The 489,963-nt window shown below is 40.7% G+C and overlaps 7 protein-coding genes across 9 annotated transcripts; 4 read left to right on the top strand and 3 right to left on the bottom strand.

Annotated features, from left to right (window-relative positions):
• The first annotated feature begins 33,905 nt into the window (after positions 1–33,905).
• Positions 33,906–260,581, top strand: TBXAS1 (thromboxane A synthase 1). Its single transcript, XM_054282019.1, has 13 exons — positions 33,906–34,003; positions 85,505–85,598; positions 112,716–112,768; positions 133,846–133,942; positions 161,128–161,244; positions 168,476–168,564; positions 171,099–171,247; positions 173,176–173,306; positions 196,125–196,433; positions 255,140–255,228; positions 257,673–257,810; positions 259,703–259,865; positions 260,474–260,581. The coding sequence occupies exons 1-13, from the start codon at positions 33,906–33,908 to the stop codon at positions 260,546–260,548; spliced, it is 1,602 nt and encodes a 533-aa protein (XP_054137994.1). The 3' UTR covers positions 260,549–260,581.
• Positions 260,582–266,387: 5,806 nt separating this feature from the next.
• Positions 266,388–282,529, bottom strand: LOC128940412 (protein mono-ADP-ribosyltransferase PARP12-like). Its single transcript, XM_054281796.1, has 13 exons — positions 282,480–282,529; positions 281,749–282,093; positions 280,626–280,761; positions 278,733–279,027; positions 277,684–277,782; positions 275,670–275,793; positions 274,697–274,892; positions 274,105–274,225; positions 272,733–272,829; positions 271,759–271,837; positions 270,417–270,547; positions 269,632–269,783; positions 266,388–268,748 (listed from the first exon to the last, which is right to left on the bottom strand). Exons 1-13 carry the CDS (start codon positions 282,527–282,529, stop codon positions 268,480–268,482), a joined length of 2,094 nt encoding a protein of 697 aa, XP_054137771.1. The 3' UTR covers positions 266,388–268,479.
• Positions 282,530–301,685: 19,156 nt separating this feature from the next.
• SPIC (Spi-C transcription factor) lies at positions 301,686–309,026 on the top strand. The gene is made up of 4 exons (XM_054282194.1): positions 301,686–301,806; positions 303,472–303,584; positions 304,556–304,664; positions 308,599–309,026. Exons 1-4 carry the CDS (start codon positions 301,701–301,703, stop codon positions 309,024–309,026), a joined length of 756 nt encoding a protein of 251 aa, XP_054138169.1. The 5' UTR covers positions 301,686–301,700.
• Positions 309,027–361,344: 52,318 nt separating this feature from the next.
• On the top strand, positions 361,345–410,234 carry MYBPC1 (myosin binding protein C1). Its single transcript, XM_054281795.1, has 34 exons — positions 361,345–361,388; positions 362,100–362,176; positions 367,863–367,895; positions 368,261–368,296; positions 368,938–368,973; positions 371,252–371,359; positions 372,457–372,605; positions 372,947–373,064; positions 373,978–374,029; positions 375,583–375,639; positions 379,094–379,260; positions 381,038–381,170; positions 382,742–382,866; positions 383,515–383,620; positions 383,922–384,088; positions 384,658–384,820; positions 385,594–385,700; positions 386,706–386,839; positions 387,964–388,120; positions 388,998–389,102; positions 389,735–389,923; positions 391,256–391,390; positions 391,463–391,543; positions 394,627–394,695; positions 395,783–395,950; positions 396,431–396,519; positions 398,307–398,502; positions 399,084–399,223; positions 401,477–401,636; positions 403,077–403,213; positions 404,134–404,320; positions 406,631–406,689; positions 408,139–408,145; positions 410,134–410,234. Exons 1-34 carry the CDS (start codon positions 361,345–361,347, stop codon positions 410,232–410,234), a joined length of 3,792 nt encoding a protein of 1,263 aa, XP_054137770.1.
• Positions 410,235–415,198: 4,964 nt separating this feature from the next.
• CHPT1 (choline phosphotransferase 1) lies at positions 415,199–435,528 on the top strand. Of its 2 annotated transcripts, XM_054282151.1 has the most exons (9): positions 415,199–415,455; positions 423,923–424,070; positions 424,917–425,058; positions 428,448–428,532; positions 430,102–430,233; positions 430,616–430,774; positions 431,462–431,587; positions 432,077–432,187; positions 435,390–435,528. In XM_054282151.1, the coding sequence occupies exons 1-9, from the start codon at positions 415,213–415,215 to the stop codon at positions 435,432–435,434; spliced, it is 1,191 nt and encodes a 396-aa protein (XP_054138126.1). In that variant the 5' UTR covers positions 415,199–415,212; the 3' UTR covers positions 435,435–435,528. The 2 variants fall into 2 exon arrangements, with proteins under 2 accessions (XP_054138126.1, XP_054138127.1); XM_054282152.1 differs by lacking the exon at positions 432,077–432,187.
• On the bottom strand, positions 433,679–443,827 carry SYCP3 (synaptonemal complex protein 3). The gene is made up of 10 exons (XM_054282153.1): positions 443,754–443,827; positions 442,449–442,485; positions 442,228–442,374; positions 441,578–441,653; positions 440,525–440,559; positions 438,697–438,814; positions 437,688–437,787; positions 436,861–436,959; positions 435,604–435,708; positions 433,679–435,469 (listed from the first exon to the last, which is right to left on the bottom strand). The coding sequence occupies exons 3-10, from the start codon at positions 442,355–442,357 to the stop codon at positions 435,416–435,418; spliced, it is 717 nt and encodes a 238-aa protein (XP_054138128.1). The 5' UTR covers positions 442,358–442,374; positions 442,449–442,485; positions 443,754–443,827; the 3' UTR covers positions 433,679–435,415.
• A 415-nt stretch (positions 443,828–444,242) lies between these two features.
• On the bottom strand, positions 444,243–483,670 carry GNPTAB (N-acetylglucosamine-1-phosphate transferase subunits alpha and beta). 2 transcript variants are annotated; one of them, XM_054282100.1, is made up of 22 exons: positions 483,546–483,670; positions 479,285–479,370; positions 473,322–473,441; positions 471,616–471,657; positions 470,691–470,896; positions 469,934–469,998; positions 469,605–469,739; positions 463,546–463,707; positions 461,712–461,891; positions 460,587–460,757; positions 458,789–458,912; positions 457,579–457,782; positions 455,529–456,637; positions 454,333–454,532; positions 453,859–454,078; positions 452,746–452,859; positions 452,031–452,116; positions 451,060–451,158; positions 448,191–448,358; positions 446,584–446,674; positions 445,934–445,991; positions 445,347–445,431 (listed from the first exon to the last, which is right to left on the bottom strand). In XM_054282100.1, exons 1-21 carry the CDS (start codon positions 483,660–483,662, stop codon positions 445,944–445,946), a joined length of 3,747 nt encoding a protein of 1,248 aa, XP_054138075.1. In that variant the 5' UTR covers positions 483,663–483,670; the 3' UTR covers positions 445,347–445,431; positions 445,934–445,943. The 2 variants fall into 2 exon arrangements, with proteins under 2 accessions (XP_054138074.1, XP_054138075.1); XM_054282099.1 differs by lacking the exon at positions 445,934–445,991 and having other exon boundaries at positions 444,243–445,431.
• Between the last annotated feature and the right edge of the window lie 6,293 nt (positions 483,671–489,963).

Raw genomic sequence — 489,963 nt, 5'->3', positions numbered from 1 at the left:
CGCCTGCAAAAGTTGCGCTGGGGGTGAGAGGAAGGGAGAGAGAGACGGAGGGAGAGAGAGGGAGACGGAGACCGAGACGGAGAGGAGGAAAAAAAAAAAGGAGGAAAAAAAAAAAAAAGCAGCTAAGGGAGTTTGCAAATAATCAAGCGCCGATGGCACCGATCGCGGCTTCCCAGAAGGAGCGGGAGCGAGCGAGAGAAACCCTCTGCTGAGATTATGTGGGATCTTGTTTAACAACACATTTCAATCAGGAGAAAAAAGGAACAGTCAACAGAAGTTGGTGAAACACTTCTGTCTTCCCCCCCTCCTCTTTATAGAAAAGAGAGGAAAGGAAAAAAATAAAAAGGCAGCTGATTGAAGCTTTGCAACTCGCTGGCTGTGGGGATCATATAATTTGTGCTCATGCTTTACAATAGCGTGGAAAATTCCTACCTCTCCCCCTCTCCCCAAATAAATCTTCTGTTCCCTCAAGGCATTTCACAATCTGGTTCACTGACAAAAGTTCCAATTTATCTTGTTTTTTTTTTTTTCGTTCAGCTTACTTGCAGTGTAAATATTTAGCGGATGCATTTAAAATAAACATACGTTGTTGCTTTTAGGAGTCAGGTTGTGTTTTTGTTTTGTTTTGTTTTGTTTTTGATAGGAACCACATCAAAGAAGTGTTTACTAACTGAGATTGACAGCCTATTCTTCCCCTCCCTCTCTTCCCTCCCCATCCCCCCCCCAACCCCCCCGGTTTTTTTAATTTTAAATCATCCTTCTCTCCGGTTGAGCTCTTGCTGTAGGAGCACCAACCCGACGAGCATCATTTTTTGTCGGTGCACAGAGGAAAGCTGTAGGTGCAGGCACAGGAACCCCCTTTGCCTGACAGGAGCTTTACAAAGGAAGGTCAGCCACCAGGTACCCATTGCGCAGGCAAAGGAAGCTGAGACTCATGCAAAGCCTCTGGCAAAGGTGGAAACAAAACCTCGGGCTGTGATCCTGCATTAGCAGCCGTCTGGATCTGCCTGCCTGGAGCTCCTTGCAGATGAGCAGTCTGGGACTGGACCGGTGAAGATATAACTCCCTTTGTGCCTGCTGTTCCTGCTGATCCCCCCAAACGCTGCCTCTCGCTGCTGCTGGTGCCTCCCAGAGCTCTCCCACCGCAGCACTTGGTCGCAGCAGGGCTCAACACCCGGCTACTCCCACTGATGCCTCGAGGACGAGGCGAGAGGTAACTTTTCCTGGGGGATTTCAGTGCGAGCCAGGCGCTCCAGCCAGCCTGGCCCCTGTCTCGGGGTGCTGCGGTTGCCTAGGCTGGCAGACAGAAGCAGTCAGGGCACATCCATGCTGCCCGGCCGATGGAGCAGGATGCCCATGGCTTTGCTGAGGAGGATGTGATCCCCAGGCTCCTCTGGGCCATCTTTCTTTGGAAGGTATCTTCAGCGTTTTGCATTATTTTTCTCCCTCCCCTGAAAAATGCCTGAAACTACGGGAGAGCTGAGCTGTCTCACGCCCCATTAGCATCCTGTTTGCAACATGAAGCTGAGGATACATTTTAAATGTGTCAGGGAGTGCCACGCAGGGCTGGTGGAGGTGATTGAGGGCTCCAAAGCGGGTTGGGATGGCACTGGAGGAGTACGTACAGCAGAGGGAGCAAAACCTGCTCCCGGCTCATCCCTGCTTCGTTTTGAGAGTGATCCCGAGATTAACCATCACTAAATCTTGGAAAGAAATAGACCTGCCTTCAGCTGGACCACTGGGGAAGTCCAGGCCAGAGATGGAGGGCAAGCGTGCAGATGACAGCAGGAACAGCATTTGAACTTGTTTCCTGTCCCTCTTTTATTTAGCTATGGCAACCCTCAGGGTTCAGCTCTAGGCATGAAAGTCTCATATTTTACTAAAACATGTTTCTGGTCATTGTAATTCTGCACTGCTGCCTTCTTTATGATGGAGAACCTTATCTGCTTTCCAAGGCTGCTGATGCTTCTGATCCCAGCCTGCCTCCCTGCAGGGGGAGACACAAGAGGAGATGTGGAAAAGTGTTGGAGAAGTCTTGGAGAAGAGCAGAGGAGAAAACTAGAGGAGTGGGCTGCTACAGGAACCAGTTTTACTTCTTGGCATTGCATTCTGCTGCAGCGTGGCTCCAGGTCACCACATCAGCCTCACTCTCCTCAGCTGCAGAACAGGGGAAGATGTCCCAGTCTTTGCTGTGTGAGACTGCACTGAGAGTTCCTTCTTCCTTTCTTTCACCCTAGGCCATCCCATAGCCTGTGGGGTTTGTGCTAACTCCACATCCATCAAAGCTGGCATGACACAGAAACTTCAAATATAAACCAAACCCACTCCTTGCCAGAAGGAGAGGAGGAAGAGGTCGTCAGAGATGTCTGCAGGACTCACCATGTGTGGCCTGGGCACTGAAGTGGTGCCCCTGGCCCTGTGGCTGGTGGGTGGAGCACGAATGGGGACACAGGAGCATCCAAACCTGTGTGTGACATACTTAGGCAAATGCTAAAGCTGTTGGCTTCAAAGCACAGGTTAATCTGCTTGTCTTAAGGAAAAGGTGCTGAACTTGATGGACTGCTTGGCTGGTCCAGGACAGCAATTCCTGAATGTCTCTCAGGTTCAGTATCACCTGGGACATTACAGACTCTCATCTACTTACAATTTGTCCAAAGATAGGAAAATTAATGGGCATGTTTTCACCAACAAGGACTGATCTTACATGTTTTTAAATGTTGTTACCAAATGAGGCCACATTTGGTAAATAAAACCCAGCTCAAACAGGTCCTGACCTCAGCCCCGGACTGGCTGTGAAAACATGGTGCACAGACAATGCTGGTGTTTTCTGGGAATAGAGGGAGCAGGGATTTGCCCAGCCAGGCACAGCTTTCCTCCCCAGCTCACACAGGGGCCTCCTCCTGACTGACTCTTTTGTAGAGGACTTGGGCTGTGTGATTGGAGCTAAGGGGGTACAACCCCTTAACCCCTTGTTCTACCTCCCCACTGCTGTGAACAGATGGGGATGCACTCTGGACATGGCCCAGCTCTAAGCCCACAATCTTCTTTCCGTTCTCCCCAAAACTGAGCATCCATGCAAGGATGTTACAGCCTTTGCCATCTGGGTCTCTGAGCCAAGGCCAGAGCTGTGGTGTGAACATGCCAGTGGTGTGAACATGCCTGTGGTGTGCACATACCTGTCAGGAGCAGTCAGCAGCAGCAGCACAGCTGCAGCAGCCCTGGGGCAAGGCCATTCTGCTGGAGACATCATGGTCCACTCTCTTCCTGCCTGGGACTGCAGGGGTGTCACTGAAATTTTGAGTCCTGAAAGACTTTCCCACCTCAACAGACGACCTCTTCCCTTTGTCCCCTTTACTTTGTGGGAGGATGGCAAGCCAGCACAGGAGAATCACCTTTTAATGCCTCGTCTGGAGGTTTTGTCATTTCTCCACTTGCATATTTGGGTCTCCAGAAACCCAGCCCTGCTCTGGGTGCAGGTGCATGGCATGCTCAGCTGTGTCATGGAGCACCATGTGCCACCAAGGCAGCAGCATGCCCAGCTGTGTCTGACCTGGCTGCCAGGTGGTGGTGGCAGGCACTAAGCCAGAGATGCCCTTTTTACAGCACTCAAAGGATCTCCATTTCTGCTCCAAATCTTGGTGGTCTTGGCATGTAACTCCTCCAGAAAGGCAACTGGTGTTTCACTGCTGTGTCTCAGGGGCCTGCTGGTAACAACCTGAGCCTTAATTGCAGTGGGAGCAGCAGGAGTTACTGTTTCTTGCTGGAATTGGAGAGAGTTTGGGCTTCTTTTTATTTTTCCCTCAGAAATTATTACAGATTTTGAAATACGAGTTTAAGAAGAAGGGGAGATGAGTTTTAAAACATTAAAATTTTGGTCATCATTCCCATCTTAGGGGAGTTGTGTGAGTGGAAACAAGATGCCCTTTGGTCTCTCAGAGCCAGAAATGCTATGGTGGTATCACCTCCTCTTCTTTGGTGTCTCTGCCAGACCCTGCCTGTGGGGCATTGCCAGAGGTGCCTGCTGAGGTGCAGTTTATTCCTCTGTCCCCCAAAGCTGGGGGGTCTGTGGCTCCCAGCTCGCTTGCTTCAGTGCCCATCCACTGCACTTACTTATTTGGAGAGATGGGGCCTAAAACTTTACTAATAAAAGACTGTATGGTACATTAAAAAAAACCACCATCAACAAAAACATAACAAAACAAACAAACAAACAAAAAAACCCCAAAACAATAAAACCCCCAAAAAAGCAGAAGAGAAAGGCTGGAGCACTCATGGTGAGCATGTCCCCTTCAGTGACAATCTTTCATACCTATTCACCTTCATTTTGGTGGAGCTGAAATGCAGCAAGTTGTTAACAAGGATCAGGCCCCAAATCTTTCACATTAAGCAAAGCAAATTTTTTTTTTTGAACACCAGGGGAAGGTTTCCCAGTGAAATACACATAGTTGTTTTCTTTTAAAATGTAAATCAGTGAGGGAATGGACAGTTTAATTAAAAGCAAAATTATTAGGTAAGTGCTGAGGGAATCTACATCATTTGCTGGGTACACTCACATATTTTTACTGGTGAGTCAATTGCAATTTTTAATTTCTTTCCACCTAGTAAGACTAACTCAGAGAGCAGCCACTCTGATGTGGAATATATGGAGAAGGATTTTTCCATGGATAGCAGGAATGTCTGTTCTGTGTGCAAGTTGTGGATGCCCAGGCAGCCTGCTATGTTATGTCCATTACATCTCTGCTAATCACAGAATATTCTGAGTTGGAAGGGACCCACAAGGATCATCATTAGCAAACACTTGTTATAGGCTACCTCTTGGCATTACCTGGAGAAAATCCTGTTCCTTGTGACAGGGATTTTGGGTTGCTGCTAGTGACTGAGGCCATGTCACCTATCCCTCCACATGAAAGCCTTTTTGCCAGGCAGGTGTTTTGTGGAATCCCCCCTGCCCCTTCCCTCCAGCCCTTATGTCTCTCTTTCACACAGCAAATGATCCAGATGAACTTCCAAGCACACCAGAAAAAGCCAGCAACTGGGCTGGGATATGACTGCTTATTTTGTAAAGTTCTGAGGGAAGGCCCTTATCTTTGGACACACATATGGAAAATATGCTGCACACTGGAGTAGGGCTGGGGACCCATGGTTCTGTCACAGCTGAAGTTCAAACACCCCAAAAACCTACAGCACAATTATCCCATGCACCAGCAAGTGGAGCTTTATAAGAACTCAAATATTTTTACTCAGTCTGAGCATCAGTGGCTTCCTCAGTGCAGCTCATGTGATGTAAATGCCCCTTTCAGGGCGTAACAAATGGATCCATGGTGCCGGCTTGTGGCAGACATCTTTTCTGAAAGATCCTTTCCTTAGGATTTTTCCTCCTGAGAAGCTGAGAGGCCTCAGGAACAAAATGTAACCAATGATTATCTGCTGCTGTGGAATGCAACAGGTGCATCTGTGATTGGTCTCATGTGGTTGTTTCTAATTAATGGCCAGTCACAGTCAGCTGGCTTGGACTCTCTGTCCAAGCCACAAGCCTTTGTGATCATTCCTTTCTATTCTTAGCTAGACTTCTGATGAAACCTTTTCTTCTATTCTTTTAGTATAGTTTTAATGTAATATATATCATAAAATAATAAATCAAGTCTTCTTAAACATGGAGTCAGATCCTCATCTCTCCCCTCATCCAAGAACCCCTGTGAACACCGTCACACAGGTTTACAGTGGGATGGGACTCAATTCCCACTGTGAAACCAGATGATGCTGATAAAGCCTCAGTGGCTTCAACAGATGCACCCTGATGGAGTCAGGAGTGTGGCAGAGAGAAGCAGGACAGATGCTGTAAAACGCTCTGGGTCCCATGGACGGAGGGAAGGTGCAGTGCAAGCACACAGCCTGATCAGGGCTCCAGGGAAGGAGAGATCTGGGTCACCTCAGCCCAGCCTAACACCACATCTGATCACACTGCTCAGCTTGCTTCCCCAGCAGGAGCACTGCTGAAATAAATGCCCTAAAAATGACGTGGCCTCTCCGTTTGAGGGGTTAAACACAATTTCCCATCGTCGAGCTTTTGCATTTGGCTCAGGTATTGTTGCAGGATCTTGGATCCCTTTCTTCTTATTATTAATAAAAGAAACTTTGAAATATATTTTAAAGAAAAGTGCTTATCAGATAATGAAATTCTAGCTGTGGTTGTCTTTCAAACAACCAGGGCCATGATTTAATTGGAAGTAATTATAGACTTTTCTGAAGTATAATTTTTAGGGTATTTTTTCCCCTGACATTTGCAGTGTGGAAATTAAAAATAAAACGATGTCAGAATCACGAGATTTCAATCTTTCTTCAAACAATAATGTGGGCTAGTGTCAGAGGTTTGTCCTTGGCTGGAAGGGAGAAAAACTCACAGAAGAAAATCCTTCTGGTGAAAATCACCAACAGCACCTACTGGTGCATTTGCTGTGCTGAGAAATTCCTGAGAGATTCCTGCTTCCCAGAGCTCACTGGAAACACTCCTGCTGCAGTGGAAAGGGCACATCAGTACCTAGCTCCTGACAGCACCACATTTGTGATGCAGGCTTTGTTAATTATTCCATCTGTAAAGCTGTATTAAAAGGTACACTTAGAGCAAGGGAAAAAAAATTCCCATTCTACACAACAAAAAATTAAATGTAGTCCTTGTATCCTGCTGAAAACAAAGTTATTTCCATACTTCTTTTTCCCCCAGTATTTTTTTTTCAAATTTTTAAACAGGAAATTTTTCAGATTATCTCTTTCTACATTTTACCCTGTTTTCCCTTTGCAATTCCTCATCCCCCTTTGGTGAAACCATCAGTGTATCCCCTAAACTTTGGCTCACGCTCTCTGTCTTACTGAAAGTGCCATTTCCAAGGCAGGGACAGTCTCTGCCAGCATCAGCTTAACCTTTTTAATGGCCAGTGGCATCAGCAGGGCCCCGTGGGCAGAGCCTGAGCTCCTGCCAGCCTGTGGGGCTCTGCTGGAACTGCTGATGCTGTGATGGCCCTGGACACAAATGCAAGCACCCAGTGGACACTTTGTCTCAGCCTCTTTAAGCACACATTCTCCAGATTTCATTTCTGTAGGGATGTGGAAGCACATGTGGTGAATCATCTTGCACCCCAAATTCTCTGCTTCTGGATCTGAAATTTTATAACTAATGCCTATTTAAAATCCATTCCCAAACTCCAGTCAAAGGGAAAGGAAGGGGCTATTTCAGATTAAAAGGGCAACACAAATAAAAAGTTCCATACAAGGCTGTGATTCACTCTGTAAAGTGCTGTAGGGGATTGTATGAGGGATGCCCCATTCTGCAAAGTGTGTTGACTTTTTGATGAGGCATTAGGTGAGGTTCCCTATCATTACAGGCTCTATGGAGTTATTAACAGGATGATTTACAAGCCAAATTCCCACTTGGCAATGCCTGCCTGGCCCACTCGTGTACCCCACCTCACTGCTCTGCTTTATTTATTCCACTTCACTCTCCACCTTAAAAATCCTATTGTGTGGCCTTTCCAGTGAAGAGCAGCTATATTTTATCTCAGACATGGCTTCAGCAACAAGGGAAGGGATTTCCCTCTACTCTTCAGCCTCTGAAAAAGCCTTTTCAAAGAGATATTTTATTATGTAGGGAAAAAACTCATACAGACTGAGGTAAAAATTTTGGTCAGGCCTTATAAAACAAACACAGTGACCTTAAAGTAATAGAACTTTCTGTGGCATTTTTGCCAGAGCTGATCTTCTGTGCTATACTTCAGGGAGAAGTAGGGATGTGCTGACAGAAACCTCGTAGCTTCCAACCTGTGCGATGTGCGGAGCCTCAAGGGATTTTCTGGAAAGCAGCTGCTTTTCCAAAGTCAAACATTATTATCCCCCTTCCCAAAATGGCCATCAGACCAGCAGTGTTTCAAAGACAAGCACACGTGTCTACTTCCAGAAAATATTTGAAATTGCGGGCAAAGTTTCCAAGAAAGCAGAGATGGAGATTTTCTTTGCTTTAAATTTCTCAGTTCCTTCCAGCAGTCCTTCCCCTGTCCTTGCTCCCCTCTCTTGCTCACCTGGAGGTCTGAGCCCATGACCTGACCATGGATCTGGGGACTCTGTGGCCAAGGAGTGCATTTGGTACAGGCAGTGCCAGCCACAACACAGCCCTGAGATGGGTGGGATCCTTCTGGCCAGGGGTGGAAAATTCTTCTAGCATTTATTGTTATTTATTTATTTATTAAATAACACTTATTTGGCCATGCACTGGATATTATCCCTTTTTCCAGCCCAGATCTCTATGAGAGGCAAACCTGGCCATGCTGTCCACCACTGTTAATGCTGTACCAAAAGCCAAGCTATTGGTGAAGGTTTGACACAAAAGCATTGTGCCTTGCTGGTTAGTCACAACCTGTGACTAGCACAGCTTTAAAAATTGTGATCATGAGGTCTTGTCTTGCGACCCTGCTGCCCACCCTCTTCCACAGAGAGAGAGAGAGAGAGGAATAAATATTTACTACTTCTCAAAATAACACCCAGCCACACTCACCCTTACTGCTGCAATATAGTTCATCTAATTGAAATAAGAACATAAGTAAATTGTTTGTCAAGGCAGTTTATTAGGAAGAGATTGCTGTGTCAGGAGCTCCCTCACCGCGAGAGATGCTGTGTTGTCTCTCTTAATATTTAATGTCATTTTAATATTTCCCAGTTAGGGGTGCAGGCTGATGCTATAGATTAAAGCCTGCCAAAGTGGGGAGGAATAACAGCTTGAGGTCAGCTTCATTCCATTGACTTTTCCACCTGGAGGCTGGGCAAAGAGCAATGCTGCACTTTTTTCAAGGGACTCAGCCACTCCCTGGTACTTCTCTCAGCAGCTTTATCTCAGATTTGTGGATTTTGCCTTTCACTCACTCAGAAGGACATTATAAAGATGAGGACCACATCCTGAGGAGGTAGAGATGAGAAACCCACCTTTTTTTTCCTTTAGCATTTCCTTCCCATTTCTCTTTGTGATGCTGCTCCACTTGGGCTCATTATTCAGACAGTACCATAAACTACTGAATTGCTCCCAATCTCATGACTGCATCTGCAGCTACAGCACTCTTGACCCTCGGTGACAAGCCTTGTTTTGGAAACCTCTGGGTTAAAGTCAGAAGAGTTTTAGCCCAAGGAGTGGGGATCTGCAGCTTAAATATCAAAGCTCCCTGCTCATAAAGCATCCACCAATGCTGCCTTGGTGTCACCCTCCAGCCCTCACAGACCTGCCCTGGCTGCACTGACGGTGCCTCAGTCCCCATGCCATCCGTCCAGACATCTCCTGGCAGCAATGGCTCTTCCTTGTTGTGAAAGACTCCTGGCTGAAGGACCATGGAGTCAGAGCCTTTTGAAGCAGCTGCATAATAAGCTGTATTCTTTTCCCAAACATCACCAGACAGTTCAATAATTACATGAACTTTGTAATCAGCCAAACCAGCATTGCCATCTACCCGACGTACAGGTAGCACTTGTGAGTAATTTTACATAAAGGGCAGGTACTTTTGTACTTGGTGCACAGGCCTTGTGCACAAACAGCCATAGAAGGAGGGCCCAATTATAAATAAACTGTCCTTAGTTGTCACTTTGCTGTCTCTGACTTCCCACGCATTCAAATGGTGAGACTGATTCATTTAATCTTACTCTAAAGCAGCAAGCCACAGAGTCAGTTTCCTGACAGTTGCTTTAAAAAGCGTAGCTGAGCTCTCTTGAATTGTCTTCCCCTGTATTATATTTAGACATTGTGATTAGAGTATCTGTCATGATATGCTTTTACTTTAAGGCAGAAGTTCAAGCCGCTCCCTGAAAACAGAGATGCTCCTGGGAGCCAAAGGGCCACGAGAGCTGGGGTTCAGCATTTGGGAGCAGAGATTTTCAGCACCACTGGTGCTGCTGGCTCCCCTGCACAGGCAGCCTCATGAAAACCTGAGTTTTCAAATAAGTGCAACATTACTTACCATAATGAGACTGCTGGGAAGGGTGGAGGCAGCGAAAGATGTAGCGGCTGTTTCCAAGGGTTTTAGAAATATCAGCTCAGCAATTCTTACCATCTTCCCTTCTCCCCTCCTTCCTTCTTCTCCCCTCCAAATCTTGTCAAGGGCTGGGATGCAAAATCTGGACACTCCTGTCATATGAACATGGCTTTCATATGTTTGTGTCATTGCAAAGCAGATTATAATGACTACACTTCATGCATTTTACCCTAATTAAGTCAGTGGAGGTTTCAAGGCAGATACAAACTCGACAGGCAGCTCTGCCCTTGACAATTGCCTTACCAAAGAGAATACCTGAAAGCTCTTGTTTTGCTAAATATGCTATTTAATATTTTGTAATGCTCGGGTAAATGTAGTCATTGAATGTAGAGTCTTCTGTTTCTACAGTATTGAGGAGGAGGTTATTAGAGTTATGCTGAAGGAGGTTTCCTTGTTCTGTTCCTTGCTTTGTCAGAGCACTTCTCAGCTACTGAACTGAAGGTTCCAGTCCTGCTGACCATATTCTGTGATGAGGAGACCCCCAGGCTCCAGCAGACTCTCAGCCACTGCTCTGATGGCAGGAGCTCTCCAGCAGCCTGGCAAACGTGGCCAGGATCTGGCAGACAGGACATAGGGAAAGACACACTGGGCTCTAAGGTACAAGAGGGGAGGGGAAGGGCTCTGTCTAGAGGGGGAATGGTAGAGAGCAGATGCCATGCCTCTGTTGTGTGTTGTTAACCCAAATTGAACACACTGTGGAATTTAACACACTGCATTGAATGGCGAGTTTCTCCCATGTGCCTTTTGTAGGATGCCTGTCTTCCTCTAGCTGATCCACAGAGATTTGTAAATCTATTATTGCTTCCACATACCTTCAGAGAAACTTGTGCTTTAGGTTTTATGTGAAGAAAACTTTAGGTCCTAGGTCCACATTCAAGTGTCTGTCCAAATGTGATTGGAATACCGTTCCTTTAAGACTGGTCATATTCCTTTTCCTCAGATAAAATTGTCACGAAGTTTTCCACCATCCCTGTGTCTCCAGAGAGAATCTTGGAGACTTGAAGGTGACTTTTCTGAAGAATGGTCTCAATATAATTCCAAAAATACTTTATAATTTGGAGCCTGCTCCTCAACCTCCAGCAGAGATCAAAGAGATCCCAGAAAAAATATTAAGCACCATGCATTCCTAGGAGCTGAGCCTTTGGCTGTAATGAATCAATCAACTACCCTTTTATCAGCCACATATAAACTGACTTAGGGCATTTTGGAGCCAAAGGCTACTTGTACAAGGTTGCTGGTTGAGGCTTTGTTTTCATTAAAAAGTTTGACTCCAAAGGAAGATCTTTGTTTTCAAACAGGGTTTTTTACATCTTCCTGTTATTTTCACCTTCAAGCTTGCTCAGCCAGTTGGGTATGAAAAACTCGTTCGTGCTTCCTAGTGGCAAGACCATGTGTGGATGGTATGTATGGGGTGCTAATTACTATCTGCCATGGGTATTTATGGGGTTCCAATCACTACAGCACCGTGGTGCCAGGCACAATATTGAGATAAGCAGGCAAGTTATGGAACGTGGACTCTGCTCCTCCCACCCACAGTGGGAGACTGTGGAGACTTTGTCCTCTGGCTCATGCTCACATGCAGGCACCTGAGGAGAAGGGAGGTTTGTGCTTTGCTGTGGGGTAGCTCTGGCCTGTGAGCTGTACCTGGCACCCCTGGTACCCCCTGGCTGTACCTGGCACCCCTGGTATCCCTGCCTCCATCTCAGATCACATCCTGCTCCATCCCTCATGCTGGCCATGGCACCAGCTCTGTGACTGGTGGCACTGGGAGCAGAGCCCACAGAGCCTGTGGCCTTACAACAGCTGCTACTGAACTCTTTTCCATAGAATGTTTTTCCAAAATCCAGCAAACTGTGTCAACTGGGAGAGCAGAAATCAATAGGGGTGCTGCTTCCCAGCCTGTGCAGGGTCACGGAAGGTGTCCCAGTCAGACAGCATGGAAAGCTTTGATCTCTTTGGAGAAAGAAACTGCCATGGAGCAGAGGGCTGCTGGAACCTGGCTGGCATGAGAAGAATGTCTTCATTTCTTCTGGCTACTGGCTCTAAAGAGACACTTTGCTTCTCAGACAAACTCAACCCTTTGACCAAACTTGACCAAAGCTATGGCTGGAGATCCAGTCTCAGCCTGATTCTGAGAAAAACACATGCCTGGAACTCCATTTCTACCACTACAGAGAAATGAATATGAACCCACAAGAAAGTGGAGATGACATGAAAAAAATACAGGTCACGGTAGCAGCTAGTTCTTAAGTGGGACAGACATAAATTTCTTTAATGTGGATATAAAAGGGGATGTATTTTGTTTCTGTTATTACTTGATTGTGGGAGGCTAAAGGGAAATTTTCTCACAACCTCAAGAAAGAAATGTTCAAAACCAGTTTTTAAAATGTAAAAATAAAACAAAACAAAACAAAACAAAAAAAGGTAAATTTTGATAGATCTGTGTAATTTTTTATTTTTTAATCAGCTCTGATGGTTCTAATTGATGTCCAAGGAGAAAGCTTGGTGATTTAGAGATGAAGAGGAAAAGAACTGCACCCTTGGTAAGCCCTGCCTATGGGACAGCAACCCCAGGACATGCTGAAAATGTTTAAATAAGGAATGTGCCATGAACCAACATTTATCCCCTACTTACCCTAACAGCTATTTCCTTACCCTCAAATTTTCAGGAATGAAAAGCTCTAAGGATCAGTAATTATGCTGAGACTTTTCCTTTATGTACCACTGCTCGCTCAAGAATTTCAGCCCATTACACAAATAGCAGTGACGTGCTTGTCGTGCTTGTCGGGGCCCTTTGAAGCACAAAGTGCCATTGCTGCCAGCCTGGCTTCCTCAGAGGGAGATGAAGGGATGGAGGAAGGATGTCAGGACCCAGGACTTCCCTCTGGCTGTCCTGAGCAGCCAAGACCCCTGCCAAGGATCTCAGAGACCCTGGGACAGAGCCCAGGATGCCTGTGGGTTTGATTACGATCCATAGAGCAAGTTACCAACCTTAAATGAAGATCTGCAAGCCATGACAAATTAAGCAGAATGATAATGAATTTATCACAGGGTGAAAAAGTATATTTTGGGGTTTTTAGAATGGGGATTCAGGGGGGCAAGATGGAGAGATCTGGGCATGTCCAGCCTTTCTCCTTCTTCTTCTTCTTCTTGGCCTCCATCCTCTGCTGTGATGTTGGCACTTTTAGATTGGTTTAGAGTAGAAGCTCACTGTCAAACACAGGTGACAGGTATTGGAAAGCAATTGTAAACATTGTACATGTAGTTTTTAGTATAAAGACATAACACCGCCCCGGGGGCAGGCAGGGTGCCTTGGACTGTCTTGCTGAGCAGACCTCAGCAGGACAGGAGAAAGAATTTTACAGATAAGATACAATAAACAACCTTGAGACCAAGAAATGAAGAGTTCTGACTCCTTCTTCAAGCGCTGGGCTGGGAAAAGAGACTCTGACCAGCTAGAGACCCTGACAGAGGGAGATGAAGGGATGGAGGAGGGAGATAAAGGGATGGAGGCTGCAATGCTTGGGATGCCCTCCCCTTCCTCACCCTCCCAAGTCGCTCATGCCCCTCCTGCTTTGCCCACACGGAGTTTTCTGGCCTCATTCCCCACCTGAGCTCTTTTGGGATGATGGAGCATTTCCAGATGCTTGGGTGTACCTGGCAAACAGGGAATGGGCACCCAGTGCTCAAGTGCCAAGCAAGGCACTGATCCTACCCCTGCATTGCTGGGAGCTCTCTGCGACGCCAGAGGGTTCAGAGAGAGCCAGCAGGGCTGGAGTCAGGTTACACTGAAGCAGCAGCTTCCCACATGGGAAAATACATGCCCACGTAAATAAAGAGGGAAATAATTATAAATGAGTAATTAACTGAGCAGAAGTAAAAGTGGGAAGCTAAAAGACTGAAAGAAAAGAGAAGCGCATGAGCTTTTTTGGAGATGCAGAGGCTTGCATTTCACATCTAAAGAAATAGAGGAAGAAATTTAAATGCATATTTGAAAAAAAAAATCGAGTGGGAAATGTGAAAAGAACCACTTTTATGAGGAAGCCTCTGAAGAGACAAAGCTATAAATGCACGATTCCAAATATCAACCATTTCTTCTTCAACAGTAAAAAAACTCAAATAATTCATTCTGTACAGAGTTAAAGCAAACTTTTGGAAAAGCACCTGGGAACAGTGCTGGGAATTGCTCACCCTATGATTTTTGCTCCTGCTACAGGGCAGTATGAGTGAAACATTATTTATTCCAAGAAACTTTGCACTCCTTTCTTCTCAGCACTATCTTGCTTATAGTCAGGTGTATTTACAGAAACCTGCTCCAAGACCTGACATGCACCAGTCTCCCAGCACTGTCCACTCAGTGGTCAGTGGAAGGATAAAGACTCATGTCCAGGGAAATACCCTTTCCCATAGAACCATAGAATGCTTTGTGTTGCAAGGCACCTTTAAACATCACCTGCTTCAACTCCCCTTCCACAGAAAGAGACATTTTCATCCAGATCATGTTGCTCAGAGACCTGTCCAACCTGTGCTAGTGTTTCACCACCTTCATTGTAAAAAAATTCTTCTGTTTATGAAGTCTGAATCTACACTGTTATAATTTAAAACCCTTACTCCTTGCCCTGTTGTCCCTACTAAAAACTCAGTCTCCATCATTCTTATAGCCCCCTTCAGGTACTGGAAGGCCACTATAAGGTGTCCCAGGAGCCCTCTCTTATCCAGTTGAACAACCCCATTTCTCTCAGCCTCTCCTCATGGAAGAGGTGTTCCAGCCCTCTAATCACCTTCAGATTAAGCAGAAAATGGCTTATCAGGGAGGCAGGATTTCACTCAGAGAGCTCCAGACTGAAAACCCAGTCTTTAACTTTCTCTGAAAGACAACATGGGAAACAAATCTAAATATGCATTCTTTGCTCAACCACCACAAGGTACCTTCTGTACCTTGCTGACATGACTCTGGTTGAAAGAAAATTCAGCGGGCAATTTGTCACCAAATAAAGTCACCACTATCAAATTAATTCTGGATGCAAATGAGCCAAGTAAATTTGATTGTACTTGTAGAAATGTATTTTGGACAGTGATAAAGAACCTGGGCCAGCTGCAGCCCACTTAGCTCTGATGTAGGCAGCACCTGCATGGATTGCAATTGGGGATGGCTGGATGGGGTAATGGCCCTGGGCTGGTGATGGAGGGGCTGCTGCTTGGAGACCAAAGGACGTTCCTCAGCCTGGGATAACTCAGAATCCTCAGAGACAGGGCAGCCAGGTACCTGCTGCCATTTCTTCCAGTTAGGAGATAACTGGAGTGACACTGTAGGGAAAAGATGAGGGCAGTGTGATTGGAAAAAAAAAAAAGGAAATAAAGCTCCTTTGTGATTCCTCTATGATTTTGTGGCTCTTAGAGCATGCTGGGTGGTAGGACTGGAAGTGTGGAAGCACCCAGAGACTTTATCAGCTTGACAAACTAGGAAGACTGATGTGTTTTGGCACTCCATCACTGTTAGTGGCCTTTGGTGAGGCAGTGTGTTTGGGCAATGCTGTTTCCAGGGAGGATTTCTCTCCCTGCTTGCTGGGCACACGAGAGCTGTGCTATTTAACCCTCCTTCCCCTTGTTTGTATTCCTCATTCCCACTCAATCCATAGGCAATGTTGGTATAGTGTCACTCCCCTCCCCCAAACTTTCCCTGTTTCAACTGGTGTCACCACAAAGGAATAGATTATTACTGACACTGATCCCAATTTAATCCTTCCAATAATCTGATTTTCCCAAGTCTATTTATATCCTTGAAATGACAGTAGGGTTTAAAGTGATACAAATACCTGAGCCTAAGTGCTGGTACTCTCCACAGCAGTCTGGTCCAGTTTTGACCCTTCAGAATAAAATGTAACCCCAAATATTATTTGATTAATCCCTTCCCAAGTGTTTATAGTGCTAAACTGGTCCTTGGTTCCTCTTTTTGACTAGCTTTTTCACATTACAGGTTTATTCTCCTATACACTAGTATCAAGCTCAAGTCCCAAAATAAGTTTTAAAACTCATATAAATATAGAATTTCTTTTCCTTTTGTGAATTTTAATAACTTTCTGGTATTTGGAAATGATCTAGAAGTAAAGCTTTCATAGCACTGTAAGAAGTATAAACCTGTTCTAATTTGTTATTTCATCCAGCAACCTGAGAACTTTTTTTATTTTCCTGGGATTTAAGGTGATCAGCCAATGTTTTCTCCCATCCCCAATCTCCTTAAGAAGCTTATTAATGCTTTACATTGAAAATAAAGACACACCAATCTGAAAACAAAGCCATCCTTAGCGCTGGATATTGTAAAAGTGCTTGCTGGACTATTTCCACTATTAATAACCAATTCATTTTAATATTGCTCCTGCTTTTGCTAGATCTGCACAACCTCAGTTCACACGTAGCCAAGGAGTAGTTCAACCAGCAGTCAGCAGGTTTTTGCTCTTTTTTCCCCCCCACTCTTACAATTCAGTGCAGTGACTTGTTTATATAACCAAATCCTTTTATTTCTCCAAACGGGACTTGGCTATTTCACTGGAGTGACAACATCCGTGGTAGGTGATGGTCTATTTTTTCCAGAGCAGAGGCCTCAGTTTTCAGCAGGATTTACATTCCAGTAATAAATATTTAAAGGAATTATAATGGAACTGAAGCAAAGAATGTCCCTCTGAAATGCACACACACACACGTGTACACACACACACTGAGACATGCTCACTCACAGTGAGTTAGTCTGGGGTCACTCTGGTGCAGATGGTGCAACTCCTGAGATATTTTGCTTTTTCTGTTAGGAAACTTGGTCACCTTGGCCTTTTAATACCCCATAAAAACTTTATAAAATATTATTCTTTACTGTCAATGTAGCAGATTGCTCAAACATCTACGTCAAAGGCATTTTCTGCAAGAAAATCTCTTTCTGCCATTAAAAAAGTGTAAGAAAGAGTACAATTCATGCTGATTTCTTGGTGTCCTTTCTCAGGAATGAGCTTTAGGATTTCAAATCATCTCTATTTTATTCTATAACAGACTAAAATGAATTACACCATAATGGCAGTTTTGGAACATACCAGGACTACACAACCACCATTTGGCTTCAAATGTGTAGATTATTATAAAGCAAATGAGACACTGATGTACTTTTCCATTTACAAAGCTTAGACTTTCCCCTATGGGCATAACACTAGGTGATGTCTTAATTAATGATGGTGAAGTTCATATATGTGACATAAACAAAAGAGATGCTTTTCAACAACAATAAAAAAAGAGAAGAACAAAATATTCCAACTCTTGAGAAAGAATGAACTGATTCAAAAAAGGAGAATGATGAAAACCAAAAGGCAAAAGAAGGAAGAATATGATGTAGATATTGGAGTTACCTGCAAATAGGTAACAATTGCTAGCCAGAAAGTATTTATTCTGTATAGTTTGCTGTATTCTTGTCCCTTCATGTGCACTGAATGATGCCATACCAGCAGCACTACATCTGTATTAAACTGCCTGATTATAATGCTCACTGAGCACTGCCCACCCATCAGAGCCTGCTTGTCCTTCCTCAAGCCAGTGCATGGGCAATATTGGTAAAATGACACATGGATCACCCACTTTGTCCACATTTACCATATATATATATATACACATATATACATATCATATATGTAAATATACATATATATACATATACATCATTACATATATATATCATATATATATATATATACACACACACACACACATATATATATATATCATACATATTTATATCATTATCTATGGAAAAAGTAAGCATTGAGTCTTAACTGTAAGTGCACAGAAGGACAGCATTGCCAGAAGGAGGCCTGCTACCTGCATGTCCTCTGGTGGGTGCTTATCAAGGGACCACCATGATTATCTCTGACTTTAAAAGGCTGAAACACATAGGATGTGTGGGAGCTGCAGAAGGACCTGTGTCTCACAATCTGACCAAAAAAACAAATTAAAGGAATGAAGAAATGGGTGTTGAGGGTAAGGGGAATTGGTGGTGGAGGAGGGCTCTAAGGGGAATTAGATGGTTACATGGGTTTTTTTCCCATTAATTCCTGTGCCCAGGGCTAAGCAGGAAAACAGCACTTCTCCATTTCCACCCTATCTCTGTTTTTTCACCTTTGGAATCTGGTTATTCTTAGCTCACTAGGTTTAATTTGCTGACCTGACATGAGCATATCCATCTTTCATGTTGATCCTGGCTTAGACTCAGCAGGAACACAGGAGTGGAAAATAAACCTTCTGACAGCTGGAGACAAGGATACTGAACCCGTGCAGGAGAAAGGGAAGGGAAGGTGGGCACAGGTGTGTAGAAGGTCTCTGTCCACGCAGGGTAGGCCACAGTAGGCCACACTCTGTGGATACTGTGGACATGTGAGAGGCCACACTCTGTGGATACTGTGGACATGTGAGAGGCCAAACTCTGTGGATACTGTGGACATGTGAGAGGCCACACTCTGTGGCCTGCTGTGGACATGTGAGAGGCCACACTCTGTGGCCTGCTGTGGACATGTGAGCATGGACATGCAGACACCAGTGGAGAAGTAGAGATAGATGCTTTTATACTCATCAGCCCTCATTGCTGTATTCAGCTCTCTGCAGGCATCACTGCAGGGAGCTTTCCTTCATCGGGAGAGATCTTTGGGATGGATCTGCTGGCCAGGAAAGGGAACAAGAAACCTTCTGCAGGAAAGGGGAGCCTGGCTAGCTCAGGAGAAGCTCCAGGAAGAGGGGCAGGGCGGATGGAGGCAGGGAGGCTCCCACTGCTGCTGCTCACCCTTCCTGTGCCAGCCCTGCTCCATCTGCTGGCAGGAACAATGTGGAGCAGAGCCTCCCCCAGACACAGGAGGGAGAGCATCCCTTATCTTTGGAACCCATGAGTTTCCCTCTATTTTAGCCCCTAATACATCAGCAAAGTTACAAATTAAGTACTGTGCATGCCGTGTATTTACCACCTGGTCTGCTGGCTGGGAAGTTGATTCCCCTGCTCACCTGTGGTCAGCCAAACCCAATGGAAACGCCCTGCAAGGCTGCACATTGGGATATGGATGGGAATGGAGGGGAGGTGGCAGCACCAGCTGCTGCCTCAGCCAAGTGCCCAGGAAACCAGGGTGCAGCTGTGAAAGTTGTTCAGGGGAAATGGGAGACCTTTGGCTCTTTGCTTTGCTGCTCAGCACTTTGCTAGGGTATTGTTTTGGGCTCTGCCTCCATTTTTCCCTTGCCTACTAGGTGTTTAGGAGAACAGGCTGAGGAAAGCTTGGAATTTTTCAAAATGTGAAAGCAACTTGGAAGGCTTTTGCCATGTATGAGCCTGAGTTGCATGGTGGATTGGATTCACCCTTCATGGAGATGCAGGGTGTTCCCATCTCCCCTGTGAAAGAGTTTTTCAGCTCTGGCAGCATGGGCATTAAATGCTTTTTCCAATTGCCTTGTCTTCTGCTTTTGGCAAATCATCTGCTTTGACTGTGTTCACAGGGGTCTCAGGTTGAGGGAAGAGATGAGGATTTGACTTTATGTTTCAGAAGGCTTGATTTATTATTTTATGATATATATTATATTAAAACTATACTAAAAGAATAGAAGAAAGGATTTCATCAGAAGGCTAGCTAAGCTAAGAATAGAATAAGAAGGAATGATAGCAAAGGCTTGTGTCTCGGACTCTTTGTCCGAGCCAGCTGGGCTGTGACCGGCCATTAATTAGAAACAACACACGGGCCAATCACAGATGCACCTGTTGCATTCCACAGCAGCAGATAATCAATGTTTACATTTTGTTCTTGAGGCATCTCAGCTTCTCAGGAGGAAAAATCCTGAGGAAAGGATTTTTCATACAAGATGTCTGCAACAATCTGCACCTGGAATTTGCATCTCTTTTCTGCAGGGGAGAAGAACTGTGTTCATCCTGCTCTGGTCCTTACATCTGGCAGGTCTTTCAGCTCTGGATTACAGCAATCAGGTAAATGGAGTGGGCTGAGCTTCCCCACAGCAGCCAGCTCCTCAGGGAGGGAAGGAGGGCAGCCAGCATCAGGCCAATGTTTACAGAAAGTTCAGTCTCCAGTGGATTTCCCTATTCCAGTGAAACAATAGGAGGGTCTTGTGCTGTATTATCCACACTTCCTCTTTATTCTGATATTATCTGTGAATTCTTGCAAATAATAGATGACTGAGAGCATTGTTGTTTTGGGAAGTAGGAAAATGAAAGCATTAGATGGACCTTAGCAGTTTCAATAGACTTATTCATGGTGTTTGTAGTTATGCAAGTCAGAAATGAGCAAAATACCTGTTGGAATAAGTAATAACCCTGTGCATTCACAAAAGCAGTTCTCTTAAACCTCATTTTTAATAAGAGAGATTGTCTCAGTCAAACAAGTGCTAGAGAGTTCAAAACAAAAAAGGAAAGCAAACATAACTCCACTCATAATGCCACAAGATTTTGGGAAGCAATCCATTCCAGCTCTTTCATGTATCTGCTTTAATACAGGCATTCTGATATAAATTGCATGATGGTGATTAATAAATCTTCTATCAATTGAACTTGAAGTCAAAAGAACATGCTTTTTTTTTCTTTTTCTTTTCTAAACCTGCATTAAAATAGATTATTCAGAACTCTTGGAATGAAAAGTGCTAGGTCAAAACTCACATTTTTCTAGCAAGTCTATGAAAATTTACTATAAAAAGTCACATACTGTAGAATCTCAATCATCCTGGAAGGCTTATCCGGGTTATGGCTCAAGTGTGCTATTCATGTGCTGCCAATTTGCTCTGGAAGTACAAGATGAGCTGTGGTGCCTTGCAAAGCAGCTGAACAGTTCCCTGGGACAGATGGAACCCAGAAGCCATCCAATGGATTGATTTGGTGCAGAAATCCTGCAGCTTCCCTTCAGTTCCATGCAGAGCTTGTCAGAGCTGGAAATCAGGGAGCAGTGTGGGTCCTGTGCAGCTCTGGCAGGGCTCAGTCTCTGCCTCTGCATCCTGTGCTCCTCAGCTGGGAAGTCTTCATTTAGAAATTTTGCCCTGCAACTGCACAGAGATGGCCCTGGTACCTGTCTGTACGCTAAAACCTCCTGCACCACTCATTTTTTATTATTTCCTGTTACTTTGGACCTTTCCTTCTCTTCTTCACCTCAAGTAAAAGTGACCTGTTGATATATCCATGGGTTTAATACCTACTGGTCTTGGTAGAAATTCTCTGGCTCATTGTACATTAACACTGTTGGTAGTTTTTTATGCATATGCAATTAATAAAAATTGGGAAAAACTGTAAAGCTTTTGCTATATTCTGGACAGATTATGAATTTTTTGTTCTCTGTGAAGTAAAACTTGCTACCCACAAGGACTAATTACTAAGAGCAGATTTTACTCTGAAAGGGGAACTTTCTCTCATTTGCACAGCCTTGTGTTAGAAAAACAAACATTCAGAGTTAGGCAAACAGGGCCATGCTCCCAAAGGGGTTTTTTGTGAGTCTCATGGCATTTAGTGATGCTATTGATCTCCCAAATTCAGGGCAGCAGTGACTGTGTGAGAAACTTCATGTCTAGTTTTCAAAAGAAATGCCTAGCTTTTGGGAACAAATGCCTAAATGAATGCTGGAACAACAAAAAAAAAAAAACAAACCCCCCAAAAAACCAAAAAAACCCAGAAAAAACCAGAAACCAGAACACGCAGTTTAGGCTCACCTTGCATGAGTCCATCAATCTGGGCAAAGGTAGCTTGTGAAAGCCTGAATGGGGCAAACTAATTCAGAATAAAGCAGTGTTAGTGTGAAATTCATGTCCAGCACAGGGAAGGGGACTTACGCAAGAGAAGCTACTCTGCAGCAACTCCCAATGTGGATAAGCCCTTAATAACTTTTAAAACCTCAGCGTTACTAAGCCATGCTTAAAATTTCTAGAGGCCTTGAGTTTCTGGAACAACTGGAGTATGAGATTCAATTGCATTCACTTCAGTGGAGGATACAGTTAAGTATCAGCACATTTGCAGGCTGGAGGCCAGTCATTAACTAATTAGTGTATGGGAACATTTGAGTTTTTCCCATCTGATTTTGCAAAGCTATTTGGCAATACTTGCTTATGAGCTTTTATTTTTCACTTTTTCCCTTCTGCTTTCACAGCAAACCAAAGAATCCCCACCAGAAGCAGAAAGACAATTGGAAGTACAGTAAGTTCCCATTTTCCTCCTTGCTGGAGATATAAATTTTGCTGAGTTTAGCACCTTTTTTTTTCATTTGTCATGCTGACATACACGCATAGACTTTTAAAAAAAGAAACAGATTAAGGGTCTCAGAGTGTTAGCTTCCTTTGCGGCCACGCGAATCCTCCTTTCCCAGGGGAAGCGTGTGAGCCGGAGAGGCTGGGGTGGTGGTGGAACTACATCCCCCAGAGGGCGTGGCGAGGAGCAGCCGAAGGGGACCGGGCAGCGAGGCGCGGGGGTTCTTGGGAGTTGTAGTCCCGCGGCTCTACCTGGCAGCCGTCCCAGCACCTGTATGTTGTGAGGAGGCGGCGATGGCTCCGCGCCCCGCTGCTGTCCTCAGGCTGCTGCCGGGCAGCTGCGGCTGGCATCCCAACCAGGAACCGCTGCAGGAGGCACGGCACACCTCCGAAGGTAAGGATCTCCTGGGATTTTCGGTGCGAATCCTCCTCATCCCGTGGTTTTGGCTGGGGAGCTTGGCCGGGCCGTGCCTGTGGCGCATCCTTGGGCAAAGGCTTCGGAATTGAGCTTGGCTGGCGGCAGAGTCAGCGTGTGGGGCCGGGCAGAGGTGCCATTCTCGCCCTCAGCCATGGCTGGATGTGTTGGCTCCTTCAGGGAAAGGTTAGTGGGATAAATTATCATTCAGTCCTAGAAAAAGTGAGGGTAGGAATCCCACTCCGCTAGAGAGGCTGTAAATCTTTCTCTAGTGAGTAAGGGTCTTAGAGCATCCAGCTTTTTGCTAAATTTAAGCTTGCTTTTTAAGTGTTTTTTTTCCTTTTAAGTTGAGTTTCGAGATCTTAGTAGAGAGAAATTGACCAGTACGTGTTTTGCGTGTGTGGCTGCAATAGACTCTGCCTGTGTAAATTTCCTTTTTCCAGTGTATCTGCTGTTTGTTCAACTCAGTTGAGGCAACTCAAAGTTTCAGGCTGTTAAGACCACTACACTGAAAATCCTTGGAAATGCTTCCATCTTACCCTGCTGCTTAATAAAACAGAGCAGTGGTCAGGTAGCAGAGGAAGTGGAAATGGGTTTGTGTGGTTTCTGGGTAAGGTAAAACACTTTGAACGTTTTGGCAGTGACCATCTTTGGCAAGCAGGCACCTGGGAAACCATTCCAGCCTTGCTGTTGGTCCTTTTTCTTACACCTGAGTGTAAACTTGTGGTAAATACCTGGCAAAAGGACACACTGCAGACTTCCCAGGGCTAAGTGTACATGAGATAGTAATGCCCTGTGTGTGGAGACTTGATTCAATGACACAATTATACCCCTGTGGTCCTTTCCTGTGAATAATATACTTATTATTCTGAAGACCATAGATTTGTGGTATGCATCTCTCATGGTTCTCAGCTGTTGCTGAAAAATGTGGGAGCAGAGTGGGAGATTTTAGCTAAGGCTACTGGTGCATGACCCTATTTAAACAAAAATGGTGAAAGTGAAGACAGGAGACCCTTCTAGTAAAGGTGTCACCCAAGAGAAGCTGTGAAAGGCAGTTCTCAGTTCTGCTGGGAATTGTGTTGCCCTTTTAATGGCAATAAAGTGGCTTTGCTGTTGGTTTCTGCAGAATTTGCCAAATGCTGAACTGAACAGGTCTGGACAAGGAGGCAATTCCCTCCCTGTTGAGAGGCTTGGCAGCTCTGGGTGAGTGAGAGGTATAGATTTGGGTGTGTGGGGTTTGCACACCGTGGCATCAGGGCTGCTGTCATGCAGAAAGCTGAAGAGCTGGTGTCCTTCATGATCAAACATGCAGAAAGGTCAAATGCAGTGCCCTCAGATCTGAAATGGGGATGATGGAGCTAGTGTTAGAGGGGTTGGTAAGAAGTCCTAAACCTTCTACCAATTAATCCATGACCTTAAAAATTCTAGCATTCTTAATGCTACAAATTCTTAAAAATTCTATTCTCTAATGGAGAGATCTCATGGGCTGCTTTGTAGGTGAAGCTTTTCAAGTCCCTCATAGACCACCACCAATTAGTGGCACTGCTGATTGTCACTAACATCTTGTATGAAAAATCCTTTCCTTAGGATTTTTCCTCCTGAAAAGCTGAGAAGCCTCAAGAACAAAGTGTAAACATTGGTTATCTGCTGCTGTGGAATGCAACAGGTGGATCTGTGATTGGCCATGTTGGTTATTTCTAATTAATGGCCAATCACAGCCCAGCTGGCTTGGACAGAGAGCCCGAGTCACAAACCTTTGTTATCATTCCTTCTTATTGTATTCTTATTCCTTCTGAGGAAATCCTTTCTTCTATTCTTTTAGTAAAATTTTTATGTAATATATATAATAAAATAATAAATCAAGCCTTCTGAAACATGGAGTCAAATCCTCGTCTCTTCCCTCAGCCTGAGACCCCTGTGAACACCGTCACACATGGAATTCCCTGCTCTGCCTTTCCCCACCTGGCAGCCAGGCTGCAATGTTTAAACCAGGCATGGATTTTCCTGTTTACCCAACATCAGCACTCCTCCCCAACGGCAGTTATGTTGGTTTAGTTTTCCTTTGCTCATACACATCAGAAATCACACAGCATGATATGGCCAATGGGATTGTATTGACCCACCTCTGCTGGTGCTGTTAATATCTGCAGAAATCCCCAAATGCCTCAGTGGTAGTACAGTTGCCTGCCCATCTTCTTCTTGCCAAACAGAGCAGGGTTTTGACAGTAACAAATTCAGTAATTACAAGCAAATTTTGCTTCTTGGTAGTGTTCAGAAGATAGGGGCCAGAGTATATACAGAAGAGAATATATACAGAATATCTGTTTTTGAAGGGATAGCAAGCTGATTGGCAATGTCATTTAAACAGCATCCTAGCAGCCAAGTCTTTTTTTAAAAACAAAGAGGCTGCGGGAGTTTGAGGGGGCTCATGTCTTTTTCTTGCTGACCAGAGAAACAGAACACACCCTTTCTAAAACAAGTGCATTTGAAATTCAGGGCTGGTGCACAGGGCACTAAATTTCAATTGCTGGGTTTATGCCATCATTGCAGTTGCAGTAACTCTGTAAAACACAAGATGAAGGGTTGCTCTTTCCACTCTGAGCTCTTTCCATCCTCCACCTTCACAGCAAAGGTTACCCTGAGCAGTGTGTGCGTCTGTCTGTTGTAAGTGTAGAAATACCTATTATTCATAACTTGCCAATGTGTATGCTGGGAAAGAAAAGCTGAATTTATGGCTATATTTCCTCTCTGCCGGGGTTTTTAGAGTTGTGTGTTTCAGCATTTCCATTATAAACCCCTGTTTTCTGAGCTTTATAACAGTCTTGAAGAGTGGAGTGGTCTTGAACCATAATAGAAAGCGTGTAATGTTGCATTTGCAGTACAGCTGTAACTGCACATTTAGGAGTGTAACCTTCTCAGGGTACCCTCAGTGCTCCAATAAGGTTCACTGGAGTTACATACTGAGAGAAAAAACAGTATTTTATGTTTGGAATTGGTGCTCTCCATCCACAGAGCTGAGTGCATCACAGGAGGACAGGGAGAATCTACCTGCACCAGACTTCCAAAAATTCTTTGCTACACCCTTAAAATACTCATGCAACTTTGGGGACCTCTGAATTACAGCTCACCACAACCTCCCTGTGTCGCTGGGAATTTCTAGTTAGGTTGAGCTGCCACACACAGACCTGAGGAGAAAGTTCCCCATACCCTGAGAAGGAAATATATTTCTTTTTTGTACTAGCCCAGCTCCAATATGAGGCTGGGCTTATCTGCCATGTGGTGAAAGGCATCAGAAGGTAGGAAGGAGGCTGAGCACTGCAAACTTTAGGCTCAGATCCCAACTACAGCACACTTTGAGAGATGAAGTTAAAAGGAGTGTCAGCAGGATTGAAATCTCATTGAGATCAAGTTTTTCTTGCTGTTTCAACTCATAACATCAGGTTATTTAGTATTCCACTTAACCTTTCTTCCCTTGGCTAATAGGTCAGCTTATTGGGTTCATGCCCTTTTGTAAGTGTTGCTAGCCTCATGCATTCCAAAATCACAGATTTACTCTCAGATCCATGAGACTGCAGGAAAAACATGCAATTTTTAAATTGAGCAATTAAAATAGTTTAATTAGTATTTTAGCCCTGATCCTTTGAGTTTCATGGCTTCTGAGCACTTTTTTCCTTGCTTGGAGCTTGACAGTCCTTGCCCCCAGTCAAACCTGTATTTATCACAATTGCACAAATGAACAGCCAGCACTGTAGCAAAAAACTCAGCTAAACCAAGAGTTCAGAAAGAGCTTGAGGTTTGGAAGTGCTGGTTTTGTGATTGCATAATTTTATTTTTTTTTCCACTTTTTCTTTTTTTTCCTCTCCCCTCTCCGGTTCTGCATGTCTGTGTTACAGCATATCTGCTGAGAGTGAAGCTGAAGGGATTTCTGATTTGGTGAATTAGTGTACAAGTGATCAGAAGGAAAGTCTGCAGTAAGAAAACCCAATGAATGGGAAAGCACAAAGGGCTGAACCAGACTAGAGCTGCCCATATGTTGCATGTGCTTCTAGGCCACGTACAAAGGGCTGCAATTTGCAATGTTCCTTATCTGTGCTCTCTTTCAGAGGGATAAGAAGCCTTTGGGAATATTTGGCACGATCTACCAGGAATTATTCATCATGTGATGCATACATTTAGGCAGCAGATACACTCTGTATAGGGGCAAGAGTGAAAATAAGGCATTTCAAGGTACTTTATATTGTCCCTGTGTTTGCCCCATGGTGTGAAGGTTCCAAGTGTCTTCCAGTCCCAGCTTTGTGTGTTCCAGTGCCCCACACATTTTGTGATCTTACTGCCATCTCAGAATATTCAGCATGGTTGTTCACAGTGCAGTTTCTGTCATTTGGAAATGCTTGTCATGGGGAACAATTTCAAAGGCAAGAGAGGCAACAGGGCTAAAGCTTCCCCTGCCACATCTGCAGGAGTCAGAGCAGCATCACCAAACCCTGCACCTGGTGATCTCCAGGAGAATGTCCTGTGAAGGGACCTTTCTGCATTTAAAGAGGTGGTTCTGTGGATGCCATTAAATAATTGCTGCTCCTCAATTATTCTTTTTGCTGCCATTTTGTGTTTCTTTGCAGTCAGGTTACATTTCTACATGTGGATGCAAGCTAAGAGTTTCTGAGCTTTTTGAGGTGTGAGAACCGTTGCTGTGGCAATAGTATTGGTCTGACTTGCTTCATTGCCACCTTTCTTTTTCATTTTTGCCACTTTACTGCCTCTTCTGTGCAGAGACTAGTGGCAGCTGTGAGATGTAGTACCTGCTCTGGTTTTGGCATATTTGTATCACCTAATACATAGAACATTCATTTGCTCCCTCTTTTTGCTGTTTTATTCACCTCAGAGGGACAATTGCATCCAAACCCTCTGGTTTTAGACAGAGATAAGGCATAAAGGGACAGCTGATACTGCCCACAGTTCCCAGGTGGGAAGAATTCCAACATTCTTGTCAGGCTGAAGGCCACAACCCAGGGGCACATTCTCCATTCATATCTGTGGAATTTCTTCTGGGAGCATGAGATATTTAAAAAAAACAGTGGTAGTCCTCAGGTGAAGAATAGCTCTTTATACCTTGTCTCAGGTTCAAGGTTTTTGAGACTTTTGGTGCATTTCCCATTTGTCATTTTGGATTTTGACAGGGTACTGATAAATGCATTGTGTTAGTCTATAAGTTTGTTTAATTAAGTTATAGAACAAGGTATTTCTGTTAAGTTTTTCACAGTTCTTTTGACCTGTAATCCAGCACCAAAACATAATTTGGAGAATTCAAGCCTGGAATTTGTCATCTAGAGTGGCTTTTCAATTAGACAATTTCAATTAGACAGAGAAGGTTAGGTGTTTTTCATGGTGTTTAAAAACCAAGCTTCAGAAAAAAAAATTAAAACTTAACAGCTCTTACCATAATGTTTTTGCAAACATTTATATGTCTCTCTGCAACTACAAGACTAGTCTAGGCAGGGTTTTTTGGCTTTTGCTGTGAATGTGGAGCTATTGATCTGTGAACATAAATCCATATTTATCTCCAGTCAAGTTTATAGGACAATGAAATTACAGGATTGCTTGAATCAATCAATGTTTCTAAAGCAAGCTATAGAAATATAAACAAGTTACCAATTATTTAATAAAGTCAATTTGCTTAGAAATGCCTGGTGATGGGCAGCAGATGTTACACTAATTTCTGCTTTCTCTGGAATTTCACAGGGGCTGCAAGATCTTAATGCCACTATTAGCAAAGGTAACTTTATTTTAGAAACTCATTCCAAACTCTCACAGCGAGAGGAAGAAACTGTCATTCCTTTTGACCACAGAATCTGTGCTATTTCTAAGAGGAGTTCTTTGAAATAACTAGGATATCTCACAGCTTGTTGCTTTAGAGGGGACTTAGTACAGTGGCACTACATTTAGTTAGCATAATGAGTTTTTTGGACTCTAAGATACTGACTGTGTTTGAAGTGCCATAACTTTTAGGCAGCTAGAGATTAAATTTGTTAGTGAAGTACAAGTTTGCATAATATTTTAGCTTTCCTAGAATTTTAAACTGCATGCCTGTTTGCTGAGAAGCATTTAGGTTAATATAACCGGGTTCTGACTTGGCAAAACAATTTAAGTGTAAAAGTGTGTCTTTCTGCTGCTCTGTCGGAAGTGTCATCAAAGTGGCTCCTCAGTGGGGTTTCACTGTCACTGTGTTTGCCCTTTGAGATCCACTTTACTGGAGTGACTTTATTCAAGGTGACTCAAGAATCTCCCACGAGCTCATGGTATCCTTTTGGTGCCCCTGTCTGTCCTGAATGTAGAGCAGGATGTTTATTAGGAGGCTCTGATGCCTTGGTGGTCTGTCTCTTGGGTAGTTTGTCATAGTTTATCATGCAGGAGTACAGAATCATCTGATTAAACTGCTTAATCAATCCTTGAACAGGGATAGCAATAATTAAGTCACAGATGGCCATTGTAAATCCCTCTATTCCAATACATTATTATTGCCAGTACTTTGGATATTAAGGTTGTTTTGAATTTAAAAAAAAAAAAACAACAGAAACAAAAACCTCTGTGAAATATGCCTCTGGAGTTTTTTTTTTGGTTGGTCTACCTTAAAGACATTGAGAATTCATTTTGGCTCTGGAAAGGTTTTTACTTTAAGATAAATTATCATCATATATACTTACACATTTTGTTACATGGGCTTTGTTAAAGCTTATTCATAAACTAGTCCCTGATTAATCTCTTTTTTAAGCTGTTCTGTGGTATTTTGTCTGCAGTATTTTGTGGCTAAGCTGTCTGTAGCAGAATTTTGTTGATCTGAAGACTGTGCTATAAATTTCTATAGACACAAACTGCTATAAAATTAAAATGTAACATCTTCCTGGACTTCCTTCATCTATCATAAAGCTGGTGTGGCTCAGCCTTAATTAGATTATTATAGACCTAAAATATATGAGGTAGAATAGCAGAAGAGGAATTGAATTTGGTCATTAGCAGGAGTATGTGGTTTGTCTAGCTGGTGTAGTCAGTAGCTCCTGAAAGATGAGACTACACTTTCCATTTGATATGCTTTGAAGACAGGTCAAAATCCTTAACGTGATTTAGGGAAGGTCTATAATCCTGCTTTTTAATAAACTCTGTACTTCATGTTGGAACAACACTTGTGCATGTCAAGCATTGGTGAGGCCACAGCCACAGTTGCATTCCTTTAGAAGTTGAAATGCGTTGTTTTGGAAGAGCATTTACAGAAAATATTACTGGACTCAGGGCTGTGTCCTGGTTTAGGGCAAATTTGTTAAAGAATCTCCAAAGGGGGCCCCTCCAGAAAGCAAAACCCACACGGCTCCTCCCCCCAACCGGTTCGGGAAAAAATTCCTTGGAGAGAGGTGGAAAGAACCTGTTTATTTACCAGACACAGCACCCCCCAGCACACCAAATTAACAATACCCGATGACACCGCTCTGAGAAAGATGACAAAATCAGAAAGTCTCTTTCGGGGGTGGTTGCTCTGTTCTCAGTCCCTCCGGCGCTGGGGCAGCTGCTGCAGCCAAACCTTCGGTGTTCCCAGGTCCCAGTCCGGAGCAGGTTCGAGATGGTCACAGGAACAGGAGAGGAGAAACAGTCCAGGAAGGGATGTGGACTGCTTAGCTAGAACTAGCTAATAAGCAGAGGCCAAAGCAGAGCAGAAGCAAGAGCAGGAAAGAGAGCAAGCAAAGCAGCAAGCTGAAAGCAAGAAGTGAAAAACAGCCCCAAGTACTGCCCGTCTCTGTGTCCCTGATAAGAGAAACCCAAACAAGACTTCCACTCTTCAGCGCCGGTCTTAAAGGCACAGAACAGATGAATGGGGATACAAGCATCATAACGTCACCCCAGGACAGGCGGTAAGGCACGGAGGCTTCCTGTAAAACCTGCATTGTCTGGGTGCCAGGATTTTGTTCTTTTTCAGTGGAGGAACAATTCAGCCTCTCAGACTCTGAATGCTGTTGTGCACTGCCCTTGTTTAACAGCTGCTGCTGCCGTGGGTGTGTGTGCAGGCTGCAGCCCGGGCTGCTCAGCACCAAACTCCTGCTGTGTTTGCTGGGGAGCTCCCAGGCACTGCGTGGTGGGGAACGGAGGCTGAGATGGGTCCCTCCAGTGCAGCTTTTATCCACATCTGTCTGTGATGAACCAGGTGGTGACCTGTGGAATGTAATCGCCACGGAAGGGAAGAGCGTGGACGGCCCCGTGTCAGGGAGCTGCAAGCCTTGGTGGATGCAGCCTGGAGGGAAGCCTCGTGGATGCAAATGCAGGCACGGCTGCTGACTCACAGCAGTCTGACAGGAAAAGGCTTTCTGCTACTTGTCTCTGGCTTCCTCCAGCCTGCGGGCAGGGGGGACTTTGTGCCTGTAGTTCCTTGACACTGTCACCGTGCTGCCCACCGTGACTCCGCAAAGGGGCTTGGAGGTTGGTGCAAAATATCTGTGCTATTGAGTCTTAATTAGGGTGACATTTCTCACGTAAAAAAACTTGTAAAGAGAATTCTCTGGATTGATAATTAGCTTGTTTTCATTGCTCTCTGCATCCCTGACTCCTTTCCCCCCCTCACAACTATCATGTGAATTTATGTGACTCTTCACAGAGCTGAGGTCCCTAGCTCCAAGACAATAACTGTAAGTGCCTCTGTCTGTGATGAGAAGCGCTCCAGGTGGGTTTTAGAGTCAATGCTTGCCACCCTTCTTCATGGTCAGAGGTGCCAAGTTAAAATCCTTTACCAAGGTGATGAGGCTTAAAAAGTGAAACAAAACAAACCCCACCATCAACAGCAGAAAAGGATGAAAAGAAAAGCAAAAAAAAAAAAAAAAAAAAAAAAAAGGTTAATTATGTGTTCTTTTCCAAACTGGATTCTGGTGTGAGACCCTATTTTCTTTCATAGGCATATGTTTAAGAACTATTCATACCTCCTGTCTCTCAGTGTGACTGGGAAAAGACTCCAGTGCTCCTTAAAAAACAAGTGAGGTCTCTACTTGACCTGTGTGTGCTGATAGGAGTCATGCAGTTGATTTTAATAAGAGCACATCTGTCCTCTATAGGCAGAAAAATGTCTTTTATTAAAAAGCCAATAAAGTAAAATTGGAATATTATTTCTTGCCTTCTTCCCCTGTGGTAGAAGAAAAGACAAATCTTTTGGAAAAGAAAGAAGAGAAGAAAAGAAGAAAAGTCTTTTAGAAAAGACTTTGATGCATATCAATGTTTGATTTTTTTTTTCTTTTTCTGGAAGTCCCACAGGATTGGTTGTTATTGGGATTAGCTTGTGCCCACTGATTAATTCCTTGTGTCACTGGTGTTAAATCTTGTTGGAGTTGTTCTTGCAGAACTTTCCAGCAGCAGCAGCAAACCAGCAGAGCTGTTACTGACCTAGAATAGCAGTGGAGTTGATAATACCTGCAGCAAGGTTTTCTGTGAGCTTCCTCCCTATTCTGTGGAGCTGATGAGCTGGTTAACACCTTCTACTTATTCTGTAAGGATCTCAGGCTGGAAGGGAATTAATGCAGTTGTGAAGCATGAAGAACCAAAATAGCAGTGATTCACTTAGAGTAGAGCCAAATCTTCTTAAAATTAAACTCCATTGTGTTAAAGACTTTACTTTTTTGATACCTATATTATTAACTTCTATGATAAAAGCAGGAAGTGTAATACAGTGATATTGGAGAAGCCTTGCACGTTAAATCTAAGCTATTGTCTTGGGGTAGTCAGAGAAGAAACCACTCTTCATGAGGCGTGTTAGGAGAATCAGATGTTACAGAATTTCTGGTTCTCAGGGTTACCATATGATTCACAAACCACATTTTTGTATAGCATTTATTTCCTGATCTTTCAGATAGGCTTTTTAGGATGGATGGAAACTCCATCCTAAGCACATATATGAGAATTTATAGTTTCTTAAGTAACAAACCATACTGGACAGTTCAGGGAATTTCGTCATGGGCTGAGGTGTTTACGTGCAAGCTGCTGCTTCTGATGTTGTTGTCCTGAAGATTTTTTTGCTCGTGGAATTTGGTTATTTTAGTGTATAACAGGTTGGTGGGCTTCTCCTGTAGAAGTGCTCCAAGGTGTGTTCTTTGGTTTACCTTTCTAGTTGGACTGGATCAGATGCTTAAAACAGGCTTGAGGTTTACAGGCAGGAAAATATGGAAGAAAGCTGAATAATTCATATACAGAGAACTAACCATTTCCAGAACTGCAGCCAAAACTTGGTGGTTGTGTGCAGTTTGTTCATGGGGCTGTGGCAGCCTCACTGTGCCACAGTGCAGAGATAGTAGATTTGACCATATTGGTGTTAAACCTGACACTAGAAATACAACTATTTGTAGGGGTAGCCAAAGTATCTCTGGAGAGACTGGTTAGTGATGCCTCCAAGGGGGACAGTGCACTGAGCCAGGAAAATTTACTGTAGCCCTTGTGAAGTTGAGATGATACAGCCAAACAAGTGCTGTCTGTGTGGACTCATCTGTGTGACAGATGCTGACATATGGATCTGGTGCTACCCTCAAAAACCTGGGGTTTTCTGCTCATTTGGTCTTTCTTTATAGGCATTCTAGAAGTCACATTAAACCAACTTTCCTCTAATTCCTCCCTTTAGTTGTAGTAATTTAAAGTTTACTTTGTTGTATTCTTACAAGGTATAACCAGCATTGAAATTAGTTGCTAATGAAGTTTCATATTGCAAAAATGCTCTATTTTAATTACTTTAGAGAACTCCACTGTTTGTATGTCAGGACAACCCTGAAGTGCCTTTATATTTTTCTTCCATGATCTGTAACATGGTCAGGCTGTCTTCCCCATTTATTTTCCCCACACATTTCCCAGATTCCCAAACTTTAGGTCAAAAAACCCATTCAGCAACGCTGATGTCTCAGGCAGTGGGTATGTAAATATTTACTAGCATGACAGTCAACAACAGTGGGAGGGGGGAAATTGCTACATTCTGCCACTCAGGGAACCTTTGAGGTCTGTCTCAGAGTGTGCAGTGGATGAGAAAAGAGAAGGTTTGCTGATTGTGATGACATGTTTTTGCTCTCTCAGTTCCTGTTTTGTTGCAGATGTCATTCTTTTAGCTGTGGAAGGCTTTATCAGCCCTTGTGGAGGCTTTCCCCTGCACACAGCACCCAAGGCTGCAGCTGTAGTGGAGGAAAATGGAGCCTGCAGATCTTCTGGCACTTGCCTGCCCAGGAATGAACAGTACCACAGCCACCCTGGCACTGCTGGCAGTCCTGCTGGTCCTGCTGTATTGGTAAGTGAGAGCAGTGACATGGGTTACACATCAGACACAAACCTGCTGAAACCCAGCATCTGTAGAGTCTTATCCATGAGGGGAAACTGGAAAGTAATTTCCTAGGAGGGAAGTGGAGGGGGAGTTGGTTTGGAAGCAGAGAGTGCAATAAATACTCACAAAACTCACTGTGCTTTTAGAGAATTCTCTCCTTGCAATATTGTCTTGTAAGTGCTTTACCAACTGCTAACAAAAATGATCTTCTAAGTTAAGAACTTATTTGTTGGTTTCTTAATAATTTCTTTGGGCAGCAGGAGCATTGGTCCACATCAAAAAGAAACCAAATACTTGTTGGACCTCTTCTCTCTGCTGTGCTGCACACACTTGTTTTTTGGCTTAAGTGTACAGACACTCAAACTGCTGCTTGAATTTCCTCTCTTGTTCTTTCCACGCTGACTAGTAGACACAAATCAGAATAACAGCAGCTGTAATGGTTAGCACAGTAGGCAATGCAGTGACCTGTGCTGAAAAAAAAAACAAACCCTCCCCCCTGTTCTGACAATTTCTTTCAGAAATTATATTAGCTGAACTGGGAGTGTTTTTCTGACTTTTCCCTTGCATTTATCTTTAAATCCTGCCTTCCAGTAAAATAATGGGGTTTTTCTCAATTGTATGAGTGTTCAAGAAAAGGTTTCAGGGACTGTTGCTGAAAAAAAAAAATCCACCAAAAATCCAAAGCTAATCAGGAAGAGAATTGTGATGGCACAGTGAGTTTAGCACAATTGTTGTAGCAATGTAAATGACAGATCTCTTTGCATACATTTTGTCATTCTTTCACCCTGTTGAGCTTTGTTCAACTTCCTTCTGTGTTCAGGGAGAGTATAGAGAGACTAAAAAGAGTCATGTCTATATCTGACGTGTTGCTGTGGCAAATAGGTGGGTGAGCCTGCTTCCTTAACAAGATCTGCCCAAATAATTGCAAACATCCAAGTCCTACCTCCTCTGCATTTTACTGGGAAAAAGAACAGTGGCTCTAGATCATTAAGACCATGCTGTTTAGCTGCAGACCTGTGACATCTCTGGGAGCTCAAGAGGGAGAGAGGGAGGACAGAGGCACATCCACAGTTCAGAAAAGCAGCAGATCAGCTGGTGAGGTCTGGCCACCTGTGAATCATTTGAAATTACCTGATACTTCCACATAGCTCATGTCCGGATGTGCCGAGATCTCCAGAGACCCAGAACTGCTCCTTGTAAATCTCAGGCACTGTCTGGTGTGTGTTTGCCCAGGGCCCCATTTTCTGGTTCAGTTTAGGTAAGGCTGTTCCTCCCCTTGAAGTTAAGACATGAGGGTTTAGTGCACATTTGGTCTTGCCATTAACAAAGCTAGCTCTAATTGCAGGGTTAAACCAGACTCATGGCTGTGCTCAGTTACTGCTGAATTGAGGGCCTACCGTGAAAGTTTCAAAAAGCTCAACTTAGCAGTGAGGTGGGAAATTGTCTAACATTAGAGACACCCCATTCAGTGTGTCTGCTTTCCTGGCTGAAGGTGAGTTCTGTGAAAGCATCAAGAAGAAGTTTTATATGGGAAAAGTGTTTTATGCTTGTAAATGGTTACAACTAACCAATCTTGTTGATCTACAGATTCAAGTTTATTTTTCAGTAGCTTATTAGATACAGGTGTCTACAGATCACTCTTCCAGTGGGAAGCTGGTGATTATTAAGCTTGCAATGAAATAAGCTATGGGTTTTTGGTAGGTTTGCCTTTCAAAGGACTGAGCTGTTCACATCTGTTCATCTTAGTAAAGTGCAGTGCCTGAGCCTGTAAGGTTAAAGTCTTGAAGCACATCTGCAAGTGTGGTAGTTGTTCAGACTTGTCAGCTTTCTAATTTGAGTCTATTTTGTTGAAATTTTTTATACTACCTGCGTGTTTAAACAATCAGTAAACTCAATGCATGCTCACATCTTCCTTTATTCATGAAATCTTGGGTTCAAGGAATTATTTAAACATTAAGTGTGTGAAATGGTTGCTAATAGAAATGCAGGCCTCTAATTCTAGAAAATGTTTTTATTGCAATCATGTTGCATACCTGATTATCTGTCTCTTCTAGGAGTTAAGAAAACGTGAGTGTTGTGTGTGGCAGGAGTAATAATAAAGTAATAACTCTTAAGGTTCCTTTGAGGTTTTCTTTATAAGCCTTTTCCTAATTTTTTAATAACTACTGAATTATTCTTTTTTTAGCTTTTTTCTTCCAAGATTGTGTCTCTTCAGAAGGGCAATCCAGGGGAGAGGGAGGAATGAATATTTGCTGTTGTAAATTTTGTTGTGGTAGTAGCATATGATTGATTGGGGTCATGTTGTGTCAACTGTTGTGTGAGTACAAAGAACAGGCAGTTTGTCCACCTTGTTGGCTGTAAAAGGCTTAGCAAGGCTCAGCAGAAGGCAATTGCACGTAGAGGAGAGAGTAAAAAGATCTAATGCACACTAGAATAGGAATGTGGTCATGGCAACACTCATCTTATTGAGCTCTTTCCTTTAGCACAGTTTTCATGGATGGGGGTACTCAGTGCTTTAAACCACAGCCTTGAGCTGCTGTCCATCAGCTCAGCCTCAGTCCCTGTGAGTGTGGGCATTGTAAGGCCAGCTGGGATTTGTCACAGCTCAGCTGGCAGGTGGTATCTTGCTAAACTGTGATAAGACCAATCTCTTCACATTTTGGGGTATGGTGAGGTCATATGAAAAAGGGAGAGAAGAAAGGGTTGATTGGGAAGGGGAGCAGAGGTTGCAGCTGCATAAAAATTAACTTATAGGGAAGATACAAGTCTTTCTTTAGGAGTCTTAGAAACAAGCTCTCTAAAGAAAGACTTGAATCTTCCCTATACAATTCTTAGAAACTTGGACGATTTGATAATTTTTAGCCTGTTGTTTATGGTACAATGAACATAATCACTCTTTAAGCAAATCATGTAATAGCACATCTCTGATTTCTCATGCGTTGTCCTCAGTGTAATATGAAGGTGATGCTTGTAGTGTAATGTGTCAGTTTTAAATCAGGGGAAGCAACTATAACCTTTCAGTGTTTGTCTTTTACATGACCTTAAGTCAGCTCTAAGGAGAGGCTTTGTAAGGTAGTTGATGAAATACTGGGAGTAGAAAGACCTATGAAGCTTTTTGGTACATAGTCTGTTTGGATTTGAATAGCTGTTTTTTTGGTAATCTGTTAAATTAAGAGGCTGCTCGAGCCTCTTTGCTATCCCCCATTCCTGGAGGATTTAGTCATCTGCTGCCCTCCCCATTCTTGCTACTTGTTCTCTGTAGGTAAAAGTCTCTTGCAGATTTCTTATCATGGATTCTTGGATGTCTGTTGCTACATCATTATTATTGTGATAGGCAGATTGCTGCTTTATTGACCACAAAAAGGCATAATATGGCTAACTACCAAAGTTCAGTAATACCAGTGGCACTCTTAAAAAACACTTAGCACTCTTAAAAAATGTCTTGTCTGTGTCCTCCCCTGTGATTTCTTCCACCCAAACTGATTATCAGAGCAGTTTCTTTTAAGAGCACTTTCTTTCTCAATTGCAGGCACTGCTGTCTCTATTTGCCTAATCTCTGTGAATCTCAGGGGCTTTTTTTAGGCATGAAATAAAACCAAACTCTTAAGGGAAGAATGAGTTTAACATTTACAAATCCCAGTGATATTCTCAATTGAAAAATACAGTAGTATATCTATGCAACATATTGTTCATTTTCATTTCAAACATATGCTGAGTTGGATATCCCATGCTTGGTTGTAGCTGCAAACATTGCTTTGTGTCTTTCTTTTTGCTGTCTGGGTAGATGTTTGATAAAATGAAAGCAGGAGTTTATCTTGCTTTAAAGTTTAATGTACCATAAGCTGAGCATTATGAAGAAGCTGTCACAGCATTCAGATACCTGTGTTCAAACTGGATTATCAACCCCTTGTCTAAACAAACCTGGGGTTTTTTAGAAACATGGAGGTTGAATGGGAGTGTTTGTTTATGTTTGTAAGATCCGTGTCTAATTGCATGCTTTCAAACATAGCAAAACATAAACTAGTGGTGTTCCTGTCTGTTTCTGGAAAGCTAAGTAATTCAGAAAGATGTCATTTTTACATTGAAGTAATATTAATGATTACTTGTGCTAGAGACAAGTATAGAGACTAAGAGATTGGGGTCTCCCTAGATCAAGGTACTGCCCACCCAGTGCAGAACAAGTCAGTCCTGACCCAAAGATATTGCAGTCTGAATAAAAAGAATGAAAACTAAACTTAATATTTTTCCTCCTCTGACCTAAAGTCATTTGCATACAGTTGGATGGGGGACATACTAGGCAATGGGGCCCTTGTGTTAGAGTTCTTCAGTTGGTGCCATACCTGCACTAAACCACACCAGAAGTTGATCTCAGAACAAGGCAGTATTTCCTTACAGGTGACTTCAATACCATTGCTGTTTGGCATTACTTTGCATCTGTGGTTTTGGAAAGGGCTCTAAAGGGAAAGCTTAGAGGTAATCTTTCCCCAGCAAAAACTTCATGCTGGTTTTGGAGAACCTTACTGTTTGGGGTTGAGTTAGCCAAAACTTATTTTTTTTCTAAAGTAAATGCCACCTAATACTAGATCTTGGACCAACTTTTGCCTCTCAAAAGATCACTATAGCTTCTCAGTTTGCAGTGAACCCAGCATCAAGTTTGCAAGGCCAGAAGGCTGGGAAGTTTTGGGGTTTTTTAATATTCTGTTAACCCCAGCTGGTGGGTTTTTTTTCCAATTTTTTGCCCCTAAAATGGCCATAATCACTGCAAATCCTTCTGCTTCCTTCCCCTTCATGTGAATGTCCCATCAGAAAAACTAGAAGGATCTGACTCAACAGGAAACACCAGCAAACTGCTGTTGATGACAGAACACCTAAAAGATTCTGAGTTGTCTTTGTCATGCAGTTTGACATCAAGAAAACCTGTAATTCCCACTAATGTGTCAAACATAATTTGATCCCACAGCTGTGCAATATGTGGCCTTGACTTTGAGCTAAATCAAGCATCTCTAGGTAAGCTGGAGAAGGAAGAGAATAAATTACTGAATTATAATTTGGAGAAGTGCCATACCACATATGACTAAATACTTTATTTCTCTGAAAACAAAGTAGATGTGTGTAGATTTGATCATCCAGAATGAAGTTCACTCAGTGCCCTGATTATGCTGCTTTTAGGTAAACAAGTTATCTTACTTGTGGGGGAAGAAGCAGAACAGTTTTCTCTTGTTGCTATTGCAGCTTCAGATCCCTAGGTTCTCTCAGAGGCTGTTATAACCCCTTGGTTATCCAGACAAGTGTTGGGCCTTTCATGCTGTGCAGCTTTGGTTTTGCACTGCAAAACTCAGAAACTGTCTCTGCTCATTTTTTTTTTCAATTTAGAGATTACATGTCCAGCAGTGTTTATTTGAAGGCCCTCAAGTGGTTGTTGAGTTTTTTGCTTTTGTGAAGGTGCACTTTATCCTAAAAACTCTGTGTAAAAAACTCAATCTCCAGCCTGTTAATTCCTTGTGGTTTTTGTTTTTCCCTGAACTTTTTCATGCTTTTCCCCATTAAATCCCAAATTAAAGCATAGTTTGATTTTAGTGAGTGGAGATTGGAGCCTTAATAGTATGTAAAGGCAGACAGGGCTGGGATGGCTTTCTTTTCACAAAACTGGTATATTTATCTGTGTTCTCCTGTGGTCTCCAGATCCATGTCCAGTGGAGTGAGCTGCAAAGCTGGATAATGCACACAAATAGCTCAAGAGCAAACAGGAGCTGGACTCCGCCCCTGAGCAATCCAATTTCTGTGGGTCTTGGAATGGCCTGGGTCTGGTCTCAGCTGGGCTGCACAGGCAGGAGAGAGCAGCAGGGGAGGGAAGGACTCTGACTTCTCCATCAGACAACTTCTGCCTGGGAGCCTGCTCTGGAGCTTCACTCAGCTCTTCTGGACCTGCATTTTTGTTCTAACTTTTGATCTGGTTTTTGCCTTTGGGCAGGTAACTTTGTTTAACTTGGGGATATATGGGCCCCTCTCAAACTGATTTTGGATACTCCAAATTATCTTCTGGGAGCTCCTGCCTCCATCTACTGACAGTATTAGGAACACAAGGAACTTAATACCCTGCTGGTGGTGCCTTGAAAGTAGATGATGGGAGAAGGCAATGTGAACATCTTCCTCAGAGAGAAGGCTCTGCAAGCAGAGCAGCACTCCATCCAGCCATTGCACTGGGGCTGTCTCTTGTTCTGTCTGTGCATTTAATTACCAGGCTCAGAGGGGCCTCTCAGGTCTGCTGCAAAGTCTTCAAGCACTGCCATGAGCTCTTCCCTGAAGCCCAGGGGTGCACACTGCAGTTCCTGTGGCTGCCCTGCACTGGGGGGACTGGATGTTCCTCCTGTGCTCCAAGGTGTGTGGATTTCTGTCACTCCACTTTCAGATAGCACACACGGTGTCCTGCCAGCTTGCCTGTGCTCCCTCTTAAATGAAAAGTTAAAACAGTTGGTAGTTTTGACAGGTTAGAACTCCTCAGAGTGCTGAAATATAGATCTATGTTCTCTTTTTTTCTTGTCTCCTTTAACATTGCTCCCATCATTTAAAAAAATTGCCCATATTCTTCTTCTCTTCTTTTTGTCTTTGCATTAGATTTCATCCATACCAGTGTTTGTTTTGTCCTCACTGCTGGCTCACAGGTAATTTATGCCTTTGATTGCCATGCCTTGCTCTTCTGTAGGGGAGTTTTATATAGTATTTAATGGAGCTGTCTAAAAAATGTTTTAAAATATTGACATATTATTGAGAGATTGTTTTTTATCAGTTCCCCTTGGCACACCCAAAATCTTTAGATGGATTTTTCTCTCTTATCTCCCTAGTTCTCTTTTTGGTTTCTTTTCCCTATTGAAAACAATATTTACTGTTCCATGAGCTCAGTATATGCTAACTGCTGTGAAGTAACTGAAAGAGCTCAAAAAAATTTCTGGTTTGAGTTTGGATGTGCGTTTATTTTTTTTTCCCAGGAATAGCAGAGGAGCTTGAGAAAATGATGTTCCATGTCTGCCTCTTTCTTCCCTTGCTTTATATGTCATTGCTTACATTGGTGACAATACCTTTTAAGCTTTCCTTGTTTATTTGACATGTGCTATCTATGATTGGAGTGATGTGCAGGTCAATAAGAATACAAGAGTTTTAATGAAGGGATCATCTATCTAGCATGAGGGAGATTCTTCATATCCATTCCTTTGGTAGTTTCTTTCCTGACTAGGTGCTGCTTTCATGGTTCTGCAGAACCTGTTAAGTTGTTGGGGGAGTGAGGAAGCAGCAAACAAAGAAAAGGGAAAACTTGTAATATTATTTTTTTAGGTAGGAATAGAAGCTGGATGCCCAGCAATGGCTGGGGAAAGACTGGAAAGAATGACTGGAAACAGCAGAATATGACTCCAGATGAAATTGCAGATGGTTGTTACAGATTGAGGTCAAGTATGTTTGGGCAAATTGAGGCTGGAAGAAAGGAGCTGAACGGAGATGTGTGTTGGGAGTAGGAAATGGGGCAGTGTCTGTGTGCTTGCTTACATGGACAAAGTAAAGTCTGCTTCCTTGGAAAGAATAGTTCTTTTCAGCCACTAAAAACCTTGTGATGCTCTTTATGAGTTGAGGGGCATGGGAAGGATGAAAAGGCAGTAGACTTTAGAGGAGATGAGTAATTGGTAATTGTATGATCACAAGCTCCTGCTGAATGAATGCTCTTGGATGAGAACTCTCTGCAGAGTTCTGAACCTGTAACCCTCAGTATTGTTTTACTTTGCTCGGTGGCAATAAATCTGATGTAATCTGTGCATGCATGTTTGTGGTTTCTCATCCAAAAAGCTCCAAAGAGCTTTTATGTAAACACCCTCTCAGTAGAGCTATAACAATTGAAGAGGTCGTCGAGGCATGTGGTTTGAAATGTGGGAAAGACATGAAATAAAGCCATCCTGGGACAGGAAGGAGCAGCTAAAGGATCTTCAGTGGGTTGCATGCTAGCATGACAGACAGAGAGTGATGGTGGTCAAAAACTGCAAGGGCCCTCTTCCATCTTTAAAATATTGACATGATCTGTTTGTTCTCTGTTTGTAACAAATCTCTGTTTTAGGATTTTCTGAAATACTCATCATGGCTTGAGATGAAGCAATCTCTCCCAACAGAGTTCTCAGTATAAGCTTCATAACAGCAAAACATAGCATAGAGAATGTTAGGATAGATGTCAGTGAGTTTGACACTGTTGTACTGGACTGATTAATGTCTCTGAATGCTATGAGGAACTGTACTCAGTATGGGACTCTGAGCTGAGTCTGCTGGTTGAGTTGCTCAGCAGCCATTCAAGTCAGAGCTCTGGCCAACAACTTCAGGAAGAGCAAACACCTCTTGGTGGCTCCAGAAAGGCTTTGGATCCCCTCTTGTAGCTTGTGAAACAGGGTTGTTCTGGAGTAATGTTCAGCAGCCTCCACTTCTATGTGTCTGGCTGGCTCACTTGCATCCCTTCTTCAGAGTCAGGAACTGGTGTGGTACAGAGATAAAGAACCCTCTGTTTTACTAGGCCTATTCCTAGATATGGCAACAAACCTTGGGCCTTTCCTATTTCAGAAGAATGGTAATTTAAAATTTGTTTGTCTGCTAGAAAGTTTTAGACCTCAGGTAATTTCTCACAGAGTGTATAGTTGTGTCTCTCGGTAGTTGTGTCTCTCGGTAGTTGTGTCTCTTGGTAGTTGTGTTTTAAAATTTTTAAAAGTTTATATTTTTAGCAGTAGTTAAGTATTCAGTGGTTTCACAATTTATTTTCTTTCCTGGATTGTAATTTTTGTTTAATATGAATGGAAGTGCTCTCAATTTGAGTGGAAAAGCAGCCATCTGGTGTTCTCCTAGGACACAGAGATATTGTCTGCTATTAACTGAAAGAGACCCTCAGATCCTGAGTGTCAGAGGAGTGAGGAACCTCCCCTAGCAAGGCTGCAGAGCGAGCTTGGAATTTTAACAGTGGGCACAGGATGGTGGAAGGGCTGTAGGAACCTGTGCCTTCCCAGGCCATGAATCTCAGAAGGACTGTAAGGTGTATTTACCATGTAAATAGGTTCATCCTGCCAGGACTCAGTCTGGGATTTCAGAATTGGGATTTGGGTAGTTTATCCCTAACCTGCCTCTCCAGCTTTGGGAGACCCCTACTGTTAACAAGCATGGTAAGAAGGCCTTTATTTCCATGGTAGCTTGGTAACTTAGTTCCTCTTTCAGGCTTTAACTGTGTCATTGGTGGACATTTTCTATTTGATTTTTGACATTGCTAGGGATTCTGGGCAGTAAAACCTTTTTTTTTTTGTCCCTTCTTCTCCCCCTTTTTATTTCCGTTCCTGAGTGAGAGCATAGCCAAGCAGTCAGCTCAGTGCCATGGAAGCATTTTATATTTTGAGCAGAGATAAAAATCTCATTCCTTCTATAAACAAAACAAATCAACAGATGATGCCCAGGAGAACCATTTCTCTGTAGCCATTTTCCTCCAGCTGCTTTCTATTCCATGCAGCTTGCAATGCACCATATGAAATACGTGTGTGCCTTTCTGTGTGTGCAAAGCACAAGTTTCCTCCAGATAGTGGCAGCTTCATCATAAAAAAATCAACAAAAATCACCAAACCCTCTCCCCCACTTTTTTTTTTTCTTTTACAATGCTGTAATTATAAGATTACTAATAAAATTGAGATGCTTGGTTGTTAAATAGTGTGTAATTTAGCAATGCTGGAGGATATGCTGAAGGAGCTCTGCAGTCCCAGCCACTGCATCTTCCCTCTGAATGGATTTGGACTATTGTCTGTGGGAGGATGAGGGACAGAAATAATCTGAGGGAGGCTGAGTGCCTTATAAACATGGCAGAGATGAGAATACAACAACAAAAAAATCTCATTCAGAGTTTGCTGCTCTGTGTATGTGCTTGCATGTGTCCCTGTGTCAGTGAGGAGATCTCTCCAGTGCTGCAGCAGCTTTTTGGCTGGGCACAAAGCTTGTTGCAGGCATGAGATTGTTGGGAGACAACAGGAATTGCCCCTTCAGCCTATTTAAGCCCTTGGCTGATGGCACACCTTGCTTTTCTGCTTTAGTTTGGCTGTGGTGAACAGCTCAGAGGCCGAGGTGGGTGACCAAAAGTTGCAGGGGGGGTGGGGTTGGGACCCCAAAGTGCTATGGAAGGAGATCATGCAAGGGAGAGAGCAGAGGGTTATCTGGATGAAGAGCTGGTAGGTAAAGTGGATGGCAAGATCTCTCCAGAAGCTTGGGAATAGTCCCAGGTCAGCCCTTGGCAGAGGTGCAGCTGCAGGGATATCTTATCTTAGCAGAACCTTTCTGCTCAACTCCCCCTCCTGAGACGTGCTTCTGTGCAGGAGGAGGGTGGCCAAGCCAGATATTCCTAGGCTGGAGCCTGGGGGAGTAGTTTCTATCCTTGCAGGGGCAGGGAAAGGTGATAAAAGTTTGAACATTGCTGGGTTAATGGGCTGTCTTTTTGCCATAAAGAGTATCCTCTGAGAGATGAAAGAACTTGGAACTAGCCAGGGGACAGGAGGGCAGTAAAATTTGGCAACATTACTTTTGGTCATCTTGATAAAGCAGGGTTTAGAACTGAAGGAAAATATTGTGGTTTCACATCCAAAGGGCTCCTGAGAGCTTTCATGTAAACACCTTGCAAGGATCCATGTATGTATACATTTGCACTTATATATAAACACATAGCAAGGGATTGAGAACAAACAGCTTCTAAATAAGCAGCCAAATGTAACTGATCTGATCATTGGAGAGATCATGTTCAGTGCCCAGAGCATCCCCCTTATCCCATCTCTAGCCAAATGACTCCTGGCAGCTAAGGAAATAACCTTGGGTAAAACCAATAGGATTTTTATAACAGAGACGTTAGCTGTTGACCCTGAGTGTATTTTATGGCACTGCCTCGGTTTTGCCTTGTATATCTTCATTCTGGTGTTGATGTGTTGTTCTGTGTTCTTGAAAAACTGCAGTCTCTCCCCAGCCCTCCAGGATCTGTCACTGCAGCACCAGGGTGGGGGTTCTCACTCATCAGCACCAGATCATTCTCTGAGGCAGAGCTCATTGGGACAGAGCTGGGCTCATGGGACAATTTTGATATATTCAGCTGGGGTGCAAGACAAGTAGTTGATACCATTTCTGCTATGCTACTGGGAGAACAAAGGCTGTACCTGGTCAGAAGTTCACTTTTCCTTATTAACAAAATTCAGTTAAAAGAACTTTTTTCTACCAAATCATTTCTTTATGTGGTATGACTGAGGTGGTTTTGATCAGAGGCTTCTTGCCCTAAACCTGAGTTTGCTGAATCATTAAAACAGGGTCTCAAACTTGTGTGAGAACTGAGTTCTGTTTACTTTGCTCAATTGCCCTGGTAAAGTTAGGGAGCAGCAAAAAAAGTTCAATAGAAATTTCCCTGACTGACAAGTGCACATGAATAATTTTTTTTAAAAAACTTGTATTTGTGAAAGTGTTTCCCAAGATGATTTGCTTATGTCTGAGCATTTAGGCTTGCAGTATCTATGGAGCTTGAACTCAGAGCTTTAAGGAAATGAAAGCTGTGTTGTAACATAGCTGACTTTTTTTTTTTCCCCCCCCACAGAAGTGAAATATTTTAGGTGCTTAGTTCTCTTAGTTCTTGTGAAAATCTGGATTCAAAGGAGGTGGTTAACAACAGGAAATCTTGTCCCAATTTTTAGTAGCAGTGTCTGATTGTTTTTCTGGGTGACACTATTTAGGGTCAAGTTATAGAGCTGACTGTAAGATGCAAATCCATTTTGGTAAAGTTTACATGGACATCCTGTCTCATTAATTATCCAAGGAATTATGAACTCTTAAATAACAGCTCTAAGCTGATTTACTGGTGAAAGCCCTTTAAATTCATAGGCTGAATTTGGCTTGCACTGCTTAGACCAGTGATAAAACAGTATTGTGGGGTTTTTTCTTTCTTACCTGAGAACATAATTCTCCCACCTTTCTACTTTCACATGGACATTTTTCTAACTGAAAAATGTTGTTAAACATAATATTGATACAGTAAAAGAGCAACCCACACAGAAACCCAAGCTACACCATAAATCCTTCTCTGAAGTTGCTCACACTGGTTATGTAAATAAAAGAAAATTGATGCTGTTTGCAGAATGTGATGATATAGGGGAAATTTCTCCTACGTGATAGAAACTGTGTGTGTCCATGTGTGCCCCTGTACCTGTCCCCCCACCCAGCTCTTTGTTGTTTTGGTTAGCTCTGTAGCTGATACAGACACCAGAGAACCACCCCCCTGAGGCAGAAAATGTCCTTTCTCAAGGTTTCACAGGGGATCATTACAGTCACTGTTTTGTCTTTCCCTTGCTTGGGAAAGACCTTTTCACTGAAAAATATATTGCTCAGTTCAGGAGGAATTACTGTATGTAACCAAACACTAATGACTTCCTTTGAATGTGGTGGGGTTTGGTTCTAATTCTAAATAATGAATTGTATCTCCACAAACTAAGGGATGTTTCAACCCCTGTGACTGCCGATCCCCAAGGAGGCAGCTGATCCATCTATGGGGGTTTTAATTTTAAATTGCATTGCATTTGTAAATAGCTGGTGGCCAAAATCATTATCATTGTGTTAATTTAAAGATCAGTCAGCATTTTCAAGGGCTGGGCAGTTTCAGGAGCTTTCTCTGAGCAAGGTGGAGGCTTTGTCTTGTAGGCTGTGAGCAAATTGTTACAAAACACAAGAGAGCTGGTAGGAGTTTGTGGAATCATAATTAATTGACAATGGTTTTTCAAAAATGACATTTTTCAATTTAAAATAAGCTGTTAAAACAATTTAGAAGAGTATTGTGATAGTCCCTTGACACATGTGGGGAGCTTTGGGTTAAACATATAAATAATGCTGAAAAGACTATATTTAGTTCCAGACTGATCCAAGGACAACTGAAAAATTGAAGGTCAAATAACAAAACGAAGAAAAGAAAATTATAGCCCTCCTTGTTCTGTTCTGCAGCATGCTGCTTGGCAGCCGTGAAGGTTCAATACTGGGGAATTTGTCACATACAACTATTTATGATTTGTACTTTAGGCAAAGCAAGTAAGCATGAAGTGTGTGTACTTATTGACAGCTGCACGCCACTGAGTCCTGTCACACTGAATCTGGAGAGCAGCTCTGGAGTGCTGCAGAATTTTGGGGGGCTGGATATCAAAAGATCCATGATAACCCAATTAAACATTTAATCAATCATGACTTTCCCAATGCTCTGTCTTGACCCTTAGGCTCTAGCAGTTTCTGCTTGGAACTGAGCTGAAGTGCAACCAGGTGCTAAATGGTGGGCCAAGACCACTGCTTGTTTTGCTATTTTTATTTGTACAAGCTTTTAAAACTATGGAACAGGAAGAACTCCAGTTCACTACTAGCTTCGGAGAACTTTCAGTCTCTGCTTGAGCAGGAGTTCCTTTAAACATCCCAGTGCTTCCAACTGCAGTGACAAGACCATGGTTTCCACCCATCTAAGTTAACCCTCTGATGGTGGTAATGCGTCTTTTCCTTCCTTCTGGAGACGCCTCCTGCATTGCTGATCTGGCCAGGGTCGGAGGTAGGTGCCAGCTGTATTCCCTCCACATAAGAATATTGTCTCACTTGAGTGGCTGCAGGTAGCACAGGCACTGCTGGAGCCACAGGACCTCAGCTCAGCATGTCATGCCTATTTATCCAGCTGGGGATCTGCACAAGGATGGCAAAATTCTGAATGCTCAGCCTGCTGATACATTGATGGAGATTGTCAGTGATGTGATTTCTGCAACCAGGTTTATGCGATGTTTCACTTGAGCTAATCTTGCCAAGCCTGATCATGCCTGCCTGTCCTCTGCACAGCTCCCAGCATGCCCAGACCACTTTCCTGTGGCCAGCCAGGCCACAGTCCTGGGGCCAGATCCCTTCCCTTTGCTTGAGACATGCTGTTCTGACTGCTCTGTTTTTATTAGGAGATTTTGGTAGTACATGGTGTAATTAATTATTTTCACAGCCTTTATTTATTTTAAACTAGTATCCCACTAGCCTTCCTCTCCTTGACCTGCTTATGAAACCTTATTCTGTTGAAACTACAGGGTATTATCTCACTGAACAGTGCAGTTTTCAGATTGACTAATATACTTTAAATTAAATGTGTGCATTGCACTGACAATGTCTACTCAGACAAAGCTTTGTTTGTCAGCTGTGTGAAAATCAAATGCATTTTTAGCAATGTTAAAAAATTAGTGGGAATACATGTGGTCCAACTTGGCTAGCAGCTTGTCCCAAGATGAGTGCACTCAACTCTGAAACTGCAGCACTCGGAGAAACAGACTTCTGTTGCTTAGATGGAGACCACGTCTTGCATAATTTCTGTTTTTGCAATTTCACTTTAAATCTAGGCTTTGCCTGTCAGAGATAATGGGAAACAATTATTTCTTTCAATTACTTGCTGGCTGTTGTTTACATTTCCTATGCACATCTCTCTGTCTCTCTCTTTCTCTCTATTTCCCCCTCCCCTTTTCCTCTCTCTCTCCCTATCCTTCCCCCCATGCCCTCCATCCCTCTCTCTCTCCCCCTTAAAAATATTTTTGCACATGCTGTATCTAAAAAAACATTCAAAGTGGAGACCCAGTAATTAGGGTCATTCCTTTAGCAATGAGTTAATCTATTTGCAGAAGCAAAAAACAAATGTGGATTGTCCTCAGTTGAAGCCCCAGATGATACATCATTTTTTGGTCCATTGTTTCTTCAGCTCCTGAATTTATTATATGTTTAATCTTGACTGTGTTTCAGAATAAGGTGAAAGCTTTTGGTTTAGAGGATTGGTCGAAGTGTTATCCTGGTGAAGGACCATATAAACTGAAATTGAAATTTGGCCTAAGAAAGTTGTATAAAACACTGATTCTTGTAAATGTGTCTCTTAATAGACATGTTTCTAACAAGTGTGCACCCATTCTTTTTTTTTCTTTCAATATTACAAGGAGCAGTGACATGAACCATGTATCTTTTCAGTAGTTCATTTGTTGTGCTCTTCATTTATAGCTTCATTTCCTTTACTTTGAACTTTTACACATTATTTACATTATTTAATTCTGAGTTCATAAACATGGATATGAAAGCACATGTTTTTTTTTTTAAACCACCAAGATGTTATTGATTTGTGTGAGGAATCCCTGGGTAGAACAGGGAGTTCAGCAGTGGCACAGGTGAATATGGGTACAGCTCTGGCTTTGCTTTAGTATATCAGGTTTGGCACTTGGATAGGCATGTACAAGAAGAGAGAGATATATTACTGAAACCATAATTTCCCTTACTGTTGACTACCAAAAAAGAAATTAAAAGGGAACTCTCAGCCCTCACTATTCATGGAATATCACCACAGCATATTTTGGAGTTGTTTTTGAAGGGTCATTAACCTCACTATCTAAAAGCAAGCAAGCAACCGGCATTCTTCTACCTGTCAAATACACGTTAAATGGATTCCTTTAAATTAGTTTTTGTCTCTGAAGAACATTTTGTTGTTTATGCTTAGTCTGTAAGAGTGCTCAAATGCCCCAGTTAAAGTCAGAGCCAGCCACATCAGGAGAAATAATCTTTACTCAACGTGGTATCTAGCTGTGCATGCCTTTGTGATGAGAGGAATATACCTTTCCCAACATGATCAAGTAAGAAATACCTTAGCAGTATAGAAGGCTTGATTATGATCTTTATTACCTTGCTGTAAAGCAAGAGCAGCACCACTGAACTCCATGGAGTTGCTCTAAATTGAAGTGTGAACTCTGAAATACAGAGCAGAATAAATTCACTTTATACACTTTAAGTTGGAGAAGACGAGGCAGTGCGGCAGTCCCAGCATGATTAACTGCATTCAATCAGTTTCAGGGCTTGTATATCCCAGCATTGTAGGTAGGCTTGGGAAGCTTAGTTAGCAGTAGAAATGTCACTGCTCTTCCACAGAATGCTCTGGTAACAGCCAAACCTCCTAAATAATCATCATCCCTACTGTTCAGTGTGTGAATGCTGGGAACAGAAGTGTTGGGGGAATCTTTCGCAGCTCTGGCAGGAAATGTGTCTCTTGGAGAACAGGAGACTTTCCACTGGCGCAAGTCCTTGCTTTTCAAGACCTGTCTCTTTGCTGAGACAGCCATCTGGCCATCTCAGAGGCATGGCAGTTTGTGGTGCAGTGCTGCTGGGGGTGGGTGTTATCTTTCCAGGTGGCAAGGAAAGCCTCTCAAGCTTGCACGCCATTGCCATCAGCAGAATGAACAACTGCAGGGTTTTGAATGCTTAGATTCATTATTCAAACGCCAAAATATTGTGCAATCTTTCTGCAGAATTTTTTTTTTTCCTTTGGCAAGGAGTGGGGGTAACCCTAACCCTGGGGTGACTCCCACTTTTGCTATTCAGCCATAAGCATGTCTTTACTTGCTCACAGGTTTCAGGACTTTGAGATTGATTTTGGTTCTACCACGCAATGACGAGCCTAGAAATAAACTCTGGTCGGGGCTCTTTATCCCAACTCTGGTTGGGGCTCTTTGGGGCCCAAACTTCACTTCCTTATGGAATCATGCAATTTTAATATTGATGCTTTCAGAAAAATCCAAATAATGAGGGATTCATGATAAAGCTGTGAGATTCTGTTGCCAGGTTTATTCTTGTGGAGCAAAACTAATAAAACTTTAAGGAAGAAACCTTAGCCAAGTTTTCAAAAGTAGGTTATTTTTTACTGTGTAAAACAAAATTATAAACAAAAAAAGAAACCCAAAACTTGGAGATTGAAACTGAAGTTAATTTAATTCGTGTGGCCAGTATAGGCTTTTTTGGTGAGCTGGAACCAGACATACATGTGTCAAGTGCATAGAAAACAAAGTAGTATCAGTATGTTGGCTATGAACTCATCTTGGCTTCCTCCTCCTTGCTTGCATGATATTACAATGAAAGTTGGCAAAAGGAAATACAGTTGCACGTGATTGGATGTTGATGGCCAAGGAACCTGACTTTGTGTTTACAGAGGGGGAAATGAGAAAAAAAGTTGGGGAGTAAAGTTTCTTATATATCTTTACACAGTCCTGGAAAACATGAGGTAAAAAAATGTAAGAGAGCCTGTAATACCAATCTGATTAAAGAAAAAAAACCTCAAAAATGTTCTAATGAAAAAAATACTCTGATTCAAATTGCAAAGGAAAACCCTTCCTCCCTCTGTGTGCATGCTGTATTCCAGAGCAATTGAAAAATGTATGCTAACAGGAAAGGGGGGACAAGTATTCCCCTTTCCTGGACTTTTGATATAATTATTTAGCCAACTCGGAGAGAATCTCTGCATACTCTAAAACTTCAGTCATTTCTGAAATATTGATCTGGGAAGGTCACTAAATTCCAGAGCTGGTGAGATCAGGGTAATGAGATCAGGTGACAGGCCCAATGGTACCCACTGATTTAGTTGTTTAGACACTGTAACCAAACCATGACCTTCTTGATCCACAGGCTCTTTGATCTAAGTCTGTGAAAACACAGCTGCTTTTACTGGGTATTGCGTGTTAGTGTGCATGTAGGCATGAGGGGAACTTCTTGTGACACTTCTGTTAATTATTCTGGTGTCAGTTTATAAAAATGAGTATTTCCCACTGGCTGGGCACTGGAATGGGAAGTGGTCACAGCACTGAGGCTGACAGAGTTCAAGAAGCATTTGGACAATGCTCTCAGGCACATGGTGTGACTCTTGGGGATGGTGCTGTGCAGGGCCAGGAGCTGGACTCATGGTCCTCGTGGGTTCTTCCAACCCAGTAAATTCTGTGACTAACTGGGGATCAAAGTCTCTTCTGATAGATAGGTGACTTCAGATGCTGTGACTCATGGTGTGCACTGGCAGAGGAGCCTCTGGCTCCCAGGCTCTGCATGCAGAGACTGAGGGATGCCCCATTCCCATCCTCAGTGCCAATTCCTCAATGCCTGCTTTCTTCTGCACCTCTCCGTGCAATGCAGCCCTCGTTACTGGTGTCAAGCAAACAGAGCAAAGCCTCCAATGTGGGACCCAGGTCTGTCCCAGGTTCCACTCCTGTGTAAAACTGCCTGCAGTCTGGCTCTGCTCAGGGATGAACCTGTGCTTTGCTATTTTTTTAGTTAAAATTTATATTTCTCTCAATTTTGGGTAGCTGTTTGGTTTTCAACATCTCTGTAACACAGTGGTTCTCTCTGGAGATACTCTGCCATCAGCTCTCTGCTGCCTGTGCCAGAGTCCACATGGCATTTCCTTCCCCAGCAGAAAAATAGGTATGGAGCAGAAATTAAGCCTGCTAAAGCTGTCCCATGGTCCCATGGAAATATGTGCCCAGATCCATATGAGATCATGCACTGGAGCCCAGCTGCTTCCTGCCCCAAGTTTAAATACCTTGAGCACAACAGTAAAGCTCCATGATGTATGGATGTGACCTGGAATCACTTAGAGCAGAGGAGAGGGATGGAGAATTTATGTCTAGCCCAGGGCAGAGCACGTGGGCTGCTGGCTATTGTGTACTGTTGCCTTTTTACTTGCACACAAGCTTATCAAAATGTTTTTGCAGGCTTGCTCCAACTTTCCTGTGCAGCTTTTAACTCTTCATTTGGGGATCTTTGTGAACTCAGCAGTAGCAGGCAGTGCTCAGTGAGGGTGAGTATTGAGAGCTCTGTTGGAGCCAGGCAAAAAAATCCAGGCTGCTGCAGAGCTTGGCAGGAGCTGGGAGCCCACAACACTGTCTCTGCAGGCATGCTGGCTTGTCTCCTTTCCCCACAGGCATAAGAGTAGAAGCATTTAAAAATAAAGAGGAAGACAGTGTGGAGTGCCAGTGTTGTGTCCCTCTGAACACGATCTGAGAGTATATTCTGGGGAGGTTTAAAGCTGATTAGACATGTGAACTGGCATTAGAAATATAAGGTGCATCCAGAGAGTCATCACAACTCCCTATAAAGTCAAGCAAAAATAATCCCATGATGCTTTCTCTCCCCATAAAGAAACACTTCCATGGAGACTGTCTTTGGGATAAGCAAACCTGGCCCCACAGTAGAGTGCTAAGCTAAAGATGAAAAGATGGTTGCTGGCCCAATAATCTTAAACACATTGAAGTGAAGGTTAGATCATACTCTCTTTCATGTGTACAGTAAGCAACAAGTTACAGGTCCTTAAAGTATGTTTTGTGTTTAGTAGAGAAATGGTTCTGTTCTTTGAGGAGGACAAAGAATACCTCAAGCTTTCATCCAAATTGAAGTAAAGAATTGAAGCACCTCCTTTTTATGATTTTTTTCTGTTTGTTTTTTAAAAACCCACTCACCCACTTTGTATGTAGCATTTGCACAGTGCAGGCATAAAAAGTGATCAGGAGAACAGTCTCTGCAGGCACTGGCAGGTTTTTACAGTATGCACAAAGCTCTGGAAGAAACACTTTTGGGAACCTTTTCCTCTGGCCACAAAATGGTCCGTAGCTGCAGAAAAATAAATTACTATAAGGTGGGAGCTTTTTATTTTTTCCATGAGTGTGTAGATGTTTTATGGTAAAATTGGATAATTTAAATGCTCTGGGGTTTTTTCCCTTGTGTTTGTTTGTTTCTTGCTGTGGTTACCTATCAAGCACCAAACCAAATTGCTAAACATTTGCTTAACATAGTACAACACTAAAGCAAAATGGCCAAACATAGCCCAAATTCATAGCAAGGCAAAAAGTAAAATTTTTTATTTTATTGTGAATATCTAAGGAATCAGCGGAACATTTGTAAAGTACCTGTCTGAGCCCTTATCAGGCTGACTTCTAATGTGGTTTTATATCTGAATTTGTATTATGAAGAAGTATGGAAGGAATTATTTCTTCTGCTTAGCACTATCTATGTGAAATACTCACCTAGAGCAGCAGACCTAGTTGAACATTTCAAAGAAAAATAGCTTTCAAAGCATGCACTTTCTCTCTTCTAGGTTAAAAGAATTATGTAGAGGCTTAAGCAGTTAGCTATATTCTGCCCTTTCATATAATGCAGTAGGGAATGATAATTTACTTTTGTGTTTAATGTTATGCAGCTGTGGGCTGGCTGTAAAGTCTGGAAACATGCTTACACCCGTGCGAGAGGCATGCTCCACTTCCACTGTCTGTTAGAGGGATGGAAGAAGTATTGCTAGAAAACTCCACAGAGTGCTATAAAACTGTGTCAGGAGTGTGTTGCCGCAGGGATCAAATAACTAAACCTGCAAAAAAGCTGCTGTCTGTTTTTCTGGTAGGATGCATGTAGATAATAGTGTACTTTTCCAAGGAAATTTTTAAAAGGCTGAGTAAAGTCACCTTGAAAAGTAATGAGCACTTTGTGTTTACTTGCTTTATTGCTTGTATGCAAATTGAATACACACACATATAGCAGGAAAGGTATGGCCAGAGCATTTTCACATGTGATTCTTGAGGTGTTAAATCAGCCAGCACCATTTAATGGCTGCAGGGCAGGAAATTGGAGCTGGGTCCTGGAGCAGGGCAGGGTGAGGCTGGGCTGCCAGGGGACTTCTCACTGCACTCAGAGGGAGCTTTCATGGAACTCTCTGTCTGTGACACATGCTGTCATTGCACAGTATGAGTCAAAGAAATGGATTTCAAAGATGGTGCAGTCAAGGGAAAATTGGGAGAATCAAGGAAGGAAGGAAGTCAGTCAATACTGAGGTGCCTGACTGAGAAAATGGTGTTTCGGTAGAGGGTGTTGGGTAACTGTGGGGAATGCTGGTAGTATTTTCTGCTCTACTAAAGATGGAAACACTTTGTTAAATTTAAACTCCTCTAACTTTCAGCTATCTGGTTCTTATAGCAACCCTGTGAAGTGCATATGTGATATTGAAATGGATTTGATGCGTTGTGGTGGAGTCTGTGGGATTAGAGTTCGCTTTCCCACAATGATCCTCTCTCTCTGGGCTGCATTTCTGCAGCCCATACAGCTGCACTTGGCTATGGGCATGCTTCTGCTGAACCCTCCCTGGAGTTCAAAATGCCACAGTCTTGCTGGCATAGCACTGCCAGCTGTGGGCATGTGTCAGCCCAGCAGGCTGTTGGTGTATTTCTCTTTTCTTGGGATCCTGGTGTAAGGCAAAAAGTAAACACACAGTGGGAGGCAGGCAGGAGAGAGAGGGTGGTGCTCAGGAGGGAGAGGGTGATGCCATGAGAGGTCACATTTCTGTAGGCTTTTCTGTACACTTTGTTCCTCCCCAGTTTACAAGCTGTGCTGGAGAACAGGGCTGATGTACAGAGATGTCAGACTGTGCCAGAGTAGAGCTGTGTTCTTCTTACATAGCTCAATATAAAGCTGTATCTGGGAAGAAAGCCTGAATTATTCACTCACTTGCATAACTGCATCTAAGAGTGTTTATAACCAAGGACTTGTGCTCTGTCCATATTTATGAATGACCAGGGCTGAATCTGGGCATAATTCCCGCACTGATCCTGTGTATGAGTTGCACAACTCTTGTGAGTACATGCCATTGCTGCTCCATGTGAGGCCATGGGATGGCTGGGACATCTGGCAGGGTTTGTGCTCTCTGCTTTGAGCAGCTCATGTGCTACTGTACAAGTACAAAACCCAGCACACTTAGAAGTCCTTCCACTGATTTAGCTACTGTCTTTGGCCAAAGCAGGGATCCTTCTCCTCCAGACAATTTAACTAGTTACGAGCCACCCCTTGAATTTACCAGGAGCCCGTCTCCAGCAAAAATGATAATTCCCCCACTCCAGTTATTAACACCCTTGGGTACTAATTGTCCACTCTTTTTGACTTTCATTAATGGCATATGGATATAGGGTCTTTACTGTAGTTGTTGAATTGTTGGGCAAAGTGTTGCAATTAGTTCCACAGGTGCTTTGGTCATTGATGTGAAACACTTGTACTTCTCTAGAGGCCATTTTAAGTGGGAATCTGATCCAGACCATTATTACCAACCCCTTTTGCTTTCACCTTCAGGTGAAGGAGTGGAAGCCTTGATGTTACCTTGGGGAGAAAATTAGCTAAACTGCTGTATTTGTTTCACTCACACTTCAAGATTCTGCTCTGTAATGTGCTCTTCCCAAACCCCAACTGGACTCCCCTCCCAGGGGATCATTCACCCCCTAGTTACCACTTTGCAATGACCTAGTCACTCTCTGTTTGTTTTGTTTTCCTCCTCTTCAAGGTCCCCTGTGTCAGGTGGCTGGGTCAGAACTCCTGCTGACAGGACTAGTCCCAGAGTGGGACTCCAGACCTTCCTGCTCTGCAGATCCCGTGGTCTGGAGCAGAGGACTGCTGCTGCTGCTGTTGTATTCACTATCAGCCAATAGCTGCTGGCCAGTGTTCTGGATAAGGCTCTGCCTGCTGTCCTGACATCTATCCAATTTGGGTAAATGCTGGTTAAGCAAGAGAGGCAGTGAGAAAATGTCATGCTGATTTCCCAGGAACAGCGTGTGATGTATAACTTCCTTGCCTCGTCCTAAATGAATTAACACTGCTGTAGAGAATGGAAAAAACCCAAGCCTCTCTATTCTTTCTCCTTGCACATAATAGGAGAGGGAATTTGCCTTCCTGACCACATGCTGTCAGGGCAGTAGATCCCTTCTGAAATTACACAGAATTAAGGATGTAAAATAATGTTCCTGTGGTTGCATCACATACTCTAATTTCACTTCCCTGCCCAAAGTAATCTTTTCTCTTAGGAAATGCAATTTCAAGTTTGTGAGCAGTTATTCTATTTTTTTCTAGCAACTATGTGTAACTTTGGACAACATGAAGAGTTTGTTTTGAGGAGGAAGCATGGTTCCCAATTGTAACATGTCATAGGTCACTTGGTCATAAAAATATTCTGTTGTTTCTCTTCTGGAGATACAACAGAGTTCCCTCTGTTGCTTCTAGAAATGTGCATATACAAAACACACAGCAGTAGAGTTCTGAAGGAGCTCACCTTCCAAACTAGTTGTTTATTCAACTCCTTTTCAAGTATATTATTGGCAAAGCCAGGATGCAGCATGTTGTTCATGAATTCTGCTTTCTGCTTGAGGAATTACATTCCTCAACGTTCATCCAATGGCTGGACCAGGGCAGCATGGCATTGTCTGGATCTGGCAGCAAGAGCACAGTCCAACCCTAAATGGTTAACTTCCTTGGGATAGTCTGCCACCAATTACCAGGAATGGCACTTCTCTTTGAAGACTGTCTTTGGGAGGAAGATGGTGGCTGCTGTTTTTTGAAAGCATAAAAAAAAAAAAAAAAAAAAAAAAAGCAATTACCTTTACTGAAGGAAGAGAGCAGCTCTAATAGGATTTTTTTTTATCAGGCTATTTTTTTAGACTATTTGGGTATTTCAGTGATTATTACTACACAGCTCTTTTTCCTTAGGGGATGCTGTACTGTTCCAAAAGCATTTGTTAGTTTACTTAGGCATTAAAGGGGTCCTTATGAATTTCAATTACCCTAAAGTACTTCAAAGTGTCCCTAGAGGCTCAAGCTGATTTGAACTTAACCTTTTCTGCCCAGGCTTGTCATATGTGTGAGCCCAAAGATTTTAAGCAAGAGGTCAGTGATTCTCAGTCTTTTTTGATACTTTGACCCATGTTATAACAGGAAAAAATAAATAAACCAGATTCATTCTGATCCGCCCAAGAAGAAAGAGAGGAGATGGTTCCAGTGGGCCTTTTGTAACCTGCTCCTTAACCTGCTAGCTCTCCTGACCCAACTAGAAAAAGCAGGAAAAAAACCAACAAAACCCAACTTTTAATACTCATTGCCTTGCTTCTAACAGTTTTTCTTTAAAATGTCATTGGTCCTCAGGGCACCTTGAGATCTTAATGGTTTCTTTATATAAAATTTGAATAATGAAGCATGTGAGACACTTGCGATTGGAAAAATATGAACTTTAATAAAGCTGGTCACGCTGCTTGTGAGCTGTGTATATCACACAGAAATGGGTGGCGAGATCCTCCACTGGGACTGTTCAAAATAACTGCAGTGACTCCAGCAGTGCTCTGCTGATTTGTGTGAGGTGAGAATCTGGCTCGCATCCTGTATTATCTTGCAATGTGACTGTGCAGCTGCAACACAATCTTATTCAGCTCTTTGGGTTCAGGGGCAAAAGTAGTGCCCATGGTTATTTTTGGAAAGACACATCATCAGAAGGGCTCATGTGATTCTCTCTCTCATAGATTTATTTCTTATTGCTGTTGACCTATTGTTGTGGTTTAACCCCAGCTGGCACTGAATCCCCAAGCAGCCACTTGCTCTTTCCCCCACTGGTGGGACGGGGTAAGAATCAGAAGAGTGAAAGTGAGAAAACTCATGGGCTGAGATAAAGACAGTTTAATAGGTTAGCAAAAGCCACACATGCAAGCAAACCAAAACAGGGAATTAATTCACCATTCCCCATGGGCCTGTGAGTGTTCAGCCATCCCCAGGGCAGCAGGGGCCCAGCACACACAGCAGTGGCTTGGGAAGACAAACACCATCACTCCCAACATCCTCCTCTTGCTCCTCCTTCCCCCAGCTCTATTCACTGAGCGTGGCACCCTATGGCACGGAATGTTCCTTGGGTCACTTGGGCTCAGCTGTCCTGGCTGTGTCTCCTCCCAAATCCTTGAGCACTTCCAACCTCCTTGAGGCTGGGCTGGTGTGAGGGGCAGAAAAGGCATTGACTCTGTGCAAGCACTGCTCAGCAATAACCAAAACATCCCTGAGTTATCAACACTGTTTCCATCCCAAATTCGCAACAGAGCCCTGTGCCAGCTACAGTGAAGAAAATAAATTCTATCCCAGTCAAAGCCAGCACACCTACACGAATTATTTTGGTGTTTGGAGACTTTGAAAAGATCGCTTCGGTATTCTTCTTCCCTTAACAGAGCTGGATAATTTGTCTTTTCCTCTTTCTATTGCTTCTTGGTATTGGTAGCTCTACAGGTAAGATATTATTTTGTACATGATACAACACTGCTCTTGCTTTTCTTGAAAGGTATGCTTGACCACACCTCTTTTCACTTTCTAGGTGTCTTTACACAGTCTGCATTCTTCTTCACTATTTAAAATAGAAATTGGACTGGTTGAGGGTTTTGTGGGTCACATACTTCTCATTTTCCCTGAAATCTGAGCCCCCAGACCTTACAATCATCTTGGCTACAGATAATTCTGACAGTTCTTTTTCCCATTTTGACCCTTTGCTTCAGTCCCTGTGCTACAAAGCGAGCTATTGGTGTCTCTGGCATCAGAGTCTGCTACTGATCCAAAAAGCCCCTTGAACATATTAATCCTGTTTATATGCCAGTGTCTCCTCTGATAGCATTAGGCAGGAGGAAATTTGGAGAGTCAGTTATTTTTATAAGCACAAAGTGCTGCCCATTTCCCTGTAAGGCACGAGCAGCTCTTAAAGAACGTTTGGGAGCATGAAGCAACAAGGTACAACTGGGCATTATCACCAGCATTCTTCTTTAAACTATTTTTATTTGCACACACTTTATCTTCAGCATTTCTGCAGTCTGAGAGGATCAAGCAGACGCCACATGTGCAGTGTAGCCCAGACAGCCAGATGACACAGTACTGTTTTGATTTGAAAGTCAGACTTCTGCTAAGCATCAAGGGGCAAACCTTTATCTCTGCACGTAGTGCTGAGGGGTGTGGGGAAGAATTCATTCCCTCCCTCTGTCAGTGGAGCTGATCTACATTTTCCATTGCAGGCTCTGACTGCAAGTCTACTTGCTACAGGGGTCTTTTCTCCAAAGCAGGTCTCAGAGCCTGCCACGAAATGGCAGATCTACTAGCCCTCTGCAGGTTCCTTTCCCTCATTTGTTTCTCCTCTGAAATTCCATTGCTGTGAAGCAAGTGGAGTAGCCTCTCCTTGGTGCGCACATAGAGGCAAGTGAAAAGGCTTTGTCTTCTTTTACCATCCCACATCCCAACGAAGCGCAATCGCGACCTTGGTCCTGCGGGAATGAGGATTGCCAGTGCCCCAAGTTACTGGCTTGCTACCAAGAAATATGTAAACCATAAAGGTGGTTCTTGAAATGAAGAGCTTTGAAATAAGACATTGTCAATAGATTGTAATGTAGTTAGTCATCTGGACTGACATAGGTTCTGGGTTGCAGCTTGCTGTTAAGGGCAAAGTCTTGTCCCTTACTAAAATTCTTAAAATAAAATTTCCTTTAAAAGCATGAGGTCATCTCATTCTGTGGAAAATTTGGTTCATTTGTCTTCCCTGCTGCAAGGTGTGCATAAATCAGACTGTGTTATGATAGAGGTGCTCACTGAAACAAATTCCTAATAAAAGAATAAACATGGAAGCAATCCATCTGTACCTTGCACATTCCTCAGTGACACCTTCCTAGAATCACAGCCTGGAAGGGAACTGGTGGGGTTGATGGGATATACCACTTGCTAATAAGCACTGGGAAATGAGGAGATATCTTTAAGTTAATTCTGTTTCCCAAAAAGTAACTCAGATTCCCAGTATACTTTTATTTTGCCGAGCTAATCCAGCCCCCGCAGGTCTTTGCTTTCAAAAGCTGGGGCACTGAAGCAATGTGGAAAGCTCCTTCCATTAGCTCAGGTGTGTGTCATCTGGTCTTGTTGGTTGCAGTATAGTCCTGAATTTTAGCTGTTGAAGCTGGCAACCCAGCATGTTTATAAATACCTTTGTTAACCTCCTTCCCTGCTTCCTCCTTCTCCACTTCCAAGAAAATCCTGCTGTCAAAAAAACCCCACCTTGTAGCAAGTCCAAATACAAGCACATTCTATCTAGGTTAAATTTTGCATAGGCTTTGCCTGGGTTTGTTTCTGGATTGCAGTCTGTCTCATCCAACCAGATTATATTTTAATAACACTTGATAAATGGATACTTATGACAAATGTCAAGAGCTTACAAGGTATTTCTTGTAAGCCATAGGAGAGGCTTGACCAGTTTCATCCACATTTCCAAGTTATTGATCCTAAAAATTAAATTGAATACTGAAAACTGTTTAGATTTGAGAGTGTGGTGATTGAGAAAGAAGAGAGAAGTGCTTGTCCTTTAGGGAAGAGAAGTTACACTAAAGGAGCTTTAGCATAGAATTGTACTTCTTATACAGTGCCTTTTGCTTTAAGACTTTTAAAGCCAGGAATTCTTGCAAGAGTGGGGTTTTTCCCATCTATGGGTGGGAGAGCTCGTACACAGAGAAATTATTTGCCACTGGTGCACAAGTCCACATCAGAGCTAAGAGTGGACCCAAAATTCAGGCTTTCTTGGCAATGTGCTAGCCCTTAAGCACTATATTGAACTTGTGTGAAGAAGGAGTAGCATGAAACTATCTCCTCTCTCCAGTGTAGCTGCAGTGCTTCCTGCGCATTGACAACAAAGTGAGTCCTCTGTAATAAATTCCAGGAACCTTATTTCAGTTGTTCTGCAGAAAGTGATTACAGAGTGAGGGGAAAGTTGTGGTAGCAATGAATGCCTTGTCACTGCCTGAAAGCTGCCTTGGCTTGTCTGTGCCTTTCCTGCCCTGGATCATAAGGAGTCAGGCAAGTTCCCACTGAGTTTGATGCATGTTTGGTCTCCATGTAAATGATGTGGACTGCAAGGAGGGATACACAGTACTCATGCAAACTTCATGCCCCTCCTGGGCTGTTTTTGAAAAAGCATTGCTAGCATTAAATGGCTGGTGTTAGAGCAAACAGATTTTGGTGATGTTTCATCTGCTGCTGCTCTGTGTAGGTGTTTCCCCATGAGGGCCCCCGTGTTGAATGATTAACACAGGCATTTGCCCTGGCAGTCTGGGGCAGGTACCCAGAAGACATGGTCTGGAATCACAATGGGAAAAGGAGGAGGCTTTGTGCTTCTTCACCCATGTGAGTTGCCCAGAGGGGCCACCACAGACCCTCCAAGGTGTCACTTGTGCTGTGTCTGTGTCCACGCTGGCTCTCACAGCTCTGGCACAGCAGCACCGAGGTGTGACTTCCAGCTGGGCATGAATCCTGCCTCACCAGTCCCTTCCTTAGCAGGACCTGCTGGTGCACTTCCAGCCATGCCTTCCAGTACTGAGAAACCTTTCAGAAACAGCATCTGTATGGGATCAGGGGGTGTGGAGGGAAAGAGGGGGGAGGGTTGTGTAAACCATCTAAATAAAGGATCTCTAAATAAAGATTTGCTCCTGCTGTCGGTGGTTAATATTGATTTAACATATTTTTGCTACAACTCAATTTAGTCCCTACTCTCATCCAGCTGTGGAGCTCTGGTTCGCTCTGGTTTGGCTGTGCGATTAATCCTTTTGTGCATTTCTTTCATTGTGTGCATAGTGTCAACTCTCACCTAGCTCATCACATGCTGAAAAAATCCAGAAACTTGCCTTGTTTTCATTTGCTCTGTTGCAAATACACATCAGTGTTTTGGGGTTTTTTCCCCAACAAAATTATCCATGAAAACAATGCTGTAGTTTAAACTTATATCCCTCCTTCCTTCCCCTTCTCCCACACCCTTCCATCCTTCCTAAACCCGTTAAAGGTATATATAATCACTTGGCTTTCCTGGCTTACTGCCCTATTTTTTACATGAACAGCAAGGCACAACAGCACCTGTGAGGTTTATAAAGGTCTCATTCATCTGATGGGCTCGTGCAGCACTCGGCACGGGGAGGAGGAATACATGCAAACAGAGCAGGAGGAAATACTGAAGGGGAGCTTATGGAGAAAATATGAGGAGCACAGGATGTAGGGTGTGGGGTTCTTTGAGCTGAGGCCTTTTTTGTGTATTTGCTACTGTCTGGTGAAGGAGAGTGCTCACCCAAGGCACCACCCTCAATTCTGCCACATCCGTGCATATTTCTGTCTGTAGGTCATTGCCTCCTCTTGTCCTGTCAGCTCTGGCTTCTGTCCTGTGCCTGCTGGGCAGGGACTGTCCCCTTGCTGCCTCTTGTGCTCGAGGGAGGTGGCAGTGGGACACAATGTTTGACTTCATGTGCACAGTCATGCTGGTGTGTCTGCAGTCCAACAGGACAGTCATATTTGTTGTGTTTTACCCTTCTTTTTTATTTCTTTTTTGGCAAATAAATAAGGACAGGAAAAGCAGTTTGTGGAAACTTTCTTTGCCTCTAGGTATGCATATCCCGCACAGGTTTGTATTGAAGTTTGATGTTCTTAATGCTGAATTATTAAAATAGTTTCATGTGGGTTTTGGTAATTTTGAGAAAAGTTCTTGCAATCTTTTTTGTCTGTCCCTTCATAAGAAGCCAAAGTGATGTAAATTAATCTAGAACTGGTATGAAGGTGCCCGTACTATCTTGTCTGTAATGAATTTACTCAGTGAAAATTTTATCTGAAGGACAAGATCTACTGAAATTAAATGCTCAACACTCCTCCTGTATTCTGCTCTATTCTCACTGTTTACATGCAGGTGACCCTTATTTTAGGATCAGTGAGATTCTCTTGCTTGCAGAGAATGTGATTAATGAACTGAGGGGCAGTAATTCTGTAATCAGTAACCAGTGCAGTGTTACCAGCCCAGATTAATCAGCCTGGTTGTGCATCCACAAAAGCACCACCATGGGCATTTCTCCTTCCAAACAGGGAGGCTGTGCTGGTCCTCTTGAGCAGAGTCCATTTCTGGAAGGAGCAGTGAGAGCCTGTGTTAATGAAATGCCTGAGGCAGACACTGGCTTTGCCAATGGGAAGCTGGGCCTGAATCTGAAACTCTGCAGAGATGTGTCACCCCTCTAGTGTGAGCTCAAACTTTGGTGGAGGAGTACTTTTGTTTGATGTGAAGTGAATAAAGGAGCTCTGGATTTTTCTTCCCCTCTGCCAGAAGAGAAGCACCATGTGGCCAGGGTAGGATGTGTCCCACCTTTTCATACCAGTGCTCCTATCATGCACTTGTAGAAATAAACTGTGCATGATTGTGTACAAGGTGGTGGTGTGCAGGGAGGGTGAATGTAGGGGGATAGAATATAAGAAAACAAATATAGTGTAGAAAGTAACCTTACCCCTAAGGAGTTGCAGCTGGGCCAATTATCAAAGATAAGGAACAGGCCTGACTTTAACAGGACACAGGTGTAAGCAATGAGAAGAAGAGTGCTATAAAAGAGTGGGGGTGGCTGGGTGAGAAGGGAACTGGAGTCAGTGGCTGCTTTGTGAAGAAGAAAGAGTCAGTGCTCTGAGGAGATGCCCATGAGAAACACCAAGAAGGTGTGAAACCTTTGGGATAAGGAGACAACAGTATGGAACCCCTGCAATAAGGTGCTAACTGGTGAAGGTGTGTGGTCCTTGATGGGTACAGCTCTGCTCTACCCATCAGAGCTTGGAGTGCTCTGGTTCCCTTATCAGACCTCCCCTTGCTCCTGGGCATGGTGGGGTTGCTATGCTGCAGTGGCACACAGGGCAGGGTGTGTGGTCAGTTTGGCACACAGGTAGTTATGGATTTTGTCCTGCAGTCATACTTTTACCACAGCTGTATGTGGGGCAATAGGAAAACAGCGTAGTTGCCTCTTCTCCCACCCCAGGGTCACACCAGCTGTAGCTCTGGGATAAATCCTCAACAGAAAACAGCACAGCAAAATAGATAACATGAGGTTGTAGAGTGTTTTTTGAGAAGCTGTTATGTACTTTTTTTCCCTTTAAAAACCTATCAGGTAAATTTTTTTTTTTCACGGAAGTCAGTGGAGCTCTGTTGCTATAAAATCATATTAAGGAAGATTGTACTTGAACTCTGGCTTCTGGTATTAGTGGGGTTTTCCAGGTCTTTCATAATACTGTGTTCCTGTTGGTATGTCAGTAACAGATGAGCATTTAGAATCTCATGTAGTTCAAGAAGCCTTGAAGGTATTTTCCACTGGATATTTTCCACTGTTTTTGAGAACATATTGTGTTTATCACAGGTTATCAGCTCACATCCCTTATAACTTTCTCAAAAAAAGATCAAATTCCTAGAATAAAACAGCATTGAAAAAAACCCCATTTGAGTGTTTCCTATTATAGTGCCCCTTAACCTATCTGTCAAAGTCTTTTTTCCCTTGTAATATATATTTGCATAGTGCCTAAGTGCTGAAGTGCATTTTCCTGGTGTTGCTTGCATGAAATGTAACTCAGTAAAAGTGCAGCACACCTTCTACAGAGGCTTAATACATGACTTAAACGCTACTTAGAGTTTAATGTAAGCCCTGTTTTGATGGGCTGAAGTAGGATACCTGCTGGCTCTTTGCACAGGGATTAATTTCACCTCTGAGGCTGGAGTTGCAATTGATGTTAATAAGGGGATGGCTTACAGGAAAAGCAGGCAGTGTGAGGACAAGTGTGGAGGCCCTGCCTTCAGCTGGCAATGGTAATAAGTGTGGTGGGCTAAATTTGACATGGCTTTTTTTATAGCTTGTGAAATATAGGAATGGGTATGGCTGTGAACATATAAATGAAGGCATGTTTTCTGCTTTCCACTGCTTAGAATGCAGTAATAAACAGCAGGAAGAAAGTCAAAGGTATGGATGGGAAAGAAAATGTCAGGGTAAGTCTGGGAATCTCCTGAGATGCTGAGCCAAATCCCCTGTGACTGCAGGCATCTAAATCTTTCCATAAAGTCATAAAACTTTAGGGCTCCATCTTATTAGGTGAATTTGGCTCCTCTGTGCAAATAAGCTCAGTTAACACAACCTTGTCTTCATGCCTCAAAGCTCATTAATTTGAGGAAATTTATTTAGGAGACCAGTAAGAAATGTGGTTAGCAAAGAAGTAAAAGGGCCAAAATATTCAGCGTAGTGGGTGGATTTTGTGAAAACTTCTGCAGAGTTGTAGATTTCTTTCTCATATCTATGGAAACAGGAAAAAAAAAAGATAGGAAGACTGATGCCTGTGGTAGAAAACAGACAAGACACAAAAAGAGAGTAAATGAAAGATGTAAGAAAGTGTTGTGTGATTTTTCAGTCCATAAAAACAAAGATGAGAAGACTTAAATTTTTAATTCTGTTTGCAGAATATAAATACCATGTTGAAGGGGAGGGGGTTTTTAATTCACTGATTATAGCTGGAAATTCAGGCACAGTCTCATGAAAGCTGAGCACTGAGCAGAAGCCAGCACTGTGGAGCAGTTGTGTGATGTGTGACAGCCAGCAGATGCAGAAAGCAAACATCTGCTGTATTGCCCAGCACCCATGAGCAGCTTTGTGCCTGAAGAATAGGGTAGGGTCTGCATATGTATGGAAAGACTGAAATTTCACTGGCAGAGGGGAAGGGAACTTATCTGAGACTTCTGTGTCACCTCTGTAGATTGGTACCAAACTGGGGAGCATGCACCCCAAAGGCTGTTCAAAATAATCCATTAACATGCACAAAAAAACACTTTTATATCTCTAATTATAAAAAAAAGGATTAATGCTTCTTTATTTCACCCTTTTTTAATTTCCATTTTGGCATATGCTTTATAATGTACATAATTTGTTAATGATGTACTAAATGTATATAATTTATAAATATGATAAATATGTACATACCATATGTTGGGGGGATGTGATCACAAGTGTTCTACTCAGAAACAGGAGAAGTAACTAATTGGTAAGGTACAGTAGGACAAGTTGGACAATGCATTTTTTCATGCAGATCTACAGTGTGCTGTGGACATTACTTCTCTGAAAATCTTGCATAGGGATGTTCATCCATCAGAGAAAGCCAGAGTTAAAAGGGCTTCTTCAGATTGTTTTGGAGTATGACTGAGCACAGAGGTGAAACTGGCGTGCTGGCATTGTCCATTTCTACAGCTGGTTAAAGCATTTATAAAGTAGGAGGTGTTGGGATCATGATCAGTGTTGTCACAGTAAATTTAAGAAGTGGATTAAATCACTTATTTGTTAATTAACAAGTAATATTCATGTTGCCCAAATTAGTCACATGCTTCGTCCCCAGTCACTCTACCGCCTCTATACCAAGGGCAAAACCCGTATATTGCCTTCATGATGCTGAAGCTTATTGCTGCTTTCCAGAAATCAGATTTTGTCAGCCCTTCTCATGCTCTGTGATAGTTTTTTATTCTAGAAGTACAGCCAATTAACACAACCATATCAAAGGAGATTACGTGCAGAGTGAGAGATGCAAACCCCACCGAGGCCAGGGATGGAACTCCCATGGTCTTCAGCACATCCTGTATGGCCCAGGATACAGAGCTTGTTGAAATAGGGTGGCTGAGTGAGTCCCTATCCCTTTTATAGGTTTGATTAGTGCTAACAATGTTCCCCCAAGTGGGAAAAAGCAGATAACAGCATGTTTGCATATGTGCCCGTGCTCTCCTCCCTCCTGTCCCCCTCCTCCTGCGCGCACATGTGTTTAGCGCAGAGGCAGACGCGTGGTTGTGTCAACTCACTGACATGAAGCAGCATATCTCTGATAAAACTGGGACTCTGTTTGATGTAGTTGCAGTCAAATGTGCTTGATTTGAATAAGAGATTTTTTTTTTTTAAATCTATTTTTATGCAGAATTTTAAAGGCTGTAAGGTAATGAGTCAATAAGACAGCTATTAACACTTCAATCTTTGTGATATCCAGAATAAGAGAAAGAGATGGATGAGATCTGGCTGTTGTAGATTTAGTCAGCTTTTCATGCTTCAGTTCAGTTAGCCCTGGTTTTATATGCTGAGTTTTGTGTTTGAGTAGTTCCAGATATTTGCAAATGTGAGGTTCAACTACATGAAAGACTATTTAGGTGTGCTGAGATGTGCTTCCTTCCTCCATTTCCACCTTTATATTTCTCTTGTGATGTTTGTTTTTTGAGATAATTGCACAATACGTTACAGTAACCTAAAAAATCATGTGATAGGACTGCTGCTCATGACTGACCTCATGTTTCTCTTTATTGATCACAGCAGGCTTGAATAATGAGCTTCAATTTTTCTCTTCAGCACAGGCCATGGAAACACTATGTCCAATTATTTCATAGAAAAAACCCATAGAAAACACTTGATTATATATTTTAGAAAGAAATTTTCTTTTTTTCTTCATGTATGGTTCTGGCATAAATGACAGACACTAAATCTTTTGTTTATTTTGCTTGCCCCTTTCAGCGTATGATCATAGTTATACTCACTGGCAGTTGCCTGTGTACAAACACAGGGTGCTATTGAATGTATGAAGTGTGCCTAACATTCACATATTGATGAATACTACATGTTCAGACTCACTAATTACACATGACAGTGCAGATAATTAGGGGTTTGTGTAGGCACGCACTTGGTGGCGTGGTACAGACAGTTGTGAGTTTCAGCTGTGTGAAAATTGTGTCTCTGCTCTTCAAATTACAGCTTTTGAGGGCTAAAGAAGTTTTGTACACAGAGCAGGTAGGGCAAGCCCAGCAGCTCACTTGTTGCCTTGCGTTCTGCTTCCTGCTGACTCGGCGTTTCTCAGGGCTGACCCACAGGCCTGTGAGTTGGTGGGATGCTCTCTCAAAGCCCTGTCCCCCTTTCTCAGATGTAGACAAATCCCTCATTGTTCATCTCATGCTTCCTCTTACATTTTGCCTTCCTTCTATGCATTGTTATTTCTTCCCTGTGGTACTGGCACAGCAGCCAGAGGTTTCATCTGGGTGTCTCTGTCAACTCTTCTAGTTAGTGTGATCAAGTTACTTCCTCTGCTACCTTCAGGTACCTATATTTGGGCACATACACATACCTAACCTGATAATTTATTTTTTTCTTTAGAAAGAGTTGTGTGCTGGCCACTTCCCCCTGTTTCTTGAGAATTTCTGTTCAATATCTGATTAAGAGAGAGCCCCTTTATTTGGGTAGCTGAGTGTTGCTTAAGGAACTTTATCGTTTGACACCCAAGTTTTAAAAATGTAGCTGCAGGCAGCAATGCAAACTATACAATTTTTCTCCTTTATAATGAGAGAAACACTGAAATATGTTTCTAATAAGTGGGGATAATGTGATGTGGAATATGCAGCCTCTGGGTTATTTCTTGTTGTTTTTTAATTAAATCCAGAAAAGTTTGTTTTGCTTAATATCTTTGTAAGCTGAGAGTTGTGGCGTACCATTTGTGTGCAGAACTGCTCCTTTGCTGCCTGAACAGAAACAAGACCTCATCCAATTCACTGGCAAGGTGGATAAGCTGGGGCAGCTAATATGGATGCTGTAATTACTGCATACCGGAGTTCCTTGGCTTCCTGAACTGCCATGCCATCTTCCATAAGCACTAAATTATCCTTAAGAACAAAGAAAAGCTGCCACACACTTGCAGCATTTGAGAGATGCAACCTATTTTATCACCAGCCACAACTTGCTAATGGAACAATAGGAACCACAGCAGCCTCGGGTGGTTGGTCTGGGGATGTTTCATTGGGCCTCTGAGTCATCTCCCATCTATCTGTTGTAATGTTTCACCAACCAGGTGCAGGCAAGTCCCAGACACCCTTTGACCAACATGCCAACAGCTGTAACTGTAAAAAACTTTTTTTTTTTGTAAGCAGAGCCACAAGCAATTCAGATAAGCCAGTCCCCAAATTTTGTCCCATCTACTGCCATCAAACTCTTCCTTTTTTTTCCTTTCAGAGGCTGATTTCTAACAACACAGGCCAGTCTTTTACTGCTGTGCTCCATAGCAAGAAAAGCTGTGTTAGGCTGGGTGCATTTGAAAGCCTCTGCCAGTGCTCAAGCAACCAGAGGCAAACCTGAAAAAAAAGGGCTGTGCTCTGCCATAAAATACAGCTCTGCTCAAACAGACTTGCTCCAGAATCAAAAAGCAGCTCCTCTTCTGCCTTTGACCTGTCAGGAGAGAAAAGTAATAACTCAACTTTAATTTTCAGGAGGTGTAAGCCCACAGATGGCCTGGCCATAGTAACAAGTCTCAGGTGCAATACATGCTGCTAATTGAATAATTAATCCTGCTTGCCCGTGTCTCCTGAAGTAGTAAACCAGCGCAAGCATGGGTGTTGAAGGATATACATGGCTTCCTCTGGATGCTTGTGTTTTGAAGGTGAGGCTAAAGTCTAGTATTATGAGCAGGTTAGACAAATGAGCTGTTTCTCAGTTTATATTGAGAGGAAAGTTTGTTAGAGATTCACTATACCAATATGTCTCTTAGAAAGTGCTCTGTGTACTGGAGAGTGTGTTTGAGTGGCTAACTTTGAAATGCTAGGTTCTTTCTGCTTTTTTCCCCCTTCCTTAAAAGGTGCTTTAGGTTGCTGGCAGCTAATGTAAGTTGGAAATTATTCTTTACAGCTGTTCATACATCCACACATGCTCATTCCTCTGTACATCTTGAGGGTTCTACAGTATTCTCAAATGATGACGTGCTGGATTTGTAAATGGGTGACTACATTGTGGTCTGGCATCTCTGTAACTGTGCCCTTTAATAATAATAGTTCCCTGGGAGCATGAAGAAGTTTGCTTTTTTTCTCTTCAAAGAATGACTATTTCCAGTTGTTGTTTTTTTTTTTTTTAATGGATAATTATTTTTTACTTATTCATTAAGAGAGTGAAAGACTTGTGGAATGGTTTGTTTCCCGAAATACACTTTATTTAGTAGAAGGAAGAGAGACTGGTCTTTCTTCCTGGAGGTTTTTGTGCTGTTTTTTGATAGAAGGCTACTTGTCCTGAAGTATATTTCATGAAAAAGTGTGGTAGGGCAAGGTAACAAATGCTAGATTCTAATAAGCATTTCAATACAGAAAAGCCTAAATGTGTCTGGGACTGCTTGGCTGATTGTTAGCTGGCTTGGTGTCCTTGCTTAGGCTTCCATTCAAAGAGGCAAAGTATTTCTCTTTGCAGATAATCTGTGGGCAATTTCTATCCAAAATCTTTTTGCAGCTGTCTTTAGCTGTGTGACTGTATTGCTGTGGAAGGGGACAGTGCCATGACTTTATCCCTGATTTGTATTGGTAGCACAAATCCCTCCTTGATGGGAGAGGAGGAAAACAGTCCTCCTTCCATTGATAGCAAACCACAATTAGAGCAATAATTTATCACTTGTTTATTTATAGACCAGTATGAGCTAAGTTTCCATCTAGTTTGACTTCCTGGGTTTTGGCTCTGTATTTTCCTTTAGACTTTGTAGGGGGAAGTGCTGTGTGGTGTTTTTTTTGTTTTGTTTTGGGTTTTTTTTTGGGTTTTTTTTGTTTTTTTTTTTTTTTGCTTTACACTTTGTTGTTGTTTGTTTAAGAAATTAAGAGGATTCTTCCAAAAGCCGAAAGCTGCAGTGAGTCCATTAGCTTTCCTGGTAGACTCTTTTAATCTTTACATGCCCTCAGCCCCAGGAAATAGCATCTGAATTCAGGATTTCATTTCTGAAATGCGTGTACCCAACTCTGTGAATATTTTGGCTTTGTCCTGGAAGATGGGGAGCTGCTTGCTGTTAGAGCTCGTTCCAGTGTAAGTATTGTAGGCAGCAGTCAAGGCACTTCTCAACTTTCTGTTCAATATGCTGCACTGTCATTTAAAAGCTTGCTTTATTTTCCCTTCCCCATCTTTAGGTCTCTTTCAAAATGTCCTTTGAGCTCTACCCACTACTCCCATGTCTTTCCTGAGCAGTTCTTTGTGTAGCAGTAGAGTAGTTGTTTCCCCAGTGCTTCACATGTTGTGTCCTCACTTGCACCTGGTGGCCCCTTTTTGAGAAGAGGTTGTCTTGGGGCGGGGATCAGCCTGTTCTCTCAAGGAACAGGCAATAGGACAAGAGGAAATGGCCTCAGGTTGTGCCAGGTGAGATTTAGGTTGGGTATTAGGAACTAGTTCTTTATCAAAAGGATTGCCAAGCACTGGAACTGCCCAGGGAAGAGGAAGAGTCACCATCCCTGGAGGAATTTAAAAGGCAGAGACAGGGTACTTAGGGCTGTGGTTGAGGGTGAGATTGGTGGTGGTGGGTTGATGTACAGTTTGCTGGTTTAGTGGCTGCATCAGCTTGAGCAGGGATCAGATGAACATAGAGAAAGCAGCCAGAGGGAGTATGGGCTGGTGGGTTGTAGGAAGAAGGCTGCAGCTTTTTCCAGCAGCAGTCAGCTCTCTGTCTGCCTCAGCTGCCCCCTGACGTCCTGCTGTAGTAGATGACCTGCTGCCTGAATTGTACCCTTGGAAATGCCATGACCAGGGTGGATTGGTGACTGTTCAGGTGAGTGGGGCCATTGCTGGTGATGTTTGGTGCCCAGTAGCTATCAAACAGCTGCTGGAACAGATTTCTGGCAATGAAGTCCCATGGCCTACAGCCACAGCTCTGTGGTAGCAGGATGCTGCAGAGAGGCTGTGGACACATTTCTTAGCACAGAAAATCTGGGGTCAGATTTAAGTAGCTGGAACTCATGATTTCTTTTACTTGTAAGTAAGAAACTATGTCTGTAAATCCTCCTAGTAAGAGTCCTGTGGATCAATACCTCATGATTAGGGGTCCCATTTTGTGTTCAAGCATTGAGCCACTTTTAGCTTGCCTAGGTTGGTGTCACGTTAGTTCTCTGTGTAGTGTCTAACATGTCTTTCAGGTGAGATGTTAGGTGGTCTTGTGTTTCTAGCACATTGGTCTAGCCCCAGCAGATGCTGTAGTTATCATCCATGCCCATAAACCTGTCAAGAAACTAACCCTAAACCTATCTCAACCCAAAGTGAAAGGCTCGTTTGACAATATTGAAAGGCATTTAATTATGTTCTCCTAAGTTATTTCTTCTCAAACTTTTTGTTAATGGAATTCTAAAATGATATTTCCATTATTTCACATAAGGATGATGTCAGGTTTATCGTTACCACTGTTTTCCCCTTGCCCCTTTAGATTTTGGTATTATGCTGCTTGTCTTTCAAATGCTCTGAATTGTGCTAGTGCTAAAGATCAATATATCAATATTGTTGGTGCAGATAACTGTAGCCATTTTGGTAGGTGTATGTTATGTGATGCTACTTAATTTTGGAAATGTTAATCTTCAGCAGGATGCTGCCTTGTTTTTTCTTCAGTTATGAGTTGTACCTTTTCTATTATATAAGAGCAAGAATTTATTTTTGGAAGTTTTGTCTGAATACTGATGCCTGTAGATGCAAAAGAGAAATCAATCCATCTTCTAAACCAGTTCACTAAGTCATCCACCCAATTCCTTCCTCCCATAGCTTCCATTTTCCCCTTTTCACTTCTGAGGATCATTAAGGTTTGTGGGTTTTTTTCCTATTTTATCTTGAGCACAGGGAGGTTGCCACAGTAGGGAGCCTTCACTCCAACTTGAGGATCCTAGGCTAATGTGTAGTCATGGATGGGCTCTGGTCCTTTGTATGGGTTGGAAATATCAGGAATTGAGAAGGATTAGGTCCTATAGTGGGCAGCCCAAATAATAGAATAGAACAAAACTAACTGGAGCTGGTGGGACCATAGCATGGAAGATCTTCAGCCTTGCATATTAAGCTTTCCTTGAGCAATGTTCAGTAAGGGAGCTCCCCAAAGAGGAGGAAATCAGCCTCTTCTGGAGGGGGATAATGTGAATGATGCATAGCAGAGTATCATCCACACCTCTGATGCAGATGCACCTATGAGGGCTAGATTAATGTTAAAGATGGATGTTCAGAGTGAACAACCCATCAGTAGTGTACAGTAATCCTTGTGGTAAAAACATAAAGAATGGTTGAGTGTTAATTTTGCTCTGTGGGAAAATGAACAGATGTACAGTGTGTGTATGTATGCACATGAATGTAAATATACAGATATATAAATAAATATAGAAGTTTGGTTTCCTAAGGGATTCAAAAGTATCTCAGCTTGAGTTAGCTATTCCTAGTGTAGTGTCAAAGTAAATAAAGCAGCCACTGTGCAGCGTGGTGTGCCGGTATGGGACTACACCCCCTTTTGTGGGCCTTTTCATTGCAACCCAGTTTTCACTTGGGGAAGACATCAAAAGTAAAGATTATCTTCAGAGCTCTGGTAGTGGCCAGGAAGGGTCACCTTCTTCCAGGCTGCACATGGTGTATTAGACCTGTGCACCACTGTGCTTTACATGGTTTGAGCAGTTTTTGCTAGTGCTTTCCTAAGTGTCTTTTTTCATATTTCTCCAATTTAAAGTTTTCTATTCATTGCTTTTTTTTTTTTTTTTGGCCATCATTGGATCTTCCTATCTAGCCTCTCTTACAGTAGGCACTAAACTTCAACTCCCCAGAGATAAGTAAAAGTATTTTTCTTCAGGCTTCCAACTTCATGTCTTGCAGTTAGCTCCTTGGAGACAAAGTAAAGCTGGAAATAATGATGCAGATCTGTAATGAGCCTTAAAAAAATAATTTAAAAAAATCATTGTTTTAGTTAGGAAAAGAAATACCTTAATTATTGCAGTTGAATTTGTGTATTTCACAATATCAGAGTCTCTTCCTCGTATCTTGCTCAAGGTGGTGTTGAGATCTTGTAGGTAGAAGTCACCTCTCCAGTAGGTAGGTGACTTCTCTGAGACTTCATCTGCCTAAGAGGCCCTTTCCTTTCCCTCAACAAGCCTCTTGCTTCCTGCCAGGATTTGTCATTTGAAACACATCTTGCTCTCATTCTCTTCTGTTCTCCATCCTAGTTCTGTTGTTAGCCCTTTTATTTTTTTTAATAAACTTTCCAATCTCTCTTAAAACCCCTGTGTGTCATCATCTAGTGTCTTTGTTCTGCCTTGGAAAAAATTATTGCTCTGCACCCAGGTGCTTGCAGAGAGAGTGAAGCTTCTCTGGGCTTCAGCTCTCCTCTTGCCTCTCTTTGAAGGTGAATCGCTCATGCTAATGACTCGCCATCCTTACTTCCCTGTGGAATTTTAGTTCCTTGTGGTAGTTAAAAAGTAATCGAGTGTCAGTGCACAGGACTTCCCTCCGCTTTAGGGGACCTGGTGCTAATGATTTATTTATCATTTCTGTTTCAACAGGAGCAGGGAACCCCTGTCAAGGATCAGGGCTCTGCTGTGCACATGAAGGGTGTGCGATGTAATGGAAAGATGGTCTCTGTCTCAGTGAATTTGCAGTGGAGGCGTTAAAGCGTTTTGCTTTCATGTGCCAGGAGCGTTTGAGGCTGTTTAACAGGAGGAGAGAGGGTGAGCTGGGACAGGGGTGCAATAGCAGGTCCTTTGAGAGAAGCTGGGAAGGGGGTCTTTAATGGATTAGTGCGCTACATTACTCGTGCAGCGCTGTGTCAGATGTTGAAAACCCCCGAGTCAAAGGGACAGCCAACAGCAATAGACTTTTCCATTGTTAGCAGGGAGCAATGATTACAAATTGCATCCAGGAGCCTGCCAGATACACAGGTTGAGCGAGAACAGGACCAATAGAAGAGCAAAGACTCTTCATTAAAATTAGTTTCTTCCTGTCATGTGCACAACTGCTTCATGGAGAGGGGGGACTGTGGCTGTCTGGATTATGGAAGATCCAGACAAGTGGGCTGCAGAGTAAGCTGTCATGTGCTATGACACCGAGTAATGCAAATCAACTCTGTTCCAGGAAAGCCATTTCCATGTCTGCCTCTACATGAAAATGATCTGACTTGAACAAGGGTTTCTTTATGAAGTTAAGAGAATTATTCCTAAGTATTGGAATTTGTCTCTGTCATGGAGAAATGGCCAGAATGGACTTCAAAGTGCAGTCAAAAGATGAGATAATGTGAAACAAGCACTTTTTTTTTTTAAATAGCCAACAGCCCAGAGAGAGGAGCATGTCAGCTTAAAAAGTTTATTTCTGTCTGAACCATCCAACCTGCTGTTTTACAAGTAATGCACAGTGTTACTGCATTTTTCAGTGATTAAAGAAGTAAAGCACCTCTCAGTCCATTCTGCTCTGGGTTTGACATTTCATGCATACCCAGTGTTGCTATTTCTGTGTGTAGTCAGTTGCTCAGTCTCCTTAGGCTTGAATGGGTGATTCAGAGCTCCAGGAAACCCCAATTGCCTTTGTTTTGCTTTTAATCTGGATGGCACTTGGGAGTAACACTTGAGCCTGCTTTTTTTAGGCAGTTTTTCAAGTTCAGAGGATCTCCTTGAAGTTTGCTTCCTGCAATCCTTTCATCCAGTCTGTTTGAAATTCTGCTTTTCCTTTGGCTTTGTTTGGCATCTATTCAACTATCTTCTGTTTTGTAGGAGCGATTTTCTGCCTTTGTTAGTGGCCCATGATAGCTTACTGGGGCTGGTGATGGTGGTAGGCTGCTCAGGCACACTGAAAGGTGATTGAAATCATTTCACTGCTCCTCCTGTCTCATGCCTGTGGTTGCTAAAGGTGTTCTCCTTGTCCTGGGGCAGGGAATATGCTATGGATATTCCTTGCTCTGTCTACTGTGTCTCTCTATAAGGTGAACTCACATTATGGAAAGGATGGAATTGCTTGTCTTTTCTGTGAGTTCAACTCTTGTCAGTCCACAGGTACTCAAGAAGTCTTGAATAAGATGCAAAGGAAAAAAGGAGGCTGAGTTTATTTTTTGTATTGCCACAAGGCTTTGAACCCCACTTCTGTACTTCCTCTCACTGTTCATGTGTGCACGAGCCCTGAGGTTGGGAGGATTTTCTCTTCTTCCCTTCAGAAACTAATGATGTTTCTCCCTGGTGACTCCAGTGCTGTGCTTTGCTTTTCATGAAAGGAGCTCTGTACACCCTTTACTTTAATTCTAGTGGTATTAAATCATGCAGCAAAGCAGAGCTCTGGACTTGCACTATTTAGATGCGTGTATGGTACCTGCTCTTGTTCAGTTCTGAGGCTTTGCAGCCAGCACCAGTGCTGTTTCATGATGTAGCAGATTGTCATTTGCTCCTTGAAGCAGTCTCACTTCCACTGGGTCTTCCCATGCTGCTTCATGTGCCTGGGTCAGCCACCTGCCAGGACGTGGGATCATTCCTACAGAGCTGCTTGTGCTTCCTCTCTACCCTAAAGATTTGAAAACTAAATGTGTCTGTGTGAAGTACAATTTAATAGTTCATGGTAGTGGGGTTTTTTTTTGTAGTTGTCATTATATGGAAAGGTGAGAGAAATGGGGGTAGTCAAAACCTGAAAGCAAGAAAGATAAAGATCTGATCTCCTTGTGGCATCACACTACTCCTGGTTTCCAAGTCATGGGGAGCAGGCAGTGTCTCCATTACTAATGTCAGGTTTATCATATGCTGTCTGGTATGTACAGACATTATAACATCTTTCCTGTAATTAAGGGTCAGATAATGTTGTCATTGTCGCCCCTGTGCTATAATGGATTAGACCCTGCATAAAATAACTAGCTATGAGCTGAGATTTTATGTGTGCTTTCAGACTGAGGGCCAGCACTTCCTTTATTGTAAGTCTGGCTTACTTAATTATAGGTGGGTCTGCAAGCACTACAAATTAAGGTTGTGTGATGCTCCTGTTATGCAACTCTATTTTAAATTGCTTATTGCTTTATCAAACTCCAAGCAGCTAGGATTGAAGTTTTCTGGGGCTGCTGTCTTAGATGGAATTATTGAAAATTTTCAGTTAAAATGAGCTCCATAATTTCTGAGACAAATGCAGAAGAAAAATGTTTGGTTTTATTTTGGGCATCTCTTGGGGATTGAGGTTTTTTTCATTATCCTATTATTCTTAAGAAGTGATATTCTGATTTTTATATTAGCTTTAAAGCAGGGTTTCAATATTTGCTGAGAGGAGGTGGGCTTTTGTCACTGGATGTACTTTTTGCCTTTCTCATGCAAATTTGGGCAAATTGCAAGTGTTTGAAAAATTACAGTTAGCACACGTTCACTGGAATCTTTTCTGTTGATATATAATTTTAAGCTAATGTTTCTGATTCTGATTTTGCTAAGCAGAGTCCCATCCTGTGTGTGTGTAGAGGTCTGACCAGGCAGCAGATTCCTGACAGGAGTTGGCTGGAGTGGGTGACAGGTCCATGGATGAGGAAGAGCAGGGTGTGGAGATAGTGCCAGAGGAGCAGATGAGGACTCACTAGTAAGACGTTAGCACCCAGAAAGAAACCTAGCCTTTTGGTTTGGGAACTCTTCAATTTTGCTGTTTTTTCTCTTTGAGGAAGTATTGAGACTCTCTCTGGCAGGCTGTGCCTCACAGCTCCCTTGTGTGAAAGACAACCTGCCTCTTCCATCAGCCCTTCCATTAGCTCACTTGGCAAAGGTCTCTGCCATAGTCTAGGGTCTTTAGATGACCCCTGTGGATGCAAAATGATGCAATATGATGTATTTTTAATGAGGTTTTTTTTTCTTTAAATGAGGACTTGCAAAGAAAATTGCAATAAAGTCACATTATTGAGGTTGTGAAGTCAAGCCCACACAAGTTAGGAAATGCCAGAACAAAGTCAGGCTGTGGACCATTAATTCAGGCTCCCTGAGCACCATGAAATGATCTCTGGTGCTCTGATCATGTATGTCTCTGGTCAATAGGACCTCTGCCACCTTCAGTGCACTAGATGGATGGTGGCTCCTTGGTGTTAACTTAAAAATAAATAGAATTAGTTCATGTGCTGTGTAATCATGAGGTCTGAGCATTTATCCAGACCTGTCTCTAGGGAGGTGAGCTGTCCCTGCAGTCTGTCACCACAGCTCATTTGAGATTGCAAGGGGGAAATGCCTGGAGTTTGCTCCAGCTACTTTGTCCCTGCTTTGGTACCTGCCACATGTATGCTGACAGGCTGGTCCCAAAAAAGGGGATGGGACTGTGTTCCTCACCTCACCTTCATCTAAGGGAGATGTTTCTGGCCCTAAAGCACTGGGAGGCATTGAGCCTGTTGAAGCAATTTTGTTTTTCCCAGGGCTGTCCTGACAGGGTGTGATGTCATGCAGACCTTGTGCCAGTTGGTTCCTGGTGGCACTGAGTGGCTCTGCATGTGCTGTTGCTGAAGGTGGTACAAGAGCTGAGCTGTAAAACCAGTTCCCTGACAGCAACAGACACCAGGCAAGTTCTGTGGTAGACCACAATCCATGGAATAAAACATGAAAGGCAGCTGAGGTTGGAAGGCTCTAGAGGGAATGCAGCGTGGCTTTGCCTGCACCTACACCACTACTTGATGTGCTGCTAAGTAACTTTTTGGGACTTCAACCACCACAACACTGCAAGCCCTTTTCAGCCCTATGAAATAATGGGCCCGTGGCCCATTACTACCTTCTTCATGTCAATGAAAACCCAGAATGCTCAGGCTCCTAAGCAGACTGTTTTCTCTCAATTTAAAGATGAAACTACTTCCTGCATCTGTACAATTCTTCCTGGGGTGTAGGAACAGCTGAGATGCATGCAAAAACTGAAGCCATGTTGTTTGCAAATGGAGTTGCATCGCTAGGATATGATCTTGCATAGCAATTAGGAAGGCTGATAAGGTTGAAACTTCATGTCCTTTTAATTGAGACGTCCATTTGCAAAATTAAGAGGTGTTATTAGTTGAGGAGAGAAAAAAAAAGAAATTTTACTATTTTCTGAACACCATGCTTCTAGCAATGCGCCTGTTTTTGCCAACTTCTGTCTTCCTGGCTGAAACAAAGAACATCTATGGCCTTGAGGTGGTACCATTTTCTTCTGTATGCCCCACAATGTCAGTCTGATAAGCAGGCACTTGAATAAACCACTCCTTAATAAAGGTATGGTGCCAGTGGTCCTAGGGAGTGAGTGGATAGCTTTGTGTATGGTTAAGGCAGCAGGGCTGGGACATGAGCTGATCTTAGCTGTCAGCTCTGACCCAGCTGTTCCTGCAGACATCAGGTATGGCCTCGTGGATGCACCAGACCTCAGATCTGCTGTGGACAATCCTCCTGGTGAGGAGACTGCTCTTTGTGGTGGGATGTCTCTTTGTCCATCTCATGCAGGATGGAGCTCCCACCACCTTTCCCAGGGTTATATATATTGCTCTAAGGAGCCAACAGCCTCTGCTGCTGCTGACCTCCATCGCTTTGTTTAAAGGTGTTGAGCCAACAAAAAAGGGCTGAAGCTGTGGATTTATGACTCTTGTTCATTTGCTCTTTATTTGGATAAGTCACTGCCCAGTGTGAAGAGGTTGCACTCTGAGAGAGGTGATGAAATATTGTCATTGACCTGCTGCACAGACCATCTGTCTCTTGCAGGGCTACTCTGGAATATGGTGAAGAGTGTTGCTTTTTCTGCCTGGGCTTTTTCATTTAATTGGCTTTGATTCACTGCTAATTTTTAGAACTTAAATCAAAGCAACCCCCAAAACTTTAAATACACTGTGACAACCTGAAGCCTTATTGCAACAAATCTCTTGAGACTATCAGTTCTTTTAAGAGACATGAAGGAAATTGCTTGACAGACCAGAACAGTATGGATTAAAAGATGATTGTTAGCAGATAGATGAGCATAAATTTAATATTGGGCATATAATCTTGCCTTTTCTGCACACTCTTCCTGATGTATTAGCAAATATTTCAATGAAATAATGTCCTATGATAATTTAGGTTTTGCAGCTGGAAAACATCTGCCCATGTGGAGGCAGATGGTGCAAGTGTGTGCAATGTCTTTCTTTTTCTTGTGCAATTATGTCAAAATTAAGGCTCTGTGAGTGTATGCAAGTGATTAAGGAGAGCAAGTGTTACATGGAAGTTCTCATTATCCCTGAAACTGTTATTATAGCCCTGCAAATTCATGGTTAAAAAGTACAGATTTGTTGAGCTTGAAAATCAAATAGCAGTACTCAAATTTCCTTATCCCAAACTGACTAAAGTGTCTCTTGAAGATGAATTTCAGCTCATTCTTAGAGGCACACTTGTGGATGTTCAGTATTTCTTTTTGGAGGTGTGGTAATAATTCCATTCTCTGAGCTTGATATTCTACACATCCAAGTGTATTTTTGTTCAACAAATCCCTCCTTTTCCACCAGAGGTATTGCTGGTAATTGAAGGGCAATTTAGCAGCCTGTGTTGACTAAAAAAGAGGGATTTACCTTCCCCATTTTTCTCTCTTCTGTTTTCTGGGAGACTGTCTTTTGGGGATGGACAGCTGATTTAATTTTGTGGTTTGGTTTTGGTTTTTCTTGCAGTGACTACACTTTCTGGAGGTAATAATCAGCACAGGCTGTATCGTTCTGGGATGGTGTCACTTTGGCTGCAGCACTCACCCACTTGCACGACCTGTTTTGTGTGTGTTCCTTTGTCAGAAAGGGACCTGATAATGATTTTCTACTTTAAATATTCTGAGGAGCAGACGAGAAGGAAGACTTATGTGATGGCAGCTCTCCAGTGACCCTGCTGCAGTATTCATAATGCAGAATTTCCCAGAGAGGGCTGAGAGCTGAAAGTCTGTAGCCAGCTTTGGGATGATGTTTTGGTGAGATTGGGCTCCCAGAGATGCTTGTATATTTTGAATATATTTTTTTTCACAACCCATCATTGTAATGCTGGGGAAGCTACCTTTATTTTGTGTTTTATCACTACTTTGTGAGCAAAATACATCCCAGTGTTAACTGGGATCTGGTATGGGAATAAGTAAATAGAGGCAAATAGGTAAAAATGCTTGGTGATTTCTCTCGTTTGGCAGGAATGATTTCCATTATCTCAGCAAAATACTTTGTTTTCCCAGTCTTGCAAAATAACACAGCTCCCAATTCTCAACAATGAGATTAAATAACATCTCTGTGTCCCAGTTTATAGCTTTTTAGATGTTATTAGGTTGTGTATTACTTAGATGTGGAAGGAATGATGCACTTTCTATATTGGGAGAAATTTGGGGTAATTTCAACAGGATGTTGAACTCCACGGTGCAGAACTGGAAACTCTGTAATCGTGTCTGCTACACAAATCGATCACCCTTAATGGTAGACAGCATTGTATTTTTCTGTCAGTACTGACCTGGCTGGACAGATGGGTAGTTCTCTTGGTTATATATCCTTCACAACTTATCTGTTTCTTTCTTTTTATTTTTTTTTTTAATTTTTTTTTGAATGGTGTTTTATGGAGAGAAGTTTGTATTTTTGAGAGTTTCTATCTGCCATGTTGGCCTACAGGAATTAATTTGGCATGCTAACTTCCTTTTAGCAGTTGTGTTTAATATATACAGAGAGCATTTTGCTCTCGGAGGCCATTTGAATGTCTTCAAAGGGTTTCTGAATTGTTTATTGATCTACTTCATTGCTGATGTTCCTCTGGTTCTTTTTGATGTCTTGTCACTTAATTCAAAATGTAATACCAAGCTTTAAAATTAGGGTTGTGCAGGAAGCTGTACTTGTGTAAATATTAGGGTACATTTCTCTTTTGAGTGAGAATGCACTAGATTGTCCAATAAATGTTGCTGCCATCAGAGTTTTATCCTTTTCATGCCCCTCACTTCTCATAGACTCCTTCCTCTCTTCCTCTTAAGAAAGCTGAAGTGTCTGGGGTTTTATCTTTTAGGTTTTATAAAAGTCTAATCACTTATGCAATTAGAAGCTTACAGACTAGTTCCCTCATTAAATAAGTAAGTTTGACGAATTTCCTTCCCTTTCCTTTAATGTTTTCCACGTATTTCTCTTACATTTGATAAATTTACTAGCTTAAAGTGCCTGTGAATTCCCTCCCTCCACCTTCATTAGTTTATTCTATCACCTTTTGAAGCTTTTTACACTTCTGGAGTAGATGGTAGTAGTACCATCATCAGTGGTAAGGAGTTCCATAAATAGTGTATTTATTTATTGGAAAAGTGTTTATTTTTTAATCCTGCTGCCTGAATATTAATTTTTGGATTTTCATACTTTATTTTAAATTTTTGGGTAATAGCTGTTTATTTATTTTTTAAGCCTTGCATGATATTAAATATATTTGTCATAACCTGCATAGGTTGCTTTTCTCCCCATAATTAAGATTATAGCCTGTTAGCTTATTTCTTGTACAGAAGTGGTTCCATATCTTTGGTTATCTTGGTCACCTCTTAGTATCTCTTCTATTTCTAGATTTTGCATTTGATTTGACCTTTCTAGTCCATTGGCTGAGGTTCCACTGTCAGTGTGTACCCACAGCAACAGCAGGGGGGTCCTGATACCAGATGAGTTTTTGTGAAAATGTGGAAGTGTATTAAGTGACAGAGTGAGAACTGGCCCCTGGTGATAAGGCAGGCCTGGAGCTGTTTGATTTACATGTACAGCTTCTCCAGACAAATGGCTTTTCCTACAATGCCACCCTGCCTTTTTGCACTTGCCCAGTTTCTAGCCCACCTTCCCATCCCAGCAATAAAACCTGGACAGTGTTTTCCCAGTGCCCTTAGGATGCAGCTCTCAGTTACTGCCCGAGGGTGTACCATGGAGGTGCTGAGTGACCAAACCACATTAATTGGCCTGTTTGAGCTATCAGCCTCTTCTGGCTCAAAAGGCAGAGGTTTGTGCCACAAAGCTGTCAGATTCATGTATTGCTGGTGTTCACTGTGTGTTGTTGTACAGGACGATTTTTCTTCTTTTTTTTGAAGAAGTCTATAAGCCACTCTTTCCTCTCTCTCTCTCCCCCACCCAAAATATTGAGAAGGAGCTGAAATATTGCAGAGATGGGGGAAAGCTTTTAATATTTAAGGCTGCAGAAATTAAGCTGTTGCATTAGAAATGGTCAAAGTTAAGGCTACATGTGCAGTGTTAGATCCTTCCTTTGTGCCTGCTGCCCCATCAGATTTTGGTCACTTGCACCCTGTTGTCTTTTCTCTGAAGCATCAGGTGTTTCAACAACACTGGAAATGTTGTAAAATCACAGAGTAGAGCTAAATATGTTTATTGATGAGATTCTTTTTTTCTCCTGCTGGCTTCACCCTTTTGTTGTTACATTCCAGTCTGTAACTTGATGACACTGCTACTCTCTCCCATCTCATTGTAAACTGCTGTTCCCTACCTTTCTAAAACCTGCTTCAAATGTAACTGAATAAAAAGCAGTGGAGAAAACCACATTAGGAGGGGGGAAAGGAAAGCATATCCTCAGCTGTATGAAGCTGCCAGTAATGTTCAGAAGCTGACAATGATGAACTGTTCATCTAAGTATAAATAGTCTTCACAGTCTCTGTGTTTCTTTCCTTGTGAAATGGCACTCATTATTTTTTTTTCCTTTTAAAAGATTTGGTGATCACATCATTTACTTTGTCTAGTGTAAGCCTCTGTTGCAGTCACTCTTTACTTTGCTGTACATGAAAATCAGGAGTCTGCAGACTGTCTGGTGTGTGGTGAAATGAGCAGGTAACTGTAGCCTGGTGTTTTGTGATCTGCCATGTATTTTACAGTGAAAACATCAGGATAGAATACTGCAAAATTGACAGGTTTTCAATGACAGGGATTTTAATCTTTTTCACTGTTTACATACTGAAGATGAGGACTTTGCCATCACACAAAGACACTTCAGGAAGATTTCAAACAGCAGCAGCAGCAAAAAAAAATTCCTCTCGTTGGGGATGAAAATGTATCATGTAGGCTGTTTTGTCATTTTAAAGTTAAAACATTTCTTTTCCCAAGAGTATTAGCTGAGGAAAATCTCATATTTTTTAAAGCAGTTAAGTAGCCAAGAAATCAATAATATGTATAAAATGTGTAATAAATGTTGACTTCTGTGCCTTTACTCCATGATGCCTTGTCATACTTGACACAGTGTCCTTGCATAGACTGAATACACATCATTTCTATTGGATTTGTGGGGGAGTTTGTGTTTGTGAAGGTTTGTCCTACCCCATAAAAAAAGAAAATGGTTGCTATTTAAAAATGATTAAACCTCTATCTCCTAATTACGATTTTTGTAAAATACCTTCACAAAAGAAAATCTATTAAGAAAATAAGTACTGTGCTGCAGGAAATTTCAGCAAACAGATCTGCGCAATGAATGTTGTGTCTTTGGGTAATCAAAGCTGCTGCTGCTAGCTCCTGCTCTTTCAGGTTTCACTAATTGAAGTCCATTGACTTAAATCCATTGTTTGTATTAAGAAAGGGGGTGGGGAGGAAAAAGAGAGGCTCTGGGGTTGGGGTTTTCTTTTTCCTTTTTTCCAGTATTGTCCCTGTCAACATGCCACAGTTTCATCTGTAACAAGGGATGCATGAATCTTTTCAGTCTGGGTTTTGTTTCTCTGTATTTTTCATATTTGTTTAATTTGCTGACTGGCAGCTCTAAAAAAATCACTTAATCAGCATATCTGACCCAAATACTAGGTTTGACTTGAATATACTGACAGTGTCTTGGCTCATGGACAACTGAGACTGGTTTGAATTTTTGTTCTGTGATTTGTATAGGTAGAGGTGATGGAAGAAGAAAATAATGTGAAAATCTGTCTAGTTCCTTTCCCAACAGTGCCGCAGTAGTCAAGCCCCAAACGCTTCTTTTGGTCTCATTTGTAGCCTCATGCAGCTTTGGAGAGTCACTTCTGACTTAGAAGACCCTCTGTGGGAAGAGGAGCAGTGCTCTCATTCCACTGCTCAATTTTGCAGGCTTGTGTTTGAGTCACTTGGTCCTTCTGCCCTCTCTGAAGCACCAGTGCATTGCGTTCACTCTTGTGACCCGAGGAGCTGCCAAGCAATGTAATGACACTGGCAGTTCTGTCTGACCAGCACAGAAAGCTTCTCCTCCCTCTCTGAATCCAGGGAAGTCACCTGAGCTAATTACTGTGTCAAGTCCTATTGTGACAAGATCCAAAACTAACTTCCTACCTTTCCTTTTTCCAGGTACTCCACATCTGCATTCTCCAAACTGAGCGGAGTAGGGATCCAACATCCTCCACCTCTTCCCTTCATTGGAAACCTGCTCTTTTTCTGTGAGGTAGGATACGTTTTTCTGTATCAATCAAAGTGATGGGAAGAGTGGATAGGAGGCAGGAGGAATTGAAGGGAATCCTACAGTTCACTGGCACCACCTCTTCAGACACATCCCTCTGGAAAGGACAAGCAAAACTCAGCTTTTTGAATGAATTGGTAGAAGCAGTTGTGTGTAAGCAGCTCTAATTCTGGGTAAAGTAAACTTGAGGGAAAGAAAATGTGTAAACTCCTGCAGTTAATTACATGAGCTTTTCCAAGAAAGTTCATGCCCTCAGTGAAACAAACTTAGTTATGTGAATAGAGCAGATTATGTTAACTAGCCCCAACTGGTTTGACCTGAGTGGTTTTGGCTCCTACAACCGTTCTGTTTGTTTGCACTTTTGCCGGTTGTACGCATTTATTTTCAAGCCTTTAATGTTGCTTGCTCCCAAGTAGTAACTGGAATTAGGTACTGCTGAATGTTGTTGCTCTGTGCTCCAAATATTAGGGCTATGAAGAAGAGGAAGTGGTGGCATTTTGCTTCCAAACTTTATTCCCTTATTTTTCTCACCCATCCTCTTTCAATAGACTGCTAATGCTGTGTTTTGTTCCTTGTTCCATTTTGGTGGTATTGCTGAGGGTCCAAGATACCTTAGTAATGAGGAGCTGCCATTTCTCTCGTTGAATCTTGCAGTAAAATCTCTCCTATGTGTCTCTGTTGCAGCCCAACAACTTTTCAGGAAATCTGGACCAGCTCCAGCTACTGCCCAGTTTTCCCTGTTAAGTGCATGGTCATCGATATCCATGCTGAGATTTGAATTATTAATGAGAATATATTGCCTCTTACCTTGGTCTTCATGGTGATTGTTCTGTCAATACCTGACTCATTATTAGGTAAAACCCTTTTAAATGCCAGTTTTACATGCACATCTGATTTCATTTAGAAAATAGCATAAAAGGTAGACTTAATCCTCTCTAGATTAATTTGAACTGAAATTGGCAGGGTGACTTTAACTTTCAAGGGATTCTGGTGGTATGGGATGCTGACCTGTTCACCATCACTCTTAGGGTTTCAATTCAGCTGGGTGGCAGAAAGCCCCTCATTCTGTAGCTCCTTCGTGGTGAAATCCAGATGTCATTAGTTACCTGCTAACACTTGCTGTTAGGTAAAGGTGCCTAGAGACTAAGTTATTTTGGTATGTTTTAGATAAGAGTGCCCTGTGCCAGCATAGAAGTGTAAAGGTTTTGACCCAAAAGGATCATATGATCTCTTAGGCAAATTTCATGACTAGAATAGCATTCATTAAGTTAACTCTTTTGCATTAGCCTGATTTAAGTTAACCTTGATTTTACTACATTTTACAAAGAAAAAGAAATTAAAGGTAGCTGAGAAATTGTATCTTGGGATACCGAGAAATAACTGATTTGGAGCCAAGTGGTGCAAAGCCACAAGCACTGCCAGGCTGCATGTCCAGCCCTCTGGCATTTCACCACCCATCTTCTACACCATGCTTTCACTGCCAGTAGGAATGGGCAGGGAGGAGCCCAGGATCTTGGTGACTTTTCTTCCTCCTCTCGTGTATTTTGCCATTTTTTCTGGATCTGCTTTCCTAGAATAGTGCCCATAGCAATGAGCCAGTAATGGGAGCCCTGCCTTTATACTGCAGGTTCTCATCTAGGAGAGCATTCTCAGGGATGCAAATGCCCTCACTGCAGCCAGTAGAGGACATTGTCCACTTTGTCTTTCCCACAGGTGAGAACCAGGGCTTGCCCATCACCTTACTGGAAACAGGGATGGTTTTAGGGGCTTGGCTGTGAGGGACACTGCTGTGCATGAATAATGGCTTCTTGGGGTTGGGTTTACTTTATATACTTTTTTTTTGTGTAATAAGAAGTAATAAAATGTTCATTTTTGTTCTGTTGCTTCATATATAACATTAAGAAGTTCTTGACCTTCCATGTTTATGCAACCATTCCACCAAAATAGCTGTTTGGAGAGTCTCCCTTTAAACAGGCTGTTTCTTTCTTAGTATTGCTAATCTTGTGCAGGGAAAACACATGAGCCACACTCCCATTAAATCATCAAACTCGTGCTTTTCAACCATGAACATTTATTTCAAAGGAATTAATGAATGGTGACTAAGAGGAATGAATTGATATGTGCCGTATGGGAATCTGCATATGTGTAATTCATACATTTCCAGTGTTGAATTTGGTCTGCAAATTAACACAGGTTGAAAAGCCCTAAACACAAGTGAGATCTGGAAGATAAAAGGAAATCAAGAGGCTTCAACATATGCAGCCTTGCAGTCCAAAGAGTGTAATCTTATGGATTCAGGCTTTTCTCCTAGAATATGTTTGCTAGAAATGCAAGGAAAAGAAATAAAGCAGGAGAGGAAGTCCCTTTGACATAATAGAGTAAATCTATGACCTGGGAATTCAAGAAAAAACATTAAATGTCAAAAAAAATCTCACCAAGATTGTGTAAGCAGTATTTTGCAATTTGTAATGGTATAAATTCAAGGGTTTGCTTGTGTTCTCCCTTACTTGGGTCTAAATCACTTCTACTGAAATAAATGGAGTTTCCTGTTTTGCTGTACTGTGCATGTCATCAGAGCTTCAGGCCTCATCCTCTTTTTTGCAATTCTTCTTCTTTAAATGTGCCTGAAAACAAAGGAACAGTTGGAAGCAGGATTTTACCAGTAGTGCTGGGTTGTGGGGTATTCAATAAACTTTCAAAGGTATTCTAAACAAGAAAATATTTTGTTAATGAGATTTTTATTTGTTTTTAAGAATTATTTCATTGATTTCTTGAACAGTGTATTTTCTTTGAGTAAAATAATAGTAGCTGTTAATGTAGTGTCTCTGAGAGAGGAAGTGTGGAAAGTAAGGGGCTAAGGAAAATACAACAGAAAAGACTTATCTCCATCTCAGAAAAGGAGCATTTAAGAGCTGGCTTGGGGAAAACAAAGTTATTTTACTGTAAGTCACCCTTCTCTCTCAAGTAAAATAAAGGGAGATAATCACACTCTGAAACTAAAACATATCCAAGTTAATCGGCTTATCTCAACAACGGAAAGATAGGAAATTATTGCAGTTCTGCAGCTGGGAAATTATCTGAGTCCAACATATTAGATTAAAAATTCTTCCATTGCATGAGAACAATTTGTGGTGGGTAAGTCTGATGTAATAGTAAATATGATTAGGCTGCTTAAAAAAAGCAGCATGTTCCATTTTTTCCAATAACTGAGCAGACTTGCAGCCGACAGGCTGCTGTTTTGCTACAAATTCCTGACTGTTTGCTCACCTCTCCATGTGCTGCATTTTTCCTATGAGTCTGGAAAAACATGAGGGTTGTTTCTGATAGCTGTGTAATGGTTGACACAGGGGTATACACAGCATGGACTTTCACACGTGGATCTCTATGGACTTTATAGCAGCAGGTTGCAGAAAAACTAAACCCAAACTCTTTTATCAATTCCCGGGCTAATTATTTTATTATGTGACAAATGCCCTGAAAACTGAGAAGCCACAAATTTGCATCCCCCTTTCTCTCTGGCAAACACTTGACCTGTTGCTGTGGCTGTGCTGTGCTTTTCTCCCCCTTTCCCATTCCTTTCCTAAAATGACAGCTATGCTGTTTTAAATGTCATTGGCTCTGACATTTGCACGGCCCTGGCTGCCTGGTACTGTACCTGTGTGCACTGCTCCCTGCTCAGCCTCCTGGAGAGCCCCACTGTGCTGCAGCAGCTTTGGGGCTGCCCTGATGTTCTGGGGTGGTGGTGGGTGTGTGGGTTGTTTTGGTCCTTGCTAGGTGGGATGTGCAGCTGAGTGATGATGTGCTTTGGGTCCTTTCAGTAGTGGCATGATCATGTGCTGCTTTCTTCCTATTACTCCTAGCAAGCTCCAGTGATGCTTTTGACTGTCTGTGTGCTTGCATCCCTGCCTTGCATGTTAATGAAAGGCATCCCTCTCTTTAGCCCCTCTCAGCTTGGACAGGATACCCTTTGTTTACTCTGTTTATTCCAGTCTGGCCTACTTGTAGATCCTGGGCTACCCTGGAGCGGCCCATTTCTGCTGAATGGAAGTGGGGGTTGTGTGGGTGCTTTGTCTTGCTTTCAGTTTGGGATCTGGCTGGGCTGTGTTGTTTTATGGCTGATGGGTGGGAGTGGAAATGGGGGGAGTGCAGGGAGGAAGCAGAGAGCAAACATTTTTTTTTTTTCCCCTTCATTATGCATCTGCCAAAAGCATCCTTTAAGTTGGACGTAAAGGAAAATAAAAGGCAGAGTCCTTGCATGAATGAAATTGCCCCATGTTTAATTTTTAGCTAGAAAGCACTGTGTGGGTGCTTAGAGAGGCTGCAGTGTTTACTGCTCTGGAATTTAATGACACAGCATTCAAACCTAAACAAGGTTGGAGAGAGGCAAACGGTGAGGGGAGCAAAAAGGGGGGAGAAGGAGCTCTCGGGCTCTGGACCTGGATTGAATTACAAGAATAATATGACTTATATTGACAGTGAAAGCCTGCATATGGTTTTGTGTTTCTTTGTGCAGATAAACAACAGAAGAATGAGATAGGGAGTGTGTGTTTTGCAACTTGATAGCTATTTGTGTGGAACCAGAAAGGTTGGCTGTGGCGTCACCAACCAACCTGTCTGTCTCCCCCAGATGCCTGTGTGCATCTGCTGTAGGCTGCTGACTGCCAGAGCAGTCCTCTTGGGGTGATCCAGGTCTTCTCTTACATCCTGGGAATGCCACTGCCCTAGACTGGGAGGCATGAGCATGTATGTGGTGCTGATCTAAATCTAGCCATTTCACTGTCTGCAACATGACAGAAAACCTGGGGTTAGATGTGGGTTTATGTGTAAATTTCTACATCTATAAAGCCAGTCTTTCTCCCCTTTAAAGATGTGCATTTTCCTAGTTGCATCTGATAGTCTGTGTTACCTTTGATCAGATGTTAGCATTGTCAGATAACCTGACAAAGTTGGTGCAGTGTCTCTTTGTGGGAACCTAAAGCAGGAAATCAAGACATCGAGACAACTGGCTGTCTCCCACTTGACTAAATGCTATTTGCAGCCTTTAGCAAGAGCTGGACCTCAGTTTGAGATGAGAATCAGCTAGAGCTGTGCTGTAGCTCACCCCAGCTTGTCCCTGCACTGGTGGGGTCTCAGCAGGGTGTTTGGGGAGCAGTGTGTGCAGCTCAGAGACCCTTCTGTAGAGACACAGTGTCCTCTTTGCACTTGCAGTTTCCCATAACTGTGTTTGCTATGAATGTGACATCTACTTTAAATAACATTTATGGATCCTGAGACAGTGTGAGGATGCACAAAGCACCTGGTAGGTTTAATGTGATAGAAAAAGGGGAGGAATCATCGCTGCCTTACAGGTGAATAATGGTGACCCATGCAATGAAGGTAGTAGTGGTCATGAGAGGTGCCTTTGCTCTTCTGCACTATACTGTTCTTCCTTTGAGTGAAGAAGCAATTCCTTTTTGTATTACAAGGAATGGTGTGGCTTTTTTCTAGAGCAGCTCTAACATTTATTTTTGTGCAGGGCTGTGTGAATGCTCCCCATAGATCTCAGCAGTTGCCCCTAGAAAGGAGATGCAGACTTCATTGATGAGCACCATCATGGTTTTGGTATCCTTTAACCCATGCTTTGGTTCTTTTTGACACACTTCATGCTTGCCTTCTTAAATGCTGCAAGGGGGGGAGAGGCAATGGTTAAGGCAATTGGTAGCTCTTAAGTGGAAAGGGGGTGATGTTGTCTGTGGCAGCACAGTGAGTGAGAAGAGACACCCTGGTCTCCTCCTGGCTTTCCTCAAACTCTTGTTGTTTGGGCAAATCTGACTGGGGCAAAGCTTTCTTATTTTCTGGGTAAGCAAATATCTTTGTTTTGCTTCACCTTGAGCCTCTTTTATCCACCTGCAAGAGGATAAAGATGACATTGTGGAATAGATAGGTCTGCTTTTTGATCAGGTTATGGTGAAACATTTTGGACAACTTCTCTGGGGCCTGTTAGGCTTGGGGAAGCTGATATCACTGCTGTCTTGAATGGACTGGGATACTCCAAGGCCAGAGGGAGTTTGTTTTTTTTTTTTTTGCAACATTCACAGAGCAAGTGGGGCTGTGAATCAATGCCAGGCCTGAGTTCTGATACAAATGAAGGTATCTGAGTGAGGTGGTCCCCAAGATAACAGCGCTGAAGGATGCTCCTTTTCTGTGCCATCCTTGACCACTGTCCTCTGGTGGGTTTTGGGTGGTGGCTGCCAAATGACTACCCAAGTGACAGCAGATTAATCATTAAAATGACAACTGAGAATGGTCTAGGGAGGTTTGCCACGTGTTATGTCTTTTGGAGAGTATATTTGCACATTCATCGCCATCATTTGCACATTCCAGAGGGTTGCACATAACCCTCTGGAATTTGCTATGCAGCCTGCTCTTCAAGCAGGGTGTACTGCTAAATTAAAGCCAGCTCTGGCCTGACATGCAGCAGCAGTGAACCCAAACAGCTGAGCTGCACAGTGTTTGGGCTGGGGGAATGGGATAATGTGCAGTTGCAAAGGCAGTAGCATACAGGCAGAGCCAGTGTAGCCACAACTGGACTTTACCTTGAGCTCCAGAAGAAGCAGGGATCCTCATCTTGAGAAGCAGCAAAGTAGGATGTCTGAACAGAAGGATTCCAATAGCTTCTGTAGTAAACTCAATGGGCTTTTACATGTGAAAGTGAAAAAGCAGGACTATTTCTTAAGTGTGACTGTCTTCTCTTCGGTTTTGCCTGTAGTTGTACTGGCCTGGAAGGAGAGGGGTTGGAATAGATAAAGTCTTGAAATTGGGAAAGAAAGCAAGAGCATCAGGGATATGATGAATAAGAGCAACTCTGTTATTTCACATAAAATTGTAATTTGCTCATGTTCCCTGTCAATTTGGAGTTTGGAAGCATCCTGTGTTGTTCACTTTCTTATCACATGTGGAGAACCCCCACATCCTGAAATCCAGCTCTTCTATATCAGCAAGACCAGTATGTATAATAATGGCCAGGTATCAGTTGTAATGCTAAAATTATAGCAGGCTCAGATGGGGTATTGTGAACAGTTGTTATCCATGAGCCAACAAATTTAGCAGTGTCTTAACTTCATTAGCAGTGTCTAAACGCATTAGCCATATGCTCCTCAGCATATGGGTAAATACATAACAATTTATTTTCATTAGGGTGTTCTTACAAGTGCTACTAACCCAAGCTCCACTAGAAATGTTTACAGCATGACATGTCTTTTCAGATAAGAAGCTGGCTTTCTGTACAGCAAGTCATCCTGAAAGGTTGACAAGCAAGATACTTCCCTGTCCTTTCTGGGAATAGGCAGGCACAGCTGTTGTGGTCCGATCTGCTGCATCTAGCTAGGCTTGGTTTCTGCAAGGCTTTCTATTAAAATGAATAATAGAAGGCTTTGGAGAACTGCCTGTTCAAACACGTGCTGGTAAATCCCTGGTATTCATTGTGAGCCGGCCTTCTGGTTGCCTGTGATGCACTTTGCATGGCATCACCACCTGGTAGCTTTGTAAGACTCATGACCTTCTGGGTTCTTCCCAATTTCCCCCTTCCCAGGCAGGATGTAGAGTTGAAATATAACTTTTCCTAAGAGGTACTGAGTGTGAAATGAGGTCATACTCATGGTTTATAGTCAAATGGATGTGGTGATAGAAAGGCAGGGTGAGTTTGTAGGGTGGGCACTGTGCAGGGCTGTGAGGGCTTCAGTAGCTGCAAAGTGGCACGAGTGTAAATTGGCTGTTGTGTGCTCAGTGTTCTCCTAATTTCTCAGAAATAAATGAAAAGCTATTTTCTTGAGAGCTTTTGATTTTGAATTTTTTTGTAAGCGTTTCTGCAGCTTGATCCAGAAACATGAGGTGCCTAGAAAGACACTGGAGAGTAAGAAAGGACAGATCATATTGGAGAAGCAGAAAGTTCAAAAGTTAATCTGTTTCTCCTAAGCCTCAGAGGCCTTGGCACATGTCTAAATTTAGATGGTAATGTGAAACAAGAATCAACTAGAGTTGGAATCTAATCAGGGTTTTTTGTGACTTGACTGGGTTTTTATTGTGGCTGGGTGGTTTTTCGGTTGGTTGGTTTTTAGAAAAGAAAAATCAACAGAAAGCCTAAACAAACCTGTGTGCTTTAAAAAGAAACATGTTTCAAATTGCTGTGTTTTCTTTCTGTCTTTGTCATCATACAACACTGATGAATGGATGAGTGAATTAATTATAGTCTTGGGTTGTCCTTGGACTTTCTAACTTTTCATTCTGTTTTTTAACTATTAGCCTTTTTTCCTGCTTAGATTTTGTTATTTTGTAATAATCTATGAATTTTAGGAGAGTTATAAAAAAGCAGAGGGAAAAGTCAAGTGTTCTTTGGGCAGTTGCCATGGGACAGTTTTAAATATTTAGGTAGCAAAAACAACTCGCTGAACATTTGTAACTTATTTTACCTTCCTTCAAGAAAATTGAAAATTATAAGCAAGAGAAAAAGAAACTGAGCTGCATATTTCAAAATTTTCTCAACTATGTATTTTCATAATAAAGGATGCAAGAAATAAACGTTAAAGTAATTGCAAAATATTATTTGCTGTTTACTGAATTTCTGTGGGTTTTGTATATTATATCTGATGGCACTTTTTTTGATTCTGTGAGTCTAGAAAACTGTTAACTTTCATAGGCAAGATGATGCCTGGGTTGATTTAGGTAGGATTAGTGAATGTTAGGGTAAAGTAACCACAAGAAGTCATGTGCAATGATGGGTTGAAATATTCTCTGCGAAGTTGAGTGGGACATTAAACATAGGTGTTATTCTTCTGCTGAATGGTGCTTTTCCTGTTCCACTCAAAAGGGAAAATATGGGGATTTTTCAAGGAATTTTGAATGAGTTAGAGACAGGACCTCTGAGTTTTTAGATAATGTGGTTTATTTTTCTTATCTTCTACATAGATAGGAAGGGTGAGTTTGTCTTACATTTTTACTGCATGGTTCATAAGACCCCTAGTTATAGGACTTTTTAAGGATTTATTAACTAACAAAACACTGTTAATACGGATATTTATGTTTTTGATCCTTAAATATTTTGTCTTATGGACTCATGCTACAGTGTAAGTTCTCTTAGTTAATCATGTTATAATACACAAACCTACAGTATTGTATTCTAAACTTCTTGTTTATCTTTGTAAGTACTTTTATTTTTTCTATGTTGTAAACTCTAAAATTTCTTAATGTGTTTCTGCTTTAAACTATAAATCCACATTCTCATTTCTACCTAAATTTGGAAACCTTTTTTAAGGTTTCAGGTCAAATCCTGTGTTTAATTCTAAGCTTTGGCTTACAGGCTTACAGTTCTGAGAATTCCCTGTGTTTTGGATTCCAACATCCCCCCCTTCTTTTTGTATTATGAATATTCCTTTGATTTTGTTCATTATCTTTTGTATGTATTGGAGTAGGTAAGGTTTTGTTATAGTTATGATGATAATATATACCCACCTATTTTTTTATATTTTTATTATGGTGTAAGGGTTAATTTATTGAGTAGATAATTTAATTATGTTCTATCACCAATTTTGACTTTAGTTATATTTTCCTTTAATTGCTCAATGTTCTTATGGATTTTGAATGATTAGATAGGTTTATGTAATACATTCCATCAAAATTTTCTCACCTCTGTTTATGTACTAATAAAAGAAAAGCTTATTGTTGTTCTGTTTTTTAGAGTTTTATGTTTTACATTTTTGGTATTGGTTAATCAACTACTTAATATAAGAGAAGTAATATTGGTTTGCTTACTTAACTAGTACCTTAATTGATTTAACTGTTTTATGGTTATTGTTGAGGTAAGTTGGGGTAAAAATATAGATATTGAAAAGATGCTGAGGGAAGTCTCACAGAGAAAGGGGATGGTGAGCCCCAAGATCTTCCCTGATTTGCTTCTATTTACTTTTATTTCCATATATTTAGAGGAAGCAGTGGGTGATAAGCCCCAGACAGGATAAGGGATGAAGCACAAAGGGGTATGAATAAGAAATTTGTGATTGATACATGATTTTTGCAGAGATGTGAACACATTTGCCTTGATCCATTAATATGCTGCAACATGTGGTACATTGTGAGAAGTGTGTGATGAGGCAGAAGGAGGGAGGGGAGCACTTGATTTATCCTTATTTTTGTTCCACCTCTGAAGGCAATCTAGAGCAGAAGCACCTTGCAGCCAAGGTGGAGTGGAAAAGGCACTTGATCACAGAGAAGGGGAAATGGGAGCGCTTTTGGGAAAAAAAGTTGTTGGTGACCTTATACCAGAGGTCTCTATTTTAATAAAGAGTTCTCATAAAGTTCATCACAGGTAGAATTAGGGACCTTGCAAGTATCTTGTAGTTATATTTGTGTTTATTTTTTCCCTACCTCTTTTTTTCCTCTCCTGTGCCCTAGGGAGCCATCTCTAAGACCTCATAAACGTGAGATTTCATTTTCTAATGCTATTTCATTTCCTGGATGGAGGACCTGCCACGAGAAGACCAGACCTCAAATTATAATAGCCCTATAAATAACTCCCTAAGGCAAAGGGAAAAAAGAAAGCCTTTGAAAGACAACCACAAATGCAAAAATGGAGGTTTTGGGTTCTTGCAGAACCAGATTAAGCAGTTCTAGTTAGAACATGGTTAATTTTTGGGTTTCCCTGTTTATCTCTTTGCATTGTTTACATAACAAAATTGTCTCAAAAGTCTTCAGAGGTCTTTTGCTTGAGCAATTTCTACAGTGTTTTGATGCCTTTTGGCCTGTCTTTAGATACTGATAAAAAATGGAATTTGCAGGTAAAATTGAAAACAATCCGGCAAACTGACTAAAACAAATACAATGATGGATTGAGTAAAAATAGTCTGAAAATGTAACTTTTTCTTCTTTCTGGGTGAAGTCGTTTTAATTCAGCAGACCCAGACAGTCTGCCTGCTTTCTGCTGGAAATCTGTGCGGAATTGGCACATCGACTAGAATAAAAACATTCCCGAGGAATCGGCGTGTTCTGTCAAAACATTTGAACAGCTCCTGTCTCCCAGAGCACAGCATTGCTCTGGAGCCGGCGAGGGAGCTCTGCAGCGTGTGCTGCAGGCTTCCCCTCCAGCCTCCCATCTCAAACCCACCTTTCTGCACAAGCATGGCCAAGTGTTTCAGGTTCAATTATATTTAGCTGTGGAGGCAGTAGAGAAGGCAGTTTACAAGAACCTTTTGCAGCATGGCTGGACCTGTGTAAGGCTGTCCTTCCTCTGTTCCCGCTAAGGTTGTGCTGTGCATGGAGTCTTTTAGGTTGCAAAAGTGGAGTCCAACCATTAATCCAGCAGTGCCAAATCCACCACCAAACCATGTCTTTAAGTGTCTCATCTACATGTCTTTTAAATACCTCCAGGGATGGTGACTCAACTGCTTCCCTAGGCAGCCTGTTCAGTACTTGACAGTCCTTTTGGTACAGAAATTGTTCCTAATGTGTGAAGGAAAAGCTGTGGAGTTAAGGTTGGTGGATCCCAGTATCTTCCTGGATCGATAGGGTGTCTAGGGACAGGTAGGCTGGCAAATCTGAGCTCCAGGAGAATTCCTGCAGCACAGGGATGGGGCTTTCCCCCCCCCCAACAGATGTCTCAGTGCCACATCTTTTGCTGCTGCATGACTCTATGTATGAGGTTACTCTCCAACGGCAAAGTCCAACCTCTGTGTTCTGGATTAATAATAATTATAATTTCTATGATTTGATCAAACTAAAAAAAGTAATCTTTGGCTAGAAAGAGGTACTCAGCAATTACAGAGTTTAACAGAGCAAAGTGTGGTGAAACTCAGCATTTTCAGCTTGACACTGATTGCTTTACTTTTGCTAAGTAATATCTTATTCCCCCAGCACTGAGATGAAGGGGGTCTTGCTAGTAGGCTCTGCTCGATATGAATGAGACTGGTAAAATCTGGCCTGCAGACAATTTAGTGGAGATACTGTCTGTCTGTTATTGAGACTAATTGCTAAGGAACGTAATTGTATCATTCCTGTTACCAAAATTGATATTCCCTGCCCGACTCCAGCTAAATGAGTTTTTATTTTTGCAGAATTTCTGGGCTGTTGCGTGCTAAGGCGTTGTGTTGAAACAAATGAGGTTTTTCCTTAGACTTGACAGAGAGGTGTGTCTTAAGCAGTTAAGATGCACTAGCAGATGGTGTCCTTTAAGGCTGAAACATGTGATAGTAGCCTGTTTGAATGAGTATCCATGCTAGTTTTAGCACCAGGAGGAAATTAAAGTCCAAAGAAGCTGCTTCCCTTGCACTGCTCCTTCCAGTAAGGGAGAGAACAGAAAGTTGCCTGAATTCTGCTGCTGAAAGCTCCTCACAGCAATGGAATAACAGCACGGTCACACCACACAGTGCTGGAGCTCTACACCCTTTCTGTAACCAGGACAGTCTCTAGTGTGCTTGTCTAAGCCCTGTCCAGCAGAAAGAGCATTTATAAATCAGCATAAAAGTAAACAAGGTGGGAAGACAAGCAACCCAATGTACGTGGTTATTTTGTACACTGTGGCACGTGCCCAGACAGCAATTCAGTATAATTTAGAATACAAGTGGCATCACAGAGAAATGTGATGGAAGACAATGACCTGTGCCAGGCAGAGCAGGGAGGGCAGAGGTGGCTCACAAACCAGCCCTAGATCTGCATGGATTAGTGTCAGCACAGCAGACTTGCAGGGGATGGGATGGGAATGTGCATTCCTAACTCCATTACTTGTCCCCTGGGCCAGAAGGACCAGATGTGTTGCATTGCATAGGCAACATATTTAATCTGTGAATGATCGTTCCTGATGGATCCCCTCCAGACAGTCCAAAAGTTGCATTACTGAGCCCCAGCCTATTTTACATAGAAGGACAAGACCACCCAATCCAGTGCCTACAGGGAAGGGAGAAGGTGGAATTGCTGTGATTTCACATTTTATCAAGCATCTGTATGCTCCATGGACAAAATGCTTATATACTGGTGTCTAACCCAAGGCAGCTAAAGCTATGCTTTGGTACCCAAAAATGTTACCATAGGAATTGTCACAGGAGTTAACAGGTGTTGGTACTTCAAAATGTTGCTACGGCTCTTTTTTTTTTTTTTTTTTTTAGTTATGTGAAGTCTAGCCTGCTGCACTTAATTTTGTCTTAAGCATATACTGTGCTGAAAAAATAGGGTCACCTTTAGGAATCAGGTTTCTGGAAACTGAGGTTTCCCATCCCTGGAAATTTTGGACAGGGCTCTGAGCAACCTGATCCTGTTGGAGGTGTCCCTGCTGATTGAAGGGAGGTTGGACTAGAAGGCCTTTAAAGGTCCCTTCCAGCCCAAGCTATTCTGTGACCAAAAAGATGAAAAGGCAGCTTATCCCAGTATGGCCATATGGGAGGGGAAAACATGATAAAATCCTTCTCTGAACAATTATAGCAAAAATATATGTTAAAAGGCTTTAAGGTGTTTCATGATGATGACCCCATCTTTTGACAGGCAAGGTAACATACTGGAAAAACAGTATCAGAATTGAAGCCTCTTAATATATTATATTAAAGTATTGCAAAGGTCTGAGACTCGGGTTTGTGTGGACTTATCAAGGGAGTGCTCCTGTGTTAGGATAGTGGTATACTGAAAGCTTATCATCTGGAGAGGGAGACTTGAAAGTAAGGAAAGGTGTTTGCAGTTTTATGGACAAGGAAACTGAGGGCTGTGGCTGTAACAATTTTGCCTCAGCACCCATTGACACCAAGAGCCAAGTGTGTGTTCACTGGGCATGGGCACAGGCAGCCAGGGATTCCTGAGCTTGTGCAGGAAGCGGGTGTGACAAGGGCTGTGGACTGCATCAGCACCCAGTGGCCTCTGTCACAGTGCCACAATCAATGCCACTTTCCCAAAGTCCCTGCTGCTGCAGGAAAATCTTATATTATATGTAGGAGGACAATGCCTCAAAACATCCCCACTGGAATGAATAAGTACCTTAAGTTGAGAGTCCAAACCCAACTTGCTATTCTCTCCTACTTTTGTAGTGGTTTTGGTAATTTTCATTTGGTTTAGGAAAAATAGAAATAGGTGTTAAATTCATGCTTAAAAGATTGCATCTCTTTGGACAGACTTGTTATCCCTTTTCTCATTTTCAACAAGTAAACTTGCTTTTGCAGCAGAGATTTTGACATTAAGTGTCTTGATAGAATAATAGGCATGAGATGGATTGCAATCTATTGCCTCAAGACTTTGCCAATCATAAACTGAAATCAGTTAATGCATTGAGTTAGATCTTGCTATATTGGACAATGTGCTAGTAGTATTAAAAATATCAATCCAGAAAATATATTGATTATATTATCTCCATAGCAACAAACAATAATAGGATAATGTTAGCTTAATAATTGTGCTTTGTGAAAACCTTTCAGAATAATTACTGCGTTGTGGTCTTTTCACAATGTGGAATGCAATAACGCTTCTTCCTTGACTGCAGTCACCATCAGCACTGCGTCAAGAGATGTTGTTTTTGTGTGCATGCATATGTATTCATGGGTAATTTTGCTCCGGGTGAAACAATTCAGCAGACTATTTTGGGATCCATTTTTAAATGGTCAAGACCACAAATTGGCAATTGTTTTCCGTGTGGCTTGTTTTCTCCCACCCCCTCTGACAACTAGCTACTGTAAAAAGAGGTCATTAACATTCCTTTTCCTGCCTCTTTCTTTACAAGGCACGAATATTTTGGCATGTAATGAAACTGAATGTCCAGCTACTCTGTTAAGGATTTGTGGGAGAGAGGAACTCTGCTCTAAAGACAGTGCTTTATATCTATTCCTTTAATTGAATTTAATCTATCATCCTCTAGGAATGACTTGTTCTGTAGGAGCTGAGATATTTTGCCTGTATTTTAGGGGACCTGGTTCTCTTGTGCATCCTACATTGTTGTATAAATAATTACCTGAGGTTGTTATGAATATAGAGAGATACTTTCCTACTTGTAAGTAAGGAGGTGTACATATAACATTTTTAGCCTGAAATTTTGGTAGGAGAGTCAGAGGACTGATATATACTCTCTTCATCTGGGTCTTGCTCTTTACTACCACATCAACCCTGTAATTTATATCTTGAGTTAAAAGGAGGCATTAACACAAATCCATGATGAAGAAGCTAAGTTTTTAGAGTGACTCTGTGTAAGCTCTGCTCAGCAATAACAAAAACATCTCTATATTGTCAACCCTGTGTTCAGCACAAATCCAAAACATAGCCCTATTCTAGCCACTGTGAAGAAGAATAACTCTCCCCTAGCCAAAACCAGCACAATTGGTAAAACCTCCCAGTTTAATCCGTGAAGTTAAGCAGCTAAGCCATCCTGTGTCTGTGAAAAATCCTTGGGGTCCTGGCAGTAGATCTCGAGTTTGTTCTCCTTCTGGTCATGGCAGTATTTAATGTTGCTCAAGAGCTGGGTTTAGAGATCAGCTAGCACTGCTGCTAAATATTGCACTGGCAGGAGCTTCCCCATGGCTTTTGTAGAGTGCCCCATGCTATTCCCAGTGGTATGGTGGGATTGCCCCTTTACTTCCAAGGACATGAATGGATGTCGTGTTGTTTAGTGGTCACTCTTCCATGCCTTTTTCTGTGGGTAAAATACTGATGTCAGACAGATTAAACTTTGAGCACCTCTTCTAACTGCACATAATTTTATTTTGATTCTTACTTCTGGAGAGATTTAGTCATTCAAATGTCCCATAATTTATCTGACTGTTTACCAAACAGGAGTCCCCTTTACTTTGAGGACCTTCAGAAGAAAGCCCCTGCTTTGAAAGCACTACCTAAAATAAGTGACCCTCTTGGACCTGGGAATGTGCAGACCCTCTGCTCTGTACAGGTGTACTGTGTGCATAAGAAAAGCAGGAGATGGACAGAGTTCTGATAGTTTTCCATCTGAGATGATGGAAGCATCAGGAGCTTGGTTGTGCTGTTTTCCTCTCCAGTCCCTCCAGGTGGTAGCTTTATGGGGAGGATGTGATGGAAAGGTGGTTTTATATGCCTGGCAGTGGTTACTGTCTGCCAGTGGCCCAGTCTCTCAGGGATGTGGTTAATTCACAGGGACATGGAGGAGGAGTTGTTGCCCTCAACTCTGTGCCTTATGCCAAAGCATCTAGGCCTGTGTACGTGTTGTACTGAATGAGGGTGCCAATCACCTTTCTCCCTTCCCCTGTGTAGATGAATTCAGTTATGAAAGGACAGCTAAATGACTTGGTTCCTCTGGAAAATATCTGGTATTTGCAGGTGTGCAGCATCATTCATTAAAAAAGGAAGCAAGCCCAGATGGCTTGACAAGGAGTTTTTTGTTTTGTTTTTTTTTTTTTTTTCCTGGTGCTGCTGCAGAATCCAGCCCTGAGTGATGATCTAGAAACAGAAATGAATAGCTGACAGGAGCCAATTGAATCCCCACCTCCAAACCTGAGTTCTTCTGTCTATGAAATTGTCACAGTTGAAACTCTGACTGTGCTTGACACATCCTGTGCTAGCCAGTGATCTTACTGATTGCTAGATTCTCATTCCACTCCAGCCTCCTGTTTAGTTTACTTGTGCTGTATCAGCTCCTGATGCTCTCTGCAGTCCTCTCTCCAGCCCACACAGAGATTGGCATTGTGTGTTTCTGTCTGCCTCTTCCTAATCCCTTTCCTGCGAGGCTTGATATGGCTTTCTAGTGTTTCTGGGTTTTGTGCTCAGATCCTACAAGCTACCACATGGGTGGCTTGGGTCTTAAACAGTGTTTGACTTCAAGACAGAGCATGGAGAGTAACTTACCTCATGAAAACAAGGAGATTTGCTAGAACAGTTATTTTAAAACAGGTGAAGAGTCAACTGCTTGCTGTAATGTGGCTATCGGGGCTACAGTTTGTTGTGTTCCCAAAGGGATAAAAGTGTTCTGCACAGGATCTTACAGCCTGTCTCTGTCCATAGTGCTTTGGGGTAGGTCTGTCCTACCTGGTGGATGTTGCTCTGGGAGCAGGATGAAGCCCTGGGAGTGTTTGTTCCATGGCTGGGCTGAAGACGTTGCTCTGCAGGCACATTCCCCCTCCTGCCCTGCTGAATGTATGGGCTCACCTCGAGCCCTGTGTGTGTCAAGCTGACGTGTCTGTCCTTAACCTTGTGGCTCTTTCAGAGGTGCCATGTGATAGATGGGAGCAAAAGGGACCTGTCATGCCTGTGCCTGGCCTGTCCATGCTGCAGATAGCAGCCTGCTCTGCTCTGCATCAGAGGCCACTACAATCTATGGGGATGTTTTTCTCTTTTCGTGCTTAAGAGCTCCATCCATACAAGGTGGGAATTAGGCAAGAGGAAGCTGAGCTTGTCTGGCCATGTTAAAATACAGAAATAGTCCTGGTATCTTTCAGTAATGCATTAACTGGCATGATTAATGTCTGTCACATGTAGTGATCTTTCCAGGTCTCTTCCCTCGATGCAGGACTCTGTGTGCTTTGGTTTGGATACTCTTCTGTGTCTCAGCATCATCACAATGAAAGATCAAAATCTGAGAGCTGAATTTGTGATTATCTTAAGTGTATGTTTCATAGTTTTAAACTTGGTGGTCACAGAAAATTAGGTGGCATGGATTTATAAACAGTTCACAAACAATGGCAGACACCCCTACACTCTAAGAGGGGAATGTCTCTGAGGAGGCCAAGATATTGCTCACTCAGTGAGTAATCTTGGGTTCCACAGGTGAGGTTTTCTTGAAACCCCCTTAAACAGCGTCCACTTAGACACTAGTGAGCAGTATGAGATGGCCCAGAGTTTGCACCAGAAAAGAAAGCTTAATCATTGTCAGCCTAATTCTGTAGGTCAAGGTGCAAGATTTGCGCAAGGATGTGTAATTTTTCCAATGCTTATTTCAAAGTCTGTTTGCAGTCTGTGGCACCCAAGACAAACTTTTTCACACTGGGTTTGGTTAATATATTTTATCCTTTAAAATGACATTTTTGTGGTCTGAAGGAATCTGCTGTTGATAGGTCTGAGAAGGAAAGGGACACTCTTCTGAAGTGGAAAAGCTCCTTGGAGGAAGGAGTCCCTGCCTCCCTTTTTTGTGAAAGAAGTCAACTCTCATTTCTCTGAATGCCACTTCGCTGCCCCCAGAAACTGTGTTGTGTGTTGCTGTGTTGTCAGAGTATTCCCCAAATCTTTGTTTTCCTTAGATTTAGCTACCATGTCTGTATGTCCTACAAGACGTTGTTTCCATTTCTTCGAATTATGTTTGAAGAGGACTGTTTTCCTCCTCTTAAGGAACACCAGCAAAGAAAGTGAATAAAGTTCATTCACCGTTAGTGAGATGTGCTGATTGCTTATGCTAATCCATCTGAGACATTGAGCTCACAGTGAAAATCCACATTACAGTGGTCCTCTATTGTACAATGAACTCCCTCCTATAGAGAGCACTGTAATTCTCTGCTTTCCTGCTGTAATTTGAGGATGCAGTAATATTAAGGCAGCAAAGGTGGTTAGTGATCCAGTGGAATTACATGGAAGTAGAGATTGTGCAGGAGAGAATTGCACTTGGTTTGGAAGGAAGACAACTTAAAAGACATTTAGTGGAAATTATATACTTTATTAAAAAAGAAATAAATCCATTGCTCCTTTCTATTTTTCTTCTGTTTTCTTGACTTATTATAAATATATGTTTATCAAAGGATCAGAAACTGCAGCGAGTCTGTAAGACCTCATATGGAGCCTTTCATGAACACACATTGAACAAATTGTAATTCTCTTTGTACATGTCTTCATAATGACATGTTTTCTGTTTCGGACAAAAGTTCCTAGAAGCCTGAATAGGTGTCATCTGTGACATTTAGTATGAAGTAAAATAAGGGCCTAGCAGGGGTAAATGTTATCTACACAATAGTCCTAGTAAAAATAGTAAGTTTGCAATTATATCTCTATAGTGGATATAAACAAGGTCGAAGCTAACAGCAGGTAACTTTCAAATAGATAAAAAGAAATATTATTCTAGCCAGTGTAATCAGACTGGAGAATTCATCATTGCAATAATCAGAGAATCAAATGCAGCAGCTGGAATAATTTGAGGGTCTGGATCATTTTATGACTAATTACATTTGTTGCTATGCATACTATAAGAGTAATTCAATCTTAAGCTAATAGTTGGATGAGGAAGAAACCTCCCTCTACTTAAAGCATTTTAGAGTCAGCCGTGCATATACAGTTCCTTTCCTCACGCCTTTCTTCAAAGCCTCAGGCATGTGATATGCCTGAAAGCTCAGAAACAGATCAAATTTGTTGATATTCCTTTCCTTTCTCATATACTGTCTGTGTTTCTGTGGCAGAGAAGGAATGTTTTTGTAAGCTACCAAGGAGGAGGATTGTAAAACCTACAGCTTGTCTCTGGCTCTACCATTGCCTTCTTGTGTGGCATTTGGCAAATTGCTTAATCTTGTGTACTTCCAGTTCCCTACCTGTGACAGACTGGCATTTAACAGCCCAGGGATATTGAGGAAATGAAGTCTCTAAAGTGAAATGAGATTGAAAAAAGAGACAAAAAGAAAGCAAGAATCTCATTGCAGTATGCCAAATTAATGTATGAGACTATATCTGTATGAGAATGAGTTGGAAAGTTGAGTCAACTAGAAGTGTGAATGCTGTGTGCACATGTGAATGTGTAGTAAATCTTTTCCATGAGAAGAGTCCCTCTTATTCTAGAAGCGACTGTACATCTCCTGGAGGGGCTGGTGTAGATGACCTGGGTTATTCATCCTACACTTCATTTTAATAAGTATCCACATCTTGGTTCTTGTCCTCACTGTCCTGACTAAAAGGTTTCTAAAATCTTGCAACTTCAATAGTCAATAATTTTTATCTCATTTCAAGCAACATTTATCCACAGCCAGTTTACGTGACTTTGATCTTTTAGTAATGTAGGCCTTTATATTAAATATTTTTCTCTCCTTGCTGATTCCTCCCAGTACAGCTCTAGACAGCGAGCATGTCTCCTCCCTTTGGTCTGCTAAAACGAACCTTTGGTTAGCTAAAATGGACTCTCCTAATTATGACTTGTAAGACAGGCCTTCTATTCCCCAAAGATCCTTGTAACCCTTTTCTCCAGTTGTTCCATTTTTAATTCATTCCTTCTGAATGTGGCAGCTCATCAAATTTACATGCAGCATTCCAGAGAAAGCCTATCCCAGACACTCTACATTAGTAGTTTCCATCATACTTTTTTCCATCATCTTTATCGTATGGTTAATGTGTCCATCCAGGTTTTTCACTTCTGTGTTATTTTCAAGCATTCGCCTGCTACTGCAGAAATTCTTGGAGTTAACGTAGTCTCTCTCTAAGGGCATGAAGCTCTGCTTTCAACTAAAGACTCTCCTCTGTTGCAGTTGTTCAAGTTCTTCAGGTCACCCAGTTCTTCTGGTATGACAATCTCAGTGTCTCTGCTTGCTGAGAAAAGGATCTCTCTATTCAGAACCATGTCCTTCACTGAAGCCTTGACTCCCTTTTGTGCCAAACTCAGTCCTCCAGACACTGAACAAGCTTTTTCCCAGGATTGACCCTTGAGAAAACTGTGGATTTCCTCCTTTCCTAGCAGTACCTTTTCTTTCTACTCTGTCCATACGCACTTCCCTACAGCTTTGATGTTTTACTGTTTTTTGGATTTTTATCCTGATTTTCATTCTTTTGGGTGTGACAGTGGTTTCCCAGCCACAAGACCAAATCCATTACTGAAAGCTGTGTTTGTCTTTCATTGTTCCCTCACCTAGAAAATGTTATTTTCCTAAAGAAAGATAAAAAGGAGTTAATCCCCTTTTCCATTAAGTATTTGTTGTGAAGTGGGCTGCCATGGGGTGCCTGAAGGACTGTGAACTGGCTGGAGCTGCTCCATCCAGCCATCCACTTGGGCAGTGCAGGTGCTTTCAACTCTGATGTCAAAGATATATGGTGGGTTTTGTGAGGAAACTCTAAGAAATCTTGCATGCTATTGAGGTCAGGCTTTCCTCTGTGTGTTTGCTTCCTTGGCTCCCCCTCCCTCCAACTCTTCAGTTACCAGCCTATTAGAATCAGCCATTAACCTGGTTAATGGGGAGAAACAGCAAACACCAGAAAAGATGATGTGCTTTTCTTAATTCCCATTTGGAAACTTGACTGGCTTAAGCAGTAAATGTCTGAAGAAAAGGCAAACCTCAGAAAAGGGTCCAAAACCTATCTTGCTTTTGTAATGTCCGCACACCAAGGTGGAGAAGGATGAGTGCTTCCATGTTGAGTGGTCTTTGGGGGCAAAAAGGTGGCACCCTGCCAAAGCTGCCAAGGTGGCTTTAAGATGGGGTGCTGAATGGGCATGACTGAGTTGTGTTGTGCCATCTGATCCTTTTGGTGATATGGTTAAGGTGATACCTGGATGCCTTCTTATCCTTTGTGTGATGTGACTTGAACCCAAGAGCCTTTGTCCTCTCTGAGTAGGAGAGGTGGCAGAAGAAGAAGAGGGCAAAGAAAGGCACAGGGTAAGGGCAGAGGGGGAAAGGAAGAGCTCAGGCAAGAGGGAAAATAGCCATGTTTCAAGGAGGGACTAAAGCTGTTCCACTGAAGTGAGATAACAGCTCTTTGTTAAGGACAACAAGGACTAATGCAGCACACAGAAATAACCTGCCCACTTAATTTTTATTAAAGATCTAAAAAGGTAGAAGGAAAGAAATTTACAGTTTGTTTGGTATTTAGCTCAGGTAATTTTTTTTAAATTGTGTAATGAGAACACATTGTCCAAATTTTCATATGCAGATTCAATTAGTGTTCAGTTAATTAGCCTTTACAGATGAGATTAACTTAATTACATAACACTAACCTCTCTTAATAACTATTAAGGGTACGAAGGCTGCCTTTAATAAATTTAGAAGGGCTATATGTGTTTTTTAAAATCTGAAATGACACACACATAAATTAAACCAAATTACACACGGAGGACAACCATTAATGGTAATGATCAAAGGAAACAAACTATGTACATAGCTCAGAATCAGGCTGCTTAGAAGTCCATGCTGTGTTCCTCCTCTTGTCTGCTGGCATCCTAGTGATTTCAGTAGGATTATTACTGGAGCTGATGTACAGTCTGGGGTCATTCCTTCAAAGAGGGTTGCAGACTGATACAAGGTTACTTTAATTAAATGTTAGCTTGTGTTAAAAAAAATCATTTTGGGTACTAGGTTATTAGCAATTTTCTTTTTCAGATGGTCTAAAGAAAAATGTGTGAAAGCTCATTGAATGCTAAAAATCTGATGCAAAAATATTTATTGCCATTATGTACCATAAACAACTGTATAGATTTTTTTATCTCTTGATATGAGGTGTGCACATGAACAATGATGCTGTGATTATTAATATCACAATGAAACAGAACATCACATCTGATATAGGTTGATAAAGGTGGAGCATATATGGGACTATTTATGGGATGTGGCATCTTTGGCTTCTGAGTCGCAAGTTTGAATCCAGGGTGCCTTGGTAAAGTGACTGACATCAGATAATATCTGATACTTTTCAGAAAGGAGCAACAAAAGAAGCCTTTTCCCTTGGCTGTTCTTGCATGGGTAATGTTTCCCACTTGCAGTGAATTTTGATGGGCTCATCACATCCATCTTCTCAGAGCTCAGTAGCTTTTATGACACTCAGTACACTGCAAAATTCAAGGGCTACCCTCATTGCATTCTCGAGGACCCATTTTGGAGTCCAGATTTTGAGTTACTGTCAGGAGCAGGCATCTGCTGCATCCCAGCTTTGTGGCTCTCTTCAAACCATTTTATCTCATGACCCTGAAGGAGCATGGTGAAGTTCATAAACCACATAATTTGTTTTCCACCTGCAGTAAGCTGAAATGTTCAAAGCATCCTCCATACAATCTGAGTCATTTTCCATTTGAAGCCATGAGATCTGCAGGTATTGAGCCACTAAAAGGAATAGGTTGGATATGCCTCATGTTAAACACCCCAAAAATCAAAATACATAGCTTCTCTCTGAAATACTGCTTCTTTGTGAAAACTTTGGCTTAGTGCCTACAACCATTTTCAGCCAGGAGGAAAGATGACATTGCCGCAGATTTTTTCCTTGCTGTGAAGAACTAGCAAGGTGAATATGCAATGAGGAGGAAATTGCTGAAGTATCTGTCTTAGAGTGGCAGAGTCTATTGAAAAAAAAGGAGAGGGGATACTTGAGCAATTTCAGCCCTTTCACATATGCAGCTCAAGCTGAATCTTCAACAGTCGGCATCTCAAGAAAAATGGTTGGCAGTGACCAGACTTTGCTTTGTCTGGTGCAGACCCAGATCTTGTTCTCATCCATGGGGTTTGTGTCTGTATCCCTGAGAGCAGGATTTGGCCTTGGGAGTGGTTCTATCCACAGATGCAGCCGATGATACAGCTCAGAGGACGGGGAGAATGCAAATTCCCTGCAGGGAGGCAACTGCCAGATACGTAAACAAAGAACCTTCTGGGTGTGCAGCAGTCAGCCCACTTGAGCTGCTGTTTCCATGGTATACCAGATGCTGTGAAATATGCTTTCTTCAGGGGAAGGAGCTTTTCCTACCCCTCTATTATCCTGTTTGATGATGGACTGACCTCAGGCTGGTACCTCACTGCATGGGCCACACGTGACAGGTCCCCCTGGCCCAACCATTTTCTGAGTTGATGATGATAGCTCATCTCTGCAGCTTCCAAACAAAGAAAACACTAAGTGGTTTTTTTTAAGCTTGGAACATCATTGCTAACGATGCTTTTAATTTTTACTACTGAGTGTTTAATGCACAACAGTTCTTCCTGATGCACATGGTGTCATATCATCATACTGAGTGTTTTTGCTTTTCTGTTTCCTTATGTTTTTCAAAAAAACCCAGAAGAATACATATATTTCCATTTTCCTCTGATTATTGTTTTCCTAATCCCCATGTTGTTTAGTTATAATTCCTGGTTTAGGGAGCATAAGGCCACTGGGTACAAGTCAGCAGGTGCCATTTCTGAGTTTGACTGCAGATCACCCAGTGGATAAATAGGAGGAAAGGAAGCAAAGATGGGTGATGTCTACTCCCATTTTCTTGTAAAAACAGCAGCTGATTGTGAGCAGGTGCTTTGTTATGTCATAGATACTAAGTACAAGTGCAATTATAAAACATGGACAAGTCTGCCATAATTGATTGAAGGAAACCAAATTCAGCCAGTGTAAATAAATTACCAAAAGCACTTATGAGGCTTGCTGTGCCTCAAGCATGACTCAGGGGAGAAGGTGAGGATGTTTTCTGGGTACCTGTCTGCTGGAGGGTGTGTTTGGGGATGGTGGTGCAAAACTGGCAGAGCTGCGTGGATGGGGCCTTTCCCCTCACTCTGAGACCATGCAGGTTCCTTGGCTTTCCTTGTGGCTATCAAGAGCAAACAGAGGGGCCTTTTTAAGGCTCTGGCTTCCTACAGCTGAAGGGCATACTGTGGTGTGTCAGGGATAGATGCACATGCTCTCTGCCCTGTTACAGTCCTGCCACCACAGCTCCATGGGCTCCTGTGTGTGTTGTGGGCTTCTCTTTCCCAGGCCTGCTGCCACAAGACGTGCTACCAGGTGCTCACCAGTCCCTGGAGGAGGCCAGGACAGCAGTGGGTCCCAGGGGTGAACAGTGGAGGCTGTAGTGGTGAGTATGTGTGTGCAGTGCTGCACAGCATGGGAAAGTGTCCTGGAGTGTAGAAAATTAAGGCTTCTTTTACTCCTGAGGATGCTTTCTCATGGTCTTTCCCAGGTGCTTTTCAACTCCTTCTCTTCCCCCATCCTGCAGGCTAGTGCTTCTCACTTTAGGGGGAAAAAAAAAAAATTAAGTGTGGTTAATTTTAAGCCAGTGCAATTATTTAGGAGCCCTGGAGGTGGAAAGCCAGTTACTGGTTAACAGATCTGATTTGAAACGTGTTCTGCCTGACCCCCCCTCTAATGTAGTTGAGCCAGAAGCAGCTCTTCCAAGAAGCTGGCTTTCTGGAAGGCTTTTCCACTGAATCATTTAAAGCCTAGGCTTCTTGAAAATGTTAATATCCTGCTGGCTCACTGGAATGCAGCTGGTGGGTACAGCAAGTGCAATACCTATGTGCGTGCCTGCAATCCAAAGCACAGCGAGCAGGCAGGGCTCAGGCTGCAGTGTGGGTGTCCTTGCTGGAGGCTCAGCCTAGGAGGGAAGAGGGCTGGAGATCAGACCTGGTTTGGCATTGCCCCGCAGGGCTGGAAGTTCCTCTGCCCTGCCCAAGCAGTGGGGCTGTGATACAGCAGTGCTTTGCACACTGGTGGGGCTGTGGTGTGACCTCGAGCTGTGCTGGAAGCGTCACTGTGTTTGTGCAGCCTGGGCACTGTGGCCACAGTGTGCCCGTGGGCTGAGCCTGCAGGGCCAGCCTGAAATAGCTGCATGCACAATCTGAGCCCAGGATTCCCCCTTGCACCAGCAGACAGCCCTTATAATGCTGAAATCACAGTAATTGCAGGCTGTGTACCTCTGTGGCAAAAATGCAGGTCGGTGTGAATGTGTGTGTGCCTTTCCCCCTCCCATGGTGTCTGCAGGCAAAAGCCTTTTTGAGTTAGCTGTCTGTGTTTGTGGTGTTACAAAGCCTTTGTCCACCTTAGCTTCTCTGTGCTAATGTGTGAGGCTTTTCTGCTTACCTCAGGAGTGAAGAATTTTTCAGGGAAGAGTATATATTATTTTCAGGCAATATACATTCTCCTCAGGCTGTCATCCACCTCTTTCATAATTTTATCTTCAGCGTATTTTCTTACACGTCATCCTGTGGTTTTTGTAGCTAAAGGAGAACCTAGAGTTCTTGCCTTAAACTGAGGACATATTGTCCTGCAGAATAAAAGTGTTACAAGTCCAGGATTGTAAAAAAAAAAACAAGCACAACTGTACTATAAGAATTAAAAAAAAAAAATTGAGGGACTCTGTGAGGGCTGCAGATGGTGGCAAGTGCTTTGCTAATTTGAACAATAAGCTAGCACCCAAGAGTTTTAAGTCAGATCATTACTTTTGGTTACCAGATTTGCTTTTGCTTAGTGTGGCAAAATACTCTCAAAGCATACACACATTACATGGGCTTATTTATTTATGTCAACAGTAGATGTATTTACAGTAGTTGTATTGTTCTAGCTAATATACTGTGGGATGTTGTAAAAAGCAAGAAAGATTCAATATGAGACATAAGTATTCTACTTTTTTAGTGAATTTTCTCTAAAGAATGAAAATAGATCATGCTAGTCTGTCTTCTGTTAATATAAATGCAGATTAATGCAATCAGATGAGTTACTTTTTCCATAGACAAGTTGCAAACACAATGGAGCACGGTCCTCAAATATTGCAGTTTCATTAAAGCAGGTATTTTATCGTTCATTTTCAGGGATATTATATATTTTGCACACCTTCTTTAGATTGATCAATTTGAATTCATTTAAGACACTAACAATTGAGTATAGTGACAGGTATTTATTTAGATAAATGGATACGAATTTTCTTCAATTATGAAAATGGAAGACAGTAAAAATTTTAAAAAGAAATCTGCTTACTATTCTGCAGAATGTACCAGCTGACTGCCTTGTGCTAAACTTTGACTTGGCAGGTTTCAGGTTTTTTAATAATGGGACTAAAACCAAAACAAGATGACCTTGCCATGTTCCCTGTGCTTCCCTTTTGTGTAGTAATTCATATACTTGTCATCTTATTAATTTATCTGTTAAGTTTTCCATCCATTTGCATATCTGAAAAAATTGAGTCAGGACCAAAATGATGAACTTAGTTCAAAAATATTGAATCATGAAATGGTAACAAATTTTGGACAATAAAACATTGATGAAAACATATTTCATGGCTGTCCAGATGTTTTTTGGGGTTGGGATTTGTTTTTCTAGCCATCCTTTCTAGACTCTATGTTTGTGGACAATATTAGAAAGGTGAAGGTAGGAGTTAATACCATGGATCTCCTGGCTCAGGTTCTACCACTTGGTGTGAGTGGTAGAAACAGTGTGTAATAGAGCTTCTGCTAACCACTCTAAAATATTGTGGTTTTTTTCTTGCTCTAAAATATTGTGGTTTTTTCTTTCTTGCAGGGTTTTTGGGAGAGCCACACAAAACTCATAAAAGAGTATGGACCTGTTTGTGGGTAAGCTGAGCAGGGCTGTCAGCTTTCTTCTTTCTGGCTCTTGCTCTTTGAGTTTGTTGGGTGGGAGAGGAGAAAATGCCAAGATAAGATATTCATCAAAATGCAGAGTGCAGTGTTTCAGTTTGGGGGACAGAGGTGGAGGTGGTTTGATTACATGCAGCAAATACTCTTGGCTTATTTTAGTTCAGCATTTGGGATTGGACTTCATTTTTCTCTCTCTTATTTTAATTATGCACATAAAGTTTAGTCCTTTTCAGAACTGTACAAAGCTACCAGCCTTCAATATTCTCTTTTCATCTGCATATTCTTTATGCTTACAGTGAACAGTGGAAATAATAATTTGTCATCTTAAAAAACCCTCAGTTTATGAAATAGTATGAATTTGGTTCAGCTGTTGCTATCTATATTTATGCAAAATTCCTAAACTTAAAATACAATGAAGTACAGATTAGAAATGAGGCATTCCTCTCTCTATAGCTCAGCTGTGCTATCTTAGCAGTTTGTTAGAAGTAAAGAGGGTTTAAGCAGAATATCCCTTCATAGAAGCCCTTCCACATTTCCATGAATGTCATTTCTGTTCCAAGAACTACTTACTTTCCAGTTGTCATCATTTTAAGTGGAAATGCAGTTGTCCCCTGGTATCTTCTATTGTTGTGGTCAGTTGGTGTTTGTAGCATAACTATTATTTCAAAATATATGTATCAGGCAATATCCACAAATTATGAAAACGTCTTTTTTTTTCCCCATGGTCTGCAGGGAGTTTAAGATACCTGTAAGAGGGCACATACAAATGTCTGTGTGTATACATGTTTGATTACAAAAGATACCAATGAGCTCTGTATGCTCTCCCAGCAAAAAAGCTCTAGCAGAAAGAAGTCAGGCTCAAGCATTTGATGCTTCAGTCACAGCCACCTCGTGGCATTTATGCTCAGCCCTAAGGACAAAGTGCTGCAAGAAGTGATGGAAATAATGAATTCCAAGGGTTAGCTACTTGTCTAGGAGGAAATAATGCAGTATCTTGGCTGGCCAGGAATGGGGAAAGATATTCATTAATGCTGCAGCAATTTGTATGTTGTGTAACAAATGGAAAGTGACTGAGGCTTATTATCTCTGTGACCTTTGGTGTGATGCCCTTAAATGACAATAATGTAAGAACACTGGCATTTATTCCTCAGTATACTTCCCTCCTTATTAATATCATGCTTATTTTTTTCTCTAAGCTGAATTTGAGACAAGTTGCTATTTAGTCATTTGTCTGCTCACTCAGCCAGGCAAGGCTATGTCATTGGAGAAAGAGATGTAGAATTACAGCGTGTGAGCAGATAGAAAGTTTCCTTTGTGCAATCCACTTACAGGCTGTTTGGGAGTGAAACCTCTGTGAGACTTTCAGGGGCTGCAAAGCTGGGTGATGGTGGTTGTGGTCAGCCAGGATAGTTCTGACTCTTTGGGATTCTCTAGGTAGGAAGAGTGAGCATTGGTAAGCTTCATTTATTGCATGTGGTAAGCTTCATTTATTGGATGCATGGAAAACTCAATTTGTGAGGGATCTAGGGGGCTGGCAGAGAAAAAAAATCTGTTTTTCCATGTCTCCCAGGAAAACAAAGCTGGATGCAAACAATGCTGTGTTCAAGGTAAGGTCTATTTGTAGTTGAAGGAGGATGTTTTAAAACCTGGCTTGCAAGCTGCTGTTCAATAGGTGGGGCATGTGTCAGGGGGTATTTATCACAGTCCTGTCAATTAAAGAAATTCTTTCTCCTTCCCTGTGAGTCTTCATTGTGATTCTTTCTGTGGTTCTTTGAAACAGGCGAATAAATGGTAGGTGTGTTTATGTGTATATTCCCAGCAAAGTATTGGATCTGGCAGATGGAAGAAGATGTGGCATTTTTCTTTCCCCAGATTGAAACTGCTTTCCAATAAGCATAAAGAGCAATGATCTTTATTTCTACAGTGGTGAAGTGAGTTGAATACAAATCTTTGGAACTGAAGCCTTTTTTTCTTCCTAAGGTCACTTGAATAGTCTGAATGATACCATCACAACTGTTTTCTTTTGTGTGTGAATTGGTTTCCTTGACAACAGGATGTCAAATCAACTTTTCAGCTTTAATCAAGTCAAAACAATATATCCCTTCCATTCCAAAAGGCCTCAAGTCGGAGAGAATTATTTCAAGGAAGGCTTTTGTAGGTCACAAAAGCTTTTTTTCCCTTTGCTCCTGTGTGCAAATCTAAAGGAGAGGTGATGGTACTGATATTTTATAAAGACAGACAATGCAAATAGTCATCAGTTGTGAGTTTATGCTGTGAAAACTGTTTGTTTTCATACAGAGGTGGCCCAAGATGGAGGCCAAGGCAGAAATAAACAGCTCTGGTTTGGTGCAAAAGCAGAGATGGAACATTGCTATTAAACAGGGTAATCCAAGCCTGACATGACTTTTGAAGAGGTCCTGTATCAGTGGAAATCTTGGATTTAGCTGTGATTTAGAGTACATCCTATAAAAATGCTTCCTCTAAAATATGTGTGCTATTTCTCCATAACAAAAATGAAGTTGAGAACAATCCTATTTGGAAAACAGTGTACTAATACTTACTAAGATATGCCTTGAATATTTCCCTATTCACATAAGAGTTCTGTAGGAGAGTAGCCCTGTTTGCTGTGGAAATTAGTGATTTACACCACTCATTTTTTGGATTAATATTAATGCTATGTTGCTTTATTCTCACCTCCACCACAAAAATTGTTCCATTTCAATTGTAGGTTAATAGCTGCTGATTGGAAATAGGTGATAAAAGCAGACAGAGAAATAAAGAGGGACAACATGTTTTTTGGAATCAGAAAAGCAACTTCTACAATGTGAGAGTGAGTTAGTTTTGCTTTCTATATGCACCTAATGTGCATTTGACTGCTCTGCTGCAATTGCATCATTATGGCTTCACAGAACTGATTTGGAGTAAAAGAAATCTGCCAAAATAAGTAATATATTCTTGGCCCAACAACATACTACCAGTGGTTGTAGAAAATATGACACAGCCCCAAGTGGGCAGTTGATTGCTCTGGGATGAAGGAACTTATTCTGCCTTTGACTGTAGCAGTGCATTTGGACATGGGGAAGAATGTAAGAGGTCATAGACCTCACTGTGTATGAACAAAGAATGAGAACAGATTAAAATTCAGTGCCATTTGTGGGGTGACACTCTTTCTTCATGTTGTTTTGCATCTGAAAATGCTTGCAGCAGGTCAAACCCTACTCTTACTCTGTCTTGACTTGGACATTGAGCTTCAACCTGCTGTGAGAAGCCTGAAGATATTGTAGTAGAAGATCTGGTTTGTCAGTGTGGGGGCTTGGGGCTTTCCCCTTTTCTGGATGGAAGAGAGACATGCATTTCTGGGATCTGGGCATGTGGAATTTTACTCAAAGCCTTTTTCTTCCTTCTGCTGTCATCAAATACCTTGGGACAAACCTAAGGTGGACAGGGCAGGATCTCCTCCTGCAGGGAACAGCTGATGTCTTCATCATGGGCTGAGTTTAACTGAAGAAACAATGTCTTTATTGCTATTTTAATGTCACAAAATTTTTTAAGCCATCTATTTCTAGCCTCTTTCTGCTTTCTGTGGAAAAAGTAATTCCAGGAAAAGTATTCTCATCTTTGTTTCGGAAGGCTTATGGAAAGAAATACCTCAGTTTTATGAAAAAAATCGTGTCCTGTTTGATTTCCTCTTTTGCACTGGTGGTGGTGGGGGTCTACTGGACTTACCACCTCTCTTGGGTACTTCCTTTTTTTGATATTTTAAATAAATTACTTTTCATATTTCAGCTAGAAGAAATCATACCTGGACAATCAATGATCAGGAAAGGCAAGCTTCCTGTTGCTGTTTAAAGCTCCTCATAATCTGTTACCCATGTAACCTGACAGGGAACTTTGGTAGTCTCACTTGCCTGGATTTTTGTTTTCTTAAAGAGTAGTATATTTTTTGGCTGATGTCAGCTATTTCATAATGATTTATTTCCTTCTCACTGCTTTCTCCTTTATGCGTTGTGATAAGGTTCTTGTTGACCAGCCCCAGAATTGCTGATGTGGGTTAGAGTTATCTCTTTCTTCCATTAACTACCTGCAAATTGTACAGTACAGCAGAACCCCTAACTCTGAGTACATGAGTAATCACATTAAAGTCAATGGTATTGCTCAACATGCTTCAAGTTAACCAGAAGTCTGTCTACCTTGCTGAATCAGGGCCATAAAAAACCAATTGCATTTGTGCCTTAAAAATATTTTTAGTGCTGTTGGTACACATAAACTCCTAGTTCTATTGTACCTGGAAGAAGTTAATGGGGAGAAAAATATTTCTTCTCCACCCTCTCTTTGCATGTAGACAATTTAGTTGCTCTTCTGCAAAATGTCTTAGCCATTCCCTCTGAAATGGAAAATATTATTGCATGAATGGGCAGAGCAATAGGACAATCTTAATGTTTTTAAGTTAAACTTTCAAGAGCCTTTCTTTTAATCGCTATGAGAATTTGTAAATAATAAGCTATTTTTAAAAAATTGTTTTCCAAAAAAGAACTGAAACCCAACAATACTCCTGGCAGAAACTCCAGGGCAGAACTCATGGTACAATGCTAGATCTCCATCTGAATTCCCACAGTTAAGCATAAATAGGTATTGGTTATATTTGGCTCCAGTGGTTAAATCAAGCTGCTGGAACAAGTCTTGTTAGGAGTTACTTTGGGGTATAACATCACCAGTTTCTCCTCTTGTCTCTGGAGTTAATTGGACCTGAAAACATAGCCTTTTGTGGGACTGATGCCTAAAGACTTGCCCAAAAGGTGGCACACCACACTGTTCTGAGAGCTGGAGTCTGTGCCACTGTTACAGGTGGAATCGTTTTTGTGGCTGCCTGATCACTACTTGGAGTATTTTACATTCTGCATACAGATCCTTGGGCTGCAGATTGTTGGCAAAATTTACAGTAAATTAGTTGACCAGTTTAACTCTGGCATGTTTCAAATGTACTTAGGTCGCTGGAATATTGCAAGTTGATACCTAGTGTACTAGTACTGTAAAGGTATTTATTGATGAGCACCTCACAGCCATGGACAAATCTGCTGTGTGGAGTGTGACCTCCCATGAGAACCATGCAACTTGAGCTTGTGATGGTTCTTGATTTGGTGCTGTAGCCTCTGGCTGCCCCAGGGAGGTCCAGGGACATTTGTGTTCTATGTATTCACAGACAGAACTCAAAGGCCCATCACAATTTTTCAGTTCCAGCCCTCAGTGCAGGCAAAGCCATAGGGATTGAAACCCTTGGTGAAGTGGTAGTCTCATGTGTGTGCAAAGCTCTCCCACTCCTCTCTGAGGCTCCAGACACTGCCCTGGGGTGGCTGAGCTGCAGGCATGTGCTCACTGTTGTGCTTTTCCCCAGTTTTCCTCCATCTAATCCCTCTGTGACTCTACTGCAGCTGTTTGAGCCGATGTAAGTTAAAGACCTGATGTAATCTTTTACACCTCTGGAAAGAGAGTGTGATATCCAACCATATGAGACAGACAGCATTTTATGTGCTCTTGGCAAGGCAGCAAAGGACCCTGCCTGTCACCTGCACCACGTTCCTGATGCTTTTTCTGTGCTCATGGCATGTACAAACTGCTGTGACCATAGCTCCAGCTAATGACTGTTTGTGCAGAAGAACATCTCCTGCTCGGAATTGCTTCGCTGACAGATTTGGTCAGACATGGAACAGCTCTGAGAGATTGGCCAAAACTGTGCCAGCTCCTAAGATTGACAGTGGAAGCAGGAGCAGGTCTTTGTACCATATCTAGGCATCTGAGGAACGTGATTGAATCTTGGTCTGCTTCTGTGTGTGTGCACATAGCAGCCTTGGCTAGGAGAAGGTTTCACCTCCATTTTCTCCTGCAGAAGTGTTTCCTTTTGGTTCCTTGCATGCTGGTACTGTGCAGCATTTAGCTGTTGAAGCACAGTCCTGGTGAGCTTCATCCTAGGAGTATTTGAAAAGTGAAGTTTCTTTTGAAAATGTGCTGCCTGAGGAGTATTTTACAGCTAATATACAGCACAGGTGATCTTTGATCTCTGCTGCCTGCTTCTTTGCTAATTAATGGTTAAAATGATAGTTTTAAAGGGAATGAAACTGCTGAACAGATTGCTGCTTCTTATCATGTTACACCTGCATACCACAATGTGTCATCCTCATTCAAGGAAGGGGGAGGAAATATTCTGAGTTACAAAAACTAGTTCCTAAGACACAATTTCACATTGCTCTACCACCTTCATTATCTACTGGAGCCTGTATTTGTTCAACATTTTAACAAGCTGTAAAGTCCACCTTGTAATTTCCACCCCACCCTTTTCCACCATTTGGAAATAGGCAGGTGGAGAGCTTCTAAAAGACTGAATAATGTGAGGCATCATTTCAATATATCAGTCCTAGAAAGTATGGGAAAACAGCAGCATTGTGGATTTTGCTGTGCGTACTAAATGCTTTCATTAGAATTTCCTACAGCACTCCAGAAGTATTGATGCAAACCTAAAGCAGATACATGCAATATGCAATTTTCAACAGCTATTAATGGTCTCTGACTTCACTTGCTATGTATCTGATTATGAAGTGGTGTTCCCAGTACCATGCATGGTAATTTTTTAATGCATTTCTTGAATAATTTCCCATCACTATATGTAGAGGGAGGCAAATGTATCATGCCTCCCAATGTGTGTGTGTGTTCATCCCCTTTCTTGGCAGCCTTTGAAGCAGATCAATTTTAACGCTCAGTTCAGGAATTTCTCCTGCCTGCCTTGGTCACTTCGCAGGAGAGTCAAATTACTGCCTCTCCAGGTCACTCCCTATTGCCAGTTTCCCTTCTTTCTGGCAGCCCAAAGAAATCCAGAAGCAGCTTGTTGCTGTATTGTGCCATGAGAAGCACTGAGCAAAAGGGATTTCCCTTTTCCACAGATCCCACGCTGGGTCTGGAGAAGGATGCAGAGCAAAACTGCAGATCAGCAGGCTCTTGGATGTTCCTGCACAGGCTGGAGCATCCATGGCTCTGTCCCTTGCTCATGCGACCACGTAGGAGCCCCAGGATGCAGGTGCTGCTTGGACCCTCTCTGCTCGTTCTAGGGAGCCCTTAGATAAGACCTCATGGGGCCTCTGCCCCTTGGGCTGCCAAAGCATTGCAGAGGAACAGATTTGGAATGTCTGTTACTTAGTTTCTTAAAAATAGTGAGTATTTTCCTTTGTGAGGATGACTACACTTTGCCAGGTATCTACAGAGGTGCTTCCTATCAAGTGCTGCCTTCAGTGTTGTTGTTCAGTTGGTGCCGCCACTTTGTTGGGTTTTGTTCTGGTTTTGGTTTTTTTCGTCCATGACCGTGATTTCTAGGCTTTGTGTATGTTTTTCATACTTCCTTCCCTCACCCCCTAAATATTTGCTCTGAGTTTCTCTTTCTCTTACTTCTCTCCATTGTCTTTAGCTCTATGCTATCTTTCCTCCATGCTCTGATTTTTATTCCTCCCTGGTTTTTTTACCCATGTTGAATTGAAAACAGCAACATGACCTGACAATTGTAATGTCATTCCAAGTTTTTTATGTAATTCCATAAATCTCTTCATTACTTTTTTATTGTTTTGTCACTGAATAGGTAGTTTTTCCCTCTACCTTATTAGTCTGGGGATCAATTTTAGTTTACTACTTTTTATTAGTAGAAAGGGGAACAAACTATCTCCTTTTTCTTTGTTGGTTTGGCACCATCCTAAGGCACCACCTCTTTTCTTTTCCTGGGGAGTGTGTTTTATGTCAGGCCTGCTGGCACTGAACTGGGTATGATTTCATCAGGCAATAGGCAAAAGTATACCCCAATGCAGAGGAAGAAATTGTTTTCAGCTGTTACTATGTTCATTCTTTTTTTCCTGTCTTGGGGAACATAGGATGAGCGGAGCCACCATTACCCTGGGGATTGTGAATCTTTCTTTCCCTCTGGTAAATTTAGTGGCTAAACCTGAGGGCTGGTCTTGAAGGAGGATTTGTTTTAGTCATACCAATAAAATTCTACAAGAATAATTAAAAAGCTTAGTGGTGTCAAAGAAACCTCCCTTGCAGAGACACAGCAGCTCTGCAAAAACATCAGGGAAAAGACTGACCATGTCCTCCAGCAGTTATTGGGGTACGCTCCCATAGGAGTTTTTATCTAGTCTAACTTTGTTAAAGTCTTGTCCCAGAATCTCCTCTCTGCCCCATTCAAACCAGCCTGAAAATGGTGGTCTGGACCTTCAAGCTGTTTATTTCAGTGTAGCTTCATTTCAGGCATAGATTCTTGACTATTTGAAGATCTTGACCCAATGTTTAAGTCTTTCTCAAGTTCTACAACTTCAGTTTTTGGAATAAAATTAGGTTTTGTACAGCAAATCTGTAGACATACCCAGACCTCTTAAAGTAGTTTACAGAAAAAGGAGTGAGTTGGGAGCAATGTTCTGAGTCTGTAAGGTCTAGCAGCAAATGTTTTATCACTCAGCAATAATCCAAGCTTTTCTGTCAATGTTGGAATCTATTTTATTGAAGGAAGATCTTGGCAAGGACTCTGGGGATTTGCTGCAGAGTCTTTCAAAGTGACATTATGAGAGGATCTTGGTTCTTTGGGACCTTTTATTGTATGGAACATCTTATGAAATACTTCCTGTGAAAAGCCAAAGTAAAATGTTACCAAAGCAGCCTAACAATTTTATATGTTCACCAGCTGTCCATTTAGACCAGTAGGAAATAAGCTATGTTTGGGGCAGAAAGTAGGTCTCCAAGTGCAGTACAGAGACAAATGTTAAAGTAGGTCAGATGGTAATGTGACATCACATGGAAAGGCATTAGTTTTTAAATATTAAATCCCATTAAAGTAATTTAAATTTTTATTTTTGAAATAGAGATATATACTAAAAAATGGGAAGATTAATATATGAAATACCTAAACTTATTCTTACTACAGACCCATATTTTCTCCTGTCTCACTGGCATTTTATTTACTTTCATCCTGCAACTAATACCATTGGATTTTCATCAGTAGTGGAGAACAGAAGTTTGTGAAATTTTCATTCAGTTCATTTCTTTAGCAAAATATTTAAACAACTACACAATTTGTAAGCCTTGGAGCAGACCCCCCTGTGTTTATACCTAGCCATGGGACTGCTCTGGGCATTGCACTCAGGGTATTTCCCAGTCTTTGCCTCTTCTGGGATTGCCATTTTGGATATTGGATTTCTGCAGGCAGAAATTTCTGTACTCACATGGCTGGCACCTCTGAAATCCACAGGCTGTCCCTGCTGCCAGAGGAGTGGAAGCAGCAGATTACACTGGGGTCAGAGGATGAGGGGTGTTGCTGGCAGTACTGACCCAGCATTCCCTATATACTGGAACATCTCTGCTGGATTTAAAAGGCTTCAGGTGAGAAGAGCATAATCAATAACTGCAGATATTAAAAGTGGTGCCTTCTTGTGCTTTCCTACCTTTTTCCCCTTCCTTCTTTGCCTATAGGACACGAAGCATCTGAATCCCCCAGACGATTGCTCATGCATTTACATTTTCATTTGCTTGGTTTATAGCAGGATTGTTCCAGCTTTTGGGAGGGGCAGCTATCAAAGATGTACAGGCACTGCCATTGTGTTTTATTGTTCCAGTCTATTTTTCCCTGTGAATGTAGGTGGGAGTTTTTCAGTGGGTTGGTTTTGTGCTTTTTGCTTTCTCTTTCTTCTAAGAATTTATAACCCTTTTATTGTCAGTCTTCAATCATTTTTGATAGATCAATATATTTACTTCAATGATGGCTCATACTACAGTTGTGCTTGTATTGTTTTTGTGCTTCGTTTGTAGGGGTTATGAATAGATTCAGAGGGTTGTATCTCTGCTATACCTCTGTCATTGCATGAGGATCAAGTTGCTTGAAATTGGCCCAATACATTTATATTTAGAAGGAACATGAGGTGTTTACATTGGTCTGTCTTCAAATCTACTGTTTTTCCCCCTTTTTCTAAGTAAACTTTGAGCAATTAAAAATGCTGGTTTTTTTCAGAATTGTTCTGAGAAATCTTAATCGTAACTACTGGTGTTCCATGTTCATTGAACTGTTTGGAGACAAGGGTTCTAGGAAACCGCTCTAGCAGACTCCAGAGATCCAGAGGGTTTGGGGAGTAGCATAGCAAGGCAGAATGGTGACATGGACTCAGAAATTAAGCAGGACCATGGGAATCCTGTGGTGTGCAGCCAAGCAGCTATAACTGAGGCAGAGAGGAGGAATTCTTGAGTCTATTCTTGAGTCTACTTTTCACTCATGTCCCCAGGCAGCCAGATGTGGGCCTGGGACAGCTGTTAAGTGCAGCTGTGAAGGGAGCTCACACATGTGCAGAGCAGTGTCAGTAGGATTTGCTGTGCTCTGGCTGGGGGTCAGCAGAAGGAGTGGGTGAACAGGACTGACCAACAAAGGTGAAAGGATATGGCTGTGGGAGGGAGGGCTACAGGTGTTATTCCATCCCCAGGGATTTGGGTTGTTTCATTATAAAGTGATGTGTAGGCCATTTGTTATGTAATTGCCCCCTTTCTCCCACCACAAAGAAGGGAGCAGCAAAGGAAGTGTGTCTCTTACAACTGATGATATGTACAACATGGTAAATGGAAAATAGGTCAACTAGACAGTGTTCTCACCAGTATTACAGTTTGAAACATGATCTGTCTCTCATGACTACACATTAAATATGGAGGAAAAAAATTCCTGAACCTGCATGGGTTTTAGTGAGGTTTTAATAATTTAAACCAGGTGAGCATATTAGCTGTTTGTTGGATGTAATCCCCATAGTTGCCCTACCAGAGCCATACACACCCTGGGGTTTGGTACATTCATTCTTAGGCTAAAATAATTTGCCATGTTATGAAAGCTGTGACTCAACTACCTCTCAGCAGCACGTTGTCCATTTATAACATAGATTTTCCTGGAAGTCATTACTTTGGAGTGCCATTGTCAGCTGTACACATCATTCCTGCTCTTCTTGTCCTTTGTGGTACAGATTTGCTGGTTGTTGTTAGTGAGGATGTTAGTGCTGATACACAAGCTATCAGGTTTTTCTGTTATTTTCTTTCTTTTCTATCTCTGTTGAATTGCAATTTCCTTTGTCTTCTGTGTGGTGCACTGAAAGAGGTTAGGAAATTTATCATGGTTATTTTTAATGGGCTTTTAAAGTCCTGCTCGACACAGATTGAATTGATTCAGGAAAATTTCCTGGAGCTGTAGCATTGTTCTATTAAAAATAATTTTATCATTGCAATTTTTCTGTAAGAAAATACATCTATTTTTCTCCTTCTCTCCTATAACAAAACCCTGCTTTCTAATGTTTCTGCCTGGTCAGATATTAGCCATTTCCCTAGATAATTTAGGTTGGCCATGTGTACTGCTAGCATTTCTATTGTAAAGAATTCTGCTAGTGGTTTCATGATAAATGCATCAAGCATTGGGAAATTACTTTTATTAGTGTACATTTAATAATGCATTAACAAAATAAATGGGTTTGTGTTTATCTTGAGAATGTATAGAAGAAGTACGTGCTGCTATAGGTAAAAAAATTAATCTTTCCTGTGTGCATTTTGTATGCTGTAGCATAAAAAGTCCATTCCCAAGAGCTTAGTAGGTGGTTACTATCTTTTTTTCCTTTGTTTAGATAGATTTTTTTCAGGCAGATTGTGCAAGAAAAGCGAGTCCCAGTTACTGTCCCCTCATGGCTCATCTGACAAACCTTTCCTTCCCTGAGTAAGGCTGTCCATTGTTGACTGAGATCGCTGTCTGTGTTGCACACAAACCAAATGAATGAGTGGCTTGTGCCTTCCCACTTATGAAACCCTCATTTCACTCGCTTAAACTTCAGATATTTTCAGGCTAGTAATCATGACCAAGTCAAAGTGTCACTTCTTATTCTTCAAGATGGTCTGTTGCATGTGTAGTTACATGAAATTCAATTTGGCTTACTCATTCCATCATGCTATGTTCATGAAGAAAATAAAAAAACCAAAACAGTATATTGACTCCTATCTATTATTGAAGAATTGAAATATTCTAATATCAACACAGGTTTTTTTCAGAAATGCATGCATCTGCATTAAGCAGAGCAAAGGTAGTAAGAGGGATGGTATAGTATATAATGTAACTCTCTCATTGATTTAAGATCAAAATGCCAGTAAGAAGGAGTAGACTGAAAGAAAATTATGTACATGTTTATTTCAGATACATTCAAAAATAAAATATTGTTTTGTCCACCACTGCTGATCCTATTTACAGGAGGCAGATGAGCTATCTTGCCTATAAAGGAATGAAAGATAAAGTACAGAATTAGAACAAACAGAAACAGCCTACTGGTTTTGAATGTCTCTGTTCTGAATGCTGCTTTTGAAGATATGTATGAGGACATGTCTTTTTCTGAGAGCCTTTTCTTTCCTCAGGGCTAAAGTGGCTAAGTTTTCTCACAAACTGGAGAAGTGAAGAACTCCAGTCACACTTGAGTTCTGGCCATCATAAGTAAAGCACACATGAGTTGAAGTTTGCAGAAAGGCAGAGTTATGGATGGCTTTTCTGTGTACCCTGATATCAGGTCTCAGGGAGGAAAAAGAACACAAATTTTATCATGGTCAGAATGACTTTGAGAGGCAGCAGTCACATCACAAGGGTTTTGTTTTAGTCACCCTGGAATGTTTGCTTATATGAAGTTTAGTAATGGGTGTGTAACTATAAACTTTATTACACTTCTGCTTTTATTGTAGTCAAGCTGCTTTATCATCTGCTGTACCTTGTGATGTTGTGGTATCACAAATTATATTTAAATCCTTTGACCACCTTCCCTTTTCCTTTTCTCTGTATGGTCGCACACATCCTCTCCTTTTGCCTCCTGTCCCCAGATTTTTCTTGGATCCTGCACTGTGACACACACATGCCCCCCTGTTTTCTGGGACGCAGGATCCTCCCTGGCTCCACAGATGTGTGTTCAGATAGGTCCCCCATACTTTGCTAGAAAGCAGCCCTGCATTGCATTCCCCTCCTCCACTTGTTCTCTCAGCCATATTATTTCATGTAGCATCACAGTTGTATCCCTCATCTTCTGCAAGTGTGCTGCTCTGTCTCCATTTATCTTGTGTGAAATGGCTTTAGCCCTGCCAGGGTAATGCTGCCTGTGGTTTCCCAGAAATTGCTTACCTGTCTGTCAAAGGAACCTAACTAGAAATCAGGATAAGCATTCAGCAGATCCCTATCCCTTCCTTATGTGGTGACGAAAAAGAAAGGAAAAACGGCGAGCCTTGCTTGGACTAAGTAACATTGTCTGCTTACCCTCCTCAGCCATCTTGTAAGTTTTTTCTTTTCATTCCACTGTAAAAATAGGTAGCACCCTTGACTATAATAGGCTCATACAAGTTCATACAAATGAACACTGTGTTCATAGTAGCAAGTAAAGTTTGGAGACACAGACAGTTTGCTATCTTCCAGAGGTAGCCTTCCCTAGAAATAATAATCCAGTGTTCTGGAAAAAGTAACTTAATGTTTTTTTCCCCTCAAGGTATGGCAAAGGAGTACTTTAGTACTGAATTAGGTGCAAAGAGATGAGGCTGTTCTCATGCTGTATCTCAACAAGCCCCAGAAAGGCCAGGCACAGAAATATGCTGAAACCCACAGGAAACAAATGCTGCTGCACCGTCACATGAGGCCAGCCAGGCAGAGCGCGCTTTAGCGAGCGCAGACAAAACAAGCTCTGGTGAAAATACCCCAGTCTAAACAGAAGTAACAAAACACAGACTAATACAGCCCAACTTGATGGGAAGCACCATGGGAAAAGAATTAGAAACATTGTTCTGGCACTCTTGCCAAGGTGAAGAGCTGTGAGGACTTTGAGCATCACCCTGTCACAGCAGCACCACGCACCCACGCAGGAGGAGTGACTGGCTGCTTATTAATATCACAGTACTTCTCATTTCCAGCAGCATCCTGTAAAAGCAGTGCCTTATTTACAGCCTTCATTTGGCATTAATGAAGTGGAATTCTGATGTAGCTAATCAGCGCTAGCGGTGTGATGCGAGCACGCGGAGCAGCGGCGGCAGCGGCAATCATCTTAGCCCAGTTGGCAGGATAAAAATAACCCCTGCCAGCACTGGGAAGAGGCAGCTCCCCGGCTGTGGAGGAGCACAGCCCACAACCCCGTGGCTCTGCACTGCCCTGGAGCCCAGCTTCTGCTGCAGCCCACCTGAGTAGAGAAAATAAACAATTGCTATCCCTGTCCATCCCTTTTGCTCCTTCTGTCCCCAGCCCCTGAAAGTGGGCTTGAGTTTTTGTATTTGTGCTGAAGTCTGGACTCAGATTGACTCCAAAAACCAAATGGATATAGATTGCTGAATATGCTTGTATAATTCAGAGATTTTTTTTTCCCTCTTCATGGCACTTTGTGAGCTTAATTTAATCTCTGTCATTTCTTATATGTGGTTAAATGTCATCTACTTCATTTCATGAATGAATTAACACAGCCATACAGAGCCTGTGTCTCCTGCACTGCTCACTTGGTTGGGGGAAGGGATTAGTAAATGTGTGTGACACCCTCAAGTTGCTAAACCCTGAGGTTAGAGATGCTCAGATTTCATTTGTACCCTGGTATAAGTTACTTGAAAGATTCTACCAACTCTGTGCATTATAATGAACTCAATCAACCCTCCTTCTCTTCGTTGTCAACTTCAAATATACAACTTTCATACCACAAGTCTCTTACTACACCTGACCAGGCAGGAACTCCTTTAAAGATATCTGTGCTTTTAGTGGTGGGAAGAAGATAAATAATCCCAGAATCTTCTTCCTTCTTTTTGGTACTTCCTTAAGCATGTCAGAAGGCAGAGGCCTTCTGACAAGGTGTGAGTTTGAGATAGCACAGAAGTTCTTGGTGTGTAGAAGATAGCATTTTAAATCCCAGGTGTGTGGACAAAGAGTTAGGTGCGTAACTGCACAGAGCAGCGCAGGAAGTATGTGTGAACAAGCATTTTATGTTACATTATATTTTTAATGCCTCCAGGAATTAAATTAATAGTCCTATGTTCTTCTTTTAAAGCTTTCACAACATGGAAAGAAACGTAGTTCATTAAAAAAGGAAATTAAGAACAATTTATTCTTAAAGAGAAATGAGTGTGGCCATGCCTCTTTTTTTCATTAATTTACACAATGGGTTGGATTAGTCTCTGGATGAGGTGTGTGTCTTGGTAGAGTTGTGCTTTGAAACTTTTCTCTGTACCTGAGACTTAGTGCTACTAGGGCTTCATTTTCATGTGCAGTAATTTCATCTGTTTCTTGGGTGTTGTGTTTTTGGGGTGGATTTTTTTTGGTTTTCCTTCTCTTACGATGTTAATGGGTGTTTTGTGGCTCTCTAATCTGGAGATACTCAACTTGTGAGTGCTTTGTAAAAATAGTCCAGGGAAGCACCTTGCTGACTAGTTACAGCCTAGGATGCAGAACAAATGGCAGAGGAGTTAGTTCCCAACATTCCCAAAAAAAGCTAGCATGCAATTTCCAGGTACATAGCAGCTGAGAAGCTCTGCTCCCACAGGGTGTCAACAGGAAAAAGAAAAAGCTGATTGCTGGCAATTCCCATCTCCTCCATACCTGACTGTTCCCCAGTCCCTCAGATGGAAAATGGAAGATGCTATTTTCCCCACTGTCATTTCAGGTTATTTAAGTTTTAGGCTCTACAGGCCTAGAATAAGATTTCTATGTATGAATATCTCCTGTCAAATTAGGATATGGGGCTCTTGGAAACATTTACCTGCTAATAATACAAATAATAAAAATAATACTCATGTACTAGACAAATTTGTCCCCCTCCTTTCCTTTCCTCTCAGCCCAAGCTAACCCTTTCTGTGCAGATTGTGTTTGGGTTTTGCAGCTGTTCATTATATATTGCTTAGTCCTACCACATCTGAATTGCCTTCGAGCACTGAAAGGGGACAGTGCTATGACAAATCAATTTGCTGGCCTCTGAAATAATTAAGTAAGGCAGGGCTTCAGGCCTATTTTAAACAAGCATTGTGCTATTTGTTTTTATGTTTCTCTGCCTGCAATGGAAGGGTGTCTCTAAACAAAAGAGGCAGAGTAATCGAGGAACTTCTTTTAAGGAAAAATTGCCTAAGGAAATCGGCCTTTTCCCACTGTATCTCTGTGTCTTTGTACACCTCTCCTTCTGCCCACACTGCCTTTTTTTTCCTTTGTTCTTTGCTCTTCCCCCAAGAAAATAGCAATAATAAAATATTCTATTTTCATGTGGCTCTACAGGTGATCTTTGTGTACTTAACCAGACCACAGCATAGAAAACAAAGCCTTGCTTATTTCCTAACAGCATATATATGTTTTATGATTGGGGCTGATAATAGATAGGAAGATCAAAGTCTTCTGTGAATTGACAGCAGCACTGTAAACAAGGTGAAAGGGTTGCAGGTGTTTCCCACATGGATGTTATACAAAAACATATGGCCCTTTGCCATGAGGTACTGTGTGTGCTCTCCACTTTTCCTGTGCAACAAGGCCACGTTGCTGTGAGCTTTGCTCAGGGGGCACAGCCAGGAGCTGGGAGATGCTGAGGGCAGCAGATTGACCATGCAGTGTGGCCAGGATGGTCTTGGGAGCATGGAAACGCTGATGCTAAATTGGTCTTTCAAGTTAAAAGCAGCTGATTTTGATCCGAGAACAGAAATCTGCATTCTGGGGGCTCTCTGTCAAACACTGGGAAGGAAAATGATCACTGAAGTGTTTCAGGAGGGACTGGGCAGTCCAGTGTGCCCCTTGTCTCATCACTCCTATTTCAGCTCAGAGCTGGGCTTGGCAGGCATCTCTTACTTCCATGGGTTATCTTCTGTGGCCCTGGCCATGGCAGGCACTGGGCGTGGGGTTGAGACACCTAAGTCATACCTCTGCAGAGAGCAATGGTGGTGCATGAGCAAACCTGCAGATATCATTGCTGGATTGCTGTTTATTCTTGTGGATAAAAGAAAAGATGTGTTTAGTGAATGACTGAATCATTGTAAAGAGGACTGCAACGTCCTGGGTGACCCCTGAACACAAGGCAGTCATCTCTGTCTGTCTCATGAATTGCCTTAAGAGGGGTGCTTGTCTGCTCTGAGGAGTGAAACTGCTGCAGCTGGGTGTGCAGGGTGTTTGTAGCCTCTTCAGTTACTGAAACACTTCTGATGAAGTTTGGCTTATTTTGTTCAATGCTCTGTGACATAACCACATCCTTGACCTGCAAGCCCTTTGGCAATCTCTACTTTTTTTTGCAGCTTCTGGGAACAGACCTGTGCTCTCTGCTGAATGCTTGTGACAGCCTTTTGCCAGGCCATGCTGGGGATGATGTGGCACGAGGGGGCTGCATGTGCACCAGCAGCCTGCTGGGACAGTGGCTCCTCATCCACATTTTCATCTGCTGGAGCAAGCTCACACTGTACTTGAGCTGTTTATGTACTGGTATCAGGTCTTTCCTGCCTCACCTTCCAATGGAGCTAAAGCTACTGGTCTAAAATGCAAAGTTCTTTTGCTGTTCTGGAGGGCTGCAGTTTAAACTGAAATATAATAGAAATCGCCCCAGCAGCATAACTTAATTAAGCAATGCCTCGTCTACACAGGAAAATTTGCTTCCATGTGTTGGTCATGAAATTTATTTTTGCTGGTGTGGCAGAGTTACAGCTGATTTCCATGAGGACAGAGTTGCATCTCCCCAAGGGTGTCATGGTACATGCATGAATTCTTGCTTCTCTGCAGGAGCAGGCTAGATATTCTCAAGTATTTGTTTTCCACCCTAAAAACCCTAGATGAAAATATTATAAAGTGTTGGGTCAAGCAGTGTGGTGGTACTGTAGCTAAAGGTAGGACTTCAGTGAATGAGCCCTGTGGAAAGATTAACCTAGGAAAGGTTAATAAAAAGTGCTGTCCTAAATTATTCATGAATCCATTTGCAGTGTACTTGGCCAGAGGCTTTTGTTTTTCTCAAACTCTTATTTATTAAAATCTGACAAGAATATCAGGTTTTGTTCAATAATAAATCTAAGTCTATGTGGGACTAGTGATATCCTCATCCAGTAATACAGAATCAAAATGAAGTTACATGGCAGGAGTGAATATGTTATTTACTTGGGAAGAATAGATTATTGTTCAGGAGGATTTTATCTTTTACTTGCTATTTTGAAACAAGTGAAAAAAATCCAAAACACCTAGTTGGGAGATAGCCTCTTGTTTTGTGATTGAGGCCTTGATCCTGCAAAGGATTTAAAATATATTAAAACTCAGTTAAGCATCTTTCTGGCAGCTTTTCAGGTTCCAAGCCTGTGTTTGCTGAATGAAATAGCTCAGGTGATTTTGTATCACAGTTAGTTTTACTTGTCCTTTTTCCTTAACTTCAGGGAAAGGCCATGGAAGTAATGCCTTTGGCTTATGGATTTTGACTTCCAAAGTATGCTCATACACAGACTCATCTTTTTGTGTCCCAGAAAAGGTTAGAAAGATTGTATACAGAAAGTAGGAGAATGAAAAAAAGGCAGGAAGAGAGCTTTTGCTGTTTGAGATCCAATAATGTGTGTGCTTTATAGCAGTCATTCCTTAAAAAAAAGGCAGAACTTAGTTTAAAAATCAATTTAAGTAGTTTGTTGTTTGTTTTTTTCCCCTAGCATTTTCAATCTATTAGTTGTAGGGGATTTTTCCCCCCTTCTTTTCCTTCTCTGCCCTAATTTATAACTGCATAAAGAAAGAAGAAGCAGGTGCCTATAGCTAGAAAGTTAGTGAAGAGTAAATAAAAAAGAGCTTAGCTGTGGAAACAGAACTGGGAGTTTGGGTGACTGGTCTGAGTTGGAGGATGATGAATAGATTTTGTTTGCGTAAGCTTGGCTTGTGAGTCACTTTCTCATAAAAACAGCTTGAGTAGGAGATGCTCCTGTCCCAAATTTTTAGTCCTGAATGCTTTCAAGCACAAAGTGCACTGTGACATAAAGACTCCTGCTGTGAGTAGCGTCCTGTAATCCCAGTGGACAGGAGCTGGAGCTTTGCAATTTCCCAGGTTTGAAATAAACTGGAATTGTGTCTCTCTTACTCACACATGCTTTGCCTGATGTATTGTGAGGTGCCCCTTGCTGGTCAGAGTTAAGCTGTCTGGGTAGACATAACCAGTTTCTGATTCAGATTTGGAATCTGATGTCAGGAAGTTGGTCCCTATGAAAAGCTGTTTGTTGCAGGACTATCAGTCACTAACCAATAAACGTGACAAGGAACTTGCTAAACTTGGAGGGAGAAAAAGAAAAGCCAGGTGTGAGCATGAGAGGTCAGTATTCCTGGTTGGTCATTCTGGGGGAGGTTCAGAGCAGCACATGCCGTTGCCTTGAGAGCTTGGGTTGCCTCTCTGATGCCAGAAAAATGGTACAGAACACACACCAAAGTTTCATGTAGAGCATTATCCTCTTCTATTAAAATCTGTGATCAAAACTTTCTTTAATCAGAGGCATCAGCTCTTTTTTATGCACCTATGAGGATTCTGAATAAAAGTTTGACCATTACAGACAGCTACTTTTGCTGTGACTGAGCAAACTGGGAGGGGTGAAAAAGGTTTACCCTCACAGACCACACCACCCATATCTAATGTTCCAGCAGAACCTGTGGGTTGCATTTGGGAAATAAAAGTTCCCTCTGAAAACCCATGAGAGAAGAAAAGATGATCTCTTCCTTCCTAAAGGAAGGAAGGATTGTGTTCTTCTCTGCCATTTTTTTGTTACATGTTTGGGCAGTAGGGAGGTCAAATTGGACTGTGAAACCTTGCTTTGGAATCAAGATATTTGTCTAATTTGCTTGCCCTTGAAGAAATCAGGCTGCTGCAGCTTCATTGCCATGGGAACCCCTAGTTACTATATTTAATTCAGTCCAGGGCTTGCTTGTCTATTCAGTTGTTGCAGTGTAGACAGGTGATAAACAATATATCGATACTGAGCGGTATCGTACCTAAATGATTAGGCATGGATATTACTCTCATATTGCAGCATCTGTGGTATTGCTCTTGTGTTCTGCTATGAGCTGCTTGGCCCTCCTGTGCCTGCTCCAGCCTCTTCTTCCTCTCTCCAGCTGGAGAAAAGACAGTGCTGCCTGAATAGATTTTCTGGTCCTGAATAGATTTTCTGGTCCAGTGATCAACAAAGGCAGGGACTGCAAGCGACCTCTGCTTGTTGGTCGTGCTTTTTCTCCCCCAGCAGAGCAGCCAGCCATGGAGTGCCTGTGGGCCTTGGAAGAAATGGTGCTGGAGAAGGGAGCTCTGCACCCCTGGAAGTTGTAGGGCTGGGACAGGTCCCAGTGACTCTGCAGCATCCTCAATGGTGTGAAGACCCAGAAGGTCGTATTGAATTGGGAGCAGGGAGATAGAGGGTGTACCGGCACAGACACTCCTATCACCTCTTCTTCTGAAGTTTTACTAATTCTCTTAGACTTGGTAAAACTTTTTTCCCCTCCTTTTCCCCCCTCCCTATTAGTGTAATGTAAGATTTGTCTATAGCAATGCAGAGCCTGAGATGCACTCAGTTCCAGTGCCAATAGAAGTGGTGGAAATGTGCTTTACTACAGTCACACAGGGGGAACTTCTGGAAAGACTCATTAGAGGCAGGGCTTAGCCAAGAAAAGGTATTTCGTGTGGCTGATGGCAGGAAATGCAATTTTGTAGGTCTGTCATGATTATTTCAGTTGGTTTATAATGTTTTGCTCCTCTGCAGTTTGGTTTAGTGATACTACATCACTTTGCACAGAATTCAGAGTAAGGAAAGAGTGTGTAAACCTTTATGTTAAAATGTTGGCTGAGTATTGATTAATCAGTAAAAGATTTGAAGCTGTTTCCTTTAAATTCCAGGTCCATGCATCTTAATTTAACAGGCTGGAAAGATATTGCTTTACCCAAGGAAATACATTTTCTGTGATATTTGTTCACTGCAAGTATATTGAAGCAAAAAGAGATATTTTAGAGAAGGAGATAGTTCTCTGTGGTCACCATCTGCTAAAATTATTTTTTACTTCTTTCTAGGTATTATATTGGTCGCCAGATGTTTGTGGTGGTCTCCTCACCAGAGATGATCAAGCAAATCTTAGTGGCAGATTTTAGTAACTTCACCAACAGAACTGTAAGTACCTATAAAAGTTGGCTTTGTGGATGAAGTTGGTAGCACTGCAAATTCCAGCTCAGACCAAAAGTGGCTACAAGGAGGCTGGAGATAGAGGCAAAATTGCACATGGTTCAATGAGACCTTAAGATATATACATTCAGTCAAAGATTCTTGTTACCAGAACACTCTGAGGATGAGAGGGAATGTCCTTAGAAGAGTCACAATGTCCTTGTGACTGAAGCACCAGATGAATGTTGAAGAGAGGGTTTCAATATCCAGTTTTGCCACTGTTCCTGAGAAATCTTGGGGAAATCACTTACTAGCTCTCTTCCCCAGTTCTCAACCTGTGACATGGAGATGGTATTATTTGCTTTCTCCCACACAGGATCTGTTTTGTGCTTTTAGACTTTAGGGCAGGAGCAGTCTGCCTGGGACCAGGACATGCCTCCCACAGCTATTGTGTATTAGTCATACCTGAAAATAATAAATAACAAAGAAGGAAGTTGGAGTTAGCAAGAACTTGTACATATGCTCTTGGTTACACTTGGAAAGCTCATTTTCAGGAGGTGGTTAGAACAAGTAATGAGGGTGAATGGCCAGAGTTCCAGCAGTTGCCCAGCATTTTACAAGGAAATACTGCCACTGTGTGCTGCCTCAGTCCCATCCATTCCCTGCTTCCCTCTGGGCCCTTCGTACACTCAAACCTGCTCAGACAAACTCACATGTATTCAGGAGGGTTTTTTGCGCCCTTGGAGAACATTTTTTTTCTCTGATCAGCTGTCTGTCTCCTCTGCCCCTCTGATCCTCTCTGCAACCAGTCAGTCTGTTTGCAACTGCTTGTCACCTTTGCTTGCTTCTTTTGGTACATGAGTTTCATCTTGTGACTGCCTATATCTAACTGAATAACTACTCCATTCTGCCCATAGCTCACACTTAAAAGGAAGAATCTATTTTTAGACTTCTTAGACTGAAGTCCTTATATGTGACAAGGGGCTTTCCCCCATTTTCTCTATCTTTGAAGAAATTTTCCATCCCATCCCTTCTTCCACCCCAAGCAGGAACCCTATTTCTTCCTGTCTGTAACTTTCCTGTGCTTTTCTTCTTGATATTTGGTAGTAATAGACTGTACCCACTACACCTAGCAGTAACTGGTGATCAAATAATATTTCCCTGAAACTAGAAATCTTTCCTTTGAGGGGACACTCAGATTTCTGAGTGTCTGTTGTTCTGAGTGTCTGTTGTCTGTTGTTCTGCTCTTAACTTTAGTCAGCCTGGTCGTTTGGATATGTCTTTCTCTGTATTGTCACACTTCTCAGTTAGTGAAATTTTTCCTCCTCTCCAGGCCTTTTGTGTTCAGAGGTTTCTCTCTCTTTCTTGTTGTTGTGTGTCACCTGTCATGGTCTGTCTGTAACATTTGTGTTCCTCTCTAAAATTCGGGTAGGTTATGTCACTGTAGGTCCTCTTTCCCTCTCTCTCCTTTTTTTGTTCTTCATTAGATCTGTTAGCTAGAGCTGTCTCTGCAGGTTCACATCTTGCCCTCATCACTTGACTGTCCCCTGAATCATTTGTGGCTTTTCTGTGCAATGTCCTCCTTTATTGATGAGGAGTGGAGACACAGAGTGACATCCCTGCCACTAACCAGAAACCCTACATCAGATGAGACAATTTAACTCCTAGCTCTCACTTTAGCAAAATTAACAGTTTTCCCCCTGTGCAGGGTTGCTAAATCTGTCTTGCTTAATGCCTATGAGTCTAAGTCAAATGATCTTCCTTCATCTTATATGCTCTCATCTGCTTGTTCTATGGTCTTCTCACATAGCCACAATCTTTGATAGTTTCTCACTTTGCACTTTGTCCTCCCCTCTTCCAGTCATTGCTTTTCACTTATTGAAAATAAGGAGCCATCTGTTTCTGTGTCTTTCCATATCTAACCTGGGGATCTTTCCTCTTCTGGAGTTTTCACACAGGAAGCTGTTTCCTCTTTAATTTGCAGTCAGGTCTCCTGGGGAAGTATTTGGTTATCCTGTACACTAGTAATCCTACATGAATATAAATAATGCTGGGTAGTACGTAAGGAAGGCCAATGGAATTTATTCAGATGTGATTTGGGTTGTATGCAAATAATGATTGAAAGGTGAGAGTTAGAAAAGCACTTTCCAAGTAATAGAATTCTTTCTTATCACATTGACTGAATAAATGTCATTTTAAGACTTTTAATAGGGTTGCTTCTGTTTGTATATTTTAAAATTATTCAAAGCAAGCTCATCTACTTTGAGTGAAGGTTTCTATTTGCTAGTGGAGAATTCAAAATGCTAAAAATATCCCCCTGCTTTATTTTATGAACTCTTTTCCCAGTGAAGAGTGGTTATAGAACTAGCTTTGGAGTCAGTGCTGTTCACAAAACTAGGCCAATATATTCCAGCCCAGACATAGCGCTTGCTTATTATTTCAGCCCAAAGTCTTTTAGTCTGAGAGTATGGGAAAGCAGGTGAGACCACTGGGTTTGAACAGGTCTTCAGAAAACACACTTGTGCTTTTCTTTTCCCACCTCCCCATATGCATTTCCAAAATCAAGCTTTGTACTTCATCCACCAGAGTGAAATGTGAGTTATCTAACCTAGAATGCCTCAAAGAGAGATTTTTCTCTCTGTAGCAGTTGTAGCAACTGTATGTTAACAAATTATCACTGAGTTTCAGGTTGCCCAGGACTGATTCTAAGAGCTAAGTGTAGAAAAACTTCTTTTTCCTGTTTATTTTGTCACTTTTTAAATTAATTGTAAAATACATACATATTTGATTAAGAAACAATGAGAAACTTGTGAAGGGCTGAAAACAGTGGATTTATTGGTAGAAGCCAGTAGGATGATGATGATTCAGTGCATTCTGACAGCTTTTATTAAAGCTCTCCATAATGTGATGTCATGCCTTTGAGTGCTCGTCAGCAGGATGCCCTTAATCTGGGATTGTGCACCTGTGGACTCCCTTATGGGAAGCCATCAGAAGGCCCTTATGGATTGAGAGTGGTTTTAATCTGCTGAGAAGATTCTTTTGGAAGCATCTTGTGTCCTGTCTCTGCATCCTGAAAGACCTAGACCATTTGTGCACTTCTCACACATTAAACCTCTCTGCTCACTCATTATATAGACAAAGTAGATCTTGCATTGAACACAAGCTAAACTACTCTTCATTTTATGTTTCCCTCTGATACTATATATTTCACATCTTTCCTATGGCTACCTTTTGAAAATTACTATAAAAGTCTTTTATATTCCCCCATCATCTTCTCTTGTTTCTGAATTACTGGTTGATAATTCTTGCAAAAGAAGTGTTCGGTGACTGCAGATCAAATCTGCATTAAGGTTCTCTTCCTTTTAGAGCAAGTAACCAAGTCTAGCACACAGGCTGTTACTGCCTTGTAGGCACAGGGTATGTGTATTGTGAACTGTATAATCACAGGAAGGCAATAATGACACTCTGCTTTCCCATTTAATTTAGTCTCAATTAACATAATTGTTAGAACCATTCAAAACCAAAAGCGTCTGCTGTAATATACCTTCATACTTGAGGCATATGAAGCCTTTTTCCCATGTTTTTAATTATAGTTGAAGAAGAAAATATGAAAATTACTTTATATACCTTCTGTCAAAAAATATGGAATTAATTTTAATTTAGGTTAACCATGGAAACCTCAGCCAGCATTTAGGCAAGGCTGTGCTGGAGTAAATGATACCTTTTTCTCACAACTGTGTTGTCTCTTGAATAGAAGCTTCCTTTTAAGAGCACTAAGACCATTTTTAACTTCATTACTGTGTTGCAAGTGAGATAGGATTATGATGTTTGTTGCATTCTTCCAGGTGGGATAATGATACATAATCTGTTTTCAGATTGTTTTTAATTCTGCATCGAAAATTTGTTTTTCAATTAGTAATTGAGAATCATTAAAATGCACTTTTAAAAATGTAGGAGCAGAATGTTAAGATGGAACAATGTGAAGAGAAACATTACCTGGGCCATAATTGAAATAATTCAGATGGCTGTAAAATATTTCCTAGAAATGTGGATTCAGTGAGCCCTGAGGCAAAGGTAGGTGCTGGCTAGCCAAGGTTTGCCAGGAGTTGGTGCTCTGCCAGAATTCATGTGTCTGTCACAAGTGGAAGCTATTGGTTGATTCAGACCAAATCCTTAAATCTACCTGCCAACCAGCTGGGGGAGAGTGACATTTTTAAATTCAAAAATCTACACCAGTTCCAGTCGCTCTAAGAAAACATCTCCCTCGTCTCATCAGAAGCTTTCCTGCTGCATTGGTAAAAATAGTAATGGATTAACAGCAAACAATAATGAAGTGGTAAAAATAAGAATAAAAAAGTACCAGGAGAATATGATACAAAATCCTTGCATCGCTTTTGAAGGAAATTAGAGTTGCTTGAGCTTCTTTTCTTTTTGCTTATCTAGTCTTTCTCTTCATCTTTGAGTTGATCCACATAAGATCTGATTATTCTTTTCACATATATAATTTGTCTTTTACACTAAGCTGTTTCATCATCATCTATATTTTGGTAAACCTATAAAGCTTCAGGCCTACTTAGAGCATTAAACAAATAAAATGCAACCACCAAGTAGGAAGGAACCTATTTTCTGCATTTTGTTCAGTTGTGGTCCAGGATGCCTGACATATTCGTGAACTGGCTGTTCTTTCTGGTCTCTTGCTGGAGGAAAGAAAACTGGATATTACTGTATCCAAAGTTCTATCTAAATTTGATACAAGATGCCCTCCAGAGATCCCTTCTGAACTCAGCCATCCTGTGATTCTGTGAATTGGGTCAGAACCTCAGTCAGCAGAAATCAACATATTAACTTTAAATGACTCTGCAGTGATTGATGATGGTGAAGTGTCTCCAGAGCAGGACTGGGATGTTAGAACTGGCTTCAAACAGCTCAGCTCAGGAGCTGGCTGGTGTGTTCTCCACCTTTTGCAAGTAAAGCATCACATGCATGTCATGTGCAAGATCTTTCTTGCTGCCTTCTGCCTTGACTTTCAGAGAACAGGCATCAGCCTCACTGATGTGCTTTCAGTAAAAAGTGGTAATTCAGTTGTCTATCCAAACCTGGAGTCTTACCAGCTTATGGGCTGGGCTGTTTGTTCCATCTCTCTCACAAATACAGTTTTACAGTTTTATTTTGAAAAATCAACCCACCAACATGCTCATATGTTGTCTCATAAGGGATGAAAATTCTAGAGTGTTGCCAAAAGAAACATATGCATGCTGCCTTGACCCTGTACCCTTTGCTTGTTTGGTTTAGAAATGTTTCTTTTCTTCAAGTTAAACTTCCTAGGATTATTTCTGGTTGTGTTAATGCCATCATCATCCTTTCATGTGAATTTCTTTGTTTACTTAGAAATTATTGTTGTAAAGTTCAATGAAATCAGTTTGTAAACAGGGGATGAATGTATTTCATTGGAAGCTTACCTTTGCATGGGCACATGGTTTGGAGCTCCAGTGACACTGTGTGACAAGCAGGCAAGTCAGTGCTTGGAAAATGAGTCAAACAAATGAGAAAACATCACATATACACACACACACACACACAAATATATATACACACTTATATAAATACACACACACACATATATATATATATACACACCTATATATATATACCTATATATATATACACCTATATATATATACACACACCTATATATATATACCTATATACCTATATATACACCTATATATATATATATACACCTATAAATATATATATAAATAAGGTCTTCATTCTTCCATGCTTTAAAATGACCATTCAGTGGGATGGCATTGTACACACGTGATGATCTCGTGTGTGTGAATAGTTTGATTTAGTTTGATTGTGATATTTAGTTTTAAATACATGCTGGGGTTTGTGGCTGCAAAGAGGAGGAATGTGCTTTAATTTTTTTCACTGCTTCGTTCTGTTTAGATTTTTTAAATTTTATTTTTCCACTCCTTCATCCTGTTTCATTTTGTTTTTTGTTTGGATAATAAAGAACATGGAAGGTGACTGGCCTAACACCTCTGGAGCCAGCATGTCCCATGAGGAGTTGCTGTGTCTGCGTGTGAGCTTGAATACATATCTGTGTGTATTTATGGATGCATACAGATGCACATATATTGATTTGGGATCTCCTTGTGATTTGAGGAGAGGCTGAGTCTCTATTCCATTCCCTAGAGCGCTGTAGACCTCAATTGTGCTATATCTTATTATGGAAATGTCACAAAATCTGCCTCTTTGTGCGTGGCACGGTGGCATTTCAGTTCCTGATGCAGTGAAGCCATCATGCCTGGTGGCAGGCTGTGCCTTGAACATCCAGTTGTTTGTGATGCAGAGCTGAGATGTTCTTCCCTCCCTCCCTGGCTTTGTAGGACAAATCCAAGCATCAATCCCGCCACATGTACAATAAGCCTTGGTCTCACTGAGCTCAGAATATTCAGTGCTTCCAAACATCATTCTGTGCCTTGGGAGGATAAGTGAAAAGGTGTCCAAGCAGTGAATTTATTAAGATTTACTTTTTTGCCTACCAGTTTTATACAGCTTCTAGATCATAGCTGGTTTGAAAGCTTGTCTGGTACAGCACTGGTAGAGAAAGGGAATCATGTTAGCAGGGAATGAATTTGGCTGTATGGCACTTTTCTGTTTAATATTAATTTGTTTGACTGCATATTTGTGGGTGCTGTTGTACAGGCACATGAGCCCAGATGCCTGAATGATTTTCCAGTGCCAGGAAACTGAGCAAGAGCTCTTATCCTTGTTTGGACCTGATGGTTCAGGAGGACTGAGGGTAAACAACCCTAACATCTGCTTTCTTTCCCAAGTGTGTCTCCATGGCTGTCTTCTAGACATACTAGAATACCTTTCTAGCTTGGTCAATATATGTGTAACTATTTTGCTGCCTTCTGTACCTCATAAAATCACTTTTAATTCAGGATTTACTTTTGTCTTTCCCCTTTTTGCTTTGAGAGCTTGCAGGTTAATTTTTCTGAGCAATTAAGTTCAGTTTTGTTTAAATGTTTTAAAGTAGCAGTGCATATGCTTGCAGTAGGCATTTGAAAATTAAAATAATAAATATTGAGAGGGTCATTTCTTTCACACTGTGCAAGTCTTTTTATGCGTGCACAACAAATTGTCCCTTATTCCCCATATGCTGAAGCTAATAGCACAAAACTAATGTTGTCAAATGATCACTGCTCTTGGCTGTAAAATTAATCAGACTTTGGCTTCAGTTACCCTTAAAAAAAGGACTGATGTATTAGTACACTATGTTCTGTGAGCCACCTGATCCTCTGAAACCCCAGTGAGAAGAGGTCTGGTTTTGTGATTTGGGCTCTAGGTCAGGATTTAGGAGCTCTGAGCTCAGTTTTTGGCCTTGCTACAGAATTCTTGTGTTCACAAGGACAAAGTATTTAGGAAGTGCTTTGTCACCTTAATAAATGTAAAAGAGTATATTGGGAATTTCCAGCTGAAGAGTATCACTAGTGAATGTGAGTGCTTCAGGACTGATGGCAATGGGTTGGGATTTGCTTTATCTGTTAATTCAAATGGCTGTGATGGGAGGGTTTTTGTTTGTTCTTAAAAGAAGCTTCAGAAATGCAGATTAAAAAGTTTTAATGAAAAGCTCTTTTTTCTCCCCTTTTAAGTAAGTGTCTTCTTTGAAGTATTAAAAAAAGCTAAAGTAGAAAAGTTAGCATTATCAGATTTAATTGAGTGTATTTGAGGATCATCATCCCGAGTTTGTAATTTTTATTTGTGATTCTAATTCAGAACAGGAAACCAAGTGAAACCTGTGTCCTGTGAAGTGGGAGAGCTCATTTGTCTTTACCTTTGGAACACCTGGCACCTGCTTCTGCTTACCTACTGTCCTGCTTCTGGCCAGGACAGGGTTAAGTTTTTTGGGTAGCTGGGAGGGGGCATGGCCAGGACCCTGAGGTCATTCTATCCCACATCATTGCCAGGGGTGGGGGAAAGGGATTCTCTGCTGGGGAGAAGGGGTTCCTTCTGGTCAAGTAAATGTGGTTCAAGGAACCATCCAGTATTGTTTATTTTCAGGATGTTTCCATGTGAATCCTTTCTTTTCCTGTACCCTCTCACTGGTATTTTTGCTGTTACTGTTCATTTTCTTATCTCACTGCTAGTTGCAGTAAATTGCTCTCTCTCAACCCATGATCTTTACCTTTCCTGCCTCCAGTTCCCCTCTCCATCCTGCTGCAGGGAGAGGGGAAAGCAGGTGAGCAGGAGGGTGGCAGCATGGTTTGGGGGATCTCAGTGGGGGCACAGAATTGGGGAGTACCACTCCTAAACCACAGCTCCACAATTCATAAAAGGATGTCAGCATTTGCCTACATCTATGCACGTTCTTCTCATTTAATTTAGGGGGCCATGACTGTGTATTTACACAAGTATGTTTATTCTGTCCAGAATTGGGATTTTCCCTTAAATGGGAGACTTTGTTTTCTCTTTGCCTCTCAGAGAAAAGAGGGTGAGCACAGCCTCTTCTCAAACATTTGAGTATTCAATAAAGACTTGTGAAAGTTTAGGAAGATACAAATAACAGCAAGCTGGAGTGCCTTAGAACAGCTTACCAGCGATCAGTCTTTAAACACTGACTGTAGTTAAGTCTAATTAATTTGAGGATGGTCCTGTTGACTGACTTGAAGATACCCTCTAATTGACAATGTATTTCCTTTGAGTGGTGGCTTAGGCAGTTTGAGGAAGGTTTCCTGTGTTGTTGTGCCTGGAGGAAGCTCTCAGCACATTCCCCAGCAGTGGGGGCCAGACTGAAGCTGGGTTTGGAGAAAGCCACACTTCCAGTGAGGCTGCTATTTTAACTGGCTAACCTATTGTTGTGTAGGTAGGTCATATGAATTTGTTTTCTTAAGAGTTATGAATCTCTAACTGAGTAAATGAGCACTAATATTTTTCACATTTCCAGGTAAGATTGCAAATAAAAGTGGCTGATTCCCTGTGTGAAGGGCTGGAAATGGATTGGTTGCACACAGATGAAATACAAAATAAAAACTTTCCACTTTTTCTCTTTTCCAAGCATGGGCTGTCTGTTTTCAGATGCTATGGGCCATAAACCTTGGCAATATAAAAGCAATGCAGTTGACTGTAAGGAGACTAGAAGACTTAAAAACAAGTTTTCTTTCTCCTTGCCCCCACCATGGAGAAATGATGAGTCAGCATGTTGAGACCACAGCTGATGCTGAGATGCACAGTCCTCTTATTTTTCACAGGAGTTATTATGAAATTAGTTATTTTTCAGCATGGGTCTAAGTATTTGAATCTATCCCTGAGTCTTTCTCTGGTTTATTAATGGGCTGCAGTGCTGCCATCACCATGGTATCCTGCTACCTCTTCCCCTGTGAAGACTGCAAAACCACATGATGAAATTTACATTTTTAATTCTCCACTCTCCATGCCTGTACACATAAAAATGCTTTGCAAAACCGTGGGAGAGCACAAACCCAAGGACAATTCAACATCAAGAAACAACTTGGGTTGCTGTGTTGTTTTGTTAATTTTGAGCCCTCTCCCTTTCTGCTGTTATACTGCAGCCATCAGTGGCTCAATACCTGCTCCTAGGTAGACACCACAACACCAGATGGATTAGGTACTTTACAGCACTAATGATAGTGGCTGATAATGTGTGCAAATCTCCCTTTCACTGCTTGTTCAAGGCAGTCAAGAAATACTGAATACAGCTGTACATAATTACGCTTCTTTTGAAGCTAAATCAGCCTGTGAAATTTCTGTTCCTGGAAAATGGTCAAAATTAGTCAATAAAAAACCCAACAAAACAAACAAACAACAAAACCCCAAACCCTTTGCATGTGCTTTGTTAGCGGTACACTGTGACATTCTGTTTCCTAAATGCAAGGCTTCCCTGCCAAACTACTGGGATTTGAAGGGAGGGTGGGAAATACTGCATAATGAAACTACGAAAAGGTGATTTTGCTGCAGGTGCAGGAAGATGCTGATTTGACAATATGCAGTGCATATGCACTTGTTTGTGCCATCAGGAGTTTGTGTAGGACTAAGTATGTATTTTTGTGTTGCAGGTATGTGAAGGGTTACTCCCCCTTTTTACCCACTCCCTGTTCCTTCCGCATGTTTGAGTCAATGTGAGGTCAGCTTTTGAAATTATCTGTTTTGGCTTGTTTATCCTCACCTCTGTTTTCTTCTTTATTCAATCATTCTGCAAGAGTTCCTTTTCTAAACAACTGAAGAGGACAAGATCAGAGTATTATTAGTTTTTGCCTTCCCTTCCCCCAGTTTTTTTTTCTCCTGTTGAAACTTGCCAATCACTTTTGAAGCCTACATTGGGCTTTTCTGCAGCACAGGAGATATCATTAAGGCTTTAAACCCACTAATGAGGGAAATGTGCGCTGCTTGAAGGCTCCTGCAATATTAACTACATCCAATTATGTTAGGTAAATGTATGAGTATAGTCAAAACAGGATGAAAGCATATCTTTCTATTCAGGCCAAAAGCAGTCTTCTGAGCCAATCTTTCATCAAACCTACATTGGCTATTTATTTACTGGGTTTGCAGCACTTTTTTTTTTTTTTTTTAATACTGAATAATAACATTGAAGGGAAACAACACTTACAGGCAGGAAAGGACTATCTATTCTTAGGGCTGTGTTCCTTGTTTAAAGAACATGTTTTACTGTTGGATAAAATATGTGAAATCGTAAGTCTGATTAATGTTTTTTCTTGTTTAAATACATTATTGCTTCCTTATCTAATCCTTCCCTTAGCTGACTGTGTTATGAGTAGGTGGAGTGCAAATGCAGTTTTTGCTGGTCTTTGCTGGTCCTGACCTTTGATTTCTGTCGATTTGCTGTTTCTTTTTAAAGGGAAATTCAATTTATCCTACTTCTTTGGACATTCCCTGTGAGAATATTTTTTGGGAAACTTATTCAGTCCAATATCACAGATTTTTACCAGTCCTTCATTTCTGACTTCTGAAAATGTTACTTGACAGTAGTAGACTGGTTGTTTGGTTTACATTTTTCTTCATTTTTTTCTATTTTTGACATACAGTAGAGTGTCATGTCCTTTGATTCTTGCCTTTCCCAGTCTGCTTTTGTTTAGAAGAGTAATTAGTCTGTCACTTGTTACAGAATTGACATAGGCTCAGATCACAGCACCCGAGTTGGCCTTTTCACACGCTTGAGCAGAGTTCAGACCCAGTACTTTGCTTTGTTTTCATGTCTTTAACCACATTTGGAGGTAACTCAGCTGCTCATGTACAAAAAGTCCTTTTGAAGCATCTGATGGTACAGGAACCCTCTTAAGTCTATAGAAATGATGTTTCACAGCACAGAGAGGTGATTTACATGAACATAACTGGGAGTCTGCTAGTTCAGCACTGGAGTAGATGTGATATGGCAGTATGTAATATTTGAATGGTTGTCATGTATCATGCCTAAGATCTGCTTAGGTTGAGTGTCCTCTTTCAAAGGTGGCCAGCAGCAGAATTCAAAACAGAACAGCAGGACAGGCAGTGACAGCAATCTTCCTTCTGGCTTATCTGCCAGGCCTCCAGCACCCAGTGCTGTGGTGACTTCCAGTGCCAGAGATTGCATCTGAGCAACATTTCTCCCATTCACTCCATCAGCCACAAATCTGTTCCCACCCCATTTCATTTTGAATCCTTTCTATTAAAGCTTATGCCAGAACATGGGCATTTTTGATTCAGAATTAAGAATTATTTTTTTTTCCATGGATAAGTTTTTTGTTTTGACTGTCATAGTTCTGTCTGGGGACTCTTGTGTGTGCACAAGTCCATTCCTGTTCAGTGAGAGTTAATGTGATACATGTGGGTAATTATTATGCTAATCCTTGCAAGATTTTGCTCTTCATTTAAAGTATTTTAAAGGTAGCATTATATCTTCAAACTAGTGGGAATAGTTTTCTCTTTAGACAGATATCTTAATCCATTTGCCTGCCTTTATGTTTATATTTGAACTTAAAAGTATGAAAGGTCCTTTCTTATTTTTTAGTTTTTGATATAATGATTATGTTCTTACCTAGCAGAGTGCTAACAACCAAAATTTTTGTTGAGATGTCTTAACTGGACTCACCATTTCCACAGCAAGATCTGCAACATGGATCACATGAGCATTCCTTCCCTGGTCCAGCTCAGAAGATAATTCATCTTTATGTGTCAGTGTGGGCTTTTTCAAAGCCATGCAGGCTGACTTAGCCCTGAAGCAGATGAGTGCTCCCAAGGGCTCTCCACCAGCTCCATTTCACTGGTGGTTATCTCCAATTGAGGGGGAGTGGTGAACAGCTGATGGGGTTGGAGCATCTTATATTGGTGCAGCTGGTTTGCAGTGGTCCTCTGACCACAGCCTGGAAAGTTCTCTTCTACCTAGCAATTAACTCTGTGCTAAGTGAAAATTTCTGCCACCCTGGTTTTTTTTTGCTTGTGACCTACACTATGTAAGTTTCATTCTGCAAGAATGAAACCTCCATGAGAAAGGATGTTCAGAGACTGTGAGCTCCTCAGAGCTGACTGTGTGCTACAGCTACAAGTGTGGAGGATCACAAGTGAGGAATGAGTCGGCAGGTATTGTTTCACTCTCTAGCCAGGATTCTCCTTTATATAGCAACCACGTGTCGTGGCACCATTTGTTGTGAATAATTGATGCAAATACTGGCTGATCCGAGCCTTGGGAGGGGATGGTGGTGCTGCTGTGGGTTGTGGGGGTGCCGTGGAAGCGCCACGCTGTGAACGCACAGCTCCTGACCATGAGCAAGGGAAGTCGCAGGACACTGGCCACTGCTGCCGATGTCTTGTCAGCATTTGATTCACCACAATTAGAAGGGAAAAGGAGGAGGATGAGGGGTGTAAAACTCCAGTTTTTACACTGCATGTCTCACAGCTCTCCAGCGTAATGAGTGCTCCTTACTTTGAGCACACTTGGCTGTTGGAACTCAGTACATCCCTCTGGGTGTCCAGAGTTGCCGAGGTCCCTGCCGGGGGGCTCGGAGACCTTGGCATGCTGCCCAGAACACCTGGAGATTTGATTTTGACCCTTAGAGCAAGTTGCCAGCTTTGTATGAGGACATGAAAGTCACACAGGTTTGAATGGTATAATGACAAAATGATCACAGGGTGAAAATGTAGATTTTAGGATTTTTGGTATGAGAGTTATGGGGACAAGATGGAAGAATCTGGGCGTGCCTAGCCTTTCTCCTTCTTCTTGTCCTCCATTTTCTGCAGTGATGTTGGCACTTTGAGATTGGTCTGGAGTAGAAGTGCACTGTCTAACATAGGTGATAAGTATTGGGAATTAAGTGTAAATATGATATATGTAGTTTGTAGTATAAAAGGACAACACCGCCTCGGGGGCAGTCAGAGTGCTCAGAGCTGCCTTACTGAACAGATCTCGGCTGGGCAGAAAGAAAATTTTATAGATAAGAATTAATTAACAACCTCAAGACCGAAAAGTGGAGTCCAGACTCGCTCTTCAGTTGCGCGGGCCGAAACAGAGACATCCTACGCATCTCGGGGCAGCAATTGTCAACAGCAACCCGAGACTTGGCCACTGTGCATTTTCATGTTCCTTCATCTGTTTCTGAAGTCTTGGTGGTGGCTCCAAGAGACTCCATTTAGCCTCACAGACACATTCAGCAACACATATAGTGAGATCAGGAAACAGCTGTCCTGCAGCAAAAGTATGGGCCTTGTCTATTATTGTTAATTATTTACTCCTGCCAACCTCTTCTCACTGGCGTTATGCAACAGAAACAAAAATAATTACGTTCTTTACTGAACTAATGTTCCGTTCCTCTTCTTTCCCTTTAATGCTTGCTCCTGGAATAAAGAGTTTGGGGAAATAATAGTAAAAACAAGAACTATCTTGCAGTCTTCTCTTCTGCTAGATTAATTCTAAGTTGAAGGTACACAAGATATTATTTTTTTCCCTTTTCAAGGCAATTGCAACTGACAGTTTCCCCATTTCCTTTTCCATTCTCAGTGTGTGCATTTAGATGAAGCTAAAACTGCAGTCTTGCACTTTTTATGCAGCTTTCCTAAAATAATTCTGAATAATTTAACAGTGGCTCAGAAACATTCCAGTTTAACCAGTCATTGACCTTCAGTCAAGTTGAAATGTCATCAGGCCTATATTGGTATTTCATCAGTTCCAAAGAAGCTGCAGAGGCAATGGTGAGATCTATAATTAAAGTTGCCCAATGTCTCCCATTACAATGTTTCCCTTTCTGTAGATTATCATAGTTTAACTGCTTCAATTAGTATTTTCCATTTAGCATTTTTCAGTCAAAATGGTCTTGCTATTTTGGAGACCATGCCTAGGGAAAAGTTAGGGTTATTTATCGATTGTGAGGAAAATAAACCCAGAGTCTGTTTCTTTGGCTTTGGCTTTGTTCCCTCTAGTGTTAAGGGCTGGATATAAAAACCACTTTGAAAATCTGACCAAACTGCTTAAGTTTATAAGCCCCTGAAGAATCTGAGTAAACAGAGACTCAACAAAAAAATATTAGAGGAGACTGACTTACTGCTATCGCTCCCTGCTGACAGAACTCTACAAATGACAAAGAATTTCTACAAGTCATCATGTGAGCTTTATGTCTGAAGGGGGAGAACCTTGAGTTTGTGACTGATTAATTCCACATGAAAGGTTTTGGGGTTTTTATGTGCAATGTTAAAAACTTTCTGGATATTTCCTCTAGAAATCTTAAATGTGAGAAATCAAACAGAGATCCTGTGGGGGGAAAAATTATGTATGATAACATAACTAAAGAATTGGATCCATTTGAACCCATTTCTGCATCTGCTTTAGGATACAAGGACTGCACTAAGCCTAAGATTTTCAAACTTCTTAATGTTTTATTTTGCTCTCTAGTATCCTCCTAGTATAATTGTAATTGACTGCAGTAGGAGTTGATGGCATACCATATTGTCAGCAGTAAGAATTTAAAAAACAAAACCTTTGCTCTAGTGATTTCTGAGATTTGATTAGGAAATGTGTGGAAGACAGAATTTTCATGTCATATCTGATTTTGAAGAGTTTAAAGCCAAAATAAAAATAGTTGATTGAAATAATTTTTTTTAGTTACAGCTTTTAATATAAAAAGTAGTTTCAATTTGAGAGGTAAAATTTTTTGTTCCAAAAACATCTATAAAAGGTAGTTTCTAGAACTTTTTTCCTTCTTTTTTTCCAGAAAGCCTAGAGAAAGAAATTGATTTTGCAATATTGACAGTTTCTTGCAAGCCTCATGACTTGATTTAAGTTTCTCTCACCAGCTCTGGTTTTACTTTTGTTTAATATTTGATTTGAATTTTTAAAAGGAATGTACCCTCCCTAGCTGGTGTTTCACTGTGTCACATTACATGTTCTCTAAATGCCCTGGCTGCTAGATGGCACTCATTTGTTTTACCCTCCTTGTAGTCAAGTGGAGCAGCTCTCATTTTTTCATTTTCTCTCTTTTTTTTCACTTTTTTCAGCTCTTCCCTTTATGCTTGTGGTAACATTTATCTTATATTGGCAGTGACAGTCACTTTTGGTTATAAAAACTTCGGTTTGTCCTTGGGTTAAGATTTATTCTAAGTAAAAAAATCAGCAGGGTTTTAGACATGTCTCAGAGGGTTATTTTTTTCAGTTTCAACATCCCTTTTATTTTTCAGGCTGCTGGATGCTGGGGGTGTTCAGCATGAGCCTCAAGTGTGAGAGAAGCAGCTGTACAGATGCAAAACGAGTTCTTGTGATGTGGGAGTGTGTGCTGTGCTGGCCAACGCTGATGGTTGGGAGCTGCAACTCCCACCCATCAATAAAGCTGCCCTTGGAAGTGCAGATTCTAATTTCCAAGTGAAAATAACAGTCTGGGTGCATGCAGTCAAGTGTGATGTGTGTGCTGAACATGGGTGCAGCCTGGCAATTTCACTGGTGCCTGGTCCTTCCAGAGAGTGAAGCCTCTTTCCTTTCTCACACAGGAGTCCCAGCAGGCAGCACCTCCAGCCAGGCTGTTCATTGCTGCTCTGTGTGTGCCTGGCTGTCGGGGGTTAATCCTCAGGGCAAGGTTGCAGGTGTCTCATTCTCATGGCTGGCACACATTCCTCCCCCAGGCACTTGATAAAAAGGAATCTAAATCCCAAACCTTGCTCTGCCCTCCTGTATGTTTGCTGAGCTCCCAGCTTGTGTGTGCCCAAAATGCTGCTGCTGGCTTTTGGGGCACCGTGAGTGGGGAGAATTCAGGTTCTGATCCACCCCTCTGGTTTCATGTCATGGCACTAAAACTGAAGCTAGAGTAGTGGAACAGAACCCCTAAATGCTGCATCACCTGAAGGAGGCCTGCCTGGCCAGAAAGAGATCTGTGACCTCTGTGGTGTGGACTCCAATTTGTGGGGTTTTTGTTGTTTTTAACATTTTATCTTATCCTAGAACTCTTAAGATAACAAGATATGGTGACATGCTTTATGTTTTGTAATCCACACTGCTTCATATTGCAAGTCTAAATGCTTAAGAATACAAAAGTAGCTGATACTGTTAAATTATTTCAATGAGTTACTTGCTGATACTCAGAGGAGTGTTTCAACTTCTCTCCTTGAAGAAATCAGTGAGAGTGATGTGAGCAACAGTCTGCTTACAGGTGGTTTGTGAATTGAAGCTGTTTTACAGAAATTGTGAGCTCTAGGGATCTCATGATAAGTCCTGTAATGCTATCTGTGCACAATAGGACTTTATTATTGTTGAAATTATCTTATGACAAACATTTAATTCTGGATATGTTCAAATTAATTTGTAAGAGGCAAATGCACAAACATTATTTCATATAAACATGTCAAAACATGTTTTCATAAATTAGGATTTTTTAAAAATTTGATTGAAACTAGGCAATAACCACAAATATGAAATCTTGGAAAATAAAATGCTGAAAGTGTGCTGTGCAACTCCTGAGGAAGTTTTATAGCCTAGCTCTTCTTGAGGGACAAATAAATGAGGAACAAAAGCAGCTACTGCTATCAGGAAAATACATTAATGTTTTGACAGATAGATGTGGGAATCTTAGTATGTGAAATTTGGATTTTTTTTCCCCTGATGTGTAAATATCCACTTAATATAATTAGAAAGAATTGTGAAGGCAAGGAATTCAAATTCTTCAGCTGAGCAGGTACTGCAAATGTGATTTGTTGACAGCTTGTCATTCTGCTGTTACAGCTGACCCGAAGTTTTCTTTCTGAATGACTTTTCAAAGGAAAAGTAACATAAAAATTAAAGTATTTAGCCAGGGAGTGTTCTGCCTTGGACTAGCAGCATATGCTTAGGGAAGGAGCAGAAGAGCAGAGCAAGTGTAGGGCAGTCTTTCCTGTAGAATGTCCCCCTAACATCTGACTGCCCATGGTTGACTTCCTAAGCTGAAAGCTGTATTCATGTTTTTAGTTTATAATAGCCCTTTTCTTCCAGTAGTTTGATTTAAATATCATCTTGAACCCATTTTTTGTTTTTAAACCATTAGGAGGCCTCACAAGAAAACTTTTATTGGCTTTGTTTGACATTGTTTTGAAATTTTCTTCTTGGCATTGGAGGGGGAAGGTGAAATACTTTTTTCTTGGGTTATTTTGCACATATTGGAGATCGTCAGTTTGCCATATTAATCCCAGATTTTCTGTTTCAAATTAGATAAATGACAACTTGTAGTATATTTTGTGTATCAGGATGTTGTCACATGGGAGATGGGGTATTGGGCAACAAGTTTTAGGTGCTACATGGCAACTTGGAAGACTGGTAGAAACCCTTTGAAATGTCTACCACCTTTGGTCATAGTTAGCTATTTAGCCACTTGTTTATTTTCAGTGTTTCTTGGTGCTTTGAGATTTTAAGCTACACAGGCCTGTATATAATTTTATTTCTGCATTGCAGCACCTGAGTGAAAGAGGTCAAACTAAAATTGTCAATAAAATATGAAGCACATGAAGAAGTGACATTTCTTATATATACTTTTCTCCAAATAAAAACACTGCATGCAGTTGATATTTTTAAACTAAGCCATTGCTAAGCCTCCCCTTCACCTGCCTCTCTTACCTCTGCTAGTGACCAGAAGGTCCTAAGCATTTAACCCCTATTTGAGGAGCTTAATTTGACAATACAGATTTAAAGCTCTTGCTCAGCCATAGCTAATGTTCTGAGGTACCTCAAATCCCTTGGAGCTGCTGATTTCAGCAACTGAAATCACCAAATAGAGGCTTAGCAGTTTTGAACCTTGTCCAAGGTTGGAGAGCTATGAATATGATGTTTTGAGAGGAGATGGCCCTCATGTGTGCCTTTGAAATGGGCTGGTGGCTCAGGCACTGCAGAAAATGGAACAGCAATAAACATGGTTCTTTGAATCACAAAGTGGTGGAGCCAGGCTGCACCAGTGCAGTCCCCTGTGACAAATTGACCAGAGTGCAAGAGAAAGAATTTCACACATTTACCTACTGGAAATCATTCCAAGGCAGTCCTCTCACCTCTCTGTGAAGTACCCCACCTAGAAACTTATAGGTGATTCTTTGAGACAATGCACTTGCAGCCTTATTTGTTGAATCAAGGCCAAATCCTATGGCCATTCATGAAAGAGAAGTTAGAGAATCTCAGCAGCCTAAGAGGCCTCAGACCATCCCTCCCTCCCCCTAACCTGTACTCCTGCAATAATAATTATTTCCTTCATTATTCTTATTTCCTTATTTTTCTTCCTATCCTTATCCACAGGAAGGAGTTACAACTTTTTCCCCTCACTGTGGCTTTTGTTCTGTCAGTGATCATTTGAAAGTGGGTTGCTACCATGACTTCTTTCACTCTGCAGTTATAAGAAAGAGAGTAATCCCTGATCACAGCTGTAGTGACCTCTCTTCTGGAATATGTTTTGTTATTATGTCCATGAGAAGAAAGGTGGTGAAACCTTAAGGAAGTATAGGTTCCTTCCTACACTGCTGTCATGGCAGCTTGGATAAGTCTGTACTCATTTTGGTGAGCTTTTTCTGAGGTATCCAGCTGCACACCCAAGGCATTTGAGTCAGTAGCCAAGAGTAGAGGCAGTGGGATGGTGAGTGGTACCTACAATCTCTCTTGGTATTCTCCAGAAGCTTTAAGGTTACTGCAGATATATCCCTGGATGAACAGAGCATGGAATTCAATGTAAATAAAAGACCCAGCCAACGTTCTTATGGGCATTGCCTGTCATTCCTACATATGCCAATGACTGAAAACATGGGAATATATGTGCACCAAAAGTTATGGGGGACTGCTTTATTTCCAAATTCTCTTTACATATTGTAAAAGGAACTTTCTGGTCCTCAACCTTTCCTTGAAGAGAAGTGTGTATAAACAGAGAGGCTTTTAATAGTCTTATAACTTTATCCAATATTAAAAAGTCCAGTTATGTCAGCTGGAAAGTGGCTTTAAACATGTTTAACAACTGCTTCTCAGCAGAAACTCTTTATAGAGTATGGGTTCTCTAGTACAACCTGAGTTTGTTTATAATACCAAAATTATTGATTAATTAAGAGCAAGTACTTTTTTCTTTGCTTTGATTGTTTTGATCCCAAATGTGCAAACTGACCACCATATGCAAACTCATGAATGCATGGGCTTAATTTTGGCGTTGCTTACACCAACAAATGGAACGTGTGACTTGCATCAGTTTGGGTCAGACTGCAGGAGGCCATATGTGTTTGTTTTAGCAGTTATGGATGGTTATATTTACCTCACTGCAATGACTCGCTTTGGTTTCTATTGACAAAACCATGACTTAAGAGAATGTTTGCAGAGACAAGAACAGATGTTTCCAGGCTGCTTGCCACAGAGAGGAAAAATAGCCAGGAAAAAAACAAAAATTTGCTTGTAAGCTGGGGTTGGCTGTGCCATTTTTCCAATGGGTAATTAGGAATAGTAGTCATTAGTTGTTAAAGATCCTGACTTGATAACAAAAGAACCTGCTTGGAGATGCCTTTTTGTATAGTCTGATCTATAGAGTAGAATGAAAGACAATTGCTGTAATCACTGAAACCAATTCTACCCTGTCACACTCTTTTGAAGAACCTTAATGACCAAGGAGAACCTAAAAGCTTAATGAAATAGATAATCCATGGGCATTTTCTTCTCTTCTCTGCAGGCATGTTGATTTCAAATTAAGCTGAAAACTTTTACTAGACACTTTTATGAAATTGCAAAGCAATATGAGTGTTTTGGAGTAAGTTTGGTGATTTTTGTTTCCCCTCTGAAGCTGTAAGATCACCTTCTGAATAACACATACTAAAATCAAACTTTTTTTAGACTGATAAAGAAGAGGAGACATAAGTGTAATAGACTATTAGCAGAGCTGGCGATCTGGGAGGGTTTTGAGCAATGTGTTTATGAAGTAGTATCTGCGACCATGAAAGTTAAATAATTTTAAATTAATTTTAAACTTTAAATTTTTAAAATTAAATCATTTTAATGGGCAAGGAAAGATTGATTTCAGCTGCCTGGGAGCAGCAGTGTGGGATGTGTGGCATCTGAGGATTTGGAAATAGAGTTTTGGAAAGAGAGAGACAACTCCTGTGTGTAGTGATTCCCTGGGATTTAACAAGGATGGGAAGCCCCTCACAGTCACAGCAGAGGGCTGAGAGAGGCCCCGTGGTCTCCCACACTGGCACACAGCCCTCAGTGGGCAATGCCAGCCCTTTGCCCTCTGCAAAGGCTTGGCTCTTGGGCTGAGGAGTTGGTCTTGCTCCATTATGAGATGATGATTTATGAAGAGAAAAAATTTTGCGTGCTTTGAAGAGATGTGGCTATAACATCTGTGTATGCAAGGGCCTTCCAGATAGAAACAGCCATGAGCTACGGGGTATGTGACATAAATGAGCTCTGTTTTGGGTTTTGAAAACATGCAATGCAGTACTTTCCTGGCTCGGTCAAAAGCCTCCACACGATATGTCGTTGAATGTCATGAATAAAGGGAGAGCTGAGCGTGACTTAAAACACCAAGGAAGTTGGAAGGAATATCCTGTATCAGTTTACTAACAGGGAATCTTTAATGCTAATATATGGAGGCATCTCCTGCCTTCCCACTTTCATGATCTACTTACTGCAAGCTTGGTAGGATGTATTCCTGGAGATATCTCAGGGATTTTTTTTCTGTTGCCTTTTTTAAGAGCAAGTGTTATGTTGATCTGTTAAGTGTCACGCCACTGCCACTGACTGGATAAAATACCATATGGGCAGTTCATGGGTTTGCTGGTTCCACCTGCTGGCTGAACTGGTGGTGGTGACCTGTCAGTCAAGGGGAGTTGAATGAGTAATCTTAAGAACAGATTTTATTATAATTCCTGTCTGAGGCATGGGGATAGTGTCTTGTCTTCAAGCTACGAACTTTCTATCACATTTTTTATTAACTTTCATTTAATTAAATTCAGTTTAAAAATGCAATTTCTTAAACAGGATGGTAATGCCTAATCACAAGGGCCTTTTTAGCAAGAAAAGGACATTAAACCTTTTTGAAAATAAGAAGATGAACAAGTTAACCCAGTGATGTGCAAGCACTTCTGCTCTTTGCTTCCGGAACTTGCCTTGGGGAGGAAGCCATCCCCCACTAGGAGAAGGATGACCCCCCCCACACTGGGAATTTACCCCCAAAATTTCCCTAAAATGGGAAAAGTGGAGGAACCCAGAGTTAGATTTAACTCTGGATACTGAAATCCCCCTGGGTACTGAAGAAAGGCTGAAGGAGAGAGGAGCAAATGGCTCTCATTGGTGTGGGCCGCAGGGTTTGAGATTGGGGCTAAAATTCAGGAGAGTGTGGGCATGGGATTCCAGTTAAAGCTGGATCCCACAACAGCTGTGGGACTAGAAGAAAGCTTACATGCAGGCAAATGCTGTTTGCTAGGCATGACTAATACCAGAATTAGTGTTGGAGTTACTGTTTGGATTTGGGATTTTGGGTGCTGTAGAGCTTATTTCCTTGTTTGAATCTGAGGAGACTGAGTGCTGGTGTTTTACTGCTGTAGAAGTAAATTGGTTTTGATTGGTTTTGTTAGGAGTGGGCTATGATTAAGTCTAAGTTTAAGATAACAAAGTGTCTGAGGTTTTGTTTTTTATAGAGTTTTGTTTCTCACTGTGTTGTCAGAGCACATGGAGAAGATTAGCAGCTAGTTCTGTGGAGGTGAGTGGCTTTTAAAGGTCTTTGAAGGTACCCTTTAGCTTCTTTGAAGATTCATCTCTTCAGGATACTTAAAAAGTGCATGGCTGCATTAACTACCTTCTGCTGGGGAAACTTTATCCTTCATTTTTCTGCCAAAAGAAATAAGAGGTGTCTAAGGGAGCATAATGGTGCTGTTACCCTTCTTTCTGCTCTAGGCAGTCATTGCTGTCTGCCAGAGGTTCAGTCTAGCCTGCTAGTGACAAACTTGGGAAAGGAGCAAATATTGTTTGAATCACAGAAGGCTGCAGTTTTACTCCAAGATAAAACAGGGGCAGGATATTAGTGCATGAATAGGTCCTACAGATATCCATTTGACATGCTTCTTAGCACAGTTTTGTTGTGTATTGATTAGTTGTCTCCCAGGCATGGCCTGGGCACAGTTCAGGAGAAGAACATGTGCCATGACCAGAAGCAGTTTGGATATTTCCACTGTTTTTGGGAAAGGGATTTAACTTTGGGGACAGGGGATGTTCTGTTCCACTTGGCCTTAGAGCTAAAGATTCACTTGCCTGAATTATTTAGTAACACAGAGGAAGCCAAACTGACTCATGACAAACAAGCCAATAACTGGGTCTGAGGGGTCATCCTGAGGAACACCTTGTGGGGGAGGGAATTCTTGCATCAATTGTAGAGAAGCTACTCATCTGCAAATATTATTTCATTTTCTCTTTTAAAAGCAGTAATGTTTTAAAGGATTCGTTTGCAAGCAAATCAATCCAATTTTCCTTGTTGTGGTTGATGGCATGTCTGTGAATGTGGGAACTCAGCAGCACTTGCAGGTACACTGCAAGAGATTACCATGCTGCCAGTAGTTTTCATGGAGCATTGCTGTACCAGAAATGGTTGATTACACAGGAGAAAGAAGCACAGAGCAGTTGTTCAGTATTGAGATAATGATGGATGGAACATAATCCTGATTGCCTTTGACTTAAAAACAACCTCCTTTGCTCCCCAAAAACCAAAATACTACCCCTGAAAATATTACAGCTGCCTCCCATGGTAATTTTTTTGGTGATTTTTATAAGCTCAAGATTTTTTACATACATATAGCATTTTGTCCATTTGGAAAGAGATGACACTTCATCTTTCACTGAGATATTTCAGGCTCATTCTCATACCAAATCCATTTTCATTCCTGCTATATGAACCTGCAACACAGGTTATGCAATTAGGAGGAAAGTGTTTGCAGAAACAATAAGGAAAACTTGATAAATGAAATCTGCTATACACTGTCAGTCATTCTGATGGTATTCCAATAAACACAAATTTTTGTGTGCCCAGTTTTAAAGATACAGAGTAAAATAATTTATGGCCAAAGCTGGTTTTCCTTCCTTGCAGCATTTATATGTATATTATATTGTGCACACCAAAATGATGTTAAGGGAGCATTGCTGTCATAAAGCAGAGTGCTAAAAAGGCAGTGCTGTAGTTAGGGTTGTAGTTATAATATTATAGTTAGCAGGCTTTTTGTTCAATAACTGAGTCCCTCTATGAATGTGCTGTATACGGTCTTTATGCAATTAGGAGCACTTTTTAGGGTGAATGTTTGGTTTTAGGAAGGGAATTTGCTTTCAAGACAAATGCAGTGAGATTTATATCACATCTGTTATTATCTAAGTGGAGCTTTGTCTTGCAAAAGAGATTTGTCTTATAGAGTGCACAGTTTGGGCAGCCTTCAATTTAGGACTGGATGCAAAATACTTTCCAAGTGTTGCCCTGTAATTTTTTTCTGGTTTTCTTTCTTTTTTTTTTTTTTTTTCCTGTATGCTATTTAAACCTTGCTTGGAAGACAAAATTGGTAATTTCCTTGTGGGAATTGTTATTCTGCTCTTTCATTGTAGTTCCTGAGTGCCTCAGAAATGTTAATGTCTCGTTAGCATTTCTGAGGAGGTGATGTGATATATCCACTTTATAAAGCAGAAGTGAAGGCTGGTGGTTGAAACAGGTCTGAGAGTGTTTGCTAATTTGGGGGCTGCACTCAATGACCTGATTTCTTGGACTAATGCATTCACAGGATCAAGGCACTTCCCCTGTTGATTTCAGTGAGCACTCAGGAGCACTGCAGTCTGGGTCTCAGGGTTTGAAATGAAGACTGAAGATACAAGGAGCACTCCTTTAGTGACCAGCTGAGTCAAGATTAAGTGTAAATGGCTGTCCTAGCAGCACAGAAGAGCTGTGGAGCAGAGGGTAGCATACAGGACTTTCTGACAGGAAGATGCTCTTTTCCAATTGTCTGGAGGCTCTTTGTTCTGATTCCACTGTGCCTTTGAATATCTGTAACAAATGATGGAGTGCTTCACTGAGTGATGTTCTTTCTAGCTGCCCTTGTGATCTTCAGGAAAGATACCTACTGACAAATTAGAAAACAGATTATTTATTTAAAGAGGCTCTTCAGAGTAAATAGTCCAAGATGTTTCAACTCTGACAGCCTGTCCAAGATTTTCCTTGTTATTGTACAAAATAGAATATTCTATACATACATTTTAAAAGTGCCCTTGTTTTGTTTTACAGTTGTCATCTGATGACAGTAGCTAAGTCAATATCTTCCTTCAGTTTAATATGTACTTTTCTACTTGAAAGCTGCTCATCTTTGCTCAAAACTGGTTTGTAGTGTTGTCCCAGTGACATTAGTTTACTATACTAGAGGGTGTTGCTGAGAATGTAAAACTATCCCATTAGCCTGTTTGCAATATAAAATAGGCTTCTGCTTTTTACAAGCTTATGCAGTGTAGTAAGAATTTGGCAAGTGTAAAGGAAAAAGGTGTTAAGGAGAGCTGGCAGCTCCTTAAAGAAATGATATTAAGTGCAAACTCTTTCAATAAGGAGGAAAGTTAAGGAAGTGCAGTGGAAGACCAGTGTAGCTAAACTGCCAGTTCTTCATGGCTCCTGAAGAGAAGTTGTTTTTTTTACAGAGTGGAAAGTAGGTCAGATTTCCAAGAAAAAAGATAAAAAAATAGCATGTAATGGCAATAAAGTCAGAAATAGTGAGGCACAAAATGATATTAAAGTATCCAGGTGTGTTACAGGTTGTAAGAATTCATTTTTCATGCACTGTAGTAATGAAAGAAGGACTGAAAGGAAAGGTCAGAGGACAAAAGGGATCAATAGATGGCATTGAGATGGCCAAAATCATTGGTTTGTTTGAGTCTCTCCCAGTAAAATGGATACTGTTTCTACTGATAACTTGGGGAACTGTACTGCTGCTGCAACATCCAGAAGATCTCACATGCACAAATGAATGTCTCTGCACCTCCTGGTAACCAGAGAAGAGTAGACCTTCTGCCCACACCCATCAATCTTAGAGTGGTTTTTCTGGAGGATATTACTGTACAATGCCTGAAATGTATTTTGGAACAGTCCACTGTTGGAAGGCAAGGGAGGAGCACAGGGTGCCTTCTTTGCAAGAATTGTTCTGTAATTTTGTTAATGATTTAGATGTTGGCGCTGAGTATGTTAACAATTTCTGTAGAAAGCTGGTAAGGATGAAAGAGGCTGTGAAAGAAAGGGCTAAAATTTGAGGTGGTGATATCCAGTTGCACAAATAATCTTAAAGGGAATGGTCATAGTTCAAAGGGACACTTTCTGCATATGAATGGGGAGTCACCAGCTTTAAGGATAAAGGCTGGAGAATAAGTTCCTAGGGAGTGATTGTTCAGAAAGAAGTTTGAAAGTTGCAGGGTGCTACAAACCAGTTCATGAGTACAGTGTCATGCTGTGGTATGTAATATTCCAGGGTGAATAAGAGGAATATAGCCTGGAAGGGGGGAATAAAATCCTTTATTGCCTGGAGTACCATGCTGGGTCACAGGGACTGTACCTTAAGAAAGAAGTAAATCAGCAAGACTGTGCAGAGGAACAGTACCAACACTGAGCAAACAGTCCTAGAGAGCATGACTGATAAGTATGTGTTGAGTGAAATGGTGTTGTGTGGGATAGATGGCTGCAATATGTTTAGTGGTTGTTACAGCCTTCTGTGTGTATGGGCTACTGCAAAGATAGGGAGAATAACCTGACTTCTATGCCTGGACAGCACAAAGACAAAAGTTCCAGCAAGAGAGAGAGATTGTGCTGCCATGGTAAAAGCAGTACAGCACTGGAAGAGTTTGAGTGGGGAGGTTGTTGAATCTCTGTTATTGGGGAACAATTCTTCAGGAACAATTAGGAAATGTCTTCTGACATAGTATAAGATGTAATATTTTGTGCTGTGGGGCTGGACATCTTCTGATTCTTCTTCCAGTCAGAAGTGTGTTGTTTTCTGATGCGCTTGCTCTTTTGTCTTTTATATCCTTTTACTCCTTGGTGAATATCACTGTTTTCTGGACAAGAATTTCTTAGATAGCAGGCAAGATTTACTAAGTTCACAGTAGCCATTTTGGTACAGAACTTCATGGAGCAGTGCTTTAAGTTGCTGTATTTGACCAACTGCTGCAGCTATAAGAGTCACAGGCCACAACTTCTTAGTGAGAGTGTTCCTTATAAACAGAGTAAGGACTGGGACTTGCTTTCTAATCGTCATATTTTCTGAAGACTTTTAAAATGCATATAACAGCCTGACATGCCAGCTGTCACCAGAAATGGTGTCCCCCACCAACACCAGCATGCGGTGCGTTGGCACTCATGTCACACAAACAGGGAGTGTTGACAAGTCCTCTTGCCAGTCACCTTAGAAAGATAGGGAAGAAGCCAGGGCTCAGTGAAGGAGATCTCAGGAGAACACCAGGGGCATCAGAACCGGAGCAGTCTGAGAAAGGAGCTGGTCCAGGACTTTTAAAGCCCAAGAGAAAATGAGTGCAGCAAAAGAGAAATTTTCTCCAGCCTCATCCATGTTTAGCTTGGTGTTTGGGACTGATTTGAACCTCTCTTCATGGGGCAGCAGTACAATGCCTTTCCTGAGCAATCTTCCCAAGTTCCAGAGTCTTGAGTAGCTGTAGTTGCATTTGTGTTAAAATTGAATTATGTTTTCTTTCAACTTAGAAGCCGAAGTTGATATCCAAGCCAATGCTTGATAGCATCCTTTGTCTTCGTGATGACAGATGGAAGTTTGTGCGGAGCCTCCTGACCCCAGCCTTCAGCGATACCAAACTGAAAGAGGTAAGGTGTAGACATTGCTGCTTTCATAATTTAGAAGACTTGTGCAGGCATCTGCTTTATGTAGGTCCATATTAAGGATAGGTAAAACCTGCTACTTTGTGCCACTTTATTTAGACCTGAAGAGCACATGCAGCAGAGCTTCCATATGGCATGGTTCAGATCATAGATGGGTGAAAATCCAAATAGATCTTCTGAAGATATGATTCTCTGTCTTCTTCTGTTTAAGTCAGTTTTTCCATGAAAGTGTAGCATACTTAAGAAGGACCCTTACCCCTTCCTCTCCTCTGCCCTATTAGGAGTAAGCTTAAGTTCAGGAAAGGTTATTGCTCCCAGTTGGAACATAGCTTTTCTTGCTGTGCAGAGTCAGCAACTCTCATGTTAACACAGGAACTGCTGTCAGTCTATTTTCATTTCTGCATCTCCTTCCCTTTCCCTCCTCCTTTTATTCTTTAATCCTTTCATATAATAAAATAAGTCACTGGAACAGAATGTCATTGCCAGATAAATACCTCTGACTGAAAATAAATGTCTCTGTGCTGACCTGCTGCTAATTTCCTACAAATGTATCAGCATTTGCTCAGCCATGGGAACCCATTACCCAGTAACAAAGTCCTGTTCCAGTGATACGATATCTCTTAATTAAATGTATATAAATGATTGACCGGCTACAGTCTTCTTTCAAGGAGAACTACAAAAAAACAATGCCACAACAACCAAACCAAAATCACCTCTTCCTTTCTATGTTTTATTCTGAAAGAGAATCATGCCTCACTCCGGTGCCCAGTCCTGGGTTGTAAAATTTTCCACTGGGCAGACGCTTGTGTTGTTTTGACATGCCGCTGTCGAAATCCACAGTAACATCTAAATGTGTCTGGCTCTCCCAGCTCCACAGACAGCGGTCGCTTAGCAACGCCGGCTGTCACCTCCTTATTATGGTAAATTCTAATTGGCCGCCAGCCTGGCGGAGATGCTGATTAATCACCACTGACAATGCCATTGGTTATGCGCCCTGACATTTGCTCTGTCACCAACTCCATCACGAAATTTCAGCAAGGCAAGGGTGTTTAAATATGCAAGCGATTAGTTGCACATGGCGTGGTGGGGAGAGCAGAGTTTTGCATTTTGCTGGCGGAAATTAATCTGCCTTGCTGCAGGTCATCGGCTCTTTGCTCATGGACTAACAAAAGATAACGCTGCACTCCCCTCAATTTGTGGAGAGCAACCTCTGCCAGCACCTGCCAGGCAGGCTTGGCTGAGGAGCAAGGTGAGGGCAAGGGAGTGGAGCCCCAGGGATCCTGCTTTGGGGCTGGGCTCTGCAGGGTCTGGCCAAGCCAAATGCATAGCTTGTTGGTGGAGGTGGACTGCAGGAATAATGGTAGGAGGTGAAAGGGAGGGCTGGCCAGTGCCTGCTAGCTGTCTTGCATGCAAGGATTGAGACATTTATTTTTAGCCTGATAATCAGCTTTGCCCATGCTGCCTCTTCCAAAGCTCTGTGGGAAGGTGTGTGACTGTGCATGGGCTTAGGGTGACCTGGAACTTGTCACTTTCTCCTCCCATTCAGCAGCAAGTGGGAAAAAGAGGAGGGGGGCAGGTCTTTCTGAAAGGTTCAACTTTGCTTTTCTCCCCCACGCCTTCACCAGAAGTCTGTCCATCCCTACACAGACAGACACTTGCAGTTAGCCCGTGTGAGATTAGGAACCGCTGGTGAACGGATGTGCTACTCAGCCTTGCATTTCATTTTCTACCCAAATATGTTAGCAATACTGGCATTTGAAGTTAATGCAACTTAAGTCCTTGCCCATGTGCTTTTCCTGCTGTTGCTTAATTTAGGAGCCATACCAACACTTCACAAAGGAAATCAATGCTCATTAATTATGATCTCACTTTTTAGCTCTCCCATATTTGGTACTCTCTCAGAACCTTTACAGCAGCATGGAAACAAAAATACCATGTACTAGTATTGGCCATACTACAGAGTATCCAGCATTATCTGCAAGACATCCTGTTTATAATAAACCCTTCCTCTCTGCTTTGAATTACAAACACAAATTTGGTACTAATTTATAGCAAAAGATCCTAGATATGCTATTTTATACATATTTATAAATATTACTAGGACATTCCTTATTTCTCCTTCCAAGATATCAATTCCTTTGACAAAATCCCACACCAAAGTCTTCCACTCTGTTCACTCTGGATGAGTGCCTTAACTTTGTTCCTCTGTGCAGACTCCACAGTGATGCTGGAGGGATTGCAGACCTCATGAAAGGTCTTTGGAAAGGGGTTCCCCTTGAGTGCTGCACCCCTAGTGCCACTCCAAACATAGGCTTGTCTGTCTGGATGCTCTAAAGGAATTGGGAACTGTTAGCCTGTGACAGAGCAACAAATGTTAACAATTCCTTCTGCTCCCCATAGCAATCATGTCAGATCAAAGATGCACCAAGGGACAGAGAGTTCAGAGACCCAGGTTCCTGATATCTCTGTTTCAGAAACTCAAGAAGGGACAGTTTCAGGGCTAGCAAGAGTGAGAAGTGAGAAGCCCCTTTGGCCTGGCTGCTGGAGGACAAGGCTCCAGACAGAGCTAATGTGTGTGGCTAAGGTTTAACCTGCTGTGCTCCACAGAGGCACCTGGGGCTGTGGGCAGAGGTGAGCTTTGCCCTTGTCACTTCTAAGAAGTGGTGTGATGTCACTGAGAAGTTCACTGAGCTTGAGGAATTTCCCCGTAGTATGGTAAATATCTCCAACAGCCAGCCAGCAAATGATCAAAAGATGATTCCAGAAATTTTGAATTTTTCAAAGTTACAGGAAATGAACTGAAACTAGAGGTTATAGAGTTGTTGGGTAGCCAATATAGTGATTTCTGTGTGTCTGCAGAGAGTTGCTTTAGTAACATTTTTCAAGAGTTTTTAACATCTTCTCCAGCTTTCTCTTTTCTCAATTTGTCTTTAAAAGCTGTGCACCATTTCACTGTTGCTTTTATGGATTTCAATGTCTTGGGTGTTCTCCCTTTTTCTAACAAGCATGTAAAGATTACTAAAGGAGTCCACTCCAGCTGGAGGAAGATTTGTCCGGATAGCATTGAACACAAATACTACAGTGGTGGTGAATAAAGCAATAGACTTACAAGCTTGAGCCTGCAGTAAGATTGGGGAGCATCCATGTGAGATGCCACTGTAGCTGGTAGCAGATCTAATATAATAAGCTCTTTCCAGTAAGACTCCTGAATGAACCCCATAGTTCCACTGCTGTGGGAGCACTAAGAATGAGAAATGAGAGACAGGAGACAGGAAACCCAAGACATGTCACTTTCCTGCCCTTGACTGCCTGTGGGTGATCTGACAGAAGCTACTTAAATTCTCTGTGCATGAAACAACTTTTATCTGTTAAGTGGGAACAACACCAATCACTGAAAGTTGATCCGAGATATAATTCATGAGGAATTGGTGAATTATGATACCTAGAGGCTCTAAGTAATAGAAACATTTCCCAGTGTTCCTGTCATGCTCTCCTCAGCTGGTATGTATTGAAACAAGCTGACATGTTAGTGATCTTGCTGTACCAACCTTGATTCCCTATTTAGTATTTCTTATTTTGTTCCTCTTCTTTTTGCTGTGGTGCCTATGATGATCCTGCAGTTCTGGACCCCTTGTCAGACTTGATAAATAGCTCTACTCTCTTTTACAGCCAACACCAGCAGAAAACCTATTGATTTTTATTTATTCTGATGGTGCTGCAGTAGTCTTGTCATCTCCTATCAGTATGCCAGGGATCCTTTCCTCCATTAACAAACCATTTAAACAAAACAGAACACAAAAATTAAAGAAGAGAGCACAGCTTAATGTAGTAGTGTCCTAAATAACCTGTGAAGTAGAGTTTGTGTTGAGGCATTTCTTTCAAATAAAGGGAGACATAAAGCAGAACTTGTAATAACATGGCAGAACAGTGCAGAAAAATCCTCTAGTGTCACTCTCAGGCATGGAGATCTCTCATGTCCCACTAGGACATAAGATCTGACAGTCCACGCATTAAGGTTTCCTTGATTTGCTGTTAGTCTGTGCACATTGGTCAAAGGCATTTTGGGAGTGTCTCTGCAATCTGCTGTTGTTGCTAAACAAAGCAAATGTGCTCACGTAAGGTAAAGCAAATCACTAATGTAAAAACTGGTGTAAAAATGTGAAATGTGCATAAACTTGAGCCACAGGCCAGTATCTTGTTGAGTTGCTTATTTTGGTAAGTTGTGCCCAGAAATAGCACAGCTGCACTCTCAAGTGATGGAAACAAATCCTTTCACAAAACATCTTTCTGACACTCTGCTCTTTTTCTGGTTTTATTCAGGGACTTGAAATCTGGAAGGGAAGCAATTCTTGTGTTAGGGATGTATTATTCCTCCTTCTCCCTGCTTTCTGTTTCATAACATTTGTGGGACAAGAGCCCCAACATGACTTCTGCTTGCTGTCTGTGAACAGTAAAGTCTCCAGTGTGTCTGCTTACAGTGAATATGATCCAGCCTTCTAGTTTTTAGTTTGGATGCTAATAATGAGGGGAATAATAATACTGATGAATACTGAGGGCCACATCTAACTAGAGGAATGTGACTCTGATGCCTTTGAATAGTGCAAAGATCCACATGCACTGTGCATATGCAGAATCAGAAGCTAATTGTTGTTACGTGCCAAACAGCATATTGGCAGGATTTATACAGCAAAGCCCCTGGCATCATGAAAACCCTAACCCCAAATGCTCTTCTTTGGCAGAAAGAAAGAAATTTGGACTCTGGGCTACTCTTGCTATTAGATAACTGTCAGATCAAATATTTACAGGGACCATATTGTTTAGATTTTTCTTCATCCTGTTACTCTCAGCCAATCTGAACACAAAGCAGCTGGGGTTTATTTACCCACCAAGAACTGAATCTCAGGCAGGTTATGCAGGTTTTATGTTCTGACTGGCAAATCAGAATAAATGGAAAGTAACTGATACCCAAGGCAGTGTAGATCAACATGTCAAGTTTCTATGCTTGGTATAGTTCACCTCCCCTGACGCTACTTTATTTTTCTTGACAATCAGACAAAGATTTTGAGGTGTTATGAGACTTAAGAATGTTTCAGTTTGTGGTCTTTGTAGCTTGCAATCTTGCACTAATTTATGTCCCCCAGGGGAATAAAAAACCCAAACCCAACCTAGGATTCCAGATTAGATATCCCCTGTAGCTTTCATATACAAATAATTGTTTTATTGACATGAATCTGTTATTGTCATGCTAACAGTAAATCAAATCCATGTGCCCCCTCCCTGTTTTCCTGGTTAGATTTACTAATAAAAGTACCTCATGGCTAGGAACGAATTGCAGCAGTATTTCTAGAGGCTGGTGGAATGTGCAAAGTGCAGAGGTGCTGTGGGATGCCCTGGCCAGACGTACGTGCCCCTGATGTCTCTGCCAGCTGTTGAAAAGTGATAGCAACCAGCTGGCTGGTTACAGATCTGGTGATGTGATGAAGAATAAGAGAGAAAATAAGGCAATAAAAGGAAAATCTGAAATGATCGCCATCTGTTTCAGAAACATCATACCTGTTAAAAAACTGATTTTCGTTTTGTTCTCCTTGGCTGGTTCAGTTCACTGGGGGGGGCTGGACCCAGAGACTATGAAGTATTTCACCTTGGTTCAATCTGTTGAACAGAAATGTATTAATTTGGTTGAAACTGCTTTTGAGAAGAAGCTTGCTGCAGGGGACTTTCTTTGGAAAGCCAAAAGGTGAAGAAGGCTGCCACGTAACTGCGGTGTGCACCTCCCAAAAGTGTAACAGCTACTTTTACCAAACGCTAATCTGGCTCCAGAGCTGCCTTGTGAGACTGTGCAAAACCCAAGTCGACCTGGCTTTGCAATGTAATTTCACTCATATAGGCAGGGGACCTTGAGAGCAGCTAGACACATTCTTGAGTCAGCCTTGTGCCTTTGGAAAACATATTGGATGCTCCCGCGTTGGCCTTTTGACTGCGTGCAGTCTTGCCCATGTGTTGAGATGGCACAGTGCCTGTGCACAAAGTGCTGTGCCAGTTTCACAGAGGTAGAGGTGCCAAGCAAAATGGACTTGGCTGGGCAGGCTGCAAAGCTCTCAGAGTGTGCTGCGAGGCTGCAGTAAGTCTTTTTTGGTAACAAGAATGTCAGAGGAGTAGGATAAGTCTGTTCTCGTGTTTGTTGACATCTGTATGCTGAGGGAGGTAGTTCAGGAAGGAAAGGCAAGTTTCTGTGTGTACATTGTTGGTGCTTGTCATAGTTGTTGAGGCAAGGCCCTGGTATTAAGTTGTAGGCTGCTCTTGGTAGTCTATATGGGAAAGAGCTGTAGGATATAATTCCTTTTGGTTCATGGCTGGATTGCTGCTGCCCCCTTTCTCTGTTCCCCCATTTGGTGTTATCAGGGAAGAGACCCAGTCTTACAGTGTCTGATTCCTCATATGCAGGAAGCTAAAAAGACAGAAAGTGAGACTTTAATGAGTCCTTGATGTTTGCCTGTGCTGTGGTTTCCATGAAGCCCTAAAGAAGAGACTATTGCACTGCTGGCTGCAGCCAAGCTGGGGTTAAGTCTACCTGGCCAGCATGTGTCAGTGACTGGAAAAAACCCTTAGATGAATAAATTCACACAAATGTCCACTTAATGGCACCACCACTTGAGAAAAGCCTGTCCTTGTGTACCAATAGCAGTTTGCCCTCAGCAGCTTGTAGTGGCATCCAGGGCCACTTTCTAGTTACATGTTAAGTCCTTCAAACTGAGAGATGGCAGGATAGAATTGATGCCAGTGCCTTTACAGGACTTTGGAAAGCATTATTCCTTCTGCCCTGGAGCATATGTAGCCTAAATGTGATGTAGTGCAAATAAAGATCATGATAAATCATTGGAATGATTAAACAGAGAGGGGGATGTTTTTGCCTGATAGGTCTCTGTGTATGTAGCCACAGTGGGGCAAGGACCATTGGTCAGGTAGGTGACACAGCCTCTTGCATTTAGGCCCAGAGCTGGAGAAGGGCATCCCTGTAATGTGTAGGTTTATTTTGAGCAGAAAGTGCCAACATTTCATCTTACCCATGCACAAGTGCCTAACAACACCTGCAGAGGAACCTGCAAGCTCTAGCACGTTTATCAGATAAAAATAATTAAAAATAATTATTTTTGTTTGGTGTTTTTTTTTCTTAACATTTTCATGCTTTTTCACAATTCAATGTGTTCCTTTCCAGATGACACCATTGATAAACAAGATTTGTGACACTCTGCTGTGTAACTTGAAAGTCTACGCAGATTCTGGCAAAGCTTTTGATATCCAGAGGTATGTTCAACATGCCAAAAATTAGTAGCAGATTATTAAAAAAGAGGGGAAAAAATCAATTGCAGCAGTTATTCTGAATTCACACTTACTGTAGAAAAGATTTTTTTTTTCCTCCCTCACTTTAAAAAATGGAGATCATAGTTTAATGGAGGGTGTGTCTGATAAAAGCCTTTTCTTCCTGGGACAGTCATTGCATACTTGAAAAGTAATTTTGGTAAAGCATCTAATGTATTTCTGGCAGTTATTTACTGAAGTTTTAACAGCTGGAAGGACAAAGGAAGGCTGCGTCAGTCCCTGTCCAGTCTGTTCTCTGCAGGCTGCCAATAATGTACAAACATAAGAATTGGTCTAGTATCAAATATATCTAGTCCATCACTTTTTTGCTTTTTTTTTTTTTTTAATATGAGTTTTTTTCAAGCACTTAATCATTCTTACCACATTCTTCTTAACCCCCTCTCATGGCATGCTAGCTTTTGGGGAAGCAGCAGGATCAGTAATCCAGATGAAAATGCGCCGTTGATTTATCAAATGACATTTTAATATTTTCCATATTGTATTTTCTCTCATTTGTTATGCATTTAATATCCTATTATCTTTTCTGCTGCTCTTTCATCAGAGGTCTTCACTGAGCTGTTCACAACACTGTCTAGCCCCCTCTCTGAGTAGATGCATTTTCTCTAAGATCCTGGGTAGTAATGCAAATGCATTCTTTCTAACAGGCACTGTTTTTGCTTCATTTTGCTTTCATTTCATTTGCTGGGTTGGTCAGTGCCCTCTGAAGTTCTTCATGATTTTCCCAAACTAAAGCAGCACAAATAATATTGTTTCATCAGAAGAAATGGGTATTTAGCCACAATGTATTAATCTTTTTTCAAGTATATGTGCACATGCAAATGTGTGTGTGTGTGTGTACGCACAGAGATCTCTCTAATAAACAGCTGAAGAGATGCTATGAAACCTCAAGATACATTACACTAGCCTTGTGCTGTGATGAAAACTGACCTTTTCAGTCCTTCCAGTCTTTTCCATTTTTCCATTTGTCCTTTGTCTTTGAGTGGTCTTTTAGCTATTGATCCATTATAGGGTTTCACCTCCCAAGGGACACTTTGGTAAAGACCCTTTGAAAGTCTAAATGAATGATGTTGACCATCTCGGAACATGATATTTCCAGTTGTTTTACCATACTACCATTTCAGCAGGTTTGACATATTTATAAATGTGATTCTCATTCCACTGCAGTTTTACAGAATTGCCTTGGGAACTGGTTTTTTTTTGGATGAAAAGACCTATCTGCAACCTCCTATGACCTTAGTTGTCTTTAGCTGTTTTGTGTTTTGCCAACAACTCAAAATTTAGTTTTTAAGGTTGTTTTATTTTTCAGTACCTTGGAGAGGTAGATGATTGATTGAGTCCTTCTGAAATTATTGTTTATAGCAATGCCCCTCCCTTTTAATATTTTAACTTCTAATGATTTTTTTTTGTGTGTGTGTAAGAGTTGAAGACCAAAAGAAGTGAGTTTTGCATTATTCTTGTTATCTTTTAAATCTTCTCTGGTGTGATCAGAATGATAGGTCACAAAGATTTTTGTTTAGAAATACTGATTTACACAATTACTGAGTCACATAATTAATAGAATTACTGATTCACATATGCAGGATGTAATGGGCCTGGCTCCTGTTCTTCCCTTCATACATGCTCACTCAGATTAAAACACCAGAGATTAATATTAGCCTTTCCTAAGGATCATGGAAGTACAGACATTGCTTACTTCACCACAGATCAGAAGAATCAAATTCCAAGGATATTTTACATTCTCAGTCCACCCATCTCAAAACTTAATAGAGCTGCTAAAGCCTTCTGGGAAAATAAAGATAGTAAGACAGCTGGATTGAGGGTGAGATATGCAGGGAGCCATTTAGTAAATTCTGATGTTTCTAGATCATGGTCCACAGATAATTTGGAGTTCTCAAAGCACTGGTGGCTCCTCTGCAGAGATACAGATTTCACATGGTGTCAGTTTCTCTTGATTTTGTCCACAGAGTTAAATTACAAAGGAGGTATGAAGAAGAAGAAGAAGAAGAAGGAGGAGGAAATCCCTAAGGACCTTAACTTTACCTAAGAACCCCTTGTCTCTGAGAGTTTAGACTGGACTGGAAATAGGTGTGGCTTTTGCAGTTAAAAATGAGAAAGGAATTATCTCATTTATTAGGATTCATACTAAGAAAATGCTTATGCATCTCTGATGTGTTACATTTGACTTCTAGGTCATAGCAAATTAAATAGTTTTCAATAAAATTTTAGTAGAATTACTGAGCTGTATGAATATATGTTCACTTTGTAGGTTTGGAAAAAGTGATCATTATCAAGCAGCATTTGTCAGAATCATGGAAAAATCTCTTGTTGGCAAAGCTCAGGTCTAAAAGCGAAAGGAAACTCAGTGGCAAAAATTAATTCTGTGTGATGTTCGTAGAAGCAAGATATTAATGGATATGTGATTTTTAGATAATAATTTATCATTCTTCAATGAAATGCAGGTGTTACAACTGCTTTACCTTGGATGTCGTTGGTAGCGTAGCTTTTGGTACTGAGGTGGATTCTCAGAAGAATCCTGATGACCCCTTTGTTAAGAATTCCAGAACATTCTTTGAAATGTCTTTGTTTAAGCCTCTTCTCATTCTAATCCGTGAGTACAATCTACATTTGTCTACTTTCTTGTGGTAATTTCATAAAAGTCATTCTCAAATTGCAAAATTGCTTCATGCTGGAGCCAGAGTAGGAAGTACTGTAGCTGACATTCACATGCCACTTCTACTCTTGAGATTTCCACCATATGCTCTACAGGTCTTGTCACCATTAATGAAACTCTAGGAACACAATGCTTCTGGTTCCTCTGACAGGAAAGTTTCTGGGTCCTGCAGTTTCTACAGTACTTGTTTTAATAAACTTCTCACTAAAACAGAGTAATTGCCCTTTGGGACCAAAGTGTAAAGTTTTTGTGCACTTGATTTGCTTAGTAGAGATTGAAATCCCACCCATTATGAACTTACTGAAGAAAAGAGGTGGAAGTGTATAAAGAGATTGTGTAAGTACTCCCAATTCTTTTTTGAACACTGTCCACAGCCTGGCTGACGGCTCTGAAGGATAAATGTATTCTCTCAATGTGTCTTGAGAGAATACATTTATTTTAGATTGATAGATAGGCAATGCAAGAGTGGGGTATAAAACCATGTAGTTCTAGGGCATGAAAGCTTAGGCTTCATGGTGGTGGTGATCCTGATAATTCAAGGGCAGTAAGAATCACAGCTGAGGAAGCCACAGCATAATCAAGGCTTGTGAGGTTTTATCATCTCGTTATCTGCACACAGTAGTATCAGGTGGCACAGTGGCAGTTTCCTGTGCCCATCTGATCCTGCTGGCATTACAGATTGCACCTGTACTCACAGCACATCAACTGTTTCCTTCTGGAGCTGTGTATCCAAATTGCCCCGGGGTTAACATTTAACCTGATTGCAAAATGTGATTTGTAACCAATTTCTTAAGGGACAGAAATGTGCCCCTATACATCTGAGAGCAGTGGGTCTTTCATTAAAGAAAAGTTTCTGTAATGTTTGGAGTTGGATTCCTTGATTCTTCTCTTTCTGCTCATTCATTAATGTGAGAATTTCCACAATGTAGTTGCCCTGTTGGCAGGACAGGGTTTTTTCAGTGATTGATTTGTTAGTCTTAAATTGTTCATAAATTAGTGAGGAGTTTATTAGAATATAAGACTTCACTCAGGTTTCTAGGTTGTGACTATAAAAGTATGGAGTGGAGACCATCCTTTTGATAATATCCCATATCCCACTTCCTGAGTCTGTGGCCTGTTTAGAGAAGCAAAATAAACAGAATCACACAAGAGTGTTGAAGAGACCTTAAAAAGTCATCTAGTCCAATCCTCTGCAATAAGCAGGGATGTCTTCAACCTGGTCAGTTTGCTTATAACCTTGTCCCTCCTGACCTTGAATGTTCCCAGGGATGGGGCATCCACCACCTCCCTGGGCACTGTGCCCCTGTTTTACAAACTTCATTGTAAAGAACTTCTTCCTTATATCTAATCTGAATTGGCTCTCTTTTAGTTTAAACCCCATAGTCTTTGTCCTGTTGTGAGAGGCCCTAAAGAGCCCCAATCCTTCATATAGGTCCTTAATGCTGGAGAGCTGTGAACAGGAATGAAAACTACCCAATTTCACATGTTGGTGCTATAAGCTGCTGGGCCAGTTCAAGATTCCCCAATTTCCCTATGTAATTGTCTGGGCAGGTAGGGGAATAATGCTCCCCTTTGTTATAGTGGCTTTGTGACACCAAAAATCTGAACCAAAATCCTGAGGCATTGTGGAAACAGGCTTGGAAGGCATCTGTCTGGAAAGGGAGTCCTGGCCAGTAGGACATCTCCCAAGGGAATATTTTTTTTTTTCCCACTCTCACAGGTTGCTAAAGGGAAAGGAAAAATCAGTTTTCATAAAAGAAGCACATCCCACTTGATAAGTTTTATAATATTAAGGAAGAGAAAGGATGACTATTATATGCCCTCACAGTCTGAGTCAATGTTTTCTTCTTTGCAATCTCTTACAGTTTCTTTCCCATTCATAATGATCCCATTGCTACGCATTTTTCCCAGCAAGAAGCAAAAGGAACTGAATGAATTTTTTATACAAACCATAAAAAATGCAATTGTCCACAGACACCAGCAAGATGCAGCTCAGGTAAGACTATTTCTGTGATAAATATATGGATAAGCAAATGTTTTCAGGAAAAACTGGAAGTGGCATAAGCCTCTGTTTGAAAAACCAACTCAATATCTCTGAACATTCAAAGTGGTTTAGTGAAAATTTGATTAAGTTTTAGCAGTATGTACCATCAGGCAGAATTGTTAGCACATTCCAATATTGCTGCTCTTAGTATTTCTCTTCAAGGAAGGATGCAGAAAAGTTGCATCTGGGGTGACTTCTCAGCCCAGTTTCTACACCCAGAAGGAAGGATTCAGCCTATGGAGTATTTTTCCTGTCCTAAAGTCATGTGTCATGTCTACACTACTTTTCCTCAAGGATCAGAGGGGGAAAAAACCCGCTGAGTGTTTCAACCCAGTTTCTCCCTAAGAACTGAAGCAGGTTTGACAGAGCCCTGTGCCAGTTCCTGCTGCTTTGGAACTTGGGAACAATCTGAGTGTCTGGTTGGAGCAGCCACTGGAGCTGAGATGGCTAAACAGAAAGGTAGTAAATACCACCCGAAATGTGCAAACAAATGGCTGCCCATTGTTAGCAAATCATTTGTTACCTCTTTTTTTGGACATAAGGCACTCTGAGGAAGTTTTTTGTGCTTGTTTTTGTCAGTCTTGTTTTATAAAGTATGTGAAGGCATATACACTTTTCATTAAAGTTTTTCTATTTTTGATATATGAAACATTTGGACTGTAGACCTCTGCTTTGGTTCTGTGATACAAAAGTTTCTTTTGGGCAAAAGAAGAAAAAGCATGAAAGGAAATTAAATCCCAAGATTTCTTTTAATTTAATTTTATTTTTCCTTTATTTTCCTCTTTTCCCATTAAGTTTCATCTTATTTCATTCCTTGGCTTGTCATTTCATTCCTTTCATGAAATGAAATCCCAAGATTTCATTTAATTTAATTTTGTTGCATTTCAAATTATTTCATTTTTTAATTTCAGTTTTCTCAATTTAATTTAATTTAATTTCATTGCATTCTTTGATTTGGCATGTCATTTCCTTTCACAAAATGAAAGCTCATTTTGTGAAAGGAAAGGAAAAGAAATCTCAAGATTTCATCTAATTCCATTTTGGTATGTTTCCTTTAATTTCTTTAAATTTAACTTTGTTTCATTTCAGTTAATTCAATTGAATTTCATTTCATTTAATTCCTTGACTTTTCATTTCATGTTCATTCACGACATGAAATCCCAAGATTTCATTTAATTTCTTTGTTTCATTTAATTATTTTCATTTTTTACTTTGTTTTTTCATAAAAATTTCATTTCCCTTTATCCCATGATGTTTCATTTAATCTAAGTTTATTATTTGGTTTTTCATTTTATTTCATGAAATGAATTTTCATTTGATGAAAGGATATGAAATCTCAAGATTTCATTTCTTTAGGTTTCCTTTCATTTCTTTTCATATTTTTTCATTTAATTTTTTTTGCATTCCACTTCATTTTCTTTTATTGCATGAAGCTTCATTTCATTTCTTTTCATGGAGGAATATGGATGTGTAGTGAGAAACAAAGAATATCAGTGAGAATTCCAATTTTGAGGTAACTGAAACAAATTTTTGCATAACAATTGGCACAAAACACACGACATCCACATGAAGGATGTTAATATTGAGGTGTAAGAGATGCTTCTTGCCTCTCTGAGATGAAGAGTAATGCTGATGGAGTAACAGCACAGGAGGGACTGGATCCTCCCAACTTATTCTCACAGCTTCACCCCACAGCTGCCACTTCTCAGGATAAAATGGATTTTGGTTTACCCTACATTACTTCCAGGACACATTTAAGAAATTAAATTTATATTCAAATATATTGCTGCTCTTTGACTTTTTCTGCAGTGATGTCTCACTTGTACATTTGTTGCAGTTTATCACTACATGCTGCTTGCTGTTTCTTCAGCCCACCTTTGTTAGTTTTGTTTTTCTTTTCATCTGAGGGATGGTAAGCACCACTGAGTGGCCACAAACAACTGGTGATTCATAAACAAGGTTCCTGGCCCAGGCTGAGTGCTGCAGGAATATCTTCTGGCACTGATGATGTGTATAAACTGCTTGCAGGCACCTCATTTCTACTGCACAGGTCCAGTGTGAACTCTTAATGGCTGCAGATGTGGCTGTAGGTATGGACGGCTTTAAATCAAAGATTCATGCCAGCAGGGTCTGCATGGAAAGTCTGTTCTGTGTATGAATTATGAAAGGATAAAAGGAACAATGAAACAACCTAATGTGGAGTAAAAGTGGTTGCTGTGTAAGCTGTTATTAATGAAACACAGACTGTTTCTGTGGCTGTAGCACTGAGGGGGTCCATCATGGGCTAAACCCTTCACTGTGCTGGTCACTCCCTTAAACAAGGGACAGCACAGAAAAAAGCGAGATTGTGGTGACAAGATCAGGAGGCAGAAATCTGCATAATGCAGCCTGTTTGCAGGCTACAGTAGTTGATGGGCCAGAGGTTTAAGGATCTATTGGAGGGGTATTGGGAGGTGCTGTGAGAGATGACACATGGCAGTAGCTGCCCAACACCAGGACAATGTGGGGGAAAGTGCAAGGTCTGTGTTTGCCTTAGCAGTGTGTGCACAATTCCATGGCTGCCTGCAGACCTGTCTGCTCCTGGGCTTCTGCTTAGTTGGCAAAATTGGCATATGGGAGCTATTTCAAGTGCTAGGAGTTAGACTAATAGGGACAGATTTCTTAATGCAAATTAAGTCTCCTTTGCAGTTCAGTATAATTATTGTTCAAAAGTGACCAGAAAGTTGGGAGCTTTCTTTTTTCCCCTTTTCACTGCCTATATTCTATATCTGCTTATAGAGTTTTGAATGTTTTAGGTTGGTGGCACATGAGTCTTGTTACAAATATAGGCAAATAATATTAGCCAGAGACATAAAAATGGTGTGTAAAACAGAACAAAATGCAGCTTTTTTTCAATTTCATGCAGAAATTAAATCTGTAGAGAGAGGTGTCCCAGATAGCCCTGCATGTGAATGAGAATTATGTCCTCTGTCCTAGGTCTCAAATGATGAAATGTACCCACTGAAACCAGTTGGAGTTTTGGCACTGAATTTTAATAAGGCCAAGATATAACTAGCAGCCAGTGGTTCTTTGTGCTAATAATGAGAGCTATAAGCAAAGTCTTATGGTCTCCCTGAGGTGCATTAGGCCAATGGGTATTCCTTAGTTTGCTACACTCCTCGATGTTACACTGTGTGCATCTTTTACTCCCCATTGATTTTATCACCATTAAAAATGCTTTGGGGTTCTTTTCTTAGGGGAGGGGGGAGGGAGGATAAAAAAAGCCTTTGGAACAAACTGTAAAACAATGAAAAGCTCCACGACAGTGATTTAGCTGAAACTTGTCTTCCTCTCATCTACAGCTAATGTGAACAAAGAATAAAGAAAGGCCAAAAAACAATGTGACAAGCAAAGTCAGCCTGTTATCATGCCTGTTCTATCAGTAAATGAAACAATGCTTCTGAATGCCTAAAGATAATCCCTTGGGTAGATAGTAATTTTACAGCCAGGTTTAGATCTAATAATACGCTTGCAGCTTATATGAGATCTGTGATGTCACTTTCTCTCATCCCCTCGGTTAGTGGTGCAGATGTCATTTTAATTATATATTATCTTTCTGTGGTCACTCAAATAATTCTAGTCCTGGATATTCCACTCATTTGGCTTATGTACAAAAACATTTAATGCCTGTACTTTAGAAATTTTAATACATTACATTTATTCATGGATTCAAATTATTGTAAAAGGCTCTTCCCACTATTTACAGAAGAGCAAATTTACCCAGCTCAGAAGAAACAGCACAAATTTAATGCACCACTTAACACCTACTTTAAAGGATCCAGCAAGATTTAAATGTTCAAATACCTTACCCTGATTATCTGTCCAGGTTTAAATTTTTCCCTGAGGCAAAATATTTCCAAAGACAGGGCAGATAGACTATTTGTTTACTTCAATAAATGATACTTTGATAGATTTTCATTTAACAATCTGATATGCAAGTTGTTTTTGTGTTAGAGCTATTTTGATATCCTGTTACACCTTCTTAACCTACTGGTTTCTTTTAAATTATGATGTCTAGATGAAGGAGTCTTTCATAGTGCTCAAAACTGAGACTCCTTCAGCAACTGTGGGTTAAAACTAAGCCCCCTGTCAGCAGATGAAAGTCCAGAATTTCATTTGTAATCCATAGTAATAACAACTGTACTGTAACAATTTAGGGCTATTGATTATTTTTGGAAAATCACAACAGACCTGTGGGAAAATCCACTATTGAAAATACATATCCTTTAGCAAGGAGAATTAGAGAATTCATAGAGGTTTCAACACATTCCTCTGATATTTCCTGATTTTTCCAGTCATACTGTCTGCTGTGAATGTGTAATTCAAGGTCATATAACCCTAATGCCAGGCCAGTAGAGATCTGATGATGTTTCTCATGGCCATCAGCAGCCTCTTGGTGTTCTCAAGACAATTTGGAATGAGAGGGTGACAAAGCACAGGGAAAGTATCACCAGAACTATTCACTGGCATCTCAATTTGCTGTTCACTCAGTCTGGCTGGAGACCTATGGACTACTTGAGTGCTTTTAATGCAAAGGCAGAGCAGACAGAAGGAACAACATGAGAAGAGTGTGAAGGCTGTGCTGCTGGGAGCCATGCTTCCCTTTGAGCCCTGAGCCACTCAGAAACTGTACAGTGGTGTCAGTCCTGGTGATGATTTGGCCTCCTTTTAATTGGTGTGGCTCTAGAATGCTCTGTAGTCTGCTGTGCCAGGTATAGATCAAAAGAGGCTGTCCTCTGGTCAATAATTGCAACCTCCTCCAGCTTTCCCTGCTTTCCATCCTCATTCCTGGCTAGTCTTTTCCCTGATCACTGGCAGCTCCAGTCAGTGGCTCTGCTTTTCCCAGGCTGCCTGTACACCTGGGCAGGCATGAGGGATTCCTAGTGAGTGGAAGTCCTTTGGCTTTTCAACATCAGCCATGGGAGCCTACAAAGGTCAGAAGACTTCATTTTGAGTAACTCTGAAATTAAGGTATTTAAATACTTGCAAAGGGGGATGGACTTGTCTTGCTCTATGAACTAGCAAAGAAAATTTGCTATAAAGAAGAGGTAGCTTTTAGTATTTTTCTGGGAAATTATGGCTGGGTTAGAGTGTTAATCTCTGGTATACTGATTCCCAGGGATAAACATGCAATGATCTCCCCTAAGGGGAAGAGGGACATGTGTGTGTGTACCTGCATTCTGGAGGATAAGCGACAATCTGAAAACCTAATTACTGTGACACTCTGTTCTTTTCTCTTCCTTCCCCAGTAGTTCCCTGGAGTCTTTCCTTTTCATGAACTAATGAACTATTTTATTCAAGAGCTGCTTGAAATGAGTTGAGCAGAGGTAATCCTCCTGAAAAAGTCTGATCCTCTCCTTGTCAAGGGAAAACTGTACAATTACAAAGAAAAGTTAGTTAAAAATTTGCTAAATACTATGTACATTCCAGGAGCTATGTGTGTGTGTTTGAACTGTGTAAATGCAATACAGATGTTTAAAAGTAAATATTTTTCTATGGAAACAGCAGATGGGAGGATTAGACACCCTCTGATAGTGTGCACTATTCTTGCCTTTGTAGAAAACCAAGCAAAATTTGTGTTAGGAAGAAGGTGGTGGCCGTTTCAGGATAAATAATCTAATTTTATTGATTAATAAAGTCAGTAAAACAAAGGATCAGTCTGGTCCTTTTGTTTTTCTGAGTCTCTTGGAGGGATGCTGTAATTTTGTTCCACTGGGCTTTTCTCACAGTCTGATCATCCCATCACCTTTGTCAGGTGGACGTGTGGACTTTCCGGAGAGGTAAATGTGTGTTTTAAAGATGTAGAGAAATGTGGGCTAAATATGGAGTTGAACACAGTTCTGAAACCTCTATTTCTGCTGCTTTTAGCAGAAGTATATAATTGCTCTAGAATATGTTAAAAAACTTTTGAACATTAAATCTGGTGTCTGTGCTTGGGCAGCATGCAGTGATTCTGAGGAAAAAAATTGTAGCATTATATAAAAAGGAATTTTAGTTATTCACCTTAAAAGTCAAGCCATTTGCTTGTGGTTTGTCATCCTTCCTTCCCAAATTTGAAGAAATTTAAAAAAAATAAATTTATTTTTCTTAAAGATGTAATGAGTTTTGTAACTTTCTCAGCAGTTCTGAAGTGAGCATTTAAACATAACAAAGCCACAAAACTTTGAATGGAAATGAACTTGAAATCCCTATTACTTTTGGGCACTTGTTGAAATTTATTGATCACCCTGTTGATATATTTCCAAGAGGGAACCACAGGCTTACCAAATGCAATCTTTGGGTTTCAGGCCTGGGCTGAAGTGTCTGGCTGAGGTTCTTTCAGTATGAAATGGAGCTCTGCAGTCTCTCTGCTCAAAAGAGATTAAGGACAGAACAAGTAACAGGACTGCTGCCTTTCTTGCCTCCCCGAGGTGTGCAGGATGAGTTTTGCATTGCTGCTGCATCTGTTCCAGTTCTACAGCCCAGAACACCCGTGAAGCCCAGGGCTTTGTGGGCACTATGGCCACAAGAAGTTAGCAAATGTCTGCTTGGTTGCCTGCTGCCAGCAAGCACAAGCAGCTCTCCTTGCTGTTGCTGACCCTTTGCTCTGAGGCAGTGTTTTGCTGTCTCCTTGGTTGTGGCTCAGAGTGCTTCATGGACCCTAGACAAGGAATGGGCAGATGGTGTCATGTATATATTATCTGCCCCACTCCAGCAAACTCTGCAGCAGCCCTAACAACATAATTCTGGCATCTGTGATTCTTTCTCTGATGTCTCCACCTCTCTCCATTCCCTTTTGGTCTTCCTCAAGCACTGCAGTGTATCTCCACTTCTTCAGGAGTGATGTCCCTATCCCATAAATCACACATGCCAGGCACCTCAGCTACACTCTGGGGTTCAAAGTGCCATCTCCATGACTTCTTGGAGCACTGCTCACACAGAATCACAGAATCATTTAGATTATAAAAGACCTTTAAGTTTGTTAAGTCCCACCCATTAACCCAGCACTGTCAAGTCCACCACTAAACCATGTCCACCAAGTGCCACATCTACATGACTTTTACATACCTCCAGGGTTAGTAATTGAACCCCTTCCCTGGGCAACATATTCCAACAACTGACCACCTTTTTGGCAAAATGTGGAGGGATAGAATGTAAGAAAATAGTGCAGAAGGTAGTCTCACTCCTACAGCTGAGGAGTTGCAGCTGTACTAATCACCAAGATTAGGAACTGGCCTGCCCTTAATAGGCCACAGCTGTGTCCAATAAGAAGACAAGTGCTACAAAAGAATGGGTTAGCTGGGTAAGAAGGGAGCTGCAGTTTGTTGGTTTTGCTGTGAGGAGAGTTGGAGTATGTTGGCTGTGCTGTGAGGAAGAAGGAGTCAGTGCTGCAAGGAGATGCCCCTGAGAAATCACCAAGAAGGTATGGGAGCTTTGCAATAAGATGGCAACAGCAAAGAGATTTTTCCTAATATCCAATTGAAAACCTTCTTTGGCACAATTTGAGGCCATTTCCTCTTGTTGTATTACTTGGGGGAAAAAAGACTAACCCCCACCTAAGTCCAGCCTCCTTTCAGGTGGTTGTAGGGAGTGAAAAGGTTCCCCCTGAGCCTCCTGTTCTCCAGGCTACATAACCCCAGCTCCCTCAGCTGCTCCTCATCAGACTGCTGCTCCAGACCCTTCTCCAGTTTCAGTGCCCTTTTCTGGACGTGCTCCAGTACCTCAGTGTCTTTCTTGTTGTGAGGGGCCCAAAATGGAATACTGCACTCGAGGTGCAGCCTCAGCAGTGCCAAGTGCAGGTGATGAGTATGCTGCAGTTTGCAAGAACATTGTGCTAATGGACAGAAAGTAAATTGAAGCACCAGGGTGTTCATGGTGCTTAATCTGGTTAAGTCTTTGCATATCCACAGTTGCCAAGAATGATTTTGCAGATAGCACCAAGAAAGTGTGAGTATCTATGCGGGAAATGCCAACTTTACTTTCTAAGGGATATGTGGTGGAGCTCCTTCAGAGTGCCTTCAAAAACACTGTAAATTTGGTGCTTTCTGGGCAGAACAGGGGAGGTTCAGATGCTCCCTGTAGCACTCTTAATCCACAGGAAGTCACTAAACCAACACGATGCCTTCAGAGCTAAAAGGAAAAAGGACTTAAGTGCTTCTGTTTTGCTTGTATTTTCCTCTTGTTTTCACCAGCTGTTGTGGGAAGTGAAGATGGACATTTGGCTTTGCCAATCTACAGCATATGAGAAATGTCTTTTATTTGACAAGGGTGGGATCTTTAGCACTGAAAAAAGGCTTTGTTATCTAGAGTCAAAATAAATAAACTCACATGTTCAGTCATTGGTAATGTCAAGGTTTTTAATGACTTTCAAGAGTTGTGTTTTCATGGTAAAATCAATCTCTTAAAATACTGTTTATTGAAAATCCAGGTCAAAAGATAGCTTAAGGAGTCTTTCAAATAATGTTTGCAGTAAAATTTCTCTGAAAAACTGGAAGAGGAAAGAATTGAAAGGCAAGCCGGCTTTTTCAAAGAAGCCACCCCTGTCACCGAAGGAGAGATGAAAAGTCCTTTTTCCTTGTTTTCCTTCTTCTGGATGCTGGTTGTTGTGGTGATATCCTATTTTTCCTCTTCTTGATACTGAAGGGCATGGAATGGTCACAGCTCTATTTTATGTGTCCAGTAAAATAAGGTGAGCAAGGGCTCATTGTGCTGTGAAGGTGGTGTCCAGAGAAAACAGGCCTTTCTCACTGAGTTTTGTGGTGATGTGATGAGCACAAGGGAAAAAAAAGAGAAAAAGAGGATAAGAAAGCAAAAGAAATTAGGAGGTTGCTTCTTATAAGGTCCTGGGTCTCTGCCATGTAGACCTGCTCACCTCATCATACATTTTTTGCTTTACTCTCCTTTATGATCACAAAGGGACCCCGTGCTTGCTATCCAGAGTGAGGTTCAAACATTGCAAATCCTGTTTATGCCTGTGGTAATTCCCTGTAGGCGATAACGTCAGTGCTGGCCACTTGTCCCAGCCTGATCCTGTGCTAGTAATGAGTATTCGCAGCATGCATTTCAGTGTCTGATTAAATCTTTCTGAAAGGCCATCTGTTTGAGGAGGATGTGGCATTGGCTTTAATACTTTTTATACCTAGTACTCAATGCTGCTCTTTCATGACCTTAGACATAAAGTTTGTCCCCTTGGTTAGTTAGCAACTTTTCATGATACTCTTATCAGAGAAAATAATTGAACCAGGGCTATTGCAACCTGGTGGGTCACTGGATATATGTGGGGAAATGTTCCTGGATGCTGAAGCCACAGAAATTTCACATAACCAATGAGACTTTGTTGTGTTCAGGGCTCAGAAAAAGGTCTCTGTTTTCTGGAAAGGGAGTAAAGCACATCCAGCTGCCTTTCTTTTATAGCACTCGGAGTAGAATCTGATGTGGTTGTATATCTGTTGGTACATGGCAAATCAGTAACTAATCTGGCCTTTCTGCTGCATGTTTTCATCTGTGCAAAATAGCCAGCCTAAGCAGTGTTAAATTTGTCTTTCAGGGTCATCTTTCTGTAGGCTTGGAAGCACAGTTTCTCTTTGTGATTCTGTTGGCATAAAGCAAATCTTGCCCAGTCTATGTTTTCCTGCTTCCTGTTGTTTGTTTTCCTTCATGGTATGGTTTCAGCATTCACCTCTTCAGCTGAAAGGGAAAATTGTTACCCTGAGATTGTGCACATTCCCTTTCTTTTGTAACTCATCTCTCTTACTGTTCTTCATCTCTTCTTTATGTTACCCTTACAGTGTGCTCCCACAAGTTTCTCAGAAGATTCTACTTGAGGTCTCTGAAAGCCCTTTCTTTTCCTGCTTCATCTGTGATCTGGATGTGGGGTTTTCAAATCAGCAAGCAAAAGGAATCTTGCCATAAATTAATTAATCTAGAGATTACCTTTCTGCACAGCAGAGCAGTGGTCTTTAATGCCAAGGTGGGAAATAAGATCTAATCTTTGTTTACATAGTTTTGTTTTTTGTTTTTACTTACTCTTGATCTCAGTCTGCAAGGAGCCTATTGACTGGGACTAGGAATTTCATATATTAATTTTACCTTGCTGTTCAGAGCAATAGCATGGTTGGGTACTTTCCTACTACAAGCAGGCTTTCCTCTGACATGTGTAAATAGAGCATAACATCTAAATTCCTAATTTAGAAAAAAATCACAGATTTAATGACCTGATTGTAGTATCAGAGCTTTCCCTTTCTCTGTCAATTATAACAATTTCAGTTTTGTCTTTCACATGTCATCCTTTTTTCCCCCCTTTTATATACTGTTGGTTCACCATCCTTCCTGAGTCACTTCCAGAACTAGAAGGGGAGTTGCAGCATTTCTGGTATTAGTGGGTGATCTTTGAATTTGTCTCTTAGTCTCTCTGTGTCTCTGTTTGCCTACAGTGACCTCTCTCAGCCCCACGCACTGCCTTCCTTTTGCAGTACAGCATGACCTTTTCTGAAGCAGTTATGAAAAAGCTGTTCCATGATATTTCATTCTTGTTCAACCATCTTGTCCATCTTTTGGTGTGTTTTGATCTCTGGAGGTTTTTCCCTTGATCTGTCTCAGCTGTTGCCATCTACTTTGCACTCCTTTGATATTTCTCCCTTTTCTCTCATGTCTACTCACCTTAGGAGATCCATACTCCTACTTATAAGAGGCACTGACAGTCCATCTTGCCAGCAGGAGAACCCTTTAAGTGGCCAGCATTTGGATGCCAAGTGCATGAAGTCACTTTTCTTTCTAACGTGGTCAGTCTGTCCTTATCTGTGCACAAAGGTGTTGTTTGCTTGGGGCACTTCTCTTCTTGCTACCCTGTCCAGGCTGCCCCAGGGGCTGCCTCTCCCTGCCTTTCCCCAGCCTTCTGGAACCAGCACAGGCTTTCACTAGACCCCATCCACTCATGACCGTATGTGGATTTTGAGGAGAATTTAATATTGGAGTTACTTATTCTGGAAAGCAACAGATTGTCTCTCACTGTTAACCTCGAGGAGAGGCTTGCTGAAATGTGCACTCAGTGTGAGCTGGCTAAGAGGCAGGAATCCCTGCTTGGTGTTTTCACTCTGCCTTTTGTTAAGAGCAGCCTGGATGGTGGTGGTGATTCCTCTCCCTCCCAAAAATCCACCTAGGAAATCCTGCATCCATGGCAGACAATGCTGCCTTGCCCTGGCTCCACAGCCTGTGAGTGTTCAGGGCTTTCTCTTCTTCCTTCACAGCATCTACCCTTCATTTTTCCCTCCTGCTGGGATAAGCAAGCTATATCTAAGGGAGACAGAGACTAAAGGGGAGCTGAGCACCTCCTTTCTCTCTTCAACAGAAATTTACACTTTTTAATAATGTAATCTCAATTAAAAACATACCAATTAAAATGGGCTTTTTAGTAGCTCTCTGGGGAGAGGGAGCTATAATTCACATTAAAATGTAAAGCTTCAGAAGCAGGGAGAGCTAGGTGCATTGCAAGTGCCCGAATATTCAGTGATTTTAATTACAGTGGAAACTTGATAAATTGCTTTGTGCCACAATCCATTATTAACAGCTTAATGAATATCACTGCTGCCTCTTTTAAACTGCTCCACAGTGAAAATGATTGTCAGTATTTCAGTTGTGAACTCTGATTTTTTGACATGCCTGTATATTTGCCCCTTAAAGAGAGATAAGGTGGCTCAAAGTCTGCAGGCTTGGCTTTGGGGCTGGCTGCAGTGTCCTGGGAGAGAGAGCCAAGTGGGAAAATGGAGCTTTGGTGTTTCACCACAACTGGGACTGGCCAGGGTTTAAATCTGCTCCATGCAGTTAAAGAGCAATGTCTTTGAGCATGCAAAGAGCCAAAGAGGGATCACCAGATCATAAGGCTGCCTTTCCACGTGCTGTTTCTCTGCCTGATGCACACCAAGGATGGGGGGCTGCTTGGGGTGTCTGCTCAGGGCTAAAGGGGAGCAGCAGTGTCACAGCCCCATGGTCAGGCATGTTGCTGCTGAGCTTATTTTGGAGCAACCAGGGTTGCCAGCTGGTTTGAATTTTCCAGGTTTTAGCCAGCAAAAAGCTGACTTGAGGCATGGAATTAGGCAAGTCCTTCTGGAATGCTGAAATGAGACCAGTGATTGTGCTCAGTTTTGAACAGGGATGAAGCAGTTATTTTTTTCTTGACAGTTATTACAGCTGTAATTGTGCTAATGCTATGATGCTACATATTTATATATTTGTAGTAAAATGATACCTTTCCCCCACTTTTCAAAGCAGCTTAATATTTCAAGGATAAAGGTTATTATTAGGAATGATATTAGTTTAGGTGCAAACAGCAGGTATAGGGGGCTTGTGCTTGTGAGCCATTGAAGTGTTTAATCATGGGAATTTAAACACCCATCATCTGGCTGCTATGCAATTTATTATTTATTGTGGGTGTTCTGATTTCTTTTATCATGTGGCTGGACCAGAGGGTCACAATCCAAAAGTGGGGTTACCACAAGGTTTTGACAGGATCTTGACAAGATCTGACTGAGATGCAGGATAGATCTCAGAACAGAAATTACTGGGAACTGCTCTTCTGATTTAGAGAAGTGTCTATATGGCATAAACAGGATTTTTCTGAATATATTGGGGGTTATTCTAATTATGTTTTTCTGTAAAACCACAAAAATGTATTCATTTTCACTGTCTCAGAAATGTTAACCTTACTCATGGTGATGTTAACTTGCACCCTGCCAATTACACAGAACCCTCCTGGGTCATTGTATCGGTAATTGCACACAGGATTTTATTTTTTTCCTGTGAAAAATCCTTTGTTGACAGAGTAGTAATGATGCTTAAGTTCCTTAAGTATTGCTCAGTCAGGGATATGTAAGATGTGGGAGATGTCCTCATATATTTGGGGAGAAAACCAGCTTGTATTTGGCATGCTGTTAATGTTTCTATAGTTGTATTTTTTTTTGTTTGTTTGTTTGACTTTAGGAAGCATTCCAGGGTATCATTTTTCATGCACCTCTGTTCTGGCAGAGGACAAAGTGGCAGGCAGTAATATAAAATGTCATCTAATTTTTATTTTGTTCTTTAATTCGCACATACGTGCTGCTTCTGTGTGTTTATCAGTGTGCACAAAATGCCTATATTTGCAAGATAATAGCTGTGTAAATATTAGAAAGTCATACTGAAACTCTGTGAAGGGAAGGAGAGCAGGGGGAGAATCCTTCCTGCTACTGAGGAGCCATCTATTGGATAAAACCCATAACTGAACCCAGCACCCATGAAGCTGTGGAGGATAACACAGTTTGTTATTGGTCACTGGGTAGCTGAAAATAATCCTTTCCTTCCCAGTGCTCTCACCCACTGTGTTAGAATCCTGTATCCCTTCATGCACACAAGTCATGAGAGTCAGATATAGATGTGATTTATGTACTTTAGGTAAAAGCCAGTTTAATACAGCTGAAAATCTGGGATAAATCCTAATGTAGGGTGTAGGTGTGATCATGAATGGATAAGCTGGCAGTGGGATTGCCTGCCAGCAGTGGAGAGCGGTTGCTTGAAGAAGTGATAATGACAATTTTTTTCCCCATATTGTTAATACAGAATGTGAATAACATTAGTTGTACCTTTTTATTTTTTTAGCAGTACATGCCATTTATGTCAGTCTCAAAACCATGATCAGTTTAGTTAAAAGAAAATTTTTTTTTTTGTTCCCTGAAATTACTTAAGGGCATCACAAAACCAAATAATGAGCTTTTCCTTCCCTCAGAACATATGCAATCTATATGTTGTGTGATGCAGAAAGAAAGGATCGTGAACAAACCCTGAGAAAAATGAGGGAGAGCAGGATGTGAGCAGTAAATTCCCCGAATGGCCCTGAAATACCCTGATGGCTCTTCAAAGTGAGTGGTGGAGCTTTGCAAGAATGTTAAAAGGAGCATATGGGGCTGGAAGAACAAAGAGTAAGAAAGAAATAATGAGATTCCTGTGCATTTTCTTAAATGTGAGTCAACTGCTAAAGCAAGAAATTATTATTAATTGGGAATTTAATTTAAGCAAATAAAATTGTAATCTGTGGCAAGTGGAAAAGAACAGAGGGCTGCCTGCAACAACAGCTTTTAGTCAGCAATTTGAGTCAGCAGAGGGTCAAGCTTCTGGATGTCAGACACTTAGCCTAAAACACTCCCTTCCTGCATCCTCCCTTCCTCATGCAAATAACAGAGGGGAGGAGTGTCAGATGGTTTGGTGGGAGGCCAGATGAGCTTTGGGAGGGGATGCATGCATGCAGTGTGAGTTAGGGTGCACAGCTTGCTGCTGGTTTGGGCATGGGTGCCTGCTCCACGTGCTGGCATGCAAGGCAGGGCCTGGCCTGAGCTATTCTTTCCCCCATCACTCAGTCGTTTCTTTTCTTATCTCTCCACACTGTGTATTCTGATAATGTCACTCCTCCCCCTTCGAGCAGCAAAACACGTGTGGGGCAAGGGAAGCTCAGCTACCACACAGGCAAATCCAATATTTATTGTTTGCATTGCAGTAATGCCAGGAGTCATTATCAGAGTGGTGTTATCCTGAATGTTTCGCAAATACAGAATGAGGAGGTTGCTGTCCACTGATATTTGCTGCCAATGTCTTTTGCTCACCACAGTGCAGAGACTGGCAAAGCTGGATGGGACTCTCTAGCTGCTGAATTTTGGGCTGCTTTCTGATCCTTCCCCAAGTGTGTGTGTGTGATGGGGGGAGCTGTGCTGGTTATGCTGTTGCGCTGCCACACTGTGACACTGCCAGCCCAGTGTGGCAGAGCTGCCAAGCAGCTGCCACAAACTCCATGATTACCATTAGACTGAATTTCATGGTGAAAAACTTAGTGCTTGTCTTAAATACCTGAGCCTGGTACTAGGGGGAAGCTGCCCAGAGTCAGAGACAGTGGCCAGTTCATTAGAGGTGTAAATAGACCAGGCTGCAGACAATCCCTTGATTTTACACTGAATAGCTACAGGAAGGGTTTCCAGCCCTCAAGGAAAGCGGTGGGTTTCTCTGTGGGCCCACACAGTTTATGAAACAACCAAATAGGAGTGTATATTATTTTTTCCCACCCATAACTGTTGTATCTCTGTATCTTACACAGCACTCCAGCCAAACCTGGCTTTTTGGCTAGGATCTAAAAATCAGTCTGCTGCTGAAAGAGCTGTAAACACCTGTATTAAGATTATACCAACTACAAACAGTTCTGTTCTTTCTCTTAATTCACGAACAGTTCGATCTGAAATTCAAATTGATTTTCATCCCTGGTCTGTGTGGGACCATATGGAGAAGGAGGCTGCTGTCTTTCAGGATGTGAGCCCTCTAGTGCCACTTGCAGCAGTATAAACTGAGGGGATGTGGGTCACTAACAAAATCTTGGTTTTAAGAATTCCCTCCAGCTGTATTTTTGGGTTGAATTAGGCTTAATCCCTCTGTCTGCTACCAATGCTTTTACTTCTGCATTTTGAAGCTCAGAAAATTTTTGAGAAAGAAACCACCAGAATCTGTGCTCTCTTCTCCTCCATGAGTGGAGGCACTACTATGTGAAAATAATTTTGTGTTTTTCAGCAGTTTGATTTTTATGTTGTCAAGATGCTTTATTAAAGATATATTTTAAAAAAATTATATATATATGCATACACATCACAAACAGGTACAGGCTGTGGAGTCACAGACATTATGGATGTAGCTGGTGAAATCTAATGATTTGCAATATCTGTGGTGAGTCACTGGAGGAGGGGCAACCTCTGCAGTGACTGAGAAGGTCCAGTGCTGGGGTGGACTGCCTGGGGACGCTGTGGAAAGTCAGGGTTTGCTGGGTTTTTAAGAACAGGTTAGACAAACAGCTGTCAGTGCTGGTTTGGCTGATGTTGCCTTGTGGCAAGGGGATGAAGCAGATAACTTGCTGAGTTCCTTCCAGGGCTCCTTCTCCTCTATGATGATGCTTTTGCCTTAAACTCTTTGAGTCTGTGTAAATCTGTTTTTATCCTAGGTCTTAAACGGTTTTCTGAGATCATCATTAGCTTCTCTTCACGGTGTTTTATAAGATTTGATGTCTGTTGTACCGATTTTACAGATGGAGAAGCTGCACCAGCTATAACTCTGCTTTACTGGCAAAAGAGGGAGTGCAGCTTAAAGCATCTCAGCTTCTGTGGAAGGGCAGTGCTTTAACCAGTAAATCATATTGGCCACTTTGCAGTTTTAGTGGCAAACTCAGCCAACAAAATCCGTATCATATTCTAATTCAGGCTTACTCTTGGCTTTATTTTTTATTTTTTAGAAGAACATTGGTCACGTGGAGAAGATCTGTCTTGTTGCCATGTTTGACACTTTCTGTTCAGGTGCCTTCATCTATTTGCTGACGAGCCTGCCCCTCCTGGGGGCAGCTTTCATTTTGCTTTCATGCAACATTTTTGTAGGGACACATTCCTTTCAAGCAGCAAGCAAAGGCATTGCTGTGGCTTCTGACATCAAATGCAGAGTTATTAAATGCTCAGAGGGTTATCTTATGGATGTGAACTACTGTCAAAAAATTGTATGTAAGATTAGTGATGATGATGATGATGCAAGAAAATAGCAAGTCCAAAGTTATACAAAATCTTCTCAGCTTGGGGTTTTATTATAAGTATTAAGATCAGAGCAGACTGGCAAAAGGCTGCTCCACTTTCTGAATCAGCACCCAGTGAATTTTTATTTTTTGCTTTACATTTAGTCATTTTTTTAAGTGCAAGTTATATTGCTTTGTAGGACCTTCCTGCCCTCAGACCCTCAGTCCATTCACAATAAAAACACTGCAGTGTTTTCTTCTGCTGATATGAACAAATGAAACAAAAGAGTTTTATCTGCCAGACTGAAAAGTCTCCCAGCCTCTCTTGAGCAATGGCCATACCTTGCAGTCCAATAGAGTCCAGGTCCTTGCAGAGCTGAGTATCACCTGTGAGAGCTCCATGTCCTCAACCTTCAGACATAAAAATTTGAGGGCCTCTCATTTGATTTGAGCTTCTGTGTTCAAGCACAAGGCAAACGAACACTCTCTCTGGAATGTTTTGGAATTGGATATATTGACTGAGAAACTGGCTTTCTTTTTTTGATTTCACTGAGAAACCAAATGAATCCAGCAAGTGTTAGAGGTTGAATTTGATCCTTTCAAAGATGTTTGGCAAAATGACAGTTTTAGTGGGACAGCATTTTGTGCTTCTTTTTCAAAAGGATCTGGGTGGCAACTGCAGTGCTTTACTGATAACTTCATTGTGACACAGGCTTGTCTTACCTAAAAAGAGGGTTGCCAAATCAAATTTATAGAAAGCTTTCTGGATATACATTGACTTAGCAGTGTTTGTACAAATTTCCTGAAATGAGATGTGAGTTTTCTAACTGATAGATAAGTATTCTGAAATCTATCATTTTGAGTTTGAATCAGAGCATTTGAGAAAGACCAGGAAGGTCTGTACATTTTATTGTGATTGGTTTTATGTTTGCAGCATCACATTTGCATGACTTTTACACCACAGCAAGTGCTTTACAGACTATCGACCTATTATGTCATTTATTTGGATTCCTTGATTCATCATAAAGTAGATTTTTGTGTTTCTGGGCTCTTTTGAACTCAAAATGCAGATCTGAACTATCAGAGTGGTATAAAATTTGAGTATAATTTGCCGAAAACACGATTGAAATAAAATATTAAGAACTAAAATTCAAACTTGTATTTGGTAGTTTTCTTTAAGTAATTTTTTACTTCAGCTTGCAGAGAAGTTGAACAGCTTAATCTCTCTACCAAAAGGATGACCCTAGGGTCCCTTGGATCCCCAAAGCATGGTGAATTTGCCAGAAGGTCAGCTGGCACATCAGCCTCAGATATGATTCCACAACTCCCTGTTCAGGAGGGAGAGAGCTGGAGCCATCCCTTGCCTGCTGTGAGAAAAGTCATGCTGCATCTCGTATGTGAGTGGTACATCTCTCTCCTTCTGACAGCTGTGGTGATGTGAGGAGGGGAGATACTGAATTCAGAGGCAACCCCTGACAAGGGGGAGAGAAATGGTACATCTGACTTGATCTTATCAGAAGGTTAATTAATTAATTTATTATATTACATTATTTTATATTACACTATGTTATATTACATCTAAACTCAATCTGCCAAGCACCCAACTGCACCCAACAGAACAGAATCTTGTGACTGTCAGCGACAGTCCCACCACACACACACGATAGGCCCTGACAGGCCGAGGAAACAAAACACCATCACTTGGAGTAAACAATCTCCATACTGCATTCTACTTTTGCACAAACACAGATACAGCAAATGAGATAAGATCCCCTGGATCCCCAAAGCATGGTGAATTTGCCAGAAGGTCAGCTGGCACATCAGCCTCAGATATGAAACCACAACTCCCTGCTCAGGAGGGAGAGAACTGGAGCCATCCCTTGCCTGCTGTGAGAAAAGTCATGCTGCATCTCATGTGTGAGTGGGACATCTCTCTCCTTCTGACAGCTGCGAGGCTCAAGAGCCGTGATGTGAGGAGGGGAGGTACTGAATTCGCAGGCACCCCTCGACGAGGGGGAGAGGACTGATGCATCTGGCTTCATCTTATCAGAAGGTTAATTAATTACTTTATTATACTATTTTTTATTATATTATGTTATATTACATCTAAACTGAATCTGCTAAGCACTTAACTTTGCACCCAACAGCACAGAATCTTGTGACTGTCAGCCAACAGTCCCGACACACACAATAGGCCCTGATAGGCCAAGGAAACAAAACACCATCACTTTGGGTAAACAATCTCCATATTGCAATTTACTTTTGCACAAACACAGGCACAGCAAATGAGATAAGAGTATTCTTGGGAAGAATTGTGCCTTGCTTTTCTCTGTGAAGGGAAATGTGGGGCTCTAAGGAGATGGGTTCTGGTGGCCTGGCCTTCTCCGGCGCCGCGCTCATTCCGCCTCCGTGCAGAGCCGCTTCTGTGCAGGGCCAGGTGATGCCTAAGGAGACTAATGAGAGGAATGATACGGCCCAGAACACTGGTGTCAGGAAATATACTGCAAGGTGTCTATCTTGGGGAAGCTGTAAGCGGAGCTTGTCTTATTATATATTTCAGAGGGGATGTCTGTGTCACCTCCGAGTTAGACATTCGCCCTGTCCCACACTGCATTCAAATTATATGGGTTTTGTTCAAACCCTAGCTTTCCATTCAATTATCATTGGCCTAATGATGGGCTCTGTGTTGTACAGGGGCAAATCAAGAGTCCATTGCATTAGCACGCCATTCTTTTGTGGCAGGAATTTGTTTCTGAGGCCATTGTAACATAAGTATGCAAGTGTCAGAGGACAGGATGGAGGCTATTATGGGCTTCTGCTTTTTGTGAGGAAAATCAAACAAATGTCCCTGATGGAGAAAGGAAGCCAGCAGCTGGATGTGATGACCAAAGAATGTTTTTGTGCAGTGGCACTGTAAGTACCTGGTCTGTTGTTAAATTAAGAAAAAAATGTAACTTTAAATTTTTTTTTTCCTTCTGCTGTCAGCTGAAGTGGAGGAACCTCCCCCCTCCCCTCTGTGAATTTTCATGAGATGCTTTTTCCTTATTTCTAGCTCTTAACAATCCAATTATATTTGGGTTTATGTTAGTATTTGTCTCTATTGCCATTGTTGGGTTTTGGAATCAGAGCAATTTTTCCATCCTGATGGCGCGGAAAAAAATATGTTTCATTATGACTTGTTATAACCCTGGAAATCTTTTCTCTCGCTTGGGTTGAGGACGATTTTTTTATGTGGCACTCTATACTGATGCCTAAAGTAAAGCAGAACGAAGCATAAGGAAGAGAAGCTTTGCTGAAATATAGCTCCTTCCACTGTGTAAAATTATCATGGAAGAAAGCTTGCTTCTCTCAAATGTTACGCTTCCCCCCCCCCCCCCACTATTACACTATTATTCAAGTTGTTTTTACAAATGAATGTTGTTTTTGCAAGGTTTGTTTATGAAGCCATTGCTCTTAGCAACCCCTGCTCACCTGAGAGCAAGTTACATGGCACAGATCAGGTATCCAGTTTTTTCTGGATAGGATGACCTTAAAGACAGATTCTGCAACAAGACAAGCTTTTAAATTCCTAACCAAATATATTACGTGAGTAATAAAAAGAGCTCCTCAAAATGGCCAGAGAGGCATTTCAGAGCACATTCCTGGGAATATTCACTCGGGCTGGTATTCATTAAGTTTGCTTTCAGCAAAAATTCTCATGAATGAAATTTTATTCAGTAGTCATTATGATTATTACTTTGCTATCACAGCAATAACCCGATGCTTTGTATAAGGCCAGGACCTGATTTTGTTTAAGGCTGGAGAAACATCTTACAGGGTCTCCAGAGAGTGTATTGTCTAAATATGAGACCAGGCTCATCTAACAGCTCCTGACTGGGAACAGAAAACCCTTAGAGGGCAATGAGTTTGTTTACAAGGAAATTCACAGTAGAGAAGGATGGATGCAGAACCATAGCAAATGTTACACCTTTTGAGCTGCAGGAGGCTACAGTGCTACAATTCCACTGAATAGGAATGTAATTATACATTTTTATGTTATGAAGATAGTTTAGGTGATGGTGGCTAGTCTTGCAGATAGAGAGACTGTCTCCACAGATGTGGTTCATTGCTACTTTGAATTGGTTTATCCACACACTAATGAACACACTGGAACTGGACTCTCGTGGCTTTCTGTTTTTTGGTTTGTTTGGTGGGGGTTTTTTTGGTGGTGGTGGGGTTTTTTTCTCTTTTGTTTTTTGGTTGGTTTGGTTTGCTTTCTTTTTTCCTTGTTTGCTTGGTTTTTTCAATTTTAAAAATGGCCTCATAGAAAAATATCTATCAGGGAAATCCCTGAAGCACAGGCTATGCCAAAGAGTTGGACTCTGAGTCGTGCAATACATGAACTCTCAGGATGAGAACAAACTTTTCCTTGCCAGAAAAATTAAACAAGATTTTGAGCTATTCACAGCTGAAGTCTGCATGAAGTCTTACTTCCTCCAATCTACAGGAACATAATGGAGCAGAGGTATCCTATCATGCTGGTGGGAATTGTGCCTCAGTCTAGGCACAAGGAAGTGTTTTCAGAGCTGTAGCTCATTTGCAGAGCACAATGTCTGTAATGGTTTTTTGTGTGCCTTCACCTACTGGTGGAAAAGCACATCTCCCTTGCCTTGGAGGTGATTCAGTCTGACTGGTGAATGTGCAGAGTCCTTCAGCAGGCACTGGCTGCTATCTGGAGCATTGATTTTTGGGTGTACCAGGGTGCAAGATGCTCACTGGGTACAAGGTGCACAATGGAAGGGTTCTCTAGGGTGGAGGGAAGGAGCTGTTAAAGAGGACTGGTGCCAATCCCTTGTGTTGTTCAAACCCCAAAATAACCATTCCTCTCTGCCTGTAGATCGATCAGAACAGTTTGTTGGCAGCAGAGCTAAGCACAGGACACTGAGTATTTCTCCTGTTTTCTTGTCTTATTCTCTCTTTTCCCATGTCATGTGAAAAATAAATAATCTGATTAAGTTGTCTGACATTTATAATTAATTACTTCTTCCTTACTCTTATCTTGTTTGCCTGCCCTTTTCTCTGGCCCTTTTTTTTTCTACTTTATCTCTCAAACATCAGATCCAAGAAATCATTCAAATGATTAATTTTTAACAGAAAAATACAGTTTACAGCATATTCTTTTCTTTTGAAGAAAAACTTGGTCCCTTCTTTTGTCCATCCCACTGCCCAAGTTGTCATGTTCTCGCACTGCAGTCACTTCTAAGTCCTTGAGCTATCATGTATTCTGTTGGTATTTGAGGAATTGAAAATCAATCACACAGTCTTATGGCTTAGGTTCAGCACAATTCTATTATGCCCACTCGCAAAAGTCAATTCAAACCTTTTGGGTTATATTTCAAAGCCTAATCAAGCTTGCTGGCCACACTGGTTGGGAGTCAGCTCACTCTTGGCCATAGGTCTGTTTATTAGGGCTTCTGTGTCAGAAATAAGTGTGAAAGAAACAGTTCTCATAACAGTAGGATCATTCAGTGGGCATTTTGCAAAAACAAACTGCCCAAACAGGTTTTATGGTAGTGGAATGTTGACAGTTTTAATATGGTTCTGCAAATATCTTCTTTAAGAATTGTTTAAAAAAGACTATCTTGTAACAAGTGTTCATAACTGTACTTTCTCATAAAAAGATGTCCTGATTTACTGAGATTACATTTCAGCCCTGTCACACTAAGCTAGCATAGAAAGTAATGCAACCCTAAACTTAGGTGGTGAATTCCAAGCTTTGGACCATAAGAACAAATGAGGGTGGTGCATCCAAGCAGATGGACCAGCTCCTCCAAGCATGATTTGTGCTGCCTCCATCTGGAGGTGCACATGGGGCCTGCATGTACCGTGTCTATGTCAGTCCCCTGATTCCCAGCAATTGCCAAGATCTCAGCCTAAGTATAAAAGAGTTGGCCATTAGCAGTGCTCTGTGGAGGGTACATAACATACCTCTTGTGAATTGGGGGCAGATCAGTCTCACCTCACTGGGAAGAAAGCAATGACAGGCTGTTAGTTATGGCATTTCCAGCTGATTTACAGAAGCCTCCTCATTCACTGAAAGGCTGGTGGCCATTCTGTAGGAGCCAAGCATGCACTATAAATAGGAAGTAGCTCTCTGCTTCCATCCCCCATGGAAGGCATTGCTCTGTGACCCATCCCTCATGTTTCTTGTTCTGCAGAGGCGCAGAGATTTTCTCCAGTGGATGCTTGACGCCTGTGACTCAGCCATGGCAGCCGGGTGCTCGGCTGTGCTCAGCCCATCTGCTGCTCCCAGACAGGATGAGGCGCCTCTGGCTGGCACAGCCCCATCTGAAAAGGCTCAGAAGATGCTGACAGAGGATGAGATAGCAGGCCAAGCTTTCTTGTTCCTGATTGCTGGCTACGAGACCACCACGAGCACGCTGTCCTTTGCCACCTACTTGCTGGCCACCAACCCGGAGTGCCAGGAGAAGGTGCTGCGGGAGGTCGATGAGTTCTCTGCAAAACATGTGAGTATGATGTGCTGCTCTGGGGCTTTGTGCAGGGAGCAAGGCAATGGAAATGTATCAACACAAGAGATGGCCTAGAACATTTGTGTCATGGTGAATGCTTAACCTTTAAAAAATATTTTACATTATTGAAATCAACCAGCTGTTGTCAGGCTCTAAAACTACACGTATCTATTTTTTTCCTCTTGTACAAGTGTTTCTACTGTTTTTGTGGTCAATTTTATTTACTGGTCTTTGTGGGAGCATAAATAGTGTCCTTACAAATCCTAAACTTCAAAGTCTTGTTTTAAATGTTCTTTTTTTTTTTTTTCTTCTAGCAGCAGAATATATGTTTAAGCTTAAAAAAATAATGGTATCAAATTCTCTTATATGTGTTCAAATGACTTCTCCACTATCTGTATTTGCCAAGGGCATTTTTGTTTCCAGGAGCTGGAGTTATTTACTTGTTTCATTCATACATGGCAGGCCTAATTGTGCCCTTATGTCTGGTGAGTTCAGCTGACTTCCTTAAGGCCTGCCAAGGTGTGAAGGTGCAACTTGGCCTGGGGTATGGGCAGTTTACTGGGTAATGCTGGGGCCAGAGTTGCACACAGAACCCCCTACTATGCAGCCCCAAGGAAAATATGGTTAATCTCCTCATCAGTTCCTGAAAGCTGACAGCCTAGGAAACCAAAGGGGAATTGCTGGGAGAGCTATCCTACAGGATGGGTGTGTGATATCATTCATATGACATCTTTCTGTAAATGGACATGTGAAATAGTAAACATTTCCATGAAAGTGTGTAGAAATCTGAGTGCAATCAATCATTGTCTGGCTGGTTCCTTAAGGATGTTCCACATAGGAAGCCCAGGCATATGGCCATGTCTACATGGACAAAAAGTGTCCTCCTTTAGGCAAAGACTCATCATCCAGCACAGCTGCTAGTGGGGGCTGCTGGGTACACTCTCTAAGCACCTCAGTAGTTTATTCTGGGGTATTAAAGGCTAGCTCTGTGTGTAACAAATTTCCCTTAGCAGCTGGTCTGGTCCAGTTCCAGTTAAAGGAGCCCTTGCTGTGCACTTGGAGACTGCAGTGTGAGTCAGTGCAAGAGGTTCACATGTGGGTGTGAGTCTGGTTCAAGCTGGAGAACGAAATGGACCCTGGCTTGTGTATGGTCTGACTGAGCTGCCATTCACTATTAGTAATGTTTCAATAATAATCAATATTAGTAATATTTCAATAATAATCCAATTCAAATGCCTAATTCTTGACTCTCTTGGTTCTCTATTAATATTTTGCTAATAATTTCAGCTTTTGCACTATCTAGGAGGATTTATGAAGCTAGGGACACTTGTGGCAGTTTCCCTAGTCAATGCAGAGTGTTTGCACTCAAATTAATTTCTGCTCTGTACAAAGTCTGTATGAGGCTCAACTCAAACTGGTATCCTCATCCCAAGCCATGCTGTCCCATGTCACATATTGATTGGAAGAACCTTTCAAGTAAATTTCCTGTACTTTCTGAGTTGTCAGGTTTAACTTTAGATGGTGCATATATGGCCAAGGAGAAGAGAGGGAGAGAAGGATAATGATTCATCTGCAGTCCTTGATAACAGGAAATTTGTAGATCTGATCTGTGCAGCCCCATCCCTCAAAAGATTTCCTTTTATAAACAGTTCACGATTGGCAGGGGGGCAGGAGGGGACAATACACTGCCCAAGGAGCCCATCCCAGAATAAGGGAAAGGGTGCAGCAGTTCAGTCCCCTCAGTGACTGCAATTAACTACTTTTAGCCTAGAAAATGAGATCTATGTGAACGGTTTGCAAGTTACGGGAGCAGAGCTATTTTAGAACTGGGTATATATAGATGCTGTGTTCAGTTGTCATGCAAGAGAGAGGAAGGGAGGGACACAGAAGCTACAGGCTCAGTTAGTTATCAAGTCAGTTGCTAAGAAATTTGATTAGGTTATTGCTTGTACTCAGCACATGAGCTTTGCTCTGATCAAGGTGCTCTGCAATTTTCACAAAGGAAGGGCTTTAGAAGGCCAAAACATGGGGAATGGTACAGTCAGATTGTTTTGACATGTAGTGGAAGACTGTTTTGATTTGCAGATATGCAAGTATTCAACACAGTACCCTCTTCAGCCAAATTTATACTCAGGTAATTATAACTGCAAAATGTCCTCTACCTCGTCCCCCTTCTGTCCTCCATCCATTTCAGCTGGCCGATGCAGCATGTTTTATTGCCCTAATCTGTGGAGTGGAGCTGCAGTCTGATTTTACAGCAGCTGCTGTGTATCATCCCAGAGATGATTGTACTTTGGTGGTGGACAGAGTGATTTATATACTCATTTACCAAAGTTTATAAAGACGTGTGAGAGCCATCTGAGAAAAGGTGCTATAAATGACAGGCACAGCTCCAGCTTTTTGGCATACCAGTCAAAAACACAAAGCATGATGACCTTGTAATGGCCAGTAATGGAGCAAGGTTGGGCCATCTGGGCATACAGCAATATTTTGGTGGCTCAGGGTGTTGTACTTGAAGACAACCCTGCCTTTGCTGAGATTTTAATTTGTCTGTCTTGCACAGTGGTACGTTGGGAGAGCATAAAGGGGGTGGAGAAAGCTGAGAATGTTGTGTTAGAGATCCCTGGGCAGGCGTGGTGCAGGCTGCTGCAGTGTGGTGCAGAAACACCAAGCTAGGTGCTGCAAGTGTCTAGTCCCAGTCCTGGCAGCCAGATACCCAGAGGAGACAGGACCATGTTATCCTGCTCTGTTGTGTCCAGCCAAGTTTGTTTCAGAGCTGTCTTGGGAGGTCTCGCTGCCAATCTCTTCCACACAGCCTGTGGAGATGGCACTTCCAGGCAGGTGTCATCAGAAAACAGTGTCTGAGTGAGTCGTGGGTTGTCATCTTTTTCTTTTTACTTCGAGGACCAGCCTCATCTACTTGCTAAAGGACATTTTAGGTCTTTTCTTGACTGACAGCTCAGTGCTGAGGCTTCATGGTGTCTCTTTGCCTCAAAGTGAGAAGAGGCACCTGTCCTATTTTAGAGTCTGGCAGGCAGGAGAAGCCCCTGGACTCTGTTATTGTAAGGACAGGACATTGCCCCCTCACCTCTGTCTGGGTCTTTAGGGTGTAGGGAAAGGGCATGCAGAACTTTTCATCTCTGGGGAAGCAGAGACACAAAATACTGAATGGTGATTACTTGTCACCACACACTGTATCTTCCCATACTACTTTTGAATCCCTGTGTGTGTTCCAACTGTCCTGGAAAAGACAAGCATAATTCTTCTAACACACAAATAGAAATTCAAATTATAAAGACTTTGACCTGACCCTCTTCATAAATCCCTTGGGAGTGTAGTGTGTGCCCTGTGAAGGGCAATCTGCTAAAAATAAGATGCACCTATTTGCTGCAAGCTTGTTGCTGGGTGTGCAGCTTGCTTTGATACCATGAAAGCAAAATAAACAAGATGAAAAGAGAGTTAAATAGGAACTAGTGGGGGCAGGACGCCTACCTCTGTGTCTGCATAAAATAATATTGCTTTCTGCAGAGACCACAGATCTGGGACAGCAGAGAGGGGTCAGATCCTCAGATGGGTTAAACTGGTGCATGTTTGGTATTAGTACAGGTATGGTGATATGCATCAGCTGAGAAGCAAGCCTGGTATGTACCAGTAAGGGAGGACATGGGGGAAAAAAAGAGAAAGGTTGCTATTTCAAGACCAGATTATTTTTACAACGTTTGTGGCTAACCATCCCTGAACTGTTAGAGGCTATACAGTTGTGAAAGAGATGTTTTTTATCCACATTCACCAAGTGAGAAAGAATGCACCCATGGTCTTCAACTACCTTTTTCAGTCAAAAATGATCCCTGTGCAGAGGTTTTAAAGAGCCCTTCACAAGAAATATTTAGGAACAGTTTTTGCACATGTGACTGATTATATTATTGTAAAAACAAGTTGATTTTTGTTTGTCTGTGTGTGTGTGCTTAGCAAAACCATAGAAAGCCTGGAGCACACACATTCATTTTGAGCATATGAACACTTGCTTCTGAGTGCCACTGTGTGCTCTGAGCTGCTCTGTGTGTTTTGTCCTAAGCCTCAGAGCTTAGGGCATGAAAAATCACATCTTCCATGCTGGGGATTCCCTTAATGTGAGGCCTCTCTTTTTTCCTCTATTCCCATTTTAGCATTTAAAAATGCTAAAATCTCTCTCCCTTCCTTGTCCCTGCTCTCAAGCCTGAATCATTCACAATTATATTTTTTTTTGTGTTGTTGTTTTACTGGACTGCACAATTTTAGACAGGAAGAGTATGTCACAAAACAGAGTGCAAAAGCATAGGTGACCAAGCTGACTTCTCATAAGAAGTTTTTTGTTACCCTGAGGTGGAATGTGGTGAGTGGCTGTAGGTATGTGCTCCTGATCTGTTGCAAAGTAAACACCTCAGGTTAAACCAGTGAAACTAGGTCATTTTCTTGAGGGGGAAAAGCCAGCATGCTTGGGGCAGCTAAGGAGGGCAAAAGAGGTATGAGAATGATCTTCTCTGTTTCCGTGCAATAAAGAAATCCATACCTGATGGTGCAGAGCATAGAGAAGCCTGGAGAAAGAGATCCCTGAATTCTAATCTCACCTTCAGGAATAATTTACTGCCTATTCTCAGTAATAAACAGCCAAGCCTTGCATTAACTAATGGGTAGACTTGGTGCTACAATTTTGGGGGATTTTTAGCTCATATCTGTAAAAACATGACATTACTTAAAGAACCACAGGGAAAAAGTTGCACTGAGCATTACAGAACCTGAGATGTGTTGCTGCACTGATATGTGAGGCTTCAGGTCTGGTGAAGGACAGAGTAGCAGCTCACTGCTCCTTGCTGCTGATGCCTAGGAATACTTGCAGGAGCCCTGACAAAGGTGAGGGAGAGCACAGGAGTCAGGAGAAGTAAATAAAAGTGAATACATGAAAGAGCAGCTATTACCATAAAACATCCATTGGAGGCTGCAAGACTAACAGTGTTTCCATTCTATTTTAAAAAAGCTTTGTACTACTCTTACTTATCACTGCTTGATATGACATTTAGAAACATCAGTGTGAGGGGAATGAAGAATAGGATAAGACACAGCATGTCTCTACTCCATCAAATTTCCTATCCACACAAAGTACTAGTGTAACAATTCAGTGCTGGTGGTGTGAGTTACCAACATTTTCACCTCTGTCTAGAGATTGTAAAGTTTAAAGAAACTTCAAGGTCTTGCTATACTGTCTCTCTATTTAAATGGAGACTTGGAGATTTTTCTTTGATATGAAGACATCTTCCTGTTCCTATAAAGACTTGGTTTTGTATAGCTTTAGGACCCAGGAATATTTTCAATAGGTTTTATTGAAAATATTGACCACACTGTTTCATCTGTACTTTCATGTCAAAAATATTGAATGATGCTACTCCAAAGTCATTGCAATCCATAGTTTTGTTTATGAAACAATACTGATTAATTCCTTTTTAACTGCTCTGTGTAGTGAGTTGTGAATAGCCCAGGTTGAACTGAACTGATGCATAAACTCCTCATTTGTGATCGATAATTTTGGGGCTGTAATTCATCATACTGGGTGTGGCACTTGCTCATCTGGAGTTATTGTCTTCGCTGGCTTGAGTGGAATTGTACTGAACTTTACGCTGGCTTATGATTCTGTTCTTCACACTGAAAAGCTCTTTCACTAATACCTCTGCAGTCTAATGGAGATGTCTTCTTGAAAAGGGATTTTGCCATTTCAAAATTTTCCCTTCCCATAAAATTTCTAGAGCAGAGAGAGGTAAGACCATTTTTATGGTGTTTCTGTGCCTGATTGAGTGCTTTAGATTTTTAGGCAGTCTATGCAGAGAGTCTCCTTGGTAGCACAGCCGGTTTTCTTTGAGCATTAGTGGAAATGAGAGGTGAAAGTCAGAGAGATGTCACTGTCAGGGAATTACTACAACGATTTGCATGAGTTTGGTGCCTTTCATGCAGTATCTCAAGGCTTTGTGCTCTCAGAAGCTCCCAACTACAGAGACTGAGCTTCACTGAGGAAATATTGCTGACAGTGAAGGCTTGCATTTATCAAGGGAGACTGAATTGTAAATAGTGTACAGAAAAAAAGTCTACAGAAGAGAGTTGCTGTTATACATGCATACACATACACACACAAAACATACAGAACCAGGAAGCACAAACTGTATTGGTTGTTGTTGCTGTTTATTCTCTTGAATGAAATGACACTCTTTGATTGCTCTATTTGTTTAAGAAAGTGTTGCAGAGCCTCCCATCATTTACGAATGTCAGCTGTCAGCACTTGTTTTTTTTTTAATCAAATAGAGAAATGCTTTTAAACTTGTAGAGACTGAGTACTGTTAGGTTCTATTTCTGCAGATCTTCATGCAGTTGCTCAATGTCTGAAATCAGTTATTTATCTTATCCCATGGTGCTTCTGTGCATACCAGTCAAAGGTTGCTAAGTTAGGAGAAGACAACAAGCCTTTCCCCACATTTCTCCTCTGCTGTAAGTATCTAGAATATATTGATTTGAAATGCAAGCTTTGGACTCAAGAGACCCAAAGTCACTTCTCTTGGACAGAGATTATTTTGACTTCTAACTCATAAGGAATGTCAGCCACTTAAGCACCTTTGAGACTCAGGGCTTTGTTATCTCTACATCTTGAGTCTCTGCTGTATAAAGAGAGGTATCATGAGAAAAGCCTTGAGTCCAATCTTGCCAAGTGTTTGTCCACTTTGCTCCAAACCTGTTCCCAGGCTCAAATGCTGGGAGCAGGTACTGAGGTGGAAAAGCTTGGGCTCAGTTTTCTCACTGTGAAAGCCTTAGAAGATATCTCTTTGCACAGGCTGCTTTCCACCCCAGGCAGCCTCCCAGCAGGGAAGGTGCCCTGGAGGCCTGTCTGGAAGATCCATGTTGCTTGTTCCTGTGCTTTGTAGGGCAGCCACAGTCACCCTTTGGCTGAAGCATGAGCAGCCAGGAGCTGCATGAGAGCAATTCTCCTTGCTTGCCTCGTGTTTGTAGTTCTTATACTATATCAACAGATGCCTGGTCTCCAAAGGAGATAAAGACTTTCAAAGACAGTAAAGCCTTTCTTGAGAGTCAGTCTGTTTATGATATGCAAAGAGTTGAGTTGATCAATTGGTAAGTCTGGGTATCTTTTAGGAATGGTTTGGCTTTGCTATTTTGGAAAGTCTACTCTTAGCTTATAGGAACAAATTCCACGTTTCAAACCCTAGTTATATCTTGACATTGTACTTCTTCCTTGACTTGTCCAAACCTTACTTCTTTCCTAGGAAAATCCTTTTCACAGCTGAGAATAGGTGTTTCTATGTGGCCTGGAATGAGTTGTTGTTGAGATGATTAATATTCCTTTATTTCAAAGAACTTCGTGTTGTTGTTGACACTGCAGAGTTCATTTACCCCTTTTCACCCAAGAAAAAGAAAAAAAGAGGAAAGAGAGGAAAAAAAAGCCTTTTATTTTTCCATTTGTTCAGGCCTATCAGTCACTTGTCCATGAAGACTAATTTGTCTTTTGCTTGCAATGTTTCATGTTGCTCAGTGGCTCTGCCTTATTGCTATTCTTGAGCAAAACTGAGTCTCAGGTAATGTATGCTAGACAGATACTCATTTTCACCCCTGAATTTTCTTGGTATTTTGCCATCCTCATAATAATTGACCCACTATCACTGCTGCAGGGTTCATGTTAAAGAATAAATTTTTCTACTGACATGGAACATTTAATGGCAAAGATGTTAATAACGCAGCGCTTTAAATGTGATTAGACAGATTTGATTAAAAAGAAAGTAAATGGATGCATCTTCCATGTCTTGCTATTCCTTGTCCCCCTCCTTTCCCCCCTTACATTTCAGGATTTTATGGAGAAAAGAGTGTATTTGCTTTTAATTTAAGGAAAAAATACCACTGCTGAGCAAGAAACTTGTTACAATTTTCTTCAGGATTCATCTCCCAACTGCCCCTGTATATGGTGATTAGCTTCCTTCAGGAATAAAGTAAGCTAAATATCAAAGCCATGTCAAATAAATTTTTATATTCATATCAGTGTTAACCTTTTAGCTGCAGATAGGTAACATCATAAGGTGCAGGGTGGAACATAGTCCCAGGAAGAATTGGTAGATGACATTTTTGCACTGGGCAGTTGAGCCTTGTAGAAGGAAACAAGGAGATAAGCTAAACCACAGAAGATATCACCACTGCTCCTCTCCATGACATTGGGAGGGACATTCTCTCACCAGGCAAGCCACGTGGTAGGAAAAGAGGTGAACGTGCCATGATTTCTCAGGAATGGGGATGCCTTCACAGGTGTAAGTGCCTGTTCTTTGAGGGGCAGCTTGTCTTCCCCTCAGGAGTTTTTCAATGTGAAGTAGGAGAAAGATATTATACTATTTTTTTGTTTGTTTTGTCATGGAAGTTAGGCACTGAAAGTTTCCATAAGTTATGTGCTGCTGTATCATAAATACTTAGCAAAGAAAGAGACAGCTATCAATAGGCAAAACCTGAATGCAAAAAATTAGAAAAGCTAAACCATCTGGGCCTTAAAAGAACTTAAAAATGAGAGAAGGTGGCTTTGGACATCTGTGTCAGGACCCCAGACTGTGTCTCAGCATTAGCAGCCAATTGCATTCATCAGGCAGGAACTTGTCCCCTGGGAAATATTAGATACTAAGCTAAGCAGAGAAGCATTTTCAAGCTGTATGTTAGTTAACATTCATTTGGGATGAGACCCCTCTGTGTCCCCAGACTGAAAGGCAAATTCTCCAGGGCATGAAGGTGTTGGCCCAGCCCTGGCATCTTCATCTGCTGCAGGAATCTCCACTGAACTCTCAGCTTCTGAGAGGCTTTCAAGACCAAGGGGTAAAATCTTGCTTTAATAGTATTTTACCTTGCAAGGACAAGAGTGTCTCTTGAGATTTCTGAAAGCAAGTGCCACTTTCATGATAGGGATTTTCCATGGGACGTTCTACAAGGACCTGTAGTGACAGGACAAGTGGCAATGGCTTTAAACTGAAAGAGAGTAGGTTTAGGTGAGATTATTTACTGTGAGGGTGGAGAGGCACTGGCACAGGTTGCCCAGAGCTGTGGATGCCTCATCCCTGAAAGTGTTCAAGACCAGGCTGCATGGAGTTCTGAGCAGCCTGGTCTAGTGAAGATTTCCCTGCTGATGGCAGGGGGGTTGGAATTAGATCAGCTTTAAGGTCCTTTCCAAGCCAAACCATTGTATGAGTCTATGGGCAAAGGAAGAGAAGGAGAAGTATTGGGGAACATAGATAAAATAAATCCTGTTTGTGCACCTGTGATTGCATGAGAGAGAGAAGGAGGGAGAGAATAAATGATGACTGAAGAGAAGAAAGTCTTTCATCTGGAAGTTTCACACAAATTCCTGAATTGCAGGTATTAAATGCATGAGGTGCAAAAGTTGAGCTGAGGAGAACACATGCTTAATTTATTAAGAAACAGCAAATCCCCAGCAGCAACCAAGAAGAAATTAAAATTGTATTCATCATATTCATAGCTTAAAAATGATCTTAGCTTATATGAATGTGAGGTCAAAATGGAATTTTTCCTCCAGGTGTGTACATAAATTAGGAAGCATTAATAGGAAGCAACCAGTCCATTTATTTGTCAATAAGCATTTGAAGTGAAGGCTGAATGAGCTGGTGCCAGAAGGAGTGGAAACTAGTTTGCATTTCATGATTATGTAAAGCAGTTTTTTGGTAGACTGAACTTCTTGTGACCTCTTCTCCCTTCCCCCCCCCCCCTTTTTTACCACCCTAGCAGAACATATGTATTTAAATAATTTCTGTTTCTTACAATATAATTTTGCTATTTTTAATCAGCGTGAGTTGGCTTTTGTATTGTTTGCCCTGCTTCATCTTATGCTTTTCTTTTAACATGGAAAGAAAGGAAAGGTGTTGTTTCTGGGTGTGCCCTTGCTCTAGAAATGTGGTGGTCTTCCACCAGTGATATGAGTGAACATTTCCTCACTTAACCAGATTGAAAGATTGGTGCAAAGGGAGTAGTCAGGAAAACACAAAGGAATGTAGGAAACACATCCTGTCTGAAGACTGCTCCATTTCAAATCAGTTAATATATTTTACTGTGTCACAGAACAATTTTTCACTAATATTTATTGAATGGGTCAGGCTGGAAGGGACCACAGGGGGTGCTCAGGACCATCCTAGAGCAAGTGGCACAGGATTGTGTCCAGATGGTTTTTGAATATCTCCAGTGAGGAAGACTCCACACCCTCTCTGTGCAATCTGTTCCAGTACCTGGTCACTTGCACAGTAAAGAAATTCTTCCTCAAATTCAGGTGGCATTTCCTGTGCATCAGTTTATGCCTATTGCCTTTGTTTTCCTTTTGTTATTGATATATTTGAAAAACCTTTCTTGTTGTCCTTGATGTTCTTGGCCAGATTTAATTTTGGCCCCCAGATGGACTTTGGCCTTCCTTGTCTCATTTCTGCTTTGATAACCTCTTTATATGCATTCTAAGTGGCTTGACCCTGGATCTCCTGTATATTTTCTGCTTGAGAAATGAAAAGAGTTCTATATTCATCCATGTGGGTCTCTTGCCCCCTTTGCACAATTTCTTGTTCGTTCAGATGCATCATTCTTGAGCCTGGAGGAAGGGATCCTTGTAACCCCTCTTCCCTGTGGAGCCTGTTCCCAAGGGATCTTACCAATAAGATGCCTGAAGAGGCTGAAGTTAACTGTCTGTGGTTGTAGTCTTACTTATTACTAACTAATTTGATGTCTGATTTTCATAAGACAGAAGTTATGGGACTTCTCCAAAATCAAATCCTTTGAAGCAACAAAATCCAACCTGTATGTCAGTGTAACATGGTCATGTTTTGAATGTTTTGGTCAGTGCCCCACAAGGGTTTCTATGCAGTAAGGCCAGAAGTGGAATTTCACTGCTGCAGTAGCCACTGGGATGGGCATTTGGGGCCTCAGTCAGGGGAGACTTCAAACTGTTCTACACTAGAAATGCCAGTTGTTTATATGGGCTGGAATGCTGGGCTTTTAACCAAGACTGAGTAGATAAATAGATGCTTGCATGTTTACCATCCTTAGTCAGGGCTCAGATGCAGTGAGACTGAGAGCTCAATTACTTTCTCAGTCCAAGGAATTATCCTCCCTGGCTGTCAGTGAGGCATAGCTCGTTAAGGCATGATGTGCAAGCAGTTCACTCTTTGGCCCCATTGACTCAGTGTTTTCCACCTGTATGGAAGCTGTGCTTTCAGAATTCAACAAAATATTGATATTATTTTATATGTAAAACATTCTGCTTTTACACACATCTTAAAAAATGGATTTCAGAAAAGACTCTGTTAATAAGCAGGAGGGAAAAAAGATTTCATTGTTTTGTTTGTTTTTTAATGCTTTACATACTATCAGGTTTAAAAATGTAATACAATAAGATGATTTTGATCTTCTTCAATAGAGGTTTTGAATAAACTTGAATATCTTTTTCAATACTCTTATCTACACTTTGAGTTTAAAGGAGAAAGCCAAAAAGTCAAAAAGTTTGAACATGGGGCTATTATCCACAAACCCTTGCTGCTGTTGTTGATCTAAATGAAGGAAAAAGGAAGAAACAAGATGTCAGAAAGTCAATGCATAGTGAACTGGAACAAAACACTTTTAAAAGCTTTATCTTTTTGGAACTTGTTTCATCCAAGTTCATGTGCACTCAGGATACAATAAGAAGATGATTTTGTGCAGTCATGAATTTAGATTTAATAGCTTGATAAGTAGAGAACTTTACAGATAATTTCGACGTGCTAATCTAACCTTGCTGTGCCTTTAATCTTTTGGCATTCTAGAGAGCATAAAAAACAAAAGCTGACTGTTTTAATATCACAGAGTAGTCATGGAGAAAAATTTTCTCCATCAGAGCAGCTTTTAAATAAATTATTACATTTTTTCCCCCTTTGGTGAGGAAAAATAATGTAACATGGATTTAAACAGAAGAGAATTTACTAAATGTCCTGCATCTTTCTCTCTTGTTAATTAGTAACAGTCAAACGCTCTTGTTCTGCAGACAGTGACTACAAAAAAAAAAAGGATAAAGAACTTGGGAAAGATTCTAGAGCTGAAATAATTAGGCAATTTATCATTCAGGGTAATTGGACTTTTACAAAGCAGCATTATTTACCATAGGTTTCCATTTCTTCTAACTGGTTGTGAAAAATACAGCTACATTGATTGGGAAATGTTCTTAGTGCTTTCTTTTTCCAATATGCATTGTGCCAGGGACATTCAGTTCAAAGTGTAGTGTTCCTCCCAGTGATTTCTTTTCCCTCAGTGATCTTCAGAAACAGCCTTCAGCTTCTAAAACCTCAAACCAAAATTAGATTAAAGTGCCCGGTATGGGGTCAGAAATGGGAGGGAAAGAGAGAGGGGTTTCCACTGGGGAATTTTCACTTAACAGACGAAAGCCTTTGCTTTGTTTCAAAGAAAAAATTGCAAAGTGGAGGCACATCTTAATCACATTGGTAGCCAGCTGAGATGTTTATGCTAATTTCCAAAGGTATGTAAGTATAGGAATCGGGGGGTCCAAAACTCCTGCCTCCCTAATGTGAAAAACACAAGCATTTAAGCACCACCAGCAGACAGCTCTGATGTTGTTTCACCATCAGGGAAGATGGGGGAGTAGTCACAAGGGGTTACTTGAATTTCACTGCACAATTTTCAGGCTGTATGAATGCCCCTTCACCCAAAGGTGACTGTTTTTCTGGGGAGGAGGGCACATTTACTCTTTTGCAGTTTGTTGAATTACAGCACTCTCCCAGCTTTGTGCTGTTCCCTTCCACTCTAGAAAAGTACATCTTCACAACCAGCTTTTCTTGTGATGTGTGTTCCAGAAATATTCAAACTCCTTGGATTTTACCTCCAAAGTCTCTGAATGTGTTGACCCCAAGGCTGGCTTTCTGCCAGACCCAGAGCATCACAAACAGCTCCAGCACATATTGCTTTGAGCTGTGGGTACTTTTTGGTGCTGGCATCCAGTATTCAGATACATGTCACCAGGCTTTAGGGCAAGGAAATCGAGTTGTGGGAGAAGTTATTATTTAGAAGTGATCTTGCTCAACGTGCCTGGTAGAAACCAGCCAGCAGAGCTCCCTGCTGGGAGGAACATTCACTGGGGAAATACGATGATGTTTAAAAGCATTTTACTCCCTGCCTGTGATAAATTCACAAATATGCACTGCCAGGCTGTCTTAGGTGGGTGCTGAAAACATGCTTTAAGTGGCACAGCTTGACACCAGTTGTATGGGTGTCTTCAGATAGTGTCACAGGTTGTGTTTTGCGGATTTTCCCCAACAGCTCGTTAATTTAAAACTTTTGTATGGGTTTGATACCTTCTGTAATAAGAAAGTCATGACTGCCAACAATTTTCTATGGAAATTTGAGGAGCAAGAAGTAGTAGTTACCTAAAATACTGCCTGTTGTCTGAGCAAGCTCAGTGTGAGACAAAATGCACAATCTGGGTGCAAACCAGGCATGCTTTATCCCTTGCCAAAGGAGCATTTGAACTCCCCTACTGAAAGGCGCGCCTCTGTGGATGTGGCCATGTTGGCAGCTGAGAAAGATGCCAACATTTGTCAGATTTTGTGCCATGTCATAATTTGCTGGCTGTTTACATTGCTCACCTGGGGTGAGCTGAGCTGCTGGCTGAAATTTCAGGGTTGTTTGGATTAGGGCCAAATATCTTTGAAGTGACCCTACTTCTTTACAAGGACTGTGCACACTCTCCTTTTGCCCATCCCAGCAGGAACTCAGCAGCAGGACGTGGCTCCTGCTCTCACAGCTCCATGGAGCAGCCTGGACTGTGGCAGTCCCTCACCAGACTGTGTTTGCTGCACTGAGACGGTGCCTGGTGCTTCATTTCTCCTTTTTTTTTCCTTTTCTGATTGTTTTACTTCTTCCCTGAACGCACAGCTCTGTGCAGAGCGCTGCCTTGACAAACCACTCTGCCCACAGGTGCTGTGCACAAAACCTTGCCAGTCACTTTGCACAGGGGCTGTAATCCTCCTGACCAGTCCCTCTGGATAAATATAACAAGCAGATAAGCTCCATTACAGAATCAAGTGGTTGCTTTACCTACAGGTTTCAATAATGTTTAACCTGAGCAGTAACTGTCACACCACTGATTTTCTGTTCTTTAGGTTTGGTAAGCTGGTACCACTTTAGCACAGCAGACTTGTCACAGCAGGAGCAAAGATACCGTATCTTTTCTAAATAGTCTAGGATATTTTAGCACTTTTCATTTGTTAACATCCAAATGGTACATAAATATTAACCTCTCAAAGTACCTACAAGTCCTGTAATATTAATGGTCCTGTTTCTTCAGGAGGCACAGACAATTCAAAAGTTTTGTCTTAGGACATAGAGAATTCGTGGAATAGTATTTATATATTCCGGTTAACTTACGTCCCACAAGAAATTCTTTGCAAGATCATCTGCTGTTTCCCCCATAGATATAAGTGAAAACACAGTGATTTTCATCAAAGATCCAAAATACAAAAGTCATCAGATCTACTAATGTGCACAAACTGAAGGATGCACATGCATCACCCTCTGCAAGGACAGAAACACAAAATGTTTTAAAGAGTGCTTTGAGTACTCCCTATTAAGCGCATTCTTCTTCACTCTGCAGTGGGGGGAAAAAGAGGTATTGTCTGTGAATTCATTAAATGATACATATTAATTTTAGGAATTTGTTGCTGTGCAGTCTAATATTGTGTAAAACCAAAGACACAGGACTTATTTGTATTAATTAATCAGTGTATCTGTTAAAAAATAATAAAAAAAACCAACAAAAAACCAAAAAACCAAAACCCTCCCAAGTTGTTTTAATTAGGTGGCATAAAATGTCTTTCCTGACATCCTTGAAAATAAAGGATCCCAAGAAGAACAAGCAAAACAAAATGCTTTAGTAATCTTTTTAATTGTTCTTGTTCCATTGTTGCAAGTTCTGGTGTTCTAGAAATGTTAGGCAAAACCTTGCTTAACATATTGTTTTCATATGACTCTGAAGGTTTCTACCTTTTGCCCTAATTAAACATATAAATCCTACAAACTGTATCCAGGGTAACTGCCAAGCCAGATTCTCAGTTTACATTTGTTTTCTCTTTCCTGTTCCTGTAATGGGAACAGACAGACCATCAAGGTGTGTGTACATCAGCCTCATCCTTCACCTGCAGCAGGGTTAACATTGCCTCATTTCTGCTGTTATGTTTTACAAAAGAGGGCTTGCAACTGTGCTAAGGCCTGTTTCTGCTGCCTTGGTAGGACCTTAGAGAAACTGAGAATCAGGCTCCAAAAACACACCTCTTTGTTCTCACAGTCCAGTTGTTTGATGGAAAGGAACAATACTCTCATCATGTTGGCTAGGAGCACAAGGCAAGACCAGTTATTCAAAAAATGGTAAGAGAAAGACAAAGCAAAATATAACACACTCCATTAAGTTTTCCTCCTGTACTAATGGGAAGAGCATGGATGTTTTTGTCATGCTGTGTACTGAATTTACCATAAGAAAAGTAATCCATGCAAAATAATAGCTTTTCTGATAGAAATTCAAGATGGAGTGGATACAATTTTTTGGATTTTTTTTTCTTTTTTTGTTCACACCATCTACTTTCATAATCTCTTTTGGACTGAAGTAGGAACCTTGATAGAGGAATGCAGATAATGTGATTAAATTTTGGGTCTTACCAGAGGTAAGTTTCACCTTGTGACATGGAGGTGCCTGTCATTTAGGAAATCTGCAAAGACTTGACCCAAAGCCTTGGGAGGAGGTTGTTTTGGTTCAGAGCCTAACTGAGAGCAGGGTTGTGCTTTTACAATCAATCAGGAGGCTTCTGTTGCTGGGCTCAGAGCTGCAGTTGTGCCATCAACCCCGGAGGAGCAGCTGCTCTGCTGCACACTCAGGCTGGTACTGAGGGGGAGTGAGAGGCACAGTAAACACACAGAGTAGCAGTAAATGACAAGAGGATATGATATGTAACATTAGCCAGGCTCACTGTTTGCTTAGGCTGTGGAATGGTCTTTTAAATCAATCTTTTATTATCAGTGGAGCCTTAGCAGTGCACTTAAATGAGAGAACAATGCAAGGACGCAGAGACTTGGTGCTAAGGGAACGTCCTGCTTTCTTTCCTAGCTCTGATTTTACAAGAAAAACCACAGATAGATCCAGGCCAAAACATTCAGATGTGAACTTTTTAAATGTTTGGTGACCTTTGAAATTGGGCTCTGTTTTGATCCCCATTGCTGCTGTATGGGTTCATCTCACCACCAGTCCTGACATCCTGCATAAAAATAGCTGGGAATATGTCCTGCCCTCTTACCTGAATCTTTCTGGCAAACATTTCTCATGAATTTAGCACAGTTTTGTTTAATCTCTTCTCCTAAGTTAATTATCCTTCTCCAAAATAAAGATTAGGATATTACCTGTAAACCACAATGATCACCTGTTAGTGTTTTCTTGTATTAAAACTGTTTGTTCCTAAAATGATTTATATTTTAAAAAATTATTTATTTCTTTTAGAAATTGGACGGGATGTGTGCCTGCTTTCAGAAGTTCTCCTGTGGGTTTTTAACATCCTTTGGAAAAATGTGGGTATTAGAATTGCATAGAGCATTCTAAAAGCAATTTTCCACCAGTGTGAAATCTTACTGAGCTTATTTTACAGACCTGGTTTTGCTCAGTGTGCCCTTCAGGTTTCAAGTGTTGTAGTTGTTGCAGTTAAGTGTTTCTAAGCATTGTTAGATCTTTTTGCTGATGTATTTATTCTCTGTTTCTATAGTTCTATAAATGCACTAAGAGAAAATAGATGGGAAGTGTTGCTCAAGTTGGGGGTTAAGGTTTTGTTTTGTAGGAAAACATTGTTACCAGATCTTTTATCGAGTCAAAGCTAATTACTATAGTGGTTGCTTGAAACTGAATAGAAATCTGAATACTGTCCTTTGCATTTTTAGCATTTCAGGTTAAGGAAGTAATGATTTTAATCCCACTTACACTCAGACTTTGCAGAGAAATGTGGTAGCCATTAGACCCTTGCTGTGCACATGCAGATATACAAATTCTAAGCATTCTAAGCAAATTTTTTGCACTGGGAGACACTATCAAGCCCTCATGTGCATCTTTATGCATCTAAATATAAGTACACTTGTATATCCTTCAACACTGGACTATGCTATGAGATGATAATTATAGATAATTTTCGGTATCATTTTTGGAAGTACATTTTTTTTTAAGCTTTTTGGAGAACAGGTTTAATTTCAATTAGTTGTCCAAAGGGTACAACTCTTTAGTGGCCCAGTACATCTTGTCTTCTCATCCAAATCTGCATTTCTGTCAGCAATGCAGTAATCAAACCAAGGTATGGGATTTTAACTCTTTGTTTCTGCACTGCAAGAGGCAAACAGAGAATCAAATAAACCCACATCCCCAGCTGGAGCAAGCAGGGTTCTCCACTGTGCTCAGAGATACTGGACTGAATGCTGGTCCAGCCAGTGAACACTAGAGATCTTAACTGGAGCTGTTTGAGTCTACTGCAGAGGGCAAAGCTGTAGAAAATGGATTTACATCCATTACAGGATGAGGCAGGAAACAGATCTCTAACCTAAAAGTCAAGCAGGGCTTGTAGACAGCCTGGATTTGTAGCAGGGAGAAGCAGAACCACCAAAGGAACACTCAGAGCTGTTAAACCCACAGCAGGGGTAGGGCTGGACAATCACTAGTTAAAGGTAGTTAATTATTTAAGAAAAAAATTATGAAGCATAAAATATTCAAACTGCCTATGCCTGATGCATGCCATTGCCACAATGGCATGTGCACCTGGGTTTTAAATTCTTGCCTGTTTGCTACATTTTTCTTTTAAAGTTATTTTTTTAACTAATGATGAGATAATATTATTTCTCAAACATTAATAATAAACAAAATATGGGTGAGAAACTTTGCTATTTACATCCTCCAGAGGAGATTATGTCTGCTTTCTTTAAAGTGAAAATAATTTACAAGGCTTCTGAGCTCTCTCGGAAATGAATAACTTACTAAGTGTTGCGATAATTGTGCAAAGAACCCGTTAGGTAGCAGAGTGTAGCTACAAAGTGACTGGGAAATTGGTGCCTTGAGTCTGAAATTAGCTGTTGCAGTTACCAGGCGTCATTCCAGATTAGCTGTGCCTGTCTGGTGGGCAGCTCCTGGGACTGACTCACAGCGACCCACCGCGCTCAGGAGCTGGCCTGCCCGAGGTGCCTCAACTTAGAAACGAACACAAAACAAAAATCAGGCTGTGCTGAGCAGTTCAGCCCACAGACAGGGTCTGCTAGAGAGCCAGCTCGTTGGAAATCTCAGAGGGAAATTGAACCTGCCTCCTGCAAAAGCTTGGGGATGGGTGAGCAGCTCACATACCCAGTGATGATCTCGAGTACCTGGCACTCGCCTGAACTCGCTGTCGACATCTGTACACCTGCTTGTAGCAGGCAGAAGGCAACATTTCTCTGACTGTACCTAAAAATGGCAGTTCTCACAAAAAAGGAAAAAAAAAAAAGACTGTTAGTTGTGGTATCTTTGCCAAAACCCATTTACATGTTGGCTGCTTAAAGACACATCTGCAGTGTTGATCGCCTGACACCGGTTCACTTCCTGTCCTAAATTGCTGAAAAATCCCAGTGCATAAAACGCTGGCGCCCTGTTCTTTTTATCAAACCCATGACCTTCTTCCTCCCCGAGTCTGCTCTGTGCACAGCTGTCTCACCTTCCTGTGGCCTGCCCTTCTGGTTGCCTGTGATAGAGCTGGGTTGGCTGAGACCTCAGGACCTGGCCCTGCAGACACCACAGCTGGCTCTTCCCAGCTTCTCTGCTCACCATGTCGTTTATAGTCACATTTCTGTTGTCATCATCTGAAGTCCTCACCCCTAATTGGGAACCTTTGCTTGGTATGCATGAGTAGTTTCAGTCACCTTGGGGAGCAGGGCTACGTGGATGTGGAGGCACATGTTTTGAAAGTGCACTGAGATCCTTCAGGGTATATATAAGCTTTATAAATGACTGATATTATAAATCCTGACTGCCTGATGGCAGGCACTAGAGTGGAACATTTTGTCATCAGTGCTTATTATCTCAAGATTCTTAATTAGTTTCATTGATAATTTTGTCGCACTTGAATGTTTCGAATTATTAAATATTTCAGTGCTTCTTTAGTGGCAAGTCTCTCCGTTGTGTACGGCAGGACATGGTGCTGACTCCAGACAGTCAGTGCTGCTCACTGCTCCTTCTGCAGCCCCTCGTGGGAGCTCCTCTCTGGCTGCTGCGGTTGGGTCTCATCAAGGCCAGTTACAGAACCCTGAGGTGGGGGATTTGGGGGTACCAGAAGGGGGGACAGTGGCAATGCCTAGTTTTCCCTCTCAGCTTAGAATGTGGTTTTTTTCCTCCACTGCCTAGTCCACAGCTCAGCTGTCCCAGCTGAATGCACAAGAGTCATTTGCCCTATTCCTGCAGAGAAAGATATTTCAGCTAGATGGGTTTCCCAGGTTTAAAGAATGATACCTGGAGGAGGCTGCCTGCAGTTTTCTTTCCATCTCCTTCACACTTGTGCTGATGGCAGCAGGTTCCTGTGCTGTGGATCAGTGCATCCCCCTTCTGCTTTTGCTGTGCACATCCTTGACTCATGCCCACCCTCCTGGCCAGGGTGAGATGTGCCTCAGCATCTGCTGGGGGCCAGCATATGTTTGTGAGTGGTGTGCAAACACACACACACCTCAGCCAGGAGAGCACACGCCATGTGCTAATCCCTTGAAACACTAACCATAGCTTATTTCTAAGGTAAAACCTGTCCTGAATCAAAGATTTTCAGCACAGCATGTGACATGTCTAGTTCATATAAAAGAAAAAAAAAATTAAAACAAAGCACCAAAACCCTTTAAAATGCCATGTCTCATAACTATTTACTTGAGCCATAGGCCTGAATGCTGAATATGTGTTGTAAATTGATGTTATAATTATTCAATTTGCTTCACAAGACAATTTGGCTGTTTGCCTTGAGACTTGTAAGAAGATAATGTTTTAAACCTGTGGTTGGGAGGTACAGTACATTCATATCATTGCTTTAATCAGATTATTGTTTTCATTTTTATTTTTTTCCCCTTTTTAGACCAAGTTGTAGGGGTTTTTTTCAGATCCTTGTTTCTTGAATGTTTCCCATAGGTGGAGTGTAATTAAACTCCAGTGGCATCTCCTCCTGCTGGGATTTAGGCTAGGGACAGATCTTTAGAAAGCATAAAACAAATAATGTGAAACCTTGTTAGAGGGTTTGGCAGAGAATTGGCTTTACTTAATTTACAAGCTGATAGTTTTGAAAATCTGCCCTTTTTCCTTTTATGAATTGCTTTCTAGAAATTGTTAATTAATCATTTAAACATTGTGGGAGAGGGAGGAGCCTGTGAATCTTTTGTGGCTCTCACTCTGCTTGTGGGCTGAGAGTTCACATGTCAAGAAGCACTTTCTGTCTAAAAACCTGGCTTTTACTTAAAATAATTTGACAAGGAAGGCTGCACCCTGACAGTGATGAGGATGAAAGGCTTTGAGCAATGGCAAGTGCAATGGATGGATACTGGAGCCCTCACCATGCTGGTGTGACAGTGGCCTGTCCCCTGGGACGCTCCCCAGGCTGAGGATGAGGAGCAGCTCCTTTCCCAGCTGGGTCAGAGCTTGTTCCCCTCCATGCAGGCCTTGTGCTGCTCCTGTCGATGAGGCTGTTCCCATGTTGTACCTCAGCTCCCTCCAGCTGCCAAAAGAAAATAAAATATGAGACCTACTTCTCAGTTCTGGGGGTATAAATATGGAATAACCTTGTCAGCTCAGGGGTTTACTATGCTGTAACCAGGAGGTGAATCTGTCCCCAGGTAATGCTTGACTAATGGCTATTGAAGGCAAAAGTGAAGTGATAAGAGTTTGGGATCAGTGCCTAGTGAGCTAATATCTATATTGTAAAACAAGCTGTGGCATAACTTGGACTGCCTTTGGTTATCCTCCTGCCTTAGAATTTAAAATGTTCTCTTTGGAATCAGGGAAAGACCTAATACTCCGGGCTGTATTTCTCACCTGCCTGATATAATACTGCTTCCACTTTCTATATACTTCTGCAAAAATGAAATGAGTGTCCTTACTTTTTGGTTGGCCACTCCTGCATCTTGCATGTTGATGGTGGAGCAGATCTCTCATTCTGACAGAAAGAGAAGAATGTTGTGCTGTTCTCCTCACAGGGCAGGGACTACAGTTGCTAAGACCTGAGGTGGAAAGTAAGTTATCTTTTAGTAATCCTTTGGTAGGTGGTGGTGAGAGAAGCAGTACTAAGAGATTTTTAAATACCAGCTAGGGAAAAGTATACAGCATGGGATGTAATGGCTGGGAACAGTAGTGAGTCAAAAGCATTTTTAGTGGTTTAGGTATTAACTCTCCCAACCTGCTTTTTTTGCACCATCTTTTTTTATCTATACCAATTGCTTTAGCATCTGGGTGTGGATATACAGGTGATTACCACACTGTTGTACTGTAAACAGAGTAGAAATCACCACAAAGTCATTGCTGCTCCTTCTTCCCTCTGTTATCTGTCCTCACTTCCAAGCTCTGCACCTCATTTATGCTCCCCTTTGTATTTTTGATCTCACCACAACCTTTCATGCATGAAGGTGCTGGGCTCTGATCTGCTCCTAGTTTTGTGTCAGTCACATGAGGCATCAGAATGATTACATAGGAGAATAAGAAAAAAAAATAGAATGTTCCCCTAATTGCTGTAATCTGAAATCACACTCGCTCCAGAGACCACGCATAATTTACAAAAAATAAATACCAAACTTCAATATGGATAAAACAGTCCAGTCTGTGCATCTGTTTGCTGCTATTAGGAGTATTAGTTTTCAAGAGCAATCCATTATACTGTGAAGTACCTTACTTTGTTAGACAAACAAGAAAACCCACACTTTTAATTTCCTGAAGCTTTTAATGGCATCACAGGATGCAGGTACTTGAGATACTGATACCTACAGCAGAGGGATGAAATGGCCTTAGCTGCTTCTTATTGCTGGCCTGAAACCAGCAAAAACAGAGCCTGAGCCATTTTAGGAGGATTTTACCAGCAAGGACATTTTTTGTAAGCACATCAGGTGCATGCACTTGGGCAATAAAGGCTATAGAGGAGAGAGAGGTCTGTGCTTTGAGTGCTCTGGATCCTCTATAACTGTGTGTTAAATTCAAAATAGCAGTCTAAAGAGTACCTTCATCAGCAGAGACTGCTAAAGGGGAGAATAAAGTGTTATGGGAATTGACTGAGGCTCTGTCACCTCCTAGCTACAGTGTGTGGGGGCCAGGGAGGCTTCAGCATCAGCTGCTGAGGTATGGCAGGAGAAAGAGCAGCAGCCAGCCGGGGAGCCGGCTGCCCACCTCGCTGTGCAGCCAGAGATAAATTGCTGCAGCAAAATTGTGAGCAGTGTCTTGTAAAGAAAACAGAGGAGCTGCTCAGAGGTTGAGGAAGATGAGCTGTTTTTTAGGGCTGTCTGGAGCAGAGGGAGTTCAGGGTGTTCTGACATGTTCCAGCTGCAGCAAATGTACAAAATGGGGGCAAGCAGGCTCACCCACAGCCAGGCAATTATTATTATAATTTTATTATGAGTGGCTATACTTCGTGAATTGTCTCTTTCTCTTTGTGTACAGACTGTTTTTGTGGCATGTGCACGGTGTGGGGATGTTTCTGTGCAGATGAGGGGGTGAAGCCAGGGTTCGCTGCCATGCTTCTGCATCTTCTCTAACGATTGCTGTAAATTTGCCTTTTCCCTTTTTCATCTATGCAGCCAGCACTGAAATGAAATGTTCTTTGTGAAGAGAATATTGAAGAGCAGAAGGGAAAAAAGAGGGCATGGGTGTGCTTAATAAAAAAAGATTCTCTGCACTATCGCAGGTGCAGTTGATGCTGTTTAGAGCAGTCACTCATCTCACTCCAAATAAATAGTAATGACTGTTTCCTGTGACTGTGCTGTGAATCATACTCAGTCCATGCAGGGGAGTAGAAAATAAAGCTGCATGCAATCCACATGAGATGATGGCTCTTGTAATATTCAGCAGTTGGGCCTGGTTAGAAGCATTTCATTATCTCAGAATTAAGAGAGAGCTTCCTGCTGTTGCAAAAGCTTGTTTATTCTTCTGCCTTCCCTGCCTTCCCTCCCTCTCTTCTTTCTTTCTTTGACATCTATCCCCTCTTCCTTTCTCCTGTCTCTGAAATGTTGGCTTAATGTTTCTGAGTAGAACTGCAAGGTCAAATTAGGGACAGTGGCCCTGCAAGTACATTAGTAGTTTATAGCATTATTTTTGGCTTAATAGGAGGGCGCTTGAATTTTCTTTTATCTTTTGCCCTCTGCTTCTTTTCTTAGCTTATACTCAATATTTATCAGGAAGAAGCAGAAGAAGTTGACCTTCTTTTCCATATCTAGTGAACTACAGAGTTTTTTTTCCTTATCCTTGGCTTGCTCCAAAGTGAATCCTTGGAAGTCTTTCAGTGAACTGCAGTTGCTGCTGTCACCTTAAGCCCCAGCAGAGACACCTGTAGCAAATAGGTGCTCTGTGGGTGCAGGTTTGTTTGTGCTTTAGCTGGATGTTAGAGGTCAGCCAGCAAATGCATGGTGAAACCAGTCAGATTCCCTCCTTGACTGAGGGCTGAGCCAGAACTCCTTGCCTAGACCCTTCAGGAGGAGGGCAACAGCCAGAGCCTGCTGTTCAGGCTTCACCATCTCTGCAGAGTGGCAGTGTGGGGTGGGTAAATCTGTGTGAGGCTATGTGAAGCCACATCATAAACTGCCTTTGTAACTGGTGAATTACAAAGTGGTGGGGAAGGACACCACTGCTTCAGAAGTTGTGGAGGGTAAGACACACACCAGTTCCCAAACTCACTGTATTTCCTATTTAGAATAAGCATGGATAATGTGTCCCTGTGTGCTGTGCCTCACTGCAGTCAGGGTTGCTGGGGCACCCCATTATGTGTGTCAGTCCCAGTCAGCAGAAGCAGCTGAAGGTCCATCTCAAAGCTGGTGTGATTCATAAAGCATCTTATCTCAAGAAGAGCTCTGATTCAGGTTTTCACATCTGGATAATGATTTTGATTCCTACGAGTGAAGAAGGCCCCTCCAACGTGGCCCTGCTGTGCTTAGTGACCAGCACATTCCCACTGGGTGGGTGCAGCCACGCTCTTTACAGGGTATCCAATTCCAGCTCATAGCTAGAAAGATGGAAGGACCTGTGTGATCCCTCCTGGCTCCTCTCCAGCAAGTTCTGAAGCTAAAGGAAGCGGTGTGATGCCTGAGGACACTGACTTACATGGACAGTGCCCTCCTGGAGGGTGAATCTGTGAATACTAATGAATTCATTAGACCTCCTAAAGCATCTCTGTTTCAATAGTGTTTGCCTCAGCAGCAGTCAAGATGGTTAAAAGGCAATTGCAGCCACTGAAATACGTAGCAAAACTATTATCAGAAGATGTCATTTTTCGTAAATGTCAGTATGTAGATTTTTTATGGAGATATGGTGACAGGTAGTGAATAATTTAACATAAATTTACATAATATAGTGCAGCTGTTAATTTATGGCCATATTAGACTACAAGGTTATGTATCTAATGGCTTTTGGTCTCCTCTTTTTTTCCCCTTTTTTTTAAAGTTAAAACTTTCTCTAAATTGTCCCACTTTACTCATAATTCATGCAATACCTGTCTTCCTCCCTCGTGCCACACAGGAGGCTGTGCATGTCATACCCTTTTTGCAGCCATGTGATTCACAGCAAACTCATTCCCATCTCCAACCTCAATCATTTCAATGCAGTGTATCCCTGTTTTTACTCAAAGCCGGCCTGTGAGGGTCAGGAAGTGCTGTTCCTGCTGGGTGACTTGTGTTCCTCAAGGCTGAGCCCTTGGACATAGCTAGAGACATACATTGCTTCCCCTTGTTGGAAAAGCTGGAGATGGGCAGCCAAAGCTAACTGCTCCATAGGTCAAGGTCTCCACCTGCCTTCCCTTTCCAAAACAGCCAGAGGACTGGCTTCCACTCAGTGCTTGGCATCTGCAATTGAGAAGAGATTTTTTTTTCCCCAAACATTTGCTTGGTGGCTTTCCATGGTACAAATGTTGGCCTAAATTTTAGAGAGGTGTCCATGCAGGATGCTAGAGCAGAGGTGAGGCTTTTTATTGGGTTTGTGTGACAAGGTTTTGGTAGTGGGGGGGGGCTACAGAGTAAGAAGCTTCTGGAAGCTCCTCCCATGTACAACAGAACCAACATCAGCTGGCTCCAAGATGGATCCAGTGCTGGCCAGTTCTGAATCCATTAGTGATGATGGTAATGCCTCTGGGATAACAGAGTTAAGAAGAGGGGTGACCAAAGCCTGTGCAATAGAAGAAGTAGTCAGACAAAAGGAGTGAGGACACGGAGAGAAACAGCTCTGCAGACAGCTAGGTCAGTGAAGAATGAGAGAGATGAGGTGTCCAGGCAGCAGAGCAGAGACTCCCCTGCAGCCTGTGGTAGGGATGATGGTGAGGTGGCTGTGCCCTGCAGCCTGTGGAAATCTATGGGGGAGCAGAGAGTCATGTGCAGCCTGTGGAAGACCCTGTGCCAGAGTGGGTAGATGTGCCCAAAGGAGGCTGTGGAAAGACCAAAAGACCCTGTGGAAGGTCTGAGCTGGGGCAGGCTCCTGGGCAGGATCCATGGAGAGAGGAGCTCATGCTGGAGCAGGTCTGCTGGCAGGACTTGTGACCCTGCAAGGGACCCACACTGGAGCAATCTGTTCCTGAAGGACTGCGCCCCATGGAAGGAGCCTACATTGGAGCAGTTTGTCAAGAACCACAGCCCGTGGGAAGGACTCACATTGGAGAATTTAATATAGAATTGTGTCCTGTGGGAGGGACCCCATGCTGGTGGAGGAGAAGAGTGTGAGTCCTCCTCCTGAGGAGAAAGGAGCAGCAGGAGCAACGTGTGATGAATCAGCCGTAACCCTCCCTCCTCATCCCCCTGCACAGCTGGGAAGGAGGTGCAGGTAGGGAGCTCTAAGGTACTGAGCCCAGGAAGAAGGGAGGGATGGGGGAAGTGTGTTTTTAAAATTTGGTTCTACTTCTCATTATCCTACTCTGATTTGATTAGTATTAAATTCAATTAATTTTCCCAAGTTGAGTCTGCTTTGCCTGTGATGGTAATTGCTGAGTGATTCCCCTGTCCTTATCTTGGCCCAAAAGCCTTTCCTTATATTTCCCTCCCCATCTAGTGAAAGAATGGAGTGATAGAAAAACCTTGGTGGACACCTGACATCCAGATGGGCTTAAGCCACAAGGGGCTTGAATCTAGAGGGACTGTCAGGGCATAAGTGGTGGCAGGGGCTCTTGGAGTACTTGTTCTCTGGATCAAGTATTTATGGACCATGCTGCTTATTCCAAGCTGGCCTGCTGCCATTTTACCCAGGTGATGTCCAGCTTGTGGGGCAGAGAAAGAAAGGTATGGGCCTAACTGTACTTGATTTCTCTCAAAGTTTCCTCCGTTTAGGCACTCGAATGAGATTCAGGCTTTCAGGAGAGCTGTGTGCATTGAGCACACAGTGATACCAGTATCAGACCAGTGTCCCCTTTGAGTCTCTGATCTTTGGCTGCCCCTTGCAGGATGTCTGGGTGGGAGGTGAGCTCTCTTTGGAAACCTCCTGCAGAAACCAAACGCCCTGAGCATCCAGGGCAAACATGGATCGTAGTACAAACACGCAACTCCAAAGTGAGGAATTAGGATTAGAAGTCAGTGTTCCTAATTAGAGCAGAGGTCCTTCTTGTGAGGCAAATAAGTTTTCATCCAATTTATTGTGAATATTACTTGAAATATTTAAAAAATGTTCAGCTATAGCTTTCCTCCCCTCCACACACCTCCGCCATGGAGGAAGCATGATTCATATCCAGAAGATAGGTTGGCATCAGCGTGTCTTAGAATAAGGTTAAACTGTGTGCAGTTCTACAAATAAACTTTTTGTGGAAGGTAATTGGGGCAAAGGGTGGCCATTTGTCTTTTTGTCCAGTGTAATGGAGGAAGGGGTTTTTTTTTTGTTTTCTGCAGAGAATAATAATAATAATAATAATCAGCGATTTTTTTTTCAGATGTTTTACAATGTGTCCAGTTACACACCCCCTCTAGACCTGTGGCATACACCCTTTCTTATTTGCAAGCCTGTGCTGTCCTGGAGGTGGGAGGAAAAGACTGGTTGTTCCATTTCAGCCTTGTTGCTGCCTTTGCCATTGTGTCCCTCTGGGGGCTTTTGGGAATTGGAAAATCCTGTGCCATTGATCTCAGGGAGTCTGTCAGTTCTGTTTGGAATCACAAAAAAAAGTCATGTCCTTTGTCAAGACAGGTAAAGCCCTAAGAGCAGTGTGACCACTGTTGGTTTTTCTGTACAGGACTGTGAGAAGTGGTTGGTGTTTAAAAAACAAGGAAGAGAAGTGTCATTGTTCTCTGCTGTCTTACAGAGGAGTGGAAAGCAAAAGAAACTTTTTTTTTTTTTTACGTACAACAGGGTAGTTCATGTTCTCTATAGTGAAATATTGTTCCTTTAGTTTCAAATTTCCAGCAGACACTGACTTCTTATCTCCCCTCTTCCAATCAAGAAGTTAGTTGCCCCATTGTGCTGAGGTGATTGTCCATATGCTTTGTTTCCTCATGAAATATGAGGAATTGTGTGCTCTGTTACATCTCTGAATCTGAAATATTACACCCATGGCTGTCCCCCAGGCTCTGTGCAGAGGTAACTTGTGCCAGTGGAGCTCCTCAGACCTTCTCTTGGAGCTCACCGCAGTGTTAGCAAGGGAATGTCTATTGGCCTCTCTGGAAAAGGGTCTTGGTAAAATCCTCAGTATGTTCCTAATCGCTCCATCTTGCTGTCCCACCTCTGGTTTGAGCTTCTCAGCACAGCCACACAGCAGAGATAGAGCTGTGGTTAAACAAGATATCCCTGCCCCCCATGCCCATTGTGTTTCCAAAACTCCCACTTCAATAATGTATTAGCTTGATTCATAGAAAAACAGTGGACCAAATGCCTACCTCTCTTCTCATGTTTCCCCAAGGCTTCCAGGAATGAAAGGAATTAGCACACAGACAGCTGATTTCCCTAGCACACCACAGAGCTGTATTTAGTGTGGCCTTAACCCAGACTGGATTCCCACTGGACACCATACAAATGTTTAATAATTAATGTCTCTTTTTAAAAATCAAAGAGGGTGAAAAGAGGTTCATCTATCCCAGGGATTAACTGAAGAATGGTAATGGATTGAAGAAGCCTAAACTCTTCCTACCCTCTAGTATGTCTTGTCAGGAGCAGTAAACAAGCCCCCCATTTTTGGTACAGAGTTGCTCAGTGTTCCTGGAGCACTAATGGGAGTATTAAGTATAAGACATCTGTGAGTCACTGTGGTTCTCATTCAAGTCAAAAGCATAAATAGCACTTCTCATATATCCATGCTGTGTCAGTCAAAGATACTGCATTTCCTTTCCCCTCTGCCTCTAATAAACATCCGCCGACCTTAAGCTGCTATATACAGGAAACAGCCTGTTGGTTATTGTGTAAAACTGATAAGGTCCCCTGGGATGCTTTATCTGTCTCTGTTGTGCGTATAAATTTAGCTTCAGTCATTGTAGGTTTTGTTCTTTTACCCTTTTTCCTCTCCTCCTTTTTTAATGCCTGCTAAGTAAACATGGCATTGTGGATAAGGGGATAAAGTAATTATCTAGCATAATAAGATCAACACCCAGAGACTTAAGATTCCATCAATACACTTTGCCTTTCAGTACTTTTGCCTGCATTTTCCTTGCAAATAATGGGTTTCTCTGTTTTGAAATGTATACCTGTTATTTTTTACAGTACCCTACCCACACCCCCATTTCATGCAATTGTAAACTGCAGCCGACCAGAGTGCCTGTCATTATGATTTTGCTCAGAGACATGATGGTATTTACAGCAATGCTGAATTTCCTCTCCATTTATGGCAGGTTATGAGGGTTTCTTGCTCAGTACAGTGCTGTGAGATGGTAGCCAGAATTATCTTTTCATGTAATGCTCTCAGGAGGTTGAGTTCTTGGAGATGTAGAGCAATTAACATTCTTAATACTTCCAGTGCTGGTTAAGGGTTTGGTGTTTGGAGGGTGGAGCTAAGGTTTGGATTTGTATTTAAAAGAGTTTGTATCTTTCTTTCCTTATTATTGGTACACAAGCCAAAAATATGACCAGAGGTCTTTTAAGGTGTCTCCAGCTTCAGGGTGTGATCTGTGTGGTACAGTAATAATGTTCCTTTTGCCTGCAGTGTGCTCCATACTGAAAGCATGCTGGAGAGCTGAAGGATGTGTCTGGATGCAGTAATCCTTTCTTACTTTGCAGTCTGTCGGGGGCTGCTTGAATTGAGGTGTCCTGAGGTGACTCAAGTTCTTTTTAAGATTCACTTACAGACTTCTGCTATCACTCATCTTCCATCCAGGAGCTGGTGAGCCTGGTGCCCTGGAGTATGTCTTTTGTGTAATTCCTTCTTATGCAGCTCTGAGGTAAGCACATCTGAGTGCATTTTATGCTCAGCTTGTAAAAGTATGACTGTTTTGACAGGGTGCTGGACAGAGAAGATTCAGGACAGACATTTTACCAGCTAGTTCTTAAAAGCTGAAGTGGTAGCTGAGGAGACAAACAGGTATTTATGCCTTGAAAAATTCCCTGCAATGTGCTCATCTAGCTCTCAGTAGTTACACAGCCTGTGTGTGTGATGAAGTGGCTGTGGCATAACCAAGAGAAAGGGTTTGTTTAGCTTTTGGTTAGCTAAGTAACCATGGTTCAGACAACAGGACAAGTTAATTACCTGAGCCCTTCTGTAGTTACTCAGGTGAATTTCAGCTCTCACTGACCTTTCTGCTTCTGGTGTGGTTTGCATTGCTCTGAGCTGGCTCACAGCTGCCTCATCTGGTACATCCACAACAGACGTAGCCTTAACTGCAGTGAAGACTTTAAGAAACTTGCTGTGGTTTTCAGAACAAAGGGGGTAGAATCAAATAGTCTTTAAAAATTGTATGCTAAAAAATCCCCAAAACATCCTTTTAGCACCCTTCCTTATTTCAGCTTCACCAGAGCAAAGGCTACACCTACTGTGTATATTGTGAGACTTTGGAAATCTGACTGAAAACAGGATCTTCAGGAAAACGCCAGATAAAATCTTCACAGCACTGATACTTCACAAATTTCCCCAGCAAGGTGGTACTTGCATTTAGGCTTGCAAGGCAGTTGTTGGAGATCTTCCATAATGTTTGGATGAGGAATTTGTCCAAGCCAGCCAGGGGTGAGGAACTTGCTCCGCTTTCTTCAAAGATGATTTTGTCATGAGTGGTACATAAAAATGCATTAGCACTTTTTGTCAGTAATGAACTTCCTTGTTCATTAGGTTAACATTGGCTGCTGTCACTAGTAAGTACATTTTAATGAGGAAGAGAGCATTCTGAAATGGTGGAAACCTGGCACTCTTGGGTCCAATTCACAGCTCATTGAAGCCGGTGAACAGATAGACTCCCACTGAATTCAGGTCCCATTCAGAGTGAGGGCAATTTACCCTGGCTGAGGACCTGCCCCTGGTTTCCCCAGTGGCTACTCAAGTGTGAAGTGCAGCTGCTGCTGGCAGGTTTTGTTTCTTCCATTTAGAGTTCTGAATCCATTCAGCATTATTTTTAAGGCAACAACACAGCAGTTGAAGTCTTGTTCTACCTCCCCAAATTAAATAATTCTCTTACATCATTTACTTCCACTTGCTGGTTTGCTTTCATTTGACCTGCTAACCATGTCACACAGCATTAGCTTTGTAAATGCTGTCATGGACTTGGTTTGAAGGTTTGTACCAGGTCAATTGTAATTCTCTGTTTTTCTCTTGCATGCCAGAACAAGCAGAGAAATGTATATTATGGGGGCAAGCTCAAGTAAAATGAACTTTGATAATTTAAAGAGTTTTGTGCTGTTGAGATAAGTGAACAGATTTGTGGCTACTGTCATATTTTAAATCTACTTTTTTTGCTTGTAATTCCCTCACGCTTGCTTTCTACTTCTGTTTCTGGTGTTTCTGATTTTAAAAAATACCTATTTTTATAGAACAAGCAAAAAAGACTTTCCCAGTAAATAGTTCTGGGTAAATTTCAACTTGTTGCTTTGTTAAAAAAATACGGATATGTTTTAAAAAGCCCCTTCTTCATTATTTCCTTCTCTTCTTAAATAACAATTGTACTTTTTTTCATACAAGCCTTCTTTTCCTGCATGGTGCACTTGAATAATTTACACATCCCTGCTGTATGGGAACCAGAGAGCAAAGCACACTTCCTGAGGGAATGTCACTGCAATCCTTATTCCTGTGATTATTGCTACAGTACCACTGAGAATTCCCACCCTCAATCTGGATTTTATTGTGTGTATGATGTTCAAAAAACCTGATGGGACATAGATTCATTAAAGCTTACAGTGTGTACTTAAACTGACAAAACAATGTGGGTTTAAGATTGTGTATTGATGTTAGAGATGTTGACTCTTTTCCTAACACAGGAAAAGAAGATGGGTGGGCCATTTCTCTTCAGTAAAACAACACTGAACTCATTAGGACCCCCAACAAATACTCAGATTTCCAGTGTGCCTTGAGCAGATTAAGAAAGTTTAAGAAATGGTAAGAAGGGAAAATGCAATCTTAGATTTATTAGACACCTTTCTTAAGGACCCAGGAAGAACACATGGGTCATCATAGCATGTGCCTTCATGAGGAAGCAGACACTCAAATCTCATTTCAAAAGATCCACGAAGTTCCTTCTCCACAGAGCACCAACATATTGTGGATCGTAGAAGATGTCCCAAGCCTTCATCAACAACTAGAAACCTCTATTAAAACATCACTGGCTGCAATTATAATGTATCACAGGAAGAAAGAAAAAGAGATCAAGATCTCAAGTCGTGGCAGTAGCAGGGCATTTGTTAAATAAAACTCATCTTTAATGATCAAAGCTGTTATTAGTGCATTGGTGAGTGCAGATATCTTTTTAATGGTTTTCATTTTCACATTAACCTTTAAAAAGTGAGTGAAATCTTTCTAAACTAGAGTGGGAAATTATATATTCACAGCTTACCGAATCAATGCAAGTCATAAAATGAGGGCCTTTTCTGAGCGCTAATTTTTCTGAAAATTTAATTTCCAGGATGCTCCCATTAGGTTGTGGTTGAATCTGCCATCATAGAATCCAAAGTGGCTTCCCTAAAGCCATCAGTTTATATAAGGCTTCCTTTGGATTCCCATTGACAGCTGCTGCAAAGGATTCTAGCTTAACTGTCCAGGCTCATGTGTGTTTTGGTTGCTCTTTTAGTACAGCCTTGACCTCCAAGGTCTTCAGACAGGAGCAGTGCACCTCACAGAACAAGAAGAGAATAGTTGGAATATGTTTTCCTTAAGGATATTATATTGTGGCTCTTTTATATGAGTGGGTTGAACTTAATTTAGGGAGAGCAGGAGTAGAATGAAAGGGAAGTTTCCGTTTCCTAAGGGAAAATGAAGTGAACTGTGCAATCTTAACGGTTTGTTTTAACTCTTGCCACAATCTCTGCCTTTCTCTGAAGAAAGTCCTTTGTCTGCTGGCAGTGACTGCAGAGTGGTTTATAACTTCCTATGCTTTAGCTTTGCACTGTAAGAGCACAGGCACATATAGGCAGTGCTGTGGGCAAAACCTTTTATGTCGTGGTGGGGAGTGCTTTCTCCTTTAAAAATGTCAAGTTTGATACAGTGATGCAAAGGAGCAGGGCCTCCATTAACCCTCCCCAACAAGGAATGATCCCAAGATCCTACTGGTTCTTTATTAGAGCAGTGGGGTTTCCCCATAAGGCATCATTTGTTATATTACTTCCACCTTGTAAATTACATTTTTTTTTTCCTTTAAATTATGCTCTGGGGAGGCAAGGGGAGGGAAGGGACAAGGTGTGCCTCTGAATTGGTGTTTAGGGGGTGTGGGGAAGAAAGGAGCATAGTGAAATACTTTCAATCCAAACATAGGAAATAGAGCAGGTTTGATAAGGAGTACTTGTCCTGCAAAACAAAAGAAAGAATTTTAAGAGAGGTTTTGAGTCAACTGCATCAGGATTATTTTTTCAGCCAGATTAAGTGATTTTTGTGTTGTGTTCACACGTTTTTTTTCCATGAAGTTGATCCTCTCATATATTCTTGGAAAGGATCCCATCACTTTTTCATTCTTGGCTACAGACAAAAAGCCAGTGATGCTTTGTGCTAAATGAGTGAACTGCTTTTCTGCCAGTGGTGAGATCTGTGGTGATGAATCTGACATTCCTCCTCTCTGTCATGAAAACACACTGAGGTTGTTGGGCTGCTTAAGGACCACTAAGAATGGGGACACTGATTAGCAAGCCAAAATGAAGGAATGGATGTCTTAAGAAAAATAATGTATATAGCATCTGTAAGCCTGAAAACATTTCTGAACAGCTTTAGCCAGTGTCAGAGTTCCTTTATACTTCCTTTTGCAAGCAGAAATGAAAGCAGCAGGGATAAAACCGAGCCAGGCTTTTAGCAACATCTGTCTTCATAAGATGTTGACATGTGTGAACATGGTCACTTCCTTTTTCCCTTCCTGGATACTATTAAGGTAGATGTGATACTGTGATGTGAGTGTCAAATAAATCAATCCTTGTGCATCCACTGTTGATTGATTAGATGACAACTGTTAACTATTTAGCTGGTATTTTCCCATTGATGCCATAATTTTGGCATCCAAGTTCTTTACAAAGTGTAAATTATCTCAGTGACCTCTACAAATGCCCAATTAAATTGATTTTTTCTGTATGTGTCACTGGTTTCACAGGAGCTCTGCTGATTTGCACCAGTTGAAACCCTGCCCCAAAGCCTCAGGCTCAGGAGTTCACAAAGGAGAGGGATGTGTAGCCCAGAGGCAGAGGTCTACCATCTTTGCTGAGGCAGGCTTTGATTTTAATGTATAAGGAATGTTTTTGAGATCTTTTAACTACTTTTAAAAAACACAGTGTTGAAATCATGAAGTTTAACAGTCATATTCTTTCTTTCTTCATTGTCATTGAAAACAATGAATACTTGATCTTTAAAATCCTGCTAAGGCAGGTAAATTGTAATTAATCATGAGCCATTCATCAATAACTAATTATTCAATTACATTAAAGATAATCTTGTTTTCAGTGGATATCAATCATTAAAAGAACAATTATTTATTTCTAATTCATAAGATCAACACTATTATTTCTGTAATTGCAAGTATCATGAAATGGCCACAGCATAATAAAGCATACCTGCCCTATATTAAATCAGAATGACATATTGACAGATACTGTGGCATTGCAAATAAGTCACCTTTTGCAGACAGCTTTTTGCAATTGAAATAGCTGGGATTAAATGAGAAATAAATACTGTCTGTGTCCTAGTTAAGCCTGTTTGGAGAAGTCTAAAGGAGCAAACTATTAGTTAGCAGACTGATAATTACAGATGTTTAAAAATAGATACTCAGCTATTTATGCTGTCTGAAGTATTAATAACTTTATTTACCACTGGAATGAAGCTCAGCTGTGAGAGCCAGCCCCATATGACATTTCCATGTGGTACAAGAGGTGGCTCTGATATTTGTAACTGGTGAAGATTTCAGCAGCAATTTTGTGGCAGATCTTTTGCTTGCATGCATGTATAAACAAAGCAATGGAGGTTTGAGAAAGAATTATCGTGCAAAACAAAACCATGCAGCTTATTCATTACTCAAATATTGTAAACAAGAAGAGAATAGTTTGTTATAATATGCTGGCAAACAGGGGAAAAAAAACAAACAAAAAAGCTTTGTAAAGGAGCTTTGGAAGGTTTTGCAGTGGGCCATGTTCATGCTCAGGTCATGATGCCCTATACTGTCTTTATGAGCTTGGAAGTGGTCAGGGAAAACCTTGTTTTGGGTTGCTCGGCAGGTCCTGCCTCCTTCCCACTGCTGTGGGGCCAGGTTGGGTGCTGCTAGAGGCACTGTATCCCCCAGGGGGGAAATGGGGATTACAAATGCAGCTTACAAAGATTTTACAGAAGGTTGTAAAGTTCTGCTGGGGTTGGACCTCACCCTTCTAGAGATAAGAGCCCACTTCGTGGTGGGAGTAAAAAAAAGGATTAATTAATGCAGGATTTAATAATTTGCAGGCTCAGGGGTTCATTCAGGTGAGAGGAACTTGCAGGTCAGGCAGGTCTGAACCCCCAGAGCTCCATTCCAGCTGTTGGGTGCCCACAGTGGCAGCCCCAGCAGCACAAAGAGACCTCAAACATCATCTGTTCAAAGGCTGCTGTGAATGATCTTTCAATTCCTCTGTGAAATGGAAGTAAACATACCCATCAATGCCTGGCTTTGCTGCTTCAGCAAGGCAAGCTGTTTATATTATTAGAAGTTGGGTTTTTGAATTCACAAAAGCAGTTTTTCATTGTCTCATTCAGTCTTTCTGCTGGAGCACTTTTGGTCACTGAGCAGGGTCTGTGTGTGTTGCTCATGGAGGAGGTTGAGAGAGCAGAAGAGAGGGTTGCAGGAAAGGGAGGGCTGACCCTTTTCAATCCGCAATCCCCATCACCCCAAACTGCCCTGCCTCAAGCACAAATAGCCAGATGCCATGGGACCAGCACTGTGCTTTCCAAAAGCCATGCAGGACTGGTGTGCAGCACACTCCTCACTCTGTTTGAGAGCCCCTACAGGACTTGGGGAGTTCAGGCTCACCATTTGGGATTGAATTATCAGAGCCAGCTGGCTCAGCAGCAGTGTAACCACTGGCAAAGACAGGGCTGGGAGAAAGTAGCTTCTTCTGTCCATCACGCTGTTCTCCAGATGAGGTGAGACTTATCACACTGTTAATGAGGACTCAGTGCATTCTCTGAGCCATGCTGCTGTAGTGGCAGGGGTTTGTCCTGGCCCCAGGTACAGAGGGTGCCTCTGCATCTAGCACTGGGTGTGTATCCTCTCAGATTGTTGAATTAAATGCACAAGTCTGCTTTCTCACTCCCTGAACTAGTCAGAGCTAAAGCTCCCACAGAAAGAGCCCAGGTGGTTTGCAATGGGAAAAGATGGCCTGGCAGGACTGCAACTGTCCCTCCACTGACCTAGGGAGAGTCCCAGAGACCTCTGGCAGGAGGCCCATCACACCCAGCCCTGCCTCCTGGCAGGAGGGAGGTGCTAGCCATGACCTTGAGTGGGAGCCTGCACACAGCTCTGGCTGTGAGCTCCTGGCAGTCAAACTGTGATTGTACAGCTCCAGTGGGAAGAGAGTAAGATTTCAGGGGGAATAAACCCCTGTGTCTCAAGCTTCTAGAGTGCGTTAGAAGTCATGTAGCTGTAAAGTTAATGATTGCTGAGACGTCCCTTAGCTCTCTTCTCTACCTGATGAATGTCACTTTGGTGCTGTCAGTGTATCAAAGAACAACATGGGCTTTGTTTGTTAGATTGATATAGTAGTATGTATTTTAACTGCTTAATCAACAGAAGCTGTAATAAGCTTTTCCCAGTAGCTGCACCCAGGTGATCACCCATCTAAGTGAGTAATCCTGAAAAAGAGAGATGGCTGCCCAGCAGAGTGGCAAGTCAGGACACAGAGCCACCATTTCACAGCTTAGCTGGGAGAAGCAAGAGCTGGAGCAGGTGACAGAGATAGCAGCATCTTCAGAGGCAGGAGAAGATGTGGGCCAGGCTTTTTGTGCATGACTGCCACTCTTACCCTGTGCCAGCTGGCACTTGGATCATCTGCAGAAGCATATGTTTGACCAGCCCTCCTGCCAGGGGAAGGTGGTACCTTGGGCTGGTTTGAGGGGAACGAACCAGGAAAGAGCACAGTGAGCAATGGAGTAATTTCCTTTGTCAGTAGGAGGGTTTTTTTGTAAACTCTAAGCTGGAAATGCTGTTACCTTTTGATTCAACTTTGGCATGCCCTCAGGCTTGACCATGGTATCCATGGTTATAGAATCAGAGAATTTATTTTGGAAAAGACCTTTAAAGATCATTGAGTCCATAACCCTGACACTGCCGAGTACCACTAAGCCATGTCCCTACGTGCCATGTCTATTAAATATGTCCATGGATGGTGATTTGACCTCTTCCATGGGCAACCTGTTCCAATGCTTGGCTTCCTCAGAAGGACCACAGGAAGCATGCTGAGTCTTGGTGTTCCTCTACCTCTGAGCAGAGAGGGAAAGGGAAGTGGTAGTTGGCTAATGTTACTTGAGCTCCTTGTTTCTTTCTTAACTTCTGCCTTGCTCTAAGACCACAGGCTGTTCATGTGGTAAATGGAGCATGCTTATATTTATTTTAATGGGTGTTTTAGATTCTCAGGTAAAGGGCATTAGAGAAGAGAACATATTATTATAATTTTAGTATATCTCCTACTTTTTTGTGACATTGTGGAAAGTTCATGGTAGTATTTCAGCATCAGCCTACACAAATAGTATTTAGCAGTGGTATTTTCAGTCACAGGTGCCCAAAATTAGTCTCCTAACTCTATATTTAAGCACCTAAATAGTTGCTTAAATTTGTTAAAGGGACCAACCACCAGCAATCTCCACCAATGTGAAAGAGAACTTTGTGTGCTCAGTGCCTTTAACACATACACAAAAATTATGATGGCTGTCCCAGTCTAGCATCTCATTCAAAGTTTGAATATGTTATGTCATAGCTGATTTTGCATTCAGCATCCAACTGCAAAGAAACAATAGCTGAGTGTCAATGCAGTTTATGCAGTAATCAAAGACAGTTGGTGCCTCTTTGGGGCTTCTGCATATATCACCCATTCCAAGAAATACAATTCACATGTTTAGCAGCCTTAATGCAAAAAATACTGCATATTTTTGTATTAAGCCAAGCCCTGAAGTGTTTTCTGATTCTAGTATCACTTATCTTCCCCATCAAGGTGCACAGCAGAGAGGGCAGCCAGGCTGTTATTGCTTTTACTGTATTCTAAACACGCACAGGCATACACACACATCTGTATCTTCAAAATCTGCCAAAAGTATTTGTTGTTGTCTCTAAGAAGGAGTAATGCTCTCCTGCAATGTGTAACTTATAAGCACTATTTTTTGCTGCTTCTTATTATAAAAACAATTCATCTCATTGCAGAATGTGCGCTTAATTATAATTTGCTAATGCCCTTGAGTTTTTTTTAAGTCAAATTTATTGCTCAAGTGTACTGTAGCCAATGTAATCTGGTGACAAAGCAAGGGAATTAGCTTAAGGAACTGTTTTTTCTAGGACTGAATTTGTGATCTGTGACCTTATGCAAAACATTTTACCTTTTTCATGAGTCAGCTTCCCCATCTGTTTTTTTTAAAAATGGCTGGAGATTATTAGGTGAAAGATGCCATATTTTTATTTTGTTAAGCACCAGAGCACAGAACACATTATTTATAATGTACATCCCTGCATTTGAAACACCTCATCATATTTACACTTTTAATTTGGCTTTACTTTTGCTATCGTTGCTAAACATAAGCCACCCACACAGATTAAGGACATTGGTGTTCATAGCAGTCTAAGTCATATCAGCCATTCAAACTAAAATTAGTGCTAAAAGCCGTCAGTACTGCCGGTGGTCTTGGGGCACCATCACAACAGGGCAGTGTGGAGGGTGAAACCCATTTTTCTCTTGGCTTCTGGTCCACACCAAACCGACATGAGTCTGCTTGTGCAGGGCCTGAGGCACACGGGCTGTGCCCATTTGGGGTGTGGGTCTTGTCTTGCTCCTCATCAGCTCCAACGACCCTTTATCTGCTGTGCCAAGGGAGAAGAAAAGATGGGGATGCTGTGCACAATAGAAAGGAGAGAGGTCAACTTTTTCCTCCAAAGACATGAGCTTTCTCTGCTTTGTGGCCACTCCAAGTTGCATGCTAACAAATCGGCACTTCTGCTCCCGCTGCAGAGGGCTGTGGAGGTCATGTCAGTGACTGCTCTCAGAGCAAACCCAGGGGCATTTGAGCAAATGTTTTCTCCAACTGTTGACATCCTGGTGGCCTCAGAAAGCTGGCCCCCTGTGACTCATAACGGGATGGTGGCTGGATGGGATGGAACAGGGCATTTACACAAAGCACTGTTGCTTTTCAGTTCTTGCTTGCATTCCTGCTTGGCTATGTATGCACCATATCACATCACGCATCTACATCCTGTGAGGCATTTGCAGTTGATAGAAAAATAACTTTGATGGGAGTATGCAAAGCAACTCCACTACTTTTTAAGCAAAACAGCTCAAAAAACTTTATTTTACTGCCCACAGCATGGAGATGGGTTTTTTTGTGGTTTTTTGGGGTTTTTTTACAGCTACAATAGGAGTACCACTTGGAGAATAGTGTATGCCCCAGGGGTATGCATAAACTCCTGACCCTGCTTAAACTGTGTGGCACACAAGGCTGGGCACACATCAGCAACATTTGTGTGCTGTACCAAGCCCTGTGTTGTGACACATCATTCATGTCCAGCAATAATGCTGCAATCACTGGTCCTGATCGCTTCCTGCCAAATGGCAGACACAGCCAGTCCTCCGTAAAAATAGAGACCTTTCCCACTGCACTGTAATCCTGGTGCCAGCACCAAACCATACCTCTCCACAGTCCCTTCAAGCCATAAAAAGATTTTCTCCTGCTTTCTTTCTGGCATAAAGCACAGTTTGGGAAATGTATTAGGGCTATTAATTTTGTTGCAGGGAGTGCAGGGGTGCTAGTGTTTTATTAACACAGTAGCTCTGCTCAATGGCAACATCTGGTTTTCAGTGAGGTTTCAGGGTTGGTTTTTTTTTTTACTCCATTTTCCAGCTGTGTTGACTCAAGTCAGAAGGCAGTCAGGCACTTGTGAGACTGAGGTCTCCAAACACTTAAAGAGCTGAGATATTCTTTGAAACCCTTGGATCTTGGAAAATTAGGGCAGAATCTGACAATACCAATTTTTCCTCCAGAGGCTTGCAGCATTCACAGTTCTGGTTCCAGCCAGGATCAGGAAATTAAAAATCACATGGAAACTTTTGCAATGTTTTCAGGGTGGCTGTAGGTTACATCTCCACAGAGTAAAAAGTGCAGGAGGGAGACTCAATTTTCCCAGGCCATTTGTTTTATGTTGTTCGTGTATCCTGAACGATTATTTACCTTGCTCCAGAAAACATGCAAGTCAAAAGAATACAATCTAGGTTTTCTGGAGCAAAGAATGGAAATGCAGCTTTGGTGTCGAGGCATTAACAATTCATTAGGCTCACCTGTGTCCCAGCAGTGGGGCCAGCATGAGACAGATACTCTTACAGCTGACACCAGCTGCATTTCTGATGTGTGTTATAAATCCCATCCCTCTGGGACTCCTGTTAGCCAGCTGTGGCTACCTGCCTGTGGATTGAGCTCCAGCACAGCAGGCAATGAGTGGCCAGAAGGACCTCCACATTCCTCACCAGCTCTCCTGCTCCCTGCTCCAGTGCAGCCTCGACCCCAGCCTTCTCCTAGCCCAGGAGCTGTGGTTCCCTGCTAAATCCCAGGGGAAGGCTGAGCTACCTGAAAAGCTGTGAATACTGGCAGGGTGGCTCCCCTGCCACCTTCATCCGCCTTTGCTTCCTTCCCTCCATCCCACAGCACTCACTTTGAATTCATCTCTCCTGTTTTCTGCTGCTGCATTCTCTCCTTTCCCTGCTTCTGCATTATTCAGCTTTCCTTCTCTGGCAGTGTTCTTGCCCCCTCTTTTTCACCTCTCAGCTCCCCATGTGCAGGAGGAAAACAGCAAGCCATGCAATACAGCCGTGTGAGCCATGAGTAATGACAGAATGAAAGGAAAAGGAGGGAAGGCAGCCCTGCTCAGCATCTGAAAATGAAATGTTTGTTTTTTCTGCAGTCAGCTTTGTTAGAGGTGCTCAGGATTCCTTGTTCCTGTCCCAGTAGCCTGACTGAGGCAGGAGGCTGTGCCAGCTTGGGATGTGGACTTTGAGTCCAGACTCTGCCTCTGTGGCACTGCCCAAGCCCAGAGGAGCTTCACTGATGGAGCAGAAATTTGCCTGGTGCCAAGCCAGCCTAGCTGGCAAACATAGCCTGATGAGGATGCTTTAAGTGTTTAATGTTGCCCTAACTCTTACCCCATTCTCAACCCTCTCTTTTTTCCCCCTGAAAAAAAAGCCTAGCCCAACTGAGGAAAATAGTCTGTGAAACAGGAACCCTTTAGTTGTTTTAGGGTTAAGTTACAACTGTGTTGGTTTTTTTCCATGCATGGTTTTTCTTTTTTGTTTTTTTCCCTTTCCCAGACTGCTTGAATCCTAAATTCCCCCTGTAAATCTGCTTTCTGTACCATCAGTTCTCAGAACAATGAACTGCTTGATATACCTGATAAGAGTTAACACGAAAAATGAATAAATCATTTGCTACTCCCTTCTCTTTTTTTGCTGTAACTGGGTGTTGGTCTATAAAATGAAGGAAGTTACATTGAGCAGGAAGTTTAAAAATGCTTAGACAGATGTCATTAAAAAAAAAAAAAATCAAGCTTGGCTTCCTGCCAAGTGTCTGTAATTAAAATTATTATTCTTAGTGAGAAAAAAGCAGATGCAAAGGGAGGTTTCCTGTCTCTCAAAGTAGGAAATACAAATAACTGTTAGTCTTGCCTTTGTGTGTGCATGTGTGCACGCATATGTGTTTGTGTGAGTGTATGTCGTGGTGTGGGACTCTGATGCTTATTTCTGAAGTGCCTTGTGATAGAAAACTTTAGTCAATACTGGGTAGATGGGTGCTTTATTATAATCTATGCTCTTTTTGTTCTTGTTTTTAAATTAGATCTTTGTTGGAAAATACTGTATATAAATTGCTCTTTCCATATTCCATATTCCAGAAATGGCTGGTCTTTCAGAAAAGAGCAGTGAATTTCTGTGTATGGTGTTGAAGGGAGAACAGGATGTGGGTGGGTGTACACATGTGTATATAGCTATACTTATCTATACACATCATATAGCTAGAGCTGATAGCTTTATTAACATAGAAACCAATGCATTTACTGCCGTGCAACTTTTTAGCATACGTGGAAGTATACAAACATATAAATGCTTCTATCAACATAACTTCATTTTTCAGTAAAAGTGTCTTTAGTTTGATGCTTTTAAATTATATTTTTATTTTGTTTCTTGTCTGATACACAAATTCAAAAACAGTCTGTTATCCAAATTAGGCAAGTCTACCATCAGGCAATGGGTTCTGTGGCTCTTTTCTGTCACCACTTTTTAAAAGGGAGCTGCTTTAATTTCTCTTCTATACAGAGATAGACATACAACGTACCTAAGCTGAAGAAATTTTATCAATCCATTTACTATGGTTTTTTTCAGATGTTGCCCTGAAGTTTTCAGTTTTGTTTCTTTTTTAAAAAGAAGCAAGCCCTTTTTGAGGAATAGCAGAGAAGGCATGGGGCACATGTTCCAGTGCTGATCCATGAGAACAGGCAGAGTTGGTAGAGCAATTCCCCTCAGTAACAGTGAGGGCTCCTACCTGTTTGTATAGTGTGTGTTCCATATTCAAATCTGGATGTGAAGTTGTTTGCTGCTTTTAGCAGCCTCACATTTACAAATGACAGATGCCCTGTGTGGTTGCTTCTCCTACCAGGACTCATAACCAGCTTTAGTTATTGTATTTCTGCATTGAGATGTGCCATAGCATAGATACAGCTCTTTTTCTCTGGCAAAAATGTCCTGGTAATATTGTTTATTCTCCTCGCTCTGTTTGGATAAGTTGGTCCACGGAAAGGGGTCACTAGAAGTGTGCTTGTGCTGACATGGAGTTTTCCTAATTTGTTATGCTATCCAGTGGTTTTTAGTGGACTGTGCTTGAATTTTCCTCCAATTCTGAAAGTGAGGTGTAGCCCCAGCCACGTTGTACCAATCAGTCCATATTGCTGTGATAGATATCAGGTGGCACATCAACACTAACATGCTGCATGCTGTACAGATAGCACAGAGTGGAGGGCCCGTCTCATCTTAAGCACCTGGAACGAGGAGTAGGAGACAGCAGATAAGACCCTCAGTGTGTTTTGGCTGTGATGACCATAAGCTGGCATATCTCTCCCTTTCCATGAGACCACAACAATACATTGGAATGGCTTCATTTTACTGCTCTTTTCTTCAGGACTCCACAGCCACTCAGCTCCTGTTTGTGGGCTGACTGGGCTCAATGAAATGAGTTTCCTACAGCCAACAAGATCCACTACTTACATTGATAAACCCTGGCTGACCAGAGTATCAGAAGCTGGTTGGCATGCTGGTGCAGTGTGTACTGACCTTTGTAAACAACTCGTCCATGATTTTGGCATCTTTGAGTGCTCCTGGAAAAACTTCCCTTGGAACAGATAACAGAACTCGCTTCTGTACTTTGAGTTGCCAGATTATCTGGCAAGAGAGCTGCTAAAAAGAGGTTCTGAGAACAGCTGAAAAAGAGCAAGTACATGCCTGCTGCAAGAAATAGAGCAACTGGTACCCACTGAGCAAGAGTAGTGGGGATCTGAAAACACACCAGGGGAATATGGACATCTGAAAACGCACCAGAGGAATAGGGACATGTACCTCCTGTGGGTGTTGCAGTGTTGCAAGAGCCAAAGAGAGTTCTTAATTGCTCAGAGAAATATAGAGGGGCTGGTCAGAATGGGGAAGACCTAATGTAGGTTTTGGAGCTGAGATCAGCTTACAAAAGCTAAGCCCAAGAACACTGTTGGAAACTTTAGCAACAGCCAAGCTAACAGCTCTTTCAGAAAAGGGAAAAGAAACATTTTAAACTCACAATCCACTTTATAGCTCAGCCCAAGGCTATAGGTAATCCATCTCTAGCAATCCTAGGATGTCCTCAGTAAACACATGTTAAAAAATAGCATTTCAACAAACCTTCTTGTGTCCTCCTTGAAAAGAGATTGCTGTTTCTGTTGAAACCCAGAGATCTTATGAAAAAGTAGGGACAGTCAAATGTGAGAAATCCCCGGTTGCTCGTCCAGTCCTGTCTCTACTCTTCTGGAGGGTAGTTTGCCTAAATCTAATCTGATTGGGTTTGCAATTATGCCTGGTATTCCTGGGACAAGACTACCAAATGCAGTTTTCAGAGGTCCCAGGCAAGTAGCAGGAGAGGTTTTACTTCTGCTTCCCAAGTGGGAAGGGGAGCTGTGGCGGGATTAAATGGCCTAATCTGTGGCGGCACTCACAGCTCCCAAATTCTCATCTGATGCCCCACTCTCCTAATCAGCAAATGTTTAAACTCTTTCTGTGCTTTAAGCTGCTGAGCCATTACACAGAGGAGATAAGGCAGTCTCTGCTGTTGGCAGTGAAGATGTCTGCTCCTGCCTCCCCCTGTAGTGGTGTGGTGTGTCTGCATTTGGGGAAATGAGCAGGGGAGGGAAGGCAATGGGGAGTTTGACTTGGGCCAGGCAGAGGGAGGACTGATCCTTCTTCTTCTGAGAGTGTCAGATAATATACCAATGATTTTTCCTCTTGTGCTGCTCTGCTGCAGACATTTTGCAAGTGGAGAAGGAAAGCAATGTGTTGTTTTGTTGGCATCTTGACAAAGCATTTCCATGAGCATGGCTGCCCGTTGAAGGCATCTGTTTAAATTCCTAGCCCAGGGTAGCAAGCAGGTCTGGACAAAGGTTTGGGACTGCATTTTCCCAGCAGGTTCAGTAATGTTTCACACACAGGAATCCAGGGACAGGTAGCAGATGCCCTGAGCAAGCCTAGCTAGTGCCTTCAGCTGAAATGTGTGTTTTGTGTCCAGCACATACTCAAGGAGCTCTTTTGAGGAGTTCTGAGTAAACAATAAATCTCTCCACAATGGAATTCATACAGAGTGAATTATCAGGGTTAAAAAAATATTCTGTTGCTTTCAGCTCTTATCTTTGTTTACTGTATCGCCAAGGACAGTGACCTGCCTTTGTGCCCTGATACTGAACTGTCAGCAAGTGAGACAGGAAGGGCTGCCTCCTCTATAGGCTCAGCATATAGGCTTAATGAGAAGAATAACATTTCAGCAGCAGCTGCTGTTGGTTTTGCTCTGTTTGGTTTATTCTCTTTTGTTGTCTTACTTCGGCAAACCTAGATAATCTTAGAGAGAGGCCTTTGTGTCAAGTTTCTGAACTCTAATTTAGTGACCTTCAGATATTTAAACATTATTAAGACCAAGTCAAGCTGACAGAAGAGTCTATGTCCTTTGCATTTCCCACCAAGCTGAGCCTGTTGCATCCTGTGTGGAGCCTGGTTGTGCACAGCCCTCTGAACATGAGCCATCATTCAGCTTGAGAGAGCAGGGAGTGTTGCAGCCCCAAGCAAAACACTGGCTCCATCCCTCACTGTGGTAATGTTGGCTTAAAGGGAAGCCCCACTATTCCTGGGACACCTGATTAATACCCCTTAATTAAAACCCCTTAATGATGGAAAAAATATTAAAATAGGAAAGCACCATCCAGGACAGAGCAGAGACGTGCTGGTAGAACCACACACAGTGGAGTGGCACTGCCTTGTCCCAGTGTCCAACCCTCTGAGTATGGGGGAGCAGGGGACATGAAGAGCAGCACAAGCCTGCCTTCTGCATCCTGACACTAGTTGCAGGAACCCATCCTGGTGTCTGCTCTGGGAGCAGTTTTGGTGCAGTTCCTCTTCCACAAGTCTAATAGCAGCAGTAGTTTCCCTGCATGGTTCCCAGTTCATCATTTGAGAGGGCAGAGGTGCAGGGAGCAGGGAGAATTCTCATGGATCTCAGCATCTATTTGGACCCCAAGGACATCATAGCCAGATAAATCTTGAGTGCAGATCCCTTAAACTTTAAATTGCAGCTATTTTTTCCATGGAAAGGTAGGCAAAGAGTGTGTTCCTTTGCTGGTTTGTGGCTGGTGTGTGGATAAGTGTACAACACACATTACAACCATTTTTCCCCACCAATTGCACATTGTAAAGCAACACTTTAATGGCAGGTTAAGTTCACTTCTTTATTTACACAGAAAGAATGTGTAAAATTTCTGTTCTAGTAATCTGTCCACAATTTTGTTTTCCATTCAGGATTTACCTTTATTTTGTATAATATCAGTATTATCTTCAAGGGCTTACCTCACTCATGACATTTTTATTTTTTTAAGAGCAGGGGATTTGTTCTTAATACCATGTAATGATCAGACTTTAAACACGAGCGTCATATGCTGCTGTCCTCTGAGCATGCCAGCAGTATCCACATGATTAGGGTTTATCTGTCTTATTTATTAAGAGTGGTGGAGGAGAGGAAAAGACTTCCCCAAATCTGCTTGGAAAGCTGCGTCAGGACTTGACCTTCTGCTAGCAGGCCCTGTGGTTTTCCACACAAGGGCTACTCCCCACACTCCTCCTGCTGTCGCAATAATGTGCCTGGAATCTGACCCTGTATTTCCCACTGTCATGTTGGTATCAGCTGGAGATAAATGAAGCCTTTTGTTAGCTTGTTCCTTGCTTTGCAGGGTGCTCTTCTCTTCTGCTTTAAAGAAGAGCCAGTGGTGATGTGGCACTGAGGCAGAACTACACATAGGCACTGTCAGCATGGCGTTTGTAATATACTGACCAAAGCATCTCTAGTGGCAAAAATGAGACAAGACTCCATTATAAGGAACACAAAAAGGAATTTTCTATCAAGTCCACTGGAAGCAGGGAGCAAGCTGTCATCTTCCCTGGCTCTGCAGCTCCCAGCCTGTGCGGTACCAAGGAGCAAAAGCGGTGACGTGCATATGCAGAGCACAAAAAAAGTCTTCCCACATCCTGACCTAGATAAATAGGACTTGGAATGAATTTTCTGACTTCACAGCAGTGACACTTTGAATCTTCTGAGACTTGAAGAATATATATATATTTTAGTTATTTTTATGCTGCTTCAAATAGGTGGATGTGTTACAGAAAGTACACATGCACATGTGTTTCATGCACATGAAGAAAGGCCAAGAGTACTAATACAAATCTCTCTTACTGTGCCATAATGTGAAGTAGCAAGTGAATGTGTGAGCAAAAGCAGTGGATATGGACAGAAGTGCAAGATGCTCTCGCTCTTCTGAGCTGTGTCGCAAATACCTTGGGAGCTGAGGCAGGAAAAGCTGTGAGGTTGCTCTGAGTTGTGCTGGCAGAAGGCAGGTCAAAGTATGCAAGGGAGCAAAAGGGGATCACATCCACTCAGTTTTTATCAGCACATTTCTTCTGAGAGGTGTAGCTCTGGCAAAATATGATCCCAAGTAATCTGCTTTCCAGAATTGTTCCATTCATAATTGAGCCAACTTTTCCCCAGGATTTTTTGGTGGGGATTTTTTTGTTTGTTTTTGTGTGAAATAAGTATTATATGTATGGGACTATGACTTGGGCTGCCAAAATGTTGCACGGTGTGGTTTAAACCAGAGCAGCAAATTTGGAATAGCAACAACATGTCATTGGCTTTTTGATCATCCTGCTGGTTCACTAGAGAGTATTGTAGATTTCTTTATACACATAGAAGTCAAAGAAATAATAAGCACCCTTCATTCATCACATAGTCTCTATTTATACATCAGGGTAGGTGTGAGAACGAAGAAGTCCTGAGTTTTTTCTTTTTTTTTTTTTTCCCTGCTAATTTTAATTTTTTTTACTGTTTAATTAAATTTCTTCATTTAGAGTCATGCAGCTGTCTGGGCTTCTGCCATAGATAAGTGGATCTTCATCTGACAGCAACAACCAGAATTTATCTTTCTTTTCCCTCTCTCCCCCTCACTTCCCCTCCTCCCTTCCCCACCTCCCTCCCCAGTGCTCAGGAGAAACAAAATGCTATTTATAAACTCAGCGCAGTTTCCCCCCCAATTACTTTGTCTGCATGTTTCAATTTCGTTCTGTGTCAAGCTTTGCCAAGGTACCAAGTTTGGCATTTTCAGAAGAGAATCAGATGATTAATCCTTGAGGCCCCTTTTGTAGTAACACCCCTCACACACCCCCAAAATGTGTGCTACTGTACTGTGGGTACTCTGAGGGGCAGCTCGTGCTTGTCTGATGTTTATTCACATGAAGTTCCTGGTCTTACAGATTTTTTTTCTTTCTTTTTAAGTCTGCATGATTCTAGCTGAGTGCTAGCAGCAGATGGCCAAAGGGCAGGCAGGGATGGCTCATGGTGCTCAGTAAATGGAATATCACCAGCATCCTGCCATCAGGCTGTGAGTCTCTGTTATTTGTTTTGTATTCTCTCAAATCACTCAACACTGAAGTCAGGTGTATAACCAGAATCTCATATTTCATTATTAAAACAAGAGACAACCAGTAGAAAAAAAAAAAAAAAGAAAGGAGAAAAGGTTTCTAGTTAAAGAGGTAAGACTGAAAACACGAATCCCAGTTCAGAAGCCAGAAGGCATATGAAGTTCAAAATACTGTTATTTGTCATAAATCTCATGTGGTTTACAGCCAATTTCAAAGTATGTTGGGACCTTTCTCATAATGTTTGAGCAATCAGGATTGGTAATATGCTAGCTGCTCTTGTGTATGTGACAGGCCCTTTACAGAAAAAGCCTACAGCTGTGTTTTGTCTTGGTACTCAGAAAATCCCTCCCCACAAGTTAGCCCATCTATGGATACCTACAGTTCTTTGTGCTTCAATTCATGATAAAAAGGCAGAGTATACCATTCTTTATGAGGTATTTTGTATGGGTAAAATTGCTAGTGAACCCCCTGCAGAACAATATGTTTTATGCACTTTTCTGGCTTAAAAGCACTCTTTTGTGTTGAATGTTTCTGTCAAATGTGTCAATTTGTGGGTGCCACCTTTGTGGCTCAGTGGTGTCCAGGCCAAGGGGCCTCCCTGTCAGGGCTGGGTGACACTGTGTTGGCCAGATTCTCCTGTACCCCAGAACTTTGGAGACTTGATGCTTTTGAGCTTTGAAAAATAAGAATAAAGGATAAAATACTGGGCATTAAGGTAACATGGCCATGGTAAGTGAAATGACAGCACAGAAGTGAGGTGTTGCAAATTTTAAAAATAGGGGTATTCTTGGAAATACAGAGGTAAATTAGTGATGTGGCCAGGCACAGGTTTAAGAAGCAAAAATATCTTTGAGAAGAAAGAGAGAAATAACAGCAAATTGGTCTTCACACCAGGACCATTGTGGAACTGTGAGGTAATAAATAAATAAAGGCCAAAGCAGCTTACTCATAAAGCAGAAGAAATCGTGAGCAATACTTTCCATTTGCCTTCCCTGTAAAGCTTTATATCATCCTAAAACATGCTGGAAATGACCTTGTTCAGACTACAAATGCATTCTGTATTTTCTCCCTGCTGACCCTGTGACTTCATCCTGCAGCTCTTTGAGTTGTGCTTTTGTTCCCCCTCGTTTCCATGAGCTCACGAGGGCCAGTGAGTCAGTACACGAGGAAGGGCTGCACTGCCCCTGGCAGCACATGGTGCCCCCTAAAAACAGCTGCACTTTCCAGGCTGTGTCCCCAGGGATTTGCCTCTGTGCTAAAGGAGACCATGGAACAGGTGGCCTCCTGAGCTGAATACTGTTCTTTATGATCTCTTCTCAAATATGCATCTTCAAATGTCAGAAAGGCCCAGGCTTCAGTTTATTTTCTTGTCTTCTCTTCAGTTTTACTGGATCACTTGGACACTGATAACTGCAAAAGAATTCCAGATAAAAAAATAACTTTTTGTGTTTTATTTCCTGGGCTTAAGGACAGGAAGGCTGCCCTTGGGGAGGGTCCAGTGGAGTTTTTCCACTGGCCTTTTTTTGATTGGAAGCATTCCCACAACTTGGGTACAGTTTGAGTGTCATTACAGAGGTCCAGTTGGCCCTCAAATAACCTACTATGCTTATCAGTGTAATCAGGACCAAGTCATTGTAAGAAGTAAATCATAAACAGATGGACAGATGCCATGCTGATCTACAAAGGGTAGAGGAGAGCAAAGACACAAAACAGCAGCAGAACATGACACCACGATGTGTTCACTAAATCTAAGCATGAACAGGCTTAAGGAAATTTTTGTGTTCCCAGATGGACAGTCAGGGAATAAAAGGAGAGAGATCCTTGAATGGGCATCTGCCGGGATTCTTTGCAGACAGCTTTATCTGTACTTCTAGAGAAGTTTGTCATATGTTAGTGTCATGGTAGCAGATCCCCCTGCTCACAGCCAGCTCCCCACTGAGCTTGGGGTAGTGCATTTTGGGCTGACAAGTCATGGGGTTTTTTTCAGAGATCTTCTTCATGCACTGGAGGAAGAAAACACAAAAACTGTTTCAAGTGCTATCAAATTTTCTCATGTACCAGTTGTAAATTGCTTTGTCGTACCCAAGGCAGTCAGAGGTTTCCAGAGGGGGCAAAAGAGGAAAGGGCACTGAATACCTTTGGTTAGAAAATACTTTTTTCCACTTTCTTTGTGCATTTTTCATATTTTCAGTTAAACTGTGAGAAGTTTCAACAGGAACAAACTTTGCCTTTGTGCCTTGTAGAAACGCAAAATTTGGAGTGCAAAGACTGGATGTGGCTTTTACCAGTAAATTTTACGTGTATTAGGATATTAGGAGGTGCAGAAGGCTGTGGCAAGGAATTGGAGCTTTGGCACCAGAAGCACTTCTTTACATTCTGTGCTTTTAGTACCATCAGTTTCTCAAGGACAGGCTGAATCTTGAGTTATGATTTTGGCAGCTGAAAGCAAACAAGGCTCCTTTTTGTTTAAGTCATATTTAAATGCTGTGCAATGGGTTTCTTTCTTTTTTGGTCACTTTAAGTCTATGCACTCAGAGCACTACTTGCTAATTTATGAATAGGAGTCACACTGTGGCTGAAAAATAAAAATCAGGCTAGTTATGAAGACTTGAGCTGGTGGGTGCTCAATTCTTAAGGTTGTAAATTGATGGTCTCATTTTTCAGCACCTCTGCTGGCCCCTTGTGTGTAGGGGAGGGATTATTTACCAGGAGCACCTCACACACACGTTTGGAAGATGACCAACTAATTAATGCTTGCTAAACGCTTCACAAGCCTCAGGGGAAAAACAACTATGGAAAAGCGAAGTCTTATTATTGTCCTACTGCACCTAATGTGGGTTAGATGTTTCCAAGGCATCAGGCACTGCATAAATGTTGTATGGTATTAAAACTGACCTGCCCTTGTCGGGACAAATGATAATTATGCTGAGTGATGAGAGAATCTTGCCGTTTCTCTGCTACGAATGTTTTCCTGTTTACTAATTCAGAGAAGGTCTCATCCAGCAATTGCTGAAGCCAGTGACTTAAGCAGCCACTGGCTCAAGAAGGGTGAATTACAGAAATAATTTATTTTGTGTAAAGCTCTGATCTTCTCATAGGTTGGACTGTGCTCTCCAGAGCATATTTCCCCAAACTGCGTGCCTGGGGCTGAGTCACCTCTCAGTCAATAAGGCTGCCATAGAGATGAAGAACAACCAAAGGTAACCTCAGCCTGTAGACCATAAGATAGGCTCTATTTTCAGCATGAAAATTCATGCTGATGTCTTTTAATATAAACATAACGTGAGGAAATAAACATTTGATTAAACTAAACACACGGACCTTTTATATGCAAGGCCCTAATTTAAAGCACTGTCACCTCCATACAGAAAATACCAGCTGGAGCAGGAATGATTAAATTAAATCATCTGGCTCTTATGTGATACCATGAATGTCTACTGAGAGGTGAAAAAAAAAATCCCTCCTCTTTATTCCTGTAGATCTGCAGCAACCATCAAGGGACACTTCTGTAGCAGGAAGGATTAAGTCTTGCACGAACTTCAGTGGTTAATGTGCTTTGGACTGGTGACATGCCCTTCAGACAGACCTACCCCAGTTTTATAATTCTCTTGCTCAGCCTTTTGGGCCTCTGGCAGTCCTTTCTCCTGTTTAATTTCCTCCTTGCTTCCCTCCCACCGGGATCCTTCACCATTCAGCATTTCTGCCACCCAAGTAGAAATTTTGATTGTGTTACACAAGTGTAGAAAGAGAGACTTTGGAGCCTCAGTGGGCTGTAGAGAGAACCCGGGGCAGATTTCCTGGGGGCTGAGTGTTTTTTAAGGAGGCAAGAAAGAGGCAGTCTGTGTGACTCTGATGATCTTAGCCTGCTGCAATGCATGGGCAGGGATTATACCACATCACACATAGCTGGAGCAAGGCACACATTGTATACAGGTAGGGAGGCACTTCTAGAGGGGTGGTACTCTTCCCCACATAGCCTAAGTAAAATAATAAAAATTAGCATAGTGAGAGTCCAAAACACTGCCTGGCCTGGTAGTATCATCACACTGGGGAGCTGCACCTTCCTTTGTGACAGCAGAGCACTCCAGGCATCTAGTCTCACTTATTTAATAAATTTTGATTCGAGGGCACACGCTTCTCTTGGCAATCCGAGACTACATGAAGTTAACAAATTTACAAAATCTAAATAGAACCAGATTGTTTTCTCCACTCTTTTCATTCGTAGTTTGCCTTATAAAGTATTTCCTTAGAGATTTTCTTCTTTTTTCCTGACTTTCCTTTTTCTGGATCTTCTACCTGATGGCACACGTTATGTTCTTGCTGATCACCATGTGTCAGTAGTAATGTAGGTGGAAGAGAATTTCTGACTGTTTTGGTTTCAGCTTTTATGTTTATCTGTTTGGCTTTGGGACACTGTTCAGTTTCAGGAAGTATTTTTATCTCACAGAAGTCTCCTTGTGAGCAGTGATGCTACAAAGACCTTCTTTTAGCACCGTGGAAGCTACTGGAGGTAGTGTAGGTCTGTCTTCTGTCAGGAGCTGAACTCTTTGAGTTAAAAAGCAAAGTAACATTAAAGTGAATTGACATTGGGGTAACCTTATACCTTATGGCTCTTTCCTCAGCACTATCTGGTGCATCCTTAGAACTGCATTTTCCTCTCCCTTATGCTGATATGGCCCCAGGGATTTGCACCAAAGTGATGGAGAGAATTTGGCTGCAAGGTCTGCGTGTAAAGTGGTTATCAGTGCAAAACTGGTGTTCCAGCCTTTCCCACCAGCTCTGAACCCAGCCTGAAAATCAGCACCTTCCTCTGTGAATGGTCAGTTGACTTGCATGGCAGTGAACCAGAAAGAGGTGGTCTTAGAGGTGAGTGTGACTGGCAGGTGGTTTGAACAAAAAAACTATAAGACTAAATTTACCTGGCACTCACAGTCTTTAGGAGGAGCTAGGAGGAATTTGTTTTGAGGTGTCCGAAGCACTGAATGTTGACACATCTTGAGATGTGCCTCAATGAGCAAAGTAACTTTGTCAAACCCAGTGAGCAGCCACCAAGTGTGGGAGTCAGAGCCTGACAAAATTCCATTTGAATAACAACCCAAGCAGATGAAAGAGGTGGCAGGTAATCTGCATGGAACAAAGAAATAAATGGAAGTCTTGGGAGTATGTGGTTTGGATAGCTTATTCTTGCTTCTGGGGGAAAAATGCTAGAGGGGATGGAGCTGAGAACTTTAATATTGATTTCTGAGAATATGTAAGAAAGCAATGCTGATGGCAGAGGCTCTAGTGCTACCAAGGTGTGCTCTAAGGATTTGAGAGGTGCTGGGATGCTCAGAAAGTCTCTTTGTCTGGAAATTCTGGAAATCAGGCTTGTTGTCCTATTTTTTATTCCTGAACCTTGTCCTCAATTCTGTAGTCAAGAGCTTAATATTTTGCTAAAATGTTCTGTAGGTCTCTGTCACTGGAAGTGGCCAACAGACACTTGGTGATTTTAGGCATGCTTTGCTCTATCTTAAGGCCATGATCTGTCTGTCAGAGTGGGACTTTGGAGCTTCAGGGTCCTGTTTCCTGAGCAGCATGGGCTGGTTCTGCTGGTGCCTTGGCTGAGGGACACATCTCACCTGGCAGGTGCAGACAACATAGAGGGGAATTTGCAGTAAGTATTGCATGAGGAATGCCTTTAGCATTTTTTAAGTGTTTGGTCCAAGTTCTGGGGATGAAGTTAAGAAATTTTACTTCATTGGCTTTGTCCCTGTCCTGCTGCCTGAGATTGTAGGGATGCTTTAGGTTGGTGCTTTACAGGAGTTCCAGCATGTTGTCATGGAAGTGGTCAAACACAAGACGAGCTTGCTTCAAGCAAGTTAAAGACAGATATGTTAAACCATCCCACCCCTTTCTATCATTGATCTGCATTTTGAGTGCAGTCCAGTCTCTCACCTTTCCTTTCCTGACAGGGTTGTTGCTAAAGGTGTCATGGGGTAACCCTAATTTGACTTTCTTGTACTTCACATTCTTGCATTTCTTCCCCCTCTCTGAGGCCAAGTGAGGCACACAGGCTCTAGTTCTGTTAGAGTATGAGCAGCTCCTGGAGGTGACCAAAGAGAGGTCAAAACCACAGGCAGATTGCTTGATCTATCAGCAGCTTTGTATGCCTTGGATCAAGAAACATTATTGAGCTGTTTGTGAATGGCTGTGGTCTGAGTAGCCCTTTTGGCAATTTGAAAGGGAGTTGGGTGAGGGTACCTGGGGGTGATACTGGCTTTTTTTTTTACTCCTATCCTATTGCTTTCCAAAGGCTGCATTTTGGGGGAGAGCCCATGTGTAGCTATGCATACACAGGTAACTCATGGATCTGCTTAAAGCAGATTTGCATGGCATCTCTCTGACCTGGACTTTGTCACAGCCACATCTGCCCACGAGACATTGGATTTGGATTGCAATTTCTCAGAAACCTCAGCTGGTTCAGTATCAGGCCATGACTCAGCAGTGCTCCTTGTGAGGAATGTGGTCTCGGCAGGCTTTTCTGCTTCTAAATTGATTTCAGGTGCACATCACACTGTCAGCTGCACAAAATTTTCTCTGATTTTTTTTTTTTTTTTATTTCTGGATGCTGAGCATCACTAGAGCATGGCCAATAGGATAAGTGGGAATCTCTTATTCACTGATGTGTACTTTGAATTACCATTCCCAAAACAGAGGCAGTAGAGGAGGATGATCATCAGCTGCTTTGGGGAAAAGTTAGTGTCTCGTCTTGAGCTGTCACTGAAGATGGGCTCATGCTGGACCTTGTATGGAAGCAACTGAGGTGCAGGCATATGTTCCCTTCTGCTGACTTGGCTGTGGTGACACCAACCACAGCCAGCAAAGAAGAGCCAGCAACTGGGAGCAGTAACATCTCAAACTGCAGCAGAAATTGGCCAGACCGCTCCTGTCAGCACTTGGATTCCCTTGCTGTTCATTGAGGAATTAAAAGTTAACTGAGGGCGGTGGTAAAAAATAGGTTTGCCTGCCTAGAAAATGCTAAAACCAATACTGAAAAGCAGAGGTGGATCTGAAGGTAGTTATCTCTCTTGGAGTTTATATGGGGATTAAAACAAGCGTCATCCTTGTAGCACATAGGCAATTTTATAATCACTGCTGGTATTTCACCTCAGGGTACTCTGTGGGAGGAAGAATTAATTTCCCATCTTTTTCTACGTAATGGAGGCTTGTGATTTTCTGTCAGTCATAAAGGAGAGTCTGTGGCCAAACTAGATGCCAGAAGTGATTGAATAGTCTGGGATTGGTAAGGGTGTACCACCTCACCTCCAGAAATCAAACTGGGGAAACATGCATGCAGAGAAATGCCACAAGATGTTACATGGCCATTTCACTTCCACCTCAACAGGAAAAGACACTACAAGGCTGTGCAAAGCATAAGAAAAACTGCTGTGCAAAGCAGTGGCTGCAAAATTAAAGTACAGGATGTTTTATTAAATGCAATCCTCCCTCACACCCCCATCTCTTCTTGTTAAAGAGAGAAATCTTTCTTAGTGAAAAAAGCTGCCTCATCTTGAGTACAAGGCAATCTAGACAATTTTTTTTTCCAGGGGGTTAAAGTGGCGTGTTTGCACAACACCATCTTCACCCCAGAAAACCTGCCAGCAGTTGATAGATATAAATAGGGACATTTAGGGAGAAAAGCATATTTATGTTCTTTTGAAATGTGCTTGGCTAAAGGCATATTTTTAAGAGAGGGAGTGGAAAAACAAATGGAAAATATTTTCTTTGAAAGGGGAAAAAAAAGCAACAAACTGTCCTTCCTAAATAGAGATGCTTGGCTTGTGTGTACTTTACGCAGCTGCAGGTCAGACCTTGCAAACAACCACTAAATTAGGTCCAGCTACTTTGATGCTAAAAGCATGGAAGTGCCAATAATTAAATTGCGTCAGATGTAGGAAATGACTGATGTGTCTGTCATTCTCATGATAGCAGAGTTCACTCTGCTGCCATTTGACTGACCCCTCCTTCTTTATGTAAGCAAAAGGAATTTTCTTCTAAGGAAAATTAGCTGGTTTTACACCTTTTGTTTTGTTTTCTGAACTGCTAATCCCCTGAAGGTATAGAAGCTATTTGAAAGAGCAAATCAAAGCTCCAGTAATTTAGTGTTATATTATTCGTTGATGTATGGTTTGATTTAGTGGCTACTTATTATATCAGGTTACCATATAATTATCTTAATTATTGACTCCAGAAGTAAGTAGGGGGATTATGAGCGAGACAGGAAGGCCCAGTGGAAAGAGCATGGTTCAGAGAATCAAACACATCTCAGTGTGCTCTTGGCTCCACCACTCATTTTCTCCGAGCCTGGACTCTCCTCTCAGCCAGCCTGTCCATGAAATCAGGAGGCATTGCAGGAACAGGACTCAGATGCTGACTCAGGATTCAAAGAGATGCAGGACAGCAGTATAAAAAGGTGAGGGGAAAGTTCTGAATGATAATTGTAAAACTGGCAGAAAAAATAAAAGCATGCAAACCACAGCATGCATTTGCATTGAGGAGTGGAGCACCTCTGTGGGCATGGAGAAAGGAAATTGTGCCATGAAGAACTGAAATTTGAGACTGCATTTCCAGCCTCTGCTTCTGATTTCCCCCACAAAATTAGGCAGCCCTCAGATCCCTTTCTGCAAAACAAGGGTGATAAAAATCATTCTCCCAGCTTTGGTTTTAGCTGCTGGAATTATTGGAGCAATGCTTCTCACACAGATGTCAGCCATCGCTCTCATGTGGCTTTTGGGCTCCTAGTCCTTTGTCTGATAACCACTGACCTAAGCCAAAGGTTGGAGTTAGCAGGCACCACCACAAGATAAAAGCCGCACTGAAAGGCTGTCAGTGCAGTCCATATTTCCTGTATTGATAATATTTGTCATATACTGACAAAATACTTCATCTATTGACAAGCTGAGTTGCATCTTTTCCCCTGGGAGAGAAGCACACACACTGGTTCTCCTCAGCCTGTGCAAATTACTTTCTCTGCTTCTGCTTCTCTTTCCTGAGCCAGAAAATGGGGATAATAGAATGTATCTATTTCCTTCCTAGAAAAGATCAGTTAATGTGAAATGGTGCATGGTGGCTTAGTGCTGAATAAGTGGGATACCCTAATCCAGCAAGGTATCCTTGTTCTATTGTATGCCTTTTCTGCCTGCCATCTGGAGTTGTTCTCTGCTTAGTATTTTCAGTATGTACCATATGTTTTTGCATGAAAATTCAATAAAATATGCATTATACATGAAAAGTGCTGTAGTAAATAAAGGGAGGATGGAATCCAGTCCCCTTTGTGAACGGCAGGGGCCCCAAATCTTCATAAAAGGTTTAGTCTAGTCTGACGTCTGTGCTTTTCTCCAATTTACTCTGTGTCAGTCCTTAGGAGATGCTCTAATTTAAAACAAAACTCTACTTTCCTGATGAGGTTATTCAATATACTTTGGCTGCCCTCTGCTGAGAGCACTGAATAAAACAGGGAAGATGCCCTTTTCCCAAGGAAGGTAACTGGAAGAAATTCCCTGCTTATCTGTGTGCTGAGTCGTGTCAGTGCTGCTGTTTGGTGTCTCTCACTGTCTGTCTGTTGCCAGTCAGAGGGCAAAGTCTTCTGAGCTACAGCCCTGTGGGGGTTTAAGTGCCCACCACTCCTTGTCAAGGGCTGAATGACTCTGTAGGATTGTGAAGGCGTGGGCTTAGGCATTGACCATTGTGAAAAATTAAGCACCATTAAGCAGGGGCTGGAGGAAACAGGCTTCTCTGCTCAGGCACTACTGCAGTGCTGCCAGGTGGGATCTGAGCTCTACCTTGGCACCTCACTTCTTAGCAGAGCAATTTCCCACTGTGAACTGTTCCTCATGGGGGTTCCAACATCTTCCAGTGCCATCTCCACCCCTCCACAAGCATCACAGCACCAGCACCCTGCTTTATTTCTATAGCTGGGAACTGCACAGGGGTTGTTCCAACATCAACAAGAGTAACTGGAGGACTTGCTGTTCTGTGAACAAAGTGTGAGCCTCCTGCCCTTGGGAAGGAACAAGGGTCCTGTGCAGATTTTGGTACATGTGTGAAACAATAGCTCTGTTTCAGCTATTGATGCTCTCTGTAATGACCTGCTTTTAATGCTTCCTAGCAAGTTGATTTATTATTATACCTTCAGCTGGGCTGTGCACCAAAGCGTTTTGATGATGAAAGGAATGTTACACACACATTTAATTACTGCCCACATTTTTGTATAATTTTATCATTTACTGTTTTAGATGAGACATTGAGTTCTTCTACAGGAAAGATGCCCAGGAAAAAATAGATGATTTAAAAGCTAATCTGGGATGAGTTTGGCACTTACATGTGAGAAAACATAATTGTTCCTTTTGTCCTGCCCTTTCAGATGGTCCCTGATTGCCAAAATGTACAAGAACTCCCTTATCTGGACATGGTGATTGCAGAGACGTTGCGCATGTACCCACCTGCGTTCAGGTATGGTTTTTTCCCCTTCTGATTACACAGGATTGCTCCCTGGCTCTGTGAAATGGAAATCTGCTCTTGGAAGACCAATGGTCTCTCAGTCTCTGTGCCAACATCAATACTGCTTTGTGCATTTGAAAGATATCATGCGGCCTGTTGAAGGAAAGCTGGAAAATTCTGGTATTTCTAAAGCACATTTTTATAGTGAATTGGCCAAGGTTGCTTCCTCACCATTCCTCACATCCCCCAAGGTTGGAGGATGGAGCCATTTTGGAGCAGGTCTGGCCAGAGAAAGCCAGAGGCTGCAATTCCATGTGCCTCAGGCTTTGGGGTTTTGCACCAAAATTCATCCCCATCAGGGCTCTGTTGGTTGTTACAGCCCTGATCTGTGGAAGGGTTGCACAGTCTGCAAGCTGTATTTTACATTTCTGTTTAACTTTGGCCCATTTACACTTAGCACTGCTTTATACTAATAGAGCTAAATAATGATAACATCCATTAACTTTTGAAAGTTTTGTCCCAAGTCACACATGACTTATTCTATATTGATGAACTGAAAACAAGCAAAAAAAGAAATTCAAAAACTGATTCTCAAAGCTCCAAGTTATCACAAGTATAAATAAAAATATTAAGAAATACAATTTTTTCAAAGAGATCAGCCAGTTGCAATGCTTCTCATGAAGCTCAGGGAAAAATTCAGATTACTGGAAAGAAGCCAAAGCTGAGCTTGCTGTGAGAGCTTTTGAAAAATTTAACCCATGACTGCAAGCACCTTAGAATGAAAAAAGCTTAAAATCATATTCTCTTCTATATGTTCACCAAGATTGAGAGTCAAAATTTTTTTCATGGGTATCTGCAGGATTCTTCAGAGAGTTAATATGAGATATCTACTCCTGGATGAGATGATGGGGTTTTACTGTGTTATACTTGGGGTACCAGTGGAAACTGGTTAAAGTGACAGGGGTCTTTGAGTTTGGGCTCTATCACTGGGAAACAATCCATGTTTGTCAGATGGGAGACAGAACAAGAATAGAACAAGTTCTTCTGAAGTTTTGTTTGGTGTTGTCAGGGCTGTTTATTGATCTGGCTTTTACTCTGATGGATGTGGAATGGATAGGACAGCTCGGGGCTGCTGAAAGATGTTAATTGCCTATGACAAGGATTATGCTGAGTTCAGTGAAAAATCAGTAGCAGCCAAGTTTGTTATGAAATGAGTTGGTTTCATATTTTTTTATGAACTTACTATCCAGAGAACTTTCTCCCCAGAACTCATGTTTCCATTATCACCAAGTTCATGTAAGAATGAGAAGGATAGCTTGTTAAAGTTTTTTGGTTTTTTGGGTTTTTTTTTTTTTTGTTTGTCTGTTTGTATTTTTAATGCCAGTATTTTGTTCCAGGTTTGGAGCCTCTGTTATTTATTTGTCCATGAGAAAGGGAGATGGGTGACAGCAAGGAAAGAATGTGTTTCTGTAATGATACCAGACTGACAGCCCTGAAGCTGAAATCTTTGTTCAACTTTTTAGCAGAGTGTGGGAAGCAGCAAAGGAAGTTCCTGCACATTGCCTCTCCCCTGTTCTTGCAGGTGGTGAGGGAATAGTTCCCAGAGTGAGACAGCAGGGCACCCACCTGGGTCTGGGCTGATTTGGGGTCTGTAGTGACCACCCAAGCACCAAAAGATCTGGATCAGAACCACACATGCACACCCCCACACAATCTTTTGTAAGACACAAGCTGGGCTTTGGCCGGTGGCTTTTCTCAGTCTTGTCATGATGAGGTTCCTAAGGACACCTCTGTCACCTCTCACCACAGGGTGGGAGAAAGCAGCAGAGTTTTGTTTTTAACATCATGCCTGTCTTTGATGAATATATGTGAAATGTGCTTTTCCAAGGCTTGTGACTTAGTTGTATTTCTAGAGTAGCAGCAGAACACTCAGCCCTAATATTACAACTAATATAATATTACAACTAATATAACTAATAATCCCTTGCTGAGTTTCAGGTACTGTATCAACAGGGGGGAGCTTCTCAAATAAAAAAACTCAAAGCTATATTTACTCTCCTTTTTTTCCTGGAGGCAAACCAGCATACTCCTTCTATCTGTTATTAGTGATGACTGACACATTTCATCAGCAATTTTCATTAAAAAAACGAGTCTAAACCCAACGTCAACAATAAAATTGCAGTTTAGCAGTTCATGCTTTAGAAAACAGTAAACAACCAGAAATGCTTTCGTGTGAAAAGGGCAAAAGTCAACCACCTGGGCTGGAGCTATGGACTTCTAAGTGGAGATGATTGTAACCTGAGAAGACACTGGCATCAGCAATACTTGTTGTATTTATCTATGAGAAAGTGTTACCCAGAAATTGTTTGGTCAGATGAAGACAGATACTTTTATAGATCTCTCCTGCTGTATTTTTAACCTTTTTTAATCGTCTGGGATGCATGATGATGTTGCAGATTCACTAGGGAAGCAGCTAAAGACTGCATAGTGCTGGGGCAGCATATTCCAGCTGGAGCTGTCATTGAAATTGCAGTTGGACACCTTCACCACAACCCTGAGTTCTGGCCAGAACCTGAGAAGTTCATTCCTGAGAGGTATGTGAGAGGTATTTTCACCCTTTGGTTGAGGTCCTTACTTGGGCCTGTGGGCACAGAACTCCAACATCTGCAGGCACCAGATCCTGCTGCACTCTCACAGCCACAGTCACCCACTATTCATCCAAAGCAGCTTTTCCACCAAGAGGAGCACAGTTTTATTTAGACCATAAAAACATGTTATTTCCACTAAATCAGACAAGTGATGATAGTGGTGTATTCCACAGAAGGTGCAAGGTTTGGTCAAGGTTGAACTGGGACAGAGGTTTTCAGACCTGTTTCCAAATCAGATCCTGTGAATGATGTTGTTTCTGGGTGCTGAAATTCTGAAGTGGGACAGGCTTGGCTGTACCTGGGAAACTCATCCAGCTCCTTGCTGGTTCAGAGCCCTCTTTTCACTTGAAACATGACAGTGTGGGTACTCTGTGAGTGGGGAACCTACCCCATCTCCCACTGGGCATTTCCTCCCTGTCTGTAAGTTAGGATCCTTGATTTTTGCTGGGCAAGATGGTTTCACACGGAGCATTCAATATCTTCAGTGGGCAAGGGAAACCCTGTCAAGCTGTGGTTTTGTACCTGCCCTGGGTTACAGGTGCTGGGTTGAGTTTACAGGGAGAGTTTCAGCTGATGTGGAGCTGTGTGGAAGCACAATTTAGTTTTGTGGGCAGCTATATTTTTAAACTATTTAGTGGGCAGATGCATTTTAAGCTACCACTACATTCAGAAGTTTACCTAGAAAAGAAGTGCCTGCTCCATAAACAACTGGGTGTGAGGCTGGCAGCCCAGAACCATCTTTGCCAGTAGGACAACACATGTGTGGTGTAGATGGATTTTTCTATTGTTCATTCTGGAACAAATCTAGGCATATGCTCCATTAGAATCCTTTGGCCACGAAGAAAAGCAATGCCAGGGTTAGAGAAGGATGAAGAGCAATGCCAGGGTTAGAGAAGCCCAGAGATTTTGTTGGAGAGGAATCTTAGCAGCAACTGGAAGTCTGGGGTGGGTATTTTTAGCAATGCTTATCTAAAAATGCTTTCTTAATTGTTTGTTCACCACTTTTAACAGTAGTATGAAAGGGTGAAATGGTTAGTAGGGGCTGCAGTCCCCTTGATTCACACAGTGCTGTTTGGTATGAATCTGAGATTAATTCCCTTTTGAACCTTCCCCAAGGAATGATCCATAAGTACTAACACTCTGCTCAGATGTTAGCAAGAATTATAAAATAAGAGCATAACAAAAAATGAAATAAAATAATTCAGCTGCAGCCTTCCCCTTTCCCTCCCCCAATATTTCATTTTGAAGTTGGTGGTAGAAATAAAACAAGGGAGGTTTTAAATTTTCCAGGCTGATATATGGGGGTGAGCAAGGCAAGAATTATCTGATTATGCAACAGTGCTTAGTACATGAATTAATGGTCCTTCAATCTCAAATTAGGGGTCTCTATAGTACTTTTTGGAGTAGTGGCTCAATCTTATTTAGGTTTTCAAAGCATGGGGATGGAATTAGGGGAAATACACAATATTCTTTTTTTTGCCAAAGCTCCAATTAGCCTGTATTACTTCTCATATCTTTCTACCCTGCATGAGTTCTCTGGACCTTAGCTGTCCAAAGTTTTTGGAAACTGAATCCAAAGAGATGAGAGATTTTCATTAAAGATAGATTGGAAATAAAACTCATGTCTCCATGTCCTCTCCTGAAGTCACCAGCTGACAAAGGCTGATGGCCATAGTCAATTATCTTTTTACATGGGATGTCAGGACATAATCTATCAATAGTCCCCAAGACCTATCCATTAAGATCAATTGAAATAACCAGCTTTTGAGATTTAAATTAAAACGTGGAATTGAGCAAAAAGTGTTTCTTGAACTGGTTTCCATCTCTGCACCTTCTAGGTTTACAGAGGAGGCCAAGAAGGAACGACATCCCTTTGCATACCTGCCCTTTGGGGCAGGACCCCGTGGCTGCCTTGGCATGAAAATGGGTTTGTTGGAGACAAAAATTACTCTGCTGAGGATTTTGCAGAAGTTTAAATTCAAGACCTGCCCAGAGACTGAGGTTTGTACATGCAGAGGCTTAAAGATCACACTTGTTAACCTGAGGGAATTGACAGTGTGTCCTAGGCAGGACAACTGGTTTGCCTTTGTGATTTCTCTTCATTTGAGAAAACTGCCAGAGACACTTCCATAATAAGGAGAGACCAGGCATGTACTGCACATTTTAAGTAAAATGTGATTTCAGATACATAATTTTTCCAACAAAAGGACTGTTACACAGCCCTGCCTTAGTGGAGAGCAGTATGGCAAGGCCACAGGCAAAACATCATCATTCATAGAGGGTGAGAATGTGTGTACGTATTTCACAGGACCTCAGCACTTTGGTATATGCCTATTTCTATGGACATTGCACCCAGCTCTAGAGTTTATAGAGTTAATTTCTTTCTGTTCAAATCTACAGCATTCCTGGGTAACCACTGCCTCAGCCTCTGGCTGTAAATTCTACTTGATATTACACCACCACAGCTGACTGTAAAACAAGCACTTTACAGCTTCCACAGTGATCCTGGTACGAACTGGTCCTCCAGCAAAAATGTCTGTCTGTATGTGGCGGTGTCATATACACATAAACAAACACAACTGCACATAAGATGCTCTTTTCTCTTTCAGATTCCTTTGCAGCTCAAATCAAAAGCCACACTTGGACCAAAAAATGGAGTCTACATCGTGCTGGAATCTCGCTAAAAGGGAATGTACATCCTTGAGCTTCCTGGAATGAGAGCCTTTGTTAGTGAGTCACTGGGTATAATTGTTTTTCAAAATTCCAAGGACAGGTATGAGGTATGAGCCTAAGTCCCACTGATGGTCAGTAGGTGCTTCCTCACTGCTCTCCTGTGGGACAGCCTCCAGTCACTTTTTAAAATGGGCTCCACAGCCTTTTTTGGATGTTTTCAAATTGCTGTGAATAGTATCTACAAAGAAGCATTCCACTTTCATTTGCTTTTGTTCATCACACTTCTTTTCACTTATCTGTGAGAATGCTTTCCTCATGCTCAGTTTCCACAATTTACAGTAGATTTTAATTTCAATTCAGTGCATGACACATCCTTCTCATGAACTTGTGAGTCCTTAGAGAAAGCCTCAAAGGCACCACAATTACAGCAGAAGACCTGGGATGCAGTGCATTGGATTTTTTCATGAACTCCACTAACAATCAAAGCTGAGGCCCCTGTACAATGCTTAATCTCCACCTGTGTCTGTAAAGACAGAGAAGCTGCACCTCCTCTATGCTTTGAAATGATTTTAAATACACTTAGATTAACGATTTGCACTTGGCACATTCCATTGACATGACAGAAGAATGAACCAGTAAAGTTCCAGCAGCTAAGACCAAAGAAATGAGGTGACAGCCATTTTTCTGTCTGTTGAGCTGCTGTTGGAAAGGTGGAGACAAAGAAGATACGAATTTAAAGCAAGCAGGAGGACTGGAGTAAATTTAAAGGTAATCGGAAGCTGTTGGTACTGCATCTGCTTCATGGGGAGGCCTTTCCTTTCCAAACATTGCAATTGGCACCACCTCTGTCTATCTTGAATCAAGGAAATTAAGAGCATGTGTGCACCAGAGCTGGTGGCAAAGGAGTGGGATCCAGGATCATGAGACCCAGCAGCTCTCTTGACCCCTGTGACACTGGAGCAGGTCATGTCCCAAGTGCCTCACCCCTCAGGAAGGAACCTGTCTGATTGCCAGCTGCAGCAGCCACATGGATCCCTTCAAGCTGTGTGACTGTGCACATGCATCTTCCCAGCCAAAACAATTGTAGTTTCCACTCCTCACATTTCCTCTGTCCTACACTTGTGCAAAGCCTCACCTGCCACACAGCTGATGTTGCACAAGAAGCTGGAAGGGGGCACAGCTGGGCCCCACTGAACACAGGGACATTCCACACCTTATGGCACCATGCTCAGCACATAAAACTAGGGGAAGAAGAAGGAAGGGGAACGACATTCCAAGTGATGGCATTTGCCTTCCCAAGTCACTGTTGTGCCTGCTGGAGCTCTGCTTCCTGGGGTGGTGGAACACCTGCCTGCACATAGGAAATGGTGAATTAATTCCTTGTTTGGTTTGTGGCTTTTGCTTTACCTATTAAACTGTCTTCATCTCAATCCATGAGTTTTCTCATTCTTAAAATTCTCTCCCTCATCCCACTATGGGGGCGTGAATGAGCAGCTCTGAGGGGCTGAGCTGCTGGCTGGGGTTAAACCACAACAACAGAACTGTGAGAAGAGATTGGTGCAGACCCAAGACCCTTTTAAAAAAATCATTTATTCTTATTTTTTTTCTTTAAAATTTTTGTATATAACAAAAACTCTTGCAGCACTTTAAAAATAAGGAGGCACCTTTGGTTCTTTTTAAGTCTTGACTTTCTGCCTGGTTGACAGAGTCTGCTTGAGGGTTCCTTAGGTACAGCATCTCTTGGTGATGTGCGCAGAGAAGTGTTGCAGCAGCAGGAGGAAGAGACTGACTGCTCAGCTTCACTGCAAGGATGGAGCCATCTGCTCACTGATGCCTGGCTAGGTCCCTGAGTTTCCTCCAGCAAGCATCTTTTGCTGCCTTCTTCCCACATGCTGCCTGAACACTGATCAAATTACTGGATCTTGTTCCTCAAAGACTGTCTCTTCTCTTTCATATGTATTTTTTTTAAATTTTTTAACAGAACTGTATAGGCAGCAGTGGTGAAGCTCTGACTGGGGAAGTATTGGAATTGTTCCTTTTTCCATGGAGCATTTCCGGCATGCTAAGCAGAAGTGCCCTGTTACAGACACACTGATTATATGAATTGCTGATGGAGTGATTGTTATTTATTTGAAAAGCAACATGCTGTATTTACCTTAGTTCTACACATTATGCATAATTTTCCCCTCCGAGAAATAGTGTGCCGGAGGCTGATTTTCTGTGTAGCTTACATACACAGTTGACAAAAAAGGTGGATGGGCCCTGCCTAAAACCTTCTCACCTCCCAGAATAAGCAGGAAGTTTATTCCATCTGAAGTCATCTGTCAAAGGCTTGTTTGTATTTCTTACATGAATCAGAAAATTGTTGTGTGCTTAATTTTTGACAAAATAAGCCAAGCCTAAATCAATCTTTTCCCTTTCTTACCCATGATTTTGTATAAATTCTTCTTCCTGCTCTCTGCCTCTGCAGCTTGGTGGTGTGGTGAGCATTTAGCAGTGAACACTGAGGCAGAAGGCATGGGGTACCTCAGCCTTCTTCATGTTCTGGATAACCAGAGCTCCTGTTTCCTTCTAGAGAGGGCCCCCATTTTCCCTAGTCTTCCTTTTATCACCCACACACCAGTAGAAGCTTTTTTTTGTTACCCTTGACATCCCTGACCAGATTTATTTCTATCAGGACTTGCTTTAGTTTCCTAACCTGATCCCTGACTGCTTAGACAATTTCTCTGTACTCCTCCCAGGCTACCTTGGCCTTGCTTCCTCCTTCTGTAGACTTCTTATTTTGTTTGCTCCTTACTAATCCATTAAGGTATCCTGATATTTTTGCCTCACTTCCTCTTTGTTGGGATGCATGACTCCTGATCTTGGGGGAAGTGATATTTGAATTTTAACAAGCTTTATTTGATGTCTTGTCCTTCCCTTTAATCCTGACCTGTAAGGTCTCAATCAGCTCCTCCAACATCCCCAGATGGAGCTCCATGGTCACTGACAGAGGGTGACACCCCCTTCTCATGTCCTCTGTCCTCTTCAAAAGCCTGTACATTTCCATTCCAGCATTCCAGTCACAGGAGCCATCCCACCACGTCTGTGTGAGGCCAGTGAGATCACAGACCTGCAGCAGTGCACATCTCTAGCCTCATTTTTTATTCTGCATGCTGCATATACTTGCAGAGAGGAATTAAAGTTGGGCTGGAATTCCTTTGTGCTCCTCTTCAGGTGCTCTCCTGCTGAACTATGAACTCTCTCCAGGCTCTGTGCATCTCTTGCTGGCACTGGCATCAAACTGGTATGACTGGGATGCATTGAGGTGCCTCTCCACCAACATAATTCCAAATATTGATGCCACAGGGAGAAAAAGCAGTCCTGAAGTGGCTGCTGCTGTGCATCACATTTTACAGGGTTGGAAAATGAACCAAGAGTCTTTCTCAGCTGCATCCACATTGAACATGGACAGTATGTGTTCAAGCAAACTCACTTGAGTCTGTGCTAAGTGTCTTTCAACCATTCTGCAGGCTTCTGGTTAAGAAGTGTTATGTGTTTTCACCTGTCAGTTTGTGGCACTGTGGAACAGAGAAATTATTTTTGCATTTGAAGTCAGCTTTCTGGAAGTGCATCAACCCTTGTTCTACATGCAGGCTGAGACAGACAGCTAGAGAAGACAGGAGAAAGCCTGCCAACTTTCCAGGAATCCAGGAAGAGCCCCAGGCCGTTTGTTCCTTCTCATTAATGGTTGGTGATGCAGTCACCAGACACTGCAGACATTGCACCAGGACACTCAGTGGTGCTGGACCTCATCCTGGCTGTGTGAGCTCAGCAACACACCCACAGAGTGAGCTGTGGCAGGGATCAGTGAGCCTCTGCAAGCACACATTTCCAGGAAAACAGGGCCCTAGATTGCCAGCAGCTGTCCAAAACAGAAACTGCTAATATCACTGTAATCACGGTGTGTTTGTGCACCTATAGCACCTATATAACATGGTCCCAAACTGATCTTGAGCAGGGCTGGTTTTAGAATTCATTTAAAAAAAAACCCTCAAAAAAACAAACAACAAAAATAAAGCTACCGAATACCCCTCCAGAACAAAAGCAAAACAGTATCAACAAAAACCCCACCCCCAGCACTATGTTTATAATTGCAATAGCAAAACATGACTTTATATCCTTAAGTAATGGTAACTGTTTAGCATTCTGGTACAACATGCTTCAGTCAGCAGCAGTTGGGGCTAGGAAGGAACAAGGAAGCTGGTTTAAAATTCCTTTCCTCAGAAACAGCAAGTGTGTTGTCTTGCATTGCTGAGCTGTGAGTTTGTTTAAAATTGGGCACGTCTGTGTTACAAAAGGGTTTTAGTCATTCTCTGACAGCTGATATGAAGCAAAGGCTGCTTGGTAAAGGAAAGCTTCTATTAAATATGTCTTCTGGTCTTTGTAAATGATGACAGAAAGCTGTCAGTATGAAATGGTATTTTTAATGAAGCTGCTGATAGAAAAAAAGCTTTACAGTTTTGTACTTTAAAAATAGCATTCTTAGAAAAACAGAGTTGGGTGGCAGAAATTATTATGCTTCATGGATTGTAAATTGGAACTTTCTCGTTTTACCTGGCATTAAACTGCAGAATTTCCTCTCTGTGTGAGATACTTCAGGCAATGATCACTTCATTTCCCTTTGTTAATCATCCTGGACATAGCTTCACCTGATACCAGACTCTTCCACGTGTTTACAGCAGAAAGCAGCGTAAAAGAATTTAAAGCTGACTTATAAACTGTCTGTCACTGCTTGGTTTATACTGGCCCCACTCACTTTCTTCTGACCTTGAAAAATCTCATGTTTCCAAGATGTTTTTCTCCCTGCACTGCAGGGAGCTGTGGCTACTTTCAAGGAGGGAGTATTCCCCCATTTGCTAGGATTTCTGCATGCAGAGATGAAACTGTGATGGGCCTGAAGCAAGAAGTGCAATGGAGCTTTGGAGGCCATGAAGTCTATCCTTGGACACACAGGGAAGCAGCAGTTCTGCTGCCCATGTAACAGCCATCCCACCCGGATCTTCTGCTGGAAGAACTCCAAGTTAAGCAGCATTTCTGCAATTCCCACTTGCCCTTTGGCCCTAAGGCAGCCCTGGTTCCTGGAAGCAAAGCTTGTTCTCCAAGCCCAGCAGCATTGAGCACCTGCTATCTGCCATCCACCCAAGTTCCTCTCACCCACCAGCCCCTGCTCTGCCAGGCTGCAGGTATCCAAACTGGATAATGCCACTCCCTTGCTGCCAACTCTTAGACAGGATTTTGGCACCCACATAGCATAAAATCCAGTCAGAAAATCAAGACAAACCTGGCTCCAGGTACTCCTCATGAAAGGGTGCAGTGAACTGCCTCTGGCTGGCTGCCAGGCCCCTCTCCAGCACAGCAGAATCAGGGGTCACAAACCCCCGTGCTCCATACCCCACTGCTGGCACAGCAAAGCTGTTTGGCTTCTGCTGGCTGTGCTGTCTGCCTTGCCAGGATGGACCTGGTACCAAAAAGGGAAACAACCTTCATAGCTTATCTGTCTCCTCACATGGTGTGGGAGTGAGCGACACATTACTGCACTCTTCCTGCTCAGTGGCTTGGCTTAAGTAGCCAAAAGAGATACTCCTCACTCAGAAAAGAGGATCAATGTTACTTTTTGTCTAAAGTTTGGGTTTAATGCAAACATCTCTTTAATGTGTTCATTTCAAAATGTAACCCAAACAGCTGTAGAGGGATTCCTACTGCTTAACAACAACCTCTAAATTTACAAGTGTATTGAAATATTGTGATTTCAGTATTGAAAGAGAGGAAACCCTCAGAAGGAGTTTACTGGCTTGAGTACCTGTTTATTTACCATACACAAGAATGTTACCCCTGCAGTTTCAAAAGTGGAAAACATGGTAACTTTTCTTTTCTGTGATAATGGAGAAATAACAGACGACAAAGTACAACAACCAGGAATTTTATTCTCTGTTTTACTTACACTCATACACATACAAGAACCAAGTTAGAAGTTTTAAAAATACAATAAAAAATATCAATAAAAATATTTCAACTTTTTGCCTGAAAAAGAATGTTTGTTTCAATGTTCTGGCAGAAGATTAACATGTCTTTAGCTATCCTAGTTCTTACCTGAAATTCTGCTTATGTTCAGAGGAAGAAATTCAAACAACCAGTATTTTCATTTGCTATTAACATGTAGATGAACATGGGTTTTGTTTTGGCAAAAAAACTTACTCTGAACAGACAGGAAATCTTTCCTACATAACTGTAATCCTCCTCAAGGAATGCACTATTTGCTGACAAGCTCTTTTGCTGACATTAGATTTATCCTTTATGTTCTATTACAAATCTTTCAAAAGAAATAATACAGCCAATTTACCTGTCCCTATTCTGTGTTGCAGAGGGATTAAACACAAATAGGAGATACTTAAACACAAATAGGAGATATGCTGCTAGATTTGCAGTTTACAAAAAAGGGGGTCTGCACAGCCTTACTCCAGCTATTCATGGCCAGGCTCCTGGCTCACAGTGCTGAAGTAATAAAGAGTTACCCAGTGAACACCTGTCAGTCATCATCCAGATGAGTTAAAAAGAAATATACAGAATGTAGCTGAAGATGAGCTTTTTTAGGTCATATAGAAAGTATTTCTCAAGGCTTCTGCAGCACAGTATAGCTAACTTATAGCTACTTTAGCACGTTGATCTTATGATAAAGTATCTATGCATCAGCAACTTTATTCTTAAAAAAATATTTGATAGCTCAAGTTTTTTGATTGCACACATGTAAGCTGACTGCTCAACCCTATTATCTTCTTCTGATATGAATAATTAAATATTCAATCTAATTTTCAGATTTAAAAGGTTTCAGCTCTGTGGCTGAAGACAACTTCCTAGGTAAGCATGTTTTTCTTGAAAGAAGTCCAATGACAGCTTGATTACACAGGAAATCTGTGAATCTCCTGCACCCAAAGAGGCAGAACAGCTAATGAGAGACAGTCACTCACCATCCTTCCCAGCAGCTCTAAGGGAACCATAAAGTTCATCCACAGAACCAAGGTACTGATAATCAAGCAGGACAAGCAGCATGTTTCCCTCCTAAGTATGGTATTAAATAACAGTGTGAGTTGCCTCCTCTGCTTCCTCCACAGCACCTGTCAGCACTCTTGTGTTTGTAGGCACAGTGAAAGTCATGAAAAACTTGTGTTCTCAGACATGAAATACAGAATTTATTTGATACAGTAAATCATCTGAGTTACACAGCACCAAGCAACCTCTGTTATGCTTGTATCTTTGGTAATTGTTTTAAATGAGAAACTCAACAAGTGAAAATAAGTCTCTGCTCTTTTTCAACAAGCAAGTTTAATTTTTGAGGTTTTGTTGGTGCAGATTAAGTAAGAACAAAAAAGAAGAGTGCTACTATGAATTTATGCAATGAGTTGAGCACAGAGATTGTACAATCACAGTTGCAAACACCTGAATGTCTACTGTTACAGGAGATAGATTACTAAAAAACTGTATTTTATCCAGTTTTGAGTTAAAAGATAAACAGGTAGAGGGATAGTGCCTCTGACCAATGAGCACATGTAAAAATCTATCCTGAAACAATAACTACAAACTGTTTAAACTTGGCAGTCATGGCCAATCCTCATGCTACAACCATCAGCAATTTCTTCTAATAAATTTATAAAAGGCTCCCATAATGTAGGGTAATGTGAAAGCTGCTACAAATAGGATACAGAAACAGGATTTCAGAAATTCTAAAACATCCTCTGTGTCTTTTTATGCCTTGTTTTCTATTACACAGAAAAGACAGAGAAAAAATGTTTCTGAACACTCACCTATCTGATCACACAGCTTCTTCAAAATCAATTTTTCTCTCTCAAGTCAAAACTAAAAAACTGTTTAAACCAGTTAAACATAAGGATGACAGGTTTTCCTGCTATAGAAATCTTGCTGATGCCTGGTATTCTATGAGATACTCTGGATAAATCTGCTGCTTCTCAAAGATGACAAAGATAGAAGGGTTGGAGGAGTTATTCACACAACTGTCATAGAATTTTTGGTTGTCCTTCATGGGAGGCCGAACATAATGAGAACTCCCAAGAGTGAACTCCCCCACCAGCACTCGGGCCAGGAACATGGTCTTGGTGTCTGAGTCTGTCCCACAGTAGTTGTCAGAATAAGATGCATCCCTTGCAAAATAGCTGCCTGCAGAAGAGACAGCAAGACAGAGTTTGTCAGACACTAAAGCAGCAGGAACAAAGTGATACTGTGTGAAAATGAATTAATAAACAAACCCATTAAGCAATTCATGAACAGCCTTTCCAAAGCCTTCACCTGGCCTCTATGTCCCTCTTAGTGGAAACAACCACTATGCACTTTTTTGTTTTCACAGCACACATATTAAAAACCAATGTTTAAAACGTTATCATAATCTTCTAAAGGATTTCCTCCTAACCCTAGATGTCCAGCTCCCCCATCATCACCACAATTCCTCTCCTGGCAGAGGCTACTAATATTCATCAGCACAGCTGGACTTGATGATCCTGTGGGTCCCTTCCATGCTCAAAACACACTGTGATCCTCTAACATTTCTGAGAGTTACAAAGTATTCAGGCAGAAAGGTGTGTAGTCAGCCAGTCAGCCTGTCTCAGCTTGATGTGCTGGTAATTTCCTGTACATAGGACAATATGGAAGGATATAATCTGCTAACAAGGCAAAAAACCTGTAACCAGAATGGCATTTAGATTCTTGGGGGAAAAGAAAATAAAAACAAACAAACAAACAAAAAATCCCCCCAAAAAATCAAAACCAGACTAAAAAAAGCCAGGCTGCTTTTCTGTAGGAGTTGGGAGAAACTGGAACAGCAGTAAGCCTGGAGTCCAGCAGAAACCATCCCTACAACAGAGGCCAAGGCCTTTTGGAGTGCCTTAGCTCCAAATGACCCTTGTGAAACTCAGCTGTGTGTCCCACATCATGACACAGAGAAGCCCAGGACTGGCCAAGTACCACCTTGTAAACTTGAGCCCTCTGCAGTGAGTACTGAGAATTTTTAGCAAGTCAAGGATTACAGAAGGAGCTGAAGAACAACCTTTGCCATAGACTGTCCCATGAAGGCCACAGATTCTCCAGTCAAAGTTTTGCTGGCAGATGGCATCAATGTCTTTTTTACTGGTCCCATGAAATAAAAATCTCTCATCTGCAGCCTTTCCACCATTGCTCTTCTGCATTAGGTCCTTCTGCCTGCAATGAGAAGCAGAACCTTTGCTGTGGCTGTCCCCACAGTTTCCAGCTACTCAGAAACAATTTTACACAGAATATATTCTGAAAATCTTTACAGTAAGGCCTAATTTGGGCATACAAACCTGTTTTCATCACATTATACATAAATGCTTTACTACAAAGGTTTTATTTCCTTCACTGCCTTTGAAGAGAGAGGGAGGAATCTCAGTGTTATTTTTTTTCCCTGAACACAGAAGTTTCTATTAAGGTTTGCCCTCCCTGAGTTTTGCATTTCATTTTAAAGGCTGTTTCAATTTTGACCAGCTGCAAAACACTGTGCTAAATGTGACTCATTACCAGCTTCAAGGTTTCACTGGAAGGAAGCTGTCATGGACACAGGCCTGGCAGAAGTCAGGAGCAAGGATTCCTCCCACACAGCCCCGAATCTGACTGTTCTAAGCTCTGTGTCTTGACTGAGCTTTGGGTTTGTTGATACCTCTTATCTAAATGTTGATACTAGGTAGGTATTTCAGTGGGAGAGTGGTGGCAGAGGCATTTCAGGAATGCACGTTCTATCTTTAGCACAGCACATACAGCTAACTGCAGAAACAACAAACACCATGCACACACACCAGAGCAGTGTTTTACCCTTACCATTGATACAGTTCCCAGAGGGATGGGTTCTGAACTCTACAGATCTTTTTAATAGCTGCTTTGGGCATTGTGCGCTGAAAGTCCACTTTGACTTTCTTGTATTCTTCAGAAGAACAGTCAAGCTCAATCAGCTGCAAGGAAAAGTTTGAAAAGTTACTTTGGCATGCTTTTGTGCAGCCACTCAACCCCTCTTAGTATCTGGGTCCAGATATGCATGCATGCATCAAACAGTATCTAAATACTTGGCAGAAATGAGCACATAAATAAGGAATTGAGAATTTATGTTGCAGAAAACCAGAGAATCTTTTTTATTTTATACTCCTGACAGCTAGTGAACACAAAGTGCACTCACTGCCTGTTGTTTCTAAATCAATTGGAGAGGCTTTAGTCAAACAATTTTAGGGAGAAACATGGTCCCACTACTAAAAATCAGTTCCTTACATGACAGTTCTGAAAGCATGCAAAGCTTACTTGCATATTTTCGTAGGAACATAAAAAATGTCAATGTTAGTCTTGTTTCTTAGTGACAACTTGTTGAGGATTTGCATTTTGCAAGTTAGTGATTTTTGAGCATCAGATAATACCTTTTCTGTAGGCACAGTTACTAGTGTTGACAGAGGAGCTGGTGGAAGCAGAGAGGAAGTCAGAGAAAGTATGCCACACATGTATTAACTGGGTGAGTTACAAAGGTAAAGAAGTTTACTTCGCTGGAATGAATAAAATAATAATAAGCTTAATAATAAAAGATCCCATCCTGAACAAGCTGCCCGGAGAGGTTGTGGAGTCTCTCTGGAGATATTCAAAACCTACCTGGACACAATCCTGTGTGACCTCCTCTGGGTGAACCTGCTTTAGCAGGGGAGTTGGTTTCTGTGATCTCCAGAGGTTCCCCCATCCAAGCCCAACCATTCTGTGAACTCCCCTGGTTTCAGAGCAGCTCTCCAGAGACATACAACAGCTTACAGCTAAAGGAAGGGCTGCTCTGAAGCTCAGAGGCATCATTTACCTCTGATGCTTTTCAGCACATGTTGGAACATCAAAACTGTGTATTTTGGGCACCAGTACCAGTCTTGTTAACACAGCAAATCTGCCAAGCCAAGGGATTAATAGTAACAGTGGAAGTCCCTGCTGCCACAGTTTTACTGCCACCATTTGTTTAAATTTGGGTCTAGTTTCACCTCCAAGTCTGCCCAGTGTGGTATCAGGTTTAAATTTAGCACTACCTCTGTATTATGCTACATAGAAACAGTCATTTATAAAGCCAGAAGAAACCATGAACTTGTGATGGAACAAACCTTACATGACAAAACTGACAGAAAGAAAAAACTAAAAAGCTCCAAACCTTGAATCCCAGTTCAGGCAGGGCAGATTTGTCCCAGTGAGCTGGAATGTTCTTAAACCCTTCTGTATGTTTAACACCCCTGTAGATTATAAGACATTACAAACAGACAATTAAAATAAAACTAAACATGACATTTTATGTACATATTATACTAAACACTTTTGTCAAGCTTAGGGAGAATATAGGCAACTGAACATATCAAAAAATATTTCAAAACTGTCATTTCTGTTCAGCACGTGAAAATATTTGTTCCAAGTCATCGTGTCAAGACTTATGTCAGAAAGCAAGATGCCAAATCAGAAAATAAGAAATCGATACTCTAAACTCAACACATCTGGATTTCTCTTGCAGAGTTGAATGTATATATAAAAGCTGTAATAGACATGGGGAGGTAAATACAAATGCATCCAGTATCACGTCAGTGTGACTGAAACAGGATAGATACAGCCCTCCCCTGTACTTACACCCCAATTTTAATTAGTGTGCTTAGCTGCTCTTTTCAGTGTTTAAGCAAGGAGTGTGTGCTGCAAGGGAATGTGCAAAAATTGGCTGTTACATGCAGCTCTATCTCCTTGCAGGCTCCCACCTTTTGCTCTACCTGTAACAACTACTGCTTTCCTTTCAGATTGTCTGGCTGCTCTCAAAAGAATTTTTCTGAACTTGCACTTAGCTTTGAAAATTATTCATCTCAGAAAGAGCTAGTACACATAAACACACTGCTACATGTTGAATTATTTCCTACCATTCCACAATTCCTGTGGCCCAGCCCAAATTTTCTTCACCACAGAGGTTTCTGAACTGATTGAAAACTGCTGGCCAGGCTGTAACACTGCCCTGGCCAGACATGGTTGTAGGAAGTTTGGCCCTTTCACAATTGCCTCAGCAGCTACTTCTTCATCCTACTTGCACCCATGGAGGATTCACCATTCACAAAGCACTAAACCCATCACCTCAGAATGAGCAGTTGTGATTACCTGGCTTTTGTCTTTTCCACCTCTGCCTGAGAGACAAATTTAGGTCTCCTGCAAATCTTCCTCTCTGTTTTGTAGTGAAGGTTTTTCTGCATCATGGCTGGGGAAAAAAAAACCCAAACGAAATCCCATGAACAATCAAAGATGTTTTTGAAAGCCTTCACACTGCAGCTACGTTTGTCACCAAGTTGTTTTGTCAAAAACATGGACAAAAAGGCTCCCTCCTCCTCATTTTGCAACCAAGATACTTTTTTCCTACACTTAGTTGTAGATTTCAAACCCTGTAAACACAACCCAACATCTATCACAGACCATTTATTTCTATTGGCCACCAAGAGAAACATGTCAGAGCAACCTGAATTTTAGAGGCATTTCTTCTGCATCTTGGAAACTCTGCAGCTACTGTGACATCATACTAAAAATTAGGAGTCAGTACCAGCCAGGACAATGAGGCCTTATCTTCAGAGAGAGATACACAGAAAAACAAACAAAAACACCTCTTGACACCACCAAGCCTAGAAATGAAGTTCTGAAAGACATCTACACTGCATATATTTGCCTAAGTTACTAAAAAAGCCCAAACCTTAGAAAAAGGATTGACTCACTATGCAATTTTCACTTCTAAGCTGGCCAAGTTTTCCCAGTATTGCTTTTGATTGAATCACAAACAACACATAACATGTCCTTTCTGGTTTTTTGGTTTGGGGTTTTTGTGTTTGGCTTTTTTTCATGCAGAATGAGATAGCAATGAAAAGCTGGATCAAAGACAACTACACCAAACTGACAGTCCAGGCAGGCTGATTCTCTGATAATTTTTGAAAAAGATGCCAGCAAAAGCAACAGCTCAGAGAGGACAGTACCATCACAGTGGCTTATATTTCCTGAACTCTTGGGAAACACTTCTTCCTACTTTGACATAGTCAAGGTGTTTTCTCAGCCTCTCCAGACAGGATGAAAAGAAAATATGTGCAATAATCTTGCAATGCTAAGGATTGTTTGGACCCTACATTTTGTCCAAGTGGGGTTTTTTTCTGCAAACCAGTGATTAAAGTAGAGCAGAAGCTAGCTTGTCAAGTCTTCTGGAAGTTCCTCAGCATTTGTGTTGGTGCCAGCATCAGTGTCATGCTTGGACTTTCTGGCAGATATCTTGAAACCTAGCACAAAAACTCCTCAAAAATAAAAGCTTTGAAAGAATAGAATGTCACTCTGCTTATGTGAACAGCTCTTATCCTGAGAACTTTAATAGAAACTCTGTCTCTGTAAGCATTGCAATTCAAAGTCCAAATTTCTCTCTTCTATCTCCTGTAATAATTCAGAACCACAAGATATCTGGGAGGGAAGGACAAAACAGAAAAACAAAACAAATGCAACCTACACACAAAATTTATTTCATATTCATGTCTTCCAGCTTTGAAGGTCATCTTTGGAGAACTTTCAGTCAAATAAGCTTTCTCCAGGTCATCACTGCAGACAGTAGCAGCTGCATGGAGATCATCCTGTCACACCAAAAATAGAGAGAAAAAAAGTTTCTCCTGGTCTGTTATAGACAAGCAAGTCTAAAAACCAACAACTCTCTTATGTATGTTGGCTGCAAGATAGATCAGCATATGAGAAATCCTTGATTTGGAGTGACACATTCACCAACTGGACCAAGCAAGATGGTAGAGTACCACTGGAACTTCAGAGAAGGAGGCTTTTCTCAGAAGCAATGGAAAAAATGTATTATTACTGTGATCCTATCTCAGTGAATAGTTATCTGATAATATTTGTGACTCATCAGTGATCAGTCCCCCACCTGAACCAATCAAAATCACAGGGAAAAGACCCCATTAGGCCTTTAATGTCCATCTATATTAGTGAGAGGAAGAGGGTGACAAGAGAGGGGGAGGATATAAGCACTGTGCACTTTTCAGTAGTTCTGCACTTGTCACCCAGTGTTATGATCCTCTCCATTTCTCCACACTTACTTGTTTTCCATACTCCTGCCACGTGCCATATTCATCTTTCCAGTACCAGATCCATTCTGTTGTGAGGATGAAGTGAGGGGGTTTGGTCACAGAGGAGGCTGTAGAAAGACGTCTGACTTTTTTCAACCCACAGCACATGTCATGAAAAGAGATACTGAATGGGAAAAGGAACTCTTCAGTAAAAGCACAATCAAATCTATAAAAAAAAGAGGGAAAAAAATCAGAAGTGTTTGTGAAGCTTTACTCATAGATTCAGAAGCCCACTACAAATTAAGTCAATCTCACCCAAAAGCAGACCACAAAGGTGCACTTTTCACTACAATGTGTGCTTTGCACCTTGCACTTTTCCCAACTCTGTGTGCTAGCTCTATTATGTGTTTGTACATATTTTGCATTACAGTACTATGTCCCACATTGGTTCTATGGGCAATGATCATAACCCACTCCTAAATCAGAACACTGGAAAACAGGCACTGCCTTCTCCTTGCTGACCAGCTATATTCTAAAGAGAACACTGACATAACTTAAGGAGGGCTTCAAAGAGCCTGTAACATAAGAGGAACAGGTAATTTTCCAGCATGGCATGTGGCATACTGGCATGAGCCCGTTTCAATACTCTGTCCTATATAACCAGTTCCAAACTCTGAAAGATACTTCTATATTCTTCACATGCTCTGCTCCCAAGAGTATGTATGTATGTATGTATGTATCCATCTATCTATCTATCTATGTATCTATCTATCTATCATATATATATATATCTTTCTTCAGGTATTCTGCCAGTTCCACAATATGGACAGTGGGAAAAGGGGAGGCAAGGAGCAAATCTCATGCAAAGTGAGGTCAGTAGAAGAATGTCAAATAAAACTACTTATGCAATGACTACATTAGAATTGCAGCAATTTACAGCCACTAAGGATCTGGTACAACACAACAAACTCCAAACATTATAAATTTTTATAGGAGTTTATACCTGGCGTTTTTTGGGTCACAATATGCATCTTCTATTTCTTCCATATTTGCGAAGTCCTTCCAGGTATTACCCTCAGAGTACTGCCATCGATATGGCAAGTGAAAATGGGTTCTGATACACTTTTCTGTAAAAGTTTAAAAAGAAAAAGAAGTAGGAGATGCATTATTTTGACAGGCTATGAGAGAACTCCAACATTTTAGGGCTGTGTACCCAGCTGGTGAAATCATCAAAAGGATAGTTTTTGATGATTTCAAAGATGGCAGGAAAGTGTTCACCTATGGCACCATTACAAGCAATAGTTCAAAATTTTTTCAGCATAAGCAAGCAACTCTTGAATTTTTGGGCTTAGGTAGAAGTTCAGTTTTTGTATGTACTAGACTCTCTTTGCACATTTAAATTGTGCAGATCATTCTCAAAGAGACAAAAAATGATCACAGGCTCCTACAAGGCTATTATTTAATAAATATGAAAAAAGTGTATTTATGATTAACCACTATATCACAAAGTGGTATTACTGAGGAAAAATCCAAAGCCCAGCAGTTGTAAGATAGGAGAAGGACTGTCACTGTTTGACTTCAGATGCTAACTAAGTACAACACAGCCATTTACTCCCATTTCTTTCAGTGAGATGGGGAGAATGGGAAAAGGGTAAATCTGTGGGTTGAAATCAGAACAGGTTAGTAACTGAAACAAAATACAATATAGCAAGCTCAAGTATATATACATATACATATATGTATATATACACTCTTGTATATCTATAATGAAGCCAACAAAAAGTGAGACAGGAACAAAGCCCAATAAATACAAGTGATGCACACATGTTTGCTCACCACCCACTGACTGATGCCCAGCCCCTTCCCAAGCAGCAATCAGCCTCTCCAGCCAACTCCCCAGTCTATATGCTGAGCATGATGTTCTAATGGTATGGAATAGCCCTTTGACAAGTTCAGGTCAGCTGTCATGGCCATGCTCTTCCCAGCTTATGTGCACCTTTTAATTGGCAAAACATGGGCAGCTGAAAAATTCTTGACTTTGGGTAAGCACTACTTGGCAACAACTAAAGCATCAATGTGTTATCAATGTTATTCTCATCTAAATCCAAAACACAGCACTGTACTGGCTTCTAGGAAGAAAATTAACTCTGTCCCAGCTGAAAGCAGGGATGTATCCACCACTTATTCCATAGTATTTATACCATGTCTAGGTCCCACACCTTCCAACACAACCCAGTTAACAGCCATCACCTTTCCCCTCTTTTGATAAATATACAGACATCATTCATTTAGTCTCAAAGTCCTTTGCCCTTCAGTAAGTCTCCAAGAGATCCAGAAGAGCAATGGTAGCAGTGAGCCAAGTATCAGAGTGTTACAAGAGTTCAAAGTGTCAGTGGGCAGTCACTCCTCAACAGGAGCGAAGGTGACATCACCAGTGCACATGTGCATAAACACCAAGCTAATTTCCACAGCAGAACAAAAGGAAACTTAACTCCAGGCAAAGTCAAGGAGAAACTGCACCACACCTTCATACAAGGAGGCGTTCAGTACACAGGTCAAGAACATCAAGAAAAAAAAAAGGATGACAAAAAAATCAACAAAAATTCTGGCAAAGCAGCCTTGTTCCTGGACACCTTGGAACATTTTGAAAGGGAGACAGCTAAGACAGATGGAATAGAAGAGTACGAGAAGAAAAAATGTAGAATTCACAGTATCTTTCATATCTTTCCTGTTTGGAAATGTGACTCTTATCATTCAGCAATCGCTTAGGTAAACACAGGTGGAGTAGCCAATCTTCAGCACAAGCAGATTCCAGAGAAAAACAAAACATCTCCTTTGTTTGGTGTGCCAGGTCAAACACTTTCCTACAGCAGTCAAGGCAGCAGTGAGATTTAACTAAACATAAACTCACAGAAAGTTTCCCCTTTCTGTGAAAGATGTCTACCATTCCCTCTTTATGACAACAGAAAAACAGGCTGGACATGACACAGTCTGTACTGATACTTGAGACAACCTACCTTTAAAGCCACAACCTCTGTAGAGATGATGTAAACATATCTGTTCTGATTCATCCTCCTTTGAAGCTGAGGAATCCCGTCTAGCGCTGGGTTTTCCATCTAGAGGGGGGAATTGGAGCCATTAACACACTTCAGATCAACAATGCCTCTTAAAAGTGCTCCTGTCCTTGGAAAGAAGCCTAAAGGCAATGATTGTAACCACCTAACTGCACTCAGCCCCAGAAAGACAAGGAAGCCTTTGATAAACTTGTATACTCAAAGTCCCCTCCCTGTATCCATCCTTTCTGAACTTGATTTCCCTCTAACTGCTGAATTCCTCAGACACAGATTTTTGCTATCCCCACAAAACGAGAACGGAACCCAAATCCTTTATACTTCCAGATGCACTTGAGTTAAATGTGCATTCCACACAGCTGATCATACTGGCAGCTATAAAATACAAAGTTTCAAAATCTGATACTTTATAAATTAAAGCACATTAAGGAAAGGAAGAAGGAACTGCAGGCAGAATAGCAGAGATGAGCATACACACTTGAATTCTCCATTCTGTTATCCTTTTTTTTCCCTGCTAAACTATACTTTAATTACAATTCTAAAGAACTTCAAAAGAAAAGTGCAAAAAAAATATTACATTTCCAAGAAATAACTAGGATAGTGCTGTTTGTGAATTCTTGTGCCAGACAATCGCTACATTACAGAAAAGCAATTAAAAAATTTATAATCAGACAATCACTCCTATTCTTAAACAGATCTCTACCTTTACGTATTTTACCTAAAAAAATTCCAAAATTATAGAGCTCCCTACTTCCAGCTCCTGTTACACTTCTTTAACCCCAAGTTTGAGAATTTTATAAACAACAGCACTCTGTTTCTCAGGAACCTCTCTTGACTTCACTTGTCAAGACAAAGATCTCTGTCATTGAGATAATACAAGGTCCATCTTTGTACACAAATCAAGATGTAAATTCAGTTTTCCTAATGATATCAGTGAAAATATTAAATTCACTACCACGACTCTTCTGATGTATTCAAAAGATGATATTATTTACCTTTGCATGGTGAAGATTTGGCATCTTCTATGTCACACATGCTCCTGTTGCCATTTTTTATGTCATACATGTTTCTAAAAGTGGAAGGTAGTTTCTTGATAATGTCTGAGCTCATCCCCTGTTTCTCCAGTTTCTCAAAACATTCTGGATTTAATAAGTCATGGGACCGTTTGCAGCTGCTGCCAAATCTGCACTGACCCCGCAGAAAGTACTGGCAAACATGAAGTTTGGTGCAGGATGTTTTAAAGGAACAAGACCCATAAGGTCCATCACCTTTGTTATAATGCAAGCAGACCTTGGGAAGAAGAAAAAAGGAATTTAAACCTCAAAGTACAATGTGCTCATTTAGACTGTTTGAATCCATGTTTTTTAGGTTTTTTACGGCTACAATGTGCATACATTTGCTTTTGAAAGAAGCATATCTTATTTCTTTTTGTTTTCCAAATGATTACTTGATTGCTTTTCCTTTGCCCCGCTAATGTTTAGAAAGATCTTTCAAAAGACAACATTCTTACAGACATTCTCAAGATGGGATTTAGTTCGAAATCACACCTCTAATTTTCTAGTTTTGGAGTTTTTTTGACTAAGAGGTACTGAATCTGACTGGGATGGAGTTAACATTCTTCACAGCAGACCATACCACACTATGTTTTGGGTTTGGGACCAAAATAGGGTTGATAACACATCCCTTTGGTCTGTTTGGGTCAGCTGTCCTGGCCATGCTCCCTCCTGGCTCCTTGTGCCCCTCCTCACTGGCAGAGCTGCAGAGGCCTGGGACTGAAGGTAGGCACTCAGTGGGTTGCCAACGTGATTTTCATATTAAATCCAAAACACAGCCCTGTTTATGATACCAGTAATAAAATTAACTCAATCTCAGCTGAACCCAGAACAGATAAACACCACACAGCCTCTCGCTCACTCCCTGCAGGGCTGAGATAAACACAGTTTAACATGGCATAAAACGAAGAGGAAATAATAACGATGATAAAAGAACAGACAAAACAAGAGATGCACAATGCAATGCTCACCAACCACTGACCAAAGCCCAGCCAGTCCCCACCAGTGTGGCACCACCCCTGGGCCATCTCCCCCCTGCTCCACTGTTCAGAATGATGTCACATGGAATGGAGTATCCTTTTGTCCAGTTTGGATAATCCTTTTGTCCAGTTTGGGGCAGCTGTCCTGGCTGCATTCCCTCCCAGCTTCTTGTGCACTCTGAAGCTATGGGCTAGCAGGGCAGTGTGAAAAGCTGAAAAGTCCTTGACTCAGAGCAAGCACTGCTCAGCAAAAACTAAAACATGTTATCAACATTGTTTTCACCCTGAATGCAAAGCACAGCATTGTATCAGCTACGAGAAAGACAATTAACTCTATTCCAGCCAAAACTAGGAAATGGTCCAAACTGGACAAAGGGATATTCCATGCCACCTAATGTCAGTCTCTAAAAGAAAATAATAATAGTGGGGAAGGGGACAGAGGGAAGGTGAAAGAAAGGGGAGATGGGTCCTTCCTACAAGGTAGCACTTGCTCAGAGATTTATTGGGCATCAGTCTGCTTTGAGGTGGTGAAGCAGAAGTGTCTTTGCAACACTTCCCCCTGCTTTCCTCCCCTTTCTACACTGTCTTTATCTCCATTCACAGGTTTTGCCACTTTAGTTCTTCTTGTTAATGCTCACCTCCTCTGCTTGTGACAGGGGAGTGAGGAACTGTTCAAGAGCTTAGCTGCCAGCCAGGGTCAACCCATCACAGGCAAGAACAGAGGACGCAGGTTTATTTTTAGATTTGCATTAAGCTAACTAAATTGACAACCAATATCTCCACATCTGTCAAGCCTCTTCCACGTTGTGATGCTCACTGAAACACAAGACTAAGAAGCTGTTACAGTAATACTCACCTCTGGTAAGAGGGAAGGGTCATTTTGAAGCAGAAGCTGGCAAAGTTCATCATGGTTTAAATGCTCAAGTCCATAGTGCTTTAGAACACGGAGATTGTGGTCTGAGTGGAAGTTGTGAACAAACTTGCATCCCTTCCTAGAACTCAAGAAACCCAAGATCAAAATGACTGGCATTATTTTGATACCCCATGGGCATTACACTGAACAGTGGAAAAGCACACCAAAGTCCACATTGCTCATCTATAAAGCCATTATGTGATTTGCAAAGCAGATTACATAATTACTCTGAGGATAATTGCCACGCTCCTTCTGATTCACAGTCATTATAGCCTCAGTGCACTCTGACAATATCCGCATGTTTTTGACCTGCAGCTCACAACCACAAGACCAACAAAGCTCCAGAGCACCACCCCCTCTCAGCCGATGAGTGCATCCACCGGGGTCCCACAGCTCAGGGACATGCGGGGACACTCAGCTTTAGCTCATTGCCCAGGGTCCCACAGCACAGGGATGTGAGGGGACACACAGCTTTAACACATTGCCCAGGGGCCCATAGCACAGGGACGTGAGGGGACACTCAGCTTTATCCCATTGCCCAGGGTCCCACAGCACAGGGATGTGAGGGGACACTCAGCTTTAACACATTGCCCAAGGTCCCATAGCACAGGGACCTGCAGGGACACTCAGCTTAGCACAATGCCCAGGGTCCCACAGCACAGGGATGTGAGGGGACACCCAGCTTTAGCTCACTGCCCAGGGTCTCGCAGCTCAGGGATGTACCACAAAGTTCATCATGGTTTAAATTCTGCAGCACAGGGACGTGCAGGGACACTCAGCTCTAGCACAGTGCCCAGGGTCCCACAGCACAGGGACCTGAGGGGACACTCAGCTCTCCCTGGCACGGCCCTGCCCACGGGGCAGGAAAGCGTCAGGGTGATGAGCCGGGAAGGAAGTGTTGCTGTGAAAGCACCGCCTGTGTTTGCCACCTTTGCAACAACACACACGCAAATAAATAAAAACAGGCAATGAGCATTTCCGACGCGGAAAGGCCTTTACTGAGAGCTCCTTCCCCTGAAGGGGCACACCGAGCCCCCCGCCATGGCGGCCGCCCCCCGCCCCTCACCTGGCCAGCTGGTTGCGGCAGAAGCCCTTCAGGTGGTACTTGCAGATGTGCAGCTGCCCGCAGTGCCCCGGGCAGCCCGCGACGTGCTCCGGGCACAGCCGCACGGGGCTGGTGGCCACCACCACGGCCACCTCGGCCTCTGCCGCCGCCGCCCGGCCGGGCCGCCGCACCAGCGTGAAGCGCCGCGCGTCCCGCAGCACGGCCGCCAGCTGCTCGGCCGAGGGCCGGCTCGGCAGCCGCCGCTGCAGCTCGCCCTGCTCCAGGCAGCCACCGCTGGAGCACAGCACCCGCAGCGCCTGCACCGCCAGCGCCATGGCTTTCTCGGGAAGCCCCGCCCGGGAAAGCCTCGGAAACGGAAACGAAAGTGAAACAGCTCGAGAGGGAGCGGGGCTGTCTCCGCCCGGAGCCTGCTCTGCCCCCGCGGGGGAGTGCCTTGCTCTGGGTGAGCCGTCGGCGGCGCCGGGGCACGGCCCTTCGCCTCCCTCCTCTGCCTGACCCTTAGCATGTATTGACTGTTTTCAATCACATGTCACCAGCTGGGAGGTCACACATTTCCTGTAGGAAAAAGCAGGCGCAGGGATGAACGGAGCATCAGCCAGGTGAATGGAGCTTCACCGCCTTAAGTTACAGGGAGAAGGCTAGTGTCTGAATTCGGCCGTCAAAAACATCTCAGTTTATGGTTTCTGACCTGTGCCACTTTTCTGACGATATATCGTGAAGGTTGCTCTCACAGTCCTTTCGTTTCGATATCTAAATTTAAAGCTCGGTCATGGTCACACATCTGGACACACAGCTGTCCTGTTTACAGTGCTCACGGTGGTACACCACTGCTTCAGCCTGCACAGCAGCCTTGGCATCAGTGTGGCCATCAATGTCCTCATCCTCTAGGAACTCCCAAACTCTTCAGAAGGGTGCCCATCTTTTAATTAAGTGCCTTTGTCTGGGTCATTTTGGCACTCCTGGTTCTGCTTCACAGTCACTCATGTGAGATACAGAGCTGTGTTTCGTGTCAGATACAAACAGGCGACTTGTGTACTTGTGATTGCGATATGTGTGGACACTGACAATGGGATAGTTGTGAATTCTAATAATAACCGAGGAAAATAAAGCATGGGAAAAGGCCTTTGAACGTATCTTTTGTTTGCAATTAACCCTGGTTGATTTAGCAGCATTGGAATTAAGGTGTTAAAGATCTTGCTTTTTGCTTGCATTTAATCCATAAAAAGCTCTGCAATAATAACCTTTTGAAGTATAATTTTAGAATATTACTTGTATCCTTGAAACTATAGCTTTAGAATATATATAAAGGAAATATGCTTATCTCACGCCTTATTGAAGCAGAGAAAAACAGCTTGAGAAAGGAAGATGGACATCACCTCAAGGGTTTATGGTTTCAACCAAGGGAAGCTGGACATCACTGTTATGAGTTTATAGTCCTTGCAATTAAAAGGTGGACACACACACATCTGGGGAGCTGGACCCCACCAGATGGGATCAGTCTTTCTTCTTTCGGAAACTGGACCATCACCATCTGGGGATACTCCTTTGAGATACATCCTGGGAAATTAAAATCACAATAGTGTTTAGAATTGTGATGTGATAATTTGGAATAAAAATTGCTGATGAGTAAAAGATTGGAAATAGAAACTGCTGAAAAAATCTGATGAGTACCCCTATAAATACCTGTAACCATCAATTATCGGTGTGCAGTTGGAGGGAAAACTTCCCCCACTGTACCCAGCACTATATTGCTCATACTTTACCATATCAAATAATAAATTGATTGCTGCTTGAATATTGGCCTAGTCAAGCTTCTTATTCATAACACTCGGAAGCATGCCTTAAATGGTGGCACAGCAATGATGCAAAGTGCCATCATTTCAGTCAGACTAGCAGTAGAAGGCATGGGGACTCTCACCGATGGTGGTTCTCATTGAACAAAAGTCCTGCCTCCTTCCTTCTTTTGCCAGTCCTGTTCTGTTGTGGCTTTCCCTTTGTCTCGTCTGACTTCCTGCTTGCCCTGTGAGATCGGGAAGGAAATGGCAATAAGTAGAATCTAGACAAGCACAGTGAATGGAAAACCAGCTCTACTCAGTCAGGGTACAGGTTCAGGCTCCGAGAGATCTATCTGAATCTTGCCTGTGGCAGTCTATCAGCAAATGTTTATGTGAAAAATGCGTATTTTATGATTGGCTTTTTTCAAATATTAAAATTAATATTATATGTGTTATGTTAGAAAGTTATGCTGTATTAATTTTCTTAAGTAGTGTGTTAAATATAGTTTTAGGTTATAACATAATGTTAGTATAGAAATTGTGCTACATAAGACACTTTTTTTAAAGAGAGGACTTGCACCAAGATAGCAGCCACAGGACACCTAAATCTTTCAGAGAAAAAGAATTTATTGCTCCCTTATCAGAAGAAACAAACTTTGTCCTGCCTTGCTCAGCCCTGAAGATGCCGTTAGGATTCAGAGGAAGAAGTTGACACTGACCAGACAGAATCTTTTGTTTGAATGGAATTTATGCATCATGTATGAGATGTGTGAATATGCAACAGGCTGTTGTTTTTAAGGGTTAGCATGTATCCTTTTTCGGGCTTATTTTGCCCAGAAAAAGCTACGCAGACCGTCTGTAACTCTTTGTTTTTATTGTCTCATATTGACCTAATCCTAATTGTCCAAATTGTTATTACTCTAATTGTATTGCTATTTTTATTACCATTTTATTACTATTAAACTTTTGAAATTTTAAAAACAAATGATTGGTGTTTTTCACAGTTTAGGAGACAGCATGAGAGGCTGGAGTGTCACTTGTTCTATGGAAGTAATTCCATAGCTTGCACTGTCTTTGTCATCCTTTCTTCCTAAGGACAGTGTTTACCTGAGGGGCGGACCTGCAGATGGGCACATTTGTCACTGATGGTCACCTGTAAGGCACATCAAAGAGAGAGATCACACAGCACTGGCAGTGATTGACAGAATCACAGAACAGCTGAGGTGGAAAGAAGCCATAGGAGGTCATCTGGTCCAAACCCAAATCCAGCTGTTTCATCACTGAAAGAGAATAAGGGTGGAAGCCTCCTAATTTTGGTGTTTTGTCTAATGATCTCAAATTATTGGCTAGCTGTATACTGCCTCATCAGTAGGAAATCAGTCTTGACTGAACCAAAACTCAGGGAACCCTTTAGCACCGTAAAAAACACCGAAGCAGCGTTGTACTTGATAACTCTCATTCTCCCCAGCATTCATTTACTTTTTCTGACCCAAAATCCGTCCTATCAAACCAGCTCCCAACTTTTTACATCTTAAAGATCTGTCCCTGTATCACTGTGCTGTCCAGGTAGCTTTGTTTCAACTGTATCTCCCTTTCGCACTTTCTTTCCTCATGCATCTGAAAAACCCCATTCATTTGTCAGAAATACGGGAGTTTTTTAATTTTAAAATTGGTATGAATGATTACATCAATGTCAACATTACATAGAGAGAAAGAAGAGCAGTGTAAGATCAGGGTTGGAGGGGTGTTTTCAGGTAGCTTTACAGCAAATTCATTCTAAAGTGTTGGTGTGTGTATCACAGGGAAGTTCACATGGCTGTTCCTGCTTTGCAGGAACTCCTGAGTGAGATTTTTGAGGCTCTATCATTCTGTCTCTTTCTCATGGAGAACAAAAGTAGAAATATGAAAACAAGCAATGATTGATGCAGAGAGAAGGTTTGCAGAGATGCCTTTGAATTACAGCACCTTCCCATGTCTGAATTCATACCCAAAATAAATCATAGCTTATTCTTTCTCACACAAGTTTCTTGCAGTTTGTTTTGTGGCATGTTCCTCAGGAAGAATAAAAGTACCCCTTTGATTTGATAGAACTTCCCCACCTGTGAATTATATATAGGCAAAATTGTACTTTCTTCTTCAGAAGAAGAATTATCAGCTAACAGAAAAGTCAATTTTCATTTGTATAATTGAGTGCCATTAGACATGAAGGGCACCTAGGGCAAGTGGCTCCTCTTCACCTCTCAAATACTCTAAATTAAAGGTAAGGCTGTTTTCTTAAATGCCATTGTAGCATAATTGCATATAAACTATTCTGCCTACAGGTAAGGACGGCTGTGCACATTGGTCCTGAAATAAGCTCCCTCTAAGCAGTTCCTAAAGATTCTGAACAGCTGCTGAACTCAGAGCTGAGTAGGGTTTTAATAATTGTGGTGTTTTAATAATTGTGGGACTTCAGGTACTGCAATTTAACCTTTGTTAAAATCTGATGTATTGTGCTATGAAAACTTTAATTTGGAATAATTAGCAGGTGTCAGTCATTAAACTAATATCTTTATTTTTAGGAACAGTTCATGGATAATTGTGTTAATTTGAACTGTGGCGTCAATTCTTAATCTTATTTGCATCAATATTCAAAATGTAGTAATTTTATGATTTTCCTTTGAATTTTCATATGCATCTTTAAAATATCCACTGTTGTTATGGTGCATGGTGCCTCCACTTCCCACCCCATCCACGTGTTTCAGTCTTTCTCCCAGCTAGCATGGTGAAACTTCTAGCTTTACATTGTCTGTTGTGGGAGCTGAGGTAAGGAAAATTGGCAGAAGAAGACAGAATATCTTCTTTATATGTTTGCTTGGAGGTGTTTTTGGTTGCCTGTCAATCTACATTTTAATACTACAACCTACATTTAAACATTTAATCGAGGGTTAGTTTTTGTCCCGGTGCTGGTCTGACAACATGGTTAAACCCAGCCAAACTTTCCATTCTTTTGTCTGCAACTGGTTGGTTTATAATCGCTTTGTATTTGCTCTTTATCAAACACATATAATTTATGTATGTTCCTTTTCTGGGTTAAGTATAGGTGTCCCATCCACCTTGGTCAAAATTGGTAGAATTTATCCCAAGAGTTGTTGGGATTCCACGCTTAATTTGTTCTTTCCTCAGAACTGTGTTTTATGTGAGGACCATGTAGTCTTTGGGCTTGTACAGTTGGAATCAGTTCCATCAACCTATTCTTTCTGTGTGCTTATCTAATTTCTTCACTTACAGCTAGTGTTTCTGAAATCTGTACTAATTAACAGCATATGGATCATTATTGGATCGCAAGAGCCTCCAGTGACATGCTAACCTAAAAATCAACCATCCAACAGGTAACACATGCACCCACAACTCGAAAGCAAGAATCAGGAAGCTCGGTTCTGTTGCAGTGTGTGAACAGCACCAGACTGTGGGGCTGTTGGCTGTCCCAGGGATCTTGCAGCCTCTGCAAAGAGCAGGATAAATCCTCAGTTTTTTGCTCTTGCCTCAGGATAGAAATGTAAACATATATTTTCGCATGTAAGCAGTATAGTCTGGGCAGGATCTAGGATGAATTTTCTGTTTTATAGGAATAAAGTAGCCTAATATAGCATGCAAAAAATTGTATTGTGTATAGTTTGGTTTATTACATAAGTTCCAAAAGGTTTTGATTGTGAAAAGAAAAAAAAATTGGGGCTGAGTATTTACAGTATAGTTAATGATGCTGTTATTTGTCACTGGCACACTTCTAGTCTTATTCTGTTGAACATTTTGTTACTTGGTCACAGTGTAAATGTCAAAAGCCTTATGCTTTTGTTCTTTTTCATACCCTCAAAAAGGTGATGTATTCACACATACCCATAATATAGCACACTGGTTTTCTCAACCTTTCAGAAACCCCCTAAGAAACTCCTTTAAAACCATAGTGATCCTCAAACGAGCAGTGAATTGGCCAAAGTCAGAAGCCAGTTGCTGCTCTCACAGGAGTTTTCCTGCATTTACCACTGCATTATCACTGTCTGCATTATCTACAGTTCTAACATACTGAATCTCAATGTGTCTGTTAATTCTTCCTTTAAGCATTCCACTTTCAGATGGGAGTGACCTCCCTGTTGGCAGATAATGAACAGCAATTCTATTTTCTTTAATGTAGGAGTTGCCACCCAACCGCTTATCTTTGTATCACAATGATTTGCTTATCATGCATTCAGACCTAACAGCTCAAAACTCATCACTTTGTCGAAGTTTCTGGTGAGTAAAAAAGAAAAAGTAACTTGTCAGAGACCAGGACAGTTACTGAATCCTGTCACATTTCATTCTGCACCACAATTAGCAACAGTACAGAAGTTGCCCTCATTGTGTGATGTTTCATCCTGTGCTGGAAATAAAATATGAAATTCCATTGGTAGGAACTTACTCTATCAGTAAGATAGAAATGATAGAGATATGTTCATTACATCAGGCAATACTTATGAATGAAAATGTAATATCTGAACATAGTAGCTCAAAAAACCCTTGCTATATTATGGCTACATGGCTGTTATTTTTATAAGGTCAAACTGATGGAGAAAACAAGACTGAAGGGATCCTCAATTCTAGCCACTCATAACCACAAGCAGCTAAGTTTTCGGACATCTGTTTCAGAAACATCCACAGTGTAATCCACAGACACCCTGAGCCTCAGGAGGCTCTTCAGGGCTTTGTGCCAAGTGTGAGACCTGGAATGTCTGAGCACACCAAGGAAAAAGCAGGATCTTTGTCACCATAGGAGAAGACAGACAATAGATTTCAAAAGGAGAGGGTGTGTTTCTCAGACATTCTGCCCAAAGCCTTTGAAGATGACAGTCAGCTGCAAATGGGAGAGGAAATGTTGGGGGGGGAAAAAAAACCTCTTTAAACTGCATTTGCAAGAAATCAGAAACTTCTAGCTTTATTTTCCAGCTGCTAGTCCCTACTTTTCATTGAGACTTCCTTGTTACAGTGAAAATTTGCCAAGGTTCTCTTGTGACTTTTCCTTCTATGAGTTCATTTTATTTTCTCTGTTTTCATCAGCTAAATTCACAAATGTTCATGCGCTGACACATCACCCAGGATTCAGGGTATTGATTTGGAGATCAGCAGCAGCTACCTGTGGTGGCAGGGGATAAACTGGAGGAACAAAGGATTCCATCAAAAGCAAGCAACAGTCAGGTGCTTTGAAAAGCTTCTTGCTAAAGTGCACTGGATGTGTAACTAATGTGTTCACATTGTCTTAAATATCTGCCCAAGATTCACAATTCAAACAGAGGCTTGGTAAAGGGAGACCTCTCTTGCACATTATACTCAAGAGTGTAGAGTTTAACTGGAAGTGTAGCAGTGAATTGGGAGTGTATTCAGAGATATTAATCAGATATTCTGCAGAAGAGTACTTCCAGTAGGACCAAAGCCAATATGATCTGTAACACACAGTTCACTGCTGGTGTAGAAAAAAGCATCATTTCAGAGAAGGCTGCTGCGTTTTTGGTCCTTTTTGTTGAATGATAACACATGAGAGAGGATTGGTTTTTTTTTTCCTGGGTCCCCATTCCAGCTAGCAAGACAGTCTGGCTAATATGAATTATCTGTGGATGATCTGTGCAAGGCAAGTTTTCTGCATGGACACAGAGCAACCATAGCTATCAGCTAAATTGCCTTTAGCCCTTTTTTCAACCCTCTTGCCACACAAGTGCAATCTACCAATGTTACTTTATAATTTCTGTATAAAAATACATTCTGTGTATTTTTGGTGTAACACCTTTGAAAGACTCTTAAAATAAAAGTAATATGTCTGCTGAAATGTAGCATGTGTAACTTTTGTTCTGCAAGAATTGTGCTACTGTATGTTAGCAAGCTATTAAAAAAAGAGGAACTGATTTTCAATAAGCATTATATTGAGTCATATAAGTCTTCTAAAAGTAGATTTATGATTTACAATTTCCCAGCATTCTCATGGGAATTCCATGCTTGCAACAGTGATTATTTTAATCAAAGCTGATGATGTTTTTTCAGGCTTATTTTCCTTTCATTTGGTGCCTTTCAGTTTCCAAGTTATTACTGGTCTGTGTAATTTTCTCAAGCAAATTTTTTTTTCATCACTCTGTTCTGAGATAGCAAAAGAAAGAACACTGACAGGCCACTTGTGGGATTTATTATCACTGATGCCTAATATTTAACTGTAGGTAAATAGTAATGAGTAAGAGACAGTCTGGTCATTCTGAAATGATAACACAGAGGGAAATGCAGACATCTGGGTTTTCTGCTTTTAATTTTGCTTATTAAAAGAAAAAGACCTTATTTCTCTCTTTCCTCATCAGTATATAAAATTATTGCTTGATCTTGCACTACACATATCAAAATTTTTATGTCATGTTTGTGTTAGAAGGCATGGGGCTACTGAAAATGAATGAAAACATGAAATATGGAGAGCAGATGTGCCAAATCTCTGGCTTCTTAGCCACAGGCATCTTTCAAGCTCCAACTGCATCCCATAACCAGCTGGAGTTTCCACAAAGCAAGATCAGCCCAGACCATTTCACAAATGGAACACTAGCAATGTATTTGTTGTGTCTGAACTCCAAACTTTCCCAGAGATCCCATTCCTACAGCTTTCTTGATCATGCAGAATGTCTTTTTTGCTTCTAATTATTCTGAGATTTTGTTGTGTTAGTCATTTTTAGAGATGAATATTGAATATCTGAGAACTGAGTGAAAGGAATTTTTAGCTCATTACAATTTTTTAAATGTTGTTTTATATGAATACATCTATCAGAGTCTAAAGTCTTCAAAATATTTTGGGGAAAAAATATTGCTGCTTTTAAAGCACCTCTGGTGAAGCCCCTGATTTATTTTTTTTATTAAGGAAGATGAAACTATATTCTACAGTAACAGACTAGTAAAAATCCCCAGTCCTTCTGTCTTTGTACACATGAAATCTTTAAGAGGGTATTAAGATTGCAAATAAAATAATCAAAAATGTAATTACAACAAAAGTGAATTAAGTTGACTGGTAGGTTTAATTTGTGTTGTGGCACTATTGTGACATGATAACTAGCAGTTTCTGCTACAAAATTCTTTCTTTCATTCAGTACATAAATAGGCAGTGGTCTCTTAGTGGCTAATCAACCTGTGGGATTTCAATCCTGTCTGCATCCCCAAGCCTTATTCACTACATAGATACTTCTTTCAAGAGAGAATTGTTAACTTCTTTATAGATTTTTTTTATACTTCCTCCATTACAACATGTGAATGCTACATAAGGACTAAGACATTTATAAGTGCATGGTGATGTGAAAAAATATTTTATCCCTGCTTTACAGGGATGATAGCGCAATGAGAATAAATTGGAAATCACCCACTAATTTTGTGTATTTGACCTGTTATACCCAAGAACTCCTGTTTTGGAGAGTTCAGCATTTGTGGGCCGTTTGTGGGGCCAGGCCAGCACTCTGTGACTGCACCTGCAGCTGGTCCTGTTCAGCATTTCTGCAAATCTGATGGTGGGGTCTCGAGCCAGAAGTCCCAAAAATGAGGAACATACAGCAAGTGAACACCTGTGAAAGTTTGCTCAAAGGGACTTGCCTCCCATCATTTGGGAACTCTGTGGTAGAAGCAGGCTCAGAACCCAAACCCACTTCTCCAGGGTAGCATTCAGCTGCTCTGACTTGGAGAGCATCCTCTCCCTCCCTTGTTCACCAGACAGTTTATAGCTTCTGCAGCATGGTTTCTGCATGTGATAATCTCATTTACTGAGCAGGACCACTAACTATTAGTGCAGAATTTATTCCATGCACATTGAAAAACAGAGGCCTTCAAAGGAAAATGTTAAATATACATTCATGGAGGAGGAAAGGGAGATGATTATGTTTTGATTTGATATTTTCTGCCCTAGGATTACTCCCATATTCTCCTGGAAGAGGATCCCTCATGCCCCACTTTCAGATGCCTTAGTTAACAAAAATAACGTTTGAAAGGAGCTTAGCATAATAAAAATCCCTTCAGTCTGCCACCTGCATCTCCACCATTAGAGTTAACTGTGGGGTGATGGCAATAGCAGTTCTTGTCCTCTTGCTTCACTGAAGAATTTCACCAATATTTGTGCAACCGGGAAGCATTCCCAGTCCAAGTGAAATCTTGGCCTTCACTGTAGACTTGGGAGATTGGGAGTGGAAAGATGGTATTAGTCTTTCCCCCTCCATTTATTCCCTTCTTCCCTTATCTTTCAAAATTCAGTCTTTCCACTGGCTTTTATTCTTCTTGGCCCCCTCAATCAAAGACATATTGGTCCAAGCTTCTTCTCCCCAATCCTACACAGGCCTCACAAAATTAGTGCAGATTCTTATATGAATCTCAGCCTTCCTTTTATCTTCTTGTCAAACAGGTTCCAATCCTCTCTTCTCAAATCCTGGTTAAATCTCCTTTTGGCACCTTTCCCCATGATTCCACTGAACACACTGGAGTTCAGAGCCAGTGTCTGTGCCGTCGCCTTCCAATTACAATGACCTCCAGCTCTCAGCCTCAATTACCAGCATCTTCTGCTCCTCTCATTTTCAGTCACAGTTCCCTTCCTGGTGTCCTACACAGCAATCCCTGGTACTGTTCTGGCACTGCTTCCTCCTAAATTTATCCCTTCTTGTGCCTGTGTTCCAGTCAGGCTCATCCTGTGAAGTTTCAGCACTGTCCAGGTGTCGGGAGAAGATAAAGTTGATCTGAAAGAGCAGCAAAAAAACAGTTCTTGAACTGTGAGTGTTTCTTTAACTGTACTGTGACTGTGACACTTCAACAGCATAAATAGAGAGTCCTAAAGAAGATGTTTTTCAGGACAAGGCCATTCTGCCTCCCATGCATTTAAGTTAACACTGAATAAATGTTCAATGTGAGACACACAGTAGCATAAAAACATAACACCTACTCCATTATTTCTGTCATTATTTGTGTTTACAGACCTTTTTCGACATATATTTAGAATCAGCCTTATCCCCCAAGGTGTTATAAATCCCTCATGAGGGATGGAGTAAAGTTTGACCTCTTAAGGTGTACATGTGAAATATGTAATGCTGCTGTTGCACTTAATTTAACTGAGTAGGCTCTGTATTCCCTGAATCTGAAAGTTGTTCAATACATATTTTACACAGGCAATGTTAAGAACTTGTCTTAAAATTAGATAAGTATGGCAGGTGAAAAATATCATTTGATTTGAAGATTGATGTGGCATGTTTGTCATTCTCATGTGAGTTATTGTGTTAAAAATGTAACTTGCAGGCTTTATTCTCTGGAATCCTATTTCTATTTCTTTCTGGAAGGTGTTTGGCATCTTTTTGGGGAGCTATAATGCAAAGCATTACCTCTTACTCCATTTATCAGGACCTCAACTTGTCTAGGCATGTTAAACACCTGCTCAGTTTTAAGTTAAAATTTGCTTCTGATTAGGTGTGAATTTAAGATTATAGCTGAATTTTTTCTAAAACTGGGTCCCTTGCTCTAAATATCTTTGAAGTGATCTTTAAAAAAGTCTCTATAAATCAAAGCCTCTCCTGCCTTTATTGAAGATTTTTATGTATGACTGAACCATGCACTTGGCTGCCCAACAGCTTAATAAAGAGTCAGGAGCCTTAGCTTATCAAGGATTCCTTGTCTTGATTTTAAAATTATTTTAAATGTTCTTTTGTATCTACCTTTAGCAGACACATCCCATAAAACATTAGTGAGCTAAACTCACTGAGATCACATAGATGTGTTTTGGGGGAATTCCATGGAGGACATTTTCAGGATATACCTAAGACAAGGTACGGTGCAACTGCCAGGCCTCTTGCTTTTTTTGTTAAATTCGATGATAATTCAAAATGCAGGCATCTGAAAGGGAAATGGAAAAGAGTGTGAAGCCATTGTTAAATGACAGTTTCATTTGAAATTGAAAATTAAAAAATTAAAAACCACTCAGCTTTGAAAAATCCTCTTTCAAAAAAGATTCCAGGCCAGGAAGTTGTTTTACTATGTGACATGTCTCCTACCTTACCATCAAGATACAGGATTTCTTTAACATTAGTTTGTAAAAATCCCCAAAGTCTAAGTACTTCTTCAGCCCTTTCCTGGTAATATAGGAAGCATTATTTGCTAGTCATAGCACTTTATGCCCACATCACTGTTTGCCTCATCAAAGCATAAAACCCCATTTTTTGGCACAGCTGTTTTTCAGTCACCGTCAGAGTTTAGTAGTGACAGGAATTCTATTTCTTTAGAATTTCCTTTACTGCTCTGCAGTTCCTTAAGGAGTATTTTTAAAATCTAGAATTCTGGCAGAAATCCAATGTTATTCTACCCCTTCAAAGACAGAATGTGCTGGATTTTTGTTTCGTTTCGGTTTTTGTTATATGATAATTATAACACCAAGAATGGCTATTAATAGTTTTTGTATTCTAACTACTTTGACTCAAGAGCATTTGATATATTTTTACATTTCTAAGTGAACTTTGTCAACTGGTTACATCTCACAACTATTTATTACCATCTTCCTCACAACTTTACAGCTTCCTTCATTTTAGATGATCTGCCTTCAAGGCTTGACTAATATTTTTCATCTCAGCACTGTGAAATGATTCCACATTTTTCTTTAAGAGAAAAAATAGGAGTATATTTGCTTGGCAATGGATCTGCTTGGGAAGGGCTGCTGATCTTCCTGTTGCATGTGGCAGAATTTGGTCCAGCCTGCCAGAGTATCCTGTTTATAATTATTTAATACAAAGTACCTGCAGCAGGAATAGCTGTGTAAAACTCCTATGTAATATTTCATGTTTTGGTTGAAGGCCCAAAATATTTTCTCTTTTTAATTTTCAGGAGGTTAATGCCAATATACAGTTGGTTTTTCTAATTCTTGGTCTTCTGATGAAATTGTGCATTTTCTGTGAAAGATGGTGCAGAAAACGTAACATTTCCCACTCTTTTTCAGTGGAAATTTATTTCTTTTATACTGTCTCATACAATTTCTGCCTATTTTGAAGTTATAAATGAAATAAACACACTTCATAGGCCTTATGCTATAATCCTGCATTTCATTTCAGGTGAAGGTCAGCTTGTATTCTTATAGTAAAGTCAGCATGTTGTATTCTTTTAATGCATAATGTCAGTATTTTCATTAATAGTGACTTGTTATTTCTATCCTCAATGAACTTGGGGATTTCAGGCTGGCCTGTTGATTTATTTCTACCCCTTTTTCTTATGGGCATATTCTTCCATTGCTGGTAATTTCCAAGGGATTTAAATATAATTTAGGGCCTGCTTAATGATGAAAGTTGATTTTTTTTTCTTGTTCAACAGCTACAGATGCAGTGCTTCAATAGATGCTTATATGCTCTGTCTGCCTGAACCTGGGATGCATCTTGTCTTAAAAATGTTAGAACTCTGTTACATTTATTCTGTTTGCTTCTATATGTCTGCTTCAGGTCTTTAATTCTAAATGGTTGCAGATGCTACAGCAGTTATTATATGTCTCTCATTCCAACTTTTCCAGAAACAGACACAATTGCTTCCTTCCATTCTTTGTAGCTGAAAAGGCTCTGTCACTTAGACTTAACATTTTTCAAGTCTCAGCTTTATGGTTTAGGGGGAATTAAAATGGAGTATTGAATTAATCCTGTGGGATCTAAGTGCCTCTCAAATCTGAAAGCATGTTTCTTCCACGAATAGCTCAGTTACTTGGAAAACTGTTAGTTTCTATTTGGCTTCTCCAGTTTCACTATTAAGGGTTATTTAAATACTGTGTTCTTCTTTCTATCTGCTTTCTTTTTCAGGGATAGGGTTTCACTTTTATCCTTTACCAGGCTCACCTTCTAATCATCAAGGAATAGAATGGTATAGGTTGCAAAGATCTAGAGCAGAACTCTTCCCATTATTCATTGCTAGTTTTATGAAATGCTGTCATATCATTCCCATCTTGCTCTGATAGTTTTCTGCTGAAGGATTATTTTTTTTTGTTATCCCACTATTTGACAGTACTCACTATACCTGTAAATGAATCAAAATTATTTGTTTATATTTCACTTCAGAGTCTTCTTTTAGTTAGGGCTGGTTCTGGTATTTTTCCCCAATGCACTTTTTGTGATTAGTTCCTTTTGCTTCTGTTGTGGTTTCTGGTTTTCTATCTCAACGGAGTTTCCCATCAGAAATTCACTTCCTTTGGTTAGATGAAGCCAAAGAAGAAGCTCCCTGAGAAGCCTTGCTGACATGAGCATTTGGACCAATATACTGGCTCTAGCTGTAAGATGGGGGCTTTAGATGTGGTTTTTCCATTGAAAAGATGATCTTGCCACTCATGCAACCTCAACTTCCATGCTGATCTTCTCTTGTTGATCCCTGGAAGCCCTTTAGATGTGGTTTTTCCATTGAAAAACTGATCTTCCCACTCATGCAGCTTCAGCTTCCATGCTGATTTTCTCTTTTTAATCCCTGGAAGAGGTAATTCCATGCTTAGACCTAACCTCTGCAATAATTTATCCCAATGCCTAATTTCATGACTGTAATTATTCAATGGTTCTTAGTGAAATCTATTACAGCTCTAAAGTTAGCCAAATAAATAAATCTTAAGGTTGGATCATCATTTACAATCCACATTGAGTTGGCCTCCAATGGGACATGCAAGTGTTTCATATTTAGTGGTAAGGAAATTAGTCTGATGGAGATAATCTCTCATTTCAGACTTAAAATTCAATTTGTGAAACATTTTCAATATCTTATCTATTTGGAGGTAATGTTTGGGCAAAGCTCTTTCAAAAAATAAGGCCCAGTAAATAACTATAAAGAGCTCTTATGAGAATTAAAATGCCAAAATGACATTCTTTTGGTAACCCACTGCAATGCTTTATAAGGTAGACAAAAATGTAAAACAAATCAGGAATTCAGGGAGTTATGTGCAACATTAAGGCTGGCACAGCATGTTTCCCCTTACTGTAGTGAAAATAATAATGGTGTCAACCTCTGTTTGCAGAAATCATCACTGATTCTTTGCCTTTGGTGGCTCTATACCAATTTCCACCAGCTAAGGAAACAATACTATAACTCCACCAATTATAATAAAAGTCTATATTTTGCATTGTAGAGACTTTCTCATCTGTAGAATTATTTCTAAGGCAAGTGAGGCCTTGAAATTTGAAATTATGATATATCCTCATCTTTTGGTACTTGAAATAATAAAAAACTGTGGTTTTTAATGTATAGACTAAACTTTTCCAACACAAATAGGAGACTTTGAAAGTCAGTTTCATTATCTGATTTGCTAGTATGATATGATGCCACAATTGGTTTTTTTGTTTGCTTTTATGTTTCCCTTTCATTTTATTTGGGGTATTTTTGTTTGTGTTCCATTCTAAATTATCTGACCAAAATCGTGGTACACAATAGTACTGAGGCTAGCAAAAAGCTGCATTTATTTTTTGTCTTTGTTTGGTGATTTGATTTTGGTTGTTTTGTTGGGTTTTGTAAATGAGAATTTTCTTCATATTCCAGGGCTAGGAATTGGAATTCAGGGATTTTCTGAGGCCACTAATTTGAAGTTCAGACTGCAGGCTCATTCACTGTGAGATATTCATGCCTAGATTATTATTGCACACTACATGTAAAAGAAGAAGCATCTCCTGCATTGAGCAAAGGCTACATCCTTGCTGCAAGAAACTTTCCAGTTTCTTCTGAGCCTTGAATGGAGCATAAGATTTTGAAGTTCACTGGTCAGCATGGTTAGACTCGGGAGGTGAGCACAGGCATGTGATCCCTCAACTTTTCCACTTTCAGGGAGACAATATCTGTGGTGGTGTAATTATTGTGAATTTTCACCCAAGGCAAAGGTTATTACAGCGTTGCTTGGCCAGAATAATAGTGGCAAAGGCATCTGACAAGGGCCAGAACAAGTATGGAAACACAGAAAATCTCTGTGGCTGTCACATTGAGGATATTTTTTTTATTAAGTGCCCTCTATTTTGAGGGGTAATTTGAGCAGTGACAAATTGTCTGATGTTCAAAAAACTTCAAGAAATCTACAAATGCTGGGTGAGAAAATTTGCCATTTCAAGTTTTAAATTCCTTTAGGAAGGGCAGGACTTCTTTTTATTCTATATTTGAACAATGCCTCATGCAAGAATCTTTATGCTTTCTCAAACTCTCTAACAAGTGCTGTAATACACTATTTGGTACTGGGTTTTATTCAGATGTAAAAATGCTTCTACTGTGATACTATCACTGTGAGGTATCCTTTATGCTAAGCAGAGATAGAAGAAATTTCTGAAACTTAAACAATAATTCTGTTGTTTGAAGTTTATTTTTAAAACATGGAGGAAGGAGAAGAGCTCAATGTGGTTTCTAACAGATACTCAAATTTTTTTATCAGGCACATCAATTTTTTAAGATAGAGACATTAAGATGTGAAGAGTAAGTTCTCTTTCTCAGATTTTTATTTGGAATCCATTCTCCCATCCAGAGTTTAAAACTCCCCTATGAGGCAGCATTTTCTCTTGTTCCTATGCCGTGTGTTTGTGCTGTCTATGGCACTCTCCCATTCCCTCTGAAAACAAACCTTTTGCTGAGCTGCCTACCTTCTGCTGTAGCCTCTCATATGAAACAAGAACTTTCCAATAGAGCAGTTTGATTTGGGAAGATGGATCATTTTAGTGGTGGTAAAACCACCAAAAGAGCTTTCATCTCTTGACCTTCACCCTCCTTTGGTGCACGCAGCCACTCTCACCGCTGCTTGTGCACTTTGGCAATGTAACATAACTTATTGATATAATATATTTTGTTGCTGATTTGGGTATTGGGAAGCAAAGAAGATAAACATTAAAATATTTTTCCTTCCCCTTTCCCAGGCTCAGCTGCACTCCAGACACATCTCCTCCCCTCTTGTTATCTCCACAGGTTATACTCAGTTCCTTTGGCGAGGCAATGAGTGGCACAGGGTTTTGGGGTCAAGACATTGTGGTTTCCCTCTGCTGATCCTTGTTTCTCACCCTTTTCTTCCACTGCTGCTTCCTTCTTACTAGTTTTCTCTACTCCACTGTGGTCATTCTGTGGGCCACAATCTCTTTGGTGTTGTGGCTGCTCAGTTATGGAGCATCTCCAAGTCCTCTGACTTTGCTGTTCCCTCATTCCCTTGTTCCTCTCCTTGTCACAGTCCCTCCTTGTCCCCTCTGGTTGCCAGTCAATCTTCTTTTATAGGCCCAAGTCAGAGGAGAGAAGCGATGCAAAATAGAACCTGAACTTCAAAAAAATACATACATATATTAATGTATTTCATTAAAAAAATATATCCTGAAACTTTTTGGTGCAAATTTTGAAAAGGCAGCTTGTATGTGAAACCAGCAAGAAATGGTTGGTGGGTTCAAACTTCTTTCACTGAACTTTAATAACAAGTCTAGTTATTTTCTAGTTTCTTGGTTGAGAAAATATACATAAATAATGTAAGAGGTAATTACTATTTTACAGCAGTTTTGTGGCAAATGCCAAGGAAATTCTGCAAAATGTGCCTCTGAAAGACTTGGCTGGAAAGAGCTATGGCACAGACTAGATTTTGTCAGCAATAAGAAGCTCTGAGCTGAAATACACAGAGTTCTGTTCCTGTGGGATGAAACAGAATGTCTTGGAGCTGCTCAGAAAGTGTTTGGCAGATCATCAACTACAGCTTGTCTGAATGCTGGGCATGGGCTACAAACACGAGCCTTGAAGCAGAACTCTGAAATTCCTTCAAACTTTTATTTTGAGGTCTAGTTTGGTCCACTCCTTACACTGAGCTAACAGAAAGGTTCAGATAAAAGCTCAAAATCCAGTGTAGCCTGTGTGGGACAGATAAAGGATGTGGAATTCTGCCCTAGATTCATCCTACCACGATACCAGTGACAGACTTGTTAGAAGGTGCCATAGACAAAAGCTCCCCATGCTTTAACCCCACATGTTTTAGACAATAGTTAAAACATTTAATTTCATTTATTTCAGTATAAATCACCCTCTTTTGTGCAGAATGAAGGGACATGCTGGCAGTTTACTGTACCTATACTCTCAAAAAAATCCCTAGGCAAAACACTTCCCTAAAATCAGCTATTTAATGCAGCCCCTTTGCCAGCCCTTTGCTGTGGGAACTCAGTCTTTCTTTCACTTCCAAAACCAGACAGATTCTTGTTTTGTGTGTGGAACTGAATTTCTAGGTAAGTGCCCAGGTTGTTTTTTTTTTTTAAAGCTTGCTAAAGGTGTGCCTTTTTCTTTTTTGGTACGAATTCATTGATGCAAGTGATATAACCATTCAACAGTGCCTTGCCTATACTTGTGCATTTAAGACTTTGCAAAGCATTGAGGTGGCTGTAGATGTTCTGTCAAGGTATCAGTTTGGAGTCTGAGTTAGAAAAAATCGCTTTAAGGCAAGTGAGTTACTTAAAATTGTGGGGAAAATATGTGAGGATCTTTACAAAGCAGATTTAATTTCTGTAGCCCAGAGCCCCAGGAATCTGTGGCCACCATTGCAGCTAAATTATTGACATTGTCCATTCTGGTTTTAGAATAGATTTGGATCAGATGGTGCAAATACTTATTGCACTGTACCCAGAGAGAAATATCCCACTGATTTTAGTGAGTTGCTAGGATTCCACCATATAGTTGTCAAGATTTAAAAACACTTATGCAAATTTTGACTGTACCCTATAACAGACTTACCTGAGGCAAAATTCCCAGCTTAGAACACTCACAGTTAATGCTGGATAAAATTTTTCCTCATTAATATTTGTGTATCCAGTCTCTTCTTTGTATTTTGAAACAACACACACAACAATCAAGTATTTAATGAGTAAAATGGTAATATATTGATTATTATGTTTACAGCTTTGAAATAATAATGTAAATAATAATGGGGGAAAAATCAACAAGACAAAAAATCTGATTATGGTTTTCTTTAAGAAATATAAATTAAAAAGGAGGTACTAAAGATGTGTTTCTGTGTAATATTGTTCATGTTAAACTGGCCGAAAATGTGTCTATTTCCACTGTTTATTAAACAATCAAATTTGCCTCTGGAACTCACAATTAGTCTGAGTATTTATGTGTGTTCATATAGTCATATGCTAATCTATATTAGGAAAAAATTCTAAACTTTTTTCAACTGGCTATGAACCAAAAGGACAAACACATGCATTTAATGTAGGTTGGGCAAATTAGAAGTTATGTTGACTGAGACTCGATGTCTGCAATAACACATTTGCATTTTATAATGCCTTTAAAAATGTATTTGCAATGGTGTGGATAATAATCTAAAAGTTGTAACATTACTAAAACTTTAAACTTATTTTTTAAAAATACAGTGTCACAAGTATTTAATTTAATTTAAATATCAGCTTCTAATAATAAATCCATTTTATCTGTGTTATTAAAAATATTTTACCCGGTAACTGGAAACAAAACTGATTTGTTTCATTTAGTTATTTTAATTTATGCTCAGAGAATTATTATTTGTTTTGAAACATACAATATTAAAAATATTGGTTCTTTTCAACAGGATTCAAGTCTTGATATCTAAATAATGGTAAGTCTACAACACCTATATTCTCTTTCGTTATTGAGTGTTTAAAATATGGTGCAGAAGACTCTGTCCAACACAAATTTGAGGGTGTCTTTAGCTTTTTACAACAAGGTGTTCTAAAACTATAACGAACAGTTTTCTGAAAATGCACACTTGGCTTTCTGTAGTGGCACAGTGTAGCATTTTCTCTGAATAACTGCTTCAGAAATTATGTGTAATTATTTTTGTCGTGTCAATGTTATTGAAAGATAACTCCGGCTTGATAAACAATGTTATGTAAGTGATACAAACATCTCTGTATTGCAGACTATAAAACTCTCCAGCAGCAGTAACACCCTTTATGTAAACACCTTTTGCAAATTAAGGAAATGAACCTTGAAGCATTTGACAGAGTTGAATAATGCTGCCTGTGTGAATTGTCTCACTGACCTCAAAGGAGTGAGAACTTTCTCATAATAGTAAAAGATTGTGGTGATGCCTTGGTGCCTGCCAGAGATCAGTTCCAGGAGGATGTGTAATTTACAGCATCACTGTATTTATTTAGGATAATAAATAGGATGATTGACAAGAACCAGCCTGGTTTTTTTCTGGGTCCTGACAGCAAAATGTTCTTGCAGAGCTTTCCTGACCACGACGTGCTGGGCCAGGCTTTTGAGGATGCTCTAGAAGTGCTGCAGCAGCACTCTGACAGAGAAATGCAGTGTCCACCAGGTAACAAACACCCTCCTTCTACTGCATTTCCCAGCTCCTTTCTTACAGGAAAGCACACTTGAAACACACAGGTGGGGGAGTAAGTTCCCAGAAGTGGATTAAGGGGTTGTTTTTTGAGGATGAAAAGGAGGAAATTTGTTTGAAGGGTTTTTACCCCTCCATGAGTACTGCCCAGTGTGGGGAATATCTTCCAGGTCACAGCACAGGGAAACTCTTGGAATGGGCCCATTTACCATCCTCCCAGCAGCAGCCCAGGTGCATTGAGCTCACTTTTCCTGTAATCAGAGGATATATGACTGCTGTGCAACAGCCTTTTCCCAGTTTTAATGTTTCAACTTCAAAATGCCCTTCTGCTATGCCATGAATCCCAGTGTAAAAGGAAAAAAAAAAAAAGATCAGCAAGTGAAATTAATTTCCTCATTTAATTTTTTGTGCACTAATAATAACCGTAAATATTTTAATGCAGGAATGATCGTTCGAGTCTGGATAATTAATAGAAAACTGTTTTTCTTGACTTCAAGCATTGTATACTGTACAAAACCTACAATGCAAGGAAACTGTAAATTGTTCCAGCTCTGGCAAGGTTTTGGTAACTAAATTACTATAATGTTTAAAATTTGTGCTTTTGTTTTTACACTGTAAGCAGAAATGCAAGGAAAGGAAAATATGAGGCTGCATCACAAACCCTCTATACCCAGAAAAAAATACCTGATGTCTTTTGTGTGAAATGCCTTTCATATGAGGAAGTTGAGTTACATATTATCTACTATAAAATGAAATGTAAATAAGACCAGTAGGGCTGTATCTTCAGCTGTTAACAATTTTTTAGTTCCACTGCACTGGTAATTTACACATGCAGGAGGATTCACTATATCTAATTACTTTCAATCTTCTTCCTTACATATGTTGTTAGGGCTGATGGAGTTATTAAACCCTTGCAATGCAGTGTTTAGTCTGTCCCCAGCTGCACCCACATTTCCAATTGCAATGGATGTACCCATACCCTCCAATATCTTCTTCTGACCACTTGAAGTTGGTAATTTTTTCAAATGTCTTTAGTCTGGTGTTTTCCTCCGCTTCTTTAAGCATCACAAGTTCTTGGGTTCCTTCTATGTCATTCTTTCAGGCTCTGCAGATGTTCTGATGCTCCTTAACTTCATTCACCACTGGAGACTCTGACTTGCATTGTACTAATGGCCTGCAGAACTGCCTGACAGTCCTTTTCCTTTCTAGGTGTATTAATATAATTAGAGTCTATATTTATCCAATTCATACTGGATAACCACCACCTATGTCTTATCCAATTCATACTGGATAGCCACCACCTATGTCTGGTGGTCTGTATGGCCCTCTGTTATCCAGTAACCAAAAAATTTCATGATGCTGTGAAATATCTGACATTTTGTCTTTAAAAAAATTGCTTTCCATTTTTCCACGTTTGTGAGGGCTAGAAAAATGAGTCCAAGGGTGTGATCAGCAGCAGCAGTACAGATTTTGCTGGATAACCTACTGATGTAGAACATCTTGGCTCTGGACACTTTATTATCTAGAATGTTTTTTGACAGGCCCAGCACCATGTCAAATTATTTGCTGTTGTGGTTTTCTTTTTTCCTTCTTCTCTCTTTATTACTCACTTGGTTTTTGCTCCCTCCTCCTGATTCCCAGGTTATAAAAACTGCCTGGCTGTGATCAACCATCACCACCACCTCCAAGCAAGCCCCAGTTACTGTGCAGCACCATCTGTGGAGGAGCAAGGGTACAGCTGGAGAAACGTGATTGTGAGTGAGCTCACCTCTAACAATAGTCAGACATAACTGGAAGGCTGATTGCTCATTTGGGATTTCTCATACAAATAATTATGCTAGCACTAACAGAAATTTGGTCTGGCCAGGCATGATTCAATTGAAACTGCCTTGGGAAATATTTGCAAAATGTGATTAATAATGTCTTTTCAGGAGTCAGCAGTTTGCTTCTGATGCTCTTCTGTGGTTCATCACATAATATGATGACAAGCAAACCTACCAGAGAATTAGTTATAGGCTAAAAGGTTTCTTTATATTACCTGGGAACAGGCAGAGAACAACAACTTCCAACACTGATGTGGCTTCTGCCGCTGTGAAAAAGAGCCATGACTTTGATTTCTCCAACAGCAGTTTGTTCTAAAAGTTCTGGAAAGAGCAGCATTATCTGAGCACAGCTTCAGCCATTAGAGTCCATATAAAAGCATTGGGAATGTGGTCTCCAGGAGTGATGGAAAATGAATTTTGCAGGGGAGATCATTTCAGGGAAGCAGATTCCACAAAAGCCCATTTTCACCCAGCAGGTTAACAACAACCCAGCATGGGAACTACAGAGTCTGTAGGGGCTACTGTCCAGGTGGTCCTTGTCTTTTCCTAGCTCTGGGAGCTGCTCTGCTCTGGTTCCAGCAGCAGGGTTGAAGGTCCAGGGTGATGCTGTTGTGCTGTTTTCCCTCTCAGCTTCTCCTCTGGTGGGCAGCTCTTGCCCCTGGACAAGAATTTGTGCTGCTTGTTACTGGTACACTACACTGAGTGCCTTCATGGCTGACAAAAGTCTCTCATGGGTGAGGCGATGAAAAGTTGCATTTTGAAGGCTTCAGGCAATTATTTGCCACGTTTTGGTTTTTTTTGGTTTTTTTGGGGTTTTTTTTTGTGGTTTTTTTTTGGGTTTTTTTTTTTTAATTCAGAGAATGTACTCTGTTAGTAACTTTTTATTGTCTCAATTCCTGAAGAACAGTGCAGCGGATTTTTATGGAGATGAGACTGTCTACCATACACTGCAGAATACTCCAGAAAGTCAAGTGATGCATGCTGCTGCTGGCCAGCCAAAAGCAGGGAAAGGTCTGTAAAAAGATCATATCTTGATGTGTAATTTATGTTACTTAAAAAACCTCTTAGCAAATAATTCTTTCTCTTTTACCTATTTTTTTAAAGTTTCAACGGGAAAAAAAAGAGTGAACATTTACTAGTGACTAGGACACTAGTGTTCAATTTCCATCTGCTAAATCTTATAAGATTATAATAAATGATAAATCTATTATTAAGTTATTCCATCATTGCTTACCACATGGAAAATCAAACCAGAGATACGTTTCACTTAAAATCATTTAGGATGAAGTCTGATGCAGATAAGTAAATCTAGCTAGCAATAACATCTTTATCCATTTATACCATATATTTTATTTCATGTGGCCCAATAAGCAGTAATTTTCTTAAAGGTTTTTCACATACATGAATATTTTTGCACACTGGATTTTATGCCTTAGTTTACTTTTCAAATCACCTTTCAGTTTTGTCACTTCTAATGGCAAAATAGCATTTTTATGGCTATTTTCCTGCTCCTTCTGGTTGAGTTTACTTGAATTGGCATCTATTTTGCAAAGAATTGGTTGTCTGATGTTGTCATTGCAGTACTTCATTTTTCTATTGCATTCATTATTTATGTTTTTGGTGGGGAAGAACTCAGCATTCTTTCTGTGGCTGCTGGATGAGATTTATTTTCATAGCTTCAACTCTGAGCTGTTGTACCTACTTTTGACCATGAGGCCTTTTGAAGTAGCTTCCTGATTTAGCTGGGTTTTTGAAATCCCCTTTTCTCAGCTTTAACCACATGGTGTCAGTTTTTGGTGCTGTCTCTGCCCATTGATGCTGAGCACTGTGGTCTCTGTTGTTTAATAGCTGCTACTACTACTACTACTACTGTTATTTACTACTGCTACTACTATTGCTACCATAGATTCTTTGGGATGGTGGGAAGAGTAGCCACCATCTATTCTGCAGTTTTCAACTTCAGATTGCTGAAATTCACCATTGCAAATGAAAACCTTTCAAACAGGAAATTGTTGCTTTTCCAAGTCTTATCCAGGGTTGCATTGGGGAATTTTACATGTCAGTATCTGACTTGACCTTCAGTTATTACTGCTCTGTTAAACTTCATTTCCTGTTGCTATTTCTTGTACACTGTCATCAATCTTCCTTTTCAGAAGACAACCTGCACATATTTGCAGTGATTAACTATTCTTATGAGGTCATTTTATGCCTTCTTACAGATTTCTTTGTGTCCATGGTGATATTCCTGCCAGAAACCGTGATGTGGGGGACTATTTTCACTGCACTGGATGAATTTAGTCCACCTAGTTTCTTGTTGAGACATAAGAGATCTTCTGTACACTAGCAAGTAGAGAGGCTTTTTAGGAATAGATCTGTAGATAAAACCATCAGCACTGAGAGCCCAAATTCTGTGTTTAAATTGTTTCACAAAATTTTATTTAGGGCAGTCTTTAGGCTGGTCAACTTCTGAAGGGTACTCTTCAGAGCTCTTCATATGTAGATATGCTTTTGGAAAGCATCTTTTGAGATAGGCTTCCTCTGAAAAAGTCCAGTTCAGTCACAACAAAACCATTCCATGATCTGAGATCATGCTCAGTGCAGTGGAGGCAGTCAAGAGAGGCACTTCAGAATTGAATTGGATGCATTTTCCCTGAGACAATTAGGTGGCTTCAGGACCATTCAGACTGAAATCTAATTCAGATGCTCTGAAACACCTTCTGGAGGAACCTGCTTGTCTCCAATCACCACATAAGAAACCTGCAGGCACTCACCTGCTGGCTTGGACTGATGTTTAGGGCCTGGAAATGAACATCACTGCCTTATGCAATGAGATACAGTACAGAGATCTGATAACTGACCCAATCTGAAACTGGTGCGTTGCACTTTGGAGATAACAGCTGGGCTCTGCAAACACAGCTGCATAAACACATGAGAGCAAATTAGCCCTCTCCAACAAAGGCATCAGCTAAAGGTGATGTGTCTAGGAATAAAAACTTGGGCAGAAATGACCACTGAACTGAGAGGCCAAACAGCACTAAATCAAGTGCTGCTGCACACATGGCTACACTATTCTTTTCCAGCAGAAATTTAGTCCACAGTCCATGCATTTTCCCTTGGTCTTGTTTGTTCTACCATCAGTTTCTAGGATAATTCATGTTGGAGGGGACCTAAGGGGGTTACCTACTAAGAAGTGCCCACTGTGACAAGGCACTGTCCTTCACAGGTTTCCTTTTCAGCTCCTTAGTAATCTCTGTGTATTTCTACTAGAATATGTCCTTCTGGCCACAGGCCAATTTCTACTTAGATAATGAAACTTTATTAATTTTTTGGAAAGTACCTCTGATTTCAGGCTCTTCTTCTTCCCAATCTGACTGTTACTTCTCTCCTCTTTCCTTATCACCAGCTACAGAGTTACTGTCATCCCTGACAGATGTCTTGGCTTGACCTCAGTGTTCCTTAGCAACTGTCACTTTTCCCCTGTTCCTAGTTTAAAATAGCCACACAAGACAAGACTTTATGAACTTTAGGTGCAGCTGCTCATTTCTACTTTGGTTAAAGTGGAAGACGTTCTTCTGCACAGATTCTCTCTTCTGCAAAATGTTCCTCTTTGTCTGATAATCTTAAATTCTTCCTCCTTCCAGCAGCTTCTTGATCACCCTTGGCTTTGGGAAGGGAACTAGAAACACTTCATAGAGTAGAATCTACAAGATCTATGTGAAACTAAATAAGCCTCACTAGGAAACTGAAGTTTGAGAACTGAGCCTGTGGAGAGAAGCACTTAATTAACTGGCAAATATTTCAGTACCAAGCCTGCTTTTTTCTGCATGGGAATGCAAACTGACACTTCTGCAGATTTTTACAACATCACAGGCTACCAGAAGATCTTGCTCTTTATTGATTACATGAGGTTTCTGGTTAAAAACTAACCTGATTTTCCTGCTCACCCACTTACCCTTTCTTATATCAGAGACTAGCTTGCATCACCAAAACATTCCTGAAACAAACCCAACAAAACCATCATCTCAAAATCTCCGAGTTTTGAATAAACAGGGAAACCGTTTATTCAAACATTCAGATTGGCTCTCCAGAACCTCTTTCCTGCCCTCTCTGAGGTTGTAATTTCCTGCTGTGTGTTCCTTGAGTGTGCACCTGCATAGCATGTGTCTGCAGACTGATGCTTCTGAGACCTACCACACAGTGAAGTCACCAGATATTTGTTATAATCCCCACATAACCTTCTCTTGAAGCTCTGATGACCAAATCCCCTTCTGTCACCACAGATACGTTCAGAATTAGTGCGTGGTGCTGATAATGTCAAGGTTGTGGATTTGATCCCTGCATGAGCCATTCACTTAAGAGTTGGAATTGATGATCCTTCTGGGTCCCTTCCTATGACTCTGTGTTGCTCACATCTCTGTGATTTGAACAGTTTATACTGATCTTTTAATTTGGGACAACCTATTAGGTTTAGCTCTGCTTTTGCTTGTAAGACCTTTCCAGGAAAAAGACAACTGATCATCTTTTAAAACAAGCACAAGTGTTGAGGTTGTGAGGGTCCCCAGGACGAGGTGAGAGATGAAGAATCTGACTCCATGTTCTCAGAAGGCTGATTTATTATTTTATGATTTTATATTATATTAAAGAATGCCATACTAAAACTATACTAAAGAAAGAGAAGGATACAGAAAGAAGGCTTAACAAGAATGATAATGAAAAACTCGTGACTGACTCCTCAAAGTCCGACACAGCTGATGGTGATTGATCATTAAGTAAAAAAATTTCACAAGTTTGGATAAACAACCTCCAGACTACATTACAGCAAACACAGGAGAAGCTGAGGCTTTTCATCTTCCTAGGAGAAGAAATCCTGGCAAAGGGATTTTTCAGAAAATATGACAGTGACACATGAGTTGAGTTCTGACATTTTGTGATTTATTTCATACAGGTAGAAAAAAGCTTCGACTATTTGAATACCTCCATGAGTCTCTCTATGATCCAGCCATGGCAAACTGCATCCAGTGGGTGGATAAGCCAAATGGTGTCTTCCAGTTTGTCTCCAAAAACAAGGAGAAACTTGCAGAACTGTGGGGAGAAAGAAAGGGGAACCGCAAGATCATGACTTACCAGAAGATGGCCAGAGCACTGAGGAATTATGGAAGAACAGGGGAAATCATTAAGATCCGTAGGAAGCTGACGTACCAGTTCAGTGCTGTTGTTCTAAAGAGACTGGCTCCAGCTTATTTCTTGGGAAAAGAAACAATTTATCATCCCTACATTCAGTCTAATCAAGAATATCAGTGTGCAGATGACTGGACCAGTTACAATAATTACATGTACAACAATGGTTATGCATTACAGCACGCTAACAGCTAGACTTGCCTGTCACATGAACATGCCTTTGTTATCCTGCAATGCTTTCCAGCACAGAAACTCTTCCCTGTACATAGCTTTTCCTTTAAGATATCATACAAACACATGAAGAGGAAAGGTTAAAAAATTATATTGGCCTAGTTGTTTTTTTCCTTTTGAAGTTAGTGATATACAGTCATTGCCTCTTGAAGAAATCCAGCAGCTATAGAACACACTCTATTCTCCATGATGCTAGCCAAAGGAATTACTGCAGTTTCAAGCTGATATATTCAAGAATAGGATCAAGGCTTTTGTCTGTTAGTGGACATTGAAGATCCCATTGTGACAACATTCACTGTAAGTTTTATGCACATCTGCAATCAGAATTTAGGGGATGTTGTACCACGGTTGCTGCATCCCTAAGCTAGAAAGGAAAGAGATTTGCCAACTGCAGGAAGCTGCTGTCTGCTTTTTTCATCAATGTCATGTTGACCAAGTTGTTAATCCTTAATCACTTAAATTAACATATCTTAGCACAGATCCTGACATGTGGTATTAGGATTGCCAGGTGCACATTTTACTGTTGGCAGTGGATTCATTGGGACCATGAGAGAGTTAATAAAGATTTGTGCTTTTGGTTAATTTTTTATTAAGTTTTGTAGGGTTCTTCCCCCACTAATATGAGGAGCTCCACTTTTATTCAGCAGTTCTGTACTGACCTAAAAAACATAGCTTTGCCATTTATTTTAGGTGTTATCACTTTATAAATAAAATTTCGCTTCTCCAGCTCTTTTTCTAAATGGGAATGTAGCTGAAAGGCTCAGTAATTTTACACTTTCTTCCTGGGGAAGAAGAACTAAATTTTGGCAAAAAGAGAACAGTGGACCCTTATGTCAGGATAATACCTATAAACCTACTTTTTCTCACACTTCTGTTACCTGATCAGCTTGTATCTTCATAGGAGTTGTCTTTTGTGCTGCAATATTTCCATTCAATTGCTTTCAGTTCCAACTTCTGCATTTTGCAGTGTGTAGGCCTGGATATTAATAAAGACAAAAATAATTTCTGTGGAGAGCTGTAAATGGTGGGGTGGGCTGATATGTTTGATGAAACTCGTTGATTTTGATAGTTGCCCTTTGTGTGATTCCTGTTTACTTGTACAGGGTTGTCATTTTATGTAGTAGACACAATGCTGCCTGAGCAAAAATCAAGGTTCAGGGTTGGTCCTTTGCTAAGAGGACAGATGTTTGCTCTTAGAAATATGAAGCACGTTAAAGAGCACTAAAAAGAGACCCAGGCTTTAAGTCAGGGGAGAGTTGGACCTCGGTGGAGTGAGCTCAGCCTCTGTGGCACGGGGGTGGCTCTGGACCCACAAGATGGCACCAGTGGACAGCTTTTCACACTGGGACAGTGACACTTGCAGGCCTCCAGGTCATTTGTTCTAAAAGTGTCCCTTTAGGTTTTTTTCCTTCCTCACCGTGTTTGGTATTTTCATTTTCCAGCAGAGCACTGCTGCAGGTTTGACAGAAGCAGCACTGAGCCTTTGGAAGCCACCACCTGCCCAGGTCCAGCTGTGCCAGATGCAGGAATTGCTGTGACACTTTGGTGACACTAAACCCACTAAACTAAAGCAGGCACATCATGGCAGCAGATCACAGATTTGCCCTGGGCAGTGGTCAGTTCTACATCTGAAGCTCAGTGTCTTCTCCAAAATGAACCTGGTTCAGCCAAAATGATGCATGAGCAAGAAATAAAGCTGATCTTTCTGATTTACACTTCAGGATTCCTGCAAGCAGAAATTACACCAAGAGCCTCAGAGACTCTGTGAAGGAGGCAGAGTAAGAGTGTGGTGGTGTTTGCAGGGGTCCCAGGATGAGGAAAGAGATGAGAATCTTGACTCCATGTTTCAGGAGGATGATTTATTATTTCATTATATATATTATATTAAAAGAAAATTATATACTAAAACTAAACTAAAAGAAAGAGAGAAAGGAGACATCAGAAGGCCGGAAAAATAGCAAAGAAAGGAAGAAGAATGATAATAAAATCTTGTGACTGCTCATAACATGGATACAGGTGGCTGTCATTGGTCATCAAGTAAAACCAATTTCACATGCTGGATAAACAATTCTCCAAATCACATTCCAAAGCAGCAAAATATGGAGAAGTTGAAGTTTCCCAGCTTCTCAGGAGAAAAGATCCTAATGGAAGGATTTTTTAGAAAATATGCCTGTGACACTAGAGCACTTCAGCAACATTTTATCTACCCCATCTTGCCTGTCCTATGCAGTACTTACATATGTGTGTGCTGTTCAGTGGACGAAAACCAGGTAAAATACTCAGCTTCCAGATGAAAAATAATTTGATTTCATTTATTTTGGCTTAAATTTGACTCCAGTGGAAGTTTTTAATTTTGGCAGAACTTTGAGCACCCACCTGTCTCCACCTTGTCAGGCACCAGATGTGGCAGATGGGTCAGACTGCCCTGCCATCCCATGCAGAAGGGGCTGTCTCATGGAGAACAATCCACACTACTAACAGGCTGATGTCTTCTAACATATCACAGACCTGCATGTGTGGTTTGACCATTAGTGCATTGCTTAGTGAGTGTAAAAAGAATGGAAAATACTACAAACAAGAGTTAGCTTTTTTTTTTCCCAAGAAACTGCCCCATGGATTGTTGAAGCATCCTCAGTGCCACATGTAAACAAAACTGTGTATTATTCTTTTTTAATACTTTTTTTTTCCTTTCTTTGTTTGGTTAGTGAGAGCTGCCCCTTCACTCTTGGTAACATCTAAACTATCATAGATTAAATTATAGATGACTGACTGCAAACACTTCACTGGTGTAAGGTAACACTGAAGTTCAAGCTGGCTGTTCAGGCTATTTTCTAGTTATGTTCCATTAATGGGAATTTTCCTGATTTCCAAACTTTTTTCTATGGAGAAGGTCAAGGCAAAAGCCCTCATTGTCACTAAAATGCAGGAGCAGATTCCTACATCCATGACTTAAGCTAAGGGCAGTGAGATTGCATGTGCCTGCTGCTGTCTGCATGAACAGATTTGATCAAGAAACTGGACTGAGTATGGGATCAGAAAACAAAATTTGCATTTTAGATTTTTTTTTTTTTTTTTGGACAATAATCTTCAGTTTTCCTTTCACTCTGCATTTCAGACTGAAAAATTTCCCATACTATTCCATTAAACATTGTGGTTAAGGCCTTACATATATTACAGAAAACCTGGCAAACTGAATAGTGAGTGTAGAAAAATCCCTTGTTAATAATGACAGCAGAGGGCGTTTGCTGGCTGAGAAGGAACGTTTTCTTGGGTTTCTTGGGTCCAGCAGAGTTCCCTGTGAGTTTCCAGCTGGCAAGTGGCGCTTCCCAGACACTTCTCTTCACTTCCACCTATGTGAGAACCTCTGCTGAAACCTACCACCTTTCTAGATCTTATTTCACCCACCCTTTAGCTGTCTTATCTGCTGTGAATTTCTTGTGGCGTAATTTGGACCAAAAACTGGCAGCAGTGCCTGTGAACTCATCCATGCTTCATAAATGTGCATCAACCAGCAGCCCAGTGCCTATCTTATGATATTATCTTGTTTTTTCTTGCATCACCTTCACCTTCACTGGTAGATTTCAAAGGGCTCTGTAAAAATACTGATATCCTCATGGTATCTGCAGGTAGAGCAGGGGACACATGAGACACGGTCAGATGTGCATGGATCATTGGGAGGTGAGGAGAATTCCAGCATCCAGAGCCTGTCCTGCAGCCAACAGTCAGGCCTGCCATGTGCTGATCCAATTTCCTGCTCTTTCTGAGGCATCAAAAAAAAAAAAAAAAAGCAAAATCAATAAAATAATCTAATCCATGCACTGAAAGTGCCCAAAAGAGAAGCGAGCAGTGCCCCAGTGGCTCATGCAGCGCACCTGGAGGCAGCACAGGCTTTTTGTGCTTAACTCAACAACTGAAATGTAGAACCATAGAACTGTAAGATTGTTGGAAAAGAACTTCTAGATCATCAAGTCCAACCCAGCACTGCCACATCCACCACAAAACCTTGTCCCTATGCACCACATCCAAATGTCTTTTAAATACCTCCAGAGATGGTGGCTCAACCAGTTCCCTGGGCAGCCTGGCCCAGTGCTTGGCAACCCTGCCAGTGAATAAATATTTCCTCATATCCAGTCTAAACATTCTCTGGAACAACTTGAGGTCATTTCCTCTTGTCCTATGGACACCTTTTTGCCTGAGCAGAGCATTTCTTTTGCTTTTTTTCCAGTGAAGGGATCTATATCTAATTATGACAGTTGGGAACTCCAGGCCAGGCAGGTTTGGATGCTGGGCATACAATTTAAAATGCAGCTCTCCCAAGGCAACCCAGCACCTAAGAGGCACCAGCCACCTTGTTAGGAAGTCACACATTGAACAGTCAGTGTTGATACAATGGATTATAAGGTGAATTACAGTGCAACCAGGCTGTATTAGCAAGATGCCATCAAACTGCACACAGAGTGTAAACTGATGGACGGAAAAGTGAATTCCTTATTTGACATTCCAGAAACACATAACCTGAGCCGAGAGTTCAAGAACCACAATGAAGTAAAAAAGACAGACAGCTGCTTGTTTGTCAGGATGTCTCTGTGTAGAATTAGAGGCTTTAATTACATATGGGGAATATTAATAACAGTTCAAAGTGGAATGTAGCTAATCATTAGGGTAGGATCTCCAAGCAGAGGGATGGAGAAGCCATACAAGATTTTCTTTCAGAGGAAATGAAAACTCAGCAAATCTATTTAGAGTACTAGCAGTGTGTACTAGATATGAGGATCTAGGTAGACTTTTCTGCCTCATTAGAGCAGAAAAATTCAATGACAATCAGAAGATATAATTCTTTACAGATTTGGCTAACCTCTCTAGTCATCCTGAATCCAGAAAACACAGGAGATAGCTTAAAAACAATGAGAAATAATAATAATAATAATAATAATAATAATATAATAGTAATAGAATTTGGTGGGGTTTTTTAAGCTTTTAAATTTTATGTTTACAGTCTGTACCCAGCAATGCTGAAGCTAACAGTCTTCAAAAAAGAACCAACCTGGCAGATCTGAGATTGTTGGAAACTCAGCACATTTGAAGAGATGCAGAATAGTGAGGAGAACTCCATCTTCTATACAAGTATCAACGTGTTTCATAATGAGGCAAACTCATCCACTACAAGGGGTTATTGACTCACAGAGAGGGCTGAAGGAACTGCTTCTCCAGGGTTTTGTTTGGCATATGGGAAGAATTTAATTCCCTCTCTGATCTCTGCAAAAAAATTCACTTCTTACATAGCTCTGGTCTACAGAGCTGAACTATTTCTCAAACTTTAAATTTAAACCCCTGTTGTTACATTATTATTTTTCTCCTTGTGTAAGTTCTTATTCTTTCTGGCTCTCTGAGAAATCCACATTTCTCTGGAATAAGCATTACATGAGTATGCTGCCAGTGGTCAAAGTGGCAGGAATTCTTTATCTGGACTAAGCAAAGAAATGTTTTAATGAAACAGCTCTGCAGGATTTGGACTGTTGTAGGCTGCAAGTAACTGGAAACATAAGTCTTTCTGATTTCTGTATTGATTTCCCTCAGATCCAGCATGCTTTAATTTCCAGTGTGTACCTGTCAGTTTGATTCCTACTCATATTCTGGAGTCCCTGGGTAGCTGTAATTCAGCCCTTGCCCTGCCCTCTGACATGGTGAGGACAGCAGCCCACAATCAATGGCAGACCTGCTCCTATTAATCTTGTCCAGTAAGGGCCTGGTTCTCCTTCTGCAAAGGGCAGGAGGACAGTTCACACCATCCTCAGAGCAGGCAGGAGAGTGTCCCAAGCACTAATGGCTTCAGCAGCAGGTGTTCCAGGGTACCCACATCAATCTTCCCCTTCGCTGAGATTTCGACTTTTGCCACCCGCTACTTGGCTGCAGTCAGACATCCATGAAACCTGAGCCTCCAGCGCAAGGTGTGGAAGGTGTTGCCACCTGCCATAAATCTCTCCACTCATTTCAATGGCAAGAAAAACTAACAACCAGTTCACTTGAAAAAAAATGACACCTTTAAAAGTGCTTAAAATTCCTTAAGCTCTTATAATAATGATCTTTTAATGAGACTGGAAGGTGAATTTCTTGCCTGCCAGTGGCAAAGCTCTACCACTCTTATGTTTTTTATGCTTCCAGATACAGATGTTGGGTTTGAGTCAGAGAAATGGCTCATCAGCCTGAGACTGGACCTTTTGGAAACAGAGGAGCCCTCATTTGACAGCCACATCTGCCCAGGCCATGAATGCCTGCACTGGGGCTGGACATGAGCATGTGCCTTCATCCCACTGTGTCACAGTTAATTTTTCAACAGCAGCTGTTAAAAGATATTCAGAGGCCTGGAATGCAGCAGTACTTCCCAGGAAGGTAGCTTAAGCCTCAGTCCAGCAGGGATTTCCATCTGTAAATATTAATTTTGTATGGTGGAAAACTCATGTAAGTCCTAGGCACAGGCTTGGTCAGAGGAGACCCACTGGCTAAATGCAGTCCAGCTGGTCAGGAGCTCAAGAAATGCAATTTATGTGATTGCACAACCAAATATTACACTTATTTCATGTGGATTTTCAAACAGTTGGGGCGTACATATGTGCCTAACTCAAGCGCTCAAAGTATTTAAAGTTTTTATATATTTGCATAATTTATGTTTATTAAGACAGTAAATATGCATGCACATCAAAGTTTATGTGTGATTCTTGGACACCAAAATGGTGAATATTTAGATTTACTATGTAGATTGAAATGGAAGGAGAGACAGGCATGGGCTATTTGAGCCCTTTCTACCCCTTTAATATGATATCTATTTGTTGCTGTTCACCTGTTTGTGTCAGTGGTTTATCAGATAGGTGAACTGTAGCTCATGAAAATAATTTCCATATTGTGTAGCCCTTTGAATTTATTTTTAAATTTTTTTATGATTTACCTGTGTTGGACAGGATCTGGGAAAGGTGAAGGAATGGCTGTCAGAGTTTGATGGTGAGGATAGCACCACTTCTTTGGTGTTTTTTGGTAGCTGGAGCATTGCAGAAGCTCTTACCCAGTCCCAGAGGAGTCACAAATGTTTAATCAGAGCATTTCAAAAAGAGGCATGCAAAGGCTTCACATACTGCTTTGATCATGATCCGAATACTCCCAGTTAATTAATTATCTTGTTATGACTAGTCTGGCCCAGGAGTCACAAAATTGATGTCTCAAATTCCAAAAGGGATTGGGAATTGTCTGCTCCATTTAGGGACAAGAACATTGGGAAGTCTGTGCTCAGAGCCAGCTCCATGAGAATGAGGGTTATTAAAAATTTGATTGTTTCTTTGATTGTTTGCATTTACTTATTTCTCCAGCTCAGTGTTGTCAGGAAGCACTCTTTTGGATAGGAATATTTATTGCTGCTTGGTTTTCAGCCTTTTTCTCTCTTGCCCAGTACTGACACATGTTGTGCTCCTAATACCTTGCAAATATACTCACTAGGTAACAGAGAAACAATGCAGGCTCCTGCCAGTTGTCAATCATATGATCAAAAACTCAGCACTGCATGTCCCAGGTCAGTGATGAATTTCCATCCAGGCTTTTCTGACACTTTCTTACTCTGGATACTAAACAGAGTATTTAGATGATGTGGATAATAATCTAAAAGTTGTAGCTTTATTGAAACTTTAAACCTATTTTTAAAAAAATTATTTAAAAAAATGCAATGTCACAAGTATTTAATTTAATTTGAATATCAGCTTCTAATAATAAATCAATTTAATCTCTTTTATTAAAATTATTTTACCTGGTAACTGGAAACAAAACTGATTTGTTTCATTTAGTTATTTTAATTTATGCTCAGAGAATTATGATTTGTTTTGAAACATACAATATTAAAAATATTGGTTCCTTTCAACAGGATTCAAGTCTTGATATCTAAATAATGGTAAGTCTACAACACCTATATTCTCTTTCATTATTGAGTGTTTAAAATATGGTGCAGAAGACTTGTCAAACTCAAATTTGAGGGTGTCTTTAGCTTTTTACAACAAGGTGTTCTAAAATTATAACGAACAGTTTTCTGAAAATGCACACTTGGTTTTCTGTAGTGGCATAGTGTAGCATTTTCTCTGAATAACTGCTTCAGAAATTATGTGTAATTATTTTTGTCATGTCAATGTTATTGAAAGATAACTCTGGCTTGATAAACAATGTTATGTAAGTGATACAAACATCTCTGTATTGCAGACTATAAAACTCTCCAGCAGCAGTAACACCCTTTATGTAAACACCTTTTGCAAATTAAGGAAATGAACCTTGAAACATTTGACAGAGTTGAATAATGCTGCCTGTGTGAATTGTCTCACTGACCTCAAAGGAGTGAGAACTTTCTCATAATAGTAAAAGATTGTGGAAAAACCTGGAATCAGAGCCTTTGTCACAAATTTCTGAGCTGAAGCCCTTCAGAGGTTGCTGCAGAGATCAGTGCTTTTTTGGTGTGAGCCAGGTAGGGGCAATGTCACCTTCACCACTTCACCCTGCGTGTGACTTCAGTTGCTCTTGACCCACGGCCAAGATGCTGAGTGCTGGCTTTATGATTCAGGCTCTGGCATGCTGAAGATGGGAACAAAAATGTAAGACTTCAGATTACACTTTGGCAAGGTCTGTAAAATTCTGGACTAAATCCCTTTAAATCCTTTTGGTTAAATCTTGAGTTTTTAAAGGTTAATGACTTTATGATCACCGGAATGAGTTGCTGCTGCAAAAAAAGGCATAAATTAAATCGCAATAGAGCCGTTAATATTCCTTTCATGTTCTTTGAATGCCATTTAAGATTTAGCTTTAAAAGATGGGTTTACTGACATGCACAGAAGAATTTGCTCTGCTATCGTCTTTAGGAAAATGTGAGATGCCAGCTAATTGACACGTTCTGGTTTGTAGGGAGCTGAGAGCTCCATTTGAAGCCATTGCCCAGGGACCTTGGGTTTATTGTGTTTACAGCAGGAAGGACAGATAGGATGCAAATGAAGCTCCTTAATTTTGCTAAAGCTTCGTTTCAGAGGTTTGGGAACACAAATGTCTATGGGAAGGAAAGATTCCTGTTTCAGTATAAAGCAATTAGGGCAGTGTTCTAACAGTGCCCATGAGCTCATATACATGGCATTTCTGCAAGGAACCTTAGGCCAGTGTGTGCTCAGGTCAGTGTGCTGTTAACATAATTCCTAACTTTTCCTTTTCCTTCATCCTTTTCCCTCCTCTATGGTCATCCCTCGTATTTTGGCCCTTTTTAGTCCCACGTTCCTATCAGCCAGTGCTTGCTAATGTTCTTTCTTTCTCTGCAGTCCTTCCAAAAGCTTCTATCCTCCCTGTCTACCAGCCTTCAGTAGGATGGGCTCATGTCTGACATTGGATGGGCCTGGAGAAAGTTTTAGGATGCCTTTGATCCAGGACAGCTCCGTGCTCAGTGTGCTAGCAATGCCGCCAGATCAACTTTTCCCTTTTCCAGTAACTGCACCACATATCTGTGTGAAAGGCACACCTCATCTGTTTCCTCTTGCTGGACATGAATGTTTTATAGCTTTGTATAGAAATTTTTCAGCAATGAAAATAGAAACACTGATGTCAGTTCTTGATAAGTTGCTCATATCAAATCACATCCCACTGGTAATCTGGCATGGCTCTTTCTTACAGAAGTATTATGTGAATGGATGCCCAAAATAACATTTGGTGTTATTAGGTATCAAGGTCTCATCTGTAATAACAATAACTACTGGAAATCCTGCAGGAATAAAACAGATGATGGTTTGTTAATAAATTTTAAAAGTTGTGTGAATTTCTTTTTAATTTCCTTGTGTGACTTATTGAGGTTGTTGCAACCTCATCATTACATGTCACCAGTGATAACATAAATTTCAGAAAAAGCAATCCTCATGAATGTTTCAGGCTTTTTCTCCAGCTACAAAAATTATATAAAAGGAATTTCTTAAATGCTAAGATAAGGAGTCCATTACTTTGTTCCATGGTTTCCCTGAAAGTTTCCCTGAAAACATTCCTTCTGCTACCTAAAAGTCAGCATTTGCCTTGATGGTACCAGGTGAATTAGCAAGCAGGATTCAATTCAGGTGTTAGGGGAAATTGAGAGAGTGTGAGGGCAGGGAAGCAATGCAGGACATCTCCAGGGAAGGTACACATCCTGCAGCCCTGGAGGTGTTTATGGTCAGGTTAGGAAAATCCCCAGGAATCATGCAATGGTAGGTGCTTTTGCCTTAGCATAGGGACTGCATGAAATAATCTTTTGAGATTCATTCTAGCCATATTTTTTTTTATAATTTTATGTTACAGCATTTGCTATTGCAAATAATTTATAGGAGTAATATATAATAAGTAAACTTAAGTTAAAACTGCAGGATAGGGGCAGTTGATAAACATTGAAACCTGTAAGTACAAGAAAAAAGGTGTCAAAACTTATGAAAATGATTAAATAAATTATTACTGTATTTATTTAATTAAATTTGAATTAATTCCAGCTGAAGGAAACTGAAATAAAATTCTGAGAAGACTATTAGAAACTTAGTGGTTCTTCTGTTTACCTCTGAACATCCAATGATAAATATGTTTAAATATTCATATGACACATGCACCTATGGATAGGGATCTTTATTTGGCTGGGTGTAAGGGCACAGTTGTATGAACATAGGTACTGAGTGCCACCTTTGAGATTAACTTCTCAAATTTGAGGCTGGAGGAAAGAATTTTTGGGTAATGTAGGTTCTGTCTCCACAGCATGCGAAGGCCATGCAATACATAGAGGAGGAGGCTGCCCTGAGTCTGGCAGGGCTTTTCCTGCTTAGGCACAGCTGGGAATCAGCTGGGATTGAAGCCTTGGTCATGTGGGAAGGCACCTCTGGGCTGAAGCTCAGAAAACTGACTGATCCTACTTGAATCTGAGGATTTAATCTCCACCATTGGTCTCTGGAAGCGATGGTTGCTCTGAATGAACGATTCTGATGCTCAAAAATTATCAGGTGAGCCTTGGCAGAGAGGGGAAATGCAGCATACCTGTGTGGTTCACAATTCTTTCTCACTCAAGTGTTTGCAAGATTTTCTAGAAGGGGAAAGAACTTCAGGTTTTTGCCGTCTTACTGTGTCCTTGGCTTCACTCACAATTTCTGCTACAAAATCCCCGTGCATGGAGAATTATCCAGTGCTCAGCTCAGCCTCTAGCCTGGACTGTGGCTCTCAGTTCTGGCTGAGTGGCAAGTCCTGCTCTGAAACTGCCAAGCAAGGAAGGCAATTGTGCCTTCACACCAGAGCAGGGAGCGCGACCTTTCCTTCATGTCCCACTGCACATGTTACAGCTGTGACAGCTTCTCACCCTGGCTCCTGCTTTAGGCACAGGGCAGGGAGAACTGCCCTCAAACAGTTGCTCCAGTCAGCATACTCATTCCCATGGAGAGCCATTACAGCCAATTTTCCACAGGATTGTCCTCAAGGAAGTAAAACTGGCACTTGGAACAGCCTGGGTGAGCGTGCTTCCAGGAGGTCTCATTGTCGGCTCTCTGCAGTTCTACACAGGGCTCAGAGAAGGGACTGAATACATTCTGCAGACCTAGCAGGGATTAAATTCTCTGTGCCAGACACAGACCATTTTAGAACCTCATCCTTCCATTTTCCTTCTTTTTTTCACCCCCATCCTTAGATCCTAAAGGGCAAAGACATTGATAGGCAGTAGTGAGGCACAGAACTATGCCTAATCAGGCAGTCTCTGTGTATTAGATTTCCATATACAAATTCATAAGCAATGATGACATTTCAAGGGGTTTTCTAGAATTTCCATAACCTTTCTCTCTGTGTCTGCTGTGTATGCTAATGGAGACATGAGTACATGAACTATAACATTGCTATTCTGAAATTTTGCCTGTGGTCCCATCCATGCAGCCATTAGAGGCATCCAGAAATCCTGGAGATTTTTCTGAATTATAAATATATAAAGCTCTCAGAATCCATCTGTGAAAAATGATTAGAACAAAAAGTTGTGTCAGAGAAGCTGTAGATATGTGAGAAGCTCAGTTGTTCAAGAAGATTTGATAAAATTTATTGGATCTCGACCAAGTGCAGGTGCAGTGGCCTTGCATTGCCAGGGGGGAGACAGCAAAGCAGAGCACAGCAGAGAGAATGGGAACTGCCTGTGGCTGCTGCCCTGCTCTGGGTGGGGAATGAAGCTGTGCCATGGCACACAGATCACAATTTGCTTGAGGAGCCTGGGGAAGGGAGAGCAGCCAGACCATGGCTGAGCCATGGCAGCAGCTGGGACCAGAACATTCCTTTTCAATTGAATTTTCCCTGGCATGCAGCTTCTGATGTTTTCTCCCCTAGAACTGCAAGGAAAAATCAAAGTGGTTTTAATATCTTCCAATCTGAACAAAAAATAAAAAAAGAGGAGACATTACCATGCCATTCCATTGCTTTATTAGCTTATGGAAAGAAAGAACAATTTCTTTTGATGCCACACAAGAACAGCCATGTCTGGTTCTCGTTGTGAATTCAAAACCCAGGCATAAGGAAAAGGAAACCAAACTTGCTGTAGCTCTGTCCAGGCACGTTGTATAGGCTCTGTCCAGATTATTGCCTGATTTTGCCAAGAAACACTTTCCAGCGAGCCCATCCCATCCATAGCGGAGGGGATTAGATCTGTTCTGATGCAGTTTTGATTCAGTGCTGCCATGGATTTATGCCAGTAAAAATTTTGGTGTGAACATAATAATCCATGGCTTTAATTCATTAGTAAATTAAGCCCTGATTCCACCTCTTGAGACACTCAGTATTGAGTTTCTCTTTCTTTTAAGTTCTTCTAAGCGTGATCCTTCAATGTAGCTCATCTCAGCAGCCTGTGGTCAGCATTCCAACAAAATGGAAGGAAGCATGAAATCAGGAGTTTATATGGAAAGCATGTATGAGAGAGGGCAAATAGGGGAGAGAGAAAGAAAAGGAGAAAGAGAAAGAGAAAATGAGAAAAAGAACAGGTGAAAGAGAAGGATGGAAGGAAGAGAGAGACAGGAGAGGAAAAGAAAGACAGAGGTAGAAATGTCAAGCAGGAGGGTCTACTCTCTTTTATTATGTCTATCCCATGTTTAATTGCTGAATTATGTTGATCAAAATCCATTTTGTCTTGTTATGAAGGAAACACCTGAGCAAAAAGATATCCTTGAAAGAAGCACGAGGACTTTTCTGTAAGGACACATTATGTGTGCAAAGCGTTTGCTTGTCACTTTATTGGATTCTTATCCAGGCATTATTTAAGCTGTTTCCATAGGGCACAGATCTTTTTTATGAAAACCCACCCACTCAGATACCATATTAAAACAGGCTATCAGATTTCTTTGGCGTTGTTTCATTCACAAATCCCCCTTGGCTTTAAGCCAATATCTTTGTCTGCTTTATCCAAGTAAAAATAGATGCTCCTCTCAGGTTTTGATAATATCCTACCTGGAACTGAAGTCAGACTGCCAGATCTAGAGTTACCCAGGTTTTCTTTCTGGTTTGTTTAATGATCACAACATTTCTGTTCTTTCCCTTTGTCTCTTTTCCAACTTTGGACATTTGCAGAAGCTTGGGCTTTCTTCTGAACGTGTGCAGAAGTCTTGCTAGAATAATTTTATGCTACCACCTTTTCAACAATATTTCATTATTGCTCGAATAATTTTATGCTATCACCTCTTCAACATCTTCTTTTTTTTTTTGTCATTATACCCTTGTAGGAATTGATTGTCGAATTCTAAATCTCTTGCTGTTATTCTCTTACATCACTGGTGTGCTGTGCTGTCCATCTCTCTACAAAGTCAGTTTCCATCTTTTTTTTCCCCTTTCTCTTTTTCTGGTGTTAGGGGATTAGGATGCAGCGTTTGTGCAGAGCTCTTGGGAGCAGGTGGGAGATGAGCTCAGCTGTGAGCTCCGAGCAGTGGGATCCTCCTTGCATCACCCTTGCTTCCAGAGGAGTTACAGGGAAGAGGGGCAGTAATCTGTCACTAATGTGCTTTCTCATGCTAGCTTAGCCACCCTGCAGGACAGGCTGTGGTGAGGGGCAGAGCCAGGCACTTTCTGTCTCTTCCTCCCCAGCTCCGAGCTGGCCCTACCGAGGCTGCTCCCCAAATCCACGAACCCAACTGTGTGCAAAAAGCTGCTCCTTCCTCTGACACTTACAGCCAGACAATGCCTAGTTATACTTTAAAAAAGTGCCAAAGCTGCAGTGATTATTCAAGCCTTGTCAGAGCCTCTCATTAAACAGAAATCCTGTGTTTTTGGCGCAGTATGTGCTTCTAGTTTCTAGCAGGGAAACAGCAGCTGTCCTTCCTCCAGAGCTCTGGCCATAGCCAGCAGCGGGGAATAAAGAGATAAACACAAATTAAAGAGACCTTTAAAACAGCATGCAGGAAAGCCTAGGGCTGTTGCAAAAGCTTGGACCCACTCCTGTTTTATCTGACTTCAGATATGTCCTCTCTGATTTCCAAGAGCACAGTGACTCCTATGCAAAGCAGCCCTTGCCTGAGGCTGCCCAGACAGTGGGGGCCTCCTGCCTTGTGATTCCAGGGATAGCATGAAGACTTCCATCGTGCCATCACCTTGACATCATCAGGAACAGCAACTGCTCGTTCTCCTTGTGATATATTACTCTGAAACAACATAAATGTCAACTGGCTGCCTGCGCATAATGCTTCTGGGAGAGCAGAACGTTGCCCTGAGCCTCCGGCTTTGTTCTGGGCCAGCTGAAGCTCTGGTATCTTAAAAAAAATAAACAGAAGTAGAATATTGCAATGCAAGTAGCAGTCAAAATCAAATTAGCTTTTTATTCCGCGTGCCACCTCCTCTTTCACACTGCCAGGAGGGTTTTCCATACATTTTCACCTCTTGGTGCCAGCCAGTTTTGCATTGCTTGTGCTGGTTCTGGTCATTGGCATAAAGCTGCATTCATTTGTCTCAAAATTCTGTCTGAGAAAATGGTCCCAGACAAAAACCGCTAAATTCTGTTTCCTCCCTCACTGCAGTGGGTGTCTTGAGACACTGTTTTGTTTTGAGGAAAATGGTTTATTAAAAAAAAGTGAGATTCAGTCTTTGTGGTCATCAAAAATCAATCAGAAAGGGAACCCATGGCTGTTATTGAATGGCAGAACTATCTTTGGCAAAAAATGTATTAAAATACCAAACTTAAACAGGAATCTTTGTATTCTTCAACAAAGAGTTACTATTTTTCTGTACTGCTTTTCAACTGTACTATTTTTCAACAATTTTGTAAAAGATGAGTTCTTTTCAGAAGAACTTTTCAAACAGAAACATTTTTGATACACCATAATTATCCTAGTTTGAAATTGCATAAATTTGTTCATGTTATGAAACGCATAAATAATTGTTCATGATAAATCCAGTTAAGGGTCAACTTAGGAAAACTGAAGTTTTAAAAGTTGTCACTTAAGTAGGCATAACCTGAGTTCTACTATTGACAATACACCTATTCTATTTCTTCATTTCCTGGCTGGGGTGGTGGAAACAGATTTGTGACTGGACAGGACAATTCAGGACAATTCAGAAACAGCAGATTAGAGCTGAGCCACCAGATATTCAGAGATTAAATCTGACTGCATGGCTGTCAGTTTTAGGAGAACTGTTTCAAGGACTGATTACAGTATAGCCACAGTAACACAGAGCTCTGCACAGCCTGCAAAACCCCTCCAAATATCTGGCTAACCTCTTGTATGGGTTTTGCAGCCTGTGCTGTATTTCTGCCTGCCATGGCTAAATCTGCTGCCACTATCCAGTTTAAATACAGGCAGGTGTCCTTTGAAAAGGTGAGTTTACATGGCAGGACCTACAGTGCACTCATCTTCTTGCAAACAGAGTTATTCACACACTTGATGTGTTCACTTGGTGCTGATATTGTGCATGGGGCTCTTTTTAACACGTGGACAGAGACAGCATTTTGCAGAGCTTGCGTGTGCATATCTGCAAATTTGAGTAATATGAAAATGTGTACTTACCATGCTTAAAACTGGGATGTTAAGGCTTCCAGGAATATTGCTGAAGTAAGAAGTATTGCCTGTTGTTGTACTCTTGAGAAAAAAATTTCAAACTAAAGGAAAAAATACTATACCCATTAAGTGCTCCCATTGCACAGAAAAAATGAATTCTAGTAATAGCAAAAGATTAAGTTGTAAAGATGTCTGCATTACACTATGTATTACACTATATTTTGTGGTTCTCTTATATTTTCTGTCTAAGTTGTTTTTCTTTTTGCCCTGCAACAGGGTATTAGCTTTTGCTTTGTGGTTATGATTTCCTGGGCAATTGCTCAAAGTCAAACGTGCCTGGGGAATTGTGCCCATAATGCACTGCAAAAAACTTCTTCTTTTTTTTTTTTTTTTTTGTACCTTTCTTCTGACACCATGGAAGCTGCATTTACCAGAATAATTTAGCAAGCACAGTTTTATCGTGATGCTCCAAAGTAACAGCAAGCCTCTGACAGCTGCAGCTGTTTTCAGAGCCTGCCATGAAATGGAAGATGAGTCAGAGTGACGCTGTGCCAAGGGACACTGCCAGGGCAACACAACCTCCGTGACAGCTCCAGGAAGGCAATGGCAGTGAGGAGGAGGTGTCTGGAAAGGTTGAGCCAAAATATGCCTCACTGACAGGTCTGGAGAAAGGAGCTGCATCCCCCAGAAGGGAGGTTGGTAGGTTTGAACCTGCTCAGCTGGGTTGGGCACTATCATCTTCCCCAGATGAGTGAGCAGCCCGAGTCTGCTCTATGTTCAATGCACCATAATTATCCCACTTTGAAATTGCATAAATAATTGTTCATGATAAATCCGGTTAATTTTGAAGGGTCAGCTTAGGAAAACTGAAGTTTTAAAAGTTGTCTTTTAAGTAGGCATAACCCGTGTTCTACTATTGACAATAAACCTATTCCTTTTCTTCATTCTTCAGTGCTCGCTGCAGAATGTGCTGGAGGGCGTGCAGGTCTGCTCGTGGCAGAATCAGGGTTTGAAGGGCCTCACTGACTCAGAAAAGCTTCCTCCAGTGCCTCCTTCCAGCAGCTTCACTGCATAAAATGTTGTGAAACAGAAATCTGTGAGGATTGGGAAAGTGAGACAGATGAACTGCGTTCAAGTCATGAGCTGCACGTGCAAGGTAGCAGATTCAGATTTTGCTTCAACAAAAAAGAGAATGAGAACTTTAAAAAGCAGCTGTGATGGATTATTCCATCAGTATTCCATCAATAAAAGAACAGTGTATAGGGAATTACACCCATCAAAATCTAAGGGCACACTCCAGTAAGCTTTGCCGTAGAGAAAATATCAAAAAGCTATGAGGTTTTGTAAGATAATTGCTCAGTTATTGGCACTATAAGCTTTTATCAAATGGTATGGGCAACCTGTTAAGCAGCTCAATAAATGTAATCTGAGACACATATGCAAATGTCCAAAGGGCATCCCAGATAGGGATTACTACAAATTTAGGTATTATGCTGTTATTAAGGAGGAGAGAGAGCACATTTTGATCCCCCCAGTCATCTCAGTAAGCACACTTTGCTCTTTGATATGTTCTTAGTTGCTGAGTAAGTAAAATAGTGCTTAGTGTGAGCTTGCTGGCTCCTGGTAGCACCATTTACTAAATAGTGACAAAATTAAGGGCCAGTATTATTTACAGTAGACCTTTCCTCAATAAGTCCGTCAGTTTTTCCATACAAAATGCTAAGGGCAGAAAGGTTAATTTAGTGTCTAGGGCAGGATTAGAAACCAGATTTATGAGTATACTAGAGCCCTGCATTGTGTCAGAGCCCACTTAGTCTGTGATATTTGCTGGTATGAGATCCCAGAGACAGAGGGTTAAAATATTGTTTAATATCTAAAGAATTAAACATACAGAGGGTTAAAATAATTTTAAGTCATTTTCTGGCTAACTATGAGCAACTGGATGTTCCTTAACATCTGAAAACACAGTGGTTGATACACACTTATTTTTTGGTGTAACTGTGGATGGAAATATTTAGACTTCTGAAAAATGGGCACTTGTCAAGACAGCAGAAGTTTCTTGGACAGAACTCTTTCTTCCTTTGTAAGAATCAAGAGCTGGCCACCCTTGTTCTTTCTTTTCTGCAAGTGCTAGGAAATTACACCCTTACCTGGAGGGTAGAAGAGTTTCTTTGGAGTACGATGGATTTTTGAGTTCTCTTTGAATTCCCAGAGATCCTCTTTCTAAATTCCCATTGCTAGGTTCAGTGGGATCAGTGCCTGGGGAGGAGCAGACCTGTGTGCAAATGTGTGTTCTTACACCAGAACTGTGTGGCTGACTGAACTTTTTGGTTGTATCATTACAGTGGAGCTGTTTCACTTGTTCAGTCATTCATATGGTCTTCTGGCTAAATATTTCCTTATGCTTTAACCTCATTTTGTAACCCTAGAGAGGCTTAAGTTATCAACAAAATCCCTCCAGTCTTTAGTACTTTATGTTGCTTTGAATTTTTCACTATTTGCTCCTTCTCCATGCCAAATTGCATTTCATGTTTTTGCTCTCCTAAACCCTGAAGGTGCCACAATCCAGACTTCACTTTCTTTGCTTGCATCTGTTTCATCCTACCTATCACAACACTCAAATGTTTTCTTCCACAACTCCCTCTTTTTCTGAGACCTCTTGTAGAAACAGAATTACACCTTAGTTGCAGTTCATGAATCTTTTGTTTTCTTGTTTAAAATAATCTTTAAGCCCTTATTGTCCTGAAAATACTAACTCTCTCTGAATTAAGGCTGTGTGTGCCAGTACACACAGACATCTTACAGACATCTGAGTATCAAGACAAAGATTGTCATCCTGATATTTATACAACTCCCAAATCAGGATAAAACTGACCTGTGTGCTGTGCCACAGGCTTGTGTGGCAACAGGGAGAACAACACAGGATGCTGACTTTCTACGCCACTGTATAAACTGCTCAGTTCCTGAGGATGCCATGTCTACTCCAGCTGTCAGGCTCAACATCTTTAAGTGATGAGGATTCTCCCCGTTAAATTATTTACATCATCACTGACAAATGGAAATGGAGATTTTCACACATTTCCCTCAGTTCTGTAGGTATGAACATTACAGCAGAGACTGGATTGTTCAGGGTGACAATGATAGAGGACAGAATTAGAAATTCTGCTCTTCATATTCACTATTAAGCAGTATAAGCTCTCCTGGCATACCTGTTTATTTTCAGTGTTGAGCACTGTCTAGCTGAACTGGCCAAAATGCCCATAGGAGTGGTTCATGAGGAAGACTCATGAGGAAGAAACATTGCACCAAACAGTCTGGGACTCTGGTTGGTGCCTTTTGGGCAGGGAAAGGGCTGGACTGCCACTGCCTGCCTGAGAAGTTTGTACAGAAACACAATTTCAACCATCTAAATGATCAGTTTACTGCTGATATATTTCAAACAACAGCAAGTTTTTAAAAATTTAACTCTTGGGGAATAAAGGTTTGTCATGCATGTAAAGATGCCAGTAGATAGCACAGAGTCTTCCTGCTTATGCAGTTCATGTTCAGGGAAAAAATCCTGCTGAAGAAATCCCAGAAGGGTAATTTAGCTGGTAATAAGAAAGCAGCGATGGCATAGTGCACAAATGCTGTTCAACCCTGTTTGGGCTTCTCATGTGTTTGTATTGTTATGGTTCCAGACTGCTAATACCCTAAGCCTCAGGCTCTAACTTGAGCAGGAAGAATTTATTTTTAGTAGAAGAACTTTTCCCATAGAAGAGTGCCTGCAATACCATCTTTCTTTTTTTTTTTTTTTTAATGAAGCATACAAATGAAATTTAAAAATTGCCCCAAAGCATCATTGTGTCTTTGAGAAAGGAGCAGTCAGAGCCCAGACTGTAAAGTCTGGGCACTTAGATGTGCCAGCAGTGTGTCCAGGAGGTGGAGAAGAGGTGGAGATGAGTGGATTGTGTCTGCACAGATGAAAGACTTTGGCTCACACACAATTTTTGGCTCACACACAATTCTGGGGTGCCACAGTCACAGCCAGGGTGAAACAGAGCTGGGCTGAGCTGCTGTGGCTGCTCAGGGAGAACCTGCACAAGCACTGGGGTTTGGTACACAGCTGAGATGAGCTCCTCATTATTTCCCTGAGGGGAATAACACATGAGGGCCTTACTTTTGGGTATCCAATATACTGTTGCATTTATGAGCCTAAAAATGTCTCAAAATCATTAATCTCTGTGAAAGATCCATTGGGAAGGGCTCTCTGTGTGTCTGCACTGGAGCACTGACATGTGGGCTGGTCACTTTAAGGGGTACCACCATCAAATTCCTAAATATGAGCTACCTTATCCTACAATTCCCTTCTCCAAACCCCATTTGATAAGAGGTGGTGCCTCAGGACAGGTGTCTAGTGGCACCAGGGGTGCCTGCAGCTGCTAAATCATCTGACAGAGATGGATTTGGCACTGAGGACCCAAATGCTCCACAGGGGCAATGGAAGGCTGTGGTGGATACCAGAGGGCACTCTCAGATCATCTCAGTGTGAGATCATCTCCAAGCAGCTGAGCTGAGACCTGTGACCAGAACCCCACAGACTCCAGGGCTGGGAAGGATGAGTTCAGATGCAGAAGCTGGCACTGCACTCAGCAAAACTTAAGCACAAGGGATCTCACCCCAAAGGCCAAAACAAGTGCCTGTTCTGAATGTCATATGTGCAGCCCAGGGCAAAAGTGAAATGTATCCCCCTGGGATTTCTCTTCCAGGTTTTTAAGATCTGGGAAGCAGCGTATGCCTCAGACTAGGAGTCAAGGACAAAAATCACATTTCTGGGCTCCTGTCTTTGACCCAGTATCTCACATGGATCTTCAAATACCATTACTTATCTGTTTTTATTCCTTTATATATAAAATATTCTTTCTAGACTATTTTAACTGGGCTGTTTAGCCTACTTTCACCAGGCTGTTTGTGCAGCTTAGTTAATGCAGTGTGTCCTTACTAACTGATTCTAACAGTCTTTTTTAATTTTCAATCTTACCAATGCATGTAACTTTTTGAGTTACAGCCCATCTTTAACATTAATGCTGGATGATGTCCAAAACCTTTGAGTCAGAATCTTTTGTACACAGGGTTTCCCCAAGGAGATCTCCTCATCACTCATTTAAAAGACATCACTGCCCAGTGTTGACTCAGAGGGAACAGAGGTTACAAAGGCTTAGGAAATATTAGTGCAGGGAGGCACTGTGCTCATGTTAAAGCCAAAAGGTGCTCATAAATGCAGCTGGGGTGCTGCTGCCACCACATTCCTGTCATTCAGCCATTCAGATTAAGTGTGTCACATAAAAGATGACATCCCTTAGTGCAGAAGGGGAGTATGCTGTTCCTCTCATCACATAATGTACTTAGGAAGAAGGTAAATCACCAACATCTGTCAAGCTCAAGGGGAGCTACAAAGCTCTGAGGGCTGGCCAAGCTCACAAAGCAAATGATAAAAAGTGAATAAACCTTGGCTTTTAGTGAGGAGGTGAAGGCCTCCACCAAGGCAGAGATTCATGTCTGATTGTTGCAGGTTTGCTTTGAGTCCTGCCTTTCCAGCTGAGTTCCTGCAGGCTGTGCTCACTCTCCTCAGTGAATCAATAGGACCCCCCAGTGGTCCACTGAAGTTTGAAAGAAATTTGACTTTTTTCATGCAACACAAACGAATAAAGATTTGGATAAATATAATCTCTCCCTGAAACAGATGTTTTTGGAATTAAGAGACCAGCATACAATAATTCACACATTATCTCTATTATCTTCCAGAATAGGAAGTGGATGTTTATAAACTGTGGAGCTTGGACACAACGAGGATATAATTTCCTGTCAAACTTAACACTATGTGTGTGTAGGTTGCAGCTAGGAGGGACAGTCCCACTCTCCTGCCATGTGCTCCCTCTTCCTCACATCCAGTGATCACAGGGCTGATAGAGGACATTGCTTCAGTAGAAATAAAGTGCCTCCTGCTCCAAAAGAGCAGGATCTGCTCAGGCCAGCCAGCAGAACTGACTCATCCTGCACAGCTCCAGCACAAGCAAGGGCAGAAGGCCTCCTGCCTGAAGAAGAAGAGAGAAGGGAAAGGAAGATGGGCCCATCCTGACTGCACCAGTCCACAGCAGCACTGGGTGATGTGTATCAGGAAATTATACCATGAATATGTCAAACTATACCATGAATATGTCAAACAAATCAGCCAAAGGTATTATACTGTTATAACTACACTGCACTTGTGCTAAAGAACAAGTGTTTTAATAGAGAAAAAGATAATACCAGCCCCAGCACCTGGCACCTTTTATTCCATCTGTTCATGTGCAGCAGTATCTTTCAGGCAGTGTGGATAGGAATAATACATCATGGCAGCAAATAAGATTAAGGTTCCATTGTGCAAAGTGGGACTGGTGAACACTCCATAAGTTCACAAAGGAAGCAAAGAAGGTGTGATGAGAGCTGTGGGCTAAAAGACTGGGATATCAACCCAAATCTACCAAGACAGAACTAAGATATGCTCCAGTTAAGGAAGATGCTTAGGGTCTTTTAGACACCTGGAAATTGAATGTATTTCTGTTAAGTTCTTTCATAGGATTATTATAATGCAAGGGTTACCTGATATGGTGGTAATCTGAATAAGAACAGCCACTTTCACAGTATTTCTAGGCTATGAAATAGTTAATGGCAAAGTTTTCAGCCACTTCATAGTGGGATTTGTACCTTTTTCTTTGAATGTTAATGAACTTTGAGATGGTTTATATATTCATTCTGCATAGCTTAAATATGCATCTAGCTCAATGAATTTGTAAAACTTGTAAGTCTAAAAGATTTCAATTTCTAAAGGAGAATAAATAAAATGAATTAAATAAAATAAAAGGGTTTTTTAAAATATCAGAGTATTTCTAATACTTTCATTTGGAGGCCCTGTGCAAGCATTTCCTATCATGGAGGGTGTGCATCTTTGGGTACAATAGGTACCTGCAGAATATTGGAACTGGAACATGTTAAAAGTAACCAGTAGGGAAACAGACCTAGAAAAAAGAATTTGGGAAAATATGTGAAACTATTGCTGAGCTAGTTATATGGATTTTAGGATTTTTTAAGGCTAAATTTCTACAACCACATTTTTGATATTTTTCAGATGGCTAATAAGACTGATCAAGCAATAAAAATAATTTTAAATGAATCCACCAGCTTCAGCGGTGAAATGTTATATGCATATCAGAAAACCAACAAAAAAGAAAAAAATTGAGAGAGAAGCCAAGATCAGAGGTCTTGGTTTTCAATGGTGAAGGGATGTTTACCTCATCCCAGGCCTCCTTGGCCAGTGCTGGACACACCATAATCTGCTAGGTCCAACCATGTGCTCTTTGTAAGCTGAGGTAACTTCACGTGCTTAATGAGGAGCTCAAACCAGGGCCAAAGAACCCTCTGCTTGATATCCTGCATCAGGCACTCCCAATCAGAAAGATTCCAATGAACTGGAGCATGTAAACCCTGCATGGGTCTTGCTTACCTAGGTATAGCTCAGGTGAGGAACTGTTCCCAGTCTCACCTGTAGAAGCAAGGACAAAAACCTGGGCTCCAAAGTCTCTCTCCTCTCCTGGCTGCATGGTTATCTGTCACCATCATATTTTCTGGAAAAATCCCTTCACCAGACTTTCTCTCCTGGGAAGCTGAGAAGCCTCAGAGAAAAAGGAAAACGATAATTATCTGATTTGCTTCTCCTGTGTTTTGCTGCTTTGGAATGTGGTTTGGAGATTATCCAACAGGTGTTTGTTTCATTGGTTTCATGTGAATTGTTTTGACTTAATGACCAATCACATCCAGCTGTGTCAGGGCTCTGGAGGGAGTCACGAGTTTTTCATTATTGTCTTTTAGCTTTCTGTCTGTATCCTTTCTCTATACTTTAGTATAGTTTAGTATAGCATTCTTTAATATAATACAGATCATAAAATAATAAATTAGCCTTCTAAGACCATGCAGTCAGATTCATCATTTCTTTCCTGCCACGTGGGACCCAGAAAATACCACAGTCATCTTTCAAATCTCCTCCTAAAAACAGTGTGAAATAAGGTCTACCTCTCTTGAAGAGCAGTGGCAAAGTTCCCATCGCTTTTCCTTTCTTATCAACCCTCACCCTAACATTTTCTGACTGATCCAGCCAAGCAGTTGACAGAAAGAAGTTGTTCTCCTTCCTCCTCCTCCTCCTGCTGCCCTGACCTAGGGAGCAGCTCTTGACTTTGGTGCTGAGTGCCCCAGAGCCCTGGGATTTACTGTCAGAAAGGAAACACTCTGACTGCTACAGGACACCATGGGGCATGTGTTGCTTACACAGTAATGTCACCCTCTGGGTCGTTGTAAGGCAGAAGGTAAAGCTGGCAAGTGGTGTTTATCTGTCAACGACATCTTGAACATGCCTTGAAGTGCCTCCAAGCCGACTGCCTTGGAAAAAAAAAAAAATCCAGTGCAGGCTTTAGAGTTTAATCTTCCCTCATCTTGCTAGATAGAGTAAGGCCCCATTTGTGGATGCTACATCAATATAGAAAGTATTTCTTAACAAAGGTCATGTCTCATTTACATGGAAGAAAAGTAGGGTGCGTGACAGGGTAGGAGAGGTTTTTTTCCTGGCAAGTCTACAGTGCAAGGCTGTGATTAAATTGAGCTGGCCAGGTAAATCCAGGTGTCTTTCATCAACACTAGGAAGTTCAGCTAAGATACCAGACAAAAAGCAATGCCTTCACAAATTAGATAGGGACTTAAAAGGTAGCAGATGCTCTAAGACACAACATTATTCCCTTGCAAAAACAGAAGTTCTGCATTGTTTTTGGTTGGCATTTTTTGGTTGAATGCTTTTAGCTTTTCACTTTTAGCCGGCATGGTACAAATTGAAATAGTGTATTTTTTACTTTTTATGATAGAAAATAAAGAAATATTTCATCAGATATCAAATATCGCTTATAGCAATAAATAAATTCACCAAAATCTATAATGTCCTATATATGATTTCAAAGAGCCCATGCAGCAAAGGCAGAATCAGAGCAGAAAATGTCATCACTATGGTGCAATTCTGCTGCAGACATGGAGCATTAAGGAAACTTTCCATTCTGACCATCCTTTTGCCTCATGAGAGGGGAATTTGGGGTTGGGATGGGGCTTGGACACTGTCAAACCTAATTCCAGTGTCTTCCTGGATAAATGTGTTTATGTGTTACTCCTGATGGGAGGGGAAGCTCATCTGCTACTGCTTTTTGTCCTTCATCCTTCATTCTTGGGCTCTGTAAGTAACTGTTTCCCAAAGGCTCCAGAGCTCCAGATATTAAGGCTGATGAAGAATTGCTTTCTCTTATATTAGGCTTCAAAACTCTGGATTCTTTATTAAGAACAAACGGAGAATGGTGTTTATTTTTTAATATAAACACATATTAGTGGATTAGGAATCCTTTCCTGTTCTCATCTATACTGATCATTTTGCCTGGCATTCCTATTTCAATTGATCAGCTTTTCTCAATATCAATGAAACTTTCAAATGGAGAAATTTCAAATGGAGAATCTCAAGTTGGAAGGTATCCATAAGGATCACAAGGTCCAACTCCCTGTTCCTCACAGAACTACCTAAAACTAAATCACATGGCTACTATTTGGTTAAATACTCTGGCGAAAGATTTGTCTCTCAGGACTTCTGGGAGTGTTCTGATCCCTTGGCTCAGCGACAAGATGAAGATTTTTCTCTGGCAGCAAGCAGACAGGCACCTAATGGAATAGAAGCAGAAGTGAGAGAGTCTAGTCCTTGAAATAGCAGCAAATATGAAGTTATTGATGCAGATGTAGCAGCTGCAACAGCAAATACAGCTCTGGTGTTTGACCAAGGGAATTTATTAAAAACAGACAGGAGAGAATGATTTAATTATCTGATGCCCTGATTAGCAGCCATTTGGAAACTGCTCAAGGAGCTGAAGAGAGTTAAAATTGGAGAGTCGTGCTTTGGAAAGAGACCACAGAAGATAAATTGAGGCAGGCATGGAAGGGAAAGGCTCAGAGAGTTTTACATGTTTGGCCCCTGAGGTGGTGGAGGAAGAGCTCTTATGGTGGTACACAAAATCCACACTGTGCTGAGGATAAATTTTGTTCAGGAGACGTTCACTTTTTGGGAAGGGTAAAACACAAGGGCACCAGGCAATGTGTGCAGGGAGAAGAGAGCAAGTGATGAGAAGGGAAATTTCCATCCAGAGACATGAGGCAGCAAACAGAGGTGCTTTAGCAATAGTGTGAGTTAATGAAAGGAAGGCTGGGGGTGCCAGAGCGTTTGGTTCTATCTGCTGAGGTACAGAAACGAGAGGTGATGGGCTAGAAACAAGGTGCAGCTCAGTTCTTTCCACCTCAGAATTTCCATGAAGGCTTGGCTCAGTCATATGGTAAACAGGGTTGTGGCTGATTCCAGAGGTGGTTCATGGCCCTTTCCCTTGCTCAGAAACCACGTGTGCAGCACAGAGGACTCAACTGCTTCCTCTCCTGGTCCAGCTCTTCACAAGGTGAGGTGTGAGCAAATCAGGTGAGTGGTTACCATACATAGGGAATCAGAGCAGGATGGCAAGAAAAAATGGTAAAAAATTTACACTTCATAAAATGAATAGAGAAATGCATTTAGTAACAGAGAAGGTACAGGTTGTGAGGATGGATAATTGTAAGCATGTTTAGACATCTCTGTGATCAAAGAAGCAAAAGCTTAGAAATCACCACCAAGAATTTCCTTCTGTTCAGTATTTTTCTTTCTTTTCTTTTGGCAGTCTTAAAACAACCTGGACAATGGTTGGCCAAAATTAACTCATCTATTCTATGCAGTGATGAGGCAAGCTTGATGACTACCATGGACTCTGCCAATGTGGAAAAGAAGTATAAGAATTGTGACCATATTTGTGCAGGGAGAAAAATAAACTGAAATTATTAGGTTGTCTTCGAAAAGAGTGTGAAATACCTGTAGGTGCTTGAGGCAAGGACTCAGCTGGGAATTAGCCTGAAACAAATAAAATATGGATTACTTTCTTAGGAAATTATCTATTTTCTCTGTCACTGCTAGTGCTAAGGTACACTGAGATGTCACAGTCTAACTCTACCTCAGCAGCACCTTCAATAATACCACTAAAATTTACATTACAAGAAACTTGCAGCACGGGAATGTTTTATCAGAGTAAATGAGAACATGACATGAAATGCAATGAATTATGCAAGTATAATGTAAGGATAGGAAAGAATGAAAGGATGAGCAAATTTTCAGATGGCTGCTGGTCCACAACTCAGGCACATCCAACAACCATTCCCTGTACAGATTCTGACTGCAGCTTCACAATTTAAGGATGGAGAGGAAGTTTTGCTATGCAGATGAGAACACACCTCCACTTGGTCCAGCAAATATGATCTCAGTATTGATTTATTTAGTAGCTTAAAGGAAGATTATGAATAAGAGTCTGTCTTCCTGGATATCCTTCTTTCTCTTGCTGTAAAGAAAGCCCTTTAAGGCTGTAAGGATAAGCACCTGCCTCCAATCCTTTCTCACTGTGTGTTTGCAGTGGAGGTCCTTTCTAACCCACCAGTACTGGAGTGTGACCATAGTTTAATCCTGTTTGTATTAGCAGGAATCTCCAGAAGCATAGTTCTCAGCACCTCTTGGCACATGATGGGTGGAATGCAAAGCAAAATATCTTTGCATCTTACAAAGGGCCATTGAGGAAACACCAGGCTGGAGAGCATCAGCAGCTGCTCCTCATCCTGCTCTGGTTCCAGCCACCACAGAGCTCAGTGCCTGGATGTGGGCAGGAGAAAGGGGAACAATAAAAAGTGATCTCTGACATGTTATTAAGTCTGTTCATACTGCTGCCACCCCACTCACACAGAGGGACAAACCCCCACTTACCTTTCCAGGGCAGTGTTCTTTCCTTTCCAAGGACAGGAATTATTTCAGTGATATGAGCGGTTTTACTTTGATAGTGGTGTGAAATAAAGGAGGAAGATAGCTTTAATACCCCTTAAGTTCTTGTAGGCAGAAGTCTTGCTTATCTCTATATTTCACAGGCACATGAATCAGTCAAATAAGCACCACATTGAGTAGAGCAGAAAAAATGAGATGATAGTCTTTTAAAAAAAGGAACAAAATGCCCATCCTTTATAAGATGTCTATAAAAAGGGCTAAATAACCAGAAAAAAAACATATTGCAGAGGAGACCCTCATGCATTGGCTATAAAATAACCAGGCTCATGACTGCTATTATATCTCCCAATCCTATCCAAAGATGTAAGATAGGTTTTCTGTAACATTTGGCTCCATTCATCCACTGAGCAATGTTTCCAGTAGCCCAGTTCTTATTGATACCTGATTAATGGTATGAAAATGTTCTTCAATAGCACAAAACCTTTGAGGACCACTTCATCTATTGTGCTAATTATTACACTTTTGTCTCAAAATTCTAAAAGAGCATAAAGAAAGCAAATCCTAGTACCCTCTGATTCACTTTATGAGTGACTCTGACCTGCCTTTCTCTTGCCTACATGTTTGCAGTTTAAGTGGGAGTCTAAGAGGAGGGCAACCCAGTGGCTCAGTTTAGTGGTTCTGTGTGTGTGCTACAGATTGGATTTCCATTCCTTCTGTCTGGTTTCCTGGCTTGGCAAAGGCAGGCAGTGCTGGATCTCCTGGATGAGTGGAGGAGAGAATATCTCAACTCCCAGCAGCAATCTCTCCAGGTAATTAATTATTTATGCTGAAAGGCACATTATAGTCTCCACCAATGCCAAAATGAGAGTGGCTACAGGGAAAGGACCCAAGAAAATGTACCATATGTAAACAGAAGGGAAATACAGAGTATCTTCACTGCTAAAAACAGCAGTACAATAATACTTTTCATTAATACTGAGAGGCACTCTAGTTCTCACTCTGTCTTTGCACACCATCTTCTCCTGAAGGAAAAAAATGATGTTGCACTGCAGGCACGCTGCTGGTGCCTACTTGTCACTTTTATGTTGTGGGAAGAGGCATAAATGCATAGAGGCATTTCCTGCAGGTTTTGCAGGCAGGAGGGGCTCTTTAACAGCATGGCAGTCACTTTTTCAGCCTCTGTCTGCGTGTGCATACGTGTCTGCAAGTTACAGAGAGGGACGCAGAGAGCAAGCTGTGCGGCTGAATTTAGAAAGTTATAGATGTTCTCATCAGCCCCATGCAATGCAGCAGAGATTCCTTCCAAAAGCCAAGGGAGCAGAGGCTGCAGACAACAGATGTGACGGGTTTCCCATAACTGTCAATTTTCAAAGTGTTTGCATTGAAAAGAGAGGAGGTGCTATTTTGATTGATATTTCAGCCGCAGTATATAAAGCAGAGGAATTCTTCTTACCCTCTGCTTGTCACACTGATCTCACACACTCTCCGCTGGACTTGGGGCTACTACTGGCTGCATCTGAAAGGCTGAAACTCTCTGGGAATAAAGAATCCTTGTAACAATGCCAGAACCCACCAAGAAAGATGGTAAGCATGACAGAACATTACCTGAGCGTTTCTTACTGACAGGAATTACGAGTGCGTGCACACATGAAACACCTTTGAGACCACCTTGCAGACATCAGCCACAGATGATAATAGGAACAACAGCCACATAACATCACTAAATCCTTAGAGATCACTGATCTTTTTTAGACTAAGAAATGACTTTCAGGCAGGGCTATAGCACAAACATGACTTTGAATGGATATTGAGAAGCTACTTGACGGGGCAAATGCTGTATTCATTTTTTAAAGACTACAGGATTCCTGTAGTGCAATTTGTGGTTTCTCTCTTCTAAGCTATCTAAACTCTGGAAAGGAGGGAAAAGGCGTTTCTTAAGATTTAAAGAGTCAGGACATGGATATGTTTTTCATGTAGTTTTCTAATAGTTATAGAATGGGAAGGATGTGCTGATGAAACAGTTTTATGGTTCTGATGAAAATATACTCTATACATCTAAATGCATAAGTCTGAAGAATGTAGTAAGTTATTCTGTACAGCTCAAACTGGAATAATGTATTTTGCCACATTACAGAAATTGTTATTTTATGTTTCAGAAGGATAGTTACAGCCAGTAATATTGGCCCCTTCTGTGGTGCTATTAAGTTCATAGCAAAGAAACTGAGTATGTAGTCTGCTACTGAGAGACAGAATTGTCCACTGGAGACTGAGGAAAAAGGTGAAAAATATTGAGGGTCTATTATTTAATAATTTATTTAAAAGCTAATGTTGATTTTTCAATCATTTTGAAAATTTAAGCTAAATAAGCTTCTTCTATTTACATTATTTCTATAGCTCTTCTTGTGTTTTTCTTTCAAATCTGTATGTTTTGGTAAGAATTTTTGGTGATTATTTTTTTATATTGACTATATAAAGACCTTTTGCAAAGCCATAATATGCAGACTGTATGTGTTTTTCAAATATTGGTGAATGAAAGTTATACACACAGCTTCACTAATGCATTCCCAAATGAAAACCTGAATTTAATCTTTAAGGTATGGAAAGTATAGAAGTCATTAATTAGCATTTATTTCCCATCAGTCTTGAAAGATCTTCCAGGCTGATGTGTGTAGCTCGAATAGGTTTTTTTTATTTAAGACAGACTTGTCAGTCGTATTGGCTTTGAACAACTTTACAAACATTTTACAAGGTTTATTTTTTTTAATATTTCAATAAAAATAAATTTCAAAATTTATTTTTTTGAAATATTTTCTGGTTTTGTGGAAGGTAAGAGCAGAGTAACTGTCAGGAACATTACTCATTTTTGGGGGACACATGCAAACTAAACTTTTTGCACGACTAAGTCTGAAGCAAGCAGTATTGACAGACCAGTGTGATCACTTTACTCACTGGCCCTCCTCAGGGCTCGAGGACAATGATAGATGAAGTCTCCTTCTGAAAATAGCTACACCAAGTGCACGTATTAATACAAGAGCCTAATCCTCCATATCAAACCTAGAGCCAAGCCCCTTCTAGAGTGTCTTATTTGTAATTCAAATTATTTACACATGTATTAAGTGTCCTTTTTATTTGATCTGTTATTTGACTGGGTATTATACACTTTAATCAGAATGCATTCTGTGCCTGTCAACTGAAAAAAACCCCAACCCTAAAATATTTAAGCACTTTCAAAAGATATGCGCTTTGAAGAAAATTAGGTTGGAGGCTCATGTTTCTTATTCTGTTTAAAATTAGATTGTTTCAAAGATGTTCTTCCAGTGCAGTGATTACCAATGCAGCTCCGTGTTTGTGTTACAAAATAAGTTCAGCAGCTCTGAACAACATTATATTGAGAGTGGAACCATTATATTGAGAGTGTAACAAAGGTGATTTCTAATGAGTCAATATTCAGGACCTAAAAATTATTGAAGCATTCTGCCTTAATAGAATTCACAAGGAGAAGAGAGCTCTGGAGAAGTGATATGCTTGAGTTGTACACTGGTTGTTCCTTATTGCACTCAGTTTATTTGCAGCCAGGAGATCAGGGGAGTAACAGGTTTATATTATTATATTATTGTACTTCAAGGATTCGCTGCTTCCTAATGATTTTTTTGTTGATAAGAGCCCCCCTGAGCTGTTAACAGTACTTGTATTGTAAGTGTGAGAACCTACTGTATTTGTGGCAGGAGAATTTGGTACCAGTAATAGTACAATACTGCTACTCGTACAAGCTCTACTCATATCAGCTCTACCAGTAAGAATTCAGAGCCTCACATGGTCATCAAATGCCTGTTCTCATGGTCATTTCCAAAGCATCAAGGGTTGAGGAAAATTAATCAATGAAGGTGAATCTTGGACTGACTAATTCTGGAAAGTCCTTCCTTCTGGAAATCCTTCCACTTACCACAGGAAGGACTGTCTGAGAAACCTTTGGCAAGCTTGTTGAAGGACTACAATAGAAAATGGAGGGGGAAAAAGAGGCTTAAGGTTTCTGCATCTCATGGGCACCTAAGCATGGTTCTTCTGCCATTTCCAGCAGAAGCAACCTACTTGACTTATCCCATACTCCTCATTTCCATGGGTCCTGCAAATTAAAAACAGCACACACTAGCAAGTAGTTGAGAAATCAGAAACTGGCTAACACTTGAATGTTTAGAAAATCTCAGATGTGTGGGTTTTTATCACTGCAGTCCCTGAAGTACATAGCTTCATTTTTCACGGACAGCGCTGTAACAAGCTCCCAGGCTTTTCTTTTTCAGGCCAAGCGCTCTTTGAGCTATTCTAAGATTATTAGATTAACAAAGTGAGAAAATTCCTGACTTGGTGACAGTGTAGCCTCACAAAGAGCTCTTAACAAATAGGATCACCAAATTAAACACACCACTCAACTTAGAGAAGGTTGCTGGAGAGCTTCAGCCTGATGGAATTTGTCACTGCAGAAACAGGCTTCCATGACTAATTATTTAAGGCCTTCATGTTACTCCTAAAAAGTCAAATCCTGTGAATAAGATCAGCTGTAGCTTCTTTGTAGTAGATGGTCAATGGTTGTAGGACAGTTTTGTCTTAGCTGGCTCAAAATTTATGTGCAAGGTGAAGTTTGCATCAATGGGTTAACTGATCTCAGTGGATGACCAGGGTGTGACTGAGTTGCCAAAGGCCTAAACCAGTGCATTTAAATTTAACAGCCTTTAGCTTTCCTGGTGACTAACAAAATAACCCTCCCTCATATAATTACTTCCTGCAATTTATTGCAATCACTCAGTCAATCTTTCCTCTCCCCCCCTTTCCTTTAACCAATACTCATAATAAGAGCTGCTCATTAATTAGGTGCCCTCTTAAGCTGTCACAGGCCGTGGCATTTGGACACGCTTTTGTAAAAGTGCCAAGTCTCTCAAGAGCAACCTTTTCAAACTATTTGTGGGCATCGTCCCACAGAGACAGGTGCAAGTCTGTCCCCAGTAGGCAGCTCTGTAAATTTGCCTTATTTATTCTCCCCAATCTAGGAAATAATGCATGGCCACAAGTTACCGTTCCAAATTTTGAGACAAAGCATTTATCAACTCTCTGCCAACTTCACTTTCTAAGTGTTTGCAAGCTCTGCTTGAATGATGCTGCCTGGAGCATCCACATTTTGGCAAGGAATCAAAATTAAAATCAGTGTGCCTACTTTAGACAGAGTTTCAGTAAAATTTTATTCAATCTACAAATAGCATAGATGTAAAAGTTGTGAAGAAAACTACTTGCATATACTGTCTGTTAGAAGAACAATCTGTAAAACATGAAGCAATCTATGAAAGGAGGCAAACAGACATAAATACTGCTTTAGAGATATGGCAACACTGCTCTCCATGAAGACACCCAGCAGAAACAACATTTACTTATATTTGGTTTGAAACATAATTTTTTTTTTCATTGTGAGATTTTTTTTCTATCATTATGTTTGCACTATATTTGCCATATTCTAAATAATACAAGTGTCTGGTGTGTCAAGATAACAGTCATTGTCAAACAAGTCACTTAGTCATATAAAACATATAAGTAGATATGTAGAGCAGCATTCCAGTGAGAAAATAATCTAAGTGTGAAGTTTAAGAGGTAATTAAAGTCAGATTTCTTTTAATATCATATTTTCAACGTTAGACAATTTTTCATTGGAGAAAAAGAAGATGAATGGGAATTCTGCTTCACTATACAGATTTGGCTTGTGTCAAAATTAAAACTGCTGATTGCAATTTTTCCTGAAAATTCAAGATCCCAGCATGTGAACATTTTTCAGCACTGTTTGGTGCTTTCCATGCAGAAACCTGTACAACCATTTTATATGGCACCACATGGGCAGTGCAGCTGCTCTCTCCTCGCTGCATGGTGATGCAAAAGAAAAGCACACATACATCCATCTTCTGCCATCATCATGGCCCCTCTGCAGCACTGACTGCAGAATGCATTCCCATTATTTTTAACTTCCTTCATTCTCAGTCTCAGAGCCAAACCGCACTCAAAGTCGGGCCCTGTGTGTCGTTTGCAAAGCTCCATATTCAAATCGCAGGTAAATGAGTTTTGGTGGATGACGAAAGAGTGAAACCCTAACCTCTTATCTTATTTTCCCCCTCAATTCTTCAGAAAGTTTCTCTTCATCACCTCCAGCTAATAAATTTTAAGCCCTCCCCAAATGGAAAGCAAACTCACGCCCCAGAGCTGTAATCATATCCCTGAGGGTGGGCTGTGCTCTCGCCCTGCGCCCCACGGAGCAGCTCCTCCTGCACAGACTGTACGCAACACTGGGACACGGCTTGTTCTTAGATTGCCTTTTCCTCCTATTGCTAACTCCTCAGTGTGCCTCCCACACTTCCTTCTGAGATACCAGAGCATCTCAGGTTCATGCTTTGACCTTCCCCCTCCATTGCTGCTAAGTTTCAATCAAATTAATTTGACTGAAAATTGACCATGATTTATCTTTGGGCTATTATGTTTTGGTTTATTATGGTGTAAATTGAAGACACTACAATAACTTTTTTTTTCCTCCTACAATGCATTGACTTCAATACTGCTGAAGGAGGATTATGCAAGATTGATCTGGCTTACTTGCTGTTTGTACTTGTTGTTCGTATAACTTGTTGTTCGTACTTGAGCTTACTTACTTGTTGTTCGTACTTGAGTTGAAAAGCTTGTCCACCCTGTGTGAAAAACAGTGCATCTGTGCCCAAGAATAAATAATTTAATATTGCCACACTAAAATGAGAAGCTCATTGAGCTTAGGAGGAAAGCAGGGAACGGCCTTTCAGCAGATAAGAGAGCGCTTTGTACTTGGCAAAACTGAATTTAGCAAACAGAATCTTTGTGCCTCCCTATACTGCACCTGTTGGGAAGATAAATAAAGGCCTACCCTGTTCTTTCCCCTCATACCTCCTAAATATATCACTTTAAGAGAGCTCTAAAAAAACCAACCATGCTACAGTACTCCTCTGTTCCATGAAAAACCGAATGAGCTTTTTCATATTCATTTCAGGGGACTACCAAACAAGGTGGTTGCATAACCAAACAATAGCAGAGAGATCTGGGGGGACTTCAGTTGTGAAAGCATTTTTAGCTGCCTAACACATCAACAGTCCTTGGAAAATAAGTCCTGGAATTTATTTCATGTTTCATCAGGGGACATCCAGAATATTCCTTAAAGGGGAAGAGCAAATCAAGTTGGAAAATAAATTACCTGGAGAAATTTCCCTTGGGATAGGGATGAATACTAGACTTATCATTTATGGAGATGCAGAGGTTCCAGTAAATTGGAGGTCCTAGTTTAATAATTGCTCTAGAATGAAAAAGGAGAAAAAAATTGCTCTTAGTCAGGCACTAAAGTGACTTTGTCTTGAATGTAAAATGTAAAATGTCTGTAAAATGACAGACAAGACAAGTGAATAGGATTGTTAACTTCAGTTGTAATTAGAGTTTTCTCAGTCCCACTGCAAGCAGCTTTATCTCTTGAGTCTGAGGAACTGTGTGACTGAGAAACAGCCCCTTCGTGTCCCACCCAGTCCACTCTCGCTGCTCTCAGCCACAAATGGGAAGTGCTATCTCTGAAGACTTCCAACAAAGGTTTCTCTTTTTCACTGCTGTTAGAGAATGGATAGTTGAAGCCATTTTCCATCATTCCACCATGGTTCACTTTATGGCACCGGGAGGTTTTGCTCCTTTGCTTGGAAGAGCTGCCGGTGTTTACAGCGTGAGGGACGAGAGGAGTGGCCTGAGATGGATGTCCATGTTAGTCCATTGAGAATGCTGGTGACTTTGCAACCCTGCAGAGATCCTGATGGTCTTTACACTGTCCCAGAAGAACTCTGGGTTAGGAACCAGATCCCCAGCTGGAAGGATGTGCCAGTGAACTCGGTGTTCCCGCTCCCCCCGAGTCAGCCGCGCATTAAAGTCAGAGCTGCCCAGTCTGCTGCTGCTCAGCTGACCTGCCAGCAATTGCCTAAACATAGGTGCCCTAGTGCCACGTAAGATGCCCTGAGATACACAGAACACCCATCTTGGGCTGGCAGATATGACCCAGGACCCGTGGGAGGCCTGCAACACCATGGAATGGCAGCTAGGAAATGGATTGCCACACTACAGGATCCCAGTGGCCTTGGTCACCTGTGTGTGTATGCAAATTCAGCCATAAGCAGCAATAAAATGTGAGATAAAAGGTGAATAACAATCAAATCCCACAGATTGTAATGGCAGCTTGGACTCCCAGCTCTCATCATAGACACATTCATGTGCCTCCCTTTTCCTGAGCACCATAAGGATAAGAATGCAGGACTACTGTACAATTTGTTCAGTTGCTGTTTAAGGGTTTTCTGCACTGGGTAGGTTTGTAAGAAGCCAAGGAGAGAGTTATGTTCCATTATTATTTGCATGTGATACTCAGATGCTCTTCCCCATAAATAAGGGAGTACATTAGGCTCAGGTTACCTTGAGCAGAGAAGAGTGCACCCTTCTGTAGTCTATTATCTGCTTCATGCATTGATAAAAATAAAATAATGCCACTGAAAAAAGGTTCTACTGCCATTTTTGGTTATTTGTTAGAACCTGATTATTTTACTTGTTTTATTTTTATATTGATATATTGATATATTTACCAATATATTTTATCTCATGGCTGAATGTTTCAATCAACTCAGAATTAAATTGTTGCTCTCCTTTAATGAGAGGAAACAGAAAGCTGCACTCCTGTTCAAATCAATAGTAAATCATCTTCATCCTTTTTATACAAGCTTACTCTCATTTCCTCCAGCAGCTCCATGCTGTTAGATGAATGATTGGTTGCATCAGTGATATTTGGGCAAAAAACCACTTTTTAAGTAAATAATTCAGTGTTTCTGAATATTCTACAGAGTGTTCAACAAAACACATGTAGATTTAGGAAACTCCAAGAATTCCCATTCCTGGAATTCATTTTTTGGTGTGGTCTTAGCTCCTAGAGCTCACTGAACTAGCAGATGTTCGGCCAAGATGAAGTAGCTTAGAGAAGGGAGTGAATTAAAGTAAAAATCCAGTTCTGTGTACAACAGGATGTGATGCCCTAGAAAACCATTCTAGCAAGAATGCTTTGGTGAAAATTTCTGTTTATCTTCACCACTTCCTGAGATGCTGGAGGGACAGAAATTCTGAAGACATATTTCTGCTTGGAAACATCTCAGACCTTAAAATATGCAGCCCACACCAAAGGGAGTGTTTCTTTCTGACTTCCCTCATCCATTACCTGTGCCTGTATTGCTGTCAGCATCTTCACAGGAGTCAGTGGGACCTAGACTAAGTGATGGGGGAGGCCTTATACCCACATGGCTTAGAACAGCCTCTTCTGAGCACCAACCACATCCACAACCCTCTCTGCTGGTTGGCCAAGTGTCTTTATGTGTATTTTCAGTTCAAAGTGACAGAATAACCTGTGGTCTCTGCTGCACTTCACCGTGGTGGTGTTAGATGTCATAATAATGAGATATTGCATGCCCTGCTTTCTCTTAGTGCTAGGTGAGGGTTAATTCAGGACATCAGACATCCTGGAGTAATGTTGAAGGGCTGCTGAAAGAAAGCCAAATATGACAGAGTCTCAGAAAAGTTCAAAAATTCAAAAAAAATCCACCATCCTAAAAAATTGCATGATGGAGTGAAGTTTACCACAGAATTGTTTGTTTCAGGAAAGGCTGTCACAAATATGATGTTAATTCAGGACATCAGACCTCCTGGAGTAGTGTTGAAGGGCTGCTGAAAGAAAGCCAAATATGACAGAGTCTCAGAAAAGTTCAAAAATTAAAAAAAAAATCCACCATCCTAAAAAATTGCATGATGGAGTGAAGCTTACCACAGAATTGTTTGTTTCAGGAAAGGTTGTCACAAATATGACAAATGTCAGTAGGTCAGTGTGTGTGTTTTTTCTGCCAGAAGGTGGAAGCATGGTTGGATAACCCATTTCAGAGTTTAGAGTCCCTCCACGTGCCCTCTCCATGGTCCCAAAATGTACAGACTGTGCAGCAAGAAGGGAATCCATCTTACAGCAATGGTCAATGCAGTCACTGCTCTCCCTTCCCTGGAGATTAGGAAATAGTTCTTGCATAATTTGCTCTCCCTGGCCCTATTACTAATTGAAAATAGCATGTGATCTACTTCCTAGGGCAGTTGTCCTTATATGTGATGGCTCCAGCAAGTTATTTTGATCAAGTGATTATGACAAAAAGTCCTGTTCTAATTTAATTCTCTGTAGGCTCCAATGGTGGTTTCAGGAAGCATTGAAAGCATTGTTCAGTAGTAGCATGATGCTTCCTGAGATGGGTCTGTATTAAAATACATTCATCATGTCTTTGCAGGCCCAGAATAACTCCCTAATTTTGGTCATAGGTGCCAAGAGGAGATTGCAGTCAACCATGGACAAATATTCCCTTTTCCTACAGATTTCTGTAAAAATCTTAGCTCTGTGTATATAGACATTAACTGCAGACACATTTACTCCAGGTACTGAACTGACAGGATGGAACATGATGGGCAAAAGCAACTCACACAACAGCAGAATTACTTTTTTCTCAAAGGGGAGTCAGGCTTTGCTCAGCCAACCTGCAAATCTGGTCCAAAAGCCAATTCCAGATTTTTCCTTCTCTCAAAGCCCTGAAGCTGTGACAAAATTAACTGAATACAAATGTAGTTAAAACTGAAAGAGACCCCAAATGAAAAGTTTGTTGGCTCAGCTGGTGGGAGAGGTCTTACTCCTTGATACTCACCTACTCCAATGTGCTAGTGGACTAGAAAGAGCAGTAAAACAACTCTGAACAGCTGTTGAATTCCAACTTTCAGGTGTTTTTGTGTTTATATTTATAGCTGTCTGCCTTAAGATCTTTCCTGTGGAAAAGAAATGCACCAATTATGGCCCCTAGAACCAGTTCCAACAGCACAAGAAGGAGGAAAAACTTCCTTCAATCAGTCTGAGCTGGATTGAGTGTGTGTGGTAGAACCTTTCACTATTTTCTGGACTGAAATGAAACATCTCAAACCATTTGCACACCTCGATGTGCACAGCATTGCACGTCCATCCCTTTTCAACAGTTTTCTTCATTTCCAGCGCCACTGAATCATTGTTCCTGTAAAAATTACAGAAGCCCTTACTCCTGGTGGTGGGGAGAATATCTGTGGCTTGTGACATCTAGGAACAGCCACGTGAGAAATGCCATGCAGATGGAATAATTTATAGACTAATAGCTTCTGGGTCTCATGCTGTGATACTCATGTAGATGGAGTGGAGATATACATACACACACTGTAGCATGCTTGGTATCTTGTGTTTTTATAAGAACATAGTATCTGGGTCAAAAACCTTATTTTAGACCCAAAGAAGAGTGTAATTCCAATGGAGACTGTGGCTGCCACTCCCCCACAGATGCAGACTTCGGTGAAGGCACAGAGGGTCAGATGCCTGATGACATTTTTTCCATGGCATTCCCTCCAGCCTTACTAATCTTTCATCTAAGCTTTCCTTAGCCCTATTTTTAAAGGGGAAATCTGACCTCTGTCCTGTGCCCCTTTTTCTTTGCCCTTGTTTTGCATTTCCATGTTTTGCAATGAAGTTTTCTCTCTTACCCAGCAGCTTTTTTAGCTGGAGGGAAACCATATGCCGTGAGCTGTGAGTGTAATTCACAACAGCATCTTATAAATGCATTTTGCTGTCAGGCTTTGTAAGAGCTTTCTCTCATACATATCACTTATTGATTTACTGATGCAAACCCCCACAGCTTGTCTGCAAACATCCTGCTGCGTGCAAACATTCCCAAAAGGCAGAGCTAAGTGTTTTGGTTTTATTAAAGTGAAGGCACAGAGTTCTCACAGTAATCTCCATTGATGCAGGATGAGATTGAGAGGTAGAAAACATTGAAAGTAGAAACACTGAGGGATGTTTGTCATTTCATATGTAAGCACTACAAAGGGACATACATGATTTCATGTAGGTCTCCCAAATTTTCACCCACAGAAAGTCCTTTCTTTCCACATGTGCAAAATACTCCTTAAGGTTCCTCAGTTCTCAATTCTGAATCCCTGGAATCTGAGCAACAATAAATATTTACATACAAAAAGCCTACAAAAAGAGAGAACTGCATAAGTCAATACATAAAAATCCCAATAAAGAAGCAAGCTTCTGAGTTTTAGTCTATTTCTGATTCTTATAGTGTTTACTATCAGCAATACTGCAACTCTGATACAAAGCTTTTCTGTGTTGCCAGTTTGGAGTTTACTTTTTAAAACTAAAAAAACCTTAATTATAAACTTAATTACAAATCCAGTTTGCTTGTACGTACAGGACACTGAAACTCACAAAAAGCAGTAGCCACTGAATTTTGCAGCCCATAAGTTTGAGTAACCCCTAGCAAACTAAAAAGTGGATGCTACCACCCTCTTGAGTAAGGTGTTCTCCACAAGTGTGATGACTGAAAACGAGCATTGGGCAGGTAGAAAATTCAGGGCAAAAGCAGTAATGGGTTATTAGTGATTGAGGGCTTGGAACAGTCCCTGATCACGTAGGCGCCCAGCAGGGCTCCTGTTACAATCCCCTCCTGCAAGGCTCTGCCCCTCTGGAGGAGGCTGAGGGCTGCTCTGCAGATGGCAGGAGGGTGCTCTTATCTGAAGGAAGTCTGAGAAGACTCTTCCTTCTTGAAAAGATCACAGAGTATCAGATTATCTGTCACCCACTGTCAAAGGGAGTTTAGCAAATGTTTTTCTTATCTGGTATTTGGATGCGGTCGTGACAGTGTTTAGACCCGGTTGCAGCGTATATTACTCTGATAAAGAGCTCATCACAAGCTGATGGACTCAATCCTTGGCAAATCCCAACATGTGAGTGTCTGGTTTTGCCCTGAGCATCAAAGAAAAGCCTGTGAACAAAAACCATGGAATGGGAACGCCAGCAGGATCCCATTTTAAATCGCTGAACTGTTTTAGTCTGAGTTTTAGTGAAAACAAAACCCATCAGCATGTCCCAAGTGTTTCCTTGGAACTGACTGAAAGGAGATAGATTGCATGAATTCATGCTCCCACAGATTTATGCTGATGTCATCATTTTCCCTAAGGGTCAATCTCCCTGTGTGGAATGATTTCCCACTGCCTGCACACAATCACATGGCTCTCAGGACTGCTCTGGGGGCCCTGAAAAACAGGAGGCAGCCATTTGTGGAGCTCACTACAATTATGCAGAGCACCAGATCCATAATGTGATTTCCATAAAACAATACTGCAAATTGTTTTCTTAATTCACAGCGAAATATTTCAGGAGAGCTCAGCAAAACAACCGTGTTGTGTTTTGGGTTGAGCAAGACTAAAGACATTTTTCCAAACTGGTAAAATCCTCCCTGAGCAGGCTGGGAAATTATCTGGCAATCTGAAAGGAAGTTCATTAGTGGTTAAGTACTCATCTCTTGAAATAAATGACCTTTCCACTTTGTTGCTGACTTTTATCCTATAATTAGAAGTGCAACTGCCATTGAAAGTTTATTGTTAAATTCGAAGACTGGATTGCTTTCATTCCTAAGCAGAAGTTCTGTGGTTTATGAAATTTTTTATCCAATAACCTTGTCTACTTTATTACCTTTTGAAGCTTTCAGGATGGATGTTAGCATTAGTCACTGTACTTCTATGTCTGGTATCACACTGTGGTGCCTTTTGCTTTCAATTTGCCCTTGGGAATGTACTCAGATAAACGAAAATATTTGCTTCTAGAGAAAAATTATCAAGGAATTATTGCAAGGAAGGATAGGAAACTGAGTATTGTCATACTTTAAAGTGGGATCAGACTATTCTGGTGAGTGGGTTAACATGTAGATCAAGGATTATTTAGGTTTGGGTTATTTAAAAGAAGACTTTCCCGTGGCTGGAGAAGGAGTGGAAAGAAAGAAATCGGAACTGTGCCGATCTCCTGCATTTTCTGTTTATTCAGTGCAGTTCCTGAGCAGGGAACTCACCTGTCTCTCTGTGCTGGGCTGTCCCCTGTCCCTGCAGATCCCCAAGGGCTGGGTGTCCCCTGGGACAGGCAGATCCCAGGTTTTTCCCAAGGCAGGGATCGCATCGCCCCCTGCAGGGCCAGCACCGAGCCCGGCCCCAGGCGCAGGGAGAACTCCCTCCACAGACCTGAGCAATGATTTTTAAATTAAAAAAGGCAGATTAAATATTCACAGCTGGGTTGGGGAAGTGATGAGTGGCTCTGCAGAGCTCCCACCTGCAGCTCCTCCAAGAGTCTGTGCCTCTCTTCAGAGTGAGAAGAGCTTCAAAGGCTTTCAGGTATGGCAAGGGCACTGCAGGGGCAAACCTGTGAGCATCACAAGTCCAGCTCACTTCATACTGAGAAGAACAAGGGCTCTCAGGTGTGGCACTGCACGTACAAACCTGGGAGATTCACAAGTCCAGCTCACTGCAGTTTCAGGACTGCTTTTGTTGCTGTTGTTGTTGGTTTTACAAGGTAAAAATAGGAATGCTGCTCCTGTCCTTTGGACATAAGCACCCATCTCGTTGGCAATATTTGCACAGGCAGCTTTCTCCTTTCTGCTTCACTGGAGCCAGGATAGTGTGGTGCATCATGTGAAGCAGCAGTAAAGAATGGCTCAGGTGACTGAGAACAGGTAGGTGAGGAATGCAGAATTTCAGAAGTTGTGAATCATCTCAGGCTCACATTAACTTGGTGGTATAGAAACAGAGATAGTGCCATAATAGAGGAAAATTTGAGACTCTCTATCGTTTGTAGGAAGAAGCTGATTTTGTGTGGGATTTCCACAATTTTCACTATGCATATTTTAGGAGGAAAATGCATACTAAGAACTTTTTTCAGCAACATTCAGTTGCAAAGTATATTCATTGCATATACCTTGTTGTATAACAGGTTTTGCAGTGACATTTCAAAAGAGACTGTTTTTATTTCCAAATGTGGAAATAAAATTTAACATATTGGGATGTGGAATTAACGATAAATCAATGTTCCCATGAATACTCTCAGGCTCTGCAAGTACAGGTGTGCTGACAAAGTCTTCTCACGAAGGTGTAGTAATGAATGTAAACTGAATTTCTTCACATTGTTAAACACTGTAGCACATTTCAGCAAAACCCTTTTGTCTGGCAAGTGGTTAACAAGCAGAACATTATCTGCAAGATTTTGCATGCTAGATAGCATCACAAAATTTTAGTCTTGGAAGTCCAAAAAAACCCACAAATTGAGATTTTTGGTTTGGTATGGTTTAATGATGAAATATATTAGAAAACTGTGATTGCAAAACCTCAGCAAAAAAAATTTAGTCAAAGATTTCAGCAACATTTGGCACTAAAATTGTGGTCTACTGCTAGTCTGTGAATTGTGAGATACAAGCACAGATACTCATTTTTTTTCTGTTAGCTGCTCAGGAAGTGCTCAGGAACTAACTTTTATGGGTTATTTTCTTTGATATAAAGTAAGAGAAGAAAGACATCACAGAAATAGAATGGAATTCAATTACTCCATCCTGGTGCCTTGTGGACTGAGTAGGCTAAAAATGAGTTTAAGAATGCATGGGAACTTGATAACCAGACTATAGCCACTAAACTTCACCTATCCATCTTAAATACTGTCAGTGCTTGGCAGCTTTCCAGATCCCTGTTACAGTACACATGGAATTGTGAGTCTGAAAAAGAAGATACTTAGAAGACTATAGACATATAAACATATGTTTTATTAAATTTCTTTCGTTCAAGGTCATGGTTACAGTGTTCTTTAAAGATTAATTCCTATGTGAAAGCATAAGAAATGAGTGGAAGTTTACATATGGTCAGGTTTGATCTAGCAGCATCATTTCAGCAAAGGCACTCAAAATGAGCAATGATTGTTTTGTGCACATCTATAACTATGAATGGCAGTGAAGGAAAAATCTGGACTCACCAATTGTACTGCAGCTCCTCATGTGGATCTGTAAACTATTTATTTGGTGTCTAGTCCATTCCACAGAATTCCCTATTACCAGGCTTTTGCTCCAATTGTTCATTCAGTTTTTCATTCCTCAAGTCAGGGAACATTCTTACACTTAATATGTGACAGTTTGATTGGCTCTGGTGGCCCATAAAATCCTTTATGATGGAAAGCATTTAAATTAGCCCTGAAATGGGACTACTCTCAGAGAGTTTGTATGCTGGGATTAGTTATTATCCTTGGGCTTGTTTGGGTTTTTGGATTTTAATCATACACCAAACTACATTTTCAAGCAAACTCTTTGTTAATTTTACTTATTCTTCAGTCCCTACCTAAATGTGCATACTGGACTGTGAGACTTTAGCTGCTGGAATACAAAATAACTTCATCTTCAGTGAACATGTTGATTTGTTCACTTTGTTACAATAAGAGGGAGTATTTAATGGAAGGTTGTTGTTTTCACTTTTAAGCACTATCACAAGTCAAACCCAGCAGTTTATCTTGTACAATCCAAGAGTAGAAATGGAAAGAGAAACTAGAAATACATTATAAATGTATCAGTTTGGCTCTGTCACACTGTTGGCCACAATAATAGTCATTTGGCCAGCCAACCAAGCACCAATCAGACACCAGAGCTAACTTACTTCAGTGCTTTAGAACAAATCTGCTTTCAGGATTTGGGACCAATGTCTGTTTAGAGCTGTTTCTCTAGGTATATTTTAAAAATAACAATGTCCATGTGTATTCATAAAATAAGGTTATGATTTCAGCTGGTATTGTAGTTTCTTGCTTCTGCTCAGACTGGGAATTGTCTGTGGAAGTTGCACACAAATCAGATTATTTCTCAGCGGAGAACAGGCTCATGAGGCACCAGGCAGAACCTGCATGCATGACTGTGCTCAGATTTTGCAGAATGATAAGCCTTCCTCTCTTTTTAAAAAATTTTAATTAGTAATAATTGTATTTATTCCAATTTAAGTCCAATTGAATGCACTTTTATTGATTACAAGTGACTCTGAACCAAGTCCTCTCTTTTCCAGCTTGTTTTCTGGGGTCTGCTAACAGTACTGTTTCCCAATGAAATGGGAAATTTACCAGGTTAAGTAAATTTACAATTAACTCAACAAACTATAGAGATTACCATGTTCTGGTAATCTCTATAGTTTGTTGAGTAAATTCCTGTCTCCCAAAAGTTGAGGCTATGGCTTTTACCCACATCATTGATGCCACTGTGATTTGGCTGAAGTGATCCACAAAAAATTGTTCAACCATTTTGAGCCATTTCTCTTCTTTGGACCACTGGGAATGTAAGGAATGAAAGGAGTAAGCTTTACTGCTTTTGTCTGCTGCTAATCTGGACATGAGGTGTGCCAAGCAACTGTTCCACATCCTTAGTCCTTCCCTGCCCACCTCTTCCAGTGGATCATCTACCTCAGGAGAAAGCCTGGTGCCACTAGGATGTTCTTGTATCCTGCTGGGGCTGGGCACAGGGCACAATCCCCACACACAACAACTGCTCAGGGGCTGGGGCGAGCCCTGCTCTCTCCCCAAAACAGCATTTTGTCTATTTCTGTCTGACCAGCAGAGTCAGCACTTCAGGAATGCCTACGTAACAGTTATATTGGTCTGATCCCTCAAGATTAATCCACCTACTAAAAATCTGACACAGGCTGATGGTGACAGGTCTTTGTGACAAAAAGCATTAAGTGACCATCCTCATGTTGTTTGACATATGAGAGTCTCTTTGATATGTTGCTGTTGCAAAGACAGATATCATACCTGTGTCCATGATGGTGCAGCCACAGTCCTGCTTTCCTTTCCAGGGAAATGGGGGACGAGTCCTCTGCTCAGACTGGGTGAGATCCTGAATCCCTTGGATATTCTTTGCTGGGTTGTAACTGATCTGTATGGAACTGCAGGGAGAAATTAGTGCAGGAGATTTTCCTCCTCCTTCCTGTGCATGTTCCAGCCCAATGACAGTGAAATGCTATCTTTAGGCTTTGTGCAAGCCCTGATTTAACGCTCAAGGTCATTTCCTTTACTTACCTAAGGTAAAAAAAACAAACCACCCACTACTCATTTTCCAAAATCACTGAAAGTTCTTAAGCCTACCCAAAACAAAGCTGGCCGTGAGTACAGAGCTGAATGATGGCCAGGTTATCCAGCCAGACTTCATTCCCAGTGTGCTTGCTGACAGGTTGTAGTTCTTGAATGCTCTGAGCTGCAGGTCCTCAGGATATTTTCTTTCAGCACAACCTTAGAGCAGGACCTGGAGGCTGTTTTAGAACCATCATCATGCCTCATTATGATTGCATTCCAGTGTGAAAGGTAATATATGTGATGTCAGGGAGTTTCTATGTTTTGTGCTGCCAGGAAAGCCAGTGGAAGTGGGAATCCAGAGCCCTTGAGAACTGGCCACCACACACAAACTGACATCACTATGTCAGCTCCCTGCCAAAGCTGCTTCTGGCTGTGGCAGGTCAGATGCCAGTGCAACCAGACCTAAAATGGAATTGAAATTTTAAATAATGGCTGCCTCAATTTAACATGGTTCTTTAGTGTTTTCATAACTTTAGCACATCAATTAATATAGTGGAGCTTTAAGCTTTGTTATATACACACAGCAAGAGATTTTAAGTCTTTTTTTACCTCAAAAACTGAACACGATAAATGTGGAAAAGAGATGGGAAATTGTTGGTAATGGGTCAAGTTGCATCTCCTGCTGATTTTCAAGCATGCATGCGTGCGTATATAATTATAAATTACACATAAAAATGTCTTGGCTCTACTAAGTGCTCATATCCTGTGTCAAGCTGGATCCTGAATGCATCTCATGACATGGCTGAGGCATGAAAGCATTTCTGGAGATGTTATCTAAGTGACAGTTGTGCCTTCATTTTATCTTATTTGCTAACTACACTTAATACACTATCTTTTCTGAGTGGCCATGTAGAGAGAGGACTGCTCAGTTCCTTCCTGTCCTTGCTGTAGAATTACATATGGCATTAGAATTACACAGAATTACATCAGGAGCATTACCAGTTTCACAGCCAATGATTGACCCAAGGTCTGTGTTTAGCACAGCACAACCCCCTGAAATACAACACTCTCAGTTCTCCAATAAAGAACTGCAAAGAAGAGACCTTTTGTTTCAGAAACTCTGAAGCAGAAATTAATTTTATTTATTCTGTAGAGGGCACACTTGACATTATGGTGTCAATCCAGTGGTAACTGGACCCTCAGCAGCCTCTTTCCCCTTTAGCTCAAGAGGCATCATTGCAAGCCAGTGAACTGCACTTCTCCAAAGGGATTGAGGATTGCATGCTGGAGGTTTTCTCCACCAGCAGCACCCTGACAATGCCTGGGCAGAGCACCATATTAGGCAACAGGCCGAGGGAATGGCATGAGGGGACTCCAGGGAGCATGCTTCCTGGAGAAGGAGCACAGCCATGAGCTGCTGGTTGAGGGTGCAGAGCCCTGTCCTGGCTGACAAGCCTGCTGCAGAGGTCAGCCAGAGAGGGCTGTCATTCTTTGGGGAGGTGGAAACTACTCCGAGCTATTAATGGTTTTTTTCCTGGCTGTCCTCAGGAACGGAGCTGCAAGCCAGGCATGACCATGAAAGGGGTTGCACATGGCCAAAAGATTATGTTGAAGTATCTCCCATGTCTCTGCCACCCACAGTGCCTGGAACTTTCCCATTTTCTTTTTTCTTCCCACATTATACTTCAGGTCTCTCCTTTGAGCTCCATTCTTGCCCCAGTTTTCTTAGCAGTAACCTGAACAGCCTTAAATTATGGTTTAGGAAACAAACTGCTGACTTCTTGGTCAGGCTTCAGTCAATGTCCCATCACAGAATTGCAGAATAGCTGAGACTGGAAATGGATCTTTGGAGAAAGTGAAGTCCAAGCCCTCTGCTAGGAACGGGGTCCAACAGAGTAGGTTGCCTGTGACAGTGCTCAGGTTTTGAATGCCTCCTTTTGTTATCTGCAATTATGAGATGAGATGTACACTATAATAATAATAATGTTTCAGGTCTGGTCTGTGCTGGGTGATGCAGGACTTGTAAGATGTGATTGCTGAGCAGCATTGCAGTGTTGGTGAAGCCACAGAATACCTCTCAAAATGAAAGAAAAATTCAAGGCAGGTCCCTCAAAAGTCTCATAAGCCTTTCATCTGAGAGTGGAAAGTGCTATATTGGTTGAGTTTTTAATTATAAGTTTGCAACTCTCATTGGTGAGCCAGAGACATGGGAAATACTTCAACATAATCTTTTGGCCATGTGCAACCCCTTTTGTGGTCATGCCTGGCTTACAGTTCCATTCTCGTTGGTGTAACTCGTTTTCTAATCCAGTGTTCATAAGAATACTCCCTGTTTCTAGCTATTAAATTTCACAAGGAAAATTATGCAATCAATAATTTTCTGGTATTACTTTTCCATGCAAGAAGCATACTTCCATGCCACAATGATGTCTCAGCGGAAATTTTTACTCTCAGCAGAATCAGTGAGAAATATCATGGCAGCAAAGCAAAAAGGTTCCCAGACATTCTCTTGGTGGTACAACTTTCATGTTTTCATATGAAAATTTTTCATATTTTTCTTGGCCGCAAACAAAATAAACTTAGTATGTCAGTAATTAGACATGAAAAAATGAATTGCAGTGAATCTATGTAAAGATATTTCATTATTTTCACACTCTGTGTGTTGGTCCTTAATATACTTCCTTACACTCTGTGTGGTGGGTACTGTGATCAGAACATACAACACCAGCTCTTTCCTTGTAGCAAGGGATTCCCTTTGGAACCTCAACAAGGATTTGCTGTTTTATCTGTGTATGTTCCTAAACCATATCAAATTCACATACACATCTTAAAATTATATTTGCACTAAAAATATTCCTCCCTTTTAAGCATTAAATGGATTTCTTAAGAATGAGAATTGTGTTTTAGTTATATTTAGAACTGAGAATAAAGGAATAGCTTTCCCAGCACTTCTATGTGACAGAGATTTAATTTTTTTTCCTGAGGTGGGGAACCAAGGGTTAATGTCTATAACATGACAAAGGTTAATAAGAGCGATCTACTCTTACAGTTCAGGGTTTTAACTTTTTACATCTTTGCTTTTTATAAATAGTTAAACTGTAAGTCAATGATAGTGCCAAAAAATATTGCTGTTTTCAACATGTCTAAACTCCTAAAGCTTTTAAATGTTGAAAATAAGCTTCCTTTTCTGTTTTAAAAATATATTTTAGCTAGTCAATTTGTTCTTATGTTTTTAGATAGGAGAACATGCAATCCCAAAAGAATATAATTTAAATAAGATAAAAAGCCTGGTTTGTGTATCACACATTGGAAAGGGAAGTGATTTACATTAAAAAATCATCATTGAAAGAAAGACAATAAGAAAGCCCAAACATACTGCAGGTTCCACTCAGAGCAACCAGACTGTGATGTTTTGGTGTTTTTTTACTTTCTGCTTGCACTGAACATTATTGAACTCTAGATCTAATGGTGTGGTTGAAAATGAGATGAAGGTCTCTTTTCACTCTTCAGAATCCCCCTAAGTTAATGGACCCACTTCAAAGTTAAAATCATATCTGATATTATTTCAGTTGGTGGAAATTTTGCTTAATTTTGCACATGAGTGAGAAGAGACCTTATCACTCTCTAAAACTGCCTGAAAGGAAGCTGTGAACAGGTGGAGCTCAGTCTCTTCTCCCAAGTAATAAATGGTAGCACAAGAGGAAATGGCCTCAATTTCTGCCAGGGGAAGTTGAGGTGGGATATTAGGAAAAATTTCATCACTGGAAGGGTTGTTGAGCACTGGAACAGGCTGCCTAGAGAACTGCACTCAGCATCCCTTCAGGAATTTTAAAAATGTGTAGATGTGGTTTTGATGTGGTTTATTGGTGACTTGGCAGTGCTGGGTTAGTGGCTGGACTCAATGTTAAAGATCTTTTCCAACCTAAATGATTCTGTGTTTCCATTAATATTATCTTTAATATTTCATTAATATTTCCACACATTAATGTTTCATTAATATTTCCACACTAAACAATTTCACTAAATTCTCTTTGCCTAACAAGAGCTTTAGATCTCTGACCTTGTCACTCTGAAGTTGCCACACGTTGCGTGCGTGAAAGCAGAATCAATTTCACAACTGCATTTAAATATTAAAGAACTCAAAGTCAACAAACATATACCAAATGTATGAAGAATATTTGCTTGTATTTGAAGCTCAATATCTGTCTTCTTTCCTCATTTTTCAGAAACTGAAAATGAAAGTGCACCGCCACCTCCAGGTTAGTGTAAAAAATGCTGATTTGAGCTGTGGCACTAACAACACTTGCATGAGACTGGTTTGTGTTCATTGTCTCTTTAGAAGTAAGAGGACAGTAAGAAAAGTAAAAATGCCTGCCCAAGTAAGATATCCTCGCTTCACTTTGCCTGAATACTGATTTTTCAGACTCAAGTTTTGCTTGTGAGTGACTAGTTGTTTGCTTAATATTGCACATGTCCTTCACAATACAGGTAAATCATGTCTACTTAAATTATGTGGTTAAATTATGCTGTCCTCTTTGATGCTGGGCAGCATCTAATTATCAAAATATTCCCTTTCATTTTGCCTCAAAAGTACACTGTGAGTAAAGTTGACAGAATCAAGCATGGGATTCATTTCAGCCCTTACTTTTAGCCCTTTGAAAATTATGAATCATGTCTCAGTAATTCAGCAGCTCCACATCTGACCAGTGGAGAACGTCCTGGGTCACGCATGCTCATCAATGGGCATTTCCCAGGTATCCTATCTAAAATGTCACTAGATACCCATGTGCGGGGAATTGCCCTGAGCAGTCTGATTTGTCTAGAATGGGGTGGCTGAGCTCCAGGAAGCCAAAGTTAGGTGAGATGAAGCTCACTCATAAGGATGAGGGCTTGAGGTGAAGCTGCAACTTTGCAAAGCACAAGAGTTCTCTTTAGTGGAGCTGGAAAGGCAGGCAAGCCTTTGCCTTGTGCCATTGAGTAACTTCAGTTATTTTTTCAGATAATGTAGATTATCTATATAATGTAGATATATCTATATATTGATATCTACATTGATAGATATAAAAAGTTGATATATAATACATATATCTACAATATGCATGTCCAATGTAACCATTTAGTGAGTATTATTCTCTGTATAGCAACCTAAACAGCAATTCCAAACAGAACAAATACCCTACAAGTGTTAAATCTGCTTTAACTTACTGTCTTGATAGCTGGCATTTTATAAGCCTGATTGAAGATGTCTTTGTTTCAACAATACACATTTTGATTAAAAAAATGACAAAGGTATCATTTGCCACAAAGAGTTTCATGGTTAAATTAGCCACATATTATTTTTATGTGATGAACTCTTTCGTATTGCATATATTTGTAAGGAAAGTTAATTGGTTTTTAATTAATGATATTTTACTCAACCATAAAATTTGTACAGTTAATATTAAACTAATTAATTTCACCCTTAGGGTCTTACCTGATATACTTTGTACTTGAATTCATGTTTTTAATCAATCTTAACTTTCAAGTAGAACTGAAATGAGAAACAGCTTTTTATATACAGAGAGGAATAGCATCTTTGAAGCGTTATATTACAAATATCTATTAACATTTTCAAAAAATTACCATCTTCCTTTCTATTTAAAAGCACAGGATTAAATACAAAATCACTTCAATAACCTCCTTTCTTTTCTCCTTACCTGTCTAAATAATAAGTAGGGTGTCATTAGGCCTTTATATTAGGTACAGACCAAACTGGGATATTTCTAAGCTGGACATGCCAGTCATTGTCATCTTGGATTATCAAGTGCTAAAACACAAAGAGGGACGTTGGTTTCAAAATTCCAAATTTTATAACTTACAAATAGTTTATTGGACATAACCAAGCACCTTGAACTGCACCAGGAAATTTTTGCGAGAGGTCTTTCCAGATCTCAGTGTCAAGCCACAAGTGTGGAGCACTTTGACTGATGAAGTTTTCAAATAATATGTAGACATGCTACCATCTGCTACGATCACTGAAATCTCCTGATCCCAGTTCCTACTGGGAAAAGGAAGTGTTACTGTAGCAAAAGTCCCATTAAAAAAGGAACATCTGGCCAAGATGGACAATCTGACAGCTGGATTTGGGAATTTAGGGAATCTAGACAGAAGCATCCATGAGTCTGTCACATTACCAGAATATGGCGTTTCCTTTTAAGTTTCAGCTTTAATTTTCATAGTTACATAGTGGCTACACACATGTGAACAAGAAATCAGGATAATCAGGGTATCAACTGGCTCTTGCAGATGTTTTCTCCATGGAACAAAAATTATCTTAATTCCATCCTGACAATGTTAGGATCACCCAAAGCCATGTTCTGTCAGGCAGCTGACAGGTAAGTTTGCCAGAGAAAGCCATTGCTCACAGGCAACAGGATATTGAGTGTTTATACCTTGAAGACAGCACATGATTTGACAAGATTCCAGATTGAATGAAGTAGCAAACCAAAACCAATAGGAATCCTATCAAATCCTGAAATAGAGAAAGTGGAAATTGTTGTTTTGTTTAAAGCACAGTCCAAGTTTTCTCATGCAGATGAGGTCAAAAATAATTCACCTGCTTGGAGTAGAGGACAGGCTGGCAGTTCTGAACAAGAAAACTGAACACAAGTAGTCTCAGCAAGACTATGTGGATAATGATGAAGATGATGATAAAGAATTAAAGAATATCTTCAATACACTCTGTGCTTTTTCTTAAGGATCAACTGAGTTGCAGTAACTCATGTCATGATCCAATTTCTTTCCAATTAACAATGACATGTAACTAATTTCAAAAGCTTTTGCAAATTATCCTGAGAACAAGAGACTAACAACTGCTGCTCCTAAAAACCCATTTTTTTTTTCCACTGAGTCCCAGAACATCAATCTTAACTGTCTTGTTCAAAACACAGAAATTGCATTGATATGCACAGGTTGTAAAATGTTGTATAGGATTGCAACTGTATATTACATATACACATATATCAATCATTCTTTAATGTTGTTTTTCCAATACTAGCAGAACCTGCGTTTTTAAATCCTGTGTAAGTCTTTCTTTTTACTTTAAGATCCTCTCAAAACTATACTTGTACTTCCTACACAGAACAAAAAGCACCACAGGAGGGTGGAAATGAAAAGGGCAAAGGTAAGTCTGAAACCATACTTTAATAATGGGCAGTAAAGAAAACTAAATGCTGTTCTGATGCTGGATTGTTTGAGCTTTAATTCAGAATTTTGGTGCTAAATTTCAGAAGTGTGATATGAGGCTTCCTAGATCCTTTTTCTGCATGACTTAGCCAGCCCAAGGAAATTATGATACTCATGAATATGTTTTAAAATTCTGCAAACCAGACCGATGCTTTAGCAACAGTATTTATATTGACTGTTCAATTAATGGATCAAATTATAAGTGATTTGCATGAGCAGAAAGCTGAGTTTAAATGAGCCTGGCTGTCGCCCCTGACCAAGCTTGCTAAAAATCAGATACTGTGCACATTGGTTGCTTTTCAATAAAGTGGACAATGTCCTGCTGTCATTCTAAGCTCTTTCTGTTCTACCACAAAAACTTGATACTATACCTTTCAGAAAGCCCCACAGATTTTTTTAAATTGGAAATTTAAAAATCACACATTAATCTTTCTGTCCTCATTGGAGCCCAGCAGATGAGCTCTTTAGAGGTTCTGAAAAGTCTGTTTGTGGTGTCTGCTGTGAACAAACAGATAAATGTTCCACCAGCAGTGTGTGCAATAACCAGCTCCAGTTTTAGCACATATTTTTGTGCTGCTGAGATTAGATTCTAGCTCTGCTGTCAATTCTTCTGGTTAGAAGGATACATTTTGAGGGAACTGGGCCAAATTCTCTGCTTTTTGTAGGAGCCCTCCCAAAATAGGAATCAAACACCCCGTCAGGTTATTTTGAGAAGAATAATCTCTTTTTTTAAACTTAATTCTGATCAAAGGCTAAAGCAGACCAAGATATGCTTACAACTGATGCAATGCTTGCTTTTCATCTGGCATGGTTATGCTTTTTCATGGCAAATCAAGAAATGGCTTGCTTGAAAATGTATTCTGGCTTTTGCTGTCTTCCAAACAAAATCCTCTCTTTTAGACAGACTGGGTGTATACTGGATACTTGCAGATTTATTTGGCAAAGGCATGCATGGCTATTTTTCTCAGCGGAGTCAAAATATAAACACTGAGAATGTGTGATTCAAGTACCCTTTTGAAAATAAGAATGCTGAACCAGGCTTCAGTGCATGCTATTTTGCCAGTTATCCTTGCATTGAGCAATTATTTTGACACACAAAATTTTGTGTGAGTAATCAAATCTGTCAACTTGGTAATGGAAATGCAATTCAGAAATAATTTGCATGCCTAATGATAGGAAAAAAGATGAAAGTCTTGCCTCAAGCTATTTCAACAGTTAGTTCTGCTTGCTTTAATTTGGATATGAGAAAAATGTTTGTTCCCAAACTGAACATGAATGGTGATTTCCTCACTGCTTACAAGCCTACATTTCACTGAATAAAAATGAAAACATGGTAGGTAACTTATCCAAAACTTCTATTATCTTCTTATACATTATTATGTTTCTGTTTTGAATTTAGTGAAGGAGACAAGTATTTTCTAGGAGGAAAATATTACTCCTAAGAGAAACTTGCTGGGAGGATTTTGCTACCAAAAAATATACTTTGAGATCCTACTATGGAGAATTGTTGCTTCCATTAAAATTCCAATGAAAGTCTGAATATTAATAGATAGATGACCTTCTGCCATGCTCCAGTGAAACTGTCACCTCTGCAAAGCAAAGGAGATGTCATTGCCAGACACTCAGTAGTAATACTTTTAAAAATTAGTTACAGAGCAGTTGTTCCTATCAGCTCTTGTTTTTCTGCAGAATATCACCAAATAAGGGAAAATGTATTTTCATAGATTTATTCCTTCAGGTTTGTGTGCCAGGAAAAAAAAAAACCAACAAAAAACCAACTTTATAATGGTGAGCATAAGTCACAAAAAGGGAAAAGGTTCCATTCTTCCAATATGTCCAGAATCATTTACACTTGAAACTGAACAGTTCAGCAAGGAAAATATGACAGTATCAGCTAGATGTTAGCTTTTATATTAGCTATACGTAAAAGACTTGCTGCATCTTCAGAAGTAGCAGATTTAGGTATTTCCCTGAATGGAAACAAAATGGAAACATTTCATATCTGAATTCCACAGCAATTATGCAATATTTGTGTGCCAGATATTGTGCCCTGTTTGCTGATAATTTCTGAGATAGACTGTAGACACTGCAGGAACCTGAAATGGGACTGTGCTGGAACCTGACATCTAGCAAAGAAATCCTGGTACCCCATGTAAATCCTATAGTCCATCATTTCCAACTCATCCCCAAGAAAATATTCACTGATATTAGGAAGATAGAATATACCTATCTGTGTGTCTGTTTTACTGTTCTATTTCTTTTTGGTATGTATTGTCTGTGTGAAATTACATATTTATATTTCTTTGTGTTCACTGTAAAGTTATGAAATGAAAAACTGTTATTCTTTGTATCTCATGGTTATTTTCCTGTAAATTAGTATCTGTATTTGTATCTGGTAAATTCTTTGTATCTCATGGTTATTTTCCTGTAAATTAGTACCTCAGAGCAGTAAACATAAAATTTTCTTTCATAAAATAAACCTGTTTTAAAAGATCTATAATGATGATGTAAAAATTCAGGATATATGTGATCATCTTTTTATTTTTGGAGAAACAAAGTGAGTCAGCACAAATCCTCCAAATTTACTACATTGTCATATATTCATTCAATTTAAATGCTTGTGTCTTTGTTTTTAATTTTAGCATTATCTTACAGATTGAATATGTTATAATTTTGTTCCCACTTGCTGGAATAACAGTAAAATTTTAATATCAATTTGCTCATTCCTTTTTTTAGGTCCCATCCAGCCATTCAGAGAGCTACTAAAATTTCTGTATATTTTACTAATAGCTTTCCTCTAGGTTTCTTCCAACCATCTACTAAAATGTTCACTGCATGTGTCATCCTTGCATTTTCCCAGGTTTCACTTATCCATTCATCTCCCTACTAAAACCTCCCCCCTGTGGGTATGTGCTTCATTTACCATCTCCAAAGTGCCAAGTCCCCTTGATGGGACTGCTGCACTCCCTTTGAAAATCAGATTGGTAATTGAAGTCAACTAAATATGAAACTCTCAGTCTTGCTGTGCTCTGTGATTTCAGCGTGAACAGTAAAATAGAAAAATAAAATAATATACAATTTATAGTTTTTTGGCACTCCTTCACAATGTTGAGTTTGCCAGCAATGTGGCTGATGGTGGAATAGCAGCTTCCATTTTGTGTGGGATGTTTCAAACCAGGGGAAAGTAGGTCTAAAATTCTTGATACCAGCCGCTCATATATAAATCAGTAATTTCTTTATTTTGGACATGTATTTCTACATTTGATGTGCCAGCAGATGGAAATTTTAATGTTTAGGTTACACTAAGTGTGTTTAGATTAGCTTCTTTGGAGATATGGAAAGTGCCTTCATCCTGAAGAATCTATTCCTGATCCAGCTCAGTCTGCTCCACAGTTAATGTTATCATTTAGAAACAAGAAAAATAAACACTATTACCCTATATGTTAATGAGAGTGTGCCATAGACAAAGAATAAAGTTTTCTATAGAGTAATTCATCTTATCAGCCTGCTGTCAAATGAATCAATTGATTTCCCCATAACTCTTATCATGCAAGAGATTGATAAATATACCCCATTAAAAGTTTACTTGCAGAAGATAAGAGTAGTGAATTAATGATCATAGTTCTACTGACAGATCTGGTAATTTTGCTGTTTTTCTAATCTTCAAATAGACTTTATTTAAACATAAACAATCATTCATCACAGAAACTGAATTGGCTGTAGCTGCTGAACCAAATTCAGTCCATTTAGTCCTAGAAGCCTGAGATGGAAGGAATGATGGATTGATAATTACCCATTTATCAAAACAAACCCTCCAGCATGTAGTGTTTTCATACTTTCATCCTTATACTTCTGACATGTTTGTTTGTTTGTTTCCTTTGTTTGTCTTTGATGTTAACATTTTGTTTGAAAAATGAGAGGTTACCCTGGAGAAACCCAAGCAATCCCCCTGCAAAACTAATAACTTCTTTTTGGGTTTTTTACTTTTTCAAATGATCAAATGAAAGAGAAAACTGAGTGGTCCTTTCATAACTTGATTATCATACATCATCATGTAGGATGCATTACATCAGATGTTTTATCCTGGTCTTAATTATTTTTTTTCAGTCAAATGGCTCTTTGAGCCATCATCAATCACAATGGTGACATCATTGACCAAAAGAGCTGAAAGTACAATTAATGCTTTCATGAAATATGGAGAAATATTTGCAGTGGAAGCACATAGCCTTGCATCCATTTAGCTGCTAATGCAGTATGTTAAAACATCTGACATGACTTAATCATTACTGTGCTTTTACTGAAAATCAACATTTTCAACATCTGCTTGTGGCATTGGATGATGCAGCTCATGAGAACTCTTCCATTATTCTTGGTGGGTTTTTTTTCTGTGAATAAGAAAAGATATTTGCAAGATAACACGTTAATCCTTCATGTGTAGGCAAACCTTTTACAACTTTCATCCTCCTCCCAAGGGATCTTTAAAATGAAGTTTGATGAATCATTAAAAAGGAATGAGTAAAATGTTATGGTTGAAGTAAACAAATTCTATTAACAGACTTTTAATTAGCCTTTAGTGGTTAAACAAATCCAAACATTCAATATTGCCAGTGTTAATAAAAATGCAACTATATTTCATGTGTGCTTTTGTCATAGTTATGAAATTTTTCCTTGAAAAAATATTGATAAATTATAACTTTAAGGTCAAAATCAAAGGATAACTTCAGATTTAAAATTTCATTATGGAAACACAAATACAAGACATAAAAAAATCCAACCCCCAAAAAGACGACCTTGAAAGATGTGTGTTCTTGTTTAACTCTGTTGTCCATTTTGAAGTGTTCTACGGATTATTTTCTCATCCTGTATAAAAACATGTTATCTTCATATAACTTATATATTAAATCCTAATTAAATCTAGTTTATTTTTATCTTTTAAAGGATACTTTGGTTATTTCCTTACTTTTTTACCATCAGGATTTTAAGACACTAAGGACTTTTTGCTTATTTTTATCAAAGCTGATCTCTGAGGTTTCTAGTCAAGATCTAAAATTCAAAGAGACTCTTGTGAAGATGGTCTTTACCTTATTCTGGTTTTCTAATAATCATGATTACAGTATTTCCATTGAACACCAGTTTCCTGTTTTTCTTAGTGTTCTGATTTTTATAAATATAAGCCTCAACATATTCTATATGACTAAACATTTTCTATTTTATAAATAGATTATATATTTTATAAATATATAATTATATAATATATATTTTATAAAATATATAAAATATTTTAAAACATTATATATTTTATAAATATAAACCTCAACATATTCTATATGACTAAACATCTTAAAATATCTCAGTAACAACTGCTTGTAGCAATTTAATACTTCATGACAGTCAACTTTTGGTGTGATCAAAAGGAAAATCCAGCATGGTGATAATAATTCTTTCCTTTTTTAAAATTATTCTCCTCTTGATATGAGGAAAAAATGAGTTGTGTATTCCTTGCACTTTAAATTAATATTATAGTGTAGAAATTACAAAGTATAAATAGAGGGGACTAGTTTTAACTTTTTCATATCTTGATTTAATAATGCTGAATGCATATGTGGTGCACATTTTAATTGCAGACGTGGTCATCAGAGAAATGACATCTTCCTCAGGTTAGATATGTGATTCTCCTTCATTTCATTGTGGCTTTCTTATTGTAATTACTGTGGATTACATCTCTAACAAACAGAATCACTCCGCAGCTCTCATATAAACTCATGATTTAATCATAGATCACAGCCCACATCTCATCTTGTTCTTTACTTGCTTGAAACATCAAGGTTTACCATTTCAGCTACTGAATTATGCAAAGCTTCTCTCATCAGTTTGAATCTTCCATTGTGAATGCTCCTGAATATTGCAATTTATTTCCCTTTCTTTTGCAGGTTTTACATTTTCATGTAGTTGTTTTAAAGCAGATGATCGCCTGTGCTTTCAGTTTCTTCATGTGCTTTTTCATTTGTATTTCTTTTCACAGATGAAGATGACACCTCAGTTAGTACTCCACCAGCAGGTTAGGACTGTGATAATGCTTTGTGTGTGTATGTATGTATGTAATTTTCTCTTGAATATTAACGAAGAAAGAGTCCAAACAGGCAGACTGAACTCAAAAGATACAGCTTAGAAAATTTTTTAAAGTGCCCTATATTTTATTAATCTCTGTTCAGAAGTACAAGACCCTTCTATCAGTTAAGACCCTTTCCAGTCTTTTCTTGAGGTCTTTAGTAAATCTCCCAGTGGAAGGTAAAATATTGGTTAGTAGATCCAAAAGCAACTCCAGATAAATAAGTATACTGTTTAAATAATCAAAATACTGTCCCTCAGACAAATATTGAGGAATGAAAATTCCTCTGTTACCTGGCACTACACAAATCATAGAAAAAACATCAGCCTCATGTAACCTTTCTGAAGAAACTCTTCAATGGAATTAAACTAATTTAGATTTTTCTAGAGAAAAGTGGGGAAGATTTCTGGGGTTTTTTCTTAGCTGTTCACATTTTTTTGGTATTCAAGTAGTTCCTCATGGATATGGTCCCAAATATTTAGTCCAATCTTCTTGTATGAAGAATCAATGTTCTTAAAATCCCAGTGATCTGAGGCCAGTAAAGCTGTGATCTCTGAGCTGGTGTCATCTAAATTGCTCTTCCCTTTCAGATGGGATGTCTAAGCCAGCGGAAAGAAAGGATTCAGGTGAGACCTCCTGAGAAACACTCCCAAAATTACATAATAAAAATACTTTCTAGACTTTATTTTTAAAAGATAATACTTTATTTCTGTTGTTTAGACAGCAGCAAACTGTAGTTATTGAAATACTTCAAAGTACCAGGGCAAATAAGATTCTAGCAGCTGAACCAGGAGCGAGAAGGCTGTGCTGCACAGAACAGGACATGTATTTGGCACATACATACATACCTATCTATCTATATCTGTGTCTGTATAGATAGATACATAGCTGTTCCATTCCTCCTCAGCCTACAGGAATTCCATTCCTACATCCAGCCTCACACAGGTCCCAGAAGACTGGGAATCCCACACACAGCTCCCAGAAGACTGTAGGAGAATGGCTTCTTCTCACCCCTCAGAGGACGGTGGGGAAAACTTAGCAAAAATCATCATAACCTCTTTCTTCCTACCCTGGCAGGTAACCCACACTGCACCCACTCTGGTGGTTTCAGGATTTGCAGCCTCTGGAACAAAATGAGCAGCTGGTACTTCAACCATGGTTATGGACCTGGCATAGCCGCCTATGCCAGCCCGCGTCAAACCCTCCCCTCCTTCTCTTTGTTTAATTAATATCTAGAGGTGATGATAATATTTAGGTGTTTCTTTATGTGGTACCAAATTAATGACTCTGTGTAAGCTTTTTTCCATTTATTAATACCATTTTTCCATTTATTAATATCCTTTTTCCATTTCACCCCGTGGCGTGTTAGGTTTGTTGCTGCACGTGACCAGATCCTGTGCTATCATCACTTCATCCTCTTGCTACCAGTAACCTTCACTTGTTCTCATGCTGTTTCCATATATTGCCATCTCTGAGTGGTATAATCTAAAATTTTAGATTATAGAGAGTATATATAGATCTGTATCTATATATATTTGTGTTCATTTATGTCTGTGTAAATCATTCCATGTATGTGTGTATATTTGTGTACATACATGTGTGTATATACATCAATGTCTTCACCTGTGAGAAATATTGTACAAGCAGGCATATACAGAGGTGCTAGGCACACCACCCACAATTGACTGAAACACTAACACTTTATAGTAAAGCTATCTGGTATTTTGATACCTTTTTAAAATTCATAATAGGCTTTAGGATAATAAAACCAATTTGTTTGCATTTTCCCATGGTTGCCATGAACTGTGTGGCGTTTCTGGGTGGTAACAATTTTCATGAGTTGAAAAGGTTCCCACAGCAGTAATCACATCAGAAAGACTATTCTGACTTCTAACTTGAATTAGTTTCCCCTCTGTACTGGCAATAACTCCTCAAAAAATGGAGATGTGGCATTTGGACTTCAGATTGGAATATGAGACATGAGCTTTGCCTCTCTGCAGAAAGTAAGCAGAAAAGAGACAGGCATTTACTGCCTTTCTCTCCCTGTACCTTCTGCTAGGAATCAGTTTTGACCATGGTTTTACACAAGATGTAATGGCATAACACAAAGCTAGGGCTGTTCAGATAGACAGACCAGAGACACACGGCCCTCCTGGTACAGTGCTCTGCCCTGGGGAGAGCACACTTTTGCTGCTTCTCTCAGTACTGTTGTTCCTTTTCAGTTCCTAAGTCCCATTTTCCAGAAGGGAAGCTGCTGTGTCTGAACACATTTCACAATCATTTTCATCTGACAAACTACTTTTCCCATAAAATATCACATAAAATTCACATGGCAGGATATGGTATTGACAGATCCCTAAATTCTCTGCTTCTGTCATGGCAGAAAAGAAGAAAGTTCAGAAGTGAGCTTCATTCCTGCCCTACTTTGCAGACATAGAGGAAGAACCAGCTTGTACAATGGACTTATTTTGGGTTGAGATAGATCCACTGAAACTGTGCATCAGATGTAGGGATTTTTGTGCTTCCAGCTGTTTGTGTTTTCAGAACCTCCATCTCTTCTGAAAAACAAAGAGCTGATTTTGTGCATCCCCTCTGTAAAGCACTCATGGTTGAATGCTGGTGCCCTTCAAGTTGCTCAGTGCCCGTCCTGGCTGATCAGGTTTCCCTCTCTTCCTCCCTGAGTTTCATTTTCCATCACCACAGAGGTAGCGCTCTTGCAGGAACTGTACACAATGTGACAGCCAAGCAATGGATGTCAGTGTGAACAAAAGCTTGCATGTCTTTCAGGACATCAGAAGAGAAAGGTGCTAGGGCTAGAGAGTTTAGGAAGTTCAGGTAAGTGTACTTTGGAGGGAGTGAAACACCCTCAGATCACTGATTTTTCCCCTTCTTTCTGCATCTCAGTATGGTCTCTTGGAGAAGGAGCTCCAGAGGAGTCAGAGAAGCGTGATGATGATGCCCAAAGATCCACTTTATTCATCGAGAAACCTCAGAGTGGAACAGTGAGTGTTGGTAAGTGCCTGGGAACAAAATCCACTCCCAGAGACAGAGGCTGAGCTGGGAATGGTGTGGGCAGGTTCTGTGGCACTCAGCTTCTGCCCTCAGCTGCAATACTGCCTCTGGTTTTAGCTGGATGGGAACTCCACTCTAAGGGCAAAAGGACTGTATTCAGAGAAGCAAACCCCAATTGTTTAATTCAAAACAAGCTCAAAATCTAATAATTTACTGAGCATATTAGTAAGAGGTACAGTTTCTGGGGAAGAAACCTGGTATTTTTGATACTGTTGGCTGCACTGTTATTGATATATCAAGAAGATCCTATGCAGAATATCACCGGCCGGAGCCTACGTACAAATCACAAATGGGATGGAACTGCTGGGAACATGCCCTGAGCTGTTTTATTTTCCAGCATCAGTCTCATTACTTGGTTATGACAATGGGAAGATGCCATCAGCTCACATCCCAGGTAGCAGACAAAGAACTAAATGTTAAAACTTACTTTATAAGTTTTTTGACCAATCACACAAAGAAAACCATGTTGACAGTAGTTCTATCCAACCATTATAAGCACACGTACCTTTGGTTAAAACAATGCTTGCTTATTTCAAATACAATACCTGCTTGTAAGCCCTAAAACACAATGCACAGAACTCCATTATTAAGCTTCAAACTTCCTAATATCTTGCTAGATAAACTTTTCTGTAGCTTAGGGAGTTATTCTAGACAAGTGTTAATAGACAGACCATTGTTCTATTTGTCTTTGCTTTTCTACTTTTTAAATAATTTTTCTGCTGACCTATCTCATAGCTGCTACTTAGCTCTAATCACAGTTCTGCTGTCTCTGAGGCCTGCCTTTTGCAGTTTTCCCAAAACCCTCTAATTTTGTAGATTCCCACAGCAGAGTAGCAGCAGAAAGCTTTCAGACCCAAAATCATTAACCTCTGTACCACTGCAGTACTTTCATAGTCTGTGTGACTCCATCTGACTCTTAATTTTGTGGTAGAACACATGGTGGCTGAATGGAACAAAAGTGAAAGGAACTTGTAGAGACGCAACTGACCAACCAGGTGTTCCTCAACAGCTACATTATTCTTTTCTCTTTCTGAAAGGTGGGAATATTACATTTATAGCCAAAGTAGAAGCCAAAGATCTTCTCCGAAAGCCAAACGTTAAGTGGTTTAAAGGAAAATGGATGGATCTGGCCAGCAAAGCGGGGAAGCACCTGCAGCTGAAGGAGTCCTTCGAGCGTCACACCAAGGTGTGTCTTCACTTTTCCTTCTTATGGGGGCAAAGTTCCAAAGAGAGCTTAAAGATCAGTTTAAGACAACAGGTAGAAGTTCAAGAGCAGTGGAGTCTAACCCTGGCTTCAGTGGTGATCTCTGACCCTCTGCAGAAGCAGATTTTCTGCTCTCCCAACTCAGGACAAGTAATGGTGGGGAAATCAAAGTTTTCTAATGCCATTTCTGGGTTCCAGTACCTTTTCAGAGCCCATTATTTGAGTTCCATGTTTATGGTGCATGTCTGAAAGACTCATGTTTAAACCTCTGCTTTGTGCAAATGCATTCCCCACATTATTGAATGACTGTGCTTGATTTTTAGATTCATACATTTGAGATGCAGATCATCAAAGCTAAGGAAAACTATGCAGGGAACTATCGCTGTGAAGTGTCTTACAAGGACAAGTTTGATAGCTGCTCTTTTGACCTTGAAGTCACTGGTAAGGTTCCATTTGTATCTGTAAAGCTTTATAAGGATTCCTTTTCCTTTTCCTTTTCCTTTTCCTTTTCCTTTTCCTTTTCCTTTCCTTTCCTTTCCCTTCCCTTCCGTTCCCTTTCCTTCCTTTCTTTTTCTTTCTTTCTTTTCTTTCTTTCCTTTTTGAAATGAATCTTCATTTTGTTCAGACCCTTTGAATGAAATAATACTTAAAGTGAACGCTTTTAGCATAGAGCTCAGAGAATTTTCTTGTGTCTGTAATTTATTGTCTAAATAAATACTGGAATAAATACCATGTGTCAGATAAGCTGGCAGGTAAAACCAGTATTGAACTCAAATCAGGCTCTGGCACACAAAACTCAGTGCTTTGTGTGTGAGCTCAGAGGTCAGCAAGGCAGGGGGCCAGCCTGGCTCCATCCATTCACTGTCTGTGGATCAGAACCATTTAATCTGATCCAGGCTGTCCCAAAGGGGTAATTCCCACAGGGGTAATTCCCACATGGGGAATGAATTCCTCCTTGCCCTGACAATAAATGTGAGTCTGTAGCTGCAGAGGAGATTGACTCTGTCTCCTTCCTCTGATGCTGAGTGTACTGAGAGAGAACAAGATGCCAGCAGGGGAGAAAGCAAAGGAAATGAGGAGACAAAAAGGCCAGAGCCTGGGAATAAGGCAGGCAGGGGAAGGGAGAAAAACACCAGATAAACAAATCTCTGCAGAACTGCAGAAAGTACTTCAGAGAAATTATACACTTAACTCTGAGCATCTTTGCAGATACCAGAACCTAATGCCAAGGGGAAGCACAAATGCTGGTCATGCAGCAGGAAACTCAACACATTTCATATTCCAAATCACACTCGTTACATAAATTATTACATATAATTGTGTTTTTAATTCCTGTGTTACTGTTATTTCATAGAATCTTCCCAAGCTGCTCCATCTATTGACATCAGATCTGCTTTCAAAAGAAGGTAACTTCAGTGATCCTATCCAGCTCCTCAGTAATGGACATTGATAGCATGCACAGAACTTGTGTCAGACAATTGTACTTGATATAAATTATAAAACTGTATTTGTAAGCATAGATTAAAGAAGTGGGATTTTGAGTAATTGGTGGTGGTTAGAATGAAATAGTTCCAACACATAGATAGTACACATGATATTAAGTACCCCTACTGTGAAATTACAAGTGTCATTAATTTAAAGGAAAATTGAACATTTAAGTCAATTAAATATGTTTCTTTGGAGGTTTTTAAAAATGTATTTTAATTTTTAAAATGTATTTTCATTCACTAAAATATTCTACTGCATGTTTCCTGAAAGCTGTCAGCCACAATATGAAAGTTCTTGGTCCCAGTCCTGCACTGATTAAAAGCAGAGAGAAAATTCACACTGATTTCAAGAAGACAGGATCTGGCTTTGTTATCTAACAGTAAATACCATCAATAAGGAAAACCAGCAAATAGGACAGCACAGAGAATCTAAGATAAATCACTGTGTCTTAAAGTTTGTTATCTTTCTGATAAAGTAGCAATTCTAACCAGTATAGATGTCATCTCTTTATGGTGAAATATATAAAGAATATATAGAATGAAAATACTTTACAAACAGATAATGAATGCAGTTTGTTAATTTACAAGTAAAGCTGTAATTCAGAGGTAACTGCTTTTATTTAGGGGGCTTTAATTTAAAGATAAATAGAAAAGATATTACGTTCAAGGTGCATTTCCTTCTTTAGCACATTTTAAAAATGCAGTAACTACTCTGCCCAAGTAGATGAAAATACCTCAGTATTTTCTGATTTTCTTAGCAATATCGTGCATGTAAAATCTTGATTAAACACTGGCTTCATTTCAGTTAATATTTGCTCTATTTTTCCCTTTTTACAAATATTTAGGACATTTCTTTTGTCTATATGTGCTCCATGATAAGTTAATTCTGCTAAAGATCACATCATAGAAAGAAATGCACCTTGATAGGACTGATTCTATCTGTAAAAATGGACAATGTACTCTTTTATTCTTTTTTATAACTGTTTTCTCCCTTCATTTAGGGAAAGGTAAAATCTTTAAGGTTAAGTACTTTTCAATCAGTATTTGACAGAGCTATGCATTGTTAAAAGCATCACCCAGCAATGCAAATCTTTGTTTTGTTTTCACAGCAAAAGATCAGCACAAGCCCTTTGTTTTGTCCACTACAGAAATGAAAAACAAAGCTGGTTGTGTTGACTAGCTGCCATTTGTTTGTGTTACTGAAATCTAACACAAACCTTGGCAAATTTATGTACTCAGTTACAAAAATTTGCCATCAAAGTATAAGAAGAAGCAATGCAAACCTTTGTGTTATTTTTCACAAGTGCCTACAGAAACATAATCCGTGTGAAAAAGCATACAAGTTTGTGTTGGTTTTATACAATTATTTGTGTTTCTGGACAGTGTTGAGTGTATGAGAAGTGTAGAGCAATGAGTGTTGTCTAAGTCTTCCTGTATTAAACAAAGATTTGATCTTTTTCTGTCAAAAACAGTGGTGAAGGACAAGAGGATGCAGGAGAACTTGACTTTAGTGGTCTCCTGAAACGTAGGTGAGAACCAAGTGGTGCAGTGAGCAGGTGTGAATTGCAAACCATTAGGTTCACCCACAGAAACAGTCAGGTGTACATTAATAACTCCTCAAGGATTTTGTGACCTTTCAGCTTTTTAATGTTTCTAACTGGTTTTTATTCTCATAGTATAATATGCAAATGTTCTGTTATTTTTACCTCTAAGTGTGCAGGAAAGAAACCTCAGATTTGAGTGTGCTGGGAAAAGAAGTGAGCCTCAGCCTAAAGAGCCCAATAACATTTAGTTCACTTGCTATTTCTTTTGTGTTTGCATGGAAAGCAGAGGGGGGAAATTTCCTACACAGGGATGAGCAGTACAGAAAATTGAGTCTGGTGCAACAGCGAAAAAACCTGCAAGGGTTAAATTTATCTCTGTGAGTACACCCTCACTTGATTTTATAAGCATCCTGATATGAAAAAATCATATATCATGCTTTCAAGTCACAGATATTGGTATAATTCTTTGTAGCTTTTTTTAAATATGTACAAATATTTTTTTAATATGTACAATACGCAAATGCTCAGTCATGTTTTATTTAGCTCAAATGGTTTGATGGAAAAACCTGGGGTACATTTTTCTGTGATTTGCCTTGAAAATCTGGTATTATGATAGTTATGTCTCTAGTGGTCACAGATCTTAAACCCAGTTTAGTCTTTCACCTGGTTAAAACAAGATCGTTAATTCATCATCTTTTAAAATCCAGCAGAGAAATTCTATATGCCATGGAAATCAATGACAGCTAATCACAGAGAACTGGAAAAAGGAATCACATCCTTTTTCTCATCTACCACTTACTCTAAAGGAGGAAAATCTGTAGTATTAATTATATTAAAGGGTCACAAAGGGCTCATTGGCTATGAGGACGAGAATAGCATTTAAGCAACTAAAGCGCACAGGAAAAGCTCAAACTGAAAGTAGACAAAGAATTACCTGGACCAATTCTAACACACCAGGTCTTTGTTTTTTCAATCTTCTCATCCCTAATTAGGACCTACAGTTTGTCTTTTCATCCTACTAATCTTGCCATGCCAGTTCTCATGACCGCCTGTGTGGTGCTTCCACAGTAACATGAGAGATGCATGTGAGAGTTCTTGGTGTTTTTGGGGAAAGATAAATGTGATTTAAGAGACATGATATCACTTTACTAACAATTAACTCTTAAGATTTGTAAGATAAATACTGTCCACCCTTATAAACATGGAATATCTATTGTGTGTTTAATGGATAAAGCAAATAATTCGTTTTTAGACACCATTATTTGACTTTGGTCAAATTGGTTCACCTTGCTTCAGGCCCTGAAATGCAACCTCATATTTCTGAGCTTAATTGAATAAAATTGTTAATTAAGCCACAGTGTGGATATTAATATCCATGTGTTTGGATATTAACATCCATTATTATGAAGACAAATCCATGGTTTTATTTCAATTTTTACAACAGGCAATGTTGGAGATGCATTCTTTCTCTTTTTTTTATGGTTGTATGACCAAGGAAAGACCTAGAAGTTTTCCATTTTGGTTCATACTATTTGAAACATGTTTTTTTTAGAAAAAACAAAACAAACCTAAATGCATACAATCAATATACTGTCTACTTTCTAATTTTCTGCTGGTTGGCAGGCAGACGTATCAGTACTTATCTCAGTAAGCCACACTATGACTGGATATTCTTTGTCAATGCAGTGGATCTGTAGCACCATGACATTCCAAGAGGCACAAGATCTAAAAGTCACTCAAATATTTAGGTCCTCGTTTTGTTGGTTTTTGGTTTTGGGTTTTTTTTTTTGTTTTGTTGTTGGGGTTTTTTTGGGGTTCTTTGGGGTTTTTTCCCAAGTACATCTTGCAACAAAATGCACATATTTAGGAAAGAGATCTGATAGTGATTTCATGGCAAGGTCAGCAGTCAGCCTGCTCAGGAAATACCTTGCTCTGTTTGGCCTCAGCTCGAACTACTGAGGTCTCAGAACAAAGTTGGCTTGTTCTAAGCATCAAAATTTGTTTTCCAGTTATGCAAGAGCAAAATGAGCCTAAAATTGAGTCTTCCAGTCTGGTTAAAAATCAGTATCCTCATTCTCAACCACTGTCTGATTTAAAGGGGAGCTTTATTTGGATTCCCCCAGAGTGGATGGAAAGGATAAAAGGAACAAATTATAGAATTACATACCTGAGATTGTCTAACTTACATTGCTGTCTCGGATTTATTCTATTTGAAAGACTGCCCAGGGAGAACCTCTCTTCTTTTTTAAAATTACAGAGATATTATGAAAATGAATAAACTTCATGGACTAAACAGGAAAGTGGTTTCCATGGTTCTTCATCCAACCATGCAGAGATTCTTAGGGGTCTTTAGTGCTATTTCTGTATATGTCAAAGAAAATCCTCTCTTTGACTCCACAAAGTTCAGGTCTAACAGTGCCTCACTTAAAAACTTGTTATTTTTTTATTTCTCAGGCATTTATTTTCTTCCTCTGCTCTCAAAAGTACTGATTTTCTTAGACAAGCTAAGTTGAATTGGAATGATCTTGGTCTGATCATAATGATATTACAGGAGGAAAAAATCTAGATTTCTTCATCAATTCCAGTATTGTTCTAGCAGTTCACTTTTTTTGAGCTAAACTGTCAATCTGAAAAAATATAATTTTGTTTAGGATGCCTTCATTAGTCTATCATTTAATGGCTGCCATTGAAAAAATAATTATACTTCTCTTTATTGGTTGTCTTAGCCTGGAGTTGCAGACAGTAAATACAGCACTAAAACTTCTGTGTAAAGGTGATTCCTCACACAGGCCTCTGAACACATTTCCTGCTCTTAAGACCGAGATACACATGGAAGTGAACAGATCCATCATTCAAGTCCAAGTTGGTGTGGAAATCTCCAGTTCCTATTAATTTGACAACTTTAAGTAATGCTGCGAAACACTGGTGTAACTATAAACAGACACAGATTCCCCTGCATTTCAATGTCCTGTCACCAGTCACCCACAGCAGCAATTACAGGGACTCAGGGTTTGGAAACATTTCTATATAATTTTGAGATGTACAGATTAGACCCAGTGGTGCCATCTTAAATTGTGATTGATTCCACTCAAGTTACAGCAGATAAAACTGATTTAAGTGGAATTAACCTGTATGCTATTACATTTTCAAAATGTATTTTTTTGGGAAGAAATATAAAAATTCTCATGAGTGATTGTATCAGAAAATGTCAAATTAAAACTTGCATTCAAATTCTGCCTTGAAGAAGTGTAAAGTAAGGAGTGAAGGCCATCCTGAGGTACTACAATCATATGGAAGGAAATAAAAAAGATATGATGGCAGCCTTCAAATTTTGGCCAAGATGTTTGTAGCCTCACCATACGTTCAGCTTCACCTATTTTTTATGGTTTGATTAAGCCTCACTGACTCTTCCCCCATAATTTTATTTTGCTAACGCCAGGGAGGTCAAGCAGCAAGAGGAGGAGCCCGAGGTGGACGTGTGGGATCTGCTGAAGAACGCGAACCCCAGCGAGTACGAGAAGATCGCGTTCCAGTACGGCATCACCGACCTGCGGGGCATGCTGAAACGGCTGAAGCGCATGCGCAGGGAGGTGAAGAAGAGCGCAGGTGAGGATGGGGCAGAACATCCCTGGGCTCTGTGGTCACACACAGCCATTTGTGGGGTCTGTGGTCACACACAGCCATCCCTGTGCTCACTGCTCACACACATCCCTGTGCTCACTGCTCACACACAACCATTCCTGCGCTCACTGCTCACACACAGCCATCCCTGTGCTTACTGCTCACACACATCCCTGTGCTCACTGCTCACACACAGCCATTCCTGTGCTCACTGCTCACACACAGCCATTGCTGTGCTCACTGCTCACACACATCCCTGTGCTCACTGCTCACACACAGCCATTCCTGTGCTCATTGCTCACACACAGCCATTCCTGCGCTCACTGCTCACACACAGCCATTCCTGTGCTCACTGCTCACACACAGCCATCCCTGTGCTTACTGCTCACACTCATCCCTGTGCTCACTGCTCACACACAACCCTTTGCCTTAAAACCCAAATATGCCTCACTTCCACACAAAAGAACTTTCACACTACAACTCGTTCCTGCAAGGAGTCAATCAGAAGGAAGCTCTGGTCCATGGTGGAAGCATAAACACTTTATCCAGCTCAGGGCTTACCTAAAGTATCCCCTCCCTCTCAGACAAACACTGGTTCCATCTGGAATAATGTGCCCCAGGTGTGTGGAAAGGTGTAACCTGATCAGGCAATACAGAAATTAGACCTTTTGTTACCATCAATATCTTCTGCTCTAAACAGAGGTCACTCCAAACACAGCAGCAAAAGGTGTCTGCTCTTCATAATCTCGTTTTGCACTTTATCTCCATTGCTCAGAAATCCCAGAATGTCCTCGCCAGACCCTCCACCCTGCACTGGGTGAGGACATTCAGGCCTGTCTGTCCCCATCAACCCTACTGAATAGTATGAGAGGTGTAATGACTTACAGAAATATATATATACATGTGTCACCATCGAGCCAGAAATGACACAAATTCACTCAAAGGCTGGTTTGCAGGAGAAGTGTGTTTAATACAAAAAATCCTCTCTTTTATAGACAGATTTGGCACATTCTACTTGATTGGCTAGCTAACAAAAACATCTTTCTCACAGTCCTTGAGAGGAACATAAAAACAGAGTAGAAAAACACCACCTGCAGGTGGTTGTTGAGAAATTATCATCGTTTCTACTATTCCCTAAAAAGTCTCACAAGTCCACTGTGAGAAAACGAAACCCGTTTTCTCCTCTCTGATCAGGCTGCTGCATCCACACACATGTGTATATGAAATACATGTTATGCCACAGAACATGTTTGCACACACATATAAATACAATTACACTATTGTGGCATCTGCTTGTTCCTGGGCAGCATTTCAGAACTGAATGCAGTATATACATTTCCTGTGTCAGTGGTTTCCTGGAGGTGTCCTTTTTATGTGGGTGAAGTCCTCCACAAATCCAGCTGTAATCCTGATATACCCTCTCTCCTCACATCATAACATATGTTATGGTTCTACACATTCATTTTTATTTATTTATTTCATTTTATGCATCTAGCCGGTCCTATTTGGAATACAGTCACACTGCAAAGTCTTGAAGAGATGCCAGCTTGATATTGGTCAGGATAGCCAGTTGTGCACAGCTTTGTGCTTATTCTAGTGTTTCTAGATGATTCCATCCAGACCAGTGTGAGAATATCTCGTGATGTATAACATTGTGTGCATGTATTCTGACAGCTTTGTTGAGATTTATGCAATGTCATTTCAGCATCCATGTTCTTGTTTCCTGACCTCATGTTAAAATAAATCTTGACTTCCACAACAGCTTTTGCCAAAGGCCTCGATCCTGCATACCAGGTGGACAAAGGAGGTAAAGTCAGATTCATGGTGGAGCTAGCAGATCCAACAGTGGAGCTCAAGTGGTATAAAAATGGCCAAGAGATACGACCAAGTGCAAAGTAAGTGATTTTAGCATACGTGAGCAATAAAATGGACACACATCTCCTCCCTTGACAAGTTTGTTGCCCAGTTCTATCTCTTTGTTCAGGCTGTACCAATTTTACTGCTGAATTTCATGAGATGTGAAGAGTATGCAAATGATGCTGTGTTGCTCAGGACCCAAAAAAGTACATTGTAGGCTAAATGTAATATAGATTTTCTCCTTTATCTCAAGACAAAAGTCTTATAGATCCTCAAAATGTGTGGTGCTGTTTTCTACTCAGTAGTTTTCAAAAATGAGGAAGCGCTGACAGTAAATAAATCACTTGTCCTTGGCCATGTGTCTGGAGGGGGACACAATCTTTCTACAGTAATTTTGTGCTAAGAGCAGAGATTTTACATCACACACTTACCCATAAACCCCAGGAAAAGGGGTGTGAGTTTTGTTTCATCTAACACTACTCTGTTAACACCCTGAAGTCACAGCCTGCGCCATCAGTCATGAGCAACAGGTCTAGTGTACACAAGTTTCTTCACCTGAAAATTGGTTTATTTTCTGGCTTTTCCTAGAAGTGCAAGTGCAGACATTTGAGTACATGCAGAGCAGTGCCTGGAAGTTGATCCCAATAATTTTTGTGGTCACAACCAGCTCTTAGAACCCGGTGCAGAAAATCCCATTCCACACTCAGACACACCTGGGGAAGATGTGCATAACAGTATAATGTTTATCCAATGTTTCTCAGCAGCACAAAGTCCTTGACAATTTTTCCTCTGTCCAGTAAAAAAATGTAGTAATTAACAAAAGACCTTTTTACAGAAATGAGGCAGATTTCCTTCATTCTGTTGAAATCAAGAAAGGATTTTAGTTAAAATTCATGATTGACAAAAAAAATGGATAATGGAGTACCTTTTCTTTAGCCCCTGTATCTGGCATGAGCAATTCAGAGGGGTTTTGCAGGCAGCTCTATGGATTCCTCCCCAGCAGAAGGGGCTGGCTTGAGGGCTCCAGTGCATTTCTACCAGAAGCAGCTGTCAGATGCTAACGAGCTTTGGTCATTACAAACCTGGAGCAGATCTAAACTGGTGACATAAAGGTGAAAGGCTCCCTATCCCATTACCAAAATCCCCTATCCCATTACTGATATCTTGTGCCATCTGGCCCACCAATAATATTAACCTCTTAACTTTGGCTATTATTACACTTCACAAAAATGTTGGAATGAGTGATGGTGTCCTCTTACTGGTTATTTTCAGCTTTACTCATCTAGAGTTTCAGACTCCATTTTATTTGCCATCATTTGACTCCAGCTTCTTTTTACTTTTTTAATTTCTTCTTTTCATATCACCCAGACCTGGGATCTTGGAACAGGCCAAAAGCAGTTCATTGTCACTCTACACCACAGCTCTTTTTTTTATAGAAGTCTATGACAGCTCTGTTGAAACTTGGAAATTGCTTCCAAGGACAATTTTCCCAGTACTGTGTAAACCCCTGTATTTTTGCCTCTAAAAATCCCTACAGCACTTTCTACATAAAACAAAAGGTGTCCAGAAGTTTTGCTAATGTGTCTTTGCTGCATTCCTGTCCAAACAGATACATTTTTGAGCACAAAGGAAACCAGAGAATTTTGTTCATCAATAACTGCACGATGACAGACGATGCTCGCTATTACGTAACAGCTGGTGATGAGAAATGCTCCACAGAACTGTTTGTGAGAGGTAACTCTGTCAGCTTGGTGCTGTTTCACCTGCCCTAAATTTGTGTGGCTTCTCTGGCTGCAACAGAAATTATCAGGGAGGATCTGGTTAGGTATATTTTTGAATTTGCATTAGCAGCTGTTAGGATCACTTGGTATTTCTGTGATCCCTGGCCATTTATTTTTTCTCATCCTGTAGTTAGCAGCTTAGTGAAAACCCTGAAATGGGGATACACTCAGCTTGGTACTGTGCATTGGACTCTGATATTGTCCAAGTGCCCTCAGGTGAGGCTTTCTAGAAGCCAGTTTTCATTCCATTTGCACTGATTTGAGGAAATACTCTATCAGCATTTATGAATGGGAGGCTGTATCTTCAGTCTCTTTGCTCCTAAGGTGTTGATTATCAAAGCAAAACAGGTATTAATAGGAAGAAATTTATACTTTTATTTATGAGTTATTATTTGCTCAATTAAGTATATTTATACTTTTATTGAGCAAATTTCCTACTAGCATTCTAAAGAGCAATTTTCTGATTTAAGGCAGAAAAGGCTGTACTGATACTCATATTAGAACTTGAAAATAATACTGCCTTCTATAGCGAGATTTAGAAAATCTCTTTCACTTGGTTTTCCCTCTCAGATCGTAAATCTGTAATTTTTTCTTTCCAAAGATCCTCCAATTTTGGTGACCAAAGGCCTGGAGGACACCAGTACCTATGTGGGTGAACGAGTTGAGCTGAGCTGTGAAGTGTCTGAGGATGATGCAAACGTGAAATGGTGAGACATGCTTTGAACAGCTTCCATGAAAATAAAACCCAGAAGCCTTTAATCGTGGGCAAAAATGAGGGCAGCTTTTTCCTAAAACAGTAAACTCGAAAATTGTTAAGAAAATCTCAATAAAACCTTATTAAAAATGTAGCAACACCAAAAACACCCTTATACATTCATGGATGAGTTTGTTTAACCTTCTCTAGTGCCTTACAGTCTTATAAAGTCTCCTCTTAGAGTTTCAATCCGTGGAAGCCTTACTTGCACAGGACTTCCTTTGGAAAAATAAAAATTCTTTCCTTTCCATTAGGTTTAGAAATGGTGTAGAACTTTCCAACGATCCCAAATCTCGGTATCGGATTAAGGTTGAGGGTAAAAAACACACTTTGGTCATAGAGGAAGCTGCCAAAAATGACACTGCAACTTACTCAGTAATGACAACTGGAGGGCAATCAGAAGCCAAGCTTTCAGTTGACTGTGAGTATCATCCACCTTGCTCTCCAATTCATGTGCCACAGAAATTAACAATTTTCTTGCCTTTCCCTGGGAGTTAAAAAGGAGACTTAACTCCCACAGCAATTTTTTTTTTCTGTGAATCTCCAGAATAATGAAGAAAACTTCCCTTTAGAAACTATTTCCAACAGCAGGCCATGAACTAGTTCTGCTTGTTAACTTCCTGTCACACCATTAATATGGAAAACAAAGCAGTCCATCCAAAGGTACAATAGGTCAACAAAGTGAATTTTCAAGGGAAGTATCTGGTTTTTCTTCAGTCCTCTCAGGTTTTTACAGGAAAGCCAAACCTAGGCACAAGCACAGGACTGTGTAATCCTCTCAGCTTTGTTTGTGCAGTACCTCTTTAAAGTTCTTGTGTCTTTAAACAAAATTTATCTGGTCCATGCTCTTAAATTATCTTGCATTGTGCATAAATGAACATTTTTACTTGTAATACTCATGCTACTCTTGACTATTTTGTACAAATTGGCACCCCCATGGTTACTGAGCTCCATCACCTTTTTTAATGCATCTGCTTCTGTGTTCCTAAGTGAGACCTCTGAAGATATCACTTGCACTAGAAGACCAGACTGTGAGGCTGGGACAGGAAATCCACTTGAAGTGTGAGATATCTGAGAATGTGGAAGGGAAATGGTACAAAAATGGGCAGCTGATTGAAGCCAGTGACCGTGTAAAGCTTTATCACAAAGGAAGGTAAGCCTGTTGTGTATTGACGTGGCTTTTGGTGGAATGACACTGTGGAGTTGTGCCAATATGTGGTTACCTCGCTAAAAATTATCTGCTTATCAAGCCTAACCTCTGTCCCTCAAGACATATTTATTTCTGTCATTTTAAAAGCCATGTCTCCTTGCTTCCTTTAAGCTCATTTTGTAATCTTCTTTTGTGTATTTTGGCTGTGGAGGACAATAATCAAATCATGGATCCACCTAAGTTCAAGCTGTTTTCTTGCCATTACCATTGCTGTTGGTATGGGATATTAAGCAGAAAAATAAAATTATTTTTAGACATTATTAAAATATACAATTCCTTTTCTCTTTCCTTTCTCTGCCTCTTTTTCTCATAGCTCCTGTTTGTATCAACTCACAAAGATGGTCCAACAAAAGTCAGAATATTCCCACAATGGGATCACCTGCAGATTTTTTCTTAAACAAGCAAATTGCAATTGAAGGGCAGCAGCATAGAATCCCTGTGTAGAAGAGATTACACTCCTGTATTTTCCTTGTTCTGTGTTCAAACAAACAATATTAGAATTGGTTACTTTATTTGGTGGTTGTCTCGGTAATATTTTGTACAAAGCACGCAGTGTTTAATCACCTAAACCACCACTGAGCAACAAGCAAAGGATTTTTAGTCAGTAATTTTACTCACTTTCACAGATCTCCTAAAATTTTCACAGGCTTTTTCTTATAGCCTCAAGCAGTCTTCAAACATAATTTACACAGACTTCTTTCTCAATTCTTTTACAGGATCCACAGATTTGTTATACCAGTTTCTGCTGTCGATGATGAGGGTGAATACATGTTTGTGCCAGACGCCTACAACATTAATATTCCATGCAAAGTACATATTGTGGGTAAGTAGACTGCACAGGCACCTGTACAGAACATCTTCCTGGGACATTTGGAAACTAAAAGCAGTGTGAATACCCCTGACAACAGGCACTTTGTATCCTCTATCCACTTCTCAGACATACACTGCTGTCTTTAAGAAGTGGCTTGTTAACATTGCAAAATGTGATTTGGTAAGAGAGGATTAGAATAAGCACATATTTACCTATTCACTAAAAACATTAAATGCTATCTAGAGGGAAAAATTGTTCTGCCCAGATTTGATTCATTCAGCAAACCAGGAGGCTTGTAAGTGATCCCAGTCCTTCAAACAAAAATGAAACAGGGCATTGACTATTCCCACAGCAATGCCTCACCAGCTTCTAGCTGCAACCAGCAACTTGGAGAGCAATATAAATGACCAGTTTTAGAAAACATTTTTTTTAACTGAACCTGAGAGATGTGGAATATCTGTATTACAAAAAGTATTGCTGGGATTTAGGCAGAATGAAAAGGGAAGGGGTACTAGAGGGGAATGACCATTGTTATATTTCTAATATGTTAAAAAAAGATGCAAGAGGATATTAATCAGTTGCTCTCCATACACACAGTGATAATTTTGTTTTCAGAAAATGATTGGGGTTTATAAATTTTTAAACTGTAAGGACAGTGAAGGTTGAAGCGTGGTTAAATGTGCCATTAAAAAAAGCCCACAGCTGAAATTCTCAAGAGCCACTTAGAGGAAACTGCTCTCAGAAGTTACCTAAATATACATAATTCTGCCTCAGGGAAACAGTTGTGTGTTTTTTCATATGGTCTTTTTATTCCAAACTGTCTATGGTGCCATGATTTCTTTTTCATCAGGCAGCTATTTCCTTAAATAGATTTTTCTTCACAACAAAACCCAGTTGCTTAAAAATACCAAGAAAATAAAACATAGAGCACGTTTCTGTGTGTTGCAGACCTCTCAGGTCACTGAGCTCTCAGAGCAGCAGCTGCATGTCTAACTTGGACAATCTCTCCTTTTTCAGATCCTCCTAAACTTCACCTGGATGGTCTTGGGGAAAATAACACTGTGACAGTCGTGGCAGGAAACAAACTACGACTCGAGATCCCCATCACTGGTGAACCACCTCCAAAAGTCTTTTGGAGTAGAGGGGACAAGGTACATTGTCACTGTAGATGTTTCTTTAGCTTAACCAGGTTAAAATAATCTTCATTATAATCTTTAGCCTTTTGAAGAAATTTATTTTAATGGCAGAAAATAAGGGGGAGATGCCTTGTATTTAAAAATGCTCATTGCTCAAAAAAGAAGGTTAAATATTAATAAAGATAAATACTATTTAGTATTTTTATGTCTTTCTAAGGAAAGCCTGAAATTAATAAGGAAAAAAGATATGGGCTTACTATAAAGAATAGTAGAGGAGAAAGATATATTGGATGCAGAAGAAAAGTTGTGAAAATTTACCAAATGGCTACTTCTTCCATACAATCCATGCCCAGAATAGCCACCTGGTTTTGGCAGGAAGCCATGATATGGTCTGGTTCTGGAAAATGAATGATAAATTTCTAATGGAGTTCAAGTCTCAAATGAAACAATAGACTGAGAAGCTGGGGTTTTGCATCTGGTGTCTTAAAGCAAAACTTTTGCTTAGATCAATCCCTAGCTGTGTAAATACCAAAATAATTGTTTTTCACATTTAAATATTCATTGAGCAATGTAGAAGCTGGGACATTTTACCACTGGTGCATTCATCAAACCTATCTGCTCCAATCTGTGACCACTATTTTTGAAATATTAATTGTAGTGTCACCACTGTGGTCCTGTCCAAACAGGGAATTACTCTAGGAGAGCTCCTCCTCCAAAATATGAGACAGCATTTGAAATCTGTGAGGAGAAACTACTGACCATTACAATCACTCTCACCTTTAAAGTGAACTACTTCCTTTTGATCTGACTTTTGGAAGAATCAGCTATTCTTTTTCCATCAAATTAATGATACATGGTGTTGGCAAAAGTGTGTTCTACCTCGAAGGAGAAGCCTAGTGCCTCATCCTTTGTGTTGCAATGAGGAGTAAACAGTTATCATGTCTTACTTATTTTAGTTATTTTTTCATTTTTTTCATCATTAGGTGACTAAAATGCTGAGGTTTGGTGTGGTTTTTCTTATAGTTGCTTTAATATTTTTGTTGAAGTGACCTGTACTACTTGCAAATTTTGATTTTTGAGTATTTTGACACTCAAATCCAGACAATATGACTTTTTCCTCTGCTCTCTGTGGCTCCTAGATGGTCACAGACAGTGGAAGAATCCGGGCAGAATCCTACCCAGACAGCAGCTGCCTGGTCATTGATGCAGCCGAGAGGGAGGATTCGGGTCCTTTCAGAATCACCTTAAAGAATGAGGCTGGAGAGGACACAGCTCTGATCAACATCAAAGTCGTTGGTAAGTCGTGTGAAACAGAGCCCATGAGCCATGCCACTGGGGTAGAGTGTCACAGACATCTTTTATGGAAAATCCTTTCCTCAGGATTTTTCCTCTTGGGAAGCTGAGAGGCCTCAGGATCAAAATGTAAACAATGATTATCTGCTGCTGTGGAATGCAACAGGTGGATCTGTCATTGGTCCGTGTTGGTTGTTTTTAATTAATGGCCAATCACAGCTTAGCTGGCTCAGACAGAGAGCTGAGCCACAAACCTTTGTTATCATTCTTTGCTGTTGTACTCTTAGCTACCCTTCTGATGAAATCCTTTCTTCTATTATTTTAGTATAGTTTTAATGTAATATATGTCATAAAATAATAAATCAGCCTTCTGAAACATGGAGTCAGATCCTCGTCTCTTCCCTCAGCCTAAGACCCCTGTGAACACCGTCACAGTAGAGTCTCAGGAAACTTCCATTTTCCTATTTTTCCCCATTTTCTGGTGTGGAATTGGGTGTTACTGAAGGGAGTAGGAGCTTGGAAGGGATTTAAGTAGGAGTTTATTGCTGCTTTGATAGGGGCCAGACTGCTCTGATTGGCTCAGGCTGTCCCGATCACTCCTGGCTCTCCCCTCTCCCTGGGCTGTGGGCTCTGTCTTGGCACAGGCCCTCCAGAGCCTCTCAAGTGTCTGACCTTGTCAAAAGACCTTGGCATCCATCCATTCCTAACCACCAGCCAGGATCCACTAAATTTATTTTCCCCCCCACTCTCTCTCCTCATTAGGAATTCCTTTTGCACCTCAAAAACAATTTAGATTTGTTTCTTATTTGACATTTTTAATTTCATCCTATGCAAAAAGATGAAAGATTTTTTTAAATAATATTTACTTTGTTTTCAACAGATGTTCCCGACCCTCCTCAGGCACCAAATGTGACTGAGGTGGGTGAAGACTGGTGTATTATGACCTGGGAACCTCCAGCAAATGATGGGGGATCACCCATTTTAGGTACATACTTTTTGTTTTTTTTGTGGTGACTCTCTAATACAGACAAAAGAAGCAAACACCAAACAGTGGATGCAGCAGGATCAGAGTTTAGCCCAGGCCCTGGAAAGTGGTGCTGGGAATATCCAGTAGCTAGAATGTTCTACCTATTCTGACTTTATCAAATTCCTGTTTTTCTAATGCTTTGAGATTTGTCATTTTCTATCTTGTTACATTATAATGTCCCCTAGCTGAAAGACAACCTCTTATAAAACCAAACTTGGCATTGCTATTAGCCTGTTTGTGTTAGAAGGAAATTTCAGAATTTACTGAGTAAAATGGAATATCTTTTAATAAATACACCAAACCAAGAAGAAGGCTAGAGGGGCCCAGAGGTCAGTAGGACCAGGCCCTTTTCACTCTGAAATAAACACAGCAGCCTTCTAAAGTCCAAAAGAAGCTCATGTATGGCTCTGAAAGCAAATAGGTGACTCTCAGATAGCTTGCAATGAGGAAAATTATCACTCTGAAGCTAGGAGGGAATATCGAGGTGTATCCAGGTAAAAAATTGTCACTGGACAGTAAAAAAATAGACCTTTTATTACTGACCTTTGTGCCACTTCACTTATTATGATAAAATCTTTTCTGATCAAAAGGATATTTTATTGAGAGGAAAAAGAAACAAAGCTCCAGGTGGATGAGGCTGAATTTTGAACTGTGCAAGGAAACAACTTTTGAGCCAAAGAAAATGATTGAAGGTGTTGCTTACGAGGTCCGTGTGTTTGCTGTCAATGCCATTGGCATGTCCAAGCCAAGCATGCCCTCCAAGTCCTTTGTTCCTTTAGGTAAGTAAACAAATGCAGAGATAGGTATGCATTTAGAAAATAACCATTCATATGTTATCAAAATCACCTAATTATATAATTATTTATTAATGTGACAGCTAGAAGGCCCACAGTGACAGGCTAACTCAGTGGCCTTTTCATATAAAGAAACAGATTTTCAAACTATGGTGACAACCACAAGTGTCATGGACATATTATATGAAAAATCCTTTGGCTAGGATACTTTTCTCCTGAGAAGCTGAGAGGCCTCAGAAATAAAATGTAAACAATGGTTATCTGCTGCTGTGGAATGCAACAGGTGCATCTGTGATTGGTCTCATGTGGTTTTTTTAATTAATGGCCAATCACAGTCCAGCTGTCTCAAACTCTTGTCAGTCACAAGATTTTATTATCACCCCAATCTTTTCTATTCCTTGCTAGCCTTCTGATGAAATCCTTTCTTCTATTCTTTTAGTATAGTTTTAATATAATATATATAATAAAATAATAAATCAAGCCTTCTGAAACATGGCGTCAAGATTCTCATCTCTTCCCTTATCCTTGGACCCCTGCAAACACCAACACAGCACAAGTCCCTGTAAAAGAAAGCTGTCCTGTTCTGTAGATCAGCAAAGGTTCCCCCCTTGCTCAGCAGCACCCCCAGAATGCAGAGGAGGAGGAAGGAGGGAGCTGTTACAGCTCCAGCATGCTCCCTTCTCGCCAGAATGCAGCTGCTGAGGTGGAATACACTGCTCCCAGCTTGAATACGCTGCTCCCAACTTCTCTGCTCTACCAGCCACAGCCGCTTGTCCTTCTCTCTCCCCAGCAGGAGGAATTTATCTCCAGGTCAGGCTGTGAGCACATATGGCATGAGGTAGCTGCTTTCTCCTAGTGTGGTCCTAACTGGCAAACACGTGCCAGGGATGATGGATGTCGCCCTGATTTTTTAGGATTTTCTAAGCCTTCTGATGTGTACATTCTTGTGACAAACTTTCTCACACACTTTCTGTAAATAACTCATTGTTTTGCATTCTTTTATGGAGGAGGAGAAAGTTGATGGACTGTTGGTTTGACCAGTGTCACTGGAGAGGTGGCACTTTCACCTTCCAATCCACTGTTACTTTTGGAAAACTATAAATGTTAAGAGTCAGAAAGTAAACTTCCCTTTTTCCTTCACCTTGAGAGCAGCAGTGTGTGCACTTGTGTACTTTCATGTCCTATAGTGACAGATGAGAAATCATCCTGGTAGGCAGGACAGCCTGCCACCTGCAATGCTAAACCAGAGAAACACAGACCATAAACATAAACCTTCCACGGTAACACAGTGTTCTGCCTTCTCCCGGCTTGCTGCAGCTGTCACCAGCCCCCCAACCCTGCTGGCAGTGGACAGTGTGACCGACACCTCGGTGACAATGAAGTGGAGGCCCCCGGACCAGATCGGGGCGGCAGGGCTGGACGGCTACGTGGTGGAATACTGCTTTGAAGGAAGTAAGTGACAGCACCCGGGGTGCCTGACCCACAGGGAACGTGGGTGAGACTGTCTCCATTTTTTCTCTACAGGTATCAGGTACTCTGGCTGTCAGGCAGAGACTAATCAGGCAGAAAACCTCAAGGAGCAGGGTTTTGGTCAGGCTTCCTTTGGTTTGTATTCCAGACGCCACCCCCTGATTGTGGTTCGACATATCTTACCCTTGATTTGAAATCCAAATCAAAACCCATATAATCTGTTGTAATGTACCATGTACCATGCTAATAACTCCCCTCTTTCAGGTGCTAAATGAGAGTTAGGGCAGTAAAGAGTTCACTGGTGGATGAAGGCATAGGAAATAATGGCTACAAGTGTGGCCCAAAATATTGGGTCAGGTTGGCTGGGTTTTAAGGACAGGAGGTCCCTAATACCCAGGTGTGGTAATCCCTATGTTGACATATTAATAGCTTCAAGTGCCAGTTGAAAACACTGAGACAGCCTCATCAATAGCTCCTGCAGAAGTCATCTAGGTATGCAAAATCCATGTCTAGATATTTAATTTCTCCAAAATTTCAGTGCAGTCTTGGGGATCTTTAGCTATGTCAGTCTAAGACAGAAATATATTAGAACTGAAGGAGGAAGATAAAGAGAGCGAATTAACTTTTGAGAGCAAAACAAGAAGGAATAGGGAAATATAAAATGATATTTTACAACTAAGAGTCTTTTGGTGATCAAGCAGCAGAAACTTAGTATTTTCCAGCAGATTTTCTTCTGAACTGGCATCAAATTAAGCCTATTTTCAAAAAGTCAAATCCACCAGCAAGTAAGTATCAAATAGCCTCTGGGGACCCACACCACCAACTGCAGCAATGTTGTGGATGTGGATGAAGGGCACACAGTCATCTTCATCTCCACTGTTGCTTTTAACTGTGCTGAAAATCAAGCAAGGGGTTGAACACCTTTTCTCACAGAGGCATTTATTTCAACGGAAGCTCTCCATGAACACAGTCCATAGCCTGGAGACAAGAAATAGAGGACAGAACGTGTCATTGATGCCGTCACATGTTTCAGATTCAGAAAATCCAGGAGAACAGTAGGTCATAAACGCGGCCAGGTGCCACGGCATCAGAGTGCACTCAGCCCTCTCCCAGGCAAAGGGGAGAGGCTGTGAAGACCAACCCCTGGCTTTTCTCAGGAGCACTCAGCATCTGGTAGTGTTGAGATGAATGTCTTTAAGGAGCAGGACTGCAAGGAGCTCCGAGACCCGGAGGAGAGTCCCTGAAGGCAGACACAGCTGGAATGGTAGGAAGGGTTTTCCTTGTACTTTGGGAGGGAGCTGTGGGAACAGCTCAGAGTGAGTCAGCGTGCAGTCTCCCATCAAGGCACAGTGTTCTGACTCTGTTTCCACTGCACAGCCCAGGTGTAGGGGGATATGAAGGGGACTGTCAATGTGAGGACTTCAGTGTATGCTGTATATTGTGTTCTGTGTAGCATTGGGTAGAATGGAAGAGAAAAGTTAAAAGTGCTTCATATTAGTGATATCCCAATCAAGTGATAAGAGAGGATGAGAAGTACAGACAGGTTAATTCAAAGTATGGCTTTGAAAAGGAATCTTCTACATCTGTCTTTAAAGGGCTGTTAGAAGAACATTGTATACCTGTTAAATGGAACAAATTCTTTACTTTTTTTTTCCAGATAGGTTTTAAACACATGAAGATACAACAAAATGGCAGCCAAGTCTGTCATTTTACTGTTACCCACCTCAGTTAAAATACAATGGGTACAATGTATTTTACATAGTTTTGAGTGTTTATGTATATCTATATATACCTCCTATATATGCATATACATCTATATATACACAATTGACATTATGTATATATGTTATGAAATGCTTAGGAAGAAGCAAGATAAGTAGAAAACGCCAATTTTAAAATACCAATTTTAAAAGTCATGTTATTGGATTATTCATTTTTTTCTCTCTGTTCACTTGTTTTTTCCTTTCTTGCAATATCTTAGTGCCTCTTTTTTCTCAGCCCTGTTCTGCCTCAAACTAATTTTTTCTGTAATGTTTAATAACTCTTTTTAATTTCAAGATACTTTTTATGACTGTCTATATCCATTCTGCTTCTTTTTTCTCCTAGTTATCTGTCTGTAAACTCATCTGTATTTACATTCTCCATTCTTTCATTGTTGTCACTGAAGTAGTTTTCAAGAAGGCTTTTTAGAGTCTTCCTTAACATAGCAATCATTAGGAGGAATCACAAGCTGACAGTAGGAAGATAAAATATATATATAAAGATAATTTAGAAGAATAATGTATCATAAACATTGGTTTGGCTTTGCAAAACTGGTATTTCCCTTTAGTCAGAACCACATAACTTGATCAACATGGTGGATTCTTGGAGTTCTTACCTATGTACACTCCATGCATGTTACTGAAGTACTGGAGTCTCATCATGAGTATCCTGACCCAGCATTGCATAGCTGTGAATAACATGAATATAGAATATATATGTGTATATATGGAGAGAGAGAGCTCCCCAGGTGTTTTTATAGCCAGTAAATAAGTACTTCAGAGACTTTCTGTTGGCTGAGACCTCTGTCAGTGTACTCATCCAGGACCATGCTAAAATACTAGAATAATATTATTATTATCCTGAAAATAGACAGCTCCAGGATTACAGGAAATCCAGGACAGTGATAACTTTGTTCAGGGAATAAAGCCTTAGGGTTTACATCATATCTGTCACCATCCATGGGTCTGGTCTTCTTTAATCTTCTATCTATGTTACCTTTAGCTAAATGTGCTCCCTTCCTTTGTTTCCTCCAAGTTTTTTTCCAAGACCTCTTCTTTTTCTGTCTCTCTTACTCAGAATTTATCTCTGATTTTCTTATCTCTTCTACAATGTGTTTTCTTCTCCTTCTACACTTTCTCTCATCATCATTTTGTTTCATTTCTCTCTTCCAAGTGTTCCTTTTGTCTCCTTCCTTTCATATTTCTAGGGCTTTTCTGGGGCCCAAAAAACTCATAGAACTTTATATCCTCGTCTTCTTTCATCCTTTATCTTTCCTGTGGGCATCTGTGTATTCTGTGATCTGGATGCCCTCTTTCCATCTCTTTTCTCCCTAAACATGAGTTCTCTAAATCTGTAAAGCCCAGCATCTATCTTTGCATACTTACTAACAGGAATTGCTAACCACTGACAAAATGCTCCATCTGTGTGAAAGTGGGTGTCTCTGATTAATTTTAAAGATGGATTCTCTCAAGGTATATCGACAGATCAGTCTGAGGAATTGGGGGAGCCACCTTTTAACCTGGAAGGTACAGTATTCCACAAAGGATATAAGTCTTCTTTAATAAAAGAAAATCTCTCTTCATAAATTAAAGATAAATTCCTGATGGTGAATTTTAGGGGCAACAGTCTATGGAATTTTCTGTAGCATAGGTGTAAGGGGAGGGGGAGAAACTTGGGAAGCAATCATTGATTGAAATCCTTTTCTGCTTGAAGCTTGAAGGAAAAGTTAATTCCTAAAAGCAAGACAGTTATGAAAATGTGCCACAGCACTACGCGCTAGTTCTGCAGGGCTCTCAGTTGATAACAGTTCTCTGTCTTATCTGCCCATTTCACAGTGCTAGCTTTACATGGTGTGGGAGGTATTGATCCTGACTTGCCTGTTCATAAACCTGGCTCCTGTGCCCAGCAGTGTCAGGGCAGTCTGTGCTGGGAGGACAGGGTGGATAACAAAGTATGGTTTGTAATGGAAGCTGTTAGAAAAGACTGTACTCTTATCATCACTCCATGAATTTCGTGCGACCACCTGGGGGTAGGATTAAAAATCCCAGAATGCTGTAATTATGTGAATAATGCTGACACAGCCTTCCTTTTTTTAAAGGCATGAGGAGAGATGGCATTTCATTGCAATGTGTAAATATTCTGTGTTTCTTTTATTTCTCAGTTATACTTTCAAGGGTACTCAGTACTGGCTGAAATTAATTGCAAAACCCATTTCTCTTCAAGGAAGCTGTTAAAGCAATGATGAGTGCTTTGGCAAATACATTCTTTTCCCCCCTTGTTTTATTCTAGCTGAATTTAAAAATCTAACCATTTTTCTCTCTGGTACACTTAAATTATAGCCATATTCTAATAAGATTTGCATAATTATATAAATATATAAAAATATATGAATATACAAATACATAATTAGCAGAAAGTCTGTAGGGTTTGAAACATTCTTCCTACGTGTGAATATGAATCTACATTGTGTTACAGCATAATTAGAAAAACAAAATAGAAAAATAAAACCACAAGTCTATTACTGTCCTGTAATTTTCTTTGTCCATGCAGTGGATGTATTTATAATTCCCTGTTTTTTGCATTTTTCCTCCTCCCCTCACTTCCCTAAACCAGCTGATGAATGGATTGTGGCTAACCCAGAGCTGACAGACAAAACAAAGTTCACCATCAATGGCCTTCCAACTGGCTCGAAAATCCTTGTGAGAGTAAAAGCTGTGAATGCTGCTGGTGAGAGTGAGCCCAAGTACCACCCACAGCCTATTTTAGTCAAGGAAGTGATAGGTAAGATCCTGCTGCCTACACTTGCCCACAAATACACCCTGTTTCCATACTAATATCTGTGTTTTTTTAAGGCTAATATTTGCTTATTATTGTTAACTGATGATATGGCCTTACAAAGCCATTGTATGGTGGCTAGAAATCATGAAACCATTTTTGAATAATTCATAATTTTGTTTCATTTCTGAGCCTTTATTTCTCAGTTTTTCAGGGCATTTTTTTTCTGCAGAACTTGATCCTGATGGTATTTTTTAAAAGTTCCTCTAAGCTTCCCTCTTGTAATGCCATCATTGCATTTGTGTTATAAAAGCTGATGGTGTCCTGAATGCAACACTGGGGGGACCAAGAAATTTAAGACACCTCACTCATTAGTACTTCTGGGAATTTTAGACCACACTGTCTAATTTTTATACTGATACACATCAGTGCTGCCTTGGTTAGAAAGGAAGATTAGTGCTTAACACAAGCTTTTGTTTCGTTCAGAACCTCCAAAGATTCGTCTACCAAGACACTTGAAACAAACCTATACTCGAAGAGTTGGAGAAACTGTGAATCTTGTTATTCCTTTCCAGGTAAGAACTAAAAATACTGACAGAAAAATTATTTTTTCCTTTTCTTTTTTGCCTTTTTTTTTTTAAATATTTTTTCTTTTTAACTGATTTCTCTGTAACTTTGGCTAGTCAGCTACCTTAAGCACATGTGGATGTACTCTGAAGTACAGAGGTGCTTGAATGTTTTTGGTTCATCATCTCAAACAAATTAAGTTCAGCCAAGTGATGAACTGGGTAACTCACTCAGGCAGACTGATTGGTCATCTGACATCCAAAGGACACTTACAAATCTTCACGGTAGACATTGCACATGAGACAATTGCACAATACAAAGGGATTGCATTGGAAGCAGTTAAATATGGGTATCAAGAGTGGAACAGTAGCATTTAATAACTTCCTTGCCATGAGAGGAAAAGTGAGGGGAAGAGCAGGCAGACTGCAGCTGTTAAATCCTTGAGATCACAACTGTAAAATGACTATTTCTAAAATATGTAACCAGTTTTCCCACAGCATCATGCTAACCTTCATTCCTATACCTTTTAAACAGCACCAGCCTCTCTCCTTGCAAGGTCCTTTTTCTGAATAAAAGAATTATGGCAGAACTCATTTCTATTTCATGTCTGCACATTTGAAGATACTGGATGGGCATAACTCAGCTTCACAGGGGCTGTTAAAAGCCTCATAAAAGCCTGATCAGCAATACACTGCAAGATATATTTTTCTTGAGAAATAAAGGAATATTTTATTCCTTATTCTGTATTAGGTTATTCTGTAAGATAAGGTGTTCAAAATGGTGTGAGATTACCCTTTTCAGACAGCACCTGCAAACTGTTTGCCTGTGGAAGGCAAATTCCACAGCAAAGCATGTGAAATTCATTCTACTTTAAGTACCTGTATTGGGCACTTAGACACACGAAAAATGGCACTCAAAAGAGATCAATCCAGCCTTCCTAGCAGCTATTACAACTTCCTTTGTAATGAAAGAAGAGAGTTTAGGATCCCTGGAGGTTGAATCTATTACTTTCCTCTTTCACTGGCAATGTAGAGAATGTAAGCATTTCCAGAGAGTGAAATACTTTGTTCTATATTTTCTGTGGGTTATTTTTTCTCCCTTTTCCTTCAGAAAACTGGAAATTATTTGTCAATTTAACCAGAGAGATAATTGTTCAATATAGTGAGAAATTGCAAATATTTTCAGTCTCCTGAGCAAAAAGAAAAAAAAAGGAGAGAAAGTTACATTTTAGGTGAATTGGTATGATTGCATCTCTAAATGGCGTATAATTTTAAAAATAATTCTGTTTCTTTCAGTGTCACAGACATCTTTTATGAAAAATCCTTCCTTAGGATTTTTCCTCCTGAGAAGCTGAGAGGCCTCAGGAACAAAGTGATTATCTGCTGCTGTGGAATGCAACAGGTGCATCTGTGATTGGTCTCATGTGGTTGTTTCTAATTAATGGCCAATCACAGTCCAGCTGACTTGGACTCTCTGTCCGAGACAGAAGCCTTTGTTATCATTCTTTCTTTTTCTATTCTTAGCTTGTTCTTCTGATGAAATCCTTTCTTCTATTCTTTTAATATAGTTTTAATATAATATATATCATAAAATAATAAATCAGCCTTCTGAAACACGGAGTCAGATGCTCATCTCTTCCCTCGTCCTAGGACCCCTGTGAACACGGTCATATTTCAGGACAGTTTTTACTTCCTGTTTGGGAAAAAAAACGGGAATTAAACCCATTTCCTTCTCTTCCCTTTTCTCTCAAAAAAAAAAAAAAATCATACCGAAATTGTTTCCTGGCTCCTTGCAGGGAAAACCAAGGGCGAAAGTGTCGTGGGAGAAGAACGGTTCTCCGATCGACAAGAACGACATCAACATCCGCAACACGGAGCAGGACACCATCATCTTCATCAGGAAGGCAGAGCGGGGCCACTCCGGAGAGTACGACATGAAAGTGGAGGTGGAGAACCTGGTGGACAAAGCCACCATAGACATTCAGATCGTTGGTATGTTTGGAGAAATGGAAATAGATCCATTTTCCCAAGGCCACGGGAAATGGGAATGCTGCCATCTTTCTTGGCAGCGATTCCTCTCCATGTTCAATTACTTGGCTGTAGGTTTGGGGTCTCTCAGGAAATCTCCATACCTGATAGGGTTGTTGGAATGTGTCATATTCTTTTTTCTCTGTTAAGCCTCTCAAGGTTCTTGTCTATCCAGGATGCAAGATTTTTCCTGTTGAGTGGTACCCATAGACAGTAATGGTAGCAAATTCAGAGTATGTTTGTCACAAATGCAGTGTGGAAGAAATCCGAAATGCTGAAAGTAGGAAAGGCAGACCAGAAAGCACATTTATTTTTCATTTTTATCTATTCCAATACATAATAGGCAAAACTGGCAGCACAACTTTATTAAATTTATTGTAATTCTGACATGCCTTCACTTTGGAAAGTTTTATTTTGCAACCATATCTTTCTTTTGACTTTTTTTTTTTTTGAAAGAAAGACAGAGAAATCAAACTAATGGGAAGATGTGTGTGGGAAAAAGATAGAGAAAGCAAAAAGCAGAATGTATCATTTTTTTGTTGCAGATCGCCCAGGCCCACCAGAGGTTGTGACTATTGAGGATGTCTGGGGAGAGAATGTGAATTTATCATGGAAGCCACCAAAAGATGATGGCAATGCTGCCATTACTGGGTACACTATTCAAAAAGCAGATAAGAAGAGTATGGTAAGTAATAAGGAGATGTTTAAAAGCTGGATGTACTCATGAATTCTCCCTTTTACAAACAAAAAGTTTTGCATGTTTCAAAGTATGTAGGTGGACAAAGCACTAATTTATTAGAATTTGAAAAATCTCTTCAGGACCCTCTAAAAGTTCTAAAAGTCTTTTTCACTAAGCCTAGAAGTGGAAATATTTTCAAATTATTCCAAAGAGGAGGACTAAAAATGGGAAGAAGAGAAGTAATTCTGCATTTTTCCTTTGCCTCAGGAGAGAAAATAAAACCTTAAAATATTAATTCTGAATCTAGTAAGCTGCTACCAGAAAAAAAGTGTTCCATTGCTGCTGTTTTCAAACCAGCAATGTCACACTGTGTAAGTCATTGATACTCCTTTATTACCCATGGCAAAACAGTACATAGGTACTTCTGTAACTGCTCTGAAATTTACTGATGAAAAGTGCAATACAGAAATATTCATTATTTTCATTAAACTAACAAAAATTTTAAGAAAAAAATTTTAAACTGTACTAAAAAAAGTACAGCACTTTCTTAAAAGACAGTAGTCAGATTCTCAGATTTAACATTTACTGCAAATTTAAACACTGGAAATCTAGGGCAATATTTAAGGAGCTGCCTTCTCCAAGAAAATCTTTTGCTGTCCTCTCTTATCCCACACATTAATATGTTGGTCTCCATCATGATCTGATCAATTAATTCTTCCTATGCCTCTATTTTCTTTATTTTCCTTCCCATCCTTCTTCTTCTTTTTTTTTTTTTGTTTTTCCTCCTTCTCTTGAGACTGTAAGAAGATAGGGTCTGTGGAACAGTGACCAGAACAATTTCCCCTCTAAATTACTGTGATAAGGAGAAAGTAACAACAGCAAGCAGCATTTAGGGTTCAGTGTGAAATGGATCATTCAGGTCACTTTCCTCACCATATCTGTGGTGGTGCATTTTGCAATTCTGGCACAGCTGGTCTTCTACAAAAAAACTGTTTTCCCAAAGGAACTTTGGCTCTTAATGTTGACCAAATATGAATGCAGACTGTGGTACAGGGAACTCAGCACAAGTTCATCTTTAGAAAAGCAAGAAAACTATTTAGGGCAGAGTAAAGGAAAGCAAAAACATTGCTGTGGTCAAATTGCACTTTGTATTAATTGCATTTTTAGCATTCACCTCCTTCAGCTCAGATTGTTGTTTAGGTATTGTGTAATAGGACAGAATTCACACATCCTGTTACTGCTGCAAGACTGAAGCACTGAAACCCACTTGCCCATCTTGGCCTTTAGATATCAGAGGACCACAAGCACAGAAGAACATTTCTCATGAACACTCAGCCTGTGACAGAGAGGGCAGATTAGTGCAGTGGCCTCTTGTGAGTGCATATTACTGCAGAATGCCTTCCCCAAGGGAATGCAGTTTTGTTATCTGCAACTGTACTTTCTCTGTCAGCAGTGTGGATCAGGAATGAGGGAGCCTGCCTTTCTCACACAGCACAACCTTTGTAAGCCTGCAGTTCCTAAAATGAGCCCTTCCAGCTGCCAGTGTAACAATTCAGCAGGGCTCGGCCTTGACTGCTCAGCAGAGAGCTCTGCTGCACTGCCATCATCACTCATTTCACTATTAATTACGATTAGCTGCATTTCATTATTAATTACTGTTAGCTGCATTCTCTTCAAAGAAGAACCTGCTCCCAGAAGCTTGATGATCCTTCCAATGGATGTCTGGGTGACACAGGGTGCTGGGGAGTGTTGTATTGCACTAAATAGTTTTAGTTGTTGTTTTGCACTGGGTTATTAGAGATTTGCACAGAGTAGTCTTTATATGGAATAGTTTTTGTTATATCATGTGGTTTGCTATTTCCCTCTCCCATCACATGGTCTCTCCCTAACCCATCCCTCTGCCCAATACTCCATGGTGATCTATTCCCTGGTCAGTCCCTCCCCTTGCCTCTCCTTACTCTGGTCCCCATCCTCTGCCCCCCATTCCCTCAGCTATAAAACCCCCTAAAGGCAGCTGGCTGGTCTCCTCCCATGCTGTTTTTTTCATCTGGTGGTTCTCAAGTCAATAAACAGAGGACATTCATTCCCATGTGGAGAAGAGCATTTCCAGTCTTTTGCTTTTGTCTATGTAAGATCGTTGGGCTAAGGTCCATAGCTACCTGGATTGGACCCAAAAGAGCCCAGACAGACATGGTCTTACAGATGGCACCCAACATGGGGGAGAGCTGACCCTGTGTGTCTGTGTGTCTGTCCTTTCAGGAGTGGTTCACCGTGATCGAGCACTACCACCGCACCAGTGCCACCATCAACGAGCTGGTCATAGGCAACGAGTACTACTTCAGGGTCTTTGCTGAGAACATGTGTGGCCTCAGTGAGGATGCAACCATGACCAAAGAGAGTGCTCTGATTGCAAAGGATGGTTGGTTAATTATCCATGCCTCATCAAGGGGGAGGGGGGTGCTCAGAGGCTGGAAGGTGGCTTGAGGTAAAGGCCGTGTCTCTAAAGTGTTCAGAGATACTCCCAGCCACAAGACCAGGTCCAACAGCAAGGACATTTCCTATTTAGACCTCTTGGTTTGTCCACATAGCTCATAGTCACTGTTTTTAATCAGGAGTGGGACATTTCTCCCATGATCTGACATTTTCTATGGTCTTGGATCTCAGACTCACCACATGACCACTGGCACATATGCACTGATAAGAGCTGGAGAGGAGTAAAGCAGCTCTGTTAGAAGCAGGAGGTCACTGCCCTCCTCTGGAGATGTGGCATCAGCTGTGCAGGCACTCCCTCCACTTCAGGCAGGATGCAACAGAAAAGCATAGCCCCTGATTCACATCTCTTGAAGGTGGGGCTAGGCAAAATCTGGTTCTGCAGTCAAAAATCATGACATTTCAGAAGATGTCAGTTGGAAATGGCACTGTAAACTTAAAAATCACAAATATTTCCTATGGAGAGGAAATTCTAAAAACAAATAGCTTACAGGATGAAAATCAAAGCAGTTTGCCTGAAAGAAAGGAATACATGACTGCCATGATGCAGAGGACAGACACAAACCTGTACAACCCACACAGCCAGGCTGAAAGACTCTGGAGTCATGAACAAGAGAATGGCTCTAGGAATTATTTTTCAGCACTGCTTACTTGCCCTTCTCATGAGAGCAAATATCAGGCCTAAGCTGCAGAGAAGTCAGTATGAAAGCTTGGATCAACTTTCAGTGAAGCAAAGCTGCATAATGATACCTGTGCACAGGAATAGATGTCTGTCTGTCCAGCCACTTGAAATGCCAGCTGAATGTGTGGCTGAAGAGGATTTGTTGGTGGTAATCTCCATTGCAGAGTGGACACAAACTGGCAGTGAGAAAATACATTTTTCTACCATGTTTTCCTTGTTCAGAAACTGCATCCATTCACTGTATTATCAGTGCACTGTTTGAAACAGAAAGAAAAATAGATTTTTAAACACAGGGACAGTTTATAATCAGAGCAAACTGTAAAAAATAATTGGCAGCAGAGTGAACAAGGCTTGCCAAAGACAAGCATCCTGCAGTATATGGAGGATGTATATACATACAGCTCTGCTCTGTGGCATGCAGGCACAGACACAGAATGAACCTGTATTGCTTTGTGTACCACCTGCACAGGAAACAAAGAGAAGCTCTCAGACATCAATGCCATAGCATAATCAGGTGCTATAATCACTGTGCAGACCCACCTCCATCCTCCCCTGCTAGCGCAGCCACTGGAGTCACGTTGTACCTAAAGCAGTGCAGATCAGAACTGACTCTATGCATTTAATACACTTGGGTGTTTAACTACCTGCCAAGGCTCTTTTTATGAATGTTTAATTTTCCCTTCACAGGTAAAGTGTACAAATACCCGGTGTACGATGACTTTGACTTCAGCGAGCGGCCGCTGTTCACGCAGCCCCTGGTGAACACGTTTGCTGTCGCTGGCTACAACGCCACCCTGAACTGCAGCGTCAGGGGCAACCCCAAGGTACAGCACAGCCCTGACAGCAGCACTGAAAACACCAGAGAGTTTAACCTGACAGGGAAAATTACATGCAACTTTTACCATTTAACTCACAGACCAGGCTGAAGCAAACAGACAGGTGTGGGTTCTAAAGAATGCAAAAATAAAGGAGCTGCTTGCCTGTGCTACAGGCACTACAATAGTTAATGCACAGATAAATCAGTGAAGGGGCAGAACCTCAGGAAAAGGTTCCCAGGACTTTGCTGGGACTCTCACTGACAACAGCTGTACAGTTAATATAGCAATAAAACTTACTACTAAAAACCATAATTATTCTATATTCTATTAGCTCTATAAAGAGCTAATTATTCTCTAAGTAAGCACATTGCAGGAATGCTGTGGGTGCCAGGTTGTTTCTCAGACCCACTGCACAATGTGTCTTGCACTTTCTTTTGAATTGTGTCTTTTTGAGATCTTTTTTTTAGTGTGAGAAACTGAACTGGCCTAGTAAAATGAGAAATCCCATGTGCTGTTCACCCTTCATCTTCACAGTTTCTGACTGCAAATTACTGTGGAAAAATATGTTTTTCCTATTGACTCAGAGTAATTGGATGTCAAAAGCTAATCATCAGCTGTTTGCTATCATTACACAGTTCTTGTATTGATAACAGGCTTGTACTTATGACTTTAATTAGCTGATAAGAGCAGCACTGAAAATAAAAAGTGCTAAAAGCTAGATGATGCAGCCAATGCTTATCTTTAAGATTTACAGTTTCCCTTCTATCACTACTTTATTATTTTTTATCATTTCTGGATTACTCAGCTTTAACTGGACACCACAAAATAGGGGGTAAAATATTTCAGTTCACAGGTTTGTGCATTTGGACTTTCTTGTTGTTGCTTGTTTGGCTGGTTGTTGTTGCTGTTGTTTTTCCTTACCACAGCCCAAAATAACGTGGATGAAAAACAAAGTGCTGATAATGAATGACCCGAGGTACAGGATGTTCAGCAACCAAGGCGTGTGCACCTTGGAGATCCGCAAGCCCAGCCCCTACGACGGAGGCACCTACACCTGCAGAGCTGTCAACGAGCTGGGAGAGGCAGAGGTGGACTGCAAACTGGAAGTGAGAGGTAAGAAGGGCTCCAAAACACTGCAAACACCCTCTTTGCCTGAGCACTGTCTACAGAGCTGAAAGGATGCAAGGCAAGTGCAAAAGGGAGTTCAGCTTTCCCTAGTTCAGCTGTTGATTGAATCAATATCTCTGTTAGGACAAAATAATATTGGTTGCTTTCTTTTGTTCTGTTTCCATTATTGGAAAATTTTTGTGAATTTCAGGTAGTTTAGAATTGACTGGGATACCATGAATGGCAACAGGACTTGGATAGGATGACTAATGAATAATATCAGGACCATATTTTTCAGAAAATTACTTCCTAGGAAAAGATAGGGTCATATTTAGCTGGACTAATTCCTGCCAAAGGCTTAGTTTCAACTGTGGAATAAACTGTTTCTCGAAAAATTATTCTGAGGTTAGAAGTAAGGAAAACTGCCTAAAGACAGCTGATAGGAAGTGTCCACCTAAGGAATTCAGAGGTTATTTAGGTGACATCATTATGGCTTTAATTACATTACTGCCATCACGCTAGTCTATAATTAAAACCACATTTAATATTTTTATGGATTGCATTCTGTTTATTTCGCATTTCAGTTTCCATTCTCTGTATTTTCTGATGTATCTTGTCCCACAGCTCAGATTTGCAAGCAAGCAGACATTTCAATAAATGTTTTGTCTATGTTCAGTTGAACACTTAAATAATGTAATGAAAATAAGAATAATGCATTTCTTAGTTTTTATTTTTTATTTTTAAGATACTGTCTTTAAAAGGCGATGTCCTCATCATGGAAGTAAGATTGCTTTCTTTAATCACAAGCAAACTTTCTATTTCACAGCATAACAGAAGACCTCAACACCTGAGAAAGTTACTTTTCTATTTTTTTTATACTGAAAAGCCAAGTTATGTTGCTAAGTGAACACAGCAGCTGAAGCTTAGCAAACTGGGATAGGCTCAGCATTTGCTCTAGGCAAATATAGCAAATTACTCATAAACAGCCAAAGTACAAAGTCATCATTACACCTTATTTCTCTCTTCTATTGACTTACATGTTGATTTATCATCCTCTTAAGTTTCCCAGCCTGTTTGTTCATTTAGGAGGGCTCCCCAGATGACTGCTCACCATGCTGATGCAGAGCAGAGACCTGCGGATTTCTGACTCACTGGAAATGAATTGCAGTGTGTGTGTGTGTCTTTGTTTTCATATGTACAGCTTTAAACCAGTTCAGCTTTATTCCAGCAAGTCAGACTACCAAAGTCTGGATTTGTAAGATGATGAGATAGAACTGAATGTTGTCTGAATAAGATTAACAGGCTCAAGGCTCCCATGCCTATCTGGGGAGCCTACAAGCTACAGTGCTGTTACTACAGATAGTAGGTTTGACTTACTAGTAAGTCATGCTAGAGAGCTCTATGCCGTGCAAGAGTATTTATTGTAGCAAGCTGTATTTCCTTATGCTGGCTAGAATTACTTTTAGCCATCCATCTCTGAAATATTGGAGAACACAAATTTATTGTCCCTATATAAATACTCAGCCCCAAAAGTATCTGAACAGCCTAGGATTTCAGAGTGTGCATAATATTGGAATATTCTGGCTATGAATATTATCAGTATGCTACAATTTTCTACATTTTAGCCATTTTCTTACACTATTTTAAGTGCAAAATTACCCCCCTAGCTGTTGCTAAATGTAGCGCTCATTTCCTGAAAATGTTTTAGTGATCCATACAAGCACAATTAAAATAATAAAAACTTTTTCTGTCCTCATAAGAGGTTTTTCATGTACTGATGTTATTTCAGACATTCAATCTTTTGTTCTTTGGTTTTAAGTTTTGCTGAGTGAATTTAAAGATGGAAGTTAGGTGACTACTCAGTACAATTACACATTTAGTGGCTTTTATTGGTAAATGTGTTTGTGTAAAAAGTCATGTAATAGATGACTCTTTCTCATCTATATTGAAAGATAATAACATATGCAGAATCTCACTACAGAAAATACTGTATATATCTTTTGAGTTTGTTGAAATAGATCCCTAAATTTGGCTCTAAATCGCCCATTACAAGCACTAAAAAAACTTATTCCTTATCAGCTTCACTGAGGTCGATGAAAAGAATTAGATAAGGTGCTGTGCTGCTTTTATCATGGAAAAGACAGCTTTGGAGAACATTTATCTTAGAACTGAAATAAAGGTTGGTGATCACTCTAATAATAGGTTGGTGATAGCAAAGTTGCTGTATAAGAGATTTTATTTTTAAAAGGTGTTAAGATCAACTGGGAAAAATTTCAAATGCAAATAAATACCACTATAAATATTCTAATCCTGCAGTGATCTATCATGGAGTAATTAACCCAGGAGAACCACTCAGCTTGGCGGGGGATAATCAGGTTTACAATGCGCGTACTCCTCTGGACATTCCATTTCATTCCCACCCTCTCTTTCCACATGCAAATGCCTTTTCTGCATGCTAAGTGTGTATTTCTTTGCTTTTTTAGATTCAACTAGCTAGAGTCTCATGGCATACATTGTCTATGTCACATGAGCAAAGAAGGCCAAATTAATCAAGACAATATCCAACCATGGCTATTTAATAACAAAATTAGTGAGGTTGTAGACATATTTCATTAAAGTACATGTATCTATAAAGAATTATTTAATCACTGTGAATATATTTGACCACAACACTTAGATCTTTCCAACAGAAAGAAATATGCATTTCAAAAAATACAGCTCTGAATTAGTTTGTAGAATTATTGAAAGACCAGAAGTATCATAAAGTCATTTGCTGCACTTAACAGGCATTCTTTATAGCACATTACTCTCTGATTACAAATTAGTGCTCAGAATGATAATCTGTTAAGTTCATGCCTGAACTTAACCTACCAATTTTAAGGATGAAATCTGGATTCAATTACTTACAAGCAGAAAATTTAACTTCACTTACTTAATTTCTTCTACAGTTTATTTTGCATTCAAGTTCGTTAGGGTTCAGAAAATTTGACTCTTTCTGTAGAAATGCCTCTTTCCTTGCACTCTTGCCCAGATTCAGAATATTAACAGTGCAGTTTTAAAATGACAGTGATGCCCAGAAACTGGTCTGCAATGTATTATAGACTTATGATTTCAGTCCTAAAACACATTAGGAGATCAGACTGGATAATGTTTCCACAGCTTTGGAACTACTGGGGTATTTTTCTTAAAAGGCTACAATAGGTAAAAAGTTCAGTATTTTTATAGACATACACATAGATAAATGTATATATATATATATGGGTGTTTTATAGAGTAAAAATGTTTAATTAAAGGGAAGGGCTCCTACAGAGTAAACAGCATGCTTTAGTAATGTAAATATGGATATATGACATAGTACATACTATAGTGCACAGGTATGTAATTAGTCTGTACTTGATTATTTTGCCTTACAGAGTTTCAACATACATATATATATTCTTCAGTGTTATGTGTGTGCCTTTTTTTTCCCCCTGGTGGAAAATACTCTATATATATATATATATGTATGTGTTAGCTTCTTTGAAGCTACATTTGGAAACTTTTATCATAACTATAATTTGGTTCCAATCTATACTTGAGACTAATTAGAGGTTTTTATAGTTACTTGTACCTATTAATCTAGCTTTTACATATTAATGATAATTTTGAAGTGGAACTGGATCCCTACCTTTTACTCTTCATGTGCTTCTATTCCCACATATTTTACATGACTAAGGATTAAATTATCACTTTGACATAATTGTAATAATAATTTCACTCAACATTTTCTCTCCACTTTTGTGTTTGCAATTAAACTGTTACTTCTCTTTCTCTCTCTCCCTTAGTTACACAGTAAGGATTTTTGAATGTATAGTGTCATCTAAGGTAAGCTTTCATATGGTTCTTGCATATGAAGCTTATGTCTGTTTATACGTCATACAATGTCTGCCTAGTATGGCATGATTTTCATTATGTCACTTAATGAAAATGTTAAATAAGTGAGTTAATTAAATAAGTTAATAAGTTAAATGTTAAATAAGTTAGCAGCATGATGGTTTTATGGCATACAAATTCAGATTTTAGTAATTGCTTGTTATGGTAATTCTTAGTAGTACATCCCATACCTTCTAATGGTGCATGTTTCAATGGAATTTAACAGTGCATGACTTAGAATGATTAATTAGTACAAGTAAAATGCAAGTAATAAAAACAGCATTATGTATTTACAGCAAGTTATTTTTTTATAGGAATATGCCTCTACATAAACAAAATATTTATTTCAGCGTTAACTTCTTTTAAAAATGAATGATTTGTAGCTCGACTTGCACTCCATGAGCTGAAGGAATGCCAAAAAGCTGAAAGAATGCCAAAAAGCATGCTTTTTTCTTTTTTTTTCCTTTTGGTCTGTATTGTGCATCTACCTAAGGTTGGGGGCGAACACTTCTGCCACAATGATGACATTAAATGAGACAGCACAGTCTCATAATCACTAGTAACTAATAGCACTTTAATTGAATAATCCTTGTCTTAATAAGGGTTATAAGTCCTTAAAAATCTGTACTCAGCATAAATGTTGTATGTAAGTATCAGCTCAGTTGCATTTAGCTGGAGCATTCAGAGTGTGTTATCTTCACCCTGACAATGTACTTTTGCTTTAAAACTTTTGGTGTGTTCCAGAAAAATCTCAGAAGGTAAGTGCAGCTGTCAGTGGGTGGTTTGCAACTTGCACAGCACAATATTCATGCAGATTTGTAAAGGGAATAGTAATGGTATATAGCTTTCTTAAAGCAATTTACACCCTTTGTCTAGAGAAAAGGCAGATTCTAAAGTTTTTAGCAAAATATTTATCTTTCTCTCACTGTTTCTTCCAAACATCATCTAATTTAAATGAAACTAACAGAAATATCGGTGTTTAATTTTCATGGCTTTTACATCAGCGGCATGGGGCATCCACAACCACTATGGGCAACATGTGCCAGGGTCCCAGCACTTTCACAGTGAAGAATGTCTTCTTTTTATCTAATCCACACCCACCCTTTTCCAGTCTGAAGCCACCGCTCCTTGTCCTGTCACAACAGGCCCTTGTAAAAAGTCCCTCTTCAGCTCTCTTATAAGCTCCCTTTAGGTACTGGAAGGTGCTCTGATGTCTCTCTGAAGCCTTCCCTTCCCCAGGCTGAATAGCCCAAATAAAAAATGCAATTTTTAAGTGAATTTAAAAGCAAATCTAGAATGATTCCTCAGACTTCCCCAGCAGACGAAAATTTCAGCTTTCATCATCTCTCTCTCTGGACACTATATCTGAAATCCTGGCTTTAAAAATAGGATTCTTTCATGGATGTCATCCCACTTTGTCATTTTCAAGCAACATGGTAAATATTTTGCTAAATACCTAGAAACCATTTTAAGACTCAAAACTAGAAGGAATTGAATATCTCTGCATGTTTTTCACAACTCATCCTGGTCAGTGTTTCCTACGTTGTTCCCCCTGCACTGACTTCCATCTCTGACCATACTCCACCCAGCGTGATGGAAAGCCAGGAGAGTTATTTGAAGTGAAGCTCATCATAAACTATTGCATGTGGTGAGATAAATGACTGAATATATGATGCCCTAGAAATGAAATTCACCCTGCACAAGAGGACAGGAAAAGTCTGTAGAATACCAATTAAATAATGGGTACATGTCATACTGGACTTTTGAGCAGGGCTGAATTTTACCACATCTCAAAATATGTAACAGGGACTGACTAAACCTTGTCACTTATGCCAGAGAATAAAGGTGCAAAGCTGTTGCTCCAGGGACCTTCACCCTGAAGATTTTCCTGTTTTCCTTGTTTGTAGGTGGGCTTTCATTCTTCAAGCTATTAATGGATGGAGTGCCTCCGCACATCATTGACTCGTATATGCGTGAAGTGCAGGCAGACAAAACTGAAGGGAAGTGAGAGTCCATCCACAGAGCTTCCTCCACTGCACTGGAAGCTGGTAGCAGAATAATAACATTTTAGTTCTTGCAACGACAGAAAAACATGTGCGGTGGGGGATTTTATGACCTTTTTTTTTTTTCCCCTTAATTGTCCTTTTGTTTTCCCTACCTGCTCTTACTGAAAAGAAAGAATTACGCATGGATTGCTTTGAGGTTGAAATGAAATGAACTGAAGACAACACGCGTTTTGTAATGTTCGGCTTTATTTTCTGTTTGGTATCGTGTTCTGGTTTTTAATGAGGAAAGAGGGGAAGCTGTGTAACAAGCACAAGGAAGCAGTCAGTCTGTTCTCAGTGGTACAAAGCATATCTTTCTCAGACTGGAAGTACATGGATTAGCCAGTAGATGTGCAATAAGATCCTTGGAATACATACCTCTGATAATGTACCTTATTCACCCGAGAATTGTTTAACAGAATATGGTTTTACTATAATGTAACTAATGCATATGTAATTAATGATCATTAAGCTGAACATATCTTCCTATAGAAGTTTTGATTTCCTAAATCCAACCCACTGGTCTCTCAACTTAACTGAAATTGTTTTATTTAATGTACAATAAACATGAAGTGTTTAAGATCTATTAAGTTTTTGTTGACTTTTTTTTCTGTCTCATTTTACCACATTTCTTGTTTTATTTCCACTTACAGTATCAGCAGCCCAGTGGGCTTACACCTTAAGATACATGGCACAGAATGTGAGGGGATAAATGCTATCAATACATGCAACTTCTTATCTGTGCATTTTTCAATATTTTATATGTGATAAATGCCAGCCATGACGGCTTTCACCATTCTGGTTCCACTCCCTTTCCCCAGTAATTCATGGAGCTCTAATAGCCATCACATCAGAAAAGGGACTCAGACATAGCAATGGTGAGTTCACTGTGCATGGCAAAAGTGCCTGAGATAAGGAAGAACAGCTCCATTTCTTCTCCAACTCCAGCACCATTAAAATCCAAGTTCTTTAGGAGAGGGGCTGATTGTCCCCGAGTCTCCAGCAAATCCTGAAACATGAGAGACACAAGGTCACAAATATCCTGGCCAGGCTGTCAGTTCCTTATTGCCCTGACATTTATTTACCAATTCTCACTCTGGCTGTACAAACAGGGCAGGTTATGTGCTCACTGGCTAATGACTGATCTCCAATTAGGGTTTATAAAGATAAAGGCCTACTTAGCTCAGTAGTACACCACAAGATGTTTATTTGATGTCGGCGCATTTTCAAACACGCAGCAGTCAGTAATTATGCAATAAAAACAGAATGTGTTACTCTGAACTGCCACACCTGAAGTGGTGTTTTCACAGCTGTGCTCCCACTTCTTTCGCTTTGGGGATCTGAGTGCATTTTCTCACATTGTTCTGTAAATCTTACTCTGATCGATTAGATAGATAGATAGATAGATAGATACTTTTTTCTCACTTTTTATCTTAGTGATTTCTTCTGTAGTGCTACCTGTGCAGGGAAGCAATTCTGCATTCCCAGTGATCCTGGACACCACTCCACACCTCACCTGCATTTCACCCTGCTCCTGCCAAAATCAATCCTCTCCTACACATTCATTCACACCTATATGTGAAAGAAAGCAACACAACTACTAGGGAAAGCATTTCATACAGGATTAATAATTTCTGTTTATTCTGTATCTCACCAGTGAATTGAGATTCCCTTCATGTATTTTGAAGCACAGAAAGCTGCAGGAGAAGGTCAGTTTGATTAAATGCCATAGAGATTTAAGCATTAAGTACATGGCCCACATTTAAAGCAGTATCAGTCTGTTATATTCAGCACCAAAAGCTACAGTTTTTGTGAGTTTCTGCTTGTCGGTAAGACCAAAAATGAAGCACACAGCAACCTGCACTTTGTATACATAACATTTACAGCTTCAAGGTTACATTTATCTGCCTCCTCAGTCTTAATATCCCACACATAACAACCTGGAAGCCCAGCATAACCTCAGCTTCTGCAGGCTCTCTGTGGATGGAATTAGCCACTCTAATTTCTCCCAGATGCCAGCGTTGTTAAACAACAAGCTGACCTAAGCTCCTTTTCCCTGTGTGAACAGTGAGCGTTGTACTCAGCTGCCCTCAATTCCTCCCCCTGCACCCCCTCGGGCTGGGGATGAGAGGAGGGGGCATTAACCTGCTCTAAATCCAGGCTACACCGAGCAGCCACCACTCTGGATCAAGAGTTAACCGACTTTCAGAGAAATTATTGGATGGTGTGGGACAGGACAGGGATTTCTAGTGATTTAAAACAGGCAGCAGAACCTTATTGGGAGAATAATAGAAAGAGAAGTTTTGGTTTATGACAATTTGCCCTATAGGATTCTCCAGGAATGATGTTTGGTGGATGTAATAGTGACCAAACCCAAAGAGTTAGGAAAATGTTAATGAAATCAGCAACTAATAGCAGTTTAGGAAAATAAAGAGATGCCAAACAGCCACTACAGGAGAAGCAACTTAGAGGCACAGAAGCAACAGAATATCAGGCTGTAGATGTGACATAATACTCCAAAGAAATTTCTCCAAAGCTACAGGGATTTCCAGGTAATTAATGAACCTCAAAGAGACCTAGAAATAACAGAGGGCAGCAAATACATGTAAACACACATAGATAGACACACGAAGATGAATCAAAGTTAATCTAAAATATTTTAGTTTATTTTTAATGAAGCCAGAAGAAAATATCTGGTCTTCTCTTGGCTCCTATTTGCTTTCTCTGCCCATGCAAGGTTATTTGGTATATAAATGTAGAAATACCGCTACATTCTCAAATTTCTATATGTGGATCTTGACATGGGCACTGCAGTTACCCATGTGAATTAAAAGAGCACAGCTACTGCCAGCACACTTTTCCTTTACTGAAAAAAAATCTCACAAATATAAAGGAGAGGAATAAAAAAGAGACAAATAATCTTTAAAAGATTATTTAAATTAGGCTATACTGTTAATAAGGTCTTTATGAAGAGTCAGAATTTTTAAAGTATTCCTTTTATAAGAAATATTTTAAACTTCCTGAACTTCCTTTTAGTGGGGAAAAGTGTAATATTAGTACATTTTACAGAGCATTGTGAAGGGACTCTCACTTAGTCAAAGTCTTTTGTTGCATTTTAAGATTCTGGAGCAAAAGGCATTCTATTTTAAGCACAGTGTACTTACTGTCACTTGACTTTCATGTCCTGCTTTCCTGACTGACAGGTAAAGCTGCTGCTTTGGAAGCAAAACTGCATCTTGAATGCTGAAGAAGCACTAGAAGACTAAACACACTGGACTTAAAATTCTGTGCTCCCTTATTCTATGCTTTGTGGATGAATGCTTTTGAAATTAAAACAAACAGCTCCTCAAGCCCAGTGATAAATTCAGTAGGGAATCTGTTTCTTCCTCTAATGTGGCACTTTGCCAGTTACTTTCCCCTCTACTTCTTTCTCCAGTTTCTCTCTTCCTCCAGCTATCCAAAGAGCAATCTCTCCATAAATACCAGTTCTATTATGCTCATTGACCACAGTGGTGCACAGAATATTAAATGAGACAGAGTTTTACCTTCTTCCAAATGTAGTGATGCCAGTGGACTGGGGATCTGACTGGTTGTGAATCTGCCAGATTTCCCTTTTGCCATTCTCCAGTTGGCTGTACTGAGCCTTTCTTTACTATATTATATGTAAATCCAGACTATATATTCTCCTTTACTAACAGTTCCTATCCCCTCTGCTTTGGCCTCTAAAGACAATTACTGCATCACACTGTTATTAATGATCTGTAAATTAAATCAGCTGATGAATGACATAGCACTTGGAATGCCCATAGCGCACCGTAGGATTTGGAAATCACCACTTAGCATGTGCCAAGCATTCCTGACTCTTGCAATAGAGAAACCTACTCAAACACATTATAACTTTATCAGTTGAAGTGAATCAGCTCCCTTTGAATAATAGGAAGCAGCTCTGTCCAGGAAACTGCAGTGTCTGGACAGAAAGCTGCACCCTCTGGCTCACAGTGGAGTAACTTAAAAAGGGAATTTTCAATACTAAGAAGACACCATTGCATGTTGTATTTTTCACTTTCTACTTCAGCTACACAGCTTTTCCTCGGCCTCACCCAGAAACCACACACCTTCCTGGACATTCACGAATGCATCTACAACCCTTCACATGACCAATTCAAATGATTTGATGTGCCACAATTTCTCAAAAGGCACACCTGTTTTGAAGCATCCTCTCTAAGCAAGTCAGGGATGTGAAGAAAGCCCTGTGTAACACCGCGTGCAGTTGCTCCACGACATGTTAACACTAGAATTCCCAGGCAATGGGGAGGGATCCTTGGGTGATGCCGTGGGGCCACCGTCCCTGCAGGCACTGTCCTGCTGGCAGCAGGGATGTCACCTGCTGCTCAAACCCTGTCTTCATGCTCTGCTCCAGCAAAAATCCTTCTGGCCACCTGCTGCGTGCAGCCCCTCTGTATGATAAAACTTGTGAAAGGGAGGTGAGCCGAAATCACGGGTGGGAGCGGCACTCGTTCACCCCGCCGGGTTGAGAGGTGCGCGCACGGCCGCCTCTGCCCGGGACAGCCCCGGCCCTGACCGCCCGCGGCCTGCGGAGGCGGCGAGACGGGCCCTGCCGGCAGCACCCGCCCCGACCCAGGGCTTCCCCCCGCCCGGGCATCCCCAGCTCCGCACGGCGAGGCGGGGCCGGGGGAGCTGTGCCCGCTCCGGGGCCGGGGCCGTGAAAGCGCCGCGCGTTCGGAGCCAAGGAGCCAAAGCCGAGCCGGGGGCGAAAGCGTTCGCCGCGCGTTGACCGAGGCGGGGGCGGCCGTTCCCCTCCGGCCAAGGCGCTGTTGGGCGTCGGCTTCTTCCGCCGCTGCCCCCGGCTCTGCTCAGCCCCGCCCCGAGCGGCGGCGGCGGCTCCTTGACCCCGGTGCCATGCGTCCCGCTGGCGTGGGCATGGCCGTGTCCTGGGCGCTGCCCGCGCCCCTCAGCCCGACGCAGCTGAAGCGCCTGGAGCAGCACCGCTACAGCTCGGCCGGGTGCTCGCTGCTGGAGCCGTGGCTGCAGCCCTACTGGGGCTGGCTGGTGGAGCAGGTCCCGCGGGGGCTGGCGCCCAACGCCATCACCTTGGGCGGCCTCCTGCTGAACTGCCTGACGGCGCTGCCGCTCATCGCCTGCTGCCCCAGCGCCACCGAGCAGGTACCGCCCGACGCGGCTGCAGCCGGGCGCGGGAGCCGCGGCTCGGCTCGGCTCGGCCCGGCTAGTGCCTCCCGGCGGTGCCCGGAGCCGGGGGCCGTGCCCGCCGCGGGTGCGGTGCCCTGGCACTTCGGGCTCCACCGCAGCGACACGCGTGGCCCGTCCCTCGGCACGGAGGGTTCAGGCAGGGCTGCGGGGCTCTGCTGAGCAGTCAGCGGAGCGGCTCGCCCTGTGGGGCAGCAGGGGTCAAGCCTGAGATGGGTGTTAAATTTGGAATGGCAAAACGCTGTAGGGATCGCGTGGAAGGACGAGGGTCCCCGCCCAGAGGGCCCCGTGGGGCCGCGGCTTTGGTGCGGCGGGCGCTTGCTCTGCACTGCGCGCTGTGGGGCGGAGGGCACGGCCGGGCTCACCTGGGACGGGGACCCCCGCCTCCCACACAGCCCATCTTGCGTTCCATGGCCGGGTAGGGAATGTCCCCCCTTGTCACACAGGGGCCGTGGGTGTAGAAACAGCGGCAGGTCATGATGGAGGTGCGGGATGTACCCAGGAGCAGGGCAAGGCTGGACCACGAGACACTTGGGCATCAGAGCTGCGGCTGGGCTGGGGAGCAGATGAATTTGCTGACAGCTGCTCAAATGTATCCCTCCTTGTGTGGGAAACTTTAATTGCTTTGACTTCTGGAAGGAAAACAGGCTTGTTATCGTGGGCAGGTGCTGCTCTAACTTGACCTGCAGTGCCTGCAGTTTCTCAGTCAATTTCAGGAGCTCCATCAGAGCCTCCCAGCCTGTTGCAAGTTTCCCATTGCGGAGTCTTTATGGTGGTTAGAGTGGAAAATAGCAGAGGGAAATTGCTTTATGTGGGTAAAATACCTTGAGTAAAATACCCAAATACTTGGTATTACCCAATTACTTGGGTAAAATACCTTGTGGCCGTTGTTTTTCTTGTGTTCTGATGGGCTTAAATTCTAACAGCAGAGGTTGGCAGCTGGTTTGGACTTTTTAATACCATAGCTTTACCCTGGTGAGTGTTCTTGTCAGAAGAACATTACTTTTTCTCTAGTTGCTGTGCCCTTTGTGTTAGCAGAGGTGTTTGTAGCAGACATATCAGGAAACTGATCCAGATCGAAATTAGCTTTGGTTTGGTCTCACCCTGACCACTCCCCTGCTACACATCACCCTGTATAGGCACCCAGGCAGTAAAAGAGAAGACAAAGATGACAATGAATGGTTGGTAACTACAGATGGTCTTCTAGTCCCACTTTCAGAATTAAAATGCTTGTGTACTGCTACCTTTAGCTTAGTTTTGTGATGAAAATATCAGTTGTGCCAGCTATGTGTCTGAATGCTCATTTTAGCTTTTTCTCTTTGCTGTTCAAAACTAAAAGCAGAAAGTAAATTTTACCCAAGTTATTTTTCCTTTGGGGACTCTTGTACAAAAAGAAAAAAAGTTGTGTTGCAGATATCCAGGGAACTATTCCTTCCAGGAAAACTTAGGTTGGATTTTAGGAACTTCTCTGTTACTAGCTGGATTTTATAAGAAGCTGTAGTTTGGACTACACATTTGTGTTCAGATATCAGTATATCCTTTATAAACATGCAGTGTGGATCCTGTTGTTTTGTTTGTTGCCTCTGCTCTGTGAGAACAGCCCTGATTTTCTCTTGCTGCGTCACTTAGAAGCATCATGCTCCCTCCAGCTTGTTTAATGACTCAGCTTGTCTTCTGCCTAAGTTGAGATCATGTTTCTGGATGGCTTTTTGAAAGAGCTAAAGCTGTTGCAACCCTGACAGGTGCTGCATGCACTGTTGTAATACTTGCTTTGTAATTTTGACTGGGATGTGTTGGCTGGAAGGGATGGGTGGAGCTGACAATTATGTTAAAGATGCTTGAAATCACAGACTGAACTAATACCCTAGTGCACTTCAACAGCACCTCTTTCTATCATGAATGTATCTCAATCACCTGGACAAACATCACGGTGGACAAACACCCATTGTTTATAACATTGTTATAGTCTCACAGGTAGGAGCCCTGAATAGAAGACTTGGATAAAGTAAGAAGCACGTTTGGGTTTTGGTGTCGGGTGTTTCTTTTCAGTTGGTTTATGTGGTTGTTCCTTATTCCCTAGTCAATCTTAAGTGGGCCATTTTGGTTAAGCATTTATTGAAAACACAAAAGTCCTGATATTTGTACAAACCATCCAAAACAAGACTGGTAGTTGAAATCCCTCAGAGAACAGCGGCTAACAGATGCTTAGAAATGAGATCTTTCTCCATTATATATACACCTGTATATATAGACTTTTCCAGCTGCCAGAAGACTGTGGTTTAGCGGTTTCTTTGCAAGGGATTCTGTTTGAGTTACTTACTATAAAGCAACTCACAGATCTGTTTCCCCACAGACACTTTCCACCTCATAATTTTGCCTTCTGAATTAGTTGTTCTGAACTTGTTTGTATTTTCCACTTACATTTTGTCCTATTGCAGTGATTTCCATGATTTCCCTTCCCCAATGAAATTAATGTCTCAAACCACAAAATGCTCTCTTGTTCTCCTAACATGGAGCTGTTATTTTTCTATACACTATCCTTTTTATCTTCATCAGTATCAGCAGCTACTGAAAACCTGTTTGTTACTGACTGGCACAGTATGTTTTGGAATTAGAAAATATTGTTTGCTTCAGTAATATTTCCTTGCCTAGCAGGAACATGAATTTTGTATCACTGCCTCCTCTAAGTGCAAGTCTCAACATAAACTTTCTTATTTACAGCTAAATTAGAAGGTGCACCCCTCAGGCATTATTGTAACCATGATTCAGGTGCACATTTTTATTTTCCTAATCTGTGTAATTTAGGACAGCAATCTATAAAAACAGTATCCAGGTGTGGTGGTGGAGAGGACACCACCTGCACATTTCATGTTCTGTGGAGTGCTGAAATGTTGTTTTCACTGTGTCTGCAGCCTGGGTTGTGTTCCTAATTTTTTTTTTTTTTTTTTTTTTTTTTTTTTTTTTGTTATTGACACTCATTGGGAAATATTTAGGAATGAAAACTCTTGCTGACATTAAGTAAGAATAATGTGTATCTGGTGCATTAGAGTGCAAAAGGAGCACCTTTTAGGTGAGGATTTCTATTTCATCCCCACCATAAGACAATTCACCATAAGTGAATTGTTTTGCACTAACTGCCAGCAGACTCTGAAGCAGCTAGTCAGTTCATAAGGCTTTGCAGGGGAATCTTGCATATCCTTCCCCTTTCTGGGGCAAACCAGGAAGAAAACTGACTAAATATCATTACATTCTTAAAAAGGAGAAAGGGAACTTTGATCCTCTGTTTTCATGGTTGCTCGTGAAGGGGTCTGGCTTTGGTAATCCTTCAAGATCAGCCACAGGTCCCTCTAAAATCATAGAATAGCTGGGTGGAAGAGACCTTTAAAGGCCCTCCTGCCCAGCCTCTCTGCCATCAGCAGGGACGTCTTCAGCTGGATTGGGATGCTCAGAGTCCTGTCCATTCTGACCTTGAATATTTCCAGGCATGGGGCATCCACCACCTCTCTGGGCAACCTGTGCCAGTGTTTCATAGCCCTCATCATAAAAAAAAAAATCTTTCATATATTTAGTCTAAATCTGCCCTCTTTTATAAAGTCATGTAATTGTAGAATGGTTTGAGAAGCTAGAATTTCAGACAGAAGTGCATCATGTAATTATTAGATTGTATTGAATTATAACTATTTGAAAATAATTCTTGTAGCACTTACAGCATGATCTAAGCAAAGAGCTGGGAACAGAGGAAGACAAGAAGAGAAAAGGATGGATTATGGATTTGCTTTTTGGGCAGTGATAGGAAAAGGGGGCAGGGGCCCAAGGGTTCTCCTTCAGGGAGCTAAGGGAAGGAAGGGAGGCTTGTGGTGGCTAGCTCTGTAGGATTGTTCAAGAAATGGTGTAGTGAGTTTATAAAAGGGGAAAGTTTATACCTTGCTTAAATGTGCTGTTTAGAAAGCCATATATCCAGGGCGACAGAGCAGGGAAGGGTCTGAGTGCCTTTACCTGGCTCTGCTTTCAGCTGTTTGGAGGGAGAGGAACACTGGTGAGATGCTGTCTCTGCCTCTCTCTCTTTCAAAAAAACTTAAAAAAAAAACAACAGCAAACCCAACCAAACAGCTGAACCATCTTTAAAATGAAAGAGGCCTGCCAGAGGGCAGAATGAAAGGAAGATATTGACACGTATGATATTATGTAAACAGCAGGGACACAGCTGAGCTTTGTGGCAGAGTAGAGAAGCGGAAAAGAAGTTAAACTGGAGCAGCTGGTATGAACAGGGCATGTGTGTGTAGGGGGCAGGGGAAGGAGAGCATGAAGGAAAAAGCATTACCTGACTTGGCAAATAAATGTGAAGCACTGAGGGGAGTGGGAGATTCAGCCAAAACCCACAAGAGGGGAACAGGTCAGTTGTGAATGGGAGAAGGAGGTTATTTGGCATGAAGTAAGGAGAGCAGGAATCCTGACACAGAAGGATGAGAGCTCTCAGACAGGGCTTGTTGGAGAGACAAGGATGTTAAAGGAATGCAGAGAGTCCTTGGTATGCATGAAATGCACTTGGACTATGGTACAAATAATTATTTGGTTATTTTATTTTTCATCCATGCTGTCTTCCCTGCTGTAGCTCAGGTTTGAACAGCCCCTTCCCTCTTCTTGCTGTTAGTACAATTGCACAGTGGTTTGTGCTGAACAGAAGCGTGGGAAATGAGCCATGTTTAGGGGGAAGTCCAGTCAGAATGTCTCCCTCTGTTCTGGCTCTGGTCCACAGAGGTGGCATGTAAACTAGGGCAACACTCTTAGGCGTGGATGGAGGAAGTGAGATTATGGCTAAACGTGATGAGTAATTAAGGAACTGAATCTTTAAATACAGCACAAGCTTGGCCTGTTGAATTCTCTGGATTTGAGAGCTGTGCTTGAAACAATTTCTAAGAGGTTTCACTGACACATGTAGTCTTTTGCAGATGTCCCTGCTCTTTTGTGGGGTGGAATCATGGGAGTAGAAAAATGCCTGTTGTTCTACCCCCATTTTTTCCTGAAGGAGAGGCATGTCACACATACCTGTCAAACACTTCTTGTACATGGCTTTATTTTGACATGCTCTGGGTTAGCAGATGACCAATTCTACTGTATAGAATCTGTGTGTGACAGAATTCTGGGGCTGTAGCATTTTCAGACACCCCTTTGAGCATCCCCCTCTCCCTCCCTGCCTCCTCCCCCTCAGGTTTCTGTTCTCTTCTAGTTCTGTGAGAATAGCACCTAGGTCTGGCCAAATAATGCATTTGCTTGGGCAGGATATAACTTTGGGCAGAGGTAATAAACACCTCATCAGTGAAAAGCTGCTGATTATTGGGAGCCTCCTGACCTTTCTGCTTAGCCATGTCAGCATTCTCAGATGCTCCCACTTCTCTAATTTGAAAGCTACTTGGGTCCAGTGTGGGAAGCCATCAGGGGACATCCCTGGATGGAGAGAAGGCAAAGGAGATAGCAGCATGAGCTGTATTGGGAGGGTGGATATCAGAGAAAATCCATGGTTATTAGGAACCTGTGGTGATTTGGAAAACTGTGTTTTACCAATTAAAACATTAGAGCTGCTAAATGATAGTTGATTACAAGTGAATTTTGGTTCTTACCACTCTGGTTTAAATTTGAAGTCAAGGCCTAGGGATTAAATGCTCCAGATAGTGTTTCTAAGCTCTCTGACATATGCTATTCTTACTAACATAAGTAAGAATTCTTTTTCCTTTCTCTTTAACCGTGGGGGATCCTGATACATCTGCTACAGGTGCTAATGGATACAGATGATCCTCATTGGGAAACAGATGAAAATGCTCACCCTTTGTCCAGATCAGCAAGGGGCAGACAGAGTGCTTGAGGGACTCTTGCTTTGATTTGTCCCAGTAGGAGCTAATGCAAACAGACTTGGATTAGTCTGAATGATCATAGCTGTACCATAACTTGCAACTGGAAAAAAGCTCCTAATAGGAGAAGTTTGAGTTAAAGCTGATGTATTTATTTTTGCATATACTGTGTTACACTTGCTTTAGCAAGAAGCTAAAGGTAGATCTCAAGCTGTCTTTTCATAATTAATGGAAGTTTGTCACCATAAGGACACCTCACACTGCAGATGGCCTTTGTGGCACTTCACAGAAATACTGCTGATGAAATTGGCTGTGTCTTTCAAACACTCCTTTAAAGGACAGCAGTGCAACCAGTGATTTCTCATGGCCTTTCTGCTCATTGGTCTGGAGCTGCTGTGTTTGAGATTCTCTGTTATTCTCCATGTAAAATAGTTATTCTGAAAGCCAGTGTATGTACTCTGGTAACTTCAGTATGTGGATTATATCACAGCTAAAATTATCTTCAACAAAGTCCTGGTTCTGAAGTACCTGAGCAATGACTGACAGCCCTCTGTTTTTGAAGGGTGGAGAGCAAGTGGAGGTACAGACCTCCACAAGTGGAGCTGCAGACCCCTGCACAGTGTGAGACCAAGTAAGCTCATGCCATGAGAGACCCTTGAGTTCTCTGTGGTGCTTTTGGGGATCCTCAGTCCTGGGGTAGCTGCAGGTACCTGCTGTTCTCCACAGGCTCTGTCCTTTCACTTTCATTAGAGGAGTGAAACTTTTTGAAAAGGTGGCTAAAACATTCCTCCCTGGTTTAACCACACCCCACAAGACAAGACAAGATTCCTTTGTTTAATTAATTAAACTAAAAGGGAGAATAAACCTAAGAAACTCAACTAATTCCATCACTAAGCATCAAACTTGTATTGCTGTCCTCACTTGACCTGGATTTCTACAGTGTGATCTTTGCAATGTCCATTGGAATAATAATATTTGCTCATCCTCTTTCACCTGCTTAAGGCTTCCTACATGATCTATGATAACAATTTTTCTTAGTTTCCTTGGATTAAGGGAGGAGACGGGTTGCCAGTTTTGAAGAATGTTTAAAGTTTTCTAGATTTTCATTTGCATATAAATCCAGAGCTTGCACCTAAAGTGAGTTCCTGATGCTTTGGCTGTCTTTTCCTTCACAGCTGGGTGAAGCAGCCAAGCAGTTGACTTTGATAACAGTGTTTCAGCCAGCCTGAAATACATGAGGAATTCTTAAATAACAGCAAAAATGCTATTCAGAACTGGACTTTCCTTAAGCATGTGGCTGCTTAGTGTGTTTTGTGACCAGTCTAACTGGAGGCATAGCTTTTTTTCTAGCTCAAGACAATTAGTAAAATGGTGATGAGACATCAGAATGTCTAGAGGAGCAGCTGCACCTCATCTGCATTCTTACTGCTGCCATTTTCCTTTCTTCCCCAGCAGTCACACTGGGTTTAGTTGAGTGTGGACAAATCTCAGCACACTGAGATCTGATCTGCTGTCTAATCTGCTTAATAGCCTTTACTGCTCTTAGGAAATACATGGGCAAATGTTGGTCAATCTGTGCTGCAGGAGAGGAATTGCAGAGGTGTAGCAGCACCACAGCAGCTGTCCTTAAGCAGGGAGTGGGAAAGGATTCAGCTCTGTGCCTGCCTTTGGGTGTTTGCTTGTTTAACCTGCAAGTTGCATTGCCAGCATTTTTACCTGACTTTGTTTTCGTGAACAGTACTCCTGAATGCTAAGGGAAGTACTGGAAACTGGAAACTACATGAAGTAAAAATGTTGCCTGTGCTTTGTTCCAAAGGTGTTTGAAATAATTTTAAACAAAACCTAATTCCTAGATGTAGCCAGGCTGACTGTGCATATGAAAACAGTGCTTTTCAAAGGAATGAGTGCAGAACAGTTCATTTGAACCTAACAGTGGTGTTAATGTAGCAGCTTGGTTTGAAACTGATTATGTATATTAAGTAGGTAGTTTCTCCTTCAATTTTGTGAATTACTTAATTTTTTAAGCCCTGTCCAAAGTGCCCAGGTAGTCAATTTTTGTGTGTTGGAAAAAATATCTTTCCCTAAAGGCTGAAGTCTTTTTTTAGTAAAAAACTTAGTGGGTTTTTATATCTGTATGTTGTAAATATGAGCAAATCATCTACGTGTCTGTGACACAAACTGCTGACAGATTTAGTAAGTGCATTGCTACTACTTTCTTTTTTAAAGATGATTTTTATTTTTATAACATTTTCCAGCACAAAGAATGCAACTAATCACAGAAACACTGTGGGTTTAAGGTAGAAAGGAAGGTCAGTTGATGCAGAAGAAGGGCCAAAGTTTTGGGTTTGTTTTTGCTTAAATAAATAGAAAGACCTGTGTTCCACTGGTGTAGTAGTTCATTACAGTAGTTACTACAATCCATGTAGATATTAGTGCAAGATGTTTGGTTTGTCCATTAAATAAGAAATAGTACAATATAGTACAGTTTTGTGATGAACATTATTTTACCTTTATTAAAACAGATTATCAGGTAAGAAATTGGGAACTACCTGGTGACCTTTTATGTGAATCTCTTTCAGGCACCTTTTTGGGCCTACCTCCTGGGTGCACTAGGACTTTTTATCTACCAGTCTCTGGATGCCATTGATGGGAAGCAAGCCAGAAGAACAAACAGTAGTTCTCCCCTTGGAGAGCTCTTTGATCATGGTTGCGACTCTATTTCCACAGGTAACCTCCATTTACTGTCACCCATCCTAGTTTATAAAAGTTGCCTGTTTCCAGCAGCAGCTGATTAATCACAGAATTGTTGGAGTTGAAAAGGACGTCAGGAGATAATCTAGTCCAAACCCCTGCTCAGAACAGCGTTTTTTAGGATAACTTCTCCATCTCCTGACCTTTGCATCCCTGGCCAGTAACAGGGGCTATTTTAGAAGTTCCTTAGGCTGATGTTGGGTAAGATGTGTTCTGCTCTTACTTAACTCATGTATTCCCCTTTAGGAGTAAGGTGCCAAAATATCAGTTTGGTAATAGGGCATCCAGCCTGGCACTTACAAGAAGGGTAATTTATATTCCTCAGAAGAAGTAGTCTTAAAGAAGTTGGGAGTCCTTAAAAAGCAAGCCTTGCTGAGTTTCACTTTCCATAACTGAGCTGCTGTTGGTGCCAGTGCCTGTAGTTCCATAAAGCTCAATGGCTGAGACAGTTGCTGTGGGAATTGGTGGCTTCTTTATGTGTCACTTCCCAGAGAAGTGCAGGTGCCAGTCTCCCTGAGCTTGGCCCTTCAGCTGAAGTTGTTGGTGTTGCAAAGAACACGAGATGGCAAGGCCAGGAGGAGGGAGAGCAGCCACTGTAGGCCAGAGGGCAGGGCCCTGCCTTGGCAGAAAAGGAATACTGTGTTTTGGTTTCTCCTACCAGGACTGCCCCTGAGGGTCAGCTACTCAGTAAATTATCAGTCATAGCATTACTTTGTTAGAATGATGTAAAATTTCTTGTGTTTTTATTTATTTATATAATTAATTTCTCTTAATTTCAAGCAAAGAGGATATATGACTAACATATTCATTTCTGCTTTGCAGTATTTGTTGTCCTTGGATCCTGCATAGCGATCCGACTAGGATCAAATCCTGACTGGTTGTTTTTCTGTTGTTTTGTGGGACTGTTCATGTTCTATTCTGCTCACTGGCAGACATACGTATCAGGCATACTAAGGTTTGGAAAGTAAGTAGGTATCATTAGAACTACATCTGGCTTAATGTCTGAGACTGCTAGCTGCTCCTTGATTTCAGTTTGTTCTTAATTTACTCCCTGCTTTCTCTTTTTCTTACCTTCTTTCTCATCTCCCTTTCAATCCAGCAGACTTGTGTTTTACCTGACAACAACTTGAAACTCTGCATAATACTGAACTCTGCTGTTCTTTTAGCAGCTGCTTTTAGCTCTGTATGCTTTGTTTGCATGCATTTGGCTCTTTTTTCTGCAGATTTGTTGTCAGAACCCATACAAGCACTGTGCAGGCTCAGGCCGGAGGTCTTGTTTACATTGCACACAAGTGCCCTGTGTAGGAGTAGGGACTGAGCAAGCATTTGGGTACCTCCCTTTGTAATCTCCCAGCTATAACAGTTTCAGCCCCAGGGAACTCTAAACCACATGCATTTTAGAGAAATTCTCCTGCTAATGGGTTTCCCTTTCATAGGCATTTTCAGTCTTCCTTGGAATGAACTCTTTCTCATAGCATCCTCAGGGAGTTCCACGGATCTATGGCAATGCTTGAAGAATTACCCTACATTTATGTGAGAGCCTTTTTAAAATCTGGCTCACGCTGGCTTTGACATCCTTTAGGTTTTGTGTTAGGCCAGTTCTGGAGACTGCTGTGATGCTGTTCATGACTTGATAGAAATTTTATCTGTTTCACTGCAGCATAGGAGGAGAAGTCATGTCATGACATTAATGTAGAAGACAATAATTTCAGTTTAACTGCTAATAATGCAGGGATTGCTGCACACTTCTGTACTTTGGGTAGTGCCTGGCCACGGATTTTCTGGTTTTAAGGAGTGAGCTTCACTTTAGTATAACTACTTCTGAAAAGAGGAAAAGGTCTGAGACTTCTGTGGCAGCAGAACTGAAAATAAGGGATACATGAAGGGTGTCCTGCTAATGCCAGTCACTTGCTAAATCACCTCTACATAGTCCTGCTTAGTTCTGCTCTGCCAGAGGTGCCTTAGCCAATCAGCAGGCACACAGGCTGGTGACCAGCTATCCCTGCACATTGCACCAAATGCAGCTGTCTTTGGGATATTGATAAGAGCTCTTTTTGACTTGCTGGTAATGCATTTTACCACATTATTACATTTACCACTGTAATTCTTCTGCCTGCCTACACATCCTATTGTTTTTTAAGGACATCTTGTGCTGTAAATAAAAATAGGTGCTTTATGGTGATGGCTGAAATAGGATACCTTCTGTCCAGGACAGGAGGCTGCTCTGAAGGGAGGTGCACTATGCCATGAGCTCTGGCCTTTTGCAGACATGACTGCTTTTCTGTACCTTTTATTCTTGCAAAAAGCATGAGAATGATTTCCCCACATCAGGAAGGCAGTGAGATTCCTTTACCACATAAAGATTTTGTAAAAACTTGGTGACTTCTGCTTTAACATAATGATAGTGTACAAAGAGCTCAGAATGACCTGCTGTTCCATGGTTACTGTTCAAAGTTAAACAGACACAACTTTTCCATGAGATAACTTATTTCTGTCCAGTGAAAACAGGTCATTTTTTTTTTCAAGGCTCCCAATTATGTTTCCCTTAAACATAGAGCTGTGAAGAAGGCATTAGTATAGTGCTCTAAATATGATGGTACATAATAAGATGGATGGAAGTTTTCACTGATGCTATTTCTCACTTAGAAACACTAAATTTTAGAAATAAATCACAAATGAGATTGCTAGTGCTGATGGCCAGGAAGGATCAGAGAGCTGAATAATGTGACACTGTCAGATGTCTGACTAAAGTCTTTGAGCTCTGATTTGGGTTCTGTTGCTACCCACAGTCCGAGCCACTGTGAAATTAAGTATTAAACTTTGGCACAACTTTAAGTTTGAGCCTCCTCCCACCACAAGCAACAACAAAGGCAATGCAGATTAGAAATCCTGGTGTTAATAGTACAGAGTGCAACCTCTGAACACTTGCACATGGTGCTTTTGCAAAAGGTAAGCAGCAAGTTCAGCAATGGCAGGGTGCATGTAACACTTCATCCCTGGCAGAGAAGGAAGAGCCCACTCCCAGCCCCCTGTCCTGTGACACTGTCACTGGACCTCAAGCCACTTCATTAAATGGGCAGAAGGTGAAAAGCCTACACTGCCCTGGCAGGCTGGACTGGTTCACCTGACAGTCCAGTGAGCACTGCAGCAAGTAAAACTGAGGGAATGCAACACCTTAGGGAGAAGAGGACTCCCCATGCTCTTGGCTTTAAAGCACCTCAGCTTGTCATCTAACTGTAGTTTAAACTCTGGACCCTCTAAGAGTCACAAGATTGTGATGAAATTTAGCACATTTTATCACCATCTTTCTGATGAAAGAAGAGAGTTTTAACTGAGATTATCAAGTTCGGATAAATGTTTTCCATTACCCAAAAGATGATTGCTGTCTTCTTCTAAAAACCCTCTGCTTCCTCTGCAATAGGTCATGTGCTAAGTAGCAATACCCATTGGCCATAATACCTTAAAAGAGCAAATTTATTGCAACTGCTAAAGGAAATCTTGAACATTCATTATCAGTGTTTGCTGGTAACTTTTGTATGAAATAAGATATCTGTCTCAAACTTTTGGTACCATAAAAGGTAATTTTTATATGCACTTTTTTTTGTCATTATTTTCATTATTTATGTTAAAGCTTAAAAAGTACTGATTTTTTTTTCCCTTGAGCCTTGGCCTCATGTGAAGTTTCATCAATTAAATAGAAAAATAAAGAGTTGTCTGTCTTCTCTCAGAACAAAAAAAAGGTGAAATATGGAGTCTGGACTTCATAGGGAATACAAGGCCACCTTTCCTAAAACAGCTTTTATGGAGGAAAGTAAGATAGCAGTTATATGCTCTCAGAAATATGGCAAATGCTTACCTATCCACTGACTCAGTCCTCCCTTGTTTTGCAGGCTGTATCTGTCAAGTTTTCATGATATGAAGCTTAAAGAAATCCCTTCTTTCCCAGCCTGCTCGTTATAGTGTCTGCTTTTATTTGCTGTGATTTTAATGGAAATGTTTGATTGCTTTTACTATGAGCTTACCTTAAACCTTGATTTGACACTTAGACATCAACAAGTCTGTAAATTTGTACAGAATTCTCCAGTAGTTAACAGTGTATTCATTAAAGTGTCCTCCTTTCAAAATTATATGTAGTTTTCTTCAAAAAAGGAGTATAGCTTTCATTTTAAATCTTAGCCAGGGATGTGTGCCCCATATAGAGTAGCTTTCTCAGTCAAGGAAAGTAATATTCTGTATATATTTATATCATTTGAAATAGTTACTGGGGGGTTTATTTCCCCCTCCCTCCACACACACTTTACACTTACAGCAAAAAGTCCTTGAACTAAATCTCTTTTTTTTCTCCTTTCACAGAATTGATGTAACTGAAGTTCAGATCACCATAGCAATGCTGCTCTTGATAACTGCTTATGGAGGAACAGGATTATGGGACTATAAGGTGAGTCTGTTAAATGCTCAGAGTTCCTGTTGTGTATCTTGTCAAGTGTCCACAGTTCCCGTGGTATTTGAAGCTGCTCTGTGCAAGTACTGTCAACACCTCCCAGTTGTGTAATGTTGTTTTAGCTTATTGTACAACTGTTGGTCATTTTAATGCCATAGTTAACTTAGATCTATTGGTGTCACTCCCTGTGCACAGATTTATAGCTACACAGAGGAAAAAAGACCCCATCTGCCACATATAAACTTCTGATCTGGAGCTAGTACTCCACACATACTTAAGCTTTAGCAAATAGGGGTTTTTTCTGGTTTTATATATTTTGTATATTTTATTGTAAGGCATACATTTCAGTTAAACAATTTATCTTAAAATTTAGGAATAAATGCTTCAATTTAATGAAACTGTGGGATGAAGCCAGGGGGTTTTGGTTAAGTTATCCATATTTGTGTCGATGCAGGTGTACTGATTTTTAAGAATTACATCACAGCCATGTAAATGTAAATATTTATATTTAAAACATTGTTTTCTGTCCCAAAACATTTCCATATCTGTAGCTTTTATTCTGATCTTTAAAGTTGCACTATATTGGACAGTATCTAAAGATCTTCAGCTTTCTAGGGCTTTTACTCAGAAATTTATCATTCTGATTGGTTATAGTGCAAAGAGCTGAGATTTACTTTTCTATACTATTGATAACCAACAGAAATCAAAACTATTTCAAAAGTTTACTCAGCAGTTAAGGAATGTTTAGCTACACTTTGTTACCTTTTCCTAGCCTTTTTTTTTCTATTTTGAAAAAGCTTGTCTTCATGTTGGAAAACAAAGTAGGTGCATTAAACTTAAATTATGATTAACTTTTTCCTCACTATTAGAATCTGTTGTAGTTATGCTGTATCACAAAAAACTATATATTCAAAAAATGTAGTAAACAGTTTCCATTTATTACTTCTTTTCAAAATCCTCTGCTGCCTTTGGAAGTTTCCTTGACACTGCAATTGATTCCAAAAGGTAACTGTTTAATTGAAATTTGTATCTGGAGACTTTTCATCATAGTCCCATGATATGCAAAGATACAGCATACAAATAACATGCCAAAACACACAGCAGGCAGATGGTGTTTGTTTTTCCTTTGGATCAGTGTTGTTTTATCCAGTGGAATAGAAGGAACTATCCCTCTTCCTGCTCCCATATCGTGGTGATTGATGGCAGTAGTCTGTCATGTTTTTGCTTGTGTGGTGAAAATATTTGAAGAACATATTAAGGAGGAGCAGACTAAGATCTAGCTGAATTTCAAGAACAGAACTTAAGTACTCAGTAGATGAGTTTAAGCAATACAAAAAATACTTGTTTTCTTAGTAAGGAAACAAATTTTAAATATTGTTGTCCTGAGTTTGTTCCCAGGAAAGTGAGGATTCAAATAAAACATTTGTTTAGTAGGTAAGATTGACTGCTTTAATCACTCCTTAAAAAAGGTGTTGTGTGCTTAACTTTTAATATTTTTCTCTTGTTTTGTTGTGGTTTGTTTGTTCTTTGTTTGTTTTGGTTTCGTTTCTTTTGTGTTCTGGTAAGGTCCCTTTGCTGGGCTTACAGCTGAAGTTCTTTGCAGTTATTGGCATCCTGTGTGGAACAGCACTTTCTTTTTTCAATTACTTCCGTGTCATTTTTGGTGGAGGGGTTGGAAAGAATGGATCTACAATAGCAGTAAGTTGCTCTAAAAATTCAATTGAGGTTTGAATAATTTATGCCCATAATTTATTATGTTTCAGGTGATCCATAAGGGCTCTATTTGTTTAAGCTTTTAAGCAGACAGGCATGTGAGTGTTATATGGCTAAAGCAAAGTTCATTATCTGCCTGTTACTGGATTTCTTCTGTCATGGGAACCAGCAGTGAATTTTCCTAAAAAATTGATTAGTGGTCAAAGGGTACTGCAAAGGGTACTAAGAGAAGTGACATAATACTAATGGATTTTGACAAATTTTGGCAACTCTGGTTTTATTTAATGGGATTTGAAATATGTATAAAACTTGGACTTTATCATGTGACTGAAGTGTAAAACAGATTTTCCATCCTTTTGTATCTTAGGGAACAAGTGTTCTTTCACCAGCGGTGCACATTGGACTGCTTATCACACTGGCCACTACAATTTATAAAAAGTCTACAACTCAGCTGTTTGAAAAACATTCTTGCCTATATGTCTTGACATTTGGGCTTGTGAATGCCAAAATCTCGCAGAAGTTGGTGGTAAGTCAGTCCTAAACCTCCTAAAACTAACCTGGTTCTTGGCTAAACACTTACTGGATCAGGGGGAAGAGTTTTCCCATTTTGCTTTGCTCCAGCATTACCAGATTCATTGTGATCAAGACACTGAACTGGACTCAGGGTTCTACTGAGAGATTATATGTGACACTGATGAAAATGTATATTTGCTGTTGAATGGACTGGTTAGGATTTTCAGTTTTGTTTAACTTACTCCTAGAATTGTACTTTCTGTCATTAACATCCTAACTCTGGTCTCTTAAGCATTACTAATAGTGCTGTGGCTTCTCCTTTAATTATCTGAAATAAGAATTTACTGTGATCATTAAAATGAAGAGAGAAACATTTCTGTCTCCATTCTGTCTTTTCAGTCTGTCTTTTTTGTACATAAAACACTCCTCAATGGATTTTAAAAAGTTGCCTTACTACAAATTTACCAACATTAGTAATCCAGCCAGATGCTTTTTCAGTAATACATTTGCAAAGTCTTAAAGTTTGAATGCAGTGCTGGAAAACTAGAGAGTGGGGAGCCCCTGCAGATAGCTGAAATGCATGGGTATAGATGTAACATCCAAGAGGACATTGCTGGGCAAGAATGTGATGCCTGTTTGCTGGTGGTTACACCAGTCTTGCAGGGATGCACTCTTTAATTTTTATTTTTTTCAAACATAGGTGGCTCACATGACAAAAAGTGAAATTTGTCTTCAGGACTCTGCATTTATTGGGCCAGGACTTCTGTTTTTGGACCAGTACTTCAACAGTTTCATTGATGAATATATTGTTTTGTGGATAGCATTGGTAAGTGTTTTATATTTTTGGTTTGGGCCGTGCTTTAAGGAATGGATTGAGATTGTCCCTGTCATTCTGCTCTGCCATTTCTGACTTGCTCACATTGCTGCTGTCACTGCAGAAGGAGTGCTGGGCACCAAGTAAATATGTTTTTGGGAGCTGACTGTCTTGCTTTCCTTGGAACAGAGAAATGAAAGTAAATTTATAAATCTCTCCTGAAATTAGCTTTAGTCCATGTGGATTTTTAAAGTCATTCTGTGAACTGCAGACAAATGGTTTTTAACAGATCTTGTAAGTGTTTAGTGCTGTTAGGATGTTGGGGTTTTGTGATGGTTTTATTAATTCTAAACAAGACCACCCTGTAGCTATATGTTACAATGATGTATTTATGTTATGCTTGTCATTTGGATAAATTCTGATTAAAGTATAGCATATTTATAGTAGGGACAATTTTTAAAAATGGATTTTTTTAACCTGTTCTGTTTCGTTCTTTTGAAGTTCATATCCTTGTTTGATATGCTGAGATATGCCAGTGGTGTGTGCCTACAGATTGCCGCTCATCTTCATATACATGTCTTCAGAATTTCATCTCATCAAGCTCCTGAGCAGGTTCAAAACCATAATGACTGATTAAATAGGTCAAGGACAAGAGAAGAAGCAGTTAGGGGAATGAAGCAGTCTCTGTGTTTTTGGGAAGACAGATAAAGCTTTTGAAGAAAAGTTTTATGAGAAAGTTGACTGTGTTTCAGACATTACCAGATGTTAGAATTAGTAGGTACAAAGTTCTGCAGATGCTGTTGTACTTTTGAACCAATATGTATTTCCTTGCATTTCAGACCACAAATACATTTGAAAATATTGCCATTTCCTGTTAGGTGACTTTAATTTTGTACTTCTCTTCTGGTGAATGTAGATGCAAAGCAAGGTGCTACCAGCCAGAATCTGAAGAGGAATTTCATGTCTAATCTTGTAGCATTAGCTTCTAAAGTTTTGTTAGAACTGCTCTGAAGTGGTTGTCAGATGTACCAATGAATTCAATCCTGCATTATGAAGACTGGTAAAAGGAGGCAGCCATGACCTAAAAATCCCTCAGTCTCTCCTCTGGTACTTCTAAGGAACAGGCTGTTGGATCAGTAGATAAAGGAGGTATTCCAGGAAAATTTTCTTTGATTCAAAGTACTGTTATGAGTGCCTTTAGAATTCATGCATTCTCTAGTATCTAAGTACATAACCTACTGCTACCACATGAAACTTGAGCTTGCACTTTCCTTCAAGGCCAGTTTCTGGTTCTGTGGTCACAGTAAGGTCAGTCTCATTGTACTTCATCCTTTTCTAGACTACAGGTAGCTGTGTAAGGACAGGACTGACTTTAGGCACCCTAACTTGTATCTGTGAGCCTATGCAAGTGAAGGACAAAGCTCATTGATAAACTCCAAAGCCTGTGGCTCCAGCACTGCAGCCCACCCTTCTGTATTTCCCTCTCTGGTCTTTGTGCTATCCCTGTGCTCATTTACCTTACAATTGATCCTATTGTCTTGTAGCTACTACTGTACTTTATCCAAACAAAAGGGCACAAAACTGAACCATAATGTAAAACTCTCCAAAACAGGAACTCAGGCCCAATATCTGCTTCTTTCTTCCTTTAAGAACAGACCCCCTGGGTAACATAAAATATCTAACAAGAGGGCTGTTGCCATTTTAGAAAAGCTGAATGAAAAATTGATTACTTGCACACAAACCCCATACATAAGCTCCTTTCAAGAGATACTACTTGAATATGGTTTATGTAAAAAGCTGTTGAATGTAAGTGTGCATTACTCCTTCCAGTTACTGATATGTACCTGAGCTTCTGAGTTAATGAAGTCCTTTCTGTCTATCCAATAAAGAATGCCATGGTTTGTTTTAAAGAGCAGCTTCCTACCTGCTAATTAGTTCAAAAACACTTTCTGAGGCATTCAAGGAACTTTTAAAGGGGTGTATTGTCTGCTGGTCTGCAGGAAATAAAATAGCATCCACCACCCTCCTGCCTAAGAAGAATATAATGATCATTTTGAGGATCTGTAACTGTAACAGTTACTGCCTGTAACTCCCAGTGACTAATATAAATTCAGAATGAATCCTACTTGAGGCTGGAAATGACACAGCATCTGCACATGAATTTAGCCTGAACCCAGGCCATGGTCAAATAGGAAAGAAGATGATAATGACCATTTTACTTTGGCTGAATACATAAGCAAATTTACCTCCTGATGAAAAGACACAGGCAATATCTTAGGAGTGAAATGAGTGAGTTCTCCACAGTGGTCAAAACTGTGTAATGGCACAGCAGGTATAAGTAGTTTTGAGGACATGATTGAGGTATGTGGACAATAGGAGACTAATGCAGAAATCACTCAGAAAACCAGAACCATGACTCAATACTAACAAATAAAACCAGAAGCAGGAGGTAATGCTAACAAATAAGCTCCTGTTGAAGATCTAAAGCAGAACCTGTGACCTGTTTCATAGCCTCCTGTCACTGGCCTTAAGAGGGCTGAGACTCAGTAATGACAAAGCAGCATTGTTACTGGTTACCATGAGAGGCCCATATCCCCCATGCATCAGTGTAGCAGTGTAACTCCCATGTTTGCTCCTGTCCTGAATTCTGGCAGGGGCAGAACAAGGAGTTCTATATTCATTATAACCAAACAGCTGAAGCTAATGCAAGTTAGCCATCACCAATCTGGCTTCCAGACCTGGAGAACCACCATCAAATGACTTGACTCAAAATGCTCGTAGGCTGAGAAGAAAAGTATGGTTTTGAAACACATTATTGTGACAACATCACATTTGGTGTGTGTGGGTGTGTGGATGTTTTTTTTATCTACTGTTGTATTGAATCAAAGCATTAAATATATTGGCAACTATCTAATTCTTAAAAGTAGATATTCAGGTGTAATGGTTTTCTGTAAAAACAAACTGCATGTGCACTAAGCCAATTGTTTAGTTTATACTTATTGACTGTAATGAGATACATGAAAGATAAATGCTTTACTCTTAAAACTCAGGTCTCCCTAATTTGCTAGTCATTTGGAATTGCAAAAAATAATATTCCATCTCAAAGGGTTGTAATAGACTGTGCTAAATAGATGAGGTAAATTTCTTCTAGCAGTGGTTCTACAGAAAGCAGACCCCAAAATGCATAATGTTTAATTATTGTTACTTGAGTGGATATATTAAGCTCATAATTTAACTCAAAAAAACCCACATTTTCTGGACAAATTACAGCAGTTTATAAATCTCATACTAATACAGAGATAGTGCAATGTCTAGACTAGCAAAAGAGTTAACAAAATTTACTTTAATTTACCATAATGCACATCATTAAACAATTTTGTCTGAGCTACGCCATACTCTGTGAATTTTTATAACAGCTAATATATCAGCAGGCTAATTGAAACTGTGACAATCTGCAGCTTGTTAGAAATGCTTCTATTTGCACAATGTACCTAAAGGCCTCAAGTTATTATGTAAAATCTGGGAAATGCATGTTCCATTAATTTTTCCCCTTGTTACAATTTGGTAAAAAAAAGTGAAACTATTTAAAGTCCAGTGCTAGTGGAAGTGGATATGAAATTTTTAAAAATCAACTGAACAGACAGTGAACGGTTTGGGGTCCATACTGCCCCCCAGTAACAGAAGTTTACTAAGATATGTTCTTACAACCTGAACAGACAAGATTAGAACAATCCAGGAAAGAGTTTAATAGGAACCTTGAAACATTTAAATCTCAACATCCTTCTAATGCCTGTACTTGTATCGTGTTACTTAGGTACAAGTTGCTCCTCCACTGAGCCATCAGAATAACATGGACTGAAGAGACTTGCGAACAGTTGCCATCTCCTGCTGTTGCTGTCACAAGAAAAGGAGATAATGCTGAACAAATGTTGTATCAATATGATTCCTTTGAATTAAATGAATGTCAAATGACTTTTAATTGAATGTTCTATTTTTGCATTTAGCTAACTTCATAGTCTGATATTTACCGTGTCCATCATAATCTTCTTCTGCAACATCGCCATTTCCTTGCGAAGTTCATTTTGGGCACCGGCCAGAAGATTTTCATTGCTCTTCTCCAGCTCTTCCATGCTCTGAAGTTAAGGATAATATTAATTCAGAACTCCTTAATGTCAAGCACTCAATTTAAAACAACCAAACAAACCAATAATTATTCATACTACAATTTAATTTTTACAGTGATCACAGATAATTGATGAGTTTGTCACAAACTTGGCAGAGGAATCATAGAGGACTTCATACCCCAGTCTGCACTCCTGTTTGCACAGTGTGTACCCTGGCAAGAGGACAGAGCCCTCCAGTCAGCCTCTCTGAGGTCTGAGTTACTTTTTCTGAATTTCATATAACATAAAAATTCTACAAGAGGATATTGAACAGACATCTGTCAAGAATTTTAGGGGTTCAATATGACAGCCTTGCTGGACTTGAAGTGAGGAGTATAAACCCCACTGCGTTTCTTTGCACACTTCTCCCCAAATAAGCCAAATAAAACTCCCTGGTTATCTTCCCTTTTTTACATAAAATTACACTTACCTCTGTGTATGTGTCTAGTTGCATTTTCCTTAATTTGTATTTATTTGAGCTTATTTGAGGTTTGACTTCTACCTTTTGATCTTTTTTGAGGAGAAAAATCAAAGTGATACTTGACCTTCTGTTCAGTTTTTCCTCTTTGATGAAGACATTTTTGACATTTTGGAACAGTTGTTATTTATTAATGCTTCTGTAATATATTCAGTAAATTCTGATTTTTTTTAAACTAAAAGTTGCTCCATTTCAGATTTATTTTTATCAACTACCATGCTTAGAAAAAACCCAAACCAAACACCAAGCTTATCATAACTGAAATTTCAAAACCAGCTAGGAAATTACTTGAACTGAAATTAAGGTTTGTCAGAAATTGATGGACTTGAATCTGCCCTGTATACTGACAGCTGGTGAAGCCACACCTGGAATGCTGGGTCCAGTTCAGACTCCTGAGGACAAGAGAGACATGAACATACAGGATAGATTACAGCAAAGGGTCATGAAAATTAGTAAGGCACAGAAGGTTCTCTCTTGTGAGGAATGCCTTTAATTAAAAAAGTAAAATTTTTGTGTGGTTGTACTCTAAACAGGTTTTGCTTGCTGTCTAGTATGTCTAATTTACTTTGCTAAGCTTGAAACACTGAATTAATGTAGCTTTCTTAAGTGGTAAGGATCAGCTGCTTTCCAAGAAAAAGATTTACCTTTAAGAACTGCTCATAGAGTTGCTTAATGGTCTTCAGTCTCTGACTTTGAACTATTCTTGCCTGTTGAAAAACCTTTTGTTGCTGACGAAGCATATTCTGAAGCAGACGCAAAAGAAAAACATAATTCCATCAGTTGTTAAGCAGAGTGCTTGGAGAGCACACCAGTTTCATTTTTCAGAATCAGGAAATCTGCCTTTATTGGAAATCTGTGCCTTGTAATGTGGATCTCTGCCTGGAAAAGTTACCCTGGCTTTTATTAAAGTAGGACTGAAGACTGGATTAAGCCCCAAGTCACCTCCTGAGGTCTCTTGCAACCTGAATTATCCCTGTAAAATCCCATGAGGATTGCTATGCCCCACAGCTTCTTAGGGTACCCCAGAGGAATGTGCTACCTAGGGAAAAGGGAGCCTTGCAAATTGTGTTGGAAGTACAGAGCAACAGCACATGATTACATTCCATTGTATAGCTCCTGTCCTCTTTCAGTGATCAAATTCTCTTACATTTATTATATACAGGCATTTTTTTAAGGAATGTATGCTACAAAAACAACTACTTTCCTTTATTCCTTTGTTCCCTGAAGCCAAAGACTATGGATGGAGAGAAATGGCACATGTCTTCTCCTTAAATGGTCCTTGCTTTTCTCAAGCTGTATGCTGGCATAGGGCATCACTTAACAGTGTTTATAAACTTGCAATGAAGTTTATAAATGCACCTCTCTTTCCAAACTTAAACAACATAAAGTGTTTTTATATTTCTTGAGTATAGAAACAATATTCCCTCCTTGTGGAAAATACAGTGAAGCTCACACAATGCTGGAAACTCACCGCTAGTTTCTCTTCCTGCTCCTCTGCCTTTTGCACATCTACATCCCACTGCTGAAACAGAGTCAGGAACTGCTGGGAGAACTCATGATTGAGCTTCTGCCTGTAAACAGACACTGTCTGTAAGTATGACAAATGCTACAGGTTCAACATACATGTGGAATAAAATAAAAGCTGGCATAGACAAGGAAATAGGCTACTTTGACATCTGACCCCATTTCAATACTGTATGTTTTGAAAAACTGAACACACACATACACTGGGTGGATGTGGAATATATCTATAGAGACTCCCACAAAATACTGGTTAAAAAGAAATTATAACAACTCTTCTTCCTAACAGTGTCAGGTTTTCTGAGATTTACCATGTTTTCTAATTCAATTACAGGTGGCTGCTTTAACACAAGGTGTTTACATTGCAGAACTGATAAGCTCATTTCTTAAAATTTTGTCCATACAAATTTCAAACACAAATAAATGTAGACAACACCAAGACAGTTACAAGCATTGCTGACTTAGTTTTTAACTGTCTCTTTTTTCACTTTGCTCTATCTCTGTCAGATGTAGTAATTAAATATGCCTTAAGAGGTGAGAGGAATGTTAAGGAAGGTGAAAATTATTTACTTTCTTAACCAGAATGATATTAAAGTTTTACTGAACAGTTTTCAGGCAGAAACAAAAAATTCCAAAGTGGGGAAAACCCCTCCCACATTGTTTTAAAATACATAATAACATCAAAGGTCACTTTCCATAAAGATAAAAGTAAGCTCTACTCTTGATTGTGCCTTGCTCTCAGAGTTCCAAATCCTAAATTTGTCTGTTCAAAAGAGAATGTGCTAAGTCATTACTGCCACATTAACAAAGGGGACACAATGGAAGGCAGCAGAGGCCCTGAGCAGATGTTTAACATTAGATACAGTGCTTGCTATTGCAGGGTGACAGACCAGCTATCCATGCTGTCCCCCAGAAGGGAATCTAATTCCACAGGCTTGGAAACCAAGAGGAAAGGTCACCTTTGCTCCTGCTGCGTTTTCCAAACGTGTTCAATCTTCTGGTTACTGGTTTTGAGTGAGGCTTTTGTGTACATTTCTAATCGTTTCCTCTTAGCTAAGAGAGCCTTGTTAATGTCAGCTGAAAGCCAAAGAACATTTAGAAATTAGGCATACTGGAAATGCATTAAAAAGGCTGATGAGTTACACTTTGGAGAAGCAAATGAGTTTTGTTCTAGCAACAAGAAGCTGGTGTGATCTGATGTGGTGATGTCCCTCAGCCTGCTGGTGGCACTGCTGTGAATGCTGTTTCTTTATGCCTGTCACATGCCCTAACCAACACCTGCTTCAGAGTCATATGCCAATTTCTTGAATTTCAGAAATAAATTAAGGTTAGTATGTGGTTACTATCCCTGTGAACATACTGAATGAATGAATAACTATTTTTATACTTCAGAGAGACAGTAGTTTTTAAGTTACTGTATTTGTTTCACCTCAATCTACATTTGGAGATTTATCAAGTCACAGCTTAAGATTAATACAGTAATTTATTTTCCTTCTCACTGTAGATTTCAGGAAACATCTGTCAAACTTCTCTAATTTGCTGAGGCATCTGTCTCTGCTAATGCCAAACCCACTATTTTGTGTAGACAGCATCCTCTCTCTGATCCATTCATTCTCCCTCTTTCCATCCTTCCTTTTTTTCCTTTTTTGAGTCTTAAATTACAGACAGTCATAACTTTTTAGCATTGAAATCCTCCTTTTATCTGAACTGCCAGATCTCTAATACCATTCTAATATGTAATACAAAATATTTAATTTTGTGACAGCCAAAAGTTCTAATTTGTGGATTAAGAAGTTACTCAAGCTTCTCTTTCACCTTAAATTTGACATGCAAGTAATGACTCTGTACAGGTTTCTTTTATTACATACAATGAAAGTTTTACTCAGTTATTGAATGTGCAATGCTGGCATTAAGATGGTTTCCCTTCCTTCCATGGCTTTTTGATGTTTGCTTACTCTGTGATGGATATTATTCATTTTCTACAAATGTTAAAAGTATTTTTTCTCTATCCTGTAGAGATATCTGTATCCTATCTAGAATTCAGCTGGTAATTTAACTAGGTAAAGCCACCTGAGGATCTGATTATAACTATACTAAATCCTGCTGAGTGACACACACAAATTGCTCATCACTGGATGAGCAGCATTACTGACCCTCGTTATCTGGCTGTTCCAGAAACTCTCATTCCTTCTGATTGCTGAAATTCTCTTACCTGTAATTCCCTGTTCTCTGTATTTCTGGAAGTGCTAAGTACAGACTGCTCTCTCATTCTGTATCACAACTAAACTCTACTTCCATAATTGCTAGAATTAGAACTGTTTGTTCTCTTTTGCTGCTTATATTAACATTTACAATTCCCTTATTTCTCACTCAAGTCTTGCCATCCCCAGTATCCTCTATGCCAGTGTAACAAAAAACTGAGTGAGAACAACAGCAAACTGCTATTGTCCCTTTTCTCTACAATATATTTACTACTTATAAACTTCATCTTAAAACTGGAATTGATTATCCAAAGCACTCATGCATCTTTCCCTTTTCCTTTGTAATTATGTACACTTACAAGCTGTGACTCATTTATATGCAGATATTCCCTCCTCTTCTTTCCCTCTGCTCTGCTTAGATATAACTTTTTTTTTTTTTTTTCCTGAAAACTGGCTTTATTCAGAAATGCTGAAAAGTGCTACAGAGACTAGTCATTTTACATAAGTTTTGAAAGTTATTTTATGGTGAGCCATTACTGCCAACTCTGGCACTATATTTTATTTATTAGAATGTAAATGTACTTACCTCCAAATCTCTCCAACATATTCTGTACTTCACCCCTACAAAACAGTGTTTCAGATTTTTATTTGCCCATTTTCTGACTTTAGACCTGTTGAATATGCTTAGAACTAATTTTATTCACATGCCTATTATTCTAAGCAGTAACAGATCTGCCACTGCCATAAGATAATTTTACTCCTTTTCTTCTCCTGTGAGAGGTTTATTTTTCAGATAAATTTGCCTTTTTTTGAATAAAATGCTAGAATCTATTAGCTACTCCCCAGTAAAGAGGCACTATTATATAAAGAGGCATTTAACATGCCTTGAGTAAGGGGAGTCAGTAAATAAAATTGATTATTCCCTATAACAAAGAAAACAAAATGGGTATTTGGAACACCAAATGAAAACAAGTCCTTCTCAGAATGACTGGCACAGTAAAAAATCCCAAGGCAAATAATTTCAGGGTTGTTTTTGCAGCATCTTTAAGATGGTAACACCAGTGTGTAAAGCAGTGTTACAATGCAGCAAAAACAGTATCTTCAACCTAACCGTTCTAATCTGCTTGAAAACTCTTTAAGCATGTACTTTTTTATTATATTTACACTGTCCATTAATATTAAATTTGATTAATATTTATTCACTCTCCATGAATATTAAATTAAGATTTATCTGTAAAATTATTTCTTTTTCATGCAATATGTGGATCATTTAAAGTATTGGTAATATCTTCAAGCAATTAAAATGAGAAGAAAAAAATTAATAGGATTTAATTACATTATCAACAATTAAACAAGTAACCTTTTAAAAGAAATTTTAAGAACACACAAATATATCAATTTTTTCTGCGTGTTCAATAGAAACTACAAGAAATGGAAGAATTACAGTTTTAAAATGCCTTTAATTCTTTTTTTACCTACCACTACTGTATTATCTGTCACTTGATTTTTTTTAATCAAATACCAAAAAAAACCCAAACCAAACCCAAACAAGACAAAAATAAGCATAGTGAATAACTGAAGTTGGTATCTATTTAAGACCAGCTTATTTTGGAAAAAGCCCCCAAACATCTAACCTTACCCCACATCATCTGGAACCACATGAGTATTCACCAGAGGTCTTTTCTTTCCATGCTTGTCCATTACTGGTATGTCACCTTAAAGAGGAGTATAGAAATATTTACAAAAATACATTTTGTGTTGGTTGTTCACATTACTAAAAGTGTAAATTTTTTTCTGTAATGCCAATTCCCTGCCCATGTCTCATGGTCAGTGCCCATGAGCAACACTGGCAGCTCCTGTAACTCTGAGTCTGGAGCTGGCAGATGGTGGAGAATTATTCTGCAAGCAGACTGGGGCTGGCACTGCTCTGAGCTCTCTGCCCTGGGCCCAAATAGTTTTAATTTCTCTACACCATTACTCTCAACTCACAATTTAGCAATCATCAGAAAGCTAAAAATAACATAAAAATTTATAAGAGTCCAATCTGAATTTACTGTAAAAAAGGTACTGTAATTCTGCACCTTTAAAAAGAAAAATCACAAATAGATATTTATATTATTTTGAAAATTACCAATCAAAATTACACAGTAGGAGCCTGGGGGTCTTTGGCATTATAAACCATGCTGTGCTCAGTCCCTGGCTGACTCAGAAGTTCTTCCCTTCTTTTCATAATCACAAATGTGATAAAATTCACATTTTACAAATGTCCTAAAAATTTCATATAAGCACCTTCTCTAATATCTTCCTCTGATCCACTCAGTTCTTTTCTTTCCTCCTCAAAGTCAAAAGAAGGTATGGTCTGATCTTCCTGTGCTGGTTTACCAGCTTTTCCTCCATGCTTTCTTCCTGATGGTGCCATGGTGAGATCTTTCCCTACTGAAACAGTATATTGTATTTGTGACATAACTTCCTCCACAATAAACTGAACATAAATATGTTTTCATGCTTACCTGCACCTATTATGGGTACCTCTTTAACAGTCTGCACCTGTAAAGATATGCAAGCAGTCAAACTGGTTTAGTTTTGAGGTATTCCACAGCATTACCCATCAGTGATGCTTTTAAAAACATGTTAAAAATGCCAGGGCTATTAGGAACATACTTGATTCTGCTGGAATAAAGTACCCATTTTCTTAAGATGTCTGCCAGTTTAGCTTCCATAAGGTTTATTACACATTTTGTCATATCCAGTACTGCACTCCCCAAAAGCTATGCCAATATTCTACTGTCCAAAATAGAGGAATGACAAACCATAAGAACAATGTGATCCTACAAGTCATCCCACACTGTAAAGTCAAATATACATATGCTTATGCCATTTTTTAAAGTCCTAAGCAACTTCCAGATTCCAATTTATCTTTCTTTATAGCTATTACACCTCTGCATTCTGTAATGTGCCATTTCTACACTGGCAAACATTTTACACATAGACTACCCTCTTAGAAAGTTATTCATTTATTAACTTTAGTAAATTTAATCTATTTAATCTACTTTAGTAGATTTATCAACTCTCTCACACACCTCAGTTTCCCATTTCTGTTTTTGTTGGTTTTTTAATTTTTAGTTATTTGTCAATAGCTGTGGCAAAGTTGTTTAATTCCAAATTCCATGGATCTGTACAAACATGGCCACGCTATGCTAAGGAAAGAGTACTTTTTAATACCAAGCTTTTTCTGAGGTTGATGCTTCTCTACGTAGTATGTAGAATTTTAGATTTTACAAGTCTCTTGAAAAACAGGCCTCTTTATTGGAAAAAACTGGAAAATCAAAAGCCTTTGCATTAGAATTATCCTCAAATGACAGAAAATTTCAAGATTTAATCTGCTTTTTGACTACTGACTGTTGAGGACATGATGTAAAGGCGGAGAGTGCTGGGCCATAATGTCTAGCTGTGCCTGTCCCTGTGCTGCTGAGGCACTTAAAACTGCAAGCATCTATTTTATCTGGCACACAGACACTTTTCTTTGTATTAAAAATCAGTTTGATTGTATTAAAAATCAGTTTACAAAGCAAAACTTCTCAGTCCCCCTCAGGCAGGTGCAAAACAATCCTGCCACCTCACAAGCCTAAGCAGGCCCCGCCCATCCCCTGTGGGTACCTGTTTTAGCCGATCTGAGTATCTTCAATCCATAGCTGTATACTTTAACAATGATTTTTAGACAAACTCACCTTTTTTTTTTTTTTTTCCCCACCCTGCCCCAAAAAGATATTAAACAAACGGGTGCTTGTGCGTGGCTTTCCACGGTGGTGACCCACCTCAGAGCAGTGAGGGAGACTGGGGCCGTCAGCTGCAGCCTGAGGGGACGCACAGGCAGCAGGGACAGCGCTGCTCGCACCTCCCTTAGCAGCAGAGGGAGCTCTGCCGGTCCCAACGGGAGCCCCGCCGGTCCCAAAGCCCCGGGGTCCCGGGCAGCCCTCACGGCGCTCCCGGGGCTCCGCCGCCGCCTCAGCGCCCGCCGCGGCCGGGAAAGGGCGGGAACGGGCGCGGCCGGGCCGCGGCGCCGCCGCCCTCAGGAGCGGGGCCGGGCAGCGCCCGAGGAGCCTCACGCTTCTCAGCAGCTTCATCCCGCGTTGAAAACGGAGCCGTGCTTCAAATTGCTATTAAATCAATAAAGCTGCAAGGTTCTTAACGGAAAAAATAAAAAATTTTGACGCAAAGATTCATACAGATTCCTGGCTAATTTGCCAAAACATGCGAGCTTTGGTTGACTTTGAGACAGAAACGGCAGACAAAAGGTTCATCACATTTTAGTTAATTTCAAAGCAAGCCAAGTATTTTACAGTACATATGCACATACATTTTGTACATCATCTGATTACAAAAAATTAATGGTTTTTGAATACTGCTAATACAATTAAGTGAAGATACACCACCAAAAATTTCTGCTTGAAAAGATTCAGTAACCTTTCCCACATTAACCACGCTACTCTGATATCTCAGCAAAATACAGGGCCAAACCCCGTGAAATTTAAAAACACCACAGCTTCGTATGTCAGTACAAATATTGTTATGAAGTGAAACACTGCTCCCCATACATTTCTAATTTGAAAGTTTTTTACCCATTCATATAGAGGCACTTTTGCTTTTTGATTTACAATGCTTGTAAAATATTTTACCTTGATCATTTTCCTTTGATTACCACCTCTCTTTGTAATCAAACCAAGAAATAACACAATTTCTTTGTGTATTCTTTGGACTATAATACACCAGATATAAAACATCTTTCAAATAAACCATTAGATGTTATTACTGTGTAATTTTTTAGTAACATACCTTTCTTTCAAATCCCAATCATACACTACAAATAGAGAGATGAATTGTCACTGTGCTTTAAAGAATGTCAACATCTATAAATGTATTCTAAATTTAAATGACAAGTTACATAATTCTCAATTTTCCCCAGAAGGCTAAAAAAAGCAGCAATGACAGAAATTTGCAAAATGCTTTGGAATGCAAGATCAAGGACTTCTTAAGCTGATCCCAAACAACTTTTCCTTCCAACATTTTATCTAGTTGGCAACATCCACTGCAATAAATGCAGTTACATTTGTTTAGGTAACCCTTTTTATAAAAAAGGATAACATGGCCATGAACTAAGAGTTGTAAAGTAAGATCTGTTGAAAACTGCCTATGTACAGGTGTCCTGCAATTATTTGTTGTTGTTATTTTGCATTGTCACAGCTCCAGCAGCCTTTATATCATGAAGAGTACTGCAGAGATTCAAATGTAGGTGCATGATTCTTTTTCTTCATATCAATACAGTTAAACAGCAAACCAGAAAAGACACTTATGAGAGAGACATTTAAAATGCTTAATCACAGCTTGAGGTAGACTGATCTCCAAAATAAAGCTCTTCTACACTTTGATTTGTTCACGACCAACTTCTTTTTGGATCCTTCTCCTTGGAAAAATCTTTCGTTTAAGTGCAATTAGCTGAGGAGAGAAAAAAATACAGTATTTTATTGTATTTTATGCTGGGTTAAAGGTCCACAGCTGGTCAGGTTTTCATCCTAGACACTATCAAATCTGTACCACCCATGGTAAATACTCACTACTGTACTTTTTTTTCTGATTATACCAGAAAGGCATTTTTTACTCCAATTCATCTATTAGATGTGCACATTTCCACTAGACTTCTCAATAATCAGAATACAAGCAGAAAGTGAAAAAATACACCATGCCTGTATTCTGATTATTTTAAAAGGTAATTTGTGTATTTAAATTAACACCAGACTACATTCTATTTTTAGAAGATCAGCACAAATCTGGCATCTTAAAATGGTATTTAGATTCCTAACTGTACCACTGAGTTGAGTATCCCCTTCCAAAACCAAGTTACTAATGGAGTTTTCTAATCTATAAAAAAGGCTGAAAATCAAGGGAAAGAGTCATGCAAAAGTTACAGGTGGGAAAAAAATAATAATCAAAAGCCAACCTTTCAAGAATTACACCCTCTTCATCAGACCACGGAAAGTGTTACTTAAGGCCCCAACCTGCAAAGAATTACCCATATGATTTGTTCCATTGACTCCCTCTGAGTTTAGCAGGACTAATCATGTTCAAGAAAGCCATTTTAAGCTTGCAGAAGTCAAGGCTTTTTTCCCCTTTAGTCAGATTCAAAACCTTTTGAATTCAGTAGGAGCCTTTGCAATCAATTACTTAGGGAAGAGGTTTTGATAACGCCTTTAAGAAACTTAAGATCCCCTTCTGGATTAATTTTTCTTCCTCTTAACTTACTATACACTTCTACCAATATCCATGTTAACAGACCAAGAATTTCAGAAACAATTACTGAATTTGAGCATCCAAATTTAGCACACTGGTGATGGACTTTACTGTCACAAGGCACCTGAGAAGGTGCCAGTCTCCTTCTCCCCATATGACTCTCTTTTCAAGGAATCTCAACATGGTGACTTAAAAATTAAAGCAACCTATTAATGAGTCATGTAACATCTTTATTTCTTTTATGAAGGGAAAATCCTATCTACTCTTCAAAACCTATTTAAAAATCCATCCAATGTTATTCTGAAGATTCTACAATCTGTTAAGTGTTATACATATTTGATAAGAAGACATTAACTTTACCTGTTCAGCAAAAAATGAGATGACTGTAAATAGAATAAGTGTTATTAAAACACAGTGGGTCCAGAATTTGAGCTTGTCTCTATATGCCCTCCTGGAGAAAGAAAGAAGGAAACAGAAAAACAGCTTCATATATCATAAATGCAAATATTTATAGAGTTTCCACAAAACATGCAATGACAGTTTTTTCCAGTTCTAAAAGGGTGACTAAAAAGAGGACATAGGTTCTCTCTTCACAAAGAGCCACAGAGAGGACAAGGGGCAACAGCTACAAGTTGGACTGGGAGAGGTTTCATCTTGATGTAAGGAAATTTTTTTATAGTTAAAACAATAATTTCTGGAGCAGTCTCCCCAGGGACAGAGTAGAGTCTGCACCACTGGAAGCTTCCAAGATAAGACTGCTCATGGTTCTAGATCATGGGATCTTTTAGGTGAGAAAAGACCTCAAAGATTGAGTCCAACTGTTAAGCTAACACTGCCAAGTCCAGGCCTAAACTACATCCCCAAGTGCCACATCTACTTGTGGCAACTGTGGTTTTGCATCACACTATATCCTTTTTGACCAAACTGCAATTCCCTTACGTGCTACAGTTATATACCTGTAGCCAGGACACTTGGGAGCTGGCAGGAGACAGTCTCATCTAAGAACCTTTTCTCATGAAATGCTGGACCAGATCATCTTTTGAGGTCTGTGCCAACCTATGCTGTCCTGTGATTCTGAAAATACTTTGATTTCCACAAGCATTTTAATCTGCCTTAACAGACCCTGGTAGAATCACCTTTGGCTAGAAACAAGACAAAATAAAGCATCTTTTTGAAGCTACAAAAAGACTTGATAGAGGGTCTCTTAAAAGGGAGCCAACACTGTGCTTCCTCCTCCAGCAGAATTTCTAAAGCTAAATGGGTTTGGCCCCTGCTCCCTCTGCCACTAATACAGCAGGGCTTGTAGCACTACAGCACGCCTACAATCCTTCTGATTCCTTCCAGAGTTCCTCTACTGCTTTCTATTTTCTTATTAACAGCTACTTCTCATGATTTGCTGATCAGCAACAGGTTTACTTATGTTAGTCTTGTGTCATTTTTGTCACTATCTGTCAATGTTTTGCTTGTCTTCTCAAGTCAGCTACTCCAATTTCTTCAGTTGTTATTTATAAAATGGCAAGAGATAAACACACACAAAAATTTCACATATTATATAAAAATGAGACACACACATATATTTCCTGATTTTTATCCAGATGGTTATTGCTATGTGACAGATTGAAAAAAATCACTTAGTCAGAAATATAGTAATGGTTTGGGGGTTTTTTACATTTAAAGAAAGCTAGAATTCCTGGTTTATTTAAAAAAAACCACACACACAAAAGGAACAAACCAACAACTTTTGTTTGCAGTAGGTTAGGAACCTAGAAAATATTGATGACTATTTAAGCACTGGAAAAACCCAAATCTTGCAGATCTCATATTTTAGTCCATTCAAATCTCACCCTGCTATTTTCACTGCTAAATCTTTCATGACAATACTGGGGGAAAACCAGCTTGTTAAGAGTATCTTAGGTAATTATATATTACTGCACTAGAATAACTTGAAAAGAACTTGTGGTACATACCATTCTTGGAGTTCATGCATGTGAAGGAAACGATTCCGATATTCTCTTGGCAGTTCAAATTGGGAAGGGATGGGAAACATGGACTCATAAAAATCTCTAAGCACTGCTTTCACTGTTTGTGCATCCTTATGATTGTGATCAATATTGTCATTTAGGCAAACGAATTTTCTAGGAAACAAGATTACATTGTTAGAATATTTCCTTGATAACACAGGAAAGGCATTGCCAAACCAATAAAATAATCATTTGAAACAAAATTGACGGCATATCATTTTAAAACCAAACAGACATATTTTTTATTGTTGCATTATTTTAAATTATTTTCATTTTAATTCTAAAAGGACTAGGATTGACAGCAAGTCAAAACCTCAGAAGAATCCAGTACAGGCCACATTCTAATTATGTAATGCTGCCATCTAATGGGCACTAGAGTGTGCACCATCCCAGAGCCCATTGAACACAGCATTACCATCTGGGTAAGGATTTTTATACATCTGAATTATCATGAGTAAAGTCTCTTAAATAACAAAGTGAGCTCCACTGTAGGAGGGAAACATAGTAACTTATTAATATTTTAGTGTGCACGCTGAATTCTTTAGACAAAATCAACAGAACTATATTAGATTGTATAAGAGAGGGCAAAGCTTGGTACCTAAGCTTTAGTTTACTGAGAACAGTCTATAAATTGGTCTGTTGAATCACAGACAATTTATTTAATTGAAACTAAAGCAGCAGCTAGTGTGCTGGCCTGCTATGTACTCTTGGCCACTCTGACCTGGTGCTTGACAACAAAAATCCCCCTTCCCACATTTGGGCAAGGCTACATGCTTTATTTTTATTGTGAGATACAAGACTCCTGCATTTTCCCCAGAGGCAGAAATCAAAACTGATGACATATGCCTTGTCACAGCTAACCTTTGTAAATAAGCAGTTCTGGTCAGCTGTATTCTCTATAGTGTGGTGTGCTCCCCCAAAGAGCAAAGTTCAGACTTGTACAGGAATCTGGAAATAAGCAGAGCTCTGGAGCTTGTCTATGAGCCTACACAGGGAATTAACACTGAATGGCAAGCTACTGCATCTGGCATAATTGGGCACCTTGCTCTAGACAATTACATCCAGGGCACAACCAGGCATTCAAATTGCTACATCTGAGAAGATAAAATATGGCTCTCCAAAAACAAGCAGGCTGTATCTCCTGTATCAAATAATATTGTGCAAAGCAGCTGGTTATGGCAATCATGGCTACACTCTAAGCATTTTGGGAGTTAACTCTGGACTATCCCTGACCTCATCCCTTGGACTGGCAGCTCATTAGCCCTGGGAATGCAGTAGCTGTATTCCTAGAGTGTACATTCCTGTTTAGCTTCATGGAAAAGAGATACTGCTTACAGACAGAGATTGCTACACACAGCAGAGTACAGGATCGATGAGGATATTTTCTTTTCTAATGAAAAAACTGTTTAAATTCATCCAAAAGAAACCAAACATGACATTTCTTTGGATATTGCAGAATTGATGCCTAGACAATTAACACTCACTTTGCCTTAAGGTTGTAAACCAAACATTTCTGGGAGATCAGTAAGTGAATGACATTTTGAGTTCATTCCAAGACAAGCACTAAAAACCTGCTTTTAGAGACTAGTTATAATTAGTGGTTTGTTGCAAGTAAAACATGGCAAAGAGAAGGAAATGGCATGCCTACATAACTGTGCCAGCTCTCCTTTGTTAACAAGGTAAGACTACAGTACTGCACTGTTCTTCACAGGAATAGAGTCCAGGTAATGAAATCCTCACTTTGTGAACACTCAAGGTGAGAAACTTATGTTGCTCAGGCCTCTCCGAGCCTCACAAGACTTGAAATCACCCCTAACTTTAAAAAAACCAACTTGTAGACAGCAGATAAAGAAATACAGACGGAAAATAAAGCAGCAGGATGAGCTAGAGCACTGCCTACTTTTCTTTTAAAATGGATCATTGTGGCTACAGGAATGCAGGAGTTATGTAGCCAGAAGGCACTCTTTGAAAGAATAGCAATAGATACAAACTTCCTTCAGCTGCAAAATGCCTCAAGACTAGCATTTCCCTTTCTGAATAAATAACCCAGCAAAAATGTTGAGAGGAAAGTAGGAATCTACTTTTTATCCACAAATGCAAATTATGCTATAGCTTTACAGGCAGCTGAGATTACCCAGCAGCTTTCTGTGACCCAAAGAGGCTTCACTTTCCCTGGCCCATGGTACCTGGTTCTACTTTCCTCCTTGCTCTGCCTTTTGACACTTGTCAGACCTCTTCTTGCAGCCAGACTCATTAAACTGGCAGAAAACTGGTTTTCTGAAGACAGAAGCAAGATTCTTTCCATGTAGTAAAAGAGCTTGAAAGCACAATCAATATGCAAAACTGATTTAGTAACAAAAAAACCCACAGCTAATTCCTAGTGTAAAATACCTGCATAAAGCAGGTCAAAAAGTTCTTCCTTTAAAATAAAATTGCCTGCAATATAAATGGTATGCCCTCTAGAATAGCAAAAAGGAAAGCTTTAAAAATAGCTGAAGTTTCTAAGTTTTCAAGGATTTTAGGTAAATAAAAATGTAATAAATTATTGAGATAGCCCCTGGCATAAGAGAGAGATGAGTCAGCTTCAGTCAAAGAGAAAAAATCAGAAGTACCTTTTGGTTCAAATTTGTCTTACCCTGTAACACACAGTTTAGAAATACTAAATAATAAATTATAATTTATTATCATTTTGTATTTAAATGATAATAAATTATCTTTTAAATACAAAAAAAAGATAATAAAAAAAAAGTTTAAAGAGTCAAATCAGAAAATTAAAACCATCTCACAAGTTCACACAAATCACAAAACAGGATACCTGGGATTTTTCCGTATGTCATCCAGCTGACCAACTACGTGAGAAACATTTGTGCGAATCATTTTGAAGGCAATTTCCTCTTCTCCCATGATTTCAAACCTTATTGTTGAAATAATATTTATACATTAATAAAACAGCCTAAAGTCTGGTTCAATAAATATCAATCTTGTACTTAATACTATTGAGCAACATTTCTGACCTGACTGGCTAACATTCATTAAAATTTGCCATTTGCTTTCTATTGATACATTTAAATTTTTCAGCTCATGCTCTTGCACAGAATCACTTCTCTGTCGATTTATTAGATAGGTGTTACCTATCAATCATAGATCTGAATTGTAAGAGAAAGCATATAATTTGACTCCAGGTAAACAGTCTTACTAGTGGTAGATACCACACTTATATTTTTCAATTCACTTATCTTAATATAAGAAAGTATCCTGAAGGCTTCAAGTCTCACCTGAGACCCTCCTCCACTGACAAAGCTCATGCCACTGTCACTCCTCCATCTCACAGGACATGCGCAAGGTAGTTAAAGTTAAAATGCTTTTTTCTGTTCTTTTCTTTTTTTAAGCTTCAGTAGAAGGAAGTATGAAGTAGATTTACAACTTCTAGGTACAGGAAGGCTGTTTCCTTCTTGATATGCCACTTGAACTGCACTCACTCTCTAGCCACCCAAACATACTCTGGCTTACTGTTGTCCAGCACAAATGAGGAAATGGCCCAAGATGACACAAAGTAACATGGAAGTATTTAGTCCACTAAGCAAAATATGAAAAAACCCACATCACTCTGCACAATGAAACATACATAAGTTAACAACAGTACGTTTCCTTAGTTCTACTGTTAAAATAGCTTGAGCTAAGACTTGTTAGCACACACACTCAGTCTTGGGTTATGTGTGTATGCATCCCTCCTCCTATGGCTCCACAACACAAAGCATCTCTTTTCACAGGACTGCCACAACATACCTGTATTTGTTTTTGTCCTTGTAAGCCTTACGAATCTTGTCAGTCACAGGTTTGCAATTAGTCACTAGGTTTTTGGTCACTGGAGGCTGGAAGAAAACACTGTTTAGATTATGGGTTACTGAAGATTACACAGTGTTATAAAGGTGTACTTTGTAAGAAAACTTGTATTACAGCTAGAGTAGCCTGCATACTTTACTCTCCTGGAATCAAAAGCTACAGTTTTTTTATCAACTGTGGAGGGAAAAAACAAAACAATAATGGTGCGTAACATCACAATTTCCTATTTTACAAATTATTTTTTAGCAAAAACATTGCAACATCATTCTCAGTAAAATACAACAGAGATTTTTGGATTTTAGGGTGTTTTTTTAATGGGTTATAATTCAGATAAAGACTTATCAAGAAATTCTAGTCAGAGAGGTGTTGGGCTTACTGTCTTTTTCGTTTGCAACAGCAAATTTTCTTAACAAGGATGACTTTAAATCCCAATTATAATAACATCCTAAATCTCAGCTTTTCTCTGCTTTTAAAGAAAATTAAGGGTTAGTAAGTTAGGAAGCAGACTGTAAAATTTTCATTTTGTAATACTTCATGTACATACTAAGCAGTAATTTCTGTAAATACTTTCCTTCTAGAAATCAAACCAGTTTTTAAAGTAAAGTAAATACACACTCAAGAAAGAAAATAAGCACCTTTTAAGATCAATGTTTCTTACCAGGTTTGGATCATAATATGCTTCCTGAGTTGGAGGAATAACATGGATCTGAGTGATGTTGGCAGGGAGAGCCTTAGAGCAATTTATTAGCATTTGTTCTAGACCCGTCAAATCCTAACAGAAAGAAAGGGGGAAAAAAATTTAAAATCCTAATGATTCTCTCACTGACATAGTTCAAAAATGCAGGGTGCACAAATGTATTTCATGTTAACTGCGTAAGTTTCCATGCTACTGTCCACTGAAGACTTAATATTCAGCAGATCCCATTTCAGTAACTGCTAAGTCAGTGGGACTCCCTCTAAAATAAAGCAAATGCTCAGTACAGAGTTTAATTGAGACCAGATAGGGTATGACTTAATGTCATTTTCATTTAAAATTAAGAGCACACCTTTACTAATAATTTCAGTACAGTACAGAGTTCCCAAATCAACACTGGCACATTAAATCCCAAATCAGGCAAACAAACAGAAAAGTTAGCTGCAAGGACAGGAAGATTTTCTGATTAAGGTACAGGCCAGGAATGCACTAAAGCAGAGCTGTGTTCTGACTATGCCAACAATTTTGAGCCCCGTGTCACAAACAAATTGTTTCGTTGGTTTGAGTCATTTCCTCTCTGTCAAGAAAAACCAGCACATTTTTCTCCTTATCTGTATGTTTAAGAATGCAAGTCCTACAAAACCCATGTCTTTGTTTATGAGGTTGCTAAAAGAACAGAAGCATGAGTCTTTGTACATTATCCACACTATTTACTAGTAAGACTTCCTTGCTATTCTTTTTCTCAATTCTCTCTTTAGGCCACAAGTTCCTCAGGGCAAGAACTATCTTTTACTATGTGCAGGAACTACAGTAAGCACAGCAAGATCCAACTATTGGCAGTGAACTTTTTTTGAACAAACTCAATGTCTGCCTGAACTCAGACAGCAGTGAGCCATTTTTCTGAAGCTGCATACTTGACTCTCCTGGAATCAAAAGCTCCACAGAAAAAAACAACCAAACAATGATAATTAGAACACAATGCTATATTTTCCAGGTAATAGTTAAAAATTGCCAAATGTTACTGACGAGGATAAAATTTGAAGTTGTTCTAAAAGTTATTCAGCAAGGAAAGAGTACCTGCAAACTTAATGGCAGTTCATGGATCCTCGTGGCCAGTGTGCGAATCTCTCGGTCAGACAAGATGCCTGACTGGTCTGTATCAACCTCATCAAAGATCTGAGAAATGTTCAGTGGCTGAACTGCACTCATAAGATAGTAGAAATATGAAAAAGCAAACTGCATATCTTCAGAGTGACGCACTTTGTGAAATGATGTCTTGTCAAACTCCTCAGGAAACCTAGATTAGAATGAAAACTATTTAGCACTCTTAATTTCTTGAAGAAAACATTCCTTACCTAAAAATAAAGTCTTATCCAGAATTTCAAAATCTCATTGTATCCCAACTATCATGCTGTAATAAATTTCTTTTTTCCTTTTCCAAAATATAATTTTTATCAGTAGCCATTAGCACACTGCAAATGGCTACAGCAAAGGAACAGAAAGGTGGAATTTCCCACAGTTTGATGTTTTTCCAAGCAAAAGCACACTCACATATCCTGGAGCTCTTGCATAACAGTACGGTCAATCATGTGAGGCATATGAGCAGGGACTTTGCGAGATGTAAATCCAAACTTGCTGTTTAACAGCTTATTGACATATCGAAGGGAATCAGCAAATGTATCCTTCAGCTGCCTTCCAAAATGTTTACCTTCAGTAAAGTATGACATTTGTTTGAGTAATGACTCTTCTTCCTAAAGAGCAGGACAGACATAAATCTAGGTTACATTACTGAAAAAGTCAGAAAACGCTAGACACAGAAAAAATGATATTTCAGCCAGCTGCCAACTTTTCAATACCTGAAACTGGTAAGAGAATTTTTTAATGTTTTTCTTCATAGTTCTTAGATCTTCCTTTAAAAAGCAATAAAAGAAAGTTTCGCTTAAAGCTTTCATACTTTGAGGTAAACTACTCTATAAAAGGCTTCCCATAATATTTGTGCTCTGACACCTCACACACACTTAGGGCCCTATTTGTCATCAGATTTATTTGTAATACTGCCTTTTTTTAAAGATTATTCATCCACATTTGATAAACTGAAATCCTATGAATATAAAGATTCTTCATGCAGAATTCAATCTCAGATAAACATGGAGGGTATTTTTAAAACACAGCCCTTTTCTATGTGAAATAGGGTGAAGCAGCTGCTACCAACTGAAGTGCAATATCTTGTCTTCTAGAGCTTTTCAAAACTGCCAAAAAACTTGGGATGGAAGCAGAGGAAATTTCCTATACATTTTCTTGACACAATCTAGATAAGCAGTTTCTTTGCAGACTTTCAATTTAACTATTAGAATTTAATTATTTATCATTATACCTACTCTCTGCATTTTTTAAACCTGAATCCATAATTGCATAAATGCAATCAAAACGAAATTTACCTTTCTGTTATAGTGCTATGTGTGTGAGCAATAGCCCTGTGACAACATACAACAAACAAAAAATTAATTCGATCAAGAAAAGGTAGCAGAAAGAGAACAAAAATAGCTATTTGGCTTTTACCACCTAGCTAAGAGAGGCCCAGATCATAAACAAGTCACGTTTTATGTGAAAGGTATCTTTCAAAAAAAAATCCCAGCATTTGCCTCAAAAGCAAAGCACATTTCAAATGTATAAATCATATGAACAACATTCCAATAAATGCAGAAAGATGCAACTATTCCAGTAAGGAATGACATTAAGATACTCACATCAAGAAGGTCCTGGAAATACTTCTTTTTCTCCCATGGCAAAAAGCCTTGGTAACTTCCAGCATAAGACTGTAATTTTCTTCCCACTGGCCCCTCCTTCATATTTGCATCCATCTGCTCCTGCTCTTTTATTCCTTCCATCCCCTGTGTGTCTTCTCCAGTATTCAAATTCCCAGTATGTTTTGATTTCTGTGTTTCCCTTAATATGAGTGCATTCAACACTTTTTCTCGAGTTTCATTTCTTTTCCCCATGCTCTGGGAGGGAAGTGTGGCTTTAGGCTGTACTTTATAAATATGTTTATTTGTGCTCATTGTCACTACAGTCCCCTTTGCTCCCATAAGCCTCGAAGGAACTTCTTCCTTTGCTTTCACTCTTTTTATTTTGTCATCATTTACATCTTTATAAGGCTTATCCCAGCTGCTCTGGTTCTTCTGATCTTCTGAATGATTATGCATGCCCATTTTTTCCAGGCCTACAATACTCTTTGCTGTGCTTAAAAAGTGGAAAGGTCTCAGGAGAGCAGCCTTGGATAGGTTATATCCTTTCTGAGTTATATCACCATTTAGGAGTTTTAAGTCCAGTTTCTGCAGTTCTAGTTGGACATCTTCAGGAAGATGAGACACATTTACTGATGGGATTATCAGCTCTTCAGGTACACTCTCTTTTGTGCCATTTCTATGTCTCCTGACTCTTGGAAAGCGTTTTTCCTCTGGAATATCCTCAAATATCATTTCAGCTTCTGGTACTGAAGTTACACTTTTAAAATCAGAGTCAGATTTTTGCATGGAAGTTGTGTTCTGTTTTGGTTCCTCCCTAGTATCAACTTCAACAGCTATTTGCATTTTAAACTCTTCATCATTTTTATTTAGGAATGTAAGGTTAAAATAGATCACAGTTGTGTTCATGCCACCATGCATGATTAGGTGGATAGTTTTCCATTTGTTAGCAACTGAAGCATGTCGGATAATTGGATTATCACTGTATGAGCCCTCAATTCCTTTCTTGGCTATTTCACTGAAGCTGAAGTAGGGCAGACATTCACCTTTGGGAATAACATAGTAGGTCTGATTAAGCTGAAGCATCACCTTGTACATCTCCTCAAAGTGATCTGGAAAAAAAAAAAAAAAAACCCAAACAACAAACAAAACAAATTAATGTCAATTTTCAGTGTAACATTTATCTTTCACTCTTTTTTAACAGTAATATGCCCAGCTACAGTCACTATATTAACAGGGAGATAGCTTGTGAAAGAACACTTACTCTAGTTTTCTTGCTCACTTATCTTCAGTAATGGATGACTAGAACATACTCAGATATGTAATGCTACCAGACACCCCCATGCTAATTCTAAAAGCCAGGATAATTCACCACTCTTTCAATCTCTACTTGAAGAGCCTAAAGTGTCTTATTATCACCTCACTTAAAATTATCTATTAGTCATAAGCAACTTGTCCCAATTTCATTTCTGCCACATTTTAGGAGAGTAATGTTATAACAGCTGGAGTTCGCTGCTACAGTGCTGCATCTTGATTTGAATTTTTCAAAATCAGATAGGTTGAAAGGAACTTTTCCCTCTCACATCAGAACACAGATTATCTGTCATCTCCCAGAGGAACAACACCTCACTGCTAGCAACAGAATCACCAGAAACACATTTGTCCCAGCTGAAATTCAGGTGAGCCTCTGCTCTTCCAAAGAGGAAAAATCTTCTCCTGCATACACCAGATAGCACTTTAAATCACTTTATTCACTCCTTGCTAATCTTTCATATCCAAATGAACTTCAGACAAGTTCACTTGTGACTCAAAGCAGCCTTTGGCAAGAGCCCAGAGCCAGACTTGAACTCACACTGTAAGCATTAGAAAGGTTCTTGAAACTTCTTAACTGCTGCAGGCTTAATCAATTCAACTGTCCTTAGTCAGGTAAAGATGCTTGTACAGGAGATCTTGTACAGACATTGTACAGTCTGAGAGTAATGATGAACCAGGAAAGGTCAGGCATTTCAAGAGAATCCCCACAGGAAGTTCATCAGCAATGCTTTTTACATACCCTGGCCACAGTCACCAGCATCAAATCCACATGAGAGGACATTGCAGGCCTGGTCACAGAATTTGTCTGCTAGCCAGGAATTAGCACAGCCTTGGTTACAGTATGAAACACCACTGATTCCTGCTCCAAACTGCCATGGTGGGCCATTCCCAATGCCTCCAACTGCTCCTCCACCAGCAACATAGCGATTACCCCCACTGTTACCTAGAGAAAAGGGAACAAAACACCCACCAGAAGTAAGAATTTCAAATTACTGAAGAAAGGCACACTAAGGCCACCATGTTAAAGCTAGACTGAAGGCTAAACAATCATCAATGAAATTAAAAAGGGGCAAAGCCTAACTAGACTTCTGAGAGTTTATGCATACTATAGATTTTAGATTCAGTGTAGAAGCTTAGGATAACCTTTTCACTTGTTTCCTAAGTGTCAACATATCTTAACTTCAAAAATGCAGGCAGAAAACTGATTTACTACTCCTTGTGCTTGCAGTCTTGATTTTGCAGTCTCCTAGAAAGGCATCACTTCCTCAATTTGGGAGTACCACTTCATTTTATTACACTGCAGTCCTGAAAATTTGGTCCAGGAACTAATAGGGCAGCTTCACAATCAATTATATGGATTATGAGTCCAAGTATATAATACTTGGTATACTAATAAATAAGTTAATATATTAATATATTAATTATTATATATTATTAAAATAAAATAATATAATATTATATCTATTTATAATATATTATTTCTCTTATATATAGAATATTATTTAGATAAAATGTTGTATATAAAATACTATTTGTAATATAGTGTTGATTACTGTATATTAATATAAAATAATATAACTATTTTATGTATTAGTATATATAATGTGTAATTATATATAATTATAATAATTAATATATACAATATTATATATTAATATACATAATATATTTAGCATCTTAATATATAATAATTTAAATTTCAAAACTCCTCCATTCAGCTAGTCAAATTTGATACCTAAAGAAAGATTATCCTATGCCTTATTATTTCCTGTCATTCTCCATAGAAATTTGTAGTTTGCAATAAATAAGGTTCTAATCTGTAAGTCAACTTTTTTTTATTACTAAAGGAGGCAAATACTGCAGTTATATGAAAAAGACAAATTACAGACTTATTCCTGTCAGGAAAAACAAACAGCTCACTTTTCCTAAACTCAACATTGCTGTCTTACCAATGCAATCACCTCCATCCCAATCACATGCAGAGTTATTACAGGCTTTGTCACAGTAACCATCTTTAATCCATGAGCCAGGACACCCCTCAGCACAGTTTGGCACAGGCCAAGTCAAGTACACCTGCAACAACATTGAAGTCTGAGACAAGGACTGGCAAATTGAAGTCAACTGAGCTTGTTTCTTTGAATATGGAGATTTAAAGTAATGTCTCCCTGTGTGCAGTGCCTTAAGATTTCACAGAACTTTGCAAACAGAATTCAAACCCCACTGTCTGTAAAGCAAATGTTATCTCTTTCAAAGGGAAGGAAGAACTGAAGAATACCCAAGGCCATACAGGCAGAACAAAGCAGCAACAGGCAGAATTGGAAAGTAGAACTTCCCAGATCAACTTCTACAAACCATATTCCAATTAAAATGAATATCTTCTCTTTTCTCAGATAGGAAGGGTGAACTTAAATCTGAAATAGCTCTGCAGTTCACTCATTCTCCTGACTCAAAATCTTTCTTCATTACTAACTAGTCATAAGCTAAACAGCACATGTTGAACATAAGCATCTCATCCTCTATGATTTAAATAATCCTACGAATTGGCAGGATAAAAAAAAGTGTGCATGTGTGTGTTCTTTCATCTGAGGAGGCATAAAAAACCCCACAAATTTTCCTTTAGAATTTATTCTTTCAAAGATTTTAGCAGCACGTTTTCCTACAGTAACACTTGCTGATAGGGTTATCACAAACAACACTGCACCTAAGCTGACTTCATCATCACAACTGGGATGAATAACTAAAGCACAATACAGATGCTGTAACAATATGGTTTTGCAGTTATATCCCTCCATTCTAAAAAATTTAAAACAACTAAAAGCCTCCCAACATCCCCAGGTACTGAAACAGTTATTTTAATCTAGCTTAAACTAATTTTGCCCAACCCTTCTGTATTAGTGTGCACATCTGCCTGCATAAAATGTTTAATTCATTGGTCTCTGGTGCCTTGTGTACCCACTGCTTTAATAGAAAGAATAATACATAAATCCTCATTTTCTTCCTCCATGTCAGTCTTGTAGATCAAGCTAATGGATGAAAACTCTGCTGGCAGCCAGAGTGTGTATGCATAACTATTGCTAATGTTTCCTCAGCCTGTTTTCCTTGCTTAAATCCCAGTTGTTGATAATGGGTTTACTGAAAGACTAAATTAATTTACATTCATAAACCTGGAACAATATACATTATTTTAGCAATTATATACATTGTGTATATATATACATACATACATACGATTATATACAAATTGGGCAAAGATATTATGGGTGTCTAAACAGAGGCAATTAATGGTAAACTTAGGACCAGTTTAAATGTCATCTGACCTCAGTGTTCCCACAGAAAAGACAATTCTTGTTTGTTTTGAGTATTTCCCACCAAAAAAAATATTGCAAGGAAGGAGGACTGGCAACTGCCAAACACCACATCAGTCTTACCAGTGCTCCAACAGGAAGTAAGAGAATTAGAGAATAACACTGAAACTAAAGTGAATCATGACAGAGGAACCATTATAACCACACTAATGTAGAAGTGAACATGAAAAATTAATCTTACAAACACAGCTTACATATGAATACAGAGAAGAGCCTTCCACACCCTGAACCTTAGCCAACAGTTCTCTAGTTAAGAACAGTGAACCTTTAGAAATAAAAGGGGGAGTTAATGCTCTCCTTTTCAAAGTAGCATTCTTTTCACTTTTACCATTAGAGAAGAAAAATTCTACTTCTGCTAAAATATCTTGTCATAATGGCTTACCTTTTGACCTTTAGAGTGACTGTAAAAATCATCAGGCCAAACATCCTTCCCAAACATAACATCATCATTGAGATAGATAAACTTCTGAGAAAGGCCACTGATACGATGAATATGACTTTCAATAGCTGGTGAACTGAAGGTAGGCAAGTGACTCACATTCTGAAATATTTCCTAAAACAAGAAAATCCCCAACAACCAAAAACTGTTTCAGTCCGGTACACAAATACTTGATACTTATCTACTAAAAAAAAAAATATCAAGAATGAGGATAAATGCAAAAGAAAAAAGATATTAAAGCAAAGGAAAAGAATACTTGAATAACTCTTTTTTTCCCACACAAAACCATTTTTAGTTCTTCTGCTTAACTAAGAAATTGCACCTGATTGCTCATGAAGTCACAAATTTTCACACACTCCTTTCAGTGAGTACTGGACCAGGCTCAGAGTACACATTTATAATTCTCATTAATTTCAGGCTGCACAAAATTTCTAGCAAACTGAACCTGTCACAGCATTCAAAAAGTCAGGATTGCTCCATCTTTTTCAAGTAACTTCACCAGCAGACAGCAGAACAAGTTGAATAAGTAGCTCTTTAGCACTGTGGTTGTGCAGAATTCCTATGGCATGTTCAGATACCAGAATTACTCCTCATTTCTAATATGCCCCTAGAGGATTTGGTTTCACTTATTCAGGAAGCTTGAAGGACTTCTCTTCCCTTTTTAAATAACATTTTGAGAATGCATAGCTACTTTTTTTGTAGCCATCTTCCTAGTTCCAGTAATTGTAATCCATCCTGTCTCAACACAAGCTTATTAGGTTATTACTGGTTCTGAAAGACTGTTTATAGATTCAGATTCCATTTTCTTCTCCCCAGGTTTTTATAAATAGACTCTGTAAGGAAATTAGACATGGGCATATGCTAGCTGAAGCCTCAATATTTGAACGAGTGTACTAAATACAGGGTTGATATATGTTCAGCTATCTGTTCAGCCCAAATAGGATATACCTGATAAAACCCTGGGTGAGAGAGGGAAGAGGCTGTCACCTTCATCCAAATAACTGCATTTCAAATCAAACAGGATATCTTTGCTGGCCCTTTCAGAGTGGCAGTGCTGCTGAATTTTACCTGATGTGTGACTATAGTTATGCGAGGATTATCCAGGTTAAGCCAGGAAGGGATCTGCCCGTTGGTGACGATGAAGATGTGCCGCACCCAGGGCGCGTGCCTCTCTATCGACCGCAAGGAGTAGCGCAGCTCCTCGTTGTCCTCGAAGCGGCTGGCAGAGACATCTTCATCCTGCTTGGACTACAAAAAGAAAAAAATCTTTTCTTAGGTATTAAATAGGACACTAAAGCTCTGATCCAGCTAGGTAAGGACACTGTGCTTTGGCATATGGGTGCATAAGCACTTCAGGACTTGGAAATTCAAAAACAAAAAGTACGTTGATAATAACCATTATTCTTATAAAGAACCACATTATTCCAAATTATCAAGGTGAACAATGCAGTGTTCTGACATCACTGGCTGAGCACCTGGTATCATTAGGATGTCTGCTGACCACACTAAAAGAAGTTCTTGAAGAACGAAGCAGAAAAAACACCCCCTCCTACATTTCAAACCAGTAACATCACCTTTTAGAAATCCAGTTTCAAGTACATTGCATCATGAGCTGTATATAAATGTCACCTAATATAGATATACTGGAAGTGTCATGATGTAGCTGCTCTTCAATTATCCCCTGCTCTATTATTTTAAAGAATTTAAGCAGGAGAAAATTAACAGAACTTAGCCTAATATTCATTATCAAATAGCCAAATGTTTCCATATATTTTTATTAAACTGTTCAGTTAGAAACTTATCAGTTAGGCAACAAAATTAGGTTTTAGACACTGGAACATGCTTCTTTTCACTTTTATGAAAGCTTAATGACTTCTCCTAAAACCAACAAGTAAGGCTGCCTAAAAAGAACTTTTCTAAAGCCCAAATGAAACAGAAAACCTAAGAAAATAGTTGAATGTTTAATAATTACCATTTTCACTGCAGATTCTACACACTGTACATAAGTTTTCTAATATATACAGTAACACAGCTTTCACATTCACAAAAGAGTAATGACTGAAAACATTTTAGCAGCACCAGTAGCCATTGGCTAGGTACCCATTCACAAAATTAACCCTAATTTCAACATGGGGAAATATAAAGTTTGAGCTCAGGGTTGGTATTAACCAGGAAGAATTCCCCAAAAGCCCAGGTCACAGGATACGAAGACAGACCACAAGCTTTTCAGGAGTGGGCACACTAACAATGCCACTTGACATTTACTGTTAAAAATTAAATTCCAGCAGAAGGAAAACCCCAAAGAGTAAAGAATATCTTATCTTGAAACAGACACCATGTTATTTAATTTTCTGGTCTTAAACCAAACATCCTTCATTGTATCAGAAGCATTTAAAGTAAACCTCCTTTCCTTACAGACATCTGCATTTCAGGACTACAACATTTTTGAAAGAGAAGCCACTAGCACTTCCTCAGCATAAATGATGCTGCAAAGCAAAAAATGTTTAAGAAATATATTGGGAACAAGACAATCATGTTTGTTCAAAAAACCCTCTATCTCCCCACACAAGAAGTGTGCTTATCTGCCAGTCAGGATCAGTGAAGCCTTTCAGGACTTTACTACACACAGCTTTATCAGAATATATGCAGAGGGCAACATTTTTCACTTAGTAGAGAACATGAAAACTTAAATTAAATATCACAGTGTTTGATCCTTCTTTCCCACTTATTTGAGAACTGGACAGTGTTCTTGTGGTATCTTCTTACAAGCTAATAAATATTTCATTCTTAATACTTCCAAGCTTCTGGAAAAAATCCCATGTTCCTTGTCAATGACTAGTTAGCCTCTATTTGCAGTTGTGAAATGTTGTAGTTTTTACCTGCTGTAAGAGAATTTACCCACCTGACTGACAGAGCTGAGGTCCCACAGCAAATAAGCAGGATTAAGTGTCAGTTCTTTCCCATCTATAGTCATGTTCTTCTTTGCTTGCTTGCTCAGTTCTTGGAAACCCTTGGGGTTATTCAGTTGTAAGAGAGCCACACTGGCTTCTGAATAGAGCTGCAACTATACAAGCAGAGAAAACAACTCCAGCAGCACTCTTCCATCTTTTTGTTGTATTATTTTTACTAGAGTTACTTAGAAGAATGACTGGTAAGCACTGCTTTTAAAGAGCTACAATTTCATAAAAACACAACAAGAAGTAGTAAAATGGGAACTAAACAACATTTAAAGATACAAAACATTATGTTTAATTTTCACTTTACAAAGTAAATGTCTCTTTAGACAATGATCCAGCAATGGTAAACTTTTTCATGTTTTAAATATTTCAGGAGTAAATGAACAGTAAGTCCCTATCCATTCTCTGTCACTCCAATAACAGAATTCATGTTTTATCAACACTTTATTATGTGATGGAAATAACTGTCCTTTTTTTCCCCCATCTTAAACAAGGAATGATCTTCCCAGAAAATTAGGGCACTGATGTATTGTCACTGCCAGAAGTGTGAAACATTCAGAATGGTTTACAGTTAGTTCAACCTACAGCTCTGAAATCTGAGATACAAAGGGCTCCAGAGCTAATCCATGTGGGTCTCCAAGCCCTTAGTGCTGGTTGCCAATGTGCTGCTAAGGTCATTTCTTAGTTGTGGACTGTTTGATCTGCTGGCTGTTTTCATCTCCTGCCACCAGTAAGTCTGTATATCAGATCTCGTAATGCACAGGATCAGGGCTTGCACTGCACACCCTAACAGTGAGTGTAGGTTACAGATCACAGGGCATCAAACAGCTCCCTGGAATATGGCATAACCCAATAAATGCTGTGTTTACCATACAGAGTAAGATGAGCAGATCCAATCAAGCTAAAAGCAGGACTGCACTTTCATTTTCCAAGTGTGTGCATTCAACAGTCTAATTAAGAATAAACACAGTTAATCATTAATATTTATTTGATGCTATGCTTAATTTTTACTCCTTCAGGCAACATAAGACAACCAGTTCTACCAAATTTTGAGTGTAAATGCAATTCATAAGCTATCAAATTTGAATAATCATGTTCAAAAAAAGCAAAAAAAAATCACAGTTCCCATCGTAACAATTCTAAGTGGTTTTGTTTTTTTTTAAATCTGATCCTTTCTACTCATTTTAAAACAACACCTGTCCCAGAGTTAGGAGCCCTTCCCTCAGCAAGACCAGCTGTTCCACTTGTGACATTTTAAAGCTGTTGATGCTTTGACTCATGCGCTATTTGAGATCTTTCAATCTGACTTATGAGGCCTGTCATTAGAAAAATCTGATAAATCTCAGACCTTCCAGGGAATCATCTGAACTTATGGGTGGAAAGGATGGCTTCAGTAGCTGAATGGCTGAGGTATGGTTACTGACTGCAGGCAGCAACCTCCAAAAATATCAGCATTGAAATGCTGCAGATTGCAAAGCTGCCAGCACTGGGCATGTGCTTTATTTAGCAATACAACAGTGTCACACAGTCCCTTAGAATCTCTCTCATAAATCATACATACAACAAACCAAAAATATTACCATGTTAGAGCTTTGAAAGCATGTGAGAACATTTAGTTTCTCTTTAACTTGCTCCCCAAACTCAGCAAAGTGAGTACCTGTACTACAAACTCCTACTTAGATTTAGAACAAACATTTACCCCCCACTAACATAGCATGTATGCTGTAGTTTTCAATTTGTAATATTCCAAGCACATACAGGAAGCAGTGGAAAAAGATGTTCCATTTCTCAGCATCAGAGTTTAGCTAACCCCTGCACTGAATAGACCATTTTTATTACATCAAAGTGGGTTTTTTTCCAGTAATAACTGCTGAAGAAACCAGTCTTTTCCTAAGCAGGCTACCAATAAAATTAGACTACAGTGAAGTTATCTGGTGAAATAACTAATTAAATTCTAATAAATTTCAAGTTCTGCTCCAAGCATTTTGTTGCTGGTACATACAAAATGAAATTGTCTCCTGGCAGATTTTTTAACATCTCACAGGTATCAACCTCCTCTCTGTAGGGATGGATGCAATCACCCATTCCCTTAAAATATTACCTTCCAGAGAACATCTTCATCCTGCCATAACAGGTCAGCAGATCCAAAGGTATTGTCAAAACAGAACAGAAGAACAAGAAGGTAGATGCAGAGAGTCAGTGTGACCAGGTGAGCCTCTGCTAAGGCAGGTGGGGTGAGAACTCACCTTGCAGGCACACACCCAGACCATCACTGGGACACATTTTTACCACACACTTGAAAACAGCACAGGAAAACTGCATTATCTCCACCAGAGAGCTTGAAATGCATGTTCTCCAGCATGGAGCCAGCATGTTTCACTCCTAGCTTGCTGGACTAGGAGCCAGATGAGCTCAGACACCCCATGCAGAATTAAACACCTTCATTTCCACTTTCTCAAGGTAAGAGGCCTCAAGGGCTTTTTTTTTTTTTCTGAGGTGGGACTTAGATTCCTAAAATTATCACACCTTATCTTCTTAATGACCAAAGCTGGCTATTAAGGAAATAAGAAGCTCCCCTTTTCCCACTCCAGTGTGGATATTGGGAAAACTCGTATGCCTACATAGCAAGGGAAAGGAAGCATATGCTGAAGAGTTACAAAAAGCTTTACAAATATAAACCACTCTTGTCTTTACAAATGTCTCATGTCTTTTAAAGATGACAGGTCTTTTTAAGATGACATAGTAGGAAGGTAATTTCTGAGTCAAAACTAATGCAATGCCTTAGGGTTTTTTCTACAAAGTTTACTTGCTACATCTGTGTGATCATAACACCATCTCCTGGAGCCACCTGTTTGCTCCAGAAACACTGATGAGCAGCAGCAAGGATCCCAAACTCCACATCCTCCAGTGAGGCATCACTGTGCCTGCAGTTCCCATGCAGATTTACTTCCATTAGTAAGACAAGGTCATTAAGACATTCCTAAGTTTCTAACTTCTCTATATTATGTATGTGTGTGCTCATGTGGATTAAAGGAGATGATATTTTGCAAAGAGGGAGAGCTACAAGCTCTTAGTTTGTCCTTGAAGCAATCAGGATATTAAATCTTGAAGGAAAAAAAAAAATCTACTTTCTCCAAAAATTTTGTACACTACTCTGTACAATTTCAGTGAAAAACTGTGAGCATGACCGCCTCAACAAAACCAAAAGCAAACAAATCAAGTTCTTAAACAGATGTAGTTTTTAAGTTACAAGCATCTCTTTAGGTTGAGTAATAGTCTCCTTTAGAAATGTAGTTAAGGCTGGGGGCAGGGGGGAAGTGAAAATGAAATATTTGGCTGTTCCTCACATATAGGTCCAAGGTAAGGTCTTAAAGAAACAGCTCAGCAGCCATCAGCTGCACAACCAGAGTAACACCTCCATCTAGTGGCTTCCTAACACTCAGTTAAGAACACATGGACAACAAAAAGCTGTCAAATATCACTTTCAATTTCATCTGTCATAACACACGACCTACAACAAAAAATGTGACCAGCAGACACACTGCCATTTAACTTTCATCTTGAAATAAATTCCCCTATCATTACATTACAGTGTACATAAGTACAGGTCATAAGTACAAAAAACTTAACAGAAAGAATTCACCTTGAAAATAGATCCCTTATATCATGAATCTTCATATTTTAATCACCTCTAGTTGAGTTCAACTGCTTTGCTCAGATATTTACAGTTTTAGAAGAACTATTTGGTCTAGATGAACAAGTTTTGGTCTTCCTTGGGCTTAGAAGTTATTTCAACCAATGCATTTTAAAGCAATGCAACCAAAACAGCATTATCAACATGCAAGACAAATGCACCAATAACTACACTCCTTCCTTTCTCACCTTTCTTCTCTTCTAACAGCAGCATTGTTCAAAGCTTTTATTATTATTTCTTTACTTGTGGTGTTGAAGTAAGACACAGCCACTTAAAGCACACAAAAACCCATTAAGCATCAGGAGGCATCTATGAGACAAAAGTCTAGTTCAAGCTCAGGTGCAACTTTCTTTTTCTCCACTAAGCATCTCACATCACTTCAGAGATTCCAGAAACGATAACAAGAGAGGAAGTGCTGCAAATGTCAGTAGAGACTGTAAATAATCACCCTTTTTTTCTACTTAACTGTAGCAATAACCTAGCATCTCCCTTTGGTAAGAAGAAAACCACACTTGGCTGTGTTTGCCATTACTGGCCACCTACCATATCCACTGAAAGAAGAACTGACTCTGAGCTCAGAACCTACCAAAGGCTTCTGTGGAAATAGCCACATCCACACTTGATGTAAAAGCCTTTATGCATGAAAATAAAACATTTCTTATCTTCATATACATGAGTTTTGTCATAACATACATGAATTGCTGCTATCAAGAACAGAGGACTGGTTGGGAAAGAATTCACTTCTCTGACCATACAGGGTGTAATAATCCTGATCAAATTGCTCTAAAGCATCCACCAGGAAAAGAAATAGACAGCAAAGATGACTGGAAAGAAAACCACAGAATATTGTGGACACCTGAGAAAAAACTGTGTTTATACAGATAAACACAATTTATATGGGTATATATAAACAGTGTTTGTATCTGCCTAACCAAATTGCAGAAGAGGAGCTCTTAGGAACATTCACAGTGGCAACATTTACACACAGAGAACACATCAAGGAAAAGGGAACCAGCACAAATAGATGACACATGACCAGTGACAAATTAAAAAACACAACGAAGTCAGGGCAAGGAAAAATCATATAAAAAGATAATAGGCACAGGATGCCACTTCCATAAAGACACACAAGGAGATGGGAAACATATCTTAGACATCCCAGAGATGCAGCATTTATGTTCATCTGGACAGCAATGAACCATATAAATATCCTCTGTTATTTAACTGCTGTGACACTAGACATCCAAAGTCAAAAGAAAATACCTATTTAAGCTTCAATAAGTGCTTAAAAACTCCCTCTATTAACTTTTTTTAGGGCATGTAGCAAGAGAGGCACAAATGTGTTTACTCTGCAAGTTTTCTGCCTCTATCAAGGCCCCAAGTCAGCTAACACAAGTTGAGACAAGAAAGAATTTCAGATTGCATTATGTTGGAGTGTGACCAGCCTAGGAAAGGAATTACACAAGATACACAAGAAAGGAATTACACAGAGTACATGAGTCGTTAGCCCAGCCTACCAAAAGAAAAAAAAAAAGGGAAAAGGACTTCATGCTCATTTGAGCACCAAGAACAAGCCATAAAGTGAATTAGCCCATATTACAGGTGTATATCAGACTAATGAGAACAAATTACTGCCATCCCATTACCCCTGCTAACTCCTCCTCTTCCACAAACTCCTTGGCCTCAATCCTTTTCACCTCACAAATCACATCTCTCTCCAGTACAAAAGCCAGCGATATTAAACAATTTCTTAAGGTTCCACCTATCCATTAAACTGTACTGTAACTTTAAGAGGTGCCCAAATAGCAGGGGAGAACAGAAGGCACCAAGTGGCAATCACACAAGTTGTTTTCTGCTGCCTTGCAGCTGGGTCTGCCAAAGTGCAACTTGTTTCAGACCCTACAGAGTACATGGCAGAGAGAAATGCAGCATTCAGTGCTGCTACTGTCAAGAGAGCTAAGAGGGAAGAACAAAAGCTAAGAAACTACATAAACAAAAGTCTGTCACATTAAACAAGCTAGTGGTCTAGAATTCTACAGCTGAGAGAAACTGATAAGGCTGCCTTTTAATCAGCTGTAGGCTAGCAAATGTAATGCCTAAGAACATGCAGTCACAGAATGGACAATTGGTCTTTTGCAGGCAACTCTTTGAATCACTATTTGCTACTCTTCACTACTCAGGGAAGAAACATGCAAAATACCCCAGATTACTCTCAGAAATATCCTAAATCTCTAAGGTGGGTGGGATTCTGCCCCTGGGCCATTCCAAAAGGCCAGTACAACTAAGGCACTCTTTCCCCCAGAGCCTTACCAGTTTTACTTTAGAGGACAGGCTCTCTGGCAGTTTTGTTCGTAGCTGGTTTGTTTCTTTGAAGGTAGCTGGAAATCCACTAACAAAGGCCAAGTCTTGCATTAATACCAGACCTGGAACTTCTTTGTCTGTTGTCTAAAAACAAGAAAACAGGTTATAAACATCATTGTAAAGGTAGAATAATTCACATAACAATAAAGGTTACTCTGAAAGCTTTCACTTTTTACTACATCTGAGTTATGAAAAGAGAATAGCACAGAAACTTTCTAAAAATGTACAGAATGTTTAACACATACAAAAAGTAATCAACAGATTGTCAAAGTACATACCAAGTAACCCCTCCACACTATCTGTTTGCTGTTGTCTTTTAACATTCCAGAATGGGCAGCTTCAACTAGAATACATAAAATTGCAAATCAAAAACTTCTTCCAGTATAAAGTCACTTCTTTTTCTGTATCATAGTAACCAAGAAATAATTTTGCAAATTAAATATATTGGAGTATTAATAGTATGAAAAGTTGTCTTTACAAATAGTAAATAATTCTTGGTGGTAAAAGAACAGTGGTTGTACTAGTGGTCAGGCACTACATATTAAACAAAATATGAAACTCGTACCTGCTCCAAGACCTAGGATGTTAAACACATGAATAATTTTGTTTTACAGTTGCCAATCCTTTGAACAAGGGCAGAACTTACTGCACATTATTCAAACTAGACTTCACAGCAATTAAAAGAGGATTTCTAAAACTAATCTTCCTCAGCCTAAACCCCAGCCTCTTGAGATTATCAGAGCAACACAGATATTCAGATAGCAAACCTGTTTTGCAATAGCTTTCTAAAGCACAGAACTCTAATCATCTGTAATCAGTTGTCTGGGAGGTAAGCAAGCAGTATCATTAATGTCATCATTTAGAGAAACTGTTTGAGGGCAGGAAGAGACACTGAATGACTTGCTAAAGTCAAACAGAAAATCAGCATCGAAGCCAGTACTGGAGAAAAAAAAAACAAAAACCCAAAACTAATTCACAGCGGCTTAAAAGACTTGCTCTAGAAAACTGGATGGAATCTGACAAAGAGCTTCTTACCATCCTTAGGGCTATCAAAAACAATTACAGTCACATTGGTGGAAGGATTTTTTGGTTTTGCTACAAAGAACATATTGTTAGCAGCTTGTAGAGCAGGATGAAGGGATGGCAGGTCTTTCAGTGTGATGTTGGCAGGCAGTGCAGGGTCCAGGACAAGCATGGGCACTTTGATGCAGTGTGTCAGCAAACATTCCAGCTGCTTCTCACTATAGAAAATACCAAAGGAATATTTAACACCACTAGAAAACTGGAAATAAAAATCAATCTTGGATGCAATGGGAAAAGTTTTTGTAAAACCTGACTATAACATTTGCTGTGGCAAGGGGAAATTATTGATGAGCACATTTATCTTCCTGCAGAAGGCAAATATCTGACTGGTAGTGTTTAGTTCATTCCCATAACTGTGTTTTCTAAAGTTTACAAGATTTCCAAGTCTGCCCATAGAAGAGACCTTCTAGAAAAATCTCTAAATAACAAAAGGACCAAGCTAAATGACTGGGACAGACCAGGTCCTGCTGCTTTCTGGCAGCAGAGCCACAAGAGGCATGGACCCTCTACAGACAATTATTTGCAGGGCCATGTATGCAAATGGCAGGTGAAAGCATCATTGAGTTTTTACTACATATGTACCTGGAGTTTTATGATTCAAAAGCATGAAAATTTTTTCACAGGAGCTAATCCTAAACAGTGTCAGGGGTTTGTGTTCCAAACTCCAGAAACTGTTACCAGAAGCTCATTCATGTGTCACAATAACACTACTTTTTTTCAGCAATTATATTATCATTATCTCAGCTCTTGAAGTGACATAGAAAAGCCTGCATAGGGTATAGAAAACTGAACCACCCCCCAGCCAGCATCTGCTCTCAGCTAACAATGAGTAGAATATAATTTATTCCAATTTATGCCCAAAAATCCCAAAACTCACCTCTTCTTTGTTGGTTCTGTTGCATTCTTTCCAAGGATTTCCCTATTACAAAGTTAAAAAAAGGATATTAAAAAACACTGAATTGACAGTGTTTCTGTCAATTAGTCTAATTGCAGATTGTTAATTGAGTTAGGGACACGTTGTCAAAACACCAATAACCCAGACAAAAAGCTGCCAAGGCCTTGCCATTGGCCTTACCAAGGTGAGGACAGACTGACACGTGCCCTTCACTGCTCATGGGCAGTGTGGAGCTCAAAATTTCATGGCTGTGCTGAGAATTGTGGCAGCAGGACTCTTTCTTCTAACAGGAATTTATGGGGTTATTATTATGTTATTAACTTACTTAGTAGTATTGTTAGGTTACTTATCAAAAGTGAAAAACACTTGTAAGAAACCAGAATGAAGTGACCTGAAACTAGGTTGACTTGATTGTTTTGCCTACCATAAATATTCTGATAAGGTCTATGAAACAGCTCTTTTTATAGCAGTGCTCATTGATTTCAAAGGACATGAAAAAAATGGTCTACATGGGAAAGAACCAGGTGTCCCTGTAGACAGAAACATGGTACAGACACCAGTCTTATTTGTAAACTTAATCTCAACTTTCCAAATCAGTGTAACAGAAAAAAACATGTGATTTTCCCTTCCTGAAACAGGAATCAGAGCATGAGTGATGACAAAGCTAAGCCAACTAATATTAGCTACATGAGCTGCTAGGAAAATATCAGCATAAATTTGAAAGCTTTTCAGAGCAGAGACTGTGTATGTTTAAGGTCAATGAATTTAAAGTTCTAATATTTCCAGGGTTTAGGTAAGAAAAAAAAAATCAAGAATTTCCCTTGAGATCATACTGTCAATTGAACCTAAACTTTAAGACATAGCATGCCAAAAATGAGATCAATCCACTAACTTGCGGGCTTCTCATTATTCTGAACAAAATTATTATAATCTTTAAAATACAGACTTGTCCTTCCATTTAGCATATTTACTGGCCAGATTAGTTCATTCAAAACAGATTATGCGAGCAGAGTTGCTTATCAAAAATGCAATTAATGGTTACAAGACATAATCCAAGGCATCTGCAGCAGGCTGTGTTTGAAGGCTTAGATCAGTAATTTTGCAGAACTCTATAGCAAAATCTACAACAAATGCAGCAATACATGTCTTTGCTTCCACAGATAAAGGCCAGCTCATACCTTTATAACATGCATAAATTATTTCCCATTTCTCAGTCTCAGTATTTGTGAGACTATGAATCTAACTTATCTAAAAACAAGAACTTAAGAAACATGCTTCAGATTTTATGAAGCCCATTATAAAAAGAGATACCAGGGGGATGGGGAGAGAAAAAAGGGATGAAGAGAGGTTATATATTTGAGGCATAGTTTTATTATTATTTACAAATTGTTATAGAAATCAATACAAAAGGACATACACAGCACACAGTTTTCCACATGGCATTTTACAAATTCATGACAGGACAGCCTTAATTATTATGCTTATCTTAAACTATTTTCTAATTAGACAGTACTTGACAGCTAAAAGTAGAACTGAAACAAGGTTTTGGCAATAATCAAATGAACATGTGAGAAAATGAGCTTTTAATTTTCATGTTGAGCAACATGGGAAAAATAACAACAAAGGAAACTAGTACAGTATTAGCTTGCTGCTGTCAGTTAAAGAGAAAAAATATCTAAGATTATTACCTCATTATTTTCTGTTCTTCCTCCATCTGTTCCCTGACCTGTTGCAATTCTTTGATCAGTTCCACATCTGTGCCGTTCACCCAGGTGTACACCACATCAATTGGCATGGGTAAACAAAGCCTACATAATTCAAAGGAAAGCTACATGAGCTGTTTAATATTACATTACAAGTGTTTGTGGCACCCTACAATAGCAGTTTCTGTCTAACAAGGGAAATACTTGGTGTTTGGGCTCCAAACAAGACAAAGCAAAAAGACTCTCTTCAGCTATATATATATAATCATGCCTTAATTATACACAAGCCTTTGACAAAACCGCACAGACATCAACCAAAGGGACACAAAGTGGTTTTAACTGTTCAGTAACTAAAGAAAATCCTAACTTTATCCTCTGAATTTCACTAACTCAGACTCATGGCCCTGCAAACACATCAAATATTTTTCAAGTCAGTACCAAGACCTGAGAACATTCTTAATTCACCAACTACTTCAGGCAGGACAGCATGAAGCATAACTAAAACCACACTTACTGTTATTTAATTGCACAGAGCCAGTAAGATCTCAGCAGGACCAGGTCTCTATCCTAGGAATGTCTCTTAGATTATATTAACAGGGCATTTCATAAAACAACAATCTAATTTGGGTACACGAATTCAGACTCTAGACACGGCAGACAAATTAATTCTTGACACAACTGAATATCCTGAAGCTATTTCTGGAGAGTTACACACTTCCTAGCATGCTTAAGGCAGAAGGAAGGAGGCTGGGTACCTTTTCCCTACTTTTTTAATGATAATCTCCTCTCCAAGGTACTCCAGGCTACCACCATGGGTGAATCTGAGTCCCATATAGCAGGAGGATACCCCAGTTCTTATTTTCAAAAGTTCTAGTGTCAAGCTATTTAATATCTTCCTAAACTGTAGATGGCCTAGCAAACATTGGAAAACATCATCCTGTGACCACATGGACCTCAGCATTAAAGAGGTTTGAAGATGTTGTCTCTCCACCTCCTGCATCCTTCCAAAAGCATTTAGAGAGAAACAAAGTTGCAGGCAGGTGTTGTGTCCACCTGCCCTTGCACAGCATGCCATGCTAGAGCTTGCACCCAGCTTTGTTTTCTACTGGCTCAGACTCAACAACTGAAGCACAAAATTTGTTGAAAGGTCAGCCAGCAGCTTGTCACAGCACAATGGGCAGGAACATTTCGTACTCAATTTACCCATGTTCCTAATCCAGCTGCAACACTCAGAGGATAATGCTGGGGCACTCTGAGACAATCTGAACATCTCAGCAGCAGTGCTGCCTTCCCTAGCAGCATCACCCAGAAAGTCTCACATCTGCAGGAGGCTACCCTTCCATTTACTGAATCCAAATTACCTTTCTATTCAATTAATTCACTTTTTTCTCCAGAGATAACTAACTTCTGGTTCATTTACCAGGTATGTTTTGAACTAAAATATCCTCCAGAGGAGTAGAAATTCAATGGATGGCAGGAGCTCTTCCAGCTATTCTGCATTTGTTGTGAGCAGTTAAATTACTGGTTTGACAGTCCCTGGAATGCTACAGCTCAGAAAGGAGTGTGGAAGCACCTGACTCAAGTCAGAGGATTTCAAAACTGCCCAACCTTCAGCCTTCTGGGCAAAGTGCAGAGCTCATTCAGGCAGGCCTCACTGAATAAAGCAGTATGTCTGAAAGAACTCCAGCTCTTTATATGGTATGAGGCAATTTTGACTTCTGTGAAGCCTCTCTCCACTTTACCATGTCCTAAAAGTGTATCTCTATGTCATAGCACATATAATGTGTAATTTCCTGGTTTTACACTATGCTACATACAGTCAAAAGCTAGTAAATTCCACAGAGGAAAAGTATTTTTCCTCAGTGGAATTTACTAGATACAGGCAGGTCAGTTGAATCAATGCTGGCATGACAAGCTCATTCCTCATTACCAGTGGCAATAGAGACAGATCAGTAATAAAAAAAAGTGAATTGTTTGCAGATCCACTAGTCTAATTGCTTAAAATTTATCCAAATACTCAGTAAATTTCCTTAATGCACCTTTACAGCACACACTGCTTCAGAAAGCAATATTTATCAAACATAATAACAAAAAACAGATATCTCAAGTTAATTTGTTGTTTCCAACTAACACTGTACAAACTTAAGCTAACACTGTTAAGTCTGTACCTTTCTGGACTTGGCCAAAGGTTTCATAGCTTCCTAAAGTACACTGGGAGACTGTAATTTCAGAAGTATGTGTAGTAATTACATATCCCCTGAACAGAGAGAGACATCATGGTTTTCCCAGGAAAATCTTGGAAAGCTGTGTAGAAGCTGTGGGAAACTTAGAGCAAATAATCCAAACAATTATTATCTCTCTTTCTGTAACCATTGTTTATAGATATAGTTCTCCAGAGTGTGCTATTCATAGCTCACCAATAGTGTGAGAGAAAAATTCCTAAAGGCCAATCAAGTCTTAAGCCTGCCATTGTTTCTATAAGAACTGTAGATTTCTAATGATAAAGTCTTTTCATGCTTTCTTATGACAGAGTCTCTGTAACACCTTTGGCTGTCCCTGGTATCCCTTCAGTGATAATCAGTGACCCCCAGTGTGTTACATCAATCACCCCTTTGCAGAGTCACATAATAAGTATGCAATGGAATTTTGCTGTAAAATGGTTTAAAATTAAAAAGAACAGGTACTACACTTCATGAGTACTGATCTCAAACACTATTTTAACATTCAGAGTCTTTTGCAGATCGTTCAAGTTCAGAGAAGCTCAACAACTCTCTCTCAAATTCTGCAGCTGTGTTTCCTTCACATAGATTAATACTTTTGGGCTTCATCAGAAACAGCACTCTGGCAAACAGGTTAAGCCCAAGGTGACCTGAGTTAATTTACTATTTACAGCCACTGTTCTAATCAGCTATTTCCCCTCTTTGACATGACTAACTTATAGTTCACTAACAGATGTGACTCAAGGGTTCAATTTGATTCCAAGTGGGAATTATCTTAACACCTTTCTAGAAAATCATCATTTTAGAAAATTCTTTGGAGACTCCCAAACAATTTATTGGGGTTTTTACATTTTTCTCTTTACAAAGTGTACCCATTTTAACTTGCAAATCTAAAAACATTCACAGGATCCTGCTTGAAGACAAAACCAGACCCACCAGACAGGACAGGGGAACAGTTCCTGGCAGGAATTTCTCATACCCATGATGTGTTTACATCAGAGAACCATCACCACAGCTGAGATTGTGGATAGAATACAAACTTTTGTCTCAACATCCACTGCTGCTGAAGGAGTACAGCAGATTTTGGCTCTCTCCCAAGCTACCATATGGTGATCTCTAACCTTGCTGAGCCTCTTTGTAAACAGTAGAAGTCTAAGATGCTCATAATAAACCTCCCAGCCCTCCTGTTCCAGCTCTGTAATTATGCACTAACAGTAACTCAGCTGTTGCATTGCTATTCCTGCTCCCTGATTTGTACATCTCTTCCTCTCTTCAGCCCCACTCAGCTCAGTTAATGGCTGGCCAAGCACTGACAGCTCTCACTTCCTGCACCATACTGAAATTAGGCTGCACATTTTAATGGCTAGGGATTATTCCTTCAAATCTTTCCATATATATTTTTGAGTTTTAAACAGGGCATCCTGGAATAGCAAAGTTACACTTTACAGTAAGTAAACTATACTTACTATGCCATTTGCAAGTAGAGTAATAAAATGCAGACACTCATGCATGGAACTCCATTATTTACCTTCCTTTTCTCCCTTTTTATTTTCATATCAAAACTTAGTCTTCAAAAATGGTTTGGACAAAGTGCCTTGGTAAAAAGCCCGGGGATTTCTAGTGCATTCTTTCAAGCTGTGTAAGAGCCTGAGCAATATAAGAAGCAGGTTCAGCAGCTGATGTGGCTGCCTGAAAGGTGCCACAGTTGGGATGCCAAGGGTTTGCAACCAGAAAGAAAAACAACCAAAAGTTATTGCTAAACTCCACGGCAAAATCAGAAGTCTGCCTTGGACTGGTAGAGAACAGTGTTCAGTAGGTGTTACTAATGATGTCATTGTTTTTGTGATGAGCTTTTGGAGTTTATCATCATAAGGAGCTTGCTCATATACACAAATTTGTCTACAATTCACAGTGAGGCTTTTTCAGAAGAGAGAATTTTACTGCAAAGCTCCTAGAGAACAACACAACTCAAATTCAATTGAAGGCCCACTAACATTTCCCAAAGGCCGTGCAGCTTTTACTTTCCACAGAGCAGTACACCGGCTTAATTTTCTAACCAACAAATCTCCTGTTCTCCAATTCTGAGTATTTTCCTCTAACTCTAAAATAGGAACTGATTAAAATCACTGGACAAGCGAGATTCAATCTGGAAGTCCTTATTTTATGTGTAGCTCTGTATGCTGCATTAACAACAGCCTAAAAAACTCCACCAAACCACCACTGATGCAAGTGCCTGCTGCAAGACAGGGTCCATTACTGCATTTGTAAAGTTTGATAATAAAAATTAATTGAACCCCTGACAAGGGACATCTAAAAGTTAACAAATGCCTGAAAGTACTGTCTCCACAAAGACTTCTGGTTGGTATGAATTTTTAAAGGAAGTGGTAGCTGCACACAAATATCACAGCAAACTTCCCTGAGTGAAGTTACTCCTGTTACTCCTGACATAAGCTTGATAAAGGCATTTTGGTGAACTGGAATAATTTAAGCAGCCACCATAAAAACCTTAAGCTCTTGCTCAGGCATCCAACAGCTCCTCAGCAGGCACTGGATGTTTTGCTCACAATCCTCAGAAATGAACCCTATAAAGGAGTGCTTGCACAACCACAGTGAAGTAAGGAAACACTGCAGAAATGGGAAGTGGCTATATCTACACCACAACAGTAAGATTTGTGATTTTGTTTTGGAAAAGTCAATGGTTTTATAAAAATACCCCAGTTAATTATCACAAAGTCAGGGATTTCAGAAGCAACAGGACCAAACTGCCATGTTTCACTTCAGTACTGCTAAAACATGTAAACACAAAGCTATTAATCCATATGAGCTGCATCACTCTGCTTTTATCTGTCATCCATTGGAAAATGGAGGAGAAAAGGAGGAGAAGAGACTATGAAGGTTTCCAGTTTCACCAACACCATGCAATGAATTTTACAGAGTTATCTCACACCAACTAAAGCGTGACGAATTGATCTGATCATTTCTACTGTTCCATGATGCAACAAACCTCAAGGCAGATTAAAGCTTCTGCTTTCAGGGTTAGCTACTTAGCAGATATCATCTGACTCTTAATATTGATACACTTGACTGGGATAAAAGCTTTCTTCCACCTACCAACTCCCAGCACACTTACTCCCTGAGCAACAGACCCCATGGCTATTCAGACATGAAAGCTGAAACCACAGGAAGTCATGTAGCAGTTAACACAACTGAAACAAATGACTTGGTTTCCCACTTGCTGTGAGAGATTCTCCCATCCACTCAGCCTTTAAAAGTTTCTTACTAGCTTTGTGACTTCTCTGCTAAATGATCCCCATAAGACATCACAAAAAACATAAGGTAATTTAAAAATAACTTCTAGAAACGCTGAATATTGAAATATTAAGCACATAGGAACAGTATTTATGTTTTTCTGTCTTAACTTGGAAAACATGTCATGGCCTCCCTTCATTGTTAACACTGTCATCATTTTGATGCTTCATTAGAGACTGGGTGAATTAAACATAATCAAAATGTAAATTTATTATATGACTAGAGCTCTCAAAAGCCGATCTTCCAAACTGGGAGATTATGCATTAACTAAGCACTCACTAAGCTGAAAATTTGCTGCAGATTTAGAGCCCATACAGTAAGGTTCTACTCAACAGTATGTTACTCCAACTAATATATTTTATTTAAATATTTCATTAGAAAGTAAGATGTGCAGTAATGTCAATTGCAGATATAGCTCACCTATTCTGAAATGATTTGCCAGCAACGTTGTCTCTGTATGAATCAAACATAACATGATACTGGTCTCTACTCCACTCCAAGACAACCTGCAAAGAAAAAAAAAAAATCAAAACCACGTGATGTCACCACCTGTTAGACACTTAATTTTCACATTTTGAAATGTTTAACCACAACCAATTTCATTCCAATCGATCTATGAATTCATGAACAAATGAGCAGATCACAATCCCAACTAAATTGTGACACTGAGGCAGCAATCAGACCCAGAACTGAAGAGCATACTTAATTTAAACAAACTTTGCTTTTCTGTGCAACAAAGGACTTCATGACTTATGTACGCTCCTTTTAAACTACTTTTTATTTAGGTCATCTCCCCCTTGTTTCTTACCATCTAAAAATTCAGGAATGTTTTCCCAAAACTGAGACCTAAATCAAATACACTTGGATACAAGCAGGAAACCCCCAACACACCCACCCCTGCACAATTTTGTTCATCTTTTTGTATTCTCATACAGGATATACTGAAGTATAAACATCTCCAAAATTTGAGCTTTGCAGACAAACAGCCAGGAAAAAAAATTTCAACAATTTTTCAACAATAAAAGTGGTAAATATGCTTTGACATAATAAAGAAGTCCAGGTATTTTGAGATAGAAGTAATATAAAAGTAATATATTTTCTCCTCTGAGATAAACTTGCTATGATAGCTTTTACAGTGAAAGTCAAACCTTGAAAACTACAGTGGCGTTTTGTGCTGTTTTAGAGTTGAAGGCACAGTAGCTGAATTTACTGGGATAAGTACATATTTCTATGTACTGGAGAGTGAAAAAAAAAAAAGCCAAAACAAACAAATGAAAACAACAAAACAAAAAGAAAGAAAACCAGGAAAGCATAGCACTTACAGTACCTACTTTACACCACTGTCCCTAGATTTCATTGTTATTATTGTTAATTTCTTGTATTGTGGGAACTATGAAATATACCATTTCTCTAAGGTCACCTTCAAAATCATAAACAAACCGTCCTCCCTCCAAAAACTTACACATCCCTCTACCCTTACTGCCACGAAAGCCAATTAAAGTATTCTCTAGAGCAGGGCAGCTCCATCATGTGCCTGGGTGACAAGAGCACACACCCAAATCCTGCCGGAGCTGCAAATGGTCTCTTTGTGACCAAGATCACATCAGCACACACAAAGGACACAGATTGCCCAGGCAGGCATAAAAATCTCCTCCCTTAAATACCAAGGTCAGGAGTGGTCCTAAAAACACACACTATTACACTTTCTTAATGCACAACTCATTAACCCCTTCTGCCAAATGCCAGGTTTAATACAGTGCACACTGCAAGTTCATATCCATGTGGAAACATTTGCTCCTACTGATAATGATGCACTGACACACTGTGACTGATCTGTGTCTCAAAGAAATGCAGAAGTGTTTAAGAACATATTATATGAATAATATGTCTCTCCAGAAGAACAACATTGACCATTTCAGCATTTTTCTTTGTCTCTTGTGTACTTATAGCCAAAGAGAAGTGGACAGATCTCTCAAGAACACAGTAAAGAACAAAGTTAAAAACTCTTCCTACCCGATATATTTTTTTCCCTGCAAGTGTTTCCTCCTGACACATTATGCATGCATCGTGCAATAATGCCTAGAGGCTGTTTTGCTTCCACTTTGCATACTGGAATTGCAAATCCACCAGGGGAACATTAAAAAGGGGAGAAACACTGCCTATTAGGAGATACTGTATCAGACATGATAACAATGTCTCTGGCATGTTCTGTTATAAAGCATTTGACACAGCAGAGCCACCTACGGAAGGATGCCCAAGAAGGGTTTATAATCAAACTTCCCTAATACTTAAAGCTCATCTTACAGCATTGACTTAGACCTGGCTGCCCTGTACGTTTTTGCAGAAAAATTTCTCACTCATGTTCAATGCCCTGTTATTTCACTGAGCTCAAGGTTTTCCTTCAAACGAAGCTAATTTGCAGCTTCTGGCTGTGAGAACCAACCTCAAATTATTTGCCCTAACCATCCATTTTTACTCCACCAGTAATACTGGTATTAGCACGAACCTAAGACATCAGATCTAATTTTACCTACTAGAACAAATAAAAAAATCTGGCTTTGGGGGTGTGGGAAAAGCAGAACTGCAAAAGCTGTTCAGACACCAAGGTCTGATAAGTGCAGCCTCACGCTGCTTTTTATTGCTTGAGTTTCCCGCAGATGGCTAAAAGTGGTTCAGCTGGTAATTTCTAGCAAGATTTCTTGGTTTCATTTTCCAAACAGCTTTAGAGTTTCTTATTAGTTGCTGCCTTGCAGATTCTGAGCTGAAGAAGAGAAATATTTCCCATTCCCACAATAGTCATCGAAGAGGTCTAACGGTGTTCATTCTCACAAGCCTTGTCCCTCCTAAATCACTGAACAACCACTGTTTAGAAAATACAAAGGCAAAAAGCAAGATGCATGTAAACATCTCTCCCCAGGCTTATCTACCACTCTTAGAAAGAAAAAAAAAATTGCAGGTGTTTCATTGGCATATTTCAGCTGCTTTTTTCTTTTAAAGACATTACTGGTCACTTTTCTTTCTTCTTCACATATAATTTGGAAAGTCTACTCCTACATGAATCTTCCAGTTCTTTTGCTCACTCTCTAAATCGTAGCTAAGCTTTCCAAGTAGCTTTGAAAGAACTGGAAGCAGCAAACTCAGATTTAGCAGGAAAATCTGAGCAGTGATTTCGACTGATTCTTACCAAAATCAGCCATAACTTAAGACAACTACTGTAATATTTTTAAAAACCTTCAGAGTTCTATGATATCCTAAAGTTGTGTTTTAAATCCCCATTCTGAAGAAATGTAAAATGATGTCAGTTTCACAGCAGCACAAAAACTACACCAATCCAAGTTGATACTCATGTACAAACAGGCACGTGTGAGTGTCTTACAATTACTTAATTTGCTGATGCCTTTGAAGTGTTCCAGGCACTTGTGGTCCCTACAGGACAGCAGAGATTAGTGCTTTATGCAAAGATGAGTTAGTACACAAAATAAAGTTTTGATTGTGGTACACGCAAGAGTTTCAGATAATACTCTTAAGGGCTCTTCTTTTTGTTTTATTTTTTCCTGTATCTGATAGACCTGATCAAATTAAAACAGAGAAGAGAAGAGAAGAGAAGAGAAGAGAAGAGAAGAGAAATCATGAAATTCCAGTCTGTTTGTATTGAACATTGCCATCTGACAAAAATACCTGATTTCCCTAATTCTTCACTACATTAACAAACACTGCACTCAAGTAGGATTCACTTTCTCCTCTCCACATCCCTTCAGTGATGACTTACCAAATCGACAGTGCAATGTGAAAGGAAGATTTAAACTTTCAACACATCCGTGCAAAATCCTATCTAGAAGAAGCGCAATTACATTGCATCATTTACAAAATAATGCGAGCGAACCAAGTAATACGTAGCGAGCTAAGCAGACTCTCCTGCGCAGCTTGGAGGGAGAATACATTTAACTGCTCAAACCCCGGAGAAGGGCGAGATTCTGTCACTCCCAGTCTACGTGCAAAGGTGACATCCAGCACAAGCTTTGAAAGACTCAAAACCACAGATAAGTCACCTGATGAGGGAAGTGTTAAAGAATTGCACAAGAGCAGCGAACAGCAGCTGTCCAAGCACGCAGGGCTGTGTCACCTGTCAGACCCCGACTCAGCCCCGAGGGACACCCGGCGTGCTGAGTGTCCCCGCAGCCCAACAGGTGCGGCCGGGGCGGCGCTGGGAGCGGCCGCGGGGCTCGGGGATGCGGGCACAGCCAGCCCGTGCCCTTGGGCACAGCCAGCCCGTTCCCCTCGGGGCTCGGGGATGCGGGCACAGCCGGCCCGCCCCCGCGGGGCTCGGGGATGCGGGCACAGCCGGCCCGCCCCCGCGGGGCTCGGGGATGCGGCCACAGCCAGCCCGTCCCCGCGGGCACGGCGGGCCTGCGGCGGCGCGGCTCGGCACAGCCCAGCGGGGCTCAGGGCGCCGCGATGGGCGGGACCTGTCACCGCAAGGCGCCCGGAGCGGCACCTCGCTGCTGGCGGGACAACGCAGCTAGCCGGCTCCCCCGAGGAACAACAGCCCCGCATCCCCCCGGGGCCGTGCAGCCGCGGGGCTGCGCCTGTCCCGCCGGCACCGCTCGGCTCGGCACGGAGGGAGGGAGGCAGGCAGGGCAAGGGGGGCAGCCACGCCGCGCCGGCGCGGCGCCGTACTGACCTCCCCGAACTGCAGGGCGGAGACGATCATGAGGACGAGGCCCCCGAGGCAGAGGCAGGGCCCATACCTGTGCGACAGGCAGGTATAGGTCTGGCGCTGCAGGAGCTTTAGCAGCATGGCCCGCCGGCGGCCGCCGCCCCGCACGGCCGGCGCGGCCCGGCCCCGCTCCCCGCGCTGCCTGCGCCGGGCGGGGCCGCCGGCCCAGAGCCCGCCCCGCTTCCGGCAGCGCCCGGCGCCGCCTGGCGGTGGCGGCGGGGCCGCGCTGAGGGAGCGGCGCTGCCGGCCCGGCCCTCGCGGAGGGAGCGGCGCTGCCGGCGCCTTACGGAGGCGGCGAATCGGCCCTTCCGTCGCTGAGGGCTTGCGGACATCGCGCTGATGCGGCCGAGCTGCGGGCTGAGATTGAGTTTAAGCGGTCCGTGCGTGTTACGGCACAGGAATGAAGTGCGGCGATGGGTTTGTGGGATGCGAATCAGGCTAGAGAGGGTTACTGAGTTCTTCAAGAGCAGCTCTTGAGAAAAAAAGATAACGAGAAACCAGTTAGCAATCGGTAGCTGACAGCATCTCTCTGACAGCTTACACTCTGCCATCAAGTCCAGCCACCTACACAGTACTCCTACAGAGTTGCCATCGCCGCTGTCAAACACAGATCGGACAGAGGCACCGCTGGTGGCCATATGTGAAAAATGCCTATTATATGATTGGTTTTTCGCAAATATTAAAATGAATATTATGTTAGAAAGTTATGCTGCATTAATTTTTTTAAGTAGTGTGTTAAGTATAATTTTAGGTTATAACATAATGTTAAAATAGAAACTATATATGTGAGATATTTTTTTAAGAAAGGAATAAGGTACTCGCACCGGATAGGAGCCACAAGGCACCTAAGTCTTTCAAAGAGAATTTATTGCTCCATTACCAGAAGAAACGAACATCTTCCTGCCTCGCTCAGCCTTGAAGATGCCATCAGGATTCAGAGAAAGAAGTTGATATTGACCAGACAGAATCTTTGTTTCAATGGAATTTATGCATGAGATGTATGAATATGCAACAGGCTATTGTTTTTAAGGGTTAATCCTCTGTTAACGTGTTTCCTTTTTCAGGCTTCTTTTACCCAGAAAAGATACCCAGACTGTCTGTAACTCTTTGTTCTTATTGTCTCATATTGTTCTAATCTCAGCTGTTCAAATTTTTATTACTCTAGTTATATTACTATTTTTATAACCATTTTATTGCTATTAAACTTTTAAAATTTTAAAAACAAGTGATTGGCATTTTTCACACCCGAGCAGAATGAGGGGGTGTCAGAGGCCTGCAAGAGGCCAGGCATAGTAGCACCCATCTCTGTAGTCTATCGCTGCATCCAAAGGTCTTCTGAGTATTCTTAAAACTCCCTGCAGCGGCTTTTCAGAGTCACAACCATTGCCCCTGTGATCCTGTATTTCCTGTGGGAAGTAACAATGCCTGACCCTTTCCAGAACTTTGTCCCAGACTGTTAACACAGTGGTAGTCTGGGAGGACTACACATGGCTGTGCTTTAAGAAATGTCTAAGGGAGCACGGCTCTTTGGCAGGTCTCTCTAGAGCCACTGAGCCCTCCTCCTATTTACTTTTTAGTGTCACAGCATTTGTCTTTCTCCAGGGTGAGAGAAAATCTCCTGACAAACAATTTGGGTGTAGGGATGGGTGTTCACGTGTTTGAAATGGGGCTTAATGTCCCACCTGATTTAGGGCAGGTTTGCTGCAGAGCCCACACAGCTTAGGTTCTGGAACAGACAAGAGTCTGCTCAAGCCTGAGTTTCTGAACTTTGGGGTAAAATAGTAGGTTAAAGGGGGAATATGTGGTAGGCAGTTCTGGAAGGCTGTACCTTCCCTGTACAGTGAGGAGAGGATGAGAACAACGTGTGGCTGGGAGTTTAGGATAAAAGGAGGCTGTGAGGCTGTGCCCGGTGAAACCTCAAAAGAGCAAATCCCATGGCTGTGTGCCCTGGTGGACTCTCCCTTTATTAAAATAAAATTGCAGGGCTCCTCTGTCTCCTTTTTGGACATAAACCTCTGGAATTTGTGGATTTTCCTGACAATGGACCATAGGACAGGATGAAAAATTCACCAGGACTTACCTGAAGAGCCTCAGAACCCCCCTCATAGTGCTGTGTTCCTCCTCCCTATGGTGTGTTATCAGCCTGATAATATTTATTTGGCCCTTTGTGATAACCCAGCCTCCCAGGCTTGGTACACAGAAGACTCCAACTAAACTTTTCTCTCCTTTGTGTTCTATCCTAGGGGAATATAATCTTTGCATATTCCCTCACCTGCCCATCCTGCTCAAGCACTGTGCTGTTATTATTATTAATAAACTATTATTGCTCAGCTATTATTACTGCCTAGTAGCACCTCTTTACCACCACCCACAGCACTGTGCCGGTGATGGCCTGGTATCCTGAGTCAGCAGACTGAGGTTTTCATTGAGAACTGAGGTATAGCACTTATGCAGATTATGAGAAAAACCCCTATTTATGGTCAAAAATAATCTATTTCCCGTCAATAATCCAGTGTAACTGCAGAAATGAAACTGACTTTGCTGAAAAGATGAAAATGAGAGATATGTCACCAATGTAAAGCAGAAAACCAGTCAGGGGAAGCTGAATTACTTCAAGACCTGGATTAATAATTAGTACAAGTTGTGACATGATGCATTTATATAGACTAATAAATACTTTCATGTGATACCAGTGTGATAAAGCCATCACATGCATCAAAATTTTAATTATTCCAGATGAATGAGGTTGTTTGGTCTGGAGAAGAGGAGGCTCAGGAGGAATCTCCTTGCTCTCTGAAAGGATGTTGCAGTGAGTTGGGAGTTGACCTCTTCTGCCATGTCTCAAGTGAAAGGATGAGAAGAAATGGTCTCCAGATGTGTCAGGGGAGGTTTAAATTAGGTATTAGGGGGGAAAATAGTCACTGAATAACTGGTGAGGCACTGGAATAAGTTGCACAGGGAGGTGTTAGGGCCATTGTCTCTGGAAATGTTCAAGAGGCATCTGGATGTGGCACTTGGTGATGCATTTTAGGGGTTGTTATGGTGGGTTGATTGTTGAACTGGATGATCTTAAGGGTCTCTTGCAACCTTGATGATTCTGTGATTCTGAAAGGCATGGAATAGGGGTGAAAACAAGGCCCCCCTCAGCTGCTAATAAATGGCAAGCTATTAAGGTACACATGACAGATGCAGGCTCAAATAACTTTTGAGATGATCTATCAAAGTTACTGGGATTATTCTATGTCTGTCTCTAGAGGTTATTTCCAAGCTTAAAACTAGAAACCAGATGAGGGGCCTTGTATCCCTTTGCAGCTGTCTTTGTGGGCATGTCTCTGAAAGCAGCAGGGCTCAGGCTAATTTCTTCTGTTTTCACATTTTATCTAGTCCACTGTTTTTGCAGTTCTCCAGGTGAGAACTTGATAATTGTATACAAGAACAGAACACTTAACTTTCTCCATTTCTCCCAGTCACTGGAGATGCAAATGAGCACAGATATTCTGCTAGGAGCAATAAATTCCACTAGATGTCAGGATATGTAAAAATTAGGCACTGCCCTTATAATCCAACATATGCTTAGGGGCCTTGCCAAGTCATTATCCATGTAAATCACTGGGCTCTTGGAATGATCTGCTTGACTGTTCTTGTGTTTGTATTAACTCAAAGGGGCACACAGCAGCACTTAACACAGAGGCATGCCTCCTGTGGATTATGATGTAATCTAAATAAGCAGCCAAATACTTATAAACACACTTGATCTTGATTTTCTGCAAGTTGTCTCCACCAATATTTTTTCTCTCTTAGCTCTTAGAAAACTGAATTTTTGATGTTTTTCTTACAATTAGACCTTTCTAAGAAAGGGTAGAAGCTACTTTGACAAGGAAAATAATATTTACTTTCTTTTAACAGGGATGAAGATTCTGTAATCCTCAAAATCTTGAGGAAGGCAGAACTTCTTACTGGACATGGGAAATCATCCAGTAGTAGTTCTTTCCAGGTCTTTTGTGTTCTCATTTGCTAGGAAAGGAGAACATTAGGAGCTAAACATCCAAGGCAAGAGTGTAATTATCTTTGGTTGAGGCAAAAGACCTGAAATAATCAACCAAGCATCTCAAGCTTTTCTGTTAGTCAAGAATATTATTCACTAGACATTTCATGAATCTTGTTCTAGAAAAAAGAGAATTAACATCAACACAGGTTTCCTGTATTTGTCTCTGTATGGTGTCTTTAATAAACATGAATTAAACTTGTAGCACTTCTATGAGGCAAAAATTACTGACCACAAAGGTAAAGACAAAATTCAGCAAGTTTGATGCCTGTTTCACTTGAAATGTGAATTTTCACAATACAGGAGATAACTCATAGTACTCTGGAGGCTCATCAGGTCACTCTTGGGGATTTTGGCTTCATTTGTGAGTGCTCTGAACTTGTGAGCATTCAAATCAGGCAAGTAAAAGTTCAGAATCGAGGGGTAGTGGGACATGCCTGTGGAGAGTTTGTCACTGCTTTGAAGATATGAATAAGCACTCTCTATGGAAAGGAACTGGGAGATAATAGGGCCTTCTAGGACTTCTCTCCCTGCCACTCCACCCTCCCAAAAAACTATAATATCTGTGCTTCTGAAATTTAAACCAGTAGCCTTAGGCATACTGGAATTAACAGCTGGGTATGGCACTGTGAGTTTGGTAGCACTATCCATCAAATACAATAATTAAATCACATTAGTCACTCATAAAAGAGTAAAAGATGGTGACTGAGCAGTGTTCTATCCTTCAACACATAATCTCATTTTGACTCACCATTTATAGAGCTCCTAGGCTTTGGTGAGACCCAATGCCACGGGCATTACCTCTAAAATAGAGATTGAATGTAAGTGATTGATTTCTGAGAGACACTGCTAGACCTCGCTGCTGTGTCTTGTAATGGATTATCTCTTAATTAGTCTAAAGTAATTTTAGACTCATGAGCAAATGCATTCTAATTATATGCAGCTAGTGAGAGTTTTCACTTAGTACTGCTGCAAATTGGAGATTTTAAAAATTGTGCTCAGTATTTCAGTACTTTTGAAAACCCTCAGATGTTCAGCTCCCAACTCTCTGGACCCATATGCAGGCAACATTTATGACTTTTTACTTGAAAATTCACTTCATAAAATATGGATTTTTTTTTTCTTTCATATCCATTTCTCTACTGAAAAGAAAATTTATCTCTGAAACATCAGTCAGTTCCTACCCTTTCCAGTTCTTTTCTGTTTGTGCAGATACTGGAAAGAATATTTAAAATCATCTGAAGAGCATGGCTGGTAAAAATGAGGTATAACTATAGAGAAAACAGTAGTATCTCAGAAACAGATGAAAAAGCTGTGCCTAGAGAGCAAAGGACTGGAAAAATGCCATTTGAAAAATCTCTGAAAGTGAGCATCTAGATGAAGCTGAGGCAGCATGTGCACCTGGCAGCAGAATCAGATTTTCTAAACATAATATTCACCAACATTTTACTCTGAAAGATCTGTTATTTCCTGCACACTTCAAACTAAAATAATAAATGCTTGCAGAAAGCCAGAAGAAACCTTTTGAAACTCTGCAGAATCTGGCTTTTGGTCTTGGTTTTGGTTGCTTTGGGGCTTTTGTTGTTTTTGTTGGGGTGTTAGGGTGTTTGTCCTTGGTTTTCTTTATAGCAAGTCCTTGCTTTTTAAAGAGATATGCTCTTAGCAATGGTAAACTAAAATTTAAATAGACAGAGGCTTTCAAACCAACTCATATGTGTATGCCTGTTTCCAAAGTCCCTAATGAAATGGATGAAATATCCTGGAAAATCTCCCCAGGCCGTGATTTAATGTATTTTATGTATATTAGGAAATATATTAATGAAACCTTATTTTATAAATACTAATTTTCATCATTCTTTTTGAAAATATACAGATGGAGTTCATTATCCTTGATATTTAGCTATCATTTTAACTAGAGCAGAATAGAATAGGGTAGAATAGAATTTCTCACAGTGGTCTGCTTCTATGAAATGTTTGATTATTCTAAAGGTTAAAAAGGTATTATTTTTTTACTTTAACACTGGAAACACAGAGCCTTTAGTATACTGATGGCATTGTTTCATCATAGTGATGGAATTTATCATCTTTTGTCAATCCTACCAGGTTGCAATGGCACAGAGAACAGACTGTATAGATTTGATGGTTGAAATGGGCAGGACACTCTTTTAAATCCACTCAGCAGCACAGAGCAGAAAATAGTGGAGGTGCTTTTAGTGATTTACAGTGGTCAGTAGGATTTTGTGGCTCTATCAAATAACATGCACCTTTTACATCACAGCAGTGAGACTCAGAACATTAGAAGAGAATCTAATTTTGGTTAGTTAGCTCTCCATCTTT

Source organism: Melozone crissalis, unplaced genomic scaffold (genome assembly GCF_028551555.1).
Source record: "Melozone crissalis strain CALT ecotype California unplaced genomic scaffold, PUWL_Pcris_2 ptg000033l_1, whole genome shotgun sequence".
Classification (NCBI taxonomy): Eukaryota; Metazoa; Chordata; class Aves; order Passeriformes; family Passerellidae; genus Melozone; species Melozone crissalis.
Note: the sequence above shows the minus strand (reverse complement) of the source record. Positions and strands in the feature narration are given on the sequence as shown.

Coding starts and splice junctions, on each gene's coding strand:
- TBXAS1 (XM_054282019.1), top strand. CDS start 33,906: ATGGAGCCTGCAGATCTTCTGGCACTTGCCTGCCCAGGAATGAACAGT. Junction 34,004..85,504: donor CTGCTGGTCCTGCTGTATTG/GTAAGTGAGAGC, acceptor TCCTTTTTCCAG/GTACTCCACATCTGCATTCT. Junction 85,599..112,715: donor ACCTGCTCTTTTTCTGTGAG/GTAGGATACGTT, acceptor TCTTTCTTGCAG/GGTTTTTGGGAGAGCCACAC.
- LOC128940412 (XM_054281796.1), bottom strand. CDS start 282,529: ATGTGTGACCATGACCGAGCTTTAAATTTAGATATCGAAACGAAAGGA. Junction 275,794..277,683: donor CAGAGGTTGTGGCTTTAAAG/GTAGGTTGTCTC, acceptor AAACTTTTACAG/AAAAGTGTATCAGAACCCAT. Junction 274,893..275,669: donor TGTGACCCAAAAAACGCCAG/GTATAAACTCCT, acceptor TTTTTTTTATAG/ATTTGATTGTGCTTTTACTG.
- SPIC (XM_054282194.1), top strand. CDS start 301,701: ATGTTCTTGCAGAGCTTTCCTGACCACGACGTGCTGGGCCAGGCTTTT. Junction 301,807..303,471: donor AGAAATGCAGTGTCCACCAG/GTAACAAACACC, acceptor CCTGATTCCCAG/GTTATAAAAACTGCCTGGCT. Junction 304,665..308,598: donor CCAGCCAAAAGCAGGGAAAG/GTCTGTAAAAAG, acceptor TATTTCATACAG/GTAGAAAAAAGCTTCGACTA.
- MYBPC1 (XM_054281795.1), top strand. CDS start 361,345: ATGTTAGGATCACCCAAAGCCATGTTCTGTCAGGCAGCTGACAG. Junction 368,297..368,937: donor AGTTAGTACTCCACCAGCAG/GTTAGGACTGTG, acceptor CTTCCCTTTCAG/ATGGGATGTCTAAGCCAGCG. Junction 395,951..396,430: donor TTTAGTCAAGGAAGTGATAG/GTAAGATCCTGC, acceptor TGTTTCGTTCAG/AACCTCCAAAGATTCGTCTA.
- CHPT1 (XM_054282151.1), top strand. CDS start 415,213: ATGGCCGTGTCCTGGGCGCTGCCCGCGCCCCTCAGCCCGACGCAGCTG. Junction 415,456..423,922: donor GCCCCAGCGCCACCGAGCAG/GTACCGCCCGAC, acceptor AATCTCTTTCAG/GCACCTTTTTGGGCCTACCT. Junction 428,533..430,101: donor CAGGATTATGGGACTATAAG/GTGAGTCTGTTA, acceptor TGTTCTGGTAAG/GTCCCTTTGCTGGGCTTACA.
- SYCP3 (XM_054282153.1), bottom strand. CDS start 442,357: ATGGCACCATCAGGAAGAAAGCATGGAGGAAAAGCTGGTAAACCAGCA. Junction 440,560..441,577: donor GTGGTTCCAGATGATGTGGG/GTAAGGTTAGAT, acceptor ACTGTTTTGTAG/GGGTGAAGTACAGAATATGT. Junction 437,788..438,696: donor AAAACGCAGCAGGAGCAAAG/GTGACCTTTCCT, acceptor GTCTGTTTACAG/GCAGAAGCTCAATCATGAGT.
- GNPTAB (XM_054282099.1), bottom strand. CDS start 483,662: ATGCTGCTAAAGCTCCTGCAGCGCCAGACCTATACCTGCCTGTCGCAC. Junction 463,708..469,604: donor TGTCCTCTAAAGTAAAACTG/GTAAGGCTCTGG, acceptor CTGCTTGTATAG/TTGCAGCTCTATTCAGAAGC. Junction 458,913..460,586: donor GTCACTCTAAAGGTCAAAAG/GTAAGCCATTAT, acceptor ATGTTGTTGCAG/GTGTACTTGACTTGGCCTGT.